This window comes from Rhodnius prolixus, unplaced genomic scaffold (assembly GCF_049639745.1).
Source record: "Rhodnius prolixus isolate KJV_2025 unplaced genomic scaffold, Rpr scaffold_6, whole genome shotgun sequence".
Lineage (NCBI taxonomy): Eukaryota > Metazoa > Arthropoda > Insecta > Hemiptera > Reduviidae > Rhodnius > Rhodnius prolixus.
Genome location: NW_027411634.1, coordinates 18,676,303 through 19,231,310, shown reverse-complemented (window position 1 = coordinate 19,231,310; position 555,008 = coordinate 18,676,303). Strand labels below are relative to the sequence as shown.

Genomic DNA, 555,008 nt, shown 5'->3' with positions numbered 1-555,008 from the left:
AAAATATTGATAAATAGAAATCTTTTTATATTATCTTTTTTTTTTTTTTTAATTTGAACGGCAGACTTTTTGGCAGCATCACTAAGGAATGAAAGTTGGCATTTGTTGTGTCGCGTAGTCGGCCCACGTACATTATATACAGAATCTCTCACAGACACAAACACTGCGTTTTAAAACATTTCTCCCATATTAAATTAAATAAAATAAAATAAAAACAAACTCTTCTCTATTATAACATGTTTATTTTATACTTTATTTGTTGTAGTTGTGCCGCTTATTTCTTTTCACCAAAGATCGCCAAAACGGTGAATTGGTTATAAAACTTTATTCATTCTTTATAGGTTAATTTTATTTATATTTATTTCAGATGTGGCAGCAGCACCCTTTATTGTATTCACCAATTTCAATTTTTGTATTTTCTCTAATTCTATTTATATTGTAATTTCTCTAATATTACAAACAGTTTATAACTTTGATTAATTGAATACCATAATATGGTGCTGAATTATAAATAAATGGAAATGAAATGTTAATAATTTACGTAACTCACAATAACAAACATATAATTAACTTAATTTGATTCGCTTGTCACAAAATGTGAAAATCAATATATCTAATAAACGCACAAAATTTTGGTAAACTTTAGGTATGTAAACAAAACAGAAGGTAATACTGCTCATTCTACCAGAAAGTCGTTTTAAAGTAGACAGTAATCTTTTACCCATAGTCTTCCTAATAGAATTTATTTTTCTGAGAAAATAAATGGAATAAATAAATAAATATTGTAGAATAGAATTTATTTTTCTAAGAAATTATTTCCAGTAAAATGTATTAAGCACCTGCATGCGTACCATTATTATCTCTTTCAAAGAAAATCGTTAAGCAGTTTTATAAAAACATCTCAAAAATATTAATAAATTAAATATTGACGTTTATAAATAAATAAAGTAAAGAAAGTAACGTCTATTTTTTCAGGCGGCCTTAACGTCTAACTACCAAATTAGGTGTCTTGGACGGAGGCAACTAGCAAGCGTAACTTTACTGTAAATTTCTTTTATTAACCACTAAATAAAATTCAAAGCATAGTCTTTAACCGCTCGGCTACCGTGCTGCATTATAAATAGATAATGTAATAATGTACATTTTGGGTATTTATAGACAATCTAAAATACCATTTATTTAAAAGTTACAACTAAAAGTAGGTCTTGCGGTGTTTTGTCATCCATCTTTCTAACAACTGTCTTGAAAAGACCTTGCCTCCAGCACTGTCCAACTATCTTAATTTAATAAACTATTGCGTAGACATTACTTCATTCGTTCTTTTGCCTTAATCTTTGTTGTTTCTCTCTCATTCTAATAAAGAGTGCGGTACATTAGAGACACAGAGGTGTGTGTATGGAGCTATTTGAATGTAAGAAGTGAGTGCGACCTTGCCCGCACCACATTTCGCCTCGCTACAATAACAACTCTTTTATAAATTAGTTTTAATCCTCAACTTCGTTGTATTAACTTTATTCTTACTAGTCCTACTTATTAGGTTTGCCAATCTTTCTTTACAACTTAAATGTTTGTTTTTTTGCTGTTTTCTTTTTATTTTACCCAAAGGAATTTTAAAGTTTTAATCCAGGGAAGTATCGATTCAATAATTTTCTAAAAACATAATTTCAAAATTATGAAGTACATTCTTTAAACAGAAGGCCCAATTTGCTGAATGTACTTTCCACTTTATTAAGATTTCTTCGAAAATAACTTCATATTTAATATTTATATTAATTTTCTAATATTAATATTCATGTATTAAAACCTTGAGAATAGTAATCAGAGAAAGCCCGTTTTAGTGTTCATGTTTTTTTATTTTAGGCACAGTATTGTTAATGGAACTTATTGAAGAAACTGATTAGCATTATTAAATCGATTATTTTTCAAGTTATCAAAGTATTAAGGTAGCCTCCGCATGGATTGAACTCATATCAACCAATTTAAGAGCAACATTTTAACAACAAGATATTTGTACTGTTTTGCTTAGTTAGCGTGTTTAAACCTACCGCCACCCCTAACCCCAGCTAAACAAAAGTCTTTAATGTTTTACTATTCCTGGACAATAATTTAATTATTACAGTACAATGAATATGACGTCATATTTTAATGCGATCAAGTTTTGTAAAAGGTTAATTCATTGTTCTATTTGTATAATTTCAAAGAGTATCATTTTAAAAACAATACCTTTCAAAATGATTAATGTATGTAGGACACAAAATGTTCAGTAGATAATTAGCTTATCTGTATATCGTTTCCGGATTTCTATTATATTATACTTTTAACGGCGGAAGTGATGTCATCTATTATTTTTTGTTTAATGTAAAATCTGTTACCATTTGTATTTTAAGTTGGTGCGAAGATTTTCAATAATATTTATTTTTATTTAAATTAATCCGAGATGATGTATTTTTTTTTTTTTTTTTTTTATGATTTAAGGCGCGTCAACATCTAAGGTTATTGGCGCCAGGAGCTTTTTTCAGTGCACTGCCGGCCTCCGGACAGTGTTCTCTCGTTACAAACAACACTGTCCATCACCGGAAAGTGAGCTGTAAGAAGCTCCTAGGAAGAAAAAATCTAAGGGTCAGTTGCTGGATTCGAACCCGGGACCTCCGCGTGGGAGTCCAGTATGCTAACCTCATAGCTAATCCCTTCCCTTTATGATGAATACATAATTCTTAATAGATTTGTACAAAAAGGACTTCTATCAATATAGTTTTTTTTATTTTTAAAGACTATTTTGAAACTTAATGAAGATGTACGCTGTGGTTAACTTGAAAAAAGTCCTTTAAAATGACGGCTTCGCATTTTAATTTTTCTGACAGGCTGCAAGTGCTGGCTGCTTGCAAAAAAATGAAAACCTCATTCCTTTTTTGAGAATGCAGTGAATCCCTGAAGTGACTTTTCTTGATGCTAGCTTTTTACTAAGTTACTGATCTAGCTGGCCTTGAATGGACTATCTATTCCTTGGGGATAGAACCTTCCTTACTTTTACCCAAGGGGTTCTAGGCGAACAACACCTAAGCAACAGTACGAACAAAAAGGAGATTATAGAAATCAAATTCAGTAGGAAAGATTACTCCTGATCAGTTTAAAATCAGAACTGAGGAGACCTTGAGCTTAGGTAAGAACTTAGATTATTTTGGATGACCAGTCAGCTTTGCCAGGGTTCGATAAGATCTGAAAACTTATTAGAAAAGTGTTTTTCATTTATTTATTTTACCCGGAACCCTCTGTTTAGGCTTCTAAAGGAAGTGAAAGAAAAAACTAAAAACAGCTTCTTACATCCTGTTTGATTACGTAGCTTCTTCGCAAGATGGCGTTGTGTGACAGGGGGAGGGTTGTTTGACACTGTATAAATGCCTCTTTGATTGATTTTTAACTTCAAAAGAAAAATATTTCTAAAAAAAAAAAATCATCCAGTTTTTACAGTGCGAGAAAATGTTCAACAAATAAGCTGTTCAAATTGTTTGTAAAGAGGGTTTGGCCAGCACTATTAAAACTTTACTACAGCGATTGTAACATAAGAAAAACAGATATTCGAGAAAAAAAAGATATTAAAGATAGATATTTGAGAAAGGTTCACTTTAATGTGCCTATTTTACTTTTTGTTAAAATATGTTGCTAAAATTCAAGACCTTTATGTTATTTAATAATAACAATATGTTTATTATTCAAAGAAAATGTATCCATCAAAAAAACAAATGATGAAAACAAAACATGCAATATCCTGTTTGTATGTACAATCGGATTATACATGTGGATTTAATTATAAACATAATCACTCGTCAATTACTAATGTACAAAGTTTTAAGCTTTTGTTTACATAACATATAAAATAAATCTTTCAACCTATTTATTGATTTATTAGAAGAATATCTTCAATGCTATAATTTTGTTTGTTAAAATATTTGTCAATGTATTTCTTTCTTATGTTATTTCTTTCTTATGTTATTTCTTTCTTATGTTATTTCTTTCTTATGTTATTTCTTTCTTATGTTATTTCTTTCTTATGTTATTTCTTTCTTATGTTATTTCTTTCTTATGTTATTTCTTTCTTATGTTATTTCTTTCTTATGTTATTTCTTTCTTATGTTATTTCTTTCTTATGTTATTTCTTTCTTATGTTATTTCTTTCTTATGTTATTTCTTTCTTATGTTATTTCTTTCTTATGTTATTTCTTTCTTATGTTATTTCTTTCTTATGTTATTTCTTTCTTATGTTATTTCTTTCTTATGTTATTTCTTTCTTATGTTATTTCTTTCTTATGTTATTTCTTTCTTATGTTATTTCTTTCTTATGTTATTTCTTTCTTATGTTATTTCTTTCTTATGTTATTTCTTTCTTATGTTATTTCTTTCTTATGTTATTTCTTTCTTATGTTATTTCTTTCTTATGTTATTTCTTTCTTATGTTATTTCTTTCTTATGTTATTTCTTTCTTATGTTATTTCTTTCTTATGTTATTTCTTTCTTATGTTATTTCTTTCTTATGTTATTTCTTTCTTATGTTATTTCTTTCTTATGTTATTTCTTTCTTATGTTATTTCTTTCTTATGTTATTTCTTTCTTATGTTATTTCTTTCTTATGTTATTTCTTTCTTATGTTATTTCTTTCTTATGTTATTTCTTTCTTATGTTATTTCTTTCTTATGTTATTTCTTTCTTATGTTATTTCTTTCTTATGTTATTTCTTTCTTATGTTATTTCTTTCTTATGTTATTTCTTTCTTATGTTATTTCTTTCTTATGTTATTTCTTTCTTATGTTATTTCTTTCTTATGTTATTTCTTTCTTATGTTATTTCTTTCTTATGTTATTTCTTTCTTATGTTATTTCTTTCTTATGTTATTTCTTTCTTATGTTATTTCTTTCTTATGTTATTTCTTTCTTATGTTATTTCTTTCTTATGTTATTTCTTTCTTATGTTATTTCTTTCTTATGTTATTTCTTTCTTATGTTATTTCTTTCTTATGTTATTTCTTTCTTATGTTATTTCTTTCTTATGTTATTTCTTTCTTATGTTATTTCTTTCTTATGTTATTTCTTTCTTATGTTATTTCTTTCTTATGTTATTTCTTTCTTATGTTATTTCTTTCTTATGTTATTTCTTTCTTATGTTATTTCTTTCTTATGTTATTTCTTTCTTATGTTATTTCTTTCTTATGTTATTTCTTTCTTATGTTATTTCTTTCTTATGTTATTTCTTTCTTATGTTATTTCTTTCTTATGTTATTTCTTTCTTATGTTATTTCTTTCTTATGTTATTTCTTTCTTATGTTATTTCTTTCTTATGTTATTTCTTTCTTATGTTATTTCTTTCTTATGTTATTTCTTTCTTATGTTATTATAAACAGAAAATGCTGTAAAGATTCAAATTCTAGTTTGCTACAGATTGTGCATTTAACCGAACCATCTAATTACGTATCTTGTACCTTTATAAGTAATCTGAGTTATGGACTTGTTGCTCAATTTGAGTTGCATTATTAATCTTAAGCATGGAATATTTATACTTAATGTATTCCTCGCCACTGTTTTGGACAACTAATGCTCTTATACAAAGGATTAGATTTGGAGTGTACAGTTTTATTAGATATTTATAGATAGGTAATGGTTCGAAATTCTATCGAGAATTTATTTATCTTTTTTGGTTTGCCTGTACTGAGTACTTCAATTCTAAATCATTGAGACTGGCACCTACATTAATACATCTATCTGGACTGTACCAGTTATATTCAACCGTTATTTCATTATACAGGGTGTTCATTTTAAGACGCCTCAAATGCATTTCATGCTTAAACGGTTGATCTGAGCAAAAAAGGGGTAGAGGAAAAATTTGTTGCCCGTCACCTCTAGTTTCAGAATATGTGACTTGATTTTAGATTCCTGCCCGCATACGAGGCTGACTCGCGTCCAAAAGTAAGGGTTCGCAGTTGACCCCCATTTTCGTATATACACAGTTTTAAAGAGTCTAAAAAAGTTATGAAAGAAACCGGAAACCGCAATTCGATATCTTCAAAATTAAAGGTGGCTAGGCCATTTCAAAAATCTGGTATTTATTAATCATATTTCAATTTTTTGAACTTGTTATCAAAGAGAAAGAAGAGCACGCGATAGGTCATTTTTATGTATTTTTTCATCCCCTTTCTACTAAAAATATTGCCAAGGCAGTAAAGCTAGTATTTTTCTTAATATCGGGAAATAAGTCGTTTTCCGAGTGATTTTTCTAAAGAAAAATCAAATGTTAAGAGCTTTAGACGTTCTCAAGCATACCCAAAATGGGTAAAAATTAATTATTACATCTGTTACAAACAAGAAGATTTAATAATTTTTTGGTAATTTTGGGAGAGTTACGTTTAATTACCAATAAAATTAGGAAACCTCCTGCCACATATTTAAGTGTTCAATATCTTTCACGTGAAGGATCAAAATTATTCCTTAATTTATCAAATAATGCACTTTACCCAACGAAGCATGTACTGCGCCTTCAAAGGTGCCTCCTCAGATACAGAGAGCAGTTATACCCCGGCTTGCATTATAATTTTATAATGTTTGTAAGAATTAAATTTGGCTTGCGTTCGGTGATAAACGAAGCTTTGAAAGTTAGAACGTTCAGAATTATAGTTCGTCTTGTGACTATACCATTTTTATGAAAAGACTAATCTTAACTTAGAGTAATTTCATTGTTATCCGTCAATTTTAGGTTTATTTTTTCCTCCCTAATTTATTTTGAAAATATTATAAGTTGTTCTAGCTATAATAGACTTCCGGTGAAATCAGGTTATTGCTAATATTTCCGGCGGAAATGGCTATTATTTGAATTTGTTCACCTCTCTGGTTGTTAAAAAGAAGTTCTACGCAGTGCTTTTTACTTCGGTTAAGTGTAATGCTAGCGGTAGTTTTAGTTCTATTGTGAGCAACGTAGTGGCGGACAGTTGTAAGACTGAATGGAAGCTGCCCATTGATAAATGGTAGCAAGAGAAAGAGAGATAAATAGTCAAAGAGAGTGTAATAGAACGGAGAGGAGATTATGAAAAAGGAAGATAGAGAATTGCCCCCCACTTATAATTTTAAACCTCAAGTGAAGGCAGAACGGCTATGAATGAAGGGTATAAGAAAGTGGGGGTAAGGCGCATGCGCTGTAATGTGGCCACCATTGAACAGCCTTTAGCAGTAACACTCTTAGTTGATGAAGTTTAGTTTTGCTTGAAAGACGTTGTTAGTATCTGTCCTTTTTTTTGTTTTTTTTTCTGTTTTTTAAAAAAAACAAAAAATAAAAAGAAGTAAACTAGTTCGTTCAGTATCTATTCCTTCGTGTAACAGTATACAAAACAAAATTAAAGTACGTCAAGTAAAAAAAATACAGTTGTTTTTCTTTAGCTATTAAAAAACAACTTGAGCTGGGAATAAGTTATTTTAGTTTTACTACAGTCGTGCTATAACATAGTGTTACTAAAGTGAAAGAAAGGCAATATGGCTACCAGTTGGGAGCCCAGCGGTTTACTATAACAACTGGCTACATCCGCCCCGAAGTAGTGAGTTTTATAAAAGTGATTTAGTGAGCGTTAATATTAAGGAGGTTTTTTGCCAACACAACTGTACGTGGTCTGCGCGTCCAGGCCGATTGGACAACTGTCCTAATACAACTTTGTCTATTATGAAAGATAATGGATCACAGGTCGATATAGGTAAGTGATATTGGAATTATTTTTTAACCAAAATTTAAAATTATTATCTTAAAGAAAATTTGACACTTTATTTTTTTCCCCCGTCTTCTGCTGGTCCCAAATCTTTTAATTATTTTTTTTTCTTACTGGAGCCTTATTTATTTATATTTCTATTTTGTTTTCTGTAATTTTTTGGGCTAGTGTAGGCCGGCCAAAGGGTTATCGTCGTTGTATAGTGTTAGTGTATTGTCCCGTGTAGCGTCCTTGTGTTCATTGAGTAGCACCCGCCCCACCACCGGATGTGACGTAGCCCAAGGTGACTGTCTCACAAACATTCATTTTAATTCCATGGGTCGGGTGTGGTGGGGGGTTAATTGTACCCCATTCATGAGCCTGTCGGAAACACCCTTTTCCGGTGGGCGGCTGTTTTTTTTTTTTTTTTACCCTTCCTCCGTCACCCGTGGCGGCGACCCCTTGTCCGTAACTTCTTAGACTAATATACACCCGGGATCATCATGGGCTACCGCATGCCAGCGGTAGTTTTAGGTATGCAACTTTTTTTTTTTTTTTTAACGTTGATTACTTCCACAAATTTTTTAAAAAAATCTTGAGATCATAATGAACCAACTAAGGAAGGAACTTATGTTTTTGGTTATGCTGATACACGCTCCTAAAGTATCTTATATTTTTTGTTTCTCTATATTTTGTTACCCTCATCTTGTTAATTAAATTGTAAACATTGTAATATCCTTTAAAAAAATATATATAATTAAAATATTACATATTTATATATATGTGCGTAAAATAAAAATAAGACAAGATGATAAGAATAGAATTCTAAATTTGGGATCATCTTTTTAGTAAAAGGAATTTTTGGTCATATTTGTGAGGCAAGCGGATGAGTGGGATTTACAACTTGGGTTAAATTTAAATCTTACATGTGTCTGTTTGTAGGAGACCTTAATAGCAACCGGTCTCCTTTTTCGATTTATTTATTTCATTTTATTTAATTTTTTTGAAAAACCCTTTTAACCAGTGTAAAAAAATAATTTAAAAAAAATCGTAACTAATAAAGACAAATTGATTTTACTCCACGTATTCCTCTCCCATTCAGAGGGTTGTATTTGGCTATGTGGAGGGGGATGTCCTGAATGGTTGTACCATTCATCGTTCCCACTTCCTGCTTCTCCCACTCTGCACCTGTTTCCGGTGTGTAAAAAAAAAAACTCCATTGTTAGGCTCTTGGGTAATTACAAAACAAGACTTAATACTTCTTTTTTTTTCTGCATTCCATTTTGTTAGTAATACTAAACTTATTCAAAAATTATCCCTTTTCAAATCGATTGTGAACATTTTTTTTTTGTCTGTCTGTCGCCTTTTTTTTTTTTTATTTAATTTTTTTCTATACTCACACATATGTGAATGGAATGTAAATTATTTGTTGAATTGATGTTCGTGGATGAATAGTTTATTTGAATAGAGATTTGTAGTTGCGTTGTTGATACAGCTCCAAGAACAATATTCACTGTTTGGGGAACAGCTTCTCCCAGTCTTGAAAACATATTTTGTAATAATAATAATAAAAAAAAACATGCTTAAGTGAATAATTTAGTTTTTTAGTGAAGATGAGTGGGGACAAGCCGGAAATGAGAGTTTCTAATGGCCGCTCACTCAGGGATAGTTCACTTCCTGTTAATATTTATACCTATAATCCCACTGCATATTATTTTTTAAATATCAGTTTAAAATAATGTGACTGTTTTTATTTTTAAAGGGTTCTTAAATAAATAAAGTTTAGGTATAAAAAGGAAAGTAATTCTGGCCAGACAGTTATAGGCAGACTAAATTTAGAGGGAGTCTGAAATTAGGCTGACCTATTGTCTGTAATTCACTTTTCGACTCTAAATGTGTGCCTAAAAAATCTAATTATAGATCTGTTCATTTTTAAATACTTTCGATTTGTTTACCTCCAATAATTCCTTTATCTACTTCTGTAGATTGATGTAACTGTTTATAAATGCCAGAAAAATATTATACGATTCATGTTACTGACTTATTATTTGCAGTCCAAAAGTTCTGTTTGTTAGGTTGAAATTGTGGTTAAGCCTAATTTGCTTATTGATGTTCAAAATTTTCTGTTCTATAGACAGATAACCACATGCAGTTTTTTTTTTTTTAATTTTTATTTAAAGTGCAATTGCCGTCCACCGGAACACACTGTTCTCTCGTTACAGTTACAGTGAGCAATTCCTAGAAAGAAAGAAAAAAAATCTAAGCGCCAGAAGCTGGATTCGAACCCATGATCTTTGTACAGGAATCCAGTATTCGCTAACCACTCAGCTAATCCGTTCCCTTATAAGTTCTGTATGTACAGAACCTTTTAGGTAAATGTCTGCGAGTTTGTTTTTGAATTATTTGTAAATGTGTGCGTTTGTAAATATATATATATGTGTGTGTGTGTGTGTGTGTGTGAATATGTAAAAGTAGAGATAGTATGTATTTGTATGAATGTATGTGTAAAAAAAAAAAAAAACGTAGTGGCTGAGTATATAGAGAGGAAGTTGGTGCAAGGTTGCCACGCCTAGCACACAGCCACCACTGGGCCTAAGGCACGATCTGGCAACGGCGCACCACGACCTGAATGGAAACAAACTACCCTACAACCAAAGACTTGCCTTTTGCTCTGTATCTTCAATTTTTAGGGTTTCTTTGTATTTTTTAGTTTTTGTTTTGTTTTTAAATGTCTTTTAATTTGTTAAATTCCCTAGTACGAAAGATTTTTTTTATTGCTACCGTGTAGTGGTATTTATTAGTGTACGTACACATTTGATTCTTCGCTTTTGTTTTTAAATTTAATTAAAAAAAATTGTAAAGGAGCTTTGGTTTGTTAATAAATGAAAAAAAATATATATATATATATTTAAAAACAAGAAACAAAAATTTATTTTTGAAGTAAAATTGATATAATTTATATTCGTCCATAAATCTGATAAGGTCATCATACTTGTGAGGATGCTGCCGTTGGTGGATAATTCTTGTACACACATGCGTGTGCAGAGCACCCGGGGTCGTGACCTTGTATGACCTTGCCTCTCTTGCCACCACTTCGCGCCATCTATAGCTTGCCCCGCTCTTTGTCTCTCTCTCACTCTCTCTCTCTTGTGTATGTGTGAGAGAGTTTTGTACACGTATAACTGGACTTTCTCCTTAAAATACCAGTCCAGTTTTCGCCCCATTTCCGTTTTGAGTTAAGATTTTTCACCATATATTTGTAATGTTATTTAAAAAAAAAAGGTCATGAGATTTTATTCTTTTGTTTATATATACACACACATATTTTATGCTTTAAAACGTTTAAAAAAGAGATTGAGGTAGCAGTGGATATTAGTCTGGTATGTAGGTTGTTTTGATGGATTGTAGTACTCAGTACTCTACCCGGATTACTTTGCCTCCTGATTTAATTTTCTTTTCTTATTTTTTTGGTCTTTATTTCGTAATTTATTTACATATATATATATGTATATATATATATATATATAGAGGCGTATATATTGGTTGTATATGTAAGTTCTGCGCGTGCGCATATTGGACCAGTGCGCCACATGTTCAGCACATGGGCGCGTGTGTGCCTTTCTACGGCCCCCACATATCCTGCCCCGCCCGGTACTAACTCCCACTCGGCCAAACCGACACATTCACTACACATACACACACACACAGAAAAAAAACCAACATAAAACATTCACCACACAAAGAAAAAAAAGCACAGGGCCAGGCCGTAAGTAAATGAGGGTGCGAGAAGAGTAATAGATAAACATAACTACATATATATATATAATTTATTTTTTTTACTCAACTGCTTCTCTTTTAAAAGTTATCTATTCGTAAATAATTCGCTTTGCATAAGTGTTTACTATTATCTTTTAGTAATAAAGCAATATACTCTACTAAATAGTTCCGATTTTAATTATTAGATGTATTTGTTTTTCTTTGTCTTTTATCTAAAGTTTTTGTGTCATATACTAATGGTGGTCAGAATTCTTTTGTGTGCATAATAGTAGCATCTATGACGTATCTGAGGTAAGAGAGGAGGCAGCCCTTCTTTGTCTTTTGCAATACTTGTTCTTTACTAATTTTAACACATTTCTTTACATAATCTTTTCAATTAAAATTTAATTTGAACCAGGGAATTCTTGATATGTAATAAAATGAATTTATTTAATCCATTTTCCTCACGGACTATTTTAACGTTAAACCCATTTCTAAAACACGAAGACCATTCGTCAATATTTCGGGTTTTTAAAAAGCAAGAATAACATTAAAGCTGGTTTTTCAGTCTATCTCAATTAAGAAATGGATAAAGGCTAAAAATGTTTATTAAACTCACAAAATATTGGTTTAACTCTTAATTTTAACCTACTCATAAGACAATAAGCTTTTTTGTTTTTTTTACTTTATACTAGCATTTCCTACCAAAGTTTATGAGTAATTTGCCCAAATTGAGTCACATTAAATGAACCAAAACTATGATTTCAAAGTTTTAATTTTTTATTTACATTATAAACTACATTTTCCTTTTTTTTTTTTTTTAACGTCTCTTTGGGGTGCTTTGGAATAACTCGGTACTTTTCTCTATACTGGGCTCTTTGCCTTTTAGGTATTTTCTCAACTACAACAAAAAAGCAAAAAAGTCTTAGAAGATAAATAGCGTCATGGCAAGACTAAAGATATGTCCCAAGTTAAAACCAAGGAAACACCTTCTACTTAATATCATATAATAACATAATCATGCTTAATAATATACCTTAAAATTATTCTTCACCGTATTTGAACGGTTTGAAAACGGATACTAATTCTAAAAGGTTGATACACAACTCTATCCGGTTATTAAACTTTTTTACTAAAAGATCGTGCTGAAGATTCTAAATCTAACTTATTAGAACTTAGTTTTTTATATGATTTTATTATTTAACTAGGGTAAACAACATTTCTTTGTGAATATTTTGTTATTTGGCCCATACATTGGCCTTATTTCGAGATAATAAAACTTAACGGTGTTAAGCTCTAATACCCATTGTGGACCTCATATTTAAACCAAAATATAATGAATGAAGTTCATTTGTATTAGCCTGGTTTTGTCTAGCACATATAAATACATATAATTGCTATCAAAATTGATGTTTTAAGTACAAAAAATTGGTAATAGCTTAATAGCATTAAATTGATAAGTGATATATTAATATCTAATTAACATTAGATTCGATTTTATATGGTCGTAACAGTTGATTAACTACATTTTTTTTTATTACTTCAAATTCAAATATTTTGCATTTTTCATTAATGCAGAAGTTATATGCAGTAGATGTAATTGGAAATTTGGGATTTTAGTGTAAAACTGTATTTCTTATTTGAGCTGCATTATTCATGTTTACTTTCAATATATTAAAGACCAATTATACCACTATATTGTACTACTAAGTCAATTTATACTACTTTATTGTACTATAAAGACAAATTATACTACTATATTGTACTATAAAGACTAATTATACTACTATAATTTGTACTAGAGTTGGCGTATGAACATTAGTTTTTCCAGGACTTGACTATAAAGTTATCTTGTTTGCTTTTTGTCGAATTTGATTTTTGTCTTTGAGTGGGGAGTGGAGCGCTTATCCGAAGGCAAAAAAAAAAATGGCGATTCACTTTTACTTAATAATTTTCGGAGCGCCTGATAGTGTCTTCTACTCTGATTCTTTAGCTTCTACATCGTCTAGCTTCCTCCGCTCTTGTTATCCTGTTAGCATTATACTTTATTTGTACTCTTTTACTTTCATACTAATGGCTGCACAATTTGTACATCAAGAAATGCACGCTACAATATACCTACTAGTTAAGTATAGATAAGGTTTTTTTTTTTTTTATATGATTACCATCTCCTTCGAATGGAAAAGGAAATTTATCAAGTTCTTCAACTTGATAGCCTCATCCTGAACCACAGCAACATTTTACATCACCCAAAAATGGCTTACCACAATTGACTTACTTGGGTTTTGCTTTTTCACAAGAAAACTGCCTGCAATCCTAAAACCTTATACGCTTTACGGTATCTTCATCGTAGAATTATTGACAGAATTCCCAACTTGCTTCAGTAGAATAGATTATTTTGCGCAGTACCCGTACCACAATAAAACCAATCATTATTATTTTATTTGTACATGATTTTTTTTTTCTGCCTAATAACGATTTGTTTCTTCTGAATGACGACCATTTTTCAAATACGTTGCTGTATTCATCCGCTTAGAGGAGCATTTGAAGTAGGGTTTATGACCGTGGGCTTATAAATGGTATCAGACTTCGTTAAGTACCAAGTTTTTGTTTGATAATAAAGTCAGTGCTTTGTCCTATCCACTAATTTGGTAGTTTTACGTTAAGCCTGCCTTAAAAAAATTGATTTCATGTTGATAAATTGATATAGCGTAAAGTAATATGGTTATTTTAAAGAAGTATTTTTTTGTTTTGTTTAGGTAATGCAGTGGTGAGGCGAGACTGCTCTGACGGGGTGGGATGGGAGAAGAGTTGCGAGGCAACGTGTCTTTAGGGACACCGAGGCCCGAAGGCCTGAGGTCAGTCAACGAGTACATCGAGACCCCGTTGCGGCGACAGAACGAGCGAGCAGGCCCGACACCACTGGTCGCCGTCTCCGCCAGCCACCTCAACAACAACAAACTAGATGGAGGCGGCAAGCAACATCGCGCCTCAACGGTCGGCGTGCACTGCCGACAGCCGGCTCCTATTAAACAACCGCCATCGTCCTTACCGCCATTGCTGCCGCAGTCGATATCGGGCGCCGGCGGAGTTACGCCAGTTTTACAGGACTCAATTATATGTGCAGAGTGCGGCAAGTGTCGGTGCGATAGTTGTAGATCGCCAAGGTCACCACCTTCGGCATGGCTATGTTCGGACTTATGTTATTGTTCGGTAGACAGTTGTGTGGATTACGCCAGCTGTTTGTGCTGTGTGAAAGGCGCTATGTACCATTGCGGCGAGGAGCCAGGTTGGGCGGACGATCCTTGTTCATGTAGCGGCGCCGGCTGGGGCCCACGGTGGGCGTGCCTCAGCATTGCCTCGCTCATATTGCCTTGTCTCTGGTGCTATTGCCCTTTGAGGAGTGCTGCGGATGCTTGCTCCAGAGGCTATGCCGCTTGTACACATCGCGGCTGTACCTGCTCCTGAGCGCGCCAAAACCAATTTTTACAACAGTATTATCTAGTCTATTTAATCCAACAGACTCTGTATATATGTATTCGTTCCCTAAAATAAAAAAAAAGAGTAAAATATTTTAAAAAGATGGAAGTATCACGTCTCCGAATTGCGTAATTTATTTAACGTGCATTTAATTTTTATATGAATGGGGGCGAACTCATGCTGAAGATCGACTATCTGGACTCTGGTTTTCTTCTCTTAATTGAATATCACTAATTTATTAAACAAAACCTCGTCCCGATCGCCGAACTCGCACCCCCTCCCCTCGGTATCCTGCAATAAAGCAATCCCTACGCCCTCTTCTATGTATTTATATATATAATGGTAACAATTATTTATTTATAAAGTCAATTATGCTCCGTTAAATAGCATAATAATCGATATTGTATATACCCTATAAATATATAAATATATATAATAAAAAATGTAAACATGTAAACTTAACAAATATATAAATAACAGAACATTTAATTTATCCATATTTGTTATCATTTCAATACTTTACAAACCCCTAAGTACCCTCTATTCAAATTTAAAATAATGTTTTAAACCAGATTTAGTCTTTCACAACACAGTTAAATTAATAATGTGTGATTAAAAACAAAATACTTTTATCTTCATGCCCACTTTTCATCAACTCGACCTCTTTGAAAGTGAATTCTATCTGAATAACGCCAAGATTGGCTTTAACTTGGGCTACTTGGGTACGCAGTGGCTTAGAATTGATTTTAACAAAAATTGTAAATAGAGATGCTATTTCTCTTGGTAAATAAAAGAAGCAATATTTAAGCTTATTCTTAGTAAATAGATGAAGCAAGATGTAAGCTTATTCTTAGTAAATAGAAGCAAGATGTAAGCTTATTCTTAGTAAATAGAAGAAGTAAGATGTAAGCTTATTCTTTCTTGGTAAATAGAAGAAGCAAGATGTAAGCTTATTCTTTCTTGGTAAATAGAAGAAGCAAGATGTTAGCTTACTCTTAGTAAATAGAAACAAGATGTAAGCTTATTCTTGGTAAATAGATTGCCTCAAAATGTGCGTTGAAAAACACTCAACTTTTTCGTATGTATGTCGGTATGAGTACGTACGAAGTAAAAAATGACAAAATAGAACTAGAAGGGCACATAAATATGTGCAGTCTCCATCAATCAAGAGGGGGGGATTAGCTGACCTGAATGGACTACATTGCTGGTAGCTTCCTTAATGCCCAATAGAACTAACGGATCTACATCCATTTCCCTGCTAGTCAGATGGAAATCTCCGTTTTTCCCAATAACGTGCCCTCAATCGAAAGGATTGGTGCGATTATGACCCTAAATTGGAGACAAGTGGAAGAACCGTTTATAAGAACCTCTCTCTACCCCCTCTCCCAAAATTCAGAATACGTTTCTTTTTTATCATACTGCAAGTAAAGCTAGAATTGCATTTGCGCATATTTTTAAATGAAGTTATTGGTTAGGGTGTAAGGAATGCAAGAGAAGATTTTTATAAATAGATCTTCAAGTCTGTGGTCAGCAGAACGATCTGACGAAAATCCTTCTTTTTAATTGAAATCGCTAGTGCGCGATACGCGAGGCCTTAGGTACCTAGGAAGACCATTCGCAATATAAGGCAAGGTTTTCCCTACAAGAACTAATAGGGGTTTTACCACAAGGCTCTTTTTCTTTAAAGAGTTGAATTGATTGGCCTAAAGCCCCTTGAGCAGTCCATCAAGGAAAGGTGGAAATAGCATCTTTTTTCTTGTCGACGATGCTGATCTTTGGCACGTTGAGAACATGTCGTGAAAACTATATAGTCTATTGAGACCCTTGGACTTTGTAAAGAGGGAGGCCATATTTACTAGGCTTTACAAAGCGATAAGCCTCTATTAGTGCAGTGCAAGGATTCAGGACCTCGTTCCAATAAAATAAATAATCCCTTGCCCAGGATGCAGCTAAGATAGTTTCTTTGGATCTACAAAAACCATCTGCTCTGGTAAAAAAGCATGAATTAGCAGAATAGAACCAAATGTACTAGCTATCATTTAAAATCTACAAATAATCAATCACTAGGGAAGAATATGAACTAGTCTATAGAAGTCTTCAAGTCTTTATCAGAAATAAGAAGCAAGGGTGCTTTGGAAACGATCCAAGTTTAAAAAAAATGCTCCAAAAATCCGGACGAAAGACGAGGTTCTACAAAGAACGGATTCTTAAATATTTGCCTCCTGAATGTGTATCTTAGGCTCATTAGTTTTGGATTAAGTTCTTGTGGCCGAAGATAAAACTAACATACAATCTCGAAACAAGACTCCATCCATGTAAAAATCTATCTGGACTCCATCCGTGAAAGTTAGTCGTCTGTTAAATGAAAGGTCATTAGTTAACGTAAGTATAACTATAATAATAAAACTGAAAAGATCATTTTAGTTGTTTCAATTTTAAAACCAAAACATTGTGATCATAGATGAATCTAAGTGATTCCTTAATCTAACACTAGGGGCTAACAACGTTCACTTGGTTACACTCGTTGATTAATTGGCACCGATTCCCGCATGAAACTTGGATAAATTAATTGAATTATGAACATGGCGTTGTAAACATTATTGCCTTTCACCTTTGACCCATTGTTATCTGATCGCTAGGTTGGATTGCTGCCTGCAATTGCTTTCCCTTTTATTAACTACAACAATAAAAATCATTCAATGATATATCACTAACTAATTCATCTAGAATAAGAAACTTAAAAGTTACTTTTATTGTTGCCAAAGTTGGCAGTAACAGTCATTTTTCTGAACAAATTGGATCGTGCTCAAAAAATAATCATTCAAAAAAGATATATGCACACAATAATATACACATATGATGTTTCTTTTAGTGCGTTTAATTCATTAAAGATATTAAACTCAGTTTATTTGATGTAGTTAATATATTTAATTTTATGGTTAAGAAATGAATGGAAACTATTCAATTGAGTGCTCAATTTCTTCTTTTTATAGCATTATTAATCATGAATGATTTCTATTTTTTTAAATTTATGTTACTTATTAAAGGAAGATTGACAACGCACCTAACTCGCATCACTTAAAATCTTGTTAGGTCAGGGGTCGGCAACCCGCAGCTCGCGAGCCGCATGCGGCTCTTTTATCCCAATTGTGTGGCTCTTCAGCCTGCCCAAAATATATTGTATATTTTAATTTTATTGAAACGAATGAAAATTCCATTTATTAAAGGTATTTTTTCAAAAATAATTTTAAATGTGATAGGTTTGAAATTGAATAGAATTATACAATATCAAAAATAAAGTACTCGACTTATATTGTAAGACTGCCGCCTTTTCATTCGTTAAGTTATTATTTATTTGTTTATTTACTTTGCAATACATGAAAATAAATATATAAAACATTTAAATGTTATTGAAAATCATAAAATTATAATTTGCGAATACAAATGATCTTCATAGATTTTTACATAATCATCCTTGCGGCTCTTGGTAAGATTTATTAAAATTATTTAAGGAGAAATGGCTCTCTACTTAAAATAGGTTGCCGACCCCTGTGTTAGGAAATTATTGTCACTTAAAATTGAAAAACAGTTACTTTTATAAGAGACTTTCATTGCACAAATCGATCAAACTACACTTTTTCAAATAAATCACCTAAATCGCATCACTTAAAATCTTGTTAGAAAATTATTGTCTCTTAAAATTGAAAAACAGTTACTTTTATAAGAGACTTTCATTGCACAAATCGATCAAACTACACTTTTTCAAATAAATCACCTAAATCACATCACTTAAAATCTTGTTAGAAAATTATTGTCACTTAAAATTGAAAAACAGTTACTTTTATAAGAGACTTTCATTGCACAAATCGATCAAACTACACTTTTTCAAATAAATCACCTAAATCGCATCACTTAAAATCTTGTTAGAAAATTATTGTCACTTAAAATTGAAAAACAGTTACTTTTATAAGAGACTTTCATTGCACAAATCGATCAAACTACACTTTTTCAAATAAATCACCTAAATCACATCACTTAAAATCTTGTTAGAAAATTATTGTCACTTAAAATTGAAAAACAGTTACTTTTATAAGAGACTTTCATTGCACAAATCGATCAAACTACACTTTTTCAAATAAATCACCTAAATCGCATCACTTAAAATCTTGTTAGAAAATTATTGTCTCTTAAAATTGAAAAACAGTTACTTTTATAAGAGACTTTCATTGCACAAATCGATCAAACTACACTTTTTCAAATAAATCACCTAAATCACATCACTTAAAATCTTGTTAGAAAATTATTGTCACTTAAAATTGAAAAACAGTTACTTTTATAAGAGACTTTCATTGCACAAATCGATCAAACTACACTTTTTCAAATAAATCACCTAAATCACATCACTTAAAATCTTGTTAGAAAATTATTGTCACTTAAAATTGAAAAACAGTTACTTTTATAAGAGACTTTCATTGCACAAATCGATCAAACTACACTTTTTCAAATAAATCACCTAAATCACATCACTTAAAATCTTGTTAGAAAATTATTGTCTCTTAAAATTGAAAAACAGTTACTTTTATAAGAGACTTTCATTGCACAAATCGATCAAACTACACTTTTTCAAATAAATCACCTAAATCACATCACTTAAAATCTTGTTAGAAAATTATTGTCACTTAAAATTGAAAAACAGTTACTTTTATAAGAGACTTTCATTGCACAAATCGATCAAACTACACTTTTTCAAATAAATCACCTAAATCGCATCACTTAAAATCTTGTTAGAAAATTATTGTCTCTTAAAATTGAAAAACAGTTACTTTTATAAGAGACTTTCATTGCACAAATCGATCAAACTACACTTTTTCAAATAAATCACCTAAATCACATCACTTAAAATCTTGTTAGAAAATTATTGTCTCTTAAAATTGAAAAACAGTTACTTTTATAAGAGACTTTCATTGCACAAATCGATCAAACTACACTTTTTCAAATAAATCACCTAAATCGCATCACTTAAAATCTTGTTAGAAAATTATTGTCTCTTAAAATTGAAAAACAGTTACTTTTATAAGAGACTTTCATTGCACAAATCGATCAAACTACACTTTTTCAAATAAATCACCTAAATCGCATCACTTAAAATCTTGTTAGAAAATTATTGTCTCTTAAAATTGAAAAACAGTTACTTTTATAAGAGACTTTCATTGCACAAATCGATCAAACTACACTTTTTCAAATAAATCACCTAAATCACATCACTTAAAATCTTGTTAGAAAATTATTGTCACTTAAAATTGAAAAACAGTTACTTTTATAAGAGACTTTCATTGCACAAATCGATCAAACTACACTTTTTCAAATAAATCACCTAAATCGCATCACTTAAAATCTTGTTAGAAAATTATTGTCTCTTAAAATTGAAAAACAGTTACTTTTATAAGAGACTTTCATTGCACAAATCGATCAAACTACACTTTTTCAAATAAATCACCTAAATCACATCACTTAAAATCTTGTTAGAAAATTATTGTCACTTAAAATTGAAAAACAGTTACTTTTATAAGAGACTTTCATTGCACAAATCGATCAAACTACACTTTTTCAAATAAATCACCTAAATCGCATCACTTAAAATCTTGTTAGAAAATTATTGTCTCTTAAAATTGAAAAACAGTTACTTTTATAAGAGACTTTCATTGCACAAATCGATCAAACTACACTTTTTCAAATAAATCACCTAAATCACATCACTTAAAATCTTGTTAGAAAATTATTGTCACTTAAAATTGAAAAACAGTTACTTTTATAAGAGACTTTCATTGCACAAATCGATCAAACTACACTTTTTCAAATAAATCACCTAAATCGCATCACTTAAAATCTTGTTAGAAAATTATTGTCTCTTAAAATTGAAAAACAGTTACTTTTATAAGAGACTTTCATTGCACAAATCGATCAAACTACACTTTTTCAAATAAATCACCTAAATCGCATCACTTAAAATCTTGTTAGAAAATTATTGTCTCTTAAAATTGAAAAACAGTTACTTTTATAAGAGACTTTCATTGCACAAATCGATCAAACTACACTTTTTCAAATAAATCACCTAAATCACATCACTTAAAATCTTGTTAGAAAATTATTGTCACTTAAAATTGAAAAACAGTTACTTTTATAAGAGACTTTCATTGCACAAATCGATCAAACTACACTTTTTCAAATAAATCACCTAAATCGCATCACTTAAAATCTTGTTAGAAAATTATTGTCTCTTAAAATTGAAAAACAGTTACTTTTATAAGAGACTTTCATTGCACAAATCGATCAAACTACACTTTTTCAAATAAATCACCTAAATCGCATCACTTAAAATCTTGTTAGAAAATTATTGTCTCTTAAAATTGAAAAACAGTTACTTTTATAAGAGACTTTCATTGCACAAATCGATCAAACTACACTTTTTCAAATAAATCACCTAAATCGCATCACTTAAAATCTTGTTAGAAAATTATTGTCTCTTAAAATTGAAAAACAGTTACTTTTATAAGAGACTTTCATTGCACAAATCGATCAAACTACACTTTTTCAAATAAATCACCTAAATCACATCACTTAAAATCTTGTTAGAAAATTATTGTCACTTAAAATTGAAAAACAGTTACTTTTATAAGAGACTTTCATTGCACAAATCGATCAAACTACACTTTTTCAAATAAATCACCTAAATCACATCACTTAAAATCTTGTTAGAAAATTATTGTCACTTAAAATTGAAAAACAGTTACTTTTATAAGAGACTTTCATTGCACAAATCGATCAAACTACACTTTTTCAAATAAATCACCTAAATCACATCACTTAAAATCTTGTTAGAAAATTATTGTCTCTTAAAATTGAAAAACAGTTACTTTTATAAGAGACTTTCATTGCACAAATCGATCAAACTACACTTTTTCAAATAAATCACCTAAATCGCATCACTTAAAATCTTGTTAGAAAATTATTGTCTCTTAAAATTGAAAAACAGTTACTTTTATAAGAGACTTTCATTGCACAAATCGATCAAACTACACTTTTTCAAATAAATCACCTAAATCACATCACTTAAAATCTTGTTAGAAAATTATTGTCTCTTAAAATTGAAAAACAGTTACTTTTATAAGAGACTTTCATTGCACAAATCGATCAAACTACACTTTTTCAAATAAATCACCTAAATCGCATCACTTAAAATCTTGTTAGAAAATTATTGTCTCTTAAAATTGAAAAACAGTTACTTTTATAAGAGACTTTCATTGCACAAATCGATCAAACTACACTTTTTCAAATAAATCACCTAAATCACATCACTTAAAATCTTGTTAGAAAATTATTGTCTCTTAAAATTGAAAAACAGTTACTTTTATAAGAGACTTTCATTGCACAAATCGATCAAACTACACTTTTTCAAATAAATCACCTAAATCGCATCACTTAAAATCTTGTTAGAAAATTATTGTCTCTTAAAATTGAAAAACAGTTACTTTTATAAGAGACTTTCATTGCACAAATCGATCAAACTACACTTTTTCAAATAAATCACCTAAATCGCATCACTTAAAATCTTGTTAGAAAATTATTGTCTCTTAAAATTGAAAAACAGTTACTTTTATAAGAGACTTTCATTGCACAAATCGATCAAACTACACTTTTTCAAATAAATCACCTAAATCACATCACTTAAAATCTTGTTAGAAAATTATTGTCTCTTAAAATTGAAAAACAGTTACTTTTATAAGAGACTTTCATTGCACAAATCGATCAAACTACACTTTTTCAAATAAATCACCTAAATCGCATCACTTAAAATCTTGTTAGAAAATTATTGTCTCTTAAAATTGAAAAACAGTTACTTTTATAAGAGACTTTCATTGCACAAATCGATCAAACTACACTTTTTCAAATAAATCACCTAAATCACATCACTTAAAATCTTGTTAGAAAATTATTGTCTCTTAAAATTGAAAAACAGTTACTTTTATAAGAGACTTTCATTGCACAAATCGATCAAACTACACTTTTTCAAATAAATCACCTAAATCGCATCACTTAAAATCTTGTTAGAAAATTATTGTCTCTTAAAATTGAAAAACAGTTACTTTTATAAGAGACTTTCATTGCACAAATCGATCAAACTACACTTTTTCAAATAAATCACCTAAATCGCATCACTTAAAATCTTGTTAGAAAATTATTGTCTCTTAAAATTGAAAAACAGTTACTTTTATAAGAGACTTTCATTGCACAAATCGATCAAACTACACTTTTTCAAATAAATCACCTAAATCACATCACTTAAAATCTTGTTAGAAAATTATTGTCTCTTAAAATTGAAAAACAGTTACTTTTATAAGAGACTTTCATTGCACAAATCGATCAAACTACACTTTTTCAAATAAATCACCTAAATCGCATCACTTAAAATCTTGTTAGAAAATTATTGTCTCTTAAAATTGAAAAACAGTTACTTTTATAAGAGACTTTCATTGCACAAATCGATCAAACTACACTTTTTCAAATAAATCACCTAAATCACATCACTTAAAATCTTGTTAGAAAATTATTGTCTCTTAAAATTGAAAAACAGTTACTTTTATAAGAGACTTTCATTGCACAAATCGATCAAACTACACTTTTTCAAATAAATCACCTAAATCGCATCACTTAAAATCTTGTTAGAAAATTATTGTCTCTTAAAATTGAAAAACAGTTACTTTTATAAGAGACTTTCATTGCACAAATCGATCAAACTACACTTTTTCAAATAAATCACCTAAATCACATCACTTAAAATCTTGTTAGAAAATTATTGTCTCTTAAAATTGAAAAACAGTTACTTTTATAAGAGACTTTCATTGCACAAATCGATCAAACTACACTTTTTCAAATAAATCACCTAAATCGCATCACTTAAAATCTTGTTAGAAAATTATTGTCTCTTAAAATTGAAAAACAGTTACTTTTATAAGAGACTTTCATTGCACAAATCGATCAAACTACACTTTTTCAAATAAATCACCTAAATCACATCACTTAAAATCTTGTTAGAAAATTATTGTCTCTTAAAATTGAAAAACAGTTACTTTTATAAGAGACTTTCATTGCACAAATCGATCAAACTACACTTTTTCAAATAAATCACCTAAATCGCATCACTTAAAATCTTGTTAGAAAATTATTGTCTCTTAAAATTGAAAAACAGTTACTTTTATAAGAGACTTTCATTGCACAAATCGATCAAACTACACTTTTTCAAATAAATCACCTAAATCGCATCACTTAAAATCTTGTTAGAAAATTATTGTCTCTTAAAATTGAAAAACAGTTACTTTTATAAGAGACTTTCATTGCACAAATCGATCAAACTACACTTTTTCAAATAAATCACCTAAATCACATCACTTAAAATCTTGTTAGAAAATTATTGTCACTTAAAATTGAAAAACAGTTACTTTTATAAGAGACTTTCATTGCACAAATCGATCAAACTACACTTTTTCAAATAAATCACCTAAATCGCATCACTTAAAATCTTGTTAGAAAATTATTGTCTCTTAAAATTGAAAAACAGTTACTTTTATAAGAGACTTTCATTGCACAAATCGATCAAACTACACTTTTTCAAATAAATCACCTAAATCACATCACTTAAAATCTTGTTAGAAAATTATTGTCACTTAAAATTGAAAAACAGTTACTTTTATAAGAGACTTTCATTGCACAAATCGATCAAACTACACTTTTTCAAATAAATCACCTAAATCGCATCACTTAAAATCTTGTTAGAAAATTATTGTCTCTTAAAATTGAAAAACAGTTACTTTTATAAGAGACTTTCATTGCACAAATCGATCAAACTACACTTTTTCAAATAAATCACCTAAATCACATCACTTAAAATCTTGTTAGAAAATTATTGTCACTTAAAATTGAAAAACAGTTACTTTTATAAGAGACTTTCATTGCACAAATCGATCAAACTACACTTTTTCAAATAAATCACCTAAATCGCATCACTTAAAATCTTGTTAGAAAATTATTGTCTCTTAAAATTGAAAAACAGTTACTTTTATAAGAGACTTTCATTGCACAAATCGATCAAACTACACTTTTTCAAATAAATCACCTAAATCGCATCACTTAAAATCTTGTTAGAAAATTATTGTCTCTTAAAATTGAAAAACAGTTACTTTTATAAGAGACTTTCATTGCACAAATCGATCAAACTACACTTTTTCAAATAAATCACCTAAATCACATCACTTAAAATCTTGTTAGAAAATTATTGTCACTTAAAATTGAAAAACAGTTACTTTTATAAGAGACTTTCATTGCACAAATCGATCAAACTACACTTTTTCAAATAAATCACCTAAATCGCATCACTTAAAATCTTGTTAGAAAATTATTGTCTCTTAAAATTGAAAAACAGTTACTTTTATAAGAGACTTTCATTGCACAAATCGATCAAACTACACTTTTTCAAATAAATCACCTAAATCGCATCACTTAAAATCTTGTTAGAAAATTATTGTCTCTTAAAATTGAAAAACAGTTACTTTTATAAGAGACTTTCATTGCACAAATCGATCAAACTACACTTTTTCAAATAAATCACCTAAATCGCATCACTTAAAATCTTGTTAGAAAATTATTGTCTCTTAAAATTGAAAAACAGTTACTTTTATAAGAGACTTTCATTGCACAAATCGATCAAACTACACTTTTTCAAATAAATCACCTAAATCACATCACTTAAAATCTTGTTAGAAAATTATTGTCACTTAAAATTGAAAAACAGTTACTTTTATAAGAGACTTTCATTGCACAAATCGATCAAACTACACTTTTTCAAATAAATCACCTAAATCACATCACTTAAAATCTTGTTAGAAAATTATTGTCACTTAAAATTGAAAAACAGTTACTTTTATAAGAGACTTTCATTGCACAAATCGATCAAACTACACTTTTTCAAATAAATCACCTAAATCACATCACTTAAAATCTTGTTAGAAAATTATTGTCTCTTAAAATTGAAAAACAGTTACTTTTATAAGAGACTTTCATTGCACAAATCGATCAAACTACACTTTTTCAAATAAATCACCTAAATCACATCACTTAAAATCTTGTTAGAAAATTATTGTCACTTAAAATTGAAAAACAGTTACTTTTATAAGAGACTTTCATTGCACAAATCGATCAAACTACACTTTTTCAAATAAATCACCTAAATCACATCACTTAAAATCTTGTTAGAAAATTATTGTCACTTAAAATTGAAAAACAGTTACTTTTATAAGAGACTTTCATTGCACAAATCGATCAAACTACACTTTTTCAAATAAATCACCTAAATCGCATCACTTAAAATCTTGTTAGAAAATTATTGTCTCTTAAAATTGAAAAACAGTTACTTTTATAAGAGACTTTCATTGCACAAATCGATCAAACTACACTTTTTCAAATAAATCACCTAAATCGCATCACTTAAAATCTTGTTAGAAAATTATTGTCACTTAAAATTGAAAAACAGTTACTTTTATAAGAGACTTTCATTGCACAAATCGATCAAACTACACTTTTTCAAATAAATCACCTAAATCACATCACTTAAAATCTTGTTAGAAAATTATTGTCACTTAAAATTGAAAAACAGTTACTTTTATAAGAGACTTTCATTGCACAAATCGATCAAACTACACTTTTTCAAATAAATCACCTAAATCGCATCACTTAAAATCTTGTTAGAAAATTATTGTCTCTTAAAATTGAAAAACAGTTACTTTTATAAGAGACTTTCATTGCACAAATCGATCAAACTACACTTTTTCAAATAAATCACCTAAATCACATCACTTAAAATCTTGTTAGAAAATTATTGTCACTTAAAATTGAAAAACAGTTACTTTTATAAGAGACTTTCATTGCACAAATCGATTAAACTATACTTTTTCAAATATCTTAAATTTAAGTGTGAAAGCATTTTGCTTCAATAATAGATTTTTATATTTATAATAAATTTCCCATATAATTTAAGAGATTTAACGCCATTTAATGACAAAAACTTTTTGGACATTAAATAATTTATTTCAGATGACATTTTGATCAACTCCTTACCCTAATATAAATCGTGGCAATAATTCGACTCAAATTCTGTGGCAGGCGCTGAATGATAACGGTAAATTCATTTGAATTTAAATTATGGACGGAATTTTAAAAAAAATAAAACAATGAACATTATTACTGCGCGTTTCTCCATTTTTCTTTTGTTTTATGGAGTTAATCGAGTTGTACATTTATTGGATAAACTGGGATTTGATTCACAATCTAGACTTTCGATCTTATTTAATAGTTAATATGAGAATTAATAGTACGTTTGCTAGTCAGCTCCGATTTGGTAATTGGACGTGAAGCGTACCAGCAAAAATTGGCATTTTCTTTACAATTTTACTGTTATTCATCTATACTGAAAGACTAAGGTCTCTACAGATGCTGGAAGCTCCTCTAGCAGAATAACCAAATGGGTTAACTTACTGATGGGTGCCTGGTCATTCAGGACATAAGGGAAACGAAGGCCAGGGAAGGCTCTGCGGGACACTTCGTTGGCCCGGAGCCCTATTTTGGGGTCTCCAAGTGTCTTAAGACTGCGGCCATTAAACTATGGGTGCTGACTAGGTCTCAGGAGTGGTGGCTTGCTACCACAGGGCAGAGACAGGCGAAGGTGTTCATTACGGGCTATTCGCCAAGGCTGACTGCAGAATTAATCTGTCAAGGCTGTGGGGCTATAAGGTTAATTGTAGGCTTATTAACTGGCCACTGCAGGCTCAGGAAACACGCATCGCATGGGCCTGGCAGATGATAGCCTCTGTAGGTTCTGTCAGGAAGAGGGGGGAAACGGCACTGCACGTAATTGTGTTAGTGTGAGGGACTCGTGTGGCTAAGGATGTTATTTCTCGAGGAGGAGAAACAAAGACCTTTGAGCTGTACCCAAGAGTCGCTCTCCAGAATTAAGAGTCTGATTAAACGGACGGGTCTGGAGGGCGAGCTCTAGAGTAGGGGAGCCACAATAGATCCAAAGGGGTCGCAGTGGCGTAGGCCTTAAGGGTCGACCTATTAGAATCTTATCTTACTGATAGCAGATGAACTGGGACAAGATGGTTCCTGGTTCTAATAACTCAGGACGTTTTATTAAGGAAAGAAGAGATCTTCTGGGAGGTGACGCCTCTTCTAGATGAAGACCTGTAGAACTAAAGTAATTTATCTTAACTTTTCGTACACCTTAATTCCCAGTTGAGAAAAATAAGACCTGAAATATCTTGGAGAGATGTCAGTGGGCAGAAGTTTCATTCCTCTACCAACCTTAATGCACGTTATATATTATTTACTAGATGCATATGTTTAAATATCCAATGAATATTAAAAAAAAAAAAATTTAATTCTCTTGAACAAATTTCTTTACGTATTATTCATCCAAAAGATTCATTACAGTAGTTTATCGCAGACGTGGACATAATAAAAACTAATTTTCCCCTGCATCGATTTGTAGATAATAATTAAATGTAGAGAGATTATGATAAGCAAGTGCCCATTCACACAAAATTTATCAAATCTTTGTATTAAATTTACTTTCTTTAAAACAGAAAATTTATCGCATTAATAAAAAGAATTTTGTACTCCTTCTTTGGAATCTTAATACAATTTTTTTTACCATTTTTGAAATACTTTACAAACTTTTTATGAATATTTATCTAACATAATTCTTTCACGTAAATATATAATTACTCCCATTACAACTGTAAGTTGCTTTTTTTTAAATTTGATAACAAGAAGAGAGCCTGCTCTTAATGGAGCTGTGTGTAAGGCTTATTTGCCTTTAATATCTCATTGCCTAGTGTTAAGGCAAACACTTTTACCAGCAGTTAAGTCACATTTGAATAACTTAAGGAGCTAGCCAGTTCTGTTCATACAATAAGAACACTTATTACAGTAAAACTGTATCATATTAAAACCAAAATGCCTAAAATCAATTTATTCTATTATTTTAATTCAAAAACATTTTCTTTAAAATTGGATTACTCTGTTTCAGTTTCAAAATTTTTCAAGATTACCAGGAATATTATTCTTTAGAGTATCAAGGGGAAACTAAAGGGTAAAGAGTCACCTTGAGTTCACTAGCATGGCTTCCTCGGGGCGTGTGTTGGTCTTAGTGGTCAAGAGATTGGCTTTGTGAGCGGGAGATCACCAGTTCGAATCCCGTGTATCACTACTTTTTATTTGTTAGAAAAAAAAAAAAAAACTGGCGATTACTTTACTATCATGGCTTCCTCTCTGTATACAGCATTAATTGATTATTAAAATGATCTTCTGAAGAATTGTACTTTGTCCTCAATGACATAAGGTGATGAAACAAGCTATTATTTAACGTTGTTATTCTTAACTGTAGTTTTCTTAAGTATATGATTTATTCCATATCACCATTACTTCTTAATTGGAGGGCCATGGCGATGAGCGCAGATCTCTTGAGTAACTGATGATTCATGCTGTTCTTTGGAGGACCTACAGGACAATATCATGGTTTCCATGGCCAGAGCATCGAAATCCATTAAATCGTCCCCTAAAGAGGCTAGTATTATAGGCTTCATTTGAACAGCATTAAAACCTATTAAATAATTATTTAACGAACCAGTTTTACAGCTTCGTGTTGGCAGAGTTGTAAACCATTTTTTAAACTCTTAAAATCCGGAAAAATGGCTTTTAAAAGGAATTTTCCTGCAGTACCAAAGTTACCGTTTAAAATTCCATAAAATCCTAATAGGAGTTAATTATAATGAATAAATTCCACATTTGCACAAAATCCATCAGTGGGAATTACCTCTTTACTGACTGAATTTTGTTCTCTTTGTTGTGTTGTTCCCTAAACTTTGTATTTACATTTCACGCACATGAAGCTATAATTTTTATTTAATTTATTTATTGGAGAAGAATTCGTTTCCTGGCAGTTGTACAGAATGCAGCAGTTGACTTATCTTTAATAACAATCGCTTCACTGCAATGCATTATTTTACGAATTCCATAGCAAGAAATATTTCAGTTTTTTGTTTTTTTGTGATGCGTACTGTTTTTCTTAAATAAAACATTATTTTTACTATTATTAATTTTAAAAAAATATGATTTAGGGCGCTTCAACATCTAAAGTTATTGGCGCCCGCAGCTTTTTTTCAGTGCACTGCCGGCCTCCGAACAGTGTTCTCCGTTACAGACAACACTGTCCATCACCGGTCAGTGAGCTGTAAGAAGCACCTAGGAAGAGAAAATCTAAGGGGCCAGCAGCTGGATTCGAACCCAGGACCTCCGCGTGGGAATCCAATAAGCTAACCGCATAGCTAATCCCTTTCCTTATTGTTATTATTATTTTACGGATTGTGTAATGGGTATGAGTTCAATAAATTCGGAAATTAAAAAAAAGTTCCTTTACCGCTTTTGTTTTATTTAAAATTTTAACGTTAGATTTACGAGGGTCGTTTGAAAAGTGCGTGCAAAAATAAAAACTACTTAATTTTTTGGGGTAAACCTTTTTTATTTTTCAACATAGTCTCCTTTTAGGCTTATACACTTCGTCCAACGCTGCTCTAGTTTGTTGATCCCTTCCGAATAATAGGATTTGTCCAAGTCTGAAAAATAGCCATTCGTTCCTGCAATCACCTCCTCGTTTGAATAAAATCTTTTTCCCGCCAGCCATTTCTTCATATTGGGGAAGAAATAGTAGTCCGAGGGAGCCAAGTCTGGAGAATAGGGGGGATGTGAAACGAGTTGGAACCCTATTTCCATTAATTTTGCGACCACAACTGCTGAGGTGTGAGCTGGTGCGTTGTCGTGATGGAAAAGGACTTTTTTGTGGGCCAATCGTGGGCGTTTTTCTTGCAGCTCGGTTTTCAAACGGTCCAATAACGATGAATAATATGCACCTGTAATAGTTTTACCTTTTTCCAGATAGTCGATGAGGATTATTCCTTGCGAATCCCAAAAGACAGTCGCCATAATCTTTCCGGCCAAAGGAACGGTCTTCGCCTTTTTTGGCGCAGATTCCCCCTTGGTAACCCATTGTTTAGATTGTTCTTTAGTCTCAGGAGTGTAGTGATGTATCCATGTTTCATCCACAGTGACGAAACGACGCTTAAAGTCCTGCGGATTCTTCTGGAACAGCTGCAAACCGTCCTTGCAACACTTCACACGATTTCGTTTTTCGTCAAGCGTGAGCAATCGCGGCACCCATCTTGCGGATAGCTTTGTCATGTCCAAATGTTGATGCAAAATATTATGTACCCGTTCATTCGAGATGCCCACAGCACTAGCAATCTCACGCACCTTCACTCTTCTGTCATCCATCACCATATCATGGATTTTATCAATGATTTCTGGAGTAGTAACCTCAACAGGGCGTCCAGAACGTTCAGCGTCACTTGTGCCCATATAGCCACTCCGAAAATTTTGAAACCACTTATAAACTGTTCTAATCGAAGGTGCAGAGTCACCATAATGTTTACCAAGCTTCTCTTTAGTCTCCTGAGGCGTTTTGCCTTTCATAAAGTAGTGTTTAATCAACACACGAAATTCTTTTTCGTCCATTTTTTGAAAATCACTCGACTTCCTCGATTCAAACGAATGCCAAACACAAAGAAATAGACCGATCTGGCTGAAACTTGGTGTGTGTTCTTCCAAGAGATGCTACTAACTAAACATAACCTCGATACGCGCCAGTAGTGCTATCTCTCTGACTTTGCACGGACTTTTCAAACGACCCTCGTACATTCTAAAAATGGTCATCTACTGCAAATATTTTACCATTTTTAGTGAAAACAATAGAACTTATTATTCTGGTTTAAAGAGTGCAACGTCTTTGAATTTAAATATATTTTTTTAAATTATTTATAAAGAGGGGTCTCAGAGAAATTCAACATTCTAATGAGAAAACCATCTTCTAATGTTACTTTTTACAAGTGTTAGGTGAGCTGATGTTTTATGATAAGCAATCAAATTAATTAATATAAAAATTTGGTAATAATTGAACATTATTGAATAACAGCCAAGCGTATTATCGAACGAGGAAGAATAGATTTGCTTACATTGCTCATTCATATCGATAAATTCTTAGGAATTGTAATTAGAATTAGATTAGTTATTTTACATTTGATTTTGTCCCATAATTCTTATTTATTTTTTTTTAGCATTTTGGACACAATACAAAAGTATGAATTCATTATTCATCAAGATTACAATCTGTTCTCGTCTCCACATAAATAGCAGTTGGGCGATTCAGAAATATATTTTAATGTACCGCTCCTCTAGGTTTTACTTGGAAATTGTTTGAATGATTCATCTAGGTGTTTTAGAGTCGAAGAATTAATATAAAGTGTGCGTCACTTTATATGTTGTTCGGAGGTTGTGTTGGCATTTGCAAAATCTCGTTGATATTGATCTTAATGTATTACGTTAAAAAATAAAAAAAAATCAAATCAGCGTTCTTTAAAATCTTTATATTCCATACTTCCTATAGTTAGCATTGGTGTTATCCGAAAGATTCCGGAAACACACGACTGAGAAGATCTCTTGCTTGCGAAAAAAGTAAAGAAAAAGCTAATAACTCTTTCTAACATGGATACCTTAAAAGAAATTCAAAATAATTGAGAAATCCAAAGATTCAGAAAACTAACAATATTAAATGTTTGCTTTTTCACTTTTCACAGTAAATGCAAGTTTTGAGATCTAATAGGCACGTCTAACTTCCAAGTGTGGGAAGTTGAGATGACTGTTACCATGAGCAGGTTAAGACTACATGAGTGTAGCGAAGGAATTAAAATACTTAAGCTACACAAGCATTCAGTATTAAATTTTTTCTACTGATAATATTCAGAAGATAAATTCTAAATTGGACAAAAAGATTTTCCTCTGAAGGTTAGAAGGTTACTGAATTTAGAATATTAAAGATTAACTTGAGCATTAAATTTGTAAACAAAAACAAATTACTATGTTATATTTCAATTTAATTTTCTACCGAATACATTTTTATATTGATTTTTCAAATTTCAATCACAAGTGAATGAAATTCGATCTTACTTCACTAAATTTATTGTAATAATAGGCCCTACTATCTAGCGATTGCTGAGAATATCGTTTATTTGTAAAAGACAAAACTAATTTTTTAAGTCAAATATATGTTTAAAATAAGAAGTTTGTTTTTGAATGAATTTCAAAGTTGGCGTTTTGTTGATTCTTAAACTTACAAATAGAAAACTTTCTTCTAATAACATGTTCGCACGCAATTACAACATTATGTTTACGAGTATATGTTTTCTTCCAGGAATAAACCACTACTACGTAGCGTCTAGACAAATTAATTCAAATTACAAATGTTACGTAGGAAGGTAATAAAACCAAATAATTTTTACTAATTTTTTTTTAAAATATCAATTTAATAAATTGTGCTACCCACGTCATGGAGAGAGACAGCGACATTTCCACACTATTCTAGAAGAGAGTTGGTAAGCTTGGATGGCCTTCATTATCGTCTTACAGTTAGAATAATTTACAATCCTCCAATTTTGGTTCTATAATCTCATTAACACCTTAAGTAATTGACACCACCTCCGTATAGAGAGTGTTGGTCTAGTGGATAAGATATTGGCTTCGTGAGTAGGAGATCACCGGTTCGAATCCTGCGTATAGCAACTTTTTATTTGTTATTAAAAAATGTTTAAAGTAAACTATGTGCTTCCACTTGCGTCCCAAACACCTTGGTACTTGGGAATTACAGCTACGCCTAAAAAATTAGCCAATTCCTTTACTTTACTTACCTCCCCTTATAAAAACTATAGTGTACTTGCCCTAGGATTGACAGCCTAAATACCGGCTCCATTATTTTCCACAAACTTTACACAATTAAACAACTCAGTTAAATTCAGTTTTATATGTAAAATTTAGTGAAATATAGATTGCAAATTTGAGCTTACATATAAATTTATCATTTAATTAAACTGAAATGATAGGAAACTGACTTAATTTGAGTACATGACGTCACTAATTTTTTTTTTTACTTCCAGGAAATGATAGAATAAAGCATTCCAATACAGTTTCATCAGTAAATATTGATTTTTCCTTTGACTGTAAATAAATTGAGTGTAACTGAAGAGAGGGTGGAGAATAAAATTCTTTCCTAGCCGCTGATTGATCTGTTCCAATACATTCCGTTGTTTTAGAATTTTGGCCAATATATTATTGTCTTGTCAAAATTAGCGTTTATTAAAGCGAAAGTATTTTTTGCATTACCTATATTTAGTTACGTCTTATAAACACGTTTAATTTCTGATTTTTAAAATAACAAACAATTCACCAAAAATTGTTCTCATAACTTTATGATGATATTTACTAATATTAATTTGTATCCAATACCAAATTAAGATATTGTTCATTGTTTACTTTTTTCTATTTTAATTAACCAGGTGTTATTCTTTATATTGTGTTAATTATGACGTCATTCGAGATGATCTTTTTTTTAAATTAAACTAGAGACTACGTTTAATTTTTGTTTTTTGTAAACAAATATTTTTAGTGATTTAGAGCAGTAAAATTATGAAATTGGTTAAAAATTACTTGAATTTCATTTTTTTTTTTGTTTTCTTTACATACGAGGTCTGTAAATTAAGTAATGAGACTGATTTTATAAAAAAAATTTATTCAAAAAGAATTACAATTCTATATTGTCACCTTCAAAATAACTTCCTTCTGAAGCCACACAGCGCTGGAGACGTTACTTCCATTCCTCATAGCAGTGCTCGAACTCCGATACTGGAATAGCCTTCAGCTGGTCGGTTACAGCCGTTTGAATGTTTTCGACTGTCCCAAAATGAGTTCCCCCATTTTCTGGAACGTGACATTTCTGGTGACGAGTCTAGGGGTGTTTGAGTACGACCCAGAAACCAAACGCCAGAGCATGGAGTGGCACACTTCAACCTCTCCAAGGCCCACAAAAGCAAGGATGGCGAAGTCGAAGAACAAAAATGCATGCTGATTTGTTTTTTCGATATCCACTGAATCGTCCACAAAGAGTTTCTACCTCAAGGTCAAACGGTCAATCAACACTTTTACCGAGAGGTTCTTGAAAAACTTCGAAAAAGGGTCATTCGTGTGAGACCAAAAACATCAAGAACAAATGGGTGTTGCATCACGATAATGCTCCTTGTCACACAGCAATTTCAATAAACCAGAGTTTTTGACCAGTAAAAACATTCCTGTGGCTCCTCAGCCTCCTTATTCGCCCGGACTTGAGTCCTTGTCACTTTTTTCTCTTCCCGAAGTTGAGAAAATCACCTCAAGGGAACTCATTTTGGGACAGTTGAAAACATTCAAACGGCTGTAACCGTCCAGCTGAAGGCTATTCCAGTATCGGAGTTCGAGCACTGCTATGAGGAGTGGAAGAAACGTCTCCAGCGCTGTGTGGCTTCAGAAGGAAGTCATGTTGAAGGTGACAATATAGAATTGTAATTCTTTTAGAATAAAAAAAATTAAAAAAAAATCGGTCTCATTACTTAATTTACAGACCTCGTAGATATTTTTGTAAGAAATAAAAATCTGCAAGCTTAAGGGAATGAGCGTAATTTTCATCTTTTAGAATTGTAAGCAAAGAAAATGGTACAAGTTGTCGCGTACTTTCAAACCGACTGGTATAAGGGTTGATCATCAAAAACTGCACGAAAAAGTATAACTTTGAAAAACACCCAACTTTGAAATTTTTTTTATCTTTTTCTATAAAAGATAAAATTCTCTATAAAATAGAAGGGCATGTTTCCTTGATTATAATTATAAATTTTTGAACAACAACGCAGATTATATGGTTTTTCGAGAAAAACTTATGTCAAAAGTTAGCAAAAATGGTAATTTCAAAAATTATTACTTCTTTTTTTGAAAACAACATGGCGCCCAAACGCTTAAACCAATTTTCATGAATGAGGTGTCCATTCAATGAGATATACACACACACACAAAAAAATGGTTTTAATTGAACCGATAGTAATAATTTGTCGGCGGAAGTGAACTTTAATTAGAGAGGAAATGACTGGCAAGAGTGGCTCTCCTTTCACATTTAGCAAGTCGAGTGTTTGGACTACGTAGCCTCCTCCTGTACGATCTTGAAGCGAGCAATGTGTGAAAAGAATCAAAAAGAAATAATGTTCTTTAAAAATATTATTAGTAAATTAAACTATTTTTCGCGCGTTTTGAGAAAGGTTTTTTTGGTACATAATTAGAAGTTATTTGGTAAGCATTCGTTGTAAACAGGAAATTTAAATGAGTAATAGAATGAGCTGACTTCCGTTGATAAGGTATGTTCATGAGCTTCCTTTTAAATAAGTGATAATAAAAGGAAATCTTGTTAAACTTGAATATAGATAATATTATTCTTTTTTTGTTTTTAATTATTTTTACTAAACTAGATGGGGCAGGGCTATAAATAATGAATTTGTGTAAGTTATAATTCGTGCGGAAGATTACTGGTTCGAATCCCGAGTACCATTACTTTTTATTTTTTACGAAAAATGTTAATAGTAAAGTAGTTTCATTTTAACCTCCAATAGTACTTGATGATTATTTTAATAATACATACTCGTTAAAGGCAATTGTCAGCGTAAAACTGTTTCCTCGTTACTAAAAAAATATCTCAAACTTATTTTAATATAAATTTCTATGCTATTCTATATCCTAACTGACCAATCAAAACTATGAATAAAATTAAAAAAATATTTTAACCGAACAAAATAAACATTATATTTATAAATTTCACAATGCTTTCAGAGACGTACTTACTTCAAGTGGACATCATGTAAACAACAGTATGGTTGTATGAGGTTATGATGGGTGTGATGAATAAATAGTTTTCTTTAATGCAACATTATTGTGAATATGTAACAGTTAATGGCTGACAATGCTTGATGTAATCACAAAATTACAACCAGTGCTTTACCTTTTCAAGTAAATTATATCGATTATATCGAAGTATCGATTAAATCATTATTAACTGTTCAAGAATAGTTTTAGTGGATTACAATCGATTACTATTATTTTCAATTGTTTTTTTTTTCTTTGCAACCTAAATATATCGTACATGTTTTATTACTCTTATAATCAGCTGTTAACTGAATACAATAAATAAAGATTGATTAATTTGGATATAAATTTCTCAAATACAATCATGCTCAAATTTCAGCATCATGACCAACAGTTCAGGCAACCTGTTTTGGTTTAAACAGTTTTCACCATTAGTTTAAAAATTTACCAAACAATCGCCATTATATATTTTCGATGGTTATGATTCAACAATGGTAGTTTTTAGAAACATTAAATCTCCTCCATATTAAGGATGGTAATATTAGTCAGAATTATTGTATCAGAATGTTGGATGAAGTCATATATGAATGGCCTCACCTCACCTAGATGTTTTGTTTTATTTTTTTTGCATATCAGGTTGATAATCTCATAATACGTTCAGAGTTTGCAAAATTATTTGTATAAATTATTTTAAGGAGTAAACGGAATCATTAATTCGACAACTTTCCATGACTCATAATTTTAATAAAAACAGGCAGAATTTCTTAAAGAAGATGCGAAAGTTATAAGGTCAGTAAAAGTATTGTTTTTGTCTTCGTGTTATGTAAGCTGTAGTTTTAGAATTTTATAAATAACATTACTTTCGTAGGAAAGAGATTTAATATAGCAGATATTGTGCGGAAGTCTTGGGGTTCGAATACAGATGGATGCCCATTATATTTACTTTTTCAGATGAGTTTCTACAGCTAACATCATGTCAGATGATGTACAGTTCTGTTGTAAGTCACACTTATGATTTGGAGAATCATAGCACTATGTTTGCGTTTAAATGATACTGTTGAGGATTAAATATTTCACTTAAAGTTGGTTGATTTGAGAAGGTGCAAATTGTAAGTTTTAACAATTGTGTTCCTAAATACAGATAAATTTCGAAGAAAGTTATTAAAATTTTATTAGACATAATCATTTATTAGACATTTACATTGTTGAATTTATGCGAAGGGTGACCAAAAGAATGCAATTTATATACACTGGGCCAAAAAAGTCTGTGAACACTAACCTAAATTTTATTACTTTTATTATTATCTTATTAGAAACTTCTTTTATTTTCAAATGAAATATACTATTCGATAGAGAGAAACCAGAGTTTTTCATTTTATATTCAATCTTTTATTTTTGTTCAGCAGGAATATCACAATTAAATGTTTAACAAAACAACACCCCAAACGAATGCAAAAAAAGTCTGTGAACAGCTGTATAAATACGTAAAAACATTAAGATAACAAACAGAAAAACGATTGAATAAAGTTTCAAAGTTCTCTATTGTATTGTAGAAACCACTACAGTCAGTTTTGTGAATAAATAATCTAATTAGTACATATTTAACCACTAATATGGAAGTTCCCAGACCAATTCGAGAACTTATTGTGAGGTTGCGAAATGAAAGAAAAAGTATTCGAGAAATAGGGAAGATAGTTCAAAAAAACCCTTCAACGGTGCATAATATAATTAAAAAGTACGGAAATGTGATTAGTAGGCCACGCAGTGGACGGCCACCAAAACTTAATTCCTTTCATAAACGGCAAATTCTGAAGTCTGTTCGAGAAGAACCCAGGACAAGCGCTCAAAAAATCAGTCAAGAATTATCAAGTGGTTATGTGTAAGCGTAACACCACATACAATTAGAAATAAATTACATGAATACGATTATTGCGGTCGAGTCCCGAGGAAAAAACCTTTAATCAATAAAATAAATAGTAACCGCCGATTGGATTTCGCGAAAGAATATGTTTCTAAGCCTTCTAGTTTCTGGGAAACCGTAATCTTTTCAGATGAGTCGAAATTCAATGTATGTGGGTCTGATTGACGACAAAAAGTGTGGCAAAAAAGAAATGAAGCTATGAAAATGAAAAATATGAAGCCTACTTTTAAGCATGGGGGAGGCAACATTCTGGTGTGGGGTGCATGAGTGCTAAAGGAGTGGGCAAGTTAGATCTAATTAATGGTATGATGGACCAATATGTGTATGTGGATATATTAAGACGCAATTTAAAAGAAAATTCAAAAAAATTAGGGTTGGAGGGAACGTTTGTCTTCCAACAAGACAATGACCCGAAACATACCGCACCAAAAACTCGGGAATGGCTTTTAAATAATACACTCTGGCGCCTAAACACCCCTCCACAAATGCCAGACCTTAACCCAATAGAACATTTGTGGGATGAAATCAGCCGCGAAATAAATAAACGAGGAATAAGAAACCGTGAACAACTAAAAAACGCTATTTTAGAAGAGTGGGATAAAATTCCAACATTGACGACCACAAAATTATTAGGATCGATGAAAGCTCGTTTGTTGGAAGTGATTAGGAACATAGGAGGTCCTACAAGTTTTTAAAATTTATAATTCACGTACAATGTGTAACAATGATTTATTTCTGCAAAGTGTTCACAGACTTTTTTTGCATTCGTTTGGGGTGTTGTTTTGTTAAACATTTAATTGTGATATTCCTGCTGAACAAAAATAAAAGATTGAATATAAAATGAAAAACTCTGGTTTCTGTCTATCGAATAGTATATTTCATTTGAAAATAAAAGAAGTTTCTAATAAGATAATAATAAAAGTAATAAAATTTAGGTTAGTGTTCACAGACTTTTTTGGCCCAGTGTATATTCTGTCAGAATAGGGCACACCATCAAGAAGTAGTGATGGTATTAATTTTACACAAGGCACATTGCAGGGTTTTGTAAAACAAGCTCTCAACCTGCCTTGGTTTATATAGTATAAATTTAGCCTATCAGCTCTAAATGTTATAATCAATTTTGCTATCGCTAAATTTTTGTGAATATTAGATAATGATCAGAGTGTGATAAGTTTACAATAAAAAAAAGCAAACAAAATGGGTGGATCTATTTTCAACCATTTCTTAAAAAGCTTACATTTTCGTTTTTAATAAAAATAGTTTTTTTTTTTTAATTAAGTCGACTGAAAGCTGTCTCCAATGCTCCGCCAAAAGATTTATCACCACAAAATGTTTATTTAACAATGCGACCTATGGCCCTAACCTACACCTTGTTTATCTTATTGCCATCACAGCTAGCTTTTTCAGCAGTATGTTATCACAAATTACACTTAAACTTAATTCAAACATTTTGTGTAATTAATAAAATAACTAATCTCTCTGTGAAATGGTACTTACCCAAGTATTATTTCCATAAAAAAAAATAGAAGTTTTAGGCTACACATTTAACCTTTCTTTGTAACTAGTAGAAAATGAAACCTTCCTTTACCCGAATAAGTAAACACTGGCTAGTCCATTGCTATCTCTCAGAATTACTCTTTTCTTCAGCAAGACTTTTGTTTGAGATGGGCCATTATTATATTTATTGACTCAATATATATGACGGACACAACCTACAGTACCAAAAATAACACCATATTTACTACGGAATTAAATACTTGTTTTATTTGTATATAATATAAACGTAACTCGTATCAAAGTCGTGCGAGTTTCCGAACCTCTTACCTCTCTAAATAATGAAGGTTTAAGAACATTTCATCATTTATAAACCATTCTTTTCCTAGAATTGAGAGAATTTTTAAACATAAACAGAAACACAATTACTGAATATCATCAAACAATACTTTTTGAGAAAATTTAATATTTACATTAGGCAAGAAATTTAAAGTCATCAGCTCTTGCAATAATGAACGAAAATATGAATTTTCTGCTATAGAATTGCACCTCAATTTAAGATATTAATTCTGATATTTAAATATGATCGCCTACGTCAGAATATATTATTACAATATCGATATTTTAATGAATTAGTTGATTTAATTGAATAATTAAATGATTATCGATCTTATCTCATCACATCAAACCAACAGCATTTCCACCTTCACCCTTAGCGCGGTACTTCTTAGAAAGATTATGAATCATGTTTAACTCGTGCCGTAGTGGCGTTGAAAATGTCAACCTTTACATTTGTCTCTTGGGCCCATTATCTTGTCTCAATGTCTACTCCTCCTAATCCAGATGGATATCTAACATTATCTGGTAGAGTAATCTTCAAATTTTATCTTCTTATCTTTGCAATACTTCATTTGGATATTTTATCTATTTATTTATTATTACTTTTTAAGAAAAATATTTTTTTTTATTTGCACTACAGTTTACATCAAAATTATAAAATACTAAAATGTTCTCATCTACTTAAATTTTTGAGTGGTTGTTTATTTTGTTTGTTTGCTTTCTGTTCTTTTAAAAAGGTGCGTCAATATCTGAGGTCATTGGCACCGGGAGCTTGTTTCAGCGCACTTCTGGCCTCCGTAAGAGGAGCAAATCTAAGGAGCGGGCAAATGGATTCGAACCCGAGATCTCCGCAGGGGAATCTTACACACTAATCTCTAAACTAATTATTTCACAGAATGTTTGTTAGTTAATGTTGTTGTTCGTTTCTAATATTAGAAGGAATGGTGAGTCGTAGCATGTCATTGGATGTAAAAACTAACCTAAATTGTTTCTGGGACTGTCAAGACTTGAAAGATAACCCATATATTTTCTTGCAAACAGATTCTTTCATACGTAACAATATTCTAAAAATTTAGAAAGATATGATTATTCTGTTACAGGCCCACTCTAAACAACTATACTTTATTATTACAAATATACTTTGTTATTATGGAGATTGGACACGATAGTCAACAGGCTTACTAGGGCCATGTCCATGTATGGATCGATTTTTCACCAAGTGGAAATTAAAAATTAACCCCTTAAAAACGGAAGCTATCTTTCACACTTGTATCGACATGTCCCACTTCGGGGGACGGATTGTGCCGTGGGCTGCCACTATCAAGTATCTTGGAATAATACTGGATCGTGGGCTGACCTTTACTCCCCACATAAAGGGCAGAGTCAATAAAGGTAAGGCAGCCATTGGAGTGCTATTCCCGCTGTTCTGCAGGGACTCTAAAACTGTCTCCAGAGAATGAACTCCTGCTGTACAAGGTAGTGGTTAGGCCCATGTTACTTTATGCTTGTCCCTACTGGAGTCTGACATGTCGATCCAATATCGCCTCGCTGCAGATCATTCAAAATAAATTCCTCAGGCTTGTCACTACTTCCCTCCGCTACACGCGTATTATAGACTTACACGCCAACACCAACATGGACTATGTAGAACACTACCTCAAGTACCTCGCTACTGGTTTCTTCAGCAAGTGTGAATCAAGTCACAACCACCTCTGCAGACGAATAGGTGACTATAATGTGGACACGGTACACAGGCACAGGAGAGTTAAGGACTCCCTGAATTGAAATCTCTCTTATAAGCTAGGGGTTTTTCATTGTTTTCTCCTTAGTATAAAATGTAATTTAATAAAGTTGTTTGTACTGAAACTATGTCTGGAGGTTATAGTTCTTAACTGGCACTCCACCGAATATATGAATATGTATGTATTTTGTATGTAAAATAATTTTTTTTATCTATCTATCTATACTTTGTTATTACACTTAATCAACTATACTTTGTTATTAAACTTAAGCAACTATAATTTGTTATTAAACTTAAGCAACTATACTTTGTTATTAAACTTAAACAACTATACTTTGTTATTAAACTTAAACAACTATACTTTGTTATTAAACTTAAACAACTATACTTTGTTATTAAACTTAAACAACTATACTTTGTTATTAAACTTAAACAACTATACTTTGTTATTAAACTTAAACAACTATACTTTGTTATTAAACTTAAACAACTATACTTTGTTATTAAACTTAAACAACTATACTTTGTTATTAAACTTAAACAACTATACTTTGTTATTAAACTTAAACAACTATACTTTGTTATTAAACTTAAACAACTATACTTTGTTATTAAACTTAAACAACTATACTTTGTTATTAAACTTAAACAACTATACTTTGTTATTAAACTTAAGCAACTATACTTTGTTATTAAACTTAAACAACTATACTTTGTTATTAAACTTAAACAACTATACTTTGTTATTAAACTTAAACAACTATACTTTGTTATTAAACTTAAACAACTATACTTTGTAATTAAACTTAAACAACTATACTTTGTTATTAAACTTAAACAACTATACTTTGTTATTAAACTTAAACAACTATACTTTGTTATTAAACTTAAACAACTATACTTTGTTATTAAACTTAAAAAACTATACTTTGTTATTAAACTTAAGCAACTATACTTTGTTATTAAACTTAAACAACTATACTTTGTTATTAAACTTAAACAACTATACTTTGTTATTAAACTTAAACAACTATACTTTGTTTTGTTAGTAAACAATTAAATTTGAAGTTTATAAATTTAGGTACGACATTCAAAGAATACCTCTACATTAAAATACCCTTTTTGTGACGAGATGACTAATGCGGTTCACTAATAGGATTACAGAATTTTATTTCGATGGAAATAATCACTGTTCAGGAGACATCATTTCTGTTAAAAGATATCATTATTAAGAGGGAAGAAAATTTTAAATTGTATATAACGCAATTTAAATGTTAAATTTCATTATTTTAAACTTCTTGCTTGTTATAAATTTTAAATTTGCTCACAAATATTGTTAATCAGTTATTGTGTTTCTGTTTATGTTTAAAGATTATTCTTTCAATTCTTTGAAAAGAATTGTTTATAAATGATGAAATGTTTTGAACCCTTTATTATTTAAATTTTGTCTTATTCATTTAAAGATTTGGTCTATATTGCTAAGGTCTTTATTCTGTCTTGAATTGTTTATTTATTGGAACAAAGAGCTGGTTCTGTTCCTCTGAACGCTGAGGAAAGAGGCTTATTGCATCTTTCTGTTGGAAGACTTAATGAAGTATAGGGGACTTTTAATAATTTTAGAGACATTATCTGTGATGTGTACTTGCGTAATACTTCATTCAGCAAACAGGAAAGCCATTTTGTTCCTTCTATTTGCTCCTGTGAATTAAAAAAATGCTCATCGCCTCTTGCAGTTCTAGGAGGAAAAAACATCTTTCTGTAAAGTCCTAGGTTTTTTACACCAGTCTTTTTTTTTAAGGATTGCCTCCTGCGTTCAACTACTGCCACAGGTCTCTTAACGTTAAATTACAGGTTATTTTCTGCTGTTGTCTTAGCCTACAATCAACCTTCAGCGGAGCACATGTGGAGATGTTAACCGTCCTATCGTGTGTCTTATAAGTAGGCATAAAGCCTGAAGAGAGCCAGGAGAGCGGTCAGCCTAATCCCGGATCAAGGATTGGGGGTCAACAAGTGATGTGCCTTCTCCCAGCAAAGTGCAATGGAATGAACTTGTAAGCTCAAAGATTCTGGAAGCCGCAGATGAAAGAGGAGTCGTTTCTGGTCCTATTGCATTTTCTCACCTATTGCAGGCTAGCTATTGAACTTGCTAGAGACATTGCATGAAATACGGTAGAAGGCATCCCCTGTCAACACTAAGTACAAATTTTTAATACATCTGGCCCAAAAGAATTATGCAAAGACAAACTTTTGGCATAAAGTAAAGATGCAACGAGAGGAACTGCTAGAATTGATCACAATATTTCGTAGCATCATTGACGGCAAGTGGTTTCATATCCGCCCAACTTGGAACAGTTGGAACAGTAAGTGATTATTTAAAAAAACTAAGTTCTTGGTATCAGAATGCGGAAGAGAAAAGAAATAAATTACAGAATAAAAAAAATAATAATAATATTTAAAAAACCATATGTGATATTATTAAAAATGCGGTTGAGATTCTCTATTTTTTTCGGTTGTTTCAAAATATAAACAAAGGGTAAATGAACTCTACAAAAGGCATCTGGTGTTAAGTGTTATGGGTGTCCATAAAAAAAAAAAGAAGAGAAATTAAAAAGCAAATGTTTTAAATCGAAGTGTGTTTACTAGTTTGAGACTACATGTGCTGGGTTCATGGCGACCACTTTAAACGATTTCTCATATTTCTAAACTAGATTTTGACAAAAATTGAAACCGTGCTGAAGGTTCTATTTTACAGAATGTTAACGCACTATGCTAAAACATATGAGTGTGAAAAATCAACCCAATTTTCTTGTCTAGCATTTGATTTGTTGAACAAATCAATCGATAAGCTAAAGATTGTAATATTGCAAACAAATAGAAACTCTTTACAAAAAGACTGTCTTTTAAAGTAAAAAAACCAGTGGGTCCTAGATAACACTCGTGGCTGGTATCTAAAAAAAACCAATCAATCAGTGGATTGCAGCAAAAAACATGAATTAAGATTCAGAAATAAAATTGAGGCAAGATTATTACGATAAACTTCTAAATGTTTTTTAAAACTGTCCGGTAGGACAGTTGTATAAGGGTTGATCGTCAAAAACTGCACGAAAAAGCGTAACGTTGAAAAACACCCAACTTTGACAATTTTTTTCTCTTTTTCTATAAAAGATAAAATTCCCAAATTTTCTTTAAATTATAGGGCAAACCCTCCTTTATAACTGTATTTGTTTTGTAACGACCCAGATTTAATAGGTTTCGAGAAAAAAGTTGCCGAAAATGAGCAAAAACGGCTTTTTCAAAAAATGTTCTTGTTCTTGTTCTTGTACTTGTTCTTCTTGTTCTTGTTACCTTTTTTGTAAACAACATAGCGCCTAAACGCGTGAACCGATTTTCATGAGTGAGGCGTCATTCGATTCGAAATTTTATGTAGATGTGCCTTTTGGGGGTCTCGATCCTATACATGGAATGGGAGAGAAGTTAGCCCCCTTTATGCAAGGCCCCCTCCAAAATTATTATTACTAATTACTCTGTAAATCTTGGCCCGATTTTGATAAAATTTGGTAGGATGATAGGGTTAGGGCTCCCCTACGTAACATTAAAGCGGCGATCAGCTCTTACACTTGTTAAGGGGAAGTATAGCAATCGTTTCAAATTATCGACACGTGAACCGACCGAAGTGTCATTCGAATCGAAATTTTGTACAGATTTGTACTTTAAAAGTCTCGACGCCGTGCCTCATAAGGAGGGGAGTTCGCCCCACCCAAATAAGGCCCTTTCTAAAACTATTATTACCAATATTTCTATAACGCTTAGTACGATTTTGATAAAATTCAGCTAGAATAAGTGGTTAAAGCTCCTCTACGTTGCTGATGCTCTTGCACCTACTAAGAGGAAGTACTGCAATCGTTTAAATTATCAATGAGTGAACCGATTTAAATCAATGAATTGTCGTTTGATTAAAAAATCTTTGCCTCTTTGCCTTTTAAGAAGAAGTACTGCAATCGTAGTTTATTTTTCTTACTCCTCTTAAAAGGAAGTACTGAAATCGCAGTTTAATTTTGCTATTTACGTACAAATACCTTCCTATGTTATTCAAAACGCTTTTTCAAAAACATTGTTATTGGGGATGGTTTGGGGGAACGCAACTATAATCATTCTTTAAAAAGATCTCTCCAGTGGTAGTTACAGTTCCGACTTAACACCTTATCAGGTTATAATTATAGAATTGCTTATTCCAAATTTTAAAAAATCTGTAAAGCAGATATGTAACTTTGTAAAATAGACAAAAAGGAAAATCTATCCAAAAGGTACAAAAATCTCCTTAACAAAAACTTACAGTTTAAAATGTTAAGTATAAGGGTTGATTAAACGCCAAAAGGTACACAAATCAGCAAGTACCCAACATATCATTAATACTTCATTAATATTTAAGTAATTCTACTGCATTAATTTTCATTAATAAGTTATTTTTTAGAATTTATTAGATGTCACAGACCCTTATGCTGGCCACTTCATTTATAATATTTTTTTGTTATAATTATGATAAATCACATATATGTACATGCATGTTAAAGTAGAAAAAGACAAAGTTAGAGTAGGTTACTGTCTTGAATTCGTCTTACCGAAATATTCGTGAGCACAAATAACACACAGTTATAACAAGTAGATTATTCAACAACAATTATTGATTTCTCGATTGTAATTTAGTCTCCCTAATTTTACTTATAGTAAAATACTGGAATAATTAGCTGTCCTAAAAATATGCATATCTTATTTACTTTATATTACATATATACAACATTGTGGGATGAATACCTACATTGAGAATGTAATTGAAGAAAACTATGTTACTTGCGATAAAGCCAGATAATTATTATAAACGTTTGACTACTTCATAAAATAACAATTACTTTAATCGAAGAATGAACTTAAACCAACGATTTTTGAAAATCATTGATGTATGTTGGTGAAGTTTCTTTTAAAAAAAAGTTTTGAATTTTTTAGCCTCATAATTTTTTTTTATTTTTTGTAACGTTTTTCTTTTTAACCTGTAATTAATAGTTTGATTATTATAGATAACTAGATATTACAGTCAATCTACAGTGCTACTTGAACATATATTTTGTAGACGAAAATGGCCAGCATAAGGGTCTGTGACATCTAATAAATTCTAAAAAATAACTTATTAATGAAAATTAATGCAGTAGAATTACTTAAATATTAATGAAGTATTAATGAAATGTTGGGTACTTGCTGATTTGTGTACCTTTTGGCGTTTAATCAACCCTTATACTTAACATTTTAAACTGTAAGTTTTTGTTAAGGAGTCTTCTAAAAGCCTTATTCGAAGTGATAATCCATTTGTAGATTTTTTTTTTCTTTTTTGTACCAACGAATTTATCTAAAACCATTTCTTATTAAAATCAGGATTTTTTTCAAAATGTGATCACTTTTGATACAAAAGTGAAAGTGAAGGAAGTGTGCTAAAAATATTAACTTTAAATGTAAGAAGAACAAAATTATTGAATAGGGTTGGTAACAGTGCTTGGCTGGAAAAATATGCTGACGTAACATCCCTTTTATGTATAAATCAACTTCCCACGCGACATGCTATACTGGGGATCATAATTTGACTTTTATAATTATTAATAAGGTTATCTTTTATTAGGAAATACTCAAGATATTTCATATAAACTTTAAGTTGTTAGGAATGGTGTGTTCTAAGTTTTATTAGTACTTTTTTATTAATTTAAATTAACAATAACACATTACAATTCAGTAAATTATATCAATAACAATCTTTTTTAAGCTTAATCGGTGAGTGGTACAAAATCACAATTTTTCCTTTTTACAACTAATGGAGAAATTAAGCCAAAAATATATAAATCTTGAAAATGTGATTGGGTCTACAATGTTCTGGTCAGAAATAAAACAAGTAATTAAGGGAAAATCTACGATATTTAAGTCTACGGCGCTTTATTTAAGTACAATAAAATATTAGATGATTAAAAAAAGATAATTTCATTCATTAACTCAACAGCCAATAAGTTTGTACCATTTTAATTATTTCAACCAATCAGGTGAGTTCTATAGTAATAATATCCACAAACTGAACAGCCTTTTGTAAATATAATGTACATATAAAGAGAAGGTAATAAGGAACAGATTAATCGGCGGCTAGTACGTCCGCTATTTAATTTTGAAAAGAAGTAAAACCATCAATGCATCAGGTTATCATTTTTGCAAACATCTAGATACTGTGCAAAAGTACAGAAGCATCTATCTAATTACTTGATTCTCGGCGACCCAGATTTTTCTTTCACCGTGATGAAATTACTTATTCGTAAAGATTTGCAGTTCAAAATGGCGGTTATTATGATTAAACTGTATGAGTTTCAATTAATTTATACAATTTTAAAGTATAAAATATTAAAAGAAAAAAAGAAAAATAACCTACCAAATTTTCATGACCACCTATATATTTATCTGGAAAATAAAAAAAAAAGTGAAATACTTCTAAGATTGAAGCTTTATCTGTTATCACCATATTTTGTGTGCCAATCTACGTTGAGCGGTTTGGCTTCTTTCCACCAAAGATTTCCATTTACTGAACCAAACATTTAGTAAATATTTTCGACTTTAGAAAAATTTGGGGGAAGTTCTGGTCGAATATTTCGACCAAGTTGAAAATAAATTATTAAAATACAATTTCGATTATTGTTAACAGAAGTCTACAATTCCTCTATTTACTTTACTCTAAATATATGTATACAGGGTGAACCAGTAAGTATTGTCCATAGGCCTACTGTGTGTAGTACATCTAAAGTGGAGTTCAATGACGTATTAGCCATCTTCATATTTTCCACTGTTCTTGAGTGACTCACTTTAATTTTTTTCTTCTAAAATTATTACTTTTTTGCAATAAAAATGTTATTACTCAGAAAGTTTTAGTCCGAATTCGATTCTGATGACATGGTTAGAAAGACAGATAAATTTTCTAAAAATTGACACCATTTCAAAGCATAAGTTATTCTCTAAACAGCCTCAATCTTCCTCCTGGATACTGGAAAAATAAAAGTAACCGAAATTTTTAAGAAAAACTCATTAGGCCCTCATGTGATCATTATCAGACCTAGGTGCTGGCCACTTTTTAGTAAAAGTTTCCTTGTCTAATGGGCTTTCAAACGGTATATCATTTTCCAGGATTCTTTTTATCTTCGTATGAGAAATTACGTTTGTTTTGCAAGAAAACGTGTTCATGAGCACACCAACAGTTTTAATTTATCAAGTTGTTTAATTAATTGAAAAACTCTTTTAGATGGGCCAGTAGTCAATTTTTAAGGTAGACTGTCTTAAAATAAGGAAGTCAAAGGTTACAAATTGCACTTTAAACATTTACTTCTGATCTCTCTGAAATATTTGAGAAAATGTTAGGATATATTTTAAAGAAGTACTACTTTTATATTCGAAGGTTAATTTGCATAGTTTCAAATAGGGTACAATAGAATATGTAAACAATACTGCTAATTATTGTAGTTTAATAAAAGTTAGACCAATTGTTAAAACAATATTATTCTTTAAATCACTGAATAGGTATGCGAATGAACGCAAAATAAAAATAGGTACAATGCAGTCTGTACGTTTGACAGGTGCAATCTGAACACCTGTATGCAAGTGATCTTTGATTGGTTTTTATTCGCCCGGAAAATTTTAATAAATAAATAAACACTGTTATTTTCTTTGAAATAGGAAAAATATTTTATTCTAATCTCTTTTTTTCCCCCAATTATATTTATTGTTTTAAATTTCCCATTTTTCCCCACTACAGCTTAGATTTTAAGGCGTACTTTCACTTGATGTAGAACGTAGACTATAGTCTGTGGGCTTAAAAATAATGCTCGCCAACGCTGTGATTCGTCCTACCACTTTGAAGGACTTACCAACTTGTTTTTTTCATCTCATATATCCATTGATTTTACTTAAACATGTCGTACTAATCAAATTTAGCAACGAATATGTAATTGTAATTTTACCTTACATTGTTACTGTTATTGTAAAGATAGATCAGCGTATTTTGACAATTAATTCTTTACTAAAATTAAGCCTTCATTATTACAACTAAATTAATGGTTCTTAATCTTTTGTTGATCATGGTCTCGTTTGATTAACAATTATATTCAGGCGCCCCTCTTTACAATTTACACTCTTTTAAATTTTTTCAGAAAAATTGAACTGGATAATATTATGTGAGCATTATTTTACAAAATCAAAATAAATAAATTTAGTTTTATTTAGACAATAAATCTCAGATACAGAGAGCAGTTGATAACATCCTGGCTAACCTGGCTTGCGAGCCAGAGGAGGCACCTTTGAAGGCACAGTACATGCTTCACAAGTTGAGTAAAGTGCATTATTTGATAAATTAAGGAATAAGTTTGATCCTTTAAATGATCACTTAAATATGTGGCAGGAGGTTTCCAATTTTTTTTGGTAATTAAACGCAACTCTCCCAAAATTACCAAATAATTATTAATCCTTCTTGTTTGTAACAGATGTAAAATTAATTTTTAGCCATTTTGTGTATGCTTGAGAACATCTAAAGCTCTTAACATTTGATTTTTCTTAGAAAAATCACTCGGAAAACTACTTATTTACCCGATATTAAGAAAAAAATACTTGCTTCACTGCCTTGGCAATATTTTTAGTAGAAAGGGGATGAAAAAATACATAAAAATGACCTATCGCGTGCTCTTCTTTCTCTTTGATAACAAGTTAAAAAATTGAAATATGATTAATAAATATCAGATTTTGAAATGGCCTTGCACCTTTAATTTTGAAGATATCGAATTGCGGTTTCCGGTTTCTTTCATAACTTTTTATCCTTTTTAAAACTGTTTATATGAAAATGGAGGTCAACTGCAAACCCTCACTTTTGGTCGCGCGTCAGCCGCGTATGCGGGCAGGAATCTAAAAATCAAGTCGCATATTCTGAAACTAGAGGTGACGGGCAACAAAATTTTCCTCTACCATTTTTCGCTCAGATTAACCGTTTAAGCATGAAATGCATTTGAGCCGTCTTAAAATGAACACCCTGTATATACAAAGTTTGCGGAAATATCATAGGAGCGCCATGTTCAAGAAAATCTAAAAAAAAAATTGAACGATTGATTGTGCGAACCCGTTCTTTTTCGGCGGTGGAATATTTTTTTTTAACAAACTTCATTTTTTAATTTCCTAAATTACCCAAGAGATCGTAAACATTCACAAAAATGCAGGTTAGGAATTATCTACCGCTCTTCTTTCTTCTTTAGAGGTGCCATTATTCTCATTTTTCGAGAAATTTAAAGAAAATTTTTGAGAAAATCTTTAATAAAACTAAAACATTGCTTTGGTAATGTGAACTTTCCGGTAAACCTATTTTAACCAAAACGTTAGGTGTTACCACCTAACGTTTTGGTCCTAACCATAATATCAAATTTGAACCTTTCGTTCACTCTGCGAATCAAATTATAAAAAGCAAAATGTTCTGTACTCTGGAGAACTCAAAATGGAGGTTCTCATTGAAATTTAAACATAGAAAATTTGCACGATGACAATACTTCTTTTTTACTAGAAGAGTAAAAGAAATACGAGAAAAATAAGTGAATTAAGTTGAGAGAATATTTTCTAAGTTCATATTATCTACCTAAAAAACAAAACTTACTTTCAAAAAATAAAAATAAAAAGAAATTGAAGTAAAGATAGTATCTAACGGCAAGGGGACGGTTTCGATTGATTCATTGAGCATTAAAGGTGTCAGACTTGAAGAAGAAATGGAAGAGAACCCGTCTGTCTGTATAAAACCTCACCCACTTACATAACCCAACCGACCCACGCGATTCTCGCTATAAATTACTACGAACCAAACTTACCCGGACATAACCGACAGAGTAGCGGTAACCATGTGGGCTTTGGTTAATGTCAGAGCTCTCTCCTCTTTCTAAAAAAGTTTTAGTTGATGGTAAATTCGAGAATTGATGTGAAACAAACATTTGTAAATATTGTTTTCCTCGTACAAACAAAAATAAATTACATAAAAAAAAACGTAAGTAATAATTTAGTAAATAATCGTAAATGCATTGTTTATAAATCTTCTCTCTCACACTTTTATTATACACATCATTATTAGACATTAAAGACTTCATTTAATTAAAACTGTCCGGTAGGACAGTTGTATAAGGGTTGATCGTCAAGAAAGTGCACGTTGAAAAAGCGTAACGTTGAAAGACTTAGACAATTTTTTTCTCTTTTTCTATAAAAGATAGAATTCCTGAATTCTCTTTATAATGTAGGGAAAATCCTCCTTTATAACTGTATTTTTTTTGTAACAACGCAGAACTAATAGTTTTTGAGGAAAAAGTTGCTGAAAATGAGCAAGAATGGTATATTCAGAAAATGTTCTTGTTCTTCTTGTTACCTTTTTTTGTAAACAACGTAGAGAAGGCTACCCTTTATGTATATTTTAGCTTTGGCCTTAAAACTAGAAAACAGAGAAAAAACAAGTGGAAATCTGCACGAACTGGACCCCAATTCGGTGTTTTTCCGTTGAATTTTACCTTACATTTGCCAAAATAAAGCTACCCTTTATGTATATTTCAGCTTTGGCGTTAAAAGTAGATAACAGAGACAAAACAAGTGGAAATCTAGACGAACTGGAACCCTATTCGGTGTTTTTCCGTTGAATTTTACCTTACATTTGCCAAAATAAAGCTACCCTTTATGTATATTTCAGCTTTGGCGTTAAAAGTAGATAACAGAGACAAAACAAGTGGAAATCTAGACGAACTGGAACCCTATTCGGTGTTTTTCCGTTGAATTTTACCTTACATTTGCCAAAATAAAGCTACCCTTTATGTATATTTCAGCTTTGGCGTTAAAAGTAGTTAACAGTGACAAAACAAGTGGAAATCTAGACGAACTGGAACCCAATTCGGTATTTTAAATTATATTTACCAAAACAAGGCTACCCAAAAACACCCAATTTTGGCAAGTTTTTTTCTCTTTTACTAGAAATGATAAAATTCCCAAATTTTCTTTTATTATTATTTTTTTTTTTGCAATAACGTAGATTAATTAGGTTTTTAAGAAAAACTATGCCAAAAATGGGCAAAAACGGCATTCTCAAAAATTGTTCTTGTTATTGTTTCTTTTTTTGTAAACAACGTAGCGTCTAAACGGGTGAAATACATACTCCAACATACATCAATGATTTTGTTTATTTTATTTATTAATTTTTATATAAAAATCTTCGGTTTAAGTTATTCTCCGATTAAATTGATAATTACTTCACTTTATTTGTAATAATCTGGTTTAATAATAAATTATATAGTTTTCTTTAATTACATTCTTAATGTAGGTGTTCTTCCCACAATATTATAAATATGTAATATAAAATAGATAAAGATATGCATATTTTTAGAATAGTTAATTATTAAAGTATTTTACTACAAGTACTCAAATAAAGGGACTACATTAAATTATAATTGAGACATGAATAATAATTGTCGAATAAATAAACTGCGGTTAATTTGTGCTCTCGAATACTTAATGTTGGACGAATTGAAGATTTAAATTTTGTTTTAATTCTGTGATTCAAAATTCAACAGTAACCAGCACTAACTTTGTCTTTTTCTATTTTGAGGAGAATGTAGGGCAAAATAAAGATAAATCAGAAGAATAATTTGGAATAGAGTAAATGTCGATTTATTTATGAAGATAATCATATCTATAACAAACAAATTATTATGAATGAAATGGCTTAATCTAGAATGAATGAAATGATGGGTACTTGCTGATTTGTGTACCTTTTGGCGTTTAATCACCCTTTGTACTTTTAAGTTTTTGTTGAGGAGATTAAATGGACAATTCACTTTTAGTTTTTGCAAATTAATATTTGTAAGAAATGTTTTAATGAAATAGTTTTTAACTGTAGAGGGGAGATCATTGTCAGGAGATAAGGTGGTCCCAAGTTGTTGACGGCAGACAATCCCACACTCTACCAAAACCCACACAGAACCTCAGCAATGTGGGCACCGCCAACCATATTTTTAGTAACCCCTACTCCTTTTTTAAAACAATCGAAAATATAAATTAGAGAAATAAAATATCAAAGTAGAGAAATTGGTTCTTGGAAATATTTAAATTGTTTCAAGGTATTTGCTTGTAGCTTCCTTGATTCTAGTTCTGATGGTTTTTGCTGGTCTTAGAGTAGTCAGTAGTACATTCGTACATAACGAAGAAACGCTGGCAAATACGACCTATTGTTGTCCCGTCAATTACTCGCCTCAAAAGGGAACACTGGAGCTTTAGATTTTTAAAAAAAATATCCTGCCAAAGGAGGATAGAAACTGGAAACTAGGGGACATAGCGATCCATCTTCTAGTGCTTTGCATAAACCTGAAGAACTTGTTCAACTCACCAGACGCGACAATCTCAGAAAAAAAGAAACCATAATCTCTTCTTCACCAAAGTAACAGAATCCACTACAGAGATTCAAAACTGGCAATTAGTGACTAGGTCATGCCAAAATAGAATAGATGATGACGCCAATGTCAGCTTATAGTCTTTAGCTCCTGAAACAGCAGGCGTATCCTTTGTCCTGCTTAAAATTAAACCAAAATGTCCTGTACAGGCTAAGAATGCCAGCGTGGCATCTCCATTTTTCTTCTTTTTTTTTCTAGCGTCCACCATACTCTCGAGATTACTCTGACACCAGGTTATCATTTTGGCAAACATCTGGATACTGTGCAAAAAGCAGAAGCATCCATCTAATTACTTGATTCTCGTCGACCCAGAATGAAATGACCCAGATTCACCGTGATGAAATGACTTATTTGTAAAGATTTACAGTTCAAAATGGCGGTTATTATGATTAAACTGAATCAGTTTCAATTAATTTATACAATTTTAAAGTATAAAATATTAAAAAAAAAGAAAAATAACCTACAAAATTTTCATGACAAAACCTACAAAATTCATGATGAATTTTAAAATCCATTGATTGATAAACAATGAAGCTAGCTCTCGCACCGTTATCATACCCGTTTTCCTATAATCTGGGACCGCCCTGGGAATGAGAAAACAGAGAGATCTGTACATCAACTTAAGAGAATTTATAACAGAATGGCAAGAAATAATTGACAGTTAGTTCTTAAAAGAGATCTAAGAACCAAAATGGCTGCTTAGCATTCCAAGAAGAACCCTGTATCAGTGGCAGTAAATCCCTTCCAACGGAATACTGTAGCCGTCAGTTCAGAAATAAACGGAGTATTTTTGAATCCATAAGAAGTTTTTATTTAGACCAAAAAACTGCCTTAATTCCAAAATTAAATTATACGTGGTTGCTGACAGGGATGTAGTATGAGAAAAATAAACTGAAATACCTTTTTTGTTTTGAAATCATACTTTATACAGATTTTGAATTCAATTCTGTTGGGGGTAATACGCCTGTTAGTGTTTACATCAGATTACTCTTCATAGTCTTGGCCAATAAATGCCTTTCATCAAGCATTAACTGTATCCAAACAGAAAAAGTAAAAACCTTACTTAATAAAAACTTCTTTAGTTAAAATTGAAATTTTGAATAGAATTACTATTTGTGAAGATCGATGTCTTTATAATTCAGGAAGTAATGTATTTTAATTCTTGAAAACGTTTGATATTGGACGAAGGAGGAGGCGTAAACCAGAGAGAGATATGTAAAGAGGTTGGGCTCTTCGTAGGTAGATGGTCAGTGGGCCGAGCTCTACAAATGATTTTTTGATATTATAATTCTACGCCTACCAAATTTTACTTAAAAAGTATTTTCATTCTGAAACGAAGATTTTTTTTTTTACGAAATTCCCTCCCAAAATAAGTTGATCAGATGAAGCCTTCTGATAAGGTAAATACAAATTTGTTTGGAGTGAAATCGAGGTTATATTAAAAATGCTAAATGTAGAATCATAAATGGTGAAGAAGTTGTTGGTAAGTTTTTTGAACGATTACGTAATCTTTATCTTAGAAAATGGCGAATTCACATTACCATTCAACATGACCAATTTTCTTTTACTCACTTTTGAAGTAAATAAACAATATTCACAACTTCTCTGCTTCTGGCTAACAATAAAAGCATAAAACAGAATTTATAATATAAAAACAATATTTATATTTGTTCTTTTTTATGGTTTTTTTAATGTGCCTAATTCGATAATTCATTAAATACCTATGAGGGAAAAATTATTCATCAAAATTTAAATAGTATGTTAACTACAAATACTTAGTGATAAAGAATTGACGAATCACAATGCAGAATTAGATGTGTGAAATGTAGGCGGACCATTGGGCCAATAAAAAGTCCCGGGATTGATAGTTGGCTTCACCATTTTGAATTAGGCCACGCCCTGACCAATGAGAATTTAAGTTTAGCTAGTAAAGGAAATGGTGGTTTTATATTTACACTTTTTTCATACCATTTTTTTTATGTACATATATAGATATATTCTTTCTCTTCATCCTGGAAATCAGTTTGTCTCTAATGTGTTAAAGATAATGAATCGGGAACCAATTTATTGAACATTTTAATCGTCAATTTTGTTTTTAACATTTTATTTATTAGTGCCATGTTTTTTGTTAATTTTTCTGTTAAGATTTACGAATGTTATTGTTTGGCAATGCCTCTTTTATACTTGACATCGTGTAGCTGTTGTCGTCAATTTAAACTTAGATCTAAATTACTGTTATTGTGGAACTTAATTCGAATTCATTTCCACCTCTCACTTAATTTTACCAAGAAGAATGTATAATACTCGGGATAAATGAGAAAGAATTGGCTTCTCTTTAAATTTTTATTTCTATATAATATGTTCTGTTTTAAAAACTGTAAAATAATTATAACAATTAAATATTATGTCGAAAATTTAACTTTGTTTTAAGTTTTAAGTTAGAACTTAAGAATTTAAGTCAAAGGCAGTCTTCTTTTTTAAACGCATTTTTGTAAAATAAAAAAAAGGCAAATTGAAAAACAGAAAAAGAAAATGGAGAATCAATAAATGACTGGAAATTCTCATCAAACAATGGAGCACGTCATGGATGACGTCATCGGAGAAAGTTTTTTTTTTGAACGTGGGCAGATGATATTTTATTAAAAGTTATGACAAAACTAAATATACGTTCTGCTAGCTCCCTCTTTAAATCATGATATAATTTGAATGACGTCACCATCATTTCAGAATATCTACTTTAACTACTATTTGAAATACAGTTTTGCTCATATATCGTGTATTTAAATTTTGTGTAGGCATTCCTTTGAAGTTTAATTTCAAGCTCCAGCAATATTCAGATTTGGAAATGGAGAAATGCAAAGTAACAGTTGAGGAGGTTTTTATCAATAGTTGCAGGTCGGCAATTTCACAAAATAATAAAAAGAAAATATTTAATATTAAGGAAGCACTGAATCATGGTATATACCAGATAATATATGGTTTAATCCATGGAATATGTCATTCCATTTTCTGGAGCATCACTTAAACTTTGTGCCCTGAAATGTGGTATGAAGAATGGCGCGTCTGCAGCCAGCAGAAGAACTGGACAGAACTGTTTTTTCCAATAGTTTTGAGTCAACAACGTAGCGATATTATGCCTACCTGCAGCTGACCCAGATTTTCAACCGGTCACAAACATTTAAAGTCTTTTCTGCACAGTTTTAAGATCATAGCTGACTGTGCAGGTTACTCTCGTAAGGGTAGAATGTTCTGCACAACAAAGCTCTATTTGCTCTACTATTTGCAATTACACCCCTCTGTTCGGGGTAGGGTTTTATTAAAAACAAAACAAAAATCCATATGGTCTTGAAGCTCAATAAATGCACAACTTTTTCTGTAATTGGGTGACTCCTTGATTCATTAATCATTGAAAAAATTACAGTTGAAAATTTTAACAGAAATCATCGAGAACGAGTTTTTTTAGAGATTAAAGTAAAAATTTCATGGTTTATAAGAAATGTTTTGAGGCTCTAGATTAAGCAGATTTATAGGAAATTTAATGCTCTTTCGTTTGGAATAAGCAGATTTGTTGTAGGATAAAGGATAGAAAAGTTACGGCCGTTTTTATGGCGGAAAACGCGAATATCGACGGAAAAGTTAAAAATGCAAATATCTTGGACACTATTGAGAATCGGGCCAAAGTGAATAGAATATTTTTTGTTGCATTCGAGCTGCTGAATCACCTCCCGAAGTTTCGACCACTCCTCCGTGTACATCCTCTATAATGTAAGATTTTCTAGCCTAAGGCTGGAAACATAGTGGAGCGGCGAACAAAGCGGCGATGATAGCTGCTTCAAATCAAAGAGAGCGACGAGCAGCGAGCAAAGATTCGCATGCACATAGTGACGAGTTTAGTCGCGTTCTCCTTTTGACAAAACAATATGGAGGAACTATTTTTATATGAAAATTCTTCGTTGAAACTTTGGTATTTGCAGCAGCTTAGTAGTAGGAGCTGCAGTGTTCATGACATAAATAAGTCTCGAAATGAACTTGGTAAATTTCATCACTTGTACCAACAACTTCGGGAACATCCTGGCAAGTTTCATTCGTATTTTCGAATGTCTTATCAACATTTGATTACATACTATCCCAGTGTAACCCCATTAATCAAAATCAAATTTTATTGTTTTTGAGTAATACAGCTCATAACATGAGTTAGGCACAATATAGAAAAATTAACTAAATTATTAACTAAATACAAATCTGTGTAACCCCATTAATCCTAGCAGTTACTTTAAGATAAGAAAATCAAAATAAATAGAAATATATGCAGATAAAAAGAAATTAGTCAATTAAAAAATACACAATAATTTATTAAATCATTACTCCATGATTTGTCGTAAATTAATGTTGTTCATCTGAAAAACTGGAGTAGTATGACGCTACAGAAGAAGGATTGGAGAATTCGTCCTGATCAGAAGTAGTAGGACGTGAAAATGTAATTTAATTTTGCCTAGTATTTAGATGAAAGTTAGCATTAAGGGATTGAGAACCAAATTAAATGTAGCAAAAATTACCTGAATTCTCCATTAACTACTAATTGTTAATTAATTTAAACTATTAATTATTAAAAACTATTGTAGCTTCACAAATACTATGGCCCCACAGAGGTTTCTTTAAACAAACTAAACCAATAATGTATCAATATCCATAACCTTTGAAAAATAACCTTTACAAATTGAGCGCGATGAGAGCGAAGAAATCAAACATGTCATAACGCTTCGCTCTACTCTCTAGAGATAGCGTTGCTCTATCTTCGCTTTGCTCGCCACTATGCGCGGTCCCATATGTTTACTTGTATTTGTTTTCGCCGCTTTGCTCTTCTCTATCATCTCCGCTTTGCTCGCCGCTCCACTATGTTTCCAGCCTAAGGCTCGTAGAATTTTAGTTCAACTTCGTATAGTGATTAAGAACACATAGATCTACAACTTTTAACTTAAACATCTGTCACCGGATATTCAATTAAAGGTATTTCTGTGTGGGTAAAAAGATTCTAAAGAGTTTAAATACGATTCCAAACAATCAGTTTGTGGAAAATTCAGATCTTTCTAATGTCATTTAAAACGTGATTTACTACATTTTCTTAGTAAGCTGCTATTGCACAATAATATAGATTATAGATAATAGATTTTAGAATTAGTGATAACTATGAGAATTTGGTTAGTTTTGTAGTTAACTTTGGCGGAACAAGAACTGTACTGTATGTTAACTAGGTCGAAATAACAGCAAGGTTTGTGTTTGAAAAAGATACTCCGTTGTTTTTAGATAATAAATATTGAAAGTAAACATCCTGGACCCGCAGTTCGCCTATTATTGTATCTTTTCGTAAAAGAAACAATTATCTATCCTTCTTTTATCTGAATAGAAAACTATTTCTGAAGGAATACAGCAAAACAGGATGTGTAAAGGTTTATAACAATAAAGATTTATTTCAACTAAACACATTCAAAAGCGTACACACATACAAACTCCAAGTTAGGATCTAGAAAATGGGCAGGCGCTAGTAGTATCCTTCTCTTTTCAACTCTACTTTAGGTACACTATACAACAATACGACAAACACATACAGTCCCTAGAAGAATTCGCGGAAGGTGTCCGTCCTAACGCTGGACAATGAGGAGGAAAAAAACGGTTTTGTTACCTGAGTAATTTTGGGGAGGCCACTAAAGTGTAAAGTCTTTAGTGCGGTCTCAGTTATATATGTCCACAAAATATGTGTTATCTTTTTTTAAAAAGTGAAATTTTTTGTATATTTACAAAATATTTTTAATTTATTAAAATACAAAAAGAATCTACTATGAACACTTAAACGACTTTATATTTAAATTTTATATGTGCTAACTTTATACAAAAATTTTATCATAAACTTCTAAATGTCCAAAATAGAAACAGATTATTTTAATACAAAATTTTAATCCATATACCTACGTTATTTTATAATGAACGGTTCCATCTTTTATTTACTATTTTAGGGAGTTAAATTTAAAAATGCAATTATCTCGGACACTATTGAGAATCGGGCCAGAGTGAATACAATATTTTTTTGTTGCATTTAAGTTTAAATCGATCACTGTTTAAATCGATCTATGGATAGTTCATATTCTCGAAAATGGCCCCTAGGCCATGGGTCGGCAACCTATTTTAAGTCGAGAGCCATTTTTCCTTAAATAATTTAAATAAATCTTAACCAAGAGCCGCAAGGATGATAGAGTAAAGAACTCTGTAGATCATTTGTATTCGCAAATTATGATTTTATGATATTCAATAACATTTAATTGTTTTATATATTTATTTTTACATATTGCAAAGTAAATAAACAAATAAATAATAACTTAACGAATGAAAAGGCGGCAGTCTTACAATATAAGTCAAGTACTTTATTTTGATATTGTATAATTCTATTCAATTTCGAACCTATCACATTTAAAATTATTTTTGAAAAAATACCTTTAATAAATGGAATTTTTATTCGTTTCAATAAAATTTGGACAGGCTGAAGAGCCACACAATTTGGACAAAAGAGCCGCATGCGGCTCGCGAGCCGCGGGTTGCCGACCCTTGCCCTACGCTATTCTGTAAATAGTGTATTGGTTGGAGTAGGTTACTCCGTAAGGTTATAATTTCTGTGCAATGTACGTTTTTGCCAACTATAATAATTGGTCAGAATAAATATGAGTGAAACATAGGAGATTATCAATGGGTTACAACCTTGAAGATGATCGTACAAGTAAGTCATGTTCTCGCTAGATTTGATTACTTACTTATGCAAGGGCAAGCTTGTATGTTTTGGATAGTAACTTATGCCAAAACTAATTTTAGGAAGGGTTTTAGGTTCAGATTATTGTCGAGAATAACGTCTTAAGTTCCATATTCTGCGGGCCTGAATAACCGAATTATTGGGTTGGCAACTAAGTTCCCACCGGTTTTTTAAATTTTAACATTCCACATGTAATGACATGTAATGATTTAAAACATCACGCCAATAACATTTAATGAAATGTTCGAGTTAATTTTCAGATCAATAAAATGGAATGTCAAGTTGAGAAAAATGAAAATTTTTGACAACTTCTTCTTTTTCTTGCTCATAACCGCTCAACTTATGGACTCAACCTTACCGGTCAATGCGGAACTCTACGTTCAATGGATGGAACAAGTCAATACGTCTATTTCCTAAAGGAAAAGACCTAATCGACAGCATGGAGTTCTTTTGCTGCACGACAATGTCTGCCCTTTATATCGCCAATATGACCAAGGAAGCCAGTTCAAACGCAAGGCTGGGACGTGCTGCCACAATGTGGCACCAACGGATTTCCACCTCTTTCAAAAGCTTTGCGCGCAGTTTCGTTCAAAACTGATGCAGAATTGAGAGCTTGCTTGGATGAATACCAACGAGGTATTGAAGGTCTAGTTGAAAGTTAAGAAGGAGATGTAAACAACAAGGAAGATAATGCCGCACGAATCGGTACCGAGACCGAGCCGAGACTTGAGCAACCGAGATCGAGAAATTATATATATCTCGTCGAGATTTATTCGAGAAATCTCGGTCTCGTCTCGGTTTTTCAAATATTAATTTTTAGCTACAAAATTATAAAATTGTGTTCTTTATTAATAAATAATCATTACGGTTATTGAATTAATTATTAAAAGATACGATTTTATTATATATGTTCAATAATACTACATCTATTTGACTTCGAATTACATAATTTTTACATAAATTCACTAAATTTACTATTCATATCATTCAATTTCATAAATTTCACTATTTATAATCTAATACTTTGAACTTTGATACTCGTATTTGAATTATATTTTAGAATTTAGAATTAGTGAATTTGTAAAAAAAGACTATCTATACATCTAAAAAATATTGTCACAAATTTTCGTTTTTAAGTTACTCTTTGCCCAAGCATTGATACATAAAAGAGCTTTTACTGAGTCAGAAGTTAGAGAAGATCTTCTATTGGTCATTATCAACGCAGCTTCCGTTGGCACTGAAGTTGCACAGATACTAAAAATATCTTTCGCCATTCTAGACAAATTTTTGAAGGAATTCTCAAGTGTTTTCCACCATTCTAAAATGTCAACGTCTACTGGTGCTTGGTCTAATTTGGTATAATTAATTATTTCTGTCTTCCATGCTTCGGTGATATTTGCTGATTTTTGAGCAAATGGTGCAAAAATATTGATGCAGTCGTCGTCGTCGTCGTCAAAAGGTGAATCATCAGATTCTTTATCTTTACCAACAGCCATAACTAATGGAGCGGGAAGTTTGTTGGGAGGTGTATTTTTTTATTTCACGAATCGACTTGTTATAGGAGGCAGATATGTTATTTGGGTATTTCATTTGGCGCGTTTTTAACATCTTTTTGAAATTATATAAAGATATATAACAGTTGTAGTAATATATGATGCATTGAAGTGTAAGTAGTTGTCTTCTTTTACACACATTTTCATTACCAATATATAAATTAAAATAATTATTAGTAAATAATAACATTTTTTGAAAAGATTATTAATAGCAAACCACTTTTTTTATTCATTTTGATTGCTTCAAATATTAGGGTTCATTTTTTTTTCATTATTAATACAAAAATTAAAAAAAAAAAAACGAGATATCTCGACGAGATCGAGACGAGACACTTGTCATACGAGACCGAGGCGAGATCTGCATAAAGTCTCGTCTCGTCTCGGTCTCGTGCAGCACTAAAGGAAGAATACATTATTGATTAAACAGTTGTTAATATTTATTGTAAAATAAACTTTTAAAAAAAACGACGAGAACTTAGTTGCCAATCCATCTTTAACCTGAATAATCTTTTTGAAAAATAAGTACCTTTAGGCTAATTTCCGCCATAAGGAATCCTTTGTAAAAATAACATTTTTGACATGGTAATTTGGAACCTTAATTGGTAAAGGAGATCTAGAAGAGTCGGTAAAGTGACATTAGTTGTCAAGGTAATTCAATACACCCTCTGCTTTTAAATACTTCTTTTTTCTTTTTAAAGACCTCTAATTTCCGGATGTTTAGTGCAGATTTTAGGGAAGGATAGTTTAAAAAAAGGGAAAAACTAAAAAGGATGAAGGGAGCTAGTTGAAAAGGAAGTGTATATTTCAGGCAGCATACTACGTTGAACAGATGTTACGAGACCGACATAAGATAACGCCCGTCATAAGCAAGATGTGTTTTCCTTCACCTCATATTCTACTACCTTAACTGCGGATGTTTATACTCCTGGCGGAATTACATCCGTCCAGCTGTGCAAAACAGGTTTTCACACTAAACGCGCGGGCGGGCGGGCGCGCGCGCGTACACACACTCACAAACGGCGCTGGATGGTAGGCGCCAGTTATTTCTTGAAATTGTTCAGCGTAAGTCCGGTTTTAAAGACTGTGGTATAAAAATAATAATAATAAAGAAAGATATATACATTCTACCAGAGGCCGAAGGACAGGTGAAGACGGAGTGGAAGATTCAAACAACCTAATAACATGTTTTTAAGCAATATATGTCCATTTTTTTTGTTTTTTATTATGAAGGCAATAATAAATTTAAGAGCTAAGTGCAATCACATAGATTGGGTATGTTGCACTTTTTAATTACATTGATGAAGGCAACCAATACGACTCGTCCAATATCACCATTTTCTTTTTTAATAACAATTTCAAGAAATACCTATCAGTATTAAGTAGAGCAGAAATTAAATAGTTTAATAGCTGCAAATAGTTTTATTAGATCCTTCGGAAATAATTTAGTGTTAGCTAGCTTGTTTAGGAATATTTTTTATTTTATACGAGTTCTGTAAATTAAGTAATGCGACTGATTTTTTAAATTTTTTTTTTATTCCAAAAAGAATTACAATTCTATATTGTCACCTTCAAAATAACTTCCTTCTGAAGTCACACAACGCTGGAGACGTTTCTTCCACTCCTCATAGCAGTGCTCGAACTCCCGATACTGGAATAGCCTTCAGCTGGTCGGTTATAGCCGTTTAAATGTTTTTCGACTGTCCCAAAATGAGTTCCCTTCAAAAAAACGACCCCCATTTTCTGGTGCCAAGTCTTAGGACCCAGAAACCAAGCGTCAGAGCATGGAGTGGCCATACTTCAACCTCTCCAAGACCCCCCAAAAAAAGCAAGGATGGCGAAGTCGAAGATCAAAAATGCAAGCTGATTTGTTTTATTCCATATCCACGGAATCGTCTACAAAGAGTTTCTACCTCAAGGTCAAACGGTCAATCAACACTTTTTACCGAGTGGTTCTTGAAAAACTTCGAAAAAGGGGGTCATCCGTGTGGAGACCAAAAACATCAAGAACAAATGGGTGTTGCATCACGATAATGCTCCTTGTCACACAGCAATTTCAATAAACCAGAGTTTTTGGCCAGTAAAAACATTCCTGTGGCTCCTCAGCCTCCTTATTCGCTTGAATTGAGTTCTTGTGACTTTTTTTCTCTTCCCGAAGTTGAAAAATCACCTCAAGGGAACTCATTTTGGGACAGTCGTAAACATTCAAACGGCTGTAACCGACCAGCTGAAGGCTACTCCAGTATCGGAGTTCGAGCACTGACTGCTATGAGGAGTGGAAGAAACGTCTCCAGCGCTGTGTGGCTTCAGAAGGAAGTTATTTTGAAGGTGACAATAAAGAATTGTAATTCTTTTTGAATAAAAAAATCAGTCTAATTACTTAATTTAAAGACCTCGTACATTTGTAATATCGGGATGTCCTTATAAAACAAAAGAAAACAATGTGTAAATAAAATTGAAAAGTTTTAAGTTAGAAAGATTCTTAACTTTAAGAAAATGAGATTTGATTGGACAGTTAAATAATTCTAAAAAGAAGAAATAAATATAACCAGTAATAATATATTACCTTCCAAGTCTATCTTACGCCAAAAATCCAACCCAAAAGGAAGTGACCATTTTGGGTTTTGAAAAACCTATGTATAGACGAGAATACCAGTTGAAACCTTATTTTATGTGCCTTATATTTGTTTTTAAATGTATTTTGGAAGTTAAGCGCTAGCTGCACTATTAGTAACAATGACAGTAACTGACACTACTACACTTTACTTACTGATAACGTTGAAATCATGGAAAAGAATTGATACAATGTTCATCAACTGATAATGAGAAGATGTGTTTCATAAAAAGAAGATTCCTATCAGAAAAAGAATGTCGTCAAGAAAAAAATCTAATAAGATGCGAACAATTATTCAACTTTAAAGTTGTTTAAATAAATAGTTCGACGCTTTGAGTAGTTATTTGCCTATTATTTAAACTATGTTTTGCAGATAAATGTATCTAATCGTATTTTATTTCATTAATAAATGTGCTTTAACTACTTTTTTTTTTAAAAAAAAAAGATTATTAGAATTACAGCTGGAGATAAGTAGTTCTATTGCAGTGGCATTGCCGTGCATACAAACAAAATAAAAAAATATCAAAATGATAATGTAAAATCCTCACTCAGATATTAATAAAACTAAAAAAGAAGTGTAGCTAATGAAGAAGTTTGTTTTACTGCAGTGCAGCATTTTATAATTAAATTTCAACGCAGAGATATCATGAAATTAAAATGCTGGCCATCGTGTAGAAGGCGAGAATCAGATGGGTGCAATGTAACATTCATGATGAACAGACTCGTCTAATAGGCGACAGTTCTTCTTGCGTTGAACAGTTTTTTTTTATTATCTTAAATGTAACAATAAATCTATTATTATCCAAATTGACTTAAAATTTCCAGTGGTGCACCCAAATGGTTTTTTAAAAGGTTTTGTTTTAAAAAGTAGATGCCCTAATCATTCACGTAAAAACTGTTTCATTTAGGTTCTTTATAAAGGTTGTTTCTGAAGATAATTTTACGGAATAATTTAGGCAAACGCTTCTCTTTACCCTAGAAAACAAACATTAATAATGGAAAGTCATTAATAATTAAATAATTAACAAAACTGTGATTAGGTTCACTGTTCTGGATAAGATCGCTGATGTTATCCGTTGTATTAATTTCTAGTATCCCTGCCAGGTTCGGACAATCATCTATCATGATAAATTGATTAATCTGTTTAATGATTAATTAAATAAATTAATCAATTCTCTGATGATAATTAAAAGACAGAAAACCGGCCAGGGATTCTAAAAAAAAACATGCGTGCTACTTCGTTTAGAGAAATTACTTTAAAATTAGAACTCTGCGAGGTATCCGGATGGCTCCAAGACAGAAGAAATGGTGAGAGACGATGATAATATGAGGTAAGCAATAAATTTCGAGGTGGCTTCAGCTTATTTCTGAACAGAGCTAGTTTGCAATAAATTTCGCTGCTAAGATTATAAGGGTTGGATATTAAATTCCAGAGCCGTAATTTGGCTCAGATTTCCAGGGCCAATCTACTGTCTATTAAACCCTGTGAAGGCAGAAGTAAGACTTTCTGAACATCCTAGTGAGTATTGGTGGCCGAGAGTGATGAGACATCAGCGCCTGCCTGGTGGGTTCATAAAAGGTATACCATGCTACTTGGTAACTTTGTAGAAATATTAATCCATATTAATTGATATTAATCCATATCAATTGATATTAATCCATATCAATTGATATTAATCCATATCAATTGATATTAATCCATATTAATTGATATTAATCCATATTAATTGATATTAATCCATATTAATTGATATTAATCCAGAATAATCCATATTAATTTATATTAATCCATATTATTCGTATTAATTCTGATTAATCCATATTAATGTAATACTGAGTAAACTAACTCAAAAGGTTCACTCAAAGCGTGAACTCCTTGTAGTCGTAGTTATGATACCGCAGCTCAGAGTTTGGCGAAAATTATTCCATTATTATCCACTCGGCATTACTCAAACAATGCTGTACGGCCATTCGGACGGTCGTAGGCCTCTTTCAAGGGCTACTACAAAGTGATGGCTGAGGGTTCTCCATTTTGAAGAAGAAAAACTTGTGCCCTTAAGCTTAATCTTCTTATCAATCTCCTTAATCTAAACATGCAGACAGGATTGAATAAATGCTTTGCATGGAGGCCGCAACAACAGATGTGAGGTTGGAACCCTAAATCTGGGATTCCTAATCTAATCTAAAATTTATTCCATTTTAATTTATAACTAGTTTTGGGTAGGTGATCGATCCTTGAAGTGAATAATAGCCATGAAATCTAAATGCTGGCTGCAGTTCATCCTTCCTCCAAGAACAACATGTACTCGGTCACCTAATTATCAAGGCCCATGGACTAAAAGTTCTAAGTTCGAAGAAATTTTGCCAATTTGTTTTACAATAATCTTCAGAAAGTGTCAGACAGTGAGTATTCTAAATGATTTATTTCACATAGAGAGCCTTTTTTTAAAAAAGAAAATCAATGTGTCTGAAAGTTTTTTATTTTAAACTATTAAACAGCATGGTGCCGTTCTTATTTATATTAACAAAATATTTTCAAAATAACAAAGTAAAAATAAAATAAAAATCTTTTATATTAGTTCAATTCAAAGTAATTTGTTTACAAATAGCATATTTAATTTCCAGTAGCCACTTGTGTTATTCAAACAAGTCATTGACAGTAAATATATGTATAAATATACATCACACTAACACAGGAATATTTCTCTTCTTGGGTGTTTGCATTAGGCATTCTTCTGTCTTACTTCTTGTTTTGTATTTATGCAACAAATATAATTTCTCTTTCTCGCATATCGTTTTCTCCAACAATTATATTAAACTGTTGTTTTTTTTTTCTATTCGAAAGGGAATTGATTTTATTAAAACTGTGAAAAATGGGTTTTAATGCAGGAATCTTAGTTTATTAATATACTAAATGAGAGTTTTATATTATTATCTTTAATAATTTTTATTATTATTATTATTTCATTATACTTTATTATTTTTCCTCCGCACTGTGTTTTGCCAACTGCAAAAGTAACCATTTATTTCTGTCTAAAATTAGCTGCGAATATTTGTAAAATAAATTTTATTAATTATAAAACAAATTGTTTTCATGAGCGTTTAACATAAATGTAGGGAAATTAATTTTATTGACTTCATTAATAGGGACAAACAACTGTGATAACAAGTATACAACCTCACAAAGCGTTAAACTATATTATGTTTTAATAACTTTTAAACGTTAATATATCTTTGTAGCTTCTTCTTCTAATATTACTTTGACTACATTCTTTTTCCTTCTGATTCTTTTGTTTTGATACCTTTCTTCTCATTTTCAGCTAAAACTTGGAAATTACCTGAAAAAAAAAAAATTCCAGAAACCATCAACTATTCAACAATAAAGAGGCTCACCTTATTTTCTTGTAATATGGAATTTAACTTTCATGATTAATCCATATTAATATTATAAAGGTATGTGGCTTTGTATTCCACTTAAGTGACACTTTTAAGGGTGCTAATCCTTATTAATATTATAAAGGTATGTGCATTGTATTCCACTTAAGTGACACTTTTAAGGGTGCTAATCCTTATTAATATTATAAAGATATGTGCATTGTATTCCACTTAAGTGACACTTTTAAGGGTGCTAATCCATATTAATATTATAAAGGTATGTGGCTTTGTATTCCACTTAAGTGGCACTTTTAAGGGTACTAATCCTTATCTTTCCCTCAGTACTGCCATAAGAAGGCTTTCCTTGCAGAACGGTTATAAATATTAACATTTACTTACATATGTGTGAACGAGTGTTAATAAATTCATTCATACCATTCATCCAACTCAAAAATTCCTTACAACAATGTAACACATGCCCAGCTGGTTGATTGTCTGAGATTCTGCTGAAAGAATATTGCATGGCCGAAGCCATAGTTAAAAGAAAAAGAGGGATAACCTAATTACGAATAAAAAGTGTCATTTCTGTCACTCTCATTCAAATGTTATTGTTGTTATTTCTTGTAACGTGCAATGCAAACGTAGGTTAATCACCAAAATATGCAAGCTGGAAGGTTCATTTAGCTAAAACTCTCATGCTATTGCATTTATGTGCAACCATAACTTTCATTTGAAATATAATCTTTAACTTTTATTTAATTCCTGAATTTATGGAGTCAAAACGTGGATATCCGGGAATAACTCATTGAAAACTTAACCTGAACGTAATATTTCTTCTATCTAGATATTATATTGAGCGATAGCCGACAAAAAATAGAAGAAGATGAAGTAAAATACCAGAAAATCTGTGATACTTAATATCTTTGTCATATTCTATAATAGATTTCTAATTAAGACAAATCTATTTTGATAGGATGCTGTTTAAGAGTGGTGGTAGCATCATGCGCGTGTGTATGAACATGACGTGGCAATAAACATCCGGTAAGGCACTATATAAACTGTTAGGAAATTACTAACTAATTTCCTTAAGTCAATACACTAAAAAAAAATCTATTTTCAGAAGCATATCCTGTCTTTGAAATTAAAATAGATTTTCCAGGCGTATCCGTTTTACTTATTCAGTTGATAAAAATAGTGAATTACTTTAAAATCTTTTATAGTAATTGTAGGCAAAAAAAAAATTAAAAAGAATGTACAATGGAATGAATAAGATTGGCTGTTTTTCCTAATATTAAAGGATATTCGCACAAAGCCTTAAACTATAATATTTTAATAACTTTTAACCCTTAATATTTCTTTGTAGTTTCTTCTACTAATATTACTTTGACTAAATTCTTTTTCCTTCAGATTCTTCTCTTTTGATACATTTCTTCTCATTTTCAGCTAAAACTTGGAAATAAACCGAAAAAAAAAATCCAGAAAACATCAACTATTCAACAAAAAGTGGCTCACCTTATTTTCTTGTAATATGGAATTTAACTTTCATGATTAATCCATATTAATATTACAAAAGGTATGTGGCATTGTATTCCACTTAAGTGTTTGTTTTATCCTGACGGTCACGCGAACTTTACACTTTATAACAATGTTTAGTTTTCTAGAAGTCACTCACAAAAAAAAAAAAAATTAAATAAAAAAGATAACTAATACCTGTACATAAGAAGTATTACTGCCCGTTACTACCTAGTAACATTTTTACAAAGAGTTGTCTCAAAATGCCTTGCTTGTACGTACTCATTGCTGCACGCACAAAAGCGGACATTAGAAGAAGGCTCTTGAAAGAGTTCAAAAAAAAATTCAACCAATCCTGGACTCTATGATTCAATGTTAGGGAGAGGGGGTCACCTTTGAACAGTTTTAATTTCTCGCCAAATATTTAAAACATTTATGATTGGTAATTTTCTCCATATTTTGGTGGTAGACCTGTTGTATAATTGACAGAGTTTCCCTTCCGTTTTCATTGTTCGGTAAAGTCCAGAATTGAGGAATGTTATATTTTGTAAGGTGGAAGTAAAATTTTTTGTTGCATCTTTGGAAGTGTATTGTGAAGATTGTAGTGGACAAGGTGTAAGTATTGTTAGTCCATATTAACATTTGGAATTCGTATTCTTAAATCTAGTATTTACAAAAGTCTGCATGCAAAATGTGTTGGATATTATATTTCTCTTATTGCAACATCTCAGTTAAAATGTGCCCTACCGACCTTCAAGTTTGTGACTTATTTTTTTTGTTTAATCGCAGAGAAGGGGAAAGTGGTCCGTACCTACATTAAGAAGCGCAACAAACCGAATATTTTGTTCAAACTTCCCTAAACCCATCACACTTCGGGTACAACATCCCGAACTGAGTCATTCTTGATTTTTGAACTAGATTTCTAGTGGTGTAAAAGAGAAAGTAATTTAGTAGTGAGAGAAATAACTGATAGAAGGTAGATTCAGAGTAAAGTAATATCATTTCTTTCTATTTTATTTTGTATTCAAAGGTGACCGCCACCAGTGGGGCAGATATTAACATTTGACACAAAATTTTTAAATTAAAAAAATATATGTAAGTATGTGAAGTACCAACTGTTCATTGATATAGATCTGGTCAGAAGACTTGAAAGTTGTAGAAAACAAAATAGAAAGGTTCAATAATACGATTCTGTGCACTCTGTAACAGAAAATGTAAATTCTGTTCAAATGTGCCCCCCTCTCCCATTCATAAAAACAATTCACTCGAATCCATCTAGAAACCAAATTGTGATGGCCGAAAAAAATGCAAAATTAATCAGTAAGAGTTTCAAATATCAGGGCGTTATCGTGCTGAACGGGTAATAGAATGAGATTAAATATCAGCTCGAAACAGAACAGAAGGTTATCGCATCAGCGTTAGGATGTTCTTCACTTTTCGCCAAAGTCTTGCAAAGTCATAATAAGACCAATTGTAGCCTGGGTATTGTCCAAAGAAAGTGTAATGCTGCTTATGGCGTTGCAGAGAGGATGGTCCGGAAGAAAGATGTTAGGCCTCACATTTAGTAAACGATCAAGAAAACGTGGAATTGAACAATACTCATTCTAAATTTTGTATTTTCACGAAAATTGTGAATAATTATAATTAATTATAGTGACAAAGTTGAAAAAAGAAAAATGGTTGGATCATTTTTCTAGAAAATCGCGAACGAATATCGATTCAGTAATCGCCAGAATTGATCTCAGAATTTTGGCGCGCCTTAAATTAATAAAATAAATAAATACTGATAAAATACATTTTAATTGATCGATAAAAATCAGTAAATAAAGATAGAAACCGTATGAAAGAGATAGAAATAGGGGGAAAAAAGGCGAAAATTCTGCTGTATTAAATGAAATAGCATTTCTGAGGTCATTGCGGTCTAGATATAGCGGCAAGTTTCCAGTAAACCGCAACAATTACTGCGCTCTAGTTACCAAACAGAGCATCCTTCTGACAAATCAGTGCAATTTGGAAACAAAAACAAAAAAGAAACATTTGTGTGAAACATTCACAAGGCTTCCTTATAAGTATACAAGTTACCTGGTAACTGATTTTGGTTACGGCAAACCTTTTTACTGGGAAGCCTAATCCTCGCCCTGAGAATTGTACTAAAAAAATAAGGTTATAGATCTATGAGTATGCCATCTATATACGAGGGTCGTTTGAAAAGTCCGTGCAAAGTCAGAGAGATAGCACTACTGTGCGCGTATCGAGGTTATGTTTAGTTAGTAGCATCTCTTGGAAGAACACACACCAAGTTTCAGCCAGATCAGTCTATTTCTTTGTGTTTGGCATTCGTTTGAATCGAGGAAGTCGAGTGATTTTCAAAAAATGGACAAAAAAAGAATTTCGTGTGTTGATTAAACACTACTTTATGAAAGGCAAAACGCCTCAGGAGACTAAAGAGAAGCTTGATAAACATTATGGTGACTCTGCACCTTCGATTAGAACAGTTTATAAGTGGTTTCAAAATTTTCGGAGTGGCCATATGGGCACAAGTGACGCTGAACGTTCTGGACGCCCTGTTGAGGTTACTACTCCAGAAATCATTGATAAAATCCATGATATGGTGATGGATGACAGAAGAGTGAAGGTGCGTGAGATTGCTAGTGCTGTGGGCATCTCGAATGAACGGGTACATAATATTTTGCATCAACATTTGGACATGACAAATGGGTCTATCCGCAAGATGGGTGCCGCGATTGCTCACGCTTGACCAAAAACGAAATCGTGTGAAGTGTTGCAAGGACGGTTTGCAGCTGTTCCAGAAGAATCCGCAGAACTTTGCGCAAAAAAAAAGAAGCAAATTTTCTCATAATTTGTTGATGAAACTAAAAAGTAAGTACACCAGAATATTATAAACAAAGTTTTGGGGTTGATTGACATTTATTTGAACTATGAATTCTGAAAAAGGTATATTCTTCTGTTAAAAAAAGGAATTGAATACAATAAAAGTCTTTGAACAATACAGGTTCTAGCAACAAGTCAATTTTTCGATGTCCTGTAGTTTTTGGCTCAAGTTACATCAAAAAAACAGAAAATGGGCGATCGAAACTAGTAAATAAATGATTTTTTACTAGAATAACTCTATAATTATTTATAGCAATTTAGTGATAAGACCTTACGTGTTGCCAAAATGGTATTTTAGTAAAGAAAACCCCAATTATTCTCTCTCAAAAACGCCCTGAATAGAATGTTCGTGGAAAATGTTTTTAACAAGTCTATTAGAACTAAAATGTGCAATTAGCACATTATTTATTTAAATAAATCTCGTTTATAATTGTATTTATCTATTTCTCACATGTTTAGATTACCAAATTATTAAAAGATTTTGATACAACAAACACACTATGAGCTTTAAAAGATAACGTCCTTTCCCAAATACCCTGGAAGAGGCACGCAAAACAAAGAAATCCGCACTAGTTAAGTAGTTAATGGCCGAAATGGAAGAAAGAAAAATAGGGTCATTTTTCCTAGATAAGCTAATAAAGAAAATTTAGTTTACTCATAGATTCAAAAAAATAAGCTAAAAAAGAAGTTGTTGGTGCTCCGATATTTCAAAGCAAAGGAGATGAAAGAAGAAAATCAAAAATTATAAATTGAAATTAGGAATAACTCGGGTAAAATAAAAAGTTAAGTTGGCAGAACGTAGAAATATCCGATAACAAGATTGAAAGGTTATATAAATTCATGGTACCTAACAATAACAAACCAATCTTGAAATTTATGTTTATTAAAAACAGAATAATGACGAATATTGTAAAGAACTGAGTAAGTAATAAGTAAATAATGTTTGTTTAGTTCTAAATAAGTGTTGATGCTTTAAAGAAAATAATTAATAAAAGCCATTTTTGAAAAAAATCTCAAAGAATTTTTAAAAAAAAACCTTTAATAGAATGCTACTTCTTGATGTGGAATTTTGACCTAAATCATTTAATACTGCTTTTAGCATTTCATTATTTCTCACATGCATTAGCACAAATCAATTTATCATCAGGGCTCACCAGCTGGGGCTCCTGTTCAATCAAGATCTTGCAGGAAAATCTAGAAGAGATTGCGCGATGCCAGCTCACCATAGTGGTCATTAGAAGAAATCCATTACATTAAATTGCGAGCAAAAGCTTGTCGCTTGGTTTGCCCATGTAATGAGAGATTGCAAAGAAGGTTTCGAAACAAAAACAACATTAAACCAATACTGTTTATAACTCACCAGAGATTGAAGATGATTCTAGCCAGTGAACGATAACAGAATAATTGTAACTAATACAAAAGCTCTGAAGTCCATTTTAGACTCTAAACATTCTTCTAATAAAATTCAGAGAACAATCCTTTGATTGTTTGAAATAGCCATTCCGAGTTCTTGACTTTAAGCCAAGACAAAACTAAATAATGAAACTTAAATAAAATAATTTGAGATATAAATAAATAAAAAGTATAAAAACTGCCATTACTAACTTGAACTAACTGTACAAATCGATTGTTTACAGTTTTCTAATAAATATAAATATAACTTGCGAGTTGCAAACAGGTCACTTATATAACAATAATTTTTCAATATCTCCCCAGTAATCGAATTGTATATATGCTGCATACGAGTTTTTACAATCCAACTTTATAGTATTTTTCAATTAGAACAATTGTATTCCTATCTTTGATTTGTTATGAATGTCCGTTGTAATTAAAATATTTACAGTACCTTGCAATTTATCTATAAAGGTTTATGTTTAATTTTGAACTAATAACAGCAGATGTAGCAACAAGCGTAGGCAGTTCGATGAATTTTTAAGTTAAACAGGCATTAGATAAATTAGACAGGATTTATAACTTTGCCAGTAATGTTTACTGTGGCGAACAAAAGGAAGTTTAAAAGGTTAATTATACAAAGAACAACATCATTCTGAGAAAACGGAACAGTATTTTGATACATAAATGAGTATTGTTTAAATAACTGCATCTTACAAAGTAATAAATAACAAAAGAACAAAATATAAAAACGTCGGAAGTTTATAAGTTTTTAAACAATTAAACAAATAAAACAATTAGTTGGGCTAAAAGTGAGTTTAATTTTATAGTTTTTGATTATTATTATTATTATTATAGTTTGTAGGGCCTCTTCTGCTTTTATTGTTGCTTGTAGTCTATTTGGTACATCTAAGTTTTCTAATATATTTATTGGAATATTACACCATTTTTGTTGTACTGTTTCCTAAAATGATTCTTGGTTAGTATTATTATTATTATAGTTTGTAGGACCTCTTCTGCTTTTATTGTTGCTTGTAGTCTATTTGGTACATCTAAGTTTTCTAATATATTTATTGGAATATTACACCATTTTTGTTGTACTGTTTCCTAAAATGATTCTTGGTTAGTTCGGGCTCTTAAAGGTATGTGTTCATCTAAGATCGTCCAGAGATTCCTCTATAGGATTAATATCTGGTGACTGTGGTGGCCATTCGAGTTTTTCAAATTTTTTTTTTTCTTAATACAAAATTTGGATGCCACTTTCGTTATCTTGCTGGAAGATAAGCGATCCTAAGCACATTGTAGTGTTTGTAGTAAATTATTATTTAAAATGTTATAATAATCAAGGTCAATCATTCTCCCATCGATTTTAACCAATTTCCCAACACCTTTTTTTAAGAAAAACAGCCCCAAAATTATAATCGAACTGCCACCGTCCGTAACAATCGATTAAAGATTGAAGCAAACGATTAATGCGATCTAATGGCCTACACCATACTCTTTTCCATTTCTTCTGATTCAGGAATTCAAATTTACCATTTCATCAGACCATGTAATGTGTTCCTAAAATGTTTAGGACTTTATGCCTAAATACACGGGTGCCAACCTTAAACTTTCTTTTGTCCGTCACTGTTTATCAGATTCACTTTCAATAAATTTTTTGTAGTTGTGAAAGTATAAATAAAATAATTTAGAAAAAAATAATATTTAATTATTGAATTTCCAAAATAAAATTGACTGCAAAACGGTTTGGAAGAAAAGACTCACTCTAAAATGGCGCTTGAGGATGTTTTTAATTCCATTTCCTACATTTTATTGAGGTAAAACCAAATATTATGATAAAAGTACAGGTTCAATAATAATAAAAAGAAGTGTGAAATGAATTTTAAATGGAAAGAGAAAACTGTGAGATTGTATCATCCTCACTATTACAGTCGAACCTCTCCATAACGGAGACTGGCGGGGGAAAGCAAAGTGGCCGCTGTTTGGAGGTGGCCGTTAGAAGGAGGTAGGCAATGAAATAATGAAATAATAAGGGTTTTTTTTTCCAAACATCTATTTAAAAATTGTTTATTATTAATAGATTTAAAAACGTAAATAATTGCATAATTATTTAGCTATATGATATGCATCAAGTTTTTCTTAATTATCAAAAAACTACATATTATTGACTTAATTAATAATCTTTATAGTAATCATCACATTTATTCGTAACAATAATAAATTATGGTAAAATTATCATCATACTATCATCTATTATTAGAAAAATAGAACAAACCTTTCGGCAAGTAGACGATGGCTCGATTTGGTTTTTGCAAAATGTTCCAACACATTTATTTTCTCTTTTAGAGTTAACCACTTTCGTTTGGGAGACATATCGGAAAAAATAATATTGTTCGCAACAGGGAAGGGATTAGCTATGAGGTTAGCATACTGGACTCCCACGCGGAGGTCCCGGGTTCGAATCCAGCAGCTAACCTATAGATTTTCTCTTCCTAGGAGCTTCTTACAGCTCACTGTCCGGTGATGGACAGTGTTGTCTGTAACGAGAGAACACTGTCCGGAGGCTGGCAGTGCACTGGAAAAAGCTCCGGGCGCTAATGACCTCAGCTGTTGATGCGCAAAAAAAAAAAAAAAAAAAATATTGTTCGCCCAAAGTAATATTGAAAAATGATTAAAATGGTACAAGATGTATGAGCTTTGATATAGGAAATTTTAGGAAAAACCAGAAAAAAAGAAAAACTTGAGAGGGGATAATCCTATTTATCACCGCGTCAAACGAACTTTTAATAATAAGGTAGTCGTTGGTGGGAGGTGAAACATTTAATCCGTTCCCCAATATCAATGTCCGCGGTCGCTATGTAGAGTGACTGTTAGACGGAGGTTCTTTTATATAGAAAGTGTATAGGGGTAGAAACTGGGAATTCCAAAATCTGTCCCGTAAATGGAGGTGGTCGCTAGTGAGAGTGTCCTTTATGGGAGGCTCCACTGTATTATTATTACTATTATTATTATTATTTTTAATGATTTAAGGCGCGTCGACATCTAAGGTTTTTTTTTTTTTTTTTTTTTTTTGTGATTTAAGGCGCGTCAACATCTAAGGTTATTGGCGCCCGGAGCTTTTTTCAGTGCACTGCCGGCCTCCGGGCAGTGTTCTCTCGTTACAAACAACACTGTCCATCACCGGACAGTGAGCTGTAAGAAGCTCCTAGGAAGAAAAAATCTAAGGGTCAGCAGCTGGATTCGAACCCGGGACCTCCGCGTGGGAGTCCAGTATGCTAACCTCATAGCTAATCCCTTCCCTACATCTAAGGTTGTTGGCGCCCGGAGCTTTTTTCAGTGCACTGCCGGCCTCCGGACAGTGTTCTCTCGTTACAGACAACACTCTCCCTCACCGGACAGTGAGATGTAAGAAACTCCTAGGAAGAGAAAATCAATCAATCTTAAGCAGCTGGATTCGAACCCGGGAATCCAATACGTTAACCGCATAGCTGAGCCCTTTCACTCTTTGTTATTATGATTATTTTTTTAATAAAAGCAATACAATATTGCACCTATTCTTTAAAAAAGAAGGAAAACTGAGGATTTCAAGTTGGTCAATCCAGGATGTTTGTTGTAAATAATTTTTTTTTTTTCCTTTTTACGGCCAGCTTTTATTTCAGTAGTTTATATTATATAAATGAAGAAACAAGTTGGTTGAACGGAGTGTGTAAGAAATGGTTTATCTCTTAAGTGTAAGTGATTAGTGGCACAAGTATACTGTGTGTTGGTTAGGGAAGGGACGCATGATTGTGTTCAGAAGATGTATGCTGGTGGAAATCCAATGGGAAGGAGGGGATTGAGGAAGAAGTTGGGTGTGGAGGGAGGGTGGTAGAGCGACGCAGGCCGTGCAGAGCGGCAGTCAGTACCTGTAGGCCGGAAGTTCTCACGGTCAAACTGGCAGGAAACGAGAACTCCGACGGAGCGGAGGCTAGGCCAAGTGGGGAGTGGAGAGCCCCAGCTATACACTTCATCCTCCTACACACGCACCAAACCATCTGCACATCCCAAAACAGATGCTATTACTATTGCAATTTACTTTAATTTCTGCATTAGAATTTTGGACACACTTTTATTTGTAAAATAATAAATAGTTGGTGCACAGACTAGGCTGTAAGAATTCAAGGGCCTTTGACTGACACTTTTTAATGAAGTAAAACATAAATAAATATATCTATTAAGTAATATGCGAATGTTCCTGATTACAGAGCGAGTTCTTCTGATGTAAAACCACAAGCCTCTCAGCCGGTACCATCTTTACAGAAGTTTTCTTGAAGAAAAAGCTGGAGCAGAAGTTTTAATAAGACGTCAAACAGTTCATTTGGAGAAAATTTAAAATGTAATTAAAAGAAGCCTAAGCTTATTGCAACTTTAAAACTTCTCAAGGCATAACCATAACAACTTTATTATTTTTACTATCAACTGAAAAGAATTCAGTTTATAAATTGAATGGTGAAGTTGTTATTTGGACTGGGCAATGTGCTTAAAGTTACAAGACCATCGGCGTTAACTTTGTCTGAACTGAACAGTAAAGAACAAGGTTTTGCAAAATATATTACGGCAAGGTATAGATGCTTCAGAACATTTTGGACGCCTTTGAGAAAGCAAACATTTTTAAACCTTATATTTTCATTTAAATAATTACTTTAGAACATATTGATTTTAACCAGTTAAGCGTGGTGAATTTAGTTTTAAAAAATCCCCCCCACAGTGTGCGGAATTAAAATCAGACAATGACGTGTATACACGTCGAACGCAGCAGGGCAAAACAACCAAAAGTTTACATTAGTCGTAATATAGTCACTGCAAGCGACTTTTTCTGCAATCTCTGGGGTCTTGAGATTACAGAGCATTCTGTGCTCTTTCAAAAATCTTGCACCGCTTCACGTATGCATTGCTCCAGTTAACTAGGGGACGCAAGAGCTTTGTTACAAGGAAGAAAAGAACTTTGAATTCTGTGCAAAATGAAATCATGCTCGTACTGAGGTCTGAATCTCTATCTAAAAGGTAAAAACGGGCATTGACACAAGGGTTGAGAGCTTCTATTTGTGTGCCTATTTCCCAATCTCTAATGCGGAGACCAAACAAGTACCAACCACTTATCATTTGGCTGACTCCCACCGCAGTTCTATTGGTAAGATAAAGGAAACATCCCACCGAATAATATTCTTATTGTATTTTAATAGAAATTTCGAGTATTTATAGTTAATGACAATTTTATATTTTTCACAACGAGTATACACGTCGAACGCAACGTAATAGAGATTTGGTTTGACGAGTGTACACGTCAAATACGCTTAACTGGTTAAGGAGTTTTTTTAAATAGTAGGTGATTTTTTTCAAGTATTTTGGCGTTCTCTTAAGAATGCTTAGCCGAACACATAACACTTAGACGCTTGCAGCTTCAGTATTAATACAGAACATCAAGATTCTGCTAATACAATTAATTTTATTAAATTTTGTTCTGCTACAAACTGTGAGTAAGATAACAAGTAAATAAGCTTTATGTAGATAGCCTGACATGAGCTAGATGAGGTCATATCTCTTAGTGGACAAATCTCCCTAGAATCATTTAAACTTTACAGGCCACTGAGAACTAAGCACTCAGCTAGTAACCATTTCTGAACGCGTGGATTAGGATGAGAGGTGAATTGCATCACAGGTTCTCTGAAATAAAGATTTGATCTACAAAAGTTTGATGTGTTTTTCTCCTCAGGAAATTGAAAAATTATTCGGAGACGTTTTAACTTGATGTAAATTTTGACGAAGTTTCACTTTGGATACAATCGACCCATATGAAATAACCATGTTACGCTAACATAAACAATGTAATGCATTTTTTTTTTTTTTTTGTAGGCGTGCTTTAACAACAACTATCAAATTAAGTGTCGTGAACAGAAGCGAGTAACAAACGTACTTTACAATAAATTACTAATATTAACCATTAAATAAAATCCTTGGCATGGACCGGGAATCGAACCTATGAACCACAATACAACTTAGCTTTGTAGGCCTCACCTTTAACCCGCTCGGCTACAGTGACATCTAACGACTAGTGTCTTACAAAAATTCTAGAAGATTTTACTGTCATATTATTGATTCATTCCAGTGTTCTGAAACATTTTAATTATAAAACAAAAATTATCGTGAGAATATCACTTCCTTTGATTTTAAATCAGTCTTCTAAATTAATATTTACATTTTATGGGAGAGGAAGCCAAGAAATAAAAAGAAAAAAACAAGAAGTCATTCCTCCGGGATATAATTTACAAATATAAATTCACACACTTTATAAAAAAATATATATAAATATTTAAGAAGCGTTATTAGTTAAATACAGGTATTAGTGAATGGCCGATTTCTTTGGCACTGCCATCACTCTCACTAAGTTGTTCCCACCGTTAATAAAAAGTGGACCAAATTGTAAGATACTTTCTGAGATTCTAGATGAACAGGAAATGGTACAAAAGTAGATGAAACTGGTCTTCTTCCTATATATATATATATATATAAAGATATATATATATGTTGAATATTTGTTGGGATAGTATTTTTGTAAGGTGAACGTGAGATTACTAGGTGGCGAACTTTTGCGCGTCTGTAGGCTGATAATTGGTGTGATCTGGGGCGTGCACAGCTTCCCAATCTTGTCATTTAATAATCATTTTACCTGTATAAGGTGAATCACTAATCATTATATTTTTAGATTGATTTAAAAAAGGCTTTAAAAAACAATGAAAATAAGAAATTATGAAAATTTAAAGAACTTTAAAGTTATTAGTGGTACATTTTTTTGGGGTGAATATTTTTTTTAATACATTTTCGCTGAAAAGTTAAATTATTAGTGAAATAATATGGCGATTTAAAAAAGGAAAAATCAGTAAATACAATAATAAAAGCTGCCTAAAATATGGGAAGTTGCAGCTCATAAAACTGAAACCTAGTTTTTTTTTTACATTTCTATGTTTAACATTGAAGTAATATTATTAAAATGAGCCTCTAAGACTCATTTAGACTTTTCCAAAATCTCTTTTCTTGAAGTGAAAATTCATATGTCTCCTTTTTTTTCAAACTGACGTCTCAATCTGCAGGAAAAATTGCCTATGATTTATAAATTTCATTTCTAGCACTTCTCATACTGTAAATTGCGAATAAATATTGTTTTAATGTTTTTTGAAAAAAAAGACAAAGATAATATTAAAGTATCTTTTTTGTTTTATCTAAATTATTGGGTATTACCAAAAGTGTAATCAGGTTTAGAGTACAGGGTACTATAAAACAATAAATTATTTATTTTGTAATTTACAATCTGTATACATCGTACACAATCATATGGAGAGTATGATGAACTGGTGCGGGAAGAGCAGGAGGAGAGAAACTACCCTGCGGTAGCACTCTCTATAGGAGAAGGATGACGTTTAGGTCTTCAGACTGCGAGGAAGTCGCGGGGCCATTGGCGATTCAGTTGGCAAGGAGGACTATTAGGAATGTCAGAGGAAGCGAGAGACTGTACAAGAGGATTTGAGCAAGTAGAGAGAGCAGTATGGAATTTTTGATATTTAGTCTTGGCGAGTTGGTCTATGAAGGGGATGTTGAGGTCGTTGTGAAGAGTGAGGTTAGTCACCCTAGAAAGGAGCGTCAGCTATCTGTCGGAGGAGTTTTGATTGAAATGTCTGGTACAGTCCGTATGTTTGTTAGAGGTTTGGCTGAACCCCACAGCTCTAGTCCGTAGGTCCACATAGGTTTGAGGATAGTACTGTATATTAAGCGTTTGAGTTCTATGGGCAATTTGGAGCGTCGTCCAAGAAGTCTGTAAAGCAGATTCGCACGTTTCGTCATTGCTTTTCTTCTAAGTCTAGTATGTGGGTTCCACGTGAGTCGTGGAACAAAGAAGAGGATTGCTGTTGAAGAGGACAGGTGGACAGAAGCCCCGCCGGAGAGTAAACGTGGCATGCTGGGCATTTCTGTGGGTTCAATTTAATCCGCCACTTCTTGGCCCAGGATTCTATTTTATGTAAATGTGTCTGTAACTTGTATGAAGCTGATGAAGGATGTGTACTTGTGGCTAGTATGGCTGTGTCGTCTGCAATATGTATAGAGTAGTGTAGAGGGTTGTACAGGTAAGTCTGATGTGTATACTGTGTAGAGAACAGGGCCAAGAATGCTCCCTGCGGCACTCCCGCTCCACTGTCGAGAAAAAAGAGATTGCTGAGCCAGTACTGACTTGAAAGAACCTATCTGAGAGATAGGAGCGCAAAATGAGGTAGTATGTTAAGGGAAGATGCTTTTTTAGTTTGAACAGTAATCCAGGATGTCAAACACGATCGAAGGCCTGGCTTACGTCTAAGAACGCCCCTGAGCAATACGGTTTTCTCTCCAGTGCTGAAGCAATAACATCAACAACCCGGTGACATTGTTGAACAGTGCTATGATGACTCCTGCCATTAAATTTTAGTTTTCAATTAAAGCTAAGATCTCTGTCCAAACACAAATAATATAATCATTCAATAAGAACTCAATTTTTTCACCTGATTATAACTCATTCCTAAGTTAATTTTGAAATTTTGTAAATAAAAACTCAGCAAATCCATTTGCCCAAAACTGATAAACGAATTTTCTGTCTGAACATTTAATACTGTTTTTCAGTTCAAAAATTAAGTTTGATTATGCTCCTTCGTTTTGTCTCTTGGTTTATGTAAATCGCTGAGGTAGCCAAAAGGCTAGGCCTTCGAAGTCTCAATACTATCAAGCTATGATCACAAATAATTTAAAAGAACAATGCAATTGCAGAATGCCAAGAAATGAGCCAATCATAAGTATAATTCTATAAGGAACAAGTTTCATTTATTTACGGATCACTTAATTAAAAATGTTTTCTTTCAAATCCTGGTAAAATAAAAGCAAAAGATTTGGATTAGTCTTAGTCTTTTAGTCTAAAATTCTTTTCTACTTTCTTCAATTTGTTAGTTTGACGCCATGCTTTCTTTCAATACCAGAATGGCTAAAATTAACTTGTAGGACACGAAACAAAGGAATTCGCTCGCGCACAGTTGCTGCCAGCATAATCTCGACTAGTTTGCATGGTAGCTAGAATGAAGTAGCTGAGAGTTGCTAAAAAAAAGTTGCCAATCTTAAACTTCCAACTTTTCACTTACAGCAAACAAACAACTGATAAGAAAAAAAAGATTCACTGATAAAAAATATTATGTATAAATGTCGTACGTAATATCTGAACATGACATCTGTGCCAACATTTCTGAATTTTGTTAAAGCATTATTGTTGTTGCCTTTCGCTTGCAGTTTACGACACAAGTATTTATTTTTATTCTAACCAATACCTTTACAAAACTACTTCAATTATTTTGGTTTCTTTATTCAGATAACATTTGGCCTCTTATTTTATATTATGTTTTACTTTTTTATTATAGTTTCAGAACGTTTCGACCTTCTGCTCCTACGATTATATTTTATTTTAGATTACAGTGGAACCTCGCATAACGAGCACCTCGCTTAACGAGTAATTCGCATAACGAGTAAAACAAATTGATTCTTATAGCGAGCGATGTTTCGCATAACGATAGTTTTCTAATGACATTTCGCTGACTGCGCAGTTTTCGCTGACTCATCGAAAACTGCGCATTCTTCGATTAGTCATTCCTGTTTACGCATATGCGTTTCATATTCTCCACGTATCTAATGCACTGATACAGTCGAAACCGAACTTCACCGAATGAGTGGTGTATAGGGATAGTCCATATAGTGACATTTGTGTTTAAATATTGTAACGAAGTTGACCTGGGCAGAGAAGAAAGGCTTAGATTGCTTGTACTGGACAATGCTCCCGCTCATCCTCCAAGTCTACAAAATGATCTTCTTGACGAATTTCAATTTATCAAAATTCAATATCTGCCTCCTAATACTACACCGTTACTTCAGCCTATGGATCAACAAGTAATTTCCAACTTTAAGAAACTGTACACTAAAGGTCTCTTCGAACATTGTTTTGAGGTGACTGAAGAGACAAACCTTACTTTGCGAGAATTTTGGAAATACCACTTCCATATTGTTACATCCCTCAAGATAATCGACAAGGCGTGGGACGGGGTTACCAAAAAAACTCTAATTTCTGCATGGAAGAAGCTCTGGCCTGAAATCCTCGTCGAATCTGGTTTTGAGGCGATTGAATCCGAACCTGTGGAATCTCTAGATAATGAAATTGTGTCTTTGGCCACGGATATGGGATTGACAGTTGATAAAGATGATATTGATGAGCTTGTAGCAGATCATAGTCAAGAGCTATCCACAGAGGAACTTGTTGAGTTGCAACACATTTCACAACAAGAATTGGTGGAAGAGAATTTATTAGACAAAGAGGAGAAAATATCAGAGGAACAACAATCTTCCAGCGCAATAAGAGAAATGTTGAAAGCATGGGAAACTGTTGCAACACACGTAGAAAACTATCACCCGAATAAGGCTGTGGCTATGCGATCTATAAATTTATTTAATGATAACGCTGTGTCACATTTTGAAGACATTTTGAAGCGACGGCAGAAACAAGGAACATTGGACAAATTTATAATTAAAAAGGATTAATTATGAATGTACATATTTATCTCAATTAATATATGTAATTTATATTATATTACATCATATGTACATATGTATATAATTTTTTCGAAATAAATGTTATAAAAAAAAATTTTATCAATATTTTTTTTGCATGGAACCAATTATCCCCTTTTATTTTAATTTAAATGAAAAAAATTGTTTCGCTTAACGAGTATTTCGCTTAACGAGTAAGGTTCTGGAACGAATTATGCTCGTTAAGCGAGGTTCGACTGTATATTGTTCTGTTGGAATCACAGACCAAATTTTTGTTATTAAATTCTTCTGTTTTATTGGGTAATAATCTTTTCCCACTTTTAATAGATTTTTTTAACATTCTTTTTATGTTAATCTGGATTCAACGCTAATTCTAAATCCCATTAACAAAAACATACAAAATTAAGTAAAATGGGATGATTAAACGCAAAAAAGGTGCACAAATCAGCTAGTACCCAACATTTCTTCCATTCTTCGAATGGAAATGTTCGAAATAACTTAATTGTCTTATTCAAAATTTGTTTCTAAATTCGTTTCACCATTTTTCTAAAATTTCTCTTACTTCACCTTTGAACAATGTTTTCTTGAATCAAATAAGAAGTCTAATTTGAAATAGAGTTGGAATAAAGAGCCTATTTATTACTAAAACACGAATATATAATATAAATTCTATTATTAATTTTAATGAAAAATATTTTATGAATGAAAATGGCCAACATAAGGGTCTTAGACTTAATAAAATCTAAAAAATATAATGGCAATTTAATTCATCCAATAATTGTTGAAAATTATTTAAAAGTATTCGTTTTCTCAAATTTCACTCCCTCTACAGCAGCTCATCCTAATCCTCTAATCGAAAAACTATCTTTTTCTGCAATACCAGGTGATCCTTCGAGGAGATTGAAGAGAAGATGGCCACAGCGATCTACTGTCATAAGTGGCATACACAGGTCCAAGATAATGGAGTGACACTGCTGGGGAATCGTATATTTTCACGTCGTTATTTTTTTCAATCATGTACCACATTTACTTGTTGCGATAATCTTGTTGCAGTTGTAAATTTCAATAAAAGATTTAAGAGAGAGAGAAACATTTTAATGCAAATATTTGCAAAACAAAGGGTGCTGCCCAAATAGATCGGGATTGCAAAAAAAAATGCAATAGATTTTTGAGTGTTTTTAATATCTTCTGTAAGGATTCATGAGAATATTGCTCAAAAGATTATTGAACTTAGAAAACCAAAATAGTAATAAGAGAAATCAGTTTAGAATTTTTTTTTAAAATCTTTTATTGTAATTTACCACTGCAACAGTTGTTGCAACAAGCAAATATGGTAAAAGAAAAGGTAAAATATGGTATAAGGCACCCAGTGGTGCCACTCCTGTAACGTGCTTTGCTCTCACGATAAGAGAAGATCACGAGGCCATCTTCTCTTCAATCTCCCTAGAGGATTACTCTGGTAATGTGGAGGAAGAGTTCTATGAGAAGGGTTAGGATGAGCTGCTGTAGAGGAATGAAATTTGAAGAAACGAGTGTTAGCAAGAACCTGTAATGAAAGTGATTTTGAAGTCATTATGAATAGTGAGGTTAGATACATAGAACGGGGGAGCGTTAAGAAGTTTTCGAAGTATTTTTTTGACTGTAATGTCTGGAGGCGTAGTGAGTTGGAACGCTTAGTCGATCCCCACATACTTCGATGCTCGTATGACCAAATAGGTCGCAGTAACAACAGGTATAAGTACGGTGACCATTCGTACTGTTTTTGGCAGGACAGTCCTGTTTTTCAAGGCGCTGTCCTTTTTCCTTTTTTAAAAGCATAAATGTCCTATTTTTTATTTATTTGTACTGTTTTTCAATGAAATTTAAATTATACTCAAATTTAATTTTTGAATGTAAAAATATAGTATAAGTATATAATAATTAAGTTCGCAAATAATCGTTTAATAAAAAATTATCTGTGTACATTAACTTTGGACGAACCTTTAGCGTAAAACACAACCTGTTTTACCGATAGAGTAGACTAGTCGACTAGCGTAAACATCGATCGCTAAAAGTCATGTAAAAACTAATAACTAAACTAACGTATACTTAATAGTATAATTATGGCCATTGTTGGAACGGATTCGTATGTATTTACATATTTTTTTCTAGGCAATTTACAGACGTTTTTCAACTAGAAGTATTCATACTGACACTTTTTAAGCCGTTTGAGTCTACTTTTATTTCACATATTTCCACATATTTGGATGTTATCGCATATTTATACATATTTGATTAAAATAAATAAATATTTCTACATATTTAATCAAAATATGTACATATTTTTCATTTTGGGCATATTTTCATAATTGGGAGGTGGTTGACAGGAACTGTGAACCACAGACTGTAGGGCTGTGAATCACAGTGGGTACAATGGTTATTGTAATTTACTCAGAATGCTGCTAAACAGTGACGGGCACTTGTTAGTTCTTTGAAGTAGTCTGACGTTGTCTGTTCTTTCAGCTCGTTCGTTGAAGTGTCCAATTCATTTCGTTCGGTCACTTAGTGTATTCTTTTTTGGGTGAAATGCCACGAACATCGGCCTCAAACAAACAACTGGTTGCTAAATATCTTCGCGAGTTTCCAGCAGAACTTTTTCGAAGTGATGCGAGACATTTTGTACTGCACAGCTTGTGACAAGCGCGTTTCTTGCTCTCAACGTTCCCAAGTCACCCAACATATTGCCACCGGATCGCACGTAGAGAATAAAAACAGAAAGAATGAGAGGACGTCCTATCAAGCCTTCCTTACATCTCCATCATCAAGTAAGTCTACTCTGAGTACAGATCTGTGTCGGGCTTTGGTTAGAGCAGATATCCCTTTCCACAAACTTAAAAATCCTCATTTCAAAGGATTTTAGTCGTTACAAGTCCATCTTACGCCCAGATCGTCGTCACTTTACGTTCCAACATTTGAAATTTCATGTGGTTGCAAACAATTTCGAAGAGTGAAGTTTTCAAAATTGAAAATTTAACACATCTTTTTATAAATAGTAAAAATGTTCTTTATTGTTTAAATCATTATAACTTGTAAAAACAAATTATTTTGTTCCTAATAAATTATTATAAATTGTAAAAATGTTCTTTTCTTGTATAAATAATTATAACTTGCCCCCCCCCAAAAAAATTCATTTTCATAAAAAAAATGTCCATTTTACTTAAATATTCCAGAAAATATTTTAAGAAAATCACATATTTTCCACATAATTGACGAAAATAAATGCATATTTTAATTAAATATTTGGCATTTTTAAATACATAAAAATCCGTTCCTTAGTGATAACCGATCTCGTGTTAAAACGTAATAATATTTTTTATAGGTGTTTTTTGCTTCTTGTCCTGTTTTTTGATACAAAAATAATGGTCACCGTAGGTATAAGAGTCTTTTGTTATGTAGGTTAAGTTTCGAACGTTTGTCAAGTAGTCTGGCGAGAAGTTTGTAGCAAAATTTGAAACCAATTTCCATAAAACACATGAACATTTTTCTAATTGGCTGAAATTAATAGCTGAAATAAGATGAAATTTTGGGCACTTGTTCATATTTTTGTCTTTAAATCAATCCTTACAAATTTTGTTGTCAAAGGAAATTTTGTTTTATTCTATTTTTCTTTTTGATTCTTGGTTGAAAATTAAAAACTCAATATAATGCTCCACATTTATTGGATCATAGAGAAATCTTGACTACTTATAGACTACAATCAGCCTCTATAAGCTAGTGCAATATAAACTCTAATGATGTAACAGTTTAGGAGGTAATGGCAGCTAAAATCCTAAAAAGTTTCATGCAGGTTCTATACATAAGATGCAATAACTTTGTAGGTTTTAACTGTGGGTACAATGGCATCGCTTTGACCCTCACATATCGACTCATTAACTAATTGGCAAAAGTAAACCTGGGCAAGATGTCTTCCAGTTCACACAGAGAAGGTAATTGTCTGGAGGCCGGTAGAAAGTATTCAGTGGTGTCCCACGCCGTCGGCCAATCCCTACTCAGCCAGACAGAGTGGATAATACTAACCTCGCACGCGCGTGCGGTCGTACAGTTCGGTGAAGAAGGGTGAGACGGGAAAGAAATAGTATATAGATGGCACGGCTGGCCGATTAACAATGAAGCTGCTAAAAACTTTTGATTAAGTCCGACTCAAGGCAGCATTGTAATAATAAAGAAAAGAGAAAAAATGTTAAGAATTGAGTTGGGTCTAGGGGCACAAGCCTGCGCTCCGCTATAGTAACTATCGCCACCTGAAAGATCAAGCACAGTTCAAGGTCTTTCTCCCTTCCTCTGTCTTGACCATTCTTGAATTTATTTTTGTAATATCACCTTCGCCCCCTGCAGTCGCAATAGCGCCACTCATGTTTACTGGCCGCATTTCTATTTCCCTATCGACAGCTTCAAGCGACCCAAATTCGGCGGAAATGCATTGTGAGGTTAACTCAAGAGCAGCAATTCTGCTTCGTATCCATTCTTTAAAAATATGAATACCCGGGTTTACCATTTTTATACCCAAAAAAATTGACTTAAAATTGATCTAAAGGTAGATAAACTGGCAAAGATTGGCTTTTTTTCTAAACTCTTCGAATACCCAGAACCCAGTAGCTGCCAGAATCAGAGAATGGGAGTTAGAAATTGGTATTAGACAGCGTCAACTTCACTCTTTTGCCCAATTGAAGAGATTTTTTATAAAGGTTTTTACAGTATAGTGTTTAACCTACGAGGGTCGTTTGAAAAGTCCGTGCAAAAATAAAAACTACTTAATTTTTTGGGGTAAACCTTTTTTATTTTTCAACATAGTCTCCTTTTAGGCTTATACACTTCGTCCAACGCTGCTCTAGTTTGTTGATCCCTTCCGAATAATAGGATTTGTCCAAGTCTGAAAAATAGCCATTCGTTTCTGCAATCACCTCCTCGTTTGAATAAACTCTTTTTCCCGCCAGCCATCTCTTCATATTGGGGAACAAATAGTAGTCCGAGGGAGCCAAGTCTGGAGAATAGGGGGGATGTGAAACGAGTTGGAACCCTATTTCCATTAATTTTGCGACCACAACTGCTGAGGTGTGAGCTGGTGCGTTGTCGTGATGGAAAAGGACTTTTTTGTGGGCCAATCGTGGGCGTTTTTCTTGCAGCTCGGTTTTCAAACGGTCCAATAACGATGAATAATATGCACCTGTAATAGTTTTACCCTTTTCCAGATAGTCGATGAGGATTATTCCTTGCGAATCCCAAAAGACAGTCGCCATAATCTTTCCGTCCGAAGGAACGGTCTTCGTCTTTTTTGGCGCAGATTCCCCCTTGGTAACCCATTGTTTAGATTGTTCTTCGGTCTCAGGAGTGTAGTGATGTATCCATGTTTCATCCACAGTGACGAAACGACGCTTAAAGTCCTGCGGATTCTTCTGGAACAGCTGCAAACCGTCCTTGCAACAATTCACACGATTTCGTTTTTGGTCAAGCGTGAGCAATCGTGGCACCCATCTTGCGGATAGCTTTGTCATGTCCAAATGTTGATGCAAAATATTATGTACCCGTTCATTCGAGATGCCCACAGCACTAGCAATCTCACGCACCTTCACTCTTCTGTCATCCATCACCATATCATGGATTTTATCAATGATTTCTGGAGTAGTAACCTCAACAGGGCGTCCAGAACGTTCAGCGTCACTTGTGCCCATATGGCCACTCCGGAAATTTTGAAACCACTTATAAACTGTTCTAATGAAGGTGCAGAGTCACCATAATGTTTATCAAGCTTCTCTTTAGTCTCCTGAGGTGTTTTGCCTTTCATAAAGTAGTGTTTAATCAACACACGAAATTCTTTTTCGTCCATTTTTTGAAAATCACGCGACTTCCTCGATTCAAACGAATGCCAAACACAAAGAAATAGACCGATCTGGCTGAAACTTGGTGTGTGTTCTTCCAAGAGATGCTACTACTAAACATAACCTCGATACGCGCCAGTAGTGCTATCTCTCTGACTTTGCACGGACTTTTCAAACGACCTCGTATGTCACACAGAGGGCAAGTATGGCTGATAATTTTGGCATTTTAAAGAAGAGTAACCGTAATGACGGTTTTGGTTTTCTTTCGACCATTGTTGATGGATGATTTTTGGTGAATATCGAGGTGCGGTCATAAATAAAAACACATTTTTTTTGCTTTATACCAACTTTCGGTAATTTTTACTACCTTATTCAGGGTATTGAACAATGCAAACTTTTTTTACAATACCCTGAAGAAGGTAGTAAAATTTACCGAAACGTTGGTATAAAGCAAAAAAATGTGTTTTTATTTATGACCGCAACTCGATAAACCCCAAAATCAGTAATTGTAATTGTATTTATTGCTTATAAAGACTTGGTCTTACAGTAAGAGTTTGATTAAAACTGTCCGGTAGGACAGTTGTATGAGGGTTGATCGTCAAAAACTGCACGAAAAAGCGTAACGTTGAAAAACACCCAACTTTGACAATTTTTTTCTCTTTTTCTATAAAAGATAAAATTCCCAAATTTTCTTTATAATATAGGGCAAACCCTCCTTTTGACTGTAATTTTTTCTTAAAAACATAGATTTATTAGTTTTCGAGAAAAACGATGCGAAAAATGCGCAAAAACAACATTTTCAAAAATTGTTGTTCTTGTTCTTCTTCTTCTTGTTGTTGTTGTTACCTTTTTTGTAAACTGCGTAGCGCCTAAACGCGCGAACCGATTTTCATGAATGAGGTGTCATTCGATTCGGAACTTTATTTAGATGTGCCTTTTGGGGGTCTCGACGCTATACATCGAATGGGAGAGGAGTTAGCCCCCTTTATGTAAGGCCCCCTCCAAAATTATTATTACTAATTACTCTGTAAATCTTGGCCCGATTTTGATAAAATTTGGTAGGATGACAGGGTTAGGGCTCCCCTACGTAACATTAAAGCGACGATCTGCTCTTACATTTGTTAAGGGGAAGTATAGCAATCGTTTCAAATTATCGAAGCGTGAACCGATTTTCATGAATGAAGTGTCATCCGAATCGAAAGTTTGTACAGATTTGCACTTTAAAAGTCTCGACGCTGTGCCTCATAAGGAGGGGAGTTTGCCCCACCCAAGTAAGGCCCTTTCTAAAACTATTATTACCAATATTTCTATAACGCTTAGTCCGATTTTGATAAAATTCAGCCCGAATAAGTGGTTAAAGCTCCTCTACGTGGCTGTGAAGTGCCATCATGCTCTTACACCTACTAAGAGGAAGTACTGCAATCGTTAAAATTTTCAATGAGTGAACCGATTTTCATCAATGAATTGTAGTTCGATTCAAAATCTTTGCCTCTTTGCCTTTTAGGGAGAAGTACTGTAATCGCAGTTTATTTTTCTTACTCCTCTTAAAGGGAAGTACTGAAATCGCAGTTTAATTTTGCTATTTACGTACAAATTACCTTCTTATTTTATTCAAAACGCTTTCACAAAAAAATTGTTATTGAGGATGGTTTGGGGACCGCAACTATAATCATTCTTTAAAAAGATCTCTCCAGTGGTAGTAACTCCGACTTAACACCTTTTCAGGTTATAATGATACAATTAAAATTTATTATTCCCAATTTTAATAAAATCTGTAAAGCAGATATGTAACTTTGCAGAACATACAAAAAGGAAAATCTATCCAAAAGGTACAAAAATCTCTTTAACAAAAACTTACAGTTTAAAATGTTAAGTATAAGGGTTGATTAAACGCTAAAAGGTACACAAAAGGCGTTTAATCAACATTTTAAACTGTAAGTTTTTGTTAAAGAGATTTATACAATAGCTTAGTCTAAACATAAAACAAGTACACAATTTTTTTGGACACAAAAGTAGCTAAATAACAAAAATAAGAACAAATTTTTACAAAACTGAGAAAGCTTATAAACAGGAAATCAGTGCTACCACCAAACTAATAGAGTACAACTTAGTACAAATCAAAATAATAATAATAATAATAATAATAATAATAATAATAATAATAATCGAATCCAGCAGCTGACCCTTAGATTTTCTCTTCCTAGGAGCTTCTTACAGCTCACTGTCCGGTGATGAACAGTGTTGTCTGTAACGAGAGAACACTGTCCGGAGGCCGGCAGTGCACTGGAAAAAGCTCCGGGCGCTAATGACCTCATAATTCAGAATTTTAAACAATTAATCAGAAATATAAACAAAACTGTTCAATTTAGTTTCTCCATTGTATTTTGGGCGAGATATGTAGCGATATATTTGTGTCTGATTGAGATAAAAACAGGGCAAAGCACTCAGAAAGTGCTGTAAATTATCAACTTCGCCATATTTACAGAGTTCACGAGATTTAAGTCCTGATAATTCATACTTTATTCCAGTTAAAAATGAGCGAGGAGATTTTTTTTACTTGCTATTTTGGAGAAGAGTAGTTCGTAATTCTGTAAGCTTTGCCGAAGTCCTTGCTTGATTTCATCTTAAACAAAAGTCCTACTTAGTACATAAGCTACTAAACAAAAAAATCTGCCCACCAGACTTAAATGGACTTCCTTTCAAAATATTTGCTAGATTCATCAACAAGAGCTTGAAACTCTAATCTTACAGAACAACAAAAGCATAAAGACTTAACCATTATTACCATCTAGAATACAAAATCCTCAGCAGAATACAGAAATCTATACTCCCAAATCTTTCATCATTTAGTTAAAGTAATTTTGATGGGTTTTCGAAATCTCCAAAATCTATGCATACTTTTGCATTTACAACCTATTGCAGAATCCTGGCGCAAAACATTCTACAGCCGACTCACTTGTCACGCTAATATCCCTAATCCTTGTTCTGTGCACCACTCTCTTTTCTCTCAGTTCTCTTCCAGGGAAAACCTCTGCAAGGTGATGATCACCAAGACGTCGTTGATTTCATGTTTTATTCGATAAAGTCAATTATTGATTCTTCTTGTCCTCGCATATTTTCCTTATTAGATATTTATTTGCGTAGTTTTAATTATTCAATTCATAAAGAATTATTTATGAAATAAAACATAAGAAAAAAAAAATTAAAAACCTGATTTGCATATGAATGTCATCTGTCACTTCCCACGAGCTGTCATTGAAGGAGTTGTAGAAAGATAACCAGATTATTTCTTCCTATAGTAAGTATTATGTAGAAAAGAAAAAAGATGCGAGTTCCAAGATGGACAATCCTAATTTATTGAAAACATTTCTTTTACGATTAAATATAAATCCAGCATGAATACTGGATGTTATAACTCACGAAAGTTTTTACAAATTCCAAATATTTGAGTCATTAAGAGAATCAATGTTACCAACATACAGTTCTTAAAAAGAAAAACCATAAATTACCAAAAAAAATGTAACATTGCTGTAAAATTATATACCTACTTAAATGATGTTATTGTAATAAAATTTAAATAAACTTTTTCGAACGTTTCTAACTGGTTGAAATTACGAACCCAAGTAAGAATGAATTGTTGGTTACTAGTTGATTTGTGTACCTTTTAACGTTTAATAAACCCTTATACTTAACCTTTTAAACTGTAAGTTTTTGTTAAGCAGATATTAGAATTAAAGTTGCCCAACTGGATTCATTTGATTGTTAGGTAAAACGTGTTGAAAGCCTGTAATAGTTTGGACTGAAACTCTTATTTTAGAGAATATAGTGTAATTCTAAGTGTACTGTATTGCCATTTTTTCTTCTACTATAAAATTTTACTGTACATAAACATGTACAAGAACAGGGTTGTCAAAACTGGCAGCCTTCGAGGTAAATTTTTTGTGCCCCACGATGTCCTGGAAATAAAATTAAAATAGAAAAATAATTGTTATAAAGAATGTTGGGAACACACCAATGCTCCCAGTTCGATAAAACTGGAATTAATTGTTTACCAAAAATGATTCAGTTCTAAAAGGTAAATATCAAGATGTAGGAATTACCAAAATATATTATTATTTAGTTGAGAAATACCTGGAAATTAAAAATGTTTGCTGCACAAAATTCATGTTATTTTTTTGGAGTACGTTCTTTTGTGAACAACTATTTCCATCTATGAAATTAAACAAAACGACATACAGATCAAGATTGACTGGATAAACATCTATCTACCTTAATGAAGATTGTCTGTTCTCTGTCTCTGACTCCAGATATTGGAAAACTAGTACGAGAAAAGCGCTGGCAATTTTTGGGATAAAGAAAAGAATAATATTAGTTTTATAAATGCAATTATATAGTGTTTTAATTATTCCATCCATATTTCTGTATCCTCACTTCAGAATATAAGCTGAATCTTGCCTATTGCAACAAAATGGCCCGCATTTTAATTGAGTTGGACACCCCTGATGTACAAATTGAAGTCAATCCTACCGTTTTTTTAGTACACGTGCTTTGTTGCGTAAAAAAAATTCATTTACACAAATTGTGTAAATTGTTTCAAGAGGAGGTCATGAGAGTCTCAGTTATTAAATAAATTAACCTGAAAAAGAAATCAGATAGTAAAGAGAATGGTAAGCCGGTCAGATTACGCTTATTAAGTCACTGACCTGGTGGAGTAAATAAGCACCAGTGGACGAACTCTCCTATAAATTATATTGGTCGAGGATAACTGAATCTTGATAGTGTTACCAACATAAAAATGCCAAACGCACACCTTATTAGAATTTAGTTTAGAACTTGAGTACCATTATTATTATTTTTTTTATTTTTTATTTTGACTTTTATGAGCAATAAAGTTGAAAATAGATGAAAATCTAATAATATTAACATCAAATATAAAATCTTTTTATTCGACTTTTATGAAAATAAGGAAATGTTATCTTTTTACAAAACAAGAGTAGTTATTGTAATCGTACAGATTTACAATTTTATGATTTCCACCTTTTTTTTTGAAGTCTTTTAAGAACGAAAATATGGTTTTTACAAAAAATTTCTTTGAGTATGTGTGTGGCCAAAGAAATGGCTGGTCAAAATGCCATTAAAAATTAATTTTATTATACATAGAAATGAATTTCAAAAAAGTGAAGTGACCATTCAGTGAAATGATATTTTTAATAAAGAGATATTCCTCGCTAAGGCACTACTGGGTACAATAACTGGGTATTACGAGGGTCGTTTGAAAAGTCCATGCAAAGTCAGAGAGATAGCATAACTGGCGCGTATCGAGGTTATGTTTAGTTAGTAGCAACTCTTGGAAGAACACACACCAAGTTTCAGCCAGATCGGTCTATTTCTTTGTGATTGGCATTCGTTTGAATCGAGGAAGTCGAGGGATTTTCAAAAAATGGACGAAAAAGAATTTCGTGTGTTGATTAAACACTACTTTATGAAAGGCAAAACGCCTCAGGAGACTAAAGAGAAGCTTGATAAACATTATGGTGACTATGCACCTTCGATTAGAACAGTTTATAAGTGGTTTCAAAATTTTCGGAGTGGCCATATGGGCACAAGCGACGCTGAACGTTCTGGACGCCCTGTTGAGGTTACTACTCCAGAAATCATTGATAAAATCCATGATATGGTGATGGATGACAGAAGAGTGAAGGTGCGTGAGATAGCTAGTGCTGTGGGCATCTCCAATGAACGGGTACAAAATATTTTGTATCAACATTTGGACATGACAAAGCTATCCGCAAGATGGGTGCCGCGATTGCTCACGCTTGACCAAAAACGAAATCGTGTGAAGTGTTGCAAGGACGGTTTGCAGCTGTTCCAGAAGAATCCGCAGGACTTTAAGCGTCGTTTCGTCACTGTGCATGTAACATGGATACATCACTACACTCCTGAGACCAAAGAACAATCTAAACAATGGGTTACCAAGGGGGAATGTGCGCCAAAAAGGGCGAAGACCGTTCCTTCGGCCGGAAAGATTATGGCGATGGCCTTTTGGGATTCGCAAGGAATAATCCTCATCGACTATCTGGAAAAGGGTAAAACTATTACAGGTGCATATTATTCATCGTTATTGGACCGTTTGAAAACCGAACTGCAAGAAAAACGCCCACGATTGGCCCACAAAAAAGTCCTTTTCCATCACGTCAACGACCAGCTCACACCTCAGCAGTTGTGGTCGCAAAATTAATGGAAATAGGGTTCCAACTCGTTTCACATCCCCCCCCTATTCTCCAGACTTGGCTCCATCGGACTACTATTTGTTCCTCAATATGAAGAAATGGCTGGCGGGAAAAAGATTTTATTCAAACGAGGAGGTGATTGCAGAAACGAATGGCTATTTTTCAAACTTGGACAAATCCTATTATTCGGAAGGGATCAACAAACTAGAGCAGCGTTGGACGAAGTGTATAAGCCTAAAAGGAGACTATGTTGAAAAATAAAAAAGGTTTACCCCAAAAAATTAAGTAGTTTTTTTTTTTTTGCACGGACTATTCAAACGACCCTCGTATAAAGTTGAGCTTCCTAAAAGTTTTCATTAATGGTAACCATAAAGTGCAATTAATTGGAAACAATGTAAACAATAAGGTGTAACAACTTTTTTGCTTCTCAGTGTAGTTTCCCTTCAATAAAGTTAATTCTTTTCTTTTCTTTAATTTTTAATCAGGATTTACTATATTTACTAGCCCCAATAGTTTGTGGCTTTTAGAAATTGCACCAAATTAATGGCTCAGTAGGATAGCTTTAGAGAGCGACTAAATCTGTCTAATATTTTACTAAAACCAAAATAACAATCACAATACTAGGGATTCGTTGTTATAGAGGGAAAAAAAAATTCCAAGAATATTATGCGCACGTCTACGATTTGTCTAGCATTAGTAGACTTTATCGTTTTGCAGATATAGAAAGTTTGTTTATTTTATGATACACGGTTATTGCGCATGTTCTGTTTATTTGGGTTATTTATAACAATAATATTATAAAATGCATCTGCCGTTTATTGTAGTTTATATATTTCATTTGACTAATATAAACGATTAACTTACTTTTCTTACAAATACAAGTGTCATCATTAGAGTAAGATGCAAATATTTTCCAATAACAGCAACAGCTAAGAAAATTGATTGTAAAAATTCATTGAAAAACTATGGAAATCTGCAGTTAGAGCTCAGACGGAAAAACACTGTATTTCAATTCTATTAACTATAAAGTTGAATGATACTTAATTAGAAACTATAGATTATCTACAGGTTTGTGATGAAAGAATTTTTCTAAGTGAGTATTGTGAGTCCAAAACTCACTTTGTAAGTGTAAGTTGGAAGTCAAATTCTGTAACTACTGAACATGGATGAATGTAAGATTATTGATGCAAAATATATTAGTTAATTCATGTTAAGTCCGCACTAACTAATGTAGTAGATTCGTTGCATGTATTGTTAGCTCATAAAAAACAAACTTGCAGTTTGTGGATTACGAGAGTGCCGTTAAGATCACAATTATGAGATTTTAAATACGAGGTGTGGCTATTAAATAACGAGACTATTGCTATGAAACATGTTATTTTAAATTTATACATATTTAGTTATTATCACCTTCAATATACACCCCTCCGCTATCCCTACAACGCTCCATGCGAATTTACCATTGTTCGAAACAGTGCTGGAAGTCTTTTTCTGTGAGCTCCTGCATGACGCGTGCCGCTTTTTCTTTCACAGCTTCAACGGACTGAAATCGTGTTCCTTTTAATGCAGATTTGACTTTGGGAAATAGATAAAAGTCAGATGGGGGCCAGGTCAGGCGAATAAGGCGGATGGCCTAAAACTGGGATGTTGTACTTGGCTAGAAAAGTATTGACAGACAATGCACGTTGTCTTGATGGGAGAACCCCCGTGACTTGTTCTTCCACAAATCGGGTCGTTTTTTTTCCTTACTCTTTCAAGGAGATGAGCAAGCACCTCACGGTAGTAATGTTGATTGATTAATTATAATCGATATTTTCATCCGTTTTGGACCTGGAAGGGCGGTTATCATCTCCGACGTCTACTCAGCCATCTTGAAAAACTAATACCTCTTACACAAACGACGGTTCCGGTCAGACAGATTTCTCTACAAACACGTGAGACGGCTGCAATCTAAAGAGAAGGCTTTACGCTGCACAGCTGTCGGTCGTCAGGAGTTGGCGCATGCATAGTTCTTCTGTAGCAGCATCAGTCTCGTTATTTAATAGCCACACCTCTTCTAAAGTGGTTAATTTATTAGGTTCTCGCTCTTCGCGTACAGAAAATGGCGCTCACAAAGAGACAAAAGAAGGTATTTGCTCTTCTCCAAACTAATTCTTCGATTTCTTTATTACTAACTGAATGATGGTAAATTTATTGTACTTTTCCACTAGCTCGATGGCGGATTACTGCTATAATAGAGCGATTTTCGATCAGAAAATACTATGAAAGTAGATTCCTTCCTCTCATAAACGATAATACAATCATTGAAGAGAGTTTACAAGTGTTTTCTGAAAGCGAGTGCATTGATACTGGTTAAGATTGTTCATTTTCAAAAGTTCATAGAAAACAAAAACAACTTCAAAAAACAAATCGTGTACATTTAAGAAACTAAAGGCAAAAAAATGTTTTTAAATAATCGCATTAATGCATTGAAAATTAAAGCTGTTAATGATTTCATATTTAACATGCCTTAAATAAACCTTTAACAATAAGTAATAATAATACAAATTATACAGGATATAATAACGAACAGTTGACAAATTTTGAATTAAACTATTTGAATTCATTTAAATACAAAAATATGTAATAATTATAAGAAGAAATGAGTTTTATTTAAAGGGAAAATAGAATCTGAGTTAAAGGAAATTAAGATATAATAAAGGAGGATGTTTACAAAGGTTGGCAGCACTCAATATGCCACGGACGTAAAGAAGACGTGTCGCTATTTCCGGTGTCCCACGGGTGAAATCGGACCGGAAGAGCGGCCATCTTAGTATATACGAAATACTTAAAGATAATACTTTTAAGATAGATATCTAAAAACGGAAGTATAACCGCAAGTTATTTATTTCAAGTTTTATGGATCGTAATTCTTAAACTTATTCTATAGAATAAGTTTAAGAATTTGTTTTGTTTTGTTTTTGTATTTATTTATTTTTAAGATGCAAAAGTGAAAGCAAATTTTTGGGGATTTATTTTATTTTTTCTTTCTTTCTGAGAACCTGAAACTTTCAAAATTGCTTTTCATCGTACTTTTATCATCTATTGAAAGATCTTTGTTTGTACGAGTAATTTTCTTCAAGTTACATTCTTTTAAGCAATTCTTTGGTTAAATAAATTTTTGCACGATACTGTACAGTCTAAGCTTCTCTGTGAAGTGTTTTACAACTATCTGAAACTTTTACTGAGGAACAGAATAATATTGTTAAAATATTAAGTGTGAATTCTCTGCTTTACACTATAGGGGCAGAGGATGTCTGGGAGCTACAGAGTGCTGAATTTTCTATTTTGTAATCTGAAAAATCTCAACTCTAAATTTTATAATAACTGTTTATCTAAAGACATTAGCGATGTACTCAACACTTCATTTAATACCAATTATAGATTGATATGTCCTATGGCCAATGGCAAGTCATATGTTAATCTCAAGTGTAATATTTCAAAAAATTAGACTGATAGCTCAGATTAGGGTAGCCAGTACTAAGTATCCTAGGATTTTTCATAAAGGAATAAACCATGTACTTCACTATGAAAGGGTTTGTATTACTTGTGCTGAAAGTAAAAGAGACACTATCAATCACTTCATGCTGGAATGTTCTTTCTAGAATTCACTAAGAAATAGATTGTTAAATACGAGGGTCGTTAGAAAAGTCCGTGCAAAAATAAAAACTACTTAATTTTTTTGGGTAAACCTTTTTTATTTTTCAGCATAGTCTCCTTTTAGGCTTATACACTTCGTCCAACGCTGCTCTAGTTTGTTGATCCCTTCCGAATAATAGGATTTGTCCAAGTCTGAAAAATAGCCATTCGTTTCTGCAATCACCTCCTCGTTTGAATAAAATCTTTTTCCCGCCAACCATTTCTTCATATTGGGGAACAAATAGTAGTCCGAGGGAGCCAAGTCTGGAGAATAGGGGGGATGTGAAACTAGTTGGAACCCTATTTCCATTAATTTTGCGACCACAACTGCTGAGGTGTGAGCTAGTGCGTTGTCGTGATGGAAAAGGACTTTTTTGTGGGCCAATCGTGGGCGTTTTTCTTGCAGCTCGGTTTTCAAACGTTCCAATAACGATAAATAATATACACCTGTAATAGTTTTACCCTTTTCCAGATAGTCGATGAGGATTATTCCTTGCGAATCCCAAAAGACAGTCGCCATAATCTTTCCGGCCGAAGGAACGGTCTTCGCCTTTTTTGGCGCAGATTCCCCCTTGGTAACCCATTCTTTAGATTGTTCATTGGTCTCAGGAGTGTAGTGATGTATCCATGTTTCATCCACAGTGACGAAACGACGCTTAAAGTCCTGCGGATTCTTCTGAAACAGCTGCAAACCGTCCTTTGCAACACTTCACACGATTTCGTTTTTGGTCAAGCGTGAGCAATCGCGGCACCCATCTTGCGGATAGCTTTGTCATGTCCAAATGTTGATGCAAAATATTATGTACCCGTTCATTCGAGATGCCCACAGCACTTCACGCACCTTCACTCTTCTGTCATCCATCACCATATTATGGATTTTATCAATGATTTCTGGAGTAGTAACCTCAACAGGGCGTCCAGAACGTTCAGCGTCACTTGTGCCCATATGGCCACTCCGAAAATTTTGAAACCACTTATAAACTGTTCTAATAGAAGGTGCAGAGTCACCATAATGTTTAACAAGCTTCTCTTTAGTCTCCTGAGGCGTTTTGCCTTTCATAAAGTAGTGTTTAATCAACACACGAAATTCTTTTTCGTCCATTTTTTGAAAATCACTCGACTTCCTCGATTTAAACGAATGCCAAACACAAAGAAATAGACCGATCTGGCTGAAACTTGGTGTGTGTTCTTCCAAGAGATGCTACTAACTAAACATAACCTCGATACGCGCCAGTGGTGCTATTTCTCTGACTTTGCACGGACTTTTCAAACGACCCTCATAGTTACATAAGCTCCAATAACACTGAGGTTTACACTAATTTACTAGATATTGACAGCAATGAAAAATTAAACAGTTTATTTTATTTCATTTCTGGCGCTCTGGATGAGAGTTACAGATTTGTAAGAATTATATTCAACAGCTATAAAGAAATTCCGCCGCCGAATAATAATTAAACTCCTATCAGCATAAAATTTAAGCTATTTTTTTTTGTAAATATATCAGTTTTCATTATTTTTCTTTGTTTTTTTGAGAAATAATTGTAACGAGGGGTGATTTTGATTTTGTATTTCATACTTTTATTTAGTATTTATCTTTCCCAAGTGGAAGGGTAGTGTCTATTTCTTTATATAATTTTTATTACTAGCAGAGGCCAAACTCTTGCTACAGAAATGTATCATTTCTTGTTATAAGCAATAAAACAAAATAAATAAATAGTTATTTATTTAACAAGTGTGGAAAGTAGTACTTTTCCTCACGCGAGGCAGGGTTTGCACGCACGAGCGACCGAAGCGATGCGAGTGCAAGTGCAAATTGCCGAGTGTGAGGAAAATACTTCACACTAGAGTTATATATTATATTTTTTCTGCAACCATTAGATTTATTAACTAATAAAATTAAAAATTTCATTTTTACAGTCTACAAAAAGTAATTTATTTATTATAAACATTTATTGTTATATTACAATTATTTACATTACTTACGTATTTACATTACTTATTACATTTTCTGCTGTTTCTTTTATTGATGGAGGAGTGTTTTCTAAACAGGAATCACTAGAATCCATTTTAAATTTCTATAAGGTAACACTATAACCTTTTTAACTGTTATAATTAAAAATATCTAATTATTTATTAAAGTATTATTTTTATTTCTATATTCCTTTCAATTTTTATTTTATTTTTTAATATTCGTTTTTAAATTATTTAAATAAAATAAATTTAAATAAGCTTATTAGAGTTTTACAGAAAATATTTATGTTAATAACAAAACTTCTTATATCAAGGAAGCGCAATAAAGTTTTTCCACTCACTAGTGAGGAAAGTGACACTAATGGGAATTTCCCCCCCACTAGTGTGGGAAGTTGGGCATTACACAGCTGATTTTAATTGAGTAATGAGAACTTCCCTACATGGTTGCAGAAAAAAATAATTTAAGTGTGATTTCTCTCGTTATATTCTGTTACTTCAATCGTTCAGTTTGATATATTTTAAATTTAATTTCAAAATACAAATTTTTACAAAATGTGTTTGCACAAAGTGTGACATAGAGGCAAGATTGCCGGTAATTGGATTTTTTATACCTACGAATTTAAGGGGAAAAAAATACATTCTTAAACGAAAGACAACTAATGGTTCCGGCCGTTGAAATTTTTAGCTAAAATTTCCACTTTTATTCTTTTAAATATCTTTTATACCCAGAAATTTTTTTAACTGACTGGGAATTTAAAGAAGTCCACTTGGAATTTAAAGTGGATCTTTTAATTACTCAATCATTAATTATTTTTAAAAAAAATTCCCGAATGCAGTAAGAAATTCTGTTGTGACGAGCCCCTCTGACTCCTCATTACTCCGAATTCCAGAATGTCTTGGAATCCAGCTGAACCAGCTCAGAGAGGCTCCTTTCAGCACTCTTCTCAGTCAGTTCTCCTTTTACATCCTAACAGTTTACGAATCTTCCATTTTTTTTTTTTTTTTTCTGGAGTTTAGAAGTTTACAGATTTTTTTACGACCTAAATCTTATAGTTGAAGTTTTTCAGATGCTCTCAAAAATGATAGGCCGAAATTAATTGCCTTCTTCAAGTCTTCAAACTTGACAATATTATAAACCACTTAGCCTTTGTACACATAACTTTTTCAGACTTTAAAAGGTGCTTAACTTAAAGTGGTCATTTCTGGTAAAAAAAAAAAATCCAAGTAGAAATTCTGTAACAACACATTATCTTCTTTTACTGGTTAAAAGATTATAAAACTTTTATTACAAATTTATTATATAATATAAAGATATATAATTATTTCGCACACCTCAGATATTCATGCAAAACTGGCAGACCTTTAAAGACAACCTTACAGGGCCTGCAAAAGCAGTTCAAGATCCATTACAAGGCAGAAAGAAGGCATTTAAATGAAATACGAGGGTCGTTTGAAAAGTCCGTGCAAAGTCAGAGAGATAGCACCACTGGCGCGTATCGAGGTTATGTTTAGTTAGTAGCATCTCTTGGAAGAACACACGCCAAGTTTCAGCCAGATCGGTCTATTTCTTTGTGTTTGGCATTCGTTTGAACCGAGGAAGTCGAGTGATTTTCAAAAAATGGACGAAAAAGAATTTCGTTTGTTGATTAAACACTACTTTATGAAAGGCAAAACGCCTCAGAAGACTAAAGAGAAGCTTGATAAACATTATGGTGACTCTGCACCTTCGATTAGAACAGTTTATAAGTGGTTTCAAAATTTTCGGAGTGGCCATATGGGCACAAGTGACGCTGAACGTTCTGGACGCCCTGTTGAGGTTACTACTCCAGAAATCATTGATAAAATCCATAATATGGTGATGGATGACAGAAGAGTGAAGGTGCAGAGTGGGTGTAGAATGCTAGTGCTGTGGGCATCTTGAATGAACGGGTACATAATATTTTGCATCAACATTTGGACATGACAAAGCTATCCGCAAGATGGGTGCCGCGATTGCTCACGCTTGACCAAAAACGAAATCGTGTGAAGTGTTGCAAGGACGGTTTGCAGCTGTTCCAGAAGAATCCGCAGGACTTTAAGCGTAATTTCGTCACTGTGGATGAAACATGGATACATCACTACACTCCTGAGACCAAAGAACAATCTAAACAATAGGTTACCAAGGGGGAATCTGCGCCAAAAAAGGCGAAGACCGTTCCTTCGGCCGGAAAGATTATGGCGACTGTCTTTTGGGAGATTCGCAAGGAATAATCCTCATCGACTATCTGGAAAAGGGTAAAACTATTACAGGTGTATATTATTCATCGTTATTGGACCGTTTGAAAACCGAGCTGCAAGAAAAACGCCCACGATTGGCCCACAAAAAAGTCCTTTTCCATCACGACAACGCACCAGCTCACACCTCAGCAGTTGTGGTCGCAAAATTAATGAAAATAGGGTTCCAACTCGTTTCACATCCCCCCTATTCTCCAGACTTGGCTCCCTCGGACTACTATTTGTTCCCCAATATGAAGAAATGGCTGGCGGGAAAAAGATTTTATTCAAACGAGGAGGTGATTGCAGAAACGAATGGCTATTTTTCAGACTTGGACAAATCCTCATTATTCGAAAGGGATCATCAAACTAGAGCAGCGTTGGACGAAGTGTATAAGCCTAAAAGGAGACTATGTTGAAAAATAAAAAAGGTTTACCCCAAAAAATTAAGTAGTTTTTATTTTTGCACGGACTTTTCAAACGACCCTCGTATAGTAACCTGACCAGTAGCGTAGCTACAGGGAAGCAACTAGAAGCAACGCTTTCGGGCCCCCTAAAGCTGGGGGCCCCTTTAAAAATGTATTTATTTACTATTTATATTATAAAAAAAATCATATATTTAATTAATTTCTTTTTTGATTATAAATATCGTTTAGAAGTATTGAAATATCAAATACATTCTATTATTAAAAATTAAATTATAACTACAAAACAAGATTATTAAATAATCTTCCACGAAACCTCATCTATTGGTTTCTCGTCTGAAATATTTAGCATTGATTGCTATTGAGAATAAAGAAGCAAGTCAATTAAACACGAACACTCTAATTGACAAATTTGCGGCTGCAAAATCTAGACGACAAATCATTTAAATAACTTTTTATACTTTGTTTACATACAAATATGTTTTGTTTTTAATTTGTAATCAGTTTTCTTTTAAACGTTTAATCCTCGTATTTAAATGTAATTCAAAATCCTCAAATATATGTATAAATGTTTCAATTAATATAGGTAGTATTTCATTCTCTGCTCTTAAGTTAAAAAATAATTTTCCTTTGTATGAACAGTTGAAATAAAAGAAATGTTAGTAGGGGCCCCGTTGTTAGAATTTGCTTATGGGCCTAAAAAATCTAGTTACGCCACTGTATCTGACATAATTATTTAAGCTAATTACTTTGTTTAAAAAAAGGAAACAAAACTTTTAACAAATTAATAACCTAATTTTAACCTATCAACAACTTTAAAAATTAAATATAATCCCACTTACCATAAAGGTTTTAACATCTTGTTGCGTCATTGTTTTCACCGTCTTTAGGCAGTTTTATAGGTCTGTACACCTACTTATCTGTTTAAACTTGTCTTAACATTATCTATTTCATTACAATACTAGTATAGTTCAATATTAAATAATTTAATGGAACCACCTTTCTTAAGTATATCGTTATTAAACTAGAAACAATAATTAATATTGATTGTATATTATTAATTAGTTACTTTCACTCTAAATACGTTATTACATAGAAAGTAGTAATAACTAGAGATGTCCAAGGAATTTATATTTTCAAAGTTAATTGGTTACATTAAAAATGTATTAAATAACTGCATGAAAGAAGCTGCATCGTTTCAATAGTAAAGCATTTTTATCTAGCATACACCTAGATCATACTGGCTACACAAAATTCAATTTTCCATAGTTTTTAATAAAAAAATAGAAAAGATTTTTGCTAATTTCGGCCAATTTGGTATTTATTTTTTTCTTTGCCAAGTTTTCTTCTAGAATATTTTCAAAATTGAGTTACTTGTTTTTTTGTAGAAAGAGATTACAATGTACATTGATTTGATTTCAAAAATATTTTCCAATCATTATTTACCTTATAGGTAACATCTTGTTGCGTCATTGTTTTCACCGTCTTTAGGCAGTTTTATAGGTCTGCTAATTGTTAATAAGTTCTTTTTAATTTTTTTTAAAAATCTTTTATTGAAATTTGCGACTGCAACGGTTGTTGCAATAAGCAAATGCGATGTAATATAGTGTCTTGATTGAAGATTGGAGAAGGCACCCAGTGGCGACACTCCATTATCGTGATCAGGTGCACTATAATGCTCTTATGAGGAGAGTAGATTGCGGGACCATCTTCTCTTCAATCTTCCTTGGAGGATTACCTGGTAATGTGTAAGAAGATAGGTGTTCAATTAAAGGATTAGGGATGAGCTGCTGTTAAGGAAGGAAATTTTAAGAAACGAGTTTTAGTAAGGTCATTAATGAAAAGGATTTTGAGATCATTATGGATAGTGAGGTTAGATACATTGAACAGAGCGTTAGTAGTATTTTTGACTGTAAAGTCTGAATGCGTAGAGACTTGGAACGCTTAGTAGATCCCCATACTTCGATGCCGTATGACCAAATAGGTCGCAGTAGCAGCAGGTATAAGAGTCTTTTGATATTTAGGTTGAGTTTCGATCGCTTGTCAAGTAGTCTGGCGAGAAGTTTTGTAGCTTTGGTTAGTTTCTTGTCTTTTCAGTATATTATGGGGATTCCATGTCAACCGATTGTCTATATACAGTCCAAGGTAGCGTACTGTAATAAAAATCCCAAAATTTGCTCTGGCAATTAATTACTTCATTAAGAAGATCGCGTGGTCAACGGTGGTTCATCTGCCTTGGAGGATTTCCTGGTAATAATGCAGTAAGTTGGTAAACCAGAGGGTTAGGAAGTGAGGAAATTGAGGTGTGGAATTTAATGTAAAGGGATCTGTGCAGCTTCAGAAAGATAAGGAACAAGTACATCTTGGTAAAAGGTAGAGTTAGTAATAAAGTACGGAGCATTTGATCAAAAATAAGAGAAAAAAAATGAACGACTAGATGCGTAACCCAAAACCATTAATTATACTATTAATTCACTAATCTTACTTCATAAAAGAACGACTAACTAATCTTCATAAAAGAACGACTCACTAATCTTACTTCATAAAAGAACGACTCACTAATCTTACTTCATAAAAGAACGACTCACTAATCTTACTTCATAAAAGAACGACTCACTAATCTTGCTTCATAAAAGAATGACTCACTAATCTTACTTCATAAAAGAACGACTAATCTTCATAAAAGAACGACTAATCTTCATAAACGAACGACTCACTAATCTTACTTCATAAAAGAACGACTAATCTTCATAAAAGAACGACTCACTAATCTTACTTCATAAAAAACGACTCACTAATCTTACTTAATAAAAGAACGACTAATCTTCATAAAAGAACGACTCACTAATCTTACTTCATAAAAGAACGACTAATCTTCATAAAAGAACGACTCACTGATCTTACTTCATAAAAGAACGACTCACTAATCCTTGAAATAGTTAATACTTTTTTTTATTTGTAAAATAATAAACTTTGAAAACTCTTACCCAAAAATAATTGATACATACTTTCTCCCAGTTCGTGTTATTAGAGAGAGAGAGATAGATAGAGAAAATGGGGGCGTAAAGTAGATTGCGCAAAACAATCCGAACTTTCTAATAACGCCACAATGTCATTCAGCTCTCTAAAGTAGCGCTAGCGTCTCACATTAATGGAGAGTATTTATTTTAATAAAAGCGATCTCTCAATGAAAGATTGCTGTTGTCTTTTTTTCCTTCTGTGGACTAACTGGTTTGGCTAGTTATTTGTAGGCAGTTTTCTACAAGGATTGTATTTAAAATAACTGACAGTATTTATTTCTTCTTACTTTACTATTTTATTACATTAATATAGATTATTTCAGGAAGTTCATTCCGATATTTCTTATTCTCGTAATATTTACTATTAATGGCGACTATATGGCCAGCCAAAAGTTCCCTTTATAAAATCAACATTCCTCTTATTTATTTTGAATTCCTCCAAAACAAACAATTTCTAAATGTTCAAACGGATAATTCTGCTACTTGTTGCATAAAACACCAATTCGTTTAAACCACAAAACAATTGCTGAACATTTAAGAACTGAAACTATGAACCGGTTTTAAGTCTTTTAATTGTTTATTTGGTTTTACAGTTAGGGGTACTAACAAACTAATCTTGCGCCAGCTACTGCGTACAAATTTTATTATTATTATTATTATTTTGGCATTGGCTTTCGCCATGCAGTCAGCATCGTCTAAGTGCTTATCATTAGAATATCACTCACTCTCCATTCTTACTTATAAATACATTGATCCCTCAACTATAAACAACTATTTACATAAACTGCAGCTAATGGATTGTTCAGTAATCTATATTCCTGCCATCCTTATAGCTTAACCGAAATTAAAATCACGTAAGCCTTCTCTAATCATTTTCTTCCATTCATTCTAATCGGCTGTAACTTTTAAATAAACTCATATTTCTTTGCTAGCTCTGCTATAGATTTAAGCACATACTTAGATGTTGCTAGAGAATATTGTCTTCGTAGCGAAATGGTGCATCTAAATACCTGTATATATCGTCAAACATAATGTTTCCTTTCTACTACATAACGTGAACATATCATTATTATATGTTTGAAATCCTCCTCCTCATTGCAATCTTCGCAAAGAGGAGAGGACCTTTTGTTGATCCTGTGAAGATACGATCCACATACCGCGTGGTTCGCTCTCTGTCTGCTTATTGTCGTAACAACCCATTTATTAAAGGAGTTGACACAAAATGCAAATATTCATACAAGAGAAACAATAAACAAGTATAAAATAAGTGATTAATAAGTAATATGAACATAAGTAATTATTACAATAATATAATAGTGATTTATAAGTAATTGTTATAACTAGTGATACCAAAAAGTAGGTTTATAAATGATTACAGATTAATAGCGTAATAATTATTAAATGTAAATAAAAAATTGTAAAAGTAAAGAGATTCTATAAATATATAAATAAACCAAAAGAAATAAATGGACAACTTAACATAAACTGAAGCAAACAAAACTAAGAACTGTTTAACAATTTCCTGTAATTCAAAATTTTGACTTTAAAATTGAAAACAACATTAATTCGTTAACGGGCGCCACGGTAGCCGAGCGGTTAGAGGCGAGACCTGCCAAGCTAATATGTATTGTGGTACTGGGTTCGATTCCCCGGTCTTAGGCCTTGGATTTTATTTAATGGTTAATTAAGAGAAATTTACAGTAAAGTATGTTTGCTAGTCGCCTCCGTCCATGACACCTAATTGGTAGTTGGACGTTTAAGCGCGCGTGAAAAAATTAATTCGTTAACGTAAATAAATTGCAAAATATTTCAGTCCAATCTGGTAAAAATGTGAACATTTGTCAATCAGTATAAGCCCTGAACTTGGTCGAAAGCTTGGCAAAGTTGAATACAAAAATATGACTGAAATTGGTAATAATTTCTCTTTCTTCTGAGATGAATGAGTTACCAAAAAAAGATAAATGGTACTCTTCAGATTTTATTATACAATTTTTATATTTCCTCTTTTATCTATAGGCAATAACCATTTTTCTATTTTATTCTACTAAACTTTAATCTTTTTGCTATTTCTGTTTCTTGCAGTTTTTCATTTAGTTGTAATAGAAATTATTTAGTAAACATTCTGCCTTTTCAGAAAAAAAGATTTCCAGTACTTTAAAAATTATAGTAAAAGAAATTAAAGTGTTAAGCTAGATATTTGCATAAAGGTTAAAGATGGTATAGCACGAAGGAGAATTGTAAGCAAAGAGCGTCTAAACAAACTGAAACGGAGAAAGAAGTATAAATAAAAATTAAAAGAAAAAAAAAAAAGAAAGATTTGTTGATGATGATGATGAGGTGGAAGAAGAAGAGGTTGCAGCAGCAGCTTCTAACACACACATACACACTCACAGAATGTGATGATTGGGAGCGAGGTTGGGGAGAGTACTCAAGACTTCCTGTCTTGGCTAGGCGTGCCTGCTACGTCACTTCCGGCCGTTACTCCCCACCAACAGTAAAATGCTGCGCGTAGTTTCATAACTTACAAAATAGATAAGACCTAGAATGCGGGTCTAAATGGTAGTGTACGAGTTTAGTGTGGTCACAAAAATCTAGCGGTATAGACCAATATGCACATGTCTAGTGTATGCTACTCTTATTTTTTTGCTTCAGACATTGAAAAAAATACAAAACTAAATAATTTTACGCAGTACACAGTCAAAATTAAAAATTATTTCTACTTCTTCTCACTGCCAGTTAAATACGAGGGTCGTTTGAAAAGTCCGTGCAAAAATAAAAACTACTTAATTTTTTGGGGTAAACCTTTTTTATTTTTCAACATAGTCTCCTTTTAGGCTAATACACTTCGTCCAACGCTACTCTAGTTTGTTGATCCCTTCCGAATAATAGGATTTGTCCAAGTCTGAAAAATAGCCATTCGTTTCTGCAATCACCTCCTCGTTTGAATAAAATCTTTTTCCCGCCAGCCATTTCTTCATATTGGGGAACAAATAGTAGTCCGAGGGAGCCAAGTCTGGAGAATAGGGGGCATGTGAAACGAGTTGGAACCCTATTTCCATTAATTTTGCGACCACAACTGCTGAGGTGTGAGCTGGTGCGTTGTCGTGATGGAAAAGGACTTTTTTGTGGGCCAATCGTGGGCGTTTTTCTTGCAGCTCGGTTTTCAAACGGTCCAATAACGATGAATAATATGCACCTGTAATAGTTTTACCCTTTTCCAGATAGTCGATGAGGATTATTCCTTGCGAATCCCAAAAGACAGTCGCCTTAATCTTTCCGGCCGAAGGAACGGTCTTCGCCTTTTTTGGCGCAGATTCCCCCTTGGTAACCCATTGTTTAGATTGTTCTTTGGTCTCAGGAGTGTAGTGATGTATCCATGTTTCATCCACAGTGACGAAACGACGCTTAAAGTCATGCGGATTCTTCTGGAACAGCTGCAAACCGTCCTTCCAACACTTCACACAATTTCGTTTTTGGTCAAGCGTGAGCAATCGCGGCACCCATCTTGCGGATAGCTTTGTCATGTCCAAATGTTGATGCAAAATATTATGTACCCGTTCATTCGAGATGCCCATAGCACTAGCAATCTCACGCACCTTCACTCTTCTGTCATCCATCACCATATCATGGATTTTATCAGTGATTTCTGGAGTAGTAACCTCAACAGGGCATCCAGAACGTTCAGCGTCACTTGTGCCCATATGGCCACTCCGAAAATTTTGAAACCCCTTATAAACTGTTCTAATCGAAGGTGCAGAGTCACCATAATGTTTATCAAGCTTCTCTTTAGTCTCCTGAGGCGTTTTGCCTTTCATAAAGTAGTGTTTAATCAACACACGAAATTCTTTTTCGTCCATTTTTTGAAAATCACTCGACTTCCTCGATTCAAACGAATGCCAAACACAAAGAAATAGACCGATCTGGCTGAAACTTGGTGTATGTTCTTCCAAGAGATGCTACTAACTAAACATAACCTCGATACGCGCCAGTGGTGCTATCTCTCTGACTTTGCACGCACTTTTCAAACGACCCTCGTATTTACGGTAGTGCAGATTTTCAATTACTTTTCTAATATTTCCTGTTACTGTTGTAGATAGATCCCTCTAAAACTATTATTACTAATAACTCCGTAAATCTTTGCCAAATTTTAATAAAATTTGGCAGAAAGAAGTGTCAGGGAAATGATTGCCCTGAATTCACAGTTCGATTTCTCTTTGCCCTTTTTTAAAGAAGTATTGTAAACAAAATTTAATTTTTATTATATTTTTATAAAAGAAGTATAAGAATTGCAATTTACCTGCAAATAAATACCTTACAAACTTTTATTCGAATAGTTTTAGCGAGAAAATTTTTTTATATGGAGTTCTTTGAAGACAGCAACTTCTGAGCATCATTTTAATCTATTCTATCACTTCTTCCAATGGTTTTTACTTCTTATTTTCAAAAATAGATCGACCCTCCATGTACATTCTAGCATTGGCCTTTTGAAATGCAGAAACAGCAGCATTCCAGCGAATTAAGGTGCTATTTCTACTTCTTCCAATGGTTTTTACTTCAAAGTTTTCCAAAATAGATCGACCCTGTACGTACATTCTAGCATTGGCCTTATTATTAACTATCAAATACAGAAACAGCAGCATTCCAGTGAATTAAGGTGCAATTTCTACTTCTTCCAATGGTTTTTACTTCAAAGTTTTCCAAAATAGATCGACCCTGCATGTACATTCTAGCATTGGCCTTATTATTAACTATCAAATACAGAAACAGCAGCATTCCAGTGAATTAAGGTGCAATTTCTACTTCTTCCAATGGTTTTTGCCATTAAAGTTTTTAAAAATAGATCGACCCTGCATGTACATTCTAGTTTTGTGTACCTTTTGGCGTTTAATAAAACCTTACACTTAACTTTTTAAATTGTAAGTTTTTTTATTAAGAAGTTATACATAGAAATTAATTAATATCAAGGTGGAGTGTATAAGTTAAGCTAACCCACTACAGTGTGTTTCTAATACTTAAATTGACGTTAAAATTCCAAATTTTAAGTACTTATCTTTGGTATTTTACAATAGTTAACCTAAAACAATAACCATTTTTCTTTCTGAAAAAGTAATTTAACTTAGTTAACGTTAATATCCCATGCTTATTACTAATCAAAATTAAAACATTATGTTGTTATATCACGAAATTTTAAGAAAATCTCATGAGCGGAAATGAGAATCTACGAGGGTCGTTTGAAAAGTCCGTGCAAAGTCAGAGAGATAGCACCACTGGCGCGTATCGAGGTTATGTTTAGTTAGCAGCATCTCTTGGAAGAACACACACCAAGTTTCAGCCAGATCGGTCTATTTCTTTGTGTTTGGCATTCGTTTGAATCGAGGAAGTCGAGTGATTTTCAAAAAATGGACGAAAAAGAATTTCGTGTGTTGGTTAAACACTACTTTATGAAAGGCAAAACGCCTCAGGAGACTAAAGAGAAGCTTGATAAACATTATGGTGACTCTGCACCTTCGATTAGAACAGTTTATAAGTGGTTTCAAAATTTTCGGAGTGGCCATATGGGCACAAGTGACGCTGAACGTTCAGGACGCCCTGTTGAGGTTACTACTCCAGAAATCATTGATAAAATCCATGATATGGTGATGGATGACAGAAGAGTGAAGGTGCGTGAGATTGCTAGTGCTGTGGGCATCTCGAATGAACGGGTACATAATATTTTGCATCAACATTTGGACATGACAAAGCTATCCGCAAGATGGGTGCCGCGATCGCTCACGCTTGACCAAAAACGAAATCGTGTGAAGTGTTGCAAGGACGGTTTGCAGCTGTTCCAGAAGAATCCGCAGGACTTTAAGCGTAATTTCGTCACTGTGGATGAAACATGGATACATCACTACACTCCTGAGACCAAAGAACAATCTAAACAATGGGTTACCAAGGGGGAATCTGCGCCAAAAAAGGCGAAGACCGTTCCTTCGGCCGGAAAGATTAAGGCGACTGTCTTTTGGGATTCGCAAGGAATAATCCTCATCGACTATCTGGAAAAAGGTAAAACTATTACAGGTGCATATTATTCATCGTTATTGGACCGTTTGAAAACCGAGCTGCAAGAAAAACGCCCACGATTGGCCCACAAAAAAGTCCTTTTCCATCACGACGACGTACCAGCTCACACCTCAGCAGTTGTGGTCGCAAAATTAATAGAAATAGGGTTCCAACTCGTTTGACATCCCCCCCTATTCTCCAGACTTGGCTCCCTCGGACTACTATTTGTTCCCCAATATGAAGAAATGGCTGGCGGGAAAAAGATTTTATTCAAACGAGGAGGTGATTGCAGAAACGAATGGCTATTTTTCACACTTGGGCAAATCCTATTATTCGGAAGGGATCAACAAACTAGAGCAGCGTTGGACGAAGTGTATAAGCCTAAAAGGAGACTATGTTGAAAAATAAAAAAGGTTTACCCCAAAAAATTAAGTAGTTTTTATTTTTGCACGGACTTTTCAAACTACCCTCGTATTGAATGCCTTTCTTTTTGAAAGTATGTGCGTGACTTTTAAGATTTTAATGTAAGATTTTTCTTAGAATGTTAACGCTAAACTAAATTATTTTTTGGTAATTTATTGTAAGTATTATATTCAGCTAAATCACTTCCAACTCTTATCTAAAAACTTCCTAATCTAAAAAAATGTAAAAAGAGAGAATGTTATTTGTAAAGTATTTGATTTATGTAAGAAGGGTTACAGCACATTCTACTCGTAGTTCGTAGGCGGTATTGCAAGGTAGTTCACGACCCACTTATAGAACTAAAGGCCTCGCTAGAGATTGTTTCAAGTGAGAGAGAGCCTTACAATTAAACCGGCAGATCATTCATTAAACCAAGTATAAGTTATATCAATGAACCAATTTGTCCCCACTCTTACGTTCAACTATATTCAATCAAATAATGTTGCAATCTGGTTCAAGAAATTAAATAAAATTACAAATTGAAAACGTTGAAATTATTAGATTATTGTAATGTTCTTTTTCATTAAAATCTTCTTCTTCTTTTTTATATCCAACGCTTTTTGCTTATTAAATTATAGTATTCTTTTGCCATTTGGGGTGCTCCAGACACTTTATAACATTCTGCGAGGTGTTTCACGTCCATGAAAAAACCCACTGTTACACAAAGGGCACAGTGAAGAGCCCAACTCCTCAATCTCCTAACATAGTTGCTTCAAACAAATAATCGTGCCCCTTTAGAAGGACTAAAATTTAATCCACACAATCCCTCTGAGGCAAATTTAAGAGCATCTAATATTGTTAGGAGGCCCTATGCCCTCTCTTTGTAAATATTTTCAGTGTATAATACCCAAGTACGGAGGCATAATCTTTCTTATCAACTCCCCGATTGCTTAAACATCTGTTTTAGCTTCTTCTTCTCATGGTGCTACAGCCCTATAGTAGTAACTGGACCTCATTCAAGAGAGAGTGCCACTCTTCCCTGTCCTCGGCTTTTAGGCGCCATCTTCTAACACCCACCTTTCGCAGATCTCCTTCTACGTCATCTAACCATCTTATCCTGGGACTGACCTCTACGTCTTGCGCCCTCCGGGTGTCCATATAATACTTTTTTTAGGAGCTCATTGATGGGGCATCCGTTCAACATGGCCGAGAGCCACCTCAGCCTGGCCTTTTTTGTGATACAAGAAACTATGTCGGGTGCTCCGTATAGTTTTTTTGAGTTCTTCGTGGTTTCTGTTTAGCTATCTCTATTTTTTTTTTTTTTTTAGCGCATCAACAGCTGAGGTTATTAGCGCTCGGAGCTTTTTTCAGTGCACTGCCGGCCTCCGGACAGTGTTCTCTCGTTACAGACAACACTGTCCATCACCGGACAGTGAGCTGTAAGAAGCTTCTTCCTAGGGGAAGAGAAAATCTAAGGGTCAGCTGCTGGATTCGAACCCGGGACCTCCGCGTGGGAGTCCAGTATGCTAACCTCATAGCTAATCCCTTCCCTAGCTATCTCTATTATTTCTTTTTCAACCTGTGATTCTTCAATATCTTTCTTAGTCTTCTTAATAAAGAAGACACCAATAGGTGATGCCATCATCATATTTTTTGCCTCTTCCGTCTCTTCAAGATCGTTTTTTTCCTTCGTAGTACCTGCTTTCTTCAACTTCAACACTGCTTTCGTCTTCCTATGTGCATTTCAGATTCTACGGTGCTCTTCACTCCTACATTCGTCGGAACTGAACTCTTCTTCTTGAACGCCCTCTACTCCAAGATCAGTACCTTCAATTACATCAAAATCATAATATTCTTCTTCAGAACTTTTACTCTCTTCTTTAGGATTCCAATTTCACCCTCTGGTAACAATGATGAGTGCTTCTTTTTCAACTAATCCTTCTTCAGATTTTTCTTTTTCAACAATTTACCTCTTTTTGAACCATTACTTCATAATAATCAACCTCATTTTTCATATGTCACATATATTGTCCCTAATTTTCGATATTGAGTTAAATAAAAACAAAAAACCGTTCACATGTTCATGATTGTGTTTAAACAATTCTAAAAACTATTGTGACAGTAATAAGTAATTATTTTAGTTTTGCAACTGAAAGTTCCATTTTACTGCAATAATTCCTCTAGTTTTCCTCCTAAAATGGCTGCTTAGAATTTCGTTAATCGTCAGGAACTTATCACTCCTCAGAAGGGCCTAAAAAGAATTTTGCTATAACCATTTTATTGTGTATAAGAGTTAATCCATAGTAAATATACGAGGTCTGTAAATTAAGTAATGAGACTGTTTTAAAAAAAAATTTATTCAAAAAGAATTACAATTCTATATTGTCACCTTCAAAATAACTTCCTTCTGAAGCCACACAGCGCTGGAGACGTTTCTTCCACTCCTCATAGCAGTGCTCGAACTCCGATACTGGAATAGCCTTCAGCTGGTCGGTTACAGCCGTTTGAATGTTTTCAACTGTCCCCAAAATGAGTTCTCTTGAGGTGATATTTCAACTTCGGGAAGAGAAAAAAGACACAAGAACTCCAGTCAGGCGAATAAGGAGGCTGAGGAGCTACAGGAATGTTTTTACAAGTGTTTCTCCAAGGCCCAAAAAAGCAAGGATGGCGAAGTCGAAGATCAAATGCATGCTGATTTGTTTTTTCGATATCCACGGAATCGTCCACAAAGAGTTTCTACCACAAGGTCAAACGGTCAATCAACACTTTTACCGAGAGGTTCTTGAAAAAATTTCGAAAAAGGGTCATTCGTGTGAGACCAAAAACATCAAGAACAAGTGGGTGTTGCATCATGATAATGCTCCTTGTCACACAGCAATTTCAATAAACTGAGTTTTTGGCTAGTAAAAACATTCCTGTGGCTCCTCAGCCTCCTTATTCGTCTGACTTGAGTCCTTGTGACTTTTTTCTCTTCCCGAAGTTGAAAAATCACCTCAAGGGAACTCATTTTGGGACAGTCGAAAACATTCAAACGGCTGTAACCTACCAGCTGAAGGCTATTCCAGTATCGGAGTTCGAGCACTGCTATGAGGAGTGGAAGAAACGTCTCCAGCGCTGTGTGGCTTCAGAAGGAAGTTATTAATACGTTGGGTATTAATATAAAAGTAATAAAGCAGTATTTCTGTTTTTTTCTTTTACTGGTAATCTTTAAAGTAGAAAATTGCTTGAGCATTATTGAAAAACGGATACTTTTTGTGATATTTTAAAAAGAAAAGACTACGCAATTTCAGGAGAGAAAACTGCGAACAATTTATTTTATTGTCAAAAATTATTTTTAATACAATTGATATGAATTTAAATTTATTCAATAATATATTCTTCAAAGTAACAACTATAAATTTAAATAACCATTTTGAACACTTGAAATGTAAATAAAGCCATACATAGATTCATATACATTTGAATATGATGAAATTTTTATTATTTCGAAATGCCAAGAAAGAATTAAAAGCAAGAAGTTGCACAACACTTGTTTATATATTGCACGTATTCGGGAAAAATCAAATGGAAACTTTAACCGTTATGCAAGCAACAGCAATTGTGGCCGCGTAACACTATTTCAGAATGTTTGGTATGTATGAGTTTTTGTGTGCGTACGTTTGTTGTATGATGTTGTGAATGAATGAAGCCCGATCGATGTAATGCGTCACCTTAGTTTCCATTCATTTCTATACACATAGTACTGAATGTATGTATCAATGACTTCAATTTACTTAATATATAATCCCAGTTAGAAATATTTATTTCCATTTTTATGCTATTTGTTAAATTATAAACACTTTGAAAACACGAAAAATGACCAGGTTTTGTCTTGATTTCTTTAAATAAGTTCTAACTGACAGTGATCCCACAATTTGTGCTAATTTAGTCCCTAAAACAATGCAGGTTATTGTTTATAGCTTACTTTAATAGTAATAATAAAATAATAAGGTTTTATTCGCAAATAATGTACATATAGGTTATAAAACGAGCACTGTATAGACAAAAAATAAAATCAACTAATTAAGTCTAAAATATCCAGATCGGGAAAAAGAACAAAAACGTATTTACTAAATAATAATAATAATTTATTTACATTACAAATTTCATTTATTATTTTATGTTTAAAAATTAATTTTGTATAGTACTGACAATGGAGGGAGATTATCAAATTCTCCACCATTTTTGTTAAGATTTTTTAGCTAATTTTAGGTCGGAAATTATTCGATTCATATTTCCAGTTCCTCTCAATGGACCTGTGACCAAGAAAAGATATGTTGAGGATGAAAATGGACTAAATGTCTTTCAAGAAACAGCTATTTCTTCTGCAGCCCTGAATCCATCTTAATGAAACTTTTATGGCTGTTTTTAATGAAAAAAGAAAAAGTATGAGACCCGTGTAAAAGGGATTTTGTAAATTATCCCCTGGAAGGCCAGAACATACTATCGAATATACTATCGATATCGAACATACTATTCTAATTGTTCACATTGTATGTTATTGTATGGAATTGTATTGTTGACTATTTTGTTACGGGCACTAAATTTACAATCTCTTATTTATTATGAACAAAATAGTTACTTTTAACGCTTGACAAGACATACTTTACTTGTTGGGTGAATGTAAGTTAGACCCATGTTTAACTGGAATATTTAACGGTGTCTAACTTCAAAGCTAGATTATTTATTTTAATTTTCTTCGTTACGGTTGGCCTACTTTTTGTAAATAGGGTACACTTAGTTTTGGCCGTATTCATTTATACTCGTATCAAGCAAGTATTTCAGAAATCTGTTAAGAGATTTGCGATGGGTTGTTTACAATTGTATCAGTTCTACCACAACCCAAGTTGTAGTTGTTATAGTTGCTTATAAAATGCATCTTTCACCTATTTTACTAATTCAAAGGAATAATTAAAAGAATTAATTTGAGTTAATCGAGTAACTATAGACGAATGATCTGTTGAAAAATCGAAGAAATTTTTACTCGAATGAAATGTCCCTAAAAACTCGAAGACATTCTTTTATATATTTCTCTTCAATTTTTAGAAGTGCCATAATATATTTTTTACATGAGATATTTTTATTACTCTTTCCTTTTGAAAAATTGAGTTTTAAATGCCTTTTGACAGTCAGAGGGGTATTACTAAAAATACACTTCAGGAGAAAAAATGAATAAAAATTAAAACCTTATTATCATAAATTTATGAATAAGTTTAGAAGAGAATTTAACAATTTAAAGAAATCTAATCCCCTGAAACTAAATATGAAACAAAAAGTCAATATAGTGTCATTCCCTGGATCAATTTTAGCTGAAAGCAATAAGTACCTCTTTTGATAACTTTTTCTTTATAGTATCTTTGTTGACTTCTTTTATAAAAATACAAAAGTACTACATCAAGATTTTACATGTCATAACGGTTTATGATTATTTAGAAGTGTTAAATAAGTGCGTATTCAAAAGATTTAATGTTTTGTTTTAATAGTTGCAACGACGGGATGGAGTGAATGCATGTGATGAAGAGTGTTTACAGCTTTATAGAACTAAAGGAAATAGTGTTTAATAAAAAGGGGAGCAGTCAATGGATATACCCAGCACAGCGGACATCCTTATCTGACTTGTACAGGAGAGAGGGAATCCAACTCATTCACATCCATTATACCCCAGTATACAGCACAGTCGCCCCTTAATTTAGATAACTACGATGTCTAGCGGTTTTTATCGATACTAACAAGTAGTACCTTATTTAACCTATAGGTTTCAGGAGATGCACAATTTTATTCAGTAAAATTTATTTTACATGTTTCCAATAAATAAATAAAAAGTTGTTTTAGCGTTAAATAAGGTAAGTGTTATTTAAGTAAAAAACTACATCTTCAATTCGGGAATATGATGGTGATTCCCACCATGAGGCACCTAGGAGGGTTAGTGGTTTAAACTCTTTCAAAATATTTGAAAAAATAAAGATTTTCTAGTAATAGCTACAAAATTATAATCGTATAGCATTAAAATTGTTTTCCTAAGACTATTCTAAAGAAAATTAAATGCTTTAATTCTCCTACGTCTATGTTGAACATGAATCAATCCAACCAACTGTGTGTGGTCTGCATACTAAGCACAATTCTCTAATCTAAAAATTGGACATAACTTTAGATTAGATTAGTTTCCACGGGGACTAGTTTATTAACTAGTAATAGCAATAAGCTATTGCCTATTCACCGTGACTCAGAATCTGCACCACTCTTATTTCAGTTCCTCTCCACTCATGTTTGTTCTTAGACTTAAGAGTTTAAGGAGGTACTCCTTGATGAAACTTAAGGTGCAAGTATTCCTTCTCCAAGTGCCCTCAGCTTGGCACCAATAGGAAATACTTAATACATACGGTGACAATTCTTCTTCTTTCTATAAGATCTACCCTTACTATCAATCGATACTAATAGCCACCCTGCCTTGTTGGCGTAGTGCTATCTATAGTAAACTTACGCGATGAACTTTATTACCTGTCTTCGGCCTGAGCAATACTCCTCCATTGCCACAACTATTTGTGCGTCCACTCTTTGTTGGTAGCACTTTTGCTACGCCGTAAATGACATAAATTTCTCAGGAAATATCATTAGCGCCAGCTAACCTTCTGAGCTTCTTCAGTCTGATTCAATTATTAATATATTCCAATTAATAATGCAATTAAAGAGATCATAGAACCTAAATTCTTTTGGAAAATGTTTGTAGAAATCTCAATGAATAGGTGATGCTGTTGAGCTATGTGAAAGAATAGAGTTGAAATGAAAAGTAATGGATTAATCTACTTCAAAAATCCAAATCTGCAATCTCACTAGACAAATTACAATTAACTCCAGAATCTAATTCTTCACTCCTTCGTCATAATTTTAGATCTCGAACCATAATCTTAGTGCTTTCTTTCTTTTTTGCCAACTTCAGATATCTATGTTGATTGCAATTCTTTCTTTACCTTAGAAAGGAACAAGGGGCGTAAACTCACAATGTTCTTTTTGGTAAAAACCATATCGATCAGTCATTTATATAAAAGGAGAATTAAATATTTTTCGACTTTTAAAGTATTTATTATGAATAATTTACGTAAAAATATATATTTATTTCCAACGCCAATCAACTAAAATAATTTCGAATATATTCTTAAAAGTAAATATAGAATTGTTCTTAGATGCTTAGTATATAACCCTTCTCCTACCAGACAGATTTAATTTATTGTATAAATATCCCAGAATTATTTTCGATTGAAATTAAACAACATCAATGTAAAAAAAAATATTTTATAAAATAATATTTTTTGAAATGAAATGGACATTGTTTGTGACGTTTTTGCGGAGTAAAAATTTCTTTCTATAAAGCCTATGGAAATTCAATCTTCTAACAGTTTACAATTACTCTAGAAGTTTTAACGAATTGATAATCTGCACTATTTGTAATCCCAGTTGAGGAAAATCCATTTTGAGTGCATCGAGTACTTCTTCTAAAGCACAATGAATAGATGCTTGTTTTTCTTCTTCCAAAAGCAATGTATTTTCTGATTTATGTATACTTTTGTAGCGTCCAAATTTAAAATCTTCTAAAAGTTTTGCTTTCCTCTGTCTTAAAACTGTCATCTCTAAACACTGTAAAAATTAGGTGATATTAAAAATAATGTTACTGGTGATTTAAAGTTAATGTATGAATTGTTTAACAAAAGTACAAATATTTTTATGATAGGATGTGTATAAATACTGTATAAATACAGTTTTTCAGAAGCAAGAGGATATTTTTATAGGGAAGCTTTTGATGGCCAGTTTAGCATGGAGAGAGTAGTTACGAATCAGAACAAAGAAAGCCTTTTCCTGTTGTACAAATACATGAATTTTTCCCTAAAATTAAGAGAATTTCTATTATTATTTTCTATTTCTTAACCTTATATTTTTGTTTATTTTATTTATATTTTAGTAGTGTATTCATTATTAGTAGTTGTGCGTTTTTTTTTGTTATTAAAAATATAATTTAAAAGATAAATAAATAAATAAATTTGGTTACTGCAAAATGTATTACTTCTATTTTATTTTTTTGTTTTGTTTTTTATATTAAGTATTTTATTTCTTAAAGAACGATTTTTAGTTATTCTTTATATGTTTAAGTTAAAAGTGTACTTTTATTTTATGTTTTTGTTTGTAAACATAATTCCATTGTAACGACTTAATGTCTAATACAATAAATAAATAAATAATAATAAATAATAAAATAATACTGTATAAATACTACCTCTAGACATTTCTACAACGGTATGAAATCTTTCAAAGTTTAAATATTGAAAAAATGAAACTCGAATGATAAAAGGAGATGCAAAGGTTTCAAATGATTAGGAAGATACAGATTTTACAATATTTAGTAATTGTGTTTTATAATTAAACTATAACTACCGCATGTTTGTGAATTTGACCCTCATGAATTTGCATTTCTATTTCCTTCAATCCATTCTTTAGAACTTCTACTTGTTTTGTAAGATCATCGTATTCTTCGATTAGTTGAAGTTCTTTTTCATTTCCTTCGTGAATATCTTTTCCCAACGTCTGTGAAGTCTGTTAACATTTTTCTTGCAATTAATAACACAACCTTTAGGAATCAAGTATTTAAAACACCAAATTTATCTCACATTTATTTTAATAGAACGGTTACACTCTTAATTGCCCTATGAAGTAAAAAACATTCTTCAATGACGAACTCGTTTATATTTTCTTAAAATTGTTACTGAACGAGTTGATACGATTGTTGATTAGTTATTGTTCATTACATATGAATTAAATATGATATGTACCTCTTACTCTTGGTAAACTTGTAGCTTATTCAAAAGCGGTCTTAACGATAGTAACCCAATAAAAGTTTGAATTTATAGATGTAATCGAAAGTCTTAAGCACAAAGGTTTCACAGATATCCGTTGGTTAATTAAAAAATAGAGGTAGCTTTTAGAGAGTTTGTTAAACCTGTCTTAATTTCAGTACATGTGGAGTACATGTTAGTCTCGTGTAGAGTTTAAGAGTAACTAAAAAATATTATAAAAATAGGCTTCTTGTTAACAATTCCGCTTTTTGGCCATCACAATTGTAAACATATATCGTCGGTGACGTTACATTCTGTTTTTCACTTTCGAAATTGTCCCAGTTTGAGAAAGATATATTTATGTACACACTCATAATTACTTTTTCCCAACCAGCTGGAATAACTTGATTTAAGTATAAAAAATATGTTTCCTTCGTATGAACAAAATTGATATCAACGAAAACGTACAACTAAAGCAATTAGAATTGAATTATCGATTGGAGAGCCCAATCAAACAACCAAGTATGTCAATAAATTAGTCAAACAATAAAAATCACAAAATTGAAAAATGCTACTTGATTTTTAATATTTCAAATGTCAATAAATATCTAAATGTGTTATGTTAGAGAATACTTAGATACGTTAAAAAATTAACTAAATTTATTAAGACTGAAGAAGGAACTTCAGTTTTTCGCTAATTTAAAGACGAATCCATCAAGTAGCCATCTGCCATTGATATCGTAATAATGTAATTAATAATATTGACTATTAATACTAGGTATATTTTTTAGTCTTTTTAATCTTACGTAGACGTAAGAGTGCCATTTCTAAAATCAGAAATAACTGAAAGAGACGCAACACCGACTACAGCAATGCCGTCAAGCTATCATCCGATCTGAATTTTAATGAGCTAGCCAAAAATCTTTTCTAAGAATCTCCTTAAGAAAAACCTACAGTTTAAAAAGTTAAGTATAAGGGTTGATAAAACGCCAAACGGTGCACAAATCAGAGAGAACCTATCATTTCATTAATATTGCATTGATATCATTAAAGCAATTTTACTGTATTAATTTTCATTAATATTTTTTTGGATTTATTAGATGTCACAAACTCTTATGCTGGCCATTTTAATCTACAAAATATTTGTTCAACACCATTTAACTTAGATTGACTGTAATATCTAATCATCATACTATTAATCACAGGTTAAAAAGAAAAACTTTATTTGGGCAAAATTTAAATTTTATTGTTAACAATAAAATTTAAGATAAAATTTCAGTACTTACTTGCTTAACCTGTTTGAGTTTCATTTTCATATCTGATTGTTTTTTTTCCAAATGAATTTTAGCAAACTGTTTACCTGTTAATTATTAAAAAAAACTACACCATAATGAAAAATTTAAAAAAAAAAAAGAGTAATCAGAGTTTACATTTCTATCTACTTTATAAAATCAAAACCAAACCATACCTCCAGCTCTAAATCTTGTCTCTCTTGCTTCTGCAGAAGCAATAATATTGTCCCGCCTGGTTACACAATGTTCTAAATCCGCCATCATTTTTTCTTGCACTTTTTTTAATTGAGATAATCTGACCTTTGACAAATGGCAAAAGTATTAATAACAACAATTAAGAAATTATTATCTATAAATATGTAATTGCTACCAGAGACTACCAAAGAAAGTGTGTGGCTGAAGTAACTATATGAAAAGTGCAAAATGTATAACTCTACTTTAGAAATCGAAAATGTGCTTACAAAATAGAAATATGTTGAATCTTGCTAAAGTAAAAAAAAAAAAGTCCTTCAATTATAAAGTTTGTTACCTCCATTCTATGAATCTCCAATTTCATTGCCCCGATCTCACCGTTACTCTCCATTTCTTTTTGAAATTTCTCTCTTTCTCTTTGCGCCAATCTCAACTTTTTATCCCATTCCAAAAATTCTCTTTGTAAAGCTCGAATATTTTTTGACATTTCTTCAATTGTTTCATGCAATTCTTTATTCTGCTTTTGCATTTCCAAATATTCATTTTCAGCTACCTACAAATCAATTAGTTTATCACCTTTGAATTTTAATACTTATCGTACATGTTCCAAATGAATACTTTATCTTATAAAAATATACAATTTTTGTAAGGGATTAGTATAAAGCATTCCAAAGTTATCAAGATAGTTTTGAAACTTTTTAATATGATGAATTGTCATAACATTTTGAATTTTATATAAGTATATCAGAATTAAAAAAAATTAATAAATTTTTTGCGACTATTTTTTGGTGCAATTTCTGTCAGTTTTTACAGCTCCCTACATTTATGCATGGCTTGGGTTGGCATTACTAACCAAAAAAATTATTGACCTTTAGCGAAAAACTTCAAGGAATTGCGGTAGGTGTCCAAACTTTGAACTGAGATTCTTGTTAGCTCATTTTTTATAACGAGCGAATATAATGAAGCAATGTACCATGTAATAAGTTCTTGGTGTTTTACAGTTTAGAGTTCTGCCAATCCATTCATCATTTTTGTTACTAATAAAACAAAGTAATGCCTATTTTTTTTCATGCAAGTTCAATTACTAATCACATGTCGCGGAAGGAGGCGACTAGCAAACATACTGTAACGAAGTTGACCTGAGCCAGAGAAGAAAGGCCTAGATTGTTCTGGGAGTTGGCTGACCAAAGTCTATAACGGTCCACCACTGTGTAAACAAAAAGGCCGGGCTTTACCTGAGCCGGAGAAAAAAGGGCTAGATTGTTTAGGGAGTTTAGTGACCGAAGGCTAGTTATAACGGTCCACCACTGTGTAAAAGCAAGCCAATGGGGCGGCCCCAGTTGGGGGTGGAGGCAGTATGTGTTTTCCCAGCCAGTGAGTGGCAGGTGGTGGGAGTGAGACAGACGGAGTTGGAGTGGGGCAGTCGCAGTTGCAGTGGGGGAGTCGCAGTTGGAATGCGGCAGACAGAGTTGCAGTCAGTTTGAGAGAGTCAGTGTTGCGGAGTGCTTTAGAGTTAGCTAGTTGGGTAGTTAGTCAGTTAGTGAGTAGAGTTTTGTTAGTGCAGCTGAGACTAGTGCAATTCAGTGCAGTGCGGACCAGTGGTCAGTCGTGGAACAGTTTTGTGGTGTAGTGAGTAAGTAACAGTAAACTGTTGTAAATGGTAACTGTAATGAATAGCGTTAGTTGCTCGTAAATGTTAATGTTAGTAATGTTAATGTGATAATAAATCAGGTTTTTACTTATAAATTTAGCGAGTTTTATTATTTATCACACTCACACTTATTAAATTAACTAGTGGCAGTCATTAGTTATAGGTAAAGTTTTTAGTAAAAGGACAAAAACTTTACAATACTTTACCAAAAATTTCTTTCTCTTTTAACCATTAAGTAAAATCCAAGGCCCAGACGGGAAATCGAATCAGTACCATGAGCCTTGCCTCTGAGCGCACTGCTACAGTGGCGCTTTCTGAAGGAACTATTGTGATCTTTTATATTATATAATAGCAGATTAAAACTGTCCGGTAGGACAGTTGTATAAGGGTTGACCATCAAAAACTGCACGAAAAAGCGTAACGTTGAAAAACACCCAACTTTGACAATTTTTTTCTCTTTTTCTATAAAAGATAAAATTCCCAAATTTTCTTTAAATCTTACTCCAAACCCTCCTTTATAACTGTAATTTTTTTGCAACCACCCAGATCTAATAGGTTTCGAGAAAAAAGTTGCCGAAAATGAGCAAAAACGGCTTTTTCAAAAAATGTTCTTGTTCTTGTTCTTGTTGTTGTTGTTGTTGTTGTTGTTGTTGTTGTTGTTGTTGTTCTTGTTGTTACTTTTTTTGTAAACAACGTAGCGCCTAAACGCGTGAACCGATTTTCATGAATGAGGTGTCATTCGATTCAATATTTTATGTAGATGTGCCTTTTGGGGGTCCCGACGCTGTACATCGAATGGGAGAGGAGTTAGCCTCCTTTATGTAAGGCCCCCTCCAAAATTATTATTACTAATTACTCTGTAAATCTTGTCCCGATTTTGATAAAATTTGGTAGGATGATAGGGTTAGGGCTCCCCTACGTAACATTAAAGCGGCGATCAGCTCTTACACTTGTTAAGGGGAAGTATAGCAATCGTTTCAAATTATCGACACGTGAACGATTTTTATGAATGAAGTGTCATTCGAATCGAAATTTTATACAGATTTGCACTTTAAAAGTCTCGGCACCGTGCCTCATAAGGAGGGGAGTTTGCCCCACCCAAATAAGGCCCTTTCTAAAACTATTATTACCAATATTTCTATAACGCTTAGTCCGATTTTGATAAAATTCAGCTCGAATAAGTGGTTAAAGCTCCTCTACGTTGCTGATTCTCTTGCTCCTACTAAGAGGAAGTACTGCAATCGTTTAAATTATCAATGAGTGAACCGATTTAAATCAATGAATTGTTCGATTAAAAAATCTTTGCCTCTTTGCCTTTTAGGGAGAAGTACTGCAATCCTAGTTTATTTTTCTTACTCCTCTTAAAAGGAAGTACTGAAATCGCAGTTTAATTTTGCTTTTTACGTACAAATACCTTCCTATGTTATTCAAAACGCTTTCTCAAAAAAATTGTTATTGAGGATGGTTTGGGAGCCGCAACTACAATCATTTTTTAAAAAGATCTCTCCAGTGGTAGTTACGGTTCCGACTTAACACCTTATCAGGTTATAATGATAGCATTGCTTATTCCAAATTTTAAAAAAATCTGTAAAGCAGATATGTAACTTTGTAAAATAGACAAAAAGGAAAATCTATCCAAAAGGTACAAAAATCTCCTTAACAAAAACTTACAGTTTAAAATGTTAAGTATAAGGGTTGATTAAACGCCAAAAGGTACACAAATCAGCGAGTACCCAACATTTCATTAATACTTCATTAATATTTAAGTAATTCTACTGCATTAATTTTCATTAATAAGTTATTTTTTAGAATTTATTAGATATCACAGACCCTTATGCTGGCCACTTCATTTATATTATTTTTTTGTTATAATTATGATAAATCACATATACGTACATGCATGTTAAAGTAAAGATAAAGTTAGAGTAGGCTACTGTCTTGAATTCGTCTTACCGAAATATTCGTGAGCACAATTAACACACAGTTAATAACAAGTAGATTATTAAACAATAATTATTCATTTCTCTATTGTAATTTAATTTAGTCTCCCTAATTTTACTTATAGTAAAATACTGGAATAATTAGCTGTCCTAAATATATGCATATCTTATTTACTTTATATTACATATATACAACATTGTGGGAAGAACACCTAGATGGAGAATGTAATTGAAGAAAACTATATTATTTGCGATAAAGCCAGATAATTATTACCTATGATTATAAACGTTTGACTACTTCATACAATAACAATTACTTTAATCGAAGAATGAACTTAAACCGACGATTTTTATTTAAGAAATAAAAATAAATAAATAAAATAAACAAAATCATTGATGTATGTTGGTGTAAGCATTTTTTTAAACAAGGTTTTGAATTTTTTAGCCTCATATTTTTATTTTATTTTTTATAACGTTTTTCTTTTTAACCTGTAATTAATAGTTTGATTATTATAAATTAATAGATATTACAGTCAATCTACAGTGCTACTTGAACATATATTTTGTAGACGAAAATGGCCAGCATGAGGGTCTGTGATATCTAATAAATTCTAAAAAATAACTTATTAATGAAAATTAATGCAGTAGAATTACTTAAATATTAATGAAGTATTAATGAAATGATGGGTACTCGCTGATTTGTGTACCTTTTGGCGTTTAATCAACCCTTATACTTAACATTTTAAACTGTAAGTTTTTGTTAAGGAGATAAAAAAAAATGTTTTGAACATTAAAATAAAAAGATTTTTAATAAAACGCAATGATTAAATTCATATTCATTTATTGTTAATTTGTGGTGCGACATCTGAGGTTATTAGAGCCTTTTTGATTGCAAAACATCTGAATTTATAATAAGATTAATATTCGTTATGCGCGATCATAATGTCAAGAATTGTAAAAACAATATCGTAAGTCAACCTTTTGAAATTCACATAATTGCAAACAAAACTATATTCATTTATTAAGAGACAAAAAAACTTTGATTAAGGTTATAATCGGAAGGTTCTGTTACCTTCTGGTCAGTTATCTCAGTTGAATTCGCAGGGCTAGGATTTTTTTTTAATGCCCGATGAACTGCTTCATATTTTCCGCCATGTCCCGTAATCGGGCTTTAAAGACTAGTTCAAGGTGCCTTAATATAACACGGTAGCAAGTTTTTGAATGTCTGAAGCAGTCCAGACCAAAATTATTAGATAATCTCTCACAGTAATCTCCCTTCTCAAATTCTTTTTTTTGTTGATGAATTTAAATAAAATTATTTAGAGTAAAATTTAAATGATAAAGCGGAGCTAAAAGGTACGAACATCCAGCGCCTTACTAGTTGGACTAGTAAGCCGGAGGTACCGGGTTCAAATCCAGGTTGCTAACCATTACAATTTTTCCTGAAATTTTGGATATTTTGTTATTTGCGTATTTTAGTGCGTATTAAAGAAAAGCTCAGAGCGCTAATGGGCCAGATATTAACACGAATCAATTTATACTGACAAAAAAGCTGAAACTAACCTTTAAATCTTGTTCATACTTCTTTTCGTGAATGTAAGCCAATTTTTCGAGTTGGTCTCGTAATTTACTTTTTTCAACTGTTTCACTTTCTATTTTTTCTAGTTTTTTATGCGCATATTCTAATTCTTTACAACATTTTCTCTCACTAAATTGCAGTTCAGCAACTTTTTCCTCACCACGAATTCTAAACTGTTCAATTCTAGAGTAGTCTATAAAAAAAAAGGAATAAAATTAAACTTATAAAAAATATTTTTTTAAACAATCGCCGTTAAACATAAACATTGTTACCTTTCCTCAGTTTGAGCACTTCACTGATCAATTTATTCCTAAAATCTGCTTTAGTTAAAATATCGTTCTGCAATTTTAACCAATCGTTTTCAATGTTCTCGCTATCAGTTTGTAATGTCTTCAATTCCTCCTCCAAATACATAGCTTTTTTCTCTAATGGACTCTTATAAGCTTTCTACAAAATATAAATACGTACAGATGATAGCCTTTGAAAGAAGACACAATTCTCAATAAGAGCGTATTACAATAAAAGACGTATCATAAGAAGGAATTGTACGGTAAATAATTCGTTTAGTGACAAACTTTAACAACTGACATTTTTTTATACATAAAAAATATACAATTAAAAAAATAAAATAAAACACCTTTTGCTCGTGCTTCTTAGTAAGTTCTTCAATGGTTTGTTTCTTCACTTCAATTTTCGTCTGGAAGGTTCGGCAAGTGTAACGAGTCTCTCTAATTTCTTTTTCCAAGGCCTTAAGACTTGACTCTTTATCGTCTATTATTTTTTGTTTTTGAAGTATTGACTTTTTTAAATCCAGCATTGGACCTTTCAACATCTCATTGTCTAACAATGATCTAGCTAATTTGTTTTCTACTTCTGCCATGATTATTTCCTATAATATATATAAATATTCATGAGCACTTAATTAAGAACTGAGTGAAATAAACGCTAGGGAATCTTTCAAACAAAAGTGACAAAAGAGGTACTTTGATTAAAAAAAAAAGAAAAAGATGTAGCCTTTTTGCCCAACTCTCCTGTAGAGAATGATCTGAATCAAGAAGCATGGGTCAGATATTTATTCTATGCCATACTGCATAATTTTTAAATCAACCGGTTTTGGGAATTCAGAAGGACTGGGAAGGTTCAGCGTCACTTTAGAGTGTTTACGTTATATAGAGTATTTTCATGGTGTTTAACGTCGGTGACATATAAACTAGTAATTTAATTATTCTTTACAGAATAATAAAATCTGTTTCAAAAAACCGTCTCACAAATTAAATTACTAAATTATATGTCACCGTCGTTAAACACTATGAAAACACTCTTTGCAACGTAAACACTCTAGAGTGACGCTGAACCTTCCCAGGCTGTAACCTAACATTCAGGTTGTCGTCAGCACCCTCTGATGGCACTGTAAACCGTTTTACATGTTCAATTGAAGAAATACTGATATTCGGTTGTTCGATCAATCGTAATTTGAGTATTAATTTATTTACATACCTATTTTAACTATTTTATAATACCTGTTCTCTCGCATCTTGGGCCAATTTTTTTATCTGTTTATCAATCCTATTCTTGAAAATTTCAGTCATATTATTTTCATTCAATTTATTCAATAATACTTTTTTAATTTCATTTTGCTTAGAAAGTTCGTCATTTAATTTTTTTATAATTTTTTTGTTTTCGTTTTCTAAATTTCTAGTTTCCTGCAAAAAAGTTATCAACGTAAAACAATTTTATATTAATGTAGATTTTTAAATAATTATAATAATTAATTTTTAAAATCTTTTACCTTTTTTACAGTTTCTAAACGTTTTTCATTATTCTCAAACATTGTTTGGAATTGTATGAACATATTTTCAGCAATAGAAATGGAACTTGAGAGAGTTTCCATCTAGAAAAAAAAACCATTGAAAAATAAAAAATTTCCTGAACACAAAATACAAATGCAATTAAACATTTCAAATTTCAGAATTATATACATTTTTTTTTATTTGAGTGGTTTTCATCCAAGCTTTATTGAAGCGAAGTCGACTTTGTTCTTCAGTTTTCTGCATATCATGAAATGATTTATTTAAACCACGAATTTGATGTATTAATTCAATTAAAGTATCTTTCGCATATCTGTTCCAAAAAAATAAAATAAATATTGATATTTTTATCATTATAAAAGCTGCTATTATTTTGAAACATAACATTCCTTGCAAATTTTTCAAATATACCAAAACCTCTTACATAACTTACTGAAGATTTTGTTTTTCAATTGGAAATGCCTGATTTTTAGCATTAACTATTTCAAAATTTTTGTTTACAGTTTGTCTTATTAAAACATTTTCAAGCTTAAAACTTTCAATATCAACTTCTGCAGTAGTAACGTTGTTCTCAACTTGTTCAGCTGTAAAAAGTACCATATAATTTATAATGTATTGTTGAACAAGTTAGTACTAATTATTTGCCTTTGTAAATTAATTATTATATTATTAATTTTTTTTATAAATAACAACTTTAAAAGTTCTATAAAAAAATGAAAATTAACTTAATTCTCAATAGATTTAATGCTGATTAATGTTTCTTTATATTTATCAGATTTAAATTACTTTGATCAGATAAATTTAATTTGATGTTAGAAACAAAAGATACCTAAAGATGTTAGAAAGCACCTAAGAGTCGTTCTTATTCTGGAAATATTTAATAGAAAATTATCTTGGCAAATTTACATTTTTTTATTATCTTTATTATATGTTGATTATTATTGTATTAGAAATAAAGATATTTATTTTATGTTATAGCAAATATTGATTATATGGAAAAATATCTCCAAAATAATGAATAATTCATCAAGGGAATTAGAAGTTCAGAACAAATTTCCAGTTTTTTAAATTCTATAGCATCAAGAGAAGGTTACAAGTCCAGTCACTCAATAATTAGTATTTAATCAAATCCAAAATAATAAACCTGTTTGTCTGATGGTGAAAATATTTTTTTCTGACGCTTCAAAATTTCGTCTCAATTGAAGAATTATTTGTGTAATTCGCCAAAGAATAAGGTCCTAAAATTAAGAATAACTTAAAAAATAATCCTCTTTTATTTATTTTTTTGTAAATAGTGCAATAAAGAAAATTCATAAAACTTGCCTGTTTTTGTTTTTCTTCTAACATTTGTTTTATTTCTGCTTTATTTTTAGCAGTTTGTATTTTATTCATTTTTAACTGTTCATCTTGAAATTCTTTATAAGATTCCATTTTGTTCAGTAATTGTACGTACATTTCTCTTTCTTGTTCCAAAGAATGTACTAAAAAAAAAAAATAGTGAATTACATTTTTAAAGAGATGATTACTTTTTTAACTATTGTATGATTAATAAATAGAAAATCAAATGGCGGGAAAGTAATAAAAAAAACTAGAGTGAAACGGTCATCTCTACAGTAGTAAACAAAAATAAACCGTCAAATTTTCTTTATACTGGGAATGTTTAAGTAAACTTCGTTTATATAAATATAGCTTGTAAATGGTAACTGAGAGCGGGTACACAATAGCTTGAATTGGACATAGAAGTCCAACAATCGATTGCTCCTTTTACAATCGATCCTAATTCAATGATTTACCTAAAACTACTTTATATTCAAGAAGAAAAATCAGGAATATTACTGCCGTTACATTCTCTTCTAACTTTTAATTTAAGAAACTTATTTACTTTTAACATAAAATAAAAAGAATTTAAAATTGTAGAAATAAGAGTTGAAGATTTATGTGAACAGAATCTATAATTTTATTTTTTTGCAAAATTAGCAGACTTACTTAGGAGGTTAGCTTGGACTAGTTTTACTGAACAATTCTTATGAAAATTGATAGAGGTGCTAGGAAAGCCTCTTTCAATCTTTCTAAGCTGCTATTTCAATGCACTGAACAAAAGACTGAACGAAATTAAAAGAATGGGTATCTTTTGATGTAAGTTCGTGAATATAATTAGGCCTATTCCTAAGTGAGAGTTTAATTTAGTAAGAGACCAAAAAACAAAAAACCGATTGCTGGTTAATGCTGAGACAATCTGCGAACCTAGAAATCTCCAAGAACTTGTTTATTCAAATAATAATTTGACAAAAAAATTGTAATAATTAGAAATAGACAAAATTAAAGGGTTTCCTATGAAATGTTCTTTAAAAGACACGTTGAACTTGATAAAACTATAACGTACAATTCTTTTTCTTCTCCGTTAATTCTGTTTTCAATTGTTTAGATTCAGTTCGTTGATCATCTATTACTTGTTCCACTTTTTTGAGATCTTGGTTGACCTAGAATTTAAGTAATATAAATTACTTTTTAATTTAAATACAATAAAGGAATTATTTTGAAACCTTAAAAGAACCTTTTACATTACCGTTGTCATATTTTTTTTGTAATTATTTATATTTTCTTGTTGCTGTTTTATAATTTTAAGCTCGCTTGCTATAGTTTCGCAAACTTTTTTAATATTTTCTTTTGTTGCTTTCCAATCAGAATCCTAAAATCGAAGATATCATTACTAATGAATTTTATTGGGGAAAAAATGGATACCTAGTGCGAAATGCATAAATTATTTTTTTTCTTGATGCACTTTACCGTAAAACTTTTCTTTTTTTTTTAAACTATATTGTTCTAAAAAATCCTCAACTTAATCCAGTAAAGTTATTCGCTGAAACGATTTTCTACAAAAACGGAATTATACTTACATATTTAATTTCTGTTAATATTACACCGATAATTAATCCCACTTGAATGACTACGTAGTGGTGAGAAGTTTCAATCCTCAATACCTCCCTTCCTAAATTGTCTTAAAAGCATTTTCTTAGGAAAATGATGCAAAGAAAATGTCTAGAACTACGTATGAGCAATGGAAAAATGTATAGGGAAAATCATTGAAACCGTTTTAGAGAAAATAAAAAATTAAAAATTCGAATTTGTAAAATAACACCTCGCCTATTTTAAACTATCAGCAATTTTCAATTTTTGAGTTACGCTAACCAAACATTATAGACAAACACACAGATAATACTTCTAGAAATTGAAAATACTTCTTCTAATCCAGAGGACCCAAAATCTGCAAGATTACAGAACCTAACGTCTCTTGCCAGTAAAGTACGAGAAGGTAATATTAAGGTAATATGAAAGAAGTAAATATTTACCATTTTGTCCCAAAGCAACACTGATATACTTCCATTTCTAAAGTAAAAATAATTTTGGATACCTTTTGATTTAGATTTACGAAAATATAATTTGAAGTACACACTCGGTTGGATTTTTACCGACATTATAACGGTCAGTGTGTAATTTTTCTCAGTGATTGAATTTTCTTTTACGTTTAGTTCTTTTTTACTTACATAAGTGGGAAGCCGTACATTTGAAATTGGTTTCAAGAAACCTGATTTGGGGTTATGATTAAGATAATTGAATACTGATTAATTTTAGAGCTAATTCTAATAACTCTGTCTCCTCCAAAGTCATAATAAAAAGCATTGTTTTTCAGAAAAAAAGTTGCAAACACAAACACGTACACTTGAAGATGCTGACCAAATAATACCAAAAAAGATATATTTATAGTGGTTTTTTTTTTCAGATAAGTCAACAATATCGAAAAAAATCCCATTGAAATAAAGAAAATATTTCCAAGATAACGAAAATAAAAAATGAACTATAAGCAGTATTATACAAGTGTGATAATACAATATTACTTTAAGAAAGAGAAATTAAAAATACATCGCGAAATTAAGAGAGAATGGACTAACCAAACAATAAACACTATAAATAGTTTAGAACACGAACATATGCTGCTTTGATGTAACTGTTGAAGTTATAATATTCTGACAAAAATGGTAGAAATGATTATCAAAACCAGCATTGATATGCACCATAAATGATAGCGGTATGTTTATCCAAAAGTTCTTCATTAAGATCAGATAGGGATTGACCTTGAGTAGTTATTTTGCACGCCTTATATTTCTTAGGTATCGATATTTGGAATCTGTTTGGGTTCGTAGAACGAGTAAATAGTAAGGCAATTTACTTGGAAAACAGAAAGTCAATTTCTTCATTCATTATGTAAATTTTTATTTAATTATTAATTTTTATTATTCCCTTTTTGTTCTATTAACTATTTCAATGCTATAGCTCTGCTTCTCAGTATTCAATTTGTTTGGCATGAGTTCATATTCTAATTCTAAACAATCACAAAAAGTGACATACCAGATCAGAAATCTGGTCTAAAAGGCGATTCTTTTGCCTAACCAGATGTTCCTTAAGTACATTTTGGAATCTATTTAACATAGGATTATCAGCCTCCAGCACATCGTATTCACCATGCGGAACTTCTGGAACTGGTGATGGTGCTGCAACATCTCTGCTGAATTCTTCGGTTGTTACCAACATGTCGCTACTTCCTACAGAAATAGCTTCACCAGAATTTTCATCTGTAAATAAATATTCTTCCAAACCAGGTAGTAAATCTCTAACTATTCTTGGTCCTAAAAATTTCGGTACTTCGAATTTAGGTGCACTTGGAAGATGAATTTTTAATTTTCCTGTAATTATTGAAAATGAATTATTCCATTTAGTAAAATTAAATGCTGCAAAAAATAAAAATAATAAACGTATAATTAAAGTCGAAACGTATGGTTTATACTAGAATTAAAATATAATCATTTACCAACCTGTTGAGGCAAAAAACTCGAAAGATCCTTAGAAGGAAACTGTTCTTTAGACTAACTACTTCATACATACAGCAGAATAAAATAATAAATTCCTCGGTTATTAAAACTAGGATCTAAAATGCATGTATAATACGTTGGTATATGTTTTAATTAATTTTCATTATAAATTGTTGCAACAATAATATTTATGGTCAAAATTTGTATTTTAACTTGTATCATCGTCGGTATAAGCGCCTTCATGATGACCATTTTTTTTAGAAAATTGTATATCTGTATCCATTATTTAATACAAATGTTGATATTTTGTTATATAGTTTTAGTCTAGTCAAACATAAAATAGGACCTCAGGGGTGCTTCAACTAGGGAAGTGCAACAAATACTCTTTGAGTTGTGGTGGCATAGTCTGGCCACTTTGATGGCATCTAATCTAATCTTATGTCCAAATTTTAAATTAGAAAATTTAGTTTAGAATGCAGATAATAGTCATGTATTTATATAGATATAATTAAGAGAATTGAGCTATTTAATTTAACTTAATGATGGCAATTCCAAAATAATGTATGTAATCAAAGTTATAATTACAATTTTTTCTAGAAATTATTGGTAATCTTATTTTGTCATATATTTGGGGGGGAGAGGTTCTGTTTACTTTCTCTGGTTGTCCCTTGCGAAGTTGTTCTATCATTTGGTGGATTTTTGGAACAAAACTTTTAATGTAATTTCCACTTTTAAGAAAATTTGTCAACATCTATGAAAGCAGATTTTAAAAAAATCAGTCAGAAAGCATAGGCCATCATGATCCAGAGGACATGATGTGGCATCAATCTGGACGTAACTATTTACTACTAGTAAGCTCAATAAAAATTCTTTGCTATGATGATTTTTCTCAAACTACTATTAGAATTACTATTAAATCAAAGGAACTATAAATATTCTTACTTGTAATTTTTCTAATTAAGTCTGGAACAGTTTTTATATTTTTGATTGACTCGTCTTCTTCTCCTTCTACATTCTCTTCAACACTTGCTTTTGCAATCTCTCTGTCTACATAGTCGTAAAACGGTTCGAACTTGTGATCCTCCAGCTCATCATCACTTGATATTGGACCTTCAGCTGCAGAAGTTTCTACACTCATTTCTATATCTCCTAGTTTAGGTTCACTTTCTGGCAATTGTTTAAGTAAATAGTCTCCTTTCTCTAATCCAACTTCTACTTCTTCATGCTCCAAAACTTTCTCTGGTTTTTCTTGTGTAACAAAATTAGCAGGTTCAGCTAATTCTTCTGGTAAAACATCACCTTGACTCTGCAAAATAATTATATGTTACAATATCGCGATTGTAAATAAACATACGAGTTTGGAAAAAATAGTAATACATGTACATGTGTAATACATTACAGTAATATTTGTTTTTTTAATCTGTGAACAAAACACTTAACAAAATAATGTTTTACATATACATTTATGTATGTTCACAATCATAAATCAGACTGTTATAACATATGACCTAATAAATTATAGATAGATTCCTATACTATAAACACTCCTGACTGTATGTTTTCGCGCGATTATATTCAAAAGACCCTTCCTAAAAATTGGAGAGCATATATTTTTATCATTTAAATGTCGTTTAAGGAAATTTTCTATCTAAAAATCAATATAAGATAAAGGGTAAACAGAGCTTAATTTAATCAAAACCAGTTAGGAGGTTAACAATAATAGAAAGTAGGCGCCACGGTAGCCGAGCGGTTAGAGGCGAGACCTGCGAAGCTAATATGTATTGTGGTACTGGGTTCGATTCCCGGTCTTAGGCCTTGGATTTTATTTAATGGTTAATAAAAGAAATTTATAGTAAAGTATGTTTGCTAGTCGCCTCCGTCCACGACACCTAATTGGTAGTTGGACGTTAAGCCCCGCCCGAAAAAATAGGCGATTACTTTACTTTACTTAATAATAGAAAGTTAATAATAATAAGAGGTTAGAGGGAAGGGATTAGCTATGAGGTTAGCATACGGGACTCCCACGCGGAGGTCCCGGGTTCGAATCCAGCAGCTGACCCTTAGATTTTCTCTTCCTAGGAGCTTCTTACAGCTCACTGTCCGGTGATGGACAGTGTTGTCTGTAACAAGAAAACACTGTCCGGAGGCCGGCAGTGCACTGGAAAAAGCTCCGGGCGCTAATAACCTCAGATGTTGATGCGCCAAAAAAAAAAAAAAAAATAAGAGGTTAGAAAGATAGGAGGTTAGAGGCTAATTAATCATTTTGTTAAAGTAAATTTTGACCCAAGGTATGCAAAAAAAAATTATATACATTTTGAATTCAACTTTCTCATTTTGGTAAAAAAAAAAAAGTTTCGTGGTGAATTAATTCAATACGATTCGAAGAGAAAACATCTTATCGTGCACAGTGCGAGAATTCGTCTGCAAAATAATAGCACTAAGTATTCCTCACAACTTCACGAACTAAGTTCATAAAAAATGTAAAAAAAATAATAAAACAGAATCAAGAAACCCCCTTAAGAAAAAAATATTTTTTTCTGTACTCCCTGTGTTTAGTTTGTACTAAAGTCAAGAAGTCAACAGATCTCACAAGTAGCCAACTTCAAAGTGATGCTACCTTGGGAATAGGCCCGTACGAGGGCTGGGCGAAAGAGGCGGTCGCTCCGGCGCAAAATTTTAGAGATCGCTAAAATCCTCTTTGGTCTTTTTTTCTAAAAATTAAAGGTACTTGATTCGGTGCATAGTACAGGTAACAGGTAATACCTCCAGAATACACAAATAAGACAAATTTGAAGGAATCCCCCCCAAAAAAATCTTTTACCGGAAACCGTCCAAGCAAAACTGATAATTCTCAAATACAATTAGTATAGAAAAGAGTTCAGCTCCATTGGGCACTCTCATACTAGAAATTTTAGCAATTCATTTATGCTTGGTCAATAATATAAACTCACATCGTTCAACAACTTATACTGTAAGTGCGGCCAACATCCCATTAATATCTCTGTCAGTAAATTAATTATTAAGAATATACTTTAAATTTTAAAACGCATTACCATCTGAGGCCATTGGCGTGGCTCTAATGTGGCTTTCTCGTTACAGATAACACAACATATACCGTTCCAGAGGTACATAGGAAGAGAAAATATAAGGCCAACTGGACTCTTATCTGAAATACCGCATCGGAATCCAATACAGTAAACACTGAGTTGATATATTCCCTAAGCTAAATATTATTTTTAGAAAAAGAAAAATGAAATTACTTGTGAAACTGGTATACTTTCTTCATCTAATACATCCCGTGAATCTAAAGATGGTATTTCTTCATCCACTGATGATTGTACATCGTAAGATGTATCTTCCCTTTCCTCCTCAGACAGTTCAGCTGGAATACCTCCTTCATCTTCTGGGCTAGCCATGATATTTTCACAAGTGCAATAAAATTCAAATTAACGACGCCCTAATTAAAAGCTAAATGTTAGACAAACACTAACCGTTTGTAGGTTACCATAGCATCACTATTAATCATATGGTCACTAAGGTTATTATTTAGTTTAATCCATAAATTGAATCAACTGCATTTCTTTAACTTGAATAAAAAATTATCATTAAGCTTATCCTTTTTCCTTGAGTTAATTTTAGCGCCCCGAGCGTTCATATTCTTCAGTCCTCACAACCTCATGGTCCCGCTCTAACAATAAAAATGAAGGGCTATGCGTACAGCTTGTATCCAATCTTTGAAAAAAAAAAGAAAATGACATTTTTTCCAAAATAATGTTTCACTGGACACTGAAGGTGCCTTACGATGTAGCGACGTTAGCGATTGACTACATTCTGGTCAGGATACAGCAATACATTGCGTCCAAAGTCCGTTAGATTGGCGACAGGTCGTTCTTCAAGACAATGATTATCTAATTCCAAAAGCCGGATTGGCAGGGCTGTTCCCTTTCTTCAAAGTCTGCTGCAGTATGGGGTACCAATTGGTTCAGCGTCTCTAGAACTGATTAACAATAAACTAGGCTAGGGCCTATTTTTGACTTTTAAGATGTCCATTCAGTGATTAGTTGATCCAAAAAAGGACGGTGACAAAAAGACCTGAAAATTAGAAAATGTTAAAACCTGCAGATCTTCAAGCAAATTAGACAGGGTAATAATAGACCGAGAGTTTAGTATCGCCTAACTTGCGCGTGAGCAATCATGAAAGTCTCCAAACTATAGACATAGGTGTCCATTGTAGACTTGAGGGGACGCTGGGCAATCTTCACATCTGACTCGCATAGGCTACCAAAATTCGGGGCATGTGGCAGAATAAGAACCTCACAATTTCATTCCTAGTTGCTTCTTGTAGACGTAGTCCTGAATAGACTATAGAACGGTCAAGTCCTTTAACTCTCTTATAGCATCCAACAAATTTGTCCCATTATCTGACAATTACAAGTAGAGTGGCCTCGTTGAGCCACAAAAACGACAATTGGCAACAATAATGGCGTCAGTAATCAAGTCACATAAAACTTACATGTGCACAGTCTTTGACTTAAGCAGACAAAAATGGTCAAGTAGGCGTCCATTTCCTTGGTAGAGCAATATAGTCAATTTATACTTTGAATCCGCTTAATCAATTCGCATGTCGATGAATGGTGGAATGGCGGTAATGTGTACCGCAGGCAGTAGCAAGCTAAAAGGCTGAGATTTAAGTTTGAACTTCGCTTTCACTTTACAAAGGGACGTCTGATTTCAATTTTCCCATTGCCAATATTGGTGTAATCTAGCATATCGGCGTGGTGCAGTCAACACCTACGCCGAAAGTGCCGTCAAAGCAATAATTTCACGCTTGAATACGATCTTAAGTAGCAATTTTTCCTTTTGGGCAGTTTTCATGAGGACAGTTTAAAAAAAATAACAATCGCTATAGATTTTGATTTGTTTTTTATGTATAAATATAGATTATAAATGTGTTAGACCAGTGATTCTCAACCTTTTTTTTGCCGCGGCATACTTTTAACAATGGCGGGTGTGAACTAGCGTTCAGGGACCGCCAAAAAATAAAATAAAAATAAAAATATTACTTTTAACAATTTCAAAATTTGGCGGTACACTAACAATAAGTTTAAAAGTATTTTAATGTTTATTTTTAAAATTAAAATAAAATAATAAGTGCTACAAAAACAACAGTATACAGTATGTTTAGTAAGGGATTAATTACAAGTTAATAATAAGAATACTTTTAACGAAAAATTTGAGATTGATGATTTCGTCCATATTTGGTCGTATAAACGATAATGCTACTCTCATATCGACTTCTACATTTACTATATGATTCTTATTGTATGCATTTTTAAAATTTGGCGGCACACTTCAAAACTTGGTTGAGAATCACTGTGTTAAGACTAAATAAAATTTTGATCTGCTCTAGTTCTACAACTGAAAAAAATTGGACACATGTTCATTTGACATTTTTATCTAAAACAAACTTTCCTAACAAATCCCTGAAGCTTTTATGTTTCCTTTGTATCTTTCTGGGCACATGGGGAATAAAATTACTGAGCAATGAACAGGTGAACATGCAACAGTATAACCTGTAGTTTTTACTAACTGTTATAAAGTTAACCTTGCTTTCTGAACTGTTTACTTTATAACATAAGTTTAACCTTCTCGCCATGGATGTTAGTGCTTTAGCTTCTCATAAAATATTTCAGAATTTAAAAAACAAGTCTCCTACGGGATCACCAAAATGTCTAGAACTGATGGATTGTGAGCAGGATTACTTGTTTGTCTGGGATAATCATGAAAGTGGTATCCATTGTCTGAATGTAAAACATTGCCTTCGGGACCGTGATTTAAAAAGCGAAGTACTTTTGATCCCAACCGTCGGACTTTCCTTTGAAGTTGAAAGAATAAAAGCGAATCTTTCTTGTACTTTCATTTGCATCTGGGGTATTCATGGTGTGGCGGTAGTAAGTATACCAGATAGTATGCCAAAAGCAGACAGAATTCACGTACCTTTTAGATCTTTCAGTGAACGCTTGTACCTCGGTGAACAGCGTGAATGTCGACAAGCTAAGTGGTATCCAGGATCTCCGACAGACACACATTTGGTTTCACTTTCTTCGGATGAATGTTTAAGATGTTACGATGCATGTACTGGTGATGTTGTGTGGAAATGCTTACTGTCGAAGCGTTCAGTGTGCCCTCATCCATCAGTTCCTAGCAAAGTTTCGCTTGGAGACACTCCAGTTGATTTTGATTTTGCACCTCCAATAAAGGATGAAGACCAAGATCCTCAGTGGCCAGTACTTGTACTTTGGGGAAATGGTGATGTATACTGCGCTTGGACAACCCTGTCTTATGAAAAGGTAAGGTATTCATAATTTACTGAACTAAGTCCAATATAAATGGTAATGAATCAAATCTAAGCTTGTTCTAGCTTAATTAGTAAGACAAGGCATTAAGAACTCAACAGAGAGAAGAAGTTAGTTTATGGTAGTAACTAAACTCTCATTCGAAAGTATCAAGTCATTAACCAACTTACAGCATTTAATTTTTTTCTAGTTTCAAATACATCTACAGCTTACTAACGTACGATGAAAATTTTTTTCTGTAACAAAAGAAAACTCCGTCCAGAGTCCCGTTGATGCTTTGTTGACTCCGAGGGTAAACGTGACGCTCCTTAATTAATATATATTCAGTAATCTTATTGAGAGCCTGGACCCTATTAGTTATCAAGTTCTTTCATTAGTCAATTCATCTTTCTACGTATTTCTGTTCTACAGGCTTTATTAACTGGACCTTTACGCATGTTTCCATCTTCTGATGATAACTATGGTTCAGATGCGTCCTCTATCTTGGTTACTGGAAGATGTCCGCCGCTAGTAATCCTTGCCACCAGCACTGGGACAATGTATCATACCTTATTAGTGAGTTCTGAAGAGGCTGAATCAAGATTAGATAAATCCTTATTAGTCGTTGAATCTGTGGAATTGGATATTGGTTTTAATATCAGTGGACAGGATGAGATTCCAGTAGCTTCACCTATATTACTTTATGGAGATCCAATTGATGTAGCGAGGTAAGTAGCATTTTAAAACATAAAAGCATCGTTAGATTAATGACACTAAATCAGGAATTGATTCCTTAGTCCATAAGAATTTTAAGTCAACTTCGGTTGTAAAACAATTTAATGAAACGTACGTCAATTTTTTTTCTTTTGTACCTTCTATTTAAAAAGCACTCAACTTTCTTTAAACAGGATTACATTTTTTTTGAATATCGCTAAAGCTTGCACTCTCTTGATAGTGTTTAAAGTGAAAATTTGCAAAACTTAAAGAATTGAACAAATTAATGCTCATTTTCCTAATTTTTGTTTTGAAGTTTTGAAAATCGTTTTTATAAAAGTGAAAATTCCACAAATTAACTAATTTCACGACTTAAATTGAAATTTAATTAATATCATCTTTGAATAAGCCATTTGTTATTCTCAGTCAAGGAAGGTAACACTTTCACGAGCTGCTTAATGTCTCAGATATTCTTGTTACTCTTCAGAGTAATTTTAATAGACAAATAAAATGGAGAAGTAGTTGTGAAAGTACAAGTTTAAAGAAAGTCTTTGAAATATGAAGAATTTGAAAATGTATTGTTCATATTAAGGTACAAAAACATTTTTCTTTATAAATAAAAAATACTCCGTCATTATGTTATTGTACTTCTGACAGGATGACACAATAATTCCACCTTACGAGATCTAGGTCATATATTCGGTTGTCCGTGCTATTTGAGGGTATCACCGTCAGGCTGATACCTGTTAAGTAGAAGTAGTACGGTCATAAGATCTACCATAACTTGAGAAACTTATATTCGAAAATCTGAAAGAAATGCAATATTCTTTAACTACTAAGAGAAAGGAGAAAACTAAGTAAGATAAAAGGGCTAAGTTTGTAGCATTTTAAGGAGGTATTCCTTAGATGTTAGCGAGTTACTTATTTTCCTCCTTCTGAACAAAGAAATCCATCCGTTAACTTTTATTATGGTCATCCTGTAAGAGATAATAATGATAGTATATTACACCATTTCAGAAATGTTTGGAATGGTCTTCATTCACTTTTTTTTTATATATTTATATAGGTATTTCTGCGTCCACACTGCTGGAGTCCATGGAATTACTGTCCCTCTAGTTTCTAAACTGCAAAACATTGAAGAAGAGAATGACGACATAGGCTCCTACAAAGAGGAGAGTGCGGTAGATTATTTACTTTGCACAAACGTTAGTGGCAGTAATACTTCATTTAACGAACCATTGGTTCCACTTGGTTGTTCCCTTATTAATTTATCAAAGAATTTATTTGTATTGCTTGGAGATGAACTTTGTAACATTCAGTTAATACCGAGAGTAAGTATTCTTCAATTAAATAAGTTTTTTTTCTAAAATAAAACTGAAAAATGCGCTGAATGAAAAATATATTTTATTATATGTAGATGCTGTACAGTATGGCCCCTCAAGATGTTGCCCAAGGACTTAAGTCCCCTTTGCGTACTGAAGGATTCTTATTGTTAATTGAAAGAACATTGCGTGAAAATTCAGCTTCAGGTTGTCCACTTATGAAACTTGCTCCAGGAACTACATCACGAGAATGGTTTGAAGTGTTTACTAGAGCAATTACATATCTAAATACCGTTGCAAGGACCCATAAGTCAGTAGCTTTACAGCTTGAAGCAAAAGCTTCCTCTGTGAATGTGACCATAAAAGCTTTAAAAAACGATATCTCTTTAATATTGGAGGAAAAAGCAGAATTGAAAGAGAGTGCTGAACGGATTGCTGACAGGTATTTTTTTTGTTTTACGTATTTGTTCACTTTAGTGTTTGTAATATTAGAAAATGTACCAAAGTTTTGACACTTTCGGTTTATTTTGACCTAGAAGTTTTTGTAAAGATCAGTTTAGCCAAATCTACTGTGACCGAAAAATTTGGATTTTTGATTTAAGGATATTGTCTTTAAAGTAATATCTGTAACTGGAATTGATGATCTGGCGTTTTCTTGAAATTACACCAAATTAACAACTTCCTCGTGAAGTTTAAATTTTTTTTTACACTAATTTAGCTAGGATTCTTTCAGAAACTCTGTCCTTGGAAAAAAAAGTAGAACTTAATTGCGGCTATAAAAGTCAGGAAATGCTTGTTTTTTCATTTTATATGCACTTGAAGTTCTACAAAACCTCTGATTGGCCTTTAGTAAGAATCAAGAGTTTTACGTTTTGAACTTATGGGTGTGTTTTGTAAGATAATTTCCAGTGTTTTGGAATTGTACTGATTACAAGTAGCCTTTGCCTTTTCAATGACATTTTATCTACTTTTGATAATGTTCCTATTTAGATATGTACATATTTTTATTTGAATTCAAGTTTAGCTATCCATTTATTTAAGATGTATAAGAAGACACAATAAGACTCCTCGTGGCTACGGTGCTTTGGGGCATAGGTCCCGTCCCTTTTCTAATCTAAGATATATAAAAATTTGCTTTCAATTTGTTAAAGTTATGAAGAACTGAAAGAGAAGCAAGCAGCTTTAGTTAAAAAATTAGAAAATGTTATGTTAAAAACATACAGCAAATCACCTGGACTCTCATGCCGAGAAATGTCAGCTTTGGAAAATCTGAATTCTATAGAAAAAAGGATGGAAAGGTAAATATAACTAAATTTTGAAACTTTTATAAATAAATTAAAAATATATAGAAATTCTGGTAGCCACTTCATTTCATTTTAGAGTTATCGTCTGGTTACATAGGTTAGCTCGTATTCTTGTTTAAGTGTGATATTGTTTTCAAGATATCCCGAAAATAGATAACCAGATCTTATTTTTAGGCACCGCGATGCCTATAATAAACAAAAAATAGAACTTTCAATATAATTCATTTAAATTATAGTTTTGTTTGAACTTAATGCTTGATGATTGGTTGGTAGATAGATGGTTTTGACAAAGCAGTTTTGATTGAAATAATAACTGTAAAATAGTACTTAACGTATTTTATTTCCGATATGAATTTCAATCCAGGTACTTAGTTTATGCTGTTAAGCGCGAACATACCTAAGGCAACCTTTCTTGTTTGCATCTCTCGCGCCTTAAGTCTCAATCCGCTTTTATGTCTGTTTATTTTAAATCAATCAAAAATTTCAAAATAAATAATCCTTACTAACTTAAACTGCGAGTTTGGATTGCTAACTTTATTTATAAAACCATTCTTTTATTTGATGTACTTTTTCAAGAAAACTTACTTTTTGGAATTCTGGGAGAATATCGGACCTTCAGGGAGTAAAGTTAGCCTTAAAAATATTAAAAAATGCATATCATGTTTACATTATCCCAAAAATTTACATATACGTATATATTTCTGTTTAATGTGTTGCTATAATAATTTTTTAGATATGAAAAAGACTTAAGAAGATTGAAATCAAATCTGCAGTATTTTAAGACAGTTAATAAGGACGATAGTTTCTCGGAAGGACAAAAGACCATGTACTTTGATGAATCTCGTGCCAAAGTTGTAAGGAAGCAATTGTCATCTTTGATGACAGACATTGGTGATATTACAAAAAGGGTCAAGACAATGAAGCTATCAATTAGTCATGCGGGTACACCTACAAAACCTTGCTTTCCATAATTTTGTTTTTGTAATACTTTCATTATAAATAACTGTACAAAGTATGTTAACATTTATATTTAAAATATATTTTTCAAAAAAAAAAAAATATTTAAGTGATTCTTAAGTATAATTATAAAAAATTTTCTTAAAAGACAACCTTTTCTCATAAAATTAACATTTCATCCCATTTCTTACGTGAACGTTTCAAACAGAAACATAGTTTGAATTAGTGATATTAGAAGTACTTCATTCAAACAAATCAACTGCAGACTTGTGGGGGCCTTTACTTATTTTGAACACATGCAATCAACTTTTCCAAACTAATAATAATATTCAGTGACCTTGAAAGGTTAATTTTCCCATTTTTCCAGACTGTTTATAAACAATTTTTTGCTCATTTTTATAAAATAATATTTCTCACCTAGAATCCACTGGAACAACTTTCTTAAAAACATTTAGAGATAACCATAGCGGGTAGGGATGAAATGAACTACATAAACTGAAAAAACTAATTGTAATTTTCAAATTTTCGAAGGAAACAAAACGAATCTTTTAATAAGCAACTATTCCCCTTTCTTATACACATTGACACAAAAATATTTTATGAAGACAAAGCAGACTTCCAATTTCTTTAAAACCTTACTCTAAATTATTTGTAAAGTTTTAATTTCTCCCATTTCTTCTAGCCCTTTGTGATGTAACATCTTTTATCAGGAAGGCGCCTTTTCTATCACAACTTAAGGAGAATGAGCTAAGATACTCAACCAAAAATATCTATTATTAACATGTTTAATAGATAAGGAACTTGTTTTCAACAATAACTTACCTTGGCGATCCCACGTCTCTAACTGCTCAGCTATCATGGCAGAATATTATTTATTAACAGTAAATAAATAATTTGTTACAACAAAAATAAGAAAACAAATTCTATTTTTAATGGAATGTCTTTTTATAGATGAAATATTTTAATTAATTTAGCGTTTATAGCATGAACGATTAACTGCCGAATTATTCAAAAATACATTTTTAAATACTTTTAAATATACCTAAATTATACTTGTATTTTAAAACCAATCATATTTGCTAAATTATGATAACAAATGAATCGTTATATATTCAAAACACATTTATAACTTGAATTGACAAAACAATTATTATCAGCTAAAGGAACTAATAGGTATAAATTTCATATTTCTTTTTTAAAAATCCATTAAAGAATGCTAGCAGTATATCATTTTGTGACTATACTATTATTCTTTAATGAATTCTTTAAAAAAAAAAAATCCAAAATTGAGAATAATGTATTGAGTCTACAAAAAAAAGAGATTCTAATATTTTTAAATGCCAAAAAATTAAAATACATTTCCTTAACTTTAATGTTAATAATAATCTTTACATTAAACTATATACAATAATCTTTGGACAAAATTAAAAAGTAAATTACTTTGGCAGGCACTGTTAGCACCAAATTTATAAAATAAATAAAAATAAAAGACACATTAATAACAAATTGATTAATTCCTATGATTCTGTTCAAAAATTTGTTAAGAAATTCCTACTAACCCTTTACCAGCTACAGGCACATAAGTATTCACCATCAGCTTTTCTTTCATGCTGAATTTTTAATGTTGTAATAATAGAATTTTGATGTTATGTGATGTAATGTACCGCCATTTATCTATCTTTACCAAGAGATATGTAAAAGTCTTGTTTAAATAGCCAAATGCACTGCGACCTTTAAGATCTACTTTGGCTACCTCAAGTGTCACAGTTCGCAAGAGATTGTGGGTGAGTACAATGTTTTAAATGTGAATGAGTGTGTATGATGGCAAGTTGCAACTCGATTCTTTTTTAAATTTCTACGTATACCCTTTGGCCGAAAAAAACATTTTAACGAGTAATAATGTAATAGCCGGATTAAAAAATTGTAGTCTATTTAGACTACATAATAATATACAGCACTTGCTAGGACAATTTAAAAGCCTTATTCACCCGCTTAAGGGAAGTATATTTAAAAATTCAGGCAAAACCGAATTTCTAAAAAAGGAAATTTGGTCATTGTGCATCACCAAAAGACGTAAGGCCGAACTGTCCAAAATTCAAGCGATTAACAATATTCCTATTTCGAAAACGACGAAACAAAAGCTTTTTGGTATCTTTACTTTACTACAGAAGATACAAAAAAAAATTCGCCCTTAGATTGAAAAAGGGCGCAATAATAAATATCAACGAGGTCTGCTTCAACATGTGTAAAAACATTTTAATTAATGAACCAATTCTACAACACCCGGACTTTTCTAAGGAATTCATCCTTAAAACTGACATTAGCAACGTTATGATTAGCGTACTGCTTAGCCAGAAAGTGGATAAAACATACCTCCCCGCACCTTATGCCAGTCGAACGTTAAACCTTGAATTCAACAATTCAATAATTAAGGAGCTACTACCCTTACACTAAATCACTTATACTTCTTAAGCATGCAACATCTGGAATCAAACGGAATCGCAGAAAGATTCCATTCCATCTTGTAGAACTTATTAGAATTCTAAAAAATCGTGAAGAATTTAACAAAGATAGTTAGAAATGAAAGTAAACTATGTAGTCCTTGCCTACTGACAATTAAAATCTAACCCCATATTCGAAATGGAGTTTAGAAACACAATTAACCAACAATTACTTTATTAATCTCCAACAAAAAACCAAGGCACTTTATAATCACATCAGAGACAAGAACATTAGAGAAAAAAACAAAACTAGAGAAACACCCCCAGAGACACCTAAAGAAGTCTATGTTAAATGTAAGAAAGAATCGATACAAAGAACCAATTTAAAATAGCCATCATAACGCCAAGACATCACAATAGACAAACCAAAATTCATATGTCTAATATTAAACGCCCTAGGAAAACTCACCAGTGAATCTGTTCTAGGTCGCTCACAATCCTTGTCAGAGGGCTGGAGGTAAAGAAAATATCTCACAACCCCAGTATTTTGCCTATCAAAATTTAGGACTAGCCAATCGGACATACAAGGTCCTGCGAGAGTTAGAAATAAATTGAGTCCTCATATAATGGGATTGGGTCATCAGTGAACTTGGCCTGTCAACCATGGAGAGTTCTTTCTACACCAAAAAGATAAAGATGATGATTACTCTAACTTGACTTTCAAGTAAACTGAACCATAACATCAAATTTACTGGATACAACATTTGTTTTAGTTGCAAATATTTCTAATAAAGAGAATCTTAACAAGGTCATTTCCTTTTACAATAACATATGATTCACACACACTCAATCCTTTCTTAAGGATGTTCAAGAATCTTTAATTGTGATGTAGTAATAACATTCCACTTAGTAAAGTTTACTTATTACACGATCTTTAAAAAAGCATTAAAAGTGAAGCTGGCAAATCTGCTACTTCTCTAAGGTCTAATTAGCTGGTAAAGGATTGCCCACAATTTAAAAAAATTGCCAATGACTAATTGTAATTAATTGTATCCTAAGAACAAAATTAAGTGTTGTAGTGCACTTAGAGATCACATGGCGTGAACTAAACGTAAACTAATTAATACTGAAAAACATATTACAATAATTCACTGGTTAAATTCTTACTTATAATGTCTTTGAATAAGTCATAGTGTCTTTAAAAACACTATTTGTTTTAAATAAATTCCTTCTATTTATCACATAATTCTCATTTAAATTAAATTTAAAAAAAAAAACTACTTATCTTTACTTTGAGGTAATAAAAATGCTTGCGAATCAGTTGTCATATCTAACAAAGCAAAATCATCATCTGTTGGCGAAGGACCTCGGCTACTTGCAATCGCACTTATTGATCTTGCAAACATAATTCTCTCCATATCTTTCCGTCGTTCTTCTTTTAATCGAGCAAATTCATCTAGATTATCGTTTTCTGAAGTAGTCGATGAAGATATAGAATTAGTATCGCCACCAGCATTATTATTCTGACCTATACTGCCAGATCCTAGACCAGAACTATTATCCAATCCTGGTGCAGACTTAACTGACATCAAATCACCCCCTGCAGTAGATCTAAAATACAGAATCAAAATTTACAAAGAAAATGAAGAAATGATCATTTTCACATCTACTCCTTTTTGCAATAATGCAAAGCTTCTTTCGTTGTAAAAATACATTTTTTGCATTAAAAGAGAGACATATGAACTCATGACCTTGACTTTAAGGTCAAGTGAAACATAATATAATGACCTAGCCTTTACAATTATGTAATAAAAATAAGAATCATAAAAACATAAATTAGATATACTCACACAGCAGGTGACACTGCTACAGTTGGAGGCAAAGAAGTGGCTGGATGTGTAAAAGGAAGAGCATTACCAGGATTTGGCCGTCTTTTCGGAACAGCTACCGGCTGAGTAGGAGCATTTTGAAAGATACTTTGAGCTGTAGGCCTCTGTTCAGGAGCCTTGCCAGCCATTGATGTAATCGTAGTTTGTTCATCTACCTCTTCTATAACCTGGTCAGCAATTCTCATTGAACCTCCTCCTACAGGTGGTAATTTTCCAGCCAAACTTGTACTACTTTGGCTTTCACTTAACCTAGGCGGACCACCTGTAAATAAAAAATTGAAGAAGAATTTCACTAACTTTACGACGTTTACACTTATAAAATCTATTTGAGACAATTTCAAAAATTTTCATAATACATTACATACCGCAATTTAACTGAAATTAAATTTGAAATTTTTCTAAATGCTTAATGCGAATGATAGGGGGAGAGAACCGCAAAAATTTTTTTCTAGTTCGTTATTACCAACTGAATTTTGTTTGCTTACAAACAAGATGAAATTTCAACGAATCTCAATTTCAATATTAACTAATGTTCTGGTGTAGAGGTAGGTAAGTCAAACATTAAATAGAAAAACCTAATAGTTCATTTAACCAGAAATAAAAAGAAATTTATAGTTAAGTAACTTAGCCAACCACCGCCAACCTGATCGGTAGCTGAACATTAAACCTGCGAGAATAACAGGCATTACTTAACTTTTCTTGGGTATATAAAAAACAAAACAACACACTTTACCCAATTTTACCGTATAACCAGGCAAACGCTTGAATTATTCCAAGCAGTCACAATTCCAAGAGCCTATTTTAAGTTAGTAATCAAATCAAGAGCGCCAAATTAGATAGCAATGATTCACTTCACTTGCGGCAGACTATATGAAACAAATCTATAATCCGTTTCTTGTTTAGGTCTTTAAATTCGTTTTTAAACAAAATTTAAACCTCTTCTTTCACAGAAGAGCTTTCTATTTGATTTGATACTTTTTGGATTTTTTTTTGTGTTTCCCAATTACAAAAAAGATTAAACACTGCCTACGAAGTGAAATTTAGGTTTCTGCCGACTTTGATTTGACCTTTCCCTTACATCAACTTAATAAATCGAATTTGGTACTGTTTGTGAATAATAACGTAGTGAACTAAATCAGCAAATCTTTTTTTAGTGCACTCAGTGGCACTTTACGCACTTACCAAATAGGTAAGAATTCATATTATTTAATTTTAAAAAATCTATCTCAGAAATTCAGTTCAATATATAATTAAAAATATGTGTTTTAATGCAATAAATAAACGTAGACTAACCATCTACCATTACAGGAGCAGAAGGGGTTCCAGCAGTCGAAGCGGAAGAATCCCTTGATAATAATCGCCTGACTACGGACGTCACAGAACCTATTCTATGTAGCGAAGTTGAATGTGAGCCCATGTTATTTACAGAAGTGTTTGAACCTCCAGACATTGTTCTAGGTCTCATCATACTGACTCTTGATGAAGAACGACCAACCACAAAATGAATACCACTTTGGTTATCGTCACACTGAAATAAAAAGTACAAAATTCAGAAATAGATTGCAAAAAAAAAAACGGGAGAAAGGCCCATGATTATTGATTTTTACCATAGATTCTGTAGATATCTCAAAGAATTAAGTTCAACATTATTATTATTATTTTTTTACCTAATTTGCCTATTTAATCTCAATTTTATGTTATCTTATAGTTTATTCAGTTTCATTTATATTTTTTATTAGTATTTATTTTATGAAAGTTTCTTTTTTTACTTATTCTGTTTTTGGAAGTATTAGTTTTCTTGTGTATTCATTATCTCAACTCTTTGTATGTGATTGCACAAAACAAATAAATAAATCAATAAAAATCAACAATCAGGTCACAAGAATATTTAGTTATTGTTTATTGTTCAATTAATATGAATTCATCACAACTTCTAAAAGAGATAATATATATGAAAATAATACATACCAATCCATCCTCTACTTTAACACTCTGTGGATTTATATATTCAGCATCAACGTTAGAGACCGCGATATTAGCTGTGGAAGGCTGTGGTACTTTGTCTTTGAATGGCTGGGATGCAACAGTATGAGGTAATTCTGTAGGAAATACTTCTTCCCAGTACTGATCTTTGATTAATTCTGGATGCTCATGGTGCATTTCATCCACTATGAGGTAGGAAACCTGTACATACATTCATTTGTATTTATATTAAGTAGAAATTAATTAAACTGGTACAATTAAGTCAAGAGACAATTCAACGATTTTATCTTGTTAAAATTTTATAATTCTAAATGGCAAGATACTTTTTAAACTTGGAATTTATAAAAGAGTAAGTGTCTTGTTTGATTCTTTATAAGTATTCCACGTATTTTTGAAGAGTTGACATAAAGTCCAGGAAAGAAATCAACTTAGAATCGTTATTTTTCCTCAATCCCATTTAATAATTAACTTAAATCTCTTAAAATAAATCGAATTTACTATAATAATGCAAGAACCTGGGTGACAAAAAATATAAAAAGCTCCTGCAATAAAAAGCTAAAAGCGAACATTTTATTGACAACACTTTTGCTACCACTAGAGATTCTCCTGAACTATAATAATTAGATTTATTAAAAAACAAAAATTAAAGTATTTTTTTTTTAAATTATTAGTTTATCAAGATTTTTAAAAAACGTAGAAGCTTGATTAGTAAAATTGGCAAAACAGCGTTCAGTACAGTCTCACTTTTGATTAAAGAGTTTTGATCTACAATTACTATAGATTCATGCATCTCAAGACAACGATTCGAGTCTTCTAATAATATGAAATTTACAAAACGAATAGATACATATTTGATAAACAATAAATTAAAATCACTAAATGCACTTTTAGTACTGTAATAGATGTTTTGCAGAAAAGTATACATAAAAAGTAATGCGTATCATGTAAAAGTTGAGTTGTATACGTTCATCTTAAGAAAAGAATACCTACTGTAACATTACGATCAACAATCCAATTAATTTCAAAATCGTCATCATCCTCTCCAAATGGATTAATTAAACTTTCAGCTACTTTCAGCCACCCCATATAGAAAAAGAACTGCAAACAAAAAAATAAAATAAAATAAAGTGTTAGATGTAATAATATTAATAAATATTTGTGTATTCTTCCTACACTCTAATTTGGTGAGAGGATATATCGACAGATTTATAATTAAGTCTAAGCAAAGAAAACTTGCAGTCGATTAACTATCATGAAATTTCATAGTTGAACTAAACACGAGAGGAATGGTAGCTTACTTACTACAATTACAGAGAAGGTTATATCTTTTAAAGCACTACATGAAAAAATAATGTAAAAAGACATTTTTTTGGCTGGGTTAAATATATTATAAGTATATATGTACTACTTACTACACTTACATAAATGAAGGTAAAAATTTGAAAAATTTTCAAGATATAAGAACAATAAATTTCATCTCAAAATTTTAGTATAAACATCCAAGTGTTCTTATTTTTTGGTGACATTCATTAATCTAAAAGAAAGAAAGAATATTTCCAATTTCAGTCTTTTTTTTAAAAAATTATAAATGTTAATAGCATAAACTCTGAAGATGACCTATCCTTAGGTTAAAAGCTTGGCAAAAAAGTAAAAAACTATGACTGAAATGGGCAATATTCTTTCTTCTGTTTGGATAAACATTCAAATTATAAACCTTGCACAAATTAGCTTTACATTAAGTCTTCTGGTACGCGCAAAGCGATGATTTATTCGATAAAATAAGTATTAACTTTCTTTTCATTAATGGACCCAAAACGTAGAGAAATAATAAAGAAATCTGTCACCAAAAACATGTTTTCTTTGGCCTTTGACAATAAAACTTTTTTTGTAATAAAATATTCCTTACAGGAAAAGAATCTCACCGGTTATAAGAAACGTAACAGTTTTTTGTGTATGCTACTAAAATTCAAATAATATCATTAAATATATGTGCAAAATTTCGCACCAAAATAATTAATTAACGGTACCTGCAGAGTAGTGAAGACAGGAAAATATAGATCAATAGGGTTTCTTCGATTTCTGCCATCATCTTCCACATCTAGCCATTGTCGTCCTATTACGCTTGTTATGAAGAACGAATATGTTGCCAATGTTACTACCTAAAGTAAATATGCTTTTATTGAAGAGATTTACAGCTCAATTAATATAAAATTTTTGAAATATCCTAAGGGATCTGAGTATGTTTATAGAAACATACAGAATGATCTGGCAGTGGATTAAATCTTCCATTTAACAGCAGCTTTATAAACAGAAAGATCTACTTTTAAAAAATAACTAGGTTCCGTGAAATATATCGTAAGTTACATAAAATTAAAACCCCCAGTAAAGTTTGCAACATTCATGTGCTTTTTATCTTCAATTGGACGATAATCTCAAACAAAATTAATCTTTTCTGAACATTATTTAATGTAGCATAAGCAACTTTATTAATTAGCTATAGCAGTCGCCAGACTTCTTTCGAACCTGCGTATAAACTAGTGGTACGCTGATGGAGTCGTAGTTGAGAAGTATACCACACTGACCCCTAAATTTATTTAGTTCATCTATGATTGTTTTCACTGAAAAATCATCTCTAATTCTTCCTTCTTTTCTAGCTCTAGTCACTATACTTGCTGCCCAAACAATTGGTAGCCAATGTTTAGAATGACGTGGAAATTTTTCATTTAAATCCACGACAATACTCCGCTCATTTTCTGTCATCAATCCTAAAAATTAAAGAAAAAAACAATCCAGTTATTTAAAATTAAAACATGATTATTTGGTTTTGAATTATAGATTTTAAGAATGAAATCCTCAGTTATTTATTAATGCAAAATAAAAGGCTGAGTTCACAATGGAAAAGACAAGATAATTAAAAAAGATAGAGTCAGAAATTGGAAAGAATCTTAACAAGAACAGTTATTATGCATATTACAAATGGAATCGACTTCAATTCGAAGATGGTTCGAATTTTACTTAACATGCTAATGTAAGATTTTTTTTCTTTTTTTTAAGATAAGATACAAATTTATTTCATATACAAAGATACATACATATATACATTGGAGTGCCAGTTATGTACTATAACCTCCAGACATACGAGGTATATAGGGTGCGTTCCACTTGGCGACCACAACGACCAAAACATACTTTCAGGCGTTCCACTTGGCGACCGCGGTCGTTGTGAAAACGTCACTAATGACGTCATTATTTTCGCCCACACAACGACCACAACGCCCCATCTATAGAGCTGGGTCGAATTGGGCGTTCAGAGTTGGCGCAATTTTTAAAACAAAATATGGCGACCGAAAAAATTATCTCATGTAAATGAAAGTATTATTTCATGTAAATAATAGAATGTGTTTCTCGAAAGTCTCCAAAAAATAAATAAATAAATAATTACTTATCCCTTTACACACTAAATCACTGAATAACACAAAATCATTTACCTGAAATAACTTTTAAATTCTTCATTTGAATAAAGATCAATTACTCTGATAGCTAATAATACGTGGCCTAAGTTTTCGCTTTTTATCATTGCGATTTTGTAAAATTACATTCCACTCTAATCGGAACTAGATAAAGAACTTTCTAAAGCATTATTAATAAATATCCAACTGCTGCCACAAGACATTTTAATTTTATTTAAACGTAAATTTTATAAATACTCCACTAAAATGTAATATAAAAAATTGAATTATATATATTCTTTTAATATAAGTCAACTTTACCAATAATTAATAAAGTTTATTATAACTGCTTATAAACGGGGTTAAAATTAAAAAATAACTTCTTCAAGCTTCTAACTTATTTTCGAAGCCGCCATATGTAATGTTTACATGAACGGTTAAAACGCCCACAGTCCGTTCCACTTGGGTTTTCGATCGCAACGCTCACAAGCAAGTGGAACGGCCAAAATCGCGGTCGTGGTCGTGGTCGTTGTGGTCGCCAAGTGGAACGCACCCGTAGTTTACTATAACCTTCAGACAAATGAAATGAAATTATATATTAAGGGGGAAAACAATGATAAACCCCCAGCTTATAATGTAAGAAATTAAATTGTTGTGTTTTGGGTGTAAAACTTGCGGAAAAGGAATTGTCATATATTTATTTATTTATTATAAAATAGACATTCTATTGCAGGACGTCAAAGAAATCGTCTAACGTTTGAAAGCAAACGAGGATTTAAAAATAAATTGGTATCATGAAATTTTCCACTTTTACAAAAGATTTCAGTCTTTAGAAATTAGTTTGAACTTTAAAATCTTTAGTAAAGAAAAAAACAAAATTGCCATATATTTGTAATAGTTTTTTCTGTAACTCAAATAACTTCGCCCTGAGGAAGACAATAAATTTGTGGAAACGTTGGCTTAAAGAAGGAGTAGTTGTTTTTTATTTTGACCGAATTCCCGCTAGTTCAATCCTAAATATAATTTGTATAAGTTAGACTTAAATCATGTAACAATTAAAAAAAAAGAAGTATAATGTGGTACAGTTGACTAATTTGAGTAAGTGACAGTCAACATATAAAACAACCCTTATACAACAGCCCTATCGGACAGTTTTAATATGTTGAATGTCACTTATTCAAATTACGATCATTTTTCATTTAAACCCACGACAATACTCCGCTCATTTTCTGTAATCAATCCCAAAAATTCAGTTATCTAAAATTAAAACAAACAGCAGTTAACATCCGAATACAATAAAACTTCACAGCAGAAACTGAGAAAGACCATTAATTTGCAAGTGATCATAACTTGATGGGTCGAAATGAACAATATAAATATAATAATGTTAAAAAGTTGTTACCTGCATCGACAAAATGTTCTAACGTTGGAAATCTCTTCTTAACCCTCGGACATATCATGGAGAAGACCATTGTCAGACATAGGCAAACATATCGCATTATTGTACGCCTCATCAGCCGGCCTCTTTCATCCTGCCAACAATGAGAAAATTTAAAAGATAATTTTTTTTAAATTTTATTAACACACCATGCGTGCGTTCCACTAAGCGACCACAACGACCATTTTGCCCGTTCCACTTGCTTGCGAGCGTTGCGATCGAAAACCCAAGTGGAATGGACTGTGGGCGTTTTTACCGTTCATGTAAACATTACATATGGCGGCCTCGAAAATAAGTTAGAAGCTTGAAGAGGTTATTTATTAATTTAAACCCCATTTATAAGCAGCTATAATAAACTATATTAATTATTGGTAAAGTTGACTTATATTAAAAGAATATATATAATTCAATTTTTTATATTGCATTTTGGAGTATTTATAAAATTTACGTTTAAATAAAATTAAAGTGTCTTTTGTGGCAACAGTTGGATATTTATTAATAATGCTTTAGAAAGTTCTTTATCTAGTTCCGATGAAGAGTGGAATGCAATTTTACAAAATCGCAATGGTGAAAAGCGAAAACTCAGGCCACGTATTATTAGCTATCAAAGTGTAATTGATCTTTATTCAGATGAAGAATTTAAAAGTTATTTCTGGTAAATGATTTTGTTATCCAGTGATTTAGTGTGTAAACGGATAAGTAATTATTTATTTATTTATTTATTGTAGACTTTCGAGAAACACATTCTATTATTTACATGAAATAATACTTTCATTTACATGAGATAATTTTTTCGGTCGCCATATTTTCTTTTAAAAATTGCGCCAATTTCTGAACGCCCACTTCGACCCAGCTCTTAAGGTGGGGCGTTGTGGACTTCGTGTGAGCGAAAATAGTGACGTTTTCGCCACGACCACAACGACCGCGGTCGCCAAGTGGAACGCCTGAAGGTATGTTTTGGTCGTTGTGGTCGCCAAGTGGAACGCCTGAAGGTATGTTTTGGTCGTTGTGGTCGCCAAGTGGAACGCACCCTTAGAGTTAAGTAATATCAATTCTGGAAGGTAACAAGACAGCAAATTTTTCTGGTCCTTTAGATGTGGGAGGTTGTTGAGATTTGCATTTATATTCCAAGTTAAAACAAATATTTGGAAATGATTTTGCCTAAATCACGAAGAAAACCTCACATAATTATTTTAACTAATCGTTAAGATTGCCAACAATGGATGTCTCTGGGCTAGAATAATTTACTAGTAAACAAATGTTATCACCTTTTTTTTACGTACGGCTTTCAAAAATGTCCAACAACCAAAAATTAAGTGTAAAAGCCCATACTCATACCCATTACACCAAACCTGAATCAGTTTGTTCTAATGTTCGATTCGTAGAATCGAATCCGTAAATACGATTATAATCTGATCAGAAAAATACTCCAACTTTGTTATTTACTGTTATTTCTTACATGATTTTTTTTTTTATTAATTTTTCAGAGTAAAGATCAGGTAATCTTAAGACTTCATAAAACTATAGTATAAAAATCTAAAATGATGTGAACTTCCATAAATAGTAAACTTACCTGACCATGAATGTGGGATGAAACAAATACAGCTATAGGGTCTGGCCAAGGAATACTTGTATATTGATCCCACCACCTTTGCATTATCACAGAAATATAAAATCCTAATACAAATGATAATGGGATATAATTGCTGTAGGTTTCACAATATATAGACACACTCTCGAACATTCTGAAACAATTTCAATAAACGTTAAATATAGGTTAACAAAAAGCATTCAAACTATTTTAGAAAATTCTTAACCAGCTTGGGGAACGTTTTTTAAATAATCAATAAGGTATTAAGCATAATGATTTTAATTTGAAGCTTAAAAAATATCATTTTGAATGATAAATCTTTAAAAATTAACCTTCCAAATTCATTCCACAATGCTTAAGCTTTTTAGAGTTCTTATGTCTATGGTAAACGATTACATGCTACAGATATTTAAAACTGATCCAATTTAGACGAACATCGAAATATTTAAGTTTAGTTCGTTTTAAAAAAAATTAAAGTCCTTCAGTAGCCCCTATATTATATAATCTGAGTCTGTGCTCTTCAGTATACTCAGAACGACAGAATTTTTTAAACAAATGGAGTTTACACAAACTGTATTTCTTACGAGTACGGTATCTCGTACTATTATGAATTATTTCCCTTGTGTTTATAAACAATTATAGGTAAAAAATTTAAGTTTGGGTAATAAATTTATGTCGATAATAAAATTATAATAAAAATTATTTTTTAAATTATATGAAAACAAGTCGAGAAAAGCCGCCATAGTGGTGGGTTCAGTTGAATTCATGCTCAAACTAATAACCTATTTTTTTATCTTGATAACTTTAATGCTAAATTCTTTTTCGACTTATAAATATTGGCGCCTAAAGTGGATCCTATGTATACATTTGCACCCTCTTTTCTAACTTATTTAAAAGAAGGATACGATTGAAATTATATATGTATTAAAGCAAACATTAATTACTTTTCTAAAGTATTGGTATATTATTGCATATTACTTTGATAAGGGAAATTGAAATTATCATACGAAATCTCTGTAATATTATGGGACTTTCACTTCATAAATCTATGCCACAAAAAACACAAATAGAACTTTCAAATATATTAAATGTAAAGTTAGCTGACCATAAATATGTTAAGAAAAATACTATTCTATATAATCAATGTATACGTATTGATACCAAGCAATGGTTATTCCTGTGTCCTCATTCTTTCGTGCTCCTCTAGAGGGCCTTGGAGGATATAAATTGATTACCTGATCATTTCTTTGAGAATATTATACTTACTTTCTCTGGTACGAGTCCATGGCGTATCTGTATGTAAAATTTAGACTATAGTATATTGTTAAAAAGGCAGCAAGATCTGGCCATACAAGTTTATAAATGCTACCCCTCCATCTGAAACAGAATATTAAAGAAAATATTAGAATAACACAAAAATATTTTGAATAAAAATATGGGTTAAACAGAAGAAATTGTATTGGGGCACTATATGTATTCTTAGGAATTTATTAGACATATACTGAAAGTTGTAGAATATTAGTGATCAGTTTTGGTGACTGATTTACTGAGCCAAATTTGAAGAAAGATTATTGCCTATTTCAGTAACAATTATTTATTAATTTTAGCCAAGCCTTCGATCTAGGAACTAGGACATCTTCCGAGCTTTTGCTGATTAACAATTATATCATTTTTAACATTCTATTAGGTAATCCAACACAAATGACTCTGTTCAAATCCCAGCCGCTTAACTATGTTTTCCTTTTCATTTACGCGTAAACAAAATCCAACTAAATGTAGCAACAATAGATAAAATTCTTTTTTGTGAAAACAATTCAATGACCTTGAAAAATACAAATAAGTATATCTTATCTATATAAAAAAGTTTTTTATTATTTCTACAGTACAAACATTTTGCACAACCAAAAGTAAACAGTTCACCTAAACTTCTACGTCAGTTTATTTCATAGGCTGCTGTCACAGGGTAAAAATAGAGGAGGACACATCACTGTGTCTTGTCACTGTTTCTGCAGATGCATAAATACAATGCGGATCTATATTCATCTCCTTAGAAGATGACGACATCAAAGTATGGATCAGATCATTGCATAAGAATAAAACAAAAGAAACTAAACTGGGGATTAGCAAGTGACGCTGCTTGGTAATCTACAACAATTTTATGTGCCAAGACCAACAAAATGTAATGTACTGCACCAAATGCAATATAGTTTAGTTACAGTATAAAGGGCCAGTAAACATTGTTGTAAAATGGAACTATTGTGTTTTTTTGAATATTGGTCAATTTTAGAAAGTAATATCACACACAAAACAGATCGTTTTGTTGGCCACTAGAAATATCTCTAGCCTTAAGAAAAGAAATAGGACATACTGCAATAATTTTGAGTGTTACAATAATCTCATTGAGTCCAGATAATTTATCTACCATGTGTGTGTAATTAGAAAAATCAACAAAGACTTACTTTGTTAGGAATTCTTTTAGTTAAATAGTTCTCAGTCAACTATCACTAACTACGAGGGTCGTTTGAAAAGTCCGTGCAAAGTCAGAGAGATAGCACTACTGGCGCGTACCGAGGTTATGTTTAGTTAGTAGCATCTCTTCGAAGAACCCACACCAAGTTTCAGCCAGATCGGTCTATTTCTTTGTGTTTGGCATTCGTTTGAATAGAGGAAGTCGAGTGATTTTCAAAAAATGGACGAAAAAGAATTTCGTGTGTTGATTAAACACTACTTTATGAAAGGCAAAACGCCTCAGGAGACTAAAGAGAAGCTTGATAAACATTATGGTGACTCTGCACCTTCGATTAGAACAGTTTATAAATGGTTTCAAAATTTTTGGAGTGGCCATATGGGCACAAGTGACGCTGAACGTTCTGGACGCCCTGTTGAGGTTACTACTCCAGAAATCATTGATAAAATCCATGATATGGTGATGGATGACAGAAGAGTGAAGGTGCGTGAGATTGCTAGTGCTGTGGGCATCTCGAATGAACGGGTACATAATATTTTGCATCAACATTTGGACATGACAAAGCTATCCGCAAGATGGGTGCCGCGATTGCTCACGCTTGACCAAAAACGAAATCGTGTGAAGTGTTGCAAGGACGGTTTGCAGCTGTTCCAGAAGAATCCGCAGGACTTTAAGCGTCGTTTCGTCACTGTGGATGAAACATGGATACATCACTACACTCCTGAGACCAAAGAACAATCTAAACAATGGGTTACCAAGGGGGAATCTGCGCCAAAAAAGGCGAAGACCGTTCCTTCGGCCGGAAAGATTATGGCGACTGTCTTTTGGGATTCGCAAGGAATAATCCTCATCGACTATCTGGAAAAGGGTAAAACTATTACAGGTGCATATTATTCATCGTTATTGGACCGTTTGAAAACCGAGCTGCAAGAAAAACGCCCACTATTGGCCCACAAAAAAGTCCTTTTCTATCACGACAACGCACCAGCTCACACCTCAGCAGTTGTGATCGCAAAATTAATGGAAATAGGGTTCCAACTCGTTTCACGTCCCCCCCCCTATTCTCCAGACTTGGCTCCCTCGGACTACTATTTGTTCCCCAATATGAAGAAATGGCTGGCGGGAAAAAGATTTTATTCAAACGAGGAGGTGATTGCAGAAACGAATGGCTATTTTTCAGACTTGGACAAATCCTATTATTCGGAAGGGATCAACAAACTAGAGCAGCGTTGGACGAAGTGTATAAGCCTAAAAGGAGACTATGCTGAAAAATAAAAAAGGTTTACCCCAAAAAATTAAGTAGTTTTTATTTTTGCACGGACTTTTCAAACGACCCTCGTACTTACGCAAAATTTCAAGTAAGACAAAATTAAAAGAAAATTTTTAATACTTGTTATTACGAGCATTTTCGTTTACTAAAAACTTAATTCAAATCTTTAAGTTTTTGTGAAAGTCTTCGGAATTTGAGTTATCACGGTGATTGGTTCAACAGAACTTAAATACTGAAGAACCCAGCTCAAAATTTAAAGTTCGTTAAGAGCTTCTTAAGGGGATAAGGTTTTTTTTAAGACCAAAATATTGGTGGAAATCGATGTTTTGTAAATAGGTATAGAATAAGGAGATGTAAATCGAAGGTACTTAGACGCAAGTAAGAGAAGTGTTACATTTTGGATTGCATTAATCGTATTAATGTTAAACATAAGCGTTTTAAGCATATTTTGTCGCAAATACCTGTATCAAGTTAAGTTTTATTTGTTAGTTTTTCCCCTTAATATGTAAATATGTTCCCTTTTAATCTGCACTAACGAGTGTATATAGACGCTAAGCTTAAAACCTCAAGTTCTGTACTCTTTCATTTTTGTGTACACATGTAAAGTTTGGTAAATAAATAATAATTATTATTATCATATTAATGCAATTAAAATGTACAGATATAAATAATTGTGGCTGGGTAGACATTGATAGTTTATCATTTTATCATTCTATTTAAAGGTTCATTTAAACGATTAGTTATTAGAAATAACAGCTCTACCTCTGGACTCCCTAAGAACAGTAGTCTAACAAAAAAGTTGACAAATCACCGTGATAGGTTTACATCAAGTCTAAAACAAATCTACGGTAGTAGATTGTTCAAATAAAGATATGAGGGCGAAAAACTATCCATTTTTGACCGAAATTAGTCGCTAAATGTTAGCACACCCCGCAATTACTGCTAATTACAGACACTTCTGTACCATCTATCTTTATAACCCCACGATGGCAGTACTCGAGTTTCTACCTTCATGTCAACTTCGGGTTCGTGTTCTTCGCTCTTTGTTATGCCGATCTAATTGATCTCATATTTATTAGTAAAATTTACCAACAATTAGTAAAATATTGTTGAACCGAAAAAGTGCATCTAAGTAATTGAATAAAATATCGAGCATTGCCTTTATTTCTTTTGTACAGCATGGGCATAATTGTTTCCAACAACCACCACAGAGGATGGCACCATCTCAGTAAAGTTCTGGAAATAAAGTTATTCCTGACTGCGGCATTCCAACTAAAAACGAATGAGAAATAGGGAGAATACTTCTCCCTCAAGTCGACCATAAGGTGCTATGAAACAAACGACTGAGTCAGCATAATCCCCTAGTGCTCAAGAAACGTTTTTGCAGCTTCATAGCTTGTATTCTGAAGCTTTCTATAAATTTAAATATATATATAAATAAACCACTGAAATTAAGAGGTTTTAATAGGTACATCAAAACGTTCCAGCATGTACAAAAAGCGATAGATGAACATTCTTCGTGGTATTCAGGGTGACCAAAGTGCTCCACCCACTATTTTTTTTAACGGTGGGAAATTTCGAAAAAATAAAAAACACGTATTTAATCATTTTTAGTCTAGTTTATTTTAAGTGATTGACCCATTTTTTTAAACCCTTGTATCTCGAGATACAGCATCCAACTTTCTTTTTTCAAATGGAACGTTATATTTTTTGTTGCATATTTTTATAGTATTTGAGCTCCTAAAAAAAACACAAAAAAAATTTTGGAAATCGGTTAGGTTTTTCAAAAGTTATGGTAATTTAAAATATGAAAAACAAATTTCAGTTTATTGTCAAAATTACGTTATTTTTTTTAAAGAATCTGTTCAAACTGGGCACAATCAACGGATAGGCAAGCCAAAACTCTGGACTCCCACGCTTTGCTTGTAGCTGCACTAATGGTGGCAAAGTCAAGATCTAGGCAGACTAGAGTTATTCGACGTTCAGGTTGTTTTTTCTACAAACGTTTGGTGTGGAGTTTTAGGAAATCAACTAATCGGCCCATACTTCTACAGAGAGAACTTAACTGGTGTGCAAGGTATCTAGCTTTTTTTAAGAGACATTTTCCCAGTTCTGCTTTAAGATGTTCGTCTACAACGTCGGCTAGATATGTATTTTCAACAAGATGGTTGCCCGGCACGTTATGCGAGAGTTGTTCGAGGTTATCTGGAGAGAAACTTCCATGAAAAGTGCTTAGGGACTCATTGTCCCATCCAATGGCCACCTCGATCTCCGGACTTAACCCAAATGGACTATTTTTTTTGTGGGGACATCTAAAAAATAAAGTGTACAGAAACCTTAATCCCGTGGCTTCAGTAGATGATCGGAAACATCGAATAACTAGCCTGCCTAGATCTTGACTTCGCCACCATAAAAGTGCTGCTACAAGCAAAGCGTGGGAGTCCAGAGTTTTGGCTTACCTATTCGTGCCCAGTTTGAACAGATTCTTTAAAAAAAATAACGTAATTTTTACAATAAACTGAAATTTGTTTTTCATATTTTAAATTACCATAACTTTTGAAAAACCTAACCGATTTCAAAAAATGTTTTTTTGTTTTTTTTAGGAGCTCAAATACTATAAAAATATGCAAAAATAAATATAACGTTCCATTTGAAAAACAAAAGTTGGATGCTGTATCTCGAGATGCAAGGGTTTAAAAAAATGGGTCAATCACTAAAAATAAACTAGACTAAAAATGGTTAAATACGTGTTTTTTATTTTTTCGAAATTTCCCACCGTTAAAAAAAATAGTGGGTGGAGCATGTAACCATGGTCACCCTGTATACACCACAACCTCGCAGATTTTTTAAAAACATTCGTCTGGTTGGAAATTGAGATACACGCCGCTCCTAAACAATCGTACAAGGACCCAAACTGTGTAATCAAACACCAGAACAAATAATTCTAAAAACACCATAAAGATAATTAAGATTTCAGAGTGATATATATAATTACAGAACAGATTTAGATCCTGTCCTACAAAAATTATGTGTACTCTAATTTTTCTGTATTTTGTAATCACAGAAAGGAATTATCATAAAAGATAAGAATTGTTACTTGTCTAAGTGTTTGCATCTTGTACGTAAATATCATTCTGATAATTATCTACTGAACGTATTGCAGAGCCTAAAGTAAATTAAATTCTCAAATTGTTTTGTAAATAATTAACAATTCTTAAAATAATAACCATCCGAAAAGTTGCTATTCGTAAATTTTCTAAAGAAATCAATAGTTATTTATTTAACAAGTGTGGAAAGTAGTACTTTTCCTCACGCGAGGCAGGGTTTGCACGCACGAGCGAGCGAAGCGATGCGAGTGCAAGTGCAAATTGCCGAGTGTGAGGAAAATACTTTACAATCGAGTTAAATATTATATTTTTTCTGCAACCATTAGATTTATTAACTAAAAAAATTAAAAATTTCATTTTTACAGTCTACAAAAAAGTAATTTATTTATTATAAACATTTATTGTTATGTTACAATTATTTACATTACTTACGTATTTACATTACTTATTACATTTTCTGCTGTTTCTTTTATTGATGGAGGAGTGTTTTCTAAACAGGAATCACTAGAATCCATTTTAAATTTCTATAAGGTAACACTATAACCTTTTTAACTGTTATAATTAAAAATATCTAATTATTTATTAAAGTATTATTTTTATTTCTATATTCCTTTCAATTTTTATTTTATTTTTTAATATTCGTTTTTTAATTATTTACGTTAAATAAGCTTATTAAAGTTTTACAGAAAATATTTATGTTAATAACAAAACTTCTTATATCAAGGAAGCACAATAAAGTTTTTCCACTCACTTGTGAGGAAAGTGACACTAATGGGAATTTCCCCCCACTAGTGTGGGAAGTTGGGCATTACACAGCTGATTTTAATTGAGTAATGAGAACTTCCCTACATGGTTGCAGAAAAAGTATTTATTTTTCATTTCTCCCAATCAAATTAAATCTGAGAAATTCAAATTTTAAAGAGTCCATAATGCACCACTGTTTATCCCATTGGATAGTAATTATTGTTAGCAAAAATTTCATTCTTCTAATTGTGATTTTAGCTGTGCTAATTAAGAAATATCTTGACGCCTGCAGTTGTAAAGACATCTGATGTTGCTACACATACACATTTTATTTCTAGCAAGAATTTTATTTTAGAAATACATATGTATATTTACTACTAAAAATTTAAGAGGTGTAGTAATCAATAATAACAATAATTTTAGTTAATTACAGAAGATTCACACTTAACAAAACAGATAATTTACATATGCTAACCAACTAATTCATTGATACCTTTGATCATGCGAGCAGCTGTCAATTCAAAATTTGTGTATTCATTTCGCAATATTTGAGAAAAATAAAATGAAGGTAAGGATAAGTAAAAACAGTCTTAAATAAATTTATAAATATTAAACCAACAAGATGAATATTTGAATAATAACTTATTAATAAATTCTGTTTTATGGTTAAATCGTTCACTGTGTAAAGTTTTTAATTATTTCTTTTAAAAATACAAAATATTGTATTCTATAATTATAATTTCCGTTCTGGCGAATTGCCAACTCCTTTACTGTAAGAACATAAATAAAATGCTGGGATGCATTTTATGAGTCCTTCTCTATTTATTCTTTTTTATTGATGGATCTATCTTCTTATCTCGATGGAGGCGTCTGAAAGATCGATTGAATTTAAGTCTAAATGTATTAGCTTTTTTTTTTTTTTAAGAGTAGATTGGTGACTCCTCCACGTGGCACTGGGGTCACCATCTAATCTTCACAATACTGAGCACGAGCATTAAACGGACAAGACGATGAGAGGCTCGTCGTACTCCTACACTAATTTGATCTTTAGTGTGTTTATATGTCAAGGGCGTACCTCTATCGTTTCCTTGTCAACCTTATCGACATAACAAGTATCTGAAGAGCTAAACACTCTGCAGATATACAAATAGATTAGATAACTAAATTTGGTATGGTAATTAACCATTAACTATTTAGAAATCATCTCAGCAAAAAGTGTATTAATTTAACTTCTTATTTCGTTTGTTTGTTTCATTTTCTAATCCTTTTTTAGATCATAATTTTGGGAAGAAATAACTCTAGGGTATAATAACAACAACAATAATAATAATAACAATAACAATAATAATTTGAATTTGAATTTGAAAATGTTTATTTATACAATTTAAAATTTTTTATACAAATATATTTAAAAGGAGGTTTCAGGCTGCATGCCGATATCCTCTCCACAACATATCAACATTTACATTGGATACAAGTCGAACTTAATGCTAAGGCAAAAAATTTTAAAAAAAACCTTACTACAAAGCAAGATATGCTTTAGCCTTTTGTGTTTGTATTTTCTATAATTAAGAGAACTTAAGTTATAGTCCATAATACTTTTTATATGCGGGTAGGGACTATGTGTACAGAAAGTTACAAAGTTTTCCGTAGCGTTGTAGATAAATGTGGGCACGCTGGCAACATCAAGTGCTGCATGCATGTAATCTATGGGTGTCCACCGGGGATATGACCCAACTAACCTTAAGCATTTGTTTTGGACTCTTTGTAACTTCCCGTAATTGGTGCAACAAGTATTGGACCACACAGGGGCTGCATATAGTAGTACGGAGCGGATGTAGAGATAGTAGATAAGTTTTTTATTAAGAAAATCTAAGTTAGAGTTGCGGTTCAAAAGAGGAAAGAGACTGCACATAATTCCTACCGCTTTATCACACACTGAGTTTATGTGTTTGGTGAAAGTTAATTTGGAGACTAACACCAACCCGAGGTATTTAACTTCCTTGCTCCACGGAAGGGAGTCGCCGTTAATTTGGACAAATCTATTCACAACCGGTCTGCGGCGTGTAAACAAAATAATTTGTGTCTTGGCATGGTTTGGCCTTATTTTCCATTTTGCAAAGTATTTGAAACATTTTTCAAGGGCTATCGATAATTGTTTGGCTATTATGTCAACTCTGAAGGAAGAAATAAAGAAGGCAGTATCATCAGCAAACAGGGAGCAACTGGATTTGAGTTTCAGCTTGGTGACGTCATTAATAAAAATGTTGAAAAGTGTAGGCCCCAGGACTGAGCCTTGGGGAACATCAGCTTTAATTAACCTCATACCTGAAACTGAACAATAATAATAAAAAGCATTCAACTATTAAACTAATTAAAATGAGTTCAACAGATCCGGGATATGTCAAGTAACATGTAATTTGTAAATAATAATTATAGAATAACTGGAGGTTTCTCCAAACAGGTTAGGTGAGAGCAGTATTACACTAAACATTAAAGAAAGGTTTAAATAAAAAAATCTTTAAGAAAGACTAAAATAATATTTAAAATGAGAATCAATAATGAATATTTAATTGTTATCAACAATAACTTTGACACCGATCTTCACAGGCATTGCAGAACTTAAAAAGTTACTCAACCTTCAGATACGTGAACTATTTAAGGGTTTTTATAAGAATGTTAAGTTCTTTAATTAGTTTTTAATGAAAAAATAATTTAATAATTTGAATTATATAATTACTCTTATTTTTAATTACAGTCGAACCTCTCAATAACGGACACTGGCGGGGGAAGGCAAAGTGGCCGCTGTTTGGAGGTGGCCGTTAGAAGGAGGTAGGCAAGTTTCATAATGAAAAAATATGGGTTTTTTTTCCAAACATCTATTTAAAAATTGTTAATTATTAATAGATTTAAAAACGTGCATAATTGCATAATTATTGCAGCTATATGATATGCATCAAGTTTTTCTTAATTATCCAAAAAAATTATCAAAAAAACTACATATTGATTTAATTAATAATTTTGTATAATAATCATCACATTTATTCTTAACAATAATAATTTATGGTAAAATTATCATCATACTATCATCTATTATTACAAAAATAGAGCAAACCTTTCGGCAAGTTGACGATGGCTCGATTTGGTATTTGCAAAATCTTCCAACACATTTATTTTCTCTTCTAGAGTTAACCACTTTCGTTTGAGAGACATATCAGAAAAAATAATATTGTACGTCCAAAGTTATATTGAAAAATGATTAAAATGGTACAAGATGTATGAGCGAGCTTATTTAGGAAACTTTAGGAAAAAACACAAACTTGAGAGGGGATAATTCTTTTTATCACCGCGTCAAACGAACTTTTAATAATAAGATGGTCATTGGTGGGAGGTGAAACATTTAATCCGTTCCCCAAAATCAATGTCCGCGGTCGCTATGTAGAGTGTCAATTAGTCGGAGGTTCTTTTATATAGAAAGTGTATAGGGGTAAAAACGGGGAAATCCAAAAACTGCCCCGTAAATGGAGGTGGTCGCTAGTGAGAGTGTCCTTTATTGGGAGGCTCGACTGTATATGAATATATTTTTTTTTCTAGAAATATGCTCTTCTTAGTTATTTCACTTTTCTCTAATAATGTGTAGCACATATTTCGCAAAACCACTTTAAAAAATATCGCCCAAAATATTACAATACAATATGGGACATTGGTAACTTTCACAGATGCAATTTAACCTACGATTTGAGGAATCAATAAGAGCTATTATGTATTGTACAATTATTAATCGAACTAGGTATAGTTATATAAGGCTAGTAAAATTCAAGATTTAGCTGATGTTATTTTTGTAATTGTCCCATTGTAGCCATTTAGAAAAAAATATTATTTTTATAAAATTAATTTGGATGAAAACATAGAAAATAAAGTATAAAATATTCTTTCATCAGGTTCTAAAGAAAAATCACTACGACTCTGAATATTAAGCAGATATTATGGTTTATGGAATTGATGCTTTGCACACTAGGGAACTGCTTTCTGTATTGTGTTACTTCTATTTATGTTCTTCCCCCATTAATATTATTCTTTTTGATAATAATTTTTTATTTATGCACCTCTGCTTTAAAAAAAGAGGAGAGAAAATAGTATATATTTAAAAGAATAAGAACAAAGCTCAATGCAAAATGACTAAAAAAGCCTTTAAAATGAGATCCAATAATAATGGAATATAAAAATAAAGACTGGCGGTGTTTTTTAAGATAGCCATGTTGTTTTCATGACCTTGAAAAAAATAATACAAAAAAGTATGACTATCGAAGATAACTGACAAAAACTATTGAACAGTCAGTGTCAAAACAATAAATCAAACTGCTTCAGAAAATCATTGTTTTCAAATTTATTTTCAACATCTTCATCGCAATTTTTTTTAAAAAAAATTCAGTATAACATTTCGTAGGCTTTCCTGTAACCTTAAATAAAAGGTTATAGATCTACCACATCGATACAAAGATTAGTTCGATAAATTCCTATTTCCAGTTGTCCAGCTTTCACCAAAACATTATTATGGCATCATTTTAAAATTGAAAATTCTGTGATTTCTTTTTTCAGCAACAATGGACACGTAAAAATACGAACCAATTTGTTAAAACTATATTTTTTATTCAGAGAACTCACAAACAAATGTTTCTGGTGAAACAACACAAGAAAAATAGCAAAATACCTTTTTTTACGAGGTGTATAAAATTAGAAGTAATTAAGTGAAAAAATTATTAATAATTAACAAGACCACGATTATTTATCGATTATTTATCACAATGATACAATAAAAAAACAAAAAACTCTTTTACGATATTAAGTCCAACGATAATAACCTAATGATTGTACAGTTATTGAACAAGACAATAATGAAGTATGGGGTCAGTAAGAAAAAAGAGTGTATCAACTACTGTTTAACCTTGGGCACAAATAATGTATGGATGAGCTCGTTTTGAAGGTCAAAAAGTAGTTTACTTCGACAATCAATTAATAAATTATAGTTTTATAACTCATTATTTAGTAAAAGAGTGAGAAATGTAAAAAAGAAATAAAAAATTATGAGTATGAAAGATGGATAGGATATTGGTAAAGATGCCATAAATGGGGAGAATATGGTGTTTAATGACTGATCTTCATTGCCAATAAGTTGACCTTCCAATGTTTTTTTATTAAGTTCTTACAATTAGGAAAACAGAAAGACTTTCAGACAATGAGGATGAAGCAGTAGTCTTTAAATTAACCAAGTTACAAGAATTTGATATTTATATTATGTAGGCAGTGTTATTTTTTCTCGTTATCATTTCTCTCACGAGGCACATGAACTTGAATAATAATATCCCACTGAATCCGCAACTCAAATATGCAGCTTATTCTCAATAACCTTGTAAATAAAAATGGCGTGTTAAACAAGAAACACTAGTTATTATTCAATCAAAAGATGGGACTGCAGTTGGCAATTTGTAGCATTTGTTTCTTTCTTCTGCAATTCTTAAATACAACCGGTTCGTACTAACTAAACTTACTGAATATAATTCAATTTCATTACGCACTTCTACAATATTTGCTTAATTAGTAAGTTTTTCACTTTTATATTAATCAACAAATAAAATAATATAAATTGAAGTTAAAATTTTAAATCTACAACACCTAAATTCACACTGTCAAGGCTAAATATCAAGGTTAAAAATATTCAGTCTATAAGACATTCACACTTGAAAAACGTTCACATTTCTTTGTTATATTTAAACAAGGAATCATTCTCGTTTTTTATCATTCTCTGGAATCGAATCCTTTCTAAGAGTCTTGTCTCAATTGACAAATAGACTCAATTTGCTGCACCGCTGTCTTCTGTTATTTACGAGGGAAAAGTCCGTGCAAAAATAAAAACTACTTAATTTTTTGGGGTAAACCTTTTTTATTTTTCAACATAGTCTCCTTTTAGGCTTATACACTTCGTCCAACGCTGCTCTAGTTTGTTGATCCCTTCCGAATAATAGGATTTGTCCAAGTCTAAAAATAGCCATTCGTTACTGCAATCACCTCCTCGTTTGAATAAAATCTTTTTCCCGCCAGCCATTTCTTCATATTGGGGAACAAATAGTAGTCCGAGGGAGCCAAGTCTGGAGAATAGGGGGGGGGACGTGAAACGAGTTGGAACCCTATTTCCATTAATTTTGCGACCACAGCTGCTGCGGAGTGAGCTGGTGCGTTGTCGTGATGGAAAAGGACTTTTTTATGGGCCAATCGTGGGCGTTTTTCTTGCAGCTCGGTTTTCAAACGGTCCAATAACGATGAATAATATGCACCTGTAATAGTTTTACCCTTTTCCAGATAGTCGATGAGGATTATTCCTTGCGAATCCCAAAAGACAGTCGCCATCTTTCCGGCCGAAGGAACGGTCTTCGCCTTTTTTGGCGCAGATTTCCCCTTGGTAACCCATTGTTTAGATTGTTCTTTGGTCTCAGGAGTGTAGTGATGTATCCATGTTTCATCCACAGTGACGAAACGACCCTTAAAGTCCTGCGGATTCTTCTGGAACAGCTGCAAACCGTCCTTGCAACACTTCACACGATTTCGTTTTTGGTCAAGCGTGAGCAATCGCGGCACCCATCTTGCGGATAGCTTTGTCATGTCCAAATGTTGATGCAAAATATTATGTACCCGTTCATTCGAGATGCCCACAGCACTAGCAAACTCACGCACCTTCACTCTTCTGTCATCCATCACCATATCATGGATTTTATCAATGATTTCTGGAGTAGTAACCTTAACAGGGCGTCCAGAACGTTCAGCGTCACTTGTGCCCATATGACCACTCCGAAAATTTTGAAACCACTTATAAACTGTTCTAATCGAAGGTGCAGAGTCACCATAATGTTTATCAAGCTTCTCTTTAGTCTCCTGAGGCGTTTTGCCTTTCATAAAGTAGTGTTTAATCAACACACGAAATTCTTTTTCGTCCATTTTTTGAAAATCACTCGACTTCCTCGATTCAAACGAATGCCAAACACAAAGAAATAGACCGATCTGGCTGAAACTTGGTGTGTGTTCTTCCAAGAGATGCTACTAACTAAACATAACCTCGATACGCGCCAGTAGTGCTATCTCTTCGACTTTGCACCGACTTTTCAAACGACCCTCGTCTTTCCTGTTATAGAGCAAACTTTGTTCTCTGTCTCTCTCTCTCTCTCTCAAGAATGCAGCTCAATTGCTACCATTTATTGCATTTACCGTGACATTAGATGATTATATTGGCTATAAAGTCCTTCCATATTGTAAATACCTCTTTTCCGTCTGCCTGAAGGCTCCCATTTCGTTATATTCTGGGTATTTTGCTTTTTGCCATTCTTTAAACATGGCCGACATATATTATTTAAATATTTTCAATTTCTTTCAGGACATGCTAAGGCTTAAAAAACGACAGCTAGATCGCTGATAAAGGTGATCAAGTAGGCTGTAACACGCTTTTAGAAATACAATAGCAAGATATGAGTTGGCAAGCGTGTATCTTTATTTATATTTTTTTCTGTCGAAAAGGAAGTATTTCTTTCATCAATATAATATAGATTTTCTTAGAATATAAAAGGCACTGTACCTGGAAAACCTAGGGAGATATGCAAATATATGGAGGCCATATTGTAGCACAATCTACTTGTTGATATGATTTATAGTTAGTGAGAAAGATAAAATCAATATCGCGTGAAGAGGTCGTTAAACTTGCAAAGTTTAAAAAGCGAAGTTTTGTTAATGGAAATGAATGAAATCTTTAAGAAATACTGCAATCCCACCCTGTTATTCTAACCAGACTTTATAACAATAGGGAAGAGATTAGCTAAGTGGTTAGCGTGCTGGATTCCAACATGGAGATTTCTGATTTGAATCCCCAGCTACTGACAATTAAGAGTTTCTCTTTCTATCAGCTTCTTACAGCTCACTTTCAGATGATGGACAGTTGTTAGTAACTTGAGAATACTATCCGGATACCGGTAAAATTTAAAATGAAAATAACATTCATAACAACAGAAATCTTCGCTAGTATTTTACGAATGAATATTTCTGCTCTAACCTCTCATTTTGCGTACACAATAGTCGCAATACATACTTTTTTCAAGCAGCGATAAAAGAAAAGATTGGACTATAGCTGAACTAAATGATTGCGGAAAGACTTCAACTATCAGGAAGAACAGAAACTTAATTAATATAACTAATCCATTGAAATATGCTCTCCTTAGATTCCTGGACCATATCCACGGCCATTGCTTGATTATAATTGTCCATGCTTTCTAATGAATTAATCTTTTGCCAATTTACAAGGTAGGAAAATAATATATAACCTCTTCATTCGACCTTAATGGATATTATGAAAAGGTAGCATTAAAAGACGGTTATATACTTACCTATACACTAAATTTTTACAATTTTATAGGCTTTTTCTGAATTGCATATCTAATACTTAAATAATGAAATTAAAAAACCCTGGTTGTGCATTAGGGTGTTTTAAAAAATGATGACTTTTAAATTTTAAAGAGCGCCGGGCGGAAAATCAAAGTTCATTTAAAAACAATAAGTTTCGTTCGAAATAGAGCAAAATCGATTAATATTTAGAGATCGCAACCGTTGATTGTATTATTGTAATATTAAGAAAAATATACATTTTTGATTGATATATTAATATATTATACATAGTTAATTAATAGAAATTTTTCAAAAATGTATATTTTTCTTAATATTTTTTTTTCTAAAAACACAGCTTCTTTAATTATTCATAACTTTGAAAGTAAAATGGCCATTAAAATGATTCCAACTGCATTGTCTTTATAGCAAATTATATTTAAATAAACTTTGTACAATTACATGTTTTGCTAATAATTTGAAAAGATACAAAACATTTAATAAGGTTTTTATATATATATATATATATATATATATATATATATATATACTTATATATAAAAAAAAGGAAAACAAAAATTTTTTGATCAATGGTATCGACCTCTAAATATTAATCGATTTCGCTCTATTATGGACGAAACTTTTTGTTTTTAAATGAACTTTGATTTTCCGCCCGGCGCTCTTTAAAATTTAAAAGTCATCATTTTTTGAAACACTCTATTGTGCATATATTAAGGACAATGACAATACAGTTGTCTGTGTTATGTTCTACCAATTACTAAGTAAAATTTGCAATTTATATTTATTGTTATTCGATTCACCTTCATATGGAGCCATAGACATAAATGGTGAATTAAACTGAACCCATCAAAATGGCAGCTCGCTTCGTTCACTCTATGGTGCGGGTCCTGAATTCCTGTCTTCATCAATAACAATCTTCTTCCATTTACTAACCGATTGACTTCCACATAGTTCTTTTATTGGTACCCTACCTATGAAATTTTCATAGACAAACTGTCTAAAATGGAACCCACAACTATTTCCCTAAAAAGAGAAACGCGGCAAACTTCTTGGACGAAGATCTAAAAACCGCCGACGCAACTAAAAAGACAAATATTTAACTTTATAATTAAACCTTTGTGGATATACCAATTAAAACTCTGGGGCTAAGCCAGACAACATACGGATATTACAATCTACGACATACTCGTTCTACATCACTAAACCCACTGATCTCGGACATTCCTATCGTGAAGCAGCTAGCCACGGAAAAATAACAGAAATACCATACGTTCTCATTGTCCTAACACTTCGAACAGTCTCTCGCCTCATTCCTACCCATAACAGGCAATCCTCCGCGCCGACTGAAACGCCAGTGGCTCCAAGATCTTCTTCGGGGCTGACCAGCTAACTGGTATTATGCCAAGAATGTTACCAATTGGTAGTTCCTCTCCTGATTCTCATGTCCCACAGATTCCATTGTTAAGTTATTTATTGATCGTGTTCTCAACCACAAATATTTTAAAGTTCTAGATAAATTAAAACATTTACACGTAACTTCATTTTAATTCGTTACTGCATAATGATACATTAATATTTGTAAACAATATATTTAAAAAAAAGTTTAGTGATTGATTATTAAATTCCCAAACAGAATCTTAAAATAACTTCACCTTGACGAACCTCCAAGGTGTTCCGATTTTTCCGAATGGTAAAAAAAAAAGCACATCTTCAAGATTTGAAGCCACAAACTACCATCTACCGCTATAAATATTAAGACACGGTTGTCGTCTCCTGGTGGAGTACTTACATTTCTTGACGCTAGTAATAAAAGTTGGCAAGTTTCCTTTTAGCTGCCCTACTTGCAAATTAGTATTCTGCGAGTATTTAAGGATATAACCGTTGTGAATTTAAGAAAACTACTACATTGAAGCGAAATTAAAAAGCACTTACTGCGTGCAGCAAGAGTCATTGAACTGGGATGAGAAATGGGGTAAACCAACACTTTTTTCTCTCTAGTTAATTTTTAATTCGAAATTAGGAATTACTACATGAATCGATAAGAAGCTTACTTAGGGTTCCTATGGAATTTGGGCTTTTCTCTTAGCATCATACTCTTTTTTCATATTTCCTTTGACGGGTAACACATTATTGCTTCAGATCCTCAAAGGAATCAAGCCTTGATTGTGAAGCATACTAATACATCTAAATAGTTGCTTTTGCAAAGTAATAGTTACCAAATTTTGATAAGTATAAGATCGAAAATAATCTACCCCTGTATATCGTGTATAAACGTTCAATAACTGCAATATACCTATATAGGGCTCCATCTACAACAGATCACGCAATATTAGACTTACTTCTTTGTTAGTTTTTATTGTCTAAAACCCAATATTTCATCCTTATGACTGCCAAAAACATAGAAGTCTACCCTTAAATAAAAATTTATTTTTTCTTATTAACCTATTTCTTGTAAACTGGATTACTACGACTTGATAACCTCCAAATAGCCAAATATTTACACAAAATTGAAGTATTTATTACTTTGTAATAAGACTGTTCGACTGTTCGTTATAGAAAAAAAGCAATAACAAATAAATAGAAATGACATTAAAGGAAGAAAAGATTTACACAATACGACGGTTTCCTTAAATGTAATAATATTTTCAGGAGAAAACTAAGTAGATGTTCAACGAATTGGAACTGTTCTCCTGTTTACTGTAATGGCCAAACCTGCCCTTGTAGACCTTAATGCGTATTTGATTGCCATTTTTTTCCTGAAATTATTATTCAATCTACTTCATGAAACAGCCAACTTTAGTAACCAGCTATAGATAAAACTACACATTTTTGGTTACATTAATACCAGAAAAGTATTTACCGTACACTTCTACTTTTGACAGTTTTAATCCAAAACAGAAAAAATTTAACAATCACAGTTCCATCTTGACTTTTTGCAACAACCTCTTTGACAATACTCTTAAACAGAATCTAAAATGTAAAAACTCTACTGGGAGTTGGACGTGTCAAAATTCGTTAAAACTTTTTGACAAGTCAGCAAACAGATTTCAAACGTTCTTTAATATAAATAACTTCAATTTTTTTTTTTTTTTTTATCATTTAGTTAAAATCAACGCATTTTGCGTTATAAGCAACAATGATAACAATAAATAACAGAATAACAGAGTGGAGAAGTTACCCAGTGGTTATACTCCAAAAACATTTTACTTTCTACTGACTCTCTTCATCAGAGAGGAGATCACAAGGCCACTGTCTTTTTTGATTGGCGACGTAGAAAGGAGCGTTTTTACTATAGAGCGAAGAATTTTAGACTGCAAGGACCTGGATTCTTTACAGATTTGAGCGTTTGGTTGAACCCCACAGTTCGATGCCATAAGCCCAGACTGGCTTTAATATACTTACATATATGTCTTTTGTTGTCCAGAGTGAGTTTTGATCTGTTGTCGAGTAGTCTTTTCAGTTGTCGGAAGCGCCTGATGAGTTCTGTTCTCTTAAGTCGAGTATGAGGGTTCCCAAGTAAGTATTCTGTCAAGGTAAAGCCCAAAGTAGCGGACTACGTTGACTACTGGTAAAGGAATAAGATTGTAAAAGACAGGAGGAAGAGTGATGCGTCGAAGAGTGAAGGTAATATTTTGAGATTTAGTTTCGTTCAGTTTGATAGCCCATTTTTTGAACCAATTTTCTAAGGAGGTGTGGTGAGACTGAAGGTTTCTATGAGCTATTATTGGATCTTTGTTAGTAGATAAGATGGCAGTATCGTCAGCGTAGGAACTTCAATTAAATTGATTATTATTTCTGTCATATTGCTTCAGTAATTATAATTATCGTAAAAAAAAGTGGTGATGCTGCTAAACCCGCAATGCACACATGTCCGCATGAATAGAATAAAATTAATTTATGAACCTAAAGTCAGAAAAGTTATAATTAAAGGAATTAGAGACCCTTTTTAGTTACAATTCACACTTCTCTTTCATTTCTCCTAACTCTTTGATGTACGTAAAAGTGGGTCTCCCGCTCAAGGAAAAGCTATTCGAGATTTAAAAGAAACATACAAGTCGTCTAAGAAAATTTTCTTGGTTTAAAGTTGCGGTGTATATACAGCTTGGAGGGCTCCTAATGTTTTAATGGATTTGTGGTGCTGCTAAACCCGCAATGTTCACATGTCTGCATGAATAGAATAATACTAGTTTAAGAATCTAAAATTACTATTCAATTAATTTGCTTTCGAATCAAATTTTTTGAATCTTGAGCTGTTTCGCAAACATAGTCTGAAATGCGTTTATCGGAAAAAGACAAAGGCAAGTTATCTGTTCTGAAAACTCAAGAAATTGTTACCTTTCTGCTGTTGTTTAATCTCTGAATGGCCAATTTTCCGACATTTACTTGCGCTTTGCACTATTTTTTTTGAATAAATGGCATGATTATTTCTCATTTTTAGTTGTTTCAGATATATACAGTAGCGTAACCTAGATCCTATTCAAAATATTTGTTAAAGAAAGGAAACATTTCTTTTATTAGTATTTTAGAATTACTAATAATATTCCGCATACTAATATAGCTCAAGAATCATACTATAATACTACAGTCTGGAGCTTCTTGCAGCCTACTGCACTTGCGCTATTGTTCACTCCAGGTGTGATAAGTGCTTGATATTACAGAGCAATGATGGCGAACCTATGACCCGCGCAAGCTTTTTCACTGACCCACAATTGCTAGGCAACCATTTGTTTGTTTACGCGGTTTGATTTATATTTTCTAATTGTGTGGATAATTTATATTCTATCTGTATTTTTTTCAATCACACATTGACACAAAAACAATTTAAATGCTATCTATAACCTTTAGTTTGATCATTGCAGTTCTAAAAGGCAAATGACGACAAATGCTTTTATAGTATTTGAAATAGAGCAAAAGTGTTTACAAAATATCAAATAAAATGTATAATTTTACTCATATTTTGTTTGTTAAAAAAATCGACAACCCAAAGCAAGTAACCATACTTAGATTTTTCTTCAGATAAAACACACTTTTGTAAGGTTTTGTTCAGTTATGTTTGTAAAAAGAGACTTCCATAGCACTTGTTTCGTCCCGTGTTACCCCGTTAAGCCAACTGAATTTTAAAGATGTTTAGTTTTGAAAATATTCAGTTTAAAATTTTTAAACTTAACTCTTGTGCAAATGGGCATTAGTGACCCAAGAGCTAGTACTAAAAAAAAAAAATGAACAAAATTTGACCCACGTCTCAAAAAGGTTCACCATCCCTGTTATAGAGGGACCGAAAGCTAGTCTACCGACTATCTTAGGGAGCTAACTAAGTGAGACAAGGTACGTTTTAATCATACTGCCACATTAAAATGCTTTTACTGTCCCAAATCTAGACAATTCATACGCCAATTCCAAACCAGTATATCACTACTTTCTTGTTGTATAAAGAAGTAATGTTTTTCTTATTTGAGTAAGGTTGCTTAGAAAAGGAAAATTATTTCTGAGTTATTATACTATTTGTGTGGAACAGATTAGATCTTACTCCGGTCTTTACTCAATCATAGATACGTATCCCACTCTACAGCCCAGTTCGAGTCTTGGCCTCCTTCAGGAACCCTGCCCCACTCTTCTTTATCCATCGCCACTGAACACCATTGCGGATACATCCCCATTCCTGCAGCAATCCTTCCTACTTGTTCGATCCATCACTTCTGTGGCCTGTCTATTCTCCATTTCCCAACTGGCTTGAAAGATATAATTCTTTTGGAGATATCCTTATATAGCTCCATTCCTCATTTTCTCGAACCGGCCCAAATATGCGTTTCAACAATTTCCTTTCAAAAAATCTCTAGCTTACGCTTATCTGCTTCAGTAAGTAACTTTTTTTCCAATAATTACCAAAAACCAAAAAAGAATTGTAGTAAAAGATAACTCGTAATCTCTCTTCAATGATGCAAAAGTAATATTAAACTATTTTAAGGAACTATAACCAAATAATCTATCAGGGGAATCATCTATCAAATTCATTCGAACATTGGTAGACATTTGATGAAGGTAAAGTAATCTTATATTGACTTTAATTGGCACAGAAAAACACTAAGACCTTGAGATCTGGTGACGTCATTCACATAATCCTTCGCAAATTTAGACTAGCCTATGTAGAGAGTCAATGCTCTACCGTTGGGACAATTTAATCAAAAAACACGGCACACTAAATCGGCAGGTGTCACTTACTTGATGAAATAAGATTTCATCATCACTAATGTACTAATTACTTAATTAAGTGACAAAATAATTGATCATATTTCTAATAATTATGAAATTTGTTTTGTTTTAATTAATTACGACATTGTTTTACAATATTTGATGACGAGGATGACAAACAAGTATTTTTTTAATGAGTTCGTAATCTTATTTTTTTTAAACTTATTCAGAAGAAGTACCCCTCTACCAAAAATTGTATTTTCCAAAAATCAACTTTTCGCTGAGTGTAAGCCATGATCGATTCCTTTAGCAAATAAACTCGACTCAGAAGATGATAGTGCTAAATTCTTAGGCTTACAAGGAATACTAATTTTCTAAAAAATCTATTTTTTAAACGCCATCAATTCTACAAAGAAGATGTCTAATCATCAAGGCCTGAAACCGTACTTTTTTTTATTTATTTAAATTAAATGTGATAATTTTATCTGTTCCCCAGTTTGTAGGAATTTTAATTACGATCTGTAGGAAGTAATTAGTATAAGTAATTTATTCTATAATAATACTCAAACTTATATAATTACAAATTAAATATGGGCCAGCACACTAAGAACTTTACACGTATTCCAAAATTTGGAATCCAAATAGAAGTCAGCTCACTGATGTAATAAAACTATTGTATTATTACTCCATATTTTCTTTTTGTTTAGGTATTAAATACTTAATTACTTATTAATTGTAAAATAAAATTTAAAAAAAAATTGCATCATAACAACGATGTCTTGATATCCTTTACGAATGTTGAATCCTGTCAATACAATAAGGCTACGGTCTATTTGCCAATCAACAATGATAACAACAAAAATCTTATTATTTCACTTCCTTCCGAGATGAATACTTACAGATTTTCCTAGATCAGTAAATAATTATGGAATCCAACTGCCATTAATAAAACTTGAGTTAAATTATGAAGAAATATAATAAAATGTAAATTGTAAGTAAGTAATTTGTTTGAATTTGAAACTTTAAATTTACAAAATGGACGTCTTTCAGCAATTTACATTCTACACTTTAACAATATAAATTATTCTTGTTGTTCATTATTTTTGGTGACTGATTCATAGTTTCAATAGGATGAAAAAATAATGGCCATTTCAGTCGTGATACAATTATTTTGCCGAGCTTTCGACCTAGGGACTAGGTCATCTTCAGGGCTGTGGAACATATTTACAGATTGTTAACAATGATTCTATTAAAATGAATATGTATAATATAATGAAATTTACAAAAATTATTTACCTAGTTTACAAAGTAATATTTTTACATTACAGGGTTGGTGTGTCTTCTGCCGTGTCTGTTCATGGACTGAGTGTGATCGGTCTGTGTGTGATATGTGTTAGGTTGTGTGGCAGTCAGTGTTGCCAATTGTCAAGTATTTTGTAGTAAGTTTGCGTATATGTTGTTTAAATTGTTTGTGTCTATTTTGAAATTTAAACTGTTTTTCTGTCTTAGATATGTATATCATTTCTATCCAAAATCCTAGTAATTGGCTCTCTTAGATTTTTTTTTTTAAATCATTTTACCGCCAAAAAAGCCATGGCTGTTTCTGAGAAATGTGATATTCTTGCTGGCCAATACTCAGATAAGTTGTTTTAGATCGCTTTCATCTTCTAAAAATTCTGCAATATACAAGTGAGAGAACCTATTACTCTGATCTTGTGGCTGTATCCCCAGATTTTTGTACCATTCTGAAACCTTCCAAAACTCCATGTCTCGGCAGATTCTAGAAGGACTAACCAATCACTAGATAAGGTTTAAGGGAAGTTAGTGAAAAGATGTAAAAACGGTTAAAATCAACTATATTATCCAACATGGTGGGCCTAAGCACATTTTCAGAATAAAAAGAACATAAACCTTGAGGAATTTTTATATCTACGTAAATATCTCAACGATAAAACGTCGAGGCACTTATACGTAAGGTTTTTTCTTTAATTTTATTATACTAAGGCGTTATCTTGTAAACACTGAAAAAACGTTTTTAGTAAAAACATCGGCTCTTTCACTAAATCTTTTAAAGTTCCAACTTGTTAAAAATGATTTTTTATGAAACACTATCATATCCTCTGTCAGCAATACTCTAAACATGAGTCTATTTCTTCGATAAAAATCTAAAAGTAAATCTATGTGCGATGGTTAATATTGTTAAGACCATTCTCAGAGAGCTTCTAAAAGCTTCTAAATGACCGTCAGCCAGCTGAAATGGATACCCCCTGGTACTATCCATTATTTCTTCTACACTCTAGCGGCAATCTGGTGCAGCTTTAATTTGGAACTGGTCAGTATTTACCACTTAACCAATGTTACTGTAATTTACGTTCTCTGAAATAAAGATAAGAAATAAAATTAAAAAAAGATGTTCGTTCTTTTCCCCTGCAATTTACGTAAAACAAATTTTTTGATACAATCTTTTAAATAAGTTTACAAACAGAGATATGATTTATTAATTTACGAGAGAACAAAAATTAATTACTTATTATCTCAGCCAATCAAGATTTTGGCAGATATTTACTTGGAGCTTTGCCCAGGTCAAATATATTTCTTTATTTTGCAATCTAAGGAAGTGTTTTTTGCTGTTATTTTTTTCATCTTTTTTTTTTCTTTTAAGGCGCGTCATCATCTGAGGTCATTGGCGCCTGAATATTTAGTTCAGAGTGTTCTGTGTGATTGGCGACGTAAAAGAAAGAGCGTTAACTATTGTTCTTTCAATTTCAGACTTTAAGGAATGAAGTCGGTTGATGTTTGATCCTTTTTTAGCACTTCCGTAAAGCCCGTAGAGTCCAAAAATAGTTTTCTTTGGTTCGTTAGAGTCAGTTTTGAACGTTTGTCAAGTATTTTTGTTTTAATTTTGGGATCTCAGAATGTGGTCTAATCGTTTGAGTCTCGAGTTGGTCAAGGTGTAGTCCGAGTGTTGTGAAAGTAGAGAACAGGGAGAATTTTCTTGTTTAGAATAAATACTGTAATTATAGATTTCAATTCAATTACTTTAGATTGAAGCCAAGGCTCAAGAAACTTTAGCTGAGGTTGAAGTGCACAGAATCTCAATTATTTTTATTTTTTTTAAGTTTATATAAATAAAAATAACTTCCAATACTTCAGAGACAATATACGATGGGCTAAAAAACATGACGTAAAGGCAATGAAATTGCCTAATTCAGCGTTTCCCAATCTGTGGTACGCGAGTTGCTGGTTGGTGGTACGCGAAAATTAATCTATAATGGCAGATATAAAAAGTTAAATCATAAAAATACCAGAGAAACGTTTTTTCCGATAATACCTAAACATTATTTTAATTAATTATATTATTAAGTAAAGTTGTTAATATGTACAGGAATAAGGTTAGTCTGTCTCAAGATATACGAGAAAATATTTAACAGGATTAAAATTGTCTTCCATGGAGTATTTTCCCAAAACCCGAAAACACAAGTGATAACTGGATTTCAAATCCCTTCTCTATAAAGAAAATTTAGGAAAAGCTACATCATTATCAATAAATGATAAAGAAAATTTAATAGAATTATCATGTGACAGAACTTAAATGATAACTATGTAAAGATCTGCTTAAAGAGATTGGATTGTAATGAGTAAGCTCTATCCCAGCAACATTAAATTTAATTGGTACTTACAGGTAGTTGAATGCTTAAAAGATATTAATTTTGAAGATTTGGGCACAAATATAATAATCCTAAAGAAGAACTTTGTAAATTAATTAATAATCTTGAAGAGAAATGTACGCAATTTTTAATTATTTAAAATAAGTGTTAAAACTAAGATCTTACACTTTACAAAGTTTTATAAAGTGAACATGAACTTGAACTCGTTTCTAACAGATACATTGTATCTTTGTACAAATAAGGATAATAATAGTAAAATAACACACTCGGAATAACAAATTTTACGAAATACAATCATTTTTTCTGAAGTGGTACAATTTAGCATGATGTACTACCAAGTGGTACGCGAGCCAAAAAAATGTTGGGAAACGCTGTTCTAACTTGTTACGAAATAACTTCTAACTTCACTTTCTAACGCTTTGAAAGAAGAATAAATGTAAAATTTTACTCTTTATTTTTGTTTGTCGTATAATTGTAACATCATTACAAGGTTGCAAAAAAAAAAATTGTGAATACTAGATAAATGAAACAATATTAAAGCTATCGCATTTCCAATTATTGTATTCATTTGTTGACAAAATTGCAAATAATATAAATTGCAGCAAAAAAGTTATTATCAAAACGGCCTTGCTGGTTGGTTGGCTTCAATAAAACTGTTACTAAATAAATGAATGCTTTCACAGTTAAAAAACTACAGAAAAAAATCTATCAGTTTCCCAATTTTTCCTAAATATATTTTCTGTAGTTCTCATTTTTTTTTGTATTTTCTCTTTCTCTAGTAAGAGAAATAATCGAAATATATTTTCGATTTTGAAATTCAATCGGTAATGTCCGTGAAAGTGGTTTCTACAAATTGGTCTGTTTGTGTGCACTATGTAAATCGAAAATCGAAAAAAAATCGATGTTTAAATTTGATATTTAGCTTAGATGCCAACATAGGATGCGGATACTGTTATAGTGAGATAGTAACTCTTGACTGACAGCTTTTAGCCACGTCTATTGTACTTACTGTAAAATACATTTTTGTAATCTATATCATTTTAATTAAAATACTGTCATTATTGAAAATGAGGTTAGGCCCATGTAATTACGGATACAATATAACACGCCTGCCATGATAGATAAAATCAATGATATTGCTATCATTATCACCATCGTATGATAATTTAAATAAGTAAAATAAGTAGGTTCAAATAGGTTACTTTTTGACATGACTGTACATAAAATTTATTGATTGTCATAATTTTTTCATAATTAAGTAATAAAACGTATCGCTTCAGTTTTACGTAAGTCAATTTTTATTTTTTCAAATTAGCATGTTACAATTTATTATAAAATGTTATGAATAGTGGGATTGTTTTCAGTTAGTGGATGTGTCTTTTCATTATATCGGTTTTTACAGATACACTCTAGAAAATTATTAGTTTGGTGAAAACGGATGTAAATAAATATCTTAGGGCAGACGAATATGTGTACAAAACTTCTTCCTGTGGAATAAGCAAGTTATCCTTCCAAACAGACGGGGGGAACAAAATTGATTCTCTCTGTTGCCGTTATTTATGGGGACATGGATCTTTAGGAGAAGGCTTGAGATCAGTCCAAAGGCTGGTGTTGGTCATCATGAGGAGAGCTAACTTCAATGAGACTGCACTTCATAGTATTGGAGACAGCAGCAAGTGGTTACGTCACGGCCATGTGAAGCGGAAAGGAGAGAGGAGAGATGGCTTAAGAAGATGTTCGGGTATGTTCCCGGCAGAAAGTAGTAATTGGGGTACATCAGTAAGGAAATTATCGGAAGAGCACTGAGATTTAAATTGGATGGAAAGAGTAGCATGGATTGTGGTTTTAGAGATCGATACATGGAACTGTTGCCATAAAATCGGAAAAAAACCTCCAGGTAATGATGGAGGTAGATCGAAACTAGGGTTGCCAACTGCCCTTTTTTGGAAATGACAGTCCTTTTTTAATATCTGGTTGTCCTTGTCCTTTCTTAAATTAGGAAAGGACGCCTTTTGTCCTTTTTTCAGATATTATTCACAAAAATCTAATTTATTTTATTGTATTTTTGATTTAAGTTCTGACTTCCGAGACTTCTACATTTGGCGGGTTGTTTTTCTGTTCCAACTGAACTGAATAGGTCAGCAGGTTATTGATGTAACGATGAACAAAATGCCAAAAATCGTACTGGATTTGATGATACTGATCAATTATATTCTTATGGTAGGTGAATTCCTTTCATAATGCCGACGCTGTTTTGAGGCCTATTTTTTTGCAATTAATCAGAGATTTCTGCATCAATTTTTAAAATAATCACTATTCATGGGATATCTTTCGAAAGGTGATTGTATGTAGATGTTTTTCATGAATAGTGCTCGTTTTAAACTTATATAATATTTTTGAGAAAAATGAAGTCAAAGTTTTTTGGAAAAAATTAGAAACTTGCTATTTCTTATGTTTGGGCCACAAAGTGAAATACTTAATATTATTATTTTGGAATATAAATTAGCTTATTTAAAAGGAAATTTAACCTTCTTTCTAATGAGCTTATTGAAATTGCTGTAGCTTTAATAGTTTGGGAAATATAGGCAAATGTTTGCTAAAAAGTAGCAATACCTTGAAAAAACATGAAATTAAAAATATCTATAAAACGGAGCCGAATCGTGCCATAGTTTATATAGAATTATTTGTTGCAAATGATGCCCAGAATCGCCTCCTGAAGTAACGGTGGTCTTATGCTGTACACCCTGAATATTCCCGGGCGCCAAAATCCTGTCAACGGCCCAGAATGTATCTAATTTTTTTAAGGTGTCCTTTTTTGGAACTTTATAGAGTTGGCAAACCCTAATCGAAACGCAGAGTAATAATAATAATAATAATAACAGAGGGGAGGGATTAGCTATGCGGTTAGCATACTGGACTCCCACGCGGAGGTCCCGGGTTCGAATCCAGCCGCTAACCCTTAGATTTTCTCTTCTTACAGCTCACTGTCCGGTGATGGACAGTGTTGTCTGTAACGAGAGAACACTGTCCGGAGACCGGCAGTGCACAGGAAAAAGCTCCGGGTGCCAATAACCTTATATGTTGACGCGCCTTAAATCATAAATAATAATAATAATTATAACAGAATAAAAGAGAAAATGGATTATTAGCTCAGAGATTAGCGAACTTGATTCTCATGTGGAGATCCCAGGTTCGAATCTAGCTTCTTACAGACCACTCTTTGTCCAGTGATTTCTAGAAGGTTTGAAAGTGGAGTGAACGGCCAAAAGGCGCTCCGGGCGCCTATGGCCTCAGACTATGACTTTTTATGTTAAAAAAAAAAAGGAGTCTGTAAAGGTTTATCACTTGATGAAGCACACCATCAAAATCTCGGGCATATTTAGAAATGCTAATAATAATTTTTAACTTCTTTATTTTTATTATCTCTAAAGATTTATACTTCTTTAAAAAGAGTTCCTATATTTACATATTTCAATAAGGAACAGATATTCTTTTTAGTACCGTGTTATGCAAATACAGAAGATAGATAGAAATCGCCAATAAAATGATGAAAGTGGTAAGCGGACGTGGGTAGAAGAAGCAAGCTGGCAGCGGAACAGGATCAGGGACGCCCTCAATATCGACCGTCCCATGTGAGCCTCTCAGAGTGGAACACGTGCACTAAGTACCAAGTAGCCAAGAATTGTAGCCTGTGGTTAGTCTACCGGCAATCTAACCTTAACATTAACCCAACCAAATAACAGGGTAAAAATACAACTCAAAGAGAAACGACCGTATAGTTAACCTACATTATTAGTTAGAAGATCTATATAACAAGGTCACAATCACTGGCTAATATTTACTAAACCAAAAAAAGAAAAACAACAACATCCAACAACGTCATGGTACGTAAACAACCGACCTCTTTCAATCAGACCCAACAAACATCGTCTCCTATGTCCGCCCAGATATCGCCATAACATTGCACGAAGGATATGAGTGTTCCTCATATTGGTCTATTCCTCATACACCACCAGAGTGAGGCAATATACATGTTTCAAGTACACACTTTTTTCATTTTACAATTTCGTACACAAAAAAGAGTAACTGATATCATTCCACTAAACATTACTTAGTCAAATGACCGTCCAATGAGTCACAAATAATAGTATAAAAAAGTAAACTTTATCTACTTCTATTCAGGAACATTAAATAATAATTTTAAAAAATATTTTCCTTATGTTTCAGAAGCTATAAGATCCGGTTATATTAAATATTCTACCCATCAATCCACCTTAACATCCTAATCCACTAGTATCCCGACTTACTCTGAAATACTCTATCTAAGGGTACGTTTACAACGGAGCTGTGAGTATAGATGATAGCAGAGATGATAACTGATAGAGTAAAATATAATCGCTGATTAGTGTGCACAACAGAGCTGTGATACATGCAACATGTCCGAGTAGTGAAGAAGAGTTTTTATGTTCAGCATCCACCAAATGGTATATTTTAAAGAAAAAACGCTTTAGAAAATATCATGTACATCCCATAAATAAAAAACGAAGTACTTTGGGCGAATTTCACTATTTATATAAGGAACTTAGAAATTATCCGGATCGTTTTTTTGAATATGTGAGGATGGGTCCACCCACATTCGACTATATTTTAGAAAAAATTAGGTCAAAATTAAGAAAACTTTGGAAAAATTGTCATGGAAATCCTATAACCATAGAAGAAAAACTAGTGATTACTCTTAGGTTAGTAATGATTTTATTGAGAAAAAACAAATAAATACACATAAAAATAAATGTAAGCACGATTTAAAAAACAAAATATTGTTTAAAAGTAAATAATAAAATAATAACCAAAAATAATGAGTAAAGACAGCACTAAATAATTTTTCGACGTCCATTTTGAAGCTCCGATACTGGAGTTCAGCTAGCAGAAAAATGAAAAATTCAATTCTATCATCTATGCTCGTTTATAGCAGCGAGTATGAGTCACTAGTCGAAGCTTCATTGTGCACGCTCACATAAGAATGTACTAGGTTATTCTATAAGCGCTGATGCATCACTGCTATCATCTCCGCTATCATCTATGCTCACAGCTCCGTTGTGAACGTACCCTAAGACGGTTGAAGCCACGCGATCTTCTTAATGAAGTAAGTGCTAGTGGACAATAGTGAACTGTTCTTTCTTTGGGGAGTTCCACCAATGGCTGAATTCTCCCCTCATGTTACTCATGTTTATCATGTTGAATCAGCTTCACTTATTGCTGAAATATACTACAATTGTGAAAATAAATAAAGTAAAACAAAAAAATGTTTGTAAAGTACTAAATTCACAGCCTTGTCTTAAAAAGCGCTTAGCTGAGTATGTAATAAATAAAAATCTAGTTTGGTTTAAAGAGATGTCAGAATCACGTAATAAATATAATTGTAACGCCAATAACATATACCAAGGTTGTGACTCTGTACATAAATTGTTAGATTCAATGGAAATAGATTTTCAAAATGGATTATTATGTAAAAGGGCTGATTCGAAATTTTATAAAATTTACAAAGATCTAAATTTGCGAGAAGCAAGTAAAAGATATGTCTGTGATGAGAATAAGGTTCATGTTGCTTATAATGAAGATTAGAGAGGAGGTGTTATCATTAAACTACTCTGTGACAGCTGATCTCGGCATAAGTTTTCGCTTTGTAATATGTCGGCTATAGAGGATACGTATCATTTTATTGACGTTAGTCCAGTTCTGAGAGGTTTTCGTCGGAAATACTTTGGGATGGATGCAATGGACAGGGGCTCACTCAATGGTAACGACTGGCAGGCATTATACAATTACACAATATTAGCACTGAAGTACAGGAGGGAATTGGTTTTTGAGTTCAATTAATAAATTTTTGTATTCAGGGAGACTTTTGTTTTAATATCAGCAACATCTCGGCAGACGGACTGATGTCCATGCCTATATTGTTTGTGATGATATACAATAATATTATTTTATGTATATAGAATTATTAATAAACATTATTATTATTAATAAAACAAAAAAATTATTAATTAAATTCAATAATAGCTTTAAAAAATTGAAAAATTACTAATGTATTAGAAGTAATCGTATTTAATAGAAAAATAAAGAAAAACTAGTAGAGCTAAAAATTCATGTGTTTTCACTTGAAAAAATGAAAGTAAAATTAAAAATACATTTGCAAACCACAATTCCCGTAGCAGATTTACAAAAATTTGCCTTAAAAAACCCCCCAATTTTCAAGAAATTTAATGTTTTTTCAGTCCCTTAAAAGTTCCTTTGCCAATCATTTCATTGCTCTCATAAATTAAATTGTCATTGGGTTTTTTTCCCAATAAAATCGGGCAAATTGAAACAACAATTCTTACTCATTCTTTTACTTAAATAACTGATCCCCGGCTAGCAAAGGGCTGTTCGTGGTGATCACTCCATTAAATTTATTTTGACAGTGCCTGAAGAACAAATTGACAAATTCAAAATTTACCCTTCCCAGATTATAACCTAACATTCAGGAGAACCTCGTACGTCTCACATCCTTTTTGGCAAGTATTTTTTTCCAATTTAATGCGCTGAGAGAAATTCTATTGTAAATCAAGTGTCCCAGATCGAAAACTTTCTTATTTTATTTATTTTTAGCAGCACCCAAAAACAAATGACTACTTAATAATTATTTATTTCTATTAAAAGATATAACACCTTTGTATCGAACTACATACGAGGTCTGTAAATTAAGTAATGAGACAGATTTTTTTATTCAAAAAGAATTACAATTCTATATTGTCACCTTCAAAATAACTTCCTTCTGAAGCCACACAGCGCTGGAGACGTTTCTTCCACTCCTCATAGCAGTGCTCGAACTCCGATACTGGAATAGCCTTCACAGCTGGTCGGTTACAGCCGTTTGAATCAGTTCCCTTGAGGTGATTTTTGGATTCAATTGCAAATGACCCCCATTTTCTGGAACGTGTCATTACTGGTAACGAGTGTTGGGTGTTTGAGTACGACCCAGAAACCAAGCGCCAGAGCATGGAGTGGCACATTTCAATCTCTCCAAGGCCCAAAAAAGCAAGGATGGCAAAGTCGAAGATCAAAAATGCATGCTGATTTGTTTTTTCGATCTCCACGGAATCGTCCACAAAGAGTTTCTACCTCAAGGTCAAACTGGTCAATCAACACTTTTACCGAGAGGTTCTTGAAAAACTTCTGAAAAAGGGTCATTTGTGTGTGACCGAACATTAAGAACAAGTGGGTGTTGCATCACGATAATGCTCCTTGTCACACAGCACAGTAAAAACATTCCTGTGGCTCCTCAGCCTCCTTAGTCGTCTGTCTTGAGTCCTTGGTGACTTTTTTTCTCTTCCCGAAGTTGAAAAATCATTTTGGGACAGTCGAAAACATTCAAACTGCTGTAACCGACCAGTTGAAGGCTATTCCAGTATCGGAGTTCGAGCACTGCTATGAGGAGTGGAAGAAACGTCTCCAGCGCTGTGTGGCTTCAGAAGGAAGTTATTTTGAAGGTGACAATATAGAATTGTAATTCTTTTTGAATAAAAAAATTTAAAAAATCAGTCTCATTACTTAATTTACAGACCTCGTAAATTATAACAATATATTTTTCTTGAGTATGGTTTAAAGAGTAACCAACATTAAAAGAAAAACAAAGTAGTTCTTTGAATAAACAACAGGTAGAATCTTCCTAATTATAATTTAGAAGGCATGGAAAAGAAAATGTTAGCCCAAATTATCCTCAATTTTTAGTGTTTGGTTTACGCTGATCGATTAGTAAATCTTGCCTATTATCGATTTTCACACTGTCATAATCTCCCAATATTTGGAAATACGAGTATATCAACAATAGTGCACACTTCTTGTTTCAAGTAAAACGAAAAAACGTTATAACAAATTTGATAACAGGTATAGTCGTACTTAAGGAGTTCTAGTACATTAAAGAGCACCACAATAAAAGCTACATTAATATTCCAAAAAAGGAGACGAAGCCTTTACAAGGGCATATCGACCCGACAAACAAGTATTGCAGGCCCATCAATGTATATAAGGACTTTATTCATAGAAATGATGTCGACTCCATTTTAAGGCAAGGAAAACTGTATCTGGCCATTCTTAGAAATTTGAAGACATTTTTGTTTAACATTTTAAAAAGTCAGAATTCATTTTTTCAAATATTGTAAACAAACATTAAATTTATTCAGTAAAATTTGGGAATTTATTAATGAATCGAATCTCTATTAGGGTTATAAAGATAATAAGTCCGAATATTACACTCTTTAATGACCCAGCAGAGGTAATCAAACTACCACATCTCACCTAGAACCGCATTAGATAGCAATTTCCTGGAAACAGGCAACAAATGACAGTTAAAATGGAAAGAGCATAAGAAGTATTTGAAAAAAATACCTAAACTGAATTGATAACTGAATTCAGTTGAGTTGGTTAGCAGAATTTGTCTAAAGGCTTCTTATATTATCGGGGTTCCACGAGATTGCCATAATCTTTAGAAAAATCCAATTTAAACTTTCACCTGTGAACTTTTATAAATTTTTTAAGCGATTTTTTAAAAGTGGAACAATTGTTTAAACAAAAATAAAAATAAAAAAGATATGATGTCTATCTCAGAGGAATACCACAAAGCCGGATTGAGTCACCACATTCATTTGACCGTTTGTCCTTGAAAAACTAATTTTATAAGTGTTCGATAAATGCTATGTCTAATCAGCTAATCTCAAAATTACATTTGAAATTACGTATTATACATAACCGAAAGTAAAAATAAGAAAATATGAAGAGAATATGTTATTATTACAGCAATCCGGAAGAGAAATTACTTTAACTTGCCATTCTAGATTGAGTTCCGATTAGAACAACTTTTCATCTACTTTGTGACGTAGTTTGTGTTCATTTGCACCCTCGGTAATTTCCTGCCAGGTTCATCTTATATGTGGAAAGAGTTTAAATGTTTAGGAAATAAATCAAGAGAGAAGCGTTTTAGCACAAATGGTTAAAGCGCTAGGTTCACATCCGGTTGCTGACATTAGATTTATTTTCTTAGGAACTTCAAACAGTCCGAAGATGAACATGATTCACTGAACGCCAAAAATGCACTGAATGAGCCTCGGTGATTTTAGATTTTGAAAAGTAATTAATTATTTATAAGTTAATTGCATTTTAAAGAAATGCATGAAAGCTTCACCCTCTTTTTTCAACAAATTGCAATAAGTACACTATTTTCGTCTTTGTTTGTAATTTATTTTAATTAATCTTAGCAGATAATTCAATAGACAGCTCAAAAATCCACTTCAACTGCTACTTAATTCGATCTCATTTAATATTGATGTTTTTTTTAATAGGCTACTGTTGCTTCTAAAGTGGTAAACATATACTCGCAAAAACAATGATTAAAACTAGCTGCATTCATGGAAGTATCAAGTAAGCCACTGAAGATAGTTGTATGTATAAACTTAAGATTCATTACAATATATCTTCTAATAAGCATTTTCAAACTAGATGAAGCTATAAATAACTGGCTTTTTAATTCCAATTTTGCTAAAGAAGTAACTTTACAAGATTCGAAACGAAAGAATAACCGTCAAATGAAACTTTACAGCAATTTTTTAGTTTTCGCACTTTTCTTGAAAAGCCTATAATGATTTTCATTAAATGTTGAAAACATTCCATCAATATAATTTGAAAACTAGGGTACTTTGAAAGAAAAGCTATACTTTCGAATGTACTGTTTTTGGCACTACTAATTTGCAATCTTTGCATCAATGTACATTAATAACTTTGCTAGAATTCTGACTTTAAGGACAATCTATTGACTGGACTTGTGATTTTACAAAATACGTAACTGAGTTTTGTGAAAGAGGAGACGCAATGTTAGCCAAGCGGTTAGAGACGAGGCCCGCAAAACTAAAATGAATTGTGGTGGTGCATTCGATTTCCGGTCTAGGCCTTGAATTTTAATTAAGAGAACTTCCTAGTAATGTACATGTACCAACCGTCTCAATCCGCGGTATTTAATTAGCTAGTTGGAAGTAAAGACCGCCTGAAAAAATAAGCATTACTTGTCTTCTTTTGTTTTATAACCATAAACGGATATTCCGGTTCACCAAATTGAAATAAATTCTTTTGACGTTGATCCTATTTTTTGGCGTTATGAAAGAAACATAACAGTCAAACGCTCACATACATATGTATACATAAGATTTTTAAAATCACTTCTTTATACTAAGGTGATTTCATAACGGATATTTTGGTTTAAACTCCAAAAAGAAAATGACCTATAACTCTATTATTAAGAAAAGTGAAAAAAAAGGTAGTGATAAAGTAGCAAGTGACGAAACTTCAAAACAGATTCCAGAAGCAAATCATAAGAAAAATCGAATTTCCAGTTCATGACTTACGCGCAAAATTAAGTGAGTTACGCGATTGTACACCAAATAAAATCTGAAATTGCAGTAATTTTGAGTTTTTGAATTGTATTTACGTCACGTTTAATAACTCTCATAATTGCATTTAAGTACATATTTTGAAGAAAACTTAATTTGAAAAACTTGATAAGACTGTACCACTTTACAGGAGTAGGTAAGAGTAAATAACAATATGGAGCGATCTTTCTAAAGGTAGTCAAAGTTAACGCAAGAATCCCCGCCACCAAAAAAAAAGGCCGCCAAATTTGAAGTTGTGAGATCCGTGATGTTCAACTAAAACAAGCAATAAAACATTTAATATTCCCCATCAATACACGAAACAGGATTATCTTCTAGGCTACATCAGATCTCTTTAATGTCCTTTGACATAAATTTAATTAAAAAATAGAAAGTTGGCATAGATGAAATGCCCTTTGCTGTTCACTCCTACTAAGGTTATTCCTCACTTTAGTCCCTCTCACTTGATGTTTGTAAATGAAAATGGTTCAGAGTTTGACATCTCTATTAAGTTATATTTTTAATAAGTTTGATATAAATCGGTTTAAAAAAAAACATCTTTTGAGACCAATTATACGAAAATAAACTTAAGAAAAATTAGACTTTTATAAGTAAAGGGCTTACCTTAACAGCAATGTCAAAAAGCAACCAAAACCTTTGCACGTTGCAACTTCAGCTGTATAAGTAACGGTCATTTTTTGTTTTTAATAATTTCCTTTCTCGATATTTTATTTAAATTAAATCACAGAAATATCACAGCCTCGTCGATAAAAGGATAAACATACTATTGCCATACCGTTGATAAAAATTAGGCACAACATTATCATTCATCACATTCTTTTTGTTTACAAATTAAAACCCAAAACGGTTGTCATAACCTTCCACCTCAACACTTTAATAAATATTAATGTAATTATTGTTTGTACACGTTAATAAAAACATAAATAAGTATAAATTATATTTACACAGTACAAGAAAGAAATTCAAACTAACGCACAGTACTCGCACAAATAGGTGATAAAATGTGAATATTATTGCGCATCGTCACACTGCGGCTAGACTTGAAGTGGAATTGCCGTTTCTCGCATGGTATGGTCATGGTTGTTTGAATATAGTTGGAGTAGGGCAACCAGTCTGCCATTGTGTCTCTGACAACCAACATCCGATGCTATCTAGTGAATTTTCTGAAAACCACTGATATTCATTACTAGAACAGTTAGACTACAATTCCATCATATTTATTTAAAAAACCACTTACTCTAATCTCCGACTATGGAATGGCGCAACAATGTAGCCTAAAATGGACTGGTAATTTATTTAGTTTGTAATCAAATTTCATATTCAACCATATTACTTCTTCTTTTGTTTATTTTCTCATCAAAATTAATACTGGCTTATACTTCATACATTGCTCTACTCAATAATTTATTAATGGAAATTTGTCTTCCATTGCAAGACAGAATTAAGAAGAAGATTTACTACAATTTTGGTCAACCATCATATCAATTTTTTAACAAGCCAAAAACTTCAATATTGATGAAAGATAACTCATTGGCTACAGTAAAACAATGATGACTTTCCATCATAAATTAAATTAAACTATTGAAGTTATTCTAACACTTTCAGATTAGATGGTTTATGTAACACTGAGACTTCATATAGCCCAAACACAAACTAAAATTATTGATGTTTGGCACAAGTAAAATGTGTTAAACCCCTCATCTTTATTTTATTTTACCACGTTCCTTTGGCTATCACACCTGTTCAGGAAGTCCAGAATATTTATTATTATTAATCTTTATTGTACAAAAGTTAAACTTTTTTACAAGAGTTTGTCACTATCATCTAGATTATAATAACATAATGGCTTTACACACAACCTTTAAATTGAAATTAAATTTAAAGAGAAACAAAAAAGATTTTACATATCAATTTATGGAAAGGAAATTTACTTTGAAATGAACTTAAAACATACTTGAGATTACAGAAAATGTAATACTAAAAAGTAAAAAAAATAATAATATGAAAATAAAAAGCTAATAGTATCATGTTGTTGACTGTGATAAATTATTACAATAATAATGTTTGCAATGATTTAAATAAATATAATAAATATACATTTAAGTAAAAATAAAAATTATATCACTTCTTTTAGTTACCAAAACATCAAAATTCCTTGGTAAAATAAAAATAATTTATTTAACTTTTCTTTTGGTTACCGCAATGAAATTTGTAGTAATTAAACTTGAACAGATCGGAAAACAATATAGTTATTAATTTAACAATTATTTGTTTTTTAATCTAAGTTATTAATGAGTTATTAATAAAGAATTAATTAAGTATTGAGAATGTTTGAGCGAATTTTTATAACATTTAAAAAGTACTGATAAACAGAACTGACGGAGTTTTGTGAGGTCACGAGAAGAATATCGGAGCTGTAGTCTTTCAGATAAAGATCTCTCAGTGGTTGATAAGCTGGACATTGCCAAAGTACATGAAGAAGGGTTTCGGCTTCTTGGCAGCCACACACGTGACATTCTTCGGTACAGTCTATGGCACAGTTGAAATGTTTTGTAAAGATTTTGATTTCTTTTGCACTGGCTAGTCGGAGCTGACATGCTAAACGAATTTTATCGAAGCTCATATTAAAATGTAAATAATTAAAAGAGGGGTATAACTGAGAGAAATCTTCATTGTAGGAGGATATATTGGCTCTGTTGATATCTATCTGTGTCCTTCTTTCCACCAACGCCTCAACGATTTCAGATCTATATTGCATGATAAGAAAAGGATCTTGAGAGTTGAAAATTTCTGTTCTATTTATGGAGTAAAACAATTGCTTGATCTGGGTGATCCAATTAATTTTCAAGTTGGGGTGTAGTGAATCCAGAATTAAGAGGCGATTATAGAATATTCTTGGATATCTATCCGGTGGCATTAATAACAATTTTATTAGCCAATTAATTGTCCTGGAGAATACTTGGTAGTGTAGAAAAGTCCAGAATACAGAAGCCTAAAATAATATTAAGTGATGTCCGAATTCATCACATCGCCCAATGCGTAGCAAATGTTGATAAAGTGGTCGATAACCATTGTTCCATCCAAGCAAAGCAGACATAAATAGGCATTAACTCCGCTAGCATATGCTGATACACCTTGATGGTAATCTTGCACCCGATACTTAGAATAGATACATAGATGCCGATTTCTTGTCTAAAACTTGATGTCACTGTCACTTACCTACCTAGTTCCACTCTGGCCACTTGTCCTAACTTTGAATACAACTGTTTGAAGGGACACTTTCAGGATTCAGGATTACTTGAAGCTAAATGAGCTATACTCTTTCTCCAGCACTATTTTATCTGAGAGGACAATATATATTTCATCAAACAATTAATGCAAAGGAGTTCTTTAAGATATCATTGTGTTTTAGTTTAGTTTTACACACAATTTCTACATCTAACATTAGTTCAGTACCCCGTAGGTACACAACACTATGTCCAATTTTAAATTTTTTACAGGAGAGCAAATGAAAGAGTTTTCTCGCGGTTTTTTCTTACTTATATGTCCACGCAAGTTATTTTGCTTAAATCTTTGGTGGATAATAAGTAACATAGATGCACCATAAGTGATGGCTGGGTAATAAAAAAAAAGAAATAATTTATTAGAAAGATTAAAAAAGTAAATTTTGAAAAATGTACTTAGTGTTATGTACCTCCGGGGTACTGAGTTGTATTTATTTTATTTATTTATTTAATAATTTGTGAAGTCTTTAGGCCCTACAAATGGGTACATTGCAGATGTTACAAATATTGAAAACAAGATACAATAAGAGATAAACTTTTCAATAAACAAAAGTAATAAGCGTTTAACAAACTAATAAATAATAATAAACTTCTTTAAAAATTAAATGAAATAAAACACATGAGCATAAGTTTAACACGAAAAAATTTGTTATAGAAGTTGTAAATTAAGCATTTTCTTTTTTTCTTGTTAAATTATTAATATGATTAATAACAATAATAATAATAATCATATTAATGGGTGCTAATGACCTTATTTATTGTTTTTGTGGTCTTGTTTGCACATTAACCATTAATTCCAGCTCTCAAAAAAATAATGGTTAATGTGCAAACAAGACCACAAACACAATAAATAAATAAGGTCATTAGCACCCATTATTATTATTATTAATTATTAAACATATATACATACGTTTAATATATGACATTAGTTAAATATATATTATCACAACTTCTTGCTTATAAGTATAATTCTTTTTATAGCTATAATTAAAGTTGTGGAGTGTATATTATTTTATCAGCAGGTGTCTTATTGCTGCCTTCCTTTACTAACTCATGAGCCTTCCTTCCCTTTGCCCTCTGATTTATAATGGCATTAGTGTGTAGAACTACAGTGGTCAGCCTTCTAGGAGCATCTTACTTTGCAAATTTATATTCTTTTGCGGGTGGTTTACTGGTATAAAATTGAAGTTACTCCGGCTACAAAGGCTCAGAAGTCTTAAGCAAGAATTTGGACTGTATGGAGCATACTCTCTTTCAATAGAAACTTTAATGATTGATGGCAGCATCCTGATTGTGACTCTGCATCTTGCTCAGCCTGAACAAGGTAATTTAATACATGCTGAAAAAAGATTATCAAGGCATGTTTATTATTATTATTATTCAGATCTGAATTCCACGATTAAGGAATTACTTATCTTTAACATTATATGCTCATGTAAATATTTAACTCGAATATAGTTTATTGGCGGAAGGCCTTCTCATGTAAGTAACGGCGTAAATAGTATGGACTATACTAATGAAAGTTCTGCATTTATCACAATGTTCAGGAATCTAACGACGAATTTTATCCAAGGAATAGATCAGCGATAACCACCAAGGAGTTGTTTTGCTCTCGATAGTATATAATATCCTGTCCATCAAAATATTTATGAAGACTAATGGTTTAGGTGGACAAGATAGACGAAGCTTACCAATGTGGTTTTCGCCCAGGCAGGTCCACAGCAAATATGCATCTTCTCGTTTTAAGACTGGTAAGTTGTGGGTATTCTATGCCAGAGCATAGAGCTTCAATAAAGGCTATTGCAAGCCTAGTGGCTTTAAAAAAAAAAAATCCGAAAGGTTCGAGGATACGAAATGTCGAAAATAATCTCCAAAAATAAGAATAAAAAGATGGAGGACAAAAGCTGAAGATCGTCAATAGTGGATACAATTCTTATTACAATAAGTATCTTTACAATAAGTTGAGAAGTCAAGGTCTTCTCGAGTTGAAAAGTCCTTCATTAAGGAACGAGATTGCTAGCAGATCATTGAGGTGCTTAACCACTACCTCCAGAACAAATGTTTTAAGAGAGAAACTATGATTATAAGAAGAAAAGAAACAAGAACAAATTCTAAAAAGGTAGTTTTTTTTTACCCATTTTTGGCCAAGATTTTATCGAAATCTTGTTGATTTGCTTTTTGCAAAAAATCATATTTATATGTTAAGCGAAGATATGCTCTTTATTTAAAAAAAGATTTAGGAATTGTACCTTTTATAAGAAAAGAGGACAAAATTGTGTAATTTTGGTGCTTTCAACATAATGCTTTTTCGTGTAATTTGGACGATCAACCCTTACATTTATACTAACAGACTGTACAAATAAAATTCAATTGGTTTATCCAATTGAAGGATAAACAATCCATTATCGGCACTGATTATTACTAATAATAATAATGATATTTCTGGGACAATGTAATTCCAAATTTAATTTTAAAAAAATGGAAAAACCATCTCTCGAGATGTCAATTCAGTTTTACATTCCAAATATAACCCATTGTATGGAGATATAAGCACTTTAGGTTTTATGGAAAAATATCTAAAATTTAAAACAAGTATTTGAAGGCATCGAATTATTAGCCAGTTGAGATTTCATCATCGCAATAACTGCAGATTATTTTCCGAATGTGAAATTTACGCTTTTAACGCAAATATTGTATGTAGCATTTGTAATTTGAATGCAGCTGATGATCTTCCGCATTTTCTTTTAATATGGCCAATTCTGGAGTTTCCAAGAAAGAAATATATCGAACAATATATAGATCCAAATTTAAGTGACATTGATACATTAAAGGAACTATTCATTATAAATTATTTAGAAAAAATTAATAATTAATATGAATATACATACTATTTCAGCTTTTAGAATTAAGAGTTTTAATGTCGATTAGCAAGCAGTAGCTACTCTACTTTTATATTAAACGCACTATTTATCACTTTATTTATTTTACTTCACATGAAACTGTTTGATAAAGTTTTAATGTATTTGTTTGTTTCTTTTAGAATTCCATTTTACTTTACTGCGCCTATTATTTTATGTGCATTCAATTTATAGTTGAATTCAACTTCTAATGCAATAAATATTTATTTTTACATGGTACTGATTTTCACTTGTTGTTTATTGTTTGCATTTGTTTATAGAAAATCTTCCAAAACAAATAAAGAATTTATTGATTATTTACTTAAGCAATCTACTTAAGTACAAAGTGCATAAAACTTAACTTAGTATTTTATTTTCATTCAATTAACGCATCTAATAGTATATTTTTGATAGAAATATACTATGTATTGCTAATTTATTTAATGTAATTATTTGATTTTAAAAATAATAAAATAATATTTTAAAATTTATACACGTAAACAAAAAAAATTTTTTTTTTTTTTGTATTTATAAAGTCTGTTCAGAATAATGAAACCGTTTAATGGTGGTCAAATCCTCTGGCCTTCTCTTTGGGAGTTGTTCCATTGTCCCTTTGGACATATAAGGGCTCAGTTTTCCATTAGGAGGAAGATATTTTTATGATTTTAAAAGTTACTAGGCTACTCAAAACAGAACAAACTTAAGTATAGTGGTGTAGCAATTCTGCTAGGGTGTATTGGTTAAGTTTTAGTATATAATTATGTGAACTGTTTCTCCGGACTGACCAGGAGCCTATGAAAAGAAGCCTTCCTTGAAATGATGATAAAAAATATTCATTGACAAGAATTATAATTTTTTTTTTTGTATAATTTGTATGAATTCCAATTTTAAATTATATGAATATTTGTACCTAAATAAGCTTTTTTGATTATTTCATTTCTTTCTAATGAAATGTGGCCCAGAACTCTCGAGACCTCGTTGGAGGTCTCTAGTAATGCAATAATTAATTATTTTAATATTGTATGGCAATACTAAAAAATATTGCATTACCTGTATGAAATAGATTTGGTACAATAGAACTATTTGGTTATCAGTGCAGAGTTCCCGGTTAAATGAGTTTAGTTTTTTGCTTGTTAAATCTAGTTAGCAATCCCATTTTAATCATAAAAGCGATTAACACCTTTCAGAGATGAACTGTCAGCGAGATTGACAAGACTATTTACTACATACACACTCTACACTTATTAGATAAAGTTGAATAATTGCTTTGCCAATGGTTGTACGGACAGTACGGACATGTAATTAAGCGCATGTGTGTACAAATGCGCACGATAAATACAACTTCAAGATAGGTGTGTGCGTTTGTACGGATAGTATGGTGGGCACACAGTTGGTGAGTGCGACTGGGACGCACCCTGGGCGGACTAAACATGCGGCTTGCTTCAGTATTGACCGGGTGGCCGATATGGCTAGTGTACCCACGCCTCAGACGCCTGTGCTAACTGTTGGTTGTCGCATGCTTAGATCGCCTTCGCACGAAAGCGTCACAACAGATCTTTCACTATTTTCTGTTTCATCAATATCTTCTGAAAGACGTGGTGTACATTTTGCCGCGAGAGGGCCAAGTCCAAATCCAGAATCCAGACCACAAAGGTTTGTGATTTATTAATATTTATTTTTGAAAATAAAAATAATTATAAAATACTCCTTTATTATAAGGTTTACTTACAATAAACATTTTTTTAAATTATTTTTTATGTTGATGAAAGGAGGTAGGAAATCCCTTTAAACATGAGCACTACAGAGTAGATCGCCGGCAGCAAATCCCACGGCGTGACAAACACGCCCGGATCAATCCCTCCCTCCCACTTTTAGACCTCATGCCCAGCCTCTTATCTCGACATGTACACCACACACAGACCGACAGGTTGACTACGGACCTGTTAGTCTTCTGCTAAAGTACGACAATGTTAAACAAACTGGTCATTATCAAAGTTTTCAACGCTTTGTTCTCGTTATCTTTTACATATATATATATATATATATTGCTGACATGATTGATGCAAGAGATAACAGGAATTGAACAAGAACAACAAATAAATCAAATATCAACAATAATAAAAAGTAATATATTTTCAAAGAACAGTGATTTAAAAATATAAACATGCTAACTAATTTCCTTTGTTACTAACTGATACCCAACATTGTACTTGTAAAATCTTAAAAGAAACAATGTTTTCTATTTAATTAATATTTCCTTAATATTACTGAAGTAGTGGTTAGATAAATTACTTTCATTCTTTACTCCAATATCTAATTTAAAATTTCCAGTAAAATTACTGAACTAAAATTGAAGGGTCTGTCTTGTAACTTAACAAGTTTTATGATTAACAACCACTTAAAATCAACTCATGTAACCTTGTTGAGAAAGTATACGGATAAATTCAAGTATTTAATCTAGATGTACCTACTTTTGGCTCAACAATTATAAATCTTTAAATTTAATGACAGAGTGAAAACACATTACAAACCAAATTGTAGCTGCACATCAACATTGCATATACTCTTTAAATACATAAATTAAAATTCTGTTGTATCATAATTTGCCTAATAAGTCGCCATCACACCACAATATATATAAAAATAGAATGAATAAAGACATAATACTCACAAATACGTAAAATATAAAGTAATACATTTATCCTAATCAGATATCTTCTTTGTCTTAGCTCTTATACCCTTCAACGTCGAGCTTTAGATAACTTAGGCCTTTAACCATCGGATGTACTTTTCTCTAATCACTTGCCAATCTTCGGATAGATGTCCTTGTCTGACCTTGTTTTTGTGCTAATCGTTCGATGTAGTCCAAATAGCCCAATCTTGGTCTGCGGCCTTCAGATTTGGCCTCCATCACTGCACCTAATCTTCTCCTCTTCACTGCAGACGTAGCCAAACCAGCTCAACTGCCAATTCTTCAACTTGGCTACGAAGGGTTGAATCTCTGAGGTGGTCGTTATTGATTCATTTCTAATTTTATCACGTTTAGTTTCTAATCTATATTTATCAGATTTCTAATCTATATCTTTAATAATGTATTATATCTAATCAGATATTTTGCAATTAAATTAGGGGAAAAAATCTGTAGAATTAGAGTCAATGTAAAAAAAAGTTTTACTCCCAAGAGAAACTAGAATAATTGATTCTGCTAGGATTGTCAAAAGTTTTTTGTTTATTCCAACCTCGTCAAAACATTTATCAGACAAGATATGGAGCTTGCCAGCTAGACAATCCGCAGACTAAAAACTTTTTATGGTCGAATTATTCTCGGAGATTCTTTTTATAGAAGCTTACACTTTTTGGACTGATGCTTTGCTTTACTTCGTCCATTTTGTCAGCTCTCGTAGTTGCTTTCTAAATGGATAATCGGATCTATTATCCAGAGAATCTCCATTTTTTTTTTTTAGGGTCGATGGCTATTATGTCTTTATAACCGGGTCGATCCATTCTCATCCACCTACATAAACCTCCTGATAAGAATCCTATTCTTCCGACATAACCTCAATTATCCTGGGCTTGGTGGGCCTAATAGCACGTGATTTGCTACTAAAGTTCCAAATGTGCACATTTATTAAATATTGTTCCGACAATGGTGCACAAATATTCCATTGTGTTACAGTAGCTATTCGATCCATACAGTAAGAATGCTCACTCTGTTCAAATTTGGTCGAAACAGATATGTTACTTCGATATTGGCAACCTTTAATGAACTTACAAACCTCCACAAAGTCGCGATATATACATTCAGTCTTTTATACGAGTATTACTCTTCTGTCTTCTTCAAGGTACTACCCTAATCAGGGTTCCTTGCACCAAGTGACCATACATCCCTTATTATGGGAGCTTTATTCGTACATAAACTTCGCGCAGCCATAATTTTCGGAAACCTGCACGAGCCAACTATCTCGAGGTCTGCCTCTTCCCTGCCTTCCAGGGGGGCTGCCAGTTAAGAGCTTTCTTTGGGATCCGTTCTTCATTCAAGCGTAGGACATTAAGTAAGATTCTAATTTCCATTTAAAAACAATATGGATTAGAATTAGGATTTCATGAAAGTTATAGCTTGGAGTTGTAATACCGCACAATAATCGTACAATGTAATATAATTAGTATAACCTACCACCTTATGAAGAGGTAATTTATATATTTTCTTCTTCATAAGGAGGGATTGTGTTGCTAACCCTACGCGATTCTTCTTCAAGTTAATCTTTTTCTTAAGAACAAAAGTGCCGAATTTGATCGGATGAAAAACAAACGTATTTAAACTCACTTCTATATTTTGATCATTATTTCATGTTCAAATATTAACCAGAATTTTAAATCAATACGGTTGACCGCTCAACAACACACCTACAACGAGAAAACAATTTGTTATTCACCTCAAATTTTGATCAGATTAGAGCTGTTAACGATAAAATCACTCGATAAATCTAAATTGTAGGATACAAGTTTTTATTTTTTCCAAGGATTTCATTTATGTCTTCAGTTAATTTCTTCCATTGGATGTCGCATAAGTCCTTATCTACATCCTAGATAAACTTCTAATTGCCTAAGTATATACAGGATGGCTAATCTGCACGCACAGAAGGCCAAAAAAAAAGTATATACAGGGTGAAGCAGTAAGTATTGTCCATAGGCCTACTGTGTGTAGTACATCTAAAGTGGAGTTCAATGACGTATTGGACAACTTCATATTTTACACTGTTCTTGAGTGACGTCACTTTAATTTTTTTTTCTAAAATCATTACTTTTTTGCAATAAAAATGTTATTACTCAGAAAGTTTTAGTCCGAATTCGATTCTGATGACACGGTTAGAAAGACAGATAAATTTTCTAAAAATTGACATCATTTCGAAGCATAAGTTATTCTCCAAACAGCCTCAATCTTTCAGTAAGATCAGAAGTAAATGTTTTAAGTGCAATTTGTAACCTTTGACTTCCTTATTTTAATACAATCTTCTTTAAAAATTGACTACTGATCCATCTAAAAGAGTTTTTCAATGAATTAAAACAACTTGATAAACTAACACTGTTGTGTGCTCGCGAACACGTTTTCTTGTAAAACAAACGTAATTTCTCAGACGAAGATAAAAGGAATCCTGGAAAATGATATACCGTTTGAAAGCCCATTAGGCAAGGAAACTTTTATAAAAAGTGGCCAGCACCTAGGTCTGATAATGATCACATAAGGGCCTAATGAGTTTTCTTAAAAATTTCGATTACTTTTATTTTCCCAGTTTCCGGAGGAAGATTGAGGCTGTTTAGAGAATAACTTATGCTTCAAAATGGTTTCAATTTTTAGAAAATTTATCTGTCTTTCTAACCGTTTCATCAGAATCGAATTCGGATTAAAACTTTCTGAGTAATAACATTTTTATTGCAAAATAAAGTAATGATTTTAGAAAAAAAAAAATAAAGTGACGTCATTCAAGAACAGTGGAAAACATGAAGTTAGCCAATACGTCATTGAACTCCACTTTAGATGTACTTCACACAGTAGGCCTATGGACATTTACTTACTGGTTCACCCAGTATAGAGGATATTATTCTACCAGAGCATCTATAACTTAATGGGGTGAAATAGGAGCAGGTAGTTCACTGCAAGTGATAAAACTTTTGAATTTAAAGTTCCGCTACATTGAGGCGCCCAAAATAAACAACAATTTTTAGATTAAGGTCCCTTTGAGGACAAAATTACAATCAATAACGGTGATGTAATGGTAGAAACGAGGAAATGGAGTTAAAGTTAAGAAATCGTTTGGAGTCAGTATATTTTTGCCACAATGTTGGTTATCTTATATCTCTTTTTTAATTTTTTTTAAAAAAATTCCTTTTATAATTTTTTAGTTTTCTCCAATCTAACATTTCGAGTTGTATGTATGTCTCTTCTTATCCAGACGATAATTAGAATCTTAATTGTACTAATTGACATGAATATAGGGAAAATCTCTCCTTTTATTGCATGGACGTTTACTTGAAAAATGATTATTAAAGCTTTAAATAGAAAAAGCTAACATATTACTATTGTAACCCTTGTTTGAATGAATTAGAATTAAGCTTTAACAGAATTAAAATAAGGAAGCAAAAGTCCTGTTGAATTTGATTAGCTACTTACGAGTAAATTTGTCGAGTATAATATAAATTAAATTTAATCATCAGATAGCAAACAAATTCTTACAGTTATAACACTAACAAATTTCATTAAAATTTGCCATTTAAAATTGCAGGAAATTCCACGAATATCAAGATTAATTATTCAATGACTTTAATGATTAAATACAACAATATTCCATTATCTCTGTGGGGACTAAAAACCTTATTATTGAACTTCGAATCTCTCTCTAATTCTCTTTTTCTCTATCTCATTCTCAAATATATATTATACATAAGGTTCATACATAATTAACTATTTTTCACAGAGAACTGTATTCAATATTCTTGAACATTTTTACTTAATATTTTTAGGCTATCCCGACACTAGCGCTACACATCCAAGATAGCAAACTAATGTTATGGAATTTGATGAACAAATTTACAACTTTTAACTGCATTCATATTTATATATTAATAAATACGGAGTTTAAGTTCTAAAAAAAATATATTTATAATTCTAAACAATAAATTAATTACAATCGAACAATCCCTTCACAAGTATCTCCAAGACATTAGTGGAAAGAAAATATGTAACTAAACTCACATAACTGTGTGAAAAAAATTATATTGTAAATTGATTTTTAATTTATGCGTTGAAATTAAGAAATAGCTAAACATTTAAAAATAACAGTAATACAGGACTAAATAACCCAATGTAAGACATTTTCAACTCTGTTTTGGACTACAACATGTCATCATTTACGTGAGATTATATTGCTTATCCTCTTCATTAGAAAGACTATTAAAAGTTGATATACTTTATAAACATGTTTTGGGCAGCCAGTAAGTTATCCTCAAATCGCCCCTAAATTTTAGATGTACCATTTTTAAGTTACATGATGATCCCTACCTGAGCATCTTTTCTCATTAACTGGCACAAGGTTCTTGATTAATGATCAACATGTCAGTTCAGCTTCCAGATTTCTTTGTAACTACGAAAGCAGTTCTTTTCCAGTAAATAAAAAAAGGCTGGGTCTGATTGAATCGACATTCATTAAAGGAACTTTTGCTGAAGGGCATCAATTCATTCTGCTGTTTGTTTAATAATTACGAGGGGGTACCCAAAAAAAACCGGAATTATTTTTTAAAAGCTATTTATTTACAAATTTTTTACAGAACAACCTTATCCCCTTCAAAATACTCTCCATTACAACTAATACATTTGTCCCACCGGTGCTTCCACTGTTCGAAACATTTTTTGTAGTCATCTTTAGAAATGGCTGACAGCTCCTTCTTCGTATTTTTCTTGACCTCTTCAATGTTGTCAAATCGGTGACCTTTCATGCCCTTTTTCATGCGTAAAAATAAGAAAAAGTCGCACGGAGCCAGGTCAGGCGAGTAAGGTGCGTGGGGCAGCGGAACCATGCCATTTTTAGCCAAAAACTGTGTAACAGAGTTGGCTGTGTGTGCAGGTGCATTGTCGTGGTGGAAGAACCAGTCTCCTGTTTGCCACAAATCGGGTCTTTTTTGGCGAACACTATTGCGCAATCTTTTCAAAACTTCCAAATACAAGGTTTGATTGACGGTCTGACCTGGGGGGACAAACTCTGAATGGACTACGCCTTTGGCATCAAAAAAGCAAATCAGCATTGTTTTGATGTTTGACTTGACTTGACGACATTTTTTTGGTCGGGGTGAAGATGACGTCTTCCATTGGCTCGACTGTTGCTTTTTTTCTGGGTCATAACCATAGCACCATGACTCATCACCAGTAATGGACCTTTGACAGAAAGTCTGGATCAGTTTCAAGCTGTTGTTTCAAAGCACGACATGTTTCAACTCGATGTTATTTTTGATTGTCAGTCAGAACTCGAGGAACAAACTTGGCAGCAACCCTTTTCATCCCCAAATCTTCCGTTAAAATTCGCTGAACCGAGCTCCAAGATAACCCACTACTCTCTGACAGTTGATCAATTGTCTGTCGACGGTCTGTGAACACCAGCTCTCGAATTTTTTCAACATTTTCGTCGATTCGGGCAGTTGATGGACGTCCAGAACGAGGTTTGTCATCAATCGACATGTCGCCATTTTTAAACCGAGTAAACCACTCGTATACTTGAGTTTTTCCCATAGCGTCATCTTTGTAAGCTGTTTTCAACATTAAAACACTTTCAGCAGCATTTTTGCCGAGTAGAAAACAAAATTTCAGAGCTGCACGTTGTTCACTTAAACTTGCCATCATAAAAAACGAAAAAAGAACAAAACAGCGCTGGTAAAAACAATCACTGCAGATGAACAGAACAAGCCAGGCAGACAACACAGGCAGGACTGAACTGGCAAGGAATTGCGCTATACACGTCTAGCGGCAGAAATGCGTACTACATAAGCTCCATGCGCGGCAACGCAATTCCGGTTATTTTTGGGTACCCCCTCGTAAAAAGACAAAATCAACAATTTGGGATAATTTATTGGCTTCATTAATTGAATTGTCTTGTAAAGATGTATTTCCTTTAATGGATTAGGGCAATGTTTTATAGAACGAAAACAACAGTGTTATAAATATGAATATATAGGTTTCGTGACCGTAAATTATTCAATTAAGGATTCAAAATTGGCGAGGAATCGGTCCAAATAAAAACAACAACTCGTCTTTTTGCCAACGTTTCGACAAATATATTGTCTTCTTCAGGGCCTGGATATTACAAATACAAAAATACAAACAATTTAGAGAATCAGTAACAGAAAATCAATCACTGATTTTTTTATTTTTATTTTTTTACTGATTTTCTATGTTACTGATTCTCTAAATTGTTTGTATTTTTGTATTTGTAATATCCAGGCCCTGAAGAAGACAATATATTTGTCGAAACGTTGGCAAAAAGACGAGTTGTTGTTTTGATTTGACCGATTCCTCGCCAATTTTGAATCCTTAATTGAAAACAAGTCTTTTGCCTTTTACAGTTAAATTTTCAATTATCTTCGAACAATTCTTTCGCATCTTTTCTCCTATAAGTTTTGAAGATTTCAGCAAATTTATGGAAAAGAAGTACATACCAAAAAATAATGCCTCCTTTCAAAAAATCTTAGAAACTCATAACTCAAAAGTAATTCATTTTAAAAACATTTATACAGCAATGGCGACAACTGCCATTTAAACACTCAATGCTGTAAAGAAACTACAATTTTACGTTCCAGTTCTCCCGCTTCATTCATTCACATATTTATAGTACATATAACCCAAGATTAATGAAATATTTATCATTGTCAGCCATTAATAAATACAATGACTCTTTACTTACCATACTATGAGGTTCTCGGATTCCTAATCTGAGGACGAGGGAGCCGGGGTGTACGGCGCTAATCCGAGGGATGATATTTCGGTAAGCTTAGAATAGCTGTCACAAAATTTCAATACAGTCGAACCTCTCAATAACGGACACTGGCGGGGGAAAGCAAAGTGGCCGCTATTTGGAGGTGGTCGTTAGAAGGAGGTAGGCAAATTTCATTATGAAAAACATCTATTTAAAAATTGTTTATTATTAATTAGATTTAAAAATAATTGCATAATTATTTAGCTATATATGCATCAACTTTTTCTTAATTATCCAAAACATTCATCAAAAAACTACATATTATTGACTTAATTAATAATCTTTATAATAATCATCACATTTATTCATAACAATAATAATTTATGGTAAAATTACCATCATCTATTATTAGAAAAATAGAACAAACCTTTCGGTAAGTTGACGATGGCTCGAGTTGGTTTTTGCGAAATCTTCCAACACATTTATTTTCTCTTCTAGAGTTAACCACTTTCGTTTGAGAGACATATCGGAAAAAATAATATTGTTCGTCCAAAGTAATATTGAAAAATGATTAAAATGGTACAAGATGTATGGAGCTTATATAGGAAACTTTAGGAAAAACCAGAAAGAAAGAAAAACTTGAGAGGGGATAATTATTTTGATCACCGCGTCAAACGAACTTTTAATAAAAAGGTGGTCGTTGGTGGGAGGTGAAACATTTAATCCGTTCCCCAAAAAATCAATGTCCGCGGTCGCTATGTAGAGTGTCCGTTAGACGGAGGTTCTTTTATATGGAAAGTGTATAGGGGTAAAACGGGGAAATCCAAAAACTGCCCTTAAATAGAGTTGGTCGCTAGTTAGAATGTCCTTTATGGGAGGCTCGACTGTATATTTGTGCTACTGAGTTTCTAAGAGAAGAAAATCAATTCCAGAATTGTAAATTTTTCGGACTCTTTGGTTGGTTCTACTGGGAATCATGTCCAAGATAATTCAATGCACTTTGTGAGACTACATGGATGCGAATTCTGATCGAGTATTGGTACATTGGTATTGTCTAGCTATCGGCTTTCAGGGCCAGAGCGTAATGAGAGAGTAGCTTGTCTTGCTACGAGAGGTTTCCATGGTTTCCAGAGAAAAGAAATCCTTGAGACAGACCACCCTAGAACCTAGAGAGTGCCACAACAAATCCCCCCGGGTTCTGTTGGAATAGGCTAGCATATCCTCACGAAATCAAATCAAATCTAAACTTACTGTTCAATATTTACATAAAGATAGATGGAATATTTACAGGTGACAGGATTTTTTTTTTTTCCAGTCGTAGAATTTTAACAATTTGAGCTTGTCTCAGAGCTGAAATTTATAAATAATGCCACATTTAATGTAATTACAGTTACATTTTTTTTATCATATTATTGAAAACGTTCGTTTCTTCATACATTTTTAAGGGATTTTAAACCTAACAACCCACTATATATGTTACAATAATGCATTATTAATACATAATTTCGTGTTAATATTAAACATAATAACTGAATGTTTCAAAGTCATTATTGTAGTATTATTTGTGAAGTAAATAATTAAAAGAAGTGGTTATTCATAAATCATTTTACTACTATAATGGTTAAGAGAGAAATAAAGTAATGTAAATAAGGTTTATTGATTCGTTATTGATGTTAGCAGTAGATATTGCATGGTACTGTCTCGCTATTATATTTCTAAACACAAAATATAATAAATGAAAAATAATACCTTCAACACTCAAGGGCTAATAATAACCACTAATAAAATGAACTTACAGTGAATAGAGGTTGATATTGACAATTATATCAATAAATATTTAAAATAAATTTCATCCTCTGAAGTTTTGCTTCAATTGCAGCACTAAAAAGAACAATTATAATTAGAAAGATTTTATTAAATCAACTACAGATTCCATCACCAAGTTCAATGCTATTGGGTTCTAGCTGAATCAGAACAGAAATTACAGGGAAGGAATCAGATCGAACAAAGTGAAAATACCAACATTGTTAAGATAAAAAAAAATTGATATTATTTATTGAAAAAGTCAAGAAGAAAGTTCCAATGTTCATGGCGAATTTCTAACCTCTATACGAATAAAATAATTGTAGTTGACAAATTATAAGTTGAATTTATGTTCTCTTGCAGTAACCACACCTTTTAACCCGAGCCTTAATTTATATAGAATTATAAAAAAAAAAAAAAAAAAAACTATATACAAAATAAGCTTTGAAAGAAAATATGTTCCAGTAAACCTGGACGTCAGACCCACTCAATCGCTGAGTAATGTCGATTGAGGAGTAAGCTTGAGAAGAGGCAACAAAGTATATTGAGCGTTTATATAATGATAGGTACCAGCCTAGGTAAGTCAAAAAAATAGTATTGGTTTTCTACTCAGGAAATAATTCATTCACGCGTTAGTTAAAAATATATGTATATCAGTCCTCAAATTGTATTTATTTATTCAAAATAATATTAGTAATGCTAACAATACATTTTTATCTTTCTCTTCCTCCAAAGAGAGTGGAGTGTAAAAATAGAATAATAAATAATCTAATTTATCTGTAGTAGGAAATCCTGTATTAACTGACTATCTATTGAACAATAAAATAAAAACTGATGGATCTGATGAATAATTTTAATAACAAATAATTGTTAAGAAAATACAGCTCCTAAATCAAAATTAAAAATTTATCAAACCAAATTTAAAGTGAATTGATCCTAGTTGTATAGGTAATATAGTGTAGTGGTAATCCGCACTACAGCGCTAGTAATCATGGCGAGTTACTTTGTAGCGTCAGTACCAGTTCTGATGTTCAGTTAGGTTGTCAAAGTTAGGGAACGTTGTAAGCATAAGTCATTATGTCTCTAGTGAATGAGCGAATCAATAATATGAAATTCGTTCGAGAAGTGGAAAAGCGACCAGTGTTGTATGATTGTACTTTGCCCAATTTTTCACGAAAAGATCTCACAGAACAGGCATGGCAAGAAGTGGCGGAGGAGGTTAATCTACCACGTATGTAGAGAAGCGGTTTTATTAATAACTTTTATTTCATTAACTTGAATAAATAATTCATAGTTGCATAATTGTGTATCCAGGTCCAGGAGACCAATATTAGTATCATATAAGGTTATTATGTTTGTTTAAATTTAAATTGCGAAAACCAGTCCAATGAGAATGTCCTATATCAAGGCATATCTCGTGTAAGAAAGGTAGATAAGTATAGTAAGACACAGATGTACTCATCAAGGAACTCTCCATGGACTTAAGAAATGAACGACCTACGTCTGCCTTGGTTTACCGCTAGGAAGCAGCACGTGGCTTGCATGGCGTGCATTACACTTAGTATTTTGGAATGCCACTCTGAATTATTCTAGGGTTATTTTTTTAATACACCATTTCCCGCTATACTCAAAAGATCCTGGTAACCGTACACCGCTGTTGTGCCTCGAGTGAGTATAAGGGTAGAAATACTGGCGGAGCCTACTGAATTCCTCTTACAACATGCTCTCTAATGTTTAGGCACCTAGAGATCCATAGTCGGATTTCGGGCAGACATGATAATTCATATTTTCTTACGGACCAAGAAATAAAGTATATATTCACTAACCCATCAGCTCTTTGAAGATTTTTGATCGGCAATAGATAGCATCAACCGGACACAAAGCGTCGTGAGAGTCGAAGGAAATCTCCCATCCTCTTTTGAGACACGTAAAGGCGTGAAACAAGGAGTACCTTGTTACACCTTTTTTATTGACCTATCTCAAGAAAATAGGTGCGAAACTCAGAAATATAAATTCGTGGGACGATATTCTTTCGCGGATGACATCGACAATACCAGAAGGTCGTTCTATGCATTGACGAATACATAGCTGGTGTGCTAGAGTTGAAAGTAAAGTAAATACTAAATATATGCTTACTGGAGGAGCGACTGCAGCAGTGCAAATTCTGTTGCGTTTAGGATTGCACAAGGAGATGCTATTGGAAATGTGCATGTTCGAATTAGAATATGACTGATCCAAGATAATAAGTTTTACATATAGGCTTAAGTAGAATTGTGTTGGGAATTAAAAAAAGAATCTTGAAAAGCAGCAACCGGTTAACCCTGCCAGTGTGCCATTCTAAGAATGAAAACATTCACCACCATTCGTGGACACTTAGAATTCAAAAAACTGAATTTGTAAAAGTAATTATGAGTCTAGGGTTTGCCACTCTTTTGCTGTACGCTGATACAGATTGCCCAAGTGAAATCCCATTTAATGGAGAATTTCAATTATCTGTTACAGCATTACATTACAAGATCTACTCGCAACGGCTGTTTTTTGTTTTTTTTAAATTTATCATGTATTATTTGTTTCAGTTGCGGATTGCAAAGACAAATGGAGGAACCTCCGTTCGGTTTTTGTACGGAAAATGAGATTCATTCGTAGTGGACGTAGGATACGAAAAAGAGGTCATTACTATTTAAATAATGCCATGCAGTTTATATTACCATTCGTAAAGATCGGTTCAAAAAAGTCATCACTAGGAGTATACCAGCAGGAGAAAAGAAAAGGCGGTGATTGTCAACGACAAACATCTTCTCAGGCGTCGATGGCAGCATCTCAGCGTATAGAAGAGACCCGTTGCAACCAATCACCACATCCGACTGTAGATAATTTATTATCTAAAACATGGACCTCAATCTATGAAGAAAATTCTTTAATAGAACATTATAAAGCTAAGAGCTTTCACAATTCTACTAATGAAAGAACTGAAGCAATACAACTGTTTCTAATGGGTCTGCTACCAGAGTTGGAAGAACTGACAGATCAGCAGTTAAAATTATTCAGACGTAAAACTTTATTAGCAATAGATGAGATAACGAACGAGAACTATCTATCCTATCACCACTCAGAATTTTGATTATTTAATCTCGATGGTCAACAATTGTCTACCTTCATCTTTGCTTCAACGTACCTCAAATGTAACATCACTTTCCTGCTGCATTTTTGAATGGTTTAAATCTTTAACTTGGGGAGCCAACCACTTTCTAGTTGAGCAATAAATAAAATTTATTACTTTTGTTCGTTTCTTTTTTGTATGTAATTGTTATTGAATGTAAACAAATGTGATAAGTATATGCAGTTCTATTTGACACCTTAATGATTCCCGTTTTATTCCTTTACAAATTGTATTATATATTTATTTTAAGTAGAAGGAAGAACAACCATGTAATATAATATGTATATATTAAATAAACACATGCATTTAAAGAGGAAAATAACACGATTAACTTAATTTCTATTTCTCCTCTACTCTTAAGAAAAAAAGATATATTTCAATCGTGTTCAGTCGCATTTTTGGGAAGATGAAGGCCCCTTGAGTATACCAAAGAATGGTTATCAAAATTGGTCTGTTTGTGCTTGTGTGGTATCTCCATAACTCATAAATGAAAATTCGCAAGTAAATCGTAAATCGCATTGATGTCAAACGGGCAAACTGATTTAGTGACATTAGAAAGAGTCCAGTTAAATTGATGGACCGTGCTATTTATTTTAGACGAGTACTTTCATTTAAAATCAGCAAAAGAAATAAACAGGCGCTTCGCACATGCGTGGAAGAAATACTGATCAATGAAATGGAAATTTAAAAGTAACATGTATTTTAATATTAAAACGTCAGCGTTTTAAAAAAGGAATTGTTTCTCTCTTGGTGCAGGCCGATCAAAGAGAACGTCTCCATTTTTTAAGTCACTCAAGGAGCCATTGATTATTTCAAATCTCTTTCGTAAAAAAAGAAATAAAGATTTATAAAGCTGATAGTTATGACAAATTGTGGAAGAATTTGAAAAATTTGCTGATGTTAGGAGAGCTAAGAGGATGGCTTCTTTTGGACACAAAAAATGAAAGTGTAAGTTAGGAGATTGGCTGTGAATCGAAGGAGCATTTGGACATGAGGAAGATGATTGAAAAGAGAAGCCTTTGCTAAAAAAATGGCTTAGATCAAGATTTATAGCACTTTACTTTTGATTATTTTGTGAGCGATTTTTGTATTTCAAAAATCAATCTTTAGAATGTAATTGTCTAATTTTTTACTGTTTTTGTCTTTTGTATTATGAGTTAATTACTGTTAATTAATCACAGAAAGTGTATGCATACATTAAATGAAAATAAATATTTATTTATTTTATTATACACAGTTGACTTTTATTTATCACTTTTATTTAAAACACTTTTACAGAACCATTTGAGTGGCATTGGAGTGCTGGTACGTCATTCTTTACTCGTAAATAAATTACGTTACTCGAACATGTCAGATGTTGAAGTCAAGTTACATTTTGTTTCTTTTTTAAAAATGACTTTAGTGGTAATAAGATAAACGAAAACAAGAACAAATATTTAGTGGTATCCTACTTCCGAAATAAGAAGATGATCGCATCATCCAAGGTATGACGCTTAAACTTTTGAAGATGTTAAACGCTGTTCCTGGATTAACAGCGAGAACTAGTTAATTCGAGATTATGAAAAGAATTATGGCAGATAATAGAGCTTATTTACAATCAGCTGTAAAGCTCCCGAAATACTAGTTACAGACTTCTAAAAAATTCTCCAGCAAAATATAACATTAAGTAGGTTATGGAGATGAGAAGAGGTTGTTTTCAGAAGCAAAGAGATACCAAGCCAGGAGTTAAAAGTGGGCTACACATATTTACAATTATCTAGGAATAGTACCAACATCATTGATCGCTTGAAAATCCTTTTACAGATAAATTAGGAAAGAATAAATCGGCCTTAAATTCTGTAAATAATTTATTATTAAATAAGATATTGCCTTTTGCATTTCCACAAAGTTGATAACTGATAATGTAGAGTCGTGTTCTTTTATTTGAAGCTCTCATTTGTAAAAAGGGTTCAAATTCCAAGTTTTTGTTTAAAAAAAATGGTTCAATTTACCTTAAAGTATCACTTATCTTTTGGGTTAACTGAAAATTATATTCAAATCTGTCATGGTAAAAAAATACCCAACTTTTTCATGAAGAAAGATAATTTATTTAAAGAGGGGCTTTACGATAAATGCCAAATTAACATTGATATATGATAAGTGGCTAATATTTCATAGAAAAATGGAATAGATAATATTCGAAATTGCTATTAAAGTAAAAAAGCGTTGCAGAAGCACACTTGACAGTAATCGTCAGTAACTTGGAAGTAGATTTAATCGATCAGCTGATTAAGGTGTGATAAGAGTTGCTGCCCCTAATTAAGCATTGGTAGAAGAAGGGTTTTACTACCTTCCCATTTCATCCAGTGATCGATTTGTAACTTGAAGTAAATAACATTATCTCATTTTATGTGCACTTCTGTGTTAAAATTCTTTTTGAGCCTATTATAAATGGAAGCGATCGGTCTAAGGCAGCGTTTCCCAACCTTTTTTGGCTCGCGTACCACTTGGTAGTACATAATGCTAAATTTTACCACTTAGTCAAAATGATTGTCTTTCGTGAAATTTGTTATTCCGAGTGTGTTATTTTATTATTATTATTACTATCCTTATTTGTATAGAGACACAATATATCAGTTACAAATGACAAGTTCATGTTCACTTTATAAACTTTGTAAAGTGTAAGATCTTAGTTTTAAAACTTTTTTAAATAATTAAAAATTGCGTACATATTTTTCTCTTCAAAATTATTAATTAATTTACAAAGTTCTTCTTTAGGATTATTTTATTTGTTTATATGGAGTGGCATTCTAAAACTTTCATTGACTGGGCAGCTGATAAACAATTAATGTTTCTGGCTCGTTCTTATTACACATTAAACAATGATCTTTGGGTTTCATTGTATAAATTACATTATTGATTTTAAATTTTATAATATAAGAGCCACCCAATCTTACTTCAGAAAGAATTCATATAACTTGAAAAGAAATTAATTTATCTAAATATTGTGGGCCAACATTTTGTAATAAATTTGGAGAATTCCAAAATATATATTAAAGTAATGTTATTTACTTTTTTTAAAATCATTTAAGTGCAAATGTTCCCTGTTTTATTATAGAAATATTAAGTTTGTGAATAACCATTCTAATGAGCAATTCTAATCCTAGAAGGGCTTTGAAATCCAATTATCATTTGTGTTTTCTGGTTTTGGAAAATTCTCCATGGAAGACAATTTTAATCCTGTTAAATGTGCTATTTGACTTTCTCGTACATACATATATATCTTAAGACAGACTAACCTTATTATTGTACATATTAACAACTTTACTGTACAATATTGTTAATTAAAATAATGTTTATGAATTATAGAAAAAAAAGGTTAAATTTCATGATTTATTATTGTATGTCCTTCATTATTATTTTTCGCGTACCACAGGTTGGGAAACGCTGGTCTAAGGTAATCATAAGATTACGTTTACAACGGAGCTGTGAGTATAGATGATAGCAGAGATGATAACTGATAGAGTAAAATATAATCGCTGATTAGTGTGCACAACGGAGCTGTGATACATGCAACATGTCGAGTAGTGAAGAAGAGTTTTTATGTTCACCAGCAACGAAATGGTATATTTAAAAAAAAAAAGATGTAGAAAATATCATGTACATACCATAAATAAAAAAACGAAGTTCTTTGGGCGAATTTCACTATTTATATAAGGAACTTAGAAATTATCCGGATCGTTTTTTTGAATATGTGAGGATGGGTCCAACCACATTTGACTAAATTTTAGAAAAAATAAGATCAAAATTAAGAAAACGTAGGAAAAATTGTCATGGAAATCCTATAACTATAGAAGAAAAACTAGTGATAACTCTGAGGTAAGGTTATATTGAGGAAAAACAAATAAATACACAAAAATAAATGTAAGCACGATTTAAAAAACAAAATATTGTTTAAAAGTAAATAATAAAATAATAACCAAAAATAATGAGTAAAGACAGCACTAATTAATTTTTCTACCTCCGATACTGGAGTTCAGCTAGCAGAAAAATGAAAAATTCAATTCTATCATCTATGCTCGTTTATAGCAGCGAGTATGAGTCACTAGTCGAAGCTTCGTTGTGCACGCTCACATTAGGCAGTATAATAACGAAATTTATTTACGGGTAGTAGCTTCTTTTTTCCTTTTTTTAAAAGTAGTAAGTAATTACCGCAATAAATCACCATTTTGGTGAAATTGGTCGATGATTTGAAACTACCTGATAAAAAACTTTTTTTCCCAATCTTATTTTAAAAATTAAGCAGTTACACCATCAAGATTAAGAGTTTAATTAATTCCTTAACTGTTTGCTCCTCACTAACTTATTTCTACTAAAATTGTTTTTTTTTTTTTTTTTTCATTCCTTAATTCCAAGTCTTCTTCCACTGCTACTTCTCGTTTCTTCGATTAAATCAGCTGCCTGAAATACTCTTTTTCAAAGTCAAGGTTTCTCTGTCAGTTAAACTTTTTCGTTTTTTTTTTTTAACTTAAGGCGCGTCAACATCTGAGATCATTGGTAACTCAACTTCTTTTTCAGTGCACTATCGTCCTCCGGGTTGTGTCAATACCAGGAAGTGAGCTGTAAGGAACTTCCTAGAATGAAAAAATATTAGGGGAAAGCTAGATTAGAAGCCGGGATCTTTGCGTTAGAATCCAGTACGCTAACCAGTTAGCTAATCCCTTTCCTTAAATTTCTTTGTTTTTATTTAAAATGAGAGGTCTGACTTCTTTCAAAAAGGAAAAGGTGTTGTTTTTTAATTACTTTATAAATTTGAAATTCATTTTCCATTTCTATAATTATTTAAATTTCTGTATTAATTATAACCAGTTTCTTGGTTACAAAAGGTCTTTTACGAGGGTCGTTTGAAAAGTCCGTGCAAAGTCAGAGAGATAGCACCACTGGCGCGTATCGAGGTTATGTTTAGTTAGTAGCATCTCTTGGAAGAACACACACCAAGTTTCAGCCAGATCGGTCTATTTCTTTGTGTTTGGCATTCGTTTGAGTCGAGGAAGTCGTGTGATTTTCAAAAAATGGACGAAAAAGAATTTCGTGTGTTGATTAAACACTACTTTATGAAAGGCAAAACGCCTCAGGAGACCAAAGAGAAGCTTGATAAACATTATGGTGACTGTGCACCTTCGATTAGAACAGTTTATAAGTGGTTTCAAAATTTTCGGAGTGGCCATATGGGCACAAGTGACGCTGAACGTTCTGGACGCCCTGTTGAGGTTACCTCTCCAGAAATCATTGATAAAATCCATGATATGGTGATGGATGACAGAAGAGTGAAGGTGCGTGAGATTGCTAGTGCTGTGGGCATCTCGAATGAACGGGTACATAATATTTTGCGTCAACATTTGGACATGACAAAGCTATCCGCAAGGTGGGTGCTGCGATTGCTCACGCTTGACCAAAAACGAAATCGTGTGAAGTGTTGCAAAGGACGGTTTGCAGCTGTTCCAGAAGAATCCGCAGGACTTTAAGCGTCGTTTCGTCACTGTGGATGAAACATGGATACATCACTACACTCCTGAGACCAAAGAACAATCTAAACAATGGGTTACCAAGGGGGAATGTGCGCCAAAAAAGGCGAAGACCGTTCCTTCGGCCGGAAAGATTATGGCGACTGTCTTTTGGGATTCGCAAGGAATAACCCTCATCGACTATCTGGAAAAGGGTAAAACTATTACAGGTGCATATTATTCATCGTTATTGGACCGTTTGAAAACCGAGCTGCAAGAAAAACGCCCACGATTGGCCCACAAAAAAGTCCTTTTCCATCACGACAACGCACCAGCTCACACCTCATCAGTTGTGGTCGCAAAATTAATGGAAATAGGGTTCCAACTCGTTTCACATCCCCCCTATTCTCCAGACTTGGCTCCCTCGGACTACTATTTGTTCCCCAATATGAAAAAATGGCTGGTGGGAAAAAGATTTTATTCAAATGAGGAGGTGATTGCAGAAACGAATGGCTATTTTTCAGACTTGGACAAATCCTATTATTCGGAAGGGATCAACAAACTAGAGCAGCGTTTGACGTAGTGTATAAGCCTAAAAGGAGACTATGTTGAAAAATAAAAAAGGTTTACCCCAAAAAATTAAGTAGTTTTTATTTTTGCACGGACTTTTCAAACGACCCTCGTAAGTACTTGGAGAAACTCGAATGCCACTCTTACCTCCCTCTTTAATAAGGATATTGCAATTTTAGAGATTCTAACATTAGGGGCGATTTAAAACTCATTATAATTTTTAATTAATATGAAAAAAGATGCCCAGTATTGATGAACGTTAATGACTTGGTTATTTTAGGACATTCTTGGGTCGATATTTAATTTATATTAATCCTACTGATTGTAAATAAAATGCTTTTAAAGTTAAGGTGAAGCTTTCAATAGAATAACGGGAAATATACCGAGGAATATGAAATGAAAAATCACTCACAACACGGTTGTAGTTGTTTACAAAGTTATATTAGAATTATTCACGGCAAAGTCTAGTGAACTCATCCCGACAAGCTCTAATGTTCTTGTGTCCTCTTCAAGGTGCAAAAGAGAAAATGAAGTTTCTATTTAAGAAGTACTAGAGGGTAATGGTTAAAATTGTACTCAGGAGTTTGTTTTATCCCTATTTATTGTATTTTTCAGGTGACTTTTGAAAAATAGAGAAAAGAAAGGAGCAAAAAAAAACAGGAAATTCGTTCTCTTAATTTTCTTCTACCTTTAATTAATTTTCAATCTAGTTTTAAATGGAAAGACGAGTCCCAAAAATATCATTTGACATTTCCGCCAGGATCGATTTGATCGGGGCCACAAGAAGGGCATTCGTGGAGGCTGTTACTTATATTTCTGGTGGGCGTACTTTGACGTCACAGTTTCGTCATTACAGTGAGGTGAACTGAATTAAATGAATTACAAAACTATGTAATTTACCTTTAAAATTTTACTGACTTCGCCTACATTATAAAACCATCCTGAAACTTCTTAGATAATCAGAAATACGAGTATACCTTGGGAAATATAAAATGTTTAACTACTTCTCGAACATTTGAATGTTATTTTTGCTTAAAGCATTTGAATGATTTCATGAATTTTTGTTAAATCGAAAATTTGTTTTATTCAGCTCTTCTTGAAAAAAGTTTTCCTAGTTGTAATAAACTGAAAAACCTGGATTACTTCACTTTTCACTTGAATGTTTATATAATTCATTTTATGGATGGGTATCTATCAGGGCGTCAATATACCATAAAGACAATTTACTACATTTTTAATGAATTTGAGTATGAAAATGAGTAGCTTTCATAATGAAATAAACGTTCGAAGAGAATTGAAAAAGTGGAAGTGGCACGAAAAATGATAATTGTGGACCTAAAATATGCTTAAAATCAAGTGATCTTAGTAATTTAAAAAATAAAGTAATTTTATATTTAAATGATGTATTAAGTAACGGAAACACTTTTTTTATTAATGGAGAAAGGTTTTTAGCTTCTAAAATTCATTAACTAAACATTTAATGAGTCAACAGTTTGAACAACAAGCATGTTTGGACTAAAGCTCTGAGTATAGTGATGGGCTATTTGAGCGGACTCGTTCCATTGGAACGAGTCCGATGGTGGAACGAGTTGATTCAAATCCCTATTTTTAAAAAAAGTGATTCCGCCCCGCCCCAAAAAATTTAGGCAAATAAAAATGAAAATGAGGCAGCAGAAGGTTTGGAACGATTAAACATAAGAACAAATGTCACGCAATTTATTATATTATTATATCATTAAATGTTAGCTTTCCCAGTTAATAACAAAACTATATTTCTTTAACACACATTGAGTACTATCCCTAATTTCCAATTGCTCTGATAAATATAAAATTAACAACGTAATACAAATATTAACACAAAAATAGGCTAGTCAAATATAAATTAAAGCAATGCAGTTTTGTCATTATCTAGCTTGACCACTAGAAGACTGGAGTTAACTTACTTCAAGAGTATTCAAGGTAGAGAAACGGAAATGGGTAGGAAATTATTCCATAAAAATTCTAACCCTTCAAAATTATAATTACTCATATTTATTAACTAAGAATTGAATATCAAGCTTTTAAAATATTATCTTATTGTTTTACAAAAAGAAAAAGCTGTGTGCTTAATCTTAAACTTAGCGCTGGACACTCTTACTCTCATCTTCATTGGCGTAAGCTTGAACGTGTACATGTCAGCTAGACGGTCAAAGTAAAACTGGGCCAAAATTTAGTATTACCTAACTGGTTTACTTAGTGTAGTATCCCTCCCACTCTATCACCTATTTCACAAACATTCATCGATTGAAAATATTTTTTAGTTAAATATTCGTTTCATTGGAATACAAAAAACATTATAACGCTTTCTTAAGATGATTTGAATTTTTAAAATTTGTTTTTGTCCATTACTCTTATAAAATACGAAGAATTTCAAATAAAATATAATATACAAACACAGAATGATCTAGTGTGCAGGTGGAGTCAGTCGTAGTTACCATGACAACGGAACCGTTAAACGACTCCGGCCCAGCTCTAGCATTTTCATTGGTTAAATCCACTGGAGTTGGTGGAGTCGAATCCGGAGTGATTTAAATCCTTTTGAAACCGGACTCGTTCCATTTTTTCGTTCACTGAATCTAGCCAATAGAAATTGCTGGAGCTGGAACCGGAGTTGTTTAACGGTTCCATTGCTATGGTAACGAGGACTGACTCCACCTGCATACTAGATCATTGTGTTTGTATATTATATTTTATTTGAAATTCTTCGTATTATATAAGAGTAATGGACAAAAACAAATTTTAAAAATTAAAATCATCTTAAGAAAGCGTTATAATGTTTTTTGTATTCAAATAAAACGAATATTTAACTAAAAATTATTTCCAATCGATGAATGTTTGTGAAATTGGTGATAGAGTGGGAGGGATACTGCAGTAAGTAAACCAATTAGGTAATACTAAATTTTGGCTCAGTGTTACTTTGACTGTCTCACGGTCATGTACACGGTTAAACTTACCCAATGAAGATAAGAATAAGAGTGTCCAGCGCTATGTTAAAGATTAAGCACACAGCTTTTTCTTTTCGTAAGATAATAAGATAATATTTTTAAAGCTTGATATACAAGTCCTAGTAAATAAATATTTCTTTATTTATGAGTAATTATCATTTTGCTTGAAGGGTTAGAATTTTTTTTATGGGAATAATTTCCTACCCATTTCCGTTTCTCTACCTTGGATCCTCTTGAAGCACGTTAACTCCAGTCTTCCAGTGGTCAAGCTAGATAATGACTAAACAGCATTGCTTTAATTTTTATAATTGACTAGTCTATTTTTATGTTAATTTTTGTGTTACGTTGTTAATTTTATATTTATCAGTGCAATTGGAAATTAGGGATAGTACTCAATGTGTGTTAAAGAAATATAGTTTTGTTATTAACTGGGAAAGCTAACATTTAATGATATTTTTTAATGAATTGCGTGACATTTTTACTAATGCATAGGGTAAGTACAGAGACCGGAATCGGTGAACGAGTTGTTGGAATCGATTCCAACCCTGGAACTGATTCAAATCCAACGAGTCCAAAGACGGACTCGTTCTGCCCATCACTACTGAGTATAATAAGGTTATTATTAGCCAGTGGAAGGTTTTTTTATTTTTAATCGATTCCAATTCTATGATGGAAGAATATTGATAAATGGTACAATGTACTGTCACCACTTTCTGTAAGTTGGCCAGTAGCAAGCAAATAACTCGATTTATGTAGTTGAAGAAACTTCTCAATACAAATGTTAGGTGAACTTTTCTTTTATCTTAAATCGTGAACTTTTTCACGGTTGTTCAGACAAAATAACTTTTTAACCCTATTTCACATTGATTGCTTGCTTTCAGTTTGTTTTTTTTAAAAAAAAAAGAAAAAAAAAGTTAAATAATCTTTCATAATGAGTTAAACCCAGAGAATTAACTGTGAGTCAACAGTTCAATTAAAAAATAAAGCATTTCTGCATGATTTAATTCTCTTTCGCTTATTAAAATTTAAAATATATATGTATCTATATCTATATCAAAATTTGGCTTTCACATAAAACGAAAGATTTCTACATTTTGATTACAGGCCTGCTGACATACCTGAGGTTCTATGGTTTGAAGAAGAGAATGAAGTTATAAAAAGCTGTGCTGCCCTTAGTTCGGTACTTGGGCTACAAAAATCATTTAGCACCTCCGACATTAGCCAACTGCCTTCCCCGACTGGTAATCAAGAACACCATCTGAGACCTGCAGTATCGGAAATAGCACTTAGGTAACAATGTTTTCTCTTCTGTTTTGTTTTGTTTTTAAGGCGCGTCAACATCTGAGGTTATTATCGCCCGGAGCTTCTATGCCGGCTTCCGACTAACATTGTCCATTACCAGGCAGTAAGCTGGATTCGAACCCGTGATGTTCACGTTGGAATCCAGCTAACCACTCATTAAATCCTCCTTCTACTATTTCTCTAGAGTTATTTGCATTTCAGTATTGCAATCGTGTCAAATTGTGGAAATATATGTTATACTATATATTATGTATAATGAATTTACTGCAACAGTGAGATAAACCGCTGTTTATTACAAAACTAAAGTCATTAGTAAGACACTTTTAATTTCTAAAGCGAATCAGTTTAATCTTTAGATATTCTCTGAACAGTTCAAATAGTCTATTTTCCTATCAAAAACATTCCATTACCTGGTTAATTATTCTCAAAATAATCTCATTGTTAACTTCTAAAATGAAAAACATTTTTAGATCCACTGAAGATGGTTAGGCTTTACTAACCAAAAACATTGGGAAATAAAAATCAACCTTAATACGGACTGAAAAATTTCATTGTTTCAACAACTAAACTAAAATAATCATTATTTACCTTTATTTGAATTCCAGCCTACACTAAATATAATTACATCTAAAGATGAGGCCTTGTGTTACATTACATATGTGTAATTATAGTTCTAGTCAGAGGTACGCTTATATGTTGGGTGGAGGTAGACTAGAAGCCAGCTCCAGATCTTGTTCGACCTGGGTAGCAGTTGGCGATGTAACTTCTGCTTCCCAACTTCCTTCGCCTCATGGCCATTCCTCGCAACACCCTCCAGGACTGTCACCGGCTGATTTAGTCCGTTCTGTTAATAAAAAGGTAAATTATTAATGCTTTATTTATTCATTTTTATAATAATAATCTGTGGCAGATCCAATATGGCCACTAGAAGTGTGTGGTGCTGTGAGAAGTCAGGTCTTAATATAATCTTAGTCTTGGTAATGACAAATAGTAATGGAAATCGGAAATGATCTTTTTCATCTAGCAATTCAGATCTTGGAGGTAGTGAATTTCCAAATTCAGTGGGTCGGGAATTGCAAAATGGAGCTGATACTAATTCCGATTTGTTGGAGTCAGTCCGGGGCATGACTATCATTACGGTTTAATTTGCATTTGGACAATGCAGATTACCAAAGATTTGTACAGTAAATTCATTGCCGTTGCATACTGTATCTGGGTAGCACTCCGTTTACTTCGTTATGATCTAAATTTAGAATATACTAAAAACTTTTATCTCCTTCTTCTTGATCTAAGGAGCTTAATGTTCTTACCAATAAAGCGAATACCTTTCAGCTAAGAGCACATCTTTGAATAAATATTCAGTTTTCAGAGTGGAGATACTTAACCTAAACAATAAGAAACAATGAGGCGATCATGTAATAGAAAAAAATAAGAATGTTTTATTCAATTCGTTATTGCAATGTTAACGTCACTATATATAGTATACAATTGCAGCATGTAATGTGGAAATTACTTAATTTTTACTAACATATCCGATGCACGTGCAACTGTCAAGTGGTCACGCGACATGTTCGCCTATTATTCAGAAATGACAAGGAGAACGCATATAAAAAAAAAATAAACAGTAGGGAAGCAGTTCATATACACACAGTGTTGGACGTGACTATGGCTTGCTTTCACAGTAGCGCTGCCATACGATCAAAGGTAAAATATATGTTGGAAACTAATCGGCCAGTTGCGTACATTTCGTAACATCGATTGCTCTAGCCGTCTAGCAATGTAACTTTAAATTTATTAATATTCGCTTCCTTCTTAAAAAAATGTAACTACCAAACAATCTGCTGTAGATTTAGTTAATTGTCGCTTTATTTTCATGAATGTTAATTGATTTTTTCGATAATTAAAAAATGTAATAATCTTGAACGTCGCCAACAATTACACCTGTAACATGATTAGTTATCTTGGTCACGAATCGATGACGGAAGCAAACGATGAAACAGTGGAGTACAAAGTATGTAGTAACAGAAATTGTGGCCAAGGACATTTAAAAAAAAAATAACGATGGTTTTTGCTGTTATTTAAGCGAATATGTCTTATTTTTTTTGCTAAAAGGAATAAGCGCTACCATCAGATATCTGCTTAAGTGGTATTGTACCAATTTTATTAAGATTTAAGTGTCAAGACTTTAGATTCTCACTTTAAAAAACGGTTAACTTGTTGCATACTCGAATGTTTTGTAAAACCCTGTACGTTGGGCCTGAGACAGACTCCACTGGAATGCTTTTCCTTAAGGTTGGTCAGAACCTATAAAAATAAAGTTTGAATGTGTATTGTCCGTTAATTTGTTCGTTCATTATCAATTTTTTTTTAAACTACATTCACTTATATCAATTAATAATACTTAACACTTAATAGAAAAGTACTTGCTTCCATTTAATTTTCAAGACTCTGCACTCTAATTCGAATCTATATTAGATCTAACGACTTTCTTGCAAATAACGCTTCAAACTTCTTGCTAAATTCGTTTAACAATCGCCCTAAGCTAAACAACGCTTTACAGAAATCAACTTCATACTTCACTGATCGTTACCATTTGCACATATGGATTAGAATATATGTAACTGCCTAGTGTCCTGAGCTCATCCTCTGCCGCATCGTAAATTGATCCTTTTTAAATCTCCAAAATACCATTTACACAACATAAAGATCCAATCTCAATAATCCTGAACTAAGTATAACAATAACAAAAATCCCTTGAAAATCCTTCCCCAAACTTACTACCGGGTAATTAAAAAAAAACCTGAATCGCTCCTGGATATAGTGTAATATTGTTACTACGTGAAAACCTTTCGGCACTTACTATTGATTATTTTACTGTAATTACTTCATATATACTCGTTGCTAGAAATGTAGTTATAAAAATATTTCAAATAAAAATTTACAACTTATATTGCAAAAATTCGCCTCAAAGTTGATAAATTTCTGTTGATAATAATAAAAATAATAATAATAATAAAAAGAAGGGAAGGGATTAGCTATGAGGTTAGCATACTGGACTCCCACGCGGAGGTCCCGGGTTCGAATCCAGCAGCTGACCCTTAGATTTTCTCTTCCTAGGAGCTTCTTACAGCTCACTGTCCGGTGATGGACAGTGTTGTCTGTAACGAGAGAACACTGTCCGGAGGCCGGCAGTGCACTGGAAAAAGCTCCGGGCGCTAATGACCTCAGCTGTTGATGCGCCAAAAAAAAAAAAAAAAAAAAAAAAAAAAAAAAAATAATAAAAAGAGTAATAAAGATTTGAATAGTTATCTAACAAGAATTACATCATGAATATTGTGGTAGTGGAACACCAGAGAAATCATAGGAAAGAGTAAGGTTGGTGACAAATTGTTAAGGAAGTCCATTTCCGGGTATTCCAGAGTTATCTGCCCAACCATCCTGCGGACCTAGAGGGTAAAAGCTAATAAAGTTCTGCTATTTCTGCCACGGCTTTTTCTTTCTTTCCAAAACATTTAATTTCAATTTCATTTTCTCTTTCAGTAGCAAGAGAAGAGAGTGTGTAAGAGAAAGTGTATCAACAACACATTACTATTCACTGAAATTACATTAAACCACTACATCTTGAAAAAAATCGTTATTCTATAAATTAAATTAGAAAAAGATAAAATAAAACTCTTACATGCTAGTTTTAATAAGTATCTGACAGATGTAGAAGAAAACTAAATATGCGAAGTACAAAGCATTTAGATTATTTGTTGGTTAATATAAATAAGGTACTTATTATGATTATTTAAAAATTGTTAAATACAATGAAAAACTTTATAAATATATTGGTTTTTATTATCAAAACGTTGCTTATAAATGAAGTAATCTAATGCTACTTTTGCATGTGATTTTTGGCCTATTCTTATTAAAACTATTTTTATAAAATATTTACTTATAAAATAGTGGTTGTTTTTTTTACATACTGATGGTTTTATCTAATTGCAGTGAATGGTTCTGTGTGGCAGATACTCTAGAAAATGACCCAAGTGGTTTGAAACGTATAGAAAAGTAAATGTCAAAAACAAAAGAAGATAAGGAATATTTTTTACTAAAGAAACAACTATTTTTGTTTCATCAAAAGAATGATTAGTTATGATGAAAAGAATATTGCTGCAGACAATCAGGCTATTGTACAAGCTCCTCAGAGGATTTGAATTAGAATTCTTAGCCCACTTATTGGTTTAAGTTATAGAAAATAATGCCTTATATTCGACGAACTTTATAAAGAAGTGAATAAACCATTTTTTAATGTATACATGTAAAAAATCTTTTTAAATTTATTATCTGCCTCTCGGATGTCCACTCATCAATGGTTTCTCCCCTCTTCCTACATCTTCTATGATGCCTGATCTGCTCCTCCAGAAGTCCTTATCCTGTCATCTCCTCAGTTTCATCCTTCTATTTCTTCTTATCTTAAAGGAAAAGTACTTTACACATTACGATGTGAATAAATGTTTAAGTTCATCCAAATCTTTGTTAATGTTTAGGTAACTTTAGATGATTAGAATATTTTTAGTAATTTTTGTGTGTTGAAAGCACAATTCTTTTTGAATCTCTAACTTCGAGCTAGAAGGGTGTCTATAACTCACCCTTAAAAATTTAATTGGTTCGTCTTTATAAAGATTCATACAATTTTTAAGAACGCTCGGTTCTGTTCTAGGTAAGACAGAACTACATAAGACGGAGATTGCTGACAACCTACAAAGCATTGGAACGTTTGTCTCAATCTGAATTCAATTTGGACAGATTGGAAGCCGTAGCAGCTGCAGCTGCACCTGCAAACAGATTAGCAGTACCTGCTCCTTCTTCTGTCATTAGGTCAGTTAATTTTAACTTCATAACTTTTCTTAATTTTGTGGATGATTTAAGGGTTTTAGTTCAAAAGTGTACCAATTTTTGTAAGCATAACTATTCAATAACTTTCTTCTTTTTTTTACAGAACTGTTGGTAAAAATAGGGGTCTAAATGTGGCTCTGACCGTTTCTGATGTTGAACGAGAAAGAGGTAAACCTCTTTCTAAATATGATCGAAATATGATGATCTTTAATTGGCTTCACACGTTGGATGATGCAGAAGCTGAACCACCCTAGACCTGGAGTATCGCGCCAGGATCACCAAGTATTAACCGGCGCCCCCGGTCCGTTATAGTCTGAATATTGTGTCACATTTTTTTTTTTCACTAAAATCAATAAATTAAAAAAAAAAAAAAAATGAAAGAAAATATAATTATATGTTCTTCTACACAAAGAAGATGGTTGTGTCAGTAAATGAGTTCTTTTACTAGCTGAAATAATTTTGAAAGAACAGTTAAATTCAGGAACAGTCCAGAAATCAAACTCTGAACTTTACAATCCAACTCAATAATCCCAAACAATAAATGTTTACCTCTTTACAAACTACCTAACCTTGAATTATGGTACTTTTACTCATATGTGTCAACTGCATAACCTATTCCTTCACTAAAATTTCCTATAGCCTCTGGTAAAAAAAATACAATACAAAATGCAATTCAGTTACTGGTCTTTGCTTTCAACAAACTGGGACTGAAGAGGAGTCCTAAAAACTAAACCCTTGGCCCAACATACCTAAAAATAAAATTTGGTAATCAGTATTACCAAAAGAAATTGTTTGCCATGGAAGAAATGTGGCCAGCTAGCTAGTTTTTTCGTTGTATTTAAATCGTGGTGTATAAGGTCCTACAAAGGTATTTATTTTTTTAATATAAATGAATCCCAATGAGCTGCTGCAAAATTCACAAATAACCAGAGCTTCTCCATTAATAAATAAGTCCGATTAACTTCAGCCCCAATAGCAAAACTGCTCACTTATTTTTGTTTAAACTTAACCAAAAAATAGAAAGGATATGAGAGAAAAATTCCAAATCTTAATACAATACATAATATTTCGTATAATTTACATACTTTTATATCCGCATATATTACTTTTAGCAAATGTTTTTGGCTAAAAAAAAAAAATAACTTCCGTCATAACATCACAATAAGTAAATAAAAACACAAGATTAGCTAGTAATTGATAGTTAAAATCGTTATAATACCACAAATGTGACCTACATACACTTTCCAACAACCGCAAATTTTTTTTCCCCCCCCGTACCTTATCGAAAAACTTGTCAACCACAAATCGTTAAAAATTAAAAACAAAAGCGGACATTTGACGTTCATTTGATAATTGCATAACTGCTGGCATACAAACCACATATCGTTATTTGTATCTTAGACAGAACTCAAGGAAAATTTTCAACAAGAATATATTAAAGAAGGTAAAAATAGATTTTTTTTTTTTTCTGCCCTTCTTCATTCAAGAAAATTAGGAAATCTTGAAAACTGATGGTTGATGAGAAATATATTTTATCTAATGATTATATAATTTGTGGCGATTGATATACGTGAAATGAGATGAAAATTGATATTTTTGAAAAACTTATTAAAATGAAGAGTGAATAATAATGGAATTTCGATTTTCACGGAAAAGCCATTTATAAAAAAATATGCTTTTTAACCTATCTTTTTACTTAAAAATATATATTTATATTTAATATGGCATTTACATAAATATATATTTATATTTAATATGGCATTTACATAAATATATATTTATATTTAATATGGCATTTACATAAATATATATTTATATTTAATATGGCATTTACATAAATATATATTTATATTTAATATGGCATTTACATAAATATATATTTATATTTAATATGGCATTTACATAAATATATATTTATATTTAATATGGCATTTACATAAATATATATTTATATTTAATATGGCATTTACATAAATATATATTTATATTTAATATGGCATTTACATAAATATATATTTATATTTAATATGGCATTTACATAAAATTTCCGCTCAGTGTAAAATTTTTTTAGACAAAATTTTTAGGGCAAATATTATTTTATTTAAAACACTAAAAGTCATCGGTCTCGGATTTATAATTTTGTTTCATCTCGGATTACAGCATTTTTTTGTAAATATAATTTCTTTACCTTCACAATAAGCCATTGTAATTTACTTACATATATTTTACACTCCAAAAATCGTACTTTCATCACTTTCATAATAAACGGTACAAAAATGTTAATGTCAAGTGCAAGAGGAGTGAGAATATTCAATCGACCCTTTTAATAACATCGGCTTTTACTTTATACTTATACAAAAATCTAATCAAGCGCATATTTTAATTAATTTGGTTCTTTATTCAAAGAGAAAAGTTAAGTAAAAAGGGTGACCTTATTGCTTTCTAAAAAAAATTAAAATAAATAAACTTTTTGCTAAAAACTCAGCTTTTAGTTTCAGCAGTATATTAATCGATATATTTTTAATTTTTTTTGCTAAAATATTAACAAATCATTGGAGGAGACAATAACGTGGGGTGACTTGGAGACTTAATGATGCCCTAGGCTTCTAAATTGAGCACTGGCTTAACTGTCCAGATTATCGCTGAAACTACCATTCAGCAATAGTTTTAAAGAACTAGAACATTATATTTTGTTGAAAATTTGTCTAACCTACCTTACAGATCTTATTTAAAATACTAGAAGTTATCGGTCATCGGATTTATAATTTTTGTTTCAGCTCGCATTCATCTTCTTCTTCACCTTTAAGAATTATATTTCCTCAAGTCCTCTGGCCTTCTCCAATAAGTTGTTAATTAATTTAAAGAGCTCATATTTTACTGACACTTCATTCGAATATCCTGTTAAAAGCGTGTTGATTCTGTTCAAGTCTAGTCATCTGGTATTGTAATTTTTGTTTTATAAAAAAATGTCCTTATTTATTATTGTAACATTTATGTAAAAAATATATATATACATTTGATTTATTTTTTAATAAGTATTACAGATTTAATTGGAAGAAAATTCTTCAAATCGTCAACATTATTTCAAATTCTCGTTTAATCTGAATTGTACCAAAATTGAGATTTAAATGCTTTTTTTTCCCCATGACAATATCTAGCCACATTTTTATTTAATTCTCCGCAGTTTTTTTACCAATTAACATTCAGCCCCGAACGATAAATATTAAAATGATAAATGGACAAGTTTTTTTGTTTCTTGAAAAATTGTTTGTGAAAAACTTATGAAGTTATGAAAGAACGACGATATGTATAAATTTTATAGGAATATATTTAAATGAATGAATTTAATTGAATATATTTAAACTAAAAAGAAAGAAAAAAAAAATCCTTAATGAGGTAATCCTTGGATTCAACATGGGATAAATGGTTGTTATTGTGCCACAGACTTTATGTCAATTCTTAATTACTTGCATTCGATTTTTATGATTAAAAAAAAAGACAGTGTTTATATATTTATTGTAGTAAATAATTAAATTCAAATATTTTATTGAATTTGCTTTCAAAATTTCCTTTAGATGAAAACAATAAGTGGGTCTGGAAAGTTAAAGTCTCTTGTTTCATACTGAAAATTCAGAGTTACTCTGAAACAGTAGACAAATCGTAGCTACTAGCTAAAGATGTATTATTGCAACATTCTAAATTCTAGTATTGGTTCAGTATGATAATTATTTATTAAATTATTATTTTATATTTCTTCTGCATAATTGTAAACAGTAAAGTTTCAAAAAATAATAATAATAAAAATCTTCGCACTAAAAAATTATCAAATACAAAAAAATGTTGGAAATTTTTCGCAAGATAATGTGTGCCTATCGCCTCAACTTACTGGCTCCACAAAATACATTATTTGTTACTTAATTGATCTTCAATTAAAATATAGTTAAATATTATTAAAAAAAACATGATAAAACAAAGATAACGTGCCATTATTATTAAAATATAAATATATTATTGTGGACATTAATATATGTTTAAACTGATAATACCCAAGTTTAACATAAATTCAGAGGTATCTTGGGTAGTGAGTTAATAGTGACAAATAATAATGGTTAATTCATAAAACTATATAAAAGACTGTACCTTTCTAAAACAAGGTTGAATGAGTAACTTGTTTTTTGTTTTTCTTTTGGTATATTCCCATGTTGTGCTTAAGAGATGAGCTTTGGCAGATGAGATAATTATAATAATAGTAATAAGCTTCTAAACTTAGCAGTCGATATGCAAAAAAAAAAAAAATTATAATAAACAAATTTAAAAAAAGTTTCAAAACAATTGTGGCATACTTTTTCAGCCAGCATTATTTCAAGAAGCTCTTAAACACTGAAAAAGAAATTTTTTGGTATTTTGAGAGTTTTTCACTATTTCTCGCGACTAATTTCTTTAAAAATATATGCAAATATTTTGGAATTCTAATCAAAGAATTGTCGACTTTGCTCACTACAGCAGATCTCTATTACGAATCAAAGTGAGAGTTTCAACATTGAGGAAAAAATGTATTTTCATCAAAATAAAACATTCAAAGTCCTTTTTTTTTTTTTATATGTAAATAGTAATTTCATAGAACTTAAATTTGCTAGTTTTGTCAACTAACCGACAAACGCATATTTTTGTACGTGCCAACTCGTCCTCATACCTATTCATCCAGACTCACCTGATTAAAAATTAGAATTCTCTTTCCTGCCCAATTCAACGCTGTTTACCTCATGATGGAGGACGCATTATCTATGTCTATCCCTCTTTACCACCTTTCTCATCATACCATCAAATTAAATGGAAACAATACTTAAGCCTATAATATGGAGAAGAAAAAGTTATTGGAAATCGCTTTTTATATAGACTTTTGTATTAAAAATACTTTGCAAATTCTAGAGTTAAGGGGAAGAAAAATTTTATTTGCTTATACTTAAAAACATAACGCAAGAATAGGCCAGCTTTTAGAAGAGGCCTTATCAAGTAACTTTTCCCATTAACTTTAACATTTAGCAAACTGATAGAAATAATTTTTTTTCGCTAATTGTATGGAACATAAAAAGAGAAATAGAATTATATAAAGTTCGATGAATGAGATTAATTAATTAGCACTGTTTGATTTACCAAACAGTGAACAAGTTGCATGACCATCTTACAGCTTACGCAAGGTAAATGTTCACGTCTTGCTCGCCCGGAATGGCGTGAAGAGTGCACGTCCACGTTAAATCGTGTCAATTTGTATAATGTTAGTACATATATCGGGCGCGCTGTCTGTAGTCAGTTCAAACGAGCGTGATCCAGTGCGCATCTAATGTCATCATTGTTCTATTAACGCTGACCCCCCATACTTCAATATAGCTTTTCTCCATTGCCCAGTATTTAGTAATATATGATCAGTAACAAAAAAATACAGAGTACCAAATAAAATTGATAAAAAACTTAATTTTGAACAAATTATATTGTAATATTTTTTTCTGACAACCAAACACGAAATAATTCAAAATTGGCGAGAACAGCATTCCAAGAATTTTTTTCTGTCAAACGTTTCTAGACTCTCCTGATGTGCCAATAATCCAAGGTCTGTTTCAAAGTAAAAAATAGATCAGAGAAAAGGCGCCTCGGTAGCCGAGCGGTTAGAGTCGATGCCCGCAAAGCAAATATGTATTGCGGTACCGAATTCGATTCCCAGTCCTAGGCCTTGGATTTTATTTAATGGATAGTAAAAGAAATTTAAAGTAAAGAATGTTTGCTATCCGCAAATCTACGTCCGTAGTTGGACGTAAAGCCGACTGAAAAAATTGGCATAATTTTACTTTAGTCCAGAGAAAGAAAAATAAAATGTAATATAAATTAAAATGTATTTGTAATTATAAATACAGGTAAAAATAAGGTGCTCATCACTGTTGTAACTATAATTTGCAGCAATGAAGTTCAATGCCCAAGGCACTATGCTTACATATATTTTGTGTATGTAAGGTAAGAATTTTTAAATGCTCTTTATTGTGTACCAAAACCTTTCCTAATAGAGAAATAATTCCAAAGCTTGTAAATAAAACTCTTATGGTAAGAAAGCAAAGGCATTTCTTTTTAGATGTGTAGGATGTGTAGAATACAAAGAAATAAGAATCTTGTTGTTCTTAATTTCCAATTCTCCACCCACTTTAGTTAAATTAAAATACAAAATTAGACTGGAATAAAGTAGCTCATTAGAACAAGTAAAGTGAAGATATTGGTGGTTTTTTTTATTGAAAAAGACAAATTAAAATATATGAGTTATGCAGTAACATATTAAAATCAGCTGTCCACAAATATACTGCCGCTTATATTTTGAAATAATGCACTGGTCAAACATTTAAGCTGTTTAGATAAAGTAATCAATTTATCTCGATAATAAAAATTATTTTCTAAATTATATAAAAACAAGTCAAGAAAAGCCGCCATAGTGGTGGGTTCAGTTGAATTCAAGCTCAAACTAATAACCATTTTTTATCAGTTTAATAGTGTTTAATTACATTAGCAAAATAAATAAAAAAAATAGTGAACGTTTGCTGAAATATGAAAAAAGTCGTAGTTTAACTGAGTGGAATTTAAATCATTAAAAAAAAGATGTGCTGCCTTTCGATGATTTTTCAATACTAAGTATGGATTAGAAACGGCGACAATTAGAATATTGAATACCAATACCTGGTTACTGAACTTTTAGTCATTGTAGATATATTTCTGTCAGAAAGGTGGTATAAAACTAATGTATGGCCAATAGAATGTTCTTGATGCCAAGAATTTTTTGACTATTTTGAAAACAAAATTTGAGATGATAAATAGTGCATAATGTTTTGACTAAAAGTGGGATTTTTCGAATAATTATCTTTTGAGTACAAAATTTTATCAAAATAATTCCGAATAGGTCGCTTATTTCATATCTGTAAGCTGTATTCTTTCTTTTCTTAAACTTTTGTTTCCATTCGCAAAAAATGTAAACTGTCGAAAAGAAATTGTGATGCCGTTATCCTAAATTCTTCTTAAATATCTCTCGGGGAAATCAAATATACTTTTTTCTAATTATTGCTCATACCAAAAACCCGAAGAGTGCTTTCATAATTGTTACTAGTCCAGCCCTTTAGGGTCCAAAAAGTAATTAATAAAAAAAAGAATACGAATGTTATACAGAATTAACAATATTTAAAAAGGAAAAAGAAACTATTTTAATAAACATTTGTCCAAGAAAAATGAAAGAAAGGAATTTACCCGCTATTTCATATCAAGTATTAAAAATGATTTTGATTTTCTGGTTTCTATATTTTTTGCTAAAATTAATAAATACGATGGAATTAAAAGAATAAAAAATATATATATACAAATAAATGGTGTGATACTAACTTTGATGGAACATTTTTGAATCCTATACGGACAAAAATGGATGACTTAAATTTTACCCAATTGTACATATCTGTCTTGTCATGACTACATCTTCTGAACTATATATTATATAAAAATAAATATATCTAAACAAAAAGTGTCAACATATAAATAATTAAAAACCATAAGTGTATAAAATATTAGAAGATGGTTGTTTAACTGAAATATATTTTATGTTTATTAAATTTAATAAAGTGAGTAAATTTAATTTTAATCCTAATTGTTTATGTTTTATATTGACACCAATTTTTATCAGCCGTTAAGAAGAAATAACGCTTTTAACTAAGCGTTAATCTTACGATAATTTCAGAAGGAGGAAATAGAGTTTTTGCTGGAAATAATTCTTTTGAATTTTCATGAACTGAAAAGAAAAAAAAATGTTTCCAGCGATTTGTCTTTGAATTTGAATTAAATATCTCACAAACTGCACAAGGCTCTAACTTACATATGCTACTTCAATGAAGGGAATGTTTCCGACCTTAGTATTATGTAAGGGGATCTGTATCCCTAGTATCCAATATGGCAAGACACATTAATAGCCCAACTTTTTTCTTAATTTCTGGTGGTAGTTATTTAGGACAGCATGGAAAAAACAAGCCTTATCAACCATCCATCTCAAACTGGCAAATGAAACATTTGCAAGCGACCCGAAACGGTAACTTGTTACTCGACCCTATCCTAGCTGAGTTTCCATACGGATTCAATTTGAATTTATTTCTTTTTTTACAGGGTACGGTAGATTCAAAACATATCAGTGCCCCTGAGTAGATTGTGACAGGTCAGGCTATTTATATCCTTTTAGATTAGGTAGCAATGGTTAGTTTGTAAAATGAAACGTTCAATTGTTTCAGATCTGAGAAGAGATGATAGCTCAAAAAGGGCTGGTGAGAAAAGCCAACCCTTATGGAAACGTCATGATCGACTTACAAGGGGTAACCCAATAAGCGATTTTGACTGCAATCACCTTTTATACAAATCCCTAAAAATCAGTAAATGATAGGCACATTAAAAGTGTAAAAAGCCTAACCATTTCTACCAAAAAATTAAATTTCAAAAGAATAGGGTAGTAATGAATTAAAATCGTTACGAGATATTTTGAGAAAAACAATAAAATTACATCATTAGCTGTCGGATTTATCGAAATTTTGCATGTCTTTCCCAAAATAACGAGAACATTTTACCTTAGCTCGTGTTCCCGATTTAAACCTAATAGAAAATGGGTGGAACATGAAGAATCAGCGCTTAAGATGTTCTCTCTTTAACAGCAAACAAGTTAGAGAAGGTGCTGTCGTCTTCTTCAGAAAGCCTGATTTACTTCAAGAGAACAGCAATCATCTCATTCGAGGCATCTCCCCATGTACAGAGAATGTACAGTTAACCACGCAGACATAATGCATTATCGAACTAGGGTAGTAATTTTCCTCCTTATTTAAATCACTTACTTATTAGATTAATGAAACTGTGGCAGTTTCAAGCCTATAACTTAAATTTTTAACATGCAGTTCACATAATTCGCACAAATTACTCATGACAATCGATAAGTTAAGAAAATAAATAAAGCTTCATACAATCGTTTTTATAATTTGAAGGATCTAGAAAAGTGAACACTGCTGCAAAAATATAGAAGGAGAGGAAATTTAGTAATTAATAATTTAAAAGAATTTACGGCTTCTAAGCTCGGCTGGCAGTAGTTAACCCAGATATGCAACATTCAGTAATCGTACACCCAGTTTTCTTCAGTTTTGCTAAGAGATTTAGACGGCATTACTCCCTCTCCACCTACCTCAATGAACAATAATTATAATTAATTGTTGCTAATTAATAGTTATGGCAAAAATGATTATTTTTATTTAAATTAGGAGCCCTATGTTTCCTAAAAACAGCACTGATTAGGACACTCGAGCTACAAAAAGAAAAGTGTGGAAACGGTCCGGTTAGTATGCGACTAGCCACAAGCTGAGGACTGCTAGCACACAATATAATAGTTATAGACATTGGATAATTACGTAATTGTGGCCACAATATATTTTTATTCCATGCTTCGTTTGAGATTTGCTCAACAAGAGATGAATGTTGGAGTAGGCAAAGCACAGCTCAGAGAATAGTTACTTAAAAAAAATAATAACAATCACGTGCAAGATATAAATTTAAACATGAAATTTTCCAATATCCTATGGCTCAGTGAAAGAGAAAGAAGAGTGAATGAATAAAATTAATCAATCTTTTAATAAGGTGACTGTCCCAGGATGTTCAGTTTTTTATGCTATTTTTAAAGTCATCCTCAAGCTGATAACACAGAAGTTTGCGCTTTGATGGCTATCGCAGTCTTTCCGATACATCCTGCCAAAATTAAAATAAACGCCACTTCCTTTATTGGGTGAATTTCTGCCTGGAAAATGCTAGGAAACTTTTTCTCAGGTTTCCTAGTACCTGATCTCGGCCCAAGCACACCAGCCTAACCTAGTTTCTTCTTGAGACCTAAATCAACACCTGCATCACAACAATAGCTTGTTTCTTAAATACTAGTAAGAGCGGATGTGTTAGTTGAATGTCAATCACCAGCAGTGAGGTTGTTCAAAGCTTCGGAGAATTCAATTGTGTAAATTACATTAACAGAAGGTCCTGTGTTTATATTTTAATTATCAACATTAAGCACAAGATACAACGTAAAAAATAACCTGCGTTTTTAGTTTATTTATAAACCGACTAAAGAGTCACTTTTGTTGAAGAATGAGGCATTTAGAATAGAAAACTTCTTTCATTCCTTAGTTTCTTATTTATACCGTACTTTAAATTGGTAATAATTAAAAAAAAATACTCAAGTAATTAAAGCGAAACAGTTCCACTCCAAAGGCTGTAGCAAAGATAATTAATTTTTAACTTAATTTTATAAACTCAAACGCCTGCTATCTTCTACCTTTTACCTCATTCTTAAGTCTTATCTCTCCGATTGTTTCTTCCAAGTAAAACAAGGTTCTTCTTCTTCTCTTATCCTTCCAAAACTCGCTGGAGTTCCTCAAGGAAGCATTCTAGTCCCCTTACTTTATATTCTCTATACTGCCGACTCACCAACTCACCCGACTACAATTACTTTCACATTCGCCGACGACACTGCAATCCTTTCTCCTCATCTAGATCCTGTAATAGCATGCCGTGCTCTCCAAACTCACCTAAATCTTCTCGAGCCTTGGCTGCAAAAGTGGAGAATCAAAGTGAATGAATTGAAATCTAAATACATAGTATTCACTCTTAACAAGAAAACTCTCCCTCCTCTCTCCTTCCACAATACTTCTATACCAATTTCTAACCAAGTACGGTATCTCGGACTACATCTTGACAAACGACTAACTTGGAACCCCCACACGAGACTCAAACGATTTGACCTCAATCTGAGGTATAAAATGTTGAAAAGACGACTCCGACAAACGATCAAAACTGACCCTGACGAACAAACGATCACTATATACCGCTCTACTTGCCCCAATATGGACGTACGGAATACAACTTTACGGAAGTGCCAAAAAATCGAACATCAACCGACTTCAGACCTTACAATCAAAAAGAACAATAGTTAACGTTCCCTTCTACGTCTCCAATCATTCTATACACTCTGATCTCAATATTCCTCTCGTTTCTGAAACAGCCCAAACTCGATACACAGAACTCCATTCAAATCTACACAGTCACTACAACCCTCTGATCCACAACACTTCCTTCTAATCCTCAACGCAGACTAAAGCGGCGGTGGCCATGCGACCATCTCAACACAACGCCGACCTCCTAGGATGGTTGCTGTGTAAGCTTGCCAATCTGGCGAACTAACGGCTTCCATCACTGGATGGTCGTCGTTCACTCCAATCACGCCCTTGGCGCACATGCATGTGCTCGTATATGTATGGATATATATATGCGTGCATGTGTATTTGTGCCATCCCTTATCACTCTTCTCTTTTGCTTGTTGTTCTACATACAGTTGCAAAATAAATAAATAAAAAAAAAATTTGTAAAGAAGTTTTTAGCTTTAAATTAGCTCAATAATTACGTGTAGCTCAAGGTTTGATCTAAAATGTTATGATATCAGTGATACCATAACACATTGTGTCTGAGTTTTGTCATTTTGATAGATTCTCTTTAAAATTGAATCATTACTTTTGTAAAGATAAATATGACTACATATTTTAGTATAGCTTCACCAGGTTGTTAGAACAAATTCTCTTTAAAACATTAATCATTGTCAGATGAAATCACTGACATCAACCAGGCCAATTTTTGACTAGTCGTCTTTTTAAATAAATGAATAGTTTCAACCAAATTCAAAAATATGTGTGAGACGTTTAAAAATTCATTTTCAAGAAATGTAAATCACAGTTGCTCAATTTTTGTGGCTATCATGGTAAAATAAATAAATAAGGCAAACGTTCATAAAATATTTCTATTCATGTAAAATATTCACAATTTGTTAACACATTTACGGAAATAATAACTAAACAAAGAATATATACAGTAAATAACTCGTGGCAAACATTTTTTTATAATACAAGTCTGTTTTCTTCTCTTTCCAGTACGAGATCTAACCATTGCTGAAATGCCTGATGCGCTTCGTATTTACGTTCATTTTTTAATCTCTCTTCTTCCGCTTTTTTGAGTTCTTCCAGCCTCCTAGATTGAAACAGTTGAAGATTACATTAAAAAGTTTTTTTTTAGGTTTTAGTTTAATATTTATCTTTCACATATTTTACTAAAAATGAGTTAATAAATTATATGTTTCGTGAAATGAATTTCGAGAAGTAATTTAAATTAAATTAAATTTGGATCTGTGCAACCCACGGGCATTTGTATACGATGAATGAGCATTGATGATGATGATTTACCCTAAATTAAAAAATATATCAACATTTAAATTAATTAATTATTTGAAGGTTAAACTATCAGACAAACGCTCCAAACTCACTTTGCACAACTACAAAATACCTTACTATTCGGGACTACCAAACGCACAAAAATCTAACGCATTCAATCCATTCAAATCCACTTATCCAGGGCGTTTCAACCTCAGCACTCCCCATTAACCCTTTGATGATTGTGATCCCGCTCTGAATGCCAGATGTCGGCTATCTAGCGCTGTCAGCAGTACTACCTAACGCCTTAAAGGTCATTGGATGGCCGCCGTTCACAAAATCAAGCCAGTGTATGAGCGCTAAGCCAACGCACTTTTTTTTATGCACATTTAATCTTTTTTACTTATTTTACTAGCCGTAAAACTGTAAAATTCTTTAATAAAAAGAAAACTAAAAACAAATTAATTTCTTTTATCTCCTTAACAAAAACTTACAGTTTAAAATGTTAAGTATAAGGGTTGATTAAACGCCAAAAGGTACACAAATCAGCAAGTAACCAACATTTCATTAATACCTCATTAATATTTAAGTAATTCTACTGCATTAATTTTCATTAATAAGTTATTTTTTAGAATTTATTAGATGTCACAGACCCTTATGCTGGCCATTTTCGTCTACAAAATATATGTTCAAGTAGCACTGTAGATTGACTGTAATATCTAGTTATTTATAATAATCAAACTATTAATTACAGGTTAAAAAGAAAAACGTTATAAAAAATAAAATAAAAATATGAGGCTAAAAAATTCAAAACCTTGTTTAAAAAAATGCTTACACCAACAAACATCAATGATTTTGTTTATTTTATTTATTTATTTTTATTTCTTAAATAAAAATCGTCGGTTTAAGTTCATTCTTTGATTAAAGTAATTGTTATTTTAAGAAGTAGTCAAACGTTTATAATAATAGGTAATAATTATCTGGCTTTATCGCAAATAATATAGTTTTCTTCAATTACATTCTCCATCTAGGTGTTCTTCCCACAATGTTGTATATATGTAATATAAAGTAAATAAGATATGCATATATTTAGGACAGCTAATTATTCCAGTATTTTACTATAAGTAAAATTAGGGGGACTAAATTAAATTACAATAGAGAAATGAATAATTATTGTTTAATAATCTACTTGTTATTAACTGTGTGTTAATTGTGCTCACGAATATTTCGGTAAGACGAATTCAAGACAGTAGCCTACTCTAACTTTGTCTTTTTCTACTTTAACATCCATGTACGTATATGTGATTTATCATAATTATAACAAAAAAATAATATAAATGAAGTGGCCAGCATAAGGGTCTGTGATATCTAATAAAATCTAAAAAATAACTTATTAATGAAAATTAATGCAGTAGAATTACTTAAATATTAATGAGGTATTAATGAAATGTTGGTTACTCGCTGATTTGTGTACCTTTTGGCGTTTAATCAACCCTTATACTTAACATTTTAAACTGTAAGTTTTTGTTAAGGAGATTTTTGTACCTTTTGGATAGATTTTCCTTTTTGTCTATTTTACAAAGTTACATATCTGCTTTACAGATTTTTTTAAAATTTGGAATAAGCAATTCTATCATTATAACCTGATAAGGTGTTAACTACCACTGGAGAGATCTTTTTAAAAAATGATTGTAGTTGCGGCTCCCAAACCATCCTCAATAACAATTTTTTTGAGAAAGCGTTTTGAATAACATAGGAAGGTATTTGTACGTAAATAGCAAAATTAAACTGCGATTTCAGTACTTCCTTTTAAGAGGAGTAAGAAAAATAAACTAGGATTGCAGTACTTCTCCCTAAAAGGCAAAGAGGCAAAGATTTTTTAATCGAACAATTCATTGATTTAAATCGGTTCACTTATTGATAATTTAAACGATTGCAGTACTTCCTCTTAGTAGGAGCAAGAGAATCAGCAACGTAGAGGAGCTTTAACCACTTATTCGAGCTGAATTTTATCAAAATCGGACTAAGCGTTATAGAAATATTGGTAATAATAGTTTTAAAAAGGGCCTTATTTGGATGGGGCAAACTCCCCTCCTTATGAGGCACGGTGCCGAGACTTTTAAAGTGCAAATCTGTAAAAAATTTCGATTCGAATGACACTTCATTCATAAAAATCGGTTCACGTGTCGATAATTTGAAACGATTGCTATACTTCCCCTTAACAAGTGTAAGAGCTGATCGCCGCTTTAATGTTACGTAGGGGAGCCCTAACCCTATCATCCTAACAAATTTTATCAAAATCGGGCCAAGATTTACAGAGTAATTAGTAATAATAATTTTGGAGGGGGCCTTACATAAAGGGGGCTAACTCCTCTCCCATTCGATGTACAGCGTCGGGACCCCCAAAAGGCACATCTACATAAAATATTGAATCGAATGACACCTCATTCATGAAAATCGGTTCACGCGTTTTGGCGCTACGTTGTTTACAAAAAAGGTAACAACAAGAACAACAACAAGAAGAACAAGAACAAGAACATTTTTTGGAAAAGCCGTTTTTGCTCATTTTCGGCAACTTTTTTCTCGAAACCTATTAGATCTGGGTGGTTGCAAAAAAATTACAGTTATAAAGGAGGATTTGCCCTATATTATAAAGAAAATTTGGGAATTTTATCTTTTATAGAAAAATAGAAAAAAAATTGTCAAAGTTGGGTGTTTTTCAACGTTACGCTTTTTCGTGCAGTTTTTGATGGTCAACCCTTATACAACTGTCCTACCGGACAGTTTTAATAAAGTGTACATTTCATAAAAACGCAAATAGACTTTTAAGCTAAAAAAGATTCATTTTCTTGCTCTACTTGAATTTTTAAAGTAAAAAATTTGCTAAGTTAGAGAATCTGAGGGGAAAAAATTACTTTAATTTTAATAAATGCACTATTTTAAACAGAATTTCGATCAGTAACCCAAAATTATTCCTAAATTCTCTAAAGCAAGTTATTTACAAGAGCACTCTAACTTGAGCGAAGCATCTGTGTGATTCTCATTTCTTCTACGGGGATTTCAATATTGTAATTAAGACTATTCCATAATGTTGTTTGATGTATCCTTTTTTTAAATTTATTTTTATTTTTTCACGATTTTTACGAGAATACGATCTCGTTATTACCATTAGGATGTTTATTTTAAAATTTAATACCCATCACGAAAAATAGATTTTCCACTGAATAACTTAATCAACATATAAACTCTTCCCTCAAACAGAGATTTAAACTCTGTTGAAGTGCTCATGCTTCGTATTTGCGTAAAATCTAAATAAATACTAATAAAAAAAAAGTCAATAAGTCAAAAATGATTTATTTAAAAAACGTATCTATTTAAAAATATTTAGCCTAGCATCAATGTAGACTTGTTTCTAATCTCGAAGCAATATCTGGAACAGGTTTTTATTAATAAAATAAATAATACAAGAAAATGTAGCATGAAACAACAAAGCGGTAAAGAATTTGGTACCAAAATTTTACAAGTGAATTTGGGGAATCGATATAATCTCTGTGAGGATAGTCAAATTTACGGACGCCTTCAAGCTATGGAATAAGACTAATGCTTAAAGGAGTCACAAAAGATCTTACACAGGGTCACAGTATATTTGTCTTTATATAGCCAGCCTTACACCAATATATCTCTAGGATAGACACCTTGTTTGTTTCTATTGGATAAAGATATCAAGGACATAATCATCTAACATTATATTGTAAATATGTGGAGTACATTGTTATAGTGTATCTATGAAAAACAAAATTACTTGTTGCATGCAAGAACTTGTTTGTTCATTTAGTTCATGTTGGGTTTAACATTAAATACTCTCATTAACAGTTGCTTCCTACAACGCATTATTACAATAATCTGGTTACGTAACAAATAAATCTAAATATAAAAAACAAAAATACCTTTGTTTATCTAATTTTTCTTTAATCTCTTTATCTTTAGCTTCTTTCCAAGCTCTGAAAGAGGATGCAGCTTCTTTCTCTTTCTGTTCTTTCAATTTGATTTCATCCTCTTCTTTTAGCTTACGATTTTCTTCAGCTTCTTTAGCAGCTTTTTTCATTGATTCTTCTGTCCGCTTTTTCCATGATTCGAAAGCCTATAACGGTATAAAAAATATAGGTTAATACCAATCTAGATTAAGCCAGAGTCACAACGAGGATATTTATATTGATTAGGGGAATGGAAGTGTTACATTAAATAAGGATGCAAGCACCTTGAAATTGGCTTTCAAACGGAGCTAATTTTTAGGTGAGTTCATTAGCCACATCATCATCATCATCATCATCAAAGGAGGTCTATATGGAATGTACGAAAAATGTAACATATTGTTTCAAGCTAAGTACAAAAGATGTGCTTAGTAGCGAGAAATACCATTGTAACACGGACTCTGGTTTGGTGCAAAATGAGTTGTTACAGCTTACTCTCTGGTTTTTATTCACGGAATCGATTCTAACCTTAAAGCAATCGACATCCTCAAGTTATTTCTGAGAAATTCTTGGAGAAATTTATAATCATATAAATGAACATTAATAAAATTCTTAAAATCTCCTTTGCCTCTTTTATTTATTTCTGTATTACACTATATTTTTACTTTACATTTTGTTGTGTGTACTGGAATACATATATACTTTATGACAGCATTAAAAACTTAAACATTGATTGCGCACATAAATATTTATTCTTTTATGGGTACATTATCCAAGGACTGTTTACTGCTGAGTCATAAAGCAACTTATCTTGGTTAAGCAACACAACTTGTTTATTGTTTATTTCTTTACGTACGATAAATAACGTGATTCCCTTTCCCCGTTACAATTGCTCGGGATCCATTGTAAAATTCGTCGCTAACCAGGAGGTTTTTTAGTATACAAATTGTATTCTTAGTATTATTTATGACATTTTTTACTAATAGTTAATTAACTTACTGTAAGGTTATGTGAAGAAGTGCCTAGACATAGTTTTCCCTTTCTTACCGGTATTAAGCCTTAAGGCGCCATTTTCTCAAATCATTTCAACGGAGGTTCTCTCCACCAAATCGTCCATTCCAAGGGCGTCCTCAAATTCTTGATCCTCTCAGTTTAGCTATAGGAAAAGCTTCCAGTAGCCGTTCTATATCATTTTAATTTCTTTTTCTTCTTTTGGACTTGTAAACCCAGTTACAACTAAATCAGTTTTTCATTTTTCCTTATCTTTTAAATGCCGTTCACTAACTTCGAGCTAAATAATGATTTTCCAAATCACGAAAATCTTGAAAAGTAAACTTATGGCTTTTTTTTCAGGTTAGCTTTACGTCCTACTACCAAAATTAGGTGTCGTGGACGAAGACAAACAATCAAATTTTCCATATAAACCATTCAAGTAAAAACCAAGGCTTAAACTGGGAATCGAACCCAGTATCACAATACATCTTAGCTTTGCGGGCCTTGTCTCTCACCGCTTGGGCTACAGTGTCTTTTAACTTGGTATTGCTCACAAGTTTTATTTAAAAACATATTTTCCCACTAAAATTCAATAAAGATACTGATGAGGTTTCTTAGAAAGTACCTTTCAGTAAATTTATGAACTTATTATCTATTAAATAGAAAAATGTTTAATGAAGTTACCAAAAGTTTTCGATTTGAAGAAAACTGGAAGACCGGCAAAGCCATTTATTGGAAAGATTATTTTGAAAATGGTACCTTAACATGTAAAATGTTAAAGTCATCTTACATTTTTAGAACAAATTGTAAGTTTCAAGAGAATTGAATTACGTTAAGTTTTGTGATAAGGAGAAAGTCGTGCTTGTGTTCACACCAGATAATTTGCTTTCGTGAAAAAATTGAGTTTTATTCTCAGGTGGTATTCTGGAAAAGACGAAGTGAGATGGGGAAATTTCTCTTGGGAATTAGTGTTGGTCATTAGTGAACTAAGTGACGGCCAGAATTCACAACGATATTATACCTAGCGTTCTCCCTTGTAATCAATTTACTCAAATAATATAACTAAAAATTAATACCTTCTCTGCTTCAATTCTTTTTCGTTCTTTTTCTTCCTCCTCTTCCTTCTTCTTTTTCTCTTCAGCTTTTCTCTTCAACTCCAACTGCTTTTTCTCCTCTTTCCATTTTGTATAAGCTTCAATGGCTGCCTCCTTGCTCACAGGTCGTCTTACCACCATTGCCTTCCTAGATTTGATATCACACTTTAATCTATTAAAAATCACACCTTAAAAAATAAAATTATTACAGTAGATTAATGAATATTTGGCAAAGTAAATCTTTTCTCTGATTCTTTAGTATGTTATATTAATCACAATCAGCTGAAGATTTCTATTTTTCTGCTTTTTTTTCTAAGTTGCAAAAACTCATGAATGAATGAATTAATGAATAATGATATACATTTTAAATAAAGTGCAGTTATAGCACAAAATACATCTACAAAAAATTACAAATTAAAAAACAAACTTTGAATTTGTATATTATTATTTATTTATTTTATTTCTTTTCACATCGTAGACAATAGCCTTATGGCCGTCTGTCGAGATGTTCAACAATTCAAATGTTCCAATTTGAACACAATACTGATGTGGTCCCCATTAATATTAACATATTTCCTGGCACAAAAACTAAGTTAATCCAAACAATGTTGAGAATAAAACAAAATAAAACAAACAAGATTATATAACAAAAACAAATAAAATGAATACATAATATACCACCTGAACTGGGCAACACAACTTTAACCTTTGATAATTTGCTGATAGAAACATTTGTCTGTTTGTTTGATATGTACATCTACATGCTTCTGTGATACTTCAGAATTATTAGGTTCAGAGACTATATTTCACTCTTTAATTGAATAATACAAAACTTACAATTTTAATTATAATTAAACTCCGCAACTAAAAATCTTCTATATTTTAATGCCACCATCACATATTTCATTAGCTAGTAACACCATTCAACATGTCCATATATCTGTCACGTTCAATGAATATCTTCCCGAGATATCTTTTCCTAAATTCTCTTAGTACCGGACATACAGATATGAAGTGATAATACAACCCATGTTGCATAGTGAATATTTGGCAAAGTAAATCTTTTCTCTGATTCTTTAGTATGTTATATTAATCACAATCAGCTGAAGATTTCTATTTTTATGTTTTTTTTTTTCATGTTGCAAAAACTCTCAATTGGTGCCCGGGACAAATCAAACATTACTACTACGTAGCTCTATAGCCCGGGGTAGGCCTTGGCTTCCTTAACAATTCGACTCCAGACATCTCTATTCGCTGTTTTCGCTTTCCATCCCGATACTCCAAGGACTCTCAAGTACTCCTCAACATCATCAAGCCAACGTCTTCGCGGTCGGTCAACTCTCTTCTTCATGCCTATGACGGTACCACGCGCAGCAGTCTGCTCGGCATACTGTCTTCTGGCATTCTTGCAATGTGGCCTAACCATTCCAATCGTCTTTGCCTTGATGAAATGGACCACATTCTCAGCCCCATATAGAGTATAAAGCTCACGATTCTTTCTGAGTCTCCATGTGTGAGAAGTAGTGTCGAAAACTGGACCACAAACCCTTCTTAAGATCAAAAACATTGAGACTATTTATAATGGCAGATGTGAACGTACATGTTTCTGCACCGGCCTGATTAAGGTTCTATAAAGCCTTGTCTTCGAGGTTCTGGACAGATAGGTCTTAAACAATCTCATGTTAGCAAAGTATGCTCGATCTGCAGACATTATTCTTCCATTCATTTCGCTTATCATTCTATTTTCCGCGTTTAGTTCAGACCCCAGGTAGGTGAAGCGTTCCAACGTAAATCCTTCTGCTTTAAATTCCACGCAGTTAAATTGAACATTAATAAATCAAACGTTAGCCGTACCTAATGGTACATTTACGATTATTAAAAAAGTTAACGATTAGTTAAAAAGTTAACAAAAACTTCACTTACATTATAAATGTAATGAAAGATAGAAGCCGTAACTGAGTATTTGTAAAACTGTACTTCATCTAGATCTATTCATTGGGAAAAAGTAAGTCCGAGGGCACTTAGCTAAAAGAGGACTTACATAGAAAAATATAAATGCCTATTTTAATAAGTACATATAAATTACATTTGCCTACTTTAATTTAATATAGAATTTCACAGCCAGGACGAGCCTTTGCCTTTTGGAGAAACTTATAAGAACATTTACAGAGGCTACGAAGATTTTGATAGCAAAAATTTCGACAAATAATAAATTACTACGTTTAAAGGAATGAAAACATTAAACACCAATGCAAAAAAATAAATAAATAAATAAAAGTAATTAGAACATGGACATTCTTACCCACGAGTGTTTTTTGGTTCTGGTTTTAGTTGTTTTTTTTCATCATCCTTCTTTTTTAGCCATTCTTCATAACTTAATTGCCCTTTCTTTTCTTTTTCTTTGCGTTCCTGAAAAAAATATTAATAATTATTAGGTAAATAAAACTAAAAAAACAATAGGTTACCCATAACCTCCTGCAAGTCTACAATATCGCTGTTTAGGATTTATCAACGTAAAGAACGTTTTCTGAAGATGAAAGTTTAGAATATATGCTCAGTTTTCTTATTCTGAAAACTAGATCGTTTATATCTACAATTATTATATTGTAATTGTAATACAATTATCCTGAACACGATCTCACAGTAGATTTATTAATGTAGTTCTTGAGAATAAACCAAATTCAAATTCCGAATTTAGTAGCTACCAAAAAAAAATAATCTGCTACCGGATTTACTTTTACAAATCACTTACATTGTCTTCTTGCCATCTTTTAATTTTCTCTTGCTGTAATTTGGCCTCTATTAAAGATCTGGCTTGTTCAACTTTCCTAAAGTACCATTCCTCATAAACAGCGCGACAAACCAATCCTCGACTAGGAATGTCTGTAATTTTTTTAGGCGTTTGTTACAAATCTAAAGATTGTGAAAAAAATAATTATACCATTATTTCCCAACCACTAACCTTCTTCCTTTTTTCTCTCATCAACTAAAGCTGTCTTAATATCCTCAGATGAAACAGTTCTTCGTTCCAATCTAGTTTGAATTTTTGATTTAGCACTTCTAAAACAAATACATTTATCGTAAAGTATGAATGTAATACTACTTAAAAAATATATATATATAGATTAAATCTGTCCGGAAAGACAGAGGTATAAGAGTATGCATTAAAAATTAAGTTTAAATAAAATCATTCGAGGAAATTGCCAAAAACAAAAAATCGATTCAGTCATCTGATTATTTTTTTTTTTTTTTTGGCATTGAGTAATTTGTTTTCCAAATTCAGAAATTTAGTAATCCATTTCATTCCCCTTAATATTATTTAAGTAACAAGACCATTTAGCACCCAAAAATAGAAATTAAACTAGAACAATAACAATAACTTAACACAACCTTACTCTTAAAAAAGAGTAATATTTATAGATCTACAATACATTATAACGTGTAAAATGACCTTACCTAGAAGAAAAATCGTTTTCAAAAATGAGTACAATCAATTGTACATTAAATATAAATTAGTATTGGTAGTAATATTAACCTGAATTAACTTGAAGCAGACATATTATTAATTTATTGGATTTTTCTTTTAAGCTTCAAATGTCATAGAGCAAAAGTAATTTTTAAATGCTTTAACAAAATTACGGTTAAATGAATTTCAAGAGATTCTTTTTTAATATAGGAACATCAAAAGGTTTTATAAGAGCAGTGAGATTGACGCACCTTAAATTGAAAAATAATTTATTTTTGCTCTTGTTTACAACTTTTTTTAAGATTAAAAAAAAAATTAATAATCTCATTGCTGTCTAAACTAGATAATTTAAGAAGCCATTGCAAAATTACTAAATAACTTGAAATAAACAAAATTTTAGTCATTCGATTGTTATAATAAATACTATACAATTATAAAAGTATTTATTATTTTTTAAAAACATTTTCACAATGACAACATAAAATTAAGAGGAAAAACTAGTTTTACTACTGAATTCTATATAGTGAAGTAAATTCTACATGTTATGCAACTTCTATAAAGCAGACACCTGGCAGAATCACGCAAAGAAGCACATTTTCTGTCTCGTGACCATTCCTAATCTAAGAATAGTTGTGTCAATTTTAGACCAGCTGGGCATAACTTACGGCCCATCACTACATTTCCTAAGATCGATATTGTTAAAAGATAATAGTAAATCAAGATTTCTATCAAGTGGTATTCGTTCATTTCTACGATTCTAATTTTCGAAATAAAGATTTCAGCAGATATAGTAAGTACACTCGTACCACTCATTTGGGTTGTGTCAATGCTAATCAAAATGCTATGATTTGACAGTCAAGAAGTTGCTGAGACATTTACGGGCATCTCTGGGATTCCTAATTCTAACTTGATCCCAAATAATAATTATTAAACTCAAAATTTTAACCAATTATGAGATGGATTTACCAGGAGTGGAGGAACTAAAGAGCGATGTTTGTGAGATGAGGGAGGCCTACGTTAGAAAGGAATGGTTTAGGGTAACAGTGTGAACCTTTGTCCTTTTAAAGACAAACGAACCGTACAGTGTAAGAGAGAGTAAATGGTAAATGCACCTAGTCTGAGGCCGACGGTTGATTGTTGCTTGATCTTCATTTTCAATAGACAGGCCCAATAATCGTAAACTTCTTCTGTATCTATCCAAACCTTTTCTACATACAGCTACAGAATCGGATAATTTACTAGTTGGTCGTTCAACATGCCTGGAACATGCAAAAAATAAATATTTTAAAAAATAATCAATGCATAGTAATTAAAATTAATAAACATAAATTACATTTAGTAATTGGTTATTTATAAAAATTAAGCGCATTTTCATTTGAAGGCACTAGAACCCAAAATTTTCTTTTTTCATAATTTAAAATCCATTCAAGATTAAACTGAATAACTGAAACATGATTGGGCTTTAGAAAAATGAATCAGAAGTTAAACACCAAGAGGTTTCTTTGAAGTGGTAGGTTAATATTTTCGAATGGTTTGTAATATAAAAAGAACTTCTCAATTATGAAACCTATTCATTCCCCATTTGAAAAAAAAAAATCATTAAACCACTTATAATGAATAACATTTTCCATTTTGCGTAATTTTGTCACAGTATTTTTAAACTCGCTTCTATAAAAATAACAGATTAGGGCCAATAATTTAATAGTTTATTTCAAGGCAAATTGATTACAGCAGATTCTAGGAAAATACACTGATATTGGTTCTTGAAACAAACGACATTAGGCGATTGAGGCATTGCAAATGAAAGAAACAACAGTTAGTTGTACTAATTTCATTACCGCTTGAAGCTCGTTTGGTCTTCAGAGAGTAAAAAATCTATTTATTTAAGGACAAATAAATTACTATTCAGGTATTTAACATAACATTATTTTTTACATTTCCCAAAATATTTAATACAAACTATATTTCTGAAAAAAATGAAATCAACTGGAACTTTATGGCGCATGGTATATTAAACAAATCTATTTAAAGAAGTTACTATTATAATATCGACGCCAGATAGTAAATTACACCTCATATAAAGTGTTTTTTGATCATGACGATTGTAGTCATGTCAATAACTTGCTCTGTAAAGTTTTATATACCAACAATAGAGGGTGTTCCAGCAGTTATTACTCATTCTTAATATGCTACGATTGAATGAAAAGGAAGTTCGACTCATTCAAGCAGAATGTAGCGTAACTAAACTGAAACTGATGCTCGAAAAATGTTAGATAATATTCAGTAAACTATTTTTAGCATTAGTCGTGCCTATTTTAAAAATTACTTTCAATGTATATTCAACAACAGAGTTCCATAATCCATTCAAATCCAACTGTAAATTTGATATATCAGCCTACAGAAATAAACCCTTAAGGGAACACTCTATAAAGATTGCAGTTTCAAAATGAATAGTAAGATCACATTAGTCTAAATTTCCAAAAAAAAAATTGATAACAATGATAAAAAGAATCCGCTTTTGTATGCTAATGTTGGACTGGAAAGCGAATTCAAGTAATGTGGTTTTCAATCCGATTTCTAAAAAAAAAAAAAAAAAAATGATACGCCCAATAAGCTTTCGGACCTGTAAATAATGAATATTTTAGGAGGTTGAAGTCTCAAGACACTTCTATGTAAATTTTGTTCTATTAAAATTGTAAATAAACATTTAGTAAATCATAAGTTTGCTTAGTTTGTTCGGCTTATCTTTATGAAGCGATAATGTTCGCTTCCAAGAAATGATAACAGACAATATCAATTTCACTCTAAAACCAATTTACGAGAAAGTAATAAAAGTTTTAATAGTAAAAAATGTAATACAATTTTTTAAAGAATAACAAGAAAAAGTTGGACATAAATTACAGGAACATACAATAGATAATGCCATCAAATACAATAATGTTTAATACTTTATGAGTGCAAGTTTAAGTAATAGATGCCCACTTTAAAATTATTGTATTTTCCTACAGGTTTCGGAAAGAGAAACCAAATGTTAAATTTGTGCCAATGGATTAAAATAATGAATATTATTAAATAATGCTGGCCATAAATTAAATTTAATATTGATAAAATGTACATTACATCTTCATTAATTGAAATAAGTTGACACATTTTTTTTTAACTCAAATCCAAATTAATGTTCTGATTTATCTTTGTTAAGCTCTTTATTCTGAGTAATCACACACACCATTCAAATAGACATTTTTTTATTGTAATATAGGCAGACAGTGTTAGCCTTCATATGGTAAATCACACCGTTTACTTAATGAATAATTTATTTGTTTCAATCTTTCGGCATCATTTTGTAAACATGAAATGATCCTTCTATACGTGTTTGTTCAAGTAGTTGTTTGACTTTTGCCCTTCTTTTTAAATTAACTGCCGTGACCTGATTTGCTTACACCTTTAGAATTCTATTTTCAAATCGCTATCTTTCTACTTTTTAATCAAATATGATTGTATTTTTGATTTTGCTTCTGCTCAAGCAAGTTTAATAACTGACCTACGAGGATTATTATCTCCTAATTCAAGCAGTCTACCTCTTGACATTACACCAATTTTGTATTCTAAATCATCAATCACACTTAAGTTAAACTGATAATTTTTGAATGCCAACAATTTTGCATGTAGAAAAACAAGAGGTTTAATTTCTAGATTTACCACGACTACGATAAAACAACCACGCTGCGCTACTAGTTCTAGGTATAACCATAATTATCGTTTTATTGATGTGAATCTAACATTCAACTAAAATTCCAGTCAGAACTTTGAGAATGGGAGAAGGGTCAGTTAGATGTTAAAGTAATGTTAGAGAATAACAGTTATTTTACAATTTGAAATTTTGACTGATTTGTATCTCTATTAATAATAATTAAGGAAAATAACAGCAATTAGAAGGAATATCCCATAACGGTGATTTGAAAAATTGAACCAATTATTTTGTACACCACTTACCTTTCATTAATTTCTAGCTTTTCAAAAATATTACTATGTTATAGGATCAAGTAAAATGAGTGACATAGTAAATTTTTTTAAAGATAAAAAGTCAACCATGGATAGAAACTGCCGTTAATCAAAGGGTTTAGGGTATAGGGTGTTGGCCTGTACTGTGGGGCGGGGTCTTTAAGCTGGGTGAGGAAGAACTCAAAAATAAAATCTTCAATTACAGGGTGTCCGAACGTGCTTAATATTGTCGAAAGAGTACTTCTTTTTCGATCAACCAAAGAGAATACTGTCCATTTCTGGTAATCAACTATAAAACCATCATATGAACAATATAAAGTATTTGAGTACAACTCATAAAAAGATGGTTTTAAAAAATCTTCACCTGACAATGATTTTCTTATTTAATGAAAAGGCGAATATTTTTCAGCCAAAAATCCTTCTAGATGACTATATAGTCATAAATTTTGATGTAATCGCTCGACCTACAGCCAGTAATTCCATCTCACGCACAGCATTTTATTCCTTTTTCATTGAGGGGTAAAACCAAAATAAACTCACCTTTCTGATTAAATAACTTATTTAATGAAACAAAATCACTGACGTTGAAAATTCGTTTTCAATTTGTAGCCTTCTGAGAACCTTCCTCTCTGTTCGAAAGTGGAACTTGCCTAAATCATCTGAAAGCTTTTTAGTTCTACGCAAAGATTTGCTTCAATAGCTGTAGCTAGAAGTTTTACTATTTATTAATTGTGAAGATTTACCACGACTACGATAAAACAACCACGCTGCGCTACTAGTTCTAGGTATAACCATAATTATCGTTTTATTGATGTGAATCTAACATTCAACTAAAATTCCAGTCAGAACTTTGAGAATGGGAGAAGGGTCAGTTAGATGTTAAAGTAATGTTAGAGAATAACAGTTATTTTACAATTTGAAATTTTGACTGATTTGTATCTCTATTAATAATAATTAAGGAAAATAACAGCAATTAGAAGGAATATCCCATAACGGTGATTTGAAAAATTGAACCAATTATTTTGTACACCACTTACCTTTCATTCCCCATTATCAACAAGAACTGATCATAGATAAGAATTTAGTCAAAATGAATACTTAAAAAGCACTGCATAGATCTTACGAGTCTTTATGAGGGAAAGTAAAATCTTATTGTGGAAAGTAAATGAACTTCTAGAGTAGTACTAAAGTAGAGCATAAATAAAGTAGCCCTCTGCTGACCCTTGGCAGCCATATTGACCTGAGACGCTAATGCACCTATCCCATATTCTGCACGCGATCTTTTGATATACAATAGTGGATTACTGGAGTATGTTTAACATTTTCTTTTCAATTTTAAACTAACATTTTTTTAATTATTTTGAAACAGTTAAAAATTGGTGATGTGTTTAAAGGAAACCAATGAACAAATAAGCAATTTCTTACACATTACAGCTATATTACTTCTAACAATACAGAGTCCTAACATGAATACGAGTACGAGTGGACATGCTTATGTTATACCAGTTAGTAATGGACATTGAATCACCTAGAATATGGCTATTCGTAGATGTGGGCTGCAACAGCACCTCTGATTATTATCTTAGATTAAATCTAAAAATTTCAAACACAATTTGTCTAAATGTTATACTTTCTATACTAGAAAATATTTGGATTACGCCAGAAATCCATCAACCAGATAGAATGATTTATCAGTTTTCCTCGTCGTTCTCTAAAATGGCTACAACCATATTTTTTTAATTTCGTAAACTTAAAAAAAAAATAAATTAATACCTATTTTTAGACATTCTATTTACAGGCGGGTTTTTACAACCAACTACCAAATTAGGTGTCATATTCTGCATGCGACTGGAACCTAAATGTTCACGGTACATTGTTTAATAACTTCCCTTGATCAATTATTAGCACTAGGGGAGCTTTATCACTCATAGCAAGTGGAGAATCTCATACATAATACATTGGAGCGGATTATCAACAAAATCTGTTCATCGCTACATTCCGTTCAAAAACTAAATTAAAAAAGTTGTAATCACTGTTAATCTGGCACTTTTAGTAAAATGTTTTTATTTGTACTGGTTCTTCACCTTTTAGAACAGTGTTATGCAACCTACAGCACACCAAATTTTATATTTTATTCTGTGTGGTACACCACAAACTTTTTAGTTCACTAAAGAAAATACATTATTAAAAATGTATAGTGATATATTTTTTTACACCTTACACTGTTTATTATTCGAAGTCGAGGAATTCTATTCTGTTTAATAAAGTGCGGAATTGTCTCAATCTCATCTTATAACATCCCAGGTAATAAAACCATTTACTCAGGTTATCTGGGGAAGTTTTTTTGGATGAGAGATGGAAGCCAGGAGTCAGGATCACCACAAGCTGGGCCAACATACTTTCCCATCATTGTCTTTCAAGATATTCTGAAGAAGATCCTCCTAAATTAAATGAAACTGGAAAGATGCTAGTGAAAGAATAGACTCCAGCGACACTTGTCAACTACCTAGATGTTCAAAGAAAACTAACAAGGACCACCTTCTAAAGTCAACAACCTCCTTGACATTACGCCTCCAGATTGTATTTTTTTTTGAAGATGACTTCACCAGATGAAGGGAATTAATCTCGCCAGAGAAGAATTTGGAAGAAGAGAGCCAGCAATAAAGAATCACCAATCTCTGTACAAACTTACACTTCCCTAATAATGATCTTCGGAATATTCAGAAAAAAACTGAACGTTATTACCCTCTGTTACTGCTTGGGTCTTCCAAGGAAACACCAAGAACAGTGGAAGTTGTGACATCCACTTTCTGATGTCAACAAACTCTTCACCCAGAAAAGAAACAACCAATAAAAGTCTACCTATTTCAGCTGTTTTATTTTTTCCTGTTTAAGAAATTATTTTAAACAATCGCATGAAGAAGTGATATGCCAGGATACGACGTGGTACACAGATAGAAGGAACTCTTCTTTAGCGAATAGCAAAAGTGCAGTGAACAAAATTTAAAAATTTAAGAAGTTTAATGTTATATTATTCAAATTTAATTGTAGTACAGTGAATGAGTTGCCAAATTTTCGAAAATATAAAAACTTACTTTCATCTATTGAAATAAGATATTAGCTGAATCTAGAAAGAAAATCCAAACCTGTGGTTATTAATGGCCGAAGAAGATCTGACGGCACGTAGAGTTCCCGAATGATACACAGCGCTATCCCAGCTATCATCGCTCACGCTCATCTTCTAGCTCTTCTACGTGGATAACCACTGAAGCACCCCCCTCTTAAGCCACCATTCAACCATGTGTACACCTTTGTTTCTATAGCAACCAATGCCACAACTATCGATCAATTATGGACATTGTCGCGATATTGTTTACATCATTTTTTTTTTTTTACTCTGAAATTTTTGTATAATTTTGGTATTTTTAGACGGAAAACAAAGAAAAGATTAATGTTGCATTTTCAGCTATTAAATGAAACGTTGCTAGGCATTCAAGTAGTCATTGCTTTACATGTGATAAAAAAATTATCCACATGATTAATAATTCACAGTTAGTAAGATTATTAATTTGCTAAAATTAAAAGTTAATAAAAATTAAGATTATGTATCTGATGTGAGGTGAAACATTCAAATGACTCCTCTTAAAATAATTTAGGTCCCAAAAAAAAATTTTGAAACAATTTTATTGAACTGAATTTATGAACAAAATTTATTTAGTAAAGAATCATTTACACGCGAAAATTTTTTGTTTCAATAGTGGGATTTTGCTTATACATATGTATTTTAATTCCTGCTAACATAAAACAGAAAATGTGGCTATTATAACACTAAGGCTGGAAACATAGTGGAGCGGCGAGCAAAGCGATGATAGCTGCTTCAAATCAAAGAGAGCGACGAGCAGCGAGCAAAGATTCGCATGCACATAGTGACGAGTTTAGTCGCGTTCTCCTTTCGACAAAACAAGATGGAGGAACTATTTTTATATGAAAATTCTTCGTTGAAACTTTGGTATTTGCAGCAGCTTAGTAGTAGGAGCTGCAGTGTACATGACATAAATAAGTCTAGAAATGAACTTGGTGAATTTCATCACTTGTACCAACAACTTCGGCAGCATCCTGGCAAGTTTCATGCGTATTTTCGAATGTCTATATCAACATTTGATTACATACTAGCCCAGTGTAACCCCATTAATCAAAATCAAATTTTATTGTTTTTGAGTAATACAGCTCATAACATGAGTTAGGCACAATATAGAAAAATTAACTATGTAGGTTATTTACTAAATACAAATCTGTGTAACCCCATTAATCCTAGCAGTTACTTTAAGATAAGAAAATCAAAATAAATAAAAATAAAATAGAAATATATGCAGATAAAAAGAAATTAGTCAATTAAAAAAACACAATAATTTTATTAAATCACTACACCATGATTTGTCGTAAATTAATGTTGTTCATCTGAAAAACTGGAGTAGTACGACGCTACAGAAGAAGGATTGGAGAATTCGTCCTGATCAGAAGTAGTAGGACGTGAAAATGTAATTTAATTTTGCCTAGTATTTAGATGAAAGTTAGCATTAAGGGATTGAGAACCAAATTAAATGTAGCAAATTCTCCATTAACTACTAATTGTTAATTAATTTAAACTATTAATTATTAAAAACTATTGTAGCTTCACAAATACTATGGCCCCACAGAGGTTTCTTTAAACAAACTAAACCAATAAATGTATCAATATCCATAACCTTTGAAAAATAACCTTTACAAATTGAGCGCGATGAGAGCGAAGAAATCAAACATGTCATAACGCTTCGCTCTACTCTCTAGAGATAGCGTTGCTCTATCTTCGCTTTGCTCGCCACTATGCGCGGTCCCATATGTTTACTTGTGTTTGATTTCGCCGCTTTGCTCTTCGCTATCATCGCCGCTTTGCTCGCCGCTCCACTATGTTTCCAGCCTAAATGACATTTTAACTCACCTTACCTCCAAAACTCAAAACCTCAAAAGTACATTCCAGTGAAAAGGTTTATGATAGATATAGATAATTTCCATGTTTGTATCCAGAATACAAAGTTTATAGGGCATTTTTGGAGTCGATTTCGAGTAAATTTCAAAAACCTGAAAAACAAAACAAAATATATTCATTATGATTAATTTTTTCCAAAAGTTTATTATTGGTTCTCCTGGTGGTTCCAATTCGAAATATCAACTTCAAAATTTCTACGATTATCTGTTTTCAAAGTTATGCTGACGACACAGATATAAATGTGGCACACAATATATTTGGATGTCGCGTCACATTCCTTACAGACATTCACTTCTATCTTCGATAATTCAACTATAGTTTTAAGTTAATCAGCCAATCATCGATACACTGACCTCGGCGGGTTGGGATATCTGCTTCAAATGGGTTTCCATTCATTTTGGTGTCCAAAGAGCTGGAGTACGCCGATGGGAAGGCTAAGGAAGCTTAGGGAAAAAATGATGTACCAACTCCAGTGCAGCACGTAACAATCTGGAGGATTCTTAGAACAAGATTCCCTGACAGCAGGTATTGCATAATTTGTTTGGAGAGCTTAATGGTTGCATTCCCTTTAATATGTCCCGAAAGCATTCAATCGTTGGTTCTAGTTGGGTCAGTTTGGGGAGGTTGATAGTCCCAACTCCTGTCTGTAAGGAGAGATGCTTCTAGAAATTAAATGAAGGACAGGCTTTTAAGATATTAGACGACTGCTCACACGACAAACAACTTCTTTTAATTATATTTCGACTATACATTGGACTTCCCGCCAATGGCATGACATTGAATATAATACTACATTCAGCGAAATCGCACTTCCGACTGATTTTCGACCAAAAAAACTTCCATTTATAATAGCTAGGAACAAGAAATAAATGAGGAAGTCGAAACGTTCAATTTTGTAAAAATAAAAAAACAATATGATAGTATTCTTCACCAATTTTTATCCACCAATTTATTATTAGAAAAAGAAATTTATTTTATAAAATATTTTTTAATCTCGCTACTTTATGGTGCTATAATTGTAAAGACTAGAAATACCAGTACTTATATTTTTTGTATTGCTTGTTTACATTGATTAGTTTCCATTCAAACAATATTTCTATTATTTTGTTTATTGCATAAAAAAAAAAAAAACTGCATTGTATCCAAAAAACAATAGCAACGTTCATTCACCTGTAACGGACCAAACGCCCTGCAGGGCATATTTCTTTTGTTTTTATAAACTGCTTTGAGTAAAAATTGTTGTCCATAGTTCAATTTTTGAATTCAAGCATGAAATTTATATCAGTTGAAATGTAATGAAATAACAGCAAGCCCTTTATTATTATTTTTTTGTATGTACATATGTATCAACAATTGAATATTATCTTAGAATAAATCAGGTAGGAATAATGATAATACTTTTGAAGCTTAATACTATTACTATTAGTTTTTTAGTTTGGATTTGACTTAATTAATTTGGTCAATGCTTAACTTAAGCTAGATTGAACATCCTATTAGTAGATGAATTATCGATGTAGCTATGAAAGAAATATTCATAAAATAATCGCACATTACAGAAAGATATCGATAGTAATTGGATCAGTGAAATTAAGATATGATAGAAACTGAAACTTTAAAGATGCGTATCGAAAGTACAGACGGGGACTTTGAGATGAATTAAAGGTAAACGTTATATGTCAAGATACAATCAAAAGGACTTCATCGTAAGTAGCGAATAATGAAAACAATAAAATATTTCAAGTATTTAGCGTCTAGAAAAGACCAAGAGTTTTTTAAAAAATAAGAACAAAATTACAGGATCATTGGGTTTTAATGTTCGGATGCTGTTAGTCTTCTAAAAAGCTCAGATGTTAACGCATCTTAAATTAATTAAAATTTAACCATTTTTTCCTATTTTCTATCTTTTTATTTGAGAGAGAGAAATTCTAGGGTTTACCTTGTATTAATACCATTATATACTTTGTAATTGTTTAATACGTATCTCGGTTATTTGTGGCCCTTTGCTATATAATTTTTTCTATGTTTTTGTAGTCTATTACATTGTATAGTGCTTAAAAAAAACAATGCTGAAGTCACAGTAAACCGTCTACAAAGGTGGTAGAGTTAGCAATTATCTTGATTGTCTGGTTATTTACCTTAACTGGTATTTACCTTAACTGAACCTAGTAAGGATCCTTGACTTCGGATATCATTTCCAATATATTTCTTTCGTTAACTTGTGAACTTGATTTCGCTGATAGCTAATCCATATTATTAGGCATATCGGAACAATTTGTATTTGTATCAATAAATTAATAGTAATCAATTCTAATCGTTTATTTCTGCATGAAATAACACTCAAGCATAATTTGCACGTAAGCAGTCTTAAAATTATTGACATAGACCTCAAAAATGATTTTTAAAGTAGACTTCATACATAGAGCTGCTGAAGAAGAGCCTACACTAGTATTGAAACGTTGGAAACCATTCAAAAGAGACATTTCGAGACTTATACCTTTTTAAACAAAACGTAGACGTAAACGTAGATATTATTGAACAAAACAAGATTTTAAAGCACTCTAAACATCTGGCCTGAACGGTCTTTCGGTATGTTAAGTCAATCTGAATTACCTATCGCGCTAGAGTTGAATCACTTGATTACATAACTCCATGGAATCTGTTGAATTTCCAATTTCCTACTTGAAGAGTTTTGGTATTAATAACAAGGATTGTCTTCTGAGTGTCGATTCGACCCTTTCTCTGAAAAGAAGAAATAAAATTAAAATACATCGAATTTGAATGTAATCTTTAATAAATAAGAAACTTATTTGTTTCAATCTACGGTACAAACATAAACATTTTCATGAAAATTAGATAAACTTGTTTGCTGTCCATCATACAGCAGAATATCAGTTAACCAGTTTATAATTCTTGCAAAAAAGCCGGAGGCAAAACTGTCTTTGAACTATAACAAAAGAGTATTGAATTGGATACAACCTACTTCCACGGTACCTTAAGAAAGGTAGTTGTTACATAGCGGTCATTGAGTTTCAGAATCACATATAGGTTAGTTGAAAATATAATCATATTTTTATCAAGACAAATTGATGCACTTATCGAGAAACGTAAATTGAGAATTTGTGTAAGACAGCAAGCACTGTTGGGAGAAGGAGCTAGGGCAGGTCTACAATTAAATTATTTTTCTATAAGTTGAGACTGCACTTCATTTAGGCTGGTTTCTAGGAAAGGGGGTGAATGTAAACATTCCTCCGAAGTGCAGTTTCAATAATTGAATAATATTTATGGACTTTTAATGATTACAGAAAATTCAAATTTAGTTCGATACCTTCATAGTTAATTAATGAACACAATAACAACAGCTCTACATCAAACTAATGTTAGTCGCAAAATTAGTGGTCAAAAATGAAATTTCGTGTACCCAAAGAGGTTAGAAGATATTTATTTTGTATTCAATATCCAGTAACCCTCTCAGGTAAGTAGTAAATATATACAGATAAGGTGTAAGCAATGAATATTGGCGCACCGACCAGTTCACTCTTCATAACCAAATTACAACAGATATATTTCTTATTCATTTTGCACGTTATTTTTTATATTATTTTATTTGAAGTAAAGGAATGAGATGGAGTTATTCTTAAGTATTTGTAACGGTTGAATACTTCAATCGGTTAGTCTTTTTTGTTTATTTCCAAACTTCACAATTACTTAATTTCCCTCCTCCGTATGTTTTATATTCATTGGATGCATTACGGCAATAACCAAAAAATCATTTTCTGGGAGTTTAAGAGAATTGATTCTCCATGCTATTAAATGACTTGTATTTTCATAAAAATATAACAAAGCTACATTAATGGGATGCAATGAATAACTGTTTTTTATGCATACATAGAGTGGCGCACCGTTTAGTTCCACCCCTGGCTAGTCTGAAAACGACTCCTCAGCAAATGATATCAGTAAAATTTCTTCTTAAGGAGCCACTGAAGTGAGGATATATTCAAAATCCTTAAGGCAACCCAATGATTAAAAATTATCTTAATATTACTTATAAAATATTTAAAAGAACATAAAATAGCAGATGTTGCAAACAAAAAACCAAAAAAATACGATTACAAGAAAATATTATTATTTTAACATTAGGAACTTTAAACTTCTCAATTACGGAAACATACAGAAAATCTTGTCTCTTTAATATCAAAACGGCGTTATTGAAAAATTATTATAATCCTAAAATTCTAAATTCATAAATAATTCCTTTTCAACTTTCGTCTCAATTCCTACTTCACACTAATCGGTTTCATTTCTTGAAAATAAGAGATAATGTAAATAATAAAGTCTGCTTTTCTTACAATATTTCAACCATGACTTTGTTTCATACCACTATTTTTTTGAATCGTCACGTAAATTTACTAGATTTTTTTAATTTAAATTTACTCTTTCTTAAAGACACATTTGGATCGATGGTAATTCTATTCAAATATCTATTATATTTCAGTTTTCTAAAGGCATTATTATAATTATTAGATTATAATCTAAGAAACAAGTTCATTGCCAAAACTTCTTACGATTTTTTCTTTAGTCTAACGAGAGGAGCGTGGCCGATCATTATCTTGTCGAATAAAACTTTTGTTTGTAATTGACTGAAACTAGACATCATGATCACTTTTCATAGTTTCATATTCATTTGTGATGAATTTCAGCATGAAACGCACAACATATTGTTTTTTAAATTGCCCTCTTGCCCCAACAGTTTCACTGTTCAGTCAGTAATTCAGTCATTAATCACCTAAGATTTTGCTAGTACATCCTTTCTTACCAATGACACCATTTTCTTTCGTTTTGCTTCTACAAGCTTACGTCTGATTTATTTACATCCGTAGAACGTAAATAAAAATGCAAAGTAAAAAGAAAATTGGTCGGATAAAAGTCCAATTCCCGATGTGCACGCCCGATTAATTTCTTCTTTCTCAAGGCAGTGGATAAAGAAAAAACCTCGTGTTAAATGTAAGCTCACCAACTGGAAGGAAAATGTCTCAACTCTCAACAAATTTGGCATAATGGGTAAACGATGGGGAGTAAACACAACAGATGTAATACAACCGCGGTGATTTCTTTATCATAATTATGCGTAACTGGTCTTAAACCAGAATTAAACATTTTCTTTATGAGTTTACATTTTCACAAAACTTTGTTAAGTATGTAATGACTTTTAAAATTTGAACAATTTGATTTGACTATATCAATCGTTAAAATGATATAACTTACCTCAATAATGCGGTTAGTGATGTAATCTACAATTAGTAACGATGAAATTAGCAACATTAATAGTGTATTCAAATATTACACTATCTAGCATTAAGAATGTTGGTACCTTTACAACGCATAACTTGTGCATATTGAATATTGGTATTAGTTCTAAATAAATGAATATTTTTATATTATAAATAATAATATTGGAATATGAAATATAATAAAAGCAGTAGAGTTTAGTAACCTTTACATAATGGAGATCTTAAGACGGCGCGCTGGAGTAGGAGTTAGCTGTGGTCCTGGTATATAAGCCGCTGGACATTTCTAACTATCTCGTAGTGGTCTCTGTTCTATATACAGTTTTATATTTTTACCTGTATTTCAACTATTTATTAATATTAAGTCATGGCCTACAGGGTGAGTTGTTAAAGTGCTTTCTTTAATTTTTCTTCGTTCAGTGAAAACTAATTCCATCTCTAACGGATCAGTTTTTGTTCATCTTTGCTTCTTCATTTGGAGTGATGTGTGCGTTCCCCAAATTTCAATAATAATTTGAGATTAACAAAACATATCCACCCCCACCGAGATTAGCAGAAAAGATGTTAGAAACCGTTACAAGGACAAAATAAATTTAGGAAAATTAAGTATTAAGTTTTACAGATGCATTTAAGGTAACTGCGAGTGAAATGATTTGTGATCATAGATTGAATTTTAATTTTTTTATGAATCAAAATACTGTTGTGACGTAATTATTTGAATTTCATTTAGAATGCAAGTACAATAATTTTATGTGAAAATTCCTTCAAGAACGGCATTTACACTAAATTTCCCAGCAAGTTTAGTAAATAACAATATATATGCAGGTAACGGCGAGTCCGAAGTTAAAAAAACAACTACATGTAAACTTGTAAACTAACTTACTCACGTAGTACCAACATTCTTCTATCAGTAAAATCATTTTATGGAATGGATTTTTAATTTTTTAAATATTTCTCCCAAAATTGCTTAAAGATTCTCTTAAACGAGATCTACTAATTGCTAACATGCAGATCTATTATTCTTTATTAGTTATATTATCTAAGGAAAATTCGAGTGAGGGAACATCTGAGGGAGGAAGGTGATTATCTGTCCTCTGAATTAACAGCATAATGTAAGCTCCTCATATGTTATTAAAGTGAATTACTACCTCTTTGATGAATAGAATTTTTCAACTTTACTTAGATTTTCTCGTAAGTCTTTTACCATTTACTTTAAACTTCTTATATACATTTCCCAGGAAGTTTGATATTCATAAACCGTCAATTTATATGATGACTAATACCTATAAAAATGTATAGTTCTGAGCGTTCGCAAATATTCTTTTCATCCTCATTTAAATTTGAAGGATACTACGAATTTTGTAAACAAACATTCATTGAATAATTTTTTTTAAACAGGCAAAACTCTCTGTTACCAGCCACAACTACATCTATTACTGTCACCTGTGTTAGCAGTTGTTTATTTTTACGGATCTCTTGAGAAGAATTCTTTTCATAAATAAAATATTCTGATTTGGGCAGAACGAGATAACCTTGATAAAATATTATTAACTAAATTAGAAAAAAAAGATTAGAGTAAACAATAACTACCACTAAGGCAACAATAAGGCCCGACTAACTGCTATAAACGATTATTTTGTAAAATATCAATGCAAGTCCAGCGTGCTTAAGCTCGTTGAAGCAGCCAGTTCAAGTCTAGTTGGAACAATCTCGTACTTGTCAAGCCCTTAAAATCGTGGTTTCTTGATCATTTAAGCAGAACTAGCGATGAAAGCTTTCGGCCAGACCCAGGATGACCATAAAACCATTTAAGCTACAGTGTCCAGTCAGTACACCAAATGACATATATAGATGATACATCGAACATGTAATGTTAGTGAATGGCATTACTGTAACAAGGTAGAGGACGTCATTCGGATGACTGAACTCTTGACGAGTAAACTGAATAAAAAATATATATCAACTTATAGCCTGAGTAGGTTTGACATGAAAATTTTGTGTGTTTCCAATCAGTTTATATAATTGAGAATTCCGCACTTGGGAAATGAAAACTCCTGTGATCACGTTTTACCCTGGTGTCTTTTCTAGACTCGCAAGTCTAATAAAATAGAACAGGTGATCCAACAGATCCCCTACATCTGGTAAATGGTTACAAATAAATGGGTCAATCCCACAAAATCTAACTAATCTAAGTTTACGCATATTTTTAGTTTAAAAAATTGTTTAGAATGCACACAACAGGTGGATTCATATATCAGGGTATTAAGTCATTTTATCTTTTCTTAGAGCTGGAGTTTCCAAAATAAATTATTCTCTCAGTTATTATTACTTTTTTTGTACCATTATTATCAGAAAACTTTAATACGATATGTTCATTGCTTGCACTGGGAAGATACACTTGTAATTGTTGCTAAAGTTCTGCGGAAAGCAGAGAGAAAAACAAATGTTTAGTAAAACTTTTCTATAACCTCCTTTGAACAGTCCCTTCCCTACTTTTCTTAATATATATTTCTATTTTATTTACAATTTCTTGCGTCTACATTTAGAATAATTTCTTTTCTAAATTTTTGGGGAAAATCTCATATATGAGATGTTCAGATAATAAGATTCATAGACTAAAGCTAGTTTCATTTAATTGATTGTAAATGAAATTATACCTAATTGCACTTCAGCTCATTAAAGTATGTTGTTATTATGCATAACAACAGGTGAAACTTAATTATTTTTCTGTGCAGGTACTGGTGTTAGCCAGCGCAGTGATTAGTTGTCTAGCGGATGATGATTTTGACTTTGCATCAAATTATAAGAGGCCACCTCCAGCAATACTGATGCATAAACAAGCTTTAAGACAGGACGGAGCGTTCAATTTTGTATTCGCGGCTGAGAACGGTTTGAAACAAGGTGAGACAATAGCACCAGATGGTACTAGAACCGGTGCTTATTCATATGTTGATCCAAACGGGCAGACAATATCAGTGAAGTATACAGCTGGTAAGGATGGATTCAAAATCATTGAAGGAAATCATGTACCCACAGCTCCACCACATCTTGCTGCTCAACCATCGCAACAAGTAAGAATAAAGTTAAATCGTTAATTTTAAAATTAATTCAATTCTAATTTGAGAAAGAAAAAGTAGATTGAATTCAAGTGGGATTCTTCTGAAACTTTTTGTTTCATCCTATTTTTCTCTAAACTGCTCCAACTAACTGCATTAAACTTTATACGCTATTAAACTTACGCTTATGCCTTTTACTGCTATATGTATATATTTTACCAGCAAAATCATTTTAGATGTGTTTTAGAATCTCAATTGAGTAGTTCTATTTTAATGAATCAACACAACTAACCTTTAGAAAAATCATAAGTTTGAAAAATTTAAGAGTAAGTCGTATATGTATATAGTCACACTATATTTTTGTTTTAATTTATTACTTCGATTTGCACATATGCACAAAAGAATTTTTTGCCAAAGCATGGTTTTTTACGGCCACCACAGTTAATTTTGTATTAAAAAATAATTTTAATACGATAAAATTGTAATAAGGTCAAAATATTATTTTATTTATTTTTTTGAATTATAATTTGTATTTTTTTTTTTTTTATTTAATTATAGCCATATTTAGCTTTCTCCAGCTGATGATTTAGATTAAATTTGGAGGTCGTCTCGCTTTATCCTTCCGCACATATGATTAAAAATGACTCACAGTCTGGTTATAATCTCAACCATCCTCTCTTGCCCTGTTGTTTGCCAAGAAATAAAGTACTATTCAGTCACAGCCATTAAAAAAGTAACTAAGCAATATTGGGAAGGTATTAGCTCGGTGGTTAGAGGAAACGAGTAATTCTGAATTCCAATGCGGTGATCACAGGTTGAAATCCAGCTGCACTGGAAAAAGCTCAGGGCAATTTTAAAATTAAAAAATAAATATAATAAGCAATATCTTTAACTAATAAATCTTTTTCTTTTTACGCAATTTGCTTTGATTAAAAATTATATCACTGTTTAGTAAGCATTTTAATTACCACGTCCGCAAAAAAAAAAAATTAAATTCAGTGATAAACCTCTCAGAAATCAAGAAAAGTAGGAGAGTAGACTAAAACACATGTATTCACCTTGAGCTCATAGACTTCATCACATCGATGAGTGTAATTTATTACAACATACCGTAAGACAATTGAGAACCAACCACTTAAACTAGTGTGTGATAGAAATCTGCAACATATCACTGTAAGAACTTGATAAATAAAACCTAAAACTATTGATGGCAATATGAACCTATAAAAATAAAGTGCCATCTGCGATTCTGAATAATATTTGAGGTTTCATAATAGTTATAGTTTTCTTCTAGGTTTTTATTTTGTATTTAACTGAACTTTTTGTATCGTTTATTGTTTTTATCCCTTTTCTCAGCCTTATCAAGAGTTTCAACCCTACCAGCAAGCAAGGTCAAGTTATAACAGTGAAGAATATGAACCAGTACCTGTTTATGGGCCGAACGCACCAAATGATCTAAGTGGACCAACGTCTTCGGACCATCGTTCTGCAATTCCTGTTTATGAACGACCAGAACCGCCAACATTTAGAGCGCCGATGCACAGGCCAAAACAAATAAATCAATATGTACCAAGACCAGAAGATCAGCACAAAGGTCCTCATAGTTTTGGTAAAGGATACTCATTTGAATTTAGCGGGTGATATAATGGAACATAAATAATAATAAATCTATAAATATGAAAACTTTATTGTACAAATAACTGTGACATTATTTCTTTGTTTTTAATAAAATTGTAATCCAATTAAGTAATTTTCTACCATCTACTCTCTTTTAATTTTAATAACAAATAAGACATCGCTGCCAGACTCTTATATTTTTAGAAATAAATGTGTAAGGAAACAGCTTATCAGGATGTTTATGTTCAATAAATTATGAGTCATATTATATTTATATTTCAAGATGTTTAAGCCCTATAAACTACATCAATGTGATATAAATTTACTTAAACTAACTTTATGATCTCTGATTTGTCTCTTATAGTTAATTAATTTTTAAAACTACTAGTAATATTGTACAAGGGTGACTAACACATTTCTGAAGAGAAATTCTGTACGACTTTCTTAGAATTTGTCTCACAAATTAAAGATCTTTGGTTTCCGTAACTCTTACCGATTGGAAAAAGCCTCCTTAAAAAGTTCTAAACAAATTCTTGATAGTTCTGCAGTATAAGTGCTTAGTTTTAGAAAATCGCTGGACTCATTTTCAAGGAATTGTCCTTCCTAGACAATTTAGGTAAGTAGTTACATCACCGGATTGCAATAAATAGGATGAGTAGTCTCTAGAATCTAGAAAGTAAGCCTCAATAGAGAACTTTTGGTCGTAAGGTACTAAATAGATCAAAAAACCGTTAACAGAAAAAATTCTTAAGTATGAGTGCAACACCTCTGATTTAGTAAAACAATGGAGTTCCATGAAAAAAAGGTTTTTGGCACGCCAAACGGAATAAAATACATAATTTGGTATACTGTGCTGGAAAAAGATTGTGAATCATTGTATAATGATATTGTTATAGGTAAGGGAAAAAGTTTTTTTAAATAAAAATGCCTTTTTCAGTAAAATATTGCTATAATTCCTGATAGTCTGACCTTACTTACCATAAACAAACATCATTTTCCAAACCATTAATCACAGTAAACTTTAAAAGGAGAACATAATTTAAAAATTGATCACTCCCGCCTTATTTTTGGGCAGTCTATTTTATGTATATATCTACCAAACAACAAGACTAGTATGCCGCAGCTGCTTAGTCTAACAATTCCATTACGTATAAAACTAATATTAATAAGTGATAAAAATCCATTCTTGTTTTTTAAATTATTTCCATCAAAAGATAGGTAAATGTGACTCATCTTCTCTCATTAAACGGTTGGTTATCCTTTTATATTTCTCCAAAATTATACTTAATCATTATTTAAAATTAATAAGTTTAACAGAAAGATCCTAATTTTGAAGCATTAATCGAAGAAAATATTGCAAATAGAATTAAGATATTGTATTAATAATGATTAACAGTATTTACTCCATATTTACTTTTTACAAAATGACCTAACTCATTTATAAACTTGTTTGACAATAGTTTTGGCTTTGTATAAGTTTAATTCGCAAGTAAATAATATTTTCTCTAAAAATAAATTACAGTTTTATGGTAAAATAATTGTAAAAATGGAAATTCCAAAGAGATATCATATGGTATTATGGTTATTGTAGAAATGTTACCTCGATGCAAGGTTGCCAGACAGATTGCCTATGTGTTCAGTACGCTCATGTTCGCCTCTGTTGTGATGTCGCTTCACGTTTGCAATGGATTCCTGGCATGGAGGACGTATCACTGTTCGCTCTTCCTTCATGTAGCAATTTCAATAGGTAAATACACAGTTTAATATATCAAAACCCATCTACTAATTCCAAAATCCCAATATAAAATCATTGTGATTGAAAATATTTATAGATTATGTCATTTGCACTTGAATATTGTGAATTTATTAAGGGGACCTTGTTTTACACCTCCCCACACTAATGGCGGCCAGTCTTTTCAGTGTTTTTCTACTACTTGAGTTTGTGACTCATACTTATCATTATTTTCTTCTGAATTTTGTTTTATTATCACAATTCTTGAAATCATTTTTTTTCCAATTAATTTTTGAATTTTTAGAGTAATTAAGAATATTTATTTCGGACCGATTGGAAACTATTATCTTAGTAGAACTCGTATATTCTTATAAATTATTATTTTGATGTATCTAAATATTGCGGTTTAAAACAAAGATGTATTGTGTGAAACGATTTTTTTTTTTCAACTTCAGACCCTTTTTTTGTTTTTATTTTATCTTTAAAATCAAACACATGAAATGTTCTCCGATATATTACATGTAGTACATTCTCGAATAACAGTGCCTAAAATTGTATAGTAAAATTATGTCTTACCAAACTTCTGGAGTTGTGTGAACTATTCCAAACATTACATTAAGTCGTGTGAATAATGATACAACTTCTGTAAACCTAATTGCACCTATTATTCTTCTTTTTTAGTAACTTAGATAATTAATCTAAAATATTATCTCAATTTTTAGTAAAAAAGGTATATTTGAATATATAGATTTCAGTAATTTCATCCATTCCATTGTTTAGTTAGAAGTGACCATATATGTTCTGGTAATTTAAGTTATTCTTTAGCTGTTTTACACGTTAATAGGTGTTATTAGAAGCATATTTCTGTATCTGAAGGTTATGTCTTTGGGTTATTTTTTTCGTGAATTAGAATTTAACCTATTTTGCTATTTCTTTTAATAAATGATAAGAATTTTAAATCTATAAATTAATTCCATTTCTGTATTTTCTACATTGTAGATCAATCGGATTTATAAAATTTCATTAATTTTAAATGATAAGTTAATTCTTTTGCCAAAGCATGCTCAAGGTTCATTATATTTAACTCCTCAACATTTCCCTTTAGCATTTGATACTAAAACGTCTAGGTAATATTTTTTACCTTTGTAAGTTTTTAAGCCCATTCCATTTAAGTAATTGTATGCAATTTTTAATTAGCGTCACAAATTTGTCTTAGTGATAAATGAGTAGGTTTCAAGTTATTTCTTATGTTTAATTCGATTAAATTAATTAAAAGATTAAGGCCCAAACCTATTTTTTGTATAAGGATTCTTTATTTATTGGTGAATATTCTTAATGTTAATCCTGTGACAGGATTCTTGATTACTTCTTCTGCTTATGACTAGCTCGCTTTAAAGTCGACCTGTATTGCTTCTAGTCACACCTTACATTTTGGATTCGAAGTTTCCTTGTTCTTAACCCTTTTTCTCCACTAGGCTTCCATGTTATTTGCAAACACAACCTCTTATTTTATGTGCAGTGTCGAGAGCGTTAATGTAGTGTCAAGTTGTTAATTTCAGTCATTTTCATCAGACTAATCCATTTCTTCTTTAATATAAGCTCCTAAGTTATGGAATAGTCATCTATAATATGTATATATTAAAGTAATGCTTCTTTTTAAATTGTTTTTGGTAGAAAAAATCTTTGAAATTAAAATAGATTTGAGAAATAAAGGTTAAAATATTGCGATAGATTATTCTTTACTTGTATTATTAGCTTTCTAGTTAATGTTGTTGCTAGCGATTAGTTTTTAAATAAGGAAAGTTTGCAATTTTGCTTGGTTATCTAAGAGGATCACATTATAGATTAAAGGCAACTACATTTTGTGTGATGTAGTATTTCATAGAGTTGCAATCATTCATACTCGCAACAATGCTTAAGCTTATAAAACACCTAATAATAACTAGTACATTTGTCATTATCTTTATTTTGTGTCTCTAGGTGTTATATTTAATTTTGACTCGGGATGAGCAGTAAATCGGAAGACGTATTACTACAAGTTTCTCAGGTTAGGTATAAAAAAGGCGATGGAACTTTATATTTGATGAGTGAACGCCTAGCGTGGATACTAGAGCACAAGGATACTGTTTCAGTTAGTCATAGATATGCTGATATTAAATGTAAGTTCAACATTATTAGTTTAAAATAAGAGTAAATTTAAATAATTATTCTTACATTTAAACTTTTTTATAGTACAAAAAATTTCACCAGAGGGCAAACCCAAAATTCAGTTGCAAGTGGTATTACATGATAACACTACTTCAACGTTCCAATTTGTATCTAGACAAGGAACGGCTGCAGCGATTAAAGAACGGGATAAGGTGAAAGATTTACTTGTTAGCTTGCTTCCTAAATTCAAGAGGAAGGTTAATAAGGAATTAGAAGAGAAGAATAGGTTAGTGTAAAAGCAATTCATTTTTTTTTTTTTTTTTTTTTTTTTTTTAATTTTGTTTGTTACAGTTACGGTTTTTAACGGAAAAAAGGGTAAAAGTCTAGTTTGGTTGGTCATTCACGTGATCATATTTTTAAGCACATTTTTAACATTACAAAAATTTGTTACTTACAGAGTGGTCTGTGCAAAACAATAATTCACTTCTTTCTAGAGTTTTTCATTGATTTTGTTTTATTTAAGAAGATAGTTTACATTAAAGGTGCATGGGACTGAGCTCCTCGGAAAGTGCTGCAATCTTGCCCCACGCACAGTAGTTAGTAATTAGTTTATTTTACATTTACCGATAATTATTTTGGACAGTCTTAGATAAACAAGTTAATTTTCAATACAGTTTTTTTTTTGTTCAGTCGAGTTACATCCATTTTTTTAATACTAAAATAGTCAAACGTATTTTTTGTCTTCTTATGTGCTGGGCAAATTAAAAAACTTAATTTCATACTTGATTTTTATGTTCCACATTATGGCCATCTAATTACATCAGAGACTTCTCTAAAGCCATCTTCGGTTTATAAAATAACATTTTTTGTTTAATGTTATACTAAGTACTGTATAAAAATTTCAAATTAATATGCCTATTAATATACCATTGATTTATTTGTATTATAAATCTCCATGTCATCTTACTGTCACATTTGTTTAGATGTATAATTGGTTTCACCATTATCTGTGTAAATATAATTACAACAGGAATGAAACTAATTCTCAGTTACCTGTAAATATTTCGTAGTTGATAGCTTCTGATCTTCCTTGCAAAAATAAATCAATATTAATTATCTATCAAAAAAATCTGTGGATAGGATCTTTAATGAAATGCAATTTGTATCATTAAAACATAGTAAAAAAACTTAAATAAATGGTCATACTAATGTAAAATCCTAGCCAGGCCCCTTGTAAACTCAAGTTCTTAGGAAGACATGTTTTACCGAATTACCTATAATACTTCAGAGAAGGTTTTTTTGTGTTGAACCACTTTTCTTTTAAGATCCGTGGCTATTTTCTAAGTATTGAAAACATTCTCTTCTCTAAAGTTTTAGATTTATAAGCTGATTCAATTTTGAAATATTTATGTTCTCTGTTTACCTCTGTTTCTTCTAACATGTTTTTTTATTTCTATTACTCTACTAAGCGATTTTGGGTTTACACCGAAAATATCGTGTTTAAAAGTCCCCTGAGTCTGAAAAAGTGGTATTAACAAATTGGTGTTTTGTGACCACCATATTTAAAAAAAGAAAATCTTTTTGGTCAAAATTTGACAATCGGCATTACCATTACTGAACCAATTTTTCAGGTGTTTAGGATTTTTTTTTTATAAAAGACTCCCATGATTTTTGGGGGACTCTGTATACTAGTTGCATTTATGTAGATAATAACTTTTATTAGAAACCCTTTTCCCAGGAAAATGCGATTAAGGTCACTTAAGTGTGAGGAGGCGGATGAGAAATTCCTCTTAAGCAGCCGCAATCAACCTTTTTTTGCCTTCAGGCCGTATACCGATTTTTTAGCTACGTAACGTGGGCCTCACAAATAGAAAGTGAATCAGTTCATGTTGTGAACTAATGGCAAAAAAGGGTTCTTTATTACACTGCCTTGTGTTTAAGAATCTTGATAGATTATTCTATTGATTGTAGAAAGCTATGTAAACAGATCAACCTATCAATCGTGTGTCTACGATAAAAACAATACCCAAAAAGTATTTGATGACTACGATTGTTTTGGGTCGCATATAAAAGCTAAATGGGCTGCATGTGGCCCGTGGACCGCAGATTTAGTGTTATTTCTGTTAACCATCTTGGTGTCAAAGTAAACATTAAAAATGAACTAATAAAAATAGTAATAATTTTGTGCTGTAACAGCTCGAGAAATAAGTCAAAATAGAACATATGTATTTCTTTAAAAAAAAGGGTGTTTCCTTTAAAATGAAGATGGACTCAGAAAAGTCCAAAATGGCTTAAGATACAAGATGTTATAAATGTATAATCTTTTATGAGTATGTAAAGAAGAAACAGAAGAACTGAATTTTTGCTAAACATGACTGTAATAATTTCTTCAATTCTTACTTTTATTACAGGTTGTTATCAGAAAATCCTGGTTTACTTCAGTTGTACAGAGACCTTGTTATAACCGAAGTAGTTACATCAGAGGAGTTCTGGGCTAATCATGCTAAGGCTTACATGAACAGAAGTGACCATACTAAACAGACAATAGGAATTTCAGGAGCCTTTCTTGTACGTAGAACTTGTCCATTATAGATATTCGAATAGTACAACAGGTATTTGTTAGAAAAATCTGTTTCATGAATGCACAACTATAATATATTACATTTCAGGCGGATATTAAGCCACAGACTGATGGATGCAATGGATTGAAATACAATCTGACTCAAGATATAATGGAATCAGTGTTTAGAACTTATCCAGCAGTGAGGCAAAAACATCGAGAATCCGTACCTCATAAAATGACAGAATCACAATTCTGGACGAAATTTTTTCAAAGCCATTATTTCCATAGAGATAGAATTAATGCTGGTACTAAAGATATTTTCACTGAATGTGCCAAAATAGATGATCAAGGTATGAAAAAGCTTATCTTTATGCTTAGAATTTTTTTATAAAGTTTCTTTTCAAATTTTTATATTTGTAAGCAAATTAAACAATTAGAAATAAAAGCGAGATTAGGTTAGCAGTGCTTTGATTTTTTCGTCGAAGCCCGCATTGAATTCAGACTTTCAATTCATCATACATTAAACTGTCCGGTAGGACAGCTGTATACGGTTTGATCGTCAAAAAGTGAATATCAAAAGATGCCATAAACCGCTATTTCCATTTTATGAGAAAGGAAAAAAAGAAACATACAAAAAATGTTCTTAAATTATTCTCTTACATTCAACAACCGTCTGGAGAGCACTTGCGTGCTTCACTTAAAAAATTAATCTTTAGAAAAGAATAAAGAATAAAAGAAAGAATAATAAGAATAATCCTGAGACAGTAGTCATAGATAGCTGTGGATCGTATTTCTGGTAGGTCCAAGAGGATAATTTGTAAAGTCGTTGAGCGTTTTCTGGCTGAGAATTAAGTCTTTACCAATTCGTTCTTGATGGGCTTTCAATGAATGCCGACTCTTAATGCCAGAAGTTGTTGTATGTACTAATAAATAGGCCTACGTGTTGTTAACCGATTCAAAAATGAATATTCTGGTTCTTTATTGAAATTTTTTGGTAAAGGCTTTTATGTTTAATTGTTGGTTAATACCAAAAATTTAGTTAAATTAGCAATAATATCCATCTCCGTTCACTTCATTTCACTATAGCTGTTGGTAGGCCTGCATGAAAAAATAGTCGGATCATTTTACTTTTGATGCTATATCTAATTAATGTTTGTAATTGCTTAGGAAATTTGGGTAAATGTGTTAAATATAAAATTGAGTAGTTTGAACGTAATTTTGTAATAAAAGTAGTTAAATAATTTTGTTTTTCAGTGATGTCAAAGGAAATGTCAGATGGCTTGGAAGATCCATTAGTTGATTTATCATCCTTTCAAGATGTGAACTTTGGAGATGGTTACGGTTCAACACCAGATCCAAAAGGAACATTCCAAAACATTGTACATCAGAGTATGATCAAAAGGTAGGTAATTGGTTTTTATAGTCCATTTAATTTTGCTGAAGCAGAAAGAAGTATTGCTTTATGTAAATGGATCGAACTTACTTTTACACCAGAATTGCTTGCTTCGTAGCTACTCTTGTCCGAAAAAAGGGCGTTTACAAACGTATCTGCCTAGGATCTAAATTTTAAGTTAATCAGTACCTCGGAGGTGTACAACACTAAGTCCATTTTTTCAAAATATTTTTTTTTTTAATGTTTCTAATAAAAAGTTATTGATTTTTATTACATAATCGTTTGTTAAAGTGCATCTATGTTACTTATTATCGACCAAAGATTTAAGCAAAACAACTCCCGTGGGCTTATAAGTGAGAAAAAACCGCGTAAAAAAATATTTCATTTGCTCTCCTGTAAAAAATTAAAAGTGTGACATAGTGTTGTGTACCTCCGACGTATTGTTATATAAACCTTAAAACTAAAAATGATTTATAGGCATCTGTATTTGATCTAAACATTCTTCCAAAAAAGTTCAATTAAATGCCACTATCGGAGGATGACGTCATTTTTTTTTTGGTGCTTTAAGGCGCGTCAACATCTAAGGTTATTGGCGCCTGGAGCTTTTTCCAGTGTACTGCCGGCCTCCGGACAGTGTTCTCTCGTTACAGACAACACTGTCCATCACCGGACAGTGAGCTGTAAGAAGTTCCTAGGAAGAGAAAATCTAAGGGTCAGCAGCTGGATTCGAACCCGGGACCTCCGCGTGGGAGTCCAGTATGCTAACCTCATAGCTAATCCCTTCCCTATGACGTCAACATTCTTTTCAAATCTATTTCTATATTTAGTAATTTAATTTTTTATCTAAATTGGATTTAATGAACTGATGAAATGTGTTCCTGTTTCTCTGATTCCTTGATAAATGACAAGCAGACTTTTTTAAACATATTTTATTGAAATTATGTTTAAAAATCTATTGTCAAGTATTAAGTAAGTTACAATAAGAGTAAATCGTTTGAAATTAATAGAGACTTATTAATTAATCTTGAATTGCAAAGTTTGTGTTACGACAGATAAGGAACTAAAAAACAAAAATCTTTAGGAAATTAGATGTTTAATTTTTTTTAAAAATGAAATGTCTAACCTCATCTTTTATGCCTATTATAGGTTTAATCAACATTCAATTATGGTAATGAAAGCTTGGCAAGTAGGCAGTACAGAATCAGATAGTCAGCAGATTGGTGGAATTGTAAATGGTACATCTAATAATCCAACTTTATCTCGCAAAAACACCGCTGTTTCAGATTCATCTGATGCCCCGGAAATTGCCGCTAAAAAAGTAACTATTTTGGATTTCATTTTTTAAAAAAACCCGAAAACTAATTTGGAATTTATTGAAGTAAAAGTTATTGAATATGAATTAAAAACAAAATCCGTACAGCCATTGTATGGAATATTAAAATGATTACTTTTGTTGCACTTCGTTCGATTGTGCAGATTGTGAACTTTTGCCTTTCTGATGAGACCAATGAGATTTTTGTTCACTTATTCGGAGTTAATTTTTATTTATTATATTTTTACAGAAAAAAATACAAGAGAAAATAACTTACGACGACCTTGAAGTTGATCAAAGTAACAAAACTCCTACACCTATCAAACTTAATTTATCTAAAGTAAGTAAATACTTGAATAAGTTCTACTTTATCACTTCTATTTTTATTTGTTTTTCATCTATATTCACAAACTGTTATCATATAAAATAATTTTCCTAATTCAGGTTGAAAGATATCTACAAGGCCCTTCTACGTCAGACGATTGTGCAGGTTCTTCGGAAATGGATCCTCACTCGTTAAGAGAGGCAATGAGACGTTTTAGAGAAGATGCAAGAATGTGGCCAATGCATTCGGACAATCATATTCTTGTACCACCTTCAACAGCAGTTGCATCACTTGGTGAACTAACCCCTGGTGGAGCTTTAATGAAAGCCCACCATGATGATTCACTAGCTCGTAAGTAAAAATTAAAGCTCAACTTTCTTGTTCTTTTTTAAAGAAGAAAAGAAACATAACTTTTTGTGGAATGTATTTAAAATTGAGTATTTATTTTTATTAAATAAAATCTCCTTAATTAGAGGTGGTGTCTGAACAACTAGCTTTGGAAGTGAAGAGTTTGTATAGTTCTTCTAGTGAACTGTTGAGGCACTTTTGGGCTTGTTTTCCACCCACAACTCCAGAGCTAGAGTCCAAAGCTGAACATATGTATAGTGCTCTTAGAAGATTTCACAATGCCAGAATTAAACCATTTGAGGTATGTTATTTTGAGAATGTAATCAAGATCATTAATAAGGGACCTTGGGTACCTAAAAATCAAAATCAGTAATTCTGTTCTTTGTAAACTAATGGAGAAGTTCTTTTTTTGTGAAAACTTTCTTCTTTATTTAAAATCCGTTGGTGGTAATGCATTTGCGTGAAATTATCCTTTTACTATAGTGGAACTTACCTTTAAGTTGTGCAATCTTACATCATTGGACGCGTATCTTTATTTTAACGTGCACATATTTATCATTTGTATTTTCATTCTTTTTTAGACTACGTTACTCACCATAATCCCCCTTATCGTATTTTACACTATAATTTGCTAATCTGCTATTCAAGGTTCCAACGGCATAAAACTTGGAATGATTCTGTACCATTTTGGGTATTGACGTAAATCTCAAATATGATGGATTTTCGCCATAATAAATTTTTCTCGCTAAAGACCTAATTTTCGTGAAATAAGTTTTATTTTTAACTTAATTTAGCTTCTATAAAGTTTTTATTTATTTTTTTTTTAATTAAAAATGTTTTTTTACAGAACAAAGTAATGTTGGATTATTCTCCGTTAAGTCAACAGTTAACTGCACATCTCAATCAGTTATTAAAAACAGCATATAACAAGTACGAAGTTTGGCAGTCGAGAAGAAAAGCATTAGGAGTTAGATAACATTTTACTTCAGTTACTTCATTCTCATAGGTAATTATAATGATAACTACGAGGGTCGTTTGAAAAGTCCGTGCAAAAATAAAAACTACTTAATTTTTTGGGGTAAACCTTTTTTATTTTTCAACATAGTCTCCTTTTAGGCTTATACACTTCGTCCAACGCTGCTCTAGTTTTTATTAATCCCTTCCGAATAATAGGATTTGTCCAAGTCTGAAAGATAGCCATTCGTTTCTGCAATCACCTCCTCGTTTGAATAAAAATTTTTTCCCGCCAGCCATTTCTTCATATTGGGCAACAAATAGTAGTCCGAGGGAGCCAAGTCTGGAGAATAGGGGGGATGTGAAACGAGTTGGAACCCTATTTCCATTAATTTTGCGACCACAACTGCTGAGGTGTGAGCTGGTGCGTTGTCGTGATGGAAAAGGACTATTTTGTGGGTCAATCGTGGGCGTTTTTCTTGCAGCTCGGTTTTCAAACGGTCCAATAACGATGAATAATATGCACCTGTAATAGTTTTACCCTTTTCCAGATAGTCGATGAGGATTATTCCTTGCGAATCCCAAAAGACAGTCGCCATAATCTTTCCGGCCGAAGGAACGGTCTTCGCCTTTTTTGGCGCAGATTCCCCCTTGGTAACCCATTGTTTACGATTGTTCTTTGGTCTCTTAGGAGTGTAGTGATGTATCCATGTTTCATCCACAGTGACGAAACGACGCTTAAAGTCCTGCGGATTCTTCTGGAACAGCTGCAAACCGTCCTTGCAACACTTCACACGATTTCGTTTTTGGTCAAGCGTGAGCAATCGCGGCACCCATCTTGCGGATAGCTTTGTCATGTCCAAATGTTGATGCAAAATATTATGTACCCGTTCATTCGAGATGCCCACAGCACTAGCAATCTCACGCACCTTCACTCTTCTGTCATCCATCACCATATCATGGATTTTATCAATGATTTCTGGAGTAGTAACCTCAACAGGGCGTCCAGAACGTTCAGCGTCACTTGTGCCCATATGGCCACTCCGAAAATTTTGAAACCACTTATAAACTGTTCTAATCGAAGGTGCAGAGTCACCATAATGTTTATCAAGCTTCTCTTTAGTCTCCTGAGGCGTTTTGCCTTTCATAAAGTAGTGTTTAATCAACACACGAAATTCTTTTTCGTCCATTTTTTGAAAATCACTCGACTTCCTCGATTCAAACGAATGCCAAACACAAAGAAATAGACCGATCTGGCTGAAACTTGGTGTGTGTTCTTCCAAGAGATGCTACTAACTAAATATAACCTCGATACGCGCCAGTAGTGCTATCTCTCTGACTTTGCATGGACTTTTCAAACGACCTTCGTACGCTAACCACTGAGCTAATCTCCTCCCTATTATCATTATTAATATTAGTTGAAACTTTATCAGATCATTTTTTTTTTGTTTCAGGTCAAATTTGGACTTGGCTCCTCTGTAAAAACATTTTTTATCGATTGAGATAACATATTGCTCGAGCTCATTGTATTCGATGTATATAGCCACTTAAAAGTTTTCTCCGAAAATTGTAAATTGTTGTCCATATAGCTTTTCCTAAATCAATTGGAAAAAAGAGACATCTTCACCACATTATATGTGCCCTTACGTTATTATTTATTGAGTAATCAACTTATTTGTTTTGTTTTAAGAGTAGACATTATTTCTTTAACATTTTCCAATTCTCTAGTCGAATTAATAAATAAAATTTTTTTTTTTGATGTACCATAATATATTATATATTTTTGAGTTGTAGATGTAACTTTTTATGATCTACCAATATTCTAAAGTCATCAAATTCTAGTGCAGAGAAATAATCTGTAGTAATATTAAATTGTTTTTGCTTGTTAGGGAGTTTTCATTTGTTAAATTTTGGGCTTCCTTGAAAATATTCAGTAAGTTATTTGCGATGGAGGATTTATGAGGTAATGTACAATCTGTTTTAATTTTTCGTTCCTTTTTACGGTCCAAATGAAACATCTGCTGTAGAAATTCGTCCAATAGCGGATGGATCATCAGTTTTTGGGAGAGTTTTACGAAGCACTCTTTGAATATTTACGGGACAAGCTGAGCTTAGATTCAATAATTCATTAGTTGCCACCAAAATAGATTTGGATAGATTTTATTGTAGAATTTGATTGCTCAGTGCTAACCTCCCGTGTTTAAAAAAAAAAAATGGAGTTTGAAATTAGATTAAATTAGTAAAACTACATTTTTTTGATATTTCTCATTGATGTACCAGCAATACCTCGTACAATTTTTTTGTAAGTTTTATAAAATATCACATTGAACAAAGGATTGCAACAAGTTTTCTAGTAATATAGTACAAATCTCAAGGAAGCGTTTTATTTTATTTTTTTCCAAATATTCTTAATGAAACTCTATTTTAGTTGCACTGTTTTGTTCTCGTTTTTTCTTCTTGCTAGTTAATTATTTGTTTTAAATGTTTGGCACCTAAAGGTAATTTTTAATAATAATAATGAATGAGGTGCTGTTATTTTTTCTGTGCATACTGAGTGTTGTCTGTCTCCAATTATGTATCTTTGTTTTTTTTAATCTTAGAAGATATATGTATATTTAATTACGAGCTTTTCAAGTACCAAAATTTTTATTTATTAATCTAGTTGTCCATTGTTTACTTGTACAGCTCTTTTTATAATTAGTAATAGTTATTTGTCAATTTAAAATAAAATATTAATAAGATACAGGAACCTTTATTCCAAGTCTTTCTGTGAACAATATTTTGTTTAATTAGACTTAGTCAATAATATATTTTTTAAACAAATTTCTTTAGTGTTTTACAAAGGAAATATTTAATTTTAAAATTGAAAATTTTTTAGAAAAAAAAAAGTATTGCGATTATGTTTTATTTAATTTTTTTTTTTTGAAGTTGAAAAGTGCCTCGCAAGAAACAATTCAAAGTTTCGTATTATTTTTGGGGCCAAATATTTTGGAATGAGAATATTATTTAAAGCCAAATTATTTGGTTTAATTTCTGTATTTTATTTTGTAAATTGTAAATTTCACTTAGAATACATAATTTAAAAAAAAAGAACAGGAAGAACAAAATTAGTGCCCAATTCTGATGTTATAATATATTTTCTTTCAAATTGTTAAAAGTACACACAAAAATTCATTTTTTTCCCCCTTTTATTTTTACTGGGCTAATTTTTTGTTGTAATAAAATTTTGTTACATTTGCAATTGTCTTGTAAGTTGTTTTTATACCTAAAATACGTACCATGGTTTGGGAATACTTAACTGGAACCCAAGTTGAAGTTCATTTACATGGATTAGTGCTTGGATGGATATAGCAGATTCTAATTTGGCTAAATAAAATCTGGGATTTCTTGAGTATTTATATTAGGTTAGATTGAATGAGCTACTTTTTGAAAAGTATTATACAAAAAAAAATCATTTTGATAATGATAATACATACAGATGGTTGCCATTTGCGCCTTTATTAGAGGTCCACAAAAGAAATAAATCGTTATAAACTACAAAACAATTGTTTTGACAATTAGTACAATTTCAAATAATTAATACGATGACACAATAATTTCCTATTACGAATATTTTTTTTCCTTTAAAGTTATCACATTAAAAAGCGAAGTCTTTTAGCCATTTCTGCTTGGCAGTATCTATCTTTAAAGTACAAGTAAGAAATTCGTATAAATTACTTCAAAAATTATAGATAATTTTATCTCTGATTTTTGACTCATATTACGAATCTACCCTCGTAATCAATACAAAAAAAAAAAAATTCTAATTAGGCAATCAAAACAATTATTTATATGAAAGAAAGGTTGCTTCTTCTCAGAAAACCGTGATCGTTTTGTTTATGCAGCAAAACATCAAAAGTCTATATGTAGATTTGTAGGATGTATTTTACAACATGAAATATGTAATTATGATACATATAGAGTTTATTTTTCTTGTAATGGTAACAATCAGTTGAATATTTATTTAACGTATTCTTAATGAATGCGGTATTTATTCCATTGGTAAAAAAAATGATTAAGAACCCCTGCAAAGGATCAGATCTTCTATATACATACATATAGCTAGTATTTACTTCTAAGAAATATTACATTTATTACAGATTGTGCTTATACATGTTAACCATACGTTAACTTTCTCTGTATAATCAACTAATTGGTTATTTTTTTGAATAATAATAAAAAGAAAAGTTAATTATTTATACAGATCAATTTCAATTCATTAAAACATTACAACAAAAAGATATAAAGTGTTTTCAAAAAAAAATCACATTTGATTACAAACAATCCACAATACAGAAGTTAGTCAACCAACATTGATACTCGTCATATCACTTTAATTTTCCTTCAGGAATATTTTAAAGATAACTTCTTAAATTTTCTTATTCATAAACTGGTCAATTGTTCCTTCTACAAGCAGAAACATTGCACACTCTTGTTTCTAGCCTTTCTAAACAATTTGCAGGATCACGTGTTTTTATGTAATCAATGCTCCGGGTTCGTTGTTGTACAGAATTTAGTCCACATGTTGCGGAACATAGTGACCAAGGTGTCCAGTCTGAGTATACACAGTCATCTATCAAATACAAAAAAATAAAATAAAAAATAAAAGTCTTCAATAATACACTTAATTGAAAGTACATAGAAAACCAGAATTATCATGTTAAATTGTAACTAATAATACTGTTTCGTTCTTCGAAGAAAAATCCACGCCTTCACACTTTGACCATGAGCCCCTCATCTGACTCCTAAGTCTAATTAAACAGAACTGAATCTAGTGGGTGCCAAGATAGACCCTTCGATCACAATGGCATGGGCATTCCCCCAAATCCCATTGCATTTATTCTTAATGTCTTATCTTATCCCTTGAGTGGAAAAAGTTTTCTTCTTTTTTTACCCTGCAACGTTATCTTTTGCTGCTTCACTGATATTCTCTCTCTCTTGGTTTACTTGTACTCGTAATTTTTTCTTTTAAGCCGACGATAAAAAAAGTAACATTTTAACGGTCATAACTTCACAAAAAATAACGCGATGCATTACTTTCTCGTAAAAAGGATGTAAAATAGTTCGATTCTTTATTTTTGACTGAATTATAAATAACCATTTTTTTGCGAAAACCAGGTATGTATACTATTTAAGGTAAATACCTTTTGTGTTTTTTTAGTAGTTATATATGTAGTACGTATATGTACAGTCTAAGCGAGTTTTGGGATGTGCCCCTGGGGGGTTTAGGTCCATCGAATTTGCAGTTCTAATAATTACAAGTTAAAATGATTTATGAGCGAGTAATAGTGGTCATTTAAGAAATGGGGTTTCTAAAAGTTATTGAAGCGCTACATTTATATATATATAAATATTCAGACAATAACTTCAATGCGAAGATTTTTCTTCTTTAAAGTTTATGCCCATCGTGGTCACTGGCGGTTCTATCGACCATATTTCAGATGTATCGATGCATAGCGTTCGATCTTTAAGCATCACGTTTCAAAGAGGAGATTTTATCCTATGTTAAACATTAAAAAACATCCTGAAAGAACACTTGAAGACAACAAATTGAAAATGTTTAAAACTCGAGGCAACCATCTACTCAATATTAAATATTTTGTACATCAATACAATGGCCGATAAAAATGTTGAAAATGTAGGAAAAACAGATTGTTAAATTTATTAGTGCCATCAACTATTTATTTATTCCAACCTTCTTGAGTAGAATCTTTATAGTCAGACGTGGAGAAATGCATTTCATCGCTGACAAAACCTGGAAAGAAAAGCAATCAGTAATAAATTAAATAGATTTGTGGAGAGATTTAAATCTGTTAATTGGTGACAGACCTGTGGTGCATGGGCCTTTATTGCATTTCTTTCTTCTTATAATTTTCTTGGGACAAGGCTTCCCACCATTTCGTGAGTTTACCTGGGCAAAAGGGAAAATAAACTAAGATAATTATATCGCTACTTTTTTTTTTTTTTTGCAGATACAAAACGCTCTATACTGACAATAATTCTTCTATTTTTCTGCTTTAATCCTCTGCCACAAGAGACTGAACAAGGTGACCAATCCGACCAATGTGATACTTTGCAGTCCACCACCGGACCATAAGGACCAGCCTTTAATAAAAGATAAATTGACTCAGTATTTGCCTAATTAGTTGAGGTAATAGATAAAAGATATTTATTTGTTTTGAAAAGCAGTCCTGGATAAGAGGATTGCTTTTTATCTTATCCTCAACAAGGTTATAAAAGGATAATATTAGGAGTTATTAGAATTTCACTTTTACAGTACATTGAAAAAAAACAAAACAAAACAAACATGCTGAAACTACAGACTTTTGCGTAAGTAGGGCTGGTGTTGAGTTTTTGGTTCTAAAGTTTCATCTTTTCTGTACAGTTACTGGTATTTTGAAGATAGGGATAAGTTATTTTGTAGCAGAGAAGAATTTTAAATGTAATAAATATGTCCGTAGAGACTATTGATAAGTTTTAGAAAACCAAAAACCTTTACATTCAGTGGTTTGTGGAAAATACATATACAAACAAAAAATCATATATGGCTTCCCAACTTCATATCAGTGAGCGACTAAAAAGTTACTTCAATTTTTATTACTATAAACATAAAATGATTAAAGCTATCGATCTTTACCACTAATGAGGCAGGAGCGAATCCACTAAACTGCTCTAACGTTGTTCCTTCTCCTATAACAGATACAAATACAATATTTTAAGCGAGAAAATAATTAAAAAAAAAAAAATTATGAGTAAAAGATCCCAATTTACCTGATTCAGTAACAGGTTCTACTTTTGACAATGATCCCTTTAGCGAGACACCAAATTGTTGTAAACGAGCAGTCCTGTTAGCAATTAACTCCTCTATTAGCAGTATGCGTGCACAAAATTGGTTATTTGGTTAATTAACAAATACAAGGTAGCCAGCCATTTTTATTAGCGGAATATACTGTTAATCATACTGTTATCTTTTGGTCTGGAAAAAGGATGCAATCAATGGAAGCTATTCCAAAAACATTCCAAAAACTTAGTTTATTTAGCAATCCTTAAATAATCTTAATATGATGAAAATTTAAAGGCAAATTTAGATTGTTAGGAAGGAAATTTAAAAATATGCATTTTAGTAAGCTTGCATTCACACTCAATCATGAAATGGGAGAATGTAATGTTTTTCCTAAATGAGTCTTTAAGACCAAATAAAAATAAGACAAAGGGATGCAAATTATTGAATTTGTAGGCAAGTCTGTCTGTATTTTTAATTAAAGCTCAATCCGCTATCTACCATACATTGTATTCCCAACTTACTTATAATTCAAACAATAGTTATTTAAAGTTAAATAATTTTGAACATATCAAATTTTGCATTAAAATTAGAACTGAGTCAATACTATTAAATTATAAATCCTGGTTAAAAGACAGAAATTTTGTTTGTTCTTTGTGCAATCTAAATGCTATTGAAGACACGTTTCATTTTCTAGCAGTGTGCCCAAATTTTAACAGAATTTAGATTAACCTGTTTTAACAGGAGCCAATTGGACAATGAACAATGTTTATTTTATTTAAATGGCGGAGACTGGATGGGTTTGATTAAGTTTGTTGCGTCCTCCTACAGAAATTTTTTAATTAAAGAATTTAATTTTTAGTTAGAAGGGAATATTATTATTAGTATAAAACGAGTATATCTTTATGTTCATGGTATTTATTTCTTATAATTTATTATTTTGTCCTATTTTTCTTTGTTTTTTATAATTTCTAGTTTGATAACAGCTTGACAGACGGTCGAAAGATCATTGTCTAGTGATGTTTTTGTATATTTTTGTATGTACTTGATCAATAAACATCTTTATTCAATCATTCATTTATTCTGTCTGTATTTTCTTCTTCTTTCTAATGCTTTCTGCCATTACAGAAGTTTTAACTTCTATAGAGAAATGAACTATCAAATTAAATTGTAGGAGAAAAATCATACCAAAGAATCAGATGTATTTGTTATGAAAATAAATGTCAGTTAAATATAATTTTTTTTTCTCTTTATGGTTTTTACTAGTGTGTAAATGTGTAAATTTGTTTACTGACTAACCCATTCGAGACGACGATTTTTTTCGAACACGGTCCCCAGGAGCGAATTTTTTTTTCTTTATACTGTTCCTTTTTAATAAAAAAAAACATGTTTACTATGGAATCACCCAATTCGTAAGTGAATTCACATAAATAAGATCATTGCACACCGGGTGTGCAGCTCGCTCCTCGGAAAATTGTAATTAACTACTGCACCCTAGCGGTTACTTGATGTATTTATCCTTTAGAATAGACGTTTTTGTTTATGAAGGACAAAGTTTGTCCCACAGAATGCACTGGTAGATTGACAGTAGTGTTTTTACTATCGGTCCTCCCATTTGATTTTTTTTATGTTGCTTCAGAAAGGGGTTGGTGAAAATGACATTTCATTTAAGAATTTGGATTCTTTTTGGTTACTAGCGTAACCTTATACACCTAGCTAAGTTCTTAAGAGGGATGTACTCAGTTAAAAAGGAAATTAATTGATGTTCTTTAAATAAATCTTTAGCCTTAAGCCTGCGCTGCATGCGTATTCATAGTATTTTACATGTAAGAAAGGCTTCAGATAAATTTTAGATTTTTTGGTTCACAGTAAAGCCAATGCCAAATTTTGTTTTCCTGTAATTTACAGATTTCATTAGTTCAAGAAAAATCTTATTTCGACAACTAGTTTACTCAGACTAACTGATTATTGTACACACGGTGTGCAGGCCGTCTTATAGCCTCGGAAATCAATTGCACATACGGTGTGCAATCGGTCTCGAATGGGTTTTAAAATGAACCATATGTTGTTTAAATCGTCTCACTTCGTAATTTGAACTAAAGATGGAAAGCTTTGAAATAAATGTTGGGAAATAAGTGAGATTTTATAATCCCCGAACACTTAATGCAAGTCTGCCTTAAAGTTAATATAGAAAATAAATAAAGCTTATTATTATTTAAATTTTTAATGTAATCCATTAAAAGCTGTGAACTAACTTAAAGCAAAGGAGAAATAATAGATTTTTCAAGAGGCCAAATTTGAGCTTCGTTATTTAAATTAGATCATGGGTTAACTCCAAATATTATATTACTTAACTTCAATTTATAAATAACAAATTAATATTGCTGCCAAATTTTTCCAAATTTCATTAGCATTTAATAAATGTCCAGCTTCTAGCTTCTCAAAAGTTCAATATTAACTCAAAACTCAATTTGCCCTCTTCCTTTTTAAATTACATTTTACCCTTCAACTCCTTGCAGATTGTTTCACATTCTTCCTGGGTAGAGAATTGATTTCTGTTTCCACGACACCCAGAAAAAGCAAATTTTCGACAAGTGTGAGTTACGGCATCAAAAAACCACTTCTCGAAGTGTCCTCTACAAGGGCCAACTACTTTGGGAAGTTGGCACACCTCTAAACATTAAAATAAAAAGGAAGAAAGAAAGATTTTATTTCTATTTATGTACTGTAGCAGAGAGAATAAAATCTGAGGTTTCAATAAGTAAAGTTCCTACCTAATGGAGAGTTTTTAAGTACATACCGTAATCCCAAGTTAAAATTTATAAACTTATCTAAAAAAAAAGTGTTCAGCTATCTCCGGCTGAAAGATAATATTAGCCCTTAAATCTTAAGGGCTGAATCCGGAATTTCCGCAAGAGAATTCAATGCACTTACAATGAAGCAACTCCCTCCCTTTTTCCATGTTAATAATCATTTTCAAATTTTCCCAGGTTAAAATAAAAAAAAAAATAAAATAAAATAGAATTAACATTTAAACAAGTATAAAGCAACCCATCTTAGTTTAAACTTTGAAATACAATGGTCAGAAAGGTTTCAATTTTTTTTTATAGTATGTATGCTGCGATCTTACGGGGAAATTAGAAACTAATTTGGAACATTAAATTTTAATTACTGCTACATCAATAAGATGCACCAAAAAATATTTAGAGGTTCTCGTTTCGCCTTGATACATCAATTTGAACGAAATCCGACTGCAATAAAACAATGATATTTCATTGCTGTTCTTAAAAAAAAATAGGGCAGGCTCATTTAGTCGTTAGATAAATTTGCAATAGATATTAGTAACTATGATTTACTTATTTCTTTGTTTAAAAAAAGTCTGTAATTATTATCTTAAACTTTTCTATGCCAAGTCAAGATTTTAATAAGTTCCACTCTCACTAGCAATAATATTCTTGATAACCTTTAGAAATCATGCTATTAGAAATTTTCCATTTATGCAAACACTTTAAAAACTTTGGTTGCTTCTACAGCTTATCTCAGAAATCAATAAAAAGAAAGAAGCTCCTACTTTATAAAAACCATACAGTTTTAACTTGAAAAGGTAATTTGGATCCTCAAACCTCTGTAAGGTTTAATTGGACAACGTATACTTATTTTCTCCAAACAGGTAGCTAGTCTACTATTCTGCTACGGCACTGACTTAATCTTTAATTTTGAATATAAATATATTTTTCTACATCATTGATAAAACAAATTACCCCTCGCCTGGTCTGGCGTCAACTGACAATTTGGCAAATCTGAACAAGAGATTGTCTCCATAGTTTTGATTCCTGAACAAGGATCATCTGCCGTTGGAGAATTTGATTTTTTCGGACTGAGAATTTCTCGTTTACGAATTCTTGATCCTTGGCCACAAGTCACAGAACATGTAGACCATTCCGACCAAGGGCCTACTTCGCACTTAGTGCTTAGAGCGGCAGCCATTACCTAAAAATATTTGGAATTTTATATTAGTTCTTAAAATATTTCTAAGGCGGATTCATTCACATTCACATAAATATATAATATATACACAACATACAGCCTCAAAGGTTGATCGTCAAAGACTTTAGGTAGAATATGTCACCTATTATTCAGACCATACCATTATTCATGGTTGTGTGATTAAAATTAGCGTTGAGAAGGATAAAAAATATTAAGAAAAAAACAAGAAAAAAAAAATAATCGAAACGTCTTAGAATTTAAATAAAATATAAAATTGATTTGCTGGAAATAACACAATTAAAAGTATTTCGGAATCAGTTAATGAGAAAAAATCCCTTTTTATGTTTAAGAAAAATTATTAAATTAAACTGAGTTTAGCAAAACTATGGAATACTGATGTTCATGTCGGTTGTAGTAGGAATCAACGGCGAATGATGTTACCTAATATTACTGGTACTGTGACCGGCATTATTGATTTATAAATGTCATTTTGTAAACAAAATAATCTCATAACGATTCCATTAAAATGCAAAATATAAAAAAGGGCTTTATACCTGACATTCTTCTCCTTCTTCGCCAATGCATACATCATCTTCTTTCAAAACTAATGGGTTTTGCGTAAACATACATTTCTTCCAATTTCTTCTGTTTTCTAAACGTCTGAATCTAGTTGTAACATTGATGTTAGTATTGAAGCAACTTTATTAATGATAGAAAGTTGCGGAAGATGCAATAAACTGACCTATGTTTAACACCTTTGCCACATGAAACAGAACATCCTGACCATTGTGACCAGGAGGTAACAGCACAGGTTTCATCAGGTTCAGGTTCCTTTTCTTGGCTGGTTACTCCAACAGTCCCATCCCTGAATTAGAGATATTTTCTAAAACTTTTCTGCACCTTTTTTTATTGATACTTACGAGTAATTTAGTTTAAGATAAAAAAGAGCGAATGTTTCGAATGTTACTAAATAAATCAATTTCAGTTGGCCTAAACTTAAATACACTACCTGCAAGGAATGCCAGAATAACAATAAGATCTGGTGGTAAGTTCTCTATTGCAGTTCTTTAGTGATGCAAGATTTTCGTTCTTATAGAACCTTTGCCTAGAGCGCTTTCCTGATCCACAACTGACTGAACAAGGACTCCAATCAGACCATTCTCCTACTTCACATGCTGAAATATTTTTTTTCGTTTTGATCAGTTTAAAGAGTTTTGGAAATATTTTCAATTCAAGAACCTCATTTATTTTTATTTTATTTTATTTAAAGACAAAATTATGTAATAATTTAGGAAGGATATTAAGAATTCTCAGAAACAGGCTTGAATCCTTTCTGTGGATAGACAGAATTCTGAACAGTTCCTGGACACCTTTTGAAAACTTTAGCTACACTGCACAATTAATAAATTTGATAGATAATTTGTAGAAAGAATAATTTTACACCCTCAGAAGTCGATGCGCCATGAAAAAATAAATAAATAAATAATAATAATAATAATAATAATTTTTTCCCTTGGGAGCAACAAAGAAAGTCACATAACTAATAACTAACAAAATTTGGATTTTTTGGTTATACAAAGAAATAAGGGCAAAAGCTGTGACTGATCAATGCCCAACTTGATAGTTGACAAAAAAGGATGGAAGTAATTTTTTGAGCATCCATCGCTTCTCAACAGGCGTTTCAATCAAACGTTTTGTTATAATTAGAGAATATTTGATAAAACTACTTCTGTTCCATAGAAGAAGAGATGGTCAAAGAGCGGGTTTGCGAAAGTCTTTGAAGGGGAGGAATAAGCCATATAAGCTATCAAACCACTCCTGAATCCATATGTAAGCTGAGTCTTTATCAAAAATCCAGACTTGACCTTTGGAAGTTGATGAAATGATAATGGCGGAAACTAAATAGAAATATAGTTATTTTACGGCAGTTTTAATGTTTTCTAGAAATCCTATAAAAAAGAATTGATATTTTGAAACTTAACCATAGATTGCTATCACACGTTAAATTCAATACATTCATAAAACTAACAATATTTAAAATAAAATTTACACATTTAGTTGAGAATATTACATGAAATTACCTTCACTGTTATCCTCCATAGTAACATCAGAACAACTCTTCTCGTACAATCTCTGTCTAATAAGATGGAGTCTAGCTAAAGGCTTCATTTCTTGTCCTGTAAATATTTTTTATAAAACAAATTTTCTGGTTAATATACAAAGCTCAGAATTAATAAATTATGGATAACAAAGCAATCAGAGTGCATATACCTGATGGATCATAAAAAGGTGATCCTGGATCAGCTGGAAAAGAAGAGGTTATTCTTCTAATGTGATCTTTAGGTTCTGTAGGCATGTCTGGTGACTAGAAGTAATAATTCAAACAAAAATGTCATAATTATGGTAATTTAAACTTAATATACTAATTATTCATGCATTTTTACTCACAGTGTATGTAATTCCAGAATCGGTTCCAACATCCCAAGGATAGAGATTCAACATTTTATTTTCTAGCCAACTGCAGTTTGAAAGACATAATTCCAGAGCTGATACTCCAACAATCCAATCTGGAGATGGATCTATAAATAATAGTAGCAAAAAAAAATGGTGAAACCCATTGAAGTAATCACATTATTTTAAAGAGTTTTTTTTATAGAACCACATTTTACACTGACTGCCAATAAAGGCTATTTTTCTGGTAAAGAAAGCGATGTAGAATTATGAAATCGCGAAAATTAAGCACAATATTGTACAAAGCTTCCCTTGGTCTAGTGGTTACGAACCACGGCTTTGTAAGTGGGACAAGCCCAGTTCGAAAGCCGCGTCTAGCTACTTTTTATTAGAAAGAAAAAAAATGTTTATAAGTAAACTGTACTTCCGCCTACCGTCCACGGCACGTAATTGGTAGTTGGACATTAAGCCCCGCCTGAATAAATAGGCGATATCACTTTACCTTATAGATCAAAATAAACAGGAAATAATGTCAACAAAATAGTGACATATATTAATAATAAAAAAGATACTGTACCCGACTTTTGTCACTTAATTTAGTTAGAGGAGGTTCCTATAAAAATTAGAATCTAAATAATCAGTTATTTTATTTGAAGATTTATTACTTAAGACCTAAGATTTTTGTATTTAAGGGTGGGATTTTAATCTTCAGCAGATTAATTTGGGTTGGATAAACTATAGAAGATTTTGGTTGATTTTACTTTCGGGAGACTAAAAATCTTTCAACTCACTGAAGAAAAAAATTATTTGATTACAGATTTTAAAAGTTGTTTTTAATTAAGTCCATAATTCTAAATTCTTCTTCTCCATTACTCTAATAATCAATTAAACCAAATTGTTATCTGATATTGTTAGATACAATGTTCTACGAAACAATTTAATAACAAAGATAGTTTATTAGCATAGTTTGCTCTAGTTCCATTCAGTGAGATGAAAATAGCTAATTTTGAAGAATCCGAATAACGTGACTTTAAAGGAATTAAAATGGTAGTAAATTTTATGTTTAAAAAATGTAAACCTTTGTAGTTTTTTTAACAGTGGATCGTGAATAGACAAAACAAAATATAAATAAATATAGTTTATAAAAAAAAAATTCTAATGAAAATTGCGTTTATTTGGATTGGACATAAATTAATATAAATGTTTCAAAAAATGACTGAAGTTGCACGGTGAAAAAGAAAATATTTTTTTTAGAGACTGACAGTTATAATTTTTTGCAAATATTTGTTGATCAATATTGAGACACCATTTGAGATTCTCAAATATTTGAGATCAATATTTATTATAACCATTATTAGGAAGGTAATTCTGCATCATGTAAACTCAACCATAAAACAAAACCAAGGCCAGAGAACCGTAACCAAAGAATGAAGGAATGCGATTGAAATTATAGGATATGACTGCACATAGGTTGCAGAAAGTATTAAAGAGATTGGGAAAGAAAACAACAGGAAAAAGCAATGATTAACATGTGGAAGATAAGTAAAGAGACGGGGGTTAGCGCCGAGACTGAAAAGAAAAGAGAAATGGTGCAGGGAACTTTGGAGGTATAAGAATGCCTATCTATGTTTAATGATATTAAAGGAATGATTTGCTTTGGATTTGTAATTCTGCATAACCCAGCATCCGCCTTTACAGTTTGAAGGGCTAAAGCTGTTTTGAACATTAAACCACAACGTTTGGAATTTTGGAGGACTACCATGCTAGACGAAATTTAAGTTGATAGTAAAGAAGTGTTGGCAGCATAAACCGATTATAACTCCAAACATCTCAGCGTTGCAAATCTTAAGGCTTTAGTAAAAAAAAAAAAAACTCTGAAGTTATAAGCAATGTATTTTTGCTGATAAACGAACTAATTTGTTGTATGTATGAAAAAAATGTTACTTAAAAGTCCACAAGAGTAAATACTATCTTATTTCATTAAATAATTAATTTAATTCTAGAAATTCTTAGAATAAATGGTAATAAATACTTACCAATCATAGAAACAAGAGATATAAGATGATGTTTGCTATCAACTCTAAATACAGCAAATGTTTTCCCAGTAACATTGGGGTAACTAATTCCTCGGGCTTTGATAATTGTACGGATATTTTGACTCTGAAAATTTATGAATTTTATAACTATAACCATGATTACCACAATAACTGTAAAAATTCTCTTAATTTAGTTTATCACATCAATTTGGATTTATTAACCTGAGATTTAAGTTCAGATTCCAATTGTCTTGTAGAACCCAATTCAGCTACTTCTTCCAAACCTTCGGATGCAATGCCACCATAATCCCAGAACCTGATACAACAATGATAGTCAAAATAAACTGCTCATATCTATAATTATATATTATTATTATTATTATTATTTATTCTTATTTTTGTTTGGGCTTCTAGCCCGTACAAAAAGAGTTGGATACATAATTGAGTACAAAATACATTCATACAAGTAATAGTGAATATCTATAATTATATAAATTTTTATTAAGTCACACACCTGTAGTCTGTAGAATGCGATGCGCCAATAACGTCACTGAATCTGGTCATCCAATTATCTGGAAAATCTTTGGGATGAGTATGTCTTGACCAAAGTCCTTCAAAAGTCACCTAAAAAAGTTAATTGTATGACATTTATTTTAAGTTCTTATTTTTAACTTTGTTCATCTTGTTTAAAAACAAAATGACAAGGAATAGAATTTTATCGGAACAGAATTAGAGAAGTGGATGAGGAGGTAACTGCAATCTTTTCAAAATCGAACGTAATTCACTTTTTGAAACAACACAAGAAAAAGTGCTACTTCTTTTACCTCATATTTTGCTTCATCACAAGCACAGCACTGTTGATTGATTTCGGGTTGTTCATCGATGGTTTGCTGTAGATCCTCGCAAAGTATTATTGAAAGTGGTTTGTCGCCCTGGTACCATAGATCCTTGCGTTCTATTACAGTTGCGCTACATTCAAAAAGTTGTCGTAAATTTTCACATAAAACACTTGTAAACTCAACTCAAGCTACTCTCAAAAGTTTCAGTTTGGCTTATATCCTTTGTAAATCAATGTGATATTTTAATTTAACAAATAATAATTTGTCTAGAAAGGTAGAAAAATAATTTAAAATGAATATTTACATTTTTTTACAGTAATAAAATGTTTGTTATGTTACTACCATCTAAGAGAAGAATTACTGCTAAGAATAGTAACTTAATATGTTGCACCGTTTCCAGAGCAAATGTTGATCTGATTCGTAATCTAATTTACGATCAGATCAAATTTGGACTGTGTTTAATTCTTCTTTGTTTTTCAAGAACAAAATCACTGAAATAAACTAATGCTTAAAATAGTAAGTACGCTAAGTATGTAAATATGCATTAAAAAAATAGAATACTAATTACCAATTGCATTTCTAAATGCTATCCTTATTTTACTATTTCACAAAAGCATTTTTTATAATACCTTATTAATCTCTAAAGAAATAGGTTAATATATTATATATATATATTTTCAACCTGAATATAACGCAGCCTGTCCCCGGTGGTGGAGCGCTCCACATAGCTTGTACTTCTGTTTTCATAACAAGTGATGTATGGGTAATTGTATTTGGACAATCGTCTGAATATTTAGTTAAGGAGTCTCCAAAAAGATGTAGATTTCCTGCTGCAGCACCTGTTCTACTAGTAGTATCAACTGTCAGTGAGAAACCAATAAATCTGGCCATAATTGTGGATCCTCTTGGACCTCCTTTTAGTGACACTGTAACAGAATTCACAAAAATATTATTCACTAATGCTCTTCTTTTTTTTTAAGATATCAATTTTAATTCAAAAATATAAAAATTATTAAAAACAATCTTGTAACAGAATATTAGGTTATAAATAAATGAGTACATTTTGATTTTATGAATTGAATACTTTATGGTTAATATTTTTCGAAGTTGAATTAGAAATAACTACATTATCGTTTTTAGTTCATCTAAATTGATTTTGTATTAAATAGAGGACTTGAATATGTTATTTCAAATTAAAGTTTTGGAAACCAATAATAACAGCTTTTCAAGTTGCTACCGAAAACGAAATGGATTACAACTTAGTGCTGCAATCTGCCTTAACGTTTGGAACTAACATTTTAAAAGACCCTGACCAAGTGTTTTGTCACATTACTCTATTCCAGGGATGGCGAACCTTTTTGAGACGTGGGTCAAATTTTGTTCACTTTTTTTTTTTTTTAGTGCCAGCTCTCTTGGGGCCACAAATTTGCACAAGAGTTAAGTTTAAAAATTTTAAACTGAATATTTTCAAAACTAAACATCTTTAAAATTTAGTTGGCTTAACGGGTAAAACGGGACGAAACAAGTGCTATGGAAGTCTCTTTTTACAAACTTAACTGAACAAAACCTTACAAAAGTGTGTTTTATCTGAAGAAAAAACTAAATATGGTTATTTGCTTTGGGTTGACGATTTTTTTTTAACAAACAAAATATGAGTAAAATTATACATTTTATTTGATATTTTGTAAACACTTTTGCTTTATTTCAAATACTACAAAAGCATTTGTCGTCATTTGCGTTTTAGAACTGTAATGATCAAACTAAAGGTTATAGATAGCATTTAAATAGCTTTTGTGTCAATGCGAGATTGAAAAAAATACAGATAGAGTATAAATTATACACACAATTAGAAAATCTAAATCAACCCGCGTAAATAAACAAATGGTTGCCTAGCAATTTTTGGTCAGTGTATGACCCGCGGTTCATAGGTTCGCCATCACAGCTCTATTCTATACTTTTATGCTTGGTCACAACAGAAGATTAAAAGCACTAATTAGATGAACAGAGAATGAGATTGCTAAGGGTTAGTACACTGGATTCAGTAATGCATGAACATCCCTGGTTACTCTTAACATTTTTTGTTTTCTTTCTAGAAGCCCTCTACCGTTCTCGCTTAATGTTTAAAAAAATTTTAAACATTTAAAACCCTAACGATTTTCTGTTCATTGCCCTCTCGAGTAAAATATTTCTTTCTTTCATTCGTGGGAATAACAAACATTTGTGCTCTATGATTAAACTGAAAAAAAAAAAAAAAATATTTCCGTCAGTTTAAAGTAAATGAGAATGTTGAAAATGAAATAAAGAATAGAAGCACAATAATAAGAGCTTTGCAAGATTAACTGTAAAAGATTACGACTACTGCTGGATAGTTCAATCCCTCACTACCGCCAAGTACAATAACTAGAATGCGTTCTCAGCTGCAGCTGTTACTAAGAAATTAAGAGCACTTTACTTCCTTTCCGAGAATAAAACAACGGGCATGTTTAATGTTTACGGCTTGATGTATACCATTAATCTTAAGCTTTTAACAGTTTTCTTTTTATATTTCAATTTCATTTTCTTTTCTTTTAAATGGATAAGGAAGCTTCATTAATCTCTAAAGAGCTGGAGAAATTACACATTTTCCAGGATGCAATTTATCAGATTGCAAAAAACAGTAAAAATGTGAAGAAGTTTACCAATGTTACCAAATTATTTGAAGTTATTTTAAAAATTGTTTTTTAGATAAAATAATTTATTTTGTAATAAAAATAAGTGATTAATACAGTTCTGATTTGAAACTTTTGTTTGTATCTATCATCACTTAGAACGATATTAAAAACTGAAAAACAGTTAAAATTCATTCTTGTTATAATATACTCGTTAAAATTTATTCGATTCTTCATGTCTCCGATTCACAACATAAATTTAGCATCAATATTTCTGTTTAGTTTTATTGCAATTATGGTTATAGATTCGTATGGAAATATTATACTTAAACGTTGCAAGACAAACCAATAAATCGATACCTGTATTATACCTCGTGCATATACAGGGTGATCCATTTAAAACGCACCAATCGCTAATAACTTTTTAGGAAAGCGGAATTTCGAAAAAACCCACGAAGTAAACTATATGTTTTTTTGGGTCTAGTTTGCAAATTTACCACCCCCGATGCTGTATCTTCATTTTTGGCGGAGTTACGGCTAAAAACCGGTTTGGGGTTACATAAGGACCACTAGTTTTGACAATGATTACGAAAACTACATAAAAAACTGTGAAAAATGACGTTAATCCCATTTTGATATCTCTAATATTAGTTGAGATATTTAAGATCAAAGTTATAATTTTATTTATTCGCGAACGGTTTTCAGTATTAATTTTCCACCAGAAATACACGTTTTTGGGAGGTCCTCTGACTGCAAAAAATGTTATTTTTGACGCTAAGAACAAAAATAATAATAATTGAAGATTTTACAGAATGGAGGGTAATGTAATGGTTGTGGGTGAATCAGGATAAATTTGTTTTATCATCAAATAAAAGCAATCATCACATCATTTTAATGCACCCAGTATGCAAGACTTCTCGACCTAACATTACGGTAAGAATCTCTTGCCAGGGTGTTGGTTTGGTGGTCAAGAGCGTGGCTTTGTAAGTGGGAAATCCTCAATTCGAATCCCGCCTATGATTACATTTTATTTAAAAAAGTATGATTATTTTTTAAGTAATAAGAATAACTGCATTCGCGGGATTCGAACTGGGGATCTCCCACTTACAAAGCCACGCTCATGACCACTAGACCAACACCCACTCCTCACTGGCAAGACATTCTTACCTTAATCATAGGTCAGTAACTCTTGCATACTGGGTGCATTAAAATGGTGTGATGGTTGCTTTTATTTGATGATAAAACAAATTTATCCTGATTTTACCCACAACCATTGCATTCTCTACATTCTTTAAAATCTTCAATTATAACTATTATAGTTCTTAGCGTCCAAAATAACATTTTTTTGCAGTCAGAGGACCTCCCAAAACGTGTATTTCTGGTGGAAAATTAATACTGAAAACCGTTCACGAATAGATAAAAATGTAACTTTGATCTTAAATATCTCAACTAATATTAGGGATATCAAAACGGGATTAACGTCATTTTTCACAGTTTTTTATGTAGTTTTCGTAATCATTGCCAAAACCAGTGGTCCTTATGAAACCCCAAACCGGTTTTTAGCCGTAACTCCGCCAAAAATGAAGATACAGCATCGGGGGTGGTAAATTTGCAAACTAGACCCAAAAAAACATATAGTTTACTTCGTGGGTTTTTTCGAAATTCCGCTTTCCTAAAAAGTTATTAGCAATTGTTGCGTTTTAAATGGATCACTCTGTATTTAATTTTTTAATTCGAATTGATTCTAATCGATATTCTTTTGAACAATATGTTCAGGAAAATAAACTTTTTATCTCGCTGAAAACATTTTTTTAAACTAAACAAGTATTTTTCCTAGGGACTGAAGTCAGCGAGGCGGCCCGTCAACATTTCACGAAAATTTTGATAAAATTACACTGTGCAGTTCTTAAGTGAAATATTTCAAAGAATAATGTAATGTTTATGCATTATTATTCGAGTTCAATTACAATTTTAGAGCCGAATAAATTATAAAAATATCAATACCAATCTGACTGATATACTAGTGATAATGATCGCTTTAATGTAGTAGAATAAAATCTGTAATTGTTAGTCAGGTTAAATAGTAAAACTTTAGGTGGCATTGCAGGAGAAATAGAATAAAATCTGTAATTGTTAGTCAGGTTAAATAGTAAAACTTTAGGTGGCATTGCAGGAGAAATAGAATAAAATCTGTAATTGTTAGTCAGGTTAAATAGTAAAACTTTAGGTGGCATTGCAGGAGAAATAGAATAAAATCTGTAATTGTTAGTCAGGTTAAATAGTAAAACTTTAGGTGGCATTGCAGGAGAAATAGAATAAAATCTGTAATTGTTAGTCAGGTTAAATAGTAAAACTTTAGGAGGCATTGCAGGAGAAATAGAATAAAATCTGTAATTGTTAGTCAGGTTAAATAGTAAAACTTTAGGTGGCATTGCAGGAGAAATAGAATAAAATCTGTAATTGTTAGTCAGGTTAAATAGTAAAACTTTAGGTGGCATTGCAGGAGAAATAGAATAAAATCTGTAATTGTTAGTCAGGTTAAATAGTAAAACTTTAGGTGGCATTGCAGGAGAAAGCTTAACTAATAATTTAATTTGTAATAATAATATAATTTTGTTGTTGGTTACACACTTTTTACAAGAAAGAAACTGATTGCAATGTAAAAGGGTGTTATAAAACAGTGAGACCCATATATTACTGGGAAACATAATCACAAGGGTGAATGCAAGGTGGGAATTTCATTATCCTTCTATTTTCAATTCATGAATACCCTAGTAGATTGAATATCTGCCTTGAGTACGTAGGGGTAAAGAAATAACTGTTTTTAGAAAGAGAAAACTTTATAAAAGTGTGTTTCAAAACGAAAATAATGAAATCTGATTCTGACTTGAAAAAAATAAGTCAAATCTAATATTAAATACGAGTTTTTTTTGTTGTTGTTGTTTTACTCTAATCAAATTTGGTAAACATTATTTTTCTTTGAATTTTTATTTACTTCATACGATCTGCTAAAAACTTTTTTTAGAAAATAAGAGTAAACTTTATACACTTGACTTCAATAAATTTTAGATACATATTCTTCTTAAGTAGAAAATAGATTATAAAATCTAGTGATTCTGATTAATGAAAATACTTTGGTGGAATTATTTGAATTAATGAATTAATTTTAATATTGTTGCAAACCATTTCCCTGCTTGGCACAAAATAATTTAACAGATTCTACATAAAATGAAATTTGGAAAGAGCAAAACAATCATATTGAAGTAATTAAACAAGAATATTAAGTAATTACTTTATTTTTCTCTTTGCGCATGAGTGGTGAGAAGTGTTTGTATCCAGTTAAAGTGTTTTAGACTGGCACAACAGTAATGCTTCAAATCATTTTAGTTCTCTTTCTAATCAACGATAAGCAATTCCATTCTCTTTTCGTTTCTGGAGTAGGCGATAAAACAAAAGCCTACTTCTTTCATTAACTCTCTCTCGCTAACAGAAAGAAGGGGATTATAATTAATTGCTTCCGATAAGAATAAAAATTCTTTCTTATTTATTTGATTATGTCTTAGTTTTAGACTGGTTAATTCTCTTTTATTAACTCTGCTTTCTATTTTCTTAGTCTATGTCTTAGTTTAATTTGTACAATACAGAATGGTAAGTAAACATTTCTCTTGAGGAGAAATGTTAAGATTCTTGTTATCTTTAATTTCTTAAAAAAATAATTAGTACATTGTGGAAGTGAGCTTTTAGTAAAACTCACACAGTTCCTGACAAAATGTAGGCTAGAATTAAATGAGTCAAATTTGATATTTCGTATTGATGCAATTCGACACGAAACAGCAATCGATCGATTGGAAGTGACACTCAATCGAATAAACTTTTGTTTTTATTCCAAACCACCATTCAGTTATTATAACAATATTTGTGCCGTTTATTTTGAAAGTGGGGCAAGTCCATTTAAAGTTTTGCGGTTCAATAAATTTAAAAATATTGGTAAATATTAATAGACACATTTTTTTTTGTATTTTGTGGTGTTAGATAATGTAAGTTTATAATCCAATAGTGTTTATAGTGCTGGCTAAGAAAAATAAAGGTTTTATTATAACTAAATGGACTTGCCTCACTTTCAAAATTAATGAATTATTGTAATCGTTGATTTAAATGGATAATATTTCAGTCGTATCAGTCCTTTTTTAACAATAAAAACAAAATACTAATCGATAGTTCAACTATTCTTCTTCTTTTTTTGAATCATTTTGGTCCGAATTGCCTTCGTATTCAGATTCTGATTCCAAGATTCTTCTTTTATTACCGATTGTCATGGGTCTTATTTCTACAAACATAATAAAATTACTTGCAAATGAGGATTTCATTGAAATGGCGTTATTACCCAGAAAAGTATTTTTATTTTATATTTCTTACCTACCAAATTCACTTTCAGATGCATCAGAGTTACAATTACCGTTGTAATCGGTTTCAGCCATTTTTCCTTTTTATAATATAAACCACAATCCGTTATTAATTTTCAAATAATGAAACTTTTTTCGGACACCGAGCACAAAACAACACAACTTACTTGATAGCCGATAATATAAGTCCAATATTAAACAATTTACAGTTTTTCAGAGCCAATAGTACTAAGATTTCCCGATGTTGGTGCTATTATCGAAACACAAAATTAAGATGTACTTATTATTATTAAATAATAATAAATTTTATGAAATATTGTACAATCACCGATTACCAATACCAAAGATAGATAGATAAGACATGATGTTAAACCATCACATTTGCTTCACCATACAGCAACCGGAGTTAAATTTTGCTGTACGGTTAAATAATTTCAACCTAAGATGGACTTGCACCATTTTCAAATTAAACATATTTACAATATTGTTAAGAGCTAAAACTTCAATCTACCAAATATTAGGATTCTGAATTTTTTTTACTCTAAATTGTTTACAGATAAAAAGATCATACTAAGTTTTATCTATAATTACCATTATCTACATTTTTTTCAAAAATGGACTTGCCCCACTTTCAAAATAAACGGCTCATATCTGACTCATAAATAATACAAATAGTAAATTAACGTCTTAAATTCATATTTTGGGATAATTAAAAGCGACGTTTAAAATTGAAATTTCAGGGAGCTTTTTCTTGATTTGGAGATATCTCAATAAACTACTCAACCTGAGTTTGTGTATGCACTAAATGCATGTAGATCTTTAATTTGTATTTATAATATTTTCTCAGAAAAGTCATTTAAGAGGGATTCTAGGAAATTTGGAACTCTCATAAGTCTCTCAATAGATTTTATTTCTGAAGGCGAAGAACATTTAATAAAAATTTATCCATTAAAGAGAGATTTGCAAGTTAGAACTTTGCGAATTACAGTCAGAGATGTGGCAAATGTTAACAAATGACTCTTTTTTCTTATAAAAGTAACAATACTTACTGTATATTAGTGAAACCTTCCTTGATGTTCAGTTTGGTATTTGTGACAGAAACTTTGTAAGTACTTGATGAACTGTCAATGGATAATCAATGGTTGTAGCCATCATCTATTCAAGCAATTAGTGTAGGTTTCGATTTGAATAAAGTACAGTAATTCGATTGTTACCGAATGATCTACGAACTTTTCAGTTGAACCCCCAATCCTACAGCAGACTGTACATGAACTTAATATTTATTAATACCGATTAAATATGTAAAACGTAATTTAATATTAATAATCTCTCGCTTAAGCTACGCTGCACAATTAATGATGATAATATATGTAAAAGAAAGATAAGCTTTAACTTATTGGTTCAAATAAAGCCATGATTTGGGAGATGAAACCGTTCCTATTGGATTGCCACAATGAGATAAGTTACGGTTCATTGCTCCACCATCATTAGCACCATGGCTTTCACTATAACCTCACTAACTCCGACACAAAAGCTAATTTGAAAAGGCTACCTTTCTTATCATTAAATGCAATCTATACCAACACTTTCATAACCTGTTCAATTTAGTTGGTTACAATCAGCCAGGTTGAAAGAATAGAATGGGAAAATTTGAAAAAAAAAAAAAAAAATGTCTGATATGAAGTCCTCACCAGGGGCAAAGCTTCGTTTTAGGATCCAACGCTGAATTTACCCAAAATATTGTTTGAAAAAAAAAAACCTTGCTTTTATTAGCCTTTTATAGCCACCCAAGTTTCAGCCACCGCTGCCGTTATAAAAAAAATCATCTTGAAGTACATGCTCTACGAATAAACGAAGCCTAAACGTTCAAAGGCTAGCGCTTTTCGCAGCCTCCTGCATTTGTGCACATAATCCACTCCAAATGTGATTAATGCTTAATATTATCGAGAGCTGTAATATCAACATAACTGTTGAAGTGTGTTGATAGTTTGTGAGAAGGCTAGCCTTTCAGCTCACTCTGGGAATTGTCAGAGAGAGAGATTAGTTCATTTTCATTTTAAATTTAAAAACTTAATTAAATTTAAAGGTTCTATTTTTAGTTCAGTGTCCAGTTAGAAAATTCGTTCGCCATTCTGGCCAGGCGTACGACTGTCTCTTACCTGTATTTGTGAGATTCAATTGAATTCAGATGAAAAATGCAAATTACTTTTTACTGAATTATTACATTATTTTAGAACAACAAAATAATTTAGCTCTAATTGAAAACGAAAATACTTTACCAGATACTTTTTCAGAATCTCTGTCTATCTTCAATTACTAAGATAATACTAATAATCGAGTTTATTAAGAAACAACACGCATACAAAAACAAAATATTCTCAGAGAACCTAAACTAAATAATCAAAATAATAAAAACATTCTTTGTTTACCAATACAACACATCTTGGGCATGGACTTAACATAGTCCGTCTGCTCAAGTTCAATCCAAATAACCACGTTAAGCAACTGATATTCGAATGATAAGTATTCTCTGACGACTACAGCGCTTATTGTTGTGGGTAACATAACCTACAATGATAGAAAACACAATAATGCAAGTTTTAGAAATTAAGTTATAATTTGAAAGTTTTTGTTCCAATAGTTCCTTGATTTCGAAACAAGTTTTGAAGAATTATTTTTGATCTTATATTCTTTCCCCACTTATACACATATACTTTGCTTAGTCATAGATTTAAATAGCTTCTTGATGAGGTATATAATGATTTTTAAATTTTCTCTCTAACTTTTTGACTAAAAACAGTTTAACTGCAGTAAAGAAAAATTGAAGGCAAAGACAAATGGACTAACAGCTTGACCCAGTTTTGGCATCGTATTCTCGCATAAGAAATGACTCTAATATGTAAATAAGTAGCCATCATTATGACTACAGTTTTTAAAGTTATATTTCATTTTACAAAAATTTGAAACAATCCACCATATTCTTTCTTTTAGTTGCAGGAGAAGTTAGAGAAGAATCTGATATGAACATTCACACTTTTTGTTTTTTTTTATTGCAGTTGTTACAATTTTAATTTTCCATATTTCCTTTAAATACTAAACTTTCCTTAAGTGAAAAGTTACTTTGACTGATTAGTAAATTAGTGTTTCAGAAAAGAACAACATCCATTCTAAGCTGCGTCATCTTCTGTCTTCAGTTTTAGAGTCACAACTACCATCTTAGAATCCCCTAAAGGAGTTTGTTTAAAAGCAAGCCATGTTTAATGAACAATTATTAAAATTTGGAATTTTGATAATGCTCTTATCATCTACCCCTTCATATTCTAAGGGCCAATATCCTTATCCAAATGCTATTTCTTACCATTCTAAAGATGTTGAAGATAGTAAAGGTGAATTTCTCAGTGCCTCACTTGTGGAGAGCTATGTTCAACAGATAATAGAGGAAATAAGTGATTTTATCTGGTGTACTTGCACAGGTAATGAAATCTACATAACACTATAGTGGTAATTAAGAAACCGCCTTTCTCTGATAACCTGCCAAAAAAAAACCTCCGTTTTCGTGGTAAACTGTTTCGAGCATGTGATAAGTAAAGTTGCACACCTGCTTAGCAAATTGTAGTAATCGATATCTTATTAGCGAAAGCGATGAGAGTATCGAAATAGAATACAATATTTGAGCTTCATGTACTTAAACGTTTTTTAAAAAATTCTGTTCTCCCCAACACAAATATCAAACGTTAAAAAAATATTTTCTTGTTATTAATGGGTCCTCAAAATGTGCTCTGCTGCTGAATTGACGAAAAGATTTCGTCAATCGTCCTAAACTCCATCAGCGTACTCTACTATCTAATCGACTTCAAATCCTGTTCATTCTAATGACTTTTCTTTGAAACTGTAACTTTAACTTAACTTTAAATTGGCTTGAACATTGTACAGGTGAAGGAACTAGAACTAAATTAAATTGGCATTTTGCCATAACTTAATTTAAAATGCTTATACTTTTCTTTTTTTAATCTTCTTATTAACCAAAACTATTACTCCGTCTGTTTTTCTTGATTGAATGGTAATTACGTACCAAAAAAAAAAAAAACCTTCAACATTTTATAGGAGGGACCCCCCAATAAATGTGCAATTTATTTAATATTAATTTAGTTTATGATTCGTCAGATTTTAGATAATAAGGAGAGATGAATGTTTAGCAATGGTCGGAGACAGTATCTTTATTTTTTTAAAAAAAACGTTTATTTTTGTTCCTCATTTTCGGTAACATTGGTGACGTTTATCAGAAGTTTTTTTGAGGCTTAAAGAGAGCTACACCTGATAACTAGAGCATACATTTCTTTTGTTCGGGTGGTTGACAAGTTTTATTTAATTGGTTAGAATTACTGCTGCTTCGCTTCTACAGTGAAATTATCTTGAGCGTTATCGATAAAACATGAATTTATAAAAATACAAGAAATATCTTGAATTAAGTTAAAGCTTTGTAATTAATAGATGCTCTTCATTATTTTTGGTGACTGATTCATTGCTTCAATAGGATGAATTTTTTATTATGCCAAGCATATTTTTATTTTTAGAATATTTTTTAGAAAGCTTAAATAATAATAATAATTGTGAGATTAAGAGTACCTTGATCTTTAATTTGTCTATTATTTTAGCAAATTTTTTCAAGAGGAATACACGCTACCTATGAAGAAGCAAATTTCGTTTGTACTTCTCAGAAGAATGTGCACCCATGAATGATTAGAAGCAGTCATTTCTGGCACTTGGAGTATGAAGAAATAGGGTTATTTCCCACCTCGGTGAAGCTTTTGAAACAATGTAAATCATTTGCCGAGTAGGAGATTTGAGATTAATCTGGTGGTTCAGCTATCTAAAGAGAAACAATAGGTCAGCCGTGCTTACTCGACAAGCTTTAGCATGTCTAGTAGGTCATCAAATGTTGTGTCTGAAGGGTGGGATTCTATAAGAACAGCAACCGTAATAAGAGTGTTCTTTTGTGATCTCTGTAATCTCTTAATAGCAGTATTGTAGTAGGGAATACCAAGCTTCAGAATCAAAAGTTTACGAAAGGTCGGATTTCTAAGAGAGCAGTATACGAGATTAGAGAATAGAATGGTCCGTGACATTATTGGTAGTTCGTAAGTGGTAGGCTCGCCTACTTTCTGTGATATTTTCGTTTTTTGCTTTATAGTAAGACCAATTTGTAAAAACTACTTTTTAGAATTAATGGAAGATATTTGTGATTACAAAACCTTTTCTTACTTATTAGAGAAAGAGAAAGGATCAGCACTATCGGTTTAAAAAAGAAAACAACTTCATAGAAAGACTTTTACTGCAATTTCTAAACTATTTTCTCCATATTTAATTCCAAATAACTGCATATACTAACTTATCCGGCTCTACAGTCCTCGGTAGACTTTGTCCTCCCTAAAAATAAATTTCCAGCCATCTCTGTCTAAAGCCATTCTTCTTCAGTTAGCTACTCCCATTACCAGAACCTTTTCCAGACCAGCGATAAATTGACGAATATATTTTAGTTTTAACTAAAACTGCAAAATTAACTGCCGATAATCACTACTGAAAACGCATGACGAAATATACTCGTCATAACACAATATTTTACACTTTTTTTCATGACGAATATCTTCGTCATAAACAGTTAACTGGTTAAGTTAAAACTAATAAAATTATGAAATTATCACCCTTGTAAAATTCAAGGTTATAGTACGTAGTTAATGGGAAAAAATAGTTTATGTGCGAAGTTTAGGGGCAAAGTTTTGGTAAAGTTAGTATGTATACTGTAAGAAGGGGTAAAACTTTTGTAGATATTTCTTTTTTCTCTGGTAAAGGTTGAAGGGAAACCCAGTTGCGCCCCCTGGTGCAGGATGCCACCGCAGTTATGGTAACTCTCCTCTTCTGCTTCTAGTTACCCTTTTGACGACGGTAATGGGACTAGAAGCAAGCCAGGGCTTTTAAGAGTTATTAAGAAAACAGTTTTACTCTTTAATAATTAATTTTCTTAAAGAAGATTTAACTTCGTCTTTTTTTAAAAAATAAAATAAAACCGGATGAAGTTGATGATTTTCTACAAGAGAACGTGCTTAATTCAAATTAAATTTTGTTAGAGTCTTATTTTATTCAGTCAAGAGAAATCTCGTCTTTTAACAAAAGCTGAAAGTAGACAGAAAGTTATTTTAATTTATTACACTTACACAGTAACAGGAAGTATTGTAATCGCGTAGATTTTGAGTTCTTGACGTAAATATCCGTTTTAAGGAAGTCTGGGCTAGAAAAAAAATGAATTTTACATATTGCCAATTGTACACATGTAGACATAAAATTTTTATTTGACCCATTTTTACATTTAATGGCACTTCCAGATAAAAGATAAGGTTATACTTCCCTCTAAAGTGCTATTACTATTAATTATACAGGCTTACCATCTGTATAATATTGTAAAATTTTTGTCGTTTTACTAAAAACTTTAACTACAACTAGTGACTGCCACTAGTTATTAATATGTGGGTTTGATAAATAATAAAACTCGCTAAACTTTATTAACATTAACCTTTACTGGCAACTAACGCTATTCATTACAGTTACCATTTACAACAGTCACAACAGTTTACTGTTACTTACTCACTACGTAACACCACAAAACTGTTCCACGACTGACTACTGGTAAGCACTGCACCGAATTGCACTAGTCTCAGCTGCACTAACAAAACTCTACTCACTAACTGACTAACTGCCCAACTAGCTAACTCTGAAGCACTCCGCAACACTGACTCTCTCAAACTCACACTGACCGGCTAACAGCCCAACTGGCTAACTCTACTGAACTCCGACTACCTGACTCTCTCCAACTCTGACTGACTGCAATTCTGTCTTTTCTTCACTCCAACTGCGACTGCCCCACTCCAAGTCCGACTGTCTCACTCCCATCTGCGACTCACTGTCTGGGGAAAACACACACTGCCCCCACCCCAAACTGGGGCCGCTCCCTTGGCTTTTACACAGCGGTGGACCATTATAGGCTTCGGTCACTAAACTCCCTGAACAATCTAGCCCCTTTCTTCTCCGGCTCAGGTAAAGTCTGGCCTTTTGTTTACACAGTGGTGGACCGTTATAGACTTCGGTCTCTCAACTCTCAGAACAATCTAGCCCCTTTCTTCTCCGGCTCAGGTAAAGTCTGGCCTTTTGTTTACACAATGGTGGACCGTTATAGACTTCGGTCGCTCAACTCCCAGAACAATCTAGCCCCTTTCTTCTCCGGCTCAGGTAAAGTCTGGCCTTTTGTTTACACAGTGGTGGACCGTTATAGACTTCGGTCGCTCAACTCCCAGAACAATCTAGCCCTTTCTTCTCCGGCTCAGGTAAAGTCTGGCCTTTTGTTTACACAGTGGCGGACCGTTATAGGCTGCGGTCATTCAACTCTCAGAACAATCTAGGCCTTTCTTCTCTGGCTCAGGGCAACTTCGTTACAATATTATTAAGAAACAAATCTCAAACTGAATTTCACAAATTTGAGAAATATTTGCTGACCTTAATGGCCACTTTCGATTATAGATTATCGATCGATCTTAGTATTGGTTGAAATCTGTTTTAAACTTATGTTTGACAATATCAGGCCTCAAAAAAAAAAATGCAACAACGTGCTGTAGGAAATATACTGTTGGGCGCAAGTTGTGCACAGCTGCTCTACATAAACTTTGAAAAACTTCGTAGCCGCTTTTTTTGGAGAGAAAAAAAGCTGGAAAATGAAAGCAATCGTTCAAAAAAGTCGTGCCGATCAGTCAAGTTGCTTATTATAAGTTATAATTTTGAAAAAAAATGTGATTCTACTGACATAATATATTGTATAATGTCAAGCTACAGATTATCTAAAGAAGCTGGGTCCGAGACGTGATGGTACCAGCAGATTCTGTGAGGAAATGCAAGGAAACATCATTATATTTCCAAACTAACTGCGAAGCTAATGACCAAGGAATATTTAGTCACCTGCAGAGTAACCATGTTCTGCCATAGGACACAGATCTTCCTCAGAACTCTCTATAATTTTGAGATTTCTTAGATAACTTGGTCACGAGGGGATCTTGAAGTGTTTAGTTTGGTACAAGTAAGGGGAGAAAAAACAGAAAATGAAGGTCGCAATGTATGATTATAGTTAAAATAATAATAATACCAATTTTTTTTGTCGACTTTCCACAATACTGTGATTAACTAACTGTCTGAGGTGCCTTGTAACCAATCCTAGGGTAATATAAAATAAAGCACTAATCGCACAACATATTCGTGGCGATATTTCGAACATTTATGTTGCAGTAATGTGTTGAGGAAAGTCAAGTAAGGTCAACAATTAATTTGAACAGACAAATCTGATCAGCAAACGTGATCAATTAGTAATCAAGTAATCTCACTAAAAGCGCTAATTAATATAATAAATAATAATTTCATTACAGAAACTATTAATGGATAAAATCAGTAAACTTTTTCGTAATAAGTAAACTTAATTTAAAGATAAGTTAAGTTTAATATTTTCAAGTATTAACGGCTACTTACCAGCTGACAGATTAAGTGGGAGATGTTCATAACTAGTTCCACTACCCAGCCATTTGCAATAAGAACCTCCGTTTCCTTCTACAACGCAAATATGTTTCCTGCTTGCTGATAGCAAGGCTACCCCATCACTTAAGTGATAAGAAGATATGCCTGCCTCACCTTATCTCAAACCATATTTAGTGAGCGTGACTGTAGGACTTGAAAGTGAAGCGACTATTAAGTCCGGGACTTTACATCCCTTTAATTAACATTAAAATGAAAGAAATGAAAAAAAAAAAAACTTGTTAGAAGGGCCGTCTCATTTGGATGTCCTCATCCGTTACTAAATGGATGATAATTATTTCCTGCCCCTCCCACAGAGCAAGTACTACGTGGTAATGAAAACTTAATGGATTGAGCTGCAACGTAAAAGTAAGATTTATAATTTACGTTAACCGAATTTAACAACTTCGAAAAATGTAGAAAGTTCGAAGTTGCACCAAGTTCTAGTTGATGCCTAATAAAAAAAAAAAAAAAAGAGAGAAATTATCTACTAATGAATCTTTGGACCTAAATTTTGGCAAATATATAAAAATAATATTTTACCAACTTAACTAACAAACAAAATAAGAAATTCAAAATGTACATAAGGTCATCATATACAGGGTGTTCAGCATAAGACTACGGTAACTTCGGGAGGCGATTCTAGGCATCATTTGCAACAAAAAATTCCATATAAACTATGGCTCGATTCGGCTCCGTTTTATAGATATTTTTAATTTTATGTTTTTTCAAGGTGTTACTACTTTTTAGCAAAAAGATGTTTATATTTCTTAAACTATTAAAGCTACAGCTATTTTAATAAGCTCATTAGAAAGAAGGTTAAATTTCCTTTTAAATAAGCTAATTTGTATTCCAAAATAATAATATTAAGTATTTTACTTTGTGGCCCAAACATAAGAAATAGCAAGTTTCTAATTTTTTCCAAAAACTTTGACTTCATTTTTCTCAAAAACATTTCATATGAAAAAACCGTGCACTATTCAGGAAAAACATCGACATACGATCACCTTTCGAACGGTATACAATAATTGGGGTTATGTTAAAAATTGACGCAGAAATCTGTTATTAATTGCAAAAAAGTAGGCCTCAAAACAGCGTCGGCATTAAGGAAGGAATTCACCTACCGTAAGAATATAACTGATCAGAATCATCAAATCCAGTACGATTTTTTGCAAACGTGTAATTTAATAATTAATTAATTTAAGAACTATATTCAAAAATATAAAATTTACATTATAAATAATAAAATAAAATAAAAAGAAGAAAAATGAATGTGATGTTAAATGAGTGTTAGGTACCAATTTCGAAAGAAAGGATTTTCGATTAACGAGTTTAGATCTGTGTGTTATTCTTTAGTTAATTAAAGAAATATGCCAAATAATGTGAATAAATCATCATTTTGAACTACTCAATAAACTTTTGGAATTAACAGGTACTGAAGAGCTAATGAATAAGCCGAGAACTTACTTATCGCTCTAATCTCCAAGTTAAAAACTGACTGTTTTATCCTAATACGGCTTATAAAAACAAATAAATACAAGAAGAAGAAAAGATAGTTTAAAGCCTACATTTTATTAGATATTTAGTTGTCATTTTGCGATCATTATGCCAACGTATTCGAATATTGAATATCGCGATATATTATACATCTACGGTTTCGTAGATGGGAATAGTGGAGAAGCCAGGCGGGAATATTCTAGATGTTTTCCTGATAGGGTGTTCCGAACGCTTATTAAATTACACGTTTGCAAAAAATCGTACTGTATTTGATGATTCTGATCAGTTATATTCTTATGGTAGGTGAATTCCTTTCATAATGCCGAAGTTGTTTTGAGGCCTACTTTTTTGCAATTAATCACAGATTTCTGCATCAATTTTTAACATAACCCCAATTATTGTATACCGTTCGAAAGGTGATCGTATGTAAATGTTTTTCCTGAATAGTGCACGGTTTTTTCATATAAAACGTTTTTGAGAAAAATGAAGTCAAAGTTTTTGGAAAAAATTAGAAACTTGCTATTTCCTATGTTTGGGCCACAAAGTAAAATACTTAATATTATTATTTTGGAATACAAATTAGCTTATTTAAAAGGAAATTTAACCTTCTTTCTAATGAGTTTATAAAAATTGCTGTAGCTATAATAGTTTGAGAAATATAGACGACTGTTTGCTAAAAAGTAGTAACACCTTGAAAAAACATAAAATTAAAAATATCTACAAAACGGAGCCGAATCGAGCCATAGTTTATATGGAATTTTTTGTTGCAAATGATACCCAGAATCGCCTCCCGAAGTTACCGTAGTCTTATGCTGAACACCCTGTATACATTTTATTTATATTATTACATAGAATAGAATAAATCTTTATTTCAATAAAAATATATACAAAAAATAAATAAATCAAGTATAATGTACAAAACATAATAACCTTCATACCAGTACTAGTAGAAAGGTTAAGATGAGCAGGTTAAGTATGCAGGGAAAAAGGAAAGGAAAAACCTCCAGCTAGTTTAGAGAGTTATAGAAGTATCTGTATCATTATTATTACACTGTGTGTAAACAAAAGTAATTGTTGGCAAGAAAAACACATAATAAAAATGATCAATTATGCAATACCATCTCATATTATAGAAATACAAAATTGGCAGCCCTGACAGCCTAACTTTCAGTAGAATAAACGACTAGCTTGTTCCCATTTGGGCAACCGTAATCAGGTACCACGCGCATTCAAATTAATAATTACATCTATAAGTGGACGGGTATTATTGTAGAGGTTACGAAGCATGCATTTGTGAGTTGAAGATCCCCCGATCGAATCCCGTGTATAGCTACTTTTTATTAGTTAATGTTAATGGCAAATTATATACTTCTACCCCCATCCACGACTTCTAATTAGCTGGACGTTTAGCCCCGCTTGACAGAATGAGCGATTACTTTACATTTTTATATATAAATAGGGGTTCAGGTCTTCAGAAAAAAATAAATAAATAAATAAAATCCTAATTATAATTAACTGTGGAGAATGGTATTTCAACTCCATAGGGTAGATTTAGTTCAGGTTAGTCACATTAACAGGTGAGTGAAGTACATTTCTTTAAAAATGCTGTGGCTTTTTTAATTTAAATAATTTCTTGCTATTAAATAACATCTTTACGTAGAATTTTTTAAGAAAATAATCGAAACTGATACAATAAATTGATTAAAATAAAAAAGTTTTAGTTTTTCCATACTTAAGAAATAAAGGAACAATAAATAACCTTACTAATCAATAACAGTAAATGAACAGTCGTGCCTTGCCAGCTCGAATGGCCACTCATGAAAGAAGACAATAATAATGGCGCTAATGACCCAAAAGTCGTGGCGCCTCCAAAAAAAAACAAAAAATAAAGAACAATTTTAAATAAATTTATATTTGGAAATTGCTTTAAGGAAAATTGAACCAATTTTGTTCTTTTAATGAAGACAGGAAGAAAAAGATTCTAATGATCTAAGAGGCATATGAATCTCGTCAAATATTCTTTTCTTCCACTGAAAATATTAAAATCTTTTCATCATATTTTTTAATTTCACTGCCAACAAAGCTTATAATATTTATATATTTTTTAATCTGAATTTCGCATTCATCAAAAGATGGTGTACTCATTTATACGAGTTACCTTGATTTAAACCAAAAAAAATGTATTGCATTTACATTTTGTATATTATATACTTTTATAGCTGACAAAAAGGTCTTAGTTGAATAGTTCTTAGAGGAAAGTCTTCATTATGTAAATACTGTATAAGTTAATCCAAAAGCTCTGCAAAATTATTCAAATTACGAAAAGAGAGAAATTAAAGAAAGGGGGGGGAAAAAAAGATCGTATTCAAGAATTAGTAAGGATAACAGCGAGGAAGGTTCTCTCTGTACACTGGCTTCGTTATAATTAAATTTGAGCAGGCGTACTAATGTAAAGACTATAATGAAACTCTAATAAAGGTTAAATTCATTTCCTTAATTGACTATCCATTCTTTGACTTTACCATTTCAATTTAGTTTTATCTGAGATTCTTCTAATTATATTGCCTTAAACATTTGTAACCGTTTTAATTACCAATACACTCTCTCCATTCTAACACCTTCACTAATTTTTTGCACCATTAATAAAGAAAAGAAAGTCAAAAGAAAGACTTTCATTTCAATAATTTCATTCTAATAATACGAAGTCTGGCTAATAAATAACGAGACTGCTTACGAAAAAGAGTTTTATTTTAAAAATTATTCTACAATCGAATGCTCCCCTTCAATGTACTCCCCCTCCCCTCGCCACACACAAGAAGCAAAATCAATTTGGATTTTATTAATCATTTTTAACAATGTTTGAAAAGAGTAAATGATGTGAAATTTCCTCAAGAGTTCAGCTTTCAAAAGCAGTATGAAGTAAAAACGATAGAAATTAATTATTAACAACAAACGTTTTTCTAGCTAACTGAAATTCAATTTTTGTGACCAAATTTAATATAAACGAAGACTTTTTAATAGTAGCTGTAGTAAGGCAGCCGCAACGGCAGTTAAAAGAAGAACACGAGGAACGAAGAATGGAGAAATTAAAAAAAATGCAGGGCGAGGTTAGAATTGGATGATGGAATTTATGCCTCGGCAGATGGTGGTTTGCACCGCAGGACTCAGACTGTTACCATGCAATCTTTACACTCTGTGCAACACTCCAATCTGAATTCTGAGAATGCTGATATAATTCATATACTGTAAAAACAATCTTAATGCAATAATAATAATTGTTTTCTATTACAAAAGGTTACTCAGCATTGATGCACAATATTTTTGTTTTAAATTTTACGACCACATGTTCTAGTTTTCTTTCATTTATTATAGCTTGAACATGAATAAAGACATTTAAAAACTGTTTCAAATAAAATGTTTTGTACTTGGTGTGTATGACGTCATTTTCAGCGAATCCCTGTAGCCTAATAGCAATGACGTACGAGGTCTGTAAATTGAGTAATGAGACTGATTTTTTAAAATGTTTTTATTCAAAAAGAATTACAATTCTATATTGTCACCTTCAAAATAACTTCCTTCTGAAGCCACACAGCGCTGGAGACGTTTCTTCCACTCCTCATGGGCAGTGCTCGAACTCCGATACTGGTATAGCCTTCACAGCTGGTCGGTTACAGCCGTTTGAATGTTTTCGACTGTCCCAAAATAAGTTCACATGAGGTGATGATGAGGAGCATTATAGTGATGCAACAACCCACTTGTTCTTGATGTTTGTTCTTGTTTCGAAGTTTTTCAAGAACCTCTCGGCAAAAGTGTTGATTGACCGTTTGACCTTGAGGTAGAAACTCTTTGTGGACGATTACGTGGATATCGAAAAAACAAATCAGCATGCTCCTTGTTACACAGCAATTTCAATAAACCAGAGTTTTTGGCCAGTAAAAACATTCCGTGGCTCCTCCAGCCTCCTTATTCGCCTGACTAGAGTCCTTGTCACTTTTTTCTCTTCCCGAAGTTGAAAAATCACCTCAAGGGAACACATTTTGGGACAGTCGAAAACATTCAAACGGCTGTAACCGACCAGCTGAAGGCTATTCCAGTATCGGGAGTTCGAGCACTGCTATGAGGAGTGGAAGAAACGTCTCCAGCGCTGTGCGGCTTCAGAAGGAAGTTATTTTGAAGGTGACAATATAGAATTGTAATTCTTTTTGAATAAAAAAAATTAAAAAATCAGTCTCTTACTTAATTTACAGACCTCGTATATTCACATTTAGGAAACTCCTACAATGATTACCATATACTACATTCGCTAGTAATGTACATTTTTGTGTAACCCAGTTCTTATTAATTCTTCCTACGAAGTTAGATATAATAACAATGGTAAAAAGTTACCAAAAAAGTTGGTGAAAAAATTGAAACAGATCCCAGTAATTTAAGTGATTTTCATACGTATTTCGAGAATTATTACGTAAAAAGTAAATACTCGAAGAAGAATGATGTTTTTCGATCATGAAAGAGGTGAAAAATCTAACTTCGGACCATAACGTTAGAACAGAGGTTAAATCGCTTGGTCTTATTGTACGAGGGTCGTTTGAAAAGTCCGTGCAAAAATAAAAACTACGTAATTTTTTGGGGTAAACCTTTTTTATTTTCCAACATAGTCTCCTTTTAGGCTTATACACTTCGTCCAACGCTGCTCTAGTTTGTTGATCCCTTCCGAATAATAGGATTTGTCCAAGTCTGAAAAATAGCCATTCGTTTCTGCAATCACCTCCTCGTTTGAATAAAATATTTTTCCCGCCAGCCATTTCTTCATATTGGGGAACAAATAGTAGTCCGAGGGAGCCAAGTCTGGAGAATAGGAGGGATGTGAAACGAGTTGGAACCCTATTTCCATTAATTTTGCCACCACAGCTGCTGAGGTGTGAGCTGGTGCGTTGTCGTGATGGAAAAGGACTTTTTTGTGGGCCAATCGTGGGCGTTTTTCTTGCAGCTCGGTTTTCAAACGGTCCAATAACGATGAATAATATGCACCTGTAATAGTTTTACCCTTTTCCAGATAGTCGATGAGGATTATTCCTTGCGAATCCCAAAAGACAGTCGCCATAATCTTCCCGGCCGAAGGAACGGTCTTCGCCTTTTTTGGCGCAGATTCCCCCTTGGTAACCCATTGTTTAGATTGTTCTTTGGTCTCAGGAGTGTAGTGATGTATCCATGTTTCATCCAAAGTGACGAAACGACGCTTAAAGTCCTGCGGATTCTTCTGGAACAGCTGCAAACCGTCCTTGCAACACTTCACACGATTTCGTTTTTGGTCAAGCGTGAGCAATCGCGGCACCCATCTTGCGGATAGCTTTGTCATGTCCAAATGTTGATGTAAAATATTATGTACCCGTTCATTCGAGATGCCCACAGCACTAGCAATCTCACGCACCTTCACTCTTCTGTCATCCATCACCATATCATAGATTTTATCTATGATTTCTGGAATAGTAACCTCAACAGGGCGTCCAGAACGTTCAGCGTCACTTGTGCCCATATGGCCACTCCGAAAATTTTGAAACCACTTATAAACTGTTTAATCGAAGGTGCGGAGTCACCATAATGTTTATCAAACTTCTCTTTAGTCTCCTGAGGCGTTTTGCCTTTCATAAAGTAGTGTTTAATCAACACACGAAATTCTTTTTCGTCCATTTTTTGAAAATCACTCGACTTCCTCGATTCAAACGAATGCCAAACACAAAGAAATAGACCGATCTGGCTGAAACTTGGTGTGTGTTCTTCCAAGAGATGCTACTAACTAAACATAACCTCGATACGCGCCAGTGGTGCTATCTCTCTTTGCACGGACTTTTCAAACGACCCTCGTATAAGTCTTTTGTTGTCCTGAGTGAGTTTTGATCTGTTGTCAAGTAGTCTTTTCAGTTGTCGGAAGCGTCTGTTGAGTTCTGTTCTCTTAAGTCGAGTATGAGGGTTCCATGTAAGTCTTCTGTCAAAGTAAAGCCCAAGGTAGCGGGCTACGTTGACTAAAAAATATACTAAAATACAGTTTTATACAATTTTAGCAATGAAAAAATCTAGAAAAGTAACTATCCTATTTTAATAATTATTATTTCAACTTTCATACTTTCTCTAATTACAAATTTTTGAAGAGAATTTCCCACCTGTCCCAGATTTTGGTCAAATATTCAACCTAAAGTCAATTAAAGTTGTAATTGATTACTTTAGTGTGCCCATAGACTTTTTAAATGTTTCCAGTACTGTGTTCTATGTATTAATTGAGTATTAATCAAAATAAATGTTTTAAATGAAATATGATTCACTAATGTAGCCACTTCAACACATCCTTTTAACGGTCAATATTTATTAGTTCATAAGCTGTTATTTTAATTTCATCAACTTATGTTTTAATTATAATTAAGTATGACACCCTAATTAGATAACAATTTGTGCGATGAAATGAAAGTGCTCGTTAACAATATTATCATCCACTCTCTAATCTATTACTAACATCTATTAGTACTTGTCAGCAACTGATATCAAGGACAGCCTTTTCTGATGAGTTAGTGGTTTAGAATGGAGGCAAAAGTCAACTTCTTAAGCTCACAAATTACAGTTAAAAATGCAATTTTTTGAGTGAGGTAAATAAATCAACATCACATTGTCACAATAAAAAGCTACACCATTTTTTTGGTTTGCAAAAATTAATAAGTTTTTTAGAAAGCATAATCAAAATATATAGTATTTACTCTAAGATCCTACCTCCCATCATCTTGAAACAAACTCCTATACCAACTGTGGACAAAGTACGCTACCTTGGTCTGCACTAGACAAACGGTTGACATGGAATACCCAGACTAGACTGAAAAGACAAGAAACTAACCAACGCTACAAAACTTCTCGCCAGACTACTTGACAAACGATCTAAACTCAACCTACAAAACAAAAGACTCTTATACCTGTTGTTACTGCGACCTACGGCATCGAAGTATGGGGATCGACTAAGCGTTCCAACTCACTACGCCTCCAGACATTACAGTCAAATATACTACGAAAACTTCTCCGTTCTACATTTCTAACCTCACCATTCATAATGAACTCAAAATCCCTTTCATTAACGCGACCTTACTAAAACTCGTTTCTTAAAATTTCATTCCTTTACAGCAGCTCATCCCTAATCCTTTAATTGGACACTTATCTTCTTCCACAATACCAGGTAATCCTCCAAGGAGATTGAAGAGAAGATGGTCCCGCGACCCTACTCTCCTCATAACAGTATAGTGATCTGTTCACGTTAATGGAGTATCGCCACTGGGTGCCTTCTCCAATCTACATTCAAGACATTACATAACATCACATTTGTTTGTTGCAACAACCATTGCAGTCGCAAATTTATTAAAAATAAAAGAAAGCATAATATTTTATGTAGAGACCTTATTTTGAACCTAAAAACCAAACCATCTAGAAACCAAAAGCGGTAGCTTAGAGTGGTTATTTTTACTTGATAGAATATAGCCAAAATTTCTTTTGACTTAATTTACAAAGTCGGGAATATCCATTTATAACGTTTCCAAATTAGTTTGATAAACAGGAAAGTTAAAGATTTAACTATTAGATTAGTCTAAAGGGTAATCATAATATTGTGCAAGAAATGAACAGTGAAAACAGCCATCTTACCGTTGCAGTTCTATTAGGGAAACCCTAAAAACCACTTTCCAAAAGAAGCTGATGAACTACATTAAAAGCAAGCCCCATTTTTTAATGAACAATTAATTTCCAGTATTTGATATTATTTCATTGAAAAGAGGGAAAAAATACAAGAAATTAAGAAGAAAAATGTAGAAAAATACTAACACTGGCAGCATACATAGTGTAACGAAGTGACCTTGGCACCGACTCTTGGGAGGGGATGGAGCCTATGATTCGTTGAGAGGGGCCGCTGTAGGAGGGGCTAACAAAAGTCCAGACTTGACCTGGGCCAGACAGAAAGGCCTAGATTATTCTGTAAGTTTCAGGCGAAGTCTAGAACGTTCCATTACTGTATAAAAACCAGAGTAAGCAGTTGAGTTGAGATGAGTTTTGCTAGTGCAGCTGAGACTAGTGCAATTCAGTGCAGTGCGGACCAGTAAACAGTCGTTGAACAGCTTCTATTGTGTATTTATTTACTAACAGTAAACTGTTGTGACTGTACGGAATGGTAAATGTTGTGAATAGTAATGTGCTAATAAATCAAGTTAGTTACAAGTTTAGCGAGTTTTATTATTTATCGAACCCACTTTTATTAATAACTAGAGGCAGTCACTAGTTTTAGTTGAAGTTTTTCAGATAGTGAAAGAAAAATGAAAAACTTTACAATATGTACGGTACTATAAATATTTTATAGTGAAAAAACCAAAGTATGTCATACATTATTGAATCTAGGCTTCAAAAGCAGCGCATTTTTGTACTTTATTGGAAATATTCTATAGCACGCGGATTGTAGAATACATTTCAATAAAATTTTTATGGAAATAAAACTTTTTTTTAAATAAAACTATAAATAAAAACACTTTAAATAAAATATTAATAAATGTATTTTAAATAAAACTTTAATAAAACTAGTGTGTGACTTAACCTTATCTTTCTTATTATATTAACTGAGATGGAATATGTTTGAAAGTATACATCTTGTATTTCTCATCATTTTTTATAAAATTGATTAATCACAACTAAAGTACCTTGAGATTGGCAACAGTTGAATGTACGAGGGTCGTTTGAAAAGTCCGTGCAAAAATAAAAACTACTTAATTTTTGGGGGTAAACCTTTTTTATTTTTCAACATAGTCTCCTTTTAGGCTTATACACTTCGTCCAACGCTGCTCTAGTTTGTTGATCCCTTCCGAATAATAGGATTTGTCCAAGTCTGAAAAATAGCCATTCGTTTCTGCAATCACCTCCTCGTTTGAATAAAAACTTTTTCCCGCCAGCCATTTCTTCATATTGGGGAACAAATAGTAGTCCGAGGGAGCCAAGTCTGGAGAATAGGGGGGGGATGTGAAACGAGTTGGAACCCTATTTCCATTAATTTTGCGACCACAACTGCTGAGGTGTGAGCTGGTGCGTTGTCGTGATGGAAAAGGACTTTTTTGTGGGCCAATCGTGGGCGTTTTTCTTGCAGCTCGGTTTTCAAACGGTCCAATAACGATGAATAATATGCACCTGTAATAGTTTTACCCTTTTCCAGATAGTCGATGAGGATTATTCCTTGCGAATCCCAAAAGACAGTCGCCATAATCTTTCCGGCCGAAGGAACGGTCTTCGCCTTTTTTTGGCGCAGATTCCCCCTTGGTAACCCATTGTTTAGATTGTTCTTTGGTCTCAGGAGTGTAGTGATGTATCCATGTTTCATTCACAGTGACGAAACGACGCTTAAAGTCCTGCGGATTCTTCTGGAACAGCTGCAAACCGTCCTTGCAACACTTCACACGATTTCGTTTTTGGTCAAGCGTGAGCAATCGCAGCACCCATCTTGCGGATAGCTTTGTCATGTCCAAATGTTGATGCAAAATATTATGTACCCGTTCATTCGAGATGCCCACAGCACTAGCAATCTCACGCACCTTCACTCTTCTGTCATCCATCACCATATCATGGATTTTATCAATGATTTCTGGAGTAGTAACCTCAACAGGGCGACGAGAACGTTCAGCGTCACTTGTGCCCATATGGCCACTCCGAAAATTTTGAAACCACTTATAAACTGTTGTAATCGAAGGTGCAGAGTCACCATAATGTTTATCAAGCTTCTCTTTAGTCTCCTGAGGCGTTTTGCCTTTCATAAAGTATTGTTTAATCAACACACGAAATTCTTTTTCGTCCATTTTTTGAAAATCACTCGACTTCCTCGATTCAAACGAATGCCAAACACAAAGAAATAGACCGATCTGGCTGAAACGGTGTGTGTTCTTCCAAGAGATGCTATTAGTAGCTAAACATAACCTCGATACGCGCCAGTAGTGCTATCTCTCTGACTTTGCACGGACTTTTCAAACGACCCTCGTACATGTGAAACAGTTGTATTTTTGTTTATAAATACTTGTATTTTAAATATTGTGAACCAATATTTAATAAGATGGCTCATTATTACTATTGTAGTGCTAATTTCAAAAAATATATTTGTCAGCCTCAGCGGGACCATAACATTTTTTTCCCCCCAAGCTGAAACGGTTAGTGGTTTACACACAAAATCTAACTCCGGAATATATACATCCTCAATTAAAACGCGCCATTAGTTTTAATGTTTGTTCAACAATAATGATAAGTCAACATTTTACACTGGCCCTGTTTTACATTTTGGGTTGAAATAGCCAACACAACAAACAATTCACAGGCCCCACCCAGTAAACTACACAAACTTACTCCATATTTCTGGCAGGAGCATAAAATTCCTAAAAGTACAATTAAAACTTAAAATTTAGTAATTCTTGATTCATTAAATAAATTAATCTCAATCTTAAACTTGATTCCACCGAACAAACAATGCCCTAAGTACCGAAATACTTTCTAGTTTACAAGATTCCTCGGAAGAGTGCACTACTAGTACTAAACACTAATTTCTAAATGCTATTATTTAGATCACTATTCGTAGAATGTAATAAAGTGTTTAATAAAATATGGTCACATTGATTAAATAATTGCATTGCTTTGAGTTACTAATTTCTTAAATTTTGTTGACCAGTAGGACGAAATATTTTTCCTATAAAAAAAAGATTTCCATCTGTTACAGTTCAATCGAATACAATATATTCAATATATACAATATATATTTAATTTAGTATTTAAATTAATATAAATTAAAATACTTACTTCTATTAGAGCATTTTTAGCGCTTAAAGTGTATAAAAATATTTTTTATTTCAGTCTGCCAACGTTTGATTTCTTTACCTTCTTGGTCACTAGTTATCAAACGAAATTTGTGCTCCTTTATAATATCTTAAAAAGTGCGCTTAAAATGACAGCAGTTGGGGGCTTTTCGAGCTGATTAAAATTATAGCAAATTCGAGTAATAGTTATTTATTTAACAAGTGTGGAAAGTAGTACTTTTCCTCACGCGAGGCAGGGTTTGCACGCACGAGCGAGCGAAGCAAGGCGAGTGCAAGTGCAAATTGCCGAGTGTGAGGAAAATACTTAACACTCGAGTTAAATATTATATTTTTTTCTGCAACCATTAGATTTATTAACTAAAAAAATTAAAAATTTCATTTTTACAGTCTACAAAAAGTAATTTATTTATTATAAACATTTATTGTTATATTACAATTATTTACATTACTTACGTATTTACATTACTTACGTATTTACATTACTTACGTATTTACATTACTTACGTATTTACATTACTTACGTATTTACATTACTTACGTATTTACATTACTTACGTATTTACATTACTTACGTATTTACATTACTTATTACATTTTCTGCTGTTTCTTTTATTGATGGGGTGTTTTCTAAACAGGAATCGCAAGAATCCATTTTAAATTTCTATAAGGTAACACTATAACCTTTTTAACTGTTATAATTCAAAATATCTAATTATTTATTAAAGTATTATTTTTATTTCTATATTCCTTTCAATTTTTATTTTATTTTTTAATATTCGTTTTTTAATTATTTAGTTACGTTAAATAAGCTTATTAAAGTTTTACAGAAAATATTTATGTTAATAACAAAACTTCTTATATCAAGGAAGCACAATAAAGTTTTTCCACACACTAGTGCGGAAAGTGACACTAATGGGAATTTTTCCCCACTAGTGTGGGAAGTTGGGCATTACACAGCTGATTTTAATTGAGTAATGAGAACTTCCCTACATGGTTGCAGAAAAAACGAATATTCTAGTACCTCGAAACATTTACATATATATCTGTTGAAAGTTTAAATTTGCAACATGATAATACTTAACCTTGCTTGAAGGGGGTCTGCATTAATTTTTTGTGGGTAAGGGGTCATTGTGGTACAAAAGAAAATGAAATTGTTGCTAAAACTTGCAAAGGAAGCCACCAATAGTGGGGGAAATGGCTAATTATAAATTACCACACACCGATATCAAGTGTACAATTGCAAAAGCAGCACTACAAAAATGGCAGGGCAGATTACAGTAATCGTAATAAAGGAAGATTCTAGACAGTTACCTAGACAACCATGGTTTAAGGGAACTGTCACTAATAAATGGGTTGTTAGGACAATAAGCAGGCTGAGAGCGAACCAAGCGGTGTGCGGATCGTATCTTCACAGGATCAACAAAAGGTGCGTAGATCGCAATGAGGAGGAGGATTTCAAACATATAATAATGAGATGTCTACGTTATATGGTAGAAAGGAAACGAATGATTGACGACTTATACAGGTATTTAGATGCACCATTTCGCTACGAAGACATAATATTCTCCAGCAACATCTATGTGCTTAAATCTGTAGCAGAGCTAGCAAAGAAATATGAATGCATTTAAAAGTTATAGAATGAATGGAAGAAAATGATTAGAGAAGGATTACGGGATTTCAATTTCGGTTAAGCTATAAGGATGTAGTAGTATATAGTAGAGGGATGAATGTGTGAAGCGAATGTATTTATAAGTAAGAATAGAGAGTGAGTGATTCTAGTGATAAGCACCTAGACGATGCTGGCTGTATGGCGAAAGCCAATGCCAAATAAATAAAATAAAATAAAAAATACCTTGCTTGGTATAAGGGATTGCAAAAGAGAAAATAGTGATTCGCTTGTTGAAAATAAGTAAAAATAGTTAATAAGTACAAAAAAAAGAAGAGATAAATGTTAAAAGTTCTACAAATATTACAATTTTATATAAAAATGTATTTATTTCTAAAAAAAAATTAACCTTATTCTTTGTAACCTCCTCAACTCAGATTAGTGTGTCCACAAATAATAATAATATGGCTAGGTTACAACTGGAATACAAGGGAATGTTTTTGCCGGTATGGTCTAGGCAGGCATGTTGTTGCTGCTAGTTGGAAGATGCAATATAAATCAGATGCTGGAAGGATTACATCCATTGTTGGGGAAGGCCCTTTACGTTCCCAAGAGACAGGAAAACAATGAGCTGCACATAGCCTTCTGCACTATTACTAGCAGATATCAAGAATGCAATATTTCCAGCTATACTTAACTGAAAACATGTACACAAATATGGGCTAGCCAACAGCAGTTGGACACATTTTTATTTTTTATTTTTTTAAGTATATTATTCTCTCAAGGTAAGTTATTTTTAAATAGATTCAAAATGTGATTGGGTTGCAGTGCTAGATAATTTTTATCTATCAAAAGATTGCCTGTTTTTCATGTTACTGATTCGATTCGTCTTTATCTATGATCAGACTCACAGATTCATCAACTACTGTATCTGTCACTCTTGCTGACCTAAAGTGAGTCAGCTGTAATATCAGCTAATAAGAATCTAGCAACCTTTGAGTTAAGAATTGGTTAGCTGAGTATAACACAAATAACAGTGGGAATTAAATTATCTACACCAACTGAAGGATCAACTTCAAATGATGGGTGCAAATGCGGAATAGAAACATGTAAAACAAGCATGCTACAGCATTGAAACTCAACACAGTTAACAGAATTTTCTCATACAATTCCACCTTTAAATAAGCCGTTTATTTTGAAAGTGGGGCAAGTCCATTTTTGAAAAAAAAATGAAGATAATGGCAATTTTATAGATAAAACTTAGTGTGATCTTTTTATCTGTAAACAATTTAGAGTTAAAAAAAACACAGAATCCTAATATTTGGGAGATGGAAGTTTTAGCTCTTAACAATATTCTAAATATGTTTAATTTGAAAATGGTGCAAGTCCATCTTAGGTTGAAATTATTTAACCGTACAGCAAAATTTAACTCCGGTTGCTGTATGGCGAAGCAAATGTGATGGTTTAACATCATGTCTTATCTATCTATCTTTGATATTGGTAATCGGTGATGGTACAATATTTCATAAAATTTATTATTATTTAATAATAATAAGTACATCTTAATTTTGTGTTTCGATAATAACATTAACATCGGGAAATTTTAGTACTATTGGCAACACTGTGAAAAACTGTAAATTGTATAACATTCCACTTATATTATCGGCTATCAAGTTAGTTGTGTTGTTTTGTGCTCGGTGTACGAAAAAAGTTTCATTAATTGAAAATTAATGACGGATTGTGGTTTATTTTAATAAAAGAAAAAAATGGCTAAAACCTATTACAACGGTAATTATAACTCTGATGCATCTGAAAGTGAATTTGGTAGATAACAAACTTTCAGTAAACGGAATTTTTTCGAACCTTTCATTAGCAAAAAGGTTAGTATCCAAACGGAATACCAAGTTCAAATTGTCGGCAATTTTCTTGTACTTTTGTTTTGTCATTTTTTAGTTTTAAAAAGACTGATAAATGTGGTTCTTTCGAATTCTTGAGATAAAATATAAAATGTAGGTAAAAATAAATTTAGAAAATTGGATTCTTTAAAGAATGTAATAGATAACTACAAAAAAATATATTTTATTTATTAATTTTGATACTAAAATTTATTAATTTTACTTTACTTGACTTGGAGCATCAACATCTGAGGTAATTGAAAACAGGTGTTTTTTTTAAAGTTCATTCTCAGTCTCCGGTCTGTGCTCCTCAGTTGAAAAAACTATTTAATTATATTCCAGGAGACATTGTAGACATAGAAACCAGCAAGTGTAGTTCATATTACTTTTATTTTAATGCAAAGCTTTCCTAAATGTTAATAAAAATTATAAAAAAGAAGAAATTTAATAGCAATTTAAAGAATTAAAAAAAAGCTTGAAGCTAAAAATTGGATTAATTTCTATATTACAGGAATTAAAATGAAGCTCATTAGAAGGGCAATCAAATTAATTTCATTTTAATACCAAATTTTATAAAATACAGCACTTATTCCAACGAAAATGACAAATATGTAATAAGTGAACAGATAAATTAAGTGATAGATATTAACTCTGCAATGATATGGAATAACAAATGAGCCAAGCCCCTTGGATTCCTTCAATCTGAATAGAGTTGTAATGTAAATTTAGGGTCGAAGGGTGAATTAGTAGTACTTTGGCAGTTCTGTTCATTGTCCTTTCCTTTAGAGATAATAACTACGAATAGAGGACAATCTATCTATTTTGACCAATGTTTACATATTTGCCTTTCATCATTAAATTATTGAAATAGAAAGTTACTTCGATGAAGTGGAACGTTTCAACTTGAAACTGTCATAACCTTGTCTTATTCGGGAAAGGGAAAAAAAAGATAGAATTTAATCTGGAAAAAAGATATAAAGCTGGGATGCTTTCTTTTTTCCTCTTAACAATATTTATTATTGATATTAAAAAATATTTAGAAAGAGATGCAGATTGGATCCAATCAAATGAAGGTTATGCTGACGATATTGTAACAAATGATTTGACTCTCCTCTTGTTCAAAAAAAGTTGAGGAATTTAAGAGCTATTATTAATAAATCCATGATTCTTATATTCCCTATTTGATTTTATTTCCATATCCTAAATAAAGTTAGTGTTTATTCTTACAAATTTCAAAGCTTTAGAAAGAAGAAAACTTTTGTTAAACATGTAGTGAATAATTATTAGTTATAACCACAAAATAAGAATATTTACCTTCATTTATTTATTTATTTTTAACACCAATTTGAGTCTGAAATTTGAAAACAGCGAAACTTCAACTAAAACATTCATACTAAACACTTAGAGCCTGCAGGTTATGTAGCTGAAGTATGCAACTATTTGGAATTCGCTTATCCAAAGGCAAACTGTATCTTAACACTTATTCATATACTATACACATTATTCGCGCTACAAATGCTAACAATCTAATACTCTAATACTTATCAAAGCTACGATATCGAATAGGTATTCTTTTTTCAATCTACGTTTATACGAGTATAAATAAATCATTTTTTTTTTTAAAGTAATATGCAGATTAGAGGATGTACTTTCCAGTCCAGCGCGGTTAACGTTTAAATAATTTTTTAGGATGATAAATGATGGAAATTTCTTCCTTATTTCATGTTTGAAATTACAGTACAAGCTCGATTAACCGGGCTGACCTCCGGCTATACCCATCCCGGAAAACTGAAATCCCGGTTAAACCGAATACACAGTATTACGTAGTACATTTGTACCCATGAATGTACATATGTATATAAGTATGTATGTATTATACGGGTGTATACGTTTACGTTTAGTACCAGTTTTCTTAACGGGATTCCATTGCGTAAGTGAAATAAAAATTCGACCGAAAGGGCAAACGAAAGATGTTTTCTGTAGGACGGAACTGATTAACACTGAAGACTAGCTTGAGATTAGGCTGCTCTCTGGGAAGATTAAAATAATGGCGGTAATTTTCCATAAAAATATTACATATAACCGTGAAGTTGAAAATCAACCATTTACGACACGTAAATCCCATGGTCTTTTGTAAGATCGTGGTAAATCCCAAGAAATTCAGTACTAATTGCACCATATTTTGGGTTTTTACATACATACATAATGACCCTTCAAGAAAATCAGGTATAAAAGAGTTGCTGTCACGCCTACAATTATGTTACATCGGAAGACAAAAAATTTGCCTATCGCCACCGAAAATTAACTTTTGTTTCGGCGCCAATCCAGGTTGATGACTTAACATGATCCCGGTTAACCGAAGGCCGGTTAATCGAGGTTCTACAGTATTTATCTTCACTTCTTTTCTGAGGGTTCACTGTATAAGTGTGGTGATCACTCATTACACAAGGACTAGGCGTACGGATCCTGTTATCTTGTAATAACGTTGGCTATCACCGTCGGATGTTCCTGAACAAAATTTCTAAAGAGGTTAAACAGAACAAAAATAAATAGTCTGATTTTTATCGTATAAGGTCATAGTTGATTTAAATTGATAATTAAATGACGGTTTCTGAAAATGCAGTTATCGTTCGTATTTATACTTGTTTAGATTTGTGTTCTTTCGTTTTCTAAATAATTTAATTTGTAAAATAATCTCCCCCCCCCCAAAATACCATTTTCAGGCATGCCAACATCTGATGCCTGTTCGTTTTCGTTTCACTATCTGTTCTCGCTACTGGCAACACTGACTATCTTCGGACAGTATACTGTAAGAAACTCCTATAAAGAAAACTCTTAAGGCAGGTTAGGCTGGCAACATAGTGGAGCGGCGAGCAAAGCGGCGAAATCAAACACAAGTAAACATATGGGACCGCGCATAGTGGCGAGCAAAGCGAAGATAGAGCAACGCTATCTATAAAGAGTGGAGCAAAGCGTTATGACATGTTTGATTTCTTCGCTCTCATCGCGCTCAATTTGTAAAGGTTATTTTTCAAAGGTTATGGATATTGTTACATTTATTGGTTTAGTTTGTTTAAAGAAACCTCTGTGGGGCCATAGTATTTGTGAAGCTACAATAGTTTTTAATAATTAATAGTTTAAATTAATTAACAATTAGTAGTTAATGGAGAATTCAGGTAATTTTTGCTACATTTAATTTGGTTCTCAATCCCTTAATGCTAACTTCCATCTAAATACTAGGCAAAATTAAATTACATTTTCACGTCCTACTACTTCTGATCAGAACGAATTCTCCAATCCTTCTTCTGTAGCGTCGTACTACTCCAGTTTTTCAGATGAACAACATTAATTTACGACAAATCATGGTGTAGTGATTTAATAAAATTATTGTGTTTTTTTAATTGACTAATTTCTTTTTATCTGCATATATTTCTATTTTATTTTTATTTATTTTGATTTTCTTATCTTAAAGTAACTGCTAGGATTAATGGGGTTACACAGATTTGTATTTAGTAAATAACCTACATAGTTAATTTTTCTATATTGTGCCTAACTCATGTTATAGCTTTATTACTCAAAAACAATAAAATTTGATTTTGCTTAATGGGGTTACACTGGGCTAGTAATCAAATGTTGATATAGACATTCGAAAATACGCATGAAACTTGCCAGGATGCTCCCGAAGTTGTTGGTACAAGTGATGAAATTCACCAAGTTCATTTCTAGACTTATTTATGTCATGTACACTGCAGCTCCTACTACTAAGCTGCTGCAAATACTAAAAGTTTCAACGAAGAATTTTCATATAAAAATAGTTCCTCCACCTTGTTTCGTCGAAAGGAGAAACGCATCTAAACTCGTCACTATGTGCATGCGAATCTTTGCTCGCTGCTCGTCGCTCTCTTTGATTTGAAGCAGCTATCATCGCCGCTTTGCTCGCCGCGCCACTATGTTTCCAGCCTTACTGGATTCGGAGCAGGATCGAAGTTTTTTGTTTATAGTTTAAACTTTTAGTAGGTTAAAAATGATACTATTGATGAAGAAGAAGCATCTGAGTGGCATGGAATCAAAAGAAATCAGGCAAGCTGAATCTAAAGCTCTAGATTAAATGAGTTGAACAGTTTAAATTTAATATCTTCCCAAATTAAAAAATAATAATAATAATAGAAAAAAGAAAAAGGTTTTTTCATTGGATCCTACAAAATATTTTAATTTAAGAATTTTCGTCAGAGATATCAACAGAGGGATTAGTTGAAGCAGAAAAGTAATATATACGAATCGTAAGGAAAGGATTACTGACTTTGTTACTGCTCTCGATTATTTGATATCTGAGCCATTTTTTCCCCCATGATATTGGGAATATTCATTTTGATTATACGCTTTGGTACACCAAACCAGTACGCAACCCAGTACTGTTATACTTCATGGTATGATAGAAACCACACCACATTCTCCACTCTAGCTAGTCGAATATTTTTTTCTACAGAAAATTGATTTTAGAAGATCTGTAGATTCTGGGAGATGAGCTTAACTTCAAATAATACTTTTCATGTTGCTGATAGTAATTTTTTGTAGTTTAAACTGTTTTTTTTTTTTTGTTTTTTTTTGCTTGCTTTGACAATAGAACGAATACTATTGTCTAGAGCAGGGGTCCCCAAACTACGGCCTGCGGGCCACATGCGGTCCCCTGAGGACATTTATCCGGCCCCCGCCGCACTTCCACAAGGGGCATCTCTTTCATTGGTGATCAGTGAGAGGAGGAGCACTATATGTGGCGGTGCCGCAAAGCGCTGTGTCACTCATGTACAGTACTACTTTCTGATGACGCGATAAGCTCGCTTCAAGGCTCCGAAATTACAGCAGAAGTAGAAAGAAAGGCAAAGCACTATAACTAAACCGGACATTGACCATCTCATTAGCCAAAAGCAGGCCCATAATTCCCACAGAAATACTGGGCAGTTTGGTGATTTAAATTTATTGGTTCTTTATTTGAAATATTCTATTGGTTCCCATTTTGTTTTTTTTGTACTTTAAAATAGTTTGTTTTATAGTCCGGCCCTCCTTCGGTCTGAGGGACAGTGAACTGGCCCCCTTGTGTAAAAAGTTTGGGGACCCCTGGTCTAGAGCAAGGGGTCTTCAACACTTTTACACTTTTAAGAACTCTTCGAGCTCATAAATTTCTTTGAAGGAACCTCATGTTTAAGTAATAGATAAAATATATAATCGAAGCTTTTTTCAACTCAAATTCCCCAAAATTATTCTTCTATCTTTATTTAATCTCAATACAAACATCTTAGTAAGACAATGAATAGTGAGGTAGCGAATCAGGTTTTATTTTCCAGATTAAATAAAATAGTGATCACTTGCGGAACTCCTGTCAACGTTCCAGGGAATCCTAGGGTTCCGTGGAACCCAGGTTGAAGTTTTCCATCCACGGCAAACCAAATTTTCTATTTCAGGCCAATAAGTTATTATTGTATATATTTAAAGCTATTTTAAAATCATTTTATTTGTGAACATGCTTTTTCAAACATTTAAGAAAATATTTTTGCAAATTGGTGATGGTTATTTAACAATCCCACAATCCGAAGTCAGTTAAATTCTGTTTTTGCATTCAAATGAAACGCAGTTAAATACGAGTAAACAAATCTAACAACAAGAATAAGAAAAAAGAATTCTGCAATTCACTTTCAACCAAATTACTAAAAGTTATAACCACTAACTACTTATCACCAACTCGTTGATCAGAACAGTTTTTTTTCAAGATACTCCCCAATTCTTGAAGTTCTTGCAGGCACCCTGGACCATCTATCTCTCATCACCTACTCCATCTAGTTCTTCCAACTTAGTGGTGTTTTTTTTTTTTATTTCTTCTTCCTATCTCTCTGTGCTTAACTTGGACCAGCGCTGTTCTAGCCCAGCTCTGTGGCCCACCAAATTTATCTGATGACTTTCTTTTAGTATGTTATTGAAATTATATTTTCTTAAGAAGAGAAAAATTTCTCACTTTACGGCATCTTCTTCATCTCCAAGCAGGCTCCTCATGAATTGCATCTGCATTGTGTAACAGGACCGAGAAGACCATAGTTCGTCTGAGTCTTCGTCTTATAACTGTCAGGCTAATTATTAAATGAATAAAGTTAACTACTTAAATAAAAGTTTAATAAAAATAAAAGCAGTTTTTTTGAAAAAATCTTTCAACAAAATTACAAAAAAAAAATCCTGTAAATTTCGATTGAATTGAAGTATAACCTTATAGTAACATCCTCTTCTGGCACCAAACCGAATATCGAAACAGAACTTAATCGATTTTTTCGATTTTCGGTTGATATAAACAGATACACCAGAGCAAGAAAGAGACAGTGTTGTAAAAAACCCTTTTTTCGTACTCAAAACGGGATTTATCCGTTAAAAAAAAATGAAAATCTTCACGATTTCGGTACTCTCTCTTACTAACATTATGGTACAAAGAAGAGAAAATAAAAAAAATAAAAAAAAAATGGAAACAAAACGATTTATGTAAGTAGATAAATCAAACGAAACAACTACAAACACATCAGCTAACAAGAGTGAAACCTACAAAATGATAAATATTCAAAAGGATTGTAGAGGATGAAAGAGATTTGCCAGCACCATTCCTAAATGTCCTAATTACAAATTCCACAATACCATAATTTCCGTTAACAGCGACATAATTCAGTTTATACAGGCAAGTGTGTGATATACGAGGCTGCTGGACTGTGTTTTTGATCTCGTAGTTATCTAATAAATTATGGCAGATCACAATCAACTAAATACGAAATACTAAATCTGTATAGTGGAAATTTTGATTATAAATTAGAATGGTTGAGAGGGGGGAAAAAACTGATGCTTCTGAATGGAAGACCACCACCGCAACTGTAACTAAATCAACCTCTGGTGATGGATAAAAAATCGAAATCAGTCATTAAAAAGGAAAAATATAAGGTAAATCATTATATTATCCAGCCTTTTAAGATATTAAATTGCTATTACCCATATTTTTTTTTTAAAGGTTAGGAGATGTTTGAAACAGTAGACATCTTTTATTTTTTCTTCACTTTTAAGTTCTAATAATGCATTTCACAATTATTTTTCTATTAAGTATTTATTATAATTTATATTTTTTATTAAAATTAAAGATAGCGACAGAGAAATTGAACCGTAAACCATTTAATTAATTACCTGGACATGTGGGAAATCTTAATTAATTATCATTGAATCTTAATTATTTTGATGTAGAAGCGCACATTATAGAGAAATGGCATTTCAGAAGAAAATTGAACTTTGTAATTACGCTAAGAGTAACACAGAATTTAATGTTTAGGTAAAAGTGGTAATTTAGGCTGATAATATCAGTTTAATTAAGGGTCCATGCAACTCGCTGCCTGCGGAACATATTTGAGCGGATCGGGGAAATAAATTGATTTAAAGACCTAATAACAACCAAGAGTACATCTAAATAATTTATTTAACTCATTTACTTAAATAATAAACTTGAAACCTTCGGTTGTAACTTAAACTTGAAACCTTCGCTTGTAACTTAAAACTTGAAACCTTTGCTTGTAACTACCATTAAAACTTTCCGGTAGGACAGTTGTATAAGGGTTGATCGTCAAAAACTGCACGAAAAAGTGTAACGTTCAAAAACACCCAACTTTGACAATTTTTTTCTCTTTTTTCTATAAAAGATAAAATTCCCAAATTTTCTTTAAAATATAGGGCAAACCCTCCTTTATAACTGTAATTTTTTTGCAACCACCCAGATCTAATAGGTTTTGAGAAAAAAGTTGCCGAAAATGAGCAAAAACGGCATTTTCAAAAAATGTTCTTTTTCTTCTTCTTCTTGTTGTCGTTGTTACCTTTTTTGTAAACAACGTAGCGCCTAAACGCGAGAACCGATTTTCATGAATGAGGTGTCATTCGATTCGGAATTTTATGTAGATGTGCCTTTTGGGAGTCTCGATCCTGTACATCGAATGGGAGAGGAAGGCCCCCTCCCATTATTACTAATTACTCTGTAAATCTTGGCCCGATTTTGATAAAATTTGGTAGGATGATAGGGTTAGGGCTCCCCTACGTAACATTAAAGCGGCGATCAGCTCTTACACTTGTTAAGGGGAAGTATAGCAATCATTTCAAGTTATCGACACGTGAACCGATTTTCATGAATGAAGTGTCATTCGAAGCGAAATTTTGTACAGATTTATTTAAAAAATATATTTGTACATTTTTAAAAAATAGAAAACATGTAATGTAAAATAGAATGCAATGTGCAGTACATTAACTGCTATTTTTATATCTTCAGTTTAGTCTTATCTTAAAGAGGGATGCGCTATTCTGAGCAAATATTGTAGGGCATATTTTATTTGTTGTAGGGTAAACCAAAGCATATATCGATGCAATTATCTCGTATATTGCATAAAATACTCTGAGAGGCAAAATAGTAGCCAACTTTTATTATTTGCATTAGTTTTCAATTGTTAATTAACAACTTCATTTATTTACTATCAATTACTTGTAATTTAGGAATTTAAGGAATTCTTATTAAACACTGTTTCGATACAATTATGTATATAAAATTTAAGGAATTCTGAAAATAGACATAATACAAAGTTACAAACACAAAAATTATTTCTGGTATGTAATCAAAAACATTTTAAAATTTAACATGCTCGTATAATAAGGCAAATTTCAATCCCTTGTGTTTATCTTTGCTTGCACGCGGTATGGAATCATCTGATGAAGGATCTGCATATAATCCACTCAGAGCAAACTACAAATCTCAGCGTTTTTCTGGTAAAGCAATATGAATGCACTATCAATAATGAATGCACTTCAAGGAGATAGCAGCTGTTGAAGACTTCCCTACAAAAATGAATTCAGTCCGGATCTCCAAATTAATTTCAGTCTAAACCATAACTTTGCCACCATAGCTTCTCTTTTTCATCACAGCATATCGCTCATCGCCAGAATGGAACATTCTGGCCCGACAGGGGTCCTACGACGGCCAGAAGAATTTTATTATTTCACGTCTATTTCAAGACTTCGTTAAATTTCTAATTCCTTCAATATCACTTGTAATCTATGGCCAAAAAAATATCTTGTAAAGAAATCATGTCGTTTAAATTATTTTAATTATCTTAAATGAATGAATTAATTATTATCCTCAGAAATAATCTAGTTAAAATAATCTTGTAAAGAAATCATGTTTAAATTATCTTAAATGAATGAATTAATTATTATCCTCAGAAATAATTTTGTTAAAATAATCTTGTAAAGAAATCATGTTTAAATTATCTTAAATGAATGAATTAATTATTATCCTCAGAAATAATTTTGTTAAAATAATCTTGTAAAGAAATCATGTTTAAATTATCTTAAATGAATGAATTAATTATTATCCTCAGAAATAATCTAGTTAAAATAATCTTGTAAAGAAATCATGTTTAAATTATCTTAAATGAATGAATTAAATATTATCCTCAGAAATAATCTAGTTAAAATAATCTTGTAAAGAAATCATGTTTAAATTATCTTAAATGAATGAATTAAATATTATCCTCAGAAATAATCTAGTTAAAATAATCTTGTAAAGAAATCATGTTTAAATTATCTTAAATGAATGAATTAATTATTATCCTCAGAAATAATCTAGTTAAAATAATCTTGTAAAGAAATCATGTTTAAATTATCTTAAATGAATGAATTAATTATTATCCTCAGAAATAATCTAGTTAAAATAATCTTGTAAAGAAATCATGTTTAAATTATCTTAAATGAATGAATTAATTATTATCCTCAGAAATAATCTAGTTAAAATAATCTTGTAAAGAAATCATGTTTAAATTATCTTAAATGAATGAATTAAATATTATCCTCAGAAATAATCTAGTTAAAATAATCTTGTAAAGAAATCATGTTTAAATTATCTTAAATGAATGAATTAAATATTATCCTCAGAAATAATCTAGTTAAAATAATCTTGTAAAGAAATCATGTTTAAATTATCTTAAATGAATGAATTAATTATTATCCTCAGAAATAATCTAGTTAAAATAATCTTGTAAAGAAATCATGTTTAAATTATCTTAAATGAATGAATTAATTATTATCCTCAGAAATAATCTAGTTAAAATAATCTTGTAAAGAAATCATGTTTAAATTATCTTAAATGAATGAATTAATTATTATCCTCAGAAATAATCTAGTTAAAATAATCTTGTAAAGAAATCATGTTTAAATTATCTTAAATGAATGAATTAATTATTATCCTCAGAAATAATCTAGTTAAAATAATCTTGTTAAGAAATCATGTTTAAATTATCTTAAATGAATTAATTAATTATTATCCTCAGAAATAATCTAGTTAAAATAATCTTGTAAAGAAATCATGTTTAAATTATCTTAAATGAATGAATTAATTATTATCCTCAGAAATAATCTTGTTAAAATAATCTTGTTAAGAAATCATGTTTAAATTATCTTAAATGAATTAATTAATTATTATCCTCAGAAATAATCTAGTTAAAATAATCTTGTAAAGAAATCATGTTTATATTATCCTTAATGAATTAATTAATTATTATCCTCAGAAATAATCTCGTTAAAATTAAAAAGTAATAAATTTTCAAACCGTCTAACCTTCCTTCCCAAAAAAATTTACGTTTGCCCCAGCTTTGAAATTGAATACTGTTTATACAATATTACACGACACCTCAAACTTTGTATTTGCATTAAAAATTCAATTTAGAAAATTTGATACCAGCTCAACACTTGCTGCTTGGCAAAGAGAAAGTAATAATGGATTGAAAATATTGCTCTTGTTGGAATTGAAGCAGAGAAATTGAATTCAAATAAAAAAAAGATGGATGCAAAGTATGTGTTTCCATGCAGACAGTGGTTTTTCAAGTGTACATCTCTGTATGGCAATACACAAAGATGTTTGTGTATATATATTAACTTGTGTTTACATGTGTATATACATACGAGTATATGGCGCGACACCCAAAGCTATTCACTTCTATTGAAAATCAGACAAGTAGATATTGCTAACTCTAATATTGATGTTTTAAAGGTGTTAGTATCTCGCAAATTGTATTCACCTTTGACAACAGAGTTTTCTTCTTTTTTGTCACTTTTTTTTTATTTATTCATCTCGCGTTTTATTTTACCTGGAGTAAGAGGGGGGGCTTGCTGGTAAAAAAGGGGTTTCAGATATATTGGTCATTTATGAGCATTATGTAAACAATATCTCAACAAGGGAAACATTTCAAGGAATAAAACATTATATTTTGTTTGCAATACATTATATAATATTTTATATAGTATACATTATATTTCTAAAGTTCTAAAGACATGACAGCCACTTTGCAATGCAAACTCCTCAACCAAAACTACCATTAGGAATTTATTTTTATTTTTTGGAATTTGCTTGAAAACGTTATAACGATTTGTTTCGATCTCAGTTAACTCATTACACTCTTGTAGATCTAGATATTCATTGATTAAGTTAATTAGGCAAATTTGAATTTTAAGAGCACTTCTTTTTAAGTTTTTATTTACAATCCCATCACTTATAAAAATAGATATTTATGAAGAATAAATGACTTGCTCAACATTCGAATTTCAAGAAAAAGTAACCTGATGTGCAAAATTTCCAGAATAGGTTACTGTTTTGACCAATGGACCATTCAGTAGAATTCTTTAAAACGTGTAATAATAACCATTCAGTTTTTGTTTCTTATATCAGTTATTTTGGTTTTGCTCTTTTTTAGATTATTGTTGGTAATCGACGTAATTTGTACAATGATCGCCTGGCATAAATATATAACGGTAAAATGAGAAAATAACGAAATTCTAGTGACGCTGGTGAAATGTTCCAGTTTTTCTCCTTTTACTGAAACTTTGCAACCCAAACTTCATCAATAAATATTCTTTATTTCTGTTTTTAATAGTAATTACATTTAATCTACTTTAGTTAAATAAATTTTTAACGATTATAGAAATATAAACAAGTGTAATTTATCTTTAGTTTTTTGATTACTAACCATTATTTTTTTTATTCAACTAACATAATTAGGAGTTAGTTGCTAACTGTGTCCACAATCATCAATAATTCCTTCCTCAAGCTAAATATTAGCATTTAATTAAACTAAATCTACTTTAGTGCAGCATAGAAAACCTTACCCAATATTTTAAAAACATTTTAATTACTAATTACTCAATTAATCCAGTTTTGTCCATGAAATAATGAGGACAAGTGGAAATTCGACAACTGGGAAAGTTGTACCGTTTTCAGTCTATTTAATGTGAATATTTATTAACTCCCTTTGAAATTTGAACTGCCGCCAATAAATCTTCGCCGATTATTGCAAAGCTGTCATTCTGCCATTTGTCTAAATATGGTTATGACAGATATATTATTTAAACTATTTGCTCCCTGGAGGTAAAGGAGGTGGAAGTAAGAAAATTTTACACCAATGGGGGTACTTTTTTACTTATCTTTAGCATATGTTACATGATGAAGTTATGGTTTTGTTTACGTAGTATATCTACAGATAACAAGTTATTATGAATGGTAAGCCTCCAAATGATGATTAATACAAGATTTAAGATATTCAGTATATTGTCTTTAACAAAAAAATTCGTTCTACTTATATTGATAAGATGCTTTATTATCTATCCCGCACCATTATATGGAATTATAAAGAAGAATCCCACAAATCAAGCAAACAGGTAAAGAATGTGTTGATACTTAGTGTTATTCATTTTAAGGATTGTATATCACTTACATATTTAACGCTCAAATACCTTGAAAGACGTATATATTCTACCTGTCTCCATTCTTATGGATGGATTGAAATATCTTAGTTGATACTTTCCTATTTGGTTCACATAACCCAAAATTAAGCTTATATTGTTCTCCAAATGGAACATTTACTGGATGAATTTTTATTACGGCCACGTAGGCAGCAGTTTCCATCTTAAGAAATGTATCAGTAGGTAATTTAAAATTTGCCTGAGGTTGAAAGTGGGATTTCTAGGTAATCAAAATTGTTACAGAATTCAATCTCTTCTTGCGAATGAAAAGATAAAATGAAATTCTTTCTGTTTTAAGCCTTCAGGCGTTAGGCAAGGCTCCTCTTGTTTTCATAAAACTCTTTAATGAATCTTTGGTCTTTTATTTTTTGGAGTTTGTGCGCTTTTTGGAATTTCCTTAAAGGTAATTATTGTAGAATTAAATTCAACTAATTAAATTTGTTTTAATTAACCAACTTATATTAACCAACCAAATAAATCGAATATCTAGAAGGCTTTCAAAATGCAATAACTATAATAATCAAGCAGCTAGAATTATGGAATCATTCCCATACACAATAGAGACAACAATAGCATGGCATAAACCTACCTGTACAAAATGTGGTATACCACTAAATTTGATGTTCACTTAAATGGAATGATGTAAGCAAGCACACAGTACGTGTGGCCGTTACCATCCGTCCAAACAGAACTCAGGATGTAAACCCGGAACCCTGCCATTGTCTCTTCAATGTCAACTTGATTGATGTTTATATGTACTCTCTCTGCTGGTTGGAGAACCTTCGTGGTTATAATGGTCAGTCATTTCGCTTTCTCTTAACCCAAAATTAAACTAGCCCGTTTTGCTTTTTGAAAACAATAACAGTAACATAACTTACCAATCTTTACCGGAGTTTTACTTTCTACGGCTTGGTTTTAAGATTTTGTTATTTAAAAAATATCTCTCAACTTTAAATAAAAAAAAAAATGAACAGGTAATTAATTGAAGATCCATGACGTAAGATTCACGTTCGGCTTAGATTAAGATTAGAAAAGGAACGGGACTCATGCCCCACGGCACCGCAGCCACAAGAGACTTATTGTGCCTTCCTCTTTTTTGGATCTAGTAGATGAAACCTCTCCTACTAAAGAGGTTGAGGACTTTTGCCACTAGTTCTTTTTGCGCTTTGGTCTCAATGTTCCAAAGGTGTCACATAGCGCAACTGCTCGATTGCAACGCAATGGGACAGCAGATGAGAGGCCGTTTCCTCCTCTTCCTGATATAATTTGCACAACGGATCCGAGCTTAAGTCCCCACCTTGAACAGATGCTTCCTGAACCTACCGTGCCCCGTGAATAGGCCTGTAATCAGTGAAATCTGATTCCTAACAAAGCACTGAGTCTCTTTGGTTCTTTGTTTACCCAGCCAAGGCATCATACTCTTACTGTGTTTGACCTTAGGACACATTACCCAGTTCTTTTCATGCTCTCTCCAGATCCAGTCTCTGAACTGATGATCCCAAGAACAGGTTCTGGGCCAATGAAAGGAGTGCTAGCTCCGATTCCTCGCCAGCTGATCTCTTGTACGGTTAAAAGAGAGAAGACGCGTGAGCCAGACTGATCAGTTGCTAATACAAGGTTTGACATCATAGTATAGCATATAACTAGCCAATGTCTTTCAATTACAATGAATTGCGCTGCTGAGATGATAAGAAAAGGAAAATCAGATTTATGGTTTTCTAAGATATTTAGATGGCATTTTTATGTCCTACTTTGTTTTAAATCAAGGCACTTTGAGGTTAGATATCTGATAAGGGTTTTTCTGGTAAGATATTCTGATAAGTATTGGTATATTATTGCCTGGGTGCTTTCAGGACAAAAGTATAATGAGACGGCAGCCTGCGTAGTCATTTACAGCAAAACCGGATGCCGAATTAGTGCTGCCAACAAAATGTGGACCTACAAACAGTGGTAGCAGTGTTTGATATTAACCTCATGACAAATGACAGCCGAAAAAGTTCATTAGTAGCCACTCGCATAAGTTCACTACAGCATTAGCTAACTCAATACGGGGAGATGATTCGAGCGACCGCGTAGCCACTGCAATTGAATAAATTCATGATGCTTTGCAAGGATGCAGCCTTATTTAGGTTGCATAGAAAGAAGCAAAAAGTGGCATTTCACGCGTTGAATATTTCCTACCAAAACGAAGGGCATCTTCGGCTAAGAGTTCAGCAGCTTTCCCAGAAGTATTTCTCCAGAAGTGTAAGTCTAATAAAAAGCAGAAGGAGGCGCCACGGTAGCCGAGCGGTTAGAGGCGAGACCTTCGAAGCTAATATGTATTGTAGTATTGGGTTCGATTTCCGGTCTAGGCCTTGGATTTTATTTAATGGTTAATAAAAGAAATTTACAGTAAAGTATGTTTGCTAGTCGCCACCGTCCACAACACCTAATTGGACGTAAAGACTTTACTTTACTAATAAAAAGCAGAAGGATAGAAGTAATGCACCAACTACAGGCTGCACCAACATCATCTGGATCTTGTGGGGCCAAGTCTGACGAAATCTAATCAAACATTATGTCCAATCTTCAGATTAGAAAATTATGTTTAGAATGCAGATAACAGATGGATTCGTGTTTTTATGCAGTTGTGGGAAATATAAGCCATTTAGTGTAATCTGGAATTGTCTGAATAATTTATAGATTACCCTACAATTACTTTGTATAACTGCATACTTTTGGAAAAGCTTTAACTACCCGAAAATGTAATTTTAACCAACCCCCCAAAATCCCTCCCTGGGCGCATCTATGCGTTTGACCCAGTATGAAAAGAATCATCAATTACAGGCATCATTTTTTATTTCTACACAAGTTACGCAAGAATTTCCTGAATAAATAAGATAAAATACTGTATGTAAATTGATTTATTATATGTAGGGTGTATGTTCAATCCAAATTTATTGAACACATGTTTGGGAGCAAATAAAAAAGCCTTCTTATCTAGATTCAATATCATTTTCTGCTTAGTTATTTTGGTTAAAAATTTTCTTTTGCTTCATGAACTTACTTTAGTTGAATAATATGCTCTAGTGATGTAAAACACCGTCTCACTTATTCTGATGTTATTGATCGGTTTTGTGAGACTAGAATTCCTATTACACAATGAAATCTTATTGTGGGTGGAACAGGTAAATGAAATTGTACGAGGGTCGTTTGAAAAGTCTGTGCAAAAATAAAAACTACTTAATTTTTTGGGGTAAACCTTTTTTATTTTTCAACATAGTCTCCTTTTAGGCTTATACATTTCGTCCAACGCTGCTCTAGTTTGTTGATCCCTTCCGAATAATAGGATTTGTCCAAGTCTGAAAAATAGCCATTCGTTTCTGCAATCACCTCCTCGTTTGAATAAAATCTTTTTCCCGCCAGCCATTTCTTCATATTGGGGAACAAATAGTAGTCCGAGGGAGCCAAGTCTGGAGAATAGGGGGGATGTGAAACGAGTTGGAACCCTATTTCCATTAATTTTGCGACCACAACTGCTGAGGTGTGAGCTGGTGCGTTGTCGTGATGGAAAAGGACTTTTTTGTGGGCCAATCGTGGGCGTTTTTCTTGCAGCTCGGTTTTCAAACGGTCCAATAACGATGAATAATATACACCTGTAATAGTTTTACCCTTTTCCAGATAGTCGATGAGCATTATTCCTAGCGAATCCCAAAAGACAGTCGCCATAATCTTTCCGGCCGAAGGAACGATCTTCGCCTTTTTTTGCGCAGATTCCCCCTTGGTAACCCATTGTTTAGATTGTTCTTTGGTCTCAGGAGAGTAGTGATGTATCCATGTTTCATCCACAGTGACGAAACGACGCTTACAGTCCTGCGGATTATTCTGGAACAGCTGCAAACCGTCCTTGCAACACTTCACACGATTTCGTTTTTGGTCAAGCGTGAGCAATCGCGGCACCCATCTTGCGGATAGCTTTGTCATGTCCAAATGTTGATGCAAAATATTATGTACCCGTTCATTCGAGATGCCCACAGCACTAGCAGTCTCACGCACCTTCACTCTTCTGTCATCCATCACCATATCATGGATTTTATCAATGATTTCTGGAGCAGTAACCTCAACAGGGCGTCCAGAACGTTCAGCGTCACTTGTGCCCATATGGCCACTCCGAAAATTTTGAAACCACTTATAAACTAATCGAAGGTGCAGAGTCACCATAATGTTTATCAAGCTTCTCTTTAGTCTCCTGAGGCGTTTTGCCTTTCATAAAGTAGTGTTTAATCAACACACGAAATTCTTTTTCGTCCATTTTTTGAAAATCACTCGACTTCCTCGATTCAAACGAATGCCAAGCACAAAGAAATAGACCGATCTGGCTGAAACTTGGTGTGTGTTCTTCCAAGAGATGCTACTAACTAAACATAACCTCGAAACGCGCCAGTGGTGCTATCTCTCTGACTTTGCACGGACTTTTCAAACGACCCTCATATAATAGGTATGGCATATTAGTATGCAGGGTGTTTCAGGGTTAAGTGTCCTAACTGAAAATATGAATTTAGGGCCACAAAACAAGAAAAAAAATTTCTTCCCGTAAACGCTTTGTTTATGAGATGTTCACATCTAAAGATTTCCATTTTATGAATCATTATTAGGTAGGTAGGGTATAATTAAAAAAATTAATAGTGTCTTCCAACTACTTTATTAATAGAAAATAATGACAATTAAAAGTAAATAAATAAATAATAAAGAAAATGAGGAATCGGTATCTTTCTTCCACAACAGCAATAGCCGAACGGCTCTGGATTGCTGTTAATGATTCAATTACTCTTCTTCTTAAAGTATGAAGATCATTGACCGGCATTTCATAGACTTTTCCTTTAATGACCCTCCTAGCAAAAAAAAATCCATTGATGTTAGATCTGGAAAGCGTGCAGGCCAAGCCGCTGGCTTCCACAATGGGTGGACCTCTGCCGCAATGTGCTGGACAACCATCTAATTGAAACCATGTGTTCCTTCTCAGTTATAGCGGAACATCTTCAATCAAACTGTAAGTCATTACTAAGAAACTGCAGAAATGTATCCATCCACATTAAGCCTAGGTGGTAAGAAATGCGGACCAACTAAAAATATGTTGTCTGATTTCCCCAACCAATCGTGGCACAGAAACTCACGCTGAAAATGGTGCTCACGGATCGCAAGAGAATTTTCGAGCATCCAGAGAAGATAATTTTTTTGGTGTGAACATTTCTTGTGAGTGTAGCTTCATCCGTCCAAAGAATTTGACGCGAAAATTGAGGCTTAAAATCAACTTGATTTAAATACCAATTGGAAAAATTTCTTTGACAAAATTCTTGAGGTAATAAATGTCGTATCCGTTGATAATGCTATGGGTGACGTCCATCTGCAGAGAGGGAATTTCTCCTTACGTAATATGTAATTCAGCTGCAGCTCTTCGTACACTGGCGGACGGATTATCATCAAAATATTGTAATTTTGTCGCAGTCCTTTCATTTCATTAAGGGACTACGAGAGCTCCATCAACAGATGTGCCAGTTACACTAACACGAAATTGTGGACCTAAAGATAGTCTTTTATGGTAATCTTTTATTCGGAAATCGCATGGAATATTCACGACGGGCAGCATTAACCATACACAAACACCATATTTACTGTTAGAATAAATGCAATGCATAATGATGCAAACACTGTAAAAGGGTCAAACTGATAAATGTTATTGAGAAAAAGTTATTATTTAGATAGTCCACAGTGCAAATTCCAGATGGTAGTATTCCGTAAAATGTCAATATTGGTATGTGCAGTTAGAGACACAAGGTGATTTTAGCAGTTATACAATCAATTTATCATTCGCTCTAAAATACGTGAATATCTCATAAACAAAGCGTTTACGGGCATACCTCCAGAGCTAAATATTTTCTTGTTTTGAGGTCCTAAATTCATATTGTCAGTTAGAACACTTAACCCTGAAACACCCTGTATGGATATAATCTGGTATGAATTGAAAAAATTTTACAGTCTTTTTAGAATTAAACGCATACTTGTCATTGTCTTATTCAACAGTTTTGTATTAATTGTTAAGTGAGAAGTAAGTAGAAGCAGTTGTAACAGAAAGATGTAATTTTCTTTGTGGTACCGAGTATCGTCAAAAGACAAGTAATAAGTATTTATGTAAACACATTAACAACTTGTCTAGCTCTAGAATAAAACTATAAATTCTGTAATAAAAACCTACCTTGGCCCATGAAGTCTAGGATTTTAGTTACCTAGATAAGCTAGATAGAATACAGTCACAAATTATAAATAGCTTATATAATTTACCGAAACACTTAATTATTGTTCTGCACAAAATTAGGAAAAAGCCGGTCAAGTAACTGGGCTCAAAAAAATTTGTATTACACCTATTATTAGAAAATTTGGATGAATGAAATTTGCAATTAAAACAAACAAATCCATTAAATGATCCATTTTCTACTCAAGATCCATACATGATTCCAAGATTCATTATTAAGAAAGAAAAAACAATATAAAACAAACTCTTGTTCATAAAATTGGCAGCAATGAGTATGTAGAAAATGTAATGAACAATAAATAAAAAGAATAAGATTTATTTCACAATTGAACCTCTCAAAAGTAAATAATGTCAAATTAAATGTTAATTACTATTCCAGTTTGTTGATATTTTCATTTGCAATACAAAACCTTGGAACCAATCAACAACTTTTTCTTAAATAAATATGCCACTTCACACTTAGCAGATAAATTTTGAACACCTTTTAAAATTTTTTGCATCAAATAAATAAGGGATAATTCTAGTTTCTGTTGTCATGCGGTAAAAATAAGGAGTTTTATACATCCAGAATATTAGAAGTAACAATTGTTATTATTTATGTAAAATTAAAAATGAAATAAAATGGGAGATAACACATACTAAAACACATAAACAATAATAATAATTTACTTAATACTTAAGGGTTTGAATAAACACAAATTAACCTAAATATAGTTCATTCTCTTAATTCACAAGGCATAACACACATAAAGCATAACTTCCATAAAGAGTGACAAAACTAAACTCAACTAAACTGAGGAATGTCTCGGACTACCTGCTACCCTCTAGCTACCCCTAACGGTCAGCCCTTCTTTTACACCCTCTACAGGGTTGCCAAATACCAAATCTTTCAATTTACTACACTTAGTATTAATTCCATTTAAATTATTTAATTTTATTAATACAATATCAATGTGACAACTATTAGGAATAAATTTATTTATTTATTGTTAACAGAATCATTGACAAGGCTTTGAGGAAAGAAACATAAGGCGCGCACTCAATTTAAATCTAATTTTAAACAAAATTATCTAGTAAATGTTTAATGTATAAATTATTGTTTTAACTGCTTGCTGTATAAATATTAAGTTTAAATTAAATCTCTCTTTCGTTGTCAAGAAATCAGCATAAACATGAAAGATCTCTTTAGTAGAGAGAAAACACTTTTTGACTGATTAATCTTTACTGAAAATAAATAAATAAATCAAAATGATGTATAAAATAAAACGGGTAATATCTTAAATTTTAAATAGCTAATTATAACTGTAAATAGTTACATTATTTTCTTATTACTATTAGTACTTAAATTGTAAATCGTGCCAATTTTTGTGTTTGTTTATTTTTCCCCTCTCTGACACTTTACCAAGTTCTTGTTTATACTATTTCTTCTGAGAAGTATAGTAACGAGAACGTCAAAAATGACAAAATGCGCAACATATTTTGCTTATTTAGACTCGGTAACCACGTGATTAAAATGACGTAATCCATTTCCTGTTTGTCAAGTTTTTGCTCTGGGATTTAGCCAAATTTTATGTAGTAAAAAGGTGTGGAAATAAAGATTAATTCGCAATCTATTTTGTACAAATGGTAATAACGCAAAGCTAAAACTTTTTTAAAAAAATTGAATTAAATAAGTTTATTTTTTTTCCAATACAAGAAAATAAACCTTTATTTATAATATACAGGGTGATCCATTTATAACGCACCAATCGCTAATAACTTTTTAGGAAAGCGGAATTCTGAAAAAACCCACGAAGTAAACTATATGTTTTTTTGGGTCTAGTTTTCAAATTTTTTACCCCCAATGATGTATCTTCATTTTTGGCGGAGTTAGGGGCAAAAACCTGATTAGAATTTCATAAGGACCGCTGGTTTTGACAATGACTATGAAAAGTACATAAAAAACTGTGAAAATGATGTTAATCCCGTTTCGATATCCGTGTTATTTGTCGAGATATTTAAGATCAAAGTTACAATTTTTTCTATTCGCGAACGGTTTTCAATATTAATTTTCCACCTGAAATACACGTTTTGGGAGGTTCTCTGGCTGCAAAAAAATATTTTTTGGTGACGCAAAGAACAAAAATAATAATAATTGAAGATTTTAAAACATGTAGTGTAATGTAATGGTTGTGGGAGAATCAGGATAAATTTGTTTTATCAACAAATAAAAGCAACCATCACAATCATTTTAATGCACCCCAGTATGCAAGACTTCTTGAGATATGATTACTGTCCCAGGGAGGGGGGGATGTTGGTCTAGTGGTCATGAGCGTGGCTTTGTAAGTGGGAGATGCCCAGTTCGAATCCCGCGTATGACTACATTTTACTTAAAAAAGTATTATGAATGATTCCTCCTGGGGGATTCGAACTTGGCTTCTCCCCCTTTCCAGCATAAGTCAAACCAAGTAACAGCAATGGATGTGAAATTAAAATATCGAACGATATTTCACTTAGAAGAAAAAGTATATTTTTAATTAAAATCCGAATCCCAGTAAACTTTAAATTACAAACGTTCCACGTAAATACAAACAATGGAATTAACTTAAAATGAGTTTACGTAGAAATTTTGTATAATATAATCTGTTTAATGTACAACAATATTAGTATATTATATAAAATTAAAGACAGACCAAAAAAATTTATAAATATTTAATTTAATTAATGCAGTTTTTGTTTCCACAAAATAAGCTTTACATTTAATTAATATTTGCCACACATGGGTGAATAGTAATATCATTTTAATTAAGATAAAACATTTGCTAACAAAGCTGAAAATAAATCACTAACTGTTCAAATGGAGATAAATAGAGATCTGTAGATTGTATCTATAGTATACAACTGTTAAAAACAATGACGCAATACGGTTATAAATTCTATACAAAATAAATTAATTGGCCCGAAATCTATCAGACTTTCTATTACCTAATGAATATTCGTTCCTAGAATTTGTTTTAACATTGAATTTGAACTTAAGTTTATACAAAATTTGTTAGGTATTATAAAGTTTAGTTTGTGACAACTTAGCGTCCATCAATTCTATCAATGTGTATTCTTTTTCAACTATAATCCTGAACTCTACTAAATTCATTTCCAGAAACTTCAATCGCAGTATACTATCAGCTGCCACGTCAATAAAAGCTGTTGCTTTATTATTAATTGTAGGCCCAGACATATCAACTTGGATATGAAATGGTTTTTAGGTCCAATCTTTGTCAAAAAAGAGTTAGACGAGGAAAGTAGTGTTGCAACTTTTCATCCTACCTGTGATAAATGTTCAATAACTATATCATGTAACACAACTGCACCAGGATCAACTACAACAGTACGACGAAACATAGCTACTGAATTAGTTGCTTCTATTTCATGTGACCACATTCCGAAGTTTCTGAAGAAATGCGCGTAGTTTGTCAGTATAACAGAGAGTATGTTTGATTCGTTTCCCTGTATACTCGAATTCAGTGCATACATGCATCATTTTATGTTTTATTTCATTATAGGAATATGAGGTTATACTATTTTAACTTATAAGTAATTTTAATGCAATGCCATTATAATTTTATAATTTTTTGCCACGGCACACTTCTACCGTAGCCATGGTAGGTTGGGAAGCACTGAGTTAGGGAATCAATCATTAGGGAATGCAATCTCCACCAGGATACTAAATCTCCATTGCTTAAGTTGCCGCTCAACTTCCATAAAATGCTTTACAAATAATTTCTCTATTACACTCTCTCACTTCTGGTACGATGAATTATTTCAATCGTGTAAGGTATAAGTATTGAGGTTCGCTGATTCTGCTGAATCCAGAGAGTTGAGTTTCATATAACCGAATCCAGGTGGCAATTTTATCCACACGAGCGTAGTGAGCAAGCAAACTGTAAATATTTACTTCAAGTTTACAACATTAAAGTTTTTTCTGCAACAAAAACCTCCCGCTCCAGATCAGGTAGGTTATTTAATTCATAACATTGGATCAACTTGAACTTTAATAGTATAAAAATTAAAGAAACCAAATAAGAAAAAGTCTAGTTTCTTCTTACGGAACTTGGAAATAATGATAAACAAAAATGTATCCTTAAAAAAAAGGTAATGAACATAATCCTAAAATAATAAAACAAAGAAGATACGTACAAGAAATGCAAAGAACATTTTCTTTGAAGTACGAACTTATTAGAGATATCTCTCAGCCATCAGAACAAGAAAGTGCGGAAGTTTGAAGTTATCTTACCTCACTGAACTTAACCACAAATAAGATACTTCAATTTAACTTTCCCCAAGTTCAAACCTATATAAACATGTATGATATTATGCTGCATCGTATTGGCTAAAAAGTTGTAAAGTTTTTTCCACTACTTTTTCAACAAACACTTTACATAACTTGTTGACTTAACAACAAAACTATTTCTTCAACTAGTACGTTAATTTGAAAAATCTCTAAACACTCTTCATAGTTGGTTAAATATTGCATAGTATACTTCTCCAGTTACTTTCAGATAACTTACTTTGTAACACTGACCGCAACTTTATACGTACATACGGCTGTTTGACTCTTTTAACCTACTTCATATTTATAAATTAACTTAACCTTCAAAGAGAAACTTGCCTTAAAATAAATAACGTATTAATATTAATATTTTGATCATACATCTTACATCATATATATACATTTCCATCTTTATCACATTATACATTCCATCTAATGTGATAACAAGGACTGAGTTCAAAAATAGTATTTCATAGGATATAACTGTAATAATTATTATTTTGGGAAAATTAATTAAGTTAATTAATTTATTAATTATACAGGGTGTTCATTTTAAGACGGCTCAAATGCATTTCATGCTTAAACGGTTAATCTGAAGCAAAAAAATGGTAGAGGAAAAATTAGTTGCCCGTTACCTTTAGTTTCAGAATATGTGACTTGATTTTAGATTCTTGCCTGCATACGCGGCAGACGCGCGACCAAAAGTGACACATATTTAGGCAGGAGGTTTCCAATTTTTTTGGTAATTAAACGCAACTCTCCCAAAATTACCATATAATTATTAAACCTTCTTGTTTGTAACAGATGTAAAATTAATTTTTAGCCATTTTGAGTTTATTTAAGAACATCTAAAGCTCTTAATATTTGAAAATACTAGCTTTACTGCCTTGGCAATATTTTTAGTAGAAAGGCGATGAAAAAATACATAAAAATGACCTATCGCGTGCTCTTCTTTCTCTCTGATAACAAGTTAAAAATTGAAATAAGATTAAAAACATCAGATTTTGAAATCCTCCTTTAATTTTAAAGATATCGAATTGCGATTTCCAGTTTCTTTCATAACTTTTTATACTCTTTAAAACTGTGTATATGAAAATGGGGATCAACTACGAACTCCACTTTTGGTCGCGCGTCTGCCGCGTATGCAGGCAAGAATCTAAAATCAAGTCACATATTCTGAAACTAAAGGTAACGGGCAACTAATTTTTCCTCTACCATTTTTTTGCTTCAGATTAACCGTTTAAGCATGAAATGCATTTGAGCCGTCTTAAAATGAACACCCTGTATATTTTAATGTGGGGTGCATCTACATTTGAAGTCTCTGGTCAGTGCCCTCTCGTTACAGACAACACTGTCCATCACCGGATAGTGAGCTGTAAGAAGCTCCTAGGAAGAGAAAATCTAATGGCCAGCAGCTGGATTCGAACCCATGATCTTCGCATTGAATCAAGCTCCAATTAATATGTTAATTTTTAATTTTTTTATTTTTTAGTCTTTATTATTTACTTTAAGTACATACATTATGAAAAAAAAGAGTATGTTAATATAGCTTCCCTAATCGAGCTTATTGTTCCTGTACTTCATGAGCTACAAGAGTAACACAATTAAATGACTGAGAAGAGAACAGATTAGCTTTGGCATTAATATGTGACTGTACGTAGTTTACGCAAATGATCGTGGAGATTAAGTGAAACTGTACTAATACATGTAAAACTACAAGCTTCAACATTGATTTGGTAATTTGAGTTGGTGATTACCAATAAATTTAACATCACAACAATATTAAAATGCCATTTTGGAGATCAATGTTAGAGTCAGGCTAGTAAAAAAGAACAGAAGGAGGACTCGAGGAATAAAAGAATTTGATTAGATAAGAAATTACCATGTTCAAAACAATGGACACAGGAAATTACATAAATCTCTTTGTAGAATATTCAGTGCTAGATAGATGGAGATAGTAGCAATATTTGGACAACACAACGGATTGGTAGAACCGGAGAGTAAAATGTTGCCAGTGTTGAGAAGTCGAAAAGTCTTCGAGATTAAAACTGTCTGGTAGGACAGTTGTATAAGGGTTGATCGTCTAAAACTGCACGAAAAGGCGTAACGTTGAAAAACACCTAACTTGGGCAATCTTTTTTCTCTTTTTCTATAAAAGATAAAATTCCCAAATTTTCTTTAAAATATAGTGCAAACCCTCCTTTATAGCTGTAATTTTATTGCAACAACCCAGATCTAATAGGTTTCGAGAAAAAAGTTGCCGAAAATGAGCAAAAACGGCTTTTTCAAAAAATGTTCTTGTTCTTGTTCTTCTTGTTGTTATCTTTTTTTGTAAACAACGTAGCGCCTAAAAGCGTAAACCGAATTTCATGAATGAGGTGTCATTCGATTCGTAATTTTATGTAGATGTGCCTTAAGGGGGTCTCGACACTGTACATCGAATGGGAGAGGAGTTAGCCCCCCTTTTGTTATCTTGGCCCGATTTTGTTAAAATTTGGCAGGATGAAGGAATTAGGGATCTCTACGTAACATTAAACCGCAATCCTGCTCTTACACCTATTAAGAGGAAGTACTGCAATCGTCCCAAATCGTGGACGCTTAAACCAAATTTCATACCGATTTTCATCAATGAAATTCAATTATAAATTTTGCGCAGATATTTTACTCTAGGGGTCTAGACGTTATACACGCTAAAGGAGTGGAGTTAGCTCCACCAATTAAATCTATAAATTAATATTTAACCAATATTTTTAAAATTCTGAAGGAAAGAAAAAGGGTTTAAGTTCCCTATATAACATTAAAGTGCCATCCTGCTCTTACACCTACTAAGTAGAGTGATTGCAATCGTCTCTAATTTTCGTACCGCTTTTTTGGAATTAAATTACATGTTATTTAACTTGATAGTGTATTTATAGATTTGTCTTATACCCATTGATGGAACAGTTACTGTATATATTTAAAGTTAGGCATTAGCCCCACATTTATTGGATCCCTTTAGAAATTATAAATAACCCTGTCATTCTGATAAACTATTCAGATTAATTAAAGAGAGTAGGTTTTCTCAACCTCAATTCAAAGGCAATAGATCAAACTTTCAACTCGAATTTTCACCTGAAATAAATCTTTTGAGATCCCTTGAGTCTGAAAAAGAGGTTTTTAAGCAATGATTTATATATTATTTTGGTGTAATATAGACAATAGTAGTCTCCATATACAAGTAAAATATAAACAAAATCTATCGAGTAGTTTTCGAGATATTTGAAGTTAAATTTTTCACTTTCTTTATAGAACGGAAAAAAAATTTAACACTAAATATCTCGTTTTCTGCTCGATAGATTTTTACTAAAATTTACACGATTATAGACAATAGTAGACTCCATATACAAGTAAAATATAAACAAAATCTATCGAGTAGTTTTCGAGATATTTGAAGTTAAAGTTTTCACTTTATAGAACGGAAACAAATTTAACACTAAATATCTCGTTTTCTGCTCGATAGATTTTTACTAAAATTTACACGATTATAGACAATAGTAGACTCCATATACAAGTAAAATATAAACAAAATCTATCGAGTAGTTTTCGAGATATTTGAAGTTAAAGTTTTCACTTTATAGAACGGAAACAAACTTTAACACTAAATATCTCGCTTTCTGCTCGATAGATTTTTACTAAAATTTACACGATTATAGGCAATAGTAGTCTCCATATACAAGTAAAATATAAACCAAATCAATCGAGTAGTTTTCGAGATATTTGAAGTTAAAGTTTTCACTTTATAGAACGGAAACAAATTTAACACTAAATATCTCGTTTTCTGCTCGATAGATTTTTACTAAAATTTACACGATTATAGACAATAGTAGTCTCCATATACAAGTAAAATATAAACAAAATCTATCGAGTAGTTTTCGAGATATTTGAAGTTAAATTTTTCACATTATAGAACGAAATCTTACTTTAACACTAAATATCTCGTTTTCTGCCCAAAAGATGTTTACTAAAATTTACACGATTATACACAATAGTAGGCTCCATATACAAGTAAAATATAAACAAAATCTATCGAGTAGTTTTCGAGATATTTGAAGTTAAAGTTTTCACTTTATAGAACGGAAACAAATTTAACACTAAATATCTCGTTTTCTGCTCGATAGATTTTTACTAAAATTTACACGATTATAGACAATAGTAGACTCCATATACAAGTAAAATATAAACAAAATCTATCGAGTAGTTTTCGAGATATTTGAAGTTAAAGTTTTCACTTTATAGAACGGAAACAAATTTAACACTAAATATCTCGTTTTCTGCTCGATAGATTTTTACTAAAATTTACACGATTATAGACAATAGTAGACTCCATATACAAGTAAAATATAAACAAAATCTATCGAGTAGTTTTCGAGATATTTGAAGTTAAAGTTTTCACTTTATAGAACGGAAACAAATTTAACACTAAATATCTCGTTTTCTGCTCGATAGATTTTTACTAAAATTTACACGATTATACACAATAGTAGACTCCATATACAAGTAAAATATAAACAAAATCTATCGAGTAGTTTTCGAGATATTTGAAGTTAAAGTTTTCACTTTATAGAACGGAAACAAACTTTAACACTAAATATCCCGCTTTCTGCTCGATAGATTTTTACTAAAATTTACACGATTATAGGCAATAGTAGTCTCCATATACAAGTAAAATATAAACAAAATCTATCGAGTAGTTTTCGAGATATTTGAAGTTAAAGTTTTCACTTTATAGAACGGAAACAAATTTAACACTAAATATCTCGTTTTCTGCTCGATAGATTTTTACTAAAATTTACACGATTATAGACAATAGTAGACTCCATATACAAGTAAAATATAAACAAAATCTATCGAGTAGTTTTCGAGATATTTGAAGTTAAAGTTTTCACTTTATAGAACGGAAACAAATTTAACACTAAATATCTCGTTTTCTGCTCGATAGATTTTTACTAAAATTTACACGATTATAGACAATAGTAGACTCCATATACAAGTAAAATATAAACAAAATCTATCGAGTAGTTTTCGAGATATTTGAAGTTAAAGTTTTCACTTTATAGAACGGAAACAAACTTTAACACTAAATATCTCGCTTTCTGCTCGATAGATTTTTACTAAAATTTACACGATTATAGGCAATAGTAGTCTCCATATACAAGTAAAATATAAACCAAATCAATCGAGTAGTTTTCGAGATATTTGAAGTTAAAGTTTTCACTTTATAGAACGGAAACAAATTTAACACTAAATATCTCGTTTTCTGCTCGATAGATTTTTACTAAAATTTACACGATTATAGACAATAGTAGTCTCCATATACAAGTAAAATATAAACAAAATCTATCGAGTAGTTTTCGAGATATTTGAAGTTAAATTTTTCACATTATAGAACGAAATCTTACTTTAACACTAAATATCTCGTTTTCTGCCCAAAAGATGTTTACTAAAATTTACACGATTATACACAATAGTAGGCTCCATATACAAGTAAAATATAAACAAAATCTATCGAGTAGTTTTCGAGATATTTGAAGTTAAAGTTTTCACTTTATAGAACGGAAACAAATTTAACACTAAATATCTCGTTTTCTGCTCGATAGATTTTTACTAAAATTTACACGATTATAGACAATAGTAGACTCCATATACAAGTAAAATATAAACAAAATCTATCGAGTAGTTTTCGAGATATTTGAAGTTAAAGTTTTCACTTTATAGAACGGAAACAAATTTAACACTAAATATCTCGTTTTCTGCTCGATAGATTTTTACTAAAATTTACACGATTATAGACAATAGTAGACTCCATATACAAGTAAAATATAAACAAAATCTATCGAGTAGTTTTCGAGATATTTGAAGTTAAAGTTTTCACTTTATAGAACGGAAACAAACTTTAACACTAAATATCTCGCTTTCTGCTCGATAGATTTTTACTAAAATTTACACGATTATAGGCAATAGTAGTCTCCATATACAAGTAAAATATAAACCAAATCAATCGAGTAGTTTTCGAGATATTTGAAGTTAAAGTTTTCACTTTATAGAACGGAAACAAATTTAACACTAAATATCTCGTTTTCTGCTCGATAGATTTTTACTAAAATTTACACGATTATAGACAATAGTAGTCTCCATATACAAGTAAAATATAAACAAAATCTATCGAGTAGTTTTCGAGATATTTGAAGTTAAATTTTTCACATTATAGAACGAAATCTTACTTTAACACTAAATATCTCGTTTTCTGCCCAAAAGATGTTTACTAAAATTTACACGATTATACACAATAGTAGGCTCCATATACAAGTAAAATATAAACAAAATCTATCGAGTAGTTTTCGAGATATTTGAAGTTAAAGTTTTCACTTTATAGAACGGAAACAAATTTAACACTAAATATCTCGTTTTCTGCTCGATAGATTTTTACTAAAATTTACACGATTATAGACAATAGTAGACTCCATATACAAGTAAAATATAAACAAAATCTATCGAGTAGTTTTCGAGATATTTGAAGTTAAAGTTTTCACTTTATAGAACGGAAACAAATTTAACACTAAATATCTCGTTTTCTGCTCGATAGATTTTTACTAAAATTTACACGATTATAGACAATAGTAGACTCCATATACAAGTAAAATATAAACAAAATCTATCGAGTAGTTTTCGAGATATTTGAAGTTAAAGTTTTCACTTTATAGAACGGAAACAAACTTTAACACTAAATATCTCGTTTTCTGCTCGACTAATTTTGGTAAAACGCCAAAAGGTAGTTTAATCAACCCTTATAAGTACTTATCTTTTTAAACTGTAGGTTTTTGTTAGGGAGATATAAGATGAATTGATTGTTTATTATTTTATTTTTATATAAAAAACGGATCAATATCCAATTTACAGAAACAACGATATTAATAACATAAATTATACAAATAGTCCTCAGTATATAATTTAGGTTTAATTTATAATTAGGCTTTAGCATTTTATTTTACTTTTTAGAGGTTAATATACAATACAAATAGTTCAAATAAATAGTTGACTTCTGGCTTTATTTCGAAAATTTTGTGTATCTGTGCCACAGAAATCTAAGTTAAAATGATTGGCTATCCGAAACTTACGAAAGATAGGGGAGTAAAAAACGTAATTATGTTTGCATTACGGTACATTGAACGGAGAAGAATTACTTGTAGTATGGGATGAGATATTAAAAGCAATTAGAGAAAGAAGGTAAGGAGGACATTCTAATTCGAGAATGGAGAAGTTTGCAGAGGAAAGAGAGGTCGTAATAAATTCTTCTGGTGGCATGTGGAGGAATATTGAGAGTGAGCTGTAAATCGGAATAGATAAGGGTTTCTTTAGGGATTTTTCAAACGGCAAGCTAACCACCGAAAGAACTTGTTCTGAACAGCCTCAATAGAAGCCATATGTACCTTGCAAAACGGACTCCAAATTACTGAACCATATTTTAGATGGGCTCTTACAAGGGATTTATAAAATGTGATATAGGAACGGCTGTTCAGAGAAATTCCTTGTGTTCCTAAATACAAACCCCAAGCATTTGTAGAGATTTGCTTCTGATCCTATTCATGTGCTCCATAAAATCAAATTTTGACATTTCCAATTGATGTCTAATTATTGTGCTAATTTATTTATTTACATCAACGAACAGCAGAAAACCAAAAATAGATGTCTACAGTAGTCTACTTTTATTATAGTTAATTTTTTTGTTTTTCTGGAAATTCTAAACACAAAGCAAATTAGCAATTAGAATATATATGTAATTGTAATTACATCAAAGAACAAAATGAGGACTTCATCCAGATTTTTGTAGTCCCCTTTTTTTGTGAGTTTAGGGTTAACGTTAAAAATATATACATATATATGGCTAGCGCTAACAGATGTGAGTAGGTTATACTTTGGATAGGCAAAGCTGTTAGCGCCTATTAAACCCTTACAGGTCGTTTAACCTTTTCAAAGTTCTGCCCACTAAACGTCTCATTTTTTGTTTATTTTTCTTTTTTTTTCTACAAAATTTTCTTATTCAAATTTCATGTTCTTTAATGTAGGAACATTAAATGAAGAATCGCAGTTTTTAAGTAAAATATAGCTAAACATTTCTGAAAACTATAACTATCTATACAGTTTAATTTAAACAGGCTTTGAACGTTGTGTGGAAAAGATTGATCAGAGACCCTCTGGTAGATTTAAGGTCAAAGCTATAGGTTTTTAATGCTGTCTCGCGGTCCATTCTTTGTTATGGCGCACAGGTATGGGGTACAGACGAATTTGAAAGCATTGAAAGGGTTCTTTGGTTCTTTGCTAGGAAGTTGTTCCAGCTTCCTAATTATTCTCCTTCGTATATTCTACACTTGGAGACGTGACTAAATCCTCTTTTTGTACATACCTTTGAACTTCATGCCCGGTCCATAGGAAAAGTTCTGAGTATGGATCTTCATAGATATCCCCGGATAGTTGCTGAGGAAGTTATAAAAGAAGGTATCTCCTGGATTTGGCTGGTAAATATGAAGTGTCAATATCAATTTTAGCACTACTGATGGCGCCACCCTCAGTTCTCAGATTGGGAGCTTGGTGGACCAAGTGAACGCAAAAAATAAATTTAAAGAAAGAGCAAGCTCCACTCATAGATTTACAAATTATAAATTGTTAGATCATGACGTGAGATGTGCTAATTTACTCAGTGAGGGGGTAGACACTCTCAATAGTTTACCTTCTGTTCGTTGGGCTCTAAAACTGAGAGGAGAACTGATGAAACTTAATTATAAGCCTTATGACCAACAACAGTCTGGTGTAGAATGCCCTCTATGTAATCTTGAGGAGAAGGAGGATACTGTCCACTTGGTTGCTACCTGCCCAGTCACCTATTCGTTTGGCAGTTTTTGGAGAAAGATATCTCTCTCTAGAAAGATTTGTAAACGTGATGAATGGTATAGATTGGCCTCAACTCATCCATTACGCAACTCATTCTTGGAAGTTTAGGGGAAAATTCCTCAATGAACCTCTTTCTTGATATTGTAATCATCTGAGAGGAGCTTTTGTACATTCATGAAAGTGAATGAACTTTTGAAAATTCATGTATTTTCTCTCTTTTCTAGTTTTTCTTAGTCAAATCTGCATTTAAAATGTTTCTATTTACGTAAAATTATTAATTTAAACTTTTTCTCCCTAATTGTGTAAATAATATGTTTCCAACGCCGGTAGACGGTAGATACCATGCCGTTAAAAGTTTTTTTTGTTCTGTTCCAAAATATTGTACCTTGTATTTTGTTTTTTCATTTAAATAAACTTTATTACTACTACTAGTACTATTCAGTTTAATGAACTACCAGTAACCAATGTTGTTCAAAAATGGATTTCGGTCAAATATTAAATCCTTATTAATATTTAATAGGCAAAAATCCACATATTCCATGGAAGTGACATTTTAGAAATACGAGGGTCGTTTGAAAAGTCCGTGCAAAGTCAGAGAGATAGCACCACTGGCGCGTATCGAGGTTATGTTTAGTTAGTAGCATCTCTTGGAAGAACACACACCAAGTTTCAGCCAGATAGGTCTATTTCTTTGTGTTTGGCATTCGTTTGAATCGAGGAAGTCGAGTGATTTTCAAAAAATGGACGAAAAAGAATTTCGTGTGTTGATTAAACACTACTTTATGAAAGGCAAAACGCCTCAGGAGACTAAAGAGAAGCTTGATAAACATTATGGTGACTCTGCACCTTCGATTAGAACAGTTTATAAGTGGTTTCAAAAATTTCGGAGTGGCCATATGGGCACAAGTGACGCTGAACGTTCTGGACGCCCTGTTGAGGTTACTACTCCAGAAATCATTGATAAAATCCATGATATGGTGATGGATGACAGAAGAGTGAAGGTGCGTGAGATTGCTAGTGCTGTGGGCATCTCAAATGAACGGGTACATAATATTTTGCATCAACATTTGGACGTGACAAAGCTATCCGCAAGATGGGTGCCGCGATTGCTCACGCTTGACCAAAAACGAAATCGTGTGAAGTGTTGCAAGGACGGTTTGCAGCTGTTCCAGAAGAATCCGCAGGACTTTAAGCGTCGTTTCGTCACTGTGGATGAAACATGGATACATCACTACACTCCTGAGAGCAAAGAACAATCTAAACAATGGGTTACCAAGGGGGAATCTGCGCCAAAAAAAGATGAAGACCGTTCCTTCGGCCGGAAAGATTGTGGCGACTGTCTTTTGGGATTCGCAAGGAATAATCCTCATCGACTATCTAAAAGGGTAAAACTATTACACGTGCATATTATTCATCGTTATTGGACCGTTTGGAAACCGAGCTGCAAGAAAAACGCCCACGATTGGCCCACAAAAAAGTCCTTTTCCATCACGACAACGCACCAGCTCACTCCTCAGCAGTTGTGGTCGCAAAATTAATGGAAATAGGGTTCCAACTCGTTTCACATCCCCCTTATTCTCCAGACTTGGCTCCCTCGGACTACTATTTGTTCCCCAATATGAAGAAATGGCTGGCGGGAAAAAGATTTTATTCAAACGAGGAGATGATTGCAGAAACGAATGGCTATTTTTCAGACTTGGACAAATCCTATTATTCGGAAGGGATCAACAAACTAGAGCAGCGTTGGACGAAGTGTATAAGCCTAAAAGGAGACTATGTTGAAAAATAAAAAAGGTTTACCCCAAAAAATTAAGTAGTTTTTATTTTTGCACGGACTTTTCAAACGACCCTCGTAGCTAAACCCCCTTCACAATATTTTTTTTTATGTTTGTATTGTAAGACCTCTATTACACAATTATTATAAATCATAACAGCATAGAAAGATTTGATGTTTAAGGTTCACTTATGCAGGCAACCTAACATTAAACCTTCAATCAGTCAAGAAAGTTACAAACATCTGGGCGAGTTTGTCATCAATAAACACTGCCAAAGGACCACAAAATGAATTCAAAGTATGTATTATTAAACAAAAAATAGTTTTGTGAGACAAACTTATAAAATCTATTGTATAAGATTGTGCATAGAGTACGATATTCAGCAGCTACTTTCATACCCTATTTAATTATCTATTTATCTTAGAAAAGATTAAAATCAATAAAACTTCAATATAAAATATTTCAGTGCCACTCATATTGGATATGTTTTTATTGTCAGTGGTAACAGTTGAGATTGAAGCGGCTCTAGAGTACGAGGATGGTACGTGCTTCGCAGCATAAATTGGAACACTGAAAAGCATCGACCAAAACAACAATATACCACAAAACAATGGTAGAAATAAAAATAAAATTATAAATAAAAAATTTTTAAAAATACCAATAGAAAACTAAAACAAGCAATATCACACTGTAGGTAGTCTAAATTAAGAATAAAGTAAAATATTGCTTTTTAATTGTGATCCAAAAATTTTATAAATTCTAAACCATATTGTTTAAGGAAATTTCAACGGATAGTTACAAAATATTCGTAAGTATAAAATGTTATTAAACAAATAAACCAAAAATGGACAATAATGTTTATTTCTTTTTGATGTTACCCTAATTCTTGATAGCCTAATTCTTAAATAAGATGAAATATTTTCAAAAAGTTAATGAACTAGGAATCATTTTTGAAAGAATGGGGAATATCCTAAGCTCACTTCTAAATTAGATGATGCATTTTCATTAATATTTCAAGATTTATGAAGCCCTTTTATTAATATTTAAAAGATATAATTTCTCAATAGAAAGGAGGTATAATTTAGAAATTTGAAAGTTCTTGGCCTCCATTTTTTACTTTTTAGGTAAAAAGCTCATCGTTTCTTTTAATTCAGGAAATCTACAATTGCAGATAAAGTGATAAGGATGAATCGTACATCCTTCTAACAATGCTTACATTCAGAACATGATAGAAATTTATCATTTGAACAATACTACAATAAGTAAGTAATGGTAATTCAACATTGGTGCTTTGCTAAACATATTTTGTATCTATTTTTTGGGCGTAGAAAGCCAGGAGATAAGCAGAAACTAAATACGCATTTTTTTTTTTTGACGTTTTGGACCAAGCTGCACTAAGTAAGTAAAGCGATCAACGGTCTCTTTAGAACGTCCAAGTAACAAACTAAGTGTAACAGCGGCCCCCTTCCTAACTTGGGTAGTTTGTATGCACCCTGGGTACTGTCCATTGAATATGATCAAGCCAGCCGTGGTCGCTCCAGCTGGTCGTATTTTTCTAAAACAGTTTCACTATTATCCTGGCAGACCTAAAATAACTGATGAAAATATTATGTTAAAAAGAATTAAATGTTGTGTTTTGCTCAATCTGTTTTCAAGATCAAATTTTTTTGACGTGAATACGTCTTTAAATTTGCTATCATATGGAGGCAATCCAAAAAACCTAATGATAACAAAAATCGGGGGATACAGTTTGGCATTATAGTTTCGAATCTATCGTCTACATCCAAAATTAAATTAGACCACTGGATAGCTAAAGGATCAAAGAATTCATTACGATAAGCGAGGACTGTGATGCATCGCGCGCGGTGGAGGGGAAAGCGCCGCCATTTTGAGATCATTTTGCTGTGTATCGAGATTTGCAAATGGTATAACTTTTGACTCGGAGGAGCTACGATGTTCGTTTAAGTTTTAATCGTTAGCTGTCGTCACAATCTATCGATTGTATTTAAAAAAATTAGTGTAAAATAGTGACAGTGAATATAATAAGGTGTTATAATCAAAAAATATAATGTCGGCCTATACGCGTCGAAAAGCCAAAACCAAATACAGAGATCGTATACGGTTGGAAAGGGCTTCTCAAGAACAATCGAATGGTAATAATAAAACACCATATGACCGAGTCAAGCTGTGCCGGAAACGTAAAAGAATGAATGCGGCCGAACGGATCAACTGACGGTGTCAGTACATCTGCAGCTGGGGCGGTTGAAATTATGCAAGTGGATGATGAAATCGCTTCTAAAATTGACAACGGACTGTATAGGCATAGATTGTGTTCGATCGTCGATTATGAAAACACATTGGGCAGCAGCTAGTGCACGTTTCACTATGTCGTTTGTCAACAATCCATTCGGACATAAGTGTGATGTGTGTGATCGTCTATGGTTTCTGCGCTTATTGAAGCTATCAAAAGAAAAACACCGCTGCTTAATAATATATTATTATATTATAAAAAATATAACCCGTTACGTATACGTATTCAGGTACGAGGTGTGTTCAAAAAGTAACGGGAATTTTTAAATTTCGCGGGTTTGGAGAGTGATTGTAAAAATTTTTTTTTATTATGTTGGTACACAGGCCCCTGAAGTACGATAAAATTTTCAGTAATATTCATTGTTTACTTCTTAAGTGGCAGCCGTTAAGGTTAGACGTGTTTTTCGAGCTTGGCGATTTTTGTTTGTTAAAAAAAATGGATCAAAGAATTTGTATTAAATTTTGCGTAAAAAATGAAATAAAGTGTGTGAAATGTTAATAAAGGCATATGGTGAGTCTGCTATGAGTAAAACAAGGATTTACGAGTGGTATAAGCGTTTCCAAGATGGCCGCGAAAACGTTGAAGATGACGAACGACCTGGACGTCCAAGCACATCAACAACCGATGAAAACGTGAAAAAAGTGAAAGAAATGGTTATGAACGATCGCCGAATCACAATCAGAGAAGTCGCTGATGATGTTGCCATATCAATTGGCTCATGCCATGAAATTTTTTCGGATGTTTTGGGTATGAAACGTGTGGCAGCAAAATTTGTTCCAAAATTGTTGAATTTCGAACAAAAACAGCGGAGAATGGAAGTTGCTCAAGAGTCACTCAATGAAGTCGACAACGATGCGGATCTACTGAAACGTGTTATAACAGGTGACGAAACATGGGTTTACGGATATGATGTCGAAACTAAGGCTCAATCGTCCCAGTGGAGGCATTCTGGATCGCCAAGACCGAAAATGGCTCGACAAGTGCGGTCGAATGTGAAGGTTATGCTCACTGTGTTCTTCGATTTTAATGGCATAGTGCATCATGAATTCTTGCCACAAGGTCAAACAATCAATAAGGAGTACTACCTACAAGTTCAACGCCGTTTGCGTGAAGCAATCCGAAAAAAACGCCCGGATGAGTGGCAAAACAATTCATGGATTTTGCACCACGATAATGCACCTGCTCACACTTCATTGCTTGTTCGTGAATTTTTGGCCAAAAACAAAACTTTAACGATGCCCCAGCCTCCATATTCGCCAGACATGGCTCCATGTGACTTTTTTCTATTTCCAAACATAAAGAGAACATTAAAAGGCCGTCGTTTTACAAGCATAGATGACATTAAAAGCGAATCGCTGAAAGAGCTGAAAGCTATCACAAAGATCGAGTTTCAGAAGTGTTTCGAGGATGGGAAAAAGCGCTGGCACAAGTGTATTGTATGCGAAGGGGACTACTTTGAAGGCGACAATATTAATGTAGATGAATAAATAAATATTTTTTTCAAAAAACGAAAATTCCCGTTACTTTTTGAACACACCTCGTACAACACACGGCCGGGTCCATGACACAGCCACAGTTTTTTTTATATTATTATTATTATTATATCAACCTAACTGAGCAAATCCAAAAAGGAATGATAGATATTCAAACTATTCTGGAATAAACCGACTGGTGGCTAACAAATATTTATGTAGATAAAAAATAACTTGTGTAGCCACAGATACAACTAAAAATGAAGAAATATGTACACATTGTTATTTGCCAATGCATACCCTTTTTTTTTTTAAAAAAAAAAAAAAGTATAGCTCGTCAAAGCCAAGTAAATTTTTAGTAAAACATTATACGTATAAAGTGATAAAATATTTCAACTGCTGTGTGATATGCAAAAAAACAAGAGCATAAAACCAGTCAGTTTGACAGCAGTTAACTGTGGCAGAACCAATAATTCACTGACTGCACTTCATTTACAGAACTTTGATCTTAATATTAACATTGAAAGAACTTCATTCAGTTCATTAAGATTCAATCTTCCACTTGTGATTCAGTCACTCTCTACCACAACACTGAAACAGGTTATTATAACCTACTTGTCTCATTTCTTCTGGAAGGTTATATGTATATTTTGGCGCAGTTTAAATTAAGGCTCAAGTTTGACTTAGGTTAGCTTTTATAGAAAGTGATCTAATATTTTTTTGTTTCATGCATTAAATGAGTGTTGCATTGATCTTATTTCTTTATTGTGTTTCGTTTCCATTTTAGAGCAAGCTTATAATGATGCCAGAATATTAAATTCACTTTCTTGAATAGAGACCTGCAGCTGTCTCGTGTTGGTCGAATTAGCGTCATTGTAATATAAACACATTTTTTAATCATAAAAATTATTTGTAAATTAGTTGTACGTTTGAAAAATCAAAATAGAAAATCTTCGCGTTTTCACCTTCTCTTTATTAATAAAGAGTATTTAAAAACACCATTACCACCTCGCTAGGTTTTTTTTAGTCAACGTAGACTATATTGCTTTCCGCTTCAAGATATCATTCATCAATTCCTTCGATACCACTATTCATGCCATCCATTAATCATACCCTGTTCTCAGTCACTATAAATACACGTCGTTTGTTTAATCAATTACTTGGAATCAGTTGAGTTTGCTAACATACTTTGCTTTTAATTCTAAAACTCAAACTCATTTACACAACCCCTAACACCAATCTGTTGACTGTAATTAAAGTTGATGGATTAACCACTTTCATCTCTAGATACCCTGCTGTTTATTAGCTGACCTTGATCTTATTTCTCTGTTTTCCATAAAATGTCACCCTTTGCCAATTAGTAAGTAATTGGATTGGCAACACTGTTCAGTTAGAGAATTCTTTAAACAATAGCCTAGTCCAAATGATTATTTTATTTTGTAAAATTGTATTTAATACTATCAAACAATCTTGGCTTGCAGTATTTCTCAACTTATAAATGAAAATTTATCAATTTCCAATAATATTAACAATGATTTTATGGAACTTGTAAACTATATACGAGGGTCGTTTCAAAAGTCCGTGCAAAGTCAGAGAGATAGCATCACTGGCGCGTATCGAGGTTATGTTTAGTTAGTAGCATCTCTTGGAAGAACACACACCAAGTTTCAGCCAGATCGGTCTATTTCTTTGTGTTTGGCATTCGTTTGAATCGAGGAAGTCGAGTGATTTTCAAAAAATGGACGAAAAAGAATTTCGTGTGTTGATTAAACACTACTTTATGAAAAAGCAAAACGCCTCAGGAGACTAAAGAGAAGCTTGATAAACATTATGGTGACTCTGCACCTTCGATTAGAACAGTTTATAAGTGGTTTCAAAATTTTCGGAGTGGCCATATGGGCACAAGTGACGCTGAACGTTCTGGACGCCCTGTTGAGGTTACTACTCCAGAAATCATTGATAAAATCCATGATATGGTGATGGATGACAGAGGAGTGAAGGTGCGTGAGATTGCTAGTGCTGTGGGCATCTCGAATGAACGGGTACATAATATTTTGCATCAACATTTGGACATGACAAAGCTATCCGCAAGATGGGTGCCGCGATTGCTCACGCTAGACCAGGGGTCGGCAACCTATTTTAAGTAGAGAGCCATTTCTCCTTAAATAATTTTAATAAATCTTACCAAGAGCCGCAAGGATGATAGTATAAACAACTCTGTAGATCATTTGTATTCACAAATTATTATTTTATGATATTCAATAACATTTAAATGTTTTATATATTTATCTTCACATATTGCAAAGTAAATAAAAAAAATAAATAATAACTAAACCTGTATTTGAATGAAAATGGAGGCAGACCTGTATATTACGTACTGTATTTTCATATAACTCTATTCAATTTCAAACCTATCACATTTAAAATTCTTTTTGAAAAAATATCTTTACTTTAATAAATGAAATTTTCATTTGTTTCAATAAAATTGAAATATACAATTCATTTCGGACAGGCTGAAGAGCCACAAAATTTGGATAAAAGAGCCGCATGCGGCTCGCGAGCCACGGGTTGCCGACCCCTGCGCTAGACCAAAAACGAAATCGTGTGAAGTGTTGCAAGGACGGTTTGCAGCTGTTCCAGAAGAATCCGCAGGACTTTAAGCGTCGTTTCGTCACTGTGGATGAAACATGGATACATCACTACACTCCTGAGACCAAAGAACAATCTAAACAATGGGTTACCAAGGGGGAATCTGCGCCAAAAAAGGCGAAGACCGTTCCTTCGGCCGGAAAGATTATGGCGACTGTCTTTTGGGATTCGCAAGGAATAATCCTCATCGACTATCTGGAAAAGGGTAAAACTATTACACGTGCATATTATTCATCGTTATTGGTCCGTTTGAAAACCGAGCTGCAAGAAAAACGCCCACGATTGGCCCACAAAAAAGTCCTTTTCCATCACGACAACGCACCAGCTCACTCCTCAGCAGTTGTGGTCGCAAAATTAATGGAAATAGGGTTCCAACTCGTTTCTCATCCCCCCCTATTCTCCAGACTTGGCTCCCTCGGACTACTATTTGTTCCCCAATATGAAGAAATGGCTGGAGGGAAAAAGATTTTATTCAAACGAGGAGGTGATTGCAGAAACGAATGGCTATTTTTCAGACTTGGACAAATCCTATTATTCGGAAGGGATCAACAAACTAGAGCAGCGTTGGACGAAGTGTATAAGCCTAAAAGGAGACTATGTTGAAAAATAAAAAAGGTTTACCCCAAAAAATTAAGTAGTTTTTATTTTTGCACGCACTTTTCAAACGACCCTCGTATAAAGTGGTACAACTTTATCGAATTCAAATATAAGAGCTTTATTTAGGAGGTTATTTTTCCTACTGACTACGGAATCTTTTTGTAGTGACTAGTCATTCATATTAGAGTTTAAATACCCTAACACTTTTTCATGCAGAAAAGATATCTCAAAATTAATAACCTTCTTGAAAAATTTAATCACAAAGGCCCACCTTCTACAGAATGAGGTAGTGAGAAAGATTATGAAAAGCTTTCAACAAATAATGAGGTTATACCCAGAGCAAACAGATCCAGTATTTGAAGGTTGAGTTTGTGAAAGTAAGTGGTCAGTCACTAAGGGCCTGACTGAGTAATCCGTATTCTAGTCTTGTTAGGAGGGTTGATAGCTTTGATCTAAAATCATTTCAACTTTGCCAACTGCTCTATCTGTCCGTTATCAACAAAATTAACAATAAAAATATTAATTTTACTTTGTTAAACAAAAATTCTTTCTTTTTAATTGAAATTTACAATTGCCACAACTGCTGCAAGAAGCAAATGTGATATAAGATAAAAAATATCACCCAGGCACCCAGTGGTGTTACTCCATTATCGCGAATAATGGAGGGTGCGACGCCTAAATCCGGACAAAATATACATTTTTTCCAAACATATTTTTGATTGCAAAAACGAAAAGGTTTACAACAAAAATTTTTTATCCACATTATCCACTAGGTCATAAAGAACACATTAACTCAATAAATCCCCCGCTACCTTGAATGACCATTCTCCATTCTCGGTCTGAAGCATGTGCAGGCGCGCTTCAATGTGTCACGGCCTTTATAGCGGCTCTCAATGATGCGACGTTTGGATGTCTGGACTTGTTAGTGACCCTTTCAACTACGCTCAATACGTAGTAGTCCAAAGGATTCAAATCTGGGATGTTGGGAGGCCAGTATTCTTTCGACCAAAACATGTCGACGTTGTTCGACAACCAATTTTGCACCAAAAGACTTGTGTGGGCGTCATTCGGCTTTCCAGACGTCACAGTCTCCATCCACGGCCTCACTACATTCGGCAGAACACGCAAATAAACTTTTTTTTTGTGACATTTTCCCCCGTTGTTGAAGAAATGCGGAGGCATGACATCACCCTCACTGGACACAACTCCTAGCACGTGAACATTCGCAGGAAATTTCGTACTTGCAACAATGGGGACATGTTCAGGGTCGTGGGCGAGCCAGCAGTGAAAATTCGCATCCACAGTAAACACTTTCTCGTCAGAAAAAAAAACCCTGAGTCGTCCGGAACATAAAAGCAAATTGCAGCGTTCAACTCGCTTGGTCCTAGCGGCTTCGGTAAGCATCTGTTTCACTTTAATTGTGTAAGACTTATAGCGGAGGGCCTCCTCGATAATTCGACGCATAGTTTTTTCGCTCACACCATCAACCGACGACATTTTTCGCATCAACTGCCCTAGATCTTCAAAAATCAGCTCGTGAGCCCGTTGAATGATGTCGGGCGTCCTGACCACGCGCTCCTTCCAGCAGGTTTTTCTCGCCTCATTATACTCATTATATTTCGCGATGACATCACACCACAGTCGATCTCGGGTACCCGAAGAACCGAATTATTTCTGCCGCCGAGCGCCCATCGCGAACACTTACAATAATCGCTGCTCTACGGTTATACTCCGCACATGGTTACAACATTGTGACTGTTTAGAGGTTATGATGGTTTAGTACATGCGTCCAAGCTATATGAACGCTAATCACAACATCCACCAGTGGTATAGAAAGGCGGGAATCTCAATTTGTATTTTGTCCGGATTATGGCGCCGCACCCTGTACATACAGGGTGACCAGACTTATATGCTCCACCCACTTTTTTTTTAACGGCGGGAAATTTCGGAAATATAAAAAACACGTATTTAATCATTTTTAGTCTATTTTCAGTGATTGACCCATTTTTTTAAACCCCTGTATCTCGAGATACAGCATCCAACTTTTGTTTTTCAAATGGAACGTTATATTTTTTGTTGCATATTTTTATAGTATTTGAGCTCCTAGAAAAAACAACAAAAAAATTTTTTTTGAAATCGGTAAGGTTTTTCAAAAGTTATGGGAATTTAAAATATGAAAAACAAATTTCAGTTTATTGTCCAAATTACGTTATTTTTTTTAAAGAATCTGTTCAAACTGGGCACAATCAACGGATAGGCAAGCCAAAACTCTGGACTCCCACGCTTTGCTTGTAGCAGCACTTATGGTGGCGAAGTCAAGATCTTGGGAGGCTAGAGTTATTCGACGTTTCAGATCATCGACTGAAGCCACGGAATTAAGGTTTCTGTACACTTTATTTTTTAGGTATCCCTACAAAAAATAGTCCATTTGGGTTAACTCCAGAGATCGAGGTGGCCATTGGATGGGACAATGAGTCCCTAAGCACTTTTCATTTAAATTTCTGTCCAGGTAACCTCGAACAACCCTCGCATTATGCGCCGGGCAATCATCTTGTTGAAAACACATGTCTAGCCGACGTTGTGGAGGACCATCTTCAAGCAGAACTGGCAAAATGTCTCTTTAGAAAAGTTAGATACCTTGCACCAGTTAAATTCTCTCTGTAGAAGTATGGGCCGATTAGTTGCTTTCCTAAAACTCCACACCAATCATTTGTAGAAAAAACAACCTGAACGTCGAATAACTCTAGCCTGCCTAGAACATGACTTCGCCACCATAAGTGGCGCTACACTTTGCTTGTGGGTGGAGCATATAAGTCTGGTCACCCTGTATATCGTACTATATGGTCATATGATGAGAGTAGATCACTAGGCCAAATTCTCTTCAATCGACCCGATAATAAACAACCAATTATCTGAATAAAAGACGTTGATTAGAGATGCATTTTAAATAAGGGATCAACAGAAGAACTTGATGCTTAAAGCTACTTTGAAGATGGTAATGACTTTAGCATTATTAAGTGCAACATAACTGAACCAATTGTAGAAACATGTAAAAACTCAACTCAAATCTAAGAAGTTTCAATAAACCCCCCTCCTTTGTTGTTAAAATTTTATCCTTCCGTGTCACCTTAATTATTCTGTTTATTTAAAAGCATCAAACAACCCAATTTCTCCCTTACGAATGGAACTTGAGGAAACCTCCATTATTTTATGTTGCATGATTAAATGAATAGAGTAAATTGATGGAATGATCATTAATTTTGATAAAGTCACTAGTTAAAAACTCGCAACAGTTTTTCTGTCAGTATTTGAAGGGCTGTTGTCCACTGATTGTGCCCGTATTTGTCAGAGCACTGATTGGCCGTCATTGTCTTCTACTACCGCATTCACCAATCGCAGTCTAAATCCATTAATGAAGGAAATGGATTTTAAAAAGAAGTTTTTTCAGTTTTCTTGTCATTTTTTTTGCTTCGATAAAACTCAAAACAAATTTTCTATAAACTTCGTCCATAAACTTGAACCAGTAAAAATTCTTAAAAGCGAAAATAAGCTTGTAAAATAATTTTTTATTAGCTAAAACGTAAGATGAAAGATAAACGGGAAAGTAAATGCGTACTAAATATGGGAGAAAAAGGATTTGCAAGATGGAATAATTAAGCCCAATATTGTGTTATGTCTCCCGTTTGTCAGTGCATAGAAAGGGCCTTGACGTGAAATTAATATCTAAATTAGTGTTTCCTTTGACGCATCATTAATTATTTTTTAATTAAATAAACAAGCATTTAAAAATTGAAAACACTCCGTGTGACTTTTTTTGTTTTGTCAATTGTTAATATACTATATTTCCGGTCCTTTTATGCGTAATATACATACCTTTGCAAGATTATTAAAAAAATGAACGAACTGTTAATTGCAATTAACTATAAATTCCAAGTAAGAGATCAACAGTAAATCCAAATAAACGATTTCATTTCGGGGTTCATCTTAACTTTGAGACGTACCTAACACTTTAATTCAAACACAGTAACTAGACTTCTAAAAAAATATACAGGGTGAAATATACAAGGTTTTTGTAGTCATTGTTAAAACCAGTGGTCCTTATGAAACCCCAAACAGGTTTTTGGCCGTAACTCCGCCAAAAATTAAGATACAGCATCGGAAGTAGAAAATTTGAAAACTAGACCGACAAAAACATATAGTTTACTTCGTAGGTTTTTTTCGCTTTCCTAAAAAGTTATTAGCGATTGGTGCGTTTTAAATGGATCACCCTGTATAAAGGGTGAACCAGTAAGTATTGTCCGTAAGCCTACTGTGTGTAGTACATCTAAAGTGGAGTTCAATGACATATTGGCCAACTTCATAATTTTCCCCTGTTCTTGAATGTCGTCACTTTAATTTTTTATTTCTAAAATCATTACTTTTTTCCCAATAAAAATTGTTATATTCAGAAAGCTTTAGTCCGAATTTGATTCTGATGACTCGGTTAGAAAGACAGATAAATTTTCTAAAAATTGACACCATTTCGAAGCATAAATTATTCTCCAAACAGCCTCAATCTTCCTCCTGGATACTGGAAAAATAAAAGTAATCGAAATTTTTAAGAAAACTCATTAGGCCCTTATGTGATCATTATCAGACCTAGGTGTTGGCCACTTTTTATAAAAGTTTCCTTGTCTAATGGGCTTTCTAACGGTATAACATTTTCCAGGATTCCTTTTATCTTCGTATGAGAAATTACGATTGTTTTACAAGAAAACGTGTTCACGAGCACACAACAGTGTTAGTTTATCAAGTTGTTTAATTCATTGAAAAACTTTTTTAGATGGACCAGTAGTCAATTTTTAAAGTAGATTGTCTTAAAATAATGGAAGTCAAAGGTTACAAATTGCACTTTAAACATTTACTTCTGATCTCACTGAAATATTTGAGAAAATGTTAGGAAATATTTTAAACAAGTACTATTTTTATAAACAAAAATTCATATAGTTTGTATTTACCTACTCCAAATTACAATTTCACTCACTACTACACTGTTGAAAAAGAAAAAATTGTGAATAAACCTTAAACTTTTTAAAAAAAAAAAAATTAAAGTGACGTCACTCAAGAACAGTGGAAAATATGAAGTTGGCCAATACGTCATTGAACTCCACTTTAGATATACTACATACAGTAGGCCTATGGACAATACTTACTGGTTCACCATGTATAGAAAATCATCTTCAGGTACAAATAGTCTAAGGCAGAAAGTAAATAAATGCAACTTACATAAATTTACTTGCAAATGCAGATCATTTATAATATCATCACGAGAATTACATCTTATGAAACATCCTAAAAACGTTCTTTTACTCTAACCATTTCCTGCTCTATTTATGCAAAGAAACTGTTTTTTGCAAGCTATACATTTAAATGACAATTTTCAAAAACATTTTGATTACAATATTGAGCGATATATTCGCCATTATACTTACAAAATTCCTCGGCGTATTTTAATAGCAATGATGTTGGTTTAATTGATTTAAATATAATTGAAACACAGAATGTGACCAAAAAGACTGTGTTTTGTTAGTATATTTGTTTGTATAATCGATGATTCTAATGATGTCAGAGCCTCACTTAAATTCTGACTAAAATTGTGTAAATAAACGTTTCTCACAAACCAAAGATGAATATATACAGGGTGTATACGGAGGAGTGGTCGAAACTTCGGGAGGTGATTCAGCAGCTCAAATGCAACAAAAAGTATTCTCTTCACTTTGGCCCGATTCTCAATAGTGTCCAAGATATTTGCATTTTTAACTTTTCCGTCGGTATTCACGTTTTTCACCATAAAAACGGCCGTAACTTTTCTATCCTTTATCCTACAACAAATCTGCTTTCTCCAAACGAAAGAGCATTAAATTTCCTATATATTTGCTCAATACAGAGCCTCAAAACGTTTCTTGTAACAATGAAATTTTTACTTAAATGTCTAAAAAATTCGTTCTCGATGATTTTTGTTAAAATTTTCAACTGCATTTTTTCAATGATTAATGAATCAAGGAGTCACATAATTTCAGTCACAGATTTTTTTTAGACATTAAAGTAATAATTCCATTGTTGTTTTGAGACTCTGGGTTAAGCATATTTATAGAAAATTTAATGCTCTTTCGTATGGAATAAGTAGATTTGTTGTAGGATAAAGGATAGAAAAGTTACGGCCGTTTTTATGGTGGAAAAAGCGAATATCGACGGAAAAGTTAAAAAATGCAAATATCTTGGACACTATTGAGAATCGGGCCAAAGTGAAGAGAATATTTTTTGTTGCATTTCAGCTGCTGAATCATCTCCCGAAGTTTCGACCACTCCTCCGTATACACCCTGTATAGAAAACTACAGAAACCAAAAAAACTTAATAAATGAAATAGCCATTTTGCGCTGTTCACACATTTGGAAAACTAACATTTATCTAAGTCAGAATTTTGCATGTAGGAGAAGCACAAATTAAAGTAATGCAATTTTTAGGCAGGCTTTACGATTAACAATCAAATTAGGTGACGTTTTCTAGGCGATAAATAGGCAGATCTGAATCTTGAGAACACTCCATGCATGAAAATCACAACACTAGACTCGTCATGAAAGCAAATAGTACCTTTTGGCTCAGTAGATATCTGAAATAAAAAAATTTATTTTGAAGATTAAAGCTCTTATTTTAATACACTGCTCGCTTTAACAACATCCAAAAGGTAACCTAAAGTGGCTATTCTTCAATTACATTCAGAGTAAACGATTTACCCAAAACTAAGAATACACACCTACTTAAGAACAATGTGATTTCTTAGAGATTTGAAAAGATTCTGTCAAAAGACTAAGCACTGTCTGCATACTTGCCTTGCCGCCATTAATAATATTAAACAGACAGTCTGAGTTATATTATTAAACAGACAGTCTGATGACCTTTAAACACCCTCTATTAACAACAAGACTAATATATTCCATTCACTACACACCACAAGACTAATCTAAGAAATTACTACCAATTAATTCTGACTTTAATATAATGAATTCTAAAAGAATATTTAAACATCAATTAATTGAGATGAATTTAAAGTAAATTTTAAAATGGCCTGGTACAACAAAATACAGTTGGACGCTCATATATTTACAATATTAAACCATTCCAGAAATGTTAGGAATTTTAATTTTGTGTTATTATTATTATAAAATATTCATGAAAGCTTAATTCCATTTAATTAATAATTAGTAGAAGTCCATACGATGGCAGTGATCTTTCGCGCATACCAAAAATACTCATCTAATTGAACAAGTAATTTGCAGCTCTCTACTTTTCATCAAGCTTTTAATTTGCCTTAAGATTATTTCCATATTTATAGTAAACAAAGGTTTTACAAATTTTTTTTTCTCGCTTGATTGACTTTTTCTGGAGTTTAATATTGAAAATGTATTAACATAATATGATTCTAATGCTAAACACAGCTCTTGTAAAATTGGGTTGTTCAGTATTTATCATTAGGAAGAAATATTCTAGAGAGCGCTGCTAACCTATTTACTGATATCTTAATTAAAAATCGGCCCCTCTACGATAAAAATGTAAATTTGGAAAAATTTCTGAGAGAAAAAGAAAAAAACAAATATTTGATGACTACATTACCATAATTTCAAGAGAGTATAACTGAAACTGGTGTTATTTTGAGAAATCCACAGCAAGTGCTTTTTGAAATTTAATGTTTGGATTTAATCCATATTTTTCTACTTAGTAATAACCGTTTATAGCTTCCTAAGTCCGAAAAAGTGGTTTTGTATCAATATGTCTGAGTATTTTGCCAGTATAACTTTAATTTAAAAAGTTTAAATTAGGTATTTTGTCTCGGAGCGGAGCCATTATGGAACTGAGCAGTAAGCTTTTTTGACCAAATCGGCCATTTATTTGGGAGTGCATTAAACATTTAAATCAACCAATTTTTTTGAACTTTCCTTATTAGATAAATAATAAATAATTTTTATTTATTGATTTATTTTTAATCTTTTATTGAATTTAAAACTGCAACAAGATTGTTGCAACAAATAAATGAGGTACTTGATTAAATAAATAACACGTGAAAATATACGATTGGAGAAGGCACCCAGCAGTGTCACTCCATTATCTTGGACATATGTATGCACTTACGATATGTGTAAGCGCGTAGGGCTTACACCCAGATGCAGAGAGGAAAGTGAGTGTAAACGCAGTTTAAGAATCGATAAGTGACCGAGGTTGACACCGCGACAAAGTAACGCAAATAAGATAGATGAAATACTTAAAAGAAATATAGAAAAGAGAAGGGTAAGAATGCACTTACCTTTGGGGCAATGTGGATGAAGGTACTCAGTCTCAGCTTGATGATGAAGGTGATGCTGTTGAGGGAATGGCAAAGAAAGAAAACGGAAGAAAGGTGTGTACGCTTGTTTGAATGTGTATTGAGTGGGTATGTGTGTGTTTTCAGCACAGAGATGCGTAGGAGGAAGTAAGGGCCAAATAGGAGGAAACAGACCAGAAGTGATCCGTAGAAGGTTTCTAGGAAGCGAAGATGGCTCGCGGTACAAGGGAAGGCGAAGCAGGTATTAAGCCCAGAAGTGCGAGAAGCGGCCGGTGATGATGTGTTGAAGCGGAAGTGCGGTTACAGTACTTGAAGCGAACAGCTGGAGCTTGCAGGCAGAACAGTGCTGTTGAGCGGGGCAATATCCAGAACGGCGGAAGCGACTAGAGGCGTTGTAAAGCAGGTATAGAGGCACATACAAACTTACTCTATCCGTGTCAAAGGCGTACTGAACTACAGCACACGGAAAAACCCCACGGTTAAGAGAGAATAGAGAAGGGGAAGGTTGAAACCATGGGAACTGAGAAATAACAAAACCACAAAATAACAGAAAAATAAGATATTGGCGGCGACAACAAAGGAAAGATTAACGAAAAATAACGCGTACTACGAGAATTGGAATAAGGAGAGAGAGAGAAAGCAGTAGAAAAAGGCGATATGGAGAACTGTCAAACGGTACCGCCGAGAAAGAATGGTACGCGGCTTAACAATATGACAGTAGATCGCTGTGGCCATCTTCTCTTCAATCTTCTTTTGAAGGTTCGCCTGGTATTGCAGAAGAAGATAGTTTTTCGATTAGAGGGTTAGGATGAGCTGCTGTAGAGGAATATGAAATTTGAGAAAACGAGTTTTAGAAAGAACCTGTAATGAAAGGGATTTTGAGGTCATAATGGCTAGTGAGGTAAGATAGTACATAGAACGGAGCAGTTTTTCGAAGTATTTTTGACTGTAATATCTGGGAGGCGTAGTGAGTTGGAACGCTTAGTCGATCCCCATACTTCGATGCCGTATGACCAAATAGGTCGCAGTAACAGTAGATATAAGAGTCTTTTGATATTTAGGTTAAGTTTCGATCGTTTGTCAAGTAGTCTGCCGAGAAGTTTTGTAGTGTTGGGTTAGTTTCTTGTCTTTTCAGTCTAGTCTGGGGGATTCCATGTCAACCGTTTGCTTCTAGGTACAGTCCAAGGTAGCGTACTTTGTCCACAGTTGGTATAGGAGTTTGGTTCAAGATGATGGGAGGTAGGATTTTCCGTCTAAGAGTAAATAATGTAAATTTCTGATTTCGTAACGTTAGTTTTGATTCGCCATTTGAAAAGCCAGTCCTGTAAGTGGTTGATGTCTGTTTGCAGAGCTCTTGTAGCGATAAGAGGATCGGAATGAGGAGATAACGTCGGCAAAGGTGGAGAGGATGGTATTAAGGATGTTGAGGTATATCTGCAGTATATAAGGAGTAAAGAAGTGGACCTAGGACACTGCTCTGAGGAACACCAGCTCTGGCTAGATGGATATCAGAGTCTGCTGCTCCACAGTTGACTCTGAAATATCGATCTTCTAGGTAGGATTTGAAGATGAGGTAGTAAGTACGAGGAAGAATCTCCCTCAGCTTAAACAGTAGACCCTCGAGCCATACCCTGCCTGAGCGACGTCAAGGAAAACACTCGGGCAATACTGCTTTCGCTCGAGGGAGGTAGCGATAGTGCCTACAACGCGAAGCACCTGGTGAGAAGTTGAATGATGTCTCTGAATTCCGAATTGATGATCCGGAATTACATTTTATATTAGATAAATTATATTATATTTCAAATTAATCACATTAGATAAACAATAAATAATTTTTAATAAAAATATTTTTCTTACATTTAGTGGGTTTCGTTCTAAAGTGGTCTTCTACGAGGGTCGTTTGAAAAGTCCGTGCAAAGTCAGAGAGATAGCACCACTGGCGCGTATCGAGGTTATGTTTAGTTAGTAGCATCTCTTGGAAGAACACACACCAAGTTTCAGCCAGATCGGTCTATTTCTTTGTGTTTGGCATTCGTTTGAATCGAGGAAGTCGAGTGATTTTCAAAAAATGGACGAAAAAGAATTTCGTGTGTTGATTAAACACTACTTTATGAAAGGCAAAACGCCTCAGGAGACTAAAGAGAAGCTTGATAAACATTATGGTGACTCTGCACCTTCGATTAGAACAGTTTATAAGTGGTTTCAAAATTTTCGGAGTGGCCATATGGGCACAAGTGACACTGAACGTTCTGGACGCCCTGTTGAGGTTACTACTCCAGAAATAATTGATAAAATCCATGATATGGTGATGGATGACAGAAGAGTGAAGTTGCGTGAGATTGCTAGTGCTGTGGGCATCTCGAATGAACGGATACATAATGATTTGCATCAACATTTGGACATGACAAAGCTATCCGCAAGGTGGGTGCTGCGATTGCTCACGCTTGACCAAAAACGAAATCGTGTGAAGTGTTGCAAGGACGGTTTGCAGCTGTTCCAGAAGAATCCGCAGGACTTTAAGCGTCGTTTCGTCACTGTGGATGAAACATGGATACATCACTACACTCCTGAGACCAAAGAACAATCTAAACAATGGGTTACCAAGGGGGGAATCTGCGCCAAAAAAGGCGAAGACCGTTCCTTCGGCCGGAAAGATTATGGCGACTGTCTTTTGGGATTCACAAGGAATAATCCTCATCGACTATCTGGAAAAGGGTAAAACTATTACAGGTGCATATTATTCATCGTTATTGGACCGTTTGAAAACCGAGCTGCAAGAAAAACGCCCACGATTGGCCCCACAAAAAAGTCCTTTTCCATCACGACAACGCACCAGCTCACACCTCAGCAGTTGTGGTCGCAAAATTAATGGAAATAGGGTTCCAACTCGTTTCACATCCCCCCTATTCTCCAGACTTGGCTCCCTCGGACTACTATTTGTTCCCCAATATGAAGAAATGGCTGGCGGGAAAAAGATTTTATTCAAACGAGGAGGTGATTGCAGAAACGAATGGCTATTTTTCAGACTTGGACAAATCCTATTATTCGGAAGGGATCAACAAACTAGAGCAGCGTTGGACGAAGTGTATAAGCCTAAAAGGAGACTATGTTGAAAAATAAAAGAGTTTCGAAATTTATTTTTAATACATTAGGGTTAAGATAAAGTAGCGTGTTTAAACCAGAGATTTTTTTTTTAGAGAAACATAAAATTAAATCCATATATTTATTTATGCGAGGATCCTCTGCTGCTTTGCTTTACACCTTTACAAATCTATGACAAATCTAAAAACCAAAGAAACCTTCCATTCTTAATCCTTCAAAGGGAACGCTGAAGCTGTAAATGTGATAATTTTACTCTTTGGAAAAGTAGAATTTCTAGTCAATGGGAACACCAATATGAATTTTTAAGTAAATAAGTTACGGAACTTAAAACGTTTCTATCAATTAATTATAACTTTGATAATTTAAAATTCTGGTAAAGCAGTTTGATTGATGTTACCATGGAGACAAGATTACGAGAAGCGTATTCAATCAAGATGAATATCTTTAGAAAGACCAAACTGTTAAGTAAGTTGTACATCAATATGGTGATTAGCAGCAAAATCTAATTAGATAATTTTAACAAAATAACCTAATTTATGCATTTACAAAGAAGTGTAGGACAAGTTCCTTAAAATACAAAACAATAAATTTAATTTCTAGTTTTCCTTACTCCTCTACTTGTCCTTCATGGCCATGTTGAAGACAAGTTATCTTTGGTTAAACCAGCTCTAATCACTGTCTGGCCAAGTTAATATAGTTAGCAATTACTTCTCTACTTAAGTTACAGTTGTTCAACTCATTACGTAAGGTCTTTGCTATACGTCCCAAGATTTGTGTGGTTTGAATACGGCTTTTTTTGCCTTCAATTTACCCCTAAACTATATGTTATTATTTCCTAGAGAGTGAATTGCTGGTTGTTGTTAGGTTACAATTAGGCTACATTTCGAGTAAGTACTATTTCTCAGAATCCTGTATGACTTCCATTTTTAAAAATTTTTCCAGTGTTTCTTGCCTTGGAATTAATTTAAAGGATAGCATTCTGCTTTGAGTATGGGATTATTTGACTGAGGTAACACTTTTGAAGCCTGCGTCATTCTATTGACGACCTGACTTTAAAAAGAAACCAGCAGTTAACCTTATTTGACCTAAACAGAAACAATGGGTAGACTGCGCTGTCTGTAACAAACTTCTCGAGTTTTACTTTTTTAATAAGTACAGTAGAACCTCGATTAACCGGGCTGACTTCCGGCTATACCGACCCCGGAAAACTGAAATCCCAGTTAAACCGAATACACAGTATTACATAGCAATACATTACTGTTTCGTCCCAGAGATCAACTCCTATCTTAGACGGCAATCCTTATTTTTATTTATTTATTTTTTTTTTTTGAATTTTTGTCTCTTTTCTTCCTTTTTTTTTTATAAATTTTTCATTTTTTGGCCGTCCATCTTTTTGAAAAATACTTTTCAAGTGTTGTTTGCTTTTTTTTAATCAAATGACCACTCTCTGATGAGTGTAACAACAATTTAAAAAGCACAACTTTGTCACTGGTTGGAATGTCCCTTATCGTGAAAAAAATTCAATCAATTCAGCAACTGAATTCGATGCTGCTGCATCCAGGGATATTTCTGGGTGGTCTTATTCTCTTCTACAGTCGATTTCATTTCTTTCTTCCGGTTCGTCTTCTCGGATGTTCTGGACAATTTCTTCAGAACTAAGGCATGCAAACTGTGTGGAACATCTCTATCACAATCGAACCACTCCAAAATTGTCTTCTCGATTCACGTTTTCACCTCCTTCGATCGATTGGGCGAGTGTTTTTATGATGACTCAACATGATCCCAGTTAATCTGAATCCTGGTTAACCGAGGGACGGTTAATCGAGGTTGTACTGTAGCTAGATACAAACTGTAAAATAATCTCTTTTGATCCTCAATACCTCTTCATCACTATTTAGAGATTTCCCATGGTACTTTGAGATGAAAAGCGAATTATGAAATTTAAAAAACTCTTGATGTTCCGCGTGGAAAGAGATAAGTACAGAAAAAAAGATGTTCCTTAATGTAATCTTAACGCTTGAGAAGATAGTGTAAATTTTCCTTTAGATTTAGCTTATTCTCGCGGATATTCGGTTATGACAATTCGGAATTCATAACTCTTTCTGTGTGGCGCGGGTGTAGGTCTCTAGAGGTCAAAGAGCATGGCCTTGTAAGTGGGAGATCCCCAGTTCGAATCCTGCGTATGACAACTTTTTGATTTGTTAGAAAAAATTGTTTATAGTAAAGTATGAGCTTCCGCCTCCGTCCACGATGCCTAGTTGGACGTTAAGCCCCACCTGCGAAAAAATAGGCGATTACTTTATTTACTTTTACTTTACTCTTTCTGTGCATTCAGTGCATGCACAAATCTATAGATTATAAAGAACTTAATCATTTCGCTCCATCTGCATGGCTACATATCGTTATAAATTACTGCAGGATTGCATTTATTGAATATTTATTTATTTATTTATCCTTTTAAAGAAATTTACACCTGTACCTACAAGGTACAATAAGTAAATGCGATAAGTGTACACTTCTACAGTCGATTTCATTTCCTTCTTCCGGTTCGTCTTCTCGGATGTTCTGGACGATTTCTTCAGAACTAAGGCATGCAAACTGTGTGGAGCATCTCTATCACAATCAAACCACTCCAAAATTGTCTTCTCGATTCACGTTTTCACCTCCTTAGATCGATTGGGCGAGTGTTTTTATGATGGCAGATTTTATGGTGGCAGACGTGAATGACGATCATCCAGTGATGGCCGCCATTAATCACCCAGTTAGTCACGGGACCAACGGCGCCTCAGCCGTCTTCGAGGATTGGAGGGTAGCGTAGTTGAAGACAAGTTTGCAGCTCTCTAGCAAACCCTCTGGTTGGGATGAAGTGAGAGTTTTTGGTGAAAATTTTTATATCGAATTTTGGCAAGTTCGGAGATGAGTGGAATTTGGAGATCTGTATGAATTGAGTGGTTGCTAACATAGAATGGAGCGTCTACTATGCGGCGGAGTATTTTGGATTGGAGTGTTTGCAGTCTATTGATGTTGGATTTTTTTTAGCTGTACCGTAAAGTTCGAGTCCGTGTGAGAAGAGCTGTATAGAGTTGTCGTTTGTTCTGTAGTGAGAGTTTTGAGCGTTTGTCGAGTAGTCTGGCTAGAAGTTTGTATCGTTTGTTTATTTCGGTACGTTTAAGTCTCGTATGGGGGTTCCAGGTAAAGTCTTTTGTCTAGGTACCGCACATGGTCGGCTGGTGGGATAAGTGTATGATGTAAGAAGACAGGTGGTGGAGTTTGTCGTTTAAGTGTGAAGACTATGTATTTAGACTTAGTCGGGTTAATTTTTATACGCCAGTTTTCTAACCAAGGTTCTATTGAGTGAAGGTGGGACTGTAGTGAGCGTACTGGATAGAGTCAGAGTGTGTGGAGAGAATGGCAGTGTCAGTGAAGGTGTAAATAGAGGTATTAAGGTTAGAAGGTAAGTCGGCAGTGTAGATTGTGTAAAGAAGAGGAGCTAAGGCACTTCCTTGTGGTACACCAGCAAGGACAGGATAGATGGAAGAGTGAGTAGTGCCTTGAAGAACTTGAAAGTATCTGCCAGAGAGATAAGAGCTGAGTATGAGGTAATAAGTGCATCCTTCCTAGCACTTATTGAAATATTAAATTTCTTTATTTAGTTTATATATAATATATGCTGCCAAAAAAATTCAATTTTTCTGTAAAGTTTGACGTGTCAGACGCTTCTGACGTTCTTTTTTCATCAAGAACTAATTTGTGAAGATGTGGAGGTAGATTTATAGAGGATGTAGTGAATATTCTAGGACTCTCCACAGCACATATCCTGAAGAAGGACTACAGAGATTTCTGAAACGTGGAACTTTAAATAGAAAATTTGTATCTCTTTTTTAGCCAAATCCGATTAAATGCAGCTTTCACTGCAACAACGGCCAATTTATTGATTATTTTTTTTAAAAAACATGTATTTCATTTTCAGCAATTGATCTGCCATTTTATTTATGTGAGTGGTTGCGAGATTCACTAGCGCATTTATTCTATTTAAATTTATCATGAAACAAACTGTAGCCAAAGGCCATCGCTTTGTGTTCTCAGTGACCTAATAGCAGTTATCGTTGGAACAGCAATATTAGAGGTTCACTACGTTCTATTGTAAAAAAGTAATTATTAGAGGCTTTGTAGAACATTTTAACCCTCTTTTGGAAGGGAAAAAAACAATGTTAAATTTCCCTATGACCTAAGGTAAAGTACAACATGAGCGTTTAAAACTTAGTGCTTTATTCTGGGTGCCGCAACCTGAAAAATATTTAAACATTTATGTTTAAAGTTGTAAATGCAAATTGGTTTTTTATTAGAAATAAATTTCAATAAACCTCCTTTTTCTGCAACCATGTAGGAATGTTCTCATTACTCAATTAAAATCAGCTGTGTAATGCCCAACTTCCCACACTAGTGGGGGGAAATTCCCATTAGTGTCACTTTCCGCACAAGTGAGTGGAAAAACTTTATTGTGCTTCCTTGATATAAGAAGTTTTGTTATTAACATAAATATTTTCTGTAAAACTTTAATAAACTTATTTAACGTAACTAAATAATTAAAAAACGAATATTAAAAAATAAAATAAAAATTGAAAGGAATATAGAAATAAAAATAATACTTTAATAAATAATTAGATATTTTTAATTATAACAGTTAAAAAGGTTATAGTGTTACCTTATAGAAATTTAAAATGGATTCTAGTGATTCCTGTTTAGAAAACACTCCTCCATCAATAAAAGAAACAGCAGAAAATGTAATAAGTAATGTAAATACGTAAGTAATGTAAATAATTGTAATATAACAATAAATGTTTATAATAAATAAATTACTTTTTGTAGACTGTAAAAATGAAATTTTTAATTTTTTTAGTTAATAAATGGTTGCAGAAAAAATATAATATTTAACTCTAGTGTAAAGTATTTTCCTCACACTCGGCAATTTGCACTTGCACTCGCATCGCTTCGCTCGCTCGTGCGTGCAAACCCTGCCTCGCGTGTAGAAAAGTACTACTTTCCACACTTGTTAAATAAATAACTATCTATTTTTGCAGTACATTTTCTACATCGTAACTCACAATTATTAATTTTATTTATTTTTTCATCTAAACCTTTTTTGCTTTTACTTCTTTTCTCCTAAATTTTATTTAATATTTACACTTTCAAAATGTTTTGTACGAAATCTTTTTGTTTTTATATAAACCAAATAATTCTTATATTCACATTTTCCTGAGAACAGTGCTTCACCAGTTTGGTCGCCATATTATCTTTTCTCTTTTGACGTGAATACGTCTTTAAATTTGCAATCCAAAAATCCTAATGATAACACAAATCGGGGAATACAGTTTGGTATTTTAGTTTCGAATCTATCGTCTACATCCAAAATTAAATTAGACCACTGGATAGCTAAAGGATCAAAGAATTCATTACGATAAGCGAGGACTGTGACGCATCGCGCGCGGTGGAGGGGGAAGCGCCGCCATTTTGAGATCATTTTGCTGCGTATCGAGATTTGCAATTAGTATAACTTTTGACTCGGAGAAGCTACGATGTTCGTTTAAGTTTTAATCGTTAGCTGTCGTCACAATCTATCGATTTTATATAAAACATTAGTGTAAAATAGTGACAGTGAATATAATAAGGTGTTAGAATAAAAAATATATAATGTCGGCCTAGAAGCGTCGAAAAGCAAAAACCAAATACAGAGATCGTATACGGTTGGAAAGGGCTTCTCAAGAACAGTCGAATAGTAATAATAAAACACCATATGACCGAGTCAAGCTGTGCCGGGAACGTAAAAGAATGAATGCGGCCGAGCGGATCAACGACGGTGTCAGTACATCTGCAGCTGGGGCGGTTGAAATTATGCAAGTGGATGATGAAATCGCTTCTACATCGACGACGGACTGTATAGGCATAGATTGTGTTCGATCGTCGATTTGTTTCCTTGATTTCATCCTAAATACATAAATAAAAAATATTTTATATAAAAAATATAACCCGTTACGTAAACGTATTCACGTACAACACACGGCCGTGTCCATGACACAGCCACAGTTTTCTTTTTTAATTTGATGATTCCATGTTAAGAACTTTTCAGTGTGGCCACATTGAAAATTTTATAATCAATCCTAAATTGTCCCTAACCAACCTTCATACTTTTTCACTTCTTTCACTTGACCCTAATATTTTTCTTATGTGAATGAAAGAAAAATGAATTATCTAGAAAAAACATGAAACTATTTATGAAAAATTCCAAGCTTACCTTTTGGAACTATAAATGTGTTTACAATTTTGTTTCTTATTTAAAAAGGTGACAAACCATAATCTAGGATTGACTCGTTGACTGATGAAATAGAAGGAAATGGATTAGAGCAAGGCAGAATGCTAAAGCTTTTTTTAATTTTAAAAAATGCCTGCAGAAAATAACAATCAGTTCGCGCATCTCCCACTAATGGAAGATTTATAGCTGGAAAAACGGAACTTTTTCAAGGAAACGCTATAAAATGACTATCAAATATAACTTCCTTCTGAAAAATAAAAGAAAACCTTAAATGAAAAATAATAAACCCTCTTCTGCGGAATACAAGATTCAAAAACTGAGATTATTATCGGTTAATAATCTATTCAAAACGAAAATAAATAAATTAAAACTGAGAGAATTTTTTTTTTTTTTTATTATCCTTTTAATGAAATTTACACCTGTACCTACAGGTACAATAGGTAAATGCGATGAATGTATGTGAATAGCGTGGCAGACTCGAATGACGGTCATCCATTGATGGCCGCCGTTAGTCACCCAGTTGGTCACGGGGCCAACGGCGCCTCAGCCGTCTTCGAGGATTGGAGGGTAGCGTAGTTGTAGACAGGTTTGCAGCTAAAGGGTTGGGATGCAGTGAGAGTTTTTGGTGAAAATTTTTGTATCGAATTTTGGCAAGTTCGGAGATAAGTGGAATTTGGAGATCTGTATGTATAGTGTGGTTGCTTACGTAGAATGGAGCGTCTAGTATGCGGCGGAGAATTTTGGATTGCAGTGTTTGTAGTCTATTGAGGTTGGATTTTTTAGCCGTACCGTAAAGTTCGAGTCCGTAAGTACATATTGGTGTGAGAAGGGCTGTATAGAGTCGTCGTTTGTTCTGTAGTGAGAGTTTTGAGCGTTTGTCGAGTAGCCTGGCTAGAAGTTTGTATCGTTTGTTTAGTTCGGTACGTTTAAGTCTCGTATGGGGGTTCCAGGAGAGAAATTTAAAGAGAATAATTAGACGGGCAGTTTAGTTCAGTTTACAGAATTAAATAAAAGAAAGAGGTTAAAAAAAAAAAATAAGGAATTAAAATTCAGGGAGGAACATTTAGAATATTGAATTTCTAATTAAGATACTGAAAATGGTTGAACAAGGTACATGGAAATGGCCTTTACATTTTAAGTTGGAAACATAGAAACATTGGGGTTTCAGTAAAACACAACGACTTTAAAACAACAAAAGAAGGATAACAGTAAAGTAGCGATCCTCTCTTTCTAGTTAGCTACAAACAAAAGAGAATACTAATGAAGTGATTAGCAATAATTAAAAGGTCGGTTGGAGTTAATTAATATTAGTAAAACATGTAATACGCTAGTTGAAGGGAAGATGGTCTGGTAAAATGTTCTAGAATTCGAATCAATTAGAGAGTGTTTCGGACCAAGCTGCACTAAGTAAGTAAAGCGATCAACGGTCCCTTTAGAAACGTCCAACTAACAAACTAAGTGTAACAACGGCCCCCTTCCTAACTAGGGTAGTTTGTATGCACCCTGGGTACTGTCCATTGAATATGATCAAGCCAGCCGTGGTCGCTCCAGCTGGTCGTATTTTTCTAAAACAGTTTCACTATTATCCTGGTAGACCTAAAATAACTGATGAAAATATTATGTTAAAAAGAATTAAACGTTGTGTTTTGCTAAATCCGTTTTCAAGATCAAATTTTTTTGACGTGAATACGTCTTTAAATTTGCTATCATATGGAGGCAATCCAAAAAACCTAATGATAACAAAATCGGGGGATACAGTTTGGCATTATAGTTTCGAATCTATCGTCTACATCCAAAATTAAATTAGACCACTGGATAGCTATAGGATCAAAGAATTCATTACGATAAGCGAGGACTGTGACGCATCGCGCGCGGTGGAGGGGGAAGCGCCGCCATTTTGAGATCATTTTGCTGCGTATCGAGATTTGCAATTAGTATAACTTTTGACTCGGAGAAGCTACGATGTTCGTTTAAGTTTTAATCGTTAGCTGTCGTCACTAATCCTCTTGAACAACAACTCTCCTCTCCTAACCTTCCCGACAATCCTCCTCGTCGCTTGAAGCGAAAGTGGCCTAGGGACCTACTGATGTGAGTGTAATAACCACCGAAAAAGAGTTTCACCAATGGGTGATTGCTCTTATCACGACTTTCATGTGAATTTAACCAGTACGATCAAATTTACTTGATGCAACATTTGTTGTAGTTCATTAGTGTGAAATAGTGACAGTGAATGTTAGAAAAAAAAAGTGACAGAGGTGTTAGAATAAAAAAATATTATAATGTCGGCCTATACGCGTCGAAAAGTCAAAACCACATACAGAGATCGTATACGGTTGGAAAGGGCTTCTCAAGAACAATCGAATGGTAATAATAAAACACCGTATGACCGAGTCAAGCTGTGCCGGGAACGTAAAAGAATGAATGCGGCCGAGCGGATCAACGACGGTTTCAGTACATCTGTAGCTGGGGCGGTTGAAATTATGCAAGTGGATGATGAAATCGCTTCTACATCGACAACGGACTGTATCGCACCACTGTTGGGTTCTAAATCGCGACTCAATGAGTTTAATTTCGTCAACGTCGATAAATAATGACAAATTTGATTTCATCCTAAATACATAAATAAAAATATTTTATATAAAAAATATAACCCGTTACGTAAACGTATTCACGTACAACACACGGCCGGGTCCATGACACAGCCACAGTTTTTTTTCACTTTGTTAGCCATATTTACAACTACAACAAATGTTGCATCAAGTAAATTTGATCGTACTGGTTAAATTCACATGAAAGTCGTGATAAGAGCAATCACCCATTGGTGAAACTCTTTTTCGGTGGTTATTACACTCACATCAGTAGGTCCCTAGGCCACTTTCGCTTCAAGCGACGAGGAGAATTGTCTGGAAGGTGAGGAGAGGAGAGTTGTTGGACAAGAGGATTAGGATGGAGAGAGCTAGGAGGCTGTGAAATTTGCGGTAGCGAGACTTTAGTAGATCGGGGACAAAAGGGATGTGAAGGTCAGTGTGAATGGTAAGGTTAGAAATGTAGTATGGAGCATTCAGGATTTTCCGTAGGATTTTAGACTGTAGAGTCTGCAGGCGTTTGGAGTTAGAAGGTTTGGTTGAGCCCCACACTTCAGCTCCGTATGTCCATATGGGTCTTAACAGTGTCTTGGATTCAAGTCGAGTTTGGATCTGCGGTCAAGTAGTCTAGTAAGTAGCTTGTAGCGTCTGATCACGTCTTGTCGTTTCAGGAGATCAAATAAATTATAATTTTATATTGAAAATTGGATTCTCATTACTTATGAAAGCAGAGATATTTCACTAAGAAATTTTTACATATTTTGAGGCCTTAGAAAATTTGGTTTTCAGAAATCCAACTTCTAATCAACAACGATTCCCATCCTTTTTACTCGTTGGGAAACAATTGCTCTGAAACTTTGAATCTCTTTATTCTTTTGAAAGAGTAATTTATAGTTGGACATAGTTTCGGCAACGATAGATACCATTTTCAGTGGAACTAAGTAAAGCTAAGTGTTCAGTTCTTAAGTGAGCCCGTTGAAGGTTTACACCATTAAAATCTATTTGGTAAAAAAAAAACAAATATAAGATCCTAACCCGAGACAAATTAGATTTAACATACAGTAAGCGGTTAAGATAAAAGTTAAAAGAAAATTTGATTTCATAAAGTCTGCAAAGAAATGATGGAAGTTTGGGTACATATTAAAACCTAACTTTCGTGCTTAAGATTTTTTAACAAGTTGTAAAATTATTATAAAGCCAAGAGAGAAGCAATTTTGAATGGAAAAAATTCGTTAAATATTTTTGCAGAAATATTAATCTCTGAAAAATGTATTAATCTTTTGAAATATCAGCAATTATACAGGGTGAACCAGTAAGTATTGTCAATAGGCCTACTGCGTGTAGTACGAGGGTCGTTTGAAAAGTCCGTGCAAAGTCAGAGAGATAGCATCACTGGCGCGTATCGAGGTTATGTTTAGTTAGTAGCATCTCTTGGAAGAACACACACCAAGTTACCAAGGGGGAATCTGCGCCAAAAAAGGCGAAGACCGTTCCTTCGGCCGGAAAGATTATGGCGACTGTCTTTTGGGGTTCGCAAGGAATAATCCTCATCGACTATCAGCAAAAGGGTAAAACTATTACATGTGCATATTATTCATCGTTATTGGACCGTTTGAAAACCGAGCTGCAAGAAAAACGCCCACGATTGGCCCACAAAAAAAGTCCTTTTCCATCACGACAACGCACCAGCTCACACCTCAGCAGTTGTGGTCGCAAAATTAATGGAAATAGGGTTCCAACTCGTTTCACATCCCCCCTATTCTCCAGACTTGGCTCCCTCGGACTACTATTTGTTCCCCAATATGAAGAAATGGCTGGCGGGAAAAAGATTTTATTCAAACGAGGAGGTGATTGCAGAAACGAATGGCTATTTTTCAGACTTGGACAAATCCTGTTATTCGGAAGGGATCAACAAACTAGAGCAGCGTTGGACGAAGTGTATAAGCCTAAAAGAAGACTATGTTGAAAAATAAAAAAGGTTTACCCCAAAAAATTAAGTAGTTTTTATTTTTGCACGGACTTTTCAAACGACCCTCGTACATCTAAAGTGGAGTTCAATGACGTATTGGCCAACTTCATATTTTCCACTGTTCTTGAGTGTCGTTTTCCAGGATTCCTTTTATCTTCGTATGAGAAATTGCGTTTGTTTTGCAAGAAAACGTGTTCACGAGCAAACAACAGTGATATTGTATTGTGTTGTTTAATTCATTAAACTCTTGTGAATGGAGCTGTAGTCAATTTTTAAAGTAGATTGTCTTAAAATAAAGTAGACTAAGGTTACTTATTGCACTTAAAAAAAAAAAAAAATCTAAACTGAAATATTTCTCATACGAAGTTAAAAGGAATCCTGGAAAATGATATACCGTTTGAAAGCCCATTAAACAAGGAAACTTTTATAAAAAGTGCCAGCTCCTAGATCTGATAATGATCACATAAGGGCCTAATGAGTTTTCTCAAAAATTTCGATTACTTTTATTTTCCTAGGTTCCGGTGGAAGATTGAGGCTTTTTGGAGAATAACTTATGCTTCAAAATGGTATCAATTTTTAGAAAATTTATCTGTCTTTCTAACCGTGTCATCAGAATCGAATTCGGACTAAAACTTTCTGAGTATTAACATTTTTATCGGAAAAAGGTAATGATTTTAGGGGAAAAAAATGTAAAGTGACGTCACTCAAGAACAGAGAAAAATATGAAGTCGGCCAATACGTCATTGAACTCCGCTTTAGATGTACTATTACACACAGTAGGCCCATGGACAATACTTACTGGTTCACCTTGTATATTATATATTAAAAATAAACAAATTGATGTAATCAAAGGCGGCTAAAATTACGTCAGAAATCAATTTATAAATATAACAATTTTTAACCTTAACTACCATTAAAATCATGATAAATTAATCTTTGTGATTTCAAATTAATTTAAAGATTTTCAAATATAAAGAAATATTTTAATTATCTTATATAAACAACTTGGCTTAAACACTTTGACGTCGAACAGTTTATAATAAAATGTCAATACCAGGTTTTTCTCAAACTGAGGACAAGTTTTAAAGAATGGCGAAAAAAAAAGAAATTAAAAGTTAACAACTTAGCATATTCTAATTTGTAGCGTCCTTTAAATTTTAAGAAAACTGTTCTATAAAGTCATTGATTATTCAATTAAGATATACAAAGAGGTTTTAATATTAAGGCGCATTTTTCTAGCGCTTTAATCGATTCTCGGCTCTTGGATTTTGTTTTGTTTTTATTTAGAATACGAGGTGTGGCTATTAAATAACGAGACTGATGCTGCTACAGAAGAACTATGCATGCGCCAAATCATAACGACCGACAGCTGTGCAGCGTAAAGCCTTCTCTTTCGATTGCCGGCGTCTCACGTAGAGAAATCTGTCTGACCGGAATCGTCGTTTGTGTAAGAGGTGTTAGGTTTCGTTTTGCCGAAAACATGATACTACACATGTAGTAGAGCAACGAATTGTCGTGAAATTTCACATGAAACTTGGTGAAACCGCTACTGAAACTTATCTTTTATTCAAAGAAGTTTATGGCGATGAATGTTAATCACGTGCGCGAGTTTTTGAGTGATTTCCAAGATGGCCGAGAAGACGTCAGAGATGATGACCGCCCGGGTCGCCCTTCCGCATCCAAAACGGATGAAAATATCGATTATAATTAATCAACATTACTACCATGAGGTACTTCCTCAACTCCGTGAAAGAGTAAGGAAAAAAACGACCCGATTTTTTGGAAGAACAAGTCACGGGTTCTCCATCAAGACAACGCGCCAGCTCACACTGCATTGTCTGTCAAGACCGTTTCTAGCCAAGTACAACATCCCAGTTTTAGGCCATCCGCCCTTATTCGCCTGACCTGACCCCTTATGTCTTTTGTCTGTTCCCTAAAGTCAAATCTACATTAAAAGGAACACGATTTCAGTCCCTTTGAAGCTGTGAAAGAAAAAGCGGCACGCGTCATGCGAGGAGCTCACAGAAAAAGACTTCCAGCACTGTTTCGAACAATGGTAAATTCGCATGGAGCGTTGTAGGGATAGGGGAGGGGTGTATATTGAAGGTGATAATAACTAAATATGTATAAATTTAGAATAAAATGTTTTACAGCAATAGTCTCGTTATTTAATAGCCACAACTCTTATGTCAGATTTTTTGCTTAAAATTAGACTTCCTTTTATGATCTGGTAGCTTAATGTGGCCATTTGCAACGCGAAGAAATGATTCACCGATACGAAGCACCCATCAATCAATGCCGAATATAGTGGTTTAAATTTTAGAACTACTAAGTGATTATCTAACTTTTCCTCCCTGAAAAATAAAAAATTAAAAATGTCAACTCCCCACAAGTAAATTATACCGGCAGAATGTTTAAAAAAAAAGTGATGGTTCATTAAGTATTCAGCTGGAATTTCAGATAAAAAGTTAAATTTACAGCATCGGCACGTTAGAGATTTAAAAAAACAAATCACTTTAGACTTGAATTCAAAAAATAAAAAGAAGAGACATTAATTAAGTCAGAGATGGTATAGTAAGTGCAGCGTTTTTTATTCGAGTATAACTTACTGCACCTTAGATTTTGCAGTGTCCTAGAAGCTTCTTAAATGCATTCCGGTAATCGACAGCGATGTCTAGAACAGAGAATACTGTTCTAAGGTTCAATACAGTGATAAGTCAATAGGCTTCAAAAACCTTACAAGTTACATCGAAAGAACAAAAATAAACAGAAAAAATAAAATAAATAGAATATAAATATATAATATAAAATAGAATATAAAATAAATTATAAATAAAAATTGTATTATAAATATATTATATAAATAAATTTTAATTTTATAGAATTAAATTAAACAGAAATAAACAGAAAATATAAAATAAATAGAACAAAAATATATTTCTATAAATATTGTGTCTATGTACAAAATATAATTTGAACATTGTATTGATTTAGTACATTAAAGTGGTGCTGAAATTCTCAGTACATAATAACCTCTCATTATTTTGAAAGTTACAATGAAAGTTTCAAAATATTTTATGCAATTCTCTAAAAATCCCAAATCTTTTATTTTAATATTTAGAAGTTTCTGTATATTTTTCTGTCTAGAGCAAACTCATCAAATTTTCTTTAATATTACTTGTACAGAAAATTGACAGAAGGGAAATAGTAATAGTAATTCTAAATGAAAAACATTTTTCTACATTTTCCTTTTTTCTTTTTTGTGACTCTCTAATATGAATTCAACTAAATAAATAAGTGGAAAAAAAACGCCCCTCTACCTTTTCCACAAAAAGAATAAAGTATATAAATAATATATATGTATATTAAAAATGTATTTATATTTAATATTAAAAAGTTTCAAAAGATTGAAAAAGAGTGTCGCCTTTATTTTATAAAATAAAGTCACTTCTTTAGAAAAAGTAACCAACACAGCTTACCTTCTTTGGGACTAAGTTTTACTCAGTTTGAAATGTAACTCTCAAGATATAATTTTCTTACTTCACACCATATAATTTCTTTTTACTTTTACTCAGCAAAGATAAAGAGCATTACTTGGGACTATGGAGAGGTTCTATTCCCCAAGAGGCATTGCAGCCAACATAATAATAATAAATTTATCATAATAAAAAAGATTAATTAAGAACAAAGATTTTGCGTTTATGTTATAAAAATTTTTATAAACTGTATTTCTAGCAAAATAATTTATATTATTCATATAAATTACATTATTTTCATGAGTAACATAAATATTAGTTTATAATTCCAAGTATTTTATATATTGGTTTTAATATTGATTTTTCTTAAAAGTAATCTAATTAAATCACGAGCGAATTCACCCACAGACTTTCACTTACAGCATTTTTTTTTAAAGGTTCAAACCACAGTTGGAAGCTTTCAAATCTTTTGTTTATTTTTGTTCAAATCCAGAGAAAATGCTGAGTTTGAATCTATCGTTATTTACCAATAAGTTCGCCAGAAAACTGAACCTTTTCTTTGTATTCAATTCTGAGTTAAATTGTTAATTTTGAAAATGTTAAATTTGAAAAAATTGTTGTAACAAAATAATTAATAATTCCATTCATAAAAGCAACCTGAAAAAGAAGCGTTTCTTTCTATTTAATTCCATTTTTAATTTTCTCTTTATTTAAATCAGAATATTTAATAATATTTCCTGTTTCCATTTATACAAGTACTTCATCTGTTGAAAGGAAGTTGGGATAAAGAAATTTTGGTGCATAAAACTAGATAGGATTCAATTGTGTGGTTAAAAAGACCAAAGTAACCACCAAAACATTCAAAGATCTTTGATTATATGCTGTGTGTTATATTGCCTACACCATTTCCCTTTTTTAACTAATTTACCCTATTTATTATTGTTTTTAGAACATTGAAACAATAGGAAAGAATTTAATACAATAGCCGAGTAGAATGAGAAATAAATAGCATTAACCAATAAAATACAACATCTGACAGTTAAATTAAATATTTCTTCGATTACAGTGTGCTTTTTTTTCCAGACAAATTAAAATTTTATTTCAACCAAATTAAATCTCTCTCAACCAAAGAATCTTTTTTGGCCTTTTTAACATTACGTATCCCAAACTATTTAAACTACCATTTAAATTAATTAAACCTTAATTCATTGAAATTGGAAATAAATTATCTTGTAATCAAATTAAATCGTATCATTTAAATTTTACTCTTTTTTTATGTTAGGGTTACAGGGGGAAATAATAATACTATGTACAAACAACAACACAATAAACTATAAATATTATATTATAATTGTAAACAAATTGAACACATGTTAAATATTTAACTTAACCTTAAACGCATGAACGATCAGCACAGAATGCAACACAACTCCCTCTACCCTTCTCTTACAATGGTACCAACCAAGACTTGCTGAAATACTAAATAATATATTATTTCTTTAACATTTTATTATCGAAAAAACCTTAAATATCATTTTTAAGAAGTTTAATTTCGTGAGAAAAATATTTAAATCATTTTTACATGAACAGGATTAATTTAGAGGAAATGGAATTAATGAGAATATTCAATTAGGATGTTGATCAGTTTATTGAACAGTAAGACTTCCGCCCTCAGCAGGTTATATTGTTAAATTTTTTTGGTGCATAAAATTTAAAATAATAAGAAGTTGAATTTAATATTACACGGGTTCACTTCTTCAAATAAATGGCTAAAAAACTAAGAAAAAAGATTTTTAGTGAAATAAAATTAAATACATTTTACATCACTGTCACACGTATAGTACATAACTATTTAACAATAACAAATAATCCAGAATAGATGGCGCCAGGTAACATAGACCATCAATGAACAGCAAAATCATTATTTGAGTTTTCTAAAAGCATATTGGAATGTTCAACATTTATTTAAGTACAATTTTATTAACCAAAAGAAAATACACAACTGTTACAGAAACCATTAAAGAGCATATAAGGGGTAAGCTTACTATATTTTATCGAATGTTCAGAGATAAATATGTCAGTGTGGAGATTAAAAGTGGAATGGAGGTGTTGAGAGAACAGATCAGCTTTGACTCAGTCTATTTTGGTACAAAAACTATCCTTGCGTACAATAGGAGGTGAAATAGATTTATAGTTAAATGTAAGTGAGATGTCTCATAAAGAATTGTCTGTGGTGTTTTACAATGAAGTTTTTACTCCATTCCTTCTTAACAAGACATGCTGGTCGATTGTGTATGCACTAAGGTATGATTTGGTATTCTCTTTTTCTATCATTCATAAATCATTTTCAAAACCTTCTAAATTTTCGCTTCTAGTTTTTTTTCCTTTTTTTTGGCACTGGCTTTTGCCATACAGCCAAGCATCGTCTATTTACAAACTTACAACTAATGGATAGATCAATACTCTATATTCCTGCCATCCTTATAGCTAGAAATTAAAATCACCTAATCCTTCTCTAATCATTTTCTTCCATTCATTCCAATCAGCTATAACTTTTAAATACACTCACATTTCTTAGCTAGCTCTGCTACAGATTTAAGCACTTAGATGTTGCTAGAGAATATTATGTCTTCGTAGCGAAATGGTGCATCTAAATACCTGTATATGTCGTCAAACATTCGTTTCCTTTCTACCACATAACGTGGACATATCATTACTATATGTTTGAAATACTTCTCCTCATTGCAATCTACGCAAAGAGGAGAGGACCTTTTGTTGATCCTGTGTAGATACGATCCGCACACAGCGTGGATCGCTCTCAGCCTGCTTATTGTCGTAACAACCCATTTATTAGTGACAGTTCCCCTTAAACCGTGGTTGACTAAATAACTGATCTACCATAGTTTTATAGAATCTCCATTTATTACCATTACTGTAATCTGTCTGCCATTTTTGTAGTGCTGTTTTTGCAATTGTACACTTGATATCGGTGTGTGGTAATTTATAATTAGCCATTTCCCCCACTATTGGTGGCTTCCTTTGCAAGTTTTATCAACAATTTCATTTTTTTTTTTGTACCACAATGACCCCTTACCCACAAAAAAAAAAATTAATGCAGACCCCCTTCTCTTTAAAAATGGCCATAATTTCTACAATCCCTGCGATAATATGATTCATTCCTGCAGACTGGTTGTGTATATGTGATAATTTACACAACCGCACTACGGCCAGCATGACAGATTTCGCGAACAAGGCCTTGAAGTTATACAACGGCATAGCTCGTATCCCACACTTGTTCAACAAGGGCCTGTGTAATATGTCCTCGTCCTCAGCCAGACAGAAAGTTAGCAGTTTACTGGAGAGTTTAGTACATCATGAAAAGCAATAAGTAGGTGCGTGGGCACATCTTTCCCTTGCCAGAGATTTATGTAGAACCGTCTGCGGTGAATGATGACTTCTTATTTTCTGATTGGTTTCATTCACTTTGCTGAATTAGGAATATGATTAGATTTCTAAGGGGGGCTACATCAAATGACAAAAAAGGATTGTTGGTTAAGATAAAAGACTCAGCCCTAGAAAATACTCTTAACTGTTTGAGACACCCAGATATCAGCGATATGGAAAAACCATTTTCAGCCAGGCGTTTCCCAAAATTAAAGCTTAACCAAATCGGTATCATTAGATCCGATTCACTGTTATACATTTTTCTTTCTTTCAAGCAGTACCCTTTTTTTTAAAAAAAGTAATGGCTCCAGGCTAAGAAAATGTCAACGATAATGATCGCGAGCACAGTTGAAAAACCAAGTTTTAATAATCTTCTCTGTAAGTAACTTGCTACAGGACATTTCTTATTTTTTTACGATAATTTATTATTTATATTAGGACACATTTTTTTTTTAGATCCCTCATTGTTTTTACAAAAAACAAGCTCACCAAATGGAGCTGCTATTTTTGTTATAAATTACAACCCTGCCAGGTTTTTATGTGCTCAGTTAAAACATGGTCGTAATTTTCAACCTTCTTTTAGAATATACATTTTGAATTTAATACTATATTGATTTAAATCTGGCTTGAAATCTCACTTGACTATCTCATTCTAGGATTCTCATAAATTTCTTCAATCTTCTGCTTTTAAATTAAATGTAACTTTCCTTAATTATAAGTTTAATAAAAATAGAATAACGTCTGAGAACCCATTTTTAAATAGTTATTTATTTAACAAGTGTGGAAAGTAGTACTTTTCCTCACGCGAGGCAGGGTTTGCACGCACGAGAGAGCGAAGCGATGCGAGTGCAAGTGCAAATTGCCGAGTGTGAGGAAAATACTTTACACTAGAGTTAAATATTATATTTTTTCTGCAACCATTAGATTTATTAACTAAAAAAATTAAAAATTTCATTTTTACAGTCTACAAAAAGTAATTTATTTATTATAAATATTTATTGTTATGTTACAATTATTGGCATTAGTAATAAAAGGTTGGTTTGAAGACTTATTTAATGTAAGATTTGAATTTGAACTGGTGGAAATACTAGGGAGTGACTGATTAGCTGAGAAGTGGGGTTGCCCTTGCAGAATCAGCTGTGCAGTGTTCTGTTTGGCGGCCATGGATCTTTCTATATAACCTTCTGCTACTGTTGAACTTTTCCAACCTCCATGTTTTTTAACTTGTATCAAGTCGCCTCCTTCGTTGGCTAACAGTGATGCTGAAGTTCGACGGAAAGCATGTCCAGTGTATCTTTGAAAATTGTCTTTTTTTAAATATTTTGCTATTCTTGATGGAATTTTAGAAATGGTATTTATACCTAATGGCTGTATATTACATTTACCATGGTTGTACCCAACAAGTAGCCGAGGATGTTTAGTGTGCTTGGGTCTGAGGTTAATATATTGTTGAAAGATCTGTTTAAAATTATAGAGACCTACTTCATTTGAAATAAAAAAGGTACGTTGTACGTTATTTTTTGTGTTAGGAATATTTATTGTTATAAAGTCTTCTAAAAATTGAATTTGACTGAGTTCTAATTGTACTAGCTCACAACTCCTACAAGCCCCAGATATTCCAATAACAAAAACTACTTTCATCATTAAAAACATGTCATTTGGTGCATCATGTAAGAATTTGTTAATTTCTTCTCTAGTAAATATTTCTGATTTTTTTGGTGTGTAATATTCAGATTTTCTTTTAATATAAGTTTTAAGCTTTTTATATTGACTTATGTCTAAATTATCATTAATGTTTAAGGTAGTTTTTCACATGGAATATACAGACCACAATGTAGATGAATTCAATGTTGATGAAATTTCATCAAAGTAAGCTATAAGTATATTTTCTGATGTGTTTTCAACTTTTTTGTCAGTGCACCATTTCTTAAAATTATTGTAACGACTTGTATAACGATCTTTCGATTTTTTTGGTAATAAATTACTTATTACATTTTCTGCTTTTTCTTTTATTGATGGAGGAGTGTTTTCTAAACAGGAATCACCAGAATCCATTTTAAATTTCTATAAGGTAACACTTTAACCTTTTTAACTGTTATAATTAAAAATATCTAATTATTTATTAAAGTATTATTTTTATTTCTATATTCCTTTCAATTTTTATTTTATTTTTTAATATTCGTTTTTTAATTATTAATTATGGTTGCAGAAAAATGAAATTACATGAAAAGAATTCCAATAAAACAGAGGGATATTTATTTTAGCAAACAGAATTTGAAAGTTCAAAAGAAATTATTTAATTAGTCTCATTAATATTGTGCTTCCAGTTCATCTGGATTTCTATTTTTTCGTCTCTGTCATCTACTTTATGGCCTCAACAAACATTACCACAAAGGGTATACAAATAAAATAAAGATATTAATTACATAATTAAAAGGCCAGTCTAGTAAAAAGCAACAACAGAATCAAAGTTGTATTGTTTGTTGAATCAGTAATGTGCAAACCATGAGATTACGGGCTGACCCTTTATACTGGGGCCGCTGTTATATCTGAAATAAATAATTTCAAGATGTGCTTCAACATTTCTACTACCAGTTTTTTGAATAAAATTTTATGTTCTCAAATCTTATCTGGTAAATACGAGGTCTGTCTAAAAAGTATCCGACCTTTATTTTTCCCTCGCAAAATAAAGACGATAGCGCGGCGCCACTGTACTCAGTAAAGGAAGACACCTTCATGCGCATGTGTGAATTTTGTCACCGCTTTCCATCGTGTCAGTCGCTGCCTGTGGGTCGCTGATTGAGGTGCTACACAACGTGTTCGTCGCATTACCGATTCTTTCAAGATGGCTGAAACATCAAATTTTGTCAAAAGCTTGGTGATTCTCAAAGCGAAACAATTCGTAAGATTCAGCAGGTGTTTGGAGACGAAGCGATGGTTGTAACACAAATTAAGGAGTGGTTCAACCGTTTCAAAAATGGCCGCACATCAGCGGAGAGTGACCAGCGTTCTGGCAGGCCCCAGACTGCTTGGAGTGCAGCCGTTGTTTAGACTGTGCGAAATTTGGTGATGGCAGATCGTCGCTTGACCGTGCGGAAGACGAAGCCCAAGAGGTTGGAGTTAGTGCAACTTCAAAACGGAGGTCCTTTCATTCCGGCGACAACAACTTGGTCACTCTCCGCTGATGTGCGGCCATTTTTGAAGCGGTCGAACCACTCCTTAATTTGTGTTTCACCCATCGTCTTCGTCTCCAAACACCTGCTGAATCTTACGAATTGTTTCGTTTTGAGAATCACCAAGCTTTTGACAAAATTTGATGCAGTGCCTTTGCTCAACACGTTCAGTCATCTTGAGAGAATTGGATCCGGAAGTCGGAGAATCGGTAATCCGACGAACACGTTGTGTAGCACCTCACTCAGCGACCCACCGGTGGCGACTGACGCGCTGGAAGGCGGTGATAAAATTCACACATGCGCATGAAGGTGTCTTTCTTTACTGAGTACAGTGGCGCCGCGCTATCGTCTTTATTTTGCGAGGGGAAAATAAAGCTCGGATACTTTTTAGACAGACCTCGTATTTCAATTTTGCAATCCATTTCGTAGGAAAATGCTCTCCATTTTATACTAATCGTATTGAATAATTCGTATTTGTCAACTTTTTTCTTGTAATTACTAAGTGCGTAGCTTGAAACTTTTACAATCTCCGCAAGCCGCCTAGCAGCATAGATAAAATCCTGGTCCATAGTCACAAGCTGTTCATGATTTCAAAGGTTGGTAGAACTTGCTATTGGCCCAAAGTGAAAACTTGTCTTACAACAAATTCAATTTTTTTTAAAAGAAAACTGTTTCATTGGCAAAATTTTGGATAAACTGTGCGTTAACTGCCCTAGCAACAATCAAAGGAACTAAAAATAATAGTTGGTCATTTATGTTGCTTAACAGTTATGTTGGCCTTTTTTACTTTTCTCAATGTCTACAATTTTATCTCTGTTTATTCGGTTTTAATAAAAATCATATAATGTAAAAACAGAGAGAAAAAGTAGAACTAAAATTGTTGAGGATTATAAGTATTACTTATAATTACGGTGACCATTATTTTTGTATCAAAAAACAGGACAAGGAGCAAAAAAAACCTATAAAAAATATTAATACGTTTATTAACTCGAGATCGGTTATTACAAAACAATGGCCATATAATATGGCCCATATTCAGCCGAAACTGAGCGACTACTTGCACTATACACTTATTAATTAGTAACAAAATGTAAATAGTAACTCTTGTAAATAGAAAAAATATTCAGTCTTTTAAAATTACAACAAAATTTTGTTTTAATGTCACATTCTTTAAAACTATACTAACGACAATAACATACAAATATATCTAATTTTCACAATATGAAGATCAGATCTTAACAAAATCATACATAAATCTTCGAAAAAATATTCATATTTTCATTAATTTCATTGAGTATAATTAGAATTTCATTGAAAAACAGTACAAAACAGTACAAATGAATAAAAAACAGGACATTTATGCTTAAAAAAAAAAAGAAGGACAGCGTCTTAAAAAACAGTACTGTCCTGCCAAAAACAGTACGAATGGTCACCGTACTTATAATACATTAATGTAAATATTGCTTATAAGTAGTTATTTATTTTTTAGTCATCATTTCAAAATTCCATACATTGTATGAACTTAATTTTTAATATTTATACGTATTTTGATACTTACTTATAATTATATTAATTTAAAGTAAAAGTTTTGAGACGGATTATCATATTTTCATTTTAATTAATTAATTCACACTGTATTTCCACATTGCCTAAATTTTAAAAGAATATAATTATATATACATTTTGATGCTTTATTATTTATAAATAATTTTGAAATGCAAACACAATACATTAATTAATATAATTATTTAAACAGAGATTTAGGCTGTCTTCCCTGATAGCAACATTAAAAATATTTTAAAAAATTCGTAAATTAACTTTTCACTTGAAATGACTTGAAATGATTTCAGAAATGTTATACACATATAATGAAAAGATTAGTTTTAAAAATTACCCAAATTTGGTCATTAATAATTTTTTTTAAAAAAGAGCAAAATTACAGGTGTGTTATAAATTATCTGTATACTGCGCAAGGTGGGGGCTTATCAGCTCGGATCCGTTGTGCAGATTATGTCAGGAAGAGGAGGAGACGGCCTCTCAACTGTTGTTCGATTGCGTTGCAATCGAGCGTTTGCGCTATGAAACCTTTGGAACGCTGAGGCCGAAGGAGATAGTAGCGCAAAAAGAACTAGTAGGGAAGGTCCTCAACCTCTTTAGGAGAGGAGGGTTCGCTTACTAGAACTAATTTACCAGATTGAAGGGATCTTTACCTCCCTGAAGACAAGATTGTAGTCCTAGCATAGGCGCAACAGGTCCTCTCTCAGCAAAGTAACGCATGGCTTCATTATATTAACCACAAGTAACAGAAATTGGTAATTAGGGTAAAGCAAAAAACGTAGGTTATAACAACACCAAGATGGCGAATCCATAGTTTGCGAAATGAAGCAGAGCCATCCTAGTCGGACCAACCATTTCTTCTGGTGTTCTTTTAAAATCCACTAATCCACTTTTGCTCTACAACTTCGATTGGATACTGGGAATACCTTATTCGCAATCTCTTGACAGTAACGCCATCAGAAAATACATAGCCGTTTCCTCCATCTCCTTTTGGCACAGCCTACCAAGGTGTTCCGTGTTAAATGGCCTACCCAGATTTGTTTTCTGAAGCAACCGAGCTCTATAAGGTGGCCAGTCACCAATGCAATCTGGTTCTTAACTAACCTCATCATTTCCTTGGTTCTATTTTCTCGAACAGACCGAACTTCTTCCTTTTACTATGCTTAAAGAGTGAAACAGTCTTCCAAAATTTGTTGTGCTGCCTCCAAAGAGTTTGTTACAAGCATTTATCCAAATTAGGAATGTAATTTAAAAGAGGTCTGAGGCACATCTTATAGAGTACTTTGTGAAAGAGTGTTTCTATTGGAAATTTTACTGACTGAGGGGATTAGTTCAAATGAATTCGGTTGTACGACATTTAAGAAGATATAGATTTACTTATATATTTATGAGGGCAGAATTTTATGTGTTCAACAGAATTTATAATTAATTTAATATACGAATAACTGGAGTAATTTAGGAGTGAAGTTCATATTTTGAATAAAAAGTCAGGACAGTAAGTGTGCTCGTTTTAAATTTGGTAGTTTATTTCTATTATTTTATCTGTTTAGTGACTGTATTTTAAACTTTTTTAACATTTTCTCCTTTTGTATTTTTATTTTTGTAATAATATAATTTTTTAATAATATTGTAAGTTATTTCCAAGTAATAAAACAGGACAGAATAATGAGTTCTTCGAAGCTATATTCCGGTAACTTAAAATCGATAGCCCCAACACGAATTTCCATCATTGCAAATTACTGTAACTAAAATACAGTTCACAAAAATTAAAGATCTTAGTTGACCTACTTGTTAATAAAAATATACATTCAAGAGGGTATGATTATTTACAGATAGGTTCGTTCCTGATAACATTCTCCATTTAACATTTATGTATAAACCATGTATTTATTTTGAAGGAAGTTTATTAAATTAAGAAATTAATTAATTATTTCATCTTAAAGCTGTTCTAAAATCACTCTTTTATTGAGAGTTTCATTATTTAATAAAGATTTAAAGAAAGTGGATTTAGGCTCTATTCTAGAAAACGGCAAAACTTTAAATATTACACAATTAAGACTTTTAACTTAATCTTTAAAACTGAAGATCTTCAAACTTAAACAATATTTATTATTTCAAGGTTTTGTTTCCTTTAAAAATGCTAAAATTGAATATTTGCGTACAGGTCAGTTAAAGAAGATAAATGGTGTGTTCTTGAAATTGGTGAAAACAGTAACAAAAAAGAATAAAATAAAATAAAATTTAAATTACGCTATGAAGATAAGTTAGTTAATCATATTGAGTTCAAAGTATTTATTAATTAAAGAAGAAAAGTTGTAGTTAAATAAATACAGTGTGTATACGGAGGAGTGGTCGAAACTTCGGGAGGTGATTCAGCAGCTCGAATGCAACAAAAAATATTCTCTTCACTTTGGCCCGATTCTCAATAGTGTCCAAGATATTTGCATTTTTAACTTTTCCGTCGATATTCGCGTTTTTCACCATAAAAACGGCCGTAACTTTTCTATCCTTTATCCTACAACAAATCTGCTTATTCCAAACGAAAGAGCATTAAATTTCCTATAAATCTGCTCAATATAGAGCCTCAATACGTTTCTTATAATAATGAAAGTTTAACTTTAATGTCTAAAAAATTCGTTCTCGATGATTTTTGTTAAAATTTTCAACTGCATTTTTTCAATGAATCGTTTTATTAAATAATGAATGTTAAAAACTAAAATGGTTACTTTTCTTTTTGTTCCTTCTCCAAAAATTGACATTTGAGTAAATTAGTAGTGAAAAGTAGGTTTCACAAAATCCCAGTTTTCTGTATTTACACCCCTCTGTTCGGGGTAGGGTTTTATTAAAAACCAAAGAAATCCATATGATCTTGAAGCTCAATAAATGCGCAACTTTTTCTGAAATTATGTGACTCCTTGATTCATTAATCATTGAGAAAATGAAGTTGAAAATTTTAACAAAAATCATCGAGAACGAATTTTCTAGACGTTAAAGTAAAAATTTCATTGTTATAAGAAACGTTTTGAGGCTCTGGGTTAAGCAGATTTTCTAGGAAATTTAATGCTCTTTCGTTTGGAATAAGCAGATTTGTTGTAGGATAAAGGATAGAAAAGTTACGGCCATTTTTATGGTGGAAAACGCGAGTATCGACGGAAAAGTTAAAAATGCAAATATCTTGGACACTTAAGAATCGGACCAAAGTGAATAGAGAATATTTTTTGATGCATTTGAGCTGCTGAATCACCTCCCGAAGATTCGACCTCTACTACGCATACACCCTGTCTAGTGCATCTTGTCTCAAGCAGGAAAAAATAAATAAATAAAACGACAGTATAGATAATGTGTCAATAAAGCAAATGTAATTGTCCCAACTAGGATCATTGAAATTAAATGGTAACCTAGTAAGTTGGCGTGCGTTCTGAACACAGTTTAATACTTCAATTTGTAACACTTATGTACAAGGTAAATCTAAATTCAATAATTTAAAATTTGGTGCTGCGGTAGCAACTAAATGTCTTAAAAGTCTGCCAATTTTCTTAAAACGAAGGATCGAACTAGCGAAGGGATTAGCTCAGAGGTTCTTACCATGGTTTCAAAGTAGATTTTTCTCTTCCCAATTGTTAAAGGGAAATTTTAATGTTAAGAGGGAAATTTTAGTTATTGGCGCCAGAAGATAGCGTCAGTAACATGGAGTCTTAATCTAAGTGTAAAACTTTGTAACACGTTCTGTATTTTGTATTGTGCCCTTTTCATGTGAAATAGCGTTTTGCTTCAATAAAAGTCTTAGAATTATAACGTGTTTTCTCCAATAAGAACCATTGTTATCATCAATTCTATAACCTATTCACCTCCTTAACCTTTTTCTGTGATTTTTCAATTTATGTGCTTAAACAAAAGCAAAAGTTACCTCAATCTTCAAAAACATAATTAGCTACTAAAAAGTGTAGCCTATAATTTAAATCCATCGCGATCATCGCTTCAATAAAAATTATACAAAAAGTAAATATACAGGGTGGTCCATTTAAAACGCACCAATCGCTAATAACGTTTTAGGAAAGCAGAATTTCGAAAAAACCCACGAAGTAAACTATATGTTTTTTATTATCTAGTTTTCAAATCTTCCAATCCCGATGCTGTAACTTTATTTTTGGCGGAGTTACGGCCCAAAACCCGATAGAGGTTTCATAAGAACTACTGGTTTTAACTACGATTATGAAAAATAAACAAAAAACTGTGAAAAATAACGTTAACCCCGTTCCGATATCCCAAATATTAGTTGAGATATTTAAGATCAAAGTTACAATTTTATCTATTCGTGAACGGTTTTCGATATTAATTTTTCACCAGTAATACACGTTTTGGGAGGTCCTCTGACTGCAAAAAATGTTATTGGTGACGCAAATAACAAAAATAATAATAACTGAAGACTTTAAAGAATGAGTGTAATGTAATGGTTGTGGGTTAATCAGGATAAATTTGTTTTATCATCAAATAAAAGCAATCATCACATCATTGTAATGTACCCCGTATGCAAGACTTCTTGACCTATGATTACGGTAAGAATATCTTGCCAGGGAAGGACGGGTGTTGGTCTAGTGGTCATGAGCGTGGTTTTGTAAGTGGGAGATCCCCAGTTCGAATCCCGCGTATGCAGTCATTCACAATACTTAATACATCATATCATTTTTTTTAAATAAAATGTAGTCATACTTAGGGTTCGAACTGGTGATCTCCCACTTAGAAAGCCACGCTCTTGATCATTAGACCAACACCCTGGCAAGATATTCTTACCGCAATCATAGGTCAAGAAGTCTTGCATACTGGGTGCATTAAAATGATGTGATGGTTGCTTTTATTTGATGATAAAACTAATTTATCCTGATTTTACCCACAACCATTGCATTCTCTACATTCTTTAAAATCTTCAATTATAATTATTTTTGTTCTTTGCGTCACCAATAACATTTTTTGCAGTCGGAGGACCTCCCAAAACGTGTATTTCTGGTGAAAAATTAATATCGAAAACCGTTCACGAGAGGACAAAATTGTAACTTTGATCTTAAATATCTCGACAAATATTAGAGATATCGAAAGGGGGTTAACGGCATTTTTCACACTTTTTTATGTAGTTTTCATAATCATTGTCAAAACTAGTGGTCCTTATAAAACCCCAATCAGGTTTTTGGCCGTAACTCCGCCAAAAATAAAGATACAGCATCGGGGGTAAAAAATTTAAAAACTAGACCCAAAAAAACAAATTGTTTACTTCGTGGGTTTTCTCGAAATTCCGCTTTCCCAAAAAGTTATTAGCGATTGGTGCGTTTTAAATGGATCACCCTGTATAATAAACAAAATCAAGCAATTGGAACCACAGTACTATGCTGAAAGAATGGGGTAATATTTTATTTTATTAAATACCACAAAGAGTGGACTAACAACTAGTTTTGGAATAAATATTTGACTTTTAATCACCAATTATTTACCATAAACTGAAATAAAAATCTATCTCTGATGACAAGTGTCTGGATTATTTCCATATAGAATTTATTTATGTGGCATGTCTCTCATAATTTAAAATACATCTCCCAATCGCGTCAGAGAGATTGTGATCTGAATTAGTAAAATAACTACTATATTAAAAACAATAAACTTGTGAAAACAGATCTTTTAATAGCGTTGAGTTGTATTGATCAAACGTCAAACTTTATAAAATTTGTGTGTATCTTCTTTATTAAATTCAGGACAATGGAAAACAATAGACAAAATTGATTAAAAGGAGACAATATTCAATGATATTCTGTGACTTATAGCTGTAATCGAATACATTCAAATAATTAGGTACTTTTTATAAAAAGCTTTTGTTTAAATATCAACAAAAACATTGGCCTGTATCTATCTGTATATTTTTTCCACAATCTGCAAAAGTTAGTAGTTAGATAAGGATTGGTACAAGCTGTCTCGAACATGTGCAACTACAATACAAGTCGAACGAAGAGGGCAAGTGAAGTCGTTACATCCAGAGAATTTATAAGTGCACTTCGTAGAGCAAAATTTGAAAAAAGTTTATGTATTTCTACGAGGGTCGTTTGAAAAGTCCGTGCAAAAATAAAAACTACTTAATTTTTTGGGGTAAACCTTTTTTATTTTTCAACATAGTCTTCTTTTAGGCTTATACACTTCGTCCAACACTGCTCTAGTTTGTTGATCCCTTCCGAATAATAGGATTTGTCCAAGACTGAAAAATAGCCATTCGTTTCTGCAATCACCTCCTCGTTTGAATAAAATCTTTTTCCCGCCAGCCAATTCTTCATATTGGGGAACAAATAGTAGTCCGAGGGAGCCAAGTCTGGAGAATAGGGGGGATGTGAAACGAGTTGGAACCCTATTTCCATTAATTTTGCGACCACAACTGCTGAGGTGTGAGCTGGTGCGTTGTCGTGATAGAAAAGGACTTTTTTGTGGGCCAATCGTGGGCGTTTTTCTTGCAGCTCGGTTTTCAAACGGGCCAATAACGATGAATAATATGCACCTGTAATAGTTTTACCCTTTTCCAGATAGTCGATGAGGATTATTCCTTGCGAATCCCAAAAGACAGTCGCCATAATCTTTCCGGCCGAAGGAATGGTCTTCGCCTTTTTTGGCGCAGATTCCCCCTTGGTAACCCATTGTTTAGATTGTTCTTTGGTCTCAGGAGTGTAGTGATGTATCCATGTTTCATCCACAGTGACGAAACGACGCTTAAAGTCATGCGGATTCTTCTGGAACAGCTGCAAACCGTCCTTGTAACACTTCACACGATTTCGTTTTTGGTCAAGCGTGAGAAAATCACGCACCTTCACTCTTCTGTCATCCATCACCATATCATGGATTTTATCAATGATTTCTGGAGTAGTAACCTCAACAGGGCGTCCAGAACGTTCAGCGTCACTTGTGCCCATATGGCCACTCCGAAAATTTTGAAACCAATTATAAACTGTTCTAATCGAAGGTGCAGAGTCACCATAATGTTTATCAAGCTTCTCTTTAGTCTCCTGAGGCGTTTTGCCTTTCATAAAGTAGTGTTTAATCAACACACGAAATTCTTTTTCGTCCATTTTTTGAAAATCACTCAACTTCCTCGATTCAAACGAATGCCAAACACAAAGAAATAGACCGATCTGGCTGAAACTTGGTGTGTGTTCTTCCAAGAGATGCTACTAACTAAACATAACCTCGATACGCGCAAGTAGTGCTATCTCTCTGACTTTGCACGGACTTTTCAAACGACCCTCGTATTTACGAGGTGTGGCTATTAAATTACGAGACTGATGCTGCTACAGAAGAACTATGCATGCGCCAAATTCTAACGACCGACAGCTGTCCAGCTTAAAGCCTTCTCTTTCGATTGCAGCGTCTCACGTGTTTGTAGAGAAATCTGTCTGACCGGAAACGTCGTTTATCGTAAGAAGTGTTAGTTTCGTTTTGCCGAAAACATGATACTGCACATGTAGAAGAGCAACGAATTGTCGTGAAATTTCACATACAAAACATTTAATTAAGATTTTTTATAAAAAAAATATTTTTTTTTTTTTGATAAATGGTAGCGAACTCTAAATATTAATCGATTTTGCTCTAATACGGATGAAACTTTTTGTTTTTAAATGAACATTGATTTTCTGCCCGGCGCTCTTTAAAATTTAAAAGTCATCTTTTTTTGAAATACCCTAGTCAACACGTGTCTAGTGGCGATTCTTCGTAGGAACAAATGTTCGGTTCAAGTCAACTGTCAGACATATAGGAACTATTCCACTGTACACATTTTACACATTTTTATTTGGTATATTTTTGGGTGTTGGTTTTCTCTTCCAGTGCATCCACCATTTCAGTATAACTTATAGATGTTTTTGTGAGTTAAGGAATGTACTTTACACACAATACTGTGCCACAGTACATCTTAGCTTTGCAGGCTTCGCCTCTAAACGTTCGTCTGTAGTGGTGTCTACATGTTCGTCAGTAGTTACCTGTAAGGTGGAAAGTTAGTCTTGAAAAGATGGACGGTATCGTCTGCAAATGATGCAGCCTGAGTTAATGGTAAAATGGTCCTTCATGGAACGCAGAACCAGTTAGAAAGAAGATAAGTCCCACTGCTGAACGGCTAAAACCTTCCCTAGGATAGGATAAATCGTGGAGATCTATCGCGAGTGTGGGTAGCACATTCACTGAGTTTTAAGCACTTGATACCCAATAAATTAAAGGAATGTGTCAAGGAAACTGAGCTGATTAATAGCCAAAACTGCAGCATTTCCTAAGCAATTGTCTTATAATTTCTAAAGACAGAATCTTTAGTCCCACCACAGTTGTGTGTTCCAGACAAGAGGAGAATATAATGCACGAGTACTTTGGAGGGATGCTTAATTATAAGATAAATGGGTTGCAACCAACTCAGCTATTTAGTAATTCTATATCCAAATGTGGTAGGATCAAGTTACCACCTGTCGTAACAAACTCTAAGACAGTTTGTGGTTAAGTCAAGTATACTAATGGAGTAGCTTAACACTAACGTTACATACAGTTAAAATTACAGTAATCAGTTTAACTGTGCGAGTTTACCTTTATTTTATCCAGTTATTGTTAAGTCTTAGAACTTGGTGGATCAAGCAGTCAGCTTAAACTTCAACTCCAAACTAGATGAACTATCTTCAAAGTTCTAATGCCTGTTTACACTAATTTAGAAGAAATAAATTTCATATTAATAACTGCTAGATATGAGCCACAGAATATAGTTTAGTGGCCATTTGACTAAATTTAAAGAAATTACATCTGCTCACTTTAGAGCACAGCGGTTTTAATCAACCATGAGAAATGACCCAGCACTAAACCTAATTTTGTTTTTCTAAAGAAGCACCATAAAGGTTACATTCCATGCAGGTTGACCAAAAAGCATACTCCAGCGCGACCAAGCGGTTGTATTGAGGTACTACAATAGCGGTTGCATGTTAATTCAATAATTTGAATTTTGTCATTCGAATAGTTTTCCGAAAGAAGTTCTTTATTTCTTTCATTATTAACTGATGACAGAAACTATCTCTCCAAATTAGTAAACTCACCTTCGAACTTTTTCATCTTCTCTATTGCTGGCTTGTGTAAAATCAACAGAACACTCAAGTACAAAGAGCTCTAAATTCTCGCATATATTTTATTTTTACCTGAAGATAGATTACTTTACTTACTTAAAATTACTTTATATCTCTAATTAATTTCCCCTTCTTTCCACTTTTTATTTCCCAAAAGTGGTGTTGCACTAATTCTCAAATCCATTGTTACTACTGAATGACTGACTATACCATACTTCTTACCTTAACTTACTAAAAGAACTTTATTATAAGTTTTGAAATCTCCCTAATATTAAGGGAATTAATTTGGGAATGTTCAAAAATCTAACTTTAAGAATAGACAGTATATTTTTTGATTTGAGATGCATCAACATCTAAGGTTATTGGCCAGTATATTCTTTTATTTTCAATAGTGTAGTTATTTTATTATTTTTAAACATTTTTTTCCTGCCCTTTTACTCATTAGTAAATAATTGTTTCCAACTTTTGCCGATCTACTTTTAAATTATTCTCTTTTATTTTATTTTTATAGTGTGCAGTACAACTTTTGTTTTTATGTGTTTTAATTTGTCCAGATGGGAATCAATTCCTAGAAACAATCTATTATATCCAATTCACTGAGGATAAATAACCAAAATCTTTATCATGTTTTATTTTGTAAATTACCATTTAGAAGTTTTTGTTTTATTGTAATGTAAATAATTTCCAAAATCAAGGCAATAAATTAGTGCCGTCTTGTTCCTATTCGTTCGCATTATAATATAATAAATCTGAAGTGGTTGAGCTTTCGTGACCCAAGAATGAACTCACGGTTTTACTATCTGTTTTTCATTCTAACTTTAAGAACAGACTGTACAAATGTCAACTTGACATTATTATTAGATATTAACTGAATTATAAAAGAAAAACCAATCCAAAGAAAGAAAGTTAGAAGTTGAAGTTTTTCACATACTTTTATTTATATCAATTACATTTTTTAGTAGATATTCAATTTATCTTTTTCTAAGAAGTTTTGTGATATATATAGGTCACATTGTGCTGTCTTCAACAGAATAATGCAAGACTTCATATGACAAGAATGTGTCAAAACTTTCTATAAACAGAGTAGGGACCTTTTACCATAATAACCACATTCTCCAAAATTAGAACCTTCAGATGTTCCATTCAGCAAATAACAGAGGCTGTTCATCACCATTCAGCAGACCTTGGATGACGCAGAGAAGAAGAAGAGAACAATCAGCTTGTTTGAAGAATGCTCAAAGATGTATGAATTGTTAGGAATAGTATGTGATTAAATTTCTTCTTGTAGCCATTTTCCTCGTCGGAAAGCAATTGCTATCTACATTAAAGTGAATGATTAGAGATAATTACTAATTTAATTTTTTTTTAGATTAATGACACGAGAGCTTCTTTCATAGCGAAATTCCGCTCATCTGTTTAAGAAATCAGGAAAACTTTTACTTTTCAGGCAGGAAGAGTATAAAGTAGGTTGTACGAAAATTGGTCAGTCCGTGAACAGACAAGACAGAAGACACACCAACCCTGAAATGTAAAAGTATTACTTTCTAAACTAGCCCTGAAGATGACCTAGTCCCTAGGTCGAAAGCTCGGCAAAATAATTTTTACACGACTGAAATGGCATTTATTTTTTTCATCCTACTTGCCTTGTACGCTGATGGCGTGGCCTTATACACGTCATCTTGGAGAATGGACACCATCACCAACACTCTTGCAATAGACAGACTTACAAAATTCTGCAGCAAATGGAAAATTAAAATTAACCACGACAAGAAAAACGCTATACTCTTCACCAAACGCAGACCCACTCTTAACCGACAAATCAGATGTAATAACACACTCATTCCGTGGTCTACCCAAGTGAAGTACTTAGGGCTAACTTTAGTCAACAAACTGACTTTCACTACACCACGTACAGGACAAAGTAAACGCAGGCAAACTGGACTACAAGACTATTATTTCCTCTACTCTCACGTGACTCCAAATTGACTGTGACTAACAAACTCCTCCTTTACAAAGTAGTCATTAGGCCGATGTTGCTCTACGCCTGCTCCGCTTGAAGCCTGACTTGTAGTAGCAACACTAAGCAACTTCAGATAACCCAGAACAAATTTCTCAGACTCGCAACAGACTCTCCACACCGTACTAGAATTGACTCACTCCACGGAGACTGCGTCCATTATCCCCCGTACACTCCTACTATATCCAAAATCGTCTGTTCAAACTCCTTTCCATCCTAGACTGCCATCCCAATCCACTATGCCGCGACATAGCCTCCTACAGATCCTTCTACAACTTACAGACACAGAAGACTAAAACATATCCTACTCCAACTCTCTACACTAGCTGCAGGTTTTTCCTCTCCTTTTTTCTCTGCATTCCAATCCTCCTCACCTAACTTTTCTCTTACTTCACTTAGCTGAGAAGGTTGAAATGTTTGTATACATTTATACTTCTTTAATTATTTTATGTATTGTATATATTTATTAAAATAAATATTTATTCTATTCTACTCTACATTTCAAAAATGTCAATCCCTGACGTGAATCATAAATCAATAGATAGAAATTAAAATTAACTGCACTGATAAATGTTTTTGAATTGGAACAAAGATGATAGTAATACATACAAATTATTGTTATCTGTTGCATGATATTCTGGATGTATGATTTATATTTTAGCTCGTATAGAGTTTATATTGTGTTGAAATTTATAGTCATTTAATTTTGAGTGAATTATGTATATTGGTGTACAAGATCTAGGGAACGGATTCGTATGTATTTACATATTTTTTTCTAGGCAATTTACAGACGTTTTTCAACTAGAAGTATTCATACTGACACTTTTTAAGCCGTTTGAGTCTACTTTTATTTCACATATTTCCACATATTTGGATGTTATCGCATATTTATACATATTTGATTAAAATAAATAAATATTTCTACATATTTAATCAAAATATGTACATATTTTTTCATATTTTTCATTTTGGGCATATTTTCATAATTGGGAGGTGGTTGACAGGAATTGTGAACCACAGACTGTAGGGCTGTGAATCACAGTGGGTACAATGGTTATTGTAATTTACTCAGAATGCTGCTAAACAGTGACGGGCACTTGTTAGTTCTTTGAAGTAGTCTGACGTTGTCTGTTCTTTCAGCTCGTTCGTTGAAGTGTCCAATTCATTTCGTTCGGTCACTTAGTGTATTCTTTTTTGGGTGAAATGCCACGAACATCGGCCTCAAACAAACAACTGGTTGCTAAATATCTTCGCGAGTTTCCAGCAGAACTTTTTCGAAGTGATGGAGACATTTTGTACTGCACAGCTTGTGACAAGCGCGTTTCTTGCTCTCAACGTTTCCAAGTCACCCAACATATTGCCACCGGATCGCACATAGAGAATAAAAACAGAAAGAAATAGAGGACGTCCTATCAAGCCTTCCTTACATCTCCATCAAGTAAGTCTACTCTGAGTACAGATCTGTGTCGGGCTTTGGTTAAAGCAGATATCCCTTTCCACAAACTTAAAAATCCTCATTTCAAAGGATTCTTAGAGACCTATATTGGGAAAAAAATGCCTCTGCGGAAAAACTACCTGGAAGATATCTATAAAGATACACTAACCAAAATTCGAGAACTTATCAAAGATGGACCGATTTGGGTGTCAATTGATGAAACCACTGACGTTGAGGGCAGGTATATTGCCAATGCAGTTATTGGAAAACTTGACAGTGATGCTGATGTGGATTCAAAGCCATTCCTTTTGAGCTGTGAGGTTCTCGAAAAATGCAATCATTCCACCATTTCACGATTTTCATAAAAAAAAATGTCCATTTTACTTAAATATTCCAGAAAATATTTTAAGAAAATCACATATTTTCCACATAATTGACGAAAATAAATGCATATTTTAATTAAATATTTGGCATTTTTAAATACATAAAAATCCGTTCCTTAACAAGATCATTCATAGGTAATAACAAGCAAACGCTGAAAGAAAAATTCCAAAATAATTTTACTTACAGCAGCACCGCAAACAATATGTTCCTGATTAAATAGAATTAATAATAATTTTACAAGACAATTTTGCCTTGCTTATTCTTTTTTTTCTTTTTTTGTAGCACGAAGAGAAATTAGAAATTTGGAGTTATGAATAAATTCAAAATTATATTGTAACATTAGGGAACTTCAAAAAATAATGTTACAATTTTCCACTTCTTTAAACTTCTTATTTACTTTAATTGTCATTTGGCTCTAGTCCAGACAGCTAGATCTGGTAGCAGCCATCTTTCTCTGGGGAGATCTTACAGATTCTTGTCTAGGATTTCGACACCTTTTCCACATGTCCTCGCACCATATTCTAATCTCCCTACTAGTCAGCAGCTATTCTCTCAATGACGCCCTAAACATACGCTATCTACTTAATTAACAAGTTCTATTTATATTGTTATGTAACAACATTTAATTTCATTGTTTCTTAGCACTATTCACAATCTCGTGTGTAATTTAAAATTGTATTTTATTGCTTCTCTATTTCTTATTAAACATGAAGTAGTAATGTATTGTATAGTATGTACCAAAAGTCCCAATAAATACCCCTCCCCCATCAAACTGGTAATATTGGGTCGTGAAAAGAATGTCTGACGAATCAAATTATACCCTTGAGGAACGAGTACCTGGGCTCAATGAACGACCACACACTGGGAAAACATTGAGAGAGATCCAAAATGATTTTAACGTTAGATTTACGAGGATCGTTTGAAAAGTCCGTGCAAAAATAAAAACTACTTAATTTTTTGGGGTAAACCTTTTTTATTTTTCAACATAGTCTCCTTTTAGGCTTATACACTTCGTCCAACGCTGCTCTAGTTTGTTGATCCCTTCCGAATAATAGGATTTGTCCAAGTCTGAAAAATAGCAATTCGTTTCTGCAATCACCTCCTCGTTTGAATAAAATCTTTTTCCCGCCAGCCATTTCTTCATATTGGGGAACAAATAGTAGTCCGAGGGAGCCAAGTCTCGAGAATAGGGGGGATGTGAAACGAGTTGGAACCCTATTTCCATTAATTTTGCGACCACAACTGCTGAGGTGTGAGCTGGTGCGTTGTCGTGATGGAAAAGGACTTTTTTTGTGGGCCAATCGTGGGCGTTTTTCTTGCAGCTCGGTTTTCAAACGGTCCAATAACGATGAATAATATGCACCTGTAATAGTTTTACCCTTTTCCAGATAGTCGATGAGGATTATTCCTTGCGAATCCCAAAAGACAGTCGCCATAATCTTTCCGGCCGAAGGAACGGTCTTCGCCTTTTTTGGCGCAGATTCCCCCTTGGTAACCCATTGTTTAGATTGTTCTTTGGTCTCAGGAGTGTAGTGATGTATCCATGTTTCATCCACAGTGACGAAACGACGCCTTAAGTCATGCGGATTCTTCTGGAACAGCTGCAAACTGTCCTTGCAACACTTCACACGATTTCGTTTTTCGTCAAGCGTGAGCAATCGCGGCACCCATCTTGCGGATAGCTTTGTCATGTCCAAATGTTGATGCAAAATATTATGTACCCGTTCATTCGATATGCCCACAGCACTAGCAATCTCACGCACCTTCACTCTTCTGTCATCCATCACCATATCATGTTTTATCAATGATTTCTGGAGTAGTAACCTCAACAGGGCGTCCAGAACGTTCAGCGTCACTTGTGCCCATATGGCCACTCCAAAAATTTTGAAACCACTTATAAACTGTTCTAATCGAAGGTGAAGAGTCACCATAATGTTTATCAAGCTTCTCTTTAGACTCCTGAGGCGTTTTGCCTTTCATAAAGTAGTGTTTAATCAACACACGAAATTCTTTTTCGTCCATTTTTTGAAAATCACTCGACTTCCTCGATTCAAACGAATGCCAAACACAAAGAAATAGACCGATCTGGCTGAAACTTGGTGTGTGTTCTTCCAAGAGATGCTACTAACTAAACATAACCTCGATACGCGCCAGTGGTGCTATCTCTCTGACTTTGCACGGACTTTTCAAACGACCCTCGTAATAGGGCAGCACCTCCGAAACCAACAATTTTACGTTAGGAGAAGAAGCTATTTGAAACTGGTTCCTTTAAGGATAGACCGCGTTCTGGAAGACCATCAACCATTCTCATGTGACCGTGTCAGTGAATCAGCACACTTATATCGCCGTGCTACGCGACTGGTTTGTACCGCAATTTGGAACGTTTGCGGCTTCGTGATCGAATCTAGTTTCAACAAGATGGGGTGCTAGCTCATTTCGCAATACGTGTGTGGGAATACCTAAACGAAGTGTTCAGAGACAGATGGATCGCCAGCGTTACCGGCACCTCTAAAATTGTCCTGGATCTGACATTACTGTGATAACGCATTATGGGGATACATCAAACAAAAAGTCGCCCAGAATCGTTATTGGACAACTGAAGACCTCAAAGACGCTGTTCGGCGGAATGCATTTGCTCCCATCACTCCAGCAATGCCCCTGAAGGCGAATAATATTGTGCAATGAAAATGATGGTGTCCACACTCTAACGCCCGGAGTAAATGATGGTTACTTGTTGCAATTTGTTTATGCTACTTAAAAGCTTCTTTCAACATATTCATGCTGTTGAAAGGACACTTTGCACGGATGTTTGCAGGGGGGGTAATGGGACTTTTGGAACATACTATAGTATATGCACTTTTCTGATTTGGTTAGCAGAGATAACTTCCAAACTTGCAATCGTGTCAAAAGTTTTTGAAATCAAATTCAATCCAAAATTATTGTTTCGTTTTAACATCTGAGTTCGAATAAAGTTTCCGGAGAACCCTTCAGGAAGGTAATTTAAAAAAAAAAAAATCCTAACCTGGATTTTACCACTTCATTGGTATTTGTTAATTTAGTTTTTGTTTGCAGCAGCTTCTACTATTGTTAGAGACTTTTTAATGTACATAGTTCTGCAACTTCGTAAAATTCTTATCTTCAAATAATGTTCTTCAATGTGAAAATACTTCTTTTAAGAGAAGCTTTGAAGAACAAATTAAATAATCAATTAGATAATATTACAAATGCATTTTATGTTACTTTTTTCTGCAACCATGTAGGGAAGTTCTCATTACTCAATTAAAATCAGCTGTGTAATGCCCAACTTCCCACACTAGTGGGGAAAAATTCCCATTAGTGTCACTTTCCGCACTAGTGAGTGGAAAAACTTTATTGTGCTTCCTTGATATAAAGAAGTTTTGTTATTAAATATTTTCTGTAAAACTTTAATAAGCTTATTTAACGTAACTAAATAATTAAAAAACGAATATTAAAAAATAAAATAAAAATTGAAAGGAATATAGAAATAAAAATAATATTTTAATAAATAATTAAATATTTTTAATTATAACAGTAAAAAAGGTTATAGTGTTACCTTATAGAAATTTAAAATGGGTTCTAGTGATTCCTGTTTTTTTTTTTTTGTTTTTTTTTTTAGTTAATAACCCTAATGGTTGCAGAAAAAATATAATATTTAACTCGAGTGTAAAGTATTTTCCTCACACTCGGCAATTTGCGCTTCGCTCGCTCGTGCGTGCAAATTCTGCCTCGCGTGAGGAAAAGTACTACTTTCCGCACTTGTTAAATAAATAACTATTACTTCATGCAAATGAAAACGAATTGCTCCTATGACAAGTAATTGAGAAAGAAATATTTTTTTTCTGCAACCATGTAGGGAAGTTCTCATTACTCAATTAAAATCAGCTGTGTAATGCCCAACTTCCCACACTAGTGGGGGTAAATTCCCATTAGTGTCACTTTCCGCACAAGTGAGTGGAAAAACTTTATTGTGCTTTCTTGATATAAGAAGTTTTGTTATTAACATAAATATTTTCTGTAAAACTCTAATAAGCTTATTTAAATTTATTTTATTTAAATAATTAAAAAACGAATATTAAAAAATAAAATAAAAATTGAAAGGAATATAGAAATAAAAATAATATTTTAATAAATAATTAGATATTTTTAATTATAACAGTAAAAAAGGTTATAGTGTTACCTTATAGAAATTTAAAATGGATTCTAGTGATGCCTGTTTAGAAAACACTCCTCCATCAATAAAAGAAACAGCAGAAAATGTAATAAGTAATGTAAATATACGTAAGTAATGTAAATAATTGTAATATAACAATAAATGTTTATAATAAATAAATTACTTTTTGTAGACTGTAAAAATGAAATTTTTAATTTTATTAGTTAATAAATGGTTGCAGAAAAAATATAATATTTAACTCTAGTGTAAAGTATTTTCCTCACACTCGGCAATTTGCACTTGCACTCGCCTCGCTTCGCTCGCTCGTGCGTGCAAACCCTGCCTCGCGTGAGGAAAAGTACTACTTTCCACACTTGTTAAATAAATAACTATTATTACATCGACTACATTCAAAAAAGTAATTTTAAAAAACTATAAATTGCAGTGTACCTTTTACATAAAAATCAAATGGTTTAAAGCATCAGTCAAGTAATTTATCTGTGTGATTTGTGTAATGGATGAAGGCTTTTCGAATTGTTAAATCTTTTTAATAAAAAAAAAAAAACTCGTAATTTATTATTCAGTCTTTAAAATGTACTTGGTAGCTAAGTGATATTTTTTTTCTTTTGGCATTACAAAGATGTTTGTTAAGAACTAGCAGAAGACATTTTTGAAGAAAATACTTAATGAAATAAATTTAAGAACTGCTCTTACTGCGCAGTACTTTGATCCATTAGAACTACTATAGGAGACTCGAGAGAGTTTTTGAGAATCCATTCGGCAATAACTCTTACTGTTCAATTCCCTTGCTCACTCACACAATAACCAAAACTGATTTCGACAGAGATGATTTATGTAACTATTTGAATTTGGCTTATCAGTCAATAGGGAGATTTAAATTATTGCTCCATCCTCCAGTAGCTAGACGTACAAAATGTTTTCTTCATTGAAATGCTGACGGTGAGCTACAAATTGATATTTTAGGCTGAATTTGATTTGACTTTATAGCCACACTCTCTGCGTGGCTATACCATCAGACCTCAAAAGTAAATAATTTACACCTTAGCGATCAGAAAATCCATTCCAGCCCATTCAACTGGATATTAGGCGTGTACAATGCCAATGATCCAAGCAGAAAGGGCCCAGTTTTGGGCTAGCATAGTTCTAGAATGAACCACTTGTTATGTTTAGTAATTATCATTTTCTAGTTGAAATCATGTACAACCAAGAACTCTTAAGTTAATGGTAGAATGTAGGCTCATATACGTTCCTTCCTAGGAATGGTAAAAATGGTGAGCCGACATATTAAATTAACCAAATTTCGGCATTTCAGGGAGAGATGGGGCCCATTTGAACAGAATTTACATTTTCTGTTACAGAGTGCACCAGTATCGTATTATTGAACCTTTTTATTTTGTTTTCTACAACTTTCAAGTCTTCTGAACAGATCTATATCAATAAGCAGTTGGTACTTTACATACATATCTATATATTTTTTAATTTAAAATTTTTGTGTAAAATGTTAATATCTGCCCCACTGGAGGGGTAGCTTTGAACACAATATAAAATAGAAAGAAATGATATCACTTTACTCTGAATCTACCTTCTATCAGTTATTTCTCTCGACTACTACATTACTTTCTCTTTTAAACCACTGAAATCTAGTTCAAAACTCAAGTATGACTCAGTTCAGGAATGTTGTACCCGAAGTGTGATATTTGAAACGTCAAATAATTCTAGTCTGCCTAGATCTTGACTTTGCCACCATTAGTGCTGCTACAAGCAAAGCGTGGGAGTCCAGAGTTTTGGCTTGCCTATCCGTTGATTGTATCCAGTTTGAACAGATACTTTAAAAAAAATAACGTAATTTTGACAATAAACTGAAATCTGTTTTTCATATTTTAAATTACCATAACTTTTGAAAAACCTAACCGATTTCCAAAATTTTTTTTTTTTGTTTTTTTTTAGGAGCTCAAATACTATGAAAATATGCAAAAAAAAAAATAATATTCCATTTGAAAAACAAAAGTTGGATGCTGTATCTCGAGATACAAGGGTTTAAAAAAATGGGTCAATCACTGAAAATAAACTAGACTAAAAATGATTAAATACGTGTTTTTTATTTTTTCGAAATTTCCCGCCGTTTAAAAAAAAAAGTGGGTGGAGCATATAACTCTGGTCACCCTGTATAATACCTTCATTTTTTAGTGATTTAGCGATGATTTTACGATATACGAGGTGTGTTCAAAAAGTAACGGGAATTTTTAGATTGTAAAATTTTTTTTTTTATTATGTTGGTACACATGCCCCTGAAGTACGATAAAATTTTCAGTAATATTCATTGTTTACTTCTTAAGTGGCAGCCGTTAAGGTTAGACGTGTTTTTCGAGCTTGGCGATTTTTGTTTGTTAAAAAAAATGGATCAAAGAATTTGTATTAAATTTTGCGTAAAAAATGAAATAAAGTGTAATAAAGTGTGTGAAATGTTAATAAAGGCATATGGTGAGTCTGCTATGAGTAAAACAAGGATTTACGAGTGGTATAAGCGTTTCCAAGATGGCCGCGAAAACGTTGAAGATGACGAACGACCTGGACGTCCAAGCACATCAACAACCGATGAAAACGTGAAAAAAGTGAAAGAAATGGTTATGAACGATCGCCGAATCACAATCAGAGAAGTCGCTGATGATGTTGCCATATCAATTGGCTCATGCCATGAAATTTTTTCGGATGTTTTGGGTATGAAACGTGTGGCAGCAAAATTTGTTCCAAAATTGTTGAATTTCGAACAAAAACAGCGGAGAATGGAAGTTGCTCAAGAGTCACTCAATGAAGTCGACAACGATGCGGATCTACTGAAACGTGTTATAACAGGTGACGAAACATGGGTTTACGGATATGATGTCGAAACTAAGGCTCAATCGTCCCAGTGGAGGCATTCTGGATCGCCAAGACCGAAAAAGGCTCGACAAGTGCGGTCGAATGTGAAGGTTATGCTCACTGTGTTCTTCGATTTTAATGGCATAGTGCATCATGAATTCTTGCCACAAGGTCAAACAATCAATAAGGAGTACTACCTACAAGTTCAACGCCGTTTGCGTGAAGCAATCCGAAAAAAACGCCCGGATTTGTGGCAAAACAATTCATGGATTTTGCACCACGATAATGCACCTGCTCACACTTCATTGCTTGTTCGTGAATTTTTGGCCAAAAACAAAACTTTAACGATGCCCCAGCCTCCATATTCGCCAGACATGGCTCCATGTGACTTTTTTCTATTTCCAAACATAAAGAGAACATTAAAAGGCCGTCGTTTTACAAGCATAGATGACATTAAAAGCGAATCGCTGAAAGAGCTGAAAGCTATCACAAAGATCGAGTTTCAGAAGTGTTTCGAGGATTGGAAAAAGCGCTGGCACAAGTGTATTGTATGCGAAGGGGACTACTTTGAAGGCGACAATATTAATGTAGATGAATAAATAAATATTTTTTTCAAAAAACGAAAATTACCGTTACTTTTTTAACACACCTCGTACGTTTACTTTTGTGATACTAAATAATATTAATAATTTTTAATAGCAAAATATTTTTTATAAAAGTATAACATATAAGTAAAGTATAACAATGAAAAAATCATACAAGTTATTTATTTAATTTTCCTGGATGGGACAAACCGGGACGGTTTGGCGTAAAGAATAAATGGGTAACCCTATTTATGTCAATTAGAACCTCTACTATATTGAATGCAATTATTTTCAGATAACTTCTTATTTGTACACTTCTTATTTCGAATTTTCTCTTTATTGCTGATATTCTACTTATAAAAAGAGATTCTTTAATTGTAAACAAAAATAAATAAATGAACATGACAGTACCAGGTTCTCGTTTGTCCAAATACAGACCCAGAACAGAACTTTCTCGAGCTTACCTGAGTCAACCTAATTGAAATTTAATGACTTGGATCAGTTCCTTTTTCTTTATTTTCCTGCTAGATCTAAAACCAATAGCTGTTTAAAATTTAATCCAAAGGTACTTGGAGCCAAATAACTTAAGACCTTTTATGAGAGAAACAAGAAAATTACCTCCCCAAATTGATACGCAAGATAATGATAATTTTTAGCTTCCTAATATTAAAATTGATGAAATTATTGTGTGCAAATAATGTTTGGCTAAAAAAATAGTTATTTATTTAACAAGTGTGGAAAGTAGTACTTTTCCTCACACGAGGCAGGGTTTGCACGCACGAGCGAGCGAAGTGAGGCGAGTGCAAGTGCAAATTGCCGAGTGTGAGGAAAATACTTTACACTCGAGTTAAATATTATATTTTTTCTGCAACCATTAGGGTTATTAACTAAAAAAAAAAACTAAACAGGAATCACTAGAATCCATTTTAAATTTCTATAAGGTAACACTATAACCTTTTTTGCTGTTATAATTAAAAATATCTAATTGTTTATTAAAGTATTATTTTTATTTCTATATTCCATTCAATTTTTATTTTATTTTTTAATATTCGTTTTTTAATTATTTAGATAAAATAAATTTAAATAAGCTTATTAAAGTTTTTCAGAAAATATTTAATAACAAAACTTCTTATATCAAGGAAGCACAATAAAGTTTTTTCACTCACTCGTGAGGAAAGTGACACTAATGGGAATTTTTCCCCACTAGTGTGGTAAAGTTGGGCATTATACAGCTGATTTTAATTGAGTAATGAGAACATTCCTACATGGTTGCAGAAAATAGTTATTTATTTAACAAGTGTGGAAAGTAGTACTTTTCCTCACGCGAGACAGGGTTTGCACGCACGAGCGAGCGAAGCGATGCGAGTGCAAGTGCAAATTGCCGAGTGTGAGGAAAATACTTTACACTAGAGTTAAATATTATATTTTTTCTGCAACCATTAGATTTATTAACTAAAAAAATTAAAAATTTCATTTTTACAGTCTACAAAAAGTAATTTATTTATTATAAACATTTATTGTTATATTACAATTATTTACATTACTTACGTATTTACATTACTTATTACATTTTCTGCTGTTTCTTTTATTGATGGAGGAGTGTTTTCTAAACAGGCATCACTAGAATCCATTTTAAATTTCTATAAGGTAACACTATAACCTTTTTAACTGTTATAATTAAAAATATCTAATTATTTATTAAAGTATTATTTTTATTTCTATATTCCTTTCAATTTTTATTTTATTTTTTAATATTCGTTTTTTAATTATTTAGTTACGTTAAATAAGCTTATTAAAGTTTTACAGGAAATATTTATGTTAATAACAAAACTTCTTATATCAAGGAAGCACAATAAAGATTTTCCACTCACTTGTGCGGAAAGTGACACTAATGGGAATTTCCCCCCACTAGTGTGGGAAGTTGGGCATTACACAGCTGATTTTAATTGAGTAATGAGAACTTCCCTACATGGTTGCAGAAAAAAGTATTTTTTTTTTTTTAAACTGGATATTTGTATAGAAAATACGAAAAGTTAAACCTGATACCTTAAGGTTTAAAAGAAATCTTACAAGAGCACAGGAACTTTAACTGAGTCATGAAACTCTAAACCAGTTAAGGTTAACTTTCAAACGATAGATTCATCACAAGCTGAGAAATATCTTGGAGTTGAATGAAATAAAATCAAAATGAATGTTGAGATAAACATGATGCTAACGACTTCTAGTCTATTGTATCCTTTGATGGCTGGTAAATCAAAACTGAAACTTATTCCTCATTTCACATCAGAACTTCCACAAATACTAAGGTTTCCCGCAACCAAATATTTCTTTTAATTTCAGTCTCCTGCTGGATCTAGCTCCAGATATCCTCTTCTCTCAATCTGTAACCTTTGAGGCTTTCTCGGATGCCATCTAACCACTATTCCTTGGGCCCTTTGTTCTTCTCCCATCAGCTATCCAGTCTAAGATTTTCTAAACCATTCTTCCATCTTCCATTCATTTTCATATGGCCTTTACCATCTAAGTTTCTTTTCCACCACTTTCTGTAGCACATTATTCGAAGGTTCATTTTCTAATTCTTATTTCTTCATGTCTTACTTTTTCCAAGCCTTGATATTCGTGCTACCCTTCTCTAGTAATCCATTTTGGAGGCTAGAAACTTTGTTTCTTACGACTATAGCCGCTCAATAATACGGAATTCTGTATGCCGACTGCTCTCTTTTTGCGCTTACCTTTTTTTGCAATGAATCATTTTAATTCGAAGTATCCTTATTGTTGACAGAGCCAAAGTATTTAAATTTTACACATCTATTTTTGCATCTGGTGGATTTTTAGGATAGTGTTACACCATAAGTGAAAAAATAGTTTTAAAAAGATAAAAAAAAAAAAAATGTGACTGTGTCATGGACACGGCCGTGTGTTGTACGTGAATACGTTTACGTAACGGGTTATATTTTTTATATAAAATATTTTTATCTATGTATTTAGGATGAAACAATGTGTCTTCATAATCGACGATCGAACACAATCTATGCCTATACAGTCCGTTGTCCATGTAGAAGCGATTTCATCATCCACTTGCATAATTTCAACCGCCCCAGCTGCAGATGTACTGACACCGCCGTTGATCCGCTCGACCGCATTTATTCTTTTACGTTCCCGGCACAGCTTGACTCGGTCATATGGTGTTTTATTATTACCATTCGATTGTTATTGAGAAGCCCTTTCCAACCGTATACGATCTCTGTATTTGGTTTTTGCTTTTCGACGCTTCTAGGCCGACATTATAATATTTTTTTATTCTAACACCTTATTATATTCACTGTCACTATTTTACACTGTTTTATATACAATCGATAGATTGTGACGACAGCTGCTGATTAAAACTTAAACGAACATCTTAGCTTCTCCGAGTCAAAAGTTATACTAATTGCAAATCTCGAAACGCAGCAAAATGATCTTAAAATGGCGGCGCTTTCCCCTCCACAGCGCGCGATGCGTCACAGTCCTCGCTTATCGTAATGAATTCTTTGATCCTTTAGCTATCCAGTGGTCTAATTTAATTTTGGATGTAGAAGATAGATTCGAAACTATAATGCCAAACTGTATCCCCCGATTTGGTTATCATTAGGTTTTTTGGATTGCCTCCATATGATAGCAAATTTAAAGACGTATTCAAGTCAAAAAAGAATATGGATTTATTTTTCAAACCAATAACCTCTCGAACGGTAAACAATCCAGAAATAATCAATTTTTGTAATCCTTAATCCTTAATCATCATTATTATTATTTTAGTTATGTTCTCTTTCTGTGAAAGTATGGCCAACGAATAGACTGTTCAACAATAAACAGTGAACGCGACCAAAAAAGAAAAAATAATAATGTTATGAACATTGTTTCAAACTACAATACATCTTTTCAAAAGTTAACCAACAGGTTTAAACGCATCATACATCATCTGTTAGTAGTGTAATATATGGCTAGGAAACTATTGCAAACATTAAATGAGTTGAAGGATAAAGTTTTTCACTTTATAAATAGTTAGTGTTGCTTCTAAAAAAAAAACACATTTTGTCTAAACTAAATGCCTGAAATGGTAAAGTATGTAAACATGGCGAAGAAAAATTTGAAACTTTTTTAAATAAGCGTTTTAAAGAGGTAAAAACTTTAAAGTTAAAATTTTAATTAGCTAAAAAATTATTATTCATTATCTTCAGACAAATTTATAGATTAAAATTAAAATTAAGCTCTACAAACACACATCAACCACTTACAGGACTGGCTTTACAAATGGCGAATCAAAACTAACGTTACCAATAAAAATATATAGTATTTACTCTTAGACGGAAAATTCTACCTCCCATCTTCATGAACCAAACTCCTGCACTAACTGTGGACAAAGTACGCTACCTTGGACTGCACCTAGACAAACGGTGGACATGAATTCCCCATACTAGACTGAAAAGACAAGAAACTAACCCAACGCTACAAAACTTCTCGCCAGACTACTTGACAATCGATCTAAACTTAACCTACATAACAAAAGACTCATATCTCCTGTTACTGCGACCTATTTGGTCATACGGCCAAATCGAAGTATGGGGATCGACTAAACGTTCCAACTCACTACGCCACCAGACATTAACTTCTTAACTTCGAAAACTTCTTAACGCTCGCTCCGTTCTATGTACGAGGGTCGTTTGAAAAGTCCGTGCAAAGACAGAGAGATAGCACTACTGGCGCGTATCGAGGTTATGTTATGTTATGACCAAGTTTCAGTCAGATCGGTCTATTTCTTTGTGTTTGGCATTCGTTTGAATCGAGGAAGTCGAGTGATTTTCAAAAAATGGACGAAAAAGAATTTCGTGTGTTGATTAAACACTACTTTATGAAAGGCAAAACGCCTCAGGAGACTAAAGAGAAGCTTGATAAACATTATGGTGACTCTGCACCTTCGATTAGAACAGTTTATAAGTGGTTTCAAAATTTTCGGAGTGGCTATATGGGCACAAGTGACGCTGAACGTTCTGGACGCCCTGTTGAGGTTACTACTCCAGAAATCATTGATAAAATCCATGATATGGTGATGGATGACAGAAGAGTGAAGGTGCGTGAGATTGCTAGTGCTGTGGGCATCTCGAATGAACGGGTACTTAATATTTTGCATCAACATTTGGACATGACAAAGCTATCCGCAAGATGGGTGCCGCGATTGCTCACGCTTGACCAAAAACGAAATCGTGTGAAGTGTTGCAAGTACGGTTTGCAGCTGTTCCAGAAGAATCCGCAGGACTTTAAGCGTCGTTTCGTCACTGTGGATGAAACATGGATACATCACTACACTCCTGAGACCAAAGAACAATCTAAACAATGGGTTACCAAGGGGGAATCTGCGCCAAAAAAGGCGAAGACCGTTCCTTCGGCCGCCGGAAAGATTATGGCGACTGTCTTTTGGGATTCGCAAGGAATGATCCTCATCGACTATCTGGAAAAGGGTAAAACTATTACAGATGCATATTATTCATCGTTATTGGACCGTTTGAAAACCGAGCTGCAAGAAAAACGCCTACGATTGGCCCACAAAAAAGTCCTTTTCCATCACGACAACGCACCAGCTCACACCTCAGCAGTTGTGGTCGCAAAATTAATGGAAATAGGGTTCCAACTCGTTTCACATTCCCCCTATTCTCCAGACTTGGCTCCCTCGGACTACTATTTCTTCCCCAATATGAAGAAATGGCTGGCGGGAAAAAGATTTTATTCAAACGAGGAGGTGTTTGCAGAAACGAATGGCTATTTTTCAGACTTGGACAAATCCTATTATTCGGAAGGGATCAACAAACTAGAGCAGCGTTGGACGAAGTGTATAAGCCTAAAAGGAGACTATGTTGAAAAATAAAAAAGGTTTACCCCCAAAAATTAAGTAGTTTTTATTTTTGCACGGACTTTTCAAATGACCCTCGTATCTAACCTCACTATCCCTTTCATTAAAGGTTCTTGCTAACACTCATTTTCTCAAATTTCATTCCTCTACAGCAGCTAATAATAACCCTCTCATAGAACACCTATCTTCCTCCACATTACCAGGTAATCCTCTAAGGCAGCGTTTCCCAACCTTTTTTGGCTCGCGTACCACTTGGTAGTACCCCATTTAAAATTGTACCACTTCGTAAAAATGATTGTATTTCATGAAATTTGTTATTCCGAGTGTGTTATTTTATTATTATTATTACCTTTACTTGTATAGAGATACAATGTATCTGTTATGAAAGAGTTCAAGTTCATCTTCACTTTATAAACTTTGAAAAGTGTAAGATCATAGTTTTAAACTTGTTTTAAATAATTAAAAATTGCGTTAATTTTTTTCTTTTTAAGATTTTTGAACTAAAAATAATTCTATTAAATTTTCATTATCTTTTATCGATAATGATGTAGCTTTTCCTAAATTTTCTTTATAGGAGGGATTTGAAATCCAATTATCATTTGTATTTTCGGTTGTTAGAAAATACTCCATGGAAGACAATTTTAATCCTGTTGAATGTGCTATTATATTTTCTCGTATATCTTGAGACAGACTAACCTTATTACTGTACATATTAACAACTTTACTGCATAATATTGTCAATTAAAATAATTTTTATGAATTATAGGGAAAAAACAACTATGATATTTTTATGATTTATTTTTTTTTAAATTGTTTATGTCCGCCATTATTGGTTATTTTTCGCGTACCACCAACTAGCAACTCGCGTACCACAGGTTGGGAAACGCTGCTCTAAGGAGATTGAAGAGAAGATGGCCTCGTGATCTACTCTTATCGTGAGAGCAGTATAGCAAGAGCACGTTACTGGAGTGACACCACTGGGTGCCTTCTCCACTCATGATTTTAACGTATTTTTTTATCAGGTACCACATTTGCTTGTTGCAACAATCGTTGCAGTTGTAAATTCCAATAAAAGATTTAAAAAAAGAAAATTAAAACTTGAAAATAGTTAGTTTTTTAAAATCACTGTTAACCAAAAGGTCTCCAAACTTTAAAATACTTTAGGCAAGTCAATTATAATTCATATTATTTCGGTAAATTGGCGTTTGGCTTTTAGAGCCGTCCATTCTCTCCATACTTTCTCATGGTAGATATTTCTGCCCAATCCAACATATTAAGCTGTAAAAGACAACTTGCGCAGGAAGATCTAAATTCACCGCTTCCTGGGACAGAACTCAAAACATTCGCTAATTACTCCAGCTTGCTGCGGATTTGCTTATTTAAAATATTCTTATTTTCGTCTAAGTTATAAATGTTTAAGTATTCATAAAATCAATTGGAGTTAACCGCATTCGATCTATCAAAACAGAGTAAGTTTTCTAAAATCTAATTGACAACTATCCTCGCAATGCCACAATGGATGTGAAAGATTTATTCTTAAAGGTAGCCTGGCAGTGATTGATAAATGCAATACTTTTAGTCAGCAATTCTAAATATATCACTGCGTCAGCAATTCATACGAAGGAAGAAACTTTATAAATCGATTGCTATTATTTACATTCGCAGGCTTATCGAAACTACATATATTGCTTGGTGAAGTTCAAATTGATATATCGCCCTAAAATATAAGTTAGTTGTGGTATTTCTGATTGGTACCAGTGGACGTAACATATTTACCAAGAACTCAATTCTTGGTCCTAACTTCTGTTTTCTATTTTTACAATTAAGAATAGGTATTGTTGCGATGGTGACGAAGTTTTGATATCGAGTTTTAAGATCTCCAATTTTGAAAATAGTCCATGGGCGTGTGTGAGAATACTTAAAATATTCTTGTCGTTACAGTAAATAAGCCTTTTTACAATTGCTCAATCGCATCCAAACAGTAGTTCTGAAAAACAATTATTGTTCGACTCCTAGCTTTGACTGTAAATCAACCAGAGATGTACCACAGTACAAATTATGTTTTGATTTCAGATTGAAATGAAATTTTCTATAATTGTATAAAATTCGAAATTGACTTCTCAAAATTATTTTAAGTATAAATGCTGTTTATTAAATTTTGAATTAACTAATAAAACTCCAAAGTGTTTCTGATGGTTGGAGCAATGTTCTCCAAGTCTATACTTCTTTGCAGCTACTTCTTTGCCATTTAAGGATACCACGAACGCTGAACTCATCCATATCATTGCCAATTCTGTTTCCATGAGTGAAGGTTATAATACCATTTCCATAATTTTAAGAATGGAATTTTGGAGCAATGTAGGACGAGTTTTGACCTACTATGGGTGCGTTCCACTAAGCGCTCACAACGATCACGCTCACAAGCGCGATTTTGTCCGTTCTACTTGCTTGTGAACATTACAATCGAAAACCCAAGTGGAACGGACTGTGGGCGTTTTAACCATTCATGTAAACATTACAAATGGCGGCCTCGAATATAAGTTGGACGCTTGAAGAGGTTATTTTTTAATTTTAACCCCGTTTATAAGCAGTTATAATAAACTTTATTAATTACTGGTAAAGTTGACTTATATTAAATATATATATATATATAATTCAATTTTTTATATTACATTTTCGTGGAGTATTTATAAAATTTACTAATCATTGAAGATTTTAAAACATGTAATCTAATGGTTGTGTGTGAATCAGCATAAATTTGTTTTATCATCAAATAAAAGCAATCATCACATCATTTTAATGCAAGACTTCTTGACCTACGATTACGGTAAGAATATCTTAAATTTGAAAACTAGACCGACAAAAACATATAGTTTACTTCGTGGGTTTTTTTCGGAATTCCGCTTTCCTAAAAAGTTATTTAGCGATTGGTGCGTTTTAAATGGATCACCCTGTATATCTTCATTTATTAATTAAAGCCTTTATTTATAAATGTTACACACATAAAAAGAAATACAATAATCAAAATAAAACCATCACCTCTAAAGACATCAACCATGATCACAGACAAGTCGGTGGAGTATCTGTTTCTTTAGAAGAAATTATTTCTTTTCAAATTTCACAAGTTTCAAGACAATTTATTTAGTAAATAGTGGAGCGGCGATGATAGCGAAGAGCAAAGCGGCGAAAACAAACACAAGTTATCATATGGGAGCAAAACGAAGATAGAGCACCGCTACCAACAGAGAGTAGAGCAACGTGTTGTGACATGTTTGATTTCTTCGCTCTCATCGCGCTCAATTTTCTAGGATAAAATGGATATTGCTGCATTTATTGGTGTAGTTTTTCTAAAGAAACCTCTGAGGGACCAAGAGGATCCTCTACATCACAACCGATTTGTGTTGGATAAGAAATGGGACTGGATTAATGGGGTTAACATTGAAGTTCATCCCTTTTCTTGATTAACATGCCTTCAACACTGTTTAGTATGTAATCAAATGTTGAAACAGACATTCGAAAATACGCATGAAACTTGCCAGGATGTTCCCGAAGTTTATTGGTACAAGTGATGGAATTCACCTAGTTCATGTCTAGTCCTGTATCTCCTTAACAAAAACTTACAGTTTAAAAAGTTAAGTATAAGGGTTGATTAAACGCCAAAAGGTACACAAATCAGCAAGTACCCAACATTTCATTCAAGCTTAGTTGATATAATTTAAGTAATTTTGCTGCATTGACTTTTCCTTCACATTTTTTAGAATTTATTAGATGTCACAGACCCTTATGCTGGCCAGTTCGTTCATAATATTATTTGGTTATAATTATGATAAAATGTATATTATATCTTCGTTTTTAAATAGGTACTTTATTTTAATTCTATTCCAAATTATTCTTCTGATTTATCTTAATCAGTCGTTAAAAATGCGTAATCATAATCTTTATAAACAATATGCATCAGATCCTAATTTATTAAAAAAATAATAATAATAATGTTCTTTGATGGAAGGGAAAGGAGTTGTTAATTAATACTGGTAACAGTATGCGGAGGTTTCAAGAGGGAATCTCGTCTTTAGTGATGGACAAGGCTGCCTGTAACGAGAGAACAATTTGGGGTTTTCAGAAATCAGACCTCTGTAGAATGATACAACTACTTTTGAAATAACTCAAAGATAATTTCTGTCGATGAGCCTTAAAATAATTAAATAATTAATAAAAAAAAATTAATTGCATACTTGATGAATATTAAACCAATCAACAAGAAATAAAAAAAGAAAAAATGCATAATTATATGAAAAGTAGGTAAATGTATTAATATAAATACACTTTATTCGCTGCACAGTGGCGAGCAGTGTACATGGTGGTAAATTATGTCTAATGAAAGTATAATTATGGGCTCAGGGTATTGATTTATTCAAAGTAATGCGATTATGGCACAGTTTAGAATTTTGTATTATCAACATGTTTAAAATATAAATAATGTTTTGTTGTTTTTTTTCTTTTTTTGCGATTGGTGCAAAAGATATGAGAGTAGGTTTGAATAAAATATCTCAAAATTTTAAAAATTTCAGGTAGATCGAACTTCCACATATCCTTTCGATATATCAATAATTAAAATTCCCAACCAGACATTTGTGAGAATATGTGATACGCTATGAATAACTGAACAAAATAGGTTCACATCACAATGTGATTTCAGCGAGGATCTGAAAAATCTTTTGACATTAATTTAAAATGCTGACGTGTGGCATCACAAAATGGAATACCCAATCTTTTCGTAGTTACCAAGACTTGTTTTTTAAAAATAAATAAATAAATTTATTGAAATCTACAACTGCAGGTACGTTTTTGGCTCCTGCAACAAATCAATTTTAATTGGTGACCAATATGAGCAAATGTTGCTGATATCAAAATATAGAGAAAGCTCTATTTTTATGGGGAATCTCTCCCATAACCCCAATAAATTATTAAAAATAATTTATAAAACTGGGGATTTTGAAAAGTAAAACTTTATTAGAATAGAATAGAAAAAAATCGGTACTTCGTGAAATAACACATTAAAGGGGTTCTGGGCTAATAATACTTAAATAATTTTTTGAAATTAATAATAATGTTAATAAAAAGTAAAGAAAATACATAAACTCAAGTAAATTTTCAACTGACATAATAACCAATACTGATTCCAATATCAAAGACAGATAATAATAATAATAATAAATAGAACATATTAAAACAGATACCTAAAAATTTATTAAATAATGTAATATATTCTTTCGAGAAGACATCGCAATAAGTATTAGTCATTATCAGTTTTAAAAACAATACAATGCCTTGCACTTTCCTCTATTCGGAATATTATTATAAATTTAAATTCTAAAGCTAGCAAGGTACGATATGTGCTACAACAAAATAACAAGTGATGGTTGCAAATTCATACACTAACCTGTGTACATTTCTCCAGGAGAATATGTTTCTGGTTTGCCCAATATTTCCAGTGTGAACCTATTGTCAGCTCTTGACTTCGCAGCGGTGATTCCTTCAGGTACTTTATCACATTTTGGTACAGCATCATTTCGGCCAGCCCAACAAGCCAGTATTAGTAACAGCTGTGAAACAGAATAAGCTATTTTACTATGATGGCCACCATTGTAAAAGTTAATTTATTTAAGATTTATGGGTAATTAGAGTAAGGTTAGGTTTGTATTTATTTCATTGTTATCCAATACAGTTGTAACAAAACTTCTAAAGAGTTGCATGGAATATAGTACGAAATTTTGTTTTGCATTTATTTCGAATCGAAGATGGATTTTTCTAACTAAAATTCTTTAAGTTCTAATTCACTTGTTTTCTTCAAGTTCAAAACTTTTGAGTTACATTTTAATTCTTACTACTTTAGAAGTTTCCTTAAAAATCGTATTTTTTGGGACAAAATTAAAAGTGAAAGTTGTCAGTTTGGGTATTGGTAATCACTATTAAAAAGTTTAAATTAAATCAAAGTAGCTGTTTACGAGAAAATATCCAAATTTTGGCCCTTTTAGACAGTTAATTTTCTTCAAATTTCAGAAATTCTGCCCGAAATTTGATTCTTAAACTAGGTAGAGTGGAAATATAGCACAATGTACAGTAATGGCACCTCATAAGAAAACCTAATCAACCCCTTTTTTCAGATTCATTATCCCACTATGAGGTAACAATTTTTAGAGAAAAATAACAATATATTCAGAGATATAGTCAGTTTATCGACTTTATTGAGTGTCAACCAGAACGGCTATGAGATAAGATTTCGTTTCTAAAACTTCAATTGTTGCTGACACGTTTTTTATCGATTTAGAACTCAGAAAACAATTCAATTTTATTGTAAAAATCCCTAATTATAACACCAGTATTAATAAATCAAACACTGTTTTCATTAAAAATTTTTACCAAATTTGTACGCTACTTATGTAATATTTCTTGGGCCACAGAAGGGCAAGGAGATTCGTGAATAATAATCTGTCTCATAAAACATAAATAGCTTATTATACTAAAATTGTAAATTGTATATGTTTGCTTTAATCGATATATTCGGCTCGTGTAATCCGGACTTGTTCAGCTTTTAAAAGTGACTATTATTAGTTTCTCATGAGAAAAGTCGATACTACGGCCAAAATTGTCCACTGCGAACTATTTCATAGCTGTGCTCTAGGTTAAAATGATTTATACAAAATTTCCTACACAATTTAACCAATTTTACAGCGTTAAGATTAAAGAAAACTTCAAAAATACTGTAAGTCCTGGCTGGTAACATGATTTTTAAAACTAACAGGGCTTAGGATCAACCTTCACCTAATTCAATGTAACTTTAAATGCATGAGTAGTTTATTTAATGACTTTAAAAATGTTTAACTTTGTTAATCTGTTATTGCTCTGACAATAAATAATAAAAAAATATCATTTATGAAGTGAATAACCATGTAAACAACTTTTGTTTTCATTATATGTACGTGTACAGGGTGAACCAGTAAGTATTGTCCATGGGTCAATACATAAGTGTGCAGTAACATACATCTAAAGTGGAGTTCAATGACGTATTGGCCAACTTCATATTTTCCACTGTTCTTGAGTGACGTCACTTTAAATTGTTTTTCTAAAATCATTACTTTTTCCAAAAAAAAAAGTTATTACTCAGAAAGTTTTAGTCCGAATTCGATTCTGATGACACGGTTAGAAAGACAGATAAATTTTCTAAAAATTGACACCATTTTGAAGCATAAGTCATTCTCCAAACAGCCTCAATCTTCCTCCGAATACTGGGAAAAATAAAAGTAATCGAAATTTTTAAGAAAACTCATTAGGCCCTTACGTGATCATTATCAGACCTAGGTGCTGGCCACTTTTTATCAAAGTTTCCTTGCCTAATGGGCTTTCAAACGGAATATCATTTTCCAGGATTCCTTTTATCTTCGAGCGAGAAATTACGTTTGTTTTGCAAGAAAACGTGTTCACGAGCACACAACAGTGTTAGTTTATCAAGTTGTTTAATTCATTGAAAACTCTTTTAGATGGACCAATAGTCAATTTTTAAAGTAGTAAAAGAAAATCTAAACTTTGAAAAATTTGAGAAAATTTTGAAACCAATCTAACAGAGAAGTTTTCAACAGAACAAATTTTCTATTGTACCCTATTTGAAACTAAGCAAATTAACCTTCGATAATAAAAATAGCACTTGTTTAAAATATTTCCTAACATTTTCTCAAATTTTTCAGTGTTAAGAATTTTTTTTTTTTTTTTTGTAGTTCAATTTGTAACCTTTGACTTCCTTATTTTAAGACAATCTACTTTAAAATTTGACTACTGGTCCATCTAAAAGAGTTTTCAATGAATTAAACAACTTGATAACTAACACTGTTGAGTGCTCGTGAACACGAGTTCTGGCAAAACAAACGTAATTTCTCGTACGAAGATAAAAGGAATCCTGGAAAATGATATACCGTTAGAAAGCCCATTAAACAAGGAAACTTTTATAAAAAGTGGCCAGCACCTAGGTCAGATAATGATCACGTAAGGGCCTAATGAGATCTCTTAAAAATTTCGAATACTTTTATTTTTCCAGCATCCAGGAGGAAGATTGAGGCTGATTGGAGAATAACTTATGCTTCGAAATGGTGTCAATTTTTAGGAAATTTATCTGTCTTTCTAACCGTGTCATCAGAATCGAATTCGGACTAAAACTTTCTGAGTAATAACTTTTTTTTTGGAAAAAGTAATGATTTTAGAAAAACAATTTAAAGTGACGTCACTCAAGAACAGTGGAAAATTATGAATTTGTCCAATACGTCATTGAACTCCACTTTAGATGTACTATACACAGTAGGCCTATGGACAATACTTACTGGTTCACCCTGTATAATATTTTTTTAGAATTTGTATATTATAGAATGATGGTCAAAACGACGACAACACAAAAGAGAACTACATACTGGTTTTTATCCAATACTCAACAACACGACCAATTTCCAAAAACATTTAAGTAGTTAACAAATTTTACATTAATCATTTTGTACATTATAGTGGAAAGACTAACGGTGAGAAATTAAGGAAGACACAAAAAAAAAGAGTAAGAAATAATGGTAAGAATGGTCCCAAGATAGATAGTCTTGTGACGAGTTAAGGCCACTGAACAATCCCAGTCCGTTCATAATAACATTCTTCACGTTCTAACATGCTTTTAAATGTATTTATATCATTCTTGTCTGCCACAGGCTTGAGTTTTTAAAGGTTATAAAAAAAGCAGTATCATTTTAAATTTAATAACAACTACAGAGGGAAGGGATTAGCTATGAGGTTAGCATACTGGACTCCCACGCGGAGGTCCCGGGTTCGAATCCAGCAGCTGACCCTTAGATTTTCTCTTCCTAGGAGCTTCTTACAGCTCACTGTCCGGTGATGGACAGTGTTGTCTGTAACGAGAGAACACTGTCCGGAGGCCGGCAGTGCACTGGAAAAAGCTCCGGGCGCTAATAACCTCAGATGTTAATGCGCCAAAAAAAAAAAAAAAAAAAAAAAAATAACTACAGATTGTTATTATCAGGCCTTTAGTTGCATGTAATAACCTAAAAAAGAGGTTTTATTTTATCAAACTATAGTTCTGCCTAAAGTGTAAGCCTGTAAATGAAATAAATATTAGAGTTATTACTTATTGCAGTGATTTTAATTGAAAACCACTCCTTTTTGAAGGAGTATAACGTTTAGGAGTTTTACATTTCCTTCATTCTTCGAATCGCTGTATCTCCTGTGATATAGGTGTAAAAGTCTATACTATAAAGTATGGAGGAATGGAATTGAAACAAAAATGTTGAAAGCTAAGAAGCTACCTGAATATACGAGGGGTACCCAAAAAAAACCGGAATTATTTTTTAAAAGCTATTTATTTACAATTTTTTTACAGAACAACCTTATCCCCTTCAAAATACTCTCCATTACAACTAATACATTTGTCCCACCGGTGCTTCCACTGTTCGAAACATTTTTTGTAGTCATCTTTAGAAATGGCTGACTGCTCCTTCTTCGTTTTTTTCTTGACCTCTTCAATGTTGTCAAATCGGTGACCTTTCATGCCCTTTTTCATGCGTGGAAATAAGAAAAAGTCGCACGGAGCCAGGTCAGGCGAGTAAGGTGCGTGGGGCAGCGGAACCATGCCATTTTTAGCCAAAAACTGTGTAACAGAGATGGCTGTGTGTGCAGGTGTATTGTCGTGGTGGAAGAACCAGTCTCCTGTTTGCCACAAATCGGGTCTTTTTTGGCGAACACTATTGCGCAATCTTTTCAAAACTTCCAAATACAAGGTTTGATTGACGGTCTGACCTGGGGGGACAAACTCTGAATGGACTACGCCTTTGGCATCAAAATAGCAAATCAGCATTGTTTTGATGTTTGACTTGACTTGACGACATTTTTTTGGTCGGGGTGAAGATGACGTCTTCCATTGGCTCGACTGTTGCTTTGTTTCTGGGTCATAACCATAGCACCATGACTCATCACCAGTAATGACCTTTGACAGAAAGTCTGGATCAGTTTCAAGCTGTTGTTTCAAAGCACGACATGTTTCAACTCGATGTTCTTTTTGATTGTCAGTCAGAACTCGAGGAACAAACTTGGCAGCAACCCTTTTCATCCCCAAATCTTCCGTTAAAATTCGCTGAACCGAGCTCCAATATAACCCACTACTCTCTGACAGTTGATCAATTGTCTGTCGACGGTCTGTGAACACCAGCTCTCGAATTTTTCCAACATTTTCGTTTGATGGACGTCCAGAACGAGGTTTGTCATCAATCGACATGTCGCCATTTTTAAACCGAGTAAACCACTCGTATACTTGAGTTTTTCCCATAGCGTCATCTTTGTAAGCTGTTTTCAACATTAAAACACTTTCAGCAGCATTTTTGCCGAGTAGAAAACAAAATTTCAGAGCTGCACGTTGTTCACTTAAACTTGCCATCATAAAAAACGAAAAAAGAACAAAACAGCGCTGGTAAAAACAATCACTGCAGATGAACAGAACAAGCCAGGCAGACAACACTAGTGATGGGCTATTTGAGCGGACTCGTTCCATTGGAACGAGTCCGATGGTGGAACGAGTTGATTCAAATCCCTATTTTTAAAAAAAGTGATTCCGCCCCGCCCCAAAAAATTTAGGCAAATAAAAATGAAAATGAGGCAGCAGAAGGTTTGGAACGATTAAACATAAGAACAAATGTCACGCAATTTATTATATTATTATATCATTAAATGTTAGCTTTCCCAGTTAATAACAAAACTATATTTCTTTAACACACATTGAGTACTATCCCTAATTTCCAATTGCTCTGATAAATATAAAATTAACAACGTAATACAAAAATTAACACAAAAATAGGCTAGTCAAATATAAATTAAAGCAATGCAGTTTTGTCATTATCTAGCTTGACCACTAGAAGACTGGAGTTAACTTACTTCAAGAGTATTCAAGGTAGAGAAACGGAAATGGGTAGGAAATTATTCCATAAAAATTCTAACCCTTCAAAATTATAATTACTCATAATATTTATTTACTAAGAATTGAATATCAAGCTTTTAAAATATTATCTTATTGTTTTACAAAAAGAAAAAGCTGTGTGCTTAATCTTAAACTTAGCACTGGACACTTACTCTCATCTTCATTGGCGTAAGTTTGAACGTGTACATGTCAGCTAGACGGTCAAAGTAAAACTGGGCCAAAATTTAGTATTACCTAACTGGTTTACTTAGTGTAGTATCCCTCCCACTCTATCACCTATTTCACAAACATTCATCGATTAAAAATATTTTTTAGTTAAATATTCGTTTCATTGGAATAAAAAAAACATTATAACGCTTTCTTAAGATGATTTGAATTTTTAAAATTTGTTTTTGTCCATTACTCTTATAAAATACGAAGAATTTCAAATAAAATATAATATACAAACACAGAATGATCTAGTGTGCAGGTGGAGTCAGTCGTAGTTACCATGACAACGGAACCGTTAAACGACTCCGGCCCAGCTCTAGCATTTTCATTGGTTAAATCCACTGGAGTTGGTGGAGTCGAATCCGGAGTGATTTAAATCCTTTTGAAACCGGACTCGTTCCATTTTTTCGTTCACTGAATCTAGCCAATAGAAATTGCTGGAGCTGGAACCGGAGTTGTTTAACGGTTCCATTGCTATGGTAACGAGGACTGACTCCACCTGCACACTAGATCATTGTGTTTGTATATTATATTTTATTTGAAATTCTTCGTATTTTATAAGAGTAATGGACAAAAACAAATTTTAAAAATTAAAATCATCTTAAGAAAGCGTTATAATGTTTTTTGTATTCAAATAAAACGAATATTTAACTAAAAATTATTTCCAATCGATGAATGTTTGTGAAATTGGTGATAGAGTGGGAGGGATACTGCAGTAAGTAAACCAATTAGGTAATACTAAATTTTGGCTCAGTGTTACTTTGACTGTCTCACGGTCATGTACACGGTTAAACTTACCCAATGAAGATAAGAATAAGAGTGTCCAGCGCTATGTTAAAGATTAAGCACACAGCTTTTTCTTTTCGTAAGATAATGAGATAATATTTTTAAAGCTTGATATACAAGTCCTAGTAAATAAATATTTCTTTATTTATGAGTAATTATCATTTTGCTTGAAGGGTTAGATTTTTTTTTATGGGAATAATTTCCTACCCATTTCCGTTTCTCTATCTTGGATCCTCTTGAAGCACATTAACTCCAGTCTTCCAGTGGTCAAGCTAGATAATGACTAAACAGCATTGCTTTAATTTTTATAATTGACTAGTCTATTTTTATGTTAATTTTTGTGTTACGTTGTTAATTTTATATTTATCAGTGCAATTGGAAATTAGGGATAGTACTCAATGTGTGTTAAAGAAATATAGTTTTGTTATTAACTGGGAAAGCTAACATTTAATGATATTTTTTAATAAATTGCGTGACAATGTTACTAATGCATAGGGTAAGTACAGAGACCGGAATCGGTGAACGAGTTGTTGGAATCGATTCCAACCCTGGAACTGATTCAAATCCAACGAGTCCAAAGACGGACTCGTTCTGCCCATCACTAGACAACACAGGCAGGACTGAACTGGCAAGGAATTGCGCTGTACACGTCTAGCGGCAGAAATGCGTACTACATAAGCTCCATGCGCGGCAACGCAATTCCGGTTATTTTTGGGTACCCCCTCGTAAGGGAAGTATACGGTGTAACCAGTGGTGTCTTAGAGCCGGAACGTCATTCCGGTACTTCATTTTTGCACAGGAACGCGTTCCGGAACTAAAGATGATTTCTGTTCTAACGAAAACTGGTTGATGAATTGAAAAAAAAATTACGTGAATACAATTGCCTATCTCTGGTCGCATGGAGGTCAGATCCAGCTCTGAATTCTCTAATTTATATAAATTTAAGTCTTGTATGTGGTTATTATTGCAACGCGTGATGACAGAAAGTAATTTAATAAATGAATTTCGAGAATTAGATCCAACGGAATGGCTAACGGATATTGAAACTGACTATGGAGAAAATGAAATCGAGTCGTTATGTGCCAGATTTAATTTAATAACATCGACGCGATGTATCAATGCGTTTAGAGATTATACGTATTGATAATGGAGGCAAAGAAATTCCTGAAGGTTTACAAATTTTAATTCGCTTTATAAATACTATTCCTTACAGTTCGGCAGAGTACGAGCGGGGATTTAGTAATATGAATATTATTTCAAATGAACAAAGAAATAGAATATTAAATGAAAATCTAGCAAATCTCCTATTTATAAAAATGAATGGTCCACCGCAGCAATTATTTAATCCAGATGATTATGTAAAAATTTTGTTGAGATCTCATCGTTCAGCAGGTGACAACAAAATAAAGAAAGTTCAACCAAAAGATCCTGAAGATAATCCTATTTGGAATATTTTTTAAAAATTATTATTTTTAATGTATTATTATAAATATTTATGTAATTGTTTATGAGTACTGTACGTACGAGGGTCATTTGAAAAGTCCGTGCAAAAATAAAAACTACTTAATTTTTTGGGGTAAACCTTTTTTATTTTTCAACATAGTTTCCTTTTAGGCTTATACACTTCGTCCAACGCTGCTCTAGTTTGTTGATCCCTTCCGAATAATAGGATTTGTCCAAGTCTGAAAAATAGCCATTCGTTTCTGCAATCACCTCCTCGCTTGAATAAAATCTTTTTCCCGCCAGCCATTTCTTCATATTGGGGAACAAATAGTAGTCCAAGGGAGCCAAGTCTGGAGAATAGGGGTGATGTGAAACGAATTGGAACCCTATTTCCATTAATTATGCGACCACAACTGCTGAGGTGTGAGCTGGTGCGTTGTCGTGATGGAAAAGGACTTTTTTGTGGGCCAATCGTGGGCGTTTTTCTTGCAGCTCGGTTTTCAAACGGTCCAATAACGATGAATAATATGCACCTGTAATAGTTTTACCCTTTTCCAGATAGTCGATGAGGATTATTCCTTGCGAATCCCAAAAAGACAGTCGCCATAATCTTTCCGGCCGAAGGAACGGTCTTCGCCTTTTTTGGCGCAGATTCCCCCTTGGTAACCCATTGTTTAGATTGTTCTTTGGTCTCAGGAGTGTAGTGATGTATCCATGTTTCATCCACAGTGACGAAACGACGCTTAAAGTCCTGCGGATTCTTCTGGAACAGCTGCAAACCGTCCTTGCAACACTTCACACGATTTCGTTTCTGGTCAAGCGTGAGCAATCGCGGCACCCATCTTGCGGATAGCTTTGTCATGTCCAAATGTTGATGCAAAATATTATGTACCCGTTCATTCGAGATGCCCACAGCACTAGCAATCTCACGCACCTTCACTCTTCTGTCATCCATCACCATATCATGGATTTTATCAATTATTTCTGGAGTAGTAACCTCAACAGGGCGTCCAGAACGTTCAGCGTCACTTGTGCCCATATGGCCACTCCGAAAATTTTGAAACCACTTATAAACTGTTCTAATCGAAGGTGCAGAGTCACCATAATGTTTATCAAGCTTCTCTTTAGTCTCCTGAGGCGTTTTGCCTTTCATAAAGTAGTGTTTAATCAACACACAAAATTCTTTTTCGTCCATTTTTTGAAAATCACTCGACTTCCTCGATTCAAACGAATGCCAAACACAAAGAAATAGACCGATCTGGCTGAAACTTGGTGTGTGCTCTTCCAAGAGATGCTACTAACTAAACATAACCTCGATACGCGCCAGTAGTGCTATCTCTCTGTCTTTGCACAGACTTTTCAAACGACCCTCGTATGTATAAATACACCTAAGCGTTTCGGTAAAAAAAGTAATTAACAAGACACCCCTGGATGTAACATGTAGCACTAAACCGACATCTTTCCAGTAATTAAACTGAACTAATATAATTATTTTCTTAAAAAAATATTTGTTTTCATTTTTTAATATGAAAAGAAAAATAATTCAGATGATTAAATGAATTGCCACCAATTTAGTTTATATCCGTGCTTTAAAATTGCAAGGAATATGAATAGCTTTTAGAAAAACAATCTAATAAAAACCAAAAAGTGAATTATACGAAAAATAAATTAATGTGATTTAACCTTGATTGACAGTTTGAGGTTAGACATTTCGAAGCTTCGCTGGAAAAGAAATATACAAATCAAGGAATGGCATTTCAAAAACAATAAAATTATTTAAACCTTTAGAGACGGTTTTAGAAAATTTAAATTTTTTTAATTATTTGCTCATAAAGTTTGAAACTGAACTGAGAACTATTCTGTCCCTTAAAAAAGTAAAAAAAACAAAGGGAAAAGTCAGTGAATGTGATAGATTTATTTAAAATAATCAAGCTCTTAATGTAACGAAAAAGGCAAACTTATCAAAATTTTTTGATCATTTTCGAAGATATTTACTACTTTGGACCCATAATATACGAAATTTTGACGCCATTGACCTAAGATATTGATGTACCTTAAATAAAATAAACATTAGGCTCATTTTTGAGTAAATAGTATTCTGTGAAAATTGAATTCCAAAGATAACACACAATGGAACATTTCCTTTTAAATATTACAGGATGTGAAAAGCATCAAGTACGTACCTTTAAAATTCATGGATGTACTTTTGTTTGTCTTATATGTAAATTATTAAAATGCTTACCATTTACATACGTATTATTTGACTAACACAAAAGTTTATGTTAAATCATAGCGTAGAAATACGTACCGGCTGTACATACGCGCACTGAGTCAAAATGAAATGTCATCCTAGAAATAAATACTTATAATTTGTAAGAGCAGTTCTTTTTTTAATCTGTAAACTCAACGAATTAAATCAACTTCACTTCTATTATATTGCCCAAGCCATTTACACACAAAATGAAATACATACAGGCCCGTCTGTAAGAGTAAGTATGCGCCCAGGTTATTCATATGCCCAAATTTATATATAAATGGACATACATAATTCAAGTAAATTAGGTGGCGGGATCAAGCTCATACTTATGTATGTAATAGTGCAACTTATACACAACACATAGAACCAAACACATTACAAGTACACATTGAATTTTCTAGTTTACCTAAACACAGATTTACATACTTTTCAGATGGTAATTCGACTCACGTAGGGGGAGTTTTAGAAAAAGCATTATGCTTGTTTTATTACAAACAAGTGGAAAAGGAAGGCTAGCATGGTAATTTAAGGTGAGAAGAACATTTTACCAGCGGCAGAGAAGAGAAGCAGATAATTCTGCTTTAAGTTCCACACCCTGGCTATTCCTGGCAATAAAATAGTCCACGATATACAATAAGTAAATGAAAATACATCATTGAACAACACAAAAGGGAATAGAGTAGCTTCCTGGAAAGATTCGTTCAGGAATTATAGTGGTTTCTCCAATCGATTATCAACTTTTCGAAAAGATACTATCAATCTTGGGGTTTCAAACTGATTATATGTATTTAAAACAATATGTTATGAATATAAACAACCTTTGTTCTATTCTTTGTTTTGCTTAGAAAAATAAAATACCGTTAACATCGAGACTTCAACTTAATAATGGAGGTCTTCTTTCAATGAATAAATATAAAAGGGAAAAAATAATTGTAAAATAGGTATAATTTAAGAAGCTGCCACATGCAGCTCCCACGTCTCGCTTCAATATCATGGTTGAATTAATTCCTACCACAGTTCTTTCCATCTCATTTCCAAACAAAAATACAAACAAAAGGGTGAGAATTAATTAGACTGTTGGTAAGACTGGAAGGAGATAAGATGTAAAAGAAAAAGAGGGTTCTGCAAAAGAAAACAATAAGAATTCGACAATAAATGAATCTAAGATAATGAAAAATAAAACAAAAAAAAACCATTGTTTTTAAACTTTTTTCGCGATATTTTAAATAAGATGGATTTGTTTTTTTAATCGTTTTTATTTAATTAACATAACATGGTAATGAGATAAGAATTAAGAAAATAAAACATAAAACAGTGAGGTTATACATTAGAGAGTGATGGTTATCTGTTTAATGCGCCTCCAAAAAATAGGAATACATCTGTAATTCTTCACTACGTAATTATAAAATATATATGTAATTTTATGCAAATTGTATGCAGAAACTACTAATACCATAAAAGTCACCTTTTTGCAACTTGTCAAGCAGACTATCACCAACTCTCGAGTAAGTAATTTATGTACATATACTCTACCTTCTTCTCTCATTAGAACTAGTCAACTCAAGATGTTTTCGGAAATAATATGTTTAAAGTGACCATTTAGTATTGTTGTCAACTACTTTTCAAAAGAATTAATGCGTTTCAAGGAAATTTAATTACATTAACTGTGATAAGAGAAATTCGTCTGATTGTTCACATCAGATAATTCGAACATACAGTATCATGTTTTTGAGGGATTTGGCTAGCTAATGATTTCATTTGTAATAAGCTCATTGCGTAATTTGCAGACTGAGTACTATTGACACACAACTGATTGCAGATTGTGCATAAGCAGCGGTCAAAATTACCGAAACAAGTCGATAACCCCAGGATATCGGAACAAGAAATCTCTGATAAAATTTAGTCTCAATTAGCATTCAGTCTAAGTAAAGGTTTAAATTTTATTTCTATCAATATGGTTCTATTCAACTGAAGAAGAAACGTTATATACTTAAGTGTTTTAAATTTATTGCGTGTGCAATGTAAACATTGTAATCACGCATTTCTTTAGCTCAATAGATTATTCTTACATACTAAGAAATGACGTGACATAGTTTAGTTGACCAAATAATTTTTAAATTAACATAAACATTCCTAGTTTTACTATGGTATTGGTTAAATTTTATAACGTTCTTACTTACTAATCATGCAGATTCTATGACTTCTCCTGGAAATATCTGAGCTCCACTAAATAAGAAAAATTGCTTATTAAAACAATATGCTTTTACTCGAAATCAACCCAGCCATTTACTGGTAATGTTTTTTTCCAAAAACGTCACGATTCTTGTGCACAAGCAATCAACAAAATTATCGAAATTAATCGATAACCCCTGGACATCGGAAAAACCAATCTCTGATAAAAATTTAGCCTCAACGAGTATTCACTCTAAGTGAAGGTATAAATAAATTATCGATTTATTTATTCACCAATAAATTAAATAATAATAAATAAATAACTTTCTCGCTTATAAGTTTACAACTTTTTGCAATGAGTTGGCTAAACATAAATAAACTGCAATGTACTACAATGAAATGGACATAATGTAAAAATTAAAATAATATTAACATAAACAAAAATAAAATGATACCTTTTTCTTAAAAAATTATTATTATTTCAATTTATTTAATAAACTCAACTGAGAACTTTACTTGAGCCCTAATATTACACCTGCTTTTTGCCGCATTTCCAAAGCTTGAGTTACGAATTCTGTAACTCTAATTTAGAGTGGAAAATCAAAAGGGAAACTATTTCCAATGTTTATTTATTTAAATGTTGATACCTTAAGGGACTGTAGTAAGGGCACTCTATTAAGAAATGTTCTAACGCAGCGTTTCCCAAAGTGTGGGTCGCGACCCGGCACCGGGGTTCATTCAGTTGGGTCGTGGCAAAAATGTAAAAACACAAAATATCTATAACATTTTTCTCAAACTTTTTCAAGTACTGAAGGTGGCAACCCTTTACCATCGTTTCCTATCGGACCGTTTAAATTCGGATGCTCTGATTGGCTGATTTCGATTCGTCATTCAGTGCATTCTGTCGATATTGAAAAGGAAGAAATGCTTAATCTTAGTGAACAAGAAGTTGATAATTTAATTGAAATTTCATGCGACACCGATCTTAAAAAAGTGTTTGAAACTGTACCACTAATTAATTTTTGGTTGCGCAAAAGGAATATCCAAGCGTAAGCGAAAAAGCGATACAATTTGTAAGCGCGTGAGGCTTACACCCAGATGCGGAGAGGGGAAGATGACGTAAACGTAATTTAAATCGATACGTGCTCGGGGGGGGGATAAATAAATACAAAGAAAATATTTAGTAATGAAAATGGTCAAGAAAACACTTACCTTTAGCGCACCGGAAGCGAGCGCACACAGCATCCGCCAGGCGGTGAAGGATCTCTAATTAAGCGGTAGAATGGAATAGGAACTATTAAGGAGCTTAGGTAAACAAGTGTGTAAATATGTGTGTGTGTGTAATGTGTAGCTGAGCTCCTAGAAGCGTAAGAAATATTGGGGTTCAAGCCCAAAGAGGCGTATTAGAATTGGAAGTGATGTAAGCGGAAGAGGGAAGGGTAATAGTGCACCAAGTGCACTAGATGCGGATGAGGAAGAGGTAATAGTACAATCAATGCACCCGATGCGGATGAAGGAAGAGGTAATAGTACAATCAATGCACTAGATGCGGATGAAGCGAAGTGCTAGATATCAACGGAAGTGACTCGTAGCAGGCTGAGATGCAGTAAGAAGTACACCAGCGGGCAGACTCGAGTGACGTAGGGCCGGAAGCAGCCGATGATGAAGCGTTGCGGAAGTACGAAAAGCTGTACTTGAAGCGGTGGTCCAGCGGACGCGTACTATATCTGATGCAGAGCAGGGCCAGACGTCGACTCGTTATGAAGCGGTATAGAATTGAGGAACACAAACTTACTGGCACAGAGTTAGCGGCGTACTGAACTACAGCAGACGGAAAAACCCCACGGGTAAGAGAGGATAGAGAAGGGGAAGGTTGAAACCATGGGAACTGAGAACTAAACAAACCACAAAAGAGCAGGAAAATAAGATATTGGCGGCGACACCAAAGGAAAAGATTAACGAAAAATAACGCGTACTACGACAATTGGAATAAGGAGAGAGAGAAAGAAATAGAAAAAGGCGAGATGGAGAACTGTCAAACGGTACCGCCGAGAAAGGACGGTACGCGGCTTAACACAATTTTTAATGCCTTTTGTCACCACTTATACGTGTGAAACTGCGTTCTCAGCCTTGGTGTACTTAAAAAATAATTATCGAAACAGATTGGACGTCGAACCTAATTTGAGAATAAAATTAAGTCCTAATTTGAAATTACTATGTGATGAAAAACAACATCATCCTTCGCACTAAGGTTAAAATATGTAAAACAAAATTTACTTTAAGTTTTAAATGAAGATAATGGATTGTCTTTAATTACTTATGTTTTTGTTATATAATTATTTTGCAATTTTTGTGTATGAAATAAACAAACAAATAACTTGAATTTTGATTTTTATTAAAAAATAAAATTTGTTTTGTAAATACGATAAATGTTTTTTTTTATAAGGTGGGTCGCGAAATAATTTAAAATCTCGTACCGGGCCGCGGTCAAAAAAGTTTGGGAAACGCTGTTCTAACGTGTCAGATTTAAACAAGGAAAAGGTAAAACAGAGGTTTACTGGCTTAAATTTAAATTTCCTCCCCATTATGAAAAAACTATGAGATTTATTGCTAACAAGCCTTAACTGCACAAATAATCTTAAAATAGCAATGCTCCTCGATGCCGAAAGCACTTACTAACCTGAAATGGAAGTTAAACCTGGAATTCAGAACATTATCTACATCTTTACATAAAAGGTTATCCTGAAATGCAATTTTTTAATTGGTGAGGTTGTTCTTTAGTAAGACTTGACCTTGGAATGTTCCAAATATCTATGGCACCGATGCTATACAACATATTTTTTAAACGTGAACACCAATTGTAAGGAATATTTGTATTATTAATTTCCTGAACTAATTTTAGATAACAGATTTTTTGAATTAGATTATTAGGTAATGTTAACAGTTTTGTGCCAGAATTTAATTATTCTACTGAATATATAATATTTTAGGTGACAAATATTTACTTCTAAGCGGATATAACAATTTGGGGTATGTATTTTTTGATGTGAATACTTCTTTAAATTTGAATCATATGGTGGCAATCCAAAAAATCTAATGATAAACAAATTCGGGGGATACAATTTGGCATTATAGTTTCGAATCTATCGTCTATATCCAAAATCAAATTAGACCACTGGATAGCTAAAGGATCAAAGAATTCATTATGATAAGCGAGGACTGTGGCTCATCGCGCGCGGTGGTGGGGGAAGCGTCGCCATTTTTAGATAATTTTGCTGCGTATCAAGATTTGCAATTAGTATAACTTTTGACTCGGAGTAGCTACGATGTTCGTTTAAGTTTTAATCGTCAGCTGTCGTCACAATCTATCGATTGTATATGAAACATTAGTGTAAAATAGTGACAGTGAATAAAATAAAGGTATCAAAAATATATAATGTCGGCCTTTACGCGTCGAAAAGCCAAAACCACGTACAACACACGGCCGTATCCATGACACAGCCACAGTTTTTTTAATTTTTTTTTTTATGATTTAAGGCGCGTCAACATCTAAGGTTATTGGCGACCGGAGCTTTTTTCAGTGCACTGCTGGCCTCCGGACAGTGTTCTTTCGTTACAGACAATACTGTGAGCTGTAAGAAGGTCCTAGGAAGAGAAAAATCTAAGGGTCAGCAGCTGGATTCGAACCCGGGACCTCCGCGTGGGAGTGCAGTACGCTAATCGCATAGCTAATCCCTTCCCTTGGGGGTATTTATTCACCAATTAATTAAATTGCCAGGGTTTGCCCTTTACTAGTACTATTACAGAAAATAGCACTTAACAAGAAATCTATCGTAACTTTTTTCCCAAAAAATACCTTCAAAAATGTTTTCTGGTAACAATATATCACATAAAATTATCAGTCTGTCCCGTAGAAAGCTATTTCAACATTAGAATATACTGCGTTTTTAAAAGCATTCACTTCAGAGGCACATTGTATGTTAAACATTAAATAAATAATAAAATAATGTGAATATACTGAAATTTTTTCAAAATTCTATAATTTTCTCCAAAACAATGAAGATTTTTCTTTAAAATTGTGTAACATTTTCTCGCTCATATCTCTATGAACCTCCTACTAATGCAAGCTCGTACTTTAAGTGCACTCTGATAAGCTGATACTTTAGCTTCTCACGTAAAACCCAAAAAGTGGTTTGGCCCTGGAGTAGATTGAACCAACCATTATTAAAACTGTAACTGTAAACAAAAAATCATAACCAACATGTTTCAAAGCAAATTGTTGCAGAAATTGGAAATTAAAGTAAGATTGTTCAAGAATGATAAAGGTAAGAAAGGTAATCTTCCACTTTGATGTGATCTGAAAGATGGTAGGGCGGCGTTTGGCATCTAGCCAAATAAACCGAGCCAAAGTACAAGTTTTGTGCAAATAGCTATTGGCTACTTTAAAGTAAAATTTAACGAAGAAGTTACAAACTATGCTTGGTGTTACAAACAAATTACTTTAACAATCAATTAGTAAACTCACCGTAAGAAAAAGAAACAAAATTGGTGTGAAGACTCACATGACTTTCTCTTATCCACTGCTTACGTGATTACTTTTTCTTGAAACTTACTATTTTTTGTTTTCATTGTAAATTCTAAAATTAGATTTCATTCAAGGAGATTACTAATTTGGGCCCCAACACGAATTGATTTGCTTAAAAAAAAGTTCAATTCCTCTTATCTCAAAAATTCTTCAAAATAGTCCATATACACTTGAAACTAGCAAAGGGTACGTCTACATCAAATGCTTATTATAATGGCACCTGCTACTTTGTCAAAATCCTACCATTCCTCCTAGACCAGAGGTCGGCAACCCGCGGCTCTTTTATCCAAATTGTGTGGCTCTTCAGCCTGTCCAAAATATATTGTATATTTCAATTTTATTGAAACGAATGAAAATTCCATTTATTAAACATATTTTTTCAAAAATAATTTTAAATGTGATAGGTTCGAAATTGAATAGAATTTTACAATATCAAAATAAAGTACTTGATTTACGAGGGTCGTTTGAAAAGTCCGTGCAAAGTCAGAGAGATAGCACCACTGGCGCGTATCGAGGTTATGTTTAGTTAGTAGCATCTCTTGGAAGAGCACACACCAAGTTTCAGCCAGATCGGTCTATTTCTTTGTATTTGGCATTCGTTTGAATCGAGGAAGTCGATTGATTTTCAAAAAATGGACGAAAAAGAATTTCGTGTGTTGATTAAACACTACTTTATGAAAGGCAAAACGCCTCAGGAGACTAAAGAGAAGCTTGATAAACATTATGGTGACTCTGCACCTTCGATTAGAACAGTTTATAAGTGGTTTCAAAATTTTCGGAGTGGCCATATGGGCACAAGTGACGCTGAACGTTCTGGACGCCCTGTTGAGGTTACTACTCCAGAAATAATTGATAAAATCCATGATATGGTGATGGATGACAGAAGAGTGAAGGTGCGTGAGATTGCTAGTGCTGTGGGCATCTCGAATGAACGGGTACATAATATTTTGCATCAACATTTGAACATGACAAAGCTATCCGCAAGATGGGTGCCGCGATTGCTCACGCTTGACCAAAAACGAAATCGTGTGAAGTGTTGCAAGGACGGTTTGCAGCTGTTCCAGAAGAATCCGCAGGACTTGAAGCGTCGTTTCGTCACTGTGGATGAAACATGGATACATCACTACACTCCTGAGACCAAAGAACAATCTAAACAATGGGTTACCAAGGGGGAATCTGCGCCAAAAAAGGCGAAGACCGTTCCTTCGGCCGGAAAGATTATGGCGACTGTCTTTTGGGATTCGCAAGGAATAATCCTCATCGACTATCTGGAAAAGGGTAAAACTATTACAGTTGCATATTATTCATCGTTATTGGACCGTTTGAAAACCGAGCTGCAAGAAAAACGCCCACGATTGGCCCACAAAAAAGTCCTTTTCCATCACGACAACGCACCAGCTCACACCTCAGCAGTTGTGGTCGCAAAATTAATGGAAATAGGGTTCCAACTCGTTTCACATCCCCCCTATTCTCCAGACTTGGCTCCCTCGGACTACTATTTGTTCCCCAATGTGAAGAAATGGCTGGCGGGAAAAAGATTTTATTCAAACGAGGAGGTGATTGCAGAAACGAATGGCTATTTTTCAGACTTGGACAAATCCTATTATTCGGAAGGGATCAACAAACTAGAGCAGCGTTGGACGAAGTGTATAAGCCTAAAAGGAGACTATGTTGTAAAATAAAAAAGGTTTACCCCAAAAAATTAAGTAGTTTTTATTTTTGCACGGACTTTTCAAACGACCCTCGTATCTTCTGAACTGTTGTAATAAAACTTGTTTTGTATATTTATTTATCTTGGATTTAACATTTTAGCAAAATTCTAATTTTGTTAATTTTTGTTTTTAAAGACAAAAAAATAAGATTAAAAGGTGAGTAATTTCAAACTATAACTGGATCATTAATTATAGATAAATTCTAACACTGCTGCCTAACCGGTACCTCAATGCTGCCGTTAGTTAGGTTTACACTCCTTTTTTTATATAAAAGGGTTATTTAGCCCTACATTTTCCTTAGATCTAATGACCCTTGGCTTAGGTCATTGCTCTCTGAGAGCTTTTCGCTCTTAATATTATTGTATATATCTGAAATCTGTGATGTAATTTTTTTATTTAATGTGTAGGGCCCTTTTTTGGAAGTCTTTTCTCAAGTGCACCATTTAGAAGTAATGCCACTATTTGGCGCATGGGCCATTTTGGATTCGGATGTGGAAAACTTATCTGGTGTCACTTAAGTTGATGTCATAAGCACCGTGCTTTTTAGATTTTATTAATGGTTAATCCACTTTTATATGACTCAAGTTAGCAGGAGAGGAAAGCTACAACTTCTTCATTTCATTAACTTTTAGGTGTACTCAAAAGAAATGGTACACGTTGGAGTAAGAAGTACTTAAGAAAAGGTTAACCCGACGAAAGGCATGTCAACTACACTGCATGCCTTGAAAAAAAAAAAAAAATCGTCCTTAGAAAATGCCTTAAAATTATAAAGATCCTAATTTGTAGTTTCCTCCCAAAATGCTAATAAATAACATTTCCTCTCCCCAACCTATAGGAATCTTTTAAAAATAATCTAACCTATAAAGATGTATCTAAGGCGGTCACATCATTCTATAATCCAATCTTTAGAAATATAAGTTCTTTACGACTCGGAGAATCGTATCTCTTTTTTCAGTGTCACATAAAACAAATTAAGGGTAGCCAGCCAATTGAGGTTATTTGGAAGCAAGTACTGCAGAATCTTCATTAATAAGGTTTCATGTAGATTTAATCCTGGAACATCAATGTAACCTATGTGAATTTGAAAGCGATAATCTAGGACACTTCCTTTTATCATGCCCTATGATGAATTGTTTTAGGCAATTGTATCTTTTAAACTATATTTTATACGCTATGGGCGATGATACACTGTCAAATTTACTGACAATTGACACTTACTGTAAATTGAATAACATCTTTCTATACGTTCAGAAATCTTTAAAGCTAAAAAAATTTTATACAAAATCAGCAGCTGTTTTATTTTATTTTAATTGATTTATTTTATACACTTTCTCTCGTTATTTCTATTTTTATTTTATTTTTTAACTTTTTTTTTCTTTTTTCTTTAGGTAAAATGATGTCTAAATATTAAGTATTACCGCCATTTACATGTTTACTTTCCTTTGTCAACAAAAAGAGTTAGTTTATTTTTATAATTACTTTTTATTATTATTATTTATATTATTTCGATTTATTTTGTAATTTACTATAGTACTTTGTAAATCGACTCAACCCTTGCTGTAAGAAATCTTAAAAGCAATAAAAAGATTGATTGATTGTTTGAATAAATAACATTATAGAAACTTGACTACCATCTTGAATTAAGTAGAAATTATTTAAAGTTTAAAAACTGGACAAGAAAAACTTGAAAAACAATTATTAAAGTTGTTTAAAATAACTTCTAAATAACTTTACACATAATTTCAGATTACAATTATAAATTTTGCTAGATAAAAGATTCCCAATTGGGTAAAACATCAAAAAGAAATACTTTACTGTTTTCTATAAAGAGAATACGCTTTACTAAAAAGTTTCTGTGAACTAGTAATGCTGGACCAAGGTTAAGTTAAACTTGGCAAGTGAAAGATCAAAAACTTCTTTCTTTTTAGCACAAGTTTATGTTTATTTCTTAACATTACTTTCGAATACCGCACATTTTATCTCTTGGTTGTTAGGAATGGAGGAGATCTGAAATTGACGGTACACTGTACACACTGTTGAGGCTACCTCTGGTCACACAGACATTCAAGCTAACCTAAAATAACTTTATCCCAGATACATATGCTGCTAAAGGAGGCTATCTGGATTTTACTCGTGAGATTAACAGCTATTAAAATTTTTAAAAAATGATAATTTACAATCTATGGAATCAATCAGATACCATTCAAATACCTGTCTCCTTTACAAAAACTTGCAGTTTAAATAGTTCAAGTATAATTAAACGACAAAAGGTACAAAAAAATCAGCAAGTACCCAACATTTCATTCATATTTCAGCTCATAAATTCAGCCATTTAGAAACGTATGAAAAAGCTTATGTCTTTCATTCAAATTTTATAACAATAATAAGTAATTGTTGTTCATTCTTTTTGGTGACTAATTCATAGTTTAAATAGGATGAAAAAATAATTGTAATTTCAGTCTTAATAGATTTATTCTGCCGAGCTTTCGACCTAGTCCCTAGGAAAAAATGATAATCTAGTCCCTAGGTCGAAAGCTCGGCAGAATAAATCTATTAAGACTGAAATGGCAATTATTTTTTCATCCTATTTAATAATAATTAATTTTACTGCGTTTCCTTTTTTTTAAAATATTGTTTATAATTTATTAGATGTCACAGAAGCTTTATGCTGGCCTTTTTCAAAATATTTTTTCTGTAAATTTTAGCACCCATTTAACTTATTATTAAGGTACTTTACAAATTATTTAATTATAAAACTTCTATACAAGTACATTCTCAAAGGGACTATATTAAATTATAATTTAAATTAATTATTACATTATTTTTTTTTTTTTTATTCCCTCCGCCTTTGACCATCCAAAGGCGTTGTTTTGGATGCTGGGTACTTTGGGCAAGCGCCATTCTAGATCGAGTGGAAAGGAAAGAGCGTGAGGCGCTAATAACCTTGCAGTTGATGCGCCGGAAAAAAAAAAAAAAAAAAATTTATTAGCTATGCTCTCATATTCTCCTGTAGTTAAAAATTCCAAATTTTAATAAAATTGGCTAAGTAATACTTTCGTTTGTCAAAAATAACAGATGGTATAAAATGAAATATAATAAATCTTCCAGTTTTACTACGGGCCAAAGAAGGCGTGGTGTGACTTACGTGTAGGGTAGGCGTGGTAAGTAGTAAAGTAATCGCCTATTTTTTCAGGCGGGGCTTAACGTCCAACTACCAATTAGGTGACAGTGGACGGAGACGACTAGCAATAACATACTTTACTGTAAATTTCTTTTATTAACCATTAAATAAAATCCAAGGCCTAAAGACCGTGGAATCGAACCCACTAAACCAACAATACATATTAGCTTCGCAGGTCTCGCCTCTAACCGTTCGGCTACCGTGGCGCCCTGGTAGGCGTGGTTTAATAACCAATATTCGCTTCTGATTGGCTCTGCAATTAATCTACTTTTTACACTTCCATTCTTCACTTTGATTGGTCGATTCTTTATTGCTAATTTTTTCTACAAAAAATTCAAGTTAATTTTTTTTTTACTAATTTTTTTCCTCCGTGTATGTATTTAATGAAGTATCCAATTAGGCAATTAACAATTTTCTCAATAAAGACATAAAAATTAAAAGATTTTACTTGCTTAATGCTTGAAAACATGTGGGTCATGTTTTCTAAAATAAAAAGTAAGGTTAATTAGAAAATTGAGAATAATAGTTATTTTCTTGTGAAATTAAATTAATAATTTTTTCAATTAAAATTCCAAAAATTTGAAGAAATTGGATGAGTAGAAATGCCATTTTACTCAATTCTTTTTCAGTTTTTGAGTTTTACTCAAAATCGGCTCTATTAAGAAAACTTTTGGGCAAGTGTAGTGGTCAGCCTTTCCTCTAAAGTGCCCATTATTGTGTAATGTATAAACTTATCACCTAATAAATATTAATAAGGAATTAATGTTTAATAAAAATTACTTTTGGAGAATTTTGACGGAAAGTGTCACTTAAAGTAAACTCGTTCAATATTGAAATCAACTACATTTTATCACAAATCGTAACTTTAATAAAAATTTAACAACGTATACTGAAGTAAAACAATATTCGCAATAGTGTTCAAATTACGTGTAGATAGTATGTATAGACGACAATATGTAAACAACCAAGAAGGTGAAGACCTTTTTTTCACATTTTTTTATATTTTTAATCTGACATAAAATGTTTACTGCAATAAACCTCTTTTTATAAAATGATAAGAAAAAGTGACCCACAAAAATTTTAATTGACCTTAACCTAAAATACGTCATAATAATCCCATTAGATTTTTTCTTAGCAAGAATCTATTTATAATAAATTTATGTTCTGAAAGTTGTTGAAACGCATATTTACTTAAAATAATTTAGTAATTAAAGTACTATAGATCTCTAGTGAGCGGGATTTGAACTAAATCGCTAATAACTTTGAAGGGATTCGTTCAGTTGATTAGCGTTCTACATACTGAATTCTAACGCAGAGATCAGTGTTTCGAATCCAGCTGCTAGCACTTAGATTTTCACTTCCTAGGAGCTTATTGCCCAGTGATGGACAGTGATTTCTGTAAATAGAGAGAACACTGAAACGGGAGACTGTGGCTGTGCACTGCAACAATGATCTCAGATTTTGATGCGCCTATGACCAATTGATATCAGTGTGGCTAGTATTCAAAAATTTGAACATTCACTTTGTAAAACTCCACATTACACGGAAATTTAACATATTTCTATTCTTACCCGTCCCTTTTCAAAATTCCCAAAACACGTTCACCTATAAAAAAAACATTCATATTATAGATCAACTTCTGCCTAATTAGTAAAAACGAAGTTTAGCCAAAAATCGTAGAAGACATTTTTAAAAAGTCTGAGAAAAAATAAAAATCTATTTAATATTTCCGAATGTGGATTTCATTCAACTCAACTTATTAGCAATACATTTATCTTTAATAATGTGTAGGAACCATTGGACCATAAGTATATTAAATTGAAATAGTACTTAAGAGAAAAACTGTAATTGTCTCTCAAGATCACATTTTTTAGAAAAATCGTGTTGACTGAAAAAAGAAGTAATCACTTCAAATCGCGCAGTATTCTTGAAATTCGAAATTTTAGCAAATCTCGTTTTAAAAATTACAAGTGATAGAATTTTACAATTCACGAAGTAACACATTAGGAAAACTTTAGCAACCTTTATCTCCTAAGAAGCCCCACAAAAATTGTGAAAATATTTCAGATAAAATTTACAGAAGTACTTGTTTGAAAAGTGCATTCTAATTAAAAGAAAATGGTAGGATTTTTTTTTTAGAAAATCTGACAATAGTTAGAATTTCGCAGCAAATTGGTCCTTACGGTAGAGTAATTTTTATCACTAATCTATAGTCGCAAACAAAGACAAAGTTTAAGCTTTCTGCGGTTTTTATTTTTTGACATATTTGGTTCATAAATACACATTTGGTCATATAACAGTTTGGTCTCAAAGGATATGAAAACATGCCTTTCCGTTGGGAATTCGGTAAGAAATATAAATATATTTTCTTCAGATTAAGTGTAGGAGCCATTACTTTATGTCTACATAATAGATTACAAACAAAAATATGTGAGTAGGTATTACTGCCGCATGTTCTTGGACTTATTACTGGTAATTTTTTTCTCCAGATTTTAGTTGATTCAGTAAAAAATAAATTTATTGAAGTGTATGAATTGAAGATAAAATTCTCTTCCTTCTATTGTGTGAACATTTGAAAATACTACCTACAAATAAAATAAATTTGTATTTGTAGGTAAAATTCTAATGGAAATTAAAGTTCAGAAAAATATGTAATCAATTTTGGAAGAATAAATAAAATTATACATATTTTAAGTAAAATATATTAAACTAATAAAAAACTTACATAACTAAAGCTGATAAAACAAAATTAGAGCATAAATTTACCTTGATTAGGCTCTGTAGAGCCATTCTTGCGTGTATTTTATTTGTAATCACTGTTATTATACGTATAAAACACGAATAGAGTTTTAAAAACGAAATCAAACTTCTCGCGCTTTGTACTAGCTTGATGTAGACTAAACGACTAAACGTTTAATAACGTGCGCCTCGTCTTTAAAGACTTGCGCTCTAGGTACCAATTCTGCCAGCAGATAGCAATAGTGACTGGGCTAAGTTATAATTTAAAAGAAAAAACAAAACCTTTTTTATATAATTTCTCATATATTTATTATTAAATTGTAATTGATGAAGTCGTTCAAACTTGGAAAATACTAAATTCTTTTTTTCCTTGTTAAACGTTTCAAATGATAAAGTAAAAAAAAAGTTAAATTTTTTGGTAAAGTATTTGAAATGAAATTCATTGACCTATTATATGTAAGTAGTATGTACGGCATGAGGACCGCAGCTTAAAGAGGAATTATTGAAAACCGTTTTGACATCTGAGTATCGAATAAAGGTCCCCCAAGGTGCTTCTTCTTAATTGTCATTTAAAATTGGGGTCTGAAATTATTTTTACATACATTTAACACCTTTATTTAGCAAGTAAACTTTCATAAATTCTGTGCGAAAGATGTCTTGTCCTATATCAGTTCCGTTGTTCTAATTTTGCCCCAAAAATCTTTCAGCGCCAATTCAGAAGAATTGCTTATGTTCACAACAGCAGTAATATTTCTGGTTTGTATTGATAGTTACTGTAAAGAGTTTTTAGAAAGCAATCATTTGCACTTAAATAAAGTAGACGAGAGATGTTAGATTAGATGTTAAGACCTCGGAGGCCAAAAAAACATTGAATTTATTCAGATCAAGATTGCGATACGATACTTAAAAACAAGCTTACCCTTCTTAAACCATGAACTGGTTGGCCAATCTGCTGTATTCACCTATGAACTGTATGAGGTACAGGACATTCTCAACAAAGGATTTCTTTCAATAAAAACTGATAAATGATAAAATGATGACACTGGTCGCCCATATCTTGCTCATCTGAGGTTCCAGGTTATTGTTTTTGTTTGAAAGTTAAAGTTAGAATATATTTATTTAATAGCTTACAAATTACCAGAAAGTTGTGTTAGTTTTCTCATCAATTTTTTTTCTTTCTATAAAACTATTTGTGATTTTGATCAAAACACTTTCAAGATTTATAAAACACTTACTTACCCTTAACGCAACAGGAAATAAAAATTAGTTAAACCCAAGCTCAGCATTTTAAAACTATAATTATCTGACGAATCCTAAAGAGGTAATTATGTTGGGGAAGTAAAAATATAGGCATTTAAGGAAATCTTTTTTAAAGCAGATTAAAGAAATTGTGGTTTGAGACGGTCACAGGTTTCCAGGACTTAAAGAGAGAAAACTTCTGAATAGTATCCGATTTTATAACGATTTTTTAATTGGCATTTATTTTTTTCGAGTAACAACTTTTTAAAAGAACCTTTGATGAAGTTGAGTAGTGAAGAGTTTGTCAACTCAATTGCTAGAGTTAGGTTATACCAAACACTAATTATAACCTTATTCACTGGATTCTCACACGGCAGGAATTTATCCCAGATTGGTAACCAATAATCCGTGGAATTCTAAATAGCAAGATTTTCCTCGATGAAACACTCTTAATTTTTTTTCAGTGTTTTCCTCTCAGGAACGATTTACATTAAGTGATAATTATGTTGGTAATCAAAAGAAAAATAAAAAAGATATACCATAATCTTTTTTAATTATGAAAGGGCAAAAAGACATGTGATGCATATTTGGCCTTTCAAAAGATACTATTCTTCTTTCTAACAATTACAAGAACAAAAAAAAAACTTGTTTTTTAGCATCAATATTCCACAATGACAAAATCAACAATGAAATTGGTAAGTTGGAAATAATGTCCGTTTAAAGAAGGGCGAAGTAAAGGTAATTTTTTGTTGTTGTTTATGGTTTTTTCCCTATGTTATTGGCCTCTTGAGCTAGCAAATCAGCCATTTAAATCCTTCTTTCGAAGCTTCTTTAGTATCTTGCATATTTACAGAGTTATCTTGTTGTTCGTTATAAACTCAAAGAGCTCTGTGTAAATGCTGCCACCAGCAATAGTATTTAAATTGGCAGGTAACGGACATCCAGTCGCTATCATTGCCCTCCTCAAACGCTCTCTTCCTTTAGTATAATTAGTACATTCCAGGATTAGATGGTTGGCGTCTGCTATTACTCCAAAGTTCAGGAACACTGGTGAGATGTTTCCACCCCAATCCAGGCTAAATGGTTAAATAATAATTTGTGCTATTTTGGAATATAACACTGTATTTAATAAAAATTCATTATGTTAAATATTTTTATAAATAAATAAATAAAATTCTGAAAATAAAGGGAAATCAGTACTTAACAGAAATGTTCATTGTGACACATCATATGAGGTCACAAATAAAAATGACGCGAATTTCTCAAGGATTCATAATGGCGGAACTTTTTGTTAGTAAAAGGGTTTAAATTAAAGAGCTGCGGTAACTGTATAAAAAAAAAAATATTTAAGTGCGAAAAAAACATTCAATAAGCAACAATCAAGAGGGTACTTATTGTCTTAATAAACTTGTAGGATGATAAAATTGTTTTGATATAATTTTAAGATAGAAATAAAACAAATGAAATTATTAAATATTACAATATATATTTTAAATCAGTGTAGAAATTCAAAAATAAAACAATGATTTATTTACGGAAAGTAAAAATAACTTTTGTACTTATATGAGGTAAAAACCAGCTTTCTCAATCATTTAACGAACAAAATTCCATACAAGAAGAAAACACTAACTTATACTTTGTAGTTATTTATCTATAGGTAAAGTGTAGATCACAAAGATTTAAGTTAAATTATAAAACAAAACAAAAATTTTTTTGTCCAAAAATATTATTGAATGTAACTATAAATTAATTTTTTTAAAAAAGAAATTGTCTCAGTAAAACTTTGAACAGACTAAGTTTATTTTTTACAATCAATTGAACAAAATTAAAATAAAATCTAAAAGGTGTGTTGGTAGGTTCACGCAGCATTTCCTTCCTAGAAACAAATCAAAATAAACAAATGTAAATATGGTAAAATTAAGAAATAATTAAAAGTTGGGAGAGAAATTTATTTTCATTTCTATTGATAAAGAATAAAAATAAATAAATACAATAAAAAGTATCCAGACAGTAATCGTGGCCACAAAAATTGCACTGAAAATATCAATACTTCATCCAGCGAAAATTTAAGAGATTTTGTCGAAAGTCATGGGTTGGATCCACAATGATGAATATCAATGATTAGTCTGCCAAAGCGTCCCTATTTTTCGTAATTCTGTAAACTTCAGAACTTTCACTTCTATCTTCTAAGTACCTATTTGTTTTGTCGCTTTGCAAAACTCAAGTTGTTTTCATTTCATCAAAGAAAGTTACTTGTGATAAAAAGTGAATTTATTTGACATCTATATAAAGCCAAAGGAAGCCACCAATAGTGGGGGAAATGGCTAATTATAAATTACCACACACCGATATCAAGTGTACAATTGCAAAAGCAGCACTACAAAAATGGCAAGACAGATTACAGTAATGGTAATAAAGGGAGATTCTATAAAATTATGGTAGATCAGACAACCATGGTTTAAGAGGAACTGTCACTAATAAATGGGTTGTTACGACAATAAGCAGGCTGAGAGCGAACCACGCGGTGTGTGGATCGTATCTTCACAGTACCAATAAGAGATCCTCTCCTCTTTGCGTGGATTGCAATGAGGAGGAGGATTTCAAACATATAATAATGATATGTCCACGTTATGTAGTAGAAAGGGAACGAATGTTTGACGACTTATACAGGTAATTAAGATGCACCGTTTCGCTACGAAGACATAATATTCTCCACCAACATCTATGTGCTTAAATCTTTAGCAGAGCTAGCAATGAAATATGAATGTATTTAAAAGTTACAACCAATTAGATTGAATGGAAGAAAATGATTAGAGAAGGATTACATGATTTTAATTTCGGTTAAGCTATAAGGTTGGCAGGAATATAGAGTACTGATCCATCCATTAGCTGTAGTTTATGTAAATAGTTGTATATAGTAGAGAGATGAATACGTGAAGCGAATGTATTTATAAGTAAGAATGGAGAGTGAGTGATATTCTAGTGATAAGCACCTAGACGATGCTGGCTGTATGGCGAAAGCCAATGCTAAAAAAAAGGCAAAAAAAACTAAAGGATTAGATCAGACGAACTGGCTGTACCGAACCAAAAGATTAGAAAATAAATTCAAGAAGTAGAACTATGAGATCGTCATTCATTCGGAATTAATTCCTAATAGTCTAACTTATCGACATTCAACGACCTCTACATACCCAGAAATTAAGAGTCTGTTTTGTGTGAAATATGATTTTAGTTAATTGTAAAAGAGTATCTCTTTAAAAAGACTAGGCCGCTAACATAAGCCCAAATATTCTTCAGAAATCAAAACTTTGAATCTTGAGTTTCCCTATCCTCCTAGACCTGGCATTCTCAGCTTACCATCCAGTTTCAGCCATGTTATAAAATTGTACAAATAGGGATGAGGAAAAAAAACGAACGTTTGGAGTTTCTTTATCTCTAATGATAGTTTCTGCTGTGGCAGATATATTTCGAGAAATATGTTCAACCTTGACAAATAAATTGACGTACAATTTTTCTTAATTGGAAAGTGAAAAAACGCAGACTTTTGATAAACCCAACATTTACTAAAATGTGAATATAAAAATCTTACCTTTTTTAAAAATGCAGAAAGTAGTTTTGGGCAGTTGAGGTTTGTCTCTGGTTCCCAAGTGTTCTGCTTAGGTCCGTAGCCTTTCCATTTTACTAAGAATTCTCTTTTGCCCGTCTTTTTCCTCACATCAACTATACGTTCCACCTAAAGAACCAAAGAATCGAAATAATTGTCAAAGAATTGCTAACGGTGGCAGTTGAATCATCCAAGGTTAAACATTTGCAACTAAGACCCAACACTGGTAAAACTTACTAGGTGGATACTTCTCGACTCTAGAGAAACTTACTACAGATAAATCATTCGGAAAATTTAGAAAGGTGTACATTTTTCAAGCTAAGGAAATAAGTTGCACCCAGCGGATTCATCTTCTTTCTTGGTATTACAGCCCAATGAAGGGCCCTAGCCTCTCAATTTTCCAATTGAGGTTTCGAGACTTAACAAGATTTGCAGGGTAGGGATGTCGGCCCTACATCCAAGCCCCCAAACAATGGAGGACAATGGATTTAAACGGTTTACAGTCTTTGCTGAAGCTATCTTCTATGAAAGGTAGCCCTTTGGTGTGTAGTATATGTTCCTTGATGTGCTTTTTACATGAATGTAGCGTAAGGGTATTGTGTACCCATTGTATGGTGAAACTCAGCTGATTTGGGAAACATTATTCTTCGTTTGTGGCCATACTTCATAGCCTATTTTTTTCAGGCAAGGCTTAACGTCCAATTACCAATTAGGTGTCGTGGACGGAGGCAACTAGCAAACCTACTTTACTGTAAATTTCTTTTATTAACCATTAAATAAAATCCAAGGCCTAAGACCGGGAATCGAACCCAGTACCACAATGCATATTAGCTTTGCAAGTCTCGCCTCTAACCGCTCGGCTACCGTGGTGCCTTCATACTTCAGTTTCCAAGCAATTTTTTTTAGCGCTAAGGGCCAAATTTGATGTAAACCTTTCATTTTTCCAGAATTTGTTTAATATTAATTTTGCAGAAAAAAAAATGTTACTCAAAATAATGCTCCATTGAAACAAACAATTTGCTTCTAATTATTGGTCAATTACTTCAGATTTTCAGTAAGTAGTTAATAGTAAAACGTTAAAAAAAAGTGGTGGAGGAACTAAGGCAACCAAATAATCATTTGGAGAGCAAATTTAAAAAATTTGGGGTTTGGCAACACAAGACAAGCGCGATAATCACTGGATATAGGAGAACAGTGAAGGACTGTCATAAGGCAGATTTCTGAAGAAAGTGCCCAATAAGTCCTTCAAGACCCTAGAGGTAATAACATAATAATAATAACAAGAACAGTAATCCTTCAATTAGTAATTTAGACACTAGTGGCTGTATTTCTCGATGCACTGACCAAAATAATAATAATAATAATAATAATAATAATAATAATAATAATAATAATAAAAGGGAAGGGATTAGCTATGAGGTTAGCATACTGGACTCCCACGCGGAGGTCCCGGGTTCGAATCCAGCAGCTGACCCTTAGATTTCCTCTTCCTAGGAGCTTCTTACAGCTCACTGTCCGGTGATGGACAGTGTTGTCTGTAACGAGAGAACACTGTCCGGAGGCCGGCAGTGCACTGGAAAAAGCTCCGGGCGCTAATGACCTCAGTTGATGCGCCAAAAAAAAAAAAAAAAAAATAATAATAATAATAGTTATAATAATAATAATAGTAGTAGTTATAATAATAATAATAGTGACAATATTAGAACAGGGAACAAAAGAGGGAACGCCTCAGGTGGCGTTTAGACACAAAAAAAAATAAATAAATGAATAAAAAGACATTAAAACTCCAACGTTAAAAAGGTTGGTAGCACTGTTAAACAAAGAAAGAAGAGTTAAATTTAAAAAAGCAGTCAAGTAAAAGAGATTCGGCAGACTCTTAGATCAGTTGATCTCCGCTCTTGTTACAAGCTTTTATTGGAGTGATCGTGACAGTGAGCAAAGCAGATTGAGGTAGAATGCCTCAGTTGCTAGAAAAATTGACATCTCAAATTCCAGAAGGAAAAAGCAGAAACAATTTTGTATTGGACCGGTATTATTCAAATATATGTACAACCCATTGTAAGTAAATTCTTATAAATAATCATCAACTACTATATCCTTAGTAGGATTCAGAATTATTTTACCAAAAAGAACACCGACTGGCTCACATACACTCTAGGCAAGCAACAGCTTAAATACAACTCTAGACAATGGTGTCTGAATAATTACTTAAGCGTAACGATACATAAAATAAAATAACCTCATACTGCTTCACTTCTCGTTTGGCAGGTTTTTTCTTAGTGGAATTTTTCTTTTTCACAGTCCTTGTTTCAGTGGGCTAAAAATAAACAAAATTAACCTTGTCGGATCACATTCAATACATATTCAGTTAATGATGATTCGATTTATTATTTGTTTAATAAACATTCATTTAAAACGTACGCAAAATACAGCAATTAACAAATGAGTAGTTGTCATTAAAAATAAAATAATAATATAAATAAATAGTTATTTTTATCCCAATGGAATCTCTTCATTTGCCCAAAAGCCTTTAAATTTCTGTGTAGACGGTTATTTATCACATTAAATAACAGATTTGATGCGAAATGTTGTGAAAATAATTACAGCTCTAAGTATAAAATCCAAAATAATGTGAATTTCTTCATTTTTTTTCATCTAGCTTTTCTTCAGGCGTTAGCAAATTTGGTCTTTTTTCAAGTATTTTTGAAGAACTTGGTACAAACAGTAAAAAAACCAAAGGTATGCCATTTTTAATTTTATTATAATTAACATTAAATACGAGGGTGGTTTGAAAAGTTCTCGGAATGTACTAGAAAGAAGTGTCTTACCTCGGTGGAACTGCTTTTGTTTTTCACCCATTTTTGCGGATAATTTTTTCATTCCCAATTCTTCGGTTAAAATGTGATATACCCGTTCAGATGACATCCTTACAGCTTCAGCAATCTCTCGCACTTTCAGTCGACGATCCTCCAAGACCTTTTTATGCACTTTTGCGATAAATTCTGGGGTCGTAGCACTTTTTGGCCGTCCACTACGCGGATCATCATCTAAGCTCTCTCGACCAAATTTAAACTCGCTGGTCCACTTGGCAACAGTTGAATATGAAGGAGCAGAGTCCCCCAGTGTGTTCTGAAAGTCGGCATGAATTTCCTTTGCTTTCATACCTTTCTTTACAAAGCACTTAATCACTGCTCGAATCTCAGTTTTTTTCCATTGTCACAAATCACTACGCGGGAACAACAACAAAGAGTCGTCACTACCACTCTCCTGCAGCAAGAGCACTGACGCGCCACGTATTCACTCAGGCTGGAAACATAGTGGAGCGGCGAGCAAAGCGGCGATGATAGCGAAGAGCAAAGCGGCGAAATTAAACACAAGTAAACATATGGGACCGCGCATAGTGGCGAGCAAAGCGAAGATAGAGCAACGCTATCTATAAAGAGTGGAGCAAAGCGTTATGACATATTTGATTTCTTCGCTCTCATCGCGCTCAATTTGTAAAGGTTATTTTTCAAAGGTTATGGATATTGATACATTTATTGGTTTAGTTTGTTTAAAGACCTCTGTGGGACCATAATATTTTCGAAGCTACAACAGTTTTTAACAATTAATAATTAATCGTTAAAATTAATTAACAATTAGTAGTTAATGGAGAATTCAGGTAATTTTTGCTACATTTAATTTGGTTCTCTCTTTAATGCTAACTTTCATCTAAATACTAGGCAAAATGAAATTAAATTTTCACGTCCTACTACTTCTGATCAGAATGAATTCTCCAATCCTTCTTCTGTAGCGTCGTACTACTCCAGTTTTTCAGATGAATAACATTAATTTACGACTGATTTAATAATTATTAGTAATAATAAAGTGATTTAATAAAATTGTTTTTTTTTTAATTGACTAATTTCTTTTTATCTGCATATATTTCTATTTTGTTTTTATTTATTCTTTTCTAACCTTAAAGTAACTGCTAGGATTAATGGGGTTACACAGATTTGTATTTAGTTAATTTTTCTATATTGTGCCTAACTTTTGTTGTGAGTTGTATTATTCAAAAACAATAAAATTTGATTTTGATTAATGGGGTTACATTGGGCTAGTATATAATCAAGTGTTGATAAGACATTCGAAAATACGCATGAAACTTGCCAGGATGCTCCCGAAGTTGATGGTACAAGTGATGAAATTCACCAAGTTCATTTCTAGACTTATCTATGTTATGTACACTGCAGCTCCTACTACTAAGCTGCAGCAAATACCAAAGTTTCAACGAAGAATTTTCATATAAAAATAGTTCCTCCATCTTGTTTTGTCAAAAGGAGAACGCGACTAAACTCGTCACTATGTGCATGCGACTCTTTGCTCGCTGCTCGTCGCTCTCTTTGATTTGAAGCAGCTATCATCGCCGCTTTGCCCGCCGCTCCACTATGTTTCCAGCCTCACAAAGGATGTGTGATTATTGCGCGGGAACCTCGTTGCTCTAGCACTGACATCTAGCGGTGATTCCGAGAACTTTCCAAACCACCCTCGTAATAATTGCAGGCACGTTTTTTGAAGAATAATAAATATACATATAGTAATTTTTAATTCAAACCTTTTTAAAAGAAAATTTTATTTTATAGTTCGAGTAAATTCTGGGAGGCAGTTAATTTGAATTGCAGTTAACAAGTTTAAAGAACCTGGAATGGTATTGTAATAATACACAGGTAAGTGAATGAACAACGCTAAAACCTTAAGTACAAACCTCCATCCGAAATATTTACTCCCCACCAAGTAAACCTTTAGTAAAATTTGTTAATTGCAATAATTGCATCGCGAAAAGTAATTTAAGTACTTTTATTGGGCATCTTACCTTTTTTTTTGATCTAGGGCTGGTTGTTTTTTTTGTAGTTACGGTTTCAGATTCATCCTCCTGAAATCCAAGCATTTTATATTGTAAACAGTTACCATTATTTACTAATACTGTTATTAAAACATATTATTACGTTCTTACAAAATATATAAGTAAAAGCTTTGTAATATTCAAATGTTAACATTAATTTTAATTATCAAGCTGTTGACTAATGCAAGTGTGCACTACTGAGAAACCCTCTCGCAACATCTCTGTATGAACATTATATTATCCAGAGATCATAATTATAATTTAATTCTTATACGTACTTTCATAGGGTATGGACAATAGAGTTCTCTAATTGTTATAAGCTAAGAGAACAATTAATACATCTAATTCGTATTCCCTTTATTAAATTAAAGAGTTGTTTATATTTTAAATAATTAACATTAATTTTATTATTTTAATTTTTATAAAACGTAACCGTATAATTTAAAACTTTAACTTACATAATTTTATACATACATATTATATTATATAATTTTTTTTTTTTTTTTTTTTTTTTTTTTTTTTTTTTGGCGCATCAACAGCTGAGGTTATTAGCGCCCGGAGCTTTTTCCAGTGCACTGCCGGCCTCCGGACAGTGTTCTCTCGTTACAGACAACACTGTCCATCACCGGACAGTGAGCTGTAAGAAGCTCCTAGGAAGAGAAAATCTAAGGGTCAGCTGCTGGATTCGAACCCGGGACCTCCGCGTGGGAGTCCAGTATGCTAACCTCATAGCTAATCCCTTCCCTATTATATAATTATTATTATCTATTTTCTTTCTATTTCTACTATGCAATTTTAGATGTACGTAAGAAAAGTAATCGTCTATTTTTTTCAAGCGGGCTTAACGTCCAACTACCGGATTAGGTGTCGTGAACGAGAGCGCGGAAGTACATACTTTACTATTAACATTTTTTCAAAAAAAAAATAAAAATAAAAAGTAGCTACACACGGTGTTCTAACTGGGGATCCCCTCACCAACTAAATTTAATTCACGCTTTACATAATGTCAAAAATCAATGTTTCTTATAAATGCATAAAACTACGATACATTTTTAGATTTAACTAAAATTTTCCAGTCAATTATTGGCCAATTTATAGTAATCAGGCCTCGATCCCTTCAATGTCAGCCTGTCTGACATACTTGGTAAGTATTTCCGTGTGATAACACCTATATCTGTATGTGTATTAATCTAGACTGGTACAAGGTCAATGTAGAATAAATGTAAATAAATTTAATGTAATGCAATTTAAACGCACATATAATGTTTTAAAATAGCTTTTCCTGATTAAAGCGGCTAGAAATAAAACAGGTGGTACGATCTCCTATGCTGTACCCTGAATTAAAGACAACAGCATTATTTTATTCAATTAATTATTTAGTTATACTTTAGTTTCAACAAAGTTTGAAATCAAACTTAACCTTCCTATCTTAAATTGAATACTTTTTATTTCATTAATAAAGAATTAATTTTAATTAATATATTCATATTCATTCATAATATGTAATATATTCATTTAAATAAATTAAAAGATCTTTGATTATTCTCTTAAAGCGAACTTTTAAATTAAAATGGTAATGAATGATACCAGTTCCTACTTCAAAATCAGTGCAAACAAGAAACTACGTATTTAAGATAAAAGTATTCATTTGTAAAAATGAAGGAAACAGAACAAAATTGATAAACTTGTAGGCGATGAAAGAGTAAAACATGAAGGCTTATTTGAAAATAAGATTATTTAAACAACCCTTTTAAGCAAATAAATGTTTTGTTTTTCGAAAAAGCTGGGTCATATTTATGTAGAAAATTATATAAAAAAATCTGCCACCGTTTGATAAAATCTTTTAACGAAGTTTTTATTGCTTATTATTAACTTTTCCCAGTTTTTCGAAGGCAAATATATGTAAAATAGAAATGATTTCTTCTTCACAAAATTGAATTTTCGGACTACATAATCAACAGAAATTGTACCAACCTGAACTTCTTCAGTTTCATCTTCTTCTGGCAAGTTGCTTTGTTCGTCTTCATCATTTGTTTCCTACATCGAAAATGAATTATTAAAACAAAATTAGATTCCACTGATCAAACAAGGGATCTGGAGATATTAAAAATAAGACGCTACAAACATTTTAAAAGAACTGTGTGATGTAAATATTTATGAAATTAGAAATAGTCCATAAGATACTCTTTAAGAACAACTCAACTCTTACTTCTAGTCAGATTCCATTCATTTAAACAAGTAAAAATATTGATTTAGATTAATTAGTAGATAGTTTGATCCTGATCAAAATGATAACGAATCATTGGAAAAATATTGGACAGTGTGACAAATTAAACATTTCCCTCAAGATTCTAATGTTGCTATTTCTTATGCTATGTCCACACTTGAATACAAAGTCGAGCGATTGTCTATGGACATGTATGGGAACTGTCTATAGACATGTATCCAGACTACGTTTATAGACATTATAGAGACTTTGTCGCGTGTACACACTTGAATGCCTTGTTCTTCATCAGTTGCTAAATATGACTGACCTTGTTGGGATCGCTGCTTGCGCAGTTATAATTTTGGATAATGAAGAAAAGCGAAAGCGTGAGGGCGTGAAATTTTTGCGGAGGGACCACGTTTCGGTTGCAATTTACTTTCAACCCTAAAAATAGAAGACAGCATGGGTTTCCGAAACTTTACCTGTTTGACCCCAAGTGATTTCGAAGAATTACTCCAGCATTTAGGCAGAACGATTGAGAAAAGAGGAAAGCAGATGTAGAGAAACCATTCCACCATCTCTGAGGTTGGCAGTGGCGCTGTGTTTTCTGGCAAGTGAATGAACAGAGAATGACTGGAAAAGTGGGGACGGGGTCTCGCAAAACTTCCACATAACCAAATATTGCGCAACATTGTCTAACAATTGTCTCGTTCATTTCAAATGGGAGACAAATTTTCTGCGATTTCGTTCCAAAAACATGTCTTTACACATGAATTTGCCTCTCGATTGTCTATAGACAATCGCTCAATTGTATCTAGACATTGCCTATATACAGAAATCGCTCGACTTTGTATCCAAGTGTGGACAAGGCATTAGATCTTAAGACTTTTGCAACTGAAAGAGGAGACCTTCTGTAAGTGCAGAGCAAATAATTCGGTAAAAAAATTCAAGCACCACGAACCTTTTCCTCCTCTTCATCTTTCTTAGTTCTTTTAGCTTTCTTTCCACCAACTTTTGCTTCACTTTTTGCCGATACTCTCTTTGTGGATTTGACAGTTGGTTTTTCCTTTGGCTCTTCTTCAGCCGACTCGCCATTCTGAAATTTTAAACGTATTAAATTATGAAATACAAGCCGTCGAAAACAGGAACAATCCAAAACAAACCTTTTCCTCTTCTTCTGCTTTTTTAGTTTTCTTGCCTTTCCTACCAACTACTTTCGGTTCATCTTTAGCATCTGTTTTTTTTGCACTTCCGGTCGATGATTCTTCTTCTTGTTCTTCATCTACTGTTTCACCGTTCTGAAACAAAATTATCTGTAGAGTAGCCAGTGTGTTTACTATCCACCTCACATGTAAACCAAAACAAACAAGTTTGATTACAAATTCTCTACAGCCAATAATGATTAGAGGATTCTGAAAAAGGTTTGTGTTGGATTTTCCAATCGTCAACCAATATTAAAACAAACTATAAACAAACCTTTTCCTCTTCTTCAGCTTTTTTAGTCCTCTTGCCTTTCCGGCCAATGACTTTCGGTTCTTCTTTAGCAGCTACACCCTTTGCACTTCCAGCTGAAGGTTCCTCATCTACAGGTTCTTCATCTACAGTTTCACCGTTCTGAAATATAAATTATCAATATACCGTAACTATTCCAGCAACATCCAAATCAAAAATCAGAACTGTAATTCAATTTTAATAGTTCTTTGACTAATCTTACTAACTAAGAATGAAGTGTTTTTACTTTGGGTGGTAAGTACTAGGAAAATTAAACCATGTTGTTGAACTTGAAACAACTTGGCAATAATGTTTTATTAACTGAACATCAAACAATTTTAGAAATGAAACATCAATATACCTTTTCTTCATCGTCACTTTTCTTGGTTCTTTTTGCTTTCTTGCCAGCAATTTTTGTTTCATCTTTTGCGGGTGTTTTCTTTGCAGCTTTGGCAGCTGATTCCTCCTGTGGCTCTTCTTCAATTTTATCATCATTCTAAAAAGATTTAATTATTAAAGAGATTTAATAATTAAAGAAAAAAATAGCTTAAAAATTAAAACAGCTACAGTTAACTTTTAATCCTAAAACCCAAAGCTTTCAATTGGAAAACCAACTGCAATATACGGTTGGTGCCAAAATGAATTAAATTTCTTAAATGTTCATGGCGAGTTGATACCGAAACTTTAAACTAAAAACCTATTGGATAAAGCACTCAGCGCTTAAGAGAGTATTCTTACGTACTAATAGTGTGACTAAGATCAAGCCAATTAATAAGACCGAAGAGACTAATTAGAGACTAACTGCATTTTTTTTTTATTATTATTATTATAATGTGCGGAACTTATCCATTATCCACTTATAACATTAGCACTAGGGATTGTTAAGCAGCTGCCAGAGATTTGGCTGAAATTGGGATTCCCCAATCATTCGATTTAGTGGGGTTTTACAAGTGTGAGATATGGTAAAGGTGCCAGCGAGACAACCCTGTAATTGTTGGAATAACCACTCCGTCTTCGCTAAACAAGCAGCAAGCTGCTGTTCTTGAGAAAGGAGCTTTTTGGTAAAATCACCAAAGAAATAATAGTGATATTATTAAAAATGAATTTATCCTGAATATAATAATAATAATAAAGATTTAATGTCGCTATAATTAAGTAGGAAAAACTTAGGTAAGGACATTTTTCCGGGCGCCTTTGAAAAAAAAAACACTAAAGCATTGGAAGAAAGAAGGAAAAGGATCGTCAATCACTGCTGTGGGAAGTTGAGGATATATTTGCTGTAAAGACAAGGAGATAGAGAGAATAGGTAACTAGGTATAGAGAATAAGAAATCATAAGAGTGCTCTAATTCAAGGGTAAATCGAATGTTAAGTGATTATTTTTTTCATTTTAATTGTTACACTATCCAGTGGAGTAGATATACCTAAATTTCCTTCCTTATGCCTTTCTTACCATGACCGGTTTATTCTGAAGGCCTTATCATAGTCTCCTTTATCCAATCCGGCCAGGCCTGAGGTTTCTTCCTCGACCACTTCTTCCAATTGTAAACTTCACTTAGTAATCTTTCCAGATTTTTTCTTTTTCTTCCAATAAATCTTTCTTTACATTCCTTCTCTCTTTCTATTTTAATTATGGATATCCTCAAGTATATTTTTGAAGCCTGTACATTTTTTTATTCTTGACTTTTTTTAAGGACCGAGATATCTCTTCCCTGGTCTTTTATACTGAGTATTACACTTTTGAAAATATCCTGTTTTGTTTGTGGGCAGGATATCCTGTTCTACAAGGTACAATTCAACAAAGAAATTTTTTTTTTTACATCGCACATCCTTCTTTCAAAATACATATCTCTGGGCCAAATTAAGGAGGAACTAAGGAGCAGAGATATTTAAAAAAATTTAACCACTTTCAGCTTAGTTTCAAAATAATTTCGTCTTTTCTGGACAAATAGATGTTTTGATTTCCATTGGTATATTTCAAGTTCAATTTGAAAACCTTTCAAGTACTGAGAATGAAGCAAACGTCTTCTGGGTCTAACAGCAGACTTGATCGTCGACAAACAGAAGAAATTGTATGAAAAGGTCTTCTTCCCTTAAGCGACTTCCAACTTTACTATATTCACTTCGACAGTATCGGAGGCGCATCGCATCTGCTAAAATAAAGTGCAGAAAAATGATCAATTTAAGATGCGGTTTTAAAATAATCGGCGTGTAATTAAATATGTAATACCCCTAGTAGATGAAACTTAAATAACTTTGTACCAGCTTTAATTAAAAAATATATATAATAAAATTTCACAATTTCTAGCTTTTTAAGAGTAATTCTTAAAAAAAGAAGCCGGAGTCGATAGAATTCTATAAAGAGATTCCGCTATTTTGTGTATATAGTTTATGATGCCACTGAAATCGGCTACTTAGTTATCTGTGAGTAATGGAAGGTGCTTATTTTAAAGAAGTAAACAATGAAAAGAATTAGGAAGATGACTTTTATGAATTCTACGTAATAGATTTAGCTTCTGTCGATAAATTTGAAATTTAACATGAGTAATGAAAATAGATCAGCAAAGAATGATCAAACAAGTACAAAAAAATATACAAATGGAAAACTGGATCTAAGTTGAGATTAGAACGTAAAAATTCATCCTCAGGTATTTTTTTAGGATACGCTTTATATGGAAGATAAGTAAGGCCATTTTTTCAAAACAAAATATTTGCGATAGACTCTTTTGTAAAGAAAGTAAGAATTATTTGGAATGAGCACGCTAATGTTCGGAGAACCAACATGATTTACATCTGGGAAATACTACATTGACCTGATAGAGATAGGAGACGCTTTGAGCCCTTTTTAAACTTCAACAAGTTTATCCCAGTTCCTATGCGTGGTTTATGTAGTTCAAGTGAGTAAAAAACGACAGCAAAGAAAGTTGAACAAAGCCGTTTAGACCTTTTCAAACCCTAAAAGAAAGAGAAATATCTTTCAACTTCCCAGGCATTACCTAAATACATATTTTACATAAGCAGCTACTTCATCATTTGAAAAATCGCAATTTCTCCTTCTTTCAAAGTTTTAAAAGATTTAAACAATTTGTGTTCAACTTTCTTTGTCGTCGCTTATTACTGACTTGAACTTCATAAACTTGTAAAAGTTTAAAGGGACTTAAAGCATCCCCTACATTTACCAGGTCAATGTAGCATATTCATGATAATTAGTTTTATTTAATCACTTTAGTTCTTGCCTTAGGTAAGTTTTATTAAGATGAAGTAAGTCATTAACTTAGAGGTACCTTTGATGATGTATCTTCTTCCATGCTATTAGATTCATTAGCATCTGAAGAAACATTTTCAGCGACGGCCGCCTTCTTGAAACCTCTTTTTCCTTTCTTCGGTGGCATCTTCCTTCTTCTTATTAGTGGATAATTTACATAAATGTTTTAGTAACAATGTACTGTATTTATGCAGTACAAAAACATAAACTAAGTAAATACTTTTTCAAATAATCACGCCAACCTTGGGTTGAAAATTATTACTTGTTTTGGTTATTTTAGAAACGAAACTTAAAGTTACTAGCCACTTAACTGGAAACGTTTTACAATCTAGTCATGAAAACATTTACTGTTAATATACATAAAATGAAAAATGAAAACAAAAATAAATTTTTAATCTCTCAAACCTGAATTAAGAGATCAAGAAGTTACACACCCGCACATTTATGAAAAAAGAAATAAAATTTATAATTATGAACAATTTAGCGGTCAGCATTTACTTAGCGGTTAGTGGTGACACAGCCTAAATATTAGACAGAAGATAATGAATAATTACCCAATTTCGATCACTTCTATCAAACTAAACAATCTACATAAATTAAGAATGAATTCTTCTCACTATTAAAAACCGTTTCAACTATTTTTTTTACTTTAGAAAATACGTTTAATGTTTAAGTGCTTTAAGTTAAGCGTCGTCTCTAACAGAATGGTTCAACTACGAGCTTCGTATTGCCTCTTAACTACACAACACACGGTATCATTCAACTGTTCTTTGTGCAAAGGTACATATCACATAAAATGTAAGCAAAATCTTGGTTATCTAATTTCATTTTTTAAATTTTTTTTGTTAAACAAATAAATATGTACTCCAATACTTATAAACGTTACAAATTTCACACAGATATTTTTTACTGACCAGACGTTCTCGTCAGCTGTTGAGAGGTTAAGAAATTAAGATCATTTCGCTTAGAGACCTCTGAGCAGTTTTATATTTGGAATTCACAGAAAAAATCTGGAAGTAAGTATTAAATTAATATTGAGTATTAATGTAACGTTAAGTATTTTTATTTTTAGCGACATTCTCCAACCTTTATAAATTGTTTTAATAAAAGGCAACGGTAAGACAGTTTTTTTTTATTTTCCACTTAATTTTATATTTTGTCAATATGTTTATCTTGGCTAGTGAATAGAGCCAGTATTTCTAAATGTTACCTTTTAAAGAGCTATTTAAAAAAATGAAAAAATAGTTCTAATCCATTATCGAAATACTCAACTTTCTTTCCTAAAAAATTATTACACTTAATTGGAAAAACAAATAGTAAAAAAATAAATAATTTTTTGTGATTATCCTAAAAAGTACTTTGTTTGTAAATTACGTAGCCTTAACTTTTTTTTTTTTATCTAATGCAACCTTTTTCCTTTCTCTATTGTTTCCTTTATGAAAGTTTATTTCATTCTTCTTTAATTCGAGAAATTCTGAATCACTTTAGGAAGCTAAGATAACACCTCTAAGGTCCTTAAAAGGCCATCGTAACAATTGCAGTCGGTTGTCTTAAATGGGTTCGCTCCTTATCATAAATAGTGCACATGATATTTCAAGTCTAGAACGGACGGCCCTTTTTGCGTGGAATGCCATACTTCCCCTACCTTGGAACAACGAAAAGATTCCACCAGTGCTTGTCAATTGTAAGAATTAAATTACTTGATACAGTAAATTTCTTGCTCTTATTAGAAAAAAATTTTTAACATGCCACGGGATGTGTGATTCGTGAATTAAACATGTAAAAAAATTCTCACAACGCGTGCAGGTATTTTAATTTTTTTCTTAAAACTGAGAATTGAGATGAGGTTTGTAGTTACAGATACTGGACTCTCAAACTAAAAAAATACCATACTCTCTAATTCTGCAGAAATAATAGTTCCACAAAAAAGCCCATGCTATAAGTTTGTTAAGCCATGCAGTATCTAAAGTGTAGAGAAAAGCAATCGCCTTTATTATTTTTACTCTTGAGAGATTTAGGAATACATCCCTGAGAATCCTAAAAAAAAATTATTTTTATCCTGAAATATATTTAAAATAATGTAGGCATTTAAATCTGAAAAATCCAATTTGTGGTGACACACTTCTGTTTTACAACATTCGGTTAAACAAACTTGATATCCGAATAGACAACATGCCAAAAATATCAATTTAGAACCTTCTCAAGTTTCGGTTTGAGATTTTTTACTCAAGATTAAATGATTTGAAACTCATTTTTTCATACCAATAATGATCGATCATGTAAAGGTGTCAGTAACTTTAAATTAGTGAATTTGCAGTTTCAACTAAAACTCTAGTTTTATTTATTATTTGTTTTGTAATCTTATTTCTTGATTGACAGGTGAACAATGAAGGTGACAGCGCCAGTGCAGGGTGCTCATTTCGGAGAGCTTGCTTATGTGAGAGGTCTTATATCTTATAGATTAAGTCCATTTGAACAAAAAGCGTTTGCAGGATTTGTCCAGTCCTTTGGTCGAACAGCCTTTAGAATAAGAAGTAGTATTTTTAAAGTAGTACCACGTAAGTTTTTCTGAATTTGTGTTTTAAGAGGTTGTTATAAAGAATATTTTACAATATATTTAATTATTTGACTAATTAACTAGAATACTTAGATAACCATCATAAAATGATGAGACTGATCGTCTGACTCTCAGAATCAGTCCGAAACCCCATAAAATTTGGAAATACTAAAAGATGATGTGTTGCCAAATAAGGAATGTACAGAAAGAAAAAATGAAGTTTTGCCAAACTATGTTCTAATCCTTTAGCCAAAAGTGGTCTTTTTACATAAACGAAGGAATCATGAAAAACAATTTTTTCACATTTATGGACCTTTCCTAATAAGGATTGCTAAACTCTCATTTTTTCCATTCGTGTACATTTAAATAAGCGCCCAGAACTTTCAGCTGAGAGACAAGCCAACAAGGCCCAATTACATTTAAATTTTTTAAGTATACTCAAAATGAGTTATCTATCTGCCAATATAAAGATTTAAAAAAAAAATGTATTCTGAACAAGATCCCAATGTTTTTCTTATTTTTAAAACAACCCTATAAAGAAAGCTCTCTTATTTATTGATGGTTTTTGTTGTTTTTTTCAGCCTTTGCAATGGCATGGCTAGTATTTACGGAAACTGAGAAAAAGTTTCATCAGATGTGCCGAAAAAATCCAGAAGATTATGTCAACGATAAATAAGTAATTTTCAATAGAAACATTATTTTCTTTTAGTATTGTATAGTGAACCGTCAAAAGTAATTGTTAATTAATGTTAATAAAAACAAATTGCAGGTAAATTGTAGATCTTTTCTACAGTTTTTTCCGGGTATCTTATTCTTCAAGGAATAAAGTTACTATATAAAAAAAAAACTTTTGTAATTGTGCATCCAATAATAAGTATCTTGATTAAGATTCAATGTTTGAAATCCGAAATTTTTCGAGTCAAAAGTTGCTGTTAAAAGCCTTACAAAAAAAAAAGTTCCTACTTTAGATTGTTCTTTTTCAAGATTTTTAATTTTAGGCGCATCAACATCTGGATTTTTAAAATTATACAACACTGAATAATAAGGTTCCTAGGAAGAGAAAATGAAAATTTCATGTAGCTGGTTTATTTGTTATAAAAAATGTTAATAGCTTAAAGTATGTCTTCCGCTCCCCTAATTGGTAGTTTGACTTTAGGCCCCTCATGAAAATAGCAGGCGACTATTTTATTTTATATTTATTATTAAACTGATACCACAACGCTGTCTATGGCTGAGAAAACCTGATTATTTGAAACATAAGGAACGTATCTAGATCAGCTATCTCTCGCTAGTCCCCATACTGATTCGCCGCTTAACAAATAAATTAACCTTTTGCAAGACAATAGAAGTAAAATAATTGGTCAGTAAAAGGATAAAAAAATTGGATTTACATTTACTTGCATCAACATTTATACTTTCCTTTGAAAAAGAGGTATAAAAGGTCGTTAGGATGTGCGACGCAAAGTAAAAGAATGTGGATCTTCTTTTTTTGTAGACACCCTTTCAATCAATCCGAAATAGTCACCCATCAAAGGAAATTCTAAACATTTTTTTCGCAAGAATTTAAATTTTGGACTGGCAATAATTTTAAAATATAGATCACTTTTAACACTCATTTTACTTTCTTCTTTTGTATCTTGTAATGCTATTAGTATGCATTTATATTTAAGAAAATAACTGTACTTCAACCACTATTATTTCACAGAAAAAATTAATAGCATTTAAATAGTGACACATTTTTCGAGGAACTTGGCTGTTTAGTTGTTGGTCCCTGATATATATAAAAAAATATTGTTTTACCATGTAGGAAAGGAAAAAAAATCACTCATCGTTTTTAATCATTTATTGAACAAATATAAAATATTAATACAAAAATAGTTAACATAGGAATATGTACGCTCTGTTCCTAGAACGAATTCCTTACTTACGAACACTGAACACTGGAGGCGTCGTCATCGGTTGAAACTGGTTGGGATTGTTCTAAAGATTCCTACAACATAGTCGCAATGCCTTCATTATGTATTTTAAAATATATTTTCGATTTCACCTAGGTTAATTCTAGAATGAATCCAAGAAGAACTTCAGATAATTCGTATAAAACACAATATAAAACATCTTTGTTTTAAGACATAAAATTGTGGTCTTGTAGTTTGAAATTGATTTTATTTGTTGTTAAAACTCCAATAGTGCTTACATTTTGATAGTGGCTATAAAAAAAAGCACAGGTGAGATAGGATTTCAATCTACTCTTCAAAATATCAAGCTATTTCAGAGATATGTTACAATAATCTCATGATTAATATTAACTTATTAATAATTCATGCCTCAGGAATTATTAACCAAGTGAAAAAATATGCATAAAATGTATCTTCGTTTTTTCTTAATAAGTTGAAGATATTTCTTGTAACTTACCTATTCATAACTAAAAGTTGAGAATGTAATACTCATAGATAATCAAAGTTGAGTGTTTTTCAACGTTACGCTTTTTCGTGCACTTTTTGACGATCAACCCTTATACAACTGTCCTACCGGACAGTTTTAATGAGATGTCCACAAATATAGTATAAAATAATAAATCCAATAATAGTTTACCTGCAAAGTTAAAAATGGCAACATTTCTTGTCTAATTTCTTCATCACTTATCAAATCATCGCCTGCTTGTTGCAATAATTTTTTTTCCACAGACAAAGGAACTTTGACTTCTGACAAAGCAGAAGCAATAGCTTTCTTAAAACAGCCTTTATCTTTGCGAACAGCTCTTTTCTTTGGAGTAACAGAAGGATCTTTTCCCTGACCACGCTTACCTTCATGTATGACAGCTATATGTCTTTTTAGTGATGCCTGCATTAATTTTAAAAAAAAATGTCAATTAGTAAGTTGCAAGTATAATTTTCAGATTAATTAAAATATAAATATAATAAAAGTACTTTTCCAACAATTGAAGCTGAACAGTGTTCGCATTGGAAAGTTTCAAGTAAGGTCTTCCGCTTCTTTGTAAAGCTAGGGTCAGAATGCTTAAGAATATGCTCTTTCAAATTTTTTCTACATACGTAAGACTTTCTGCAAAGAATACATACGTAATCTGAAAAATAATGAAAAATACGCTTAACAAACAAGAGTTCTTTATTTCTTTGCAGCTTACATTTATTTAAGGATTATTAATAAATCAAGATGTCCTTGCATTACAAAAAGTATCATTTTTATTCTAGCTGCGTATTTGAACTAAATGATATTTGTAATGCGTGGGAAAAAGGTCATCTAAGTTTTAATAATTTTTACCAATCTGTTTAAAATTATGAAATCTTTCAAAGAGTATAAGTGAACAGCAGAGGCTTTTAATCATTTTAAATCGTATAAAAAGTAATTTTTAATTATTTAAAAAAAATGAATTAATACCGAAGATACGTTTTGAAAGTTTCTTCCCAAAAGGTAAATAGGATTGGGCAATAATTAGTAAACAGTAAAATTTGTAGTAGCATTTACACAATCTTTATTTAGCAGTCGCATTATTTTCAACTTGCTATATAACATGTGTATTTTTAAAAATTGAAAAAAAAAGAATTGTACAAAAGCTTGTTTAATTTTTGGCTGAGGCCAAAATTTGAAAACTGGAGAAGTAACATTGCAAATGAACAGAAAAAAAAAAATGAAGTTTTATATTGATCAATGTATACTATATTTGATAAATCAATTTATTTTACTTTTATTTGTTTAAACAAAAAATGTATGTTAAAAAAAATAAAAAATAGTATTTCCCTAATCTGTGAACGAACTCACAGTCAGCTCTGTATAAAATTATATTAGAAGAAAAAAATCCATATCACAGCAACAGAAAGGTAAAAGGAAAGCAGGTTACAATTCCACATGCCGGCTTCTGCATAAAATTACAAGTCGCAATCATGATGAAAATTGCATAGCTGAGGATAACAAACCGCTAGGATTATAAACCTCACTTTACACGTAAGTTAATAATATAAACACTTTTTAAAACATGTTGAATTGCTAATGTTAATTAATACGATTATAATATAAATTATAGTGGGTATAGAAGAGATTTATAAATTTAAATTAACGGTTAGTATACACAAATATTCTTGTTATATTCGCAAACGTTTCAAATAATGTCTATAGGTAACGGTACCGCGTAAAATTCATCCTACTCTCTAACAAAAGGTATTTGTTGAAATTGTCTCTTACTACGTTCTTGTAAGCGCAGAGCTCAATCACACCATCAAATACGTTGTATTTCAGTCCATAATTTTTTAAATTCCACATAGCAAATGTCTGATTCGAAAAACTGTTACATTTATCCGTTTCAAATTTAGTGGAAAAGGGCAAAGAATGTCACAAAAAGAAAATATTAGATACTACCGAAGAAGAGAAAAATGAAAACTGGAAGTGCACGAGATTGTGGCAAGGATGAGGTGGATGAAGCAGCCAAAGATGACGATAAGGCTGAAACTGTTTGCAGTAACTAGTTAATGGAGAACGTAAGTGATTTTAAACCATATAAACACAAGAATTAAGATCTAAGTGTTATGAAGGAGGTTCTCCAGCAACATTTCTCGATTTCAGGAAGAATCTTTGGACCGGGTGGAAGAGTTAAAAATTTATTATAAACGGAAGTGCCTTTTATTTATATTTCTAAAATCATGGGATAAATATGTGTTTGTTTTAAAAAAAAAAAAGTCTTGATTTAAGATATTAACTGAATATTTACTATCGAGAGGCTGTATGTAAATGTAATGTATTTATTATTCAAAAAATTATTACTTCTTGGATGAGTAATAAGATGTTTTCGAACTTCACTCCATGACTTAAAGGTCAAGAAACATCTTTTTTCTGGACATATATGTTCTCTATGACCTCTTTCGTGTCTTCTTAATTCGGTTTTTCTCAAAAATCCAATATCACAAGTTACACATCTGCAAAAAAAAAAAAAATACAAACAAACCTGAGTTTAAGATTTTAATAACAATCGAGTTTATCTGGGCTGCTGGAAGATTTTATGAAATTTATAAAATACTTGTTTAGAATATATCAACCTACAAGTTGAAGCGTAAAAAATGAATATAGTGAAAATACTAACTTATATGGAACAATCCCTGTATGATCATACTGATGAGTCATCAATTGTGACCGCTTCGCAAAAACTTTTCCACATTCTTTGCAAGTCCTTCCTTCGTGTGTTCTTTTTAAATGTTTTTTAGCATTCTGTTGAGTTTTAAATGTTGCTGTACAACCGGGAAATTCACATCTAAAAGAATTTTTTTCCATTAATTTACTTAATACTGCCTTTTGTAAAATTGCATTTTCTAAACCGTAACTTAACTCTAAATTCTACATTAGTGGATAATTAGTAATGTAGATTGCATTATTTTCTTTAATTTTTTTTAAGCGAAACTAAAATTCCTTCCACCTAAATTAGTCAGATTTCTTAGTCTCCACTACTTGTTAGTGAAAAGTGTGAACCAAATAGATCTAAAGATAAAAAAATGTTTTTTAATACAAAATATATCACACACACAATTGGAACCTGACTTTTCTGTTACAACTGACTCAATCGAGTACTAATATGAAGAAAACATAAATTAATTATTTAAAAAACTATTAAAGATATTTAAAATTGTGAGCCCTAGTGTCGACTACTTGATAGATAGATCTATAGATATAAAACGGGACAATATACTTAAAAAGTACTATTTTAAAAACCGATGCATGGACAATGTTTCAATGTAAGAATGGCATAATCGACCTAAAGATATCAGGTCGGTACTTGTAAGAACTGTTGACCGTACACAGCAAATAATTAGCGGCATTTAAGATCTATTTATTTTAAGGAAGTTTCCCCATTAATTAATTACGAACTCTGTGTATGTAAGTTTTCTCTTATCTTAAGAGCGTTAATATTGAGTGAATGGGATGATAATTTATTTGGCAGTGGTGATTTCTTGGCATTTATTTTTATCTGAAATAAAACAGTCTTGTAACATCAAATGGCTAATACAATGAGAAGAGAACGGATTATTCAAAAAGATAGTACAACTTCCACTGTTGTCTCAAAATTTACATTTTACAAAATTACGAATACCTAAATTAACAGGATTTTTTTTCTCTTAGTACCAATTAAATTCATTCTTTTTAATGGCTTTAACTTACCTGTTGAACGTTGGTACTTTATAATTACTTTTTTCAAAAAAAAATAACGCGAAGCATTAAAACACGTTAATATTAAAGACATATTACATGTAATTAAAAACTTAAAATTTAAGACTTAAAACTTCATTAGCGAAAAGTAATTACATGCCTTTGGTAAAAAATGCAGGATACACCACTGAACGTTACAAATCTGAAAAAGTTCTGAAACGTTCTTCCCAATCCTTCGATAAGATGAAAGTAGCCTAAACCAAATTAAAATTTATATAAGTGCCGAAGTGCAGTGACATCGGCGTTTAGACTTCATTCAGTTACTTGAAAGTAGGGTTAGTATATTATGCTTGCTATTTCAAAACCGCATACAGGACAATAATTTTTTAAAATACGGCAATAACTGTTCTAAAGATCGTTTTTAAAAGTGCAGACGTCTCCTTTTTTTTCTTTTAACTTTCGTGCAAACAAATTAATTAGCAAAATAGGGATACAATTTAAAGAAGTCCCTCGCAAATCGATTCGAATGGTTCTCTGAAATATTTCATCTCTTCAAAAAGCATTGATGTGTAAAGCTATATTTTGTATAACTGGTCATTTATTGAAAAAATAGATAATCAAGAAGATAATAGAACATTTATTTGCAACTTGGATGAAAAATTTAAACGATTTTAATGAAATCCACCCATTATACTTCTTCAGATAAATTACACCGTTAAAAATAAGAAAAAAAAAAAGATGCCTATTAATTGTGTAACAAAACAATAAAGTGCTGACTTAGCATTAATTAATTATTACACTTACTTGAAAATTTTTGTTGATGTACAAACACTTTCATGAGCAGCTGATTTATGCCTGCGTAAATGGTACAAAGAAGTGTAAGCTTTATTGCAATCATTTACATCGCAGGAAAACGGCTTCTGAAAAATTAAAATACAATTTTACATTAAATTTTATATGCAAAAATTTGAATTGGTTCATAACTATTAAAAAATATATATTAAAACTGTCCGGTAGGACAGTTGTATAAGGGTTGATGGTCAAAAACTGCACGAAAAAGCGTAACGTTGAAAAACACCCAACTTTGACAATTTTTTTCTCTTTTTCTATAAAAGATAAAATTCCCAAATTTTCTTTAAAATAAAGGGCAAATCCTCCTTTATGACTGTAATTTTTTGCAACAACCCAGATCTAATAGGTTTTGAGAAAAAAGTTGCTGAAAATGAGCAAAAACGGCTTTTTCAAAAATTGTTGTTGTTCTTGTTCTTGTTGTTCTTCTTCTTCTTCTTGTTGTTGTTACCTTTTTTGTAAACAACGTAGCGCCTAAACGCGTGAACCGATTTTCATGAATGAGGTGTCATTCGATTCGGAATTTTATGTAGATGTGCCTTTTGGGGGTCTCGGCCCTGTACATTGAATGGGAGAGGAGTTAGCCCCCTTTATGTAAGGCCCCCTCCAAAATTATTATTACTAATTACTCTGTAAATCTTGGCCCGATTTTGATAAAATTTGGTAGGATGATAGGGTTAGGGCTCCCCTACCTAACAATAAAGCGACGATCTGCTCTTACACTTGTTAAGGGGAAGTATAGCAATCGTTTCAAATTATCGACACGTGAACCGATTTTCATGAATGAAGTGTCATTCGAATCGAAATTTTGTACAGATTTGTACTTTAAAAGTCTCGACGCTATGCCTCATAAGGAGGGGAGTTCGCCCCACCCAAATAAGGCCCTTTCTGAAACTATTATTACCAATATTTCTACAAAGCTTAGTCCGATTTTGATAAAATTTAGCACGAAGAAGTGATTAAAGCTCCTCTATGTGGCTGTGAAGTGCCATCATGCTCTTACACCTACTAAGAGGAAGTACTGCAATCGTTAAAATTATCAATGAGTGAACCGATTTACATCAATGAATTGTCGTTCGATTCAAAATCTTTGCCTTTTAGGGAGAAGTACTGTAATCGCAGTTTATTTTTCTTGCTCCTCTTAAAAGGAAGTACTGAAATCGCAGTTTAATTTTGCTATTTACGTACAAATACCTTCCTATTTTATTCAAAACGCTTTCTCAAAAAAATGGTTATTGAGGATGGTTTGGGGACCGTAACTATAATCATTCTTTAAAAAGATCTCTCCAGTGGTAGTTACGGTTCCGATTTAACACCTTATCAGGTTATAATGATAGAATACCTTATTCCAAATTTTAAAAAATCTGTAAAGCAGACGTAACTTTGCAAATAGACAAAAAGGAAAATCTATCCAAAAGGTACAAAAATCTCCTTAACAAAAACTTACAGTTTTAAAAGTTAAGTATAAGGGTTGATTAAACGCCAAAAGGTACACAAATCAGCAGTTCCCAACATTTCATTAATACTTCATTGATATAATTTAAGTAATTTTACTGCATTAACTTTTCCTTCACATTTTTTAGAATTTATTAGATGTCACAGACCCTTATGCTGGCCAGTTCATTCATAATATTTTTTTATTATAATTATGATAAAATGAGTGATGAATTATTCTGAGTAGTCACATATACATGCATGTTAAAGTAGAAAAAAACAAAGTTAGAGTCGGCCACTTTTTAAATTTCAATCACGGAGGATTCAAAACAATATTTCAGTCTTAAATTCGTCTTACCGAAATATTCGTGAGCACAAATAACATACATTTAATAACAAGTAGATTATTCAACAATATTTACTCATTTCTCAATTGTAATTTAATTTAGTCCCCCTAATTTTACTTATGGTAAAATACTGGAATAATTAGCTGTCCTAAAAATATGCATATCTTTATTTTCTTTATTTTATATTACATATATATAACATTGTGGGAAGAACACCTAGATTGAGAATGTAATTGAAGAAAACTATATTATTTGCGATAAAGCCAGATTATTTATTACTTATTATTACAAACGTTTGACTACAACATAAAATAACAATTACTTTAATCGAAGAATGAACTTAAACCAATGATTTTTATTTAAAAATAAAAATAAATGCATAAAATTATTGATGTAAAAAAAGTTTATGAATTTTTTAGCCTCTTATTTTTTTTATATTTTTTATAACGTTTTCTTTTTCACCTGTGATTAATAGTTTGATTATTATAGATAAATAGATATTACAGTCAATCTAAGTTAAATGGTGTGCTACTTGAGTAAATATTTTGTAGACGAAAATGGCCAGCATAAGGGTCTGTGACATCTAATAAATTCTAAAAAATGTGAAGGAAAAGTTAATGCAGTAAAATTACTTAAATTATATCAATGAAGTATTAATGAAATGTTGGGAACTGCTGATTTGTGTACCTTTTGGCGTTTAATCAACCCTTATACTTAACTTTTAAAACTGTAAGTTTTTGTTAAGGAGATATATTTATTTATTTATCTGGTCATTGCCAAACAACATTCATCCTATAAAATTGAATATTTTATTAAATTATTTCTTCTCATGAAAATGCAACGAATTTATGATACAGATAAAAATAAAAATAGAAGGTTTTAATAATGATAATCTCAGATAAGTTATTTATCTGTACGCTGTTATTTCAAAACAAGTTATAAGTGATTGAGCTGATATAGCTTCAACACTATTGCTATCTATTTTGTAAGTATTTAATTTTGTTTTTCACTTAATTCTGAGAATGTGTTTAGCATCCAGGCTGTGTATGATATGACAGAATATCTCATAAATAAAATATCTCAGAATATTCAGCTTGGTATTATGTTTTAGAATTACAAACAAGATTTGGGTCAAAATCTTTTAATTTGAAATAAATGATATTTTTTATACTTGATATACCATTTTATCCTTCTAAATGCTTATCTATTAATTGTTCTGAACAATTTTTCGGGAAAGTTATTTTTAGGAAGGGTTTTCGGTATACCTCTATGTCAAAGCTCTCTTCTCTAATGCGCCTTCATAATCATTTATCTATCTAATGCGCCTTCATAATCATTTATCTATCTAAATACTATTAAAGAACATTAAAAACGTTGTTAAAATTCTAAATTGAATGAAATCGGTGAAACGATAAATGCAATTTTACAGAAATGATCATTGAGATTTATTACAAAAAGGATTGCGCCGATTTTTATAAACTTAAGTATAATATTTGCTCACTTACTGATTTCTTAACTTTTTTTCTGATAAAAATGTACTGGAATCGATTACCGGGCTTCGATTTGGTTTTTATTTGAAGTGCTAATACGAGAAATGTTCTGTCAAGAATTGTAATGGAGTTCAGTGTTGATATCGCTTGAGAAATGACAGTCTCAAGTTCTCCAATTGACTATTAGGAAGAGATGGCGGTAGTATGCTTCTAGATTGATCGAGAACATCCGGACAAGTACATAAAGAAGGCAAAACATCTACAAAGAGAATCTAAATGGGAACCTCAGTACATTTTGTAAGAGAGATAACAATAAAACAACTTTGGAAATTGTATTTATTCAGTTTAATTGTGCAGTGCGTTTGCAATGTATAATACTTTGAAATAAACTAGTGTTATTAAAAGTCCAAACATATTTTATAAAAATTAAACCCTATCACTATGTAGTTGAGACACAGTAAAAATCTGCTTCGACCACACTATATGTGATCAGTAGTTGGGCATATGGCCCGTCTGAAACAAATACGTATTAACTTTGAAATAAATATCTTTGGTAATTTTTAGAAATCTGAGAATAAGTTTGCTTGTCTATTGGACAAGTTCAAAAGTGGGAGAAGTTAGGATAAGGCTATCTTCCCCTTTGTTTGACCTTATCATAAATCTTAATCAGAAACGTTTAACTACACAATCCTAATTCTATATTTATATGGAATTTATATAAGTTATATATTTATATAAGTTTAGACTTATAACTGCAAAAAGATAAAAACTTGAAGGTTTCACAAAGAATGTTTACATTTTCTCATTCACAGAATTTTCTGATGATTGCAATGTAATTACAATGTAACGTCCAGTCTTTGCAAAAAAAAAAAAAAAATTGTAGGTTAGGAAAAACTAAGGTTCTGATTTCAAAAAAAGTGGCCACAAAATGAAAAACCATTTCTGCGAAGTAGCAACTAAAATTTTTTCCAGTTTTCTTCAAATTGCTGTTTCTACATAAATTTACTTATGTGAACCAAGTTAATTCTGGATTTAGTTCCTTACTTACAGCGCCTTATTGGTTACACCTTAATCAAGATACCCTTAACCTGACAAAAGAATGCAGATTGCACTAGAAACCACAATTAAGACGGAGTAGCCCTAAGATATTTTGAAGGTCCGGAATGTTTTTTTATGTCTAAATCAGATTTCAATAACAGTACCTTAGTAAATATGAATAGGCAGGAATACGAGGTGCACTATTTATATTTTGAGCCTAATAAAAAAAAACAGTAATTTGTCATTGAAAATGACTTTATTGTTTTTCTAAATATTCTCCTTTATGATCTATACACTTCTGCATGCGTTTGAACCACTTGTCAAAGCATTTTTTCCATTCCGCTTGAGACAGGAGGTCCAAAACATGGTTTTTGAATGCATCAACGGCTTCTTCTGCCGACGAAAATCGTTGTCCACGTAATTTATTCTTGACGTTCGGAAACAAAAAGAAGTCATTTGGTGCCAAATCAGAACTGTACGGCGGATGACCCATTAATTCGATTTTTTGAGTGCTCAAATAGTCGGTTGTTCGACGAGATGTGTGACAGCTGGCATTGTCTAGGTGAAGAATGATCCGACGGAGCTTGTTTGTTTTCCTTATTTCATCGAAGACTTCCGGCAAACAAATGGTTGTGTACCATTCAGAATTGATCATTCTACGTTCCTCTAAAGGCACTGTTGCTACATGACCAGTTTTTCCGAAAAAACAGGCGACCATTTGTTTCGAAGTGCTTCGAGCGCGAACAACTTTTGTTGGATTTGGTTCATCTTGAAACACCCATACAGTCGACTGCTGTTTAGTTTCCGGCTCATACGCATATATCCATGATTCGTCACCTGTTACAATCTTATACACGTCTTTTGAAGCACCGCCATTGTACATATTTCTTAAGCATTTGTTTGCACCAATCGACACGAGCATTTTTTTGAGATTTTGTCAGATTATGTGGGATCCAACGAGAACAAACCTTTTTCACGGCTATGCGATTATGCAATATTTTATATATGCTGGTGGAACTAATGCCTAAGGTTGCCTCAATCTCACAGTATGTCACATGACGATCTTGCATTATTAGTTTTTGCACAGCATCAATGTTTTCTGACACAACAACTGATTTTGGACGACCTTCACGACTTTCGGCGGTGAACGAACGACGACCACGATTGAATTCGTTATACCAGCGTTTCACAGTGGCAAAGGATGGGGCTTTATCGCCAAAAGTGGAAATAAGTTGATCGATGCACTCCTGTCTTGATAATCCACGTCAAAATTCGTAATAAATCATTGCACGACAATTTTCACGAGCTAATTCCATTTTTTCGCTGAGACACAATTTTCAAGTGATTGTAAGCAACACAAATCGCGCTCAAATAACAAAACGTTCTGAAGAAGGTTATGGTCAAAAATGTCAAACTTTAAGTGGAAACGTCAGATAGCACCTGACAACACTCAGTGTTGCCAAGGCTCAAAATATAAGTAGTGCCCCTCGTACGTGTGGCCAAAAGTTCGAGTAAGTTCATAACAGAACTCTCGAGTACACTCATGTTAACGTTTTAATCTGGGACTTGGAACTATAAAAGTTATATTGGACATGGGGCTATGACTCTTGCCATTACGAAGTATAGCAAAGGCAAGGAGATCAGTCAAAAATTAGGTATTGATTCACTAAGTCTGAAAGCTTTCTGACTATTTTGGGAACCTTTGTGGAGCGATTCAATAATAGATCCTTTTTTTGGGAATTGAAGGTCGCTGGGATCAGTTTATTTGTTTCTAAGACATAGATTCCTAATTTTGTTCGTTTGACTAATGTATGTATATTATACAAGTTAACAAAAAAAGGCGGAGATACTTTATTTTAGTAGGTTCTTAACTATAATAACCGGAAACAAAATTGCTGCACAGGATCACCTTGGAACGTGAGATAACAAAATTATTTAATATAATAAAATCAACATGGTATTGCCAACTTAACACAGGATTGAGAAAATCAATATCGAACTTTCATTGCATTTAACAATAAAAAGTAGTTTAACGAGAAGGATGAACTTAGTTCAGCCAATCTATTTCTCTTGCAATATTAGAGAATTAACTTAATTTTTATTGCCGAAAAAGGATCCAAAATGTGAAAGAAAAAATATATATTACTCACTTTTCCATAATGTACAGAAAGATGAGCATTTAATCTCCATGGTCTAGAAAAACTAGCACTACATCCTTGTATCAAGCAACAATATGATTTCTTTTTAAGATTATTGGTTGGATCTATGCTCTTCCAATATGCAGCACTCTTAATAACTGAAAGCAAAATGCCATATTTTATTTAAACAAACAAAATTTATTTTATTAAATAAATTAATAAAAACAAACTTACGTGTTCTATCTCCTTCAGATCTATTTGTCTCTGGTATTTTTGAAAATATTATGTTCGATACACCCTCCGATTCTTCTGATTCTGAACCAAATGCCATTTTAGCCCTAAATCACAATAATAATTTAAACCAAATGTGATTTATTAAATTTAAACAGTCAAAAAATAATTTCTTAACATTGTGGGGATATCAGTGATACTAATTTGATGAAAAAAAGGTTGAGTGGGAAACACACAATTGGTTACTGAATTTGGTGGCCTTCTTTCAAAAATTGAAATTTTCATTGTTTAGATCTACCAAATGTCTGGACCTGTTTCGAATTTTAATAATATTTAGAAATCAAAAAGCCGATGGTGAATAAAAGTACGAAAGAAAAACAACCAAACTAAAGAGTGAAATAATTGTTACTATTTAGTATTGCGGATTGTTGATATAGAATCGAACCTTATCTTCTTATGAATAGAGAACTTTTTTGTTTTGTTTACAATAACTGGAATGTAGGAGAATATTTTGTTCAAGCCATCTCCCAAATTATTGAGGTTCTGTTTACATAGCCAGACACAACATTTAGTAACAATGAAGATAATAAATACCATAAATAGTGAGATAAATATTTACATGCGCAAAAATAAAATGTATTTAAATAATTTTTAATTATTATACATATAGACAAAATTTTTGCCTTAAAAATAATATTTTTATAAAAACGTATTGTAAAAACAATATTGCTAGATTGTTGACCTCCTTCTGTCATTACTCCCTTTTCTACACCACCTCAAGGTCATTGAGTTTAAAAAAAAAAAATCTGGCGCACACACTCACAAGACCTCAATAATGTAAACACTTCCCAACTGTTGCAATTATATCTTACTGTTTCTCTCAATAAATAAATATGGAGGATGAATAGATGATTCTATTTGCAGGTATAAATTAGGGGTCAATGTTATTGCACAGCTGTGTAGTAGACGTTGATCCTTTAAATTGTTTCATATAAAAAAATAATAATTAAGTTTATGTACGTAGATCAGCAGAATGTGAATTTTATATTTTAAAATATTTAAAAAAATCATGGTCATCTTATTCAAGTGAATAAAATTTCTTTTTTTCTTGATCTTCAAATATCATCAATTTTTTAAAGATTAAGGAACCGCGATCTGTCTGAAGAATTACTTTAGTAGAGCTCTAATATATGTAGCACTTCAATAACCTTCCCCACCCAAATCAAACTATAAAAAAAAAAAAAGTTTCAAATAAACGTAAACAAAGCCCAAAGAAAAAATCGTGTAAAACTGAATATCGCTTTCAGGATGGTAAATTGAAATCTCAATACTTGCTTAATCAATTATTAATACCAAAAAGAGAAAAATTACGTTTATCCGGATTCTGAAAGTGAATTTTTTTTTTCATCTGGAACATCTGTCTCCAAGATTTCTTGGTGTGAAAGAAATGTTTTTGAAATAGACATGGTAGCCGAGTGATTTAGAGGCGAGGCCTGCAAAACTATCAAGTATTATGTGGGACTTGGTCCGATTCCTAGTCTTGGCCTTTGATATTAGTTATGGATATTAAAAGAAATTTATATAGTAAAGTATTTCGCCTCCGTCTACGTCAACTAATGGGTAGTTTGACGTAAAGCGCGGTTGAAAAAAAATAAGTATCACTTTATTTAACTTATTTTATATTTTAGTGTAGTTTTCCTTGGGCGTTGAAGCAAGCAATTATGGTTATTAGCGCGATTATAGCTTACCTTTTTCCATTGACGTTAGATAGTTATTTATCAGTGTTTTTGCAGAGTAGACAAAGGTAGATGTGGTCACAACTGTAAGTTTCGTTGTACTAATTAAATTCGTATGTTTAGAAAATTAAATCAATTAGAACTATAAATTTGTAAGGACAGAACTTTCGTTCTTACTAGATAATGCAAATAAATTAATCAAGATTTAAATAAAATATGAAAAATTTAAGTAATTATATAAATAGTATTAAAAAAGATGGAATAAAAACTATATTTGGAACAACCCCAGTATTAAATTCAAATTATAATTATAATGAACCGAATATTGTTTACCTTTAGATAGTAATAAATGAAATAACATACATAAAGGTCAACTATCGAGGAGAGCAAAACAATAATTTATTAAAATTTTACTCTCCTTAAACTTATAGAAAATGCTTTAACTTTTTTTTTTTAAACGCTTTTACAGACTTTAATTTTTATCTTAAACTCACATATAATAAAATAATTTATTCTACTAACTTAACGGCAACGGGAATACAAAGTTGTAATTACACGTTTTCACATTGGATAGCGGCACGGGATAGAAATCAACCAAGCTAACTACAAGTTAGTGTACTTATAACTAGTATGGTGCCAAAAACCCGTCTTGGCAAGATATTCAAGCGAGCTTATAACAACTGAATATTTAGACATATTTTTTCTTCAGGGTTAGTAACATATTTAATATTATTTTATGGTTAGGCAATAAAATTAATAGACATTAATGAGGGTTTAAATAAGATAAAAATTATGAAAAATGTTAGCAAAACACTATAATTGTTTAATATTTTGCCTAGAGGGAATGCAACACAAATTTTTTTTAAAATATTTATTTATTTTATAAATTGTCTGGTTAATAGTATTAGAAGTTAGTAATTCGTGCTTAATTAAAAAATGAATTCAAATAGATACAACTGTAAATCCTAAAATTAACTATATCTGTTCTAACTGAATAGTGAACAACAACATGCTTTCCAAATTCGTTTCTTAAAAGAAGCTATGCACTAAAAGTGCATTAAATTAAAGTCACTTGATGGAACCGCATTCTAAATAATAATGGAAATTTTTTTCTCTAGGAAATAAGGCGCGCGCCTAAAATCATTTTTCAAAAATTAACATGAATTCCGAAACTGGCAAGTATCTTTAGTATTTTTTTCCTACATTTCTCCCCCCCTTCGCAATTTTCTGATATACTATTCAAGACCGACAATTTTCTTTAAAAACTGTGCCTTTTAAGAAAACATTTCTGTAGGAGGGGACGGCCCTATATGTGTATGAATTATCAAGAAAAAATTAAATAATTTGGTTGTAATTGTAAGTTAAGTTAAAGCTATATATCTACTTTCACAAATGGAAATATTGCATCACTGTTAACACACCATTTCATCACACAAGCTGTACACAGGTTTATCTGCGGTTTTACTTGGTATTATGATCTATTTTGACTTTGATGTAGAATATGTAACAGTTGTGTAAGGTCCAGTATGGGTACAGGTTTTTTTTTTTGGCCAGTATTAGTTTGACCCTTAATCGTTATAAAACATCTACCATATGTACTTACACTCCAACTTCCATCTACCTATATGTTTATCATTATTCCTTACAAAATTATATTAGAGGAGAGAACATGTTCAGTGATACAAACTTATTTTAGGTTTAAAGTTTCAATCTGTCTGTAAACAATTTCACAAGAATGCATTCGTGTAATTTTGAACACTTTGTTACCAATTGGTGCACAAATACTTCATTTCGACTAGTATTCCCCTACTCAGGGCTAATTGGCGCTAATCTCGTCCCAAGTATCTTGCTTGATAAATTGATAAAATTGGAGAAAGCTGGTAAATGTTGACTTACCCTTTGGTAGATATAATTGAAGAATACAATATATATATAATTTTTTTTAAAACAAATTTACTACTAAAATAATAATAACAAAATCTGAACTTTAACCTTTTTTATTACATAAATTAAATCATTAATTTAAAAAGTCTGATTAATGTCTTTTAAACATTTAAGAGACCGTTATCTTATCAACTGTTAAAATATGTAGTGAACTATTTAACCTACATAAAACGTTGTAATATTTTTTGCGCCGGTGTCAAACTACATCGGAAACCAAAAATAACAATAGAAAATTTTTTACCATACTAATTTTGGAGTACACTAAGCAGAAAACTGAGTCTTTCTCCTTACGGTCACTTCATATAAACAGGGAATACCTATTTTTGTTGAAGAGGGCTTTAAAAAATTATTTTTTTTTCTGCTAGAGGGCTTCAAGAAAGTATTTGTCAATCCACTAGGTATGGGTCATCCAAAGTGGTATCTAAACTTTGATTTTTACAAATTTGGTGCCATATTTGATTCCTGTAGAGTTGTTAAGACAGTACATTATGCAATAATAGTGCTGTAAAGGTAAGTTTACCCAAATCCCACACCCAAAAACGTCTTTAATAGAATTTTTCTGGAAAAATATTCAAGTAAAAGTTACAGTTCACAAGAAATAAGAACTTATAAAACAGAGCTTTTCAACTGGTTTTTTCTTATTTTAATAAAAACATTTCTAAATCAAAAATTATGAATTATTTACAAATATTTAGCTCCTATACTGCACAACAACTTATAATGTTTAATATAATTAACCACTAAGATATAATGTAAATAAATGTATACAAATGAAAGTAAACATGTTAAGAAAGAGTAACCTAATTTAATTTTTTTAACAGTCTAAAAATTATCATCAGACATTTATTTATTTACAAAATGTTCGTTATATTCTTCTAACTATCCGAAACACATCAACATCATTTGTTATTTTATCCATTCAAGGATAACAATTTTTTCTCTAGCAACTACACTCTAAATGGATTATTCCTCTTCAGAAAAATTGTAAAAGCTTGATGTACTGTTTAGTTCAGGGGCATGATTTACAAAAGTTGGATTTGTTAACGAACAAACAAAAAATCATTCTAATTAGATCACTATAAGAAAACTAAAAGATATACAAATTAGAATCTAAAACCAAGTTTTTGTTTATGAATTTCTCTTCATGTAAATTCGTGAATTGTCAATAAAATAAAAAAGAGATATTTTCAGTTTATGATGATCATGACATCTTCGATAAGGTAACTGCAAAATGAAGCTAATATAATTATTATACTGATACTGTTTACAAATAATATTTATATAAATTTATTTATAATTATACTGATAAAACTGTTTATTTACAGATGGACATTGAACAGAAAAAAATAGTATTTGCCACTTCTGCAGCCATATTAGTTCTTTCAACAACTATTGGTATATTTATGTTAAGACGCCGTACCGGCAAACGTAAAACATCAATTGATGGTATAACAAGTACGCCAGTTCAAGTTAAAGAATCAAAAAAAAGAATAACAGTTGAAGAAATGGTGCTCCCAACAGATTGGAAGCAAATTGGTACTGTATCAAATCTTCATATATATCCAATGAAGTCTGGTCGTAGAGTTAACCTAACAAAGGCTGAAGTCATAGAGATTGGTCTGAAAGAAATTTGTCGGAAAGGCAGATTACCTCTTAGGGACAGGTAAATGAAATATTCTGTTAAAGTTTCTAAGAAGTGTACAGTGCATTAAACTTAATGCATTTAAATTAATGCAATTTTTTTATTAAGTGACATCTAGCAAAACCCCCAGTAGCCTCAATCTTATCAAAAATTCAATGAAAAAACGAAATAGAAATATATATTAAATTAAACAGAATTGAAAGTAATCTAACATAAAATTTACATGCATCATTGAAAAGAAAAATTAAAGTTGCGTGATTTTGCGGCAGCGAAACGAAATAGGGCAAGTCAAGGGGCAATCACGCTAGAGCTGGATAGACGCCCATTTTTTCGGTATCAACGTTCTTTGGTATGGTGTACAGTCTATACTGTTTCAACAAACATATTACATTGATTAAAAAACCCTTTAAACTTCTGCAAATGGCAGCCTAACTTGGTTTTTAAACGTTACAGCCTTATTTTGAAAATAAATGCTGCTATGCAAAATTAAATAAATATATAAATTTTTATTTACTATATATGTACTAATATACTATTTTTTACAGTTCATGTTTAGTTTGATGCGCAATCGGCAACCTTATTTTCTGAACCTATTTTTATATTTTATCTCAAGTCAAATTCCTCTAACTTCATCTCATCAGTTTAGAATTCGGTTCTTTTTATTGAAAATAGCCTTTGCAACGGATTATGATGGCAATAGATATTAAAATGTCTTTCATAAAAGTAAGGCCTGAAATGTTTAGTACAACATCCAACTAATCTTTTTCGAAGGTAGACAGTAGTTTAGGGTCATACTCGCGTAAGCAATTGGATGGTCCGCGTTTTTAAAATTTTGGCTGAGCTCAGCTTCTATAGCTACATTATTCGCGTCTGTTGTTAAGTTAAATATCTTGGAAAAATCCAGGTATTGGAGAATTGGGTTGTTACTTAGTATGTTGTTACATTTATCAAAACATTCTAAATAATATGAGTTTTTAATATCAATTTTTTATTTTTTTTTAAGGCATTTGGTAAAAGGTTTGGTTAATTAAGCAAAATTTGGAATAAAACGTCTATAATAGCCTAAAAGTCTTAGAAACGATTTAATTTCTTTTTATATTTTTGGAATTGGGAAATTCTGGATACTTTTAATTTTTTGAGGATTTGGCTTGACGCCTAAAGGTGTAACCAGATGTCCTAACTTGGAACCTTCCTTTTTACAAAATTCTGTTTTATCTAATTGAATTTTGAAACCTCTTTCGAGGTTTCTTTTAACCTGGAGAACACGCATTTTAAATTATTGATATGTTCTTGTATACCTGAGGATAAATGTCGAGTGATACACCGTCAGTTTTGTCTCTTTCGAAAACTCCCTTTTTGCCCCACAACCTTCCTTTTTATTGCAATAAATAATCTGCCTATCTTGTGTTTGAAACACAATACCTATCTCAAGCTACATCCAGAAAATCTACTACTCAAACTTAGATCATCATTCTCTTGCAGAACAAAAATTCAGCTACGATCATCACTCTCTTGCAGAATCAAAAATTCAGCTATACGTTAGCAAGTGTTAGTTCTCACAGTGGGCCAGTTCACGTTCATGCCCCTCTAATTTCTATCGTATCTTTTTCTTATAAGCTTCGTTAGAGACTGCCGTATGGGCAGTAAATGCCCTATGACCATGAAGTTGGATTTGGCAGCTTGACACAGCTTCATCTCCCGTAAAGCTTCATCAACGTCACTTAATGGTAGCCCTAAAGCTAACTTTTATTATTTAAAGTCGCGTAACCACTATTAAAAATCTCTTACCATCTGTCCTTTAAATGACATAATTTTAATGATATAAAATTACTGTTATACCTAAGCGCATCAATGTATTCAAATATCTACGAAAGTCTGTGTAATTTATTAATTATGGTTTATTTTATTTTTATTTTTTAGAGTGTTTATAGTGTATAGAGAAAACGATAAAACTTTTATCTCCAACAAAACATATCCTAAAATGCTTAAACTAACTGTTAACACCTTAGGAACAAATATTGTGGAATTATCTTTGGAGAAAGACAAAATTATTTTTAATATACCTGAATATACTGATGAAAAATTTGTTAAGTAAGTTTGAAAATGTACTGTAAGATTAAATAAAAAAAAATCGATTATTATTAAAATCAAATGCCAGTAGCACAATCGATGCTGAATAATTTGTTTTTGTTTTTAGTTTATGGAAAGAAAATGTTCCTACAATTGATTGTGGAGATGAAGTAGGTGCTTGGATTTCTAAACTTCTATTGGGAAAGGTATGCATTTTATATAATAATAATCTATTTTCTGAATTATTTTGTCATGGATTTATGGGATCAACATTTTTTTTCTAGGGGTCAAAATTTAAGTAGTTTTTTTATATCTATTTTTTTTTTTTTTTTTTTTTTTTTTTTTTTTTTTTAACGATGTAGTGGTGCAGAAGCATTGCAGTTGTGTAAACAAAAAAAATCAAAAATGATGTCCAGAGCGTCCAAAAATATGGTTTTCAACGCATGAAACAACTATGTAAATGAATGGGTTTTGAACATTTAGAACACACAAATTTGGAAGAGGATCAAAATTGACGTTTAACATTTTTAGAAAGAAAATTTCTAAAGTATATCCCAGCTGTTCAATGTAAACTATACTTACACTAACAGTACTTTTATTGGTAGCAGGTTTGGAGAAAAAAATTGTTGATCCCATAAATTTGTCATTTAATAAAATTAAAATACTTGAAATTATTATTAAAATTGTTTAGGATAGCGGACTAAGAGTAGGATACTGGCCAGACAAATTAAGACGAAACGTCACAGAAGTTTACTCTGATTACATGAGAGTATATGAAAATTTGTGCAACGATTTCACTGTGAGCTTGGATTTATTTATTATTACTGTTTGAAGTCAGACATAAGCGACATTATGTTGACAAAAAAAAAAAAAATGTTAAAACAGATTATCAATATTATTTAAAGTAAATATAACAATAAATTTTAAATATATTTAGTTATATTATATGTAATAATATTAAATGCCCATTATTTTCTAGGGAGCTTATAGTGACATAGGTAGTTATCTCATAGTCAATCAAGCTTCAATAGATGATCTTAATTTAAAAATAAATGATGCTCAAAGTCGCGTAACTGCCAATAATTTTAGACCAAATATTGTTGTGGTTGGAGCAGAACCTTACTCTGAAGATAAATGGACATGGATTAAGATAGGAGAAGATGCTATTTTTAGAACGTTTAAACCTTGCACTAGGTACTTATTTTGATTTTACTATAATAAAATTTATATTCATTTTTTAGCAATAAATTTGGTGAAGTGATACCAATTTGTCTAATGAACAGATAATGAAAAGTTTCTTTAAATTCGAAATAAAAATAGTTTTTATATTATAATAAATTTTAATCTTCGAAAAGTACAAAATGAAATCAGGTAAAGTTCCTTCATATGGGAATGTTTGTACTCCCAAAAGTTCATGAATAATTTGAAATTTTTGGTAATTTAACTGGACTACCAAGTTCTTAAGTCTCAACAGCATTTTTAACCAAAATTTGTCTAGTAATCTTTTCATTTCACGAGCTGCCCTTATCAAAATTCATTGAGAAACAAATGCTGACTAATTATACCATCATTTTAACCTTCTACGTTCCTTTAATGAGAGCCTTTTGGAGGCTCAGGTCTCTCGCGTTATTTGTGATCCTATAATAATTAAGACCCACCATAGCCGAGCAGTTAGAGGCAAGGCTGAAAAAGCTAATCTGGGTTTGATTCCCGGCATAGGCCTTGAATTTTATTTATAGTAATTTATCGTTAATTAATGTTTGCTAGTCGCCTTCTTAACCCTTTTCTTGATAATGTATCTGTGGAGATACATCAGAATTTAAAAAAAAAATCTAGTGTCATTATTTTTTAGCGAAAACTTAATATTTTTATATGAATTTTTAGGTAATTTCTTAGTTTTCGAACGCACGTTTAGTTTTTTTTCTGTTGGCAAGACTGATGAGCTGTCAAACTTCACTTTATGTATGAATATTATTTTGATATTAAAACAAATAATATTCTGCCAAGTTAAGGGTTAACAGAAAAAATGCACAGTGTACTGCGTGCAATTAAAAAAAATGTTTATAAAGAAAGGATCCCAAAACAAGATTATGTTGATACAGTCAGAAATATTTGATTAATAATAATAATAATAATATAATAATAATAAAGTCTTTATTAAATTATTACACAGATTAAACAAAATACAAATTTTCTGGCGACGGACATACTCATGGTCATGACGACCGTCTGAGAGTTGTCTTGCAAATAAACTTCTTTAATATGATCTATTTTTTTTAAATTCAATTTTCTAACAAAATAAATAATTAAATAAATAAATATTTAAATAAAAACCAAAGGAAACAAATAAATACCTAAATAAATAAGAAAAACAGAGGAATGAAAAAGCAAAACAAAATGACAAGGAGAGAAGAAAAAAAAAAAAGAAAAATAAAAAAAAAACAATTGTAGACATGAAACAGAAGTTTTTGAAAATTAAAGTGAAAAGAATATTTAACGAAAAAACACGCAAACATAATATTTCAGAGATTTAAACAGAACTAATCTTTGGCCTCTAATAGTTGTATTCATTCACTAACATGTATCTATATGCCCAGGCCCGTTTACAATATTTAACCAAATTCGTCCAATTATTTCCATTTAAAATTGTTATAAATTCATCATACGTAAACAGTTTTTTATTAAAGTATTGAACTCTAAATTCTCGTAGGATTGAGCAAATAGCTATGAAATGAAAAACATCCTCAATTCTTTCATCAAGATTACACAATGAGCATAATTTAATTCTAGCACCAAAAGAGTATTTATTTAAATATAATAATTCCCCCCTACATTTAATTATCCAGCTCACGGTTTGGCAATCTAGCGTTTTGTATAAAAGATTACAGAAATATTTGATTATTTTACCTTATTTTACCGCTTATTCTCAAAGAATAAGCACCCAAAATTTAGAGCAACACCCTGTTGTTGTAGACTTTTATGTTATAAATGTTTTAATCAAAATTTTTTTTTTTAGGTGTTCAGTGACTACAATAAATCCCGACACGTTGGTTAGAAGTAAACAACACGAACCTATAAAAACACTCAAATCGTAAGTTAATCCACATATTGGATTGTATATATTGCAGCAAAACGACATACATTAATACAAATATTTTTCATCTTGTTTTTACTACAAAAAACAAAAAGATACTTTACCATAAAAATTAAAATAGCAGTCGCTATAAAAATAATATTAACAAATTTAAATTAATTATTGAAATCCGCAAATCCTTAAATAAAGTAAATTTAAAAATTGTAATTAGATATCAAACAATTATTCTGCCCATTCAGGTAACTAATTATGTCAGTTTTTTTGTCAGCGTTTTCTTATTGAACCACCGGATTCTAAATTCTTTAAGAACTGGACATTCAGCTACATAATGAAATAAATCTTCAACTACATTGAGATTACACATTGAACAGAGGTGGTGACTCTCGCTTGTACGACCCACTCTCAATTCACCTCAATTTCATTATAGTTTGCATAAAGTGTTACTTGTTTGCATCTTTAATGTAATGTTTTTGACCCACATCCATAATTAACTCTTTGTACAAACAATGAAAAGTTGAATTCGCAGCTTTAGCCAACAAATTTCTTTTAAATGACTGTTTTATTTTTTGTACTAAAACCTCAAAATGATCCTCACCTTCCCACTGTCATAATTTATTAGTTCCATATCTTGCCTTTGACAAATATCATTAAATTCTTTAAACCAAAATATTTTGTCTCTTATAATTTGTTCCGCTAAAATCTTTGGTAATCGTGTTTTTGGTAAAGTAAGCACTTTCCGAATGTAGCGATAATGTACTCGTAAGATCAGAATATAGATGTCAAACCTGACTCCAAATATATAACATAACTGGGCGTGTTTTTTGGTAACAGAAACAATCTTTTAATGAAAAAAGTATTTAAACTTTCTATTATATCACTCCAAAAGAACCCCCAAGTCTGCGCGGCGTAACTAATTATGGCTCTAGCTACTGCATTAAACATTTCAAATTTAACTGAAATCGGTACACCATTTTAATTGAATACGTTTCTGTAATTACTTTACTCCTTATTTGAGACCAAAAAGGTTTTATAAACCGACTACATACTACACATTTGCACTACTTTTTATTACAACTACTTCTGCTTCAACTACAACTACTTCCCATCATTCTGCCAAGAATTTCAGCATTTGAAAATCTAAAATCACTAAATTAAAGCAATAAATATATTTATTTTAAATTGTTACAGGTACCGTCAAGTACAAGAAACTAAATTAAAGGAAGTTGAAGGTGATAGTCCAGTAATGGGCATGTACATGGGCGTTCATACAAAAGGCAAAATAAAGTTTGGTGACCCTGTGTACATAGGTTCCAATTAGATTGAAGCAATAAATTAATATTTTTAGCAATAAAGAGTAGAAATAAAATAAAAAAATATTTGTTTTCTCCTGATTGTTATGAAATAAAAGTGATCCAAATTACTCACAAAGAAGTTGTTGGTCAAGTTGGTGAAGAAAGTAAATCTGAATGCTCATTCAAAACAGTAAGGAATAAATTTTACTGTGAGTAGAATGAGTGGTTCACAGAGGAAATTCCTTGACTAAAAAAGATTATTTCAATTAAACAAAATTAAAAAAAAGGTAGTTAAGGATAAAATCATAACATTCATAAACATTAAAAAGTTTAATGAAAAAATTAGGGTACAAAATTTGTTTTATTATAAACAATTATTTTTAAAATCTCGCAAAATACTTTAAAACTAAAAGAATATTTACACAAACGTAAATTTACAATCATTAATCAAATTACATTAATCAAACTCTTCTTATCTTTGAGTAACAGATTCATAAATATCTTTTCTGGCTTCCAGTTGTTCAAGTGTAAGCAATGCTGTGCCTAATTGATCTTCACGACAAAAAGGCTGAGCCATTTGTCTCAACCATTTTTTGGCTATTTGTACAGCTTCTTCAGTTGATAAATGACATAAATCATCGCTTAAATATTCTTGAATCCATTTAGGCAATTTACTTCTTTTATCAGCTCTTCCAAATCTTTTATCAGCGAATATCATAATACCATAATCGGTTTTACCCCTAAGAGCGCGTCCTACGCATTGTGCTGCATGTCTCATTGCATCAAAAGTTAAGAAATCATTTTCCCTTATTTGAAAATTATCTCTTAGATAATCTAATCTTGCTCTAAGAATTCTAGATTGTGTATAAACATATGGTATGCCAAACATAAGTACAGCTCGACCAAGGTGATGATCAAAGTCTACTCCTTCAGAAACCTTCCCTCTTGCAACAGATAATAATACTGCTCCTCGTCCAATTTCACAGGCTTTTATGTAATTAAATAATGCAAGACTGGTTTCTGCAGCATCTTGAGTTTCAATGAAAAGTAATTTCTTTCTTTGAAGACTGTCAATAACTCCTTGGTCATACCAACTTGCAACTACAGATTCTAGATATAGATATGAAGTAAAAAAACATACCACTCCATCAGGTACTATGGAACAAACTTCTACTAACAGCTGTCCATAATTTCGCACCACTGCTATATCTTCTCTGGATTCATATCTTGAAGTCATTGCAACTTGATCACTTCCTTTAGAAACTATCATTGGTAACAGGCAAGGTCTTGCAAGCGTCATTGTAAACGATGATAACACTACTGGCTGAAAATCTAATATTTTTGGGAACATATCTAGAGGTGACAAGGTACCAGATGTGATAACCACAGTTTGGAATCTTTCGAATACAGGTTTTACTGCAATTGATGCATCTAAGCAAGAAAAATGTAAAATTGGATTGCTTACGGTAGGTGCTTTATCTTCAAAAGGTTCAATAATAATAGTGAATCCTTTGGTGTAGGTTGAAACTAATGTAGCTAGATGTGTTACTAGCACAAGAGGAGAGAAATCATTTTGATCTGAAATTTCTAAGGTTCTAAGTAAACTCGCTAATCTCTCTGCACAGAATCTCAGTGGTTTTCTCTCTATACAGACCTTCGCAGCTACATCCTTCAAAAAGGCTGCTGGCGATTCATGAACCACATGCTGTGTTTTCAATCTTGTTTTCAGGTATTCTAAAAATCTTTTTAGAAAACCGACAAAATGTTCAGCTGTACGTATATTTCCTGGAACAACTTCTTTAAGTATTTGATCAGGCAACACAGGGTTAGCTAGTACGACATCAGTTTCTCTGCGGACGCTGGCATCTTTCAAACCTTGCACTAGTTTCAAATATTCCTCTCTCAAATTTGAAGCATTTGCTTCTTTCATTTCACTGACAGTTTTCTCCAGAACCTGAATATTAGTGGCACTTCTATCAATTATTTTTCTGTTAATTTTTACACTCATAGATTCAATACATACGTTATCAATATTATGCGCCTCATCGAACACGACAATTGAATTTCTGGCAATTTCTTTGGAAACTACGTCGGCAATTTTAGGATCTAGAAGATAATGATAACTGTATATAACAATGTTTGCATAATTTATAGCACTTCTCGCAAGAAAATATGGACAGAATCTGTTCTTTAATCCATATTGTTTCAAATCGTCTAAGCTATAAATTCCTGAAGGAATTGCAAGTTCTCGACCAAATTCATCAAAATTTTCATAGAATGTACATACTGGAACAGTTTTATCAGCTTGGTGACGTTCTCTTATGTAGGAAGTAGTTAAACTGTGACATCTTCCGTCAACAATTTTACCATCTCTTTCTTTACTGACCTGGGGATGAACACATAAGTTTTTCCTAGAACTTAAGACCAAACCTAGCAATTCTAATTCTTTTCCATGTTCTTTATAATAGTCGTACAATTTTCGCAATTCTTCCACTACTTTTTCTATTTCAGGAATAGTTCGAGAACAGTAAATAAGTTTGCAAAGATGATGGGGATATTCACACATATAAGCTACTATAAGGGACAATAATGTTGTAGTCTTCCCAGTGCCGGAAGGCATTTCCAAAAGACAGTGACCCTTAGCATCTATAGCTTTTTTTAACTCTGTCATGTAAGCATATTGTTCAGGATAAATATACTCATAAGGGAAGTAAACTGGCAGACCGTCTACTATCACCTTCATTTTAAAATATAATTAGCGTCTATTTTACGTTTATAAGCTTTTATTATTTGCTCTTAAACAATAATATAAATGTCACTAAATAAAAAAGTATGAACACTTTTACCACATAATGACCTATACAAATTTTGATACCACACAAACAAAGAATTGCACCGGTCAATTCTAGCAGTTATACCGTATGAAAACCTGAAGCGCTGTAACCTACATGTATGAGAACGTAGAAGAAATAACAATTACTTAAAACAAGTGAAAAGTGCTATGTTTTACTTACTTTTCAACAAAACTTCTTAATTTCTTTCCCAAATATTCCACCAAGATTTTTCTGCTACAATTATCACCAACATTAAATTTACAGGGATTTTGGACCCATAAGTCACATTTCTCAAATGTGTGCAACTAATCATACAGTGTTACCAGGAAAAATATAATGTTTCTTTTCAAAACAAAAGATGAGTGAATATTTATTTTATTTACTAAGACATTTTTTAAAACCTTTTGTACCTTTGCAATACACAGACGATAATTTTGTTCATATTGAAACATAATTTTTTTTAGAGAGGGCTTCATAGTGCAAACTTCTAGTAATTGTGTTTTACTTGGTTTTTGGTTTACACTCAAAAAGCATCCAAGCTAATTAATTATGAACATATGTATATAATATTTTATTCAACACATTCATATAATGTTTTATTGTCATATGTATATATTCATGCCATATGCTTGATATTAGCCGTATGTAGCTTCTTACAGTCTTCCCTGTCACTTCGGTATCAAGATTCTTTTTCAGTCGATTTGGCAAGAGCCCCGAAGTATGAATACCATATTCGATAGCTTTACAAAAATGTACAGTCCGAGCAAGCGTCGAAGTATGTTCGACTGTAAGGCTTCATAAAGCAGCTAGAAACCAAATAAACATTGAATTCACTGCGAATACATCTCATTTCATACTAGCCTTTTTGTCAGTATTGCTTCAGCTCTTGCTGTTGCCTGAGATACTATAGACGGCCTCCAAATGGTATCGCCTTCTGTTCACCTACTCACTGATTCTTCCTTCTCCCGGCTTTTATACATAACTTCTACTGGTAACCTTATTTAAGAACAGTGAATAGTATGGCACTGTCTCACTAGTTACATGCTTCTGCTCATTCCAATCGTCTTGGCGCCCATTGACAAAATGACACAGGTTGTCGCAATATGTTCTGATGTACAGCTCGACCAGGCCTTCAATTGTGGATGGCAGGGAGTAGTCGTTGTTTTTACCATTCCCAAATTTAGGTCCTTGATCTGAATGAATTTCATATGGATCACCGTAGCGCTAGTGAAATGTTCTACTAATGCATTACGATTATATAAGTCTACAAACCCTGTTCATACGCTTTAACCCATTTAGTGAAGTATTCACAACGTCTAAATATTTATTTTCTCGCTTTGCAGTGGGAAGTGGGCCTAGTAAGTTTGTTGAATTCTTTAAAATGGGAACCCTAAGGTGGTACATAGTATGGGATCGCGGCCTATATTTCCTTTTCGTGCCGAATATTCAAAGCAAGCAAGCTTTGATCAAATAGTCTCCTTGACGAGCCAGTGTTTGCCACCTAACATGTTCTTGATCCTTTTCAGGATCCATAGCCACGTGTTCGCTTGACATCACGTGACTTGAGAAACTCAAACTCGTCCGAACCAGTTGACTTTTTTTCAGTATAATCCATGATGAGTAGCGAAAGTTGTCTTAACTCAGTCTAATGAGCCTCTAGTAACCGGACGCCAGCATGAGTTGAACTGAATTGACAAAATATTATTGAGTTTTTAATAATTCTTACAACTTTTGGTCTAGACTAATTACATAGACTACGACTCAGGTTATTGTCATAATTACATTTCAAATACATATTTGTCAGACTGTGTACCTTTCTTTCTTCCAGATTCCAGATTGTATAAGTATGCTGGTAATGAAATATTATCAATATTACCTAAATTATGAGCGTTTTTACAGAATATGTAAATGTGATTAACGGAATTTTCTCAAAAATCTCTAACTTTATTAAAGGTTGAATGCTAACTATGAACTTTAATATAATACATCATAAAAACCTGATTTTGTAAGTGATGGTAATGTTAGGTTTTACTTGTAGTTTTTGAGATTCCTTACTGAGTTGTACAATTACTTCTCAACAAACTATAATTTCAATACTCATTGTTTAAGTTTGTGGATAAAATTGAGGCAAACATTTGGTATGAATTCAAAGACGGTAAAAAGTATCAAAGAAGCATGAGAAATATTTTACAGCTGATTTCTTTAAAGGAAAAAAAAATTGAGAAGCAGGTATTGTTGCTTATAAATCTTCAAGATTGTAGAGAGTGTTTTATGATTAGTTTGACAGAAACATGTGGTGCCATAACTTAACAAACCATATTGCTAACATCTGGTAGCATTAAAAGAATATTTAAAAGTAAAGTATACGTATATGTTTCCTTTACAGATACTTGAAAATTTGTTAATTTTTTATCACTATGTTCTTTCATAAAAGTTATTGCAAAAACAAAACTGCACCTTTGCTAATTGTTACAAAAAAAATCTGATGAAAACACAAACGATTTTCACTACCATAGTTTACAAAATTGAATTTTCTTTTCACTTACCACCAGTATTATAACTTTTTTGTCTTTCTCTTTCTTTTGTCAGATAAAAGGAAGTATGTGATCGTTTCAAAGATTACTTTTCATCAAAAACTTTTCTTTTGAGATCCACTGAGTCCCAAAAAGTGGTTATCGTGTGTGTTTGTCTATCTGAAGATTATGTGAAGTAATTCAGAATAACTTTGTTTACTGATGAAGCTGTTGATTCAGCCATCCTGCCTCATTCTTCAGTCCACATGTTATTCATGTGTCTGCAAGGTAATAAAGCATTCTTTAGTCAAATTTTTCTTAAAGCGATCAACATATATATATGTTTGGTAATTTTCAGTTTTTATCAAATAACCGCGTTGGAATGATGGAACAGTCTCGTTTAAAGATTCATATGGAAATTGTAAGGAATATGCTCCTTCCTTTTTAACTATAAAAACATAAATTTCTGACTTTTAACGTTCTTAAGATGAGCCATATGAAGGCAAAACTAAAACCATGACTAGTAAAACATTGAGAAGGGCGATTGGATTCGTAAAGCAAGGATGAGCAACACGCGGCCCGCCAAGCATTTCTAAAATTGAACTTATTTTAACGACTTTCTCCCATCAATATATTGTTATAAAATTAATTATAATAAAATGGTCGTACATACTAAACCTACATATTTTTTTATGGCGAGTTACTTGTCGACGACGTTTTTAAACATGCAATACGAACGCGCCGCGTCTGCGCGATTTTTTTGTGACGAGATACACACTTGTCGGTGACTTGTTCAAACATGCAATACGGACGCGATGCGTTTCGTACGAAGTTTCGTAAATTATTAATAAGAGTTAATCTATGTGCGGCCCGCCAAAAAAAAATTAAATTTAAATTGGCCCATTGATTAAAAAGGTTGCTCACCCCTGCGTTAAAGCATTATGAGCTTAAAAATGTTTAATTATGTGCATTATCATATCAGAAGAAAAAATATTTTTGAACTTACCAAAAAGTAAAACAAAAATCTATTCAGCATTCACCTTCCAGTGGATGCCTGAAGAATGAAACCTCTATATCGGAACGCTGTTAGTATCAAAACGGGGTGCTAAGTTCGAGATTCTGGTGATTTTTCGATGTTCAATTCGCACGCACATAGCAAGCGTTGAAATTCTGTGAAAACATTTTTTTTTCGTATTTACGGGACTTCAAAACGTGTATTACCGGTCAAAATTTAATTAAAAAATGTTTGTTTAATTAAACAATGTTTGTTTTGAGTTGTAAAAGTAAGAAAGTAATAGTTTATAAATATGTTTTTTTATTTTTTATTATTGGGTTAATTTATATTTCATTTCCTCATCTATAATTTAATATTTTAATATGAAAACATATTGTGATAACTTCACTTCCGGTGTTGGCTTTAGTTATTACTCAGGGGGACAAGAAGTACCCGTACTCTCTTTTTTGTGTCCTTTGCAGTCATCTATACTCCACAGTTCCATAGAATTGAACCACATCATCGCTCCGATCTTGCGGCAGCTGTTTGAACTACAGTAAATACTTTGCACTCTTCTTCAACAGTAGGTACTACTAGGTAGATCAGTCACCAGCACCACTCACCAGCGTGTGTCAGTGGTGGAGTTTGTCAAAATAAATAGCGAACAATTGTGTTTCATGGACGCTAATAATTGTTTCACAAATAGTATTAGTTTATCATTATTATAGTGCGGCTATATATGTGCGTTATAACTTTGAAGTCATGTAATTATTTTAATCAAGAATTTATTGACTATTAATCATGTAAGTATTTTGTTTTTAGTGAAAAAGGAGAAAATCGTTAATTCCTATTTATTTTTTTTAAAGATTGTCTACTGCTAATCATCTTTGAAAAAATGCAATAGTTTGTTTTATGTAGAGTAGTATTTAATTTTAATTATTTTGCTAAGATAAAATAACAGAATCCAAAATAAAAAACAAATTTACTTGAGCACCTAGTATGTTAAATCTTTAAACATATTTTGCGAGTTTCTTCTTGTCTGATAACTTCGGCTTTCCCATTTCTTTTAGACTAAAACCGTTACATGACGTCTACTGTAAATAAATATTACCACCCCTGACTTACAATTGTAAAGTCCATGTAAATAGGTGAGTATTTTATGGGAACCCCTCAGAGGGGTAAAATGGCACAAAAGGGGTGGTGCAGTTGGGTCTTTTACCCCTTAAAAGGTGCTTGCAATGCGTGCGTGCTCATGTATTGATTCCCGACAAGGGCGCCACTACCCCTCCATACTACCATTCTGGGCACCTGATGAAGATAATATGTATCTTCTATTTTTTTTTTTTATTCGCTAGTTTTTAATTTACAATCTTTAATTACCAATTAATTTGTTAATAATTTACTTTAAACCAGTTATTTACTGGAATGAAAGGTCGAAGAAAGAATTTAAACATGCGTGCGCCTTGTTGCAATCATTACTCAACAGCCTATTGATGAAATTATTGCAGTACGCTTATCATAAAGCGTATGGTAGCCCTATACGGACTTATAAAACTTAGTTTAATTCTTTGTATCGGTCTTTAGAGCAATCGGCTGTATAAAAAAAAAAGTATTTATTGTTCAAAGAGATTGTTGTGGTGTGTTTATTATTCATCGTGACAAAATCTGTTGTTAACACTTGTAATGACATTTTCTTGCTACTATTTTCAACGTTCTACTCACAAATTTTCATTGCATAAATAAGGTAGATTAGGTAAATAAATAAATTTACTTTATGTAAGCTTACATATTACATGGTGTCCTGCTTTGTAAATTAAATTTCATTTACAATCCTAATGATTAGTGTTCAGAAAAACAAATAAAATTGTTCCTGCAGTTGCACAAATAAATTATACATAAATAAATAATAAATAATGACAGCAAAGTTTAATAATAATATAAAGTAAGAAAAAGTTCACCGTCTCTCTATAAACAATTCTTAATGTTCCTTGAAGAAAAAAAATATATACAGAAAAGAAATAGATAAAATAATAATAAAATATATAACTGAATGCAATGCCTTCAAAATAAATTAAATAATTCTGGACAAACTTAAAATATAACTTTCATAATCAGACGAATACATTGAAGAAGGTTAACATAATTTGTTTATCTTTTGAAATAAATTTAAGTGAAAGTAATTATGGTTCAATTAAATTTTTATTAAATAGCGAATATTTTAATAAAATCCTACTAACATTGTACAGTTAGAAAACTGTATCTTAAACTGAAATGGACACTTCACAGGGAAGCTAACCTGCGGTTCTGGAATTTCCTTCACACTCGATTTTAGCTTAACATTTAGGTATTTATTTAACATTATACAAGAGATAAGACCATGCATTTCACAAACATGTCTCTTTAAGGGGTATGTATCCACCTCCTCGCCCTGAAGTAATCAACCAAATTTACCTAATAACTTGTTTCAAATAAAAGATTTAGATTTATATGTTTTTATGTACTAGAGAAACTTTAAATAAAGTCGTAGGAATCATTATCTCGAGTTAGTCTCAAAATAATAAAAATCTATTCAATGAAGTGGAACCTTCGTTGACCGATTTTGACCAAAAGGTTATTGTTAAATTGCTTTTTGGCACTTCAGCGAAATATAATTTGCAATTTTCGTGATTTTACCTTTTTGAGAAACGGTGGTTATTACTCACACACACAGGAAACATCATAACGGATAATTTTTTTTTTGTATTTAAGACGCGTCAAACATCTGAGGTTATTGGGCGCCCGGAGCTTTTTTTCAGTGCACTGCCGGCCTCCGAACAGTGTTCTCTCGTTACAGACAATACTTTCCATCACTTGACATTGAGCTGTAAGAAGCTCCTAGGAAAAGAAAATCTAAGGTCCTTCCCGGCTGGATTCGATCCTGTGATCTTCGCATTGGAATCCAGCATTCGCTAACCACTCAGCTAATCCATTCCCTTATGGTAAGGGAATTTTTAACGGATATTCCCAGTGAAAATTGAAAATCTAAATTCTGCGCGTAACAAGACCTTTACTAGTAGTAGTAAAATGAAATTTTAATGACTTTCTTGAATCATTAAATATAATCGCAATTCAAGTAATATTTTATTTTTTATAAAATAATAATTATGTTAGAAACTATAAAATTTATTGAGTAAAATGACACTTCTCTTAAAACATTTATCTTCGAATTTGAAATTTTACCTACACAATTTGTGAAAATATTACGTAGGTGTATTTAGGATTAAAATAGCGAGGATTCGGTCAAATAAAAAACAGTATATCAGTCTTTACGCACAAAAGAGTCTTCATTCTTCAGGCGTAAAAACTGAGTTACTGTTTTTTTTTATTTATTTACACGAATCTTTGCTATTTAAATCTTAATATTAATAGTTTACGGTCACTAAAGATAATACAAATTACGCAGATGATGAGGTTGCTCATACTCTTAAATGAAACTTCAAATGGGACCTTAATCCATCTCTCCCCTAATATACATTAAGAAGGGTTTTCAAACAAAATTTTCAAAAATTATGTATTGGAAAACAGATCAATAATTTCGACTTTTTTTTTTTTAGCTTTAAACACTTTTTTAAAAAAAGGTCTTATGTTAACTTCGGCTAAGAATGAACAACTGTTTCGCTAACCAAATAAGTTTTAAAACCCCTTATCCACTTCGTCTCATCTTTACATAACATGATATTTTAAACTCTGTGGAGACGTTCCAGCAATGCTTAGGACAGTGGCAGAATCGTTGGGAGAAACCACGGCTGGGCATTCACCAAGTACCATACTTTGTTTTGGTATAAGAAATATATTTATTTAACAAAAGCAAAAAAAGTTACACATACAGACAATTGGAAAATATTGTTGTGCTGGATAATGTCGGTTGATTTATGCATTAAAGCATGCTTGTTCATTTGGCCGGTTTCGAATTTTCATCCGGTGAATTGATTCCTACCAGCAAACCTAATGTTACCTTTCGACTGTTACAAAGTCGACAACTGGGTTAACAAAACAAGTGTACTACGAAGGATAAAGTCAATGATTTATGCCGCTCGTCGAAAACATTTTTATTTTTTGGTTTGTGAAAATCCCTTCTTTCAAAATGAATATTTATAAAATACGCACAATTGAGAAAATTAGTTATAACATAATACTTCTTGTTAGAAAAGTAAAAAAAAAAAAAACAAATTAATACCAGAACAGAATCTAATTTAATCGGTACTAGCAAAATGTTTTATGAGTAGGCAGATATTAAATGAACATGTTTGGAAGTGTACGTAATAAAACTAGATGGGAAGGGCGTGTTTCAATGCTATAATTTACAGCTAGTATTATAATACTAACACCATGACCGCTGCGTGTCATTGATGGCGTCCAGTCACTCAGTACTCCAACTGGGTGCCCCTAATACTGCTAACTTAATCATTATCATACTAGTGAATTCATTCTTTACATTTTATCCTATTTTAATGATGCCACTTTCTTACTTTTAGCATCAGTTTTTAGATTCACCCCACCCCCTTGTTCGCTGCCAAAAAAGTAGAATTGCAAAAATTGCTAACTTTAATCATCACAAATTATCTTTTACTCCTGCAAATTGTCTTGGTGCAGATCGAACATCTTAAATAGATATCTAGGACATCTAGTAAAGATTGACACCAAACATATGTATCATCCGAAGCCTAGTTTACAATATTACCTAGGCCATAATATAGTAAGTACAATACTGCAAGCTGTACATGTGAAGTATAAACAACAAAAGAGGCCCCCCCCACATTAAATGAAATCATTAAATATAGCAATCAAAATCCCTTATTTCTTACTTTCCACTTTCACGAATTGATTTTCCAAAATTTTCTTGAAAATTGCTGCAACTATTTTCTTAAAACTGTCTGCATTATTTACACCAGCAGATTTATAATTTTTGTTTTGAAAATTCGATTATGTGCACTTCTGCGTTTTCCTTCTAAGAGCCATTTATTACAACTCTTATTCATTATTAAAGAAGAATGATTGAAATTCCGAGTTCAAAGAAAACTGCTTTACCGAAAGTTTACATAGTTTACTGAGGGAATTTTTGTTTTCAAATTATAAAATTATACTCTCTAAAATGGTTCTACCGTTGTCTCTAAACTTCTTATTTACATTTGTTATTTGTAATAATATACTGTATTTAAACATTAAACATAAGTCATGGAAGTTTGGAACAATTTAAAACATACCTACATTATTAGAAAATAAATACATAAAAATCAAAAAATAACTTCTAGTCATCGTTACAAAAAAAAAAAATTTCTAACTTAAGAACAAAAACCATAAAAACAACTAAAAATACACTTGAATTGAAAATTATCTTTAATATTTAATAATTTTTTTAATAGATTGATTTATCATTATTTGTTTACAAACTAAATAATCCGACAAAAATATTTCTCTATAATTGTTTACAATGAGGGTAATTCAAAAACATGTAAAACAATGTTTATTGTTCATTTAAACTACTATACTTACCAATGAATACTTGTATCGATGCCTATATTTTTTCCCTTCTAAATGGATTCTCAATAGATTTATATTCGGCAATCTAGTTGTGCAATTAGTCTCTGTTAGGAGCGCTATCTATCGGTATTAAATGACGAATAGACGGATTATATTTAGAACTGAGAGCCCTCTCAATATCCAAACATCTTAGAATGATTTGCCCATTTTGCCAATATATAAATTCTTTATGTTGATGTAGTAGCTCTACCCTTGAAAAATCAGTCAAATGATCATGTATCCTATTTTACTCAGGATATTGCTAAAATAGGAGAAACCAATGTTTCTTAATTACCTTAGAATACTGTGGCAGTTCATCAGCAGACTCTTTAAGCATTTACTATCACTAATTTAGAGTGCACTCCAGAATTACAAAACGGATATCTTGGCATTTTCTTGTATGTAGATCTGTAATTTTATATTTGAATAAACTTTTCTATTCTGTTACTGCATAGTAATGCATGATTTTACAGATTGTTTAATTTGAGTCAAGAGTTCAATATGTTTTGAAATTCTGTGTTTGAATTGAACGTACAGGTTATAACTTTGAAAACAAGTAGTAACAGAATGTTTACATCAGATTTTTATAGATTCTAAGAACCACAGATGTATTTCAGACTTGCACTCTAATCACCAACAAAACCCTTCTAAAAGAAAGAAATAAGTAGATTGTTTCAGGCAAAAATCTTTGATTTTTGTCATTAATTTAAAACTGCATGGTAGTACATAATTTTAAATAAAAATCGATTTCAAATTGTTGCAAAATGGTGTCACTTTTTTTTTATTTTATATTTTTGTTTAATCAATTATTTGGAGTAGTTGTTTCGTAAAATATTTAAAATTAGTAATAATTCCATCTGCCACGCCAGTATGGTAGCTGCTAGATTGTAACCGTTGATAATATTACTTCTCTATGGTATTGATCCTTTGCAATGGTGACCAATGAGAGCTACGGGCCCAGTCAGATCATATAAGGGAAAGTCCAGATCTGGTAAGACCGTTACACAATACTTATGTAAAAAAAAGATCCTAACCCCCGTACCAATGTCTGCTTCTATCTGGCTCCCTGAATTGTCCCAACATTTCCATTGTATTCTACGCCATTATTGAAAAGAATGGCCTTTTTTTTTTAAATTTAAACTGACATTAATTCGTTGTTTCAATCTGTTTAAATCAGCATTTTTTTTAAACCTTTTATCTGATGTAGAAAGGCATTGTGTAGTTTTTTAAAATGTGCTCACAAAATATTAATTGGACTCTTTTATTTAAACGCGTTTTGGTCTTAAAACTTATACATTGAATGTAGAAAACATGTTATTGCGCGCCTTATTTATTTTAATTAATTTAGAGCCATTTTCGTAAAAAAGCAACACATTTTACCTCAAGTAAAAGGAGTGGATAGGTTTTGAAACCCAGGGAAAATGCCAGTGTAAACTTTTCTGTACTATAGCAGCATAACTTTGCTTTAAACTTCAAAGGCCAAGTTTGTCCAAAATATTTTTCGAAAAAGTACAAAAAAAGAGTCTCGAGTGTGGTCATATATTTCAGCATTCATCGTTATGGATGAGCTTTGTGGGTTGTTGATTTGTGAATCGTTGATTCAGAGCTATTCGGAGTCTATTGTGAACTGTCGGGTTTTTTCACAGAACACTCAGTTGGTTTCTTCAATGAACAATGTGATCTCTAAAAGAAGGGGCTCCATTCTTTCTGTTTATGTGACGGAGAGAGAGAAACATCCATCCATCTTATGACGGATTGTTTTAGGTACAAGGAGGCTAGGTTTAAGATCTTGGATAGAAAAAGGTTGACGATGAAAGAGATTAGTCTGTTTCCCCTTAAGGTGCTTCCATGATTTGGTAGAACAGCTGTGAATCTTAGGTGGCATTGGCCTGGGAGTGGATTGTCATCCTAGACTCGGTTTGTTGATGTTCTTGTTTTTTCATGAGCTCTGAGTTTTCTAACCACTGATGAATAATAATGAATATGTGGTAGCTATCCTGAGAACCCAATGCTCTAACATTAAAGAAGCTATATTTCAGAAAGAACTGAAGTTTTGTAAACTAAATAGGGAAGAATTTCTCAAGAATTAAATACTTAATTTGAATTTGAAAATGTTTATTTACAATTAAAAATTTTTTTATACAAATATATATGTATAAAAGGAGGTTTCAGGCTGCATGCCTATATCCTCTCCACAACATATCAACATTTACATTGGGTACAAGTCCAACTTAATGCTAAGGCAAAAAATTTAAAAAAAAAAACTTACTAAATACTTAATAAACTTCATCTTCATGTAAGTATTTAAAGAATAAAGAAAATGATCAATCACTTTCAAAATAAAATTTTGGCACTCACCATCACCATCGGCCATGTTTTATTTTATGAGTTTACAGCAGGAAAGATTTAGGTCAATATAACTTACTTAGATTTCTCCTTCATGAAGATACAACCTTTTTCTTCAAGCTTTTTAGATTTCAAACTAATGAACCACGAACATTGAAAATTTTACAGTAATTTGTGATTGTCTACACCTGTTTTTTTTAAAAGAACATCTGTGACCAATCAGTTCGACATCTACTTTCTCTCATTTCATTATGTTCTTTAGCCTTGTGTTGTATTCGATTTAGCATATTTAAAATTTTATTCTTGTTTTATATATTTTATAGTTTTTCTGTGTTGATAAATAGTTTGTATTAGTCTGAAGGGAGGGCGCAGCTACTCAAATTGGGCAAAACAACCATTTTTAAATAATCTTTGGATGAAGTAAATTGTAACCTTACTTTACATGCTTAGAGTTCTTTAAAAATTATATAAATCAATATATAATTTGGTATGCATAGTCATACATATAATCAATATATACAAATCTTTTTTTCTAAAATTTCAAATTACCAAAAAAAAGATTAAAGAAAACAGTTGTCCAAGTCATACCCTAAAGATGCTAGGTTATCTCCTTTTCTGCAACAAACCATACAAAAACTTGAGAATATTATTATATATAATATATATATGTATATATTATATTATAATATATTATATTATAATTTGTAACTTTGATTTAAGATAAATTAAGAATACCATGAAAAATTAATCATCTTGTCAAAAAATAATAAACTTAACAAAAAATGCGCTTGAGAATCCACAAACTTATTGGGATCACTTCTACTAATTTGTGTTTCATTTAATATAAGCCTGACGTACATCCTTTTCCTTTGTAGTGTGGCATAAGAAACAAAAAAAACAAAACAAGAAAGTACCATGGAAACGAGGCTAATTCATTACGTCATCATTCTTGATGGACATTTGCTGCTAAAATAGTTAGTATATATGCTACAGGCCCCATCGTTATTCATCCAGTTGCCTGACTGGCAAACAAGTTTTGGCCCCACACTTCCCGACAGAGTAAACAAAAAAATTGAAGAACTTGATGGCATTGAATTTCTTTTATACCCACCTAGTTCAATATTAGCTCTATCGCATACCATTTTCACTATGGCAAGAACCGGTAGAAGAAAGATGATTTATAAGAGTCAATATGGGTTCTATATTGAATATATATAAAAGTTTATTCAAAATGGTCCTATTTTGATATAACCTTTTACTGATAGAATATTCAAGTTTTATTATTATTATAATTATTATTATTATTATTAATCGTAATAAAGCACAGCTGATGAACAAAGAAGGACTAAGTCTTTATATTAGTAAACCACATACAAATCAACCGCCCTTTTTACTGGTGGGTACAAGAAATAGATATCATCTTTCAAACATGAAACACCTGTCATCACAAAAGTTTACTAAGAGCACTTCAATGACAATGCCGCTCTACCAACAGAATAAGTTGTTCCCACTGTACTTATCACTTGTTATATCTTCCTTAAAGTTCGTCTTTACCGATCAGATAAAAGCAAAATAAAAGGAAATAACTGGCAGATCGTGGCCACAAAACATTTTATGAGAAAAATATTTCTAATAAAATTATAATGAACGTAGATTATGTCTGTGTTGCTATTATCAAAGTTTTGGAAAAGAATGTAGCTTAAATAGGTCTATTTTCTTTAATTTTGGATTTACTAGTGCAGGGGTCGGCAACCTATTTCAAGTAGAGAGCCATTTCTTCTTAAATAATTTTAATAAATCTTACCAAGAGCCGCAAGGATGGTAGTGTTAAAAAACTCTGTAGATCATTGGTATTCACAAATTATTATTGTCTGAAATTCAATAACATTTATATGTTTGAAAACTGTCCGGTAGGACAGTGGTAAAAGGGTTGATCGTCAAAAACTGCACGAAAAAGCGTAACGTTGAAAAACACCCAACTTTGACAAATTTTATATTTATTTTCAGATATTGCAAAGTAAATAAACAAATAAATAATAACTAAACCTGTATTTGAATGAAAATGGCGGCAGTACTATATAATTACGTACTGTATTTTAAAATAATTCTATCCAATTTCAAACCAATCACATTTAAAATTCTTTTAGAAAAAATATCTTTACTTTAATAAATGAAATTTTCATTTGTTTCAATAAAATTGAAATATACAATTTATTTTGGACAGGCTGAAGAGCCACAAAATTGGATAAAAGAGCCGCGGGTTGTACAATAGCATTGCTTTAAGTAGAGCTTAAGATGTCGGGTGGTTGTAAGTGATAGGAGCTAAATAGAGCCTGATATGCAGCTTTTTTTCTGCCATGTTCAGAATTTTTCATTCTTGATGAACTAGGTGGTCTTGAATAATTTTTGTCTTTTCAAAAAGGCCTTTGAACTGTATACCGAATAATGCTGAATAACTTTTAAACTTGAGTGCATGTGATGTCAATGCTAAAATATAAAGACAGCTAAGGCTCTTCGTAGCAAATTCTACACTGACCAATGCTTGAGTTTCCGAAGGAGGCCTATTGTCATCCTAATTGCCACCTGGCCTTGTTAAAACTGTTCTGACTGTAAAACTGTAGTATATTTAAACGGGTTTTTAAACTTTTTCTATTTCTTTAGGTTTGCAATTTACGCGTAACATTTCTACAACTTATGGAATTCAATGACCTTGACTTTTTGCAGTAAAATGTTTTCTCTTTAACTAATTTTTTTTGTCGCCACATCAATCTTCTGTGATAATGTGCTTAACGTTGCAAAAGAACTTCTGTTATCTGCTTATTTTTATATAAAATAAAAAAAAATGCGGTCATTTACATTTATATTACTTTAGTTGGGGCTGGACAAAACGCTAAAAAGAGAGAGAAAAAAATGGTACCCTGTTGCTATGGTCCCAACAGACATGCCTTGTCACTATGACAACTGGTCGTTACCCTAGTAATATTTGGTAAGGCTATTCATTAGGGCTTAGATCCTGCTCTGCGCCTAAAGGCCTTAGATCCTCTTCCTTCTATCTCTTTTCAGACGTTACGTTGACCTCATTTCTATTTTTAAAAAGAAATGAGAAGTTGTTTAGCAAACTGTAACATTTACCATAATTTAATGGCTGCTTAGGTTCAGTTACAACGTCAAATAAAAATAAAAATAAAAAAGCGTAAAGAATTCCTAAATAAGGCTGCAATGATTTTCTTAAACTGATTTCAAATTCATCAAATCTTAAATTGTGGAAAGAGGCGAAATAGTTTTGGGCAGTGGCCAGAGGATGTCTCGTGAAGAAGTTGCATTATAGTAACCTTTAGTGCCCATCATCAGTAGCTTCTAGAAAACATTAAAGTAGACTGCATGATATAGGAGTAATATATCGTACATATATTTGAATTTTATTTACAAAACTAAATTCATACATAATAAGATTATCATTTTGTCTGCCTAACCAAAAAATATCATTCTTAGCAAGAATAGTTGCTGCAGTTATCTTGAAAACAGGCGCTATGATTTTGTGAACCTCCTACATGCATTTGTTTTTACCTAAAATGATTTGGGATCATAAAATACGAGAATAATATCTTTGCTTGAAAGTAGTCCTCCCTTTGAATGCAACTGTAATAAACAATTCATATTGATGTAACTCAATTTACTTTGCAAACAGCAAATTGAGTTGAAACCGTAGGCGGTGAATTAATTTAGTTGATCAGATTTTTTAATTTATTAAGTTCTCTCCTAAAAACTTCTTGTTAAACAATGTTTCCCTTTTGTTGCTATTCACCAATGAGATTTCTTTTTATGTTTTTCTGTCGTGACTACGTTCCACTTGTGAAAGTTCTCTGTTACTCTTTTTTATTAGATTTTCCATTTGCCCTCCAACAAAGATAAGTAATGCTATTGGAACCATTCAAAGTATCATGGTGGTATAAAAATAAGTAGATTCAGATTATAAATGAATTACTTTGTGCAAATTCTCATTACAATAAGTAGGTCGTATTAATGGCAGAAATGTTTGCAAAATTTATTATAACCCTTCTTTTTTTGCTTCTACTTCTTGAACGTATTTTCATCTTTCAATTTAAACATTTTATAAAAACATGGACATTTTAATTATTAGTGAGAAAACATACTGATTTTTGTTTTTATTATTTTCCCGCAAACCCCCTACAACTTTCGCGTATTACTTAATCTAACCTCTATAAATTACATGTATGTTGTCTGCCTAATTCCTTATTTCTAGACCTATTCAATTATTTGTACAATTTTTTGGAGATCTTGTAGAACTCGCAAAATAAATTGTTGAAGTAAATAATTTTGTTACTTACTATCTTGTTTTCTTACCAATCATTTTTAAAATGCATTTTCTAAATAATTAAAGAAAATTAATCAATAATTTCATTCACGATTTTTAAAATTTATACGTTTTAGGTAGCCTTAAAACATCACTATCTTAAGTTAATATTCTTATTCTTTATAAATTAAACATTTTAAAAATATTTTTTATTCAATATGATTTCTTTTTTTTTACCATTTCAGAATGTCTGAGTTTACGGGAGAAGGTGAAAAAGGTTCAGATGTAAACCTAGAGAATAAGTCTGAAGATAAAAAAGATATCGAGGATGAAGAAAAAGAAAAAATGATTGAAGAAAAGGAGATAAGAGTTGGAGAAGTTGAAAAGAGAAAAAAAGCTTTAGAGGAAGCAGCAGCTCTTGGACAAGTGGATAAGAGGAGGATACCCACCGGAGGCATCAAAATTCCAGGCTTCCTAAGAAGTAGCAGATCTAGGGATAAAAACAAGGTAAATATGTGATTAATGTCTAATATTCCATCTCTCACTTTCTCTCCGCCATCCACATTTACATAATGGAAAATAACTTTGGATAATCTGCCAAAAAAATAACAGCTAATATTAGCATTTCTTTATAAATTTATTGATTAAAGAATTCTGAGATAGTGTTGTTATCAATTCAATCAGAAATCCATAAAAGAGTTTAATAACAACAATGAATGCTCTATAAAAGTTAATTGGTTGAAAAGTTGAAAGCGCCTTGGAATAATAAAAATAATAATCAAAATTGCAGACAGTGCTGATGGTACAATTATTGAGACAAAACAATAAGAAGGAATTAGGGTATTCAAATTACTTTGAAGGCTAAAGAGACTCGGCAAAGAAATCCTGAAAAATATTCGACTAATTCTTAGTGTTTCTCTTAATGAAAATGTTAAAATTGCTTACCAAACTTTATCTTCCTCTGAGACTCCTCGACTTTTATCTAATTATTTGTCAGCTATCTTAGACAAGATACTAGAAATCGATTCATTGATAAAGTATAGGACTGAAGAGAGATTTCAGTATGAGATGTATCGGATTGTCTGAAATGAAAATTACCCTATATACATTACCATATCTCTTACCCATTTTTTCAAGAAGAAAAATGTTGCTGTTCGCGTGAAGAAAAACAGTATAATAAAATATGTATGGATAAACAATGGGAAGGCTGTTGGGATAGCAGGTTAGCCTAGCTGCGACCTATCCCAGTACAATTCCGTCTCAATAGTGGTACTTTGATGACTGTGATAAATTAAATTCTTAATAAACGCTTAGAAAGCTTAATTCCCTCCAGTTATTTAATAGATACATTGCACTATCAACTTTTTACACTATCTAACATTATCGAATGAGCCTTGAAGTCTTAGCTCATAAAACTCATAAAAGTTAATTATTCGAAAAATGGTTTGAATATAATTAAATACAAATAGTATGGTTAAATAGAATAGAATGCAAATGTTTGTATGGTGAAATAGAATGGCCATTTAATAAAAATATTCTATACTTTTTTCGAGACTTAAAGCCGAAATTGAGGAAATCAAATTAGCCATATTTTCGGTTGAAAGCTTTTGATCTAATTCTAAGTTCTTATTTGAAAGGAATTTTAAGTTTTGTCTTTCTACTTATTTTACTACTTACTTTTGACTTATGTAAGTCCAATAAATTTTTAATTAATTGAATTTTAAATGGCAATAGTAGGATGTTAGTAAAAGAGTGAATAAAAACAGACAGTTAAAAAAAGTTTTACTCCCCCTTCTTTTTTCTTTATAAATTTGTAATGAACTTTATATCACGCACAGGAAGGTGAACTCGAAGGAGAAGAAGAAAATGATTTAATTGAGCCAAGTTGTACAGCCGTAAGACTGGGAGATGAAGATAAACAAAATAAGACTGATTTAGAAAGGAAACTTCCACTTATAGCGAAACTTAATAATATCAATGTGCCTTTTCTTAAAAGAAAAAAGGTTAGAACTTTTAAACTTTTGTTCAGTGGTTGAGCTTACTTATAATATACTTAGTTTAATAGTAAATTAATTATTATTAGTTAATTATTTTAATTAATTATTTTAGCAAGAAGAAGGTGAAGAGCCATCAGCCAACGGCGATGCAGGAAACGGCGAGCAAGATGAGCCCCAACGAAAACCCAAATTAATTAACGCTATCAGGCTACCTCTTGCATCTTTAGTGCCAAAAAAACATAAACTAGCCAAGGTAGATCATAATTTTCTTAATCCTATTCTTCCTAAAAATTATGATCGCAATTTTAAGAAAGATTGTCGTATCTCAGTTATGTAATGTAACATCACCTAGCCTCTAAGTCAAAGTAAAGCTAACTTTTATTTTCACTGATCATTGAACTATGTGATTATTCTAATGATGACTCTAAGTGATATTTTAATCGATGAAGCTCTTTGAAGGATTAATCGCTTCGTGAAACATTTATAAATTACTTTGTGTGGGTACGATAAATTTGATCAGATTTAGTCAGCAAAAGACAGAATCATAAGTGAGGACGAAATAAGTACACCAAACTGATTAACTCTGGTGATGAGTCAGGGATTAAAGAATCAAGTGTGGTACGATGAATACAATCAAAGATATTATTTAGCGCTGAGGACCTAACCACATTTTCAATGGATCAGATTTATTAAACATGGACTCAAGAAATCTCACTAGATCACTCTAAGAGTTCAACATACACTGCTCCACAAAAAAAGTGGCGCACTTTAAAAATGCGTTATTTTTTTTTCTCTGTAACTTTTTTGTTCTACTTATTATTTTAGTTAGCAAATATAATAAGTATAAAGTTACGGGAGGGCTAAAATAAAATAAAAAATGATCTAAAAGAAATGAAAACCTTTAATTTAACAAAAAAGTACTTCTCAGCAAAAAATGAATTTGAAAAAAAAAGTATTTCTTCCGATTAAAAAAGGAGAAAAAGAATTTTAGTAACGTGTATTGCTCGCATTATTGCATCCGATCTCCTCGGCATACTCCTTATTAAATTTCTCACGAAATCTTGTGTTAATTCCTCCCATATCTCCACCAGAGCACCTCGCAACTCTTCTAAGCTCCTGGGAGGATTATTTCTCCATCTTAATCGCCTACCAAGCTCATCCCAAAGATGTTCAATTGGATTTAAATCCGAGCTGCGTGCTGGCCACCTCAAAACACGAATGCTAGTATCCTGTAGATATTGAACAACACAGGCGGCAGTGTGTGGTCGGGCATTATCTTGCATAAAAATAAAATTTTCCCCAATAAATGGTGCATAGGGTATCACATATTGCTGCAAAATTTCCCTCACATACAAATCTGCATTCAAAATTGCCCTGTTGAACACGTGGAGCTTAGTCTAAGCCCCCAAAGAAATCCCAGCCCACACCATCACTGAAACACCTCCGAATGGTAGTCTACCAGAAATATTGCACGGAGCGTAGCGCTCCCCAGGCCTTCGGTAAACTCGTCGCCTCCCATCAGGTGCGTAGAGAGCAAAACGGGACTCGTCTGAAAAGAGAACGTTTCTCCAATCGTTCTCAGACCAGTTGCGGTGTTCCCTAGCGAACTCTAGACGGGCTCTCCGATGGTCTACGGTGAGCAATGGTCCTGTGGCTTGCTTCCTAGGGCGTAAATTCATTTCAGCGAGCCTTCTTCGTACGGTTTCGGCACTGAATGAAACTCCACGAACAGTAAGCAGTGTTTGAGCAGTTTCAGAAGGAGTTGATGTACGATTTCTCAGAGTGTGAATTCTAATAAATCGATCATCAAGTGCTTCTGTGGCTCTTGGTCGACCCGAACCTTGTCTGCGAGTGCAGAGGCCTGTCTCCCGGTAACGATGGATGGCTCTACGGACGGTGGTCTCAGGCAACCCTAACGTTCGTGCTGCGTACCGCTGACTCCGTCCATCCTCAACTAATGCAATAATACGGGCCACTTGCTCTGCTGTAATTGAGAGTTTGCAATGCTTTCAGTTTGAAAAAAGTCGAAACTCAACTGTAGAGGTCAATAAATTTATTTACTGTTGAGGTAAAGTTCATGTTGTTGTTTACACAAAAAGTCCGAAGGGGATTAAACGAGGAATTGCTTCTCTATTTACAAGAAACTTTGGGCCTTGCTTCGATTAATTGTTCCCTGACAGTTTATGAAAATAATTAAAACTAATAATCTTTCCCCAAAATGTGTTAAAACAAAAAATAAACGCTTTTTTAAAGTGCGCCACTTTTTTTGTGGAGCAGTTTATTATTGAAATGCAGAACCAATCATCCTTTGATAAGTTATTACTCTAAATAAAGTTTTTTTTTTCTTTTTAAGTGATTAACAAGTTGCCAGAAGCTACTGAGTTAGTTACTGAATGTTTTTCACTCATATACAAATAACAGACGGCATTCTTCATGTAATTAGAAGGTCTACGGTTATGTTTCAGAACTCTTAGTTTCAAAGAATAGGAAGTCGAAGTAAAGGAAAGCAAGCTTATCTTCAAATAAATTTAGACAAATGTTCATGCAAAGTTAAAACTAGAAAAAAAGAACGCTTTTATATAATAATATTTACCCTTAATCAAAGTATGCGAAAAATTATGTTTAAAAAAAGGATAAATGTTAAAGGAAAGTTTTTAAAATTTTTAAAAATATTAAGAATAATCCTTGTGATGGAATCTTCACTTAACCATTGCTAAAGCCCAATAATGATTTTAAAAAGGTTCTTTGTAGGAGAAGAGTGGTATGAAGTTGTTAAAAGAAAGTGCATTACGCGATATTTTGGTTTCCTATGAAGTGAAATTATTTTATCGGTGTTCAAAAGAGTCTAGTAGCCACTTTTAGGACATAATCTTGATTGAACACATTTTTAAGTCACTATTATCATTAATTTATTATTTATACTTAATACATTAATATAAATTAATACTTAAGTTGGTAAGTATTTAATTTTTTAACTGAAAGAACTTAAAACATAAATCAGAATAATTTGATATGGTGTACTTTTATTGCAAATGTCAATAAGTGATAAATTAATCCCTAAATAAAAAATAAATAAAATAAAAAACTTAACTTTAAATGATCATTTTCGTCTTCAATAATACTTCTGAAAAGTATGTTTGCACTTTTAATGAATTAAAGGATGGTGATCATGGAGTGAGTAGTGGACCACAAGCTGGATTGGCTTCTATGGAAACACTAGATGATTCTAATGGATCATTCAAACATGATGATGGCATGGAAAACGTTAGGCTAGACAACGTCGAGGTATAAATAGAAACTTTATAAATAGTCGTGTTTCTTATTTTAGAAGAAAGTTATATTTAGTTACATTTATGATTTTGTAAACAGTTTGATCCAGAAAAAGCAGCACTTGAAGATGAGGTAGAATCAAAGTGGGCAACTAAAGAGTGGAATAGGTTGGTAAAAGAACATAAAATAATGATAGGTAAGTAATATTATGTTTGTATTCAATTTATTTATCCTATATTATATTTTGAAATTATATCAAAAAACTTTTATGTTTACAGGATCCGTCATATTATTTCTTCTCCTTCTAATTTTATTACTGATATGTTTGGCGTCAGGCATGCAAACACCTCCACCATCAGCTATTATTAATGGCAGGTTCATAACAGCTCTCACATCATGCGGTCTTGTGGAAGGGTAAGTTATCAGAATGTATCTCTCCTCGCATCTCAGAAAACCATTAGATTAATTTCTTACAAGTGCGGTATTAATTTTAATCTTACCCTAATAAAAAACTAACAACATTCATGGGCAGGAGTGAAATAAGTAATAAAGAAATATTCCAGCATATGGGCTATTAGTAATCATTTCAAAAATGTTGTTACGATTTTATTTAACAAGTTAGTAAGCTTTAAAAATCGAAACTGTAATATTCATAGTTCGCTAGATTTATTAATCTATATTTAAACCATTGATAAAATTCTACCATCGGAGGAAATCTATAAATCGCATGTGCTATTTTACACAATAGTTTTGTGTTGTATCAGTCTTTTGGAATATATGCTCTCAAAATGAATATGTAAAACTTGGGTGCCATTTAATATTTTTAAGAAAAAATAACCAAGATTCCGAACAAGCTAAGTTTTTGAAGTAAGGAATAATCCTTAACATTGTAGGCTTTAATATATTGTCTTTTTAGGAACTTTTTTTTATCTGTTATTCTTTTGCGATTTCTTAAAACAGATTCTATTTTTTTTTTGTTATTTTGACCGTAATTCACTCTCAGAGGTTAAGGTTAAATATTGAACCGTAAAAAAATTATATTGTGGAAAAGTGTGCAATATTATACCATTTTTGGTAATACCATCATGAACACCAACTTTATAACCAGTAAAAATTTTAACATTTAAAAGTACTGATGGTAAGTTTTTTAAAATGCGTTATACTTTTTTTAAAATTAATTTAAATGCCCAAAAGGGTTATGAATGATCATGATACTACGAATTATTTTATATTATAATTTTACAGGCTTGGTCAGTAATTAAATCCTTATGATATTTAAGTAACACAAGATTAGAATGACTCTTCTGTTAACCTTTATTTTTATTGTTATTAATTTAATTATTTTTAATTTATCGAAATTATCGTATTTCGTATTAAATGTTGACCATGTTTTATCTGTTATATCTGGAGAATTCATTCCAAATACTAATAATCGTTATTGTTTCAGGGTTTTGGAAGATGGTGCTCATGTATTTCGTGGAATACCATATGCATTACCACCTACTGGGAACTTGAGGTTTGCACCACCAAAAACATTTACTTTAAATGATTGTTGGAATGGAACACTGAAAGTTCATAATCATACACCTCCATGTTGGCAAATGTTCGTGAACGGCTCTTTGGATGGGGATGAAGACTGTTTAACCTTAGATGTTTATTCACCTCAAGTTAGATATGATTCTCCAGCACCGGTAAGCTAACAAAGCTTAATTATTTTTGTTTATTTGCTTTTTAATTTCAGTTAAAATTTTACTGAATCATACCCTAGTAGGGTCTAAAAGAAATGCTATATTAATGTTAATTTTGTATTTTCTTTCTAATTAAGAAGAATACGAACATTAAAAAAAATTAGTACATAATTTAAATAATAACTCGTATTTTTAATTTTGATAAACTAAGGTTGGTCTACCTGTGTATAAAAATTCCTAGAACTGTGATCAAAATAATTCAACTTTTTGTTTTTGTTATTTTTTCTTATATAACTTTCATCTTATGATCATTTGTTTTAGGTGGTCGTACTAATTGGAGCGGATAGTTTGTTAGGAGGATGGCCAGGGAAGTTCTATCCAACTGCCCAGATTGCTGTTACTAATGAGGTTGTCTTTGTCCATCCTCATTTTCGAATGGGTCCATTAGGTTTTCTAGCAGCTCGTCCTCTTTCTGATTCTGTTTATCCACGTACTTCTGGAAACTATGGCTTAGCAGATGTGGTACAAGCTTTACTTTGGGTTCAGCTCAATATTGTACATTTTGGTGGGGATCCAAAGTCTGTTACAGTTTTAGGATATCGGGCTGGCGCTACTTTGGTCACAGCTCTCACTGCTATGTATAAGCCAGAGGTAGGTTCTAAATAACATTTTTTTTATTTTTAGAAAAACTTGTTTTCTAGAGTAATGCCGGTTACTATAACAACTTCTGTTTATTTTATTTATAGAGATTATTTTCGCGAGTTTGGATATCTAGTGGTTCGACTATTTTTCCAAATATATCTTTAGTGGAATCTGAAAGCCGCACTGAAGGATACTTAGAAGCAGTTTCTTGCAATGGGAATACTACAGTCGCTACTTCTTGCCTGCGTGAGCTGGTGAGTAATTCTGTATTAACTACATCTATTTGCAGGAAATGTTAAATTAATTTCTAACCGCTTACTTAGTTTCGCCTTTCACCCTTTTCATAATCTGGTACATTTGCCTCTAATGTGAAGTTTCTGGGTTCGATACTAGGCTTGTTGCCTCAACAGATTTTTCTTGTCCAGAAACAACTTCAACTAAATATTCAGAAAAACATTGCTCTTTCTCTTTCACATCTTTTCATCAGAAAAGGCTGGGTGCCATTGAACTCACATTTATAATTGAGTTTCCATAATTATACATAATCATATTACATTAAATAAACATATTTAAAAAAATAACTATAGAAATGTATGTCCAGGATGTAGAAGATTTGCTTGATAACATACCAGACGGTTGGAGGGGCCAAGAGGTGGGGAATTTACCTAAAGGACAAGTAAAAGGTCATCAATGGTTAGTTCAAGATGGAGTTCACATACGACAACATCCACTAGATGTGTGGTCCAGCGGCAATCTTTCTATTCAAGTTGTTATTGGTTAGTATAAAAATGTTAGTGTAAACAAAATATCTCAACAAATACAAATAACAATCACATAAATAAAACATTAATTAATTTAGAGTGACTCATATTTGATAAATGACAATCCACTTTAGTTCCAACGACGCACCAAACAAACACATCTTCAGGAGTGTTGAATGAGGGAGATATTGCAGCATAGTCCTAATACTCATTCCAGAACTGTGGAAATCAATTTGTTGACTAATAAAGTTAATATTATTGTAGGGGCAACAGCTCACTCGGAAATAAATTACAATTGGAAGGAAATGCGATCAGCATGGACACCTGATCGCATTAAGATTGAAGTGAATAGGAGTCAGATAGGTGCAGAAGGTCTAACTGAGAAAGCACTTGGCCTGTATGGTAATAATCTTCCGGGACTTGCTGCAATGACATCAGACATTGCTACCATCTGTCCACTTATTAAACAGCACAAATCTATCACTAATTCCAAATTTTATCTAGTAACCCAGGTAAAAACTAATTCTTATAAATTTTAGAGTATAATAATTTTCAATATATATTTTTTTTTGTTAACAAATAAAATTATTTCACAGCCAGCTGATTCGTTTGGATTGAGCTACGCTGGTTTTGATATTGATGCAATCCTGGGAACTAGATTTAACGCAACTTTAGTAAGTGCTGCCCAAAAGTATGCATCATTAATTAGACAGATGTTTTTTAAATATGTCCATTTTGGTGAACAAATTCCTTTTATTTTGACCTCTATTGGTCAAAATGCTACGCAATTAAACGCAAGAGATTTAGAAATTAAATGTAATCTTTGGAAAGAAGCTGGTTTTCATAAGTTCGCAAGGATAGAGTAAGCTAAATATCATTTATTATTCTACACTTTTTGTTTTTAAGAAAAGAAGAAATCAATACTGTTATCAACATTTGCAAATTTTAATATTTTATTTTATGAGAAACAATTTGCTCAAAAAGTAAATTTTTGTTTCACATCATTGATGCCATTGATGTATGTGGAAAGTAGCGAAATTCATAAAAGGAATTTTTACAATTGTTGGAATAATCGTACGGCTTTGGTTTGTCAAAATTTCAAGTTATGTACAATGGATGTGAAAAGTATATTCACTAGTATCTTTATTGTTCAGACTTAACAATTGTTTTTTTAAAAAGTGGTGGTAAAAAACATAAATACATATTGTTAGTTAGACGTTGAGCCCTGCCTGAAAAAATAGGCGATTACTTCACTTCACAAAAGAGTAATTGTTTAGAAATGTAACATTTACTTTTCTTATTTTCCTTTTTTTATAATTCAAATTTCTTCAAAGTGCAAAAGCTTAATTGTTATGCGAAATAAATAAAATAAATGTGTTTACTTATCAAATAATTGTTTTCTATCATTAAAAAGTTTCATTTTTTCCAGATATTTTTGAAACATTAAATCAGTACAGAGTTTGAACTAGTTTATTTTTCTTACTACTAAAAAAAAAATCATTTGATTTTTACCATCTCAAATTTTAAAGAAATGTTATATTTCTAAGTAATTTTGCTTTTATAGTTTTTTTCATTCTGAAGATTAAATTATGATAACTATATTTAACTTCTTTGAATATTGTTAACCTCTGTAATAAGACTACGGTATCATTTTCAAGAAGAATATAAATAATATTTTTATTACTTCGTGAAGAGTTATTAGAATAAAAGCAGCATAATGACGTTGGTTAGCGTGTATATGCAACAGAAATAAAAATAAATGCTGTAACTTTAAAAACTTGGTAAACATAATATTGTTTTATTTCTCACTTTCTGTTTCTTATCATTTAAATTGTAAACGGTAGTTTTTGGTTTTTAATGAATAAATGATTAGGTTACTAATGTTGGACGATAAGTTATTGAGAAGGCCAAGTTTATACATAAATTATTTTGTTGGTCACGGAATGGTTTTTCCTGTGGTGTTAAGGTGTCCCGACATCATCGGACCTTACCGTACGTACGTTTAGAACTGAATTGTGTTATAGTTAATTATCGATTTCCACTTTTCAAGTCAAATCAATATTTACAATTTAGATAATGAGAATTGAAAAATCTCATTCACTAATTAAATGAACCCATTAAAAAAGAAATGCAAATAGTGAAAATATGAACTGAAGAAAAGGGGATATGGTACGTCCAAATTCAAGGTTCCAGGTTTACCTTTAAGCATCAACGGGTATCTTTGAATTAAAAATTAATTCTCTGGGCTCCATGTAATAATGTACTTGCGTTTTATTCGACATCATCACAGATAATGCAATGTAAAATAGAATCATTTTGCTGCTCTCAGAAAGTTTCTTCAGTTGAATGGTTTTTAATGTTCATTCAACATAAAATACGAAAGACTAGCCTTTCAATGAATATGAATGAATACAACAAGATGGAGCATCTTTTAATTAAATCCTACTAGTTCAAGGCTTCTTTATTTGGAAAAACGTTCTCTTGCATATTTATGAAGACTTTTTTATTTCGTCAAATTAAAACCTCCTAAAGTAAGCTATAAAATAATATACTTTTCCTTATCCAAAAAGTAGTGAATCCTCTTCCAGTTATTGCTCGAAAAGCGTAATAATTCCTGATGGATCCTCTGATGGATATGCCATTATCAGAAGACTATTCGGTAATGAACAATCGCTTTTCACGTACTAATGACAAAGGCTTAAGGCGTTGGTCTAAAATGCCATCAAGAGACAACAAACCATTGGAAGCATCTCCGGAAGCTCAAAATTTATAAGTAAGCTTGAAAGTAATAATAATGAACCTTAGGTAGCATTGTTTGCAAGATGGTTATATCCTTCTCAATGATTATGTTTAAATAACACTTACGCATCATCTCCCCTTAATAAGTTTCGAAAAGGGATGAATAATTCCTTTGAACAAGCACAGTGATGTGGCTACTCTATTGTTTTCTAAAGAAGCCAATAGAAAGTCAAGCTAGGCCACACCCAGTTCTTTTTGGTTGTGAATTAAAATGTTTCTTTTCTCTAACATCAGCGAGGATGTTTTATTTACTTTTAACTTCTATCTCACAATACGCAAAAACTGCCTAAGCATTATTATATAATGGAGTAGTCTCATCTTAAAACATTTAAGAGTTACAAAAATCTAACATGGCAATGAAAGACCCGTTTCTTTAAAAAGTTCGTTGATGTTACTTGAATACGTTTCATTAGCAAACGTTATATCGTTATGACGGTTTAATTTTATTTTTCTGATTTCAAAGAGAAGCGATTTCAGAAAAGTAAAATCTCTATCTAATATATAGCCCTAAAAAACTGAATCCATAGAAGATTCTTTTTTCTATTTCTTGATCGTAAGAGTTTGTTAACTCTGAATTTAAAGATTTCTTCAATAAGCACAAAAAGATATAATTTTGTTAAATTTTGTGGAGAAGAGTAATGCTGACTAATTAATCGGATATTGGCTGTTACAATATAAGTTGTTGCAATGTCTGGCAGTGGCAAAAGTTTTCTTTTAAGACTTTATTTTTAATTTTTGCCGCTGTGAAAACATTTCTACTTGAGCTTTTTTTTTTGCTTATAAACTTTATTGCAATAATTCTAGGAAACATACGTATTAAATGTTATCTTAATCAAATAATATAAATGTATTGTTTAAATCTCATGATGTAAATAAATGAGAATTTGTAATGTAATAAATGAGATTGTAATAATGGGTAAGCATTAACATTACCCATTGCAGTATAAAGTGTAAATGCAAAAATCCTTTTTTTTTTAGAGATTACAATACAAAAATTTCGAAATGTTCGCAAATATAATGACTGCCTTTTGAAATAAATTATCATAATCAATTTAATTTAAATAGCAGTTATTTAGTAAATAATTTTAACTTTTTATTAATATTTAATTCTTTTGTCCAAAACGGACAGTAAAAAATTAAAAGAATAAAAAATGTACCTACAGAATACTCAGTGTTATTAATAACATGATGTTTGAAAACAGTGTAAAGCTTTTCTCTAGGAAAAAGACAAATTAAGCTTTTGGCCCTAAATATTTTGATTTGGTTACAATCATTACAGGTTCAGACGTTCATTTTACATACATATAATTGAAACATTATTATGCTTCTTTCTCTTAATAACGTAAGAATGAGAAACAAGCACTTAGTTTCTATCCACATATTTATAAATGGTTATAAGTAGATAACTTATTGAAACAACAAATGTGAAAACAATCCATTAAAGCGGTTTTCATTTCTTTAAATTTTCACTTCAGTTTTGAATATTTATTTATTTTGGGTACACTTCGTAAAAGAATATGTATTTCAAAAATTCAGTTCCATTTAAATCAGAACTGTGGTGTGGTACTAATGCTGCTTTTTTCGGATAATATTTTTCCGTCTTTGTCTTCTATTAGAAAAATAAGAACTCTAATTTTTCTTGTTTTTTGCGGACATTTCTTATTGAACTTCTGTTTGAGAAATCAAGAGGTGTAATAAAATTTCCTGGTGGGCTACCCCTACCTCGTACATGTGCAAATATTTTGAAAAAACAAAGGAAGAGAAGAAAGGGTTTTTAAATTAATCTGCATAAACCGGACGTTTTGTGGAAGAAACTCAGCCTCGGCTAACATTGTCAAACCACCTAATGATAAAGTGCTATTGATATTTTTCGATTACATAACTTTGTTGTTAATATTATTATTTCTTAATACAAATAACAGATAATATGGAGAAAAGAGAAAGAAATTTATCAAGAAAATACAAATTGAATATTCTGAACCTTCATTTTAATCATAAATATTTTCAGACGTTTCGTATATACGCACATCGTTTATATGTAAAAGTGGTCCAATAAAAAAAAAAGTTTGTATTAGTCGTAAAAATATTTAAAGGAACAGCAAATGTGATAAAACCCAGAAATCTGGGATATATGTGTTCATAATCCAAATACCTTCCTTTTTTTATTTAATTTGAATATTAAAATGATAGAAATTTTTTAGAAGATAGGATATTTTAAAAACAAGTAATAAGACTATTCAAAAGTGATATTGCTTAAAAAAAAAAAATTAAATAAATAAATCTTTTGGAAAAACATAATTTAGAAAAGCTGAAAAAATTGAAATATATGATTGAAGTTTGAATAAAATAAATAGTCACAACTTTTTAAAATATTTTTATATCCATTTTGTACGATTATTGCTAAGTGGATATTTTTTAAACAAAATAATATCTTAATATTTGTAATTACTTTTTAGCCAAGTTAACTGCGTAGATTTTTTGCTAGATTAGTTACTTAAATTTGAACGTAGAGCTTTGTGTAAGAAGAATGAAATAATATATTCGAAAAAGCTTTGTACATTCTTATGTTTAAGATCTCATTTTATGTATTGATTTGTGTAATATATTAATTATATATATTAATTGTAAGGAAGGTAAAAGCTTTTTTCAAATTTATTCAAAATATATAGTGATGAGTATATGTATAATTAAGAGTATTTAATAATTTTTGTTTTTTTAGTTTTGTTCAGAAAAATTTTAAATGCATGGTTTGGATTCCTCTGTCTAAATTGTAATAATGTAAATATTTAATTTTTTATTTTGTTTTAATACTTGGCGTCCACATTATTAGTGGGAAATATTATGAAGTAATTGATGTAAACCAAAGGAATTTTCGCTGATGTTGAAAAAAAAATCAATGTTGTTTTAGTAGAAATTTAGAAGAAGCTAAAGAATAGAAACTAAAGTTTAAATTTAAAGAAATGTGGATAATAAAGCACTGGAACTAAATGATGGAAACATTTTTAGTATTTATTTCCGAATTTTTTTAAATTTATATATTTATTTATTTATTTTTGTAATTATCCAGATTTATGTTGCAGTAAGAATTTTTTTTTTTTTTAATACTTAAATAAAGCAGAACCCTCTCGTTTTCCATTTTTAATTAGTTTATTTTACTTCAAAATTCCCGATTTTCTAAAATGTGATACCATTAAAAAAAATATTAAATCATTTCCAATTATCAAAATAATAAACAATTCTACAAAATTTAACCCATATTTTTATTAACGTCATCATCACCTCGCTCACCATGAGTAATGAGTGTGGGTTAAATTTGTTTTGACTTAGAAGTCTAATGCTTTAAAGCTGGTTAATGTACCCAAAAATATTATGCCTAAGTTGGGTTAATGCCGGGCGATTTGAGGAAATTGTGATCTAATTGATAGAGTCCTTTTGGAAATGTCGATATTTCAAATTGTTGAATATTTAAACTTGAATTATTTCAAGGAAAGTACAGTTTATTGGTGTAGCAAGAGCAGGGTTACAGAAAGTAACAGCGTTCATAGGAATTAAATCTATATGTACCGTAGGCAGATGTCAAAGGACATTCATCTAACTGAAAAAACAAATTTTTCTACCGTTTGGTAAGTAGGATTTGTATCCTTTAAAGAGATTGTAAGGGATAGAAGATTTGCATCCAGGTTGAGACCTGGCACGCGAAGGTCCCGGGATCAACTCCATTTCATACATTTTTTCTTTCTTTAGTTTCTACAGTTCACTGTTGGCAATTTGAGAAGAATACACTTAAGGATGCCAAGAAAGCGTTTTAAAGAAAAAGAAATAAAATGTTTAATCGGATTTTATTTTGGTTGTTTTTTTATTCACTCTCTAAATATGTGAGGTTATAAGAGTTATTCATAAGAAACCAATTTCTTTTTACTGAAGTATTTGTCCCAGTTGTTTAAAAAATGGTTTTCACCTTAATGTCACGATTTTAACTTCCTTTATTTTATTTGAAGTTAAAACAGTACCTTAAATTTAATATTCTGTAATTTTCTCCATTCTTTTTTAATGTTCTGATTTTAGTTAACAATTTCGAATTTTCACACGCATGTGCTACATTGTTATGAGTTATGTGATCTAAAGAACCCTTAAATTAATTTATCTATTTCTTTACTTTCTCGTATTTTATTTATAGATTAACCACGTTTATGGGTTACAAAAACTATATATGTTTATTTTTTTTTGCTTTGACAATTACTTACAATTACAAAATATTTATTTATCTTCTTAAACTTTGTTAAATTTCCTTCAGTTATATTGAACGGTTATATTTTTTCTTTATTAACCCAATAAATAAAAAGGCAATTGTAAAAATAATGGAATTTAACAACTTGTGCTTGATATTTTAACTAATACATGCATTAATTATGTGTTATATCATTATTTGTTGAAACTTCTAATTGATGGAAACAATTAACTTGTAAGTGTATGTTGTTGCTGATGTATTTATTAATTAACGTTTATAATTATATCACTGCTAAAATATGATAATTGCTTTAATATTTGTATTCTTCAAAAATATAAACGTACAAGTATTGTAAAAAAAAAAAGAATCAAGTCCCAGGTATCCAATTTTCGTATTTCATTTTTTGGATTATTTCTTGTAACATTTCTTGAGAATGACTTCTATTCTTCAGTAGTCTATCTTTTTAATTCTGTTGGAATTTGTTTTTAAATAATTATTATGATTTCTTCTCTGCTAAATAGTTATTTTTAAAGCGGCATAGCATGCTCTATTGAATAGTAGTAACACGTCAATTCTCAAGTAGTTACTGAAAATTGAAGTTCGTTGAAACTGCTAGCACGTACAAATTTTAATAGTAAGAACATTAACTATTTAGAAATCAAAATCTTTTGAGAATTTTAATATCTCGACTGATATAGAAAAAAAGAATTCTAAAGACGTTTAAGAGCAATTCTTTTCTTATTAATACTTCGTTTTATAACCAACCATAAACATCTGATCAATGTACTGGCATAAATAAATTAATTAGTAACTACATTACATACCTCCCCTATAAAAACATATCTGCCATCCTTCATCTTTCAGTCTTTTCTAAATTGCTATCCCCACAGAGTTAGACTCGCTGATTCTGTCACAGCCCTTCTGAACCATTTCCGTCAAGTTCTGTCGGCTTGTTGTTGAGACACAGAATTCTCAGATACTGCTTTTAATAGTTGAATTCGAAGTACATTTCTCCATTTCTATTATACACACTATCGCCTACTCTTTCTTCCACTCTCTAACCTCTCCTGAGAGCTGAATCGCTGAAATCGCTATTATATACTGACTCCCCTATCATAAACTGAGCAACACCCTTATCATTCCCTCGTCTTTGGATGTATGCCAATTTACAAAGCATCCTAACATGTGCGAAGCTGTTGTCCAAACAAGAACTTCAGTTGTACTGGTACTCAGACGTCCTGAAGATCCTATTCATATAAGTCTCGTAATTGGTATTTTGCTCTGCTTTGAATCATTAGCTTCTTTATTGCTAGTTTAAAATATTTCACCTTCGTGACCATTTAAAATTTGGAAATATGGAAGCAAAAATGGTACCATGTTGGCAGGAAAAAGTGTAGGCTATTCATCCCAGGACAGAATTTTAGTGATTTAAAATTAAGTGATTATTTAATAATATTTCCTGTGCGCTTGATTGAACATAATGGATTCTTGAAGAGAGTGCTGCGTTGGGTACTTTCTCCTCCACTTGCTTCTAAACCTACTGCTATTCGCATCAGATTTACTCAATGACTATATCATGCAATATTCAGATTGTAAGTTCCTAAATAAATTTAAAAAAAATAGTTCTATTTTTGTGTAGAGGACTATTGGGCTTTGAATGTGGTAGGGGAAGAGAATATTTGAAAGAATTTATACGAGTTATTTTTTTCCACACTAAAGTCAAAGAGATACTGCACGGATTAGGGTGTGATATGTGAAATATAATGGTACGATAGAAGGATGTTACTACGATATTTAAACTGAAAGAAAAAGTAATATAGGTAGAAGGATTGTTACTAAATTCTGACAAAATTTTTCAACCATCATAATCTACTATAAAATGCTGTTCTGTGAAATGTCATAATGAAAAAGAGAAACAGAGTATTTAGATTTACGATTCAAGTAAATCTTAAACCAAACACAGCTAACATAATCTCCTTCTTCCATAGCTTTAAATGCTGTGCAATCCATATTTGGTAAAAACGATTTTCTATTAGAAAGAAGTACATAATAAACTGTGTAGGTATTTACTCACGATTTTTACTACTTATTATTTTAGGCTTAAATGTTCTCAAGAACATTGTATCAACACTTTTTTAATTAAACCCATAAATTATGCCACAACAGTCAATTTCAATTGAAAGTACACGTAGTCAAAACTTACGTTTTGTAAAGAATATTTCAAAGCGGGGTAGTGTACTATAGTGTAACCAAAATAAATTTTAACGTCTTCTAGGAATAGAACGAGAATAGGACACGGGTTAACACTGTACATACTTGACAATAATCACTGGTTTTGAAATAATAAATAATATAGGAAAATTTAAAAGTTGGTTATCGTAATAACGATTTTTTTTTTGTTACGTTATTAATTTATTTCAAGGCGTATAAAATAACACATTTCTTCTAGTTTTATTAAGTAGGAACAAAAGTATGAAAATTAATTTTTGTATGATATTTTAATTCATCTTTAGCATACAATTAAAAGTAGTGTAATAATAATAAAATGACCCTATAGCGGCAAAATTTGGTTAAAAAATTATTTATAAAGCACTTAATTGTTTGCCTTACTTATTACTCTGATTCTCAAATTCCAATAAATAAATTGTGTTTGGATGACAAATATGTTTGTGCTTAATGCAGTAATTTAAAAAGCTTAACTATAACTTCTTAAAAACTTCCAAATTTTCTATAAAAAAAATCTTTTTAATTTGTTAGAAAAAAATGTTTACTATAAAGTATGTGCTCCGTCCTCGATAACTAGGAATACTACGCCAATTTCTTCAACTTGGTTTTGTAGGATATCATTTAATACTCCTTAATGAGATTAATGATTTCGGACTTTAGATGGTTTTCAATAAATGAATCATTTCAATACATGAATGCTGCCTACTGGCAGAGGTTAATCATTAAACGTGCTATCCACGGGGGTATAAGTTCATTCTTTTATGATGCAGTTTCTCACTGCCTAACACACATCCGAAAATGAATATCACTCCAAGAAACAACTTTATTTAAAATTCTAATGAAAAAAAAGAGTAGCATTACTTTTTATAGGGAAGGGATTAACTATGCGGTTAGCGTATTGGGTTCCTACGCGGAGGCCCCGGGTACGAATCCAGCTGCTGACCCTTAGATTTTCCTTTCTTAGGAGCTTCTTATAGCTCACTGTCCGGTGATGGACCTGTGTTGTCTGTAACGAGAGAATACTGTCCGGAGGCCGACAGTGCACTGAAAAAAGTTCCGGGCGCCAATAATCTCAGATGTTGATGCGCCTTAATTCATTTAAAAAAAAAAAAAAAAAAAAATTTTAGGCTCTGATGACCAAAGCATCGACCTATCCAGAATTAATAAATAAAATAAAAATAATTAAATAATTTCAAGTTTGATAGTTTTCAAAATCAAAGTAGGCACAATAAGGACTAAATTCAGCGATTGCATATTTTGAAAATAGAAGGCTTCCAAACCCCAATAAGATACCCGAGGCTTAATATAAAAACAAGGTATGACATGAGCTAATTACTAATCTAGGAGCGGCTGGCTATATTTTATTGAAAATATTCTGATTCACCGACAACTATATTTTTGCCTCTCTCCAAAGATAAACTTGTTGTAAGCCAAAGATTATTAGGAAAAAAGAAATTAATGTTAATTTACAAATAAACCTAATGTACTCCAATTCTGAAACGAGCTTAATTTCGACAAATTAAAAAAAAAAACCTGATTACTGTACCTCTAATGATGGATTGAAGTCCGAAAACAAGCTACTGGTTTGTTACACCTTAAACACTAGCTTAATTACTAAATTTTTGAAGAATCAATAACCCGATTATCACAGCTTACATTTTCTTGGCGTTTCCGATCAGCAACTTCTTAGTTTTTCTGGTGTAGTGAACTTCCATTAAAGAAAAAAAGCATAGGTTCCCGGATATTAGGACTATTTTATCAAAAACAGTCTTCTCTAGTCTTCAAAAAGTTTTGGCAAAGCTGTTCGTTCAAGCATAGAAAAAAAATTATCAAACAATAATTAAAAAACTAATAATAATTTACAAACAGCTTTCCAGTTTAATCGAATGAAATGAGTAAAAAATTTAAACGTGGTTAATCTTATATCAATGTGACAGTGCCTTTCTATTATATATATAAAAAAAAAATTATCTACCAGTAATTAAAAAACAAATATTTCAAACTAATTCAACTAATTAGCTTTCGAGATTAAAGAAATGAAATGATGATCATTTATAAATGCGATAAATCTTTCATTTGACTGTCAGCATTTCTTCTCACGAAATCTTGGATTTCGTTTTTGAATTTGATTCTTATAAAAATAGTTAGGGTTTCAAAAATATTCGTCATTTTTCTGCGAAACATCCACTAACATTTATTGAAACTCTATAAGAAAATCCTTATACCTATCAAAGAAGGCACTATCTAATGAATACAATTGAAGGAAATTATAGTTATAATTTATTATACATGTTTATCGACAATTTATAAAATAATAGTAATTTATTGCATTAAAATGAGCGTATAATACACACAACAAATTAATTTTTAAGAAATTATAATCATTTCACAGGGAGATTCCCATGAAATTAATTCAAACTTCGTAAATAAATAAAATATGTCGTCACACAAGCTTTTTTTTTCAACTAAGATGCAAGAGTTTTAAATTTACCTACCATCAACTTCTTAGATCCAGGCTCCACAAACTTAGAATATTGTGACTTGTCATCAAGTACGCATGCCCTGTTACTTTCTGTGAACTGTTTGCAAATAATACTAAAGAAAAAGGTTATAAACCAATGCTACTTCTTTTCATAAATATTATTTATTTATTGTGAATGTATTTATTCTTGCTTGTTCGGGAAATAATGTAGACTAATTTATTAAATTATTCTTATAAATGAACATTGGATTTTATATCTACGATATATAAATTTAATAAATTAAGTTGAAGTATTAACATTCAAGGTAAATAATTTCTTTCAAAATACTAGTTCTCTGTTACTTAGCTTATTACATTCATATATTCTTTTTTTTTAAATATACAATATTAAAGCCCCCTTAATTGCACACGGGGAAAATTTACACTACATATTGGTTACAAAAAAGGCAATTGTACAAGGCAGCCTGGTTAATTAGTATTTAGGAAAAATGAAATATGCTTAAATACATCTTTTGTCGTGGAAAAAAAAGAAAGAAAAGAAAAAGGAAGTTATGAAACGAATCCCAATCCTGAGAATCCCAATTATGAGCAATGCTTGTTATGTTTAATTATGGGAATCATTACCAGAGCACTTTCGGTTTCCAACAAGGCTTTCTTATGCTAGGACTAGTCTAAATTTTAATAGAAATTTGGGATAATATAATCACAATAATAAAACATTTGAAGGGGGGAAATTATTTAATATTTACTAATCCCTTACTTATTTATTCTTTAAACCATTAATGTATTTATTATTTAAATGCAATAATACTAGCTTTGACACCAAATTTGGTTGGTTTTTAATTATTATTTTACTACAATAACTTGTACTCTACTAAACAATCTGTTTGGAACACTCAATTCTATTTTAACAATAAATCTGTTAAAACATCGAAACATTCAAGGTTTTTGTTTTCAATTTCAAAAGTTTTGAAAGACTGATCATCGTAAAAAAATATCAGTCTTTTAAGGAGCACTTACATTTAATATAACTTATAAAAGATTGCCACTCCAAAAAAAGGAAAGAAGACGTTGAGTCATAAATTTGTATTGTTAAAAGATTTTTTTTTTTTAAAGCATTTTATAAGAACATGCAATGTGGAAATTTTAATTCAATCCAGTGCTTGATGTATTTATTAGAAGACTTTTTTAAATAAATGCCATAATTTGGCTTCTTTTTTTTTTTTTAAGAAATGATTATTTTATCAAATTGTTTTGTTTCTAAAAATAAAAGAATGCAAGTAAATAATACCAAGTATTTCATATTAATACTCTTTCTCTTTTTTCATTATACAAAATTATTAAAATATTTAAAAACTAAATACTAATTATTGAAACGGATCTCAATGTTTGTAATTATCAAAATTAGTCCAACCCAAATCTAATGTTTCTAAGACAAAGAAAAAAAAGGCTAACTTTTTTTTGACGTTTTAAAAATTTCTTTTTAAGTTTCACAATTTTGAAATCATCTTAAAAAAAAGAAGCTATTGAAAGTTACGAAAACTTTCAATTTTAGTATATAAAAGAATAAACTAAATCGATAAAAATTTTACTTTATGAACAACTTAGTCCTTCCAATCCTTTTTTATCTCAAAAACCCATTCCCATTTTAAATGGTTATTTTTATCATCATCAGTAAATAATGAACTTACAGTATATGAACCTCGAGCCATAACTCCAGAAGGGGCATCTTCCAATGGTGTCGTGTATGACTGCATTTCAGTTTTTGGTGGATATGATCCAACCATGTGTGTCATGCGGTCAACTGATAAAAAATAAACAAAATTATTTCATTAAATTTTCATTTACGCTAACTATATTTAAAAGTTAAAGAAATTTACCTTCCACTGTTCCACACAAGCAAGCATAAATGACAAACTAATTAGAAAAACATTCTGGTTGAGAAACACGATAATGAATTATTATCATGATAAATACAAATTATTAAACCTTTAGTTCTTGGATAACACACAATTTGGGAATATATTTTGATTTTGTGGTCTTTCTTTCTACTGGTACGTGGCTGCACGACAGAATAACAAGTCAGCAAAAGGTTGACAGCCAAATGACACTGTTATAGCTGTCCGTATTTAAATAGTTTTACTTCTCAATACGGAAATTTGAGGCGGAATAAATATTGTATCACTCCATGTCTTAACCCAATGCACTTTTGTTATAATTTACGTGAGGAACGATTACAGAAAGAAGTACTTATTAATTTAGGATGTAACAACCATATTCATATCCAGTAAAAAAATTGTGCACTCTCCATTCTTGAGAAATTGAACTCCAAAATGCTCACAAATCTATTCTCTAATAGATTTTCCGCACTTGAGGCTATTCAAAATTAGATTATTAGCAACGCTCTTTAATGGTTGAAAATGTGGTTAGGTCCGCGAGTGTACTATAGATAAGAGTCAGCAAGAATGGTGCGTGACGAAACATTGGAACGTTGTTTAGGTGGAAACAAAAAGAAAATTATGGGAATGTTTGCTTTGAAGTCATTGGGAAAATATCACTAATATAGCACTTCTGATTGGCTGTTCATAGAATCGAGGGGTTCATAGAATCGAAAGATTCTTGTGAGTTTGTGGGTTGGAATGCTAAGTTCATTTGACCTTGTTATTAACCATTCCATATAAGTTAAATGAGTTACTTATCATATAACCCTTTCTTTTTCTTTGGTATTATTATTACTTTGAAACTTGATTTTGAAGGTTTTTTTTTGCAAAAGTACGATTCTTAAAGCAAAATTAATAGTAACAATAATAAGCAGTACCAGCAAATATGACATATTCTTCAAAACCAAAGCTTAACAAGATGTTAGTTTGAATTTTACCAAATATAGCAAATTTTTAATGCCAAAACGTATCTTTATTTAACTACTTGATAAATTTAAAGAATTTACCTGGTACTCCTAGCCTATAAGTTTTTTGCACGTACTTCAATCCGTGAACAATTTCTCTTTGAACAATGAAATCAATTCTAATCTTGTATGAAATTCCTTCTTTTATCACAAATACCTAAAATTAAATTTTAAAGGTTGGAATAATTTCAAAACCAACAATTTCAAATGTTAAAAAGTAGTTTAAAACCAACTTGTTTTTTGAGTTGGTCAAGTGGTCCCGTTAAATCTAATTCCATATCTGGTCGGTCTTTTACACATAATGCTAACCTCTTCACAATCACATTTCTATTATCACTCGGATCTGTAAAGTAAAGTTATTACTATTATTTTCGATTTACTCAGAACAAATACGTGTTATTTATATATATAAAAAAAATATACCCACCCACAATAATTTTGCCCCCTTTCGCTTCACCTAAAAGTGCTTCCTTATATTTTTGTAAACTTTCATCCTCTTTATCGGCTGATATAATTTCCTCAATAGTCTTTTCTGGAGGCGGTTTATATGCTGATTCTATTTCCAGTTCTTCTAATGCCGATTCGATGTTTTCATGCTCGCCCTCACCCGACCCACTATCAGACATCTATACAATAGAATTAATATTACAATCACTTATCACAAATTTAACCAACATCTTTTTTAATAAAATTTATTATGTTTAAAGAAAATCCCTTATTTATAAAGAGAAATAATGAACTTTGTATGGGTTAATATTCATGATACCCAATCAATTTACGATCACCAATAACGTAAAATAAATGAGACACAAACACTGTTCACTTTACCTTAAAAGGTTTTTAATTTAATATAATTGAATATTAAAAATATATCTATATATCCTTTATTTAATATGATAGCACCGCCTTAATTCTGGTTACAGTGATGGATTCACAACCCCCCACTACTTAAAAAAACTTTCTCTGAGTCATGCGTAATATTGACTGCTCTTGATCTCACAGCCACAACAGTGTTGTTAGGAATTACATATTGTAATAAGAAATAAGAAGAGATTTTCTGATCCGAAGGATTTATTTATTTTTTACTTTTACTAAGGAAGATTTATTTCATTATCACTCAAAAAAAAACATTCTTTCTTAAATTAATAAGTAATTATTTCAGACTTAATAATTCCTTATCATAAACAGCTGTTACTGAAAGAACAATTAAAAAGAGGTAATATTTGGACATTTGTTTTTGGCGAATATATTATGAAATGATTAAGTTCTGATATACTATGCATGTTCAACATAATATAATTTAAGCGGGATACTGAAATTAATCATAAAGTTGATTTATTTCCTGATTTTTTAAACTATAAAATATGCTGACTTTTTTTTCTGTAGTATGTATATGAAGAGGTTACTATTTCAAACAAAAAAATGATATGTACATTCCACGCCACCCAGTATGTACTTGAACTGAAGTATGTGGTAATAAGCAATCGCCTATTTTTTCAGGCGGAGCTAAAGTCCAACTAACAATTAGGATTTAAAGCGATGGATGAAAGTGCAAAATCTAAAAGAAATCCATCGAACGGTGAACTACCATGAATTTATCATTTGGAAGTTAATAATTGCAACAAAGATTAAATTTACCGAGCTCATAATCATCTTCTAGCATCTACATATTAAGTTACATGTTTGAAGATAAAAATTTATAAGAAATAATAGTAAGACCTCGTAAGTTCCACTTAACTATCTTTAAAATATTTCATGTAAACAATAGAACATATGAAATAATGGAAATTATCGAATAAAAAGTTTCGTGCTTTTAGAATAAGAAGCTGTTGGCGAAGAGAAATAATTTTAGAAAAGTACTTAAATCTTAGCTTCAAAACTTTATTAATAAATCCAAATAAAGAAAGAAGGAAGTTTTTTCCTTTCCAGAAGAGTCCAGCGTGCTCAACCATTATTACTTAAATTCATTTAAAATAATTATATGTGCGGAGAAAGATTTAACTTTCGTTAATAACTGAAACTGAAAGGGAATACTAACTACTGAATGCTCTGAACGGAGAAAATTCAAAAAAACATTTAGTTTAAATAACTGCTGACAAACATAGTTGTTTTGATTTATTAAACTAAATTGGCAAATAAAATCAAGAGCCTGATGGAAGCATTTTTAATTCGTACTTTTTGTTTCATCCAACAATAAAACTCTCTTATATTTATTCTATTTACACTTTTGAGTTGGTACTGATAGTAATTAAACCACATACTTATATGTATCATGAGCCAGTAGACGGTCTTTGTCGGTTGTTTATACTTCCTAATTTTGCTCAGCGTTGGATCAACCATGTATCTTAATTTGCACTTACTCCCATCATCTTTATTATTGAAAATCTATAACACGAAATCTTTTCAAAATTCGACTGAGGATTTTTCAGAAATGGCTTGACCTCTATGCTATTTCGTCATATAAAATAAATTTTTGTTTTTTCTTATATTTTTGTCACTGCAATGTAAAAGTTCTCTTCAGCTTCTTCTTGAACTGTTATCGTTTTTATTTTACCTTTTCACTTCTTTCAATTGGGCGTTTATATACTGTATAAAATTCTCTATTAAACTCGATACATATTTTAGGTTCCCAATTGAACATAATTATTTAAAAAAGCTTGTTGGGAAACATAATTAGACATAGACATAGATTTTATTGTTTTTTGAGATTACAATATCTCCTAACAAGGAGTTGATAGTGAATACAATAATATTTATATAAATAAGAAAATAGTAACATTACAAACTTGTATTGAATTAAAAGGAACAAAAATAAATTTAATAAACAAAATCACCAACTTCTGGTGGAACTATTTAACAGATCAATGCACAAGACAATATAGTGTGGTCGAAAGCCAAACTACAAACACTATTCATTCAAAATAAAAGCTCTTACTTTCAGTGCTGAGACTGTATAATAATACACATTATTCAAGTGCTCCAAATCAGAAATACATAAAATTTTTTCCAAATTACCCAGCTCATCTAACGATCTATCAATATATTTAGTTAAGTATTTTTTACGGCAGCTACTATATATTGGACAATTTAACAAGAAATGAATTAAATTTTCAGGTTTCTGAAGATTACAAATTGTACAATTTTCCCCTGTTTCAAGTGTATACAAATTTCCTTTAAAAAATAATTTAAATCGGTTCTCATTTGATATCCTTAATTGGCTTAATATTCTGCGTTTACTTAAATTACAATGAATTTGCAAATAACTTTCTTTAAAGCCTAGGGCACTTATGCATCTATACATTTTGTTATAGTTAGAATTAAGAACAGATTCTACATCTTTACTAACATGGTGGTTTACATATTTTTCCACTAAGTTAGGTAATTCTTTGCGTATTATATCTGGATTTTCATAATTTATGATATGTATCATTCCAACCTTGGACAATTTCTCTTTTAATTGTGTGTACCAATTATAGTGTATTTTATTGCCCGACCATTTATCTAGAGCTTTCAACCTTTGAATACAAATTTTAGGTAATCTGGACGAGTCCATTTCCATTACTCTGCACAGCCATGTAACCATACGCTTAACAATTTTTATTTCAATATTATTGTGACCACTTTCCAATCTTACAAAATGGTTAGGTGTGTTTCTTGGCCAGTGATATAAAGACTTATAAAATCTCAATGGCACTACTTCCAATTTATGACAATATAAAGGTGCCCAAACTTCTGCCGAATATAACACCGTCGACTCTACCATGGAATTACATGAAGTCATCTCAGGGGCCCAATTATTGCTGCGCGTTTTATTTAAAATACTTCGGGTATTAGCTGAGGCAAGCATACCTTTTTTAACAAAAAATTCTGAATTTTTCAGAAATCTACCCGACGAATTGAACAAAACACCAAGATAGCAGTATTTATCCAAAATTTTAATTTCTTTATTGGTATACATTAACGGCCTAGTGTGTTTATTTCTACCTCGTTTGAAAACTACAGCGTTGGTTTTATCCAAGTTAACTTCGAGTTCATGGTTCTCACAGTATTGCTCAAGTAGATGTAATTTCTTTTGCGCTTCTACTATTGTATTTGACAGAATGACCAAATCGTCGGCAAATAAAAGGGCGTTTAAATCGGTTAACTCATTAATAGCGATACCGCTAGTGCCATCCGTCTTAAGGCACTTAACTATATCATGGACGAACAACGAGAAAAGTAATGGAGAAATAACATCACCCTGTAATATTCCCTTAGTTAATTCTATCTCTTGATTTTCAAGTTTAATTTTAGATTTACTATAAATATTTTTTATTAAATTTATCATTTTTACACTTACACCAATCTGTGCTAACTTCTGAAACAGTATAGTGTGATTAACGGTGTCGAAAGCCCGTTTAAAATCTACAAAGATGGCAACGAGCGATCTTTTATCAAGTCTAAGGCTTATGTTTATTGCCGAACTGAGCACGAATATATTGTCGGTGCATCCTCTATTACTTC

The 555,008-nt window shown here is 32.2% G+C and overlaps 17 protein-coding genes and 7 long non-coding RNA genes across 60 annotated transcripts; 11 read left to right on the top strand and 13 right to left on the bottom strand.

The window, feature by feature from the left end:
* Positions 1-7,207: 7,207 nt before the first annotated feature.
* Positions 7,208-15,443, top strand: LOC141461520 (protein sprouty homolog 3-like). 2 transcript variants are annotated; one of them, XM_074142701.1, is made up of 2 exons: positions 7,208-7,723; positions 14,230-15,443. In XM_074142701.1, exon 2 carries the CDS (start codon positions 14,270-14,272, stop codon positions 14,936-14,938), a length of 669 nt encoding a protein of 222 aa, XP_073998802.1. In that variant the 5' UTR covers positions 7,208-7,723; positions 14,230-14,269; the 3' UTR covers positions 14,939-15,443. The 2 variants fall into 2 exon arrangements, with proteins under 2 accessions (XP_073998802.1, XP_073998803.1); XM_074142702.1 differs by lacking the exon at positions 7,208-7,723 and adding an exon at positions 8,104-8,248.
* On the bottom strand, positions 12,246-41,154 carry LOC141461521 (uncharacterized). Its single transcript, XR_012462958.1, has 4 exons — positions 40,766-41,154; positions 40,623-40,677; positions 40,296-40,510; positions 12,246-12,371 (listed from the first exon to the last, which is right to left on the bottom strand). It is a non-coding gene; the product is annotated as an uncharacterized lncRNA (long non-coding RNA).
* Positions 41,155-122,854: 81,700 nt separating this feature from the next.
* LOC141460829 (coiled-coil domain-containing protein 40-like) lies at positions 122,855-141,364 on the bottom strand. Of its 2 annotated transcripts, none has more exons than XM_074141200.1 (19): positions 140,993-141,364; positions 138,675-139,038; positions 137,272-137,606; positions 135,431-135,553; positions 135,248-135,344; positions 134,188-134,345; positions 134,009-134,102; positions 133,298-133,448; positions 133,036-133,177; positions 132,846-132,947; positions 132,577-132,759; positions 131,694-131,945; positions 131,329-131,503; positions 131,041-131,249; positions 126,224-126,439; positions 125,871-125,994; positions 125,689-125,762; positions 124,005-124,163; positions 122,855-123,212 (listed from the first exon to the last, which is right to left on the bottom strand). In XM_074141200.1, the coding sequence occupies exons 1-19, from the start codon at positions 141,146-141,148 to the stop codon at positions 122,982-122,984; spliced, it is 3,345 nt and encodes a 1,114-aa protein (XP_073997301.1). In that variant the 5' UTR covers positions 141,149-141,364; the 3' UTR covers positions 122,855-122,981. The 2 variants fall into 2 exon arrangements, with proteins under 2 accessions (XP_073997301.1, XP_073997302.1); XM_074141201.1 differs by lacking the exon at positions 140,993-141,364 and adding an exon at positions 139,116-139,242.
* Positions 141,365-143,202: 1,838 nt separating this feature from the next.
* mbo (Nuclear pore complex protein Nup88) lies at positions 143,203-148,468 on the top strand. Its single transcript, XM_074141203.1, has 6 exons — positions 143,203-144,082; positions 144,500-144,795; positions 145,848-146,112; positions 146,199-146,545; positions 147,255-147,401; positions 148,141-148,468. The coding sequence occupies exons 1-6, from the start codon at positions 143,387-143,389 to the stop codon at positions 148,376-148,378; spliced, it is 1,989 nt and encodes a 662-aa protein (XP_073997304.1). The 5' UTR covers positions 143,203-143,386; the 3' UTR covers positions 148,379-148,468.
* A 387-nt stretch (positions 148,469-148,855) lies between these two features.
* Best1 (bestrophin 1) lies at positions 148,856-198,608 on the bottom strand. Its single transcript, XM_074141202.1, has 11 exons — positions 198,121-198,608; positions 162,422-162,532; positions 161,138-161,309; positions 159,529-159,658; positions 157,201-157,442; positions 156,705-156,836; positions 155,668-155,775; positions 154,663-154,878; positions 153,988-154,222; positions 152,656-152,956; positions 148,856-152,416 (listed from the first exon to the last, which is right to left on the bottom strand). Exons 1-11 carry the CDS (start codon positions 198,189-198,191, stop codon positions 152,083-152,085), a joined length of 2,052 nt encoding a protein of 683 aa, XP_073997303.1. The 5' UTR covers positions 198,192-198,608; the 3' UTR covers positions 148,856-152,082.
* A 3,355-nt stretch (positions 198,609-201,963) lies between these two features.
* LOC141461452 (uncharacterized) lies at positions 201,964-203,954 on the bottom strand. 2 transcript variants are annotated; one of them, XR_012462869.1, is made up of 2 exons: positions 203,690-203,954; positions 201,964-202,140 (listed from the first exon to the last, which is right to left on the bottom strand). It is a non-coding gene; the product is annotated as an uncharacterized lncRNA (long non-coding RNA). The 2 variants fall into 2 exon arrangements; XR_012462870.1 differs by having other exon boundaries at positions 201,964-202,116.
* A 1,118-nt stretch (positions 203,955-205,072) lies between these two features.
* On the top strand, positions 205,073-238,872 carry LOC141461449 (uncharacterized). Its single transcript, XM_074142589.1, has 5 exons — positions 205,073-205,351; positions 228,261-228,446; positions 229,130-229,316; positions 233,164-233,321; positions 233,443-238,872. The coding sequence occupies exons 1-5, from the start codon at positions 205,074-205,076 to the stop codon at positions 233,591-233,593; spliced, it is 960 nt and encodes a 319-aa protein (XP_073998690.1). The 5' UTR covers position 205,073; the 3' UTR covers positions 233,594-238,872.
* LOC141461450 (uncharacterized) lies at positions 215,727-219,351 on the top strand. The gene is made up of 2 exons (XM_074142590.1): positions 215,727-216,190; positions 217,536-219,351. Exons 1-2 carry the CDS (start codon positions 216,037-216,039, stop codon positions 218,078-218,080), a joined length of 699 nt encoding a protein of 232 aa, XP_073998691.1. The 5' UTR covers positions 215,727-216,036; the 3' UTR covers positions 218,081-219,351.
* LOC141461451 (uncharacterized) lies at positions 228,741-230,118 on the bottom strand. Its single transcript, XR_012462867.1, has 3 exons — positions 229,987-230,118; positions 229,769-229,843; positions 228,741-229,302 (listed from the first exon to the last, which is right to left on the bottom strand). It is a non-coding gene; the product is annotated as an uncharacterized lncRNA (long non-coding RNA).
* LOC141461453 (uncharacterized) lies at positions 231,443-233,148 on the top strand. Its single transcript, XR_012462871.1, has 3 exons — positions 231,443-231,911; positions 231,999-232,231; positions 232,449-233,148. It is a non-coding gene; the product is annotated as an uncharacterized lncRNA (long non-coding RNA).
* Positions 238,873-245,203: 6,331 nt separating the features above from the next.
* On the bottom strand, positions 245,204-262,626 carry LOC141460820 (uncharacterized). Of its 2 annotated transcripts, none has more exons than XM_074141185.1 (8): positions 262,296-262,626; positions 256,260-256,406; positions 254,644-254,741; positions 254,434-254,564; positions 253,984-254,090; positions 251,664-251,829; positions 249,571-249,764; positions 245,204-245,444 (listed from the first exon to the last, which is right to left on the bottom strand). In XM_074141185.1, the coding sequence occupies exons 1-8, from the start codon at positions 262,385-262,387 to the stop codon at positions 245,315-245,317; spliced, it is 1,065 nt and encodes a 354-aa protein (XP_073997286.1). In that variant the 5' UTR covers positions 262,388-262,626; the 3' UTR covers positions 245,204-245,314. The 2 variants fall into 2 exon arrangements, with proteins under 2 accessions (XP_073997286.1, XP_073997287.1); XM_074141186.1 differs by lacking the exon at positions 245,204-245,444 and adding an exon at positions 248,944-249,053 and having other exon boundaries at positions 262,296-262,625.
* On the top strand, positions 256,935-274,262 carry LOC141460822 (uncharacterized). 8 transcript variants are annotated; one of them, XM_074141191.1, is made up of 4 exons: positions 265,530-265,554; positions 265,732-265,878; positions 272,196-272,531; positions 273,873-274,262. In XM_074141191.1, exons 2-4 carry the CDS (start codon positions 265,849-265,851, stop codon positions 274,155-274,157), a joined length of 651 nt encoding a protein of 216 aa, XP_073997292.1. In that variant the 5' UTR covers positions 265,530-265,554; positions 265,732-265,848; the 3' UTR covers positions 274,158-274,262. The 8 variants fall into 8 exon arrangements, with proteins under 8 accessions (XP_073997295.1, XP_073997292.1, XP_073997293.1 ...); XM_074141194.1 differs by lacking the exons at positions 265,530-265,554; positions 265,732-265,878 and adding an exon at positions 256,935-257,056; XM_074141192.1 differs by lacking the exons at positions 265,530-265,554; positions 265,732-265,878 and adding an exon at positions 267,418-267,601.
* Positions 263,267-269,804, bottom strand: LOC141460827 (uncharacterized). 2 transcript variants are annotated; one of them, XR_012462384.1, is made up of 4 exons: positions 269,667-269,804; positions 269,438-269,587; positions 266,786-266,914; positions 263,267-264,267 (listed from the first exon to the last, which is right to left on the bottom strand). It is a non-coding gene; the product is annotated as an uncharacterized lncRNA (long non-coding RNA). The 2 variants fall into 2 exon arrangements; XR_012462383.1 differs by lacking the exon at positions 263,267-264,267 and having other exon boundaries at positions 265,332-266,914.
* Positions 274,263-275,661: 1,399 nt separating the features above from the next.
* Positions 275,662-288,149, top strand: Tfb1 (transcription factor B1). The gene is made up of 12 exons (XM_074141166.1): positions 275,662-275,880; positions 277,846-278,024; positions 278,098-278,299; positions 280,425-280,581; positions 280,683-280,926; positions 281,831-281,978; positions 283,116-283,287; positions 283,532-283,621; positions 283,726-283,957; positions 284,080-284,255; positions 284,802-284,960; positions 286,363-288,149. Exons 2-11 carry the CDS (start codon positions 277,871-277,873, stop codon positions 284,928-284,930), a joined length of 1,704 nt encoding a protein of 567 aa, XP_073997267.1. The 5' UTR covers positions 275,662-275,880; positions 277,846-277,870; the 3' UTR covers positions 284,931-284,960; positions 286,363-288,149.
* Positions 288,150-288,385: 236 nt separating this feature from the next.
* Positions 288,386-464,438, bottom strand: LOC141460810 (spondin-1). Of its 5 annotated transcripts, none has more exons than XM_074141153.1 (21): positions 464,279-464,438; positions 439,596-439,758; positions 301,724-301,967; positions 301,027-301,171; positions 300,717-300,826; positions 300,425-300,518; positions 300,203-300,326; positions 298,164-298,294; positions 297,987-298,080; positions 297,797-297,892; positions 296,725-296,890; positions 296,458-296,580; positions 296,270-296,381; positions 295,490-295,718; positions 294,231-294,401; positions 291,719-291,811; positions 291,585-291,637; positions 290,942-291,052; positions 290,777-290,858; positions 290,643-290,702; positions 288,386-289,520 (listed from the first exon to the last, which is right to left on the bottom strand). In XM_074141153.1, exons 1-21 carry the CDS (start codon positions 464,300-464,302, stop codon positions 289,342-289,344), a joined length of 2,604 nt encoding a protein of 867 aa, XP_073997254.1. In that variant the 5' UTR covers positions 464,303-464,438; the 3' UTR covers positions 288,386-289,341. The 5 variants fall into 5 exon arrangements, with proteins under 5 accessions (XP_073997254.1, XP_073997253.1, XP_073997256.1 ...); XM_074141152.1 differs by lacking the exon at positions 464,279-464,438 and adding an exon at positions 453,247-454,514; XM_074141155.1 differs by lacking the exon at positions 464,279-464,438 and adding an exon at positions 452,043-452,057.
* On the top strand, positions 450,372-460,808 carry LOC141460828 (uncharacterized). Its single transcript, XR_012462385.1, has 3 exons — positions 450,372-451,367; positions 459,720-459,788; positions 460,326-460,808. It is a non-coding gene; the product is annotated as an uncharacterized lncRNA (long non-coding RNA).
* Positions 464,439-466,955: 2,517 nt separating the features above from the next.
* Positions 466,956-481,068, bottom strand: LOC141460821 (uncharacterized). Of its 2 annotated transcripts, XM_074141187.1 has the most exons (10): positions 480,957-481,065; positions 478,035-478,169; positions 477,659-477,796; positions 477,346-477,480; positions 477,144-477,278; positions 475,951-476,013; positions 473,947-474,006; positions 471,334-471,411; positions 469,080-469,223; positions 466,956-467,366 (listed from the first exon to the last, which is right to left on the bottom strand). In XM_074141187.1, exons 1-10 carry the CDS (start codon positions 481,062-481,064, stop codon positions 467,349-467,351), a joined length of 1,014 nt encoding a protein of 337 aa, XP_073997288.1. In that variant the 5' UTR covers position 481,065; the 3' UTR covers positions 466,956-467,348. The 2 variants fall into 2 exon arrangements, with proteins under 2 accessions (XP_073997288.1, XP_073997289.1); XM_074141188.1 differs by lacking the exon at positions 477,346-477,480 and having other exon boundaries at positions 480,957-481,068.
* A 768-nt stretch (positions 481,069-481,836) lies between these two features.
* On the top strand, positions 481,837-484,383 carry UQCR-Q (Ubiquinol-cytochrome c reductase ubiquinone-binding protein). The gene is made up of 3 exons (XM_074141199.1): positions 481,837-481,953; positions 483,317-483,495; positions 484,076-484,383. Exons 2-3 carry the CDS (start codon positions 483,324-483,326, stop codon positions 484,168-484,170), a joined length of 267 nt encoding a protein of 88 aa, XP_073997300.1. The 5' UTR covers positions 481,837-481,953; positions 483,317-483,323; the 3' UTR covers positions 484,171-484,383.
* Positions 484,384-485,322: 939 nt separating this feature from the next.
* LOC141460817 (transcription factor IIIA-like) lies at positions 485,323-513,951 on the bottom strand. 9 transcript variants are annotated; one of them, XM_074141169.1, is made up of 11 exons: positions 513,778-513,951; positions 512,191-513,465; positions 511,961-512,085; positions 497,172-497,275; positions 496,950-497,095; positions 490,446-490,561; positions 488,584-488,751; positions 488,268-488,419; positions 486,422-486,576; positions 486,087-486,335; positions 485,323-485,484 (listed from the first exon to the last, which is right to left on the bottom strand). In XM_074141169.1, the coding sequence occupies exons 2-11, from the start codon at positions 512,254-512,256 to the stop codon at positions 485,419-485,421; spliced, it is 1,347 nt and encodes a 448-aa protein (XP_073997270.1). In that variant the 5' UTR covers positions 512,257-513,465; positions 513,778-513,951; the 3' UTR covers positions 485,323-485,418. The 9 variants fall into 9 exon arrangements, with proteins under 9 accessions (XP_073997270.1, XP_073997269.1, XP_073997276.1 ...); XM_074141168.1 differs by having other exon boundaries at positions 513,594-513,922; XM_074141175.1 differs by lacking the exons at positions 511,961-512,085; positions 512,191-513,465; positions 513,778-513,951 and adding exons at positions 498,917-498,988; positions 499,238-499,254.
* Positions 487,299-509,039, top strand: Marc (Mitochondrial amidoxime reducing component). Of its 5 annotated transcripts, none has more exons than XM_074141179.1 (9): positions 487,301-487,454; positions 487,820-487,984; positions 502,174-502,511; positions 504,411-504,581; positions 504,688-504,766; positions 505,252-505,359; positions 505,540-505,754; positions 507,577-507,651; positions 508,843-509,039. In XM_074141179.1, exons 2-9 carry the CDS (start codon positions 487,976-487,978, stop codon positions 508,970-508,972), a joined length of 1,125 nt encoding a protein of 374 aa, XP_073997280.1. In that variant the 5' UTR covers positions 487,301-487,454; positions 487,820-487,975; the 3' UTR covers positions 508,973-509,039. The 5 variants fall into 5 exon arrangements, with proteins under 5 accessions (XP_073997284.1, XP_073997280.1, XP_073997283.1 ...); XM_074141178.1 differs by lacking the exons at positions 487,301-487,454; positions 487,820-487,984 and adding exons at positions 500,501-500,784; positions 502,040-502,068; XM_074141183.1 differs by lacking the exon at positions 487,820-487,984 and having other exon boundaries at positions 487,299-487,454.
* Xpd (general transcription and DNA repair factor IIH helicase subunit Xpd) lies at positions 502,174-511,937 on the bottom strand. Its single transcript, XM_074141165.1, has one exon. The coding sequence runs from the start codon at positions 511,687-511,689 to the stop codon at positions 509,419-509,421; it is 2,271 nt and encodes a 756-aa protein (XP_073997266.1). The 5' UTR covers positions 511,690-511,937; the 3' UTR covers positions 502,174-509,418.
* Positions 513,952-513,997: 46 nt separating the features above from the next.
* On the top strand, positions 513,998-539,309 carry Nrt (Neurotactin). Of its 8 annotated transcripts, XM_074141159.1 has the most exons (15): positions 513,998-514,136; positions 514,370-514,581; positions 527,753-528,014; positions 529,346-529,510; positions 529,617-529,757; positions 532,664-532,789; positions 532,874-532,970; positions 533,053-533,188; positions 534,222-534,465; positions 534,784-535,113; positions 535,209-535,358; positions 535,706-535,880; positions 536,130-536,377; positions 536,462-536,727; positions 537,295-539,309. In XM_074141159.1, the coding sequence occupies exons 3-15, from the start codon at positions 527,754-527,756 to the stop codon at positions 537,302-537,304; spliced, it is 2,349 nt and encodes a 782-aa protein (XP_073997260.1). In that variant the 5' UTR covers positions 513,998-514,136; positions 514,370-514,581; position 527,753; the 3' UTR covers positions 537,305-539,309. The 8 variants fall into 8 exon arrangements, with proteins under 8 accessions (XP_073997260.1, XP_073997259.1, XP_073997258.1 ...); XM_074141158.1 differs by lacking the exon at positions 513,998-514,136 and having other exon boundaries at positions 514,192-514,581; XM_074141157.1 differs by lacking the exons at positions 513,998-514,136; positions 514,370-514,581 and adding an exon at positions 515,578-516,090.
* LOC141460826 (uncharacterized) lies at positions 520,765-524,733 on the bottom strand. Its single transcript, XR_012462382.1, has 4 exons — positions 524,107-524,733; positions 523,272-523,807; positions 521,142-521,254; positions 520,765-521,058 (listed from the first exon to the last, which is right to left on the bottom strand). It is a non-coding gene; the product is annotated as an uncharacterized lncRNA (long non-coding RNA).
* An 8,434-nt stretch (positions 539,310-547,743) lies between the features above and the next one.
* Positions 547,744-551,494, bottom strand: RhoGDI (rho GDP-dissociation inhibitor). The gene is made up of 5 exons (XM_074141198.1): positions 551,334-551,494; positions 550,933-551,131; positions 550,739-550,848; positions 550,548-550,662; positions 547,744-549,404 (listed from the first exon to the last, which is right to left on the bottom strand). The coding sequence occupies exons 2-5, from the start codon at positions 551,129-551,131 to the stop codon at positions 549,205-549,207; spliced, it is 624 nt and encodes a 207-aa protein (XP_073997299.1). The 5' UTR covers positions 551,334-551,494; the 3' UTR covers positions 547,744-549,204.
* Between the last annotated feature and the right edge of the window lie 3,514 nt (positions 551,495-555,008).

Excerpts from the sequence above, each read along its gene's own strand:
- LOC141461520 (XM_074142701.1), top strand. The coding sequence starts at position 14,270 with ATGGGAGAAGAGTTGCGAGGCAACGTGTCTTTAGGGACACCGAGGCCC.
- LOC141460829 (XM_074141200.1), bottom strand. The coding sequence starts at position 141,148 with ATGGCTAGCCCAGAAGATGAAGGAGGTATTCCAGCTGAACTGTCTGAG. Across the intron at positions 137,607-138,674 it reads CTTAATTAGAAAAATTACAA|GAAAATTAAAAATTCATCTT; the intron begins GTAAGAATATTT and ends CAATAATTACAG. Across the intron at positions 131,946-132,576 it reads CCCAAGATGCGAGAGAACAG|GAAATAATCATGGCAGAAGT; the intron begins GTATTATAAAAT and ends TATATATTATAG.
- mbo (XM_074141203.1), top strand. The coding sequence starts at position 143,387 with ATGGATGTTAGTGCTTTAGCTTCTCATAAAATATTTCAGAATTTAAAA. Across the intron at positions 144,796-145,847 it reads GATCCAATTGATGTAGCGAG|GTATTTCTGCGTCCACACTG; the intron begins GTAAGTAGCATT and ends ATATTTATATAG. Across the intron at positions 147,402-148,140 it reads ATAGAAAAAAGGATGGAAAG|ATATGAAAAAGACTTAAGAA; the intron begins GTAAATATAACT and ends ATAATTTTTTAG.
- Best1 (XM_074141202.1), bottom strand. The coding sequence starts at position 198,191 with ATGACCGTTACTTATACAGCTGAAGTTGCAACGTGCAAAGGTTTTGGT. Across the intron at positions 161,310-162,421 it reads ATGGACTCGTACCAGAGAAA|AATGTTCGAGAGTGTGTCTA; the intron begins GTAAGTATAATA and ends AAATTGTTTCAG. Across the intron at positions 159,659-161,137 it reads CATCCCACATTCATGGTCAG|GATGAAAGAGGCCGGCTGAT; the intron begins GTAAGTTTACTA and ends CATTGTTGGCAG.
- LOC141461449 (XM_074142589.1), top strand. The coding sequence starts at position 205,074 with ATGGTGGGCACACAGTTGGTGAGTGCGACTGGGACGCACCCTGGGCGG. Across the intron at positions 205,352-228,260 it reads CCAGAATCCAGACCACAAAG|GCCTGCTGACATACCTGAGG; the intron begins GTTTGTGATTTA and ends TTTTGATTACAG. Across the intron at positions 229,317-233,163 it reads TCCGTTCTGTTAATAAAAAG|GTAAGACAGAACTACATAAG; the intron begins GTAAATTATTAA and ends GTTCTGTTCTAG.
- LOC141461450 (XM_074142590.1), top strand. The coding sequence starts at position 216,037 with ATGTCTCTAGTGAATGAGCGAATCAATAATATGAAATTCGTTCGAGAA. Across the intron at positions 216,191-217,535 it reads GGAGGAGGTTAATCTACCAC|TTGCGGATTGCAAAGACAAA; the intron begins GTATGTAGAGAA and ends TATTTGTTTCAG.
- LOC141460820 (XM_074141185.1), bottom strand. The coding sequence starts at position 262,387 with ATGAGCGTGAGCGATGATAGCTGGGATAGCGCTGTGTATCATTCGGGA. Across the intron at positions 254,091-254,433 it reads AAAGATGGCAAGAAGACAAT|GAACGCAAAGAAAAAGAAAA; the intron begins GTAAGTGATTTG and ends TATTTTTTTCAG. Across the intron at positions 245,445-249,570 it reads GAAAAATTAGATAAACAAAG|GAGGCTGGAAGAACTCAAAA; the intron begins GTATTTTTGTTT and ends GTTTCAATCTAG.
- LOC141460822 (XM_074141190.1), top strand. The coding sequence starts at position 270,616 with ATGAATAGAATTTTTCAACTTTACTTAGATTTTCTC. Across the intron at positions 270,652-272,195 it reads AACTTTACTTAGATTTTCTC|GTACTGGTGTTAGCCAGCGC; the intron begins GTAAGTCTTTTA and ends TTTTCTGTGCAG. Across the intron at positions 272,532-273,872 it reads CTGCTCAACCATCGCAACAA|CCTTATCAAGAGTTTCAACC; the intron begins GTAAGAATAAAG and ends CCCTTTTCTCAG.
- Tfb1 (XM_074141166.1), top strand. The coding sequence starts at position 277,871 with ATGAGCAGTAAATCGGAAGACGTATTACTACAAGTTTCTCAGGTTAGG. Across the intron at positions 281,979-283,115 it reads CATCAGAGTATGATCAAAAG|GTTTAATCAACATTCAATTA; the intron begins GTAGGTAATTGG and ends TGCCTATTATAG. Across the intron at positions 284,256-284,801 it reads CCAGAATTAAACCATTTGAG|AACAAAGTAATGTTGGATTA; the intron begins GTATGTTATTTT and ends GTTTTTTTACAG.
- LOC141460810 (XM_074141152.1), bottom strand. The coding sequence starts at position 453,279 with ATGCTGTGTGCGCTCGCTTCCGGTGCGCTAAAG. Across the intron at positions 300,327-300,424 it reads AATCTGAACTTAAATCTCAG|AGTCAAAATATCCGTACAAT; the intron begins GTTAATAAATCC and ends ATAAATTTTCAG. Across the intron at positions 295,719-296,269 it reads AAGAAGGAGAAGAATGTCAG|GTAATGGCTGCCGCTCTAAG; the intron begins GTATAAAGCCCT and ends AAATATTTTTAG.
- LOC141460821 (XM_074141187.1), bottom strand. The coding sequence starts at position 481,064 with ATGCCACCGAAGAAAGGAAAAAGAGGTTTCAAGAAGGCGGCCGTCGCT. Across the intron at positions 477,481-477,658 it reads AAGCTGAAGAAGAGGAAAAG|AACGGTGAAACAGTAGATGA; the intron begins GTTTGTTTATAG and ends ATTTTGTTTCAG. Across the intron at positions 476,014-477,143 it reads AAGATGAAGAGGAGGAAAAG|GAAACAAATGATGAAGACGA; the intron begins GTTCGTGGTGCT and ends TTTTCGATGTAG.
- UQCR-Q (XM_074141199.1), top strand. The coding sequence starts at position 483,324 with ATGAAGGTGACAGCGCCAGTGCAGGGTGCTCATTTCGGAGAGCTTGCT. Across the intron at positions 483,496-484,075 it reads TATTTTTAAAGTAGTACCAC|CCTTTGCAATGGCATGGCTA; the intron begins GTAAGTTTTTCT and ends TGTTTTTTTCAG.
- Marc (XM_074141178.1), top strand. The coding sequence starts at position 500,640 with ATGCATTCGTGTAATTTTGAACACTTTGTTACCAATTGGTGCACAAAT. Across the intron at positions 505,360-505,539 it reads ATTTGTGCAACGATTTCACT|GGAGCTTATAGTGACATAGG; the intron begins GTGAGCTTGGAT and ends ATTATTTTCTAG. Across the intron at positions 507,652-508,842 it reads CCTATAAAAACACTCAAATC|GTACCGTCAAGTACAAGAAA; the intron begins GTAAGTTAATCC and ends AAATTGTTACAG.
- Xpd (XM_074141165.1), bottom strand. The coding sequence starts at position 511,689 with ATGAAGGTGATAGTAGACGGTCTGCCAGTTTACTTCCCTTATGAGTAT.
- LOC141460817 (XM_074141169.1), bottom strand. The coding sequence starts at position 512,256 with ATGAAGCCCTCTCTAAAAAAAATTATGTTTCAATATGAACAAAATTAT. Across the intron at positions 512,086-512,190 it reads ATCGTCTGTGTATTGCAAAG|TTGCACACATTTGAGAAATG; the intron begins GTACAAAAGGTT and ends CTGTATGATTAG. Across the intron at positions 490,562-496,949 it reads TTTCTGTACATTATGGAAAA|AAGCCGTTTTCCTGCGATGT; the intron begins GTGAGTAATATA and ends TTAATTTTTCAG.
- Nrt (XM_074141159.1), top strand. The coding sequence starts at position 527,754 with ATGTCTGAGTTTACGGGAGAAGGTGAAAAAGGTTCAGATGTAAACCTA. Across the intron at positions 528,015-529,345 it reads GATCTAGGGATAAAAACAAG|GAAGGTGAACTCGAAGGAGA; the intron begins GTAAATATGTGA and ends TATCACGCACAG. Across the intron at positions 535,881-536,129 it reads TTCTATTCAAGTTGTTATTG|GGGCAACAGCTCACTCGGAA; the intron begins GTTAGTATAAAA and ends ATATTATTGTAG.
- RhoGDI (XM_074141198.1), bottom strand. The coding sequence starts at position 551,131 with ATGTCTGATAGTGGGTCGGGTGAGGGCGAGCATGAAAACATCGAATCG. Across the intron at positions 550,849-550,932 it reads AGGGGGCAAAATTATTGTGG|ATCCGAGTGATAATAGAAAT; the intron begins GTGGGTATATTT and ends TTTACTTTACAG. Across the intron at positions 549,405-550,547 it reads TTATAGGCTAGGAGTACCAG|TTGACCGCATGACACACATG; the intron begins GTAAATTCTTTA and ends ATTTTTTATCAG.